This window comes from Colletotrichum orchidophilum (assembly GCF_001831195.1).
Source record: "Colletotrichum orchidophilum strain IMI 309357 chromosome Unknown Scaffold_17.1, whole genome shotgun sequence".
NCBI lineage: Eukaryota > Fungi > Ascomycota > Sordariomycetes > Glomerellales > Glomerellaceae > Colletotrichum > Colletotrichum orchidophilum.
The window spans coordinates 1-462,801 of NW_019172973.1; the positions used below are offsets into that span (position 1 = coordinate 1).

A 462,801-nucleotide genomic window follows, 5' to 3' on the forward strand; every position below is an offset into this window, starting at 1 on the left:
CCTTCCGGGGTTCCGGGGGAAGAGACTTGGACTCTTCGCAACTCGTCAGTGGCCTGGTGAGGAAAGCCAAGAAAAGTCTCAAGGAGACAGCTCCTATCAAAATGCTAATACAGGGGACGCGGGGCAACCGCTCATTTGTTTGTGACATCACTGCCCTCTTCAGCCCTATGTTAAGGCACCAGGTGGCAGTTACTGGTCACCCACTCGCCCGCCCCCCCCCGGGCGGGGGGGGGGGGGGGGGGGGGGCGGGGAGTGTGCGAGTTTTTCTGTGCGTCCGACACCGCTCTCTGGGTGGGGGGGAGGGGAGGCGGGGCAGGGTGGAGGGTGAGCAGGGAGGGGGGGGGGGGGGGGGGGGGGGGGGGGGGGGGGGGGGGGGGGGGCGGCGGCTTTGTGTTTGAGTTTGTGCGATTCAGCATGACCAGCCACCCTCAGCCCTTCTCTCAGTCACCTTTACGGGTCTCTCCGAGTAGATGTGTAGAGACCGAGGTCGACCACAGTTTCGGGGCTAGCCAATCGGTTGCGCGGGCAGCGCAGACGGCAACGCTAGGAGGCGGGATACCACATCGCAAAGTCTCTCTCTCAGAGGTGCCATGCCAAACTCTCGAGTGCCTCGCATTCTTCGCCTCCCCTTGTGAGGCGGCTTTTCTCGTATTTGCCCATGACTCCACACATACTACTAGAGGCAGGGACCATGATGTCGATCCGGCTCCGCACTATCTCTGGCCGCCATTACGAGAAGTCTGGAGATGTTCGCTGGCAGTCCACGCACACATTTTAGGCACTAAGTGGATTTGATGACCGATATGCGTGAACCAACGCAAATCGCTGTCTTCACCTCGTGATTACGAGGTGATCATCAAACGGGGCCCCTGGAGCCGTCTGGTGGCACCGCAGCAACCGGCAATGTGATTGTCAACTCGATCTATAACATGGCCGACAGATCCCGTCCTCGAACAACTTTCAGGAAACCTCACTCTATTACAGTCGACAAACAACAACTTTTAATCTAAAATTAATCATCCGACTACATCAGTCGCTACACATACAAGTCACTTCAAACAACCAACAAAATGCAGTTCACAAACACCCTCGCCGTCGCCGCCTCCCTCGTCGCCGCCGTCTCCGGCGCCGCACTCCCCCAACCCGTCACCTCCTGCCCGGGCGGCGGCACCACCCCCGGCCTCCCCGCCGACGCCAAGTTCCAGCTCTTGGCCCTCGGCCTCCCCGGCGATGTCTTCCCCATCTTCCAGGCCGCCCTGGGCAGCATCTTCCTCGAGCTGCCCAACCAGAACGCCACCTGCGACAACACCGACGACGACAACTTCGCCACCTTTTACCTGAACCAGACCGACGGCGGCCTCTACCTCTACGGCCCCGCCGCCGCCCCGCAGCAGATGTTCACCGACCGCTCCGGCATGGGCCAGGGCAAGTTAGGCTACATCAGCGGCGACGTGCACGCGCCTCGCAACGCCGAGGTCACCGGCTGGCAGGTGGACCAGTACGGCGTGCTCACCCTCAAGGGCGCGTCTTTCCTGGCCTGCCCCCACAGCATCGAGGACAGCTGGTCCGTCTCGGTCGCGACCGGTGTTGACCCTGTTGGTAAATCTGGCTGCGTCGGCATTGTTGTCGGCACCTTGCAGATCGACGAGCTCGACAGCTGCAGCTACACCCCTTCACCTTAAATGATGACTTCCTCTCCATGACATTATCGACGTGCGCAGCGACTCTTTCATTTTTTTTGTATGCATCATTTCATCGAATTGGCATCGGTTTCAAAGACATTGGGACGACCCGAGAGTATATATACCCATAAAATGGCGAATACTAGCAGTTGTAGCATATCATGGCCATTACGGTTTACACCGCTGATGGCATCTGTACGTTGTAGCGTAGAAGAGCATTGCTGTTTTTGAACATGAATTAATATTTCGTTTTTCGACATGATTGCTCCACATCGTTTGTGACCTGTTCTGATTAAGAAGCACAATCCCAAGACGATGATGTTTCTCAGCGCTATATATACTGTAAGGCCATCATCCATGTGGTAGTTTATGAGGTTCGGTGATTTGTTTCAGGGGCATGTAAAGCAACTTGTATCCGCCAGTTGATTCAAATATCAATGCTAACCAAGCTTATCAACATGGGCAGTCCGCCCAGCCTACTTTGTGAGGATTCTCTCAAGTTGGCCGATAGCCAACTCCTAATCCCATCATAGTCGTCATGCGTTCATCCTCTCTCTCTTCTCCTCTCGCGTTCGAACCAGGTTGGAAATGTCATCCATGGCACAGAATAACAGTCAGTAGAATTATCGTATGTTTCTACACTGGGCCACGCCCGCTGCTAACCCTCCACAGCAGCGATACCCTCCTTGTCACCTTCCAACTTGGCCTTGTTGAAGTCGGCATCGTTCGTCGGCAGCTCAACGTGCCATTTTGAAATTTGTGCAGCACCAATCTCGACCTCGCCGTCGGTACCAAACGACAGAATATGCCCACCCTGGGTCCGGTCCTCGGTGATGAAGTGGAGGTGATCGCCGGCTACGCTGATGCCCATGGTATACTCGGGCGACCGGAAGCCGACGACGGTGCCGCGCACGGGCTCTTCAAAGGTGTGCGACGCCTGGTGCTTGCCCACCTCGACCAGGCTCTCGCCCGGTTTACTCTGGCCGCCGGCCGTCCGCACGGTGATGCCCTTGAAGACGCCCTCGATCCTGATGGCCAAGAAGAAGTTTTTTGCGTCGGGGAAGTGTTGGGAGAGGTGCTCAAAGAGCTCCTTCTTGTTGTTGAAGGCGGCCTTGATTGTTGCCGTGGGCTGGAAGCGGGTGACCATGGCGAAGGGGGCGACGGCGTCGGAGGCCGGGCTTGTGTCGATTGGGGTCACGGTGTTGTCCGATTTCATTTGGTAGAGCTTCCCGTCGAGGATGATCATCTCGCCAACCATGTAGCGGAAGGTTCCCAGGCCTTGGGTGCCGTGGGAGATGAGATCTGACACGGGCAGGCCTTTGGAGGCGACGCCGTCCATGAGGGCCGAGATGATGGAGTACTGGAATATTTCATTGACCGCCATTTTGTGTGATGGTGCTGACAATGACGTCCTTTCTATTGTCAGAGTGAGATTGGAGATATGTAGTGAGTTGAGGTGAGATGAGATAGTCGCGGAGGGTTTGTTCGAGATGGCGGAGGGTGGATGTGGTGACTAAGGGTTTGGGATTGCGTCTGGCCACGCCGGGAAAGTGGCGTGCATTTGCTGACTGCAGGTGCAGTACGGATAGGTACCTAAGGTAAGGTAAGCACACCTGCCCCTCCGTCGTCCGGATCGGAGACGTCGGAAGGCCACGGAAGGCGGCTCCGGGAATGCGACCTTTTCAGCGACGGAAGCTGCCATCGTGTGGCTCTTGCCTAGCGCTCTGGTGGTTGAGTCATCAAGTGACGAGGCGCCGCTTTGGGTCCACTGCCCCGGGGGGGCGCTGACGTCAGTCGCACGGCATCACCGGCCACATCGCCGACTCGCTGCTTCGGTCTTTGGCTTTAGGCTTTTGTTCCTCACCTCACCGACTTGACGACCAAGCGCGAGGGACCTTGCGGCATTTCCGTCTCCATCTCCACTCTCTGCCTCCGACTCTCGCCGGCATCGTGGACGTGAATCTGAAGGTCTTGCTCTGCGCTTACGACCTCTTGACAATTTTCCCTTCTTATTGAGCCTTTTGAAATTGACGCAGTCAATTTATCTTATACTTCTCCTCATCCAAACCAACTAATCAGAATCCGCTTCTCTCCATCGACTCTGAGCCACGCACATATCAACCAATGTCTTCAGAAACGGTAGATGTCGTGATCGACTCACTCGTCGCCGCCGGCGTTAAGCACATATTCGGTGTCCCGGGCGCCAAGATCGATAGCGTCTTCAACGCTCTGATCGACCGTCCTGAGATCCAGCTTGTCGTCTGTCGCCATGAGCAGAATGCCGCCTTCATTGCCGGAGCGATCGGCAGGATCACAGGCCGACCCGGCGTGTGCATAGCCACTTCCGGCCCGGGAACCAGCAACCTCGTCACCGGCCTTGTGACCGCCAACGATGAGGGTGCACCAGTCGTCGCCATCGTCGGCGACGTCAAGCGGGTGCAGGCCGCCAAGAAGACCCATCAGAGCCTGAGGGGCGTCCAGCTCCTCGAGCCCGTCACCAAAAAGACGACGGGCGCCGTGCACCCCGACCAAATTTCAGAGATCATGCTCGACGCCTTCAGAACCGCCACGGCGTACCCTCAGGGCGCAACAGCCGTGAGTCTACCAATCGACATCATGACTGTCGGGACCAAGACGTCCATCCCGGCGCTGCCCCCGAGCGCATTCACCCCGCCCCAGTACGGCACGTCTCCGTCCGCATCGCTGAGTAGGGCGGCGGCCATGATCCAAAACGCAAAATTCCCAGTCCTGTTCCTCGGATCGCGGGCGGCTACGCCAGACGCCGTCGAAGCAGTACACGGTTTCCTCCGCAAGCACCCCATCCCCGTCGTCGAAACCTTCCAGGCGGCCGGATCCATCAGCCAGGAGCTTGCCCATCTCTTCTACGGCCGCATCGGCCTCTTTCGCAACCAACCCGGCGACAAGCTTCTCTCGCAGGCCGACCTCGTCATCGTCGCGGGCTACGACCAGTCCGAGTACGACGCCGATGCCTGGCACAAGAGCCAGAGCCTCGAGATCTTGCACCTGGACTGGATCCCCGCCGACTACGGCGCCTTCTACAACCCGAAACTCGAACTCGTTGGCGCCATCGCCGCCAACATCAAGGCGCTAGGCGATATCCTGGCAAACGTCTCCCGTCCGCAGGAGTCTGAGGTGGCAAAGGCCATCTTCACAGAGTTTCACGCCTGGGAGCAGAGCCCTCAGGCTCTCGGCCAGACCGGCGACGGTCCTGTGCACCCTCTCTACTTCATCAAGCTCATGCAGGGCCTGCTACCCCCGTCGCCGACCTTGGCATCAGACGTTGGCAGCATGTACATCTGGCTCTCGCGCTTCTACTTTGCATACAGCCCCAAGTCTTTCCTCGTCTCTAACGTCCAGCAAACTCTCGGGGTGGCTCTCCCCTGGGCCATCGGGGCTTCGCTGGCCCAGGAACCGCCATGCTCCCGGAAGGTTGTCAGCATCAGCGGCGACGGCGGGTTCCTCTACAGCGGACAGGAGCTCGTGACGGCCGTCAAGCAAGGGTGCAACATTACGCATTTTATCTGGAACGATGGAAAGTATAACATGGTGGAGTTTCAAGAGGTTGACAAGTACGGCCGCAGTTCGGGTGTCGACCTAGGAGGTGTCGACTTTGTCAAGTACGCCGAGGCGTTTGGCGCCAAGGGATTACGCGTCAGCCGTTCGTCGGAACTAGAAGCCGTCATGAAGGAGGCATTGAACTATCAAGGAGTGTGCATCGTCGACGTCGAGATTGACTACTCCCACAACCACGAGCTTATGAAGAATGTCATCCACGACAATATTAGTTAGAGTGTTTTTTAATCGGTTAATGGCTATAGAAAATGGTCAAACGACCGTCGTTACCAAGTCTGCGGGTTATTGTCTCGCAGAAGAAACTAACAAAAGCTTACTTATCAACGGGTAAGTCAATTGGAGGGCTAGTGATTCATCTTACGAACTCGGGTTGGCCACACGAAATGCAAAGATAGCTCTTGGCGACAAGTGATTGTTACCAAGACGCATCATTGACGAAAGGTTAAAGGTAGTGCCGTCTTTTCCCGGATGCTCCGGAACACATTCCCGGAACCACGATCCACGTTCACCGGACCATCAAAAAGGACCAAGTAGCTTAGACGAGCCGGCATAAAGTCTTTGAATAGATTGCCGAGCTCTCGCTAGATCGCATCTAGAGCGATGAGTATCCTACCTACCACTGGCGCCCATACAGATTGCGGACTTGTGCCCCTGCTCGCCAAGGTAACTCCATGCTCTCGGTCTTTGAAATGTCGTGCTGAACTGGTCACATCACCAGGGAGCTCCCCACCTCTGCTTCTCTCAGCCCTACGATTCCTCACGGTCCTCACGTTGTTACGCACGGACAAATAAAACAGCAAGGACAGAGCTTCGCGTGCGTCGCATCAGTACGTGTGTTGTTTCAATGCCTCTCGCCCGGCAGATGATATCATGATGCAGACCCAGTATATTATCTGTACACACACCACAAGTATCTTCCAATAGCAAGTGTAGAAAGGTCTCTAGCGGGGAAGCGGGGGAGAGAAAACGCACTCACTATTGGGCATCGCTTGGCTGGGGAGAAACCGCGCCGAGCACCGACCCTTGATTTCTAAGCCAGGTGAACATTGGTGGTTTTCCCCCGTAAACTCCGCCGGGATGGTCTGTTTGGGGGACAAGAGGAGGGGATGGAGGAGAGCGGGGGGGTGTTTCCCCTCAGCACCGATGAGGTGGACAATGCATCACGACATCGGTCTTTCAATGGTGCAACTCTCCGACTTCACTGCGCAGGATTCGGAATTGGTAATCAACTATCAACCTTTAATTCCTTCAAATACGCAACAACCTCACCATTGCCAGCCAACTTGCTCCATCATTCTCAACTTAGACCTCTTAAGCCAAGTCGCGGTATACCTCACAGCAATTTAACAAACCCTCAACCATCTCCTGAAAATGTCTACCGCCACCGCTCCCAAGATCAAGCTGTACACCAACCACGGCTGCCCATGTACGTGACAGACATTTCCGCGCCACCAACCCATTCCTAGCCTCATCCTCGCATCCTCGCTCAATATCATATAATCCACTCCCTCCGCGTAATCCGCCCACATGCCACGTGCAGAATTAAGCTTGAAGCCAAGCCTCATTTATCAAGCCCCCCCTCCCACCACCGTCTCAACGTGCGCAGCAGATGAGGGATTCACATAAGAAGGGGGAAAAAAAGTAAACGGGGAAATATAAACTAACGCCGTAAAACCTCAAGGGGCCCACCGTGCACACATCGCCCTCGCTGAGCTTGGCCTCCCCTTTGAGGAAGAAATCATCGACCTCTCGGTGCCCCGCACAAAGGAGTACCTCGCCATCAACCCGCGGGGCTTGGTCCCGTCGCTCTCCTACGACGGCGAGATCATCACCGAGTCGGCCATCGTCAGCCAGTTCCTCGCCGACGCGCACCCGTCCCACCTCCTCCCCGCCGCCGGGTCCGGCAAGGACGCCGCGCTGCGCCGCGCGCGCATCAACTTTTTCGTCGACACGTACTTTAGCAAGGCCAACTCTTCGCTGTTCAAGCTGCAGCTGGCCAAGTCGGAGGCCGAGGTCGGAGAGATTGCCACTGGCTTCATTGATGTTATTGCAAAGGAGATTGAGCCGCTGTTGAAGGATGCTGCGCCGTATTTCGGGGGTAGCGATAAGGTTACCTTGGCCGAGGTGAGTTTGTTGAGAAACGCACTGAGCAAAAAATCTTTTTTTTTTCCCCCTCCGCCGGCTGACATGCAATTTTGTCTAGGTTCTTACCGGCTCATTCACCCTGCGACTCTTCTCTTTTGCAAACTACGAGCTTATCCCAAAGAGCATCCTGACCTCCTTGGAAGAAAAGGCCCCGAGCTTCTACAAGTGGGCGCAGGTCGTCAACGATACCCCTAGCGTCAACGGTATCTACGATGAGAAGACCGTGGTGGAGCGGACGAAGCAGCGCATCGGTGCTTTGAAGGCTGCTCAGGCTTGAGCAACAGCAGCCTACTGTCTGTGTTTTGGTTGTATGAAGACTCGGAAATGATCGTGCAGGCTCCGGGAAGCTTAAACAATCCCATGTTAATAGCGTTAGGAATTTTCCTATGAAATATCGCCTGACTTTGAGTTGTCAGCGCATCGACCCATCCCCGTGGGAGACTTTAAGCAAACGTTAAACTTTGTGAGTCGTGGTTGTCTGGACTTTGGGAGTCTCCTCCTACCTTAGTACGGCTGTACGACATGCAGCACCTTGATGGAAATGGTGATTACTGGTTGGTTGATGAGGAATAATTCCCCCTCCTGGCTTTTATGAATTCAAGGTATAAAGAAGAAGTATGACTAGTTTATAAACCCAAACGTACAGATCCTCATTATCGAAATGATGATTCGCCATCGAGGGAATAACCTGGGCGGGAAGAATCCCGCTCTTTGGGAAGCCCTGGCCATCCGCTGATTTCTGCCTCTGCCTGGCAGCTTCCTCCCCCTGCTTCGATGGGAATGAGTAGAGCGCATTGACTAACGTTCCGGCAGGCAAGCAAGCAGCTTTGCTTGTTGAAGCAGCAATTTCAAGGGCCGAAGAACAGAGGAGGGCAGAAATTCACACAGTCTGAGAGCTTGCATCCAATGTTGAAGCAAAAGATCGGACCTCATCATCTCACGTCACTCAAACTGTCAATGCTACTACCATCGAATAAGCTTCGACACAAGTAAACCGTCACAGAATCGCAGCGGGAATGTTCTCGCCCGAACGGAGATACATACTCATTAGTAGCTCTCCTCCGAAGGTCAGAACATCAGATCAGTGTGAAAGCGGAAGTTCGCTTAGAAGGTTGTGTCGGGTTCGATTTCCTACCGGCGTCAACTGGTGTCTCGGCCGAACGGCTTACTTTTCTCAGAGTCACCCACAACGGTTTGTGCTTGGATGCAGACTGCCTTCCACTGACCGGTGAGAGAGCGCGGATGTTTCCGTTGAAGGAATCAGGCCAGACCACATCAACAGAGCCTATGGATGTGGGCAGTGATTCCAGAAGAAAGCAGAGTGTACGCGACGATGGGGCCGAATACGCGGAGAAGCTTTTTCTGCCCTTTCCTGGTAGTGTTGACGCGATTGCCACGACCGTGCCCTCAACTCCCACATGGGAATCGATGAGGAGACTTCCTACAAGAAGAGAACAATCAAAGGAATGTCAAAAATTCAGAATGTTTCTGGCGTTCGATCAGTATCTGGCGTGACGGACCGGGGGATGGTGGGGAGGTTGCGGCCTGATTGCGCGACCGCTGTCAAGCTGGTTTCGAGCCAGGGAAGCAGGGAAGCTGCACGCCAGTCGTAAATTACAAGTACCGTTGGGTTGCGCCACTGCCAGGTCTAACACCGGCTCGTCAGAAACGTAATCTGAGAGGGTGGGGAGGAGCCGTAAAGTTCGAGAACACCTACGAGAGATGATGGATGACGGAGTCTAAATAGAGTTTGCTGCTCAGACTCACTCCGTACCACCCCCACCCCCCCGTGCCAGCCTACCCCGCCCGCCCTCCCCCTCCCTCACGACCGCCCCAGCCGCGCCCACCGCGCCCACCCCCCCCCCGCCCCCCCCCCCCCCCCCCCGCCCGACTTCTCACGTAACAGCTAAGCTATCCTGCACACTATGACTGAACAGGCCAATGACACGACACGCTATTTGATGCCTCCTTCTCGAAGGTGGCTTCGAAACACTAGAGTGTGAAACATCACAGCGTACATCCCGGAGGAGCAGCCGGTTAGGGACAAGGGTCGCGAGGGGGCGGGGAACCATGGGCCTAGCCCAACGGAGAGCTTCGCACTAGTACGGCTGCATGGACTAAGAACCTGACGGCTAGATACTCAGATACCTAACGGTTCTTTGGCTTTTCCCCTCTCCTTCTCCCTCCATCACGGACTCTAAGGCCCTGTGTCTTGCAGCTTGTCATGGTTGTGTGGATGACGGAGCGACAGCAAGGAGAAGGGGAGAGAGAGAGACAGAGAGAGACCAGGGCGCACGGCTCGCTTTGATAGCCTTCTGATCGACTCAATGCTTGGGAAATAGTGAGATGGCCCTAGTTTCGTGAAACATGACAACTGACACCATGGTGGCTGGAATCTCCCGCCAGAAACTCAAAGATCTTCTACTGGTGATACGACGGCGTTGGTTCAAAGGCCGAGAGATGTTGAAGTGGAGGGGGGGCTTGTCAAGTCCATCTTGTTATGCCGGAAAGTAAGAGACCGGACAGAGCTTCCGTGACGTGCTACTGTATGGTGCCTTCTTTCCCCCCCTTCCCCCTCCCCCATCATGAGGCTTGGAATTCAGGCTAAGGGGAGGAGGGGAGGGTACGGCATTGATACACACACATACAACACACGGCCAATCAGCTCGCAAGCGCACAGAACCTGGCACATACACTGACGCACCACCTTCTCGACTTTCCATCCCATCCACAAAACCTCGCAACACTTGGACGGGAGATGTGCTCTTGCAGACATGCAGCACCAAGTGGAGGGAGGAGGGAGCTTTGTCCGCCCCGGAGCCCCCTTTGACGTGTTTTCCAGCAGGGTGGCGGTGGTGGTGGTGGTCAGTATTTCTGCAACTGAGGCAAAGTCCAGTTATCCTTGATGTGTCAAGATCCATGGGGAAAACAAACGAACGGGTCCCCTTGGATGGAGTAGGCAAGGGGGGTTAAGGTTGATAACGTTGTTTCCTCCCACCTCTTTACTACAGGCTTGTGATGCATGCATCTCGTCGCTCTGCTGACAACGTCCCTCGACCCACATCATCGAAAAGAAACAGGTGTGACTTTCAACCGCTCATTCTGCGGGAGATTTCGAGTTACGTGCGCCCCAGTGCGGCGACTTGGCGACGACCTTGGTTTCCTTTGCCAATATCGAGCACGACGTCGAACCGGACATTGACACCCTGCACTAGGAGCTATATGGAGCTGCAAGAGACCAGAAGCGACTAATAGCTGACATTTGTCTCCAACTTTCGACATGTGGCTCTCAACATCGTCGGCGGCCTCGTTTAGCCTGCTATGGATCACCTTTGCTCTCTCGATTGTTGGCGTCGTGGGAACAGCCGGGGAGGAATTCTTTGCGGGCGACGAACACGTTCATTTGATGGCGAGGCAGCAGCTACCTGACCTGAGTAAAATCTCGCCATGCGGTGTACGTTGACTAGCTTTGGGCATCTTTTTGCGCTTTGCATCTGCGAATCCACTTTGGCTAATACTCTACACAGTTGAACTGCCTTATCCAGGGCATCACAGGGGTCGGATGCGACCTCACGAACACAACATGCTCTTGCGCGAGCACTGGCCTGGGTCAAATAGTTGGCCCATGCTTGGTTGCAAATTGTACCATGCAAGACTCTCTCGGTCAGTGACTCACTACCCTGATGACATCCTGAATCCGGACCTGGGGAGAAGAAGAAGAATGCTGACCAGTGACGGGATATCCAGACATTGCGAAACTTCAACAGGGCCAGTGCAATCTCCCACACGAATCTGATACCGGAAAGATCCTCGCTATTCTCATCACGGTCTATGTTACCGCCGTTACCGCGATTGTCTTGCGACTCATTGCGAAGAATCTGGCAAAGACATGGAGTCTGGACGACGCGTTGATCATTGCCGCCATAGTCATTGCGATTGCCCCGGTATCTGCAATTCTTTTGAGTGAGTTCGACGACAATTCTGCATGGGAACGAACATTGCTAACTGTCGGCAGTGTCAACAAAGGGATTCGGAAAACACCTCTACGATCTCAAGCCCGGCGGATTGCTTGAAATTCTGCGACTCTGTGCGTATCCCTGTTCTATTGATGTTAGAAGCAACTCCAGCTAACACGCTATAGTATATGTTGCCGAAATTGTATACGTCTTCGTGCTCCTATTTGCGAAGCTGTCCCTCGTAGTCTTCTATCTACGAATCTTTACGGTGCCGAAATTTCGCATTGCCGCATATACCCTGATTGGATTCCTCGTCATTGGCCAGGTCATCATCGGGTTCCTCACCATCTTTTCATGTCACCCAATCGAGTTGTTTTGGAATAGGGACATCCATACCGGTACCTGCCTCGACGTAAACCAACTCGCGTACGCCAACTCTGCCCTGGCCATCATCCAGGACCTTCTCATCCTCGCCCTCCCGATAGCGATGCTGCCAGGGTTGCAGATGAACCGAAATAAAAAGATTTCGGTAGCTATGATATTCCTACTCGGATCGGTCGGCTTCGTCTCCACCATCATCCGTCTTCAAGTCCTGGCCGTGTTCGGTAACTCCATCGACCCGACATGGGACTACGCCCCCGTTGTTTGGTGGACGACAATCGAATTAGGTGTTGTCATTGTGTGCGCCTGCGCACCAATGATTCGCAATCTGGTCGAGAAGAAATTTCCCCGCTTTGCCCTCTTCGCCAGGTGGACGACACCAAAGCCGTCCAAAGACAGCAGTCCCTCCTCCAACGGCAGTGTGGACAAGCCATCCAAGCCGGGACGATATCAGAACATTGGACGGAGCAATAGCCCACCTCAATTTAGCGACAATTACGTTCGTGATTACATTACGAGTCCTAAGGGACCTCCAGTACCTCCAAAGGACGGCCAGATGCCGTCGACTAGCTACCGAGACATGTACGCATATGGTGGATCGAAGCCCAAGGTGCTTGAGCCCTCGTCGCCGCTACCTCAGCCGTATGATCTCTCATGGAGGTCCACGAACCCTTATGGAATTCCAAAAAATGATCTGGAACAAGGCATTGGCAAGACGAATTATAATCTTGATATTGAGATGCTGGAAAGGAAAGGGAAAGACGTGGTAGTGGCACAGAAAGAGCTCTGTTCTCTCTGCGGGAGGGAAAGCTGTAGTCACAGGTAACCAAGACATTTCTGCTAGTTCCTACCTTATAGATATCCATTTGTTTAGACACGAAGCCTGGTGCTTTCTCGTTTCAAGAATTCTTCTGCGTTGACTCATGTCGTGTTACATGGAGATGGCTCCGGGTGGACCCATTTTTTCATCCGGACGTGTTTCCGGAGCGGCCCGGAACGGACCGGTCATTGACAGGGACATTTTCAGCAGGCCAGCCACAAACGTCTGCGTGCAGCACAAGCGATCCAAAAGACCGAAAACCGAAGGGTACGAGTTGCATTCATCGTCATCTTCTTGTCACAGACAAGCTGACGAGTGCAATCCACAAATTCTATCACTTCGCTAAAGACCTCCGTTTCCCCGATGCCATCCATTTAAAGTCCAACCCATGCCGCAGCAAAAGCACGACCCCACGTAGTCCATACACTTGCTACACATCATTCGAGGTTAGATCGATAACGTCCCTCTGCTTTGACGTCAACGTACAAACAATGCACAAGCATTGACCGAGTTTCGCCACTTCCCAACTAGTGCTCACTAACCCCAATTAGGAGCCCTCCGCAGCTTCATCTGGCCAAATCCGGAGAGAAGCCCGTGTCGCAGCTTCGCCTCACAGCCTCTCGCGCGAAACATGCGCGCGTTCTCACTCTCCTCCTCGAGCCTGCTGCTCAAGGCACCGTTCGGTCTCGTGGCCCTGCTACTGGTCGCTTCGGTGGTCGGCCATGGCAATGGTGATCACCAACGGTCCATGACCTTGGAAACATGCGCGCCGCTCAAGATTGTCAACGGCATCAACTTCACCACGCGGGCATATTGGATGCGCCAGGCCAACCTGGCTCTGCCCAGTCCGTGTCCGTTCGCGGCTTTTGGTTCAGTCATTGTGAACCACACTGCCGGCGGCTTGGGGGCGCTGGTCTGCACCGGCGCGAACAACAATGCTGGCACAGGCAACCCGACTCTTCATGGTACGAAGTCTACCCTCCAAACCCCCCCCTATCCCCTCTTCCCCGCCTGCTTTGGAAAAATGAACAAGCTTTCCAGGGTGCTGATCATGAAGCAGGGGAAATCGCGGCGATCGACAACTGCTCGGCAATCTTTGTAGATCCCCAGGGTCCATACCGGATGACGCCGGCCCAGGCCCTGGCTGCCTTTGCCAACCTCACAATCTACACCAACGCCGAGAGCTGCCCCATGTGCGCGTCGGCGGTGCGCTGGGCGGGCTTCAGGGAATACGTCTTTGGCACGAGCATCGAGACCCTCACGGAGGAGGGATGGGGTCAGATCCAGATTACCTCCAGGGACGTCTTCCGACAATCCTCGGGCTTGCCCCGCCCGACAAGGTTGCTTGGTCCGTTGTTGACGAACGAGACGGACCCCTTCTTCAGCTGGCAGTTTAATGTAGATGCGGCCTGTCCCCAGGGATGCTCTCGGGGTGGCGGGGATGGAGGCGGTTGCCGTCCTGCATGATGGCCGACGTGGGCGCGCCGCGCGCTTGCGGCTCGCCCAGATTTGGGTTGCGTTGTGAAGATCCCCTCCAACTGATACAACAATGACAGTATACTGCTAGAGGAAATTTAATATTATTTATTTATTGCTAGTGAACCTTTCATGGAAGAACTGGGGATCTAGTAAGTTTAGTAGACCGAGATGCAAAACACCATTGATTAGAATACGTTTTGATACTACATTTTCATGTAGCAGCTTTATTATTAGAATGATTAGACTCGGCTTAGAATCAACCAACAAACGCACGACCGCTTCAATACTTAGTAGCTGGTCTGCAAATTAGTGTGCGCCCACAGTACCTGATCGACTTTGGCCAGGATTGTATTTCCGCCCGTGGCATTGGCGAGTCGTATGGTCGTTATGAAGGCAATACCAAGAAGTCAAAAGAAAAGAAGAACCAGGGTTTTTCTTCTATTTTTTAGGGGTTAAATGATGAGTGATGGATTAATTGTAATATTGGTGAAGAAGCCTGCAGCAACCGTCGCCCCGAGGAGCGGGATAGTTTTGACATGAAGATGGCCTCCTTCCTCATCTCATGACACAGAGTCTCATCCTCTCGACACCTCCGCCGCCATGGATAGTTGCCTTCTTCATTTTACAATTCACACATAAACCACTTACATGCCTGTCAACCCTTCATTCATCCATAAGCCGCGGCTAAGTAGATCACCACTGCAAGCATCCCGCTGAGTTACTAGGGACGAAAAGAGGCAACACTGACTTGCTGATTCAACACTCTATCCAAGTAAGATTACATCAGTTAGATTGACAAAATGATTTTGCCTCTTGCACTGCCAGTTCGAAGTTTCCCGGAGCCGTCGATGGCTTGCCCAAAGTTCAGCTTCTCATCAACAAAGACCTTAACCTTCATCTCGGCGATCATATTCCCCAATTTGGTAGGTATTCATTCCACATGCATGCGTTTCAGCAGCCACCTGTTGAAGTTTGCCCTTGTCTCCGCTCAAGAAGCCAAGAAGAAGCATTCTCCGTGCAACTTTGAGAAGGGTCGAGGCACTGAGATCGCCTCCAATCTGGATGTACTTAGCCTCTGTTGCAGAATACGGAGGGGGCAGATTCGTACAAAGGTTGGTAGCTTTGAACATTTTCGACGAGGAGATCGCACATCAGATTACTTTGTTGAACAATTTCGATCAAGACGACATGCGCACCGAGCTCCTCGCATAATGCCCTTTTCCGAGTCGACCAGGTGGCTGTCACATCAACACCAAATGCTCGCGCGATTTGGGTTCCAAACAGTCCGACACCTTCCCTCCGCCGATTACGAAGATTTTTGCCTACTCTGGATGAAAGGAGCAGTTTAGGCAATGAGACCGGCCGCACCAATGCAGGAGCCTAATTTAGGAGGAATGCCATCCGGGACGCGAATACAAACTTTTGTCGAGACAACAAGCTACTAGCAGAGTGTTCCATCTTTCATGGGATGTCCAAAGCACCCGGACACGAGATCACCGCATTTGGATTTGGTATTGGAAGGGTGCATGGCCCGGACGCGGCCACAAAAGTCATGCCCGGGGAATGCGGGGAAGCCCGTCCTCAATATGGTTCTCAGAACAAGTTCGGCAGAATTCAAGCTGGCCTAGAGGCCTTGCACAATGAATTGACCTGGCTGGAGATTCTCCGGTGCGGGTTATTTGTTCCGAGCCGGAGATTCCCCTGCATCGGTCCGCCTTGGCTGTACTGCCATGCCAGGCTCTCATTACCTCAATACTGAAGTTAATGTACCGATGATCAATACTGCCTGGTATTTGCGTTGGCCTGCTCTTTCAATATCAAGAGATTACAGTCTTTCCCGAAATCCCAATGAGATCAAATGGTAAACTTGGTGGTTTTGTTAATCCCCAAGGTTCGTAAGTCCGCGAGTCCGCAGTCCAAAAGTTTGGCAAGCCAGCTAAGTACCTAGGAACTCAAAGGACTGAACATTGATGCATACAAATTAGCCCATTCATATATTGGATCGATTTGCCCACGAATAGGGGCAGAAAACGCTCTCTAAGCCCTCAGAAGTGACCCTGAACGGCGATTTAGCATTTGTTCTCAGGACTACCAAGTAGTAATGCATTCTTCTTTGCCTCAAAAAGCTATCTCAGACTACCTAATCATGAAATCTACTCATCCTTTTACCCACTGCCACACTGCCCGGATCCACGAGCTTGGGACAGTCAATTACGCTAAACCAGCGTTGACGGCTGACCATAAGAGGGTTTTGTAATAGGCAGGTTCCATGCCGTTCATGATATCAAGTTTTTGCTTGACCTTTGATAGGCTGTCTACTTTGTTAATACGGGGTGTCTCTGTGGAGCCTATCAGACCGAGAAGCAGTTGAGACTACCGTAGCAGGCTTCGAGACCACAAGTTCCATGACAGCACTATTATGAGAAACTTGGGCTCAGGATGGAATCGATTCGCAACAAGACACCAGAACGAACGTTTCGGAACGTCACCCCATTAGAAGGACAGCGAGTGACTAGGAACAAAAGGGCCAAAAATAAACATGTCACGTTTAAGTGCCTCCGGAGGTGAACACTTGCGCCGTGAGCTTTACAACTTGACCCCCACCTGATTTGAACAGATAACCTTTCGATGGAATCCTAAGGACTGGAGTCGAACGCGCTACCGTTGCGCCAGAGGGCCGATGAAAATATTAGGATGCGTCGAAGGTTTAAGTGGGCAGTCATCGTGGGCCTCGTTTATTCTCGTGATCCAGGGCTAGACCCGCTTCGTTCCGCCTTGATGGGGCAGGGTCTCCCGCCGCTGTAGGGTGTCCGAGGCCCTCGTCTTGAGGTTTCCTTGCCAAATGAACAAAGTAACGTCATTGCGATGGACTGCTCAGTGGTTTGTAGTACTGTGCTTACATGCAAATGACTGTGGGTTAGCTAAACGCACTTCTCCTGCTCAGCCTGCGACAACACAACGGTATGGCGGGGTGCCCAGGCTTGGGAAACCCGCATGATCAGAACGACTTGGCTCGAACAGGAATTGAACACTTGAGTCAGGCGACATTCTAAATGGATTGGACAGAAAGTCAAGTACGAGAAAAAGATTTCAAGCAACTACTTAGGTAGAAGCAACTTGAACTATTCCTTGCAACTGCATCCCGCTCGTGTCTGGTACCACAAGGAATCGACGATATCAAATAAGTATGGTGTGTTTATCTATGGCCAGTAACGCCGTCCTAGTTTATTGCTTCTGATCTGGATGTACGTTTTTGCCTCACATTACTATGCACAAATCGCCCCAATCAGTCCTTTGATTCACAAAAATAGAGAAAACGGGTTGCCCCTCCAGCATCTTCGTCTCCATTCCAAGGCTCAGCACAACCGGCCTGTCCTCAACACGCCTACTCAAACCGAACGCGATTCTGGTCTTCATCACACCGCGCTCACTGCCGAGCTGGCGCATCCTCACAAAGTCACCGCTCATGGCGGTTCTGAAAATATGACCCGTCTCGCCATTGTCAGCCGCAAGACACACCCACGGATGGGCACCGCTCCCGGTAAAGCCGCACGCGACAATAAAGTTCTGGTCGGCTGCACCCGACGTCCGGTACTGCACGTACCCGTCAAAGGCATCCAGCCCTTGCGTGATGAACATGCGCCGGGATGAGCTCCACATGCCGTCGGGCCGGGCCTTGACGAACTCCACCTTTGGCGGCGTGGGGGGGAAGCAGAAGGCGTTGCGGTAGATGGAGTCCATGTCCTCGACGAGCGTCTCGGACGCGTCCGGCTCGAGGAATTTGCTAATAAACATCATGTGCTCGATCCCCGGCGCGCTGTGCTCGAGACTCCAGAGACGACCGGTTTTCCAGCGGAGGAAGACGTTACCGCCTTGGTCCTTGAGGAGGATCCCGAGGCTCCGACGGTCTGGGTCGTTGCATCTGTGGCATCGAAGACTTAGGAAGTGCGCGCCGTCGGGCATCAGGCTGGTCTCGGCTGTGATTTTCAAGCCTTTGTTTGTGATTGAGTACTTAATGTTGGTGTTAGTTCCATTAACGACACACAGCAGACCGTGTCCACATGAGAAGCGGAAGCATGCGATTCCAAAACATACCTCGGGGTTGTACTTAATCTCGCTGCTCAGTACAATGTCGCTCGCTGTTTCAAAGGCCACTGGCGACATGGCCAAAATACCGAAATAGCCTAATGGAGATTCTGTCGGAGCAGACCACGCAAAGAGGGACAAGTCGTTGGTTTCCTTGATAATCTCTTCCTGGAGTCGTATGAAGGCTCTCTTACCCTCTCCGTAGAGAAGCGGCATCTTGACTCCGAAAACTCCCAAGAGACAATAGGCCAAGTCTTCTTCTCTCTTGGTTGTGCGCCCAGATGCCCAAGACATTCTTCTCGCAACAGGTATTCTCGCGAGAAGCCCTTCGACTCTCCCGCTTCCGGCTGCCAGAATGCTTTGGTCAATACTGGTCTGCTGTTGAATAATGTCGCAGAGATCTGCTCGACTACCAATGTAGTTCCAGTCTTTATCAAAGAATTCTACTCGTGAGGGGGCAATGAGCTCCTGCAAAGTCCATCCACGAGTGAACCACTGAGAGTGTTGAAGGGGAACCCCGTCGACGCCCACGTCCGATAGGTACGCGTAGCAAACTTGAGATCGCGCGTACCATTTAAACATGGAATTAATAGCTTCAGTCAACTCGGTGAAATCCTGTTTATTGATGCAACAGGTATCAACCCAGGCATATTTGTATCCCTGCTGTAGTGCAAGGCGACAAAACTGCTGAATCTTTTTCCATCCTGTCTTTCGCGCTATCACATCAGGTTTTCCAAAGTCTTGGTATGTGGCCTCGGCATGGTCGGCCTCCCAACGGTGTGAGAGAATGGCATAAGACTCGGGAATGGCCAGTCCGGAAAACTCCTCGATCTGTAGACTGGAGCAGTTGAGGAGCTTCATGGCGATGGTGGACAATGGAGGGCGATGTGAGAATTCGGAGAGTCCATGAATCGGGAAGGGTGACGAACTCTCAACCCCTACTTCTTACCAAAGAACTAGTTTTTCCTCGGAAGATCATTCTTAGATCTCATCACATCGCCAAGAGAACTGGTATTACACTTCTAGGCAGCCACCCAATGGTAAAATGCCTCGTAATCCATTGATGACTGCAGGTGGGGTCGAAGGCTGACCAGGTTGCTGGCGCGACTCGCCTTTTCATGTGTCTAGCGTGAGCTTCTTGGTCGAAGAAAAAAGAAACGAGACCCATGTATATGCAGCTTGCTTGGTGATGTCCCCGTATGAAATTGACCACTAAGGCGTGCCAAGACGCTAGGATCCTTTTCTCTTGCTTCTGCGGTTCTGCCTCGATCGAGTCATACATCAAGGCTCTCTTCTAGACTTGAGTGATACCGTCATAGCACGCAAATTGCAGATGCCTCCTAGACTGCCTTACTTGGATGAGGCTTTGACTGGCTTGCTGCGCGAAATATATATCTTGCGCTGGGACCGTGCACCACTCCTGTAGACTATAGTCGACAGGCTTCTGCGGCTTCAACAACCTTGAGTTGTCTGTCAGGCACGTTTAGTCAGAGATCAATTGGAAACTTGGGCCTGAAGTTCTCGATACCAGAGGAAGCAGAACCCTTTCAAAAGACTGCTGTATCAAAAATTAAATCTTGTAGTGTAGGTAATTCAACAAACTTTTCAAAATAGCATCTCTTCATCCATAAAGCTCCTTCTTTCAATCATCGTATGGATCGCCCTTCCCGTGCTTATGACTCTCTTTCGTCTCATCGTAAGGGTCGTTGGAATTACTGGAGCTCGTGCTTTTGATGTTCGCACTCTTATTTTTGTCCTCCGAATCAGGATCATGGTGTTTGTGAGGCTTTGCGATATGAAGCTCATCCGAGTGAAGAGCGACCCCGGCCTCAGCGGCGATGTGATTCAGAGGATCCCTCATCAAGAACATGGTCAAGCAATGATTGATATGCATGAGCGTGTCGTAGCGTTTCTCAATAACCAGCACGCCGTCTTTGCCGCAAAATGCACCCACATCTCCTCGCGCGCACCGCGCAGCCTCCCACATCTTGCGCCAGTAGAACACGCAATGCACGAGGTGCCATTCGTGTGTGGCGAAGAAGCGAGCATATTGGCCGTGTCGAGCAGCCTCTGGCAATTGGCTTACTTCTTCCAGGGTCATAGGGTTCGTCTTATTCTTGTCATGCCAGTAGCCCCAGGTGTTCCCTATCGCGTCGGGCTCGTTTGGGCCCAAGGACTCGAACTCTGCCGTCAACTCAGGAGATCGACAATGAGGCGGAAGCCAAGCGGCGGCAAGGGAATCGTACACGCAATCGTTTGCGCGAGCTTCTTCAATCGTTTCGCCACAGTTGCAAGACATGCCACGAGGTTGCAAGGTGGAGGGGGATGGCGATGTAAGAAGAGAATAGAGACCGTAGGCCGCAAACGACACAATTAAGAGGCGACCCGCGAACGATACGACTTGGCCAAAGACAAGAGTCTTGTTGCGTGGTGAATCCTGGCTTTCATCTTCAAGACTAGACTTGCCATTTACGTCTCTCGGGAGCCGTAAGTAATCTCCCTTGTCTCTGTTTGCCCGAGGCACGGCGAACAGCTGAAAACTTCAGATTGTTAGCGCAGTAACTTCAACTCTCATTAAACACTCACATTTTAGACATGTTGAAATTTGCAGGGTAAACCATTCTGATTCCTTGACATCCCCCAATCTAGACCGAGTCTTGTAGAAAGATGCGTTGCTCGTAAGCAAAGAAAACGAAAAGAAACGACAGTAAGCCAGCTCGTATGGGTATAGGCAGCACCTGCAGTTCTCCTCACTGCCAGCAAGAACTGAAGAGCTGAGCCTTGCTCTGCCATGTACACGTTATGGGCACATCTAGAAACTGCTGCAAGTCTCGCGCGATATCATATTGGCGCCAAGGAATGAAGTTGAGCGGGAGTCCGAAGGATTCGAAGGAAGAGAGGAGAACAGCTTATCGACCCCACGAAATTGCCGTCAATGTGCCTGGCTTGCCTTGAACCCCGCCTGCACCATTAGCCAAAGAAAGAAGCTGCAAAATTCTGATCTACAATGTCGCGGCCCGGTGGCGGGCCGTTTGTGAGCGAGATGCGGGCTGACGCTGCCATTATGCGGCACCTTTGTCGCTCACGCACGTTCCGCAGGAATGAGCGCGGCTCGGATGTAACATAGCTGTCACCACACCTGCAATTGGAGATTTCGCCAAGCTTCCTACAGGATGTGTTTGTTCGAAAGATGGTACCGGAATAGAAGTGTCGTATTCTTAAGGTAGATTGTGCTCAATGATGGAATATGGGCCAAGAATGAGAGGCGTTCTTATCCGAGAGGTACTACGGTAAAGCTTTGCTTGGCCTCGGAAGACCGGTTGACGCAGAGAAAGCGGTATTGTCCAGCATGAAAAGGTAAGAGTAGAATCGGCAAGACTGTTGCGTTGCCACACGGCTTTGGGTATCCCCGATTAAGCGAACGTGGCGAGAAGCAAAGACACAGGATTTTTTCACTTTGGGGGACGATTTCACTAATGACTCTGAGTATTCCAATTGCGGTAGTAATGAACGCATCCTAGACTAATCCTCCTAGCTCGAGGTTCTTACTCCGCAGGTCTACTGAGCTCCCTATGATTTCGCGAAGTCCTGACAATTGAAAATCCTTGCACCAAGATCTCCAGCAGATACTTCGCGTCTCAGTTCGGCACTTGGAGCATGGCCTTGGGAGGAGGCCATACCTAACTCCTACTTAAGGGTAGAAGGGGATAGCCTCAGCCTCAGCATCGGCACCCCTCTTAGGATAGAAGGGGATCGCTTCGGCTTCCGCATCAGCGCCTCTCTTTGGATAGAATGGAATAGCCTCCGCCTCAGCATCAGCGCCACGTTTGGGGTAGAAGGGAATTGCTTCAGCTTCAGCATCGATGCCTCTCTTGGGATAGAAAGGGATGGCTTCGGCCTCCGCGTCGACTCCTCGCTTGGGGTAGAAGGGGATGGCCTCAGGTTCGGCGTCGGCCCCGCGCTTAGGATAGAAAGGAATCGCCTCCGCCTCTGCATCAGCGCCCCTTTTCGGGTAGAACGGGATAGCTTCAGCTTCGGCATCAGCTCCTCTGATATCTTGAGAGGGTGTTTGAGTCAGTCATTTTCCGATTCTGAAGCACTTGACATTTTCCAAGGCAACATACCGAGGGGGGCAGCAGCCACGAGGCCAATGGCGACAAGGACGAGATACTGAGCACGCATTGTAGATGACTTTAAGCTGAATGTGATCTATGGGGGAGAACGTGATAAGACTGGTAGGTGGGTGCTTGAGGAAAAGTCCAAAGGGATATCACTGTGTATGATATTTGAAGAGATTCCTCTGTTGGTTTTATCTAAAAGATGCCCAGAACCAGCGAATCGTCAGCAATAAGCTGGCACAACGCCTTGTTTGCAAATATTTTACCACCAGTGACGAATGCTTGCCTTGAATCGCGAAGGAAGCGGGCGGGATTGCGTCAGTCTGGAGGTTCGCGGTTCGATCATGACTTACACACGCGGAACAAAGGTCTCTTGCATCTGCAGCCAAAAGGTCACACACATACATGTCGGAAGCCGAGTAGAGACTGTTACAAACATGGAAGGTTGCATCGGCCGCTTCAAGATAGGCAGTAGATTTTACAATATTCGGACCACTCAATGGTTTCACCGGCGCGCCAAGCCTGACGACGGATTCGAAGGAATCCTGCTGCGTCATGCAGTGGAGTTAAAAGAGTCGAATGTCGCAATGCCCAACGCCTCTTCGTATCATTCGGGCAGGTAGATATTCAGCCATTCAAGTCCAACAGTCGGGGTGTCTGCTTTGTATGGAATGATTAGGCAAGTTGCATTCGCTCAGTCGTTTGCGCTGACAACGAGGCCCGGCCATTGCCAGGAAGTTGTATGTCCGCTCCATTACAAATCTCTCATTTCCGTGGTCTCCACGCACAACTTACAGTTTCGTTTCGCTTGATCTACGCCATTGGAGAAACAAGATGAATGAAACACAACGGCCTTCGACGGACTCATCGGTAGTCTCACATGAACAAGATGCTTTCTCAGGCAGTGTCCAAAAGAATGAAGACATTGAAAAGGCTCTTTTGCCTCACAGGGAGCAAAGGATGGTACCTCGCGCTGTTCTGAGAGAATCTTCATGGTCGAAGCTGTGCAGCAGAAAGACCTCTCTCATAACCTTTCTCAATATTGGGCTTTTCATTGCCTCATCCGCCATGTGGCTATGGCCTGCGCCCGCGAGACATGGGTTGAATATTCAAGACTATTGGAAAGAAACGTCGTTCTACTGTAAGTGATCCAAGGGCTCAAGCTCTGTCTCGGGTGTGCTAAATAGATCTACAAGCGCCGATTCTAGAGCGCTTTGATATCCCAAGAATCAACAGAGTAACAAATGGCACTCTATACGATACGAATCCGCCATCAATTCTTCGCCAACGAGTTGGCGAGGAGGCCGACAAGGAGTGGCATCGCATCGGCGACCATGTCTGGCCTTTGGTCATTGGGGAAGTAGATGTGAGGCAACTGGGGAAAGACCCGCACATGGCTGTCAAGATTCCAGAAGACCTTGGCTATGGTTCAGATGCATACATTGCCCAGACAGAGGTTTTCCACCTCCTCCACTGCTTAGACATGCTGCGCAGGGAAGTTTCGTATGAGCATTGTAAGCTTCCGAGCATGCACCGGAGAACAGTACGCATTTCTGACTTGTGGTCCCAGACTATGAGCCAAAAGAGGGACCTAGGCCAGGAGGTGCGCAGCATCAAGCTCACATTGGCCACTGCTTCGATATTCTGGCTCAGACAATCAAGTGCACTGGGTCAGTGGACATGATCACCTTTAATTGGGTCGAGAACTGGGAGCAGCCATTCCCAGACTTCATGAATCACAAGGTGTGCCGCGACTTTGACGCGTTATTGGGTTGGGTGAATGAGAATTCCATGGACCCCAAAGTCTTCCAGAAGATGAAGGTGCCTCCGCCTGGATGGCCCGTCATGCCGGAGCCAGGACCGGCCCCGTGATGCCTCAAAGGCAAAGAAAACATGAACCAGAATTGTGGCACAAGTTCGTGGACTATGGGCCCAGGCGGGAAAACACCAAGAGACATTTTGATGATCTGGCTGGAGAGGGGTTTGCTGCGGTCTGTTCGGGCTTTGTTTAAAACCGATTCTAGCCGCTTTCTCTCATTGTGCCTGCGCACGTGAGACTCAAGTTTATTGCGTGATTAAGCGGTTGTTGCTCCGCACTTTGACATCAAGCCACCCCGTCGGCTACGTGTGCTTGAATCATGAACTTGACAAACTTCTGAAAGGACAGCACCGGCCATTAGCAAGATATCCCGCAGCATCCTCACCATGACCATGGTCACTCATTCCACGCCCTCGGCCCCGCAGACAGACCTGAAGACGGTTGTCGAAGCTCGGACTCGGGAATGGCACTTCCACATATATTTCTTGCTACAGTCTCCGACTGAAACTGCCGCCGCCCTTGCTATCCGTGATGCTGTTTTGAGGCTCCGACGCGATGGTACGTGGAGAACCCATGTCTCTGATAGCCATCACTTGGTTGAGAGTCCACAATGCTGATTCCTATATGAAGGCGCGTTCGTAGCTGTGCCTTTATTCAGGGTGAATGAGTTTCCCATCGGGCCACACCCGGCAGGGTCATACGAGAGTGAGTAATGCCAGAGTAACATCCTTCAAATCATCGCCGCGCTCCAACGTGGAGAGTCCCTATCCAAGGAATATCCGAATAACCAATGGCTTGGGCGCAGTTTGGGTTCCTGACTCCTCATTTTCTGATGTCTTCTTCTACTTGGCATCAAATCGAGGCAACTTGAGGTAAGTCATCTCGTCTCGACTGCACGGGATGCAGGGTCGAGGATCCCATTGTCATGTCAATACGTGCTCCCACGCTGACTTAATACTTAGCGTTCTTGTCCACCCTTTGACCTCGCTTCAACGTCGAGACCATGAAACAAGGAACGCCTGGATGGGTACCCCATGGCCAATCTACCTTGATAGCTTGCCGTACGATGGCGATATTCCTCTCCAATATCCTGAACTGGGTCTTGGTTGGTCCACGTCCCCAGAGCAGGAGGTCTCTCTAGAGGAGCGATTGAGACAGGGTGCAAAGGTTGAGGCTCTATTGGTTGACGATCCTGAGGCTGCACCCGCGCCGAAGGATTGAGAGAGAGTCAGATTATTGAATGCGCTAGCTGAAAGACTAAAATGAGTCGGTGTCGTTGGGGGCCTCGCTCTTGTTGGATAATGAGGAGCTCATGAGTAGTGCGGCTTCATGATTTGCATCTAGAGAACCTTGGAACACAGCACTTCGAGCCTTTCCTCTGCGCACTCCATCCTAATTCCTTGCACATTCATGTATTCTAAATATCCCGATTCTCCACAGGATCTCTCCGTTTCATAACGTCTACAGTCATGTAATGAAAATTTCTGAGGTTTGCCATATCAGACCCAGTGCCGACACCTATCTTGCTTGGAAGTGCGGACGTCCAGCAGCAATAAACGGGAAGATTGTTTGTGCAAAAGGCCCGTAATAGATGCGAAAGGCCAATGATGTGCGTTTGCACAACACAAGGAGTGTACAAGTCTGCCGTAGTTCCAGTCCGTCATACGTCTCAGCCGAGCACGCAGTTGGGATCGCTGTTGAGCGTGTGACGACAATGTTGGCTCGTCCGTTTCCGTTGGATGGATATGTGGGTTTGATTTTGTTGCTCAAATTGTGCGACTATCAACATCTGTCTTTGGATATCATCTCGACATTCAAAAGCACATACGCGAGTCGCAGATTCTGCACGAGGGCCACTCGTTTCGGGCCAAACTTCCCTTCCTTGTGCGCACATTGTGTGGGACAGTATGACATTCGCTGCACAATAAAAATGATGCCATTCCATTCCCACAATCTTCAAAGTGTCTGACCTCCAACGAGCCGACCTTGAACGAGACCCCCTGAAGTCCAGCAATGTTTACCAGAAATTCACACGTGAGAAGCTGAGTAAGTCTCAGCCCCAAAGACCAAAAGGAAAGCACAAGTATTTGACTTGTGTAGTTGACATGTAGCCTCACCAGATAGACGTTTGACCTCAAGATCGAGCTGAACATGAAGAGCGCCGGCATCATTGTTGCTGTGGTATTCACGCAAGTTTCCTTGGCGGCCTTCTGCGCCGTATCCGCATATCTGGGAGCAGGACGACCTGGGAGCTGCACCGGGCAGAATCTGGGTTATGGGAATTCATCTCGACCAGGGGCCAGTGAGTGTTTCGCCGCAGTAAATGGTGCATGTGGGCTAGTTATAGATCGAACCGTCGGAGGAGGATGCAATTGCACCATACACTTCTTTGCCGGAGGAGATTGCAATCGCACTTCCGTAGGGTCTTTACGATGCAATAGGGTCGGTGCATCACTGCAGGTCGACTTTGACCACTTTGATATTCGCTGTCCTCAAGATTGAGAAGAGGAGTTTTACCTGGTGCTAATCTCATGTGAGAAATCGATTGGGTCCTCCCATTAGGCACTGAGTCCAATCTCAAAATAAATAAGCTGGGTAAACACAGTGGCCGTTGTTGACGCCCTCACTCTTCTGCTCTGAAAGAAGCCCAACTCCTCAATTGAAAGTAAAGCATGGTCAATTCATTCAGTGTGAGAAGCTAAGACAGGACGTATTGTATGTTTATGCACGCCTTATACACGCACTATCTATGCCAAAACATGAGGTAAGGTATTGAAGGAAAAGAACGAAAAACGATGCAGGCGCAGCCCGTCTCGAAGAACCGGCACGACATATTTACTGTGACGAGCCCAAGCCCACAGTAGATGATGGGCAGAGCATTCGCTTGGTCACCAAGGATATTTCCGGGTTTCATCCTCTTTGCTCAAGTCCAGGCCTCGATCCAGTTGCTTCTGGTGCTCATTATCGAGATACTCTAGCAAGACCTTCTCGTACATCTCGCGTCCCTTGTAGTTTGCGACTATCTCATCCCAGCTCCGAATGGCACTCGCAAGCCTCCCAGGCACGTAGTCCTCCGCAGCCAAGTCAGTGATGGGATGGAAGTATGTCCTAATCGTGAAAACAATGGCCTTGGTCTTGGGGAGACGGCGCAGCGATTGCCTTTCGGAACGGAAATAGTGATGTTCTACTGCCCTGTCCTTCTCAGCCGTGCTCCAGCTGACAACGGGGCTGTCTTCTTCGCCGATAGTCCAGCTCCAGGGCAAGGAATCGTCAACCTGGATGAAGTAGTTGTTGCGGGAGTAGATCTGGTCGCAGCGCAGGCGCTTGAAGAAGCTAGCCATGCCATTATGTAGCTTCTCCTTGTAGTGGGGGACATCGCCGGACGTGTGAATCTCCTCGAGGGACATGCCGAACTTGTCGCTCAGCCTCCAGAAGCCCGCCAGCAGGATGGACCCGCCGAGCAAGTAGTATTTGCCGTCGGGCCGTTCTATCATGATGGCGAGGTCGTCTTGCACGAGCTTGGCGGCAATGGCCGACGGGTCCTCCTTCAAAGGTGTTTCGACAATGTTGAAAGATTCCCCTGACCAGAGGTTGTCGATTCCAACGGCGGTCCGCTTGAAGAGTGTAGGGTATCGAGCGGGAAGGTACTGACATAGTTCTTCCAGGAGTTCTATGGCGGCAGGGTAGGCTGCTGGGTCTGTTCCGAAGCATTTCTCACCCCTTTCAGCGATTCGAGCAGTCTTGTCGGCATGATACCTGGGGTAGTGGTTATCGAGCTCAATCCAGTCCTCTGGCTGAATTGAACGAAGCCCCATGGTGACGTTGTACTTCGGACCATAGCGAAATGCGCGGTAGGGCAGCGGCCTTGTCGTTTCTATTGACCAGTCCGAATAAGGGCTGGGGACAGGCATCTGCCATGTCTCGGTGGCTTGGTTGGACTTCTCTGGTTGAGTTATGGATGATGGATTGACGAAGAGGGCCCCTTTTCGCGGTCGCAATGCGCCAAGCGATCGTGAGATTAGCGCTGCGAAGAGAAGGGCGAAGAGTCCGATAATGATCTTCCAACCATCAGAGGTCAGTGCTGATAACGCCAATAGTGCCATATCGGGTCGAGGGGGTGACTTTGACTTTGGCAATATAGATGGGTGGGGGAAACGGAAGGCAATGAAGTTGAAAGTTTGGGGGAGCCCTATCTATTCTGCGCGAGGACAGTTACTCCGAGAGTAAGGAGGTCCGTATGTGCGCACATGTGAAGGATTGCAGAGACTACTAAGTAAGTTGTGCACCAACACTTTCAATGGAGCCGGAGGAGACTATCACTTGAGTCGACTTCTTGACTCGGCTACGCATTGGGAAATCCCTTCCAGTAGAGAGTTGGGTTCCGCCATCCCCGTCGGCCCCCCGTCCCACACCCGTATCTCTTCTCCAGACTCGTACCCGCGAGACCGGCTGCGTCTGCGAACCGATTCTCCACTCGACCGTTCCGAGCTGGAGGGGGGGCGCTTGACCGGAACGGGAAATTTTACCCTATCGTCCTATCTTTCATCATTACACTGGGACTCTTCATGAGCAAACTCGCGGGAGTGAAACCAAACCTTGTGCCCAGAATTCAGAGGCTCTCTTGGATTATTGCCTAATGAAGAATTCTTACACTGACGGATCGAGCTCTATATATACCAGGTGGTTTGACTAATATGTGAAGAGGGGTAGTAGTTTCACACTCACAATAAAGACACAACCTCATCAAACCTCATTAAGCCCACCAAAAGACATCAAATCTTGATTATCACAATGGCCGCCTTCCAGCACTACGCCAAGGCCCAATCGACCTTTCAGATCCCCCTCCTCGCGGGGGACAACGCCTATCTCGGAGATGTATTCTCCAGCGATGAGTCGAACCCCGAAAAGCCCATCTCATCTGGCCTCTTCCGTCTGAAGAAGGGCGAGCCCCTCACATACACCTACAAGTATGACGAGATGAAGATCATACTTGAGGGCGACTACACGATCTCCGATGAGACGGGCCAGAAGGTCGAGGCAAAGCCCGGCGATGTTTTCCATTTCCCCAAGGGCTCAACAATCACCTTTACTACCAGCGACTACGGCCTGGCGTTTTATGTTGGGCAGCGCAAGAAGAGCGACTTCTGAGAGGATCTGGCATGTATCAATGGTGTTGGTGAGGAAGGATAACGACAGCAATGCAGCTGAAATGGGGCAAAATGAGATGGGTGGTGACAAGGTCAAATGAATAAACAATTTCATTCAAAGCCTATACGATTTCAAAAACGGGCGCTCATCCAAGAGCCTGTGCTATGTTCATGGTGTCACTTTCCCAACGCCAAAAAGATGAGACCCATGTCCTACACCCATTTGTCGTTCCTAGTATTATGAAACACATGAACGATCTCTTGATGCCAATCCCCCATACGATGACTTTCATAATCACCCAAACATTGAACGTAAGTCGTTGTCTTCCATCACATCAATCCAGTGAGCTGTGGGCGAGCCGATGTCGTTATCGTACGCTCTCCAAATAGTCTGCACGAGATTCTTTGCTACCACGACTGGGGTCGGTGGCAAGCTGCTCTCCAGGATACTCAGACGTCTCATGACGAAGTGGCGAGCACTACCTACGTCAAGCGTCATGGTAGACATTGAACCCTCCCGCGTCGGAGCCTCGGCCATCTGACTGATGTACTGAGACAAGTTGTGCGAATCGAACAGCGGCGGGGGGCTAAACATGTTCGACCCCGTTCCTCCCATCAGGTCTTGCTGCAGGGATCCAAAGGCCCCCAGCATGTCAGACGTAGCTGGTGCGTCGTGGCGAAGTCCTGTACTCGCCGATATGTATAGTAGCGGTTGGATGACGCGGGTACCCGACGTTGCCGGGATGTGTTCAAGGACCTTGACCAGTCTCAGGGCCAAGGGGATGATCCACTCGTCCCATGGCACGGAGCCGCTCTCCGTCATTGGCGATTCGGCCGGTAGTCGCAGGGAGACAAGATCAGGGAAAGTCTGGTACAAGTGAAGCAGTGAAGAGAGTCTGTAGGCTTCGGCGACCCTGGCAAGATGAGAAACCGGCGTTGAGCTGTCGCCGGTGTCGACGTCGGGGGTTTCCGAGGGAAACTCGAGTTCTAGAAGCTGCTCCTCGAGACGCTGCGCTCCTATCAAGTCTTGAAGCGCGTTTGAAAAGTACTTCTGTGGATCCATGGCTTGCCTCAGACGGTGTCGAGCGCTGCGACACAGCCGGATCGACTCGGAGAAAAGGCGTGTCGTGAGAGTCGACACGCCAGTCCAGGGATGGGGTGCACGCTCCTCGAGTATCTGGAGCGCCAAGCCTGCGTCGCCTTGATCGAGCGGCTCGTCCTCGCGAACCACGGAGAGAAGCATCTCACAGTACGCCAAGCTTTTGTTGAAGAAGGAGAGCATATCCTGGTTCGCGCTGGAGAAGGAGGCCGACTGCGCATTCAGCCGGCGAATGAGAGATCTCACTTCTCTCAAAAAGGGCAGCCCGTACAAGCGGGAGTCAACCCAGCAGACCGTTGTTCCGAGGCAGAACAGGGAAAAGATGAGACCCGTCGGTACGGTGCGGAATTCGCCCTGCGCTTTCACGACCTGGAGCTCAGCTTGGATGAAGTCTGTCGCTCGTTGCATGAGACGGAGGGCGGATTGCCTCATGCTCGGAAGCCGGGATGCCAGAAACGCGGCCGACATGCTCTCGAGAGAGCTGCACACCGTGGCGGACGTTCGCCAGAGGTCGATTGCAATCTTTCGATTGAGATTCGCGTTCGAGTCGAAGCCGGACCAGGCTGGGCACACCTGCTCGAACCAGTTGATGATGAACGCTGATGAAGTGTCGGCAAGACTGGGCGTCAATGAGTACGGCGACAGCTGCTTCTGGTCTGCGTCCTTGGAGGAGCTTGATTGTTGAATAATCACACCCAGCAGTGGTTGGCAAGGTGACACGGGTTCCTCTGCAAACAGTTGAGAAATTTCATCTACTCCTCCGTCGCTCATTTGATATGCCCTAGTGGCATCTTCATCTCCCTCTGCATCTCCATCTCGTTGGGCGGAGCTCTTGGAAGAAGAGGATGAGACTGAGTATCGACTTCTCGGGGAACTGCTGCTGCTGCTGGCTGAAATGGAATTTGCTTTTTTGGAGCGATGCTGGCCCTCGGGTGCGTCGGCGGCTGGTCGCTTCGGTGATGTTTGCGTGGTATTGAAATCGTCGAGTGTCAAGACCTGAAGGGCAGGTTGGTGTTTGAACGACCATCTCAAGCCCTGCGCGAAGCCTCCACACTTGATCCCCTTTCTTGTGCACTGTTGGCAAGCCGGTCGCGTCTCGTCACATTTCAGCTATCGCGCACATCAGCGTTTTGCTAGTGGCTGGATGTTGGTCATGCCCGTGAGATCCTTGATCAACCCGACGGGCCGAGGATACATCATACATGAGAGCACAAGACGGGTTGACGGCGACGTACATGCTTGGCTTTACAAGTGACACAACCCGATCTCGACCGTGGGTTGAGACCAGTTCTAGTTTTGGATACCGACTTTGAACTCTTGGGGGCTATCATTGAACTTTATTCGAACGAGAAGCCTGGGTTTATCAGTCCGGGTGAATAGTAGTGGATGCGGCAGGGATGGTAGAAATATCAGATCAAAGTCGGCTGGGGCGAATTCGAGTTCGATTTCGATTTCGATGAGCAAGGAAGTTGGGAGCAGGCCACAGGGCTTTTTTTGGTTCCGAAAGTCACCGGTCGTCGGTCCTCATCGTGATCGGATGAGTGTTCATGCTGCTAGCACAGGCCCATTCGCGGCATTGCCAGAAACGCGGGGGATGGCATCTTATGACGCTATTGTAGTTTGAGGTATCTTGGCTGGCGCACGATAAGCCAGCGGCGTCCATGATTGGTGGTAAGGGCATGTTTGATGGATGAGTCTGGCTGGAGCAACCCGCTGGCCACATGCATCCTTGCAGCGGGAGAGCGGCACAGATGGCAGACCGATGCCGCTTGAGGTTGGTTTCGCGGCCAACACCGTGTTTGCTTGTCACTGGCCAGCAAGCTTTGCCGTATTTCGATGCAACTGGTCGTGCCGCTAGTAGGTATTTTGCCTTGGAAGTACCTGAGGGAGTGTAGTACGTATGAAGAGTCCCGACTGAGATACGGGCTCTCTGTGAATGCCTCAAGGGTGGCGATGATATGGAGTCTCTGGCATACAAACTCTGCGACGAAAGCACTGCTACGTGTTCACTAGGGTTCTGAGCTTGGCAAGATGCGAACACGATTCAGACTCTGCGTGAGGCTGGATATATGGTGACGACGGGCCCTCCAACCTGAAGATCAACAGTGCCGCACAAAGAATAATGGACAGGGAGACCTTGGGAATCCCGAATTCCCGCAGACTCCCTAGTTTTCGGCGTTGCGGCGATAAGGAGGCCAAGGGTACCAGAAGAAATCCAGGGATTCAAGAGGCTCCAGACCAAGATACGCGGCGATCGCCTCCGGTATACCCCGCATTATGCAAGTTTCGGGCCCAATCATGGACACTCTATTGTCCTTTATCTATCCCGGTACCGGGATGGATGCCGCGGGAGGACCACCTGGCACAAGATAAGCCAACCAGCACCCCTTTATGTTTCCCATGCTGACTTCGGAGACTCCTGCCGTCGTCCGCTTCAAAGTTCGTCAAAGGTTCGATCAAAGTGGCTTGGAGTCATAGGGTGGTTGCATAAGCGGCTTTTCGCGTCCTCCGACCTCGGCCGGCGCACTCCCCTCTGACCGAACCTCACGATACTAGTGAGACCAGTCAGCTCGTCAACGATGGGAGCAACACGAACACACTCGTCCTCTATGTGCATTTATTTGCAGCGGAATGCATATGGGACTCCGGACTCCGATGCTCATGTACCCCGCATTCTACTATTCCTAATCCGTCGAGTGAGCTTCGCTCTAGTTGATCTGCTGTTATTTTCATTAGTAACGATTTCCACTCACTTCGATGTACCCCCACGTCACCTCGCGCTCCTACGTGAGAGGACAATTATTCAACTTCCCGATGTCTGAGGACACCAGTGTCCTTGAAAGCTTGCAGTCAGGAAGGTAATCGCGAATTCGGCTCGAACGTAATATTCAACACCCAGCTAAGCAAGAATGCTCCTCGAGTCCTGCCGTGATCGGAAAGATGAGGATAAAAGTGAAGACAATTTTAATTTGTCATTAAGGCCCCATGAAATCACATAAAGGCGTCTATACGGCTTTGTTGTCAACACGATACACGCGGCTCTCATTCAGTGGACCACTTCTTCTCCCATCCCTTGAAGAATGGGGCCTCGGCCAGAGTATGCGGCTCCCAATCCTCCTCAATCAGACCATTCTCAACCTGATACTTCTCATATTCCTTTAGTGTTGGCTTTACCACATGCTCTACGTGCCATGTCCCCTTGTATTTCAAGAGGCTCTCCTTGCCCTCGTTCAGAACCTTGAGAACTAGAGAAGGGATGTACGGTTCGTCCTTGAATTCGGTCAAGGGCGTGAAAAGTGCTTTGAAATTGAAGACCACGCCGCCTGATAGTGGTAGGCGGCGCATTGTCTGCCAATCGACGCGCAAGTAGACATCTTCGGGTTGCAGGCTGGGGTTTTGACGCTCGCGGTGAGAAAAGTCGGGGTGCTCTGAGGGAAGATAGAGCGGCTGACCCATCTCTAGACCCCACGAACCGCGTTGAATGGGCTTATTGGTGGGTATTTTGGTGAAGAATCTAGGGTCGCGTCAGCAGGAGAGGTCATCTCCCGGAAATGGAGAGTATTCAAGTCTCACCGATCCATGCTGAACTCCATCTTCTCCTTGTAATCCGGAACCACTTTGTGAATTCCTGGCAGTCCCAAGCCGGCCTTCTCACTGAGCTTCCAGCCAACAGAGGAGCACACCATGCCGGCTCGCAGAACATACTTTCCGGTCTCATGATCCCGAAGCATAATGCCAAAGTCTTCAGGGACGTTATCCAAAAGCACAATGAGTGGTTCGGTGACGGAGAGGTCTGTTGTCGTCCCTAGAATGTTGTTTTGCAAGATATTGCCATCGCGCTTGAATTGGTTAGGGTATCTTGCGCAGATGAACTCTATGACCATCTCCATGAGTTCCTTACAGGCAAGCTCGGAGCCCGGCATGCTGGCAAGAACATCGCCCCCATTCTTTGCATACAGATCTTTGCGCTCGGCGATACGGTGCCTGTACGTGTTTTCGAGCTCGATCCAGAAATCCGTGTCCATCTTGGTTAAAGCTGAAAATTTTGAGATGAGTTCGTGCGCTTTTGGTTTGGGGCGGTGGCAGCACCTACACATGGTCTGGTGGTATGCCCATCTAAACGGCCGGTAGGGCCGCGGGACGGCCTTGTCAATATCAAAGTTCTCCAGCGGCGACGGCAATGGAACATCTGAAATAGTTGCATAGTCGGGAAAGTCACCCAATCTCCGAATATCGTCAATGCTGAAGCCGCTGAAGTTGAACAAGGAGGGGCTGGCGGAGCGATAGTCGGCATCCACCCTCAACAGGGGCTTCGGCGTCACGGCGAGGTCGACCTCCTTGACGTCCGCGAATTGTGGTCCGAGCTCCGCAATTGTGGCTCTCTGGGACGGCGGGAACGCGTTCACGTAGCTATGCTTCTCGGCCGTGGTCACGGAGGGCTTTTCGGCCGGTTGGCTGAACGACGGAGCGCGGCTGAACCTCGAGAAAACCTTGCGGTTGTTGACGAGCATGCCTGTGAGATAGACCAGAACACCAGCGAATGCGGCGACGCCAAGCACTGTGGTGACGGCATGATGGCCACCGAGGTCAAAACCGAAGGACATGGCAAAAAGGTCTTCTTCTCTGTCATACGAAACGACTCGGCACCGATACGTTCATTCTCGTCGCTGGAAGTTGGGAGATAAGTATTAGCGACTCGTGAGGACAGCCACAGTCTATCAAGATGTTCAGAAACACAAGTCACAGGGTGGGATAGATGCATCTGGTAGATTTAGCCAGCAGCCGCTGTGTCCCCAAGCTCGACGGTCCGCATGATGCAGCGCGTTACAGTCTGAAGGGGACGACGTCGGCGTTCACACCCTCACTGGAACCGGAAAGATTATACGGACGAGAGCTTGATTCATCTCGCGTCACAGAGTCTAGCCTAATTTGTTAAATCTACCCGGCACTCCCCCCCTGTCCACTGAGCATGCAGCGATAAGGTCAGGAACATTGGATGCGGGATGACCCCGCTGGATGACGACCCTGCCTCCCACTCCCCGGCTGTGCCCGTTCTTCAGACTTCTCGTGGCCGAAGCTGTGGAGGCTGTAGCGCCCGTGCATCTCTGATGCCGTCAGGGTTTCCTTGCATGTAGCTCCTATCAAATAACTCTCAGCTTTTTCAGGGGAGGCTTAGTATACAAAGCTTATGACGGTGTGCGCCCTCCCCCTTTTCACATGTTGAACCTGAACCGCTGCCCTTCAAACCGCCTCCCTCCCGCTCTACCCTTACTCTAATTGGATAGGCTCCTGCATCCATTTCCAGCAGTTTAGACCGGTCGTGATTCACAGGCAAGACAGTAGAATCCACTGATCCCCATCCCTTCCCATTCCCCCCTAGCAATGCCCAGACTTTTGGTGCACAGAGACCAGCTCCAGCGCTTCCTATATTGAGTAGGAAGATAGGTCTTTTCGTGTCCCCGTTGAAGCTCGTCTATCAGGGATAAGCCAATCAGAGAGGTTGGTGTTATCTGGCATCGAGTGTCCAAGACAATTGTGAACATGCTTAATTTTGTTGCAGACCGAACCTTATCTGGGGGTTGGGACTGGTGCCAAGTGATAGCAATACCGACAGCATGGCAGCTTGGCCAACATCTGAACATTGACGAAAGCTTTAAGTTGCTCCCAGGCTTCCCTTCAGACCAACGGAAAGGCGTTCCGCGGATTTGGCTCTTTAGCAAGAATAAGGAAACAACGCGTTCTCGTGTCCGCCGTCCCAGTCACCTCGCCATAAAATTTCCCTTCGTCCAGGAAATAATATCGTGATACATCATGGCGGAGGTCATCCCTGTGACCGAGTTCCCCGACTACGCTACCGACCCAACGGGCGGCAACCCAATCACTCATGACCTCAACGCACCTTACGACAAGGTACGAAGACCGATTCAATACAGGATATCCTGCAGCACTTGGACGGCCATTAGTTGGAGTTCAGCGCCCGCTAACATTTGTCAACAATCCGTAGGGTGATCTCTGCTGGATGCTGATATGCACGATCCTATGCTGGCAGATCACGCCGGCCATTGGCTTCCTCTACGCCGGAATGCACCGCAGGAAATCAGCCATGACGATGGTTCTGCAGTCGCTCTTTTGTGCATGCGCCTGCGGTCTACAATACTGGATATACGGTGCATCGCTCTACCAGGCACGCACGACGAACCCCATCCTCGGAGACCTTTCCCACGCGGCATTCCACAACCTCTTGGCTTCTCCGTCCTTTGCGAACAAGGACATCCCGGACATATTGTGTAAGGAAATCTCCTCCGAATGAAGCAAGTTGACGTCGGAGTGAGATGTCTAATATTCAGCGGGACAGATGCTGCCTTTGGCTTCACTTTTGTCACGGCCACGGCAATGATTCTAGCCGGCGCTATGCTCGAGCGCGGTCGTCTCTGGCCTAGCATGCTTTTTCTTCTGTGCTGGAACACCTTTGTCTACTACATGTAAGTCAAATCCTGCCTTTTTCAAGCCGCCATCTTTGCGGCCAATACTTACTTGTCCTCTTAGCCTGGCATATTGGGAGTGGAATCCTAGCGGCTGGCTCTACAACCTGGGCCTTTACGATTTCGCAGGGTCCGGTCCAGTTCACATCGCCAGTGGCTTCGGGGCCCTCGCTTGGTCAATAATGCTGGGTCCCCGTATCGACGACAGCACTTCCACAAGAAAGAGACATGTCCCCCACTTCAGGGGCCATAACCCCTTATTGATGACTCTGGGCACTGTCCTCATCTGGTTCGGATGGTTCGCTTTCAACGGAGGCAGCACGGCCAACCTCAGCTTGCGTTCCATCTACGTCGTCGTGAACACCAACTTTGCTGCCTGCGGCGGTGGCGTTACGTGGGCCCTGTTGGACTACGTGTACACGAAGAAATTCAGCTTGGTTGGCTTCTGCTCCGGCATCATCTCTGGTCTCGTCGGTATCACTCCGGCAGCTGGATTCGGTAAGGAATATTTGGTCTCATCGAGTTTGCTCACTTGCGCTAACAACAGGATCCTATAGTCCTTGTATACGTCTCACCTCTTGTCGGAATTATTACCGCTGTCGCCTGCTTCTACTCAGTCCGATACAAACACCTTCTCCGCGTCGACGACGGCCTCGATATCTTTGCCATCCACGGTATCGGTGGGTATGTCGGCGATATCCTGACCGGCCTATTTGCTCACAAAATGGTGCCGGCTCTCGACGGGGTAAGCGGGGATACATACAAGGGTGGCTGGTGGAATGGGCACTTTAGGCAACTCGGTTTGCAGTTGGCAGGCGCGACGACTTGCGCTGCTTGGTCATTCTTCGTTTCTTGCATCCTGTTGTTCCTCATCAACAAAATTCCAGGCATGCACCTGCGTGCTACTGAGGAAGACGAGTTGCGGGGCCTTGATTTTGCGTACATTGAAGACGTCGTCTCGGATTACGACGATGGTAACATGCTCATCCATAACGGCCAGGTGGTGGAGACGCCTACTCCGGCCAGCTTTTCTAAAAGTTCCTAGACAAGACGTACGTTCCTAGAACCCGGAGGGATTAGAGACTGAAAGTTGAATAGATCTAAATCATTCAAACAATGCGAACTTGTTTCACATAAGCGAGCCTTTCTCAGAGTCGAACGACTAATAGTTTACCCGCAAGGGCATTCAGACTGCCATCCGCGGATCTGTGACCCAGAGACAATTCGCCTTGTCTTGAATATAGTATTTGCCAATGAAAAGTGGGATGAGAATTGAGCTGCAAAAATCAAGGTTGACATACCCTAGAGCATCATATAGTGGCTTTCGTTGCTGCCCAAGTTCATTCGGACCATTGGTCGTATCAACGCGACGCCATGACAGCATTAATACACACATCGTGTTCCTTAGTAGGAATTGCCTTACTTCCAGTGGGCTCAAGATCAGTAGACGTCACTGGCGCTCACATCGTACCACTGTGGACTGGACCTTCCGGGATGATAACGTGTAAAATGCCGGGCCCAAATCCCGTCACAAATTCAGCAGAGCCCGAGAAATAGTGGCGCCCCGGGACCGAGTGTCCAGCTGATCACGGGACAAGAATTTGAAAAATTTCTTAATTCTTCACTTGGTCAACCAAAGACATAGGCATTTCGTTTTCTTTTTGCACAAGCCGTGACTTGTATCGTACTCGGTCGCAACTGGAACATTTTTGTCTTCCATGCCGGGTCACTTGAATGTCTGGAGGCCTCACCGACGTGGAGGTAGCAGACGGCATTTGATCCACTCGACTATGACTTACCGCCTACCTGTATCTTTCATGGGCTCACAGTGGCATACTTACTTCGGAAGCCGGCGTTTGCGGCTGATAGGACATGATGATCATGTTGTTCCAATCGATGACAGGGCTAGGACGCGCTTGAATCTCTCCGCACACTCAAAGCTGAAAAAAGGTCAATGGGGCCTTAGCTACTGAGTGACGGCGCCTTCTTGGCAAACATTCAAAATTATCTCCGATACTAAACTTTTTTCCTATTCGGAAAGAATCCATGTCGTGACAAGTCGCCCAACGGTAGAGGAAACGGCAACACTTCACCACAAGACTCGCTAGCCATGACATAGAAACCCGAAAAAGCAGCAACAAGGCCGAAGCCACCGGCGATCTTAGTCAACGTCTCAGCGACCGATACATGTCCATCTGCAAAGGCAAAGTTTGCTGAGCAGTTGAAAATGTAGGAAAACTCGAGCGCACCGTAGATTATGACGTTGGCGACGTTACTTGTGTTCCAGTTACACGTTGTCAGCCAGGGTTCTGGGCGCAAATGAAATGATGGTTTTCAAAACTTACGTAGCAAAAGCAGCTATAAAGAAGAAGAAATTGAAAAGAGACCAGGCTAGAGATTCAAATTCATTTGTACTCATTTCTTCTCAAATGCCAGAAGAAACCAACTCACCGGCGAGATAGAATCCGAATGCATTAAAATATTCCTCCGTCTTCCCGCCATAGCTATTGACAATCCCGGCTGACGGTATTAGCAGGAAGCCATAACCGCCGTAGTAGAATGCTGCAAGGATCAACATTCCGTCGCGTGAAATCAGAGCAAAGAGGTGCCGAACCCACCGAAAGCAATGAGTGTCGTGTAGGCAAACGTGTTACCTCTGACCATCTCCCACTGAGCTGAGATGAGCAGGCCCAGACCGGCGAGGAAACAAAGATTGGCGATGAATAACGCTTGGTTCTCGACGTTGCGTATGCCCAGCATAGAAAGTGATACAGTCATCAAAGTTGTCGCAAATGCGCCGTAGCCGAAAGGGCTCTGCGCGATGATATTGTCAGTCTCCGAATTCGGAAATTTTGGGGGGCTTGGCTCGAAGTAAACGAAAAGGAAATATCATGCGCCCCGTACAGAGTTTGCGAGACGCCCCTTGGAGCTCGCTAGTGGTCTGATTGATCCGCTGTCGACATTTGCTTCGGCCGACATATTGATTCTTGACAAAACCGTATGCGAATTCGGAATCTCGGACTTACGTAGCCAATAATGAAGATTGATAAATCAGGAACTTGGGGCTTTTATCAAGTTGAAAATATGGCAACGCATTTGTAATATTCTATAGACAACGGCGAGTGAACAAATTTTCGATTCCGAAATAGGAGGGTAAAATGTTTCTTTCGGTCATGAGGCATGCTGATCGGGCTTTGAAATGTTGGTGAATTCCCACATCGGCGACAACGTGTAACACTGCTCGGGAACTTTCGGCCAGCTTCATTCTTAGTACTTTTGAATTCGGGTCACGTCGAAAGAATAGCAAGCCTAATTCCATATACTCTTCACACAAAAGCCTTTCATGCACGTCAGTAGCTCCCATGTCGGTTGTGCACCCTCAGTCCGACCATGGGCCCAGCTGCAACTGTCAAGTATTGGTCGCGAGCATCTCACTGTCACGTGAACCTGGGCCAAAGTCTTCATAGAGAGCATCTTCTCGTCGAACTTACTACAGACTGAGTGACCACTGGCTAAAGAGTATGAGAGCATCTTAACTATGTTGAGAATTTGACCTTCGCATGGGGAGTGTCATATACTTATGATCAAGATTAAAGTTTGATTTCAGAGATATTTACCATGAAACCTTTCAATCATTATCCCGCGGAATGGATTTTACACAACTATGTTTCCGATATTCCGATGACTACCTTACCTACTTGGTGCGGGGTCACTCGGCACTTGCAAACTTGTGATACACCAAGACTGAAGTGCCGTTTCGTGTAGTGGAGCGAATTTCGGAACCGTAAGTGTTGGTTTCGGTGAAATTGGCCCTGGATAATGCGGAAAGCCTCGATGAACACCATATACTTCAAAGAGTGGACAGCGTCGGCATAACGCCTTCATTCTCGTTTAACCATTAGGCGCTACACACTGCTAGAACAACCTACACTTTCACGTACCCTCGTATCAGTTATCTTACAAGGGGAACCATCTAGGCTGTACGGCGACTCTTACTTCTATTCAAAGCGATTTTGGCCATCATCGCCGAAGCTTTAGCACTCGTTGTAGCTAATCTTCCTTTTCTTCTGATGGCAATGTAAGCAATCCACCTGGTCCGAAACGTCACAAGTCAGGGTGTCTCTAAAATTCCGGGTCTATTCCTAGCTAAGATAACCAACATATGGAGGTTTGTCGATGTGGCCCACGGAAGGGCTCATGAGACACACGTTAAGTCACATTCCCGGTACGGGAAGTACATTCGACTTGGGCCGAGAGTAGTCAGCATTCAAAACCATGAAGCCTTGAGAACAATTTATGGCGTCAATAAGGAATATCGCAAGGTAATTCCAATTTTATTTGTCAAACAGGTCGCGTGTACTCGAAGACTTCTTCTAGACCGAGTTCTACGCGGTACAGCAGCAGCTTGCCAATGGCAACCCAACACAGACCCTGTTCACCACCCTCAATGAGAATTTTTATGCCAGGATCAAGAGATCTATCTCAATTCTGTACTCCATGAGCACCCTGACTGAATTCGAATCCTTCGTCGATAGCACAATCCAAAAGTTGCTTGAGAAGTTGGACGAGTTTGCCGAGGCTAGACGAGAATGCGATCTCGCAACTTGGCTCCAATATTGTAAAGTAACATCAGCTGGGAAGTCTGGCCGATATAGCTGACCTGTCAGATGCTTTTGATGTAATCGGAGAATTGACCTTTGGCAAGCGCCTCGGATTTCTCGACCAGGGCAAAAGCGTTGGTGGTGTGATGCTGTCACTGGAAAGAATGGTTGACTATGCAGGAATGGTGAGCTTTAACCGAAGCTAAAGTGACCAGATAACTGACAATTTGAATTCAAAGATTGGTCAAATACCGTGGTTGGATAATCTGTTGATCAAAAATCCAATCAAGCGCAAGTTTGGCGGTGGTTCGACGGGAGCTGTCGCTCAATTTGCGCGCCAATGTCTCAAAGAGCGTCTTCAACGTCCAAAAGAGAAGGAAGGAATCTCATCACACCGTGACTTCCTCAATCGCTTCCTGGAAATCAAGAAGACGCACCCTCACGTTGTTGATGATCGTCAGGTCTTCTCATGGACACTCAGCAACGTCAACGCTGGGTCAGATACGACAGCAATCTCACTTCGTGCAGTTGTCTACTACCTTCTTAAGAATCCCTCGACTTTGGAAAACGTCATGAAAGAAATTGTGACTGCACGAGAAAGCGGAAAGATGTCACTACCGGTGACTTGGAATGAGAGCCAAGAGCTGCCGTACCTAGATGCGGCTATAAAAGAGGCGCTCAGGCTCCATCCTGCAGTTGGGCTACTCCTAGAAAGAGTTGTTCCAAAGGAAGGCATCCATCTCCCTGATGGCCCCTTCCTACCGGAAGGCACCATAGTCGGAATCAACCCCTGGGTTATGCATCGTCATCCAGCCTTCGGCGACAACCTCGACTCCTACGTCCCTGAGCGTTGGCTTCAAGGCGAACATGAGCCTCAAGAAAATTACGACATCCGAAAGGCGGAGATGCAGGGGGCAACTTTTACGTTTGGCGCCGGTCCACGCACCTGTATCGGCAAGAACATCAGCCTGATGGAGATTTACAAGGCGATTCCAACCATTTTTTATACTTACGATGTAAGAAACACACGTGACGGTAGAAGATACCAAACTAATCATCCCGCGTCTTTAGATCAGATTGAGCCATCCAGTTAAAGAGTGGGACATTGTTAATGCGTTGTATGTAAGGCAGAAGAACATCTGTGTAGAGTTAATCAAAGGGGGGAGGCGTTGAAAATCGTATGTGCTAAATCTAGCTGTCAACAACCCGAAGTTACCTTCATTTGTAAAGATTTGTTCTGAGTCGAATTACTTCTAGGGACCTTTCTCCTCAAATGTTCTTTCAAAACGTAGATATACCTCGGCTGGGGATTGGAACCTCCTATTTCATTGTTCTCAACCTGATACAAATTTCATCACGCGCTTGCTGCAACTGCGCAGCAATTCTATGGAGGCGTTCCCAGTACGGCTCGCTTTACCAAACGCACCCGTACAGCAGCAAACTGCTATTATGAAAGACAGCGGTGACTAGGTACAGGGAAAAACAAAACAATCGGCCAAGTCTCTTCAGCGTTGTTATGCAGATCAATTGCTTGTCTTCGCTTCGAGGCTCCACAACAATTACCATATGCACCAAGGGGCGGAAGATCTACCGATGGACCAAGTGGGCCACCACCGGTGCGACTATAGTCAGGTTTGAAACTGAGCTTGAGTCTTTCCTGCATGTCAACAAAGGTTGCAAGAAAACCTAGAAGATTTCATTCAAATGACTTTTGAAAACTGCGTCCTCAATGACCTTCGGTGATGGTTACCTGCTGTCCCCACGCATGATCAACTCCCATCTCTTCCTCACTTTTGAATCTTGCCAACAGATTTTCCTTTTGATTCTCGCTCAATCCAGAGACTCCGCTGAAGTCCTTGGCAAGAAAAGGCCAGTACCCTCGCCCTCCAGCCAGCCAAATATATGACCTCTGCTTCTCCGAGCGAATTACGTCGTCGACTGCATATGATTCATGGGCTCTGTGGAAGGAAGGCTTCATATACAGCACATTGTCGGATTTGTCTTCCAACGTGTGCCTATCTTCTTCTTCCACGTCCCACATGAGATATATGCAGTCCCAGTGGTTCCTCAGAGATTGTGCGTCTATTGATATGTTGCACACTGACTGGTGGCCGTGTGCAGCAGCCCATAACTTATGGGGGGTCGAGAATCCACTTTCATGCGTGCCATCCGAAGGTCGTGATAGTGCACGGATGTTTGCGAATGAACAAGACCGTAATGTGTCCCCGGGGCTCTCAGGGCTGAGAATATCAGACATGCCATCCCTCGGTAGCATGAGCATCAAGTTGTAGAACGGCTCAGTGTCTTCTCGCCGTAACTTTCCAAGATGAAAAGGAAGTAGTTCGCGTCTCTTGTGAAACAATTTGGCTCGGAGAAGGCTCAGCATAAATGGGAGGCCGCGCGACAGCTAAAAGGAAATTCGGTAAGAAGACAGCCAATCTTGTTTGAATGATGATTTCTCACATGCCACTGAATCCGAGAAGATTCACTTCCATCTTCGCTCCAGTCAACAGAGGAACTACCCCATTCTACGTCGTTCATGGCGACGTCGTCGAGCGCTATTGCATGATCAGCCAGCTTCATAGTAGTGAACTGATCATCATACGGAGTCACATACCGTCAGTAATTTTGCGTTCGAGGTAGACGTATACGCACATGAGCTGCTCATTGACCCAGGGTGAGAAGGTTGCAAAGAACCGTTGGGAATTTTCTTGACCCTCACGTGGGCCTCCAGCTTTACTTGCAACACAGAAAAGATTGCACATAAGCTGATACCTGAGGAAGGCTCGATTCAGTCGATAGTGCTCCTGTTCTGAGATGTTTGCCTGATGTTCTATCTGAAACATGCTTGTGAATGCAGCAAGTGACTCCCAGATGCAGTCGTCCTTGAGAATCACGGTAGCTGAGAGGTCACGACTTAAGGAAGCGCACTCAAGTAGTGTCAAGCGGCCGAAAAACGCTCCATCATTGGCTGCATCGTCATGAATGCGAGCTTCGAGACGCAAGAGAACGTTCTTCACAGTTGCTTGACTCCCTATGTAGATCTGTTTCGATTCAATCAAGGCAGCCGCGAAAGGGAGCATATTGGGTGGGATTTGTCTTGCAACGATGTTCCGGGCGATGGCATGGGTGCCGATTCTGAAAGCTTCCCAAAAGATGCGGTGGCTCTGAATGACAGGACAGATGTCGGCGAGCGTGTCTAACCAGCTGAGAATCTCGGCAAGAATGTGTAGAGGTATACCTTTGATAAAGCATGATGTCCCCATTGTGTCTGTAGCATATTGTGCGTGCGAAGGCGAATTTTGAAAACCAAATATTTTAGCTGGGATGGATAAAGTAGCTACCTACTTTAAGGCAAGGGGAAAAAGATGGCGAAGCGGAATCTTATTTACACGACCGCCTGGAAATGCGTTCAAACTCTTCCCGCGGTCGACACTCGGACTCTGATCATAAAGATTTGACCTGGCCCAACATGAACACGCAGATTCGGAGCAGACAAGACCGTACGACTTATTGTTCAATTCTATTGCGACATGATAGTCATACCATTCGTCTTGGACATAGAAAACCCCTAAGTCTAGACCTTCTATATTTAATCTTCACTGAGAAGTGAGCCATGGACATATTTCAGAGTCACCTCAGTGGCACACCCCTCGTCGAGTGGTGCAGGCTGTTCTGGGGTGCGATCGCGATGGTCTGGAATCTACCGATCGGAGGCGCAGGGCTCGCTCCAGGGTGATGATAAGAAGACCATTGGACGAGAAGACAGAACAATCCCACATAGCGGAGGCTTACCGGTACTTGCTATTGGTTTCAGTTCCTTCCTGGTGTCGTCACCGTGAAAGACGAGTGAAGAGGTTTTGTACCTGTCATGACGCCAGCCATTTGTGTCTGTGCTCCGTGGATCCCATACACACTGCTCAGCCAGGCTTGTGGAAGCTGACCATGCAACAAAGCTGGGCAAGTATCTCTGGATGCCTTGTTTATTTGCCTCCCGCCTCGGAGACGCAAGTACACAAGTAGTCACCAAGTATAGACTACATTTCACCCTCGTCAGTGATCTGCCTTGCTCAAGCTAGTTACAAAATATTTGTGCGTTATGTACCGATTGAGGAATTTTATATATGGTCGCGAAAACCATAGGCCTATGTAGAATTCGGGTAGCTAGGACCGTGTCAGCTGCGTAGCGTAGAAGAAGTTGAGATCATCGCAAAGCATAAGTACCATACTGCTCTCCTATCAAGCCAGCTTAGGATGAGCGACCTGGGCATGATATCGATGATGATTTATTGTCAGCAATGTTCAGGCGTCTTACCTACAGGCTATCAAGAAAGATACCTACTGCTTTGCATCCCTTGACTTAATCGATTGATGGATTTGCGTGGAAGATGTCCAGTAGCCTTATCAGCACCGTTTGACACTCTCGCTATTTCAATAAACACCTTTCTCCCGGGAAGTCTTGTTATCCTCCATTGAGTGCGCCTCGGGCTTGTGCCGGCGGGGGGATCAGCCGCAGCACATCGCATCGTGTCGTGTTACCCGAAGCACGGAATCGCTAATTTGCTATTGGGTCATGAATTCCATATAGCTGAGGGGTCGCTGATCCTTGCTATGTTAATGGTATACGGGGCAGGAAATCCAAGAGGCACGCCGCGAGGCCTGTGACTTGGTCACACATACAAAGCACAGTCCTTTGTCGTTCGACATGGCACTCTCCATCAACGCTCTTCCTCCATCACATATGTTCGAGTAATATTTCTCTGCCCGAGGTTCTGGCACCAACCTCTGAATATCTAGTGCACAATATCCCTGGTGAGAACCTGATCCGATCCTCGCGGCACAACATGGGGCGATCAGTCTGTCTCCCGGAGGCGGATTACAAGTGTTTCTGCTCTCGAGGGACGACACATCATTCGATCAGGTTGGATAGATTAAGTAGAGGCAACCCTGGCTTGCGTGAGCAGTTGGTTCTATGGTTTCAGCACATGTTGTCCGCGTAGTCCGCATAGAACTGGCGAATCAATATCGGTCATCGAATGCACCGTGACTACATGTAGCTATACATGCCACCTCCGGACCATGAGCGTGTTTTGACCCAAGAGCACCCAAGAGCAGGAGTCATTCGAGGGATACGTCTACCGTCTCCCAATTTCCGCCCAACTAGCTTGACATGGTCTTGGCCTAGAAAACTGCACAGATGCCTGAAGGCGGTACGATGTACAAGTCCCGTCGCCCCTGAAGCTTTACTAGCGCCAAGTCCCTCGTCGTTGCCACGCATCCGCCGTCACGAGCCAGTGATCATTGCCATTGGCACGCCAGCAAATGAAACAGTGCCTTATCAGTCAACCCGATCAAGAGGGGTTTGGGGCCCTCAACAAATATTATGGTGTAGTTGCCTTGCAGTTGCATTGGCCGAGTTGTGTGAGACGGCCGACCAAAAGTCGTCCCGTACCCGAAGATGATTGATTTCCAATCCAGCGTCGATTTCTCCCCTGTTCAACAGGCTTTCTGTCATTAAGAAGTGTGCTATGTACAAAAATTGCCTACCGGCAGGATTTGGTCCAACAACTACCGCACCCCAAAGTCACATGCCGCAGCTTCAAATTCCCCTCATAAATTTCTCTACGTTTCCGAGGGCCCTCTAGTCACCCTATTGGGTGCCCAACGGAAGTCGGGTGCATGTCAATAAGCCACCGACAGTGAAGTGGCCATTCGCCCTAAAATTACTTCGTCTTGCTCTTCTAAACGGCTTCATTATGCGCCAGAAAAGGCCCCAACCCCACCTCCATCCACCCTTGTTAGTAGGCGAAGGATAATGCGAACTTCTCAAGTACGTTGTGACAACAGCTTGAGTGTTGGACGCTTGACTGAAAACGTGTAGGCGTGAGACAGCTGTAGACAGCTCGAGTCGAACTGCGACAATTGAGCAGTACAAGTTACTATCACCGGCGACGAGAAACATGACTTCTTTCGAGCATACTCAGGAGCCAGTCCCGGAATCCTGAGCGCATCTCACACGGACAAATTCCCCTGAGCCTTCGAGGGAAGACCAAGCTACAGTTACAACGGAGAAACATGCCGAGGACGCCGCCCGAAGCCCCAGAGAGCAGCAAAGACGTCTATCGCTGCCAAACTCATGCTAAGGCATGACGATGGTGAAAGGGGGTCAGTCATTAAGCTCGTTGCAAAACTTTGAAGATAACATACTCACGATCTACCTCAGACTAAATCTGCAAGACTTGCAACAGATGCGCCGCCTTGTTCTGTCCAATACTGACTCGTCAGAAACGGGGGAAGCTCGGCCCACTGGGGCTGTCAAGTTCACCAACATATGCTCCATAGTGCGGACGAAGCGCAAGCGCCCGTCTGCGTGTGGCGGAGAGCAAAGAGCCACGTGCTCAGCTCCCTCGGAAAGCGATGTGAAATGAATCGGCGCTCGACTTTTACGCTTCTATCAACAGTGTTGGCCCTGGACAAGATCTACCAACACCGACAGGTGTTTGTAATTCACTATTTTAGACACGCAGAAGTGTTCTCACGATCACGATGCCTACTAATCCTAGGTCGCCTGGGCTCGAGTACATGTCTCAAACATCTCATCTCAAAACCCATATCATGTTGGAGGAACTCTGAAACATATGCAAGCATATATCTCCACTGCCCTGTACCATAGCCAACTTGGTAATCTGACTGAGAGCTAATACTATTTCTCCCTCGATGTCGATCGATCTTTGCGTAGCGGGTCGGAGTACGGCCATGTTCCATCTTAAATCACGTATCGTTCCTGGTTTGGGTTTCGTGATCCAAATCAAGAGTAGTCCAACCTATCTAGTGTTGTAGCCTTACCATTGGCCTACTGGCCATGGTAACCATTTGTCATAGACGTTGCGTCAATGAAGAGAGGCTCTTGTTACTAGGACCGGCTATGGGGCGGGTCGGTCCTTAAAACGACTTTGATTAATAAGTGGGGAGATTCGTATACTAACTTTCAAGGTGCCCTCGCACGTTCGTTGCATAGACTGCGTTTCTTCCTGTAAGGACGACTTTATTAACTATATACAAATGAGGTAACGTTTCTTATCTCCTAACCCTTCAATCTTCCTCAGTATACACATATAACTCCGTGCCTATTAGACCCAGCGTGATGGTTACATGTACTTTTGATCACGCTGCACGAATGACTTACCGTTTCGCAAGTTGCTGCACAGCTTTCTCGAAAGTTCCAACAACGCCGGAGCCAACTATTTGCCAAACTTTCTAATATCTTGCGCCCTACATGCTAATTGACATGAAAGATTCTAGAGGTTGGCTGCAAATTCCGCGGCCTAGGTTCCCTCCTATGGGTACAGTCTCCGAGTAATATCCATTGTGGCGGATAGAGAGCTGAACAAGATCGCCCGCAATTAGATTACGGGGAATACACGTTGAGTCTCCATCTTAGATCTCTAGGACGCTGTTAACCTATTTGGTGAGCTGACCATGCATAGCCAAGTCTTTTTCAATCGCAATATCTTACTCCAAGGTGGTGATCCCACACTAAACATCACGTCATAAAAAAAACGCTGTTGATTACAGAGAGCAAAAAACGCCACATATACTACGACACATCACCATAAGTACATGTACTGTTGAAGCAGTAGAGTCAACAGAAAGCTCTCATTATGTTGCTAGCTATATGGAGGAATTGACGCTGCGACTGCTCTTTCTAGGTAGTGAATTCCGCCATCGTCAGAAGGTAAAATCATATCATCCAAATCCCCAGCACTGATGATAGTGGCAGTCCTTGCGATGTACCGTCGTATTTCTTCACAAGAGCACTCGCCGTGATCCAAAATCTGGCTTCTCAGTGACAGCACTTCGTTCTTGAGCGCTCTTATGCAAGCAACAAGATACACCCGTTGTTGCATTACCTGCGTCTCCTTAGCGACGAGATCAATCTCGTATTGCTTCGTCTTTTCTCGGCATCGCTTTGCAGCGGCCCGGTTCTTGACGCGATACGGGCTCCTTTTCTGTGGCTCGATGTGCTCGGTGTCTTCATTCCCTATCATGCCGACATCGTGAGGGGTTGTGCTTGCTGTGGGCACATGGTCACGTGCGATCTCGGCTTTTGGGTTCCTAACGGGCGCCTCTTGAGGAGTCGTTGGCTTTTCCTGAACCATCGTGTCCGCTGTATTGCGTGTTACATTTTCCAACAGTCCGCCGCTTTCTATTGAAGTAGGCTCGATTCGGTTGTCTGGTGGGTGCTGCCGGGGTGCGTTCAGAGTAGGAAGAACTTCAACAGCAATTGGCCATTGAACCGGCTGGCTTGGATCTACCTGATCGACTTGGGCTCCCAGCCAAGGATAAGTAGACCCAACATTGCAGGGTGGTGCCCAACCGGCCATCATATAGTCTGAGGCGATTGAAGTTCCCAAGCTGAACGGATAATGGCTCTGGGTTTCTGCCTCCCAGTACGTAGAGCTCGTTGGGCCAATCGAGCCATCTGGGGGAAGCAAGTTCTCGACCGCAGGCTCGTAAGAGTATGGTTGCAAAAACTGTTGATATTGTTCATTGTCGTCGCCGCGCGGTTGAAAGGAATCCGGCGGCAAGAGCTCAATATACTGATCCATCTGTTGCGGTTCAGCCATTGTTGGTAGGTCTTGATGAATCGAATGAATGGCCAAGGTAAGTGATAACTATCCATCAGTCGGCTGTTTGCGTTGACGTTGATTGGGACTATGAGTTGCCTTATCTACCGAATGATTCGTGATAGACCACTGGCGTTGTCAACGCAGGGCCGCCCTGTCAATAGCGGTGACAGGACTTGGAGGAGAGGGAAAAGTTTATCCGGTGGAAGCCGAATTATCACGGATAGGCAAGCACATTAGCCGTGACCAGATCAAGGGAAAGCTGTTGAGGCCAAGGCTGATTCCTAGTAACAGTAAACAGAGGGTGAAAAGGGTCGCGTTTCCAACACTGTGCAGCTGCGCAGTAATAAACGGTCAGCCGAGGCATCAAAGTCCACTTTCAACAGTGAATGCCCGACTTCCAGAAACATGATACTATAGTGGGATTCCCGTCAGCTTGCCAAAAAAGATTTGGGGGAGAAGAATGGCTTTGCAGCATGGTGTACTCGCAAATGAGGCGAGTTGATATCGATACTGTACCTAGACAGACCTGGACGCCCGCGGAATCTGGCTAGTGTGTCGTTGGACAAAAGGGTGGGGGAGGGAGGGGAGGGCGTCCTGCAGTGCACTGTTGTCATGGTTGGAGTGCGGAAGCCATGGCCGCTTCTACAGACGGCGGTCACCAAAGAAAAGAAAAATCGACAGCCAATCTTTCCTAGCTCTTGGATATCGCTGTACTATGTACTCAGACGCCTGCCCGTCTCATGATTTCTCATCGGAGAGATGCCGTGGCGCAACTTACGGTATATCTCTGCGCCTACCAATTGCCGTTTGCCAGCGTGCCACTAGACATCCCGAAATCGCCTAGTTCGTCAGAGAATGGCGGTATATCCCTTACCTCGCTGCCGGTTGAAAAGCTCCGACTGTCCTTCTCCTAAGTAACGTCTTCTACGAGTGAATGAAGTCCTCGACACGGTTCCAGATCCAGCCGCATAATCAAAAGAGGAGCACCAGCAACAGTATCGCTACAGGTCTTCCGAGAGACCTAACAGTGTGCACACATGGTCGGCGGCTTAGAAACGCATTCTGTTTGACCTCCTTGCCTTGTGAATGTCTCCTGTCGTAGCTCGCATCGACCTTCCGATGACCCCTCTTTTGCATATCCATATGTGTGGAACTGCAAGTTGCAGCCTCGGGTACGAAATGGACTACAAGCAGCGTCCCAACCAAAGGATACTCAAGCCGATTCTACATACATCCCCGGGCTGATCCCCGAGGGCATGTTGACCAATGACTGAGGGATTCCTCGAGCCCCGAAGATCACTGGCCAGAAGACGAAAATTCAAGTCACAAATCATCAACGTACGTCAACAGAGTAGCTGCAGATTAGGAGAGGAAGTGGAAAATGCGAAACAAGGTAGCTAGACTTCGGGATGGTCAGTACCATCACCCCCATAGTGTAATTATACTTTCCAAATCGTTGTAGGGCCCTGGGTTATAATGCAAGCGTTATACTTTGAGCGGGATGGATTTGAAGGGAACTTGGGGGGTGTCATGCCTGAAGCACACCCCTAAATTGATCAGCATCGAGCGGCGCTAAATTGGTTCGTGTCAAATTCAGTAGTCAGGTGGGGACGGATGAACATTTTCCCACGTAAATCAGATGCCAGAGTGAGTACGGATGACACCAGGCGAGAGGATATACAGCTAACCAGACGTTTCTGATGCGGCTTGGCTGTCGATCCCGTCCGGACTCTGTACCTGTGCCAAGAGCGGTTAATGGTAGTTGGAACAAGGGCGACGGTATCAAACACAGGCTTCGTAGGATGACTCTTGCGGTTGCATTGGCCCCTCTGGACGGACGAATAGTAGTCTGGATGCCCGGGTGAGGACTTCGTTTGGACGTATCTGACTACATTCATGTCATACTCTGCAGAGCCCTTCTGCGATCTGATGCTACTTTGAACTTGGAGGGTTGACCATAACCCCCAAACCTAGGGCTGGCGTTCGCCACCTGGCTCAGACGTGTACTGCAGCCATTTTCGGGTAGACGTAAGATCAATGGCCTCAACCCTCCACTACAACAGATCATCGCTTGTCCAACCATCCGGTTGATGGCACGGGATCTTGTCACAGCTTGCGCGCTCAGAAATGCGTAGGCCATATGCTAAGTTTGGATGAATGTACTCCTTGTCTTCCTCGCCGCGATTCTATCTCTCGATGTCCCACGTTATGACCGCTTCCCTCTCGCATAATTTTCTTCGTATCTGCCGTTAGTGAATCAGGTGATCTCGCACCCAAATTCTCAACCGCTGCTTTGACTAGCTGGTGGGTGCTTAAGAAATGGAACGACCAGATCATTGAGGCTTTCAAGACTGTTGCCAGTTCTCGGGAAGACTCGGTCGGGTTCATTATAGGACATCTGCAAGTAACCTGGCCATTTCTGTTTACAAAGCACCTGAACAATTAGCTCGGTTCTGAGCTCAAGCAAGTCGGACGCCGGTCACGGATGGCCGGCAACAAACAGTGCGACGCACCCAGCCTTTAGAAACGCAACTGACTTCATCATCAGCGTCATGCCGGTGTCCTACGGCGCCAGCTTGGAATAAAAGGCGGACCTGTCGTACTGGGCCTTGAGGGAGGGTGGTCCTGATGGCACCTACGTCAACGAGTTACGCCCTCCTAAACACGCCATAATCTCAGCGAGATATCTCTTAAGTAACGACATGACTGGGCTGACCCTTTTCAAACCAATTGGGAAGATACTTCCTGGGGCCCGGTCTACCCTACACTTCTTGACTTGCATAAGAAATGGGATCCCAAGGGCATTTTCCCTGTTCGGAAGAACGATAGAAGAATGGATATGGGACGTGACTTTGCAAAAAGAAGTCTAGATCAAAGCTTGTCTCTATTCAATCCCAGCTCCTAGTCTCATAAAGCTTGATGATAAACTGGAAGAATGGGAGTCTAGCATCCAGGCGAACCAGCAGATTCTCTAAGCTTGACGTACGAGCAATTCCTCAGAAGCGTAATCCTCCTGCCTCATCCTCGGCTCGTAGGTACCGGGAGATGGCGCCGCATCCTGGTGACAATCTCCAAATACTCATCATTGTTCTCCGAAGTGATTATGTTGTGTCGAATGAAAAAGTCGAGCATCACCAATACACAGTTGGGCTTGAACTGCTCCCCCAGCATGGCATCCTTGACCTGAGAAATCGTCATCAGCTCAAACCCAGAAACCTCGTCATCGCCCGGCCGAGGCTCTATCGACTCTGGTAGCTCAAGATCGTAAACGTAGAGAACAGTCGGGAAGAAGGTTCCCCTTTGTCGATTCAAGCTGCAGTACGTCACCGCCCCGACCGCCCGAGCGTTCTCCTTGACAAAGTCCGCGGGTAGCGACGCCTCCTCCGTCGCCTCGGCGATAATGCAGTCAAAGGGCGAATCCTCGGCCTTGACTCCGCCTGCGACGGTAGTATCAAGCAGGTTCGGGAAAGTGAATAAGTGTGCGCTCCGCCGTGGCACCCATATCTTCATCCCGTCGCTCGTTCTGATGTACGCCGTCATGTGTGCCCCGCGCGACGAGATGCCGAACAGGGGTGCTGGAAACCGCTCAATTGAGACGAAGTGGTTGGCGCCGATGATTCTGAAATGCTCGCTATGAAGTTTGTTAAGGGAGGGGAACGAGTCAGACGCGATGGCGGCGTCGACGACACGCTGAAAGGCGGCTGTGCATGCTTTGCCGGGGTCCTCGTCATCTTTAATCGTGGAGTTCAGAAGCTGCACTGTGCGCTTGCCGTGGTCGACGTGGAAGTCCGCAGTCCATGGGAGACGCTCCACCGTGCTGGGGACCATGAAACCTTGCGGTCTCGCATCGTTGGGCAGAAATAGCTCGTAGAGGATGTTGAAATCAAAGTCTAGAGGGACGCTGGTTGGTGGTCGTCAGCTTTTGAAACCGATGAGGAGGCGAAAGTTGAATGATTGAGTGACTCAACTTGTCGACCTTGTTGATCAAAGGCAAATAGCTCTCTTGCCTATCTGAATCTTTGATTTGCGCATCCATCGTTTGTGAGATTAACTTGCTGCAGCCGAGACTTCAACGGTATGGTGATGAGTTCTACTTTCTAGATGAGGCGATGTGTTTGGTGTAGCGTCTATGAGAGTATGAACACGATTTCAAGGATGAGGTGACAAGTGCACTAGGAGAAGTTCGTCGGTTTATCCTCGGATAGTCAACCCAATCAACTTTGGTTGTCGTGCCCATTCTTCTGGGGCCCTGTTTGGAAATGAACGTCAGACTTTACCCGTATCGACATCGCATGAGCAGCCAATTCACGCAAACTTTCGAGAAATCATCCTCTCTAAGTCGAGCTTGGCCACAGAAGGGTAGTTAAATTGGGTTTATAAAACCACTGAGTGACCAAGTTATCCTTACGAGAGCGGGGGTGTGAGTCATTGTCACTCAAATTTAATAAGAAATGAATCTATATGTAATTTCTTGCCATTGTATTTCGATTTTTTTTTTCTTTTCGATTTTTCGTTGCATCATTCGTTGAATATCAGTTGTATATTGCGGACCTTTTGACTCGCCAGGATTTGGAATTTGGTAGAGGCTCTTGGTTCTACTTCCACGGGTTAGCCTATAGATATGCAAATAATCAGACGGCCTTAGACCATAGCCATCCTGTTCCGAAACAACCTGCTAACATTATATATACTGGCACGGTTCCAGCATCATCGAAGGGAGGCCATGTGGAAGTTGATCCCAAGCAAGTTGTCCCAACATGGCCAATATACACTTAACAAAGAGGTGGTATCGGAATTGAATAATGGGAAGTGCGAAGAAAGCTATCTTCACCCGCCCAGCCCATAGCGGATAGGGAGCGGTTCCCGAGGGCGGCGTCGAGCTGTCCTGCACCTCAGAGGTTCAAAGTTGGGAAGAGGTCTGCCATTGAAGAATGAGACAGGGATCTTAGCACTGACTTGCACGCCTGCAAAACAGGGCAGGGGGTTTGCCGGCAGATGAAACCGAGTGGGATCCCCAAAATGGCATGGAGCTATTGCTGGAGGGAGTTCAGGTCTGATATAGTAGCTAAACCTAGAAGGCTGGGGTCGGGTGTGGTCATGGGTGAGCTTCTTCGCGGAAATGCTAATCAAAGCGAGAATGCAAGCGGAGCTGGCTGTGGCTGATAATGTGCCTATTTCTCAGACTTGTTATGTGGGCTACAGTCATATCCTAGCTGAGAAAGAGTCCTGTCAGCCATGTCTTGTCTGCAGACTTAGTTAGATATGGGACTTTCGCAGATGAATACGCTGGGTTTGCATTGCACCGTTCTGGCCTAAAAAGGCCAAGACGTTGAGACCAGGGCCACACAGCCGACCATGATATTTTACAGAGAGAGCACTCCTCAAAGGAGTCTAATGACCCACGTAGAGCTGTGATGTGAACTGGCACTGTGCCTCCTTGGTTAAATGATACTCGTTTTTGACCTAGGCTATGTCTTATGGAAGTGAAAAATTTCGCCGGCTTTAAACTACATAAGAGGCCCACATCCTGGAAGAAGAAGCATCCTCTCTTGTCCTCCATCACTTCCATGGTTGTCCCGAACTATTCTTGCGTTGGAAACTGTTCCGTACATGAGAAAAGAGACCAGTGTTTCCAACTTGTCCATCGGGTTCACCTTGACTCGTGCCCGGCACAAAATGGTGAACGCCATAAGCGATGTGTGTTCAGTCCATTTCTTATGCTCCTAAAAGTTGGACACCGATGAAGCTACGTTTGAATTCGCTGAAGATCAAAAGCTGGTCGATATTCCGCCCAGACAGCTCTGCTATCTCGAAAGAAATCATCGCCGAACGTTAGTGCGAACGATCACTCTTCCTGAAATGGCAATATGCAGAGAACGTTTCTGCCACCGAAGCTTAACCTCACGTACTTGGTTGACGTGTTCATAGAAACGAGCTTTGATTCCTCGACCCTAACATGATCATCATCAACAGCAGCTTCTTCTCCGCACACTCATTCGGGACTTCATAGCAATTCCCCGATCCCCTTACTCGCCGATTTCAAAGAGAAAGAAGTACATTTCATCTTCTGATGATCTTAGCTGGCATCCCCTCTTTGGGGTGCGCAGTGATCTGTGTTCCCGTCATCCACTGGTACCCTTTCTCCCCGAACACCTCGGGTGCGTCCTCGGCAAATTGTGGCACAACTTCGAGCTCTCTCACTGTCAAAGCCAAGATGAGTCGCATTTCAATCATGGCCAGCTCCTGACCGATGCAGTTCCTCGGTCCAAGTTCAAAGGGACGGAATGCGCTTTTCACTGGGTGCAGAGGGTCGCCCTCTTTGACGAGCCATCTCTCGGGGATGACTTTATCTGGTTGGGGCCACAGAGATTCCCATCGGTGCATCGCCTGCGATGGGACAAACAGCATGAACCCATCAGTGGGAAACCGCTCGCCTTTTTCAGGTTCGGTAAGAAACAGGTCATGAGCGCCCTGTCGAACGGTCCCGACTGGTGGATAAAGGCGGAGCGTCTCTTTCAGCACGGCGGTGGTGTAGGGGAGTCTGTTCAGCAGAGCTGGATTCTCGACGATGCGGGATGCTGCAGCACTTGCATCGGTTCCAAAGACCTCATCATGCTCAGACCGCACTTTTTCAAGAATGGCCGGATACTTTCTCATGAGATACCATGCAAAACACAAAGCGCTGGCTGTGGTATCATGGCCCGCAAGCAGGAACATCTTGAGCTGAGAGACGGCAATTTCGACAAATTGTGAGTCGAGCTTCCATTGGCTTTTAGAGCCAGCTGCGGAGACTTCTTTGACATACGAGCTCATCGCCAGACTGTTGACCGTCTGGGGACCGTTGTTGCCATGTTGTTCGGAAATGTTCTCTTGTAGCTGTCGCTCGATGTGAGGCACAATCTCGCGCTTCATGATGTAGTTGTAGTAAAGTATTCGAAACGGCCTGAAGGGATGAATAGACTTGAGCAGGTTCGGTGGCCCATGGTCCGGGATCAGCAGGCCAATTTGCTTCTGCAGAGCCGTAAAGACGGGGGAGTCTGTTGTTTGCGCATTGAGGCGTGTACCCCTAAGTTGCACGCGGTTAGTCAAAGCTCATACGACTTGCTACACATTCCCAATCCCGTTGCCGTTGCCGAATCGAAATGCTGGCGAAATGGGCGGAGTAACTTACAAAACCGCCCTACCAATGACGTCTACTGTAGCCTTCATGACGCCGTCTTCTAGGGCAACAGTTGCCCCAGAATCAGCTAGGTTCTCAAAGGACTTCTTGAGAACCAACGCTTCTTCAACCATGGCAGGTACCAGCGAGAGAATATTACGAGCCGAGAACCCCGGGTTAAATACAGCCCGCCACGTCTTCCATGTCTGGCCTTCCATGTTGACGAGATCATCGCATCCCGTCAGAGGATGGAATTCCTCTCTCATCATCGAGTGCTTGGGCAGCGAACGGTCCTGTGTGAACTGATCTGCTATTTTTGGATGAAAGACGGCGATCATGGGTGGGCTGACGGGCCAGGTGTCTATGTAGACAAGCCCCTTATTGCAGAGGTCCGGGTATTTCCTCAATAAGAGCAGAGGCAGCACTTGGCCATTTAGTCCTGGAGCCTGCTTTTCCATCAGGGAGCCCACTAGCAAAAGGTGGCCAAAGATAAAAGAGTGTGGAAGAATCTCCTACGGCACGTCAACCAGTTGCTCTGAAAATAGACCTGCTCGAAATGCGGGTAACAGTGTCTTAATCCGGGCTTCCCGGGTCAGGTACTTACTATTCCATGTTCTTTTGAGACGGCTCGAACTCTTGACCTGACTTGGAATAGCCGTATGACGAATTTGGCGATGTAGAAAGCTGCAAGAGCAGCGAGTGCTTGGAAGAGCAATAACACGTTCACCCCCATGATGAATGCTCTACGATAACGATGCTAACCACAGCTGAGGCTGAGTTGGATTGAGCACGGTCAACGCAAGAGCCAAGAACTTGGTTGCTAATGGAGAGGTTTCTAGTCGCTGACGCGGGGTTGGTTGTTGGATGCATGACATAATAAAGAGGTCACAAGGGATGAGTTGGAATGCCGTTCAGCCCATTGTGAGTTTAAACCAAATTCGCGGAGATTAGTTGCTACGGCGCCGGCGGGAGGGAGCCCCAGTTGGAGTCAAGCATCAAGCAAACTTTATTCTACTGGGCAACGGCAAGTCGGGTATTACCATACACAATGGGTTATGCCCTTGTCCAGTCTTGGGGACTTCGTCAGAGCCGGATACAAATACTTCAAACCAAGTTGAGCACACATTCAATAATGAGGTACAATGCCGAAACAACAATCAAAACAAAAAGGAGAGCATTTACCGGTAAATATGATGAACGTGTATTCACTTGGTGACGAAGCATCGACATGAAATCTGAAAGGCGCCCCCGGCCTGCTCCAAACCAGAGGACAGTTGTTATCCAGCTCATTCAGGGGTCGCAGACTACAAATACGAGATCGACAATAATGCGCACCGGCGAGTGCCCTGGAGTTTATCCTAAACAACGAAAGGCAATACGCAGTATTCATCTTCTTATACCAATCGTTCGGTGTAACTCTCAATCTCAATGTCGAGAGATGGGCTGACCTCCAGGCAGATTGTAATTGTCATGGCACTGCTGAAGGCTATCGTGCTGCTGGTGCCATGAACAGCTGCAGCATGCCACGGGCCGCAGTACTCTGTCGTGTTATCGCCGATCGTTGCTCTCGCAAGCGGATCAACGATGACATGACTGTATCCCGGCGCATCTGTTGGTATGGTTGTATCCCCGTCGAAGGTGTCGTTGCCAGCTTACGCTCCGTCCGGCAGGTACATGCAGAGGACACTGACGAAGGTGGCGGGGCTGGCGATGTGGAGGTTCTCGCAGTTCTTGTCCACCCATGGATTATACTTTTGGGTTTTACCCAGTACCGCAGTGGCGGTGGTGAAGGTGAGGTTATATTCGATTGAGACACAGGCGGCGTTGGGCTGGACGGTCCCTGACATAGTGCAAGGCTGCGGGAAGTAGTGCTTAGAGCCGGCTTGGTTGGAGAAGGAGTCGAAGATCGCATTCGGGTTCTTCAAGTAGAGAGATGATTAGGAGACACCGTTGGCTTTTGCGATTGCGTCGCATGTGTCCCCGTCGACGGTGGTGCACCATGTGTCCCTCTGACAGTACGTAATTGGGTCTTTGATGATGATTGTATCGGGTATGGTCGTGTTGACGCCAGTTTTACCGCACTCGGAGACCATGTCCTCATACTGAGATTGAACAAGGAGTCGTACTTTGAACATCGGGATCGTTGGGTAATGGCGTGGTGATCCACCCAGCCGAATGAGCAATGCTCGTTTTTGGGCATTTTGTCGATGGTAGAGGCCTCGGTGAAACCAACGATAATCTCATCACTATAATTGCCAAACTCGGTGTCCTTCAAGCAAGGCTGATTCCAACCATCCCAAGTGCGGCCTCTGAGGAGGATAGTCAGTGCGTTAGAAACGCTGTCAAACCGACTAGAAATCTGCGAGCATGAAGATGGACGAGGAGTTGATGATGCTGGCGTCCCAAGAGACGAAACAAGTCGCGGATGAGATACCCATACAGCCAGTGAAGGTCGGGTCGTTGAGGAGTAGGCTGGTCGTGGACGGAGTCGGTGCCTTGGGGCCGAGCTGGAAGTACAGAGACTCGGTCTGGATCATTCTCATGACCACGTCTTTTGCGTTGGAGAACTGGTATTAGTACGAGACGTTGTGCTTTACCGATATACCCAGCGCCAGGCCTTTTAACTTTCGACGGGAAGGTTGCGGCCGGTATAGATGTCGACTTGGTCCAGTGTGATCTTGTCAAGGTCGTGATCTGCAGTCCAGAGTCAGAAGTTCTTGGGATAGGCTGTTGATTTGGGCTTCAACTGCATCAACAGAGAGGCAGCCCTGCATCTGGTGATGCCTGACCGTTCACACCTGCATATTGATATGGGCGGCTCCTCGACTCTGCCCATGGCTTGGGTGTCCTTGTCGCGACTCCATGCCACCGAAAAATACATGTAAAATTTCGGGTCCGAGATGGGTAAAGTACGAAGACTTCAGCGCTGATGAATGTATCCCTTTATTCACATTGTCAGATAACCATTAAAAACAAGGTCTCTCATACACCTCAGTAAGCGCTGGCAGTGAATACCTCTTCAAGATAAAGTCCATGCAGTCACACCCCCAGCAACAGCCAAGAGACACGGAACTATCCCGGGACGTAACCGCGCGCCCAGCGACTCTTGACCTTGCACCTCCTGAACAAAGTGGCCCACGACGTTGCCCCTGGGCCAGTACTCGCACACGAGATACCATTGCCTGTCGCCGCACAACTTGCGCCCGCACCCGACGTCCGTCGTGTCCTTCCACACCAGCTGCGTAAAGTGTCCGGTACCCTCGTCGAACTGGCCCTTTTTGAAATCGTAGTCGTCGCGTTCCTCGCCCCACGCCTCGACGCTCGCCGTCGCGTTGGGGTACCCCTTGGCTAGGTTCTCGCCGTATGGCCCGCCCGAGTGCTCAAAGTCGCAGCTGTCGCCCGACATGTCGTCGAGGTAGTCTGTCGCAAAGTCGGCGAGGGTGGCGTTCCAGATCACGGAGGAGGCGTTGTGCTCGCCGCGGTAGAAGTTTGTGCTGTTGAGGACGGCCGATGTGAAGGTGTTGTCTGGGGTCCACTGGGGCTCTGCGGTTGGACTCGGGGGGGCTTCGGTGATTGTGCTTACTACAGTTTGGGCAGAGACCAGAGTATGGAGGAGGACGAAAGGGAGGGCTTGTGTGAGATGCATCGCTTCGAGCGAGTGAGACCAGAGGTGATGTTTAGTGATGATTTCCACTTTGGCGTGCACAGTGAGGTTAAGCAACATGTAATCAAGCTTAAACTAAAGTCAATACTACTTTCTTCATCTCAAGACGGCTATCTGCTAATCATTATAAGTATTCATCATGATGTCTACTCTGGCAAAGAGCACATCACAAATCATGCCATGGTTGGCTGATTGGCCGCAGAAGCTCCAAAACCAAGTTTACGCCCATAGCCCTGTTCCCAACCGGTCATTATTAGGGGCCAATGGCGCGCGTGAGATGACGCAGTCTGGTCAATTTCGGGGGCACTCCAAGACCACTTCGGGGCATTCCAACGCCACCCCAGGCTGCAGGGTGCTGGCAGACACCTCTGGGCAAGCCAAGCCAATGATGGATGGCCATTGGGCCTGAGAGCCCTTGGCAGCTTTTTGAGCGTTCGAGCGCATGTTCATCCATGCTTTGGCGACGCCTGTAGCAGCGGCACTGCCGCACTGCCCTGCGCTGATCAACGAGACCGAACCAGCCAATGCTCAACCCCGGATTCTCATCCGTTCTGTCTACGGTTTTTTTCCGACGAGTGATTATGAGGGGAACGCATCAGATACCGATAATCATTTCAATTCTGGATTTCGTAGCGTGAACCCAGGGATTTGATGGCTCCATGGCGTGGAAAGAATATCGGTTGAATCTGATGGCCAGCCAATATTACAGGCAACCTCGGACAGATCTGTTGGGGAGTTGGCAACTCCTGAGCCGAGCCCATCTCCAAGCCCCTTGTATTCCAATCCAAGATTTCGGTCAAACCGAGTGAGGTTTAGACATCTAAATGGAAGCAGTTTCCGAATCGATGGTGGCTAAACTCAAAGTTAGGAAAACCTCAGAGGTCATATTCACCTACCTGTCGATTTCAGAGTCGCTTGCCCGCAAGATACACACACATGAAGGCTCGGGACAAACGCGAAATAGCCCAGCCTAGCTTTCTTCAATAATTACTCACTTGGTCCAGGTTGGTGAGCTGTAGAAAAGAACCTCGCCTATGTTTTGATGCTTTCTATCACGCATTGACCAACGCGCTATGGTAAACAGAATGATCATAATGTTCCTTTTTACTATATTACTATACGGACGGGCTATTCTTCAAGCTGGCCATCGGGTGCAGCCATTTGTAGGTGCCCTCAAACGGCTCCGACGCCGAGATAAAGTCCAATACTCTCGCCTTTTGCGCATTCGGCGACACAACGTAGGTGATGAAGATCTTCTGGACAAAAGTCCACGACAAGACGTACCTCGCCATGATCCAGTCCCACGTTGAGGCCCACGCGTGCATCCTCGTCAAGCGCGCAGACTGCTCCCAGTCCATCTCCAACTGTTCCCGCCTCTCCAGTCTAAAGGCCTCAAACTGGGCCTCGAGCGCCGCAAAGTCGGGCGTTGTCGTCGTCTTCGCGGACCCGGACTCGGACTCGGACTCGGAGACAACGAATTTTTGCAGCCTGTTGCAGAGCGCCACGACGTCCTGCACGCCGTTGTTGAAGCCCAGGCCGGCATTGGGCGTAAACTTGTGCGCCGCGTCGCCGACGAGCACGACCCTCCCGTTCCAGCTCCAGTTCTCGCAGAGGCCCTCCTCCAGACCCGCGCCGCCGGCGTTGAAGCGCTCCTGGAAGACGTCCTTGACCTTGAGCGTGTCCGTCACGGGCCAGTCGGCGAATCGGCCGGCAAACTCTTCCAATTCTGCATCGGTGAAGGAGATGCGCTCCGTCGTTGGTTCGGGGAGCTTCTCGTACAAGAAGATCCAGCCCCGGTCCTTGCCGGTGATGTACATGGCGGAGCTATCGGTCCCATGCGTCTCGTAGCTCTGGCCGCACTCGGTCGGCCGGGGGAACGAGGCCCACATGCACCGGTAGAGCGTCTTGAAGGGCTTCACGGCGTCCCACGTCGCTTCGCGCGCGGGGTCTTCGGCGACGGCGAGCTTGCGCATCTGGCGGCGGGTGGCCGAGTGCACGCCGTCGGCGCCGATGACGATGGAGCCGTGGTAGGATGAACCATCTTCGCAGGAGACGGTCACGCCCGTCTCGGTGGAAACAATGCCGGCGAGCTTCTTGCCGGTCAAGTAGCGAGCTTTGGCGGACTCTGGGAGGCCGTTGTAGAGAGCCTCGATGAGGTGTGCCCTGTGGAATGCGACGGGTTCTGCGCCGTGGCTGGAGGAGGAGGGAATGCCGTGTTAGCCGAAGCACGCGATTTGCCTTTGCAGGAAGATGAGATGAGCGAGGCGAAGGGGGGGGGGGGGGGGGGGGGGGGGGGGGGGGGGGGGGGGGGCGGGGGGAGGGGGGGGGGGGGGGGGGGGGGGGGGGCGGGGGGGGGGGGTGGGGGGGGGGAGGGGGGGGGGGGGAGGGGGGGGGGGGGGGGGGGGGGGGGGGGGGGGGGGAGGAGGGGCTTGGCAGGTCCCCAACGACACATGAAGACTGTGCAGAGAAAGAAACTTACTTCTTCTTCAACACGGCCATTGTCTTTGCATCTTTGAATTTGTATCCGTCGACAGTGAAGCCCTTGTTCTGGTGCAGCTTGCCGCCAATGTCCATGAGTCTGTCGAGGATGCCAAACTGGTGGAAAACGCGCAGACTCTGCGCGCCCAGGACAATACTTGCCCCGAGATCCTCGACGATGTTGGTCCTGCGTTCGAGCACAATGAAGTCGATCCCGGCATGGTGTAGTGCGTGGGCGGCGGTGATACCGCTGGGTCCACCGCCGATGATGATGACTCTGAAAGGTTCGCTTGACATTGCGACTGAAGTGTGTGAATGACAATGGAGTTTTTTTCTCTGCTCGCCAGACCAACTCAGTAGACAGATATGGGACCGTGGCCCGTGATATATACCGCAAAAGACCATCTCCACCGAAACGATGCCGGGTCCCCGCTGTCTACGACTGTCTGCTTTAGTCCCCGGGCGTTGGGGTGTATATCAGGGGCCTGCTAATCATAACGCGCAGCCCGTACGGAGTACACCGCATAAGAGGTTACGCGATCTCAATGTCAGACCAAGTGACAGGGCTCTTGGGGCCAAAGTTGAACGCCGTTCCCGTCCTGCATCAATCAGGACTGAACCGGGTCGCAAGACGGACCCAGTGGAGGATCTTGTCCCTGTCTGTGGATCTGATTCTATCTGCCAGACTGCTCCGTCACAACTCGTACTATACTCTTGTGGTTGAATCAAGTCCGCTGATGTGTCAGAGAAATTCACGGAATCGGCGTAATATCCATTCCAGTGGTGTTCAATGCAGTTTTTCCTCGCAGAAAGATGTCTGCAGAAACAAACCTACGTACCGTGGTATGCTGGTTCGGTGGTCATCAAAGCCAGTGACACGCGATGGGCCGGGGAAAACCCATTTGGGGCCTCCGGAAATCCCACCTGAAGATCCCACCTGGAGGCCCGTCCAAGTTCCGAAATATTGCGTCACGAAATAAGGTTATCAAAGGCGGTGCTCAAGTCGATTTGCAATTTCTCACCTCGGATAAGTCGTAGATCCTAGTCTCGCAACGTTGAAGGTGGTGGGGTTGACAGCAACACGCAATTTTTTTTTTTGCAAAGGCTTCATGTTTGCAGGGGGCGCATGCGAAGACCAGGTCTTTGCAATCCCTGACGGCCCAATTCTTAGCGTGTTGTCCGAAGGAAGACAAGCATCGTGCCGCCGTCCCATCCTGCTCCTGTCGGGATCATTGCCGCCAACCCGATCGGGTCCGATCATGCTGTCTCCTGTCTGATGGTCTAAACCTTCATGGCAGAAAACCGCCTTTGGCATCACGGTGCGTGAACTACACTCCCATGCACGTGTAACACGCGAATTACGGCTCGAGACCAGACCTAATTGATGTGTAAAAAATGAAGATTGTTTGAGTCGGCGGCATTGCAATAACGTCTTTCTTGTCATTAGGCGAATACACCTTGGGCGAACTTGCGCTATTCAACCGAATTACTGTATTCAACGTCCCTTGAGCTTATGCCAAAAAGAAACTCAGATTGAGTCCCAGCAATAATGAGAATCGAATAGCGAATCTCTTTTGCGCCCCGGAACCTGCGGGAAGCAAAGGGGCGTGGCCACTTTTCGGGATCAAAGTAGGAATCCATGTCCCCGACCCAGAAACACACTTGTAAGTGATTACTTGACTTCAGGTCAATCTAACAACCCATCGCCGGACCTCTTCGTCGATGACCGCTATTTCATTTCATCGTTGAAATTGATGTGATGCCCGTTATTCCTCATCTTTCGAGTGCATGCCGACTATGTTGAAATGGGCCAAGTATTAGGATGGCCTCCGCTCATGATGAGGTCTCGGAGTCAGTGACGATGTATAGTCTACGCGTTTCAGATCTGATCATTAGTTGTTTTTGGAGATCTCGTCATCAAGTTTCTTTTCCCAAGAGTTCATTATCGATCGCCCTTTTCCTTGTCCGTGTCTAGGCGCTCTTGCTCGTGGTGATTTACTCTTTACTCGCGCGGCTCTTGAAGCACGATCAAGATGTTGTTGTATCTCTACGTCGTACAGCCATTCATCCGTTCACAAAGGAAAGATTTTGAATTCTTTTAAGCGACAGAGCCTGCTCGGGAGGGAGATGTGGAACTGATGACTACGGAATGAGGTCTAAGAAATATGAGATGGCATGAATTAGGCATTTACAGTCAGCTGACATTGAAGGACTGTGCGACATACCTAGACTACCTACATGTACTTAGCGCTGAAAAAGTTGATCCTAAGCTGGTGGGACCTTCCAAATGTGGGTGAGCAGCCTGTTCCATCGAACCATATTCTTTAAACACTTTTTGTCAGGCTGCTGCCTGGTCGCTTAACTGGGATCTTTCGTATTTGAGCCATCATCATCTCAAGGTCCTACTCGTTCTTTACATACTGGAGTCGTACAATGACAATGAAATATTGACAACAGAGACAATTGGCACTCTTCGGTGCCCTCAGACCGGTCTGTTGTCCTTGTAAGTGGTTCAATGTGATGTGTGCCCAGTCAAAAGTCTTAGACATCTACGCGAGGGATCGAGGGCCTGGGGAGGCCATAAATGCACGACTTCGGCTCGCCTATTTCCCTGCCGACTTGGCAAGAACCATATAAGAAGAGTTGGCCTGCATTCTAGAGTAACGCCAATTGACTTTGAGATACACCTCCAGTCCCGCTGCATCCTAAACACCAGCAACTCCGAATAGCCATGAAGCTTCTCTTACCAATTACCAGCCTCCTAGGTTCAACAGCCGCCGTGGTGAACATACTGCTGCCCCTCTATGTGTACCCAATCAATAATCTAGAGAAGCCTTACGATGGCACCGTGGACTGGCAAGCAGCTATTGCCGCCATTGACGCCCATCCGGACCTGACTTTCAACGTCATCATCAACCCCAACAGCGGTCCGCCATTCGCTTCCGAAGACGGTATCAAGATCGACTGGGCCCAGTGGATCGGTCAAATCAACAACCGTCCCAACGCCGTGACCCTGGGTTACGTCTCGACTCTCGGCACGGTGCAAGCCCAGCCACGCGACATCGCCGTCGTGAAGCAGGGGATCGAAACCTACGCCGCCTGGGATACGACCCTCGGTTGGGACGGCAACTCCTGGGACATACACGTGGACGGCATCTTCTTTGACGAAGTCAACACCGCACCGGCGCAGCTCCAGTACTACACCGACGTCACAAACTACGCCAAGTCCACGACGGGCGTGGTGGTCCTCAATCCGGGCGTCGCCGTTAACCCCGCCAGCGCCTCGCTCTACAACGTGGCTGATGCGATACTGTCCCTGGAGACGTGTTACACGGCCGATCCCGATGCACCGCAGGATCGGTGCCCGAGGAACACGTACACGCCGTTCACGCCCGCCTCGCTGAGCGCGCTGCCGACGGACGCGGCGCAGAGGGCCAAGTCTGCTGTCCTGGTGCACGACTTTTACGACGACTGGGAGCCGTATCAGCCTGCTCCTGTGGCAACTCTCCAGAGTGACATCAACGCCATTGTTGCGCGGGGTGTGCATAGCTTGTATATTACGCAATGGGGTTATAACGAGAGCTTCACGCGGGAACCGGCCAGTGTTGGGACTGTCTCGAATCTGCTGGCGCTAGCTCAAGGTCTTGCATCTGGTGTGCCTCTTTAAATTTGGTCTATCGTGATGCCAAGGACCGCGGTACTTATTTGCGCCAGTTGAGAGAAATGAACGGTTGGTTGGCATCAGACTTGAATCAAATGGGGCATGTCTCACCAGTCAACTCACTTTTGAAGCCATTGTAACTCATCCACTTGAGGTATTTGAAGAGACCCATGGATGCATGCCTGTTTCGTGGATTTTTAAGCATCGCTGTTTGGGCCTCACCAATGTCGACATCGTCGGCCGTTCATAATGTTTGACTGTTGAGAAAGAAAAGTCCTCTATTCTTTTGATTTGATTGCGCTATGATTCCTCTGCTTTCAATCTCTTCAGCACCAACTCATAGTCTTCGGCAGCCTTGCCTTTTCTGAGCATAAATGCCTGTGTTACAACAGTCGAGCTAGGTGCCATAAAATCCAGGTGGCATAATGACTGAAATCCGTACTTTTCATAGATCCCCTTGGCCAACGGCATAGACTCCAAGAACGCCAGTTTCCCTTCTTCGTCTGCTCTCTCAACGCCCCATCTCAGCAGGGGACTCGCTGCACCTTTCCCCTGATGCTCTGTCCTACAGATGAGGAGCTCAAGGTACCAGTGCCTGACCTCGCCCATGATCTCGGCGTGTTTCCGGCCAATGGAGCCGAAGAAGAGATCTGCAAACTCCGGGTTGCCCTCTTTTGGCCAGACATCCATGGGAGGTGGCGCCTCCACGTTTTCCTCGTTGGATCTTGCCGGGCGGACCCATTTTGCGCAGGCGACGGGCAAGTCCGGGTCCTCCTTATGGTCTGGGTCGGTGATGACGAGCCACTGGAATCGGGGGTCGCTCATCTCTTCCGCGAATGACTTGGCGAGAAACTCGCGGCACACTTGGGAACTTGCGGGGAAGCAAGTTGTGGCTACGGGATTGTCGTGGAAGGCGGAGAGGTAGACGGAGGTTAGGGCCGGGCCGTCTGCGGGCGTGGCGGCGCGTAGTTTGAGGGGCATTTTGAGGCAAGGGACGAGTAGTACTAGCTGCTCATATACTGTTTTATAGCCGAAAAGGCTTGCCAATGGGTGGGTTGGTATGCTCCTTTACTACCCTCGATGGCTTGCGTGTAAAGACGAAAGCATAAACTCTATGTCGTCTCCTCTTGGGCTCTACCCACACTTGATTTGTCTGAAGGGTGCGGCGCATTCAACTGCCTTTTTGGGTATCGCGTCGGTGGTTTGGATAGCCGTTTCGGTGGTCCACATTTTGGCTTTGACTAGATCAAAAGCGTGCGTCCTGATAGAGTTGTGCATAAACATAACAAATGTCATTCACATTGGCTATCCATTTTCCATAATGAACTGCTTGCTGAAAGAACTAGCGATCATGTGTGCGGGGTCCCAGCCCGAGTCTCAACTACCAGCCACACAACAAAAGTAAAAAGAATATTCGCACGACAGAGATGAGATTTGAACTCATGCGGCCGAAGCCATATGATTGCGAGTTTAATTCGAGTCATACCCATTAACCACTCTGGCACTCTGCCCTTGTTGGATGGATGGGGCGAGTAAGATGCTTGCTATGTCATATCCCTGTTGACGAGGGAAGCAGGCTCCGCTGACTCTTCTAAGCTCTCTAGTACTCAGGGACCCACTTTCCATGGGCGCCGGACACATTTGCCCGCCAAAGAATTTTTTATTTTTTAAAAAAGAAGCTAATTAGACTTGTATAATACAACTTATGTAAAAATTTTAATATAAAAAGCGTTTTCGTATATACGTATAAAAGGTTGACTATAGAGTTCAAGTGTTATCTAGGTACGTACTTGTTAAAGTACTTTAATTACGTAAACTCTAGGGCACGACAACCTGCGTCAGGTGTTGGTGCAGGTCGGCGAGTTCTAATTGCTTCATTTGTCAATCATGTCAGAGCTGCTGTGGCATAGAACTCTTTTACCTGTTGAGGTTGTACTATGAGCGGAATACACAGGGTTTCAAAGGGTACAAAAAGTACATGGGCGGGGCGGCGCAGCGACATCAACCCCTCTAAGACGGGTCCTGAGGGAGATAACGTCGCATTCGCATCGCTTAATCACTTCGCCTGGCCAGCAGTAAAGACTGGTCAAATACTCAAGGTATGTGAGTATGAAGATCAATGTCTATTATGTTTCTCTGAATATCCTGTATTTCATCGTTTGAAATGCAGCGCGAGAGGTCCTTCTTGTTAACGGACGGGCCCGTATCACCTCGACTGCTTTTCCCGTTCACTGTACAAACCTGGAATCCTTCGCGTAATTCGAACCGCCAATTATTATACTAGAATAATACTACCAGTCAACGCCTGGAATACCCCAAAAATTCAGAGCCCCGTCAGTCTCGGACCACGGATCTTCAGCCCATCCGTTTTCCTCGTAGATAAAATCCGGATCCTCTATGTCGAACCATATTCCCCAGAATTCATACATTCCCGCACGACCCCATAGTCTACCGCGCTTCGGCCATCCACGGTCAGCCCACTGCTCTCCAGTGACGAGTTTGATCCAACGCTGGTTCCTGGGCGGATCCATGTTATCAGTAACAGTTTCCCGGTCCTCGGGCATGGCCAGAATCGCATCGATACTCTGCTGGTCAAGCATCAAACAGAATCTAAAACGGGCATTAGGAACATCGCGTTTGTCGTTAGAGTTGACATGTTCCTTGACCCAGGCATCGAATCGTCTTCCAACCTCCTCCACATCTGCGCCAGCGAGTACCGAGTCCTCTATGATCTCGCTGTAATACCGATTCGAAAGATCCTGGTTAGGCAAAGGGTCTTTGGGCTCTCGTCCTCGGCTACGAGCGAGGTCATGGTAGGCCCAGTGTTTGGCGTAGTTGTTGAGCCGCTCAACGGCCTTCGTGAATGCCTCATCAGATTCGTAAGCGGTGCGAAAGATGGTGAATCCCCAGCAATAGGGTTAATTATGGCTTCCATCGTAGTGGGCCATTTGAAGTAAATATCGCCTTGAGCTCCGATTCGTTTCCGGATCGTTAACGAAACGAGGCTTTGGGTTGGCTATTGCCATGTCGATGGGCTGGAAGTTCGCCATCGCTCGCTTCCGGTTTGCGGGAATTACTGTATGAGGCGCCAAGACGGCGAGAGGGGAAAGTCTTTTGAAGCAAGAGAAACCAATGTTTTTTATTCTTTTCAGGTACCTGCATCCTTGCTGACCAAAACGCCCGGGTCGGGATTTAGAGTGGGGCCGGAGCCATGGTCTCCGTGTCGGCTCTCATGACCGGGGGTCGTGGAGGCATCCGAAGACAGGGCAACAGTATGAGTGCCTATCTGACAACAGGCTAAGCAATAGTGAGCTTAGGGTACCTAAATTTTATCCTCCTCAAAAAAATAATAATTAATCAAATCCAAAAAATTTCATCGTACCATCGACACAAGTTGAGTCGAAAGGCTTGCTCACACAATCTTTGCCTCCTGGCCGTCTTTCTAGCACCAACAAGCACACAAAGCCTTCAAAGAAAATTGCTTACTAACAGCAGAGTGCGTATCCAAAAGTTAGGCGCGTCCATGAGTTGAGGAACACCGCCAACCGCTGGAACTGCTGAGAAGGAGGACCTTGCCACTCGCTGCAAGAGGTATCCGAGTGTCCGCCAGTCTCTACCAGATGGCAGATCCTTAACAAACCAAGTTTCTCTACCTTCCTGCTGAGGTTAAGGTGGCTACAAATCGCGCATTTCAGCGAGAGACGTGACATGGCCGCGTTGGTGCGCACCAACCGTCGACTGCACAGCCTCATTAACCGGGAGCCCTAGCTCATCGCCAATGGAGGAGCATCTGTACCCTTTCACCATTGGCGCTGTCCCAAGCTGGGAATCTGGATACTTTAAAGGTCGCAGCGGCGTACGGTGCGGACCTTCACATGCGCTTTCCTTATCACTTATGCGACCAGGCGTTGGGCATTTGGGGATAAAGTCCACGATATCGACCGCGGGCCGGAGATGGCTGAAGACGATGAAAAGCACGACTAGGCTTGGGCTGCTCCGTTACATGTTGCATCCATGCAGGGCCGATACGAAATCGTCGAATGGCTCATCGAGTAGGGCGTTAACCTGGAGAATCCTGGGCGATATCTCTGCGGATGCGTCCCTATTATTCGTCGCCCAGTCCCCCCACTTGAGGAAGACGACTACCGGCCAGCTTTGAGTCGATTCCTGCGTGGACGCTGCTGCACTACGCGATATGTCATAAGCAGACGTCAGTCGCACGCCTTCTGCTTGCCGCCGGTGCTTGTTCCAGGGTTAGGGTTATCAACTCCGATCTCTGGGCCAAAAATTTGCATGATGGTCGCGGCGATGCTCATTGTGATGGCGGTATCTATGCGTGTTACTTGGCTATTCGGGCAAAAAGGAAAGTTTTATGTTTCAAACCTGTTTCTTCGTGGTCCTGGTCGATATAACACGTAGGCCAGGGTGAGGAGTTGACTTCCGTTTTCTAAACTTCGGATGACGTTGTAGCAGAAAGCAGACGTGATGATGTAGAAGAGTCAAGAAGCTTTCTCATTACGTACACCGTCAGCAAAGACGCAAGTAGGACGCTGGAGTTCAAATCTTGTGATATTATTGGTAGGAAAGGTGGAGTTGTAATTGTTGCCAAAGGAGTTCTCTAGGGGAAACTAGTTCTAGAATCACGGCAAGGAGTAGGTCGCTGTTCTTAACAATTTGCGGGTTCATAAACGGCAGACAGCCTACATGCACAATTACTGACCTTAGGGTTGAGGCATATCCATACCTCTCTTCAAGTCTAAAAGATGTTGTGCTCGATTGCAGGGAGCTTGGCGTGCGAAGGATGCTATCCGTGCCTCTGTCGAAACGGTTTGACGAGGACAATTTGGAGTTGAGATGGTTCTTCGTCTAGTCTTTGCCGTCGCATTCTTGGTCAATACTCTGCAACAGAATTACCTGAAATAAAGAAAGCAGACGACTGATAATACAGAAATCTTTCTGAAACTGCTTCAGTTCAGCATCGACCTCCCCATTTTGCCCTAAGACGAGGGTTGAGGTATATTCTTGAGATTAGACTCTGATCACCTCGACGTGCCATAAATACTTAGAAACGGTCTAAAGTTTCGCGTATGTGTATGGAGTATTTGCCTTTGTGCAAAAATCAAAGTAAATCATTTCAAACGGTTTTCTCTTCTCTCAAACTAACTTCTTCATGTACTTGTAGGTGCCGATTTGAGCTTCTGCTTCTCCCAAAACTTCCTATACCCCTCCACAGCACCCCGCCCATCTTCCTTCTCGACCCATTTCAACCACTCCTCATCGTGTTCTGGTAGGTCACGGCAGCCTGGCTTCGCACCAGCCTTGAGCAGGGTCTCGACAAGATCCCAGTTTCCTTTGACCACCGCTGTGTTGAGTGCGGTACCGTATTTCCCGCCGCGAGCGTCTGCTTCAGCGCCGTAATTAAGAAGTGATTCCGCCACAAATGTCTCGCTTACATGCGCCGCTGCGACAAGTGCGCTGCCGTACTCGCCGCCATGGGCGTTGATATTGGCCACACGACGCGGGGCACGAGGGGCGTCATCATGAGCGCCAGACACAGAGTCATCATGAACGTCAGACACAGAGTCATCATAACCGTCAGAGTCAGAATCGTCATGGCCGCCAGAGCCCGAGCCACCAGCAAAAAATTGATACTCAGCGTCAGCATTCTCGACATCACCAACCAGTAGGTATACGGCATACATGTTGCCTGTGTACGCTGCTGCCTGCAGGGCCGTGCCAAATTTACCTCCTGTCATGTTGACGTCGATATCGGGGCAGTTTTCAAAGAGGTAAGACAGAACCTTCCAGTTTGCGGACCTCCCATCACTGTATGACGCCACGCACGCCGATTGCAAGGGGAATCCATACAAACCGGCTCCTGCGTTGATGTCAGCGCCACGTTCAAGCAAGAAACGAACTCTGGCAATGGCCTTTTCTGGATTTCGACAGAGCTCAATGGCGGCTTGCAAAGCAGTTCCGTGTAGCCGACCCCTGCTGTCGTTCACATCAACACCGTGATTGAGCAGCATCTTCAGCGTGCCATTGACCTTGGTGGATTTCCCACTGATTTGTGCAGCCGCAGCGTGCCATGCGCTCCCGAATTTCCCGCCTTGAACGTGAACGTCGGCGCCACGTTGAATCAATAGGCGCACGAGTTTATAGTAGAAAACCCTCGCGTAAAAGGCTTTCGGTGCGCAGGCCGCTTGCAGTGCAGTTCCGTACTTGCCGCCCTCGATGTTCAGATCGCAGCCGTGGCCGAGAAGTAAGAAGACTACGTCTGTGTTACCTCTTGCGCAGGCGCCTTGAATTGCTGTGCCGTATTTCCCTCCCTGCGCATTGATCTTGGCGCCCTTGCTGAGTAGCAACCTTGCTATCGCTTCACCAGAATTATTTTTTGATGCGCATGCGGCTTGCAGCGCGCTTGCAAATTTTCCACCGCCAGCATTCACATCGGCACCCCTTTCCAGCAGATGCTGTACAATCTCCATCCTAGAATACTCCTCGTGCACCTCATTGGAATAACATGCCGCCTGCAAAGCATTGCCATACACACCTCCTTGGACATTAACTTCTGCACCTCCATCCAGCAACTCTTCCGCGGTGAACCAATGCTTGTTTGCACATGCTGCTTGCAATGCGGTTCCGTAGTGGCCGCCTGGCATGTTTATGACGGCGCCTCTACGAAGCAAATGATAAACTGTCCTAATATTGCTGGCACAGCTCGCAGCCTGCAACGCATTGCCGTACCTGCCCCCTTGAGCATTTACTTCAGCACCCATCTCGAGCAAAGCCATGACCACTTCACTTTGGAACTCGTAGTCGTTATCTTCGCAGACGCCGATCAAAGATGAGCATGCTGCCTGAAGCGGGTAGCCAAAATAGCCTCCCAACAGATTGACGTCAGCACCGCGTTGGAGTAAGAAGTCCACAAAGTATCGCGTTCGGTGATCCCACAATTTACTTGCTGCCATGCTTAAGGCGGTCCCATGAACAGCACACTGCTTGTTGATATCTGCGCCATGATCGATAAGAAGCTGCAGACTATTATTGCAGTCCGCCGATGTCGTCCAATTCGAACTTTGCTCTGATATCGTCTTCCAGTACATGCTGTCAAGCGACGACAAAGTTGACGTCAAAGCACATACCGACTTACACGTGTCAGCACCACGACTCAGGAGTAAATTCACGGTTTCTGAGTGATTTCGTGACGCAGCGAGCTGCAGAGCTGACTCCCCTTTGTCGTTCTGCGCATTGACATGAGCACCCTTGTCGAGGAGAAGTCGAACGATCCCTGAGCTCCCCGCCGACGCAGCTTTTAGCAGCGTCAGGTCCAGGTCTTCCTGTGTCAAATAGTCGTAGGTATCGGAGGCTGGAGAGAGCAGCAAATCGGTGAGATGCAGAAAGCCACGTGAGGCAGTATAGCAATACGGCCGCCGGAGAGATTGTTCTAGGCCGGGTTTGCCAGCGTCGAAATCATCACGGTTGATTGTGATGCACAAAATCTCTATGAGACTGGAACTGTGCACAGCGAGAGCGCGTGCAGCGAGGCGGACGATTTCAGAGGTCCATTTGTGCCGCGGCGTCATCTCAAGATGCCATCCGATGTTGCCAGTTGCGTAATCCCCAACAGGGAAGCTATCGTCTGTATAAGTCTCGTCGACCTTATAGAGATGATAAGCGAGGCAACAATGCGAAATATGCAAGTGAGCGTCGTTCTCGGTGAATGAGTAGCGAGCGGCTGGCCCTTTGCCAATACGACTGGAGATCATATACTCCTTGACGGTAAAATGAGCCAGTCGTACGTATGTTGTGAATCTCCTCGATTTGTCATCGACTGCGTCACTCGTGTCCTTGTCATGCACTTTCTGGACTGTGACAAGACTTGGTATATATCGCAGAACTTCTTCTGGCTCAAAAAGCCGCTCTTCTTTGTCGAACAGGACAGCGCGCTCAGGATGAAAGATGAATATCTCAGCCAGTTCTTCCAGTCGCAGGGTTCTATTCGCAAACGCGAGCCATTTGAGTGTGTTCAAGATCTGAGCTTCGAACTCGGGCTCCAGACTGAGAAGCAGCCTATCATAAGTTGCGTCGAGTCCTTTGGGAAGATTCTTCAGCGCTGAGCTGATAAGACTTTTGGAGCGAAGGTTCCGCAATCCTTCGAATTGGCACACGATGTATTGAAACCTGACACGATGATTAGTCTCGCTCGAGCGTCGTCTCTGAACCCCCCTTTTTTTGACCTACATTCCATCTGCCTTTTCAATCAGTAGCCTTTTCGCATCATCTTTGAGCTCGGCGGGCCACGAACGGTAATCATCTGACTCCAGTACTGAGTCGATGTACGTACTCATGTCGCCGTCTAACCCCGTGGTATCTTCCATGAGGTTGATCTCGTTTCCCGAAGTTGAAGACAGTAGCCTAGTGATCGCCGTGCTGATGTCTGGCTCCGGCCTACTCGTACAGAACAGGTGCAGACTATCGGGCATTGCAGCTACTATGCGAGTTAGGGAAGCCAACAATTTCCCTCGCTCTCCGTTCTGGATAGAACATTCATCGAGAGCGTCTATGACGATGAAAACGCCCGAAAATCCACGGGAAGACGCTATCAAAGCGTCCTCAAGTGTTTTTGTGTCTGGGCGCTCGCCTTTCGTCTTGTAGCCCTCGAAGTTTTTGATGGCCTGTGGCGTATCGGGTCGACTGGCACACAGCTGCTTGACAAAGGAAGAGAGCATGATGGCCACACTCTGCTGCTCCTGGCTTCCAAAGTTGAAGTAGAAGTATGCGAGTGCTGTTCCAGGGTCGGACTTGCAATTATCTTGCACGTGCTTAATGACAGACGAGCTCAGGATCGACTTTCCAGAACCAGCTGTTTAAAATTAGCAACAGATTTATTGGGTAACATTAAAGAGACAGAGCCCTTACGCTTTCCATTGAGCCATAACAAAGATTTCGGGGACTCCATCCACGTTTTAAAGTCCTTGCTGTCCTCGACCAACCACCTGCATGTGCCGATTTGGTGTTTATCGCGCGCTGCGTTGTATAACGCAGAAGTGTCAACTGCGCACAGCCACTGAAGCAGCTCTTTGCGCTTGTCCTCCCTCTGAGCCTCTCTGACTGCTGACAGGAGTCCGGAGACATCAGTCCCGATACTTTCCCAGCAAGACATGACCTGTCTGTGTCTCTGCTCGGCAGCGAAGCATTCCTCGTCGTATCTCACATCCCGGCAAATAGTGAGAACAGCAGAAAGCACTCTCTCTTGATCTTTGATCTTCTCCAGAAGCTCTTCCCACTCATTCCACTTCACAGAGTCCAGACCCAGGCGGTAGGCGGTGCTGTGGGCATAGTAGCAATAGCTGGTAATCTGGAACTTTAAGACATGACGATATAGCGTTTTCAGAGCGCTTCGGTACGTATGATTCGAAGTCTGAGACGAGCCGCCAGGCTCAGACTTGAAGCGCCGCTCATAAAGGTCCTCCCACAGGTAACTCTGAACAATCAGGGACGAGATGTATTCTATTCCCTGGGCCAAAGAGGCGGCCTGCTTAGAAGGATTCAAGAGCAGCTATATGAAATATTTAGCCTCTGAAACTCAGCAAAGGTGATGGCGAAATCAAAACTTACCGGCAGCAGCAGACTGACGCCGCCCCAAGCGAGTGATGCGGACGGATTTGAGCTCACGGCCTTTGTGATAAATTCGTTGGCCCAGCTTACAACTCCCAAGACAGGTTTCACCACGTCCTTTACGAGCACCTCGGAGCTTCGAAACTTTAGCTTCCACGAGTCTTGGTTGACCTGCTCCATCTTGCGTGCGAGGACCGCATCCATCCACTCTCTCTTGGCGACTCGAGAGCCCACAGCCTTACTCAGGCCAGCGCTAAGGTCGCCCTCGATTTTCTCTTCAAAATCCTGGATGAGCCGTTCATCTTCTTCTCTCAGCGCCTCATACGCCAGGTCCCAGAGCGCCCGTATATCATGTTCGTCGTTGTCTTTGCGGGTAAGCGCTGCCTCTTGAATTGCGCCTTCATTCACGTGGCCTTGCGGAGGTTGATCGGAAAGACACTGTGTCAGGGGAGTCGATGGACTAGGCGAGTCGGTCAGAGTATTGGTGCTATTTCTTTCGCTCGACGATCCAGCGGCTCGAAGATGGGGCTGCTGTATGTCTTGCTGGACATAGTCCTGACTTTGACATGAATCATGGTCCTTGGAGCTGCGCAATCCAAGTTTGCGTTTGAATCTCTCCCGAAAAGACATCTTGCCGGGTATAGCTCAGGGACAGGTTGGAAATGAGAAGCACCCGAAATCAGGCTGGACATCGGGAGATAGAGGAAGAAAAGCGCGCGTCGCCTGGTGTGGGGTTCCATCCATGGCCAAGCCCCGCGCTCACCCAATTACGCCGTACACCCAAAAGAACCAACACGAGCAGGCTGCGGCAGCTTTTATGGCCCATATTCGATTGCTGACATTACTTGTAGAGACCAATGGAAGATTTGGATGGCATAGCACTGTAGTTGTCTCTGCTGTTGTACCTTGAGAGGTCTGCAAGCCCCCTTCAGGCTGGCCATCACTTGCAATGATCGCAGCCATACTTCGTTCAACTTCCGAATTCAACGTCAAAGAAGAGTGTGGTGATGCAAGACGGAAGTCGGCAGGGCCCGGGCTCGAGGCCCGAATACCCGCTGCCTCCCTTTGATTCATGTCTTCTCACAACTCTCGTCTGTTGAAGCTCAATTGCACGATCGACTGGCGCCGTATAATACGTGTATGGGAACAACAGAACTGCATTTTCGTCGAGCCGACTAAGGAATCCCCCCTGCCCCTAGCTGCCTTGCTAGCACACCTGCAAAGAGGCAATCTTCCTCTTCTCTAATGAAGGGCTTTTTCTTCCTGCGTAACATCCATTAATGTCATGTCCGCCGTAACTGCGGTTAAAGTAACTGCGTCTCTAAGCGCGGCCTCGCAGCCGCAGAAGCTGGAGAGAAAGCCCATCAAGTTCTCCAACCTGCTCCTGGGCGCCGGCCTCACCTTGTTTGAGGTCACCACCCTCAGCCAGCCCTCAGACATCATCGAGACCACCATGGCCGCCAACTGAGGCGATGGGTTCGCGACTGCCCTGGGCCGCATTTGGAACCGCGGTGGCGTCCTGGGCTGTGCGTGCTATTCCCCACAACATCAACCCCCGCCCTGCTTTCCCAGCCTCACTAATCTAAAGCGAAATGTCTAGTCTACCAAGGCTTGATCCCGTGGGCCTGGATCGAGGCTTCGACCAAGGGCGCAGTGCTGCTCTTCGTCGCCTCCGAGGCCGAGTACTACGCGCGGAGTGCGGTGCTAGTGAGCTCGGTAGAAGCATTATCGGCGGCGCGATGGGCGGTGTCGCACAGGCGTACACGACCATGGGTATCTGCACATGTATGAAGACGGTCAAGATTACCTAGCACAAGATGGCCGCGTCAGGGCAGTCGGTCTCCATCTAGGTGACGTTTGTGGATATCTACGGACGTGAGGGCCTGCGCGAGATCAACAAGGGCGTTCATGCCGTTGCCATCCGCCAAATGACGAACTGGGGCACGCGCTTCGGCCTGAGCCGCCTTGCAGAGCAGGGCATCCGCAAAGTCACGCACGAGGAAGACGGCGACGGCGACAAGTTGAGCGCGGTAGAGAAAACCACAGCGTCGGCTTTGGGTGGTGCTCTCTCAGGCTGGAATCTGCCAATCGAGGTCATCCACGTCGAGATGCAGAGCAAAAAGGAATACCCTGACCGTCCTAGGAAGATGACGGTGGGCAATGCGTTTAGGTATATCTACCAGACGAACGGCCTCAGGGGCCTTTACCGCGGGGTTACGCCCCGCATCGGCCTCAGTATGTGGCAGACAGTGTGTATGGTGGCTATGGGCGACATGTAAGCATTGCTTCTGGGTGAGCACAGTCTAGAGGAGACTGACTTACTGACATGATGCATGTTGAAAAATTAACCGGCGAGACAGTCACATCAAAACATTGGCTAAGTAATCGGGCCAGGTTGGGTGGACAAGGGAAAGATTGGTTTTACTGCGTTGTTTCCGGTCCAACTTGCGTCCTCTTTGTCTTTTGTTTTCAGTTATGGTCGCCTGACGAGTCACTCTGGCTTTCCTTTTCTGAGTAGACCAGAATGGTTAATAACGACCAACTTCCTCTCTGGTGTTTATAAGTATTTTAAGAAGGGCTGATATGAGTACATAGAGCGTCGTCCCTCGCGCTTTATCTTCGTGCTGGATGATCACCTGCTGGGTATCAGGTCCACCTCTTGTTGGGTTCTGCTAGTCATGAGTATCTGTTTCTTCCTCTTTGCAACACACTTCGACTCCTTGAATGTGACCCACACAATTTTCACACAAATCCCACATTACTATGTACAACTCACCGTGCTCAACAGGGGAAGAAAAACTACTCTTTAAAGCCGAAAATGAATCCTTTTAAGTTGCTTTCTAGAACGTGCCGCTATATGCACTATCGTACGTCATCCCGACCTTACATCTTATCTTTAAACAGTACAGGCCGCCAGAGCCATTACCAGATGCTTGAAAGAGGCCTATGAGAGCAGTTTTTGACTTCTCAAACATTGAGAACGTGAGCAGAAGAGGAGGCAACATATGCTAGCTTTTCTGGTAGTTGCCCTTTCCACGTACAAAAATAGCTATGGATTAAAGCAAGCTGAGCTAACGCCCCCTAAAGCTCATCGGCCAGATCAGTCAACTGCGAGTAAGCTAGCTGTGTTTGGTAGGCGACGCATAATGACAGAATGTAAGCGAAGCGAATATATACTGCTTGAGAAGTGTCCCCAATGGTCACTCCACTCGATCAGTGCCCGCATGCCATCTCCAGTCAACAATTAAGACAAGGTTGGTATTCACAGTATACATAAAAAATACAGAGAGATAGTTTTGTTGATCAGTCTGCCTTTTGTGCTGTTACTGCACTGTAGCAGCTCGTCTCAAAATGTTTCCTCAGGTCAGCCATCAGATGGGATGGGATGCTGCTGTCATAGTCAAGTCCTGGCAGCTAGGCAGCAGGGCATCATTCAACTGTCCGTAGCACCTGCAGCAGAAGATGGAGGCAGTATCGCAGTGCTGGATCCTATAATTCGCTGAGAAGAGCCTCCACTAGGAACTAGGATTAGCTTCTGCATCATGCGCCATTTACAGCCAGCTTTGCCGATCAAGTCTTCTGACTATTTCAATTAGTGACAGGAAATAGCTGTCATCGGATTTTCTGTAGATACTTTCTTTCAGGCACCCAAACCGGCTGTCGGTGTGAACCCCACGGATAGGGGACGTGCTATTTACTGTAACGCCCGCAAGTCTCTTGTTCCTAGGAATGCCCGCATAACAGCATCAAACCAATCGAAGGACGCTCGCTCGCACCTGTCAAAACAGTTCTAGGCGCAACATCATCCTCAGTATTGACCCTATTCAAAGTTCCGGTGCCTGGTCGAAAGCGAGAGGGCTCTGACCACGAAATGTCTGAGAGCACCTTACAAGACCTGTCAACGGACAACACCAGCCCCCTAGAGCCGCATAGCTGGGCGCCGGGTGGGAATTAAAGGTACGCAGAACCGTACTTGATGGAAGTCACCAACAGAGCCGAAGCAGGGGATTTCTGCGCCTGCCTCAAGAGGTTCGGGATCGTGGATCACTAGCTGCGGAAAGTTTCCAACACTCTATGTAAATCCAAGCTTGGAGTTGATGGACAAATCGGCTCCAACATCGGCACGTATAACCATGATCAAAGGTCTTCTCCATGTCAGCAGTACATCTACATGAGGGTACAATGACCCGTGATCCAAAGCCCAAATCTGACGCTAGCTTATAATGCTTGTAACCCGCTTGAGGCGGTTACTTCCAAGGATCATAGGTTCATAGTAGGATACTTGTTTGCCTCAATTGCATCAAAGTGTACATCTTACAAACAGCATCAGTCTTGGCCGCGCCCGGTAGCTACCTGGTAATCGCATACCTACGCGATATACTGCGTTCTTCGAATGACTGGCCAGAATTGAATATGAGATGCGAATCGCAGAGTATCCCCGCACATCTGATGGTCGGTTACAGGGCTCTGAAAATGGTGCCATTGCCACCTGCAGCATCTGCTCTTGGCGACTCTACCCAACGTATCGGCTATCGAGCATTGCTAACTTGCCTGAGAGTAGAGGCATAGGCCACACCGATTCAGAATGAAAAAAGTTTAGTAATGGTTACACGTGGGCAAGTGCAGCGACAGGCTAGTTTGGTGACGTTGACCAATAGTGCCAAGAACTTGCGACATCTTTACGACCTGCCTATTCCATCCTATCTCATATTGGCAGTTGGAAAAACTAGTTTCGTCAACTGTCCGTCTGACAAGATCCATCGACGGGGAAGGGCTCAAGTCTGGTACCTGCGGGCCAAACTGCTAAGCGATGGCCTTATTGAGACAACATATTCGCCATGGCTTGGCCTCTGCAGATCGTGCATGCCAACAATGGCCGAAGAGGCAAATGTAAGTGGTATTGCAACCACACAGCGGTGAGAATGCATCTGCTGGGACTTTTGCGCGCAGAGGTATTATCGCGTTGCTTGGCTTGCAGGGTAGTCGGAAATCGTGGTCGGTATAAAATGCAAAAGATGCGGCGCCTGGTGATTTTCCAAAGGATTTCTCTCGCATCAGATCAGATCTGACATTCTTGTCTTTTTGGCGTTTTCTTTCTCTCTAGTCGTATTGGCAGTAAAGAAGCCGCCAAGATGAAGACTTACACCTTCATTGCCGCCATTGGTGCTCTCTCTAGAGTATCCGTCGCCAGAGAGCTGGAGCCTAGTGCCGAGTTATCGGCATGGTATGACACTGGTGCGGCGCATCAAGAGAGCATGGGGCACAAGATCGTAGGTGAGACCCTCACAACTCAGCCGTGGGCCACGAAGCTGACAGAGACAGGCTCAATGGGAACAATCCGAGGCCGAAGGAAAGTTCGACTCGACTCAGTGGACGGGCCGTGTCAAGGACTATCTCGCGTGCAAGAATGGCAAGGTAGAGCTCGTCAAGGGCGACCCTCTTCAGACGTTTAGATGCAAAGATGTGAGTTGATGCCTGGGATGTACATCGGGTGAACGTTGTAGACGGCATTAACTGAGAACTCATTTGCTTACTTGCAACAGCTCGACCTTTATGACTTCCAACCTCACGCAGCCTTTGGCAACTCCACTGGTAGAGGTTCCGGATCGTGGGGATGGACGTCACCCAACGGCCGAGAGTTTTTCGCGATTGGACAGCTCGACGGTACCGCCTTTGCGGAGATCTCCAAGAAGGGTAAGCTGGTCTACCTCGGAACGCTGCCGTACTTCTCGGAGCCAAGCAGATGGCGCGAGATCAAGACGTACAAGAACTATCTTGTCGTTGGTAGTGAGGCCCCTGGTCATGGGATCCAGTTTTTTGACTTGCGCAAGGTATAACACTACCCATGATATCTTGTTGACTCAAAGAAATTGGACGAGTTCAAGACTAACGCCACCAAAGCTCCTCGACATTGACCCCAAGAACCCTGTTGTCTTCTCCAACGAGAAAGACTTGACGGCTCACTGGATTGAAGCTCTGCCTCTCGGTCGCAGCCATAATGTGGTTGTCAATGAGGAAAAGGGGTACGCTGTTGCCGTCGGTGCTCAGCCCCGTCGCAATCTGCCGTGTGACTCGGGGCTGCAGTTCCTCGATCTTGCCGACATCAACAACCCGCTGTACCTGGGATGCGCTGCTGGCGACGGCTATGTTCACGACGCGCAGTGCATCGTGTACCGCGGACCTGACGTCAAGTACTGGGGTCGCGACATCTGCTACGGCTACAACGAGGATACCTTGACTATGTGAGTCTTTGGATGCCATCTTCGGTAGATTTGCTTCTCTGACTGGTCTTACAGCTACGATGTGACCCACAAGAACAGCACCAGCATCATTTCTCGTACTACCTACGAGGGAGCCACCTATACGCATCAAGGCTGGGTCATTGATCCCAACTGGCAGGACTTTTTGGTGCTGGACGATGAGATTGACGAGCGCAATAAGACAGGCCCGGCCGCTGACGGCTTTCCCGTGACCTACTTCTGGGATATCAGATCCCTCGAGAAGCCCAAAAACTCTGGCATCTTCAAGGGCACCGTCCGCAGTGTCGACCATAACCAATTCATCCACCGCGGTCTATCGTACCAGAGCAATTACGGTGCGGGACTACGCATCTTGGACATCTCGTCCATTCGGTGGGATCCCACAGCCAAGAACGTCAAGGAGATTGCCTACTTTGACATCTTCCCGGAAGACGACAATGAGCCTGGCGGTGGAGCAAACAACTACACTGGTACCTGGAGCCACTACCCTTACTTCAAGAGCGGTTACATTGTTATCAACACCATTGAGCGCGGCGTTTGGGTTGTGAAACGATCCAACCCGTGGTGGTGGCCTTGGTAAGAGGTTGGATGTTCATCCAAACACACCTTAATCCCTAAAACTTGAGGATATCGCTGAAGCAGCATACTTTAATCTTCTTGTACATATTGTAAAACACTGCCTGATTGATAACAAAGCAGGGACGACGGTCCCACGTACCAAGGCTTTCTTGGAATTTACATATTCAATATCTTTAGTTAAGGCAGGGAGACGAAGGTCTTCACCTCCGAGAGTTTTCCGTGTGTAAATGTCTGCAATGAAGTAGTTTAGATGAGGCAGTATGTGAGCGACTTGATGCTCTCCCTGCCTTCTTCGTTGTACACATGAAGGAGCTGATCTCTGTGAAGCAGTGCTCATATGTCAACGTGAACCTGCGTGCTAAAGATAGCACACACAACTCTCCAGTTTTGGCTTTAAGGTTTCTTAAATACGATGCACTGAAAACTCTGTCTTGTTGATGGGGCGAGGAGATCCGGAGGTTATCCGTTCAGTGATTGAATGGCTGGCGCTCAATCGGGTCAGGAACTCCACCGAGCATTACGTCGCCTCACGGGCTCACACAGACCACGCATGCGGGCCAAGACTGCCATGGCGGAATATCCGGGAATGATGTGCCGTTTGTTCACTTGGCGCGACACGGCGCTGCCCAGAGTTGCGACATCATCGCTCGCCCAAGCTTTTTGAGGGGCCTACCTAAATTGAACGGCCTGAAAGTATACACGAAGGACGCGTGGACACAGGATTGAAATGAATAACCTGCATTACCGAGTCCCGGGTTATGCTTCTTTCATCTCACATCCATCCACATTGCCTTTTTCGCCTGTCTATCACTACCTAGCTCCAAGAACTGCTCCCAGTGTTCAAACGTTGGGCACGAATGTCTCATTCTCAGGCTCGAAGAGACTATGGCGCCCAGCGAACCCAGGACCTTGACGATCTAAACCGGCATGAAAACAGCCAAAGTACCCAAAGCAATGGCTGGCATCATGGGCTATGTGGTTGCTGCGCTTCGTGCGAGCTTTGCCTGTTGAGCACCTTTGTGCCATGTATTGGTATGCAGTCCTCAGATAGTAGAGCCTGGTAAGTCTTTTGCTGACGTGTCTCTGTAGTGCTCGGCCAAACGTCGCATCGGTTAAAAGAACCTTCCATGGAAAGCTATAGGCATATCAACCGCGACTGTATATTCATGATGGGAGTCACCTACTTGACCGGCTTTGGTTGGATGTACGTCGCCCCAGTCACGATTTGCTAGCCGAGTGCTTTACTCAAGTCGATTGACAATGCCTCGTAGGTATGTCATGCGGAAGCGGTTTGAGATCCGCAAGCGCTATGGTATCAAGGGCACCGACGCGAGAGACTGCTGCGCATCCTACTGGTGTCTGTCGTCTGCTTTGGTTCAGCATGAGAGAGAGGTGCTTGCTCGGCAGGCTGCGAGCAACACTCCCATCACTGAAGGTTATCAGACCCAACCTGGAATGACATTACCTTCTAGACAGAGCCAACCCACTACATAAGGTTTGTAGGGAATTGCGTTTCTCCGAGGCCAAATGTCAAGTCGTGATTCCGAGGCACTCGGACGGGCATCGTGACGCGGCGAACATGAACAACAGGAAGTAATCCCGTCGGGAACGTCGGGAACGGCTAACAAGTCGGCCGAGGTAGGTTTCTGCCATAATTCAACCGGTAACTATATTGTCTTGTATTTTGTCTCGTGAATCCTCCTCGAGTCTGCATCATGATAATGGCGCGTCCCATGGGCCGGCCCTGTGAATCATCCAGGCCCCATACGTTCTCCGGATCAAGTACTTGATCAGCATGGAGGTGATGAGAGTGACGCACGGTTGGGTTGAATGGCAATAGGGCTGGCCACTATAAAATGAGGTTAAGCCAATTCTTCTATCTCGTCAGTCAGAAATTCGTGTAAGACGAGGGTGTTGAATAATATCACAGGACTTACGTTACCCTATCAGGCTCGACTAACAGCAGCCGATCGGTTGTTTTTCCAACACATAAATTAGTTGACGTCGTTCTCGGTAGTGCCGGAATGATGTCGGTGAGACCTTGAGTCAATGACCTTGTACAGCCCCATAACGGTATCAAGGTGTGGGTGGTCAAGGCACTCTAAATAAAGTTTATTCTGCCCCTTCATATGAAAACCACGCTGAAAGTGCCGATCACTGTTCAACTACACGCTGAATAAGGGAATGGAACGCATTTTTCATGATGGCCTCGAGTCAATCTCCTCAAAGTCCAATTTTAAGGTAGATACTATAAGACACTCCAATAATGCGATTCATCTTCTCGATTGCACAATGCGACTGAGTACATAGGTCAGAGAGTGCCCGGCTGTAAATGCCTACAGTGGTTCAAGACACCAAGCTCGACCTGAAGCTACACACTCTTTTGTCCTTCTTTTAAAACTTCGAGTCGCTGTCGTTTACCATGGCGACACGGCTGCTTCTCCTCGTCGGGCTCCTACGCACTGCAGTGCTTGCCTCCTCGCCAGATGTCGCCCTCGCCGCCCGCGCATTTGACTGCTCTCCAGGATCGGCAACAGGACTTAAGCCGGAATGCTGGGCCCAGCTGAACGTGTCAGACTACATCACGAAATGGCTGGCCGAGAACGGCACAAAGGCTGATTGCGCTTCGTTGGGATTCGCCCAGTGTTACCTCGCGTTCAACGGCTACGGCGGCCGAACTTGCGACACCCTCACTCGGGATACGTGCGCCGCTTTCGAAACTGCTGGCGTCGATGGCGCTTACTCTTCGCCGCAACAATTCTACACTCTTTGGAACATTTACGCCATCTCTCAGTTTTTCAACCAATTCTCCGAGGCTCTTTGGAACGGTCACTCCCTCGCTGCAGACACAATCGGGGACATCGTTGCCACCGTCTCCCCCTCTACCGATCCTCAAGTTCCGAGCAGCTTGTTGTGGACTGCGATTTCAGGCGGATTTTGGATGGCCGCAGTTGGCGCATTTGCCAACCCCCTCCTGGCCGGAATTGCCACGGGGATGGCTGTCGTAACAGGAATGAGCTCCTCTTTCATGACTTCTGTAGCAGGCTCTTCCAACTCGCGCTTTATCACGCTGGGCCAAATCGGCAGCAGTCTCGCTCAGCTCATCATTGACTACCAAGGTAGTCTTGAGAACGCCTTGAAGGAACTCCAAGGCAACAGCACCCTATTCCTGGCTGCAACCGAGCCTGGTGCCTTCAGTCAGCGTGCCGTCACCAGCTTGAACCTACAGTCTACCGAGCTGTACCACGATCTGCAACTCTACATCCTCTCACTCTCCCTCAAGGCAAATGGCATCGTGTCCACCCGCTCGACTGGCGTCAACGCGCTCGACTACGCACCCGACACTAACGGCGCGGTCTCGTGCCCCGGTCTCGGTCCTGCGGGTAATTGCTACCAGTTCTGGATCGACCCGGACACGGGCGACTCGTACGCGCTTCACAACCCGAATGACTGGAAGAATGACTATGTCGATGCGTTGAACAAAATCCATGACAAGGGCTGGGCGAACCTGAGCGAGATCTTCAAGGTGGAGGATTGTCAGGGCAAAGACCCGAGCTTCGATGGAAAGACCAAGGTGACTTGTCTGGCTTCGCACGGCTTCTGCGAGTGGGACTACGTCAACCAAGACACCGTCACCAAGTCCAGAACGGCTGACAAGCAATTCACCAACTGCGACAATGATCATACGTGGGGTTACACTTGTGACTGGATGAATGGTGGTCTCGTGCTGCCCGAGGCCTATCTCGGACCTATCTTTAAGTTCCAGGAGCCTGCGTGGTGTAGAGAGCACTAGATGGAACATGGGCTTCATGATTTGGCACCATTCATGGAATATCCGCGTCGCTCGATTCATTGTTGGCTGGTACACAATCGCAGCGACTGCAACTCATAGAGTCAATTCTCAATCTATCCTTAACTATTAGTATCATTCGCAGTTAATTCCAAATTGCAAAAGAGCCCAATTGTCTGCACCTTATTTGCCCATGGGTGAAGAACTACATTGGAATAAACTCCAAACTTCATTGCCCGCTGTACTAAAGTTCGTAGGTGATTTCCGAATCCGGTGCAGCACCGAAGGGATGGGACGATCACCAACAGTTGGTGGAGAATCGTGGGGAACTGTGCATGGACAGGGTCAGCGGAATTGCCGACATCCAGGTTAAAGAATTCGCTTTCGGTTCAGGGTTCCTCGCAGTTTGACATAAGCCTGTGTCAGTATCGCGCAGATACAAAAGCAAGCACCATCTCTGTTACGTGAAACTACATTAAGCTACAAACTCTGGAACGTCCCGCAACCTTGCTAGAGGCAGTGCATGCTGTCGTAGCAACTAGATATGGTACAGGAATGAAGTTCAGCCTGAAGGGCATTGCTTGATTTCCCTCGAGTAAACTCGAAGTTATTTACTCATCAGAAAGAAAATTTCACTCATACCCCATTATGTTATCAATTACACAGAGGCTTTTGGAAACACTGCCTGAGAATCCTGATAGGTTGCTCACTGACCGATCGAGCTGTTTTGTCATGCTGCGACGTAACTCACAGAGTTGAAACTGTCTATAGTCTCGGAGCCCAGCTTGATCACGAAGTTCTGTGTCAGAATTTGGTCATGCAAGTAGTTGACTAGGGGTTCGAGATTATTTGATATTGGCTGGATAAGTAGCGACTATTGGTTGGGAATGGCTGGGCCAACCTTTGAAGATTCATTATACAGAATCAACAAACAGTTCAAAAAGTTTTCCATCACGGTTGTGCTGGAAATCCTGCAAATTGATTGTACATATCTGAACATCTGAGGGGGCCCGAATTGAGATCACCTCGATGAGGTCGAGTAGTTAGGTAATACATGATACCAAATGCCAGGCAATACCACCAAAGACCTATTCATTGAACACCCAATTACGCTGCTTTTATATTGATTTCTACTTAAATTTCAGCGCTTAGTACTTTCCAAAAAATTCAAATATCTACCTCCAGCTCTGTATCGTAGCTTGAGAATGACTAATAGAAACTTGTATCCTGTCAAATCGTTGTTTATAGGCTATAGCTACGCGTATCGAAAGCTACCACCTTTCCAGCCTCTGTGATCGTCCCATTAACAGGGTTGGCAAGAGCTCCACCAGTAACAGCATATAAGATCTCCCTGTCCTTGACGTTTCGACCGAAAGCAGCGGCGGTTCCCCCAGCGATAGTCAGCTCGGTCTCCGAGCCAGCGACGATTGTGCTGTTGCCTTCGGGGTTTATGTAGACGAGCTTGTCGTCTATGTTGGTCACGGCCCAGATATCGCCATTTTTGTCAAAGGTGAAGTCGTCGAGGAACGCCACGTCGATGCTGGCAATCTGCTCTATGGTTGCTCCTGACGAGACACGCCCCGAGCGATCGAGTTTGACTCGGAATACCTTTCTAAGGGAGCTGTTGGTCCAGTATAAGAAATCTCCGCGAATATGAACACCGTTGATTCCGATTGGTGGAACCGTAGCGGATGTAGGTTCAAGATTCTGACCCCCTAGAATAACATCGTGCTTCTTGGCTCTGATATTGACTCTGTAAACCTTTCCATGCGCAGACTCGGCAATGAGGACAATATTGCGATCCCAGGGCAGAGCGACGGCGCCATTCAAGAACGACGCTTCTGGAACGTCGACAATCTTGGTCGCAGTGGTCTTCTTGTGAATTAAGCTGACCTCCCACGTCGAGAAGGTACCGGGAACGCTGACACCGATCCCAGAGAAGTTGCCGCCCACAACCAGGAACGTATCAGGGGAGGTCTCGGTGATGCCGAGAAGCCCGTCAAACGATGAGAACCGGTGCACGAGCTCTGCTGACGGAGACTTTTCCCACGGCTTGGCGACTTGGTAGATTTCGGGGGAGGTGAGGAGAGTCAGGAGAAGGTTGCCATTCTTGCGGACGGCGATGTTTTCGATCCAGTTGGGCTTTTCTGGGAACTGGTAGACGACGCGAGAGGGTAGACTCTGGCCTACAGCGAGAGCGATGTAGAGAAGGGATGATACAATGAAAGCCCGCATCTTTGCTATAGTTCTGGCAGTTTGTTTATTGAGGCGAACTACTATGAAGTCTGTGGAGTGAACGATATTTGAGTACGATATTTATACCAGTTGAAGATGGCTGTTCAAACGGGCAGCTCTTGATCTTTCTCATGCTCCTTCTCCTTCATGCAATTGCTTACGAATTTTCCGCATGCTATGCAGTATTCACACGAGCTGCAGAGTCGTCTTACTGAGACCCTGCAGGAAAACCTGCGGAACACCGCTTAGTGTGGCGTTCAGGTCCGCCAAGGCTTATTGAAAGAGCGTTCCAGTAGAGGAACCAAACGTGCAGTAGAGCGGACGAGTGATGAGTGATAACTTTTGTTCAGCACGCCAATTCCATGACGAGAAGCCTGGCACAGATGTTGAGGAAGCTGACGTAGGAATGGGAATTCAGCTAGGTTAGAACCAGCACCAATCCCTTCGCACGACAATAGGGCCAATGTTACCAGTCGGCTGCACTTTAGGTCAAATTTGATATGTAATTGAGAGATTGAAAGTTATATTACAAGTTCTTTGTTTCTATAACAAGCTTGACGAGTCCCTGGGGTTCGTTACAGCACGCGCGGTTCTCCTCAAAGGTCACTTACCTCATTGGCTCTCCCAGTGAGCGAGAATACCTTTCCAGGCATTGGTTCCCCGCTAGATCTAGTGTGCAATGAGATTTAGCTCTGCTAATTACAGGTGGCCAACTGTGCTCTTTTAATACGCGCGTACATAGAGCCAAGGGAGATTATCCGGCGTCGATCGGCATTGTCTTGAACAATCTTATTCTCGGAGCAAGAACTTGGTCGACATTCGAGCCGGTGACCCGAACGGGCACCACGCGGTTGCTGACCAGCGCACGAAACATGGCTGAAGTCTCGTCATTCTGCATGTAAGTTAGGGCTGTGCCGGTCTTGAAAACGAAAGTTTCGTTAAAACACTAGGAGACAAATTATGGCCCAAGAAATATATGGAAGCAGCCGCAATAAACATATAATTACAGGTCTGTGTAATACCTCACACAAGAATTGGTGCGACATCGGATCCAGACGCGGCTTGCATCGGGAAAGGGTTAGTAGTATTAGTTGGGACGACGCCCTTCGTTTGTCACTAGCGCGATGGGGCCATTTGGTGATGGAAGCCTTGGACCGCTCGAAGAGTCATCCTCAAGTCGAAGTTGAACATCTCCGTCCCATAGGGTCTCTACATTTACTATCCGGAACGACCATCCGTCATCCTGAAACCAGGATTACCGCCCAAGACTTAAGACCGCCCAACATGAGTAACGAACTCGCCCGGGAACTGAAGCAGCTGCACGTCCCCGCGTCGCCCATCATCTTCACCAACGTCTGGGACCTGGCTTCCCTCAACGCAATCCTGTCCCTAAACACCACCGACGCGAAGCCCGTAAAAGCCATCGCAACCGCATCGTGGGCAATCGCCGCAACCTTGGGCGTGAAAGATGAGGACCTCACGCTAGAGCAAAACATGGCCGCAATAGGTCAACTCGCGCCCGCCGCCAAAGCCGCAGGCTTACCGCTCTCCGTCGATCTCCAAGACGGCTATGGAGACCAAATCGACGAGATTGTGGCGGCGGCCGTCACGCTCGGTGCAAGCGGCGCCAACATCGAAGATAGCATCCCGTCGGCCGGGTTCGAGAAGGGCATCGACGGGTCCCTCTACGGCGTAGAAACGCAAGTCGCTCGTCTGAAGAGAGCGTTGGCGGCGGCCCGGGACGCGGGGTGTGCCGACTTTGTCCTCAATGCCCGGTGCGATGTATTCCGCCTCGAGCCGTACTGCGCGAGCGACGATGAGGGCGCGCTGGCGGAGGCCGTGAAGCGGGGCCGGGCGTATTTGGAGGCCGGGGCCACGACTGTGTTTTTCTGGGGCGGTTCGGGACGGGGGCTAAGGGCTTCGGAGGTCCAGGTGCTTGTAGATAAGCTCGGTGGGCGGATTGCTGTTAAGCTCGGGGATCGGCCAGATTCGTTATCGACCGGGGAGCTGGGCGAGATCGGGGTGGCCAGGATCAGTGTTGGGCCGAGCTTGTACCTGGTGGCGATGAACGCAATAAAGGATTCAGCGAGGAGGATTCTGGATGGGGGTAAACTGGCGGCTTGAAGGGTGTGGAAGAGAACAATCAGAGTATCACCGGATGTAAGCAGTGCAGAGAATACCCGACGGCTTGAAACTGGATGCTTCATTACTACCCAAGCCTGCCGCGTAGCGCACCATTTGTTACAATCAAAAGTTTTGAAACCCGCTCAAGTCTTTGTGTGTCTTTATATGATCAAATCCCATCTAGCTGATGGCGGCAGGGGCCTGCTGGCCAGGCAGAGGAACATCTTGCGGGTGAGGAGTGAACATGTTCTCGGGGTCGTACACGGCCTTGATCTCCTGCAGCTTGGCGTAATTCTCATCGCATTTGGTCTCCTGGAAATGGGTCATGTTGATGATGAGACCGGCTGACTCGAGGCAGGATTCCAGGCCCTGGGCCTATGTAGCACGGAGCGAGGGATGCCGTCGCAAAAGCGACTAGACCGAAAAGATGGACTACGGTCAATGGATGTGGGAGAAAGGGAGAGACTGAAGCTGGACGTGCAGAGCTTGAAGGCTTCACGAGAGCATCAGGCACTAAAGGCAAAGCACTCGGGGCTTTGCTTCATATCCCATCTTTGCTAAGGCTCCCCCTAATTTCCAGCGTTTTAATCTGGCTGGTCTGATGGCGGAGCATGGCTTAGAAATTTGCTCCTGCCATGAAGGGGAGTACCAAGGCAACTTAATGAGATGATCTTGGCCTCCTCGAAGCACAATCAACACGAATGTAGCCGAACTTCGAGTAATGGACTTTCCAAGAAGACTGGGAAGCATGCAGGAAATTCGGAAACGTTTTCGAGGGCGTCATCGATTCGCTCTCACGAGGTGCGTGCGAATGAGGGACTCCACTCCCCTTAGCCTAGGCAATATATACTTTTGATTGCCTTGACCAATCATACAACATGGTTGTATAGTGTAGCGGTTATCACTCCAGATTTTGATTGCTTCAATATTTCTGGTAACCCCGGTTCGAACCCGGGTACGACCTAAATTTTTGCCTATTTTGCCTCATCTATCCTTGTTTTCAAGCTGTAAGACTTTGTTTCTTTCCTTGGTGCGCATCAAATGTCTGAAATGGAGCGCATTGGGTTGTTTGTGTGCCTTTTAATTAATAAACAGTTTGTCTGATTGATCAACCATCTCAGCAATGGAGCTACCCGAGACGAACCTACTTTCCATCGATTTGTACCTCTATTTTATAGTCGCACGTATAGCTTGACGATAACCTTTCGTACAGAAGTACTTCACAAGGTCAATTTCTCCTGTCCGCCCATTCCCTTGACAATTTGAGACAGCCGCACATATATTAGGTTGCACCTACACTGCCCATCTTGCTACTGTCTAGCGTCGATTGTCACCTTATCGTGCGCAAGACAACTCAAGACTGAGCGTGTGCGATCGGAGCAGGCATGTCGAGATTCTTTCGGTCTCTGCGACACGACTTGCCGGAGCATCCCTGTATCCACCCCTCGCGCACAAGCCGTCCATGGTCCAACAACAACTCCTCTCCACGGGATGGCACATCGTTCCCGGCTGGCATTCATGCATCACACTCCTTGCCTCGATAAGCTCGTCTGTAGTGGGCGGCCGTCCACCCCAAATGCACTGACGTCGTTACCGACGGCTCGGAGCCGAGTGTGACAGCTTGTTGAGCCCGGCAAGGCAGATTTGTCAAAGGTCCGTATAGTTGCAGCCATTGAATGCAGAGACTGCGTTTGGAAATATGCATGTTTTTCAACACCCCTGGAGCTCATCGAGCGGAATGACCAAGTGTTCTGGAGATGAAGCTAGTCCTGAGGATAGTTCAGCTTAAAAGACAAGTTTTTGCGCAATGCCGTTTTGCGTTTGAGCATCTATAATATGTTTTTGTACTGGCAGGCTTTCCACTCAATATCTCCCATGAGAGACATATACTGCCACGCTTTAAAGAAGCAAGGCTCTACATTTGCTTTCTCATTCAGCATGACGCGATTCAAGTCTTCCCGAACCAAGTTCAAACCCGAACATGACAAACCAAAAAGTGACCGCTCACCGAGCTACTCCCAACGCCTCCAACAAGGCCTCGGCCCTCTAGGTCTCGCAACGGTAGGAGGTGGAACGGCACTCGTCCTCGCAATACTGGGCTTCCTTCTCTTCCTATGGACCGACGAGGGCTCGCACGACGGCAAGACCGCCTCGGCGCTGTGGCGATGGATCATGCTCAGCCAGCACATCACCCAGGCTATCACCCTCTCCACGGTCCTCCTACGCATCGCGGTCACGGCACAGGCGTCCATCTGTACGAGCCTCATCGCGGGTGTGATACTGGAGAAGCACGGTGTCCCACTGTTTCGGGTGGCCGAGATGTCCGTCATCCGGTGTGCAAACGACGGACCGTTCCGGTTGGCGTGGTTGCTCGTCACGTCAGCGCGGAGGTCGTATGTGCAGGCCGGGCTCTGCGTCTTGCTATTGCTCACGACGTTTGTAGTTCAGTTCTCGTCGACTCTTTTGGTATCGGATTTGGCTCCCAATGATCTCGTCGGCGATGCAAAGGCCAGAGCCCTCGAGGTCCACATGAGCGGCGATGTTATCTCGTTGAATCGGCAGATGAATAATTGGATTAGTCGCCCAACGGCATATGTGCCATTTGGCGAGTTGCCTTCTGCAGCAGACACGATGGACAGTCAGTTCAATTTCAGCGACACGGGAATCGTAAGAAGAACATTTCTTCCCCTCCCTACGTCGCAAACGTCCACGTTACGCGAGTACACTGGCGGTGCCTACGGCTTCGAGTCACGTTTTGTATGCCTTCGTCCATCGGTGTCCGCTTTCCTCTCGGTGACGATTCCACCGCCGGGCTCGTCTACTATCCCTTTCTACTTGCAAGTAGCGGGAAATATGTCTTACGAGACCATGTTCCGTGAAGCAGGCTTACTACTACCAGCAAACTGCGAACAGGGGGACTGTTTCCCGTCCAGCTTCAACTGCTCAGTTCCTCAATTTCAATACACCGAGACACAAGTACGGCAGGGCTTTACGAATAGCCTGTGCATCCCCAATGGCACAGCCGCGCGCCCGAGTGCTCAGAACCACACCATCTCAGAGGAACCCATCACGGCATACTCCCAGGTCTTTCTGTTCTTCAGGAATAACGGCACCCATGATCTGTGGAGAGGACCAGGCAGTCGTTTTCTCATGGGTACTTTTGGTCTAAATAATGTCGCTTCTACTGATGGCGAGTGGCTCACGTATATTCGTTCCATTGGAGGAAGAGCCCCCAATGGCGAGAGGGTCGAGACGGGAGTCCTGAGGCTAGACATGTCGGTTTGCTTCCAGCAGCTGGCTTTCAACTTTGCCGAAGTCAAACTATCTAGCGAGAAGGATCTGAAAGAGGCGCAGGTAACTTGGACTTCGGAGGCCAAGGTCTGGAACACGAAGAAGATTCAAAAGCTCATGGGCATCGGAGCCCACAGAGCAAACACTACAAGCCGCGGCATCTTCTCGGTGGACTCGATACAGAACCCGCGACACCTTAATGCAACGCAGTTCTTGACGAACAAGCTCATCAACGACCTATACAACTCGCCTCGGACCTTCAACTTTTCTCTCTTTATGGATCCGCAAGGCAGCGGAAATTCTCCCATCAAGCCGCACGTCGAATACCAAGCCATCTTTTCGGACATCCTCAACATCACCAACCGTCCCGGCGTGGCCATGCAGTCCACCCTCACAGCCCTTTCGGGGTCGATTATCAATGAGGCGCTGCCGCAATTTGACATCCAGGCGAACGCCATCTTGACTTCTTCGGTGCACGTGATGAGTCCAAAAAGCCTTCGCGGCCTGCTCATCGTTTTTAGCGTTCTGGCTGTGAATATGGCTTGTGGTCTCACCGTGGTGCTTGTCTTTATGGTGCAGAGCCGGTATTCGAGCCAGGGGAATTACTGGCAGGGAGTGGCGCAGATTGTGTCTGATGAGACGGCGTGGATTTTGGAAGAGGCTACGGACGCGAGTGATGGGCATGTTGAGGATGAGGTGCGAGGTTTAAACCGTTTTGTTTGCGTTAATCGTTCAGATAGGAGTGGACGAGTCCGTGTGGCTCCCGTTGAGTCTGTTTAAGGTTTCGATCAACGTCAACTCACTTCGTTGAACCTGCTAGCGATCAATCACGTAAAACGATGTATAGCTGATGGTGCGATCGCAACGAAAGGGTCGAACGATATCGTCATGTTTGCAACATGGGAGTACAGGTTTCGGAAGAGTTGCTTCTCAGCATGGGATACTTGGATGATTGGTATATATGTATCTCTTATAGGCCGAATCAAGCACTTTGCGAGCATGTACTACGTGGCTTCGCCTGCCATTAAGGCAGCTGGATGGAGTCGGCTAGCAAATTCGAGAAGAATGTGACTAATCATGTGCCGAAATATTACCTGTTGTCTGATGTTATCTGCAACCTCATGCACTGCAAGACTGGTCATTTGTCTTAACACCGATCAGATATAGACAGTGCCACTGTGGGTAGCAGGGCGACGTTTTGCGAGGTGGAAGACAGAAGCGTGTGGTCACTCAGAATATCAGACAAACACAGTTGGCTACGGGGCCACGTTGCTGACATTACTCAGATATCTATCTGCCCGTATGCTGGCATGATCTTCAAATAATTTCCCTGTCCCCTCTTCCCCTTTGTACCCTCCTCGCCGTAGTACTGCCTTATTAGAACCACCCCGCATTGACTACTTCTCAATAAGCGGAAGTACTTTAGGCCTATAACCTAATCCAACTAGTAGCAAAGCTGCAATGTCCATCTACTCGTCATCGTTGATGTCGACAACAGTCTTCTTCCACTTCCGAGCAGGGACCTTGCGCTTGAACATGATGTCGATCTCGCGGAAGGAACGGCCCTTCATCTCCGGCAAGAAGAAGAACGAGACGACGAAGCAGAAGAAACCTGTGGCACCCCAAACGTAACCGCACTTGCCGCCCAAGTTGACACCCTATCGCGTGTGTTAGTCCATGTGAATCTTATCTTTGTGGATAGAGTGAGAGGGAGCAAACATACCGTGGGGTTGAGCATGTAAGTGGCGAGGAAAATGCAGGGAATGTTGACAACGTAGTAGGCGGCACGTCCGATACCAGTGGTCAAGGGACGGAGGCGAATGGACGATGTCTCGGCGATGATGACCCACGAGGCGGGCGCGGGTCCGAGAGTGAATCCGACCGAGACAATGAGACCCAAAGAGGCCATCGCCAAGGAGGCGGCGGTGGACTTGCCGACGGAACCTGCGATACCGAGGGCGAAGAGGAAGGCGACGTTGATGAGGGAACCCCAGACGTAGATGGTGCGGCGGCCGAGGTAGGTCGTGAGAACCCACGAAAGCATGACGAAGACGGTTTGGAGGGCTGAGGTGATGAGACCCAGGGCGAAAGCAAGGTTGGAGTCAATGCCGGCCTCTACTTATGTGTTAGCCACCAAATGATTTCATCAAAGAAGAATACAAGATGAAAAACTCACGTCTGAAGAAGTAAACAGCCTGATTGGCGATAAGGTTACCAGTAAGGTTCTGGGCAGCGTAGACACCACAGACGATAAGGGTGCGGTATCTGTCGGTGCCCTTGAAAAGCTCAAAGTAGCTGGGCTCCTTGACGGACTTCTCAAGCTCAATGGTACGACGCATCATGGCGATGGACTCCTCAGTGTTGGTAACGGCCGAGGCACGTCCAAGGCGGCGAACCGAAACGGCGGCTTCCTCGAGACGTCCCTTGCGAACCAGCCACCAAGGTGACTCGGGGGCGAGGAAGAGCAGGATGGCGAGGGGAGTGGGGAACATCCATTGGAGGGCAATGGGGACTCTGTACGCGCTGGGGTCGAGCTTGCTCTCGTAGACGTAGCAGACACCGCCGACGATGATGGCGCCAATGGCCCAGAACATCTGAAGCATCTGGGTGGCCGGGGCTCTCAGGCGCATGGGGACGATCTCGGAGCAGTAGGCGGGCGCGTTGGCGATGAAGATGCCCCAAGGGATACCCTCGAGGAGCTGGCTGACGAACATGACGGCGAGCGAGTTGGCAAAGTAAAAGACAAAGATGAACCCGTTGAGAAACATGAGGCCGGAAATGGTAGCCCAGCGGTATCCGATGCGACTGGTGATGGGACCGGCGATACAGACACCGATGATGGCGCCCAGGGGGCCACCCATCTGGAGCGCGGACTGCCACGATGCCTCAATCTGCTTGCCGTCGCTGGTGTTGACGCCGAATGTGTTCTTGAACTCGTCCATGGCGACGAAAGCGCCCATGAGGAAGACGCAGTAGGATTCCATGATCTGGATGACCGGGCTTGTTAGCTACTAGATAGAGTGCGGTAAAGTAGCTAGAATCACTCACAATCGTGGTGGACATGATGAAAGCCCAGAGGGAGGCCATGGGGTAGAGCCTGACGGCTTCCACGACTCCCATGTTGTGCTCGGCCTGCTCTGCCTCGATAGCATCGGCCTTGTAGGAGGCGGGGGACGCCTTCTCGTCGAGGTCGGCGACATGGTCGACACCTGCGGCATAGGCCTCGACCTTTGCGGGATCGCTGCCGTACGACTTGGAGTCGATGGTGGTGGTCATGTTTGTTGATGCTTCGGGACCGCGCCGAGAATTTGGAGTTGGTGGAAGCTGCTTGGCCGGGTTTGTTGGTGAGGAGGAGCAGGGAGGGTAAGGGACACGAGCAAACAAGAACAGAAGAGAGACGAGAGCCAAGAGGAAGAGGGTGGTACTGGGCAGGCTGTTTTAATAAAGGTCTTTGTGTCTTAGTTGCTGTCCCCAATTCCAGACTGCCAACCCGTCCATTGATGTGTCCAATGGACATGTTTTTAATCCCAGTCGGGTCTCATTACGCTAGTGCAGCCAACGCGGACGTACGACAGGCGACCGGGAGGAGAATCCCACCACGAATCCAACAAGCGCAATCTGGGCAACTTTGGGTTCCCCAAACGTCCTTAACCCCGCCCCCCGCATTGGTCCAGAGACGTTCCCACATAACCCTGGGGAAGAGGGCGGGTGACACTCTGGGGTCGAATATCGGGTCTTGATGGGCCGAGGCCGGTCAGATATTCTCCTATGCGCCGACGCGCTCCAATGGGCGCGGGACTTTGCTCAAGGTTTAGGGATTGGGGGACGGCGCGGTTGGACACTAGTCAGGGTCCGGCAAACTTATCCCATCGGGCCCTTTGACCAACGGGCCTTGTCACAACTTGGGGTTAGTTGCCTACTTCCCCAGTCGCCTCGTTGCTTGACTTTGCTTGGCTTCATGGATGGGACGCGGCTCCTTAGCTCCTCATGTGACCGTGGCGGCCACTTACTGAAACGGCGAGCTGCCAAACTACGGTTGTCTACCTCTGTCTCCCCGCGACTCGAGTTCTCTCCCCCTTTCACCGGCTCTCATTAGGGCGCGTGGCAGCACACCTGTCCAGTGGGAAAGGCGTAGGCACGCTGCGGCACCGCGTCGCGAAATACGGGTTTAGCCGCCCCCTCCTCCTCGGTGCCTCGCTGAACACTAGACCGCGCCCACCGACGTGCTTGTGTCTAGCCGCTGCAGTCACGTTGAAAGGACGACAAGATCGTCATTGCCAGCCGGATGCCCTCCCTCTCTTCAAACGTTCCCAGTAATCTCCCTTGGTCTCCCACGCCGAAGAGTCAAGAGTGGTCTTGGAACATGGTTGCATGTCAGCGACCACGCGCTAGTCTCCACGAAACTTTGCGCCCAATGCAGTCGAAATGCACTCCCGTTCCACCCAGCTGCGAGATCCGTCTCCGCGGGTCCGGGGCGAAGAAAGTAAAGACCCAATAGCTTAATCAGGTCGCCTCCAGAGACACGAGGCGAACGAACCAGTTCAAAGTCTGGAAGCCGCCTTGGAGTGGAGGCGCCCTACGCGCTCGAGGGTGCCGGGAAACCGGCAAGGAATTCTTTGATACTGATACCAACCGAGCCAATGATGAAGAAGAAGTCGACCACCCTGGCGACATTATCAATGACACTTGATTATGGGAGACTGGAGCGCGTTTGCGGTCCTGGTCTCGTGGGCGCTCGTGCCCTTTCAGGCGATACCGGCAACGTGGCACCGGGGGAGATCACCATGTCGACGGAAGTGATAGCCACGCTAAATCATAGCGCTTTCAGCTTCATGATGATGAGATTCGTGTCTGGGCCTCCATTTAGATCGAGAATTGGCTCGGTTGTAGGGTGCGAAACCTCACAGACAGCCACACTGGTTGAGTCGAACTGCTCTAAGAATCATTGAAGATACGCCGAGCGAGACCCCAACCAATAACCTGCTTCGCCCTGGTGATCGAATTTGATGGAGACTCATTCACTTTTATCAGCCGCTTCTAGTGGATTCGTTGTTCGATACGGAGACATGTACTATGTGTAAGGGAGGTTCGAGCAAGAGCAACTACATGTGTCAAACCTTCGATCCCGATGAAAGTAGCGAACCTATGAGAAAGCTCATCATGATTTGAGGAGCTGTTAGGGAAAGAAAATCCCTTTTTCGAAGCGCAATGTCGTCCATTCCTAGTACCATTTTTGGGCATGGCTACATGAAGTATCCGTGCCGTGATTGCGAGAAATGTTCGATGCTGCTTATGACCGAAACGTACAGCTAGCTTGTCTCGTGATACAGCTCGCGGTAGAATCTGGGTGTCTGTACTTGATTCCTAGACACATGTAAAGAGCAACGCTTGAGGGCAAGACAATGCTTCTTTGTCTCCACGAGGTGTCATGTGTGATGCCCGCATCCGCATTGTTGGTCACGATGTACGGACTACTGATTGTCCTGCAAAGAAAGTCACATCGGCGCAGAGACCACGTTGTCAGTATCCCACCCGCACGGAGCCCAACGTCGCGACCTCAACTTTAGGTTTTACAGTCGTGTAAAGTAACCGATGCTGTGACTGGTGGGGTTGGATCGTGGGGATAAACGCTAGGCTAGACACGTTCCAGATATGGGGTTCGGTCGGATGAAATAGATTTGTTGCCATCTCGGTTGCCCTCCACGATGCCGAAAAGACATCAGTGCTCCGGGGTCTGGCCCCAGGCGGCCCAGGCCAACTGGATCCTCCACACAAAGTTGTATCCATAATACGGATACCCTTGAGTTCTTGGACCCGCAAGAAAATTCTCTGCCAGGGTTCTTAGCGTTCACAACTCCCACATCATGAACTTATGAAGCCAACTTGGCTCGTGACCATGTCCCCTCACCTACCACATGCAATCTAAGGATAGCCGCGCAGGAAACCAGGCATCCACTTCCAGGTCCTCGGGTTTCCGAAGATCTACATCACGGAAGGGTGGCCGAGTTGGTTATGGCGCCAGGTTAAGGTCAGCTTAACATCTGTTTCCTGGTGGGGCAACCCGCGCGAGTTCGAGTCTCGTCCCTTTCATTTTGCTGCCCTGCGTATATGTATACCGCATGTGTGCAATGGTCTTTTTATTTGGGCGATAGATACTCTCTGTTGGTAACACCACCCAGGTTTCCAAGGTCCATGATCGGTCTAGACTCTTTCCCGCTCTCTGGTACGTGGCAAAGTAGAGGCGATCATTACTCTGGCCCTACGCGTATTTGTCACATCCTACATGTAGTTGCTCAAAATTCATCAGGCTAGTGAACTAGTTTCATTCCATTTCTTTCACATGGCTGGGCTCGGGGTGGGCTTACAGTGAACGTTGCGGGTCGGCGTGTCATGTGCCCATGCCGCAGGCGCAGTTCTCATCAGACATCCTCATTACATGCCCTCAGATTGTACTGGCTTTTGTCCTACCCAGGAGTAGTACGTGCCATAGGCATGCACATTCGGATCCTTAATCGCGTTCCGAACCGACGCGAGAAAGACCTCAATCTCCGTACGCTCCATACCCAGGGCCGCCAGCGGCTTGCTCGCCGCGGCGCCCAAAAAGTCCTCCGTCACGGAGCGCATGTAATGCCCCACCAGACGCAGCCTCTTGTCGAGCGGCCATCTTCCGACCGGCACCTTGTAGGACTTCACTTGGACGTTGACGAAGCCGGCATCTCTCATGAGCTCACCGATTCGCGAGGCCACTTGGATCTCAATTTTCATCCGCAGCATGGCGTCGCGCATTTTTGACCAAAACTCTAGCAGAGGCCAGTCGTCGGGCATGGTGCCGTCGTCGCACTTGACGTTGGCGCTAAAGTCTTGTGTCTCGATGTAGGCTCCGGGCTTGAGGTTGCTACATTGGGGGGGTACGGGGTTTGTGAGCGCGAGGTTGCACATGATGAGGAGTAGTAAAGAGGGAAATAGCTGGGTGAGCATGGCGGGGATCAACTTACTCGAAAACTCGCTCCAAAAGCTTTGGGAGGTCGTGCACAAGGGAAGCCAAGTTTCGCATGTGTATGAGATCGAAGTTGTCCCCGGACTACAACGGTTCAGCAAAGGACCAAGAGTCGGTTGAAATTCGAATCTCGAGAGCGCTTACCAGCCATTCATCCTCAACATCGTCGACGAAGAAATGGACATTGGAAGGCACCCTAGATCTCTAGTCAGGACACCAGGGCGATGGGAAGAGACAGGCATGATGATGTGGTCATACCAGCATGGCTGGATTGGAGATAAATCCACGCCAGTCACCTCTGCAGTAGGATATTGGTCTCCGACTTTGCACTGTCAGTCTCCATGGCTCACCCTCGCTTTTAATCCCGCGGACGAAGAATCAAATACCTTCCATTGCCCATATGCCTGTATGTATGCTTAGTTTGTGAGGACAATGTTGAACAACGCCAGCTGAATGCAGGCTCTGAGAGCCAACTCACCAGTACCCGTCCCGAGGTCAATAATCTTGTTGGGCGCGTCCCCAATAGGGGCGTGGAATAGCTTGCCGTCGGTGAGCTCCATGACCATGGCGTGCTTCATGTCTTCGCGGTTCTGTTCAATATCATCGTTGGGGATGGGATATTTCCCATCTCGGAATGAGTGATAACTTTGATTGGTAATTTCGTGAGCCTCCGATCATGCGGATGGGATGCATTGCCAACGGTCCCTGCATGCGTAACTCACCGTCTGCCGTTTTCAAAGGAATGCTTCAACACCGACGACGTGACGGAAGCTGAGGCTGATGAGGAAGCATCCCACTCCCTGGGCTGATACGCGTCATCATTTCCGTCGTCACTGCCAGCTTCGATGATATCTGGCGCTTGCGCTGAAGACTGCGCCTCTTCCAGCTGCACTGGATGTGCGTCGTGGGGCACTTGTTCGGGACTGGCGCTCATTGGGTACGAAGGTATTTGATTCAGTTGGTCTTGATATGTTTCCCTTGTAACTGCATGTAAGGTAAGGTAGTAGTAGTGAGATGGATCTTAACTCTGCCGCGCAGTTGCTGACAGAGGAGCGGGGAAACTGCGAGAATTCGACCTTGCGGCCAGCTTCTTTGCTAGTGCTTCATGATTGGTGCACTGGTCTTCACCAGAGGGGCCTAGTTCTTATCATTAGGTTGGTTCTTATTGGCTCGTCATCTTCTACGTTAGATGAATCCTCGAGACTGGACGTTTGCGTATCTAGAAGTTTTTTGGGAAAGCTGTGATAGAGATCAAGGATACAGAAGCCTTCAGTGAGTCACATTGTTTCAACGAGGGGGAGAATCGTCAGGTTGAAGCCGTGGGTGCACGCTCGTTTTGCCATCTGGTAATTTCTGGAGATGAAGCGCCACCAAATAGAAACATTTTGCATGTTCGCGAAACAAATCTCAGTTCACCAGCATGGCATAACGTTTCCGGTCTCGCTTTAATTCCCTTCTCGCCATGGCAAAAGGCCCTCATCGGCCACGGCCCCGCCCCGTGTCTGTTGCAGCCCATCGAGACAAGATATTGTGGTGTGCGTGTCCATCGTCACAGTCGCACCTCATTGTTTCAATATAAATGCGCTATAGAGGGTGGCAATGTGCATAGCCTGCTAGTATTATGAATTCATTGTCGTCGAAATTTCCCGTCCATGTGTGGCCTGTCCCATGGCCAACAGAAGAGTTCGTCACGTCTCTTGAGACGTCCGTCTAATGTTTATTTTGCTTCCAATACCTGTTCGGCTCATGTCTTTCAACCACCAAGGCAGGGTGATATTGACATGGTTGACTCGGAATCGAATACGGCGTGCAGACATCCTCCCTATGCTTACCGCAACGTCCAGACGTGCCCAGAAATTCTCAAGATTCAAACCATCATGAGACACATATATGTCAATCTGCAAAACAAATCCCAGAATACGTCTGTCGCCCGTCCCCGCAGCGCTTAAATTTGAGTGGGTGATGTGACATTTGAGACTGGGGGCGGTGGAGCGGTTTCAGGCCCCGGGAACCCAGGAGCGCTGAACGGAGGGTCAGTTTCTAGTGTCTTTACTTTGTTTTTCTTAGCGTGCTGTCTCGCTGGGGAATCTGTTGTTAAGGTTGGCTGCGGCGACCCTTACAATGAGATGGGTGCAATAATTCATCCGCCTGTTCAGAGCCGAAGACTGTTGCTATGAATAAGGCAGGCCACGTATTCATCTCCTCCAAGTTTCCTTCAGAATCTTCGGCAGAGGTTATTTCTGTCCAAAGAACCAATGTAATGAAAGCTCATGCTATGGCCACATGCCGCTTAACTACCTTATAGAGCGAAAAGTCATGTCAGTGACACTTGTCATATCCGACGTCAAAAGAAGTTTTACCACACGGGCGAAAAGATGAGATGAGTATAATGGGAAGAACCTCGGAAGATGACGAGTCAAACAAAGGTCCTGATCGAACTCCAGTCTCCGAGGCCTCTTTTTTTTGGCTGCGGTGTTTGGGATCACCAGGGGATCCAGCAGAATCCCTGCCTGGGTGACGAGCATCATGGCAAATCCGAAGAGGTCCTTCATCAACTTTGTGCTCAAAGCCACAAACCGATGAATTGCCCCAGCCCTCCAACGATTCCACAATCTTCAGCATGGTCTTGAATAGATAGGGCACGGCCAAAGCTGTAGCCGTTCGAGAGTTGGCCTCCCACGTCTGAAAAATAAGCTTGGCAGTAAGACACAGGGGGTCGTGAAACCCCCTTGGGATGGTGGTGGGGTCTATATGCTCGGAGCTTTGCCGCTGAAATGACCATAATCTTTATTGATTACTACAGAGTCTAAGAGACGACCGTGGAGAAACATGGGACCGCAGCTCATACGAAGATACCTGCCGTATCCTCTCGAGCTTCGGTAGATATCTCTGGCTTGAGTGAGCCAACCACCAGCTGGTTGCCCCAGTCCCATCCCCGCCCATATGCACCCTTGGGTCGTTGATACTTCTCTTCGCCTCCTTCACCAGCCCCAACCCGCCCCCCTTTCTCAGCGTCCAGTCTTCACGGAGCCTCACGAGGCTCAAAGTTGTAACGACAGGCGTTCAGTCAGGGGCTTCCCTGTCACTTCTCGCCGGATCCGGTCGTAAGGTGGCTTCCCGATCAGGTCTAGGAGATGCAGCCGCAACATCTTGGCAGCTTCATCGCACCCATGCGTCACGAACTTCAGACCTCCTTTGACGGAGTCACCATCGCCTCCAAAGCCATTGTACAAACTCCATTGCCAACAGTCGCCAAAGATTTCCGCGACGTGGACGTCTCAACCCGCCCGCCTCGAACGCCCCATGCCATCCCATGTTGGCCGCCGCATGCTACATGCAACCTAATTTGGTCCTGGCCTGAAGTTCTTTTGATCGCCCTGCAACTATCTGGTGCCTTGCGGCAGCTGGGCACTCGGGCCCGGGGGCGATGTTGAGGACATCCCACCACGAGAACGATTACAGGGTCGAAAGGGGATGGCGTAACGTGGAGACGCAAACATCCAATACATCGATGCAATAGCATTCATCGCCTAATGTGAACGGACTGGCAGATCGTCTGAAATAATCTATAAAGATCAGCTCGATCTTCCTCAAAGTGACGCGTCTTCTTTCCTCTCCTCATCAAGCTCACAATCATTACAACTTTGCTTGTTCTTTCTTCTCTTCTACAACAGCTGTGCTGTCTTCTATCTCTTCCAACGCATCTTGATCAACTCCTTCAATTCGTCCGGGTCCGTGTCCCTCTTTTCGTTCCTCATCATATTGACTGCTCTCAACTTTCTTGAAGCAACAATCTTTCAACCTTTCAATATGAAGTTCTCTTCCGTCATCACTCTTGGCTTCGCCGCCCTCACCACCGCCGCTCCTCTCAGCGGTCGCCAGGCCACCGTTTTCTCTACTCAGACCTTCAACGACCTCTCCATCAGCGGCGGCACCGCGGGTACTGCCAAGCAAGAAGCTCTCGACAAGCTCTCCGGTCTCCCCTCCGACCTCAGCACCGTCGCCAAGGCCGACCTGGACTTCCTCAACAGCGTCAACCAGATCGCCAACGACGCCGAGAAGGAGGCTTTCAACCCCGCCATTGAGAGTGCCACCGGTGAGGAGGCCGACGCCCTTCAGGTTCGTACCCATCTCTCTGCAGAATCTCACATTTGTACGCCATTAACCGTTTCATCTACAAACAGCGCGGCAAGATCAAGAACAAGGTCCTCAAGCTCACCGCCACCATGCTGAAGCTGCAAGCTCAGCAGGCACAGGGCAAGGACGTCGCCGACAAGATGGCTACGGAGCAGAAGAAGCTCAACAACAACATTGCCCTGGACGAGAAGGAGGCTGGCAACGCCTCTACCGCCCTCGACTTTGACGCCTCCACCGCATAATCGCCCATAGTCAGCGACAGAGGCTGCGGACATGACACATCTTCAGACTTTGGTAGAATAGAGGAAGAGGGAGTGGATGATCATGAAAGATTCACGAGACGAAAAGGCGCTGTGTGCCGGCTCGGATGATCCGATCAAGTGCTGGCCATTTTAATAATGTGGGTGTATCGGTACATTGTAGTACACTCTAAATACTATAAGAGATTAAGAAACACTTAAAACAACACTTTCCACTCGTCGTGATTTCAATGTCAAGCTTAGATGGAGACAATTGCTTTGCTACAGACTGTAGCCACATGTTGCAGAAGGGCTGACTTCTAAAGATATGCCAAACTGCCAAGCCTTGATCAGCATTCTGTGACGGATCTTGGACAGATGCATGCCCTGCCGCAGGACGGTCCCCGCAGCATCGAACCACCATAACGGCCAAGGGGGATTCTCGGAGATGTCCCTTAGAGTTTCGACGGCTTGGCGAAGGGCTCCAATTCGACATCCAAGACAGTCGTCAGGCGTGAAAAGGTGTAGTAGAATCCCTGACTAGATTAGCATCCGGATCGAGAAATATTTACCGGAGAAACCAACCTGAAGGGTGATCATTTCCACCACCTCTCGATCAGAAAACTCTGTCTTGACCTTTGCCCACAAATCATCCGCAACGTCTGGCCCGTCGATGACGGCCTCAATAAACAGCAAGACAAGTTTCTCCCGCGGCGTAAAGACTTCTGCGAGCGACTCCAGTTTTCCTTGGCCGGAGAAGTAACCCTTTTGTTTCCCGGCCTGCGCAATCACCTCGCGCTGCGCATCAGTGACGCCCTCTTTGGCGGAGGCTGTGCTGTGGTGCGTCCACTCGTAGGTAGACCGAAACTTGGCCGTGCTGAGGAGAATCACTAGTTCTCGGTTCTTGGAAGATAGCTCAAGATCTTTAAAGTGAGCACCTGCGATTTTCGCCCAGTGGTTGACTGTCGCCGGGCTATGGGCGAGGATCTTTGAAATATTGAGTGGAGTCCCCTTGACGTCGGGGTACGGAAGGCGTGCCATCGCTAATATTCAGCTGCGCGGATGTGGTACGCCAAAAACAACGTTTCAACTACAGGAAACCTATTCTTCTTGTATGAACTACAAGCCAACACTTTTTGTAATCTTCGGGCCTTGAGTGAGCTGCGGGGTGCCTCGGCAACCCATTAAGGGTTAGTCACCCCGGCCGCGAGTTAATACCTCGGCTCCGAGTGGGGCCGGCGAGCCCAGAAGGGGAGCGCACCTGGGATGGTGTCAATGAGATGGATCAGGGCGATGAGTTCCTCTCACACTCTTCAAGTAGTCATTAGTATTTTTGAATAGTTTCCAAGTGCTCGTGTACTTCCAAAGATTGATTAATACATCTTTGCTCTGTATAAGGTAGCCGTCCGTCTCGCTTTCAACACTTTACCGAGCCCTTTGGCTTTCGGTCCCGCGCAAAGACGCCCTTCTTCTTCCCATCCACTTGGGGGATGCTCGAAGTCGTCTGGAAACCAGCAAAGCTCCAGGCTTTCTCTCTTACCGCACTGCTTACGTAATCAGGGACGCGGTGGTACATTTCCAGGACCTTCCCTTGGTATTCCTCACTCCTGGGAACGTCGCATAGGGTGTGCAGCCCAGCAATAGCGTCCACACCATACTTGGCCTGCCACCCTAGCAAGTCCTTCGCCACAACCCGCTCCACCTCTTCCAGATTGCCCGTCTGAGAATACCACCGTACCTAGTAACGATTCAAGCAGATCACTTCAAACAAGTCCGTCGCGAGGTCCAACTCGATTGTGGCGATTCCCATGTTTGCAAAGCAGACCGGCCTCTTCAGGTCCAGGTCGCGGGTCAGTGAGACCAGCGGTTCCAGGTACTCCCTCGTGCCGGTCTCTGCCGACGCGGACTCGTCGGTGACCGTCCACATCACCACCGACGGGTGACTTTTGTCTCCGCACCACGAGCTCTCAGATGGCCTGCTCGTGCGCCGCCTGCGTCTTCTCATTGCATAACTCTGGGGCAAAGGTCGGAGGCTCTCCGAGTCCCAACACGCCGGCGATGAGGCCGAGGTGGAGACCTTCCGCGGGAGTCTCGTGGATGACGAAGATACCGTGCCGGTCGGCGTAGGGGTAGTGGGACGCTCGGAAGGAGTTGGCGACCAGCCGGTTCATGAGATGGAAATCGTGAATCATGCAAGCCGGGTCGAAGCCCCTGCCCCAGATCAGCGTGTCTTCATGTTTGCCGAAGCCGGTGAAGCAGAAACGTTTGCCGTTGATGAGAAGTCGATTGTCTCTCACCAAGGTCGTGCGAGTGTCCAAGGAGAGTTCATAAGTATCGAGGATATCCTCTTTGTTAAAGTCAGAGAGGACCTGCACGCAAATTTTGTACAGGTGAGCTTCGCCTGGCTGTTGATTATTAACCCCGTTCGTGTGAGCAACAGTTGAACCGGCTCTATTCCCATTACCTATTGCCACCTTCAGGTTGGTCGGCGTGCGACCACTTCAGCGTCCGATCATTGGCTCGTTGATACTTGTACCGGTTGGCAAATCGGTTTCAAAGGCTTATATACAGAAGTATCTACAAGTTGCTACCAAGGAAGATTTCTAAGCAATGGTGAAAGGTTTGGTTGAAATGTCATCTTCTCGACTTGCGGGTGAGGGTACGGAGCGAATTTTGGCAGTTGAACGCGGGGGGGTCATCTGTGAAACCTAACCGCGATCTGAGACTTCATATTCACTAGTTTGACACTGATTGCAACTGGTAGCGAAAGACTTGCTTGAAGACTAGATTTGTATACGAGACAGCGTTTCACAATCCTATGTGAAAGTTTTAGGCGCCTAAATTTGTTCGACCGGGAACTGATTTGACCCAACCTGATTATGCCCCAGCAATGTAAGCAAGCCCATCGAGTTATCAATCAGCCTGCCATGTCTCAAGTTGTTAACGTAGGCTCTACTAGACACTTGAAACGTCGACTAATGCTCATCGCCATCAAGTCAATCCAACAATCGAAATCAGAAAATACTAGTTGAGGCATCGGACAGTCACGCCCTTAGCAGGCTCCTCGATCTTTTCCAGGGACGATTCTGTACGCTATCATGTGTCCGACCCCTCCCAAGGGCTGATGGGACCAGTTTCACGTCACTTATCCTTGGTTTGTCAAGTACTGCAGCTCCCGTTCCTTCACCCTGGATATACACGGGACAGATGAGGCAGCGAAATTGAGTTTTTATAGGTTGGATTGAGTGTGCTAGTCTGTTTTGTTAGAAAGCTTGAGGTTCTTGGGACAAGGGAAAGAGTCAACGACGACCCTGGCTTCCTGTTCGAATCAAGGGTTGAATTTCCGGCTTTCGCCAAAGCCCCCAGTCCGGATATCCACGTGCAGTTTGAGGGTTAGGGAGGATGTCACGGGTCTATCTAAGCGGTGAAAACTCCCGAACCGATCAACAATGCTCGGATCGTGTTACTCCAAGTTCGGATCCCAGTACAGTTTGCTGTCTGGTTTTCTCAGCCATTGGACCATTGTTGCCTAACAACTTCTTGGATAGTCACTTCCACGTTATGGCATGGTGACCTTGGAGTGTATATGTGTGCAACTTCTCGCGCTTCGTTTGCTGTTGGCTGAAGTCAGATGAGTATCAGAGTTGATTGCAAAATTCACCGCCGAGAACAGGCACATAATTCCCCCTCCACGAAAAGCAAACGTGATAACTGATACTGCATCTAATATGATACAAGATACAAATCAATGCTGCAAACCAACTCTACGTACGAAGAACTTACCCTTTCCGGCCCATCTCAACCGTTGTACATCTAAATGGATTATGTCCTGGCTTTGCAACCCTCAGATTGTTTACTTGGCCCCAAAAGGCCCAAACTAAGAAACCGTTCTCCACTTCTGCGGTCTTGAGACGCCAGTGCTCGCGGCCCTTGTCGCCAGATGCCGAAATTTGTCGCACTTAGTCGGTAGAAACCCACCAAAACCCACCAAATACAACTTAGCATTGATATTCCCGTCAGCTGCCTGCTGACGTCAACAACGTCCTTACAGCTCATTACGAGCTTATCCCCGATGGCACAATTGGCTAGCGCGTCAGACTGTTAATCTGGAGGTTGGTGGTTCGAGCCCACCTCGGGGAGATGCAGTGGTTAAATCCCACAAGGGATCGTTTCTCTTTTGAATTTTATCATGTGTACCTTTTATTCCTCTTCGATGCTGATGAATGGTAAGGTAGTTAGCAAGGTTTTGTTTGGTCTCTCTGTGGCATGGCCGTGCCGCATCTCGAATGAGATATGTGAGCGGATTAAGTCTAGGCGGCTTCCGGTCATATCCATCACCTATCACCTCATTCCTCGCTGACCGCCACTTTGCTTTTCTGGTTCGTCAACCCATCGATACAAAGGCGACCTAAGACATCTATCTAGTGGGGCATCTAGCATCGCTAGAGGTCTCGACGTGGGCCACAAGAGTCTCTCGCTTCAAACCCCCACCGCAAATTCCATTGTGAATCCCTTGGGGTTACTTACATCATCATCCGAATTCATCCACTTTGGTTCAACCAAGCAATGCCAAGGGAGCACCAAGCCGCCTTTTCTCCCAGTTCTCAGCCTCATATCAGTCAGGGCAGCCATTGGCACTACGCCACTCGGACGACCTCTACTCACACAAAGACCTGTCACTTGCAGCCAGTTCCGAAAAAAATCCAATTGTTAAAGGAACGCGGCACGCCACACTGCGCTAAAGGACCGCCCCAAAGTTCCCGAGGCTCGCGTCCCTCAGCATGATTTCTCGCTCCGACAACTGGGCGAGAGACCCTGTGCCCATGTGAACCCTGCGGGGGGCAGCAATGATTCCTACGGGGATCATCCTTACCTCAGGGCCGGCATCGAATCTCACACTCAACCCGCCCGCGAGTCGGTTGCCGCGTCGGGAAAGACGTTCGCCAGGGGCCCCATCAGACGAGACCCTGACTATCTTGCATGTCTCCCTGCGTAGTACGAAGACTGCCGCAATTGGTGATGGGCGGGTTCGTTGCCATGGTCCAGGCACCTGGTTCATCGCGGGGGCCTTCAGTGCGTGCTTTGGGGAAATATTGCCCCAGAAGATAACGGGCGAGTGTCCATCCCGAACCCGCTATCGCTATCTACCCTGCACAGGGACTTGATTCTATAAAAGCAGTGCTGCCAGTGTATCAGCAATTCTTGTTGGCCTGTCGGACGTGTAAAAAGAGGTCGCACGTCACTGCAACTGTGTCACAGAACCACCACGACGATGCTAGGCACTGCGCTACCTGGGCGAACGCTCGGTGACGAGAAACTTGTTCCCACAGGACTCCCCCTTTTTACCGCATCCTATGTGCCCATCTTCGCTGTGGTAGGCCTTCTCCTGTACTTGTTCTACAAATGGGCTCTACCTAAGCCGATTCCCGGAATCCCATACAATGTGGAAGCGACGAAGCATATACTGGGAGACATCCCCTCCGTGCAAGAAGCGATGAAACGCACCGGCGAGTTCAACGCATGGATCAACGAGCAGACGGACAAATTCGCAGATACACCAATCTTCCAGGTCTTCATTCGTCCCCTCGGCAAGCCGCTGTTGATCCTCTCCGACTTTAGGGAAGCTCAAGACATTCTCTTGCGACGAAAGGAATTTGACCGGTCGTCGCTCGACGCCGACCTCCTCGAGGGCGCCGGACGCAACCACCACATCCATTTAAAGACTGGCGACAAGTGGAAGAGGCACCGCAGGCTTCTGCAGGACCTCATGTCGCCTCAATTCCTCAACGAGGTGGCGGCCCCGACCGTCTACGCGGGGGCCTCGCGGCTCATCCAGCTCTGGAACAACAAGGCGCGGATCGCAGAGGGGCGGCCGTTCTCTGCGGAGTCGGATATCTACTATGGTTCTCTGGACGCCGTCTTGACGTTTACGTTTGGCAGCAGCTTTGCCAGCAGCGCGCTGCGCCCGACGTCGGATCTTATACAGGGGCTGGGTGCGGAGGATATCAGGCGTTTGCGAGGGTCGACTCTCAGTAGCGACGCGCCCTTGGAATTTCCAACGGGCGATTGCGACGAAAAGATACACGCGACGCTTGGTGTGGCAGACTCTATCGAGTACCTGCAAGGCTCGCCGATTCCGAGAATAAAGTGGTGGTTTGTCGAGAAACTCCCCTCGCTACGTCGCGTCTTCAACGTCAAGAGGAAATACACGCGGGAGGAGATCGACAAGGCGCTAAAGAGGTTAAAAGAGGTCGGGGACGAGCAGTCCAAACTTTTGTCCGCTGTAGAGTTGATCGTCCTCCGGGAAAAAAAGCTAGCGGAGAGCGAAGGGCGGGCGCCAGACTTTTTCTCCGAAATCATAGTCGACGAGGTAGGCACCAGACTTTGCGCTAGAGAAAATGCAGCATGAAAGCTAACCATCCTGGGGCAGATCTTTGGCGTAGTTGTCGCGGGACACGACACAACCAGCACGACCATGTGCTGGGGTCTCAAACTCTTCGCAGATAACCCCCAACGGCAGACCAACCTGCGCGAGGCACTCCGAGCCGCTTTCCCCGACGCCGCCGCCGAGAAACGCAGTCCGACCGTCAAGGAGATTACAGGGAACACCATAAAGGTTCCGTACCTTGACGCTGCTGTAGAAGAAATTCTCCGCTGCGGCGGCGCTACGCCGCTCGTCGACCGCGAGGCGACCTGCGATACCGAGCTGTTGGGACACCATATCCCCAAGGGGACTGTCGTGATGTGCCTCAACAAGAGCCACAGCATGATGAAGCCCGCGTGCAACGTTGATGAATCGCTTCGCAGCCAGAGCAGCCAGAGCGCAAAAGCCCGGGCCTGGGATGACGCGGATATCGGGCACTTCAAGCCGGAACGGTGGCTCGTCGAGTCATTCAGCACGCCGGGCGGGGTCGAGTTTGATCAGCAGGCGGGTCCTCAGCTCGCTTTTGGGCTGGGAACTCGCGGTTGCTTCGGGAGGAGGTTGGGGTACTTGGAGTTGCGGATTATTCTGGCGCTGATTGTGTGGAACTTTCAGCTTCTTCCGTGCCCGAGGGAGTTGTCTGGCTATGGTGCAAAGGAAGGTTTGACGTACAAGCCGAAGGACTGCTACGTACGCCTACTGGCTCTTGGGGATAGATGAGGAATCTCATAGTCACATCCCCCCGATTATTGGGTTCTTGTCAGTCGCGCTCATCGTACTCCTCTATGTCACAACAGCCACTCGCTGAGCCCGTGTCTGATCTTGACTGCCTCCTTTGGCAATCATTTCATGTTTGTATAAAATAAGCGAACAGATTGCAGTTCAGCATAAACTTGCGTCATGTCGTGTCCATGGACGTGGTGATGTATCACCTAGTTTTTGTCCAACCAATCCAGGTAGTCAATACCCCAGCCAATGCCACAAAAAAGGCACCTGCCGTATAGGCTACTCCCCAGTCTCGATATATGGCTTGGGCAGCTATGACAAACAGAATGAAAACCACTGTACTCCCGACCAAAATTGTACCGAATGGGGTGCTGAAGCTGATGTACGGCCAATCTAAGATGCGGAAGCCGATGAACTCAATGTCTGCCACGCCACGAATCACAGCCGAGTGACGAGGGGGTACAATATCTCTGGGCTAATGGTTAGCAAGTGTCGCCTAATATGGCACAAGATTAAAGGCACCGGGGATCTGCTCACTTTGAAGAATATATCCATTTATCGTGAAGCATGTCGTTTCCCACAGCCAGCTCTGGATTCGCCAGGACCATGGCCCATGTCGATGCCATCGTGAGCTTTGACACTTCTCTTAACCTGTCCACTTGTCTTTGAAGATCGCAACAACGGTGGTCCCTCGAATCGCAGTCGGCCCAATAGCACACGTCCAAGCCGTGCTGGACCTTGTCCGACTCTAGATCATGGTAGCACACGGATTCCTCGCCATCATCGTACTCAGGGTCGAATGGCCTGGTCCTATAAAACTGGTGCTTTTCGATCTGTTTTTGGAGCTCCTCAATTCTTTTGTCAATGTTGACGCGGTGAAATTGCCCTCGAAAAGATTCCGATTGATGAGCATGCTCGCCAACGATTCGTATCTTTCGATTTTCCAGAAAATCAGCGTTGTCTCAGACCACGAGTTGGGCGGGTGAGTATTGGGAATTTTCCTCACATTGACAAGCTCAAGTCTCTCAGGGCCAAACAATCGTTTCCATCGCGCAGGACGCTGCCGCGCAACTCCGGATAACGTAGCCCACAGACTCTTTGAATCCACTGTATCCGGCAATTTCATCGGCGAGATGACGGCATCCTGTTTCCCTCCCTCACATAATAATAAAAACGGGGCATTGGAGGAGAGTGGTTCGAGGATATCGCTTATTTTCGCTCTGCGATCATGAGATGGATGTGGTGGGCGAGTAGGCAAATCCAGAAATGTTTTCAGAGGTCTCGTTGTAGTGTTGGCAGTATTTTCGCTAGCCGTAGAGGTGGCTGTGTCCAAAGGTTCAAACTTTCCTGATTCTCCAATCTTGAAGCGACGAGGCCTAGCTGACGTTGATGCTGCCGGCGTCAATGGCGCCCTTTCTTCGCGACTCTTAGGTTGGCTGGGCGAGTTCTTGAGGGCAGAATGCTGTTGCTCAGTAACGTCGGCATGTTGAGAACTCTCAACTAGAGGAAGGCCATTTGACTGGCTTTCTAGTTTTAGAGAGATCCCAGGCCATGCAGATCGATTGAGATTTACCGCGATATTATGTGTAGCAAAAGAAATCAATATCCGGGGCCATGAGCGCTGGAAGGAGTTCTCGAAAGACTCCAATTGGTTGGGCGTCGTCGAGGTTCGGTTGTGATCTTGATAGTGTACAACGTCATACCCAGCCTCCTGGTCATGGGCTCTACGGGCATGGTTACTCGGTATGTAAGCAGCTCGTGGAGGTGGAATTGGCAAACTTGGTGAACTCATTCTGTACGTCGAAGCACGCTGTCTGGCATGCCTTACGGTTGAGTGATTCATAACACACAATATGAAGGACAGATGAGGACTTTAAACTTTCGCAAATGTACCTCTGTGTAGGTTAGTTAACTACCAGTCAGCCCGACGAGAAGCCTGGGAGTTGTTGGGTCGCATATCAAAGGTCATTGGAGCTTGGAGTGAGGCTATGCGCCGCAGATCCGTTCAGCCTGCCGCAGTGCGGGGCAAATACATGTGAGAGCACAATTAGGAGCTTTTTGAATTCCAAGCAAGCTGTCATCGAAGATTGGAAGATCGAGCTTCGGTGTCGACACTTCGGCACTCCGAACGGATTACGGGAATAACTGGAGCCTGCTATATTGAGCACGCGTATCTTTTAAAAAGCTTAGTAGTACAAGCGTTCCGTCTCAAACACGAGTTCAAGTAGATACCTCGCACAAAATGCGGCACTGTAGGTACTTAAAAGTGTCTGGTAAGTAAACCGCGACTGCAATATCGTGTACAGCGTTTTCGATTCGCCATGACTACTTGGTTAACCGATCGCCTAATCGAGTTGCGAAACGTCTTATACTATTCAGTGCCATACTCAACTAGAACAGCAGACTTTTACATTAATCAAAAGTTCATCGGCTGAGGCGCGCATATACGAGCTGACATGCAGCGTACCCGAACTGCATGTACTCGTAGGGATGGGGCGAGAATGCAATGCAGCCACGCTGGGAAGGAAACGGGAACGAGGAAGACAAGTCAGCGTATTCGCCCAGTCAATGCAGCTACCGAATGGCGATCTCGAATTGAGGCAATTCTGCCAGCTACGGGAATGACATCCCAGCCCTAGAGGAAGACTCGGCGCAGATTGTGTGGGAAAGCTGAGAACATGATCAGACTTTTGATCAGACTTGCTAAGACTCTGGCGTGATGAAGAACGCTTCACAAGAGTTCTATAACTGAACTTGCTGCCCCGTCTAGCTCAAAACATCGCAGTATAGCAGGTAGTTGCAAAGACTCGAGTAACCGCCCAAAATGAATCTCGCCATCGCCCTCCTAGCCTTGGCAACATTCGCCCTCAGCACCCCCCTCGAGGACCTCACAGCCTGCCTCCGCACCGCCTCCGTGCCCATCGCCTCCTCGCCTCCCACGCCCTACAACCTGCGCCTCCCCGTCAAGCCCCTCCTCCTCGTCGTCCCGACCACAACCCCCCAGATCGCCTCCGCGGTGGCATGCGGCGCCAGGAACGGCGTCGGCGTCAGCGCCAAGAGTGGTGGGCACAGTTACACCTCGGCCGGGTTCGGCGGCGAAGACGGCCATCTGGTGATCAACCTGGACCGCATGTACGGAGTGACGGTCGCGAGCGACGGCACGACGGCCAGAGTGCAGGCCGGTGCGCGGCTGGGGCACGTAGCTACGGAGCTGTACAGGCAGGGAAAGAGGGCGATATCTCATGGTACTTGTCCAGCGTGAGTTGCCAATCTGAAATGATGAATGAGTCTTGGACTTGTCCACGGACAACAAGGAGGAAGAAGGAAAACCTGGGGCTCGCTCACTCGTATCCCCCCACCAGTGTCGGCGTCGGCGGCCACGCCCTCCACGGCGGCCACGGCATGGTCTCGCGAACCTACGGCCTCGCCACAGACTGGATCCAAGCCGCCACCGTCGTCCTCGCCAACGGGACCATCACGCGCTGCTCGGCGACCGAGCGGCCCAACCTCTTTTGGTCGATCCGCGGCGCGGGCTCGTCCATGGCCATCGTGGCGGAACTCGAGTTCAACACGTTTGCGGCGCCCGACAAGGTGACGTACTTTGACATTGACTTGGTCTGGGACGTGGCGAAGTTGCCGCAGGTTCTTGTCGATACGCAGGAGTTTGCGAGGACGATGCCGGCGGAGCTAACCATGTCCACGACGTTTAACAATGACGGGGTTTACCTCAATGGCGCGTATGTGGGTGATGATAAGGCGTTCCGGACCGCTGTGCAGCCTTTGCTTGCAAAGATTGGGGTCCAGGTGTCCAGTTCCAAGACGGTTGGGTGGATTGACTTTATCAAGCACTATGCGGGTGTGACGGATATCGATATAACGACGGCAACGTATAACGAAGTAATGAGAGACGACAGCGTCCCAAAAGTTTGAAAAGAAACTTTGTGTGTACTGACATGGCCAACAGCACGACAACTCGTACGCATCAAGCCTCACAACGCCCGCCCTAGCCAAGACAACCTTTCAATTCCTCGTCGACACCATCGCCAAGCACGGCCTCACCGCGACCCGGTCCTGGTACATGCACATGAACTTCCACGGGGGCCCGACCTCGGCCGTGGCGCGCCCTAAGACGGACGACACGGCCTACGTCCACCGCGACAAGATGCTTCTCTTCCAGCTCAAGGACGGCGTCTCGACGAGCCAGACGTACCCGGCCGACGGGTTCGCGCTGCTCCAGGGGTTGCGGCAGAGCATCACGCGGGCGCTGGGCAGCGACCAGTGGGGCATGTATGCCAACTATCCCGACTCCCAGGTGAGCGGGAGCGAGGCGCCGAGGATATACTGGGGGAGCAATTTGCAGAGGCTGGAGTGGATCAAGGCCGACTATGATCCCACAAATGTGTTTCGCGATGCGCAGTCTATTCAACCTGCAAAGTAGTGACGGAGAGCTTTTGTGTAGGCAAGCGGGTAGTCTGGGGAGATTAACTGTCTTGATGCAGTTTTCTGGGAATTGCCGTGAAAGTTGAATCCAGAGAGACATTTAAGAACCACAACCTTGTCAATACAACGTTCCCCGAGCCGTTGAAGATCTCTGCGGGGAAATGAACCTAACTCGGAACCTCGTCAATTCGTCCGAGAAAGTGTGCCGATAACAAGGCTGATCAGGCAGGCATGTATATCTGACCCCAAGGCCATGGGTGAAGATTTGGCCAGCACAAGCCGAGGAGTGTGACAAACAAGAAGTGCTAGCTAGAAAGCAAAGAATGTATGCAAGCACATGCGGAACAACGACCCATGAGTGCAGAGCACAGGGGTGGACGGGGGAATATGGCTTCGTGGCCTTTTAACATTAGAACATTACATGTACAGCTAGGTGACAATTACTCGAATGGCGTCGCACTGGGATGAGACCAGCCACTCTTGACATGCTTCAAGATGGTGTGTCCTCGCCCATGCTAAACCAGGCATGTTCGCTCAGTAGCCCAGGATCAGCGATGAGTCCGTAGGCTCCTTCGATAAGATGTCTTTGGAGACATAAAGCAGCCGTACCATCCAAACGCAACAGGTTGAAATCGTCGGCCGCCTCCTGAATGCTTCCGCAGCGATGGCAGATTGACGCACGGCGCTGGCATCCTCAAATCCGACCACTGTCCACTGCAACCGATTTGGCCGTCCGACATGGGGTTCGAATACGGGCTAAGTCGCTTGTGCCCGCGCACTGAGAGATACCAACATGCGTGCGCCTGGACATATCTCCCTCCCTAGTAGTCGCATGGCAGGTCGGCCGAAAGTGTGATCAAGCGGTCTGTGGCGAGACCGGAGAGACTGCCTTTCAGCTTGTATGAGTCCTTCTCGATCTCAGTGGTCGACCGTGTCTTTGGGCCAAGTAGAAGCAAGCAAACGCGAGCGCGGGCGTCAGATCTATCTGACAAGCCCATCGATGGTATAAGCTATTGAGGAACAAGTTTTCGCGAGTCGCACTCAGCCGTTGCCATTGGCTGTCGCGTCGACGGAATTGCGGCAATAGGGTGCAACTGTACCCCGTAGAACTGCGCATTCAAACGACTACTCGTTTGGGTGCTGGGCGGGACATCCATACCGACGACGGACGAAAATAGCTGAGTAGAGTTACACGGATAGCACCCAGGTGGTAGGGGGTCCTCGACACAGGAACCGTAGCCTGTCGCGAACGGGAGGATCGTTTGGGTCAGTCTCGTCATCAATGATCGAGCATTCGAAATATAGACGTGTTTCTAACAAAACATTCTTCCTCCTGGGCGCCGCAGCCCAGAGCCAACCGGGTCGTTCGATCGTCGCCGTGTCCTTGCATATCGGCAATGATGCGCGCGGCAGCATTGCAAGACATTTCGAGCGGCGAGGCAGCCGGTGGGAGCTGATGGGATTCCAAGGGACGGGGAGGTGTCTCACTCCGACGATGATAGGGATGAGGGCTCCTAGACGGTTCCGAGACCGAGTTGGTGGTAGGGCCAGCCTGGGAGGAGGAGCGGTTGAGACTAGCGTCGGCGAGCACGGCGAGCCTATCTAGCGGGGAGCTCTGTTGTACATCGGACGTTGGGGTAAGGGTGAGCACCGGCGGCAGCAGCGAGTCTCCGAATTTCCTTTGGGACGCCAGGTTCTCGTTCTCCGTCTCGGACGAGAAGCCCGCCTTGCCAAAGTGCTCCTGCAGCGGGGGCAATTGGGTCGGTAATGGTTCGAGGAGGATGGGGGTGTTGAGAATGGGCGCGAGTGTCGTGGTGTTTGACGCACTGGGCGAGCCCTTGCTGCCCTCGTCGTCGAACGATTGCAAGTGTGCGTCCACCTCGCTGTTGGATACGCCCCGGCTGGCGAGAAGGGCGCGCAATCGAGTGTTTTCGGTCGCGAGTCGAGAGTTCTCAAAGGCGACGTCTCGAGCCGCCTTTTGCATCTGCAACGAAGCCTGGGTGCCCCGCTTCTCGTAGTCCTGGACTTTGCGCTGCAGTTCGTCGACAAACTCTTTGTGGCGGGCGCGTGATCGTCGTTGGTTATCGCGTATCCGAATCGCATTCGCCGACTTGTCGGTTTGGAGCTGTTGCTCGAGTAAGAAGTCAGTTTTTGTCGAGAGAGAGACACAAAATTTTAGCTGAAGTCCAAAGAAGTTTTTTTTTTGGTTTTTTGGTTTTTTGGTTTTTTTTTTTCTGGCATGTCACCCGGACCCTGGTAGGGGAACGGGAAGCAAGCGCAGGGGAAAAAAAAAAAAGAAAAAGGGGAGGGCGCACCCCCCGGCCGTCCGGGAGCGGGCGGGGGGGGAGGGAAAAAAAACCAGGGAAAAAAAAAAAAAAAAAAAAAGAGGTTCGACCCCATCGACTTACTCGACCACGTTTGGCCCTCTTGGCTTGAGGACCGAATAGATCTTGATAATCTTGCTCCGACGACATGATGTTGACTGTAGGCCTGTTCCATCCGAAGATCCCGGGAGGGTATGGACGCGGAGACGAACATTCGGTGGGCGGTGAGGCAGGTTTGGAAAAACCACCTGCTGTGATTTTTTTTTTCGTCCCCGTCGTAGTGGTAGTGGTTGGACGGTCGGGGGGTGGTGGGTGGTGGTGACAAACAGAGATAAAAAAAGAAAAGACAAAGGCAAAAGCGCTGATTCTGGACCGCCGATGACTAATCTCGCCAGTCGACCAATCCTCGTCGACCAGTCTGAGTTTTCCATGACGCTAAAGTTGATTGGCGAGTAAAATCACGTGTAGACGTACCCGTAGCGGGTCTGGCTGGTGGGGGCCCAAGCTCCACGGGCCCAAACATGGCATTTCTCTCTTTTTCAACTTGCTTCATTCTCGAATCTCGTCTTGTCCCTCCCCTCCCTCCCCTCCCCTTCCCCCCCGGCCAGTTTCTCTCACTGCTCTTGTGCTCTTCCCCTTTGGTGGTTGGCGGCGACAGGGCTTGTCTCTCGGTGCTACGTCCGTCCACTCACAGTCAACGGAAACAGCCACAGCATGGTCTCATTGGAATAGTCCCTGACGGGTGTGGTGAACAGAACATCTCCCGAGTCTTCTGCGATGCAAGACCTGTACAGGGACTTTTGTGCCACATCGTTGGCTGAGGCTTGGTTTTATTCGTACCGCGTCTGTCCACTTCTCAGAAGCTTGGCCTGGGCCATGCTAGATCCTCCCGTCACGTATCCGTACTGCAGCAAAACATCTCGCTGTTTACCCTTCTGCCCCAGCAGTTCTTGAATGTCACTGGGATGGAGGCTAGTCAGGCTCCTCTTGCGACATCCTACTGGCCCACCGAGCACGTATCCATGACGGCCAGTTAGGTACTGTGTACGGGAGCCATCTCCACGCGGCATGCACGCGGCACGCAAGTTGCAAGGGTTCATTCAGTGGAGTTCAGGGTCTCGCTCTGGAGATGGCTCCCTTAGGCCTTGGGCCATGGGCCTTTGGTGGGACCATTGCCTATAGGTACACCACATCCTTTATCAATGATGGGCATTGTCAACTCACCTTGCTCGACTAATGACTTACCAAAGATGCCATGCAATGATCCAAGTTTGCCGTCTGTCCCTGTATGAAACCGTCTGCACATCAATGAATGGACCCGAATAAATGAGTGAGCCTGAGTTAATGCGTAAGTCAGGTACATTTCTAAGCCACCTCTCCGGATCGCAAGCTTAGCACGTATAGATTCTCAACCTTCCTACTTACTGAAGTACGGATAGACACACTTGCTCCCTGGACCTGAAAAGCCTGGGGTACAAGCTGCCAAGCCTGGTAGCCCCGTCGGCTCAGACAGCTCTTCTGCACGCGGGCATGTCTGCATTTACCGACAGGCTGGGAAGGGAGTAACTGGAACGCGGAAAATGTCACCAAATTTCGTATCACCACAATCGCTTCACCTCCAAATTGCGACAACCGGGAGATCATGTTTTCATTCCTGTCCACTGCTGTCCTACAATTGCCTGTGGCGTCAGAGAGAAGGAGGATCTACTACTCCTAGCTAGCCAGATTTGTTGTACAAAACCCCTGGGCTGGAAGATCCTTATCGTTTTGTTATATTTGAGGAATTCTGAAGAGTTATTGTTTCTAAAACACGGAAGCTACCTTGATGGGTTCTGAGCAACCTGCGATGAATCAAGTCTTGCCAAAGTGCATGTAATCTTGGCAACATATCTCTCAGGCCCTCCGCGTCTAGAAGCTCAGAATCATTGGCTCTCGTGGAAAGCGTGGGGTTGCTGGTATTATGAGCTGCCGTCGCCGATTAGGATGGAAATTTCTCAAGGAGAACCGGGCAACTGAAGCCGTAAATTCCTTCAAAGAAAATCAAGTAGCACACCGTTGATACCAGCTTTCTCTAATATTAACTGACCAAGATGCACGAGTCTTGAGGTTCACTTTGGAAATTGGGCTCGTCACTCTGAAGTACCCATCTCTACCATTCACCCACCTCTATTAGAATGGCGAGCCCTTCATCGGTTTGCTTGTGTTTAGTCATTGCCTGAGGAGAAAAAGTCCCATACTGTGTAATTTCTGCATCAGAAGGGGACTCGTAGGTTGTGAATTTACCTAGCTTTTCGGGCCTTTGACGAGGCACTCCAATGGGGTCAATAGTTGTGCCGTCTCCGGGCAAAATGTAAATGTTACTACTGCTACAGGCTACTCAGACGTTATGGAGGTTATCTACGCAAATGAACAGTCATTCCGGAGCGCAAGCCTGATGAGCAAGTTTGAATTCACTGTCAATGATGCTCTCAATCCCCTGGCACATCTTGCATGGGCTACTGACGGGCGCTGACAAGAATTGTGTATCGTCATCTCACCGCGGCATATGAGTGCATTAGACGCTATTCACTGGCCGGGGAGCAAAGTATTCATTTTGACCATATTCTGAACAGATGGAAAATGCGGACGTAGATCTTGCCTGGGTGTCATTTGGAATTTCAATCTGATATGACTTACAATATGGGTTGAGGGTCCTCATCGAGCACCTCAAAATCTGTTCGTTTCCGAACTGTATTATCGAGGACCAAGACCTCTTCATTCTTTCCCCTGATACTGACAGATTATCTTGCATTTGGACGAGCCTGATGAAGAAAAGGACACATATCGAAAGTCTACTGGAGTTCATTTGGTACTTCGACATGGTGCTTGGCACTGATTTCATAAAGACGTCCTGAACAATCTGTCTTGGGCCGTTGGCTAAAATTCCCCTCAAAAAAGCTGGCGAGATTATTTTGAACGGCACAGCTTCCAGAATCCGGCGAGCCAATGAAATTTTCGACTTGCCCGCTCTCAAGAAAACCTTTTCCTCACCCCAATACCACTCTTGAGAATCTCAAAGAGGTTTTTCATTGGTGGTCTAATTGGCCGCATACGGCGGTAGCGGTTAAATTTCCTTCGATTCTTCTTGAAGCTGTGAGCCAAAGGCATTACGGTCTTTTTCGGATCGGTCCCGGTACGAAAGCCAATTTTGTGGTACATCAAAGATGAGGAAAGAATATAGGTGGCATTTGCGCGGATAGTTTCGGAGAATCGTCTCCGATCTAATGCAGCTTCGTGAAACACCTTCTCACACAATCCGCGAGATCAGATTGCTATCTGCATACCAATTCCTGTAACTAATATGACATCGGGGCTTTTGGCTGCGGTGGGACAGAAAAGCCATAATGGAAATCGATCTCATGGTTGAATGCAGGCTTGTAAGCCAACAGATAATCCAAGGATTCCTCCTGCAAACGCGTCGTGTGCAGCTTTGCAAAAGCTAGTTGATGGATCTCGTCTGTAGCTCAGCCGCAGAGCGAGACTGCTGGTAGATCGCAATCTGACCTGTTGTATAAGGACCTATGACTAGATCCCAAGAACATGAGCGTAGCTGGGAATGACCCAAATTTACGGGAGCTCCGAGCCTCTAAAGAAGCCATGATATAGCAAATTGCATGGAAGTTGAGTTCATGACCGGCTTTCTTAAACTTTCAGAGCCATCGGGTTCTCAGTGAAGATTTCGAACAAGCCTTGACTATTCACGACAAGATACAACTTCCATTTGCAAGTTCTTTGTGTAGCTACTCTCGTGCTCCAGGAGGTTCAGGAAAGACCGCAAGAGTGCCAGGTAAACTGAACACGAAGGGAAATGCTGGACTGAAGGAAATTCTCAGACCTGATCAAACAAGCATACGAGCCTAATAGAATGGTAAGTAAGTTCAAACACTTTGACTACACGTGACGAGCTTGATCTCTTGGGGCTTCTAGTGAATAGAGGTTGTCATGTGGTCAAAAAGTTGATCTAAGGAAGATTTGACATTCGATTCGGGCCATAATGGTAAACCTTCCAAACCCAGACTATGTCGCTTCTGCTCCGTCTTGGGAACTCCATCATGAGTATCAGCATCGCAAGTGATCACCTGACCATCAATCATATTTTAGCATGAAAAGATGGTGCAAACTTTGTTCTGTATCTTGTCCGGGATGCCGGGTACGAAAAAAAAAAAAAGAAAAAAACTTCGCACCGAGACTACGGTTCTAGGTGCTGCTTGACTTATAATATCCTTCAACCACGGAGTCTGCCGGAGAACAACATCGGCCGTAAAGCTAAGCGCATCGATCGGAGATCTGGAGCCTTAGAGCCGAAGAAGTCTTTACGGGCGGGGTAGGATTGGCGCACGTGGGCTGCCAAAGAGTAGTGTCACGCTATTTTCCGGATTGAGCCTTTCCTGGGTCACGGATTAATGGTCGGGATCATGTTGGTTGAGACCCTGAACGCGTTGCGGTGCCATTCAGATCTGGCCAATGGCGATTATGACTTGGTTCGTGGTCTAGACCGCGGTGAATACGATGAGTCCGGGCAGACATTTTGCCCACCAAGTTCCGGTAGTCTGAAGAAAGCATTTCCGGTCAGGTGATATTTGGCAGCTCCATCTGTACAGCAATGGTCTCTCGTGGAACACCAAGTTCGAACCCAGGATGGGGAATAGAGCTAGGTGATAAGTGATAAATGTCAAGACGGTGGCCAGGTAGGCCGTCCACAATCTTGGGCCCAGAAATTGCAAAATGTAAGTCGAAGTCAAGATCTTGACACATGCCAAATCCGTAGTTTATGAATCATCATACAGGACTGTGACCACTTAGAGTCCCCAGATTCAACATGCTACGAAGCTATGGCTCACCGCAGGTTCAACGGATCCGTAAGGTGGGACGGTTGATCCTCCATTGCCCAGCTCCAGATTCCAAACTCACCAGGAAATAGCCAAGGTCCAGACTTCCAGATGCCAGTGGATGAGTACCGAAAGCGAAGGAAACCGTTATGACTGCAGGTGTGAAGGCTGATGAGCTATACTCCTCGGTGTATCATCTCGGCGCGTTCAATGTTGCATAAGCTCTGTTACACAAAACCGGTGTCCTTATTGTCCCCCTCAAACCCTCCCTGGAATGCTGCATTGTCATTGCCGAGTCAATTGCGCACCTCGGAATCTGCCAAGCTCGTCTACACGTTTTCGGTCAATAGTGAGGGAGGGGGGTAAAACAGCTGATAAGAGGCCGGGTGCGTCGGGGTGTGTTCGGCAGCTGAAGAGACAACACGCTTGGGAGTGTTTTGTTGAAGATTGTCGTGCCTCTGATGAGATGCCATCCATATCCGGTCGCATGGCATCATCTGGAGAGCCGGAAACACTTGGCGGAGTCGGAAATCCGACCCAGAAAGGCCGTCTAGGTCGGGAACGTAGCCTCTAGATTGTCCGGGGTCACGATTCCACCCATAACCATGGTATCGATTGACCCTTTTGCTGCTGTCTTTGCTAGCCTGGCAATCCAAACTGATCACTAAACATTATTCAATTTCTCAGTCAACGTGGTGGGCGCGATCAGGAAGCCAGCGAAGCCTATTGAGCCATGGCACGAGGTGATTGGCCATTCATCGGAGTAATTACGAATCTAAGGGAAGCTCAGGTTCCCAAAACTCTGGTTCAACGGCAATTCTTCTCGCTTCTTGACGCCGGCCTTTTTCTTCTTCTTCATTTTGCTAAGAGGCTTCACTGCCATCATCGGCAAGAAAAGCGGGAGAGTGTAGTACCTAGCACGACGGAAGAATTGACTCCATAAAAGGCTTGTGTTGCTAGTGTTAGGCGAGGAGCCATGTCTCGAAACGTGATAATGCCCGACCCCAACACATTCTTGTGAGTGATGCTCGAGGTTTAGTGGCCAATTGTGCATGCAGTCGGCAAAGCCGCCACAGACCAAATCAGAGCTAGTTCCTGTCTCTGAGCCTTGGTCAAGCTCGACTTGGTCTTCGGCATCTAGTGAGGCGCAGAAATGGGGCGAAGTCAGAAGAGAGAGAAAAAAAGAGAAAAAGAGGCTTAGAAGCATCTTCGTGACGCATTCGGTTTAGACACTTTTCTCATTCCGCCAGCGACAGAGATGAACGGGGAGCCCTCTCGGCGGTTCTGCTGTGTCGGCTTGGCCTGTCACTCCTCAGGACGCCTCCACGTCCACCTCGCGAGGCTTGCAAAACTTTAACTAACCAACTAACCGAACGACGGACCGACTGCCCCACGGACATCAGATTCCCTTCCCGGCTCCGATCATCCAGATTCTGGGGTGTCGAGCACGCACTCGGCGAGAAAAACCAATCCTCCGCCGATGGCTGTCCGCGGGCATCTGAGACTTGTCTTCCCCGGTTCAGGGTCTACTCCCAAAGTCACCATAGGAGACCATATACCACAGCAAGTCAGAAGCCTAGAGGAAAACGTGGGATCCGTAGAAGAGTGTCAGTAATGAGTGATGATAATAACGTCCACCCCCCCCCCCCCCCCCCCCCCCCCCCCCCACAGCCGCGCTCACCCCCCCTTCCAGGACCGCGCCCCCCGTGCGCGGCCGACCCCCCCCCCCCCCCGCCCACCCCTTCCCCCCCCCCCCGCGGCCTCCCCCCCCCCCCCCCCCCCCCCCCCCCCCCCCCCCCCCCCCCCCCTTCTCCAAGCGTCAGTCAAGCACTCTTTCAGATAACCGGCCCCAGTGGTCTGGGCCGACTCGTCCGCACCCGGACAGCAACTTTGCCATCTCCGCCGTGGCTTGCACGACGACACCCCGTCCTTCCGGCGGCTGATCCGAGCCGGCCCTCGCCCATATTTGTTACCTTCCCAGACAGTTTCTCCCCCATGGTTGCATTGTCTCCTCTTCTTTTCTTCTTTTACTACCCTCGCGCTGCGGTCTTCTGACTTTTGGTGTTCATCAGAACCCCCTTCGAGTCCCGAATCCCTTCACTACCGTCATGATTTGATCACCGCACAATTTGATACCCCAGCGAAGCCCAACTAGCGATGAAGGCCTACCTTCTTTACCTATCCTTCTTGTCGTGCCTACCGTTGGTGTATGGCCTATACGACGACGTTCCCGATTGCGCAGTAAGTTGGTTGAGATAGCTCATCAGTTTTCCGGTCAGGACCATGCTGAGATGTGATCTTAGTTACCGTGCCTATTCGAACCGCTCGATTACACAACATGTCAGTTCACGAACTCGACATGTCTCTGCGAGGACATGAATTACAACATGGCCGTGATCCATTGTGTTCGGCTTCAGTGCAGTGTGCAGCAAGCTCTCTGTAAGTGTCTGGTCGCATTTGTGGGAATAAACGAACGCTAACATGAGCCTGTCAGACACGAAGAATCAGACATGGCATGAATGCGGTTTCGAATATCATGACGAAGGTGTCTCAATCGCATGGGTTCCGTCATTTCTATTCGGACTCGTGACCCTCTTCTTTGCCATGCGGCTGGCAACGAAATGGATGGGTCTGTCGACATGGGGATTGGACGATTCGACAATTACCTTTGCCTATGTAGGCTTATCATGGCGGCATCTGGATGACAGCCTGGCTGACTGATAAATTAACAGGTAATGATGATTGCTTTCTTGGTCGCCACGCATCTTGGTATGTCATTTACTGTCCTACCTTACCCAGAGACAATGGAAACTAACATCTTCGCAGGAAGACAAGAAGGGTTCGGAAAGGATATTTGGACCCTGACGGTGGATCAAATCACGTCATTCATAAGGGTAAGATTGAATTCCACGGGATGAGATTCTCGGGATGCCATTGCTGACACTTATCGCAGGGCTTTTTCGCCTTTGAGATGGTATACTACGTGACCCTCGCCACCATCAAAGCCTCGATCCTCTTTCTTTATCTACGCATCTTCGGCGCTCTTACCGAAACTTTCCGCCAAATCCTCTGGGGGACGCACATATTCAACGTCATCGTATGCGTCACCTTCGTCGTCGTCAATTTCAACCAGTGCAAGCCCCTCAGCTATTTCTGGTATGGGTGGGATGGCAAACATTCTGGGCATTGCATCGATCTATCAGCCATGGCTCTTTCCCATGCGGCAATCAACATAGCTCTCGATCTCTGGATGCTGGTTTTACCATTGACCCAAATCTACAGGCTCAACCTACAGAAGAGACAGAAAGCTGGCATCATGTCCATGTTTGGTATGGGGATCTTGTGAGTTCAGCGTACTACCTATTCCACTGACGATTGTTTTGACTGACCTGTCTGTCCTAGTATCACCATCGTCAGCGCTGTTCGCTTGCGCAGCGTAGCGCAATTTAACAAATCATGGAACCCAACCTGTGAGCTCTCAGAATAATCAAATTCCATTAACATGCCTCTCTGACCAACGTATTTCTAGACGACTTCTTTGGCCTAGCGCTCTGGTCCCACATTGAGCTTTGCGTAGGAACGATTGTGGCATGCATGCCGGCAGCCCGAGCCCTCGTCCGACGACTCTTCCCTGAGCTGCTCTATGTCGCCAACATATCTACAAACAGGACTTCCACTAGGGCCTCCGGCAACGTCAAGATTGTGTCCCAGGATATTGCAACCATTGCCACAGATGACTTGGCCGAGAGTTCGACCGCCAATTCCACAAAGAAGGACTCGCTCGCCACCCTTACACCCGATCGCGTGCCGCTGAGGCGACTTACGACCAGCGACAGCTTGCTACAAATCTTACCCAGTGAGGCGGATCAATCGTTGTATGGAGGGTCACTGAAAGGAAGCAAGCTCAGTGATTGGTAAAAGTCAATTCTTTTTGACGGCGTGTATTCGTAAACGACAATGCTGGTGGAAATGAGACTGGCGAAGAAGTGTGAAAAAGCATCGACAATACCCTTACTGTACTGCGAAGCAGATTGATATTTAGAATTGTTTGGAGCGAAGTATTAGGTCCATCCCCTGTAACAGATATAAGAATACAAAAGAAGACAGATCTACACATTTTAGGTGCTCAATACTTCCGCGGTGCGAGAGATTTTGCAGACGCGCTCCTCTCCACCCATTCTTCCGCCTGCTACTCATCGCTCGAGCTTAAGCTGTGTTGAACGGCGGGGCTGATTCTTCTTCTACCATACACTCAATCAAACTGACGTTGGAGATGTTTCCATCTGGCCTGTTCAAAATCAAGGTAGTTTCAAGGGGAGCCATGTAACAGATCAACCAATTTTCAATGGAAGTACTCCAGCCGGTTTCAATCCAGTTTTGTTGCGTCCACTCGGCCTGAGTTCGATTGCGTCCGCCGAGGTGGTCTTCGGATGTATAATGAGAGCATTCGTCCAGTGATTTGGTATCAAAGGAGCTCACCAGAATCTACACATACTCAGTAAGTGAAGGAGGTTGTTCTACAGACATATCTCACTTCTTGTGGCCATGATAGTGATGACTGTGGCACTCGATACGACGGTCCAGGGTGGCCCAGTCGCGTCGGCAGGCGTGGATATCGGTAGCCGCTAAGGCAACTGACGAAAAAGTTTGTCTCATGATGAATTTGTTACTTGGTCTTTGCCACTTACTTGATAACCACTGGACGTGGTGCGATTTGAAGAGTGGTTACCCTCAACATGAGTTTTTTATACCTACACGCAGGCTTTGCAATCGTGCCCCCGCACGCTTTTATCACTCAGTGAACTCACCCCTCTTGTAAAAGCATAATCAAGGCAGTACCGATCAAAGACATGACAGCGTTGAATATTGAATGCTGCGACCGATACTCCGAGTCAAGGCATTTTCAGATCCTGCATTGCCCGCATTCTACAATGCCTACGTGACGTCCCTCGAACTTCTTATCTGGCACAGCGTTCATATAATGCGACGTGAGCCAGAGGTGAATCAGCCGAGTTCCAGCAATCGAACTGCAACTTATATTACCGGAGTATTGGCTACCAGTGAGGTGTAGTTCGAACTTGGTGATATCGAGCGTAGGGTAGATCTTGGCCTACGTGGTCAAGCAAATGATGCGTCAATCAACAGCTTTTCTCCGAATATGCTCACTGCTATGTATGCTCACGAAGCCGAAGGAAGATTCAAGGTAGTCGGATTGCTTCGGGCCGTCATCGGAGTTCAGAATTCGTTCGACTCGGCGGCTATTTTAGCTCATATTGGTCGATGAAGGAGACTTGGACCACTTGGTCCGAGATTTCCGAAGTATGCCACAATAGAGTCCGTTGCGATGTCGAAATTTCACCAAGTCTGACTTCATAATGCCGCATTGAGGGCTAGTCTTGGAAGATGATTTTCCTCAGTCACAAGTCAGTCTTCCTTAGTCAGGGCTGGGGCTAGAGGTTGCTACTCCAAGCCACGGACGGTGCCACATTAGGTTGGTCGAAAGGTCAGTCCGGGACCACAGAGCTTAGTTTACGCAGTCTTTCCCATGAGTTCTATGAACCATCAATCATGAGCGACGATCAGATGTCCGTCAAACACAGCGACCAGAGCTACTGCAGGAACAGACATGCCCTGAGCGGATGAGACATGAGACGCTAGATGCTAGATCGGGGTGCGAGGGATGAGATCAGAGCCGGGTACATGAAGATTTGAGCCCGAACCATGGATGATATGCCGAAGAGAGCTTCCATCATGATTCGTTTATTTCTCAAAGTGAAAGGTCAAGTGAGAGGCTCAAAATCAGCCAACATGAGATTTAAGAGTGCAAGACCTCAGGAACAGGGGTCGAGGCCGGCAGACTTGCAGCACAGGCTTGCAGCTGCGGCGGTGTTTCCCCGGCGCACGTCCCATTCCAGGCATTCTAGCTCCATCGCGAGGCACACCGTCCTGCGGCCAAGTTTGCAGGGACGGGAGGTACCCCCGGCTAGGGTCGCCCCGCCAGCTGCACTCCAGCTACTTCTCCGCATCAAAGCGTCATCGCCCCAAGAGCTCCAGCTCCGAGCTCCCCAAAATCAAAGCTCCGAGAGCTCCATCAGGTCATCCCCCCCGATCCACTTCCCATCTGCAACCACGGTCTACCCAGTCATTGGATCTCTCCTTATCACCACATCTCGATTCTCAGCTGGCTGGTTTCGTCAACTATCTTATCGCCATAGCCCTATCAAGCAGGCCCTTCATCGCGCAATCGCCTGTCATGTCGGAGAAAGCGCCACTTATCCCGGAGCCGGAGCAGCGCGTCTTCTACGGCCGGCCGACGCGGTGCCCATACGCCCAACGGTGCTCCGCCGGGAAAGCCGTCGTCAAGGTCTTCGTCCTGGCTACCGCTGCCGGCTTGCTGTACTACAATATTCCGCAAGGTTTGTGGACATCTGTGAAAATTTGCAGGCAGCTACTAAGTTCTATTTGTGCAGCCCAGAAACCCATCCACGAAGAGAAGACGCCCGTTTGTTTGACCCCGGCTTGTGTCCATGCCGCCTCCGAGATCCTGTACAACTTGTCGCCGAATTACAAGGAGCTCGACCCATGCAACGACTTTGAGGAGCTCGTCTGCGGTGGATGGAGAGACCGACATGACCTTCGTGCCGACCAAGGCGATGCCTTCACCGGCACCATCATGTCTGAGAACTCGGAGCTGTTGCTTCGCCACATTCTTGAGGCGCCCTACCCCAAAGACTCCCAGGTTAGCACAATCAAGTCATGATCCACAGCAGTGGCTAATACGTTTCCAGCACTCGTACTTCTCCCCCCTCCGTCTCGAATCCACCGACAAGTCCGCCGATGAGCAAAACTTTGACAAGATGAAGGCTGCGTATGATGCTTGTGTCGACGAGGACAAAATCAAAGACATTGGGGTCGAACCCCTCATCAAGATTCTGGACGAGATCAAGAACACTTATCCTCTCGAGGAGGCCGCCTCTGTAGACCCGAGCCCTACCAAAGATGCCATTCTTCTTCTATCCAGGTATGGAATAGACGCTCTGGTTGCCTCGGGCACCGGCGCGGATGACAGAGACCCCGAAACCGTCGTTGTTTCTGTTGCGCCCCCCTACAGCCTGGGTCTGCCCTCGAAGGAGCGATACGAAGACGAGAAGCTCGTCGAGAAGTATCGGGGTGTTGCTGTTGAGGTTCTCGGCAACCTCTACCCCGATGGAAACAAGGACAACTTTGCCAAGGTTGTTGACCTTGAGAAGCTTCTGGCAGCTGCGTCTCCTAGTACCGAGGAGCGCGAGGATGTCACAGTGAGTAATGGGAATGGCGCCACTGACAAGGTCTGAAGAAACTGACACACGACCAGAAATACTATAACCCAATGCTTATCGACGAGGCATCTGCTCTTGCCCCTGAGATTGAGCTGACGGCCCTGATCCACGATCTCGCCCCTGATGGTTTCGTCGTTGAGCGTGTCATTGTTATGGCACCAAAGTACATGACGGAGCTGTCTACCATTCTGTCTGGAACTGACAAGCAGGTCATTCAGAACTACTTCATTTGGAAGGCGGTTCAGTCCTTCTCATCCTACGTTGACGCCGACGCTGTCAAGCCGTACAAGCGCTTCAAGAATGAGCTCGCTGGAAAGGTGAGTTGACAGTGCTGCATCTAATCGCCGTCGTACTAATTAATCAAGGACCCCGAATCTGCCCCTGAGAGATGGCGTACCTGTGTTGGCCACGTTGATGATGGCCTGGGTTGGATTCTCAGCCGCTTCTTCGTCGAAAAGGCATTTTCGGCCGAGGCAAAGAAGTTCGGCGACACCATTATCACCGACATCAAAACCGAATTCACCAAGAAGCTCAAGGCCGCCAAGTGGATGGACAAGCAGACTACCACCAAGGCCATGGAGAAGGTTCAGAATATCATTCAAAAGATTGGTTATCCGACCAAGAGCCCCGACATCATGGACCCTCCCAGTCTCAATGACTTTTACAACTCAGTCAACGTCAGCCCGGAGACTTTCTTTGAGAACGCTCTGACTGTTCGCAAGTTCGCCGTCGGCTACGAGTGGTCAGCCCTCGGTAAGCCCGTCGACCGGGAGCAGTGGGGTATGACAGTCCCTACCGTCAATGCCTACTACAACCCTCCCGGCAACGAAATAGTCTTCCCGGCCGGCATCATGCAGTTCCCCGTCTTCGACGTCGAGGTCCCTGCCTACATGTCCTACGGTGCCTTTGGCTCCGTCGCTGGACATGAGCTCAGCCACGCCTTTGACTCCACTGGCCGCCACTACGATCAGAACGGCAACTACACTGACTGGTGGTCCGACGCTACTGTCCAGGCATTCAAGGACAAGGCCGAGTGTTTTGTCGAGCAGTACTCCGACTTCTCAGTCCCAGGACCGGACGACAAGCCTCTCCACGTCAACGGGCGCCTCACCCTCGGCGAGAATCTTGCCGACGCTGGCGGGCTTTCGGCCTCGTACCAGGCCTGGAAGCGCCGTGCTCACAAGCACCCCAACAAGGATCTGCCGGGCCTCGAGCACTTCACGCAAGATCAGCTCTTCTTCGTCACATACTCCAACTGGTGGTGTGGCAAGTCTCGGAAGGATACGGCCATCAACCGGATCTATACTGATCCCCATGCGCCCAAGTGGGCCCGTATTCTTGGCACCATGTCCAACAGTAGGGAGTTCAAGGAGAGCTTCCAGTGCAAGGACAAGAAGCCCACCTGCGAGCTGTGGTAAAATGCTTTAGCGGGGAGTTTGGAAATTAGTCAATGAACAAAGAATGGTTGCGTAGCGCTTGCGTGTATAGTATGTACGGTATATCACAATGGCAATCATTGCTTGACATGGACATGTCAATGGCCATTCCCTGCATGAAGTGCGAGTGGGACTAAGAAATTGACTCATGCCTTGCTACCTTAGGTACGTTGGCGTTTATCCTCCCTAGAAAGGCCAAGTTTCTCCCGTGACGCAAGGCGAGTGATCAAAAAAGTAGACCTATACCCCTAGATGGATAACATCTCAATGCTCAGTCGCAAGTCGCCATGTTCATCTTCGTGGGTACGCATGTGTGGTCTGTCAGTGGCTAGTGATAACGGAGCCAAGGTTCACGGATATTTGGTCATCCATCCCCTGATCTGCCAGGGTGAGTCTACGGAACCTGTGTCTTCCACCGCTGTCTTGCTGTCAAACTATGGTTCCATCTCCCAATATAGTGACCCCCTGAGTTGGGTTCCTACACACCCGTGAACCGGTCAGAAGGTCAAAGGACAGTCTAGTGATGGGGGTCGAGATTCTGCAAAAGATACACGCATCGTCATCTATTGTATGCCGCCAGAGACGGTAGATCGGAAGCAACGAGATTCAAGGGGCAGAACAGTACACTTCAATTTCAAATATCAGGCGGCTGATACTCTCGATACTATAGGGTCCCCATTTCTAGAGCACATCTTATCGGTTACTCCGGAGCCCTCAGCAGTCACTGCTTTGCCCTGCCATTGCAATTTAACTGATGCAAGATCGCACGAGCTTAATGTGAAGAGAGTTATTACTTGAAAGATTGAACGAACCAATATTAATAATCATGGAACATAGGCCAAGACTACAAGAAGGACCAGGCAGCCCCGTGAAATTTTCGTGAGTTCCTCGATCCCCTCAATGAGCCCTGCTATCAGTGATGTGTCTTTAAACAAAAATTATTCGGTAGTCTCGAAATAGCTGCGACTGTTGAGGTCCCAAAAACTAAGACAAATAAGAAGCCGATCGATGTCGTTGGAGTATCGGTGCTCGTGATAGGCTGCACAGAGCGGCTGCTGGGTGTGCAGCTTACATGAGCTTATCTAGCTGGCAGGCAACTGGAGAGCCAATAATAAACCAGAAGTGAAACTCTTGCCGTTCAGAGGCTTGCAGAAACATCAAATCAAATGGTGGAACCGTCTTGTGCTTGGGTACTATCCGTGGACGCGTTGGACTTGTGGTAAACAGGGGAGGGGATCGGTGGTAGGTGTATGCGTTGTTCAACTCCTTGAGACAGGCCGGCTCCCCAGGGGTCCCCGTTTCGTAATTGTCGAGGGGCGCGGTATTACGGGGTGCTGCTAGCCCCGGCGTATGAACCTTTTTCTGATGTTTTCTACTCTTATTCAATGGGGGGAGAGAGGGAGAGGTAGAGAAAGAGCTTTTCATAGGGCGGCGGATGGATTACGCAGTGCTGGTGTTTCTCTAGCAGTTTTTGCTTTTTGCTACGTAGTAGTGCCCATTCAGATTCAGGCACAACCTGTCCGACGCTGAAACATTCGGCCGACTAGTTTCGGCTTTTTCACTCTGCCAATGAAATCGGCTGTGGTGGTGATTGCGGTGTGTGAATCTGAGGCTTTCATGATGAATGTGATGGATGGACTAATTCGTCGGGCTAAATTTGATCTACAACCGCACATAGTCTCAGGTCTTGGCACCTGCTGGTTCGCACAACAACTGGGTCGCCGTGTTATCGTTGCGTATGTCTCCGGTCACGAAGAGCACCAATCTCAACTCATTCCGCTGACGATAGGAATGCCGCATCGAGAAGTCCGCTATCTTGATGCACCTTCCGAGTATTGTTGGGATCACCGGGACCTGCTCTAACAATGCCGGTGGGCAGACGATTGCCATCTGTCAGATGCCGTATTAGGAAGGCTTCATATCGGGCCAAGACTTTGTACGGACTCGCCATATTCGCCCCGGGAGGTGCGGGAGACGCCCAGCTTCCACATGCGGGCCTGCCGATGGTGTTCACACTGCAGAATTCTTTTATACTTCCATAACGTAACCGGACGTTCTTCGGTGGTCGAATGTAGCATCGCGATAGTTTGCCTTGACGTCCGGCGGCGAGTAAAAAAAACTGTGAGACCGAGAATGAAGCTTATGCTATATGGCTTTTGAAATTCAGGGCGAAGGCGTAGTGAGACCCAAGACTGTGATCCTTGCCTCGCTGACTCGCCGACGGTGGTCCGGCCGTCTCATTCGGGCGCCGCCGGAGGTAGCCCGCCGAAGGTAGCCCGCCGGAATATACGCCGGGCCAGATCCGTCCAGTTGGGTTCTGTGCACGGAGCTAAATGGGGACAATGGAAAGAAAATAATGTTTGTTTGAGTCAGGGGAGATTGGGGATAGTCGGCCATCGACGTTGACATGGAACCTCTAAACCGGCCACCATGACATGGTTGCAACTTGCGAGCTCTCTGCGGCCGGACGTCAACAACCTGGTACCAGCAGCCAGCAACACACCACGGTGAGCCGGACATGTGAGACTTGGTTGCTCCGGGGCTTTTCGGAGGAGCCACGCATTCGGTCTATAATTCGGCGGCTCATCACCTCACCCAGCAATGGATGCTTTACAAACTTTGAAGAGAATATGGGTAGGCTTGTTTTCAATCCCGCCAAGGGATTTGCTTGGACGTTGTGGTGTGATCCCTGATTGCTTTGATCTCTCGAGAACCCACGAGTACGTTGAGAAATGATAGGAAGAAGAAACAGAAAAGAAGAGGAAAAACAAAAACGCCACCCCTTTTACCCCCCAAGTCTAGCGCGCGCACAGAGCGGGAGCCGGTATCCCGCGGTGACAGGTTCGGTTTCCGTGGGCTAGGTAGTGAACGGATTGACAAGCACGACAAGATGGTGAAATTTTGGGCAATTTCAATTGCTACATGTACCCATGGGCGCCGGATGATCTGCAACTTTGCATGTCTTGGATCTTGGTCTTCCTTGGACAACCGAACAAGTCCAATACTGCCAAGAAGACTCCATCAATAGAACGCTCCACAGTGAATACCACGGTGTAGACACAGCAAATGTCCCAGATTGCCAGAACGGAGAGGAAAGGCAATGGATGGTAGATGAGTCAAGAGAGACATCGTTGACGGTGCAGGTTGTTTTTGATGACCGGACTGGGCGGACAAACTTCGTTGGCAAAGGAAAAGTGGTGCGGATGGAAGGCCCCGACGCGTCAACATTCACTTGGCGGTGATTCTCATCACCAAACTCAACCGTGATGTGGAGATGTGGGAAGGGCGGTGCATTGTCAGGGAGGCCGTGCAATGGGATAGGCGCCGCCTTGGTGTTTCTCATTGTTTCTCTCTCTCCTCTCTAGAGTCCATGGAAAAGACACCACTCAAGTCTCACTGAGTGGAAAGTGAAGCTCTCGCCAAGAGGTAAGTGTCCACTGCCACGGCGGGAAGGGTAACAGTTGTTGAGGCATTCTTTCCTGTCATCATCGACGTGGACCCTCTCTGTGATGCGGCGGTGCATTTGCCAATGCTGCTAACGCACACGGCAGCGGATGCAGCCGGCTGCGGCAATGTTCATCGTCGCACCGCCGACGTTGAACCAGACGTTTCGAAGTGTGCGTCTTGGCGGTGCGGCGGCGCTGTCGCAGCCGCAAAGTAGATGTGATCGGCCTGGCTGCATTAGATACCGAGAAGGCCGTCCCGTACGTAGCCCGTGGACTGGTTGGGGGGCGCTGCGCTGGGAGTGCAAAGTGGGCAAGGGGAGCAGCAGATGGGAATTTTCCTACTTGGCGCTGGGCGGGTGGTAGATCGTGTCACCCAATCTGGCCAAGAGATTGAGCAAGAATGTATGACGAGGAAGGCTGCTAGGTAGTAACGGCTTTGATGCAGATGTGCAAGCTCACCGGTGCCCTAGTGGAAGCCAAGTCAGCAAGCGAGGAACGTCGAAATTGTATCCGTACACTGGATGCTTGGGGGGGGGGGCCTTGGTCACATGGACAGGGGCGTATTTGGTTGCTTCACTTTTGCTTGTGAAAAATGTGCTCTTGACTTGCCTCTATTGGCGGTATCCCGTCCGCGATGCACCATCTTGGCGGGAGCTTCATTGGGTTGCGGTGCACAATCAACTGCTCCAAGAGGAAACACCGCCACTGTTTCTCTGTTGTTGGTGTGGAGCGGGTGGCATCTGGTCCATGATGTCAGAACGCCAAGTTGCTCGGGGAGATGAGTAGCATCAGCGTGGCTTCGTTCGTGAACGAACATGTAAACAAGACGCGACGTGCAGTTACAATCGGATAGTGGGCACAAGAGAAGAATCAAAAACTATGGGATCTCCAAGACAGAATTTGACGGCTCTAGGTAAGGGTTTTGTATCGACGTTTGGCATCTTTCATAGTGTACAGCTTTCTACCGCTTTAATCTGCAGGCCGCTAGCCTTCGTCCGAATTGCTATAGCATAGTAATAGTGAGCTGCTGCTATCCGGCATCGTGTGGTGACGGTATTCTGTTTAAGCCTCTCACACAGGGTGAGAAGGGAAACTCACAGAGCCCTTCGAGAGACTCTGTGTTCTAGAAATAAGCCAACTATGATTCGCGGTTGCACATGCGCACACCCTCCGAGTTTAGCGGATGGACAGCCGAGGGGCCAAGTCATCCAGGGCCACGTTGTGTGGCGCCTGTCTGTGGGTGACTGTGTGTGTGTCTGGTCGCCCACCAGTGCTCGCTGTCACTGATCGTGGCGGCATTGAACAATGAATTGTCACATACCGTCACTTTAGGCTCGAACGGCACGGCTCTTTGGGCACCCAAGACGTCGATCAAGAGGTGGAGGATTATCAGCAGAAATCTTCCGTGACAGGCAATCTGTCTTTGTCCATCTCCGTCATCGTCCGAGCTGTCAGATTCCACCTGCGCATCGGCGAGGGCCAGCCACCCATGAAGCCTCTTCAAGGGTATGAGACCTCTGGCCAGGGAGAGGTAATCTGGGAGTGGGAGGGCAACGGGACGGGCGCGGCCCTCTTTTTTGACTTCCATCTCAATTTGGACGGGTGGGACAACCGCAGTATGATACCTTGAGTCTTGATTCCCAAGTCTGAGTTTGAGTCTGATAATCGAGGTGACGAAGAGAAGGCAGTGGTGACCGGTCCCCGTCGAATGTCACATCTCCCTTGGCTGCTCGACGCTTATCTCTGGGGGAGCCCCCCGGAACCAGATCCCTGGTCGCCTTCTTCGAGCAGTGTGGTGTTTCGCCCTGGTGGGTTCTGTCTCCTGAATCCCGTCAAACATGCGCTGCTGCCGAAAATACGCTAGACACTGGGGGAGAGTGACCTGGGCTACAGCAAAAGGATCCCCGGCGGCCGTTCTACAGTATCCGTAGTTGACGTCCTGTTTCGAGGTCTTGCTTCGGTCCCGACCCGTTTTCGTATCCATTGCAGGTGGAGAATCTCTAGTGTTTGGTTAAGGTTGAAGCGTTTTTCGATGGGCCATCTGTAATCTGGGGAGCCCGTCATCTGAGTGAGGCGTGGGCCACTAACGTCTCGACAGTACCGTATACGCAGCACGGCTTGAGAACACATATTGTGGCAGGGCAAAGTTTGCAGATGAACCATGTGGATCAACTCTCAGTCCCATCACGACCTACGAGATCAGAATTCGAAGTGATGAGCTAGAGTCGGCCTTGGCAAAGATGCGCAGCCTTTCATTACGAATGCTTCATTTATCCGGTGCGCGACCTGCGGCCAAGACTGTAGACACGAGCTGGCAGGAGTCCAATATCGTTGAGGCCGGCTTGGCCTTTTCGACTTCTCTCTGGCACAGAGTCCATGCGGCGGCAGAAGAAGCAGCAGCAACAGTCAGCGAGTAAGGTAGAGCACGGCAAGCACGGGAATTTGAAAAAAGAGTTCTTCAACCGAATCCCGCCATTGCCGTCCTCTTTCTCACTCTCTCTCTCAACTACGGAGTACTATTAACGTGTTTCGAGGTCCAAGAGGCGGGCCCTTTCATCTCTTGGCGGCCAGAGCTAGTGAAACGAATGCCCCGACTCGGACTGCCGGGGGTCCCCCGTGAGACTTACACATCCGCCCTTCCCAGCTCGAGCTGCTTCTGCAGCGGCTTCAAGCGTTGCTCTGCAGGTGCTAGCATCATCCCCCCCAATGGCGGCGACAACAACGGCGGCGGCGCGGGAGGGAGGGAAAGGGAAGAGCGGACCGCTGCGTAAGAAGCGCGCCCGCGCGTGCGCAGACGCCCCTTGGACTCTGGCATGCGCCACTGTGCGTATCCATGTCTCTGATGGAACCCCCCGAAATCATGGGATCGGATACCTTTTCTTGTTGTTGCTACCCTTCACCGCACTCGACGATGTACACTGCTTCCAACCTAGTGTAGACCGTCTAATACCTGCGGAAGAGCGATGTTCCAGCTCATGCTGAAGCGAGCTCTGAACAGGCATATGCGTGGTCTATTAATATTGCCCGATTCGTAACCTAGCAGCCACCCCTGCAACCCTAGACTCTCTCTGCGTCTGCGAGCCTGTACGGATAGGTACAGCAGACACTGAGAGAGAGAGCCACAGCGATGGGGGTCCCCTCCATTTCCCGTGCTGTGCGTTGGTGATCGACGTCGAGATGGGCCCCCATCCAGTATTGTTCAGATAAGGAAGCCTTGGAGAATGAATCAAAGAAGCAAGCCAGCCGCGGGTTTGTGTGACACACGGCCCCTAGATACCTACGTGCGAGGATTCGCGGCCTTGGTGTCCTGGCGGCCCTCCGATTGGCCACAACACCGTGCTTCTCAGTCTCTCTCTCATACTCTCTCATACTTTCTCACACGTACCCGTACTACTAGTCCATGTCCTGTCCTGGCACGTCTGGCTCTGCTACTCTTTGATTGCCAAGATTGCCTCCTTGGCACGGCTACGACCGAACTACTGTCTTTGCCCAAGCCGTGACGATCCAGGAGTAACCCCCCTCGAGCCCCAAAATACTTCGAGGCTTGTATCACTTCACATCGATGGGCCAAGGCCCCTTGACCCTGGCCGCAGGTTCTTCTCTCCTATCAATGAATGTACATCAGCTACCGCATTTGTGACCCCGGTCTGAGACAGGCGACGGTAGGCGCCCTTCACCAAAAGTCTCCTTCAACCACCGCTCCGACTTGCAGCCTGGACATCCTCTCGCTCGCCGTCTTGCCGGACCCATGACAGCCTACCCCTGGTCTTGAGATCCTTCCTCTTCTGGCGAACTCTCGTCGCTCATCTGGGTCACCCTGTGCATGGATATGGTCGGTCGTGGGGGTACGCCTTGGAAACCCGTGACCAGGCCGGCCGCTACCACGGCACACCCAAACGCTAGCCCACGTTTACGGTTTCTCTCAAAGAGCCTCACATCACGTCTTCTTACAACACACTGCACATATACACACATACAGCATAGCAGCAAGCAGCAAGCAGGCCTTGGTATGCACATTGTGATGACCCTACAGCCACCAAAGCCAACGGAACCCTATGGTACCGCGGTGCGGTTATTGCTGCCCGCTTTGGATCTTCATATCTGTGGATCTTGCCTCCGTCGCTCGTCCATGCCCCTCCACCTCATAGCCCAATATTGCATTTCTTGGCGTAAGTAGAAACGTACACTACACGCCCTCTTGTGGGTCTTTCCGTCTTAACTTCGAGCCAAATTTGGTGTTGAGACGTGCCCTTCCTCGTACCGCACAGTCGTTCCAAGGTCAGTGAGCCTCACAAACACCTGGAGGAGGAGAGAGACAGCAGACACATCCATTCCCCTTCTGCCATACAACCTCCACTTCTCAAACAAGGGTGGCAGAAACCAAAATCGTCCAGTCTCCAGTTACCGGATTGTCTCATCTCATACGCACACACTTTGGTGTATTTTTGTTTCCTCTGCCACTCATTCCCCCTTGCTGGCACTGCTACTGCTGCTGTTTCTCACCTTCACTTGACTGCACGTACCCGTCCCCACCGGACTGATACCGTGTTTTGTCAGTCGGTCAGTATCTATTCTGAGAAACCAAGGCTTGGTCTGAAGAGCCGGACTCATTACGCACACCTCTCAAATTCTCCAGTCTCCCAAGATATATCATCCGGTCCAAGACCTCCAATCTTACCATCAACCCACCGGAGCTGGAATCCCCTTGTTCAGCGACAGCAAGTGCCCATTTTTTTAAGTTCTGTTTGGTTTTTTGTCATAAACTCCCACCCCACCTATCGTCGCCTTCATATATCTACAACCTTATTTTCCATCTTTCTCCGGTACCCTCTTGTTTGGTCGTTACCCATCACCGACACTCACTCAATAATCCTTTACGCGAGCGAACGACTTATTCTCTGCGAGATTCGACGTGCGTTGCCTGTTTCCTGCTTCGAGCGGTTCACTACTAGCGAGCATATACACCGCAATAAAACAACAAAAAATAAGAAAAAAGAAATCCAAAATGGATCGGAGAGATCCCATGAACTCGGCCTGGACCGAATCCGAGGTGTCGACACGCAAGAACTCGAGAGAGTGGCAGACTTCCAGACCAAACTCACCCAAGCTGGCACCACTAGACCTCGGATTCGTCAACGAGAGGAAGGGCAAGGAGAACGAGAAGGACGGCTACAACACAACCATCACGCCCATCGTGGAAAAGGGAACCGTACCACACCACGGTGCCGCCCACGGCCACCTGCGCGATGTCCCTGGCCTCGGAATGATTGACATCAACGACCCCAACCGCCCGAGGTTGGGCTGGAAGGCGCGCATTCACCACTTCACCTGGGCATGGTACACCCTCACCATGAGCACGGGAGGTCTCGCGCTCCTCATCTTTGCACAACCGCACCAGTTTCCCGGGCTGAGGCAGATCGGTACCGTCGTCTATGTCATCAACATCATCCTCTTCGTCCTTGTCTGCTCCGCCATGTTGACGAGGTTCTTCCTCTACCCCGGAGACATGAAGAAGTCCCTCACGCACGAACGCGAGGGCTTCTTCTTCCCAACCTTCTTCCTGTCCATCGCGACGCTCATCACCAGCACGAACCGATACGCCATCCCCGAGAACGATGAGACCCTCGTCTGGGCCATCCAGATCGCCTTCTGGGGCTACCTCATCGTCACGCTCATGTTGGCCATCGGCCAGTACAGCTTCGTCTTTGCCAGGCACAACTTTGGCCTCCAGACCATGATGCCGACATGGATTCTGCCCATCTTCCCCATTATGCTTACCGGCACCATCGCCTCCGTCATCGCCGACACCCAACCCGAGATCGCGGCGGTGCCCATCGTCGTTGCCGGTCTCACCTGCCAGGGTCTCGGTCTGTCCGTTGCCGTACTTATGTACGCACACATGGTCGGTCGCCTCATGTCCGCAGGGCTCCCCCATCGTGAGCACCGCCCCGGTCTCTTCATGAATGTCGGACCCCCGGCCTTCACTGCTCTCGCCCTCATCGGCATGGCCAACGGGCTTCCTAACAACTTCGACCCCGACCGCGATGGTATCCTGATCGACGCTGGTATCATCAGGACTATTGCTCTTATGAGCGCCATCTTCCTGTGGGCCTTGGCTGCCTGGTGGTTCGGCATCGCGACCATTGCAGTCATCTCATCGCCGCCCGTCTACTTCCACTTGGGTTGGTGGGCTATGGTCTTCCCCAATACAGGATTCACTCTTGCAACTATCACAATCGCCAACCAGTTGGGCAACGAGGCGGTGAAATGGTTCGCCACAGGAATGAGTTTCTGTCTTCTCGGAGCCTATTGCTTCGTTCTGTACCACCACATCAGGGCGGTCGTCATCCAGGACATCATGTATACCATGAGAGACGAGGACTACAACGACCACTGATTCAACACAAGGATTGCGAAGGAGAAGGAGAGAAACTATTGGGGGATCGGGTTGTCTGCGGCTTCATCGCAGGGTTCATCGCAGTACGCGCACCTGCTCACGGATACGTACTTGCGCAGTCTTAGGGCCAGGGTTGGCTCACTGTTCATGCTTGAATGTTCATAGCGCCAGACTCGGATCTGGGAGGTTTTTGGCGATGTTTCCGCTCTAGCCGAGCGAGGGAGTTTAATCATCTTTGGGGCTGCATATCTCTCATCAGCGTGCAAGAAAAGTAGCGCGCAAAACTTTCAAATTGGATTATTCTTTTTTCACACTTCTTTTTTGAAATTTTCCTTCAGTCTCTACCAGCTTTCATTTCTTATGTAACTCATGGGAATCTGCAGTCATACCAACACGACAGGCATTAGGAGGAACTGGCTTTTCTTTCCATAGACCTTTTTCCACGTAGAGATCAGACGGTCGAACGGAACACCTAAAGAGGAAACACTCGACAAGTTCTACAGATAAAACAAAACGTTGCTGCTCGAGCGCCTCCTTGCCTCCCACCCAACTCCCAGACGTGTCCTCCCCCTCTTTCTCTCGTAAACGGCGGGCTAACCGACTCAAGCAATCAGGAACGCCGTTTTCGCCCGCTTAGTCAACAACTCGCCGTCCATGACTCCATCGCAGTACGCCTCCCCTACGAAACAATACATGGTCCCGTCTCCGGACGGTCTCAGAACGTACGGGATCCGAGAGCCGAATAGGATCACCACCACGTCACCCGGGCACGCCTCGCCCGGACACATGCCCAAGTAGCCCTGCCGCGTCATATATGGGCGCTTGCCAGTCATCATGTCCATGTTCTCGCTGTAGTTACATTGCCCCGGAATCTGTTTGTAGAGGTCGTCCAAAAGCTGATGGCGTTCCTCTGGGGGAAAGGCCTCCAACGTCAGGGAGATTATCCTGAGGACGTTCATGCAGTCCTCGTAGTCGCTCTTGATGGCTGCACCGGGTCGATGATAGTTGGACCCCTTGGTCCAGTACAGATCTGCCACGGGCACCCGCCACATGGCCTCCGCCTGCCTGTCGCTATTTTCGTAGATTTCGTGGCCCGCCCCCTTTGCCGCGGCCTCCTCGCACAAGGTTTTGATCGTCTGGAGAAGTTTGTAGCGGCTTTCGTGGCCGGTTTCCCACTCCCACACGTCGCCTGTTGTTTCGATGGTGTCAACAGTCACACCGCATATGCCGAGCACGCCACGGTCGTCCGTGGGTGCCAGCTCCATCGCGCTCTCGCCTGCAGCCTGCACGATGAGATCGTCTGCGTCCTCAAAGCCGTTCAAGTACGAGTGAGACAGCGTCGGTCTCCAGTCTGGCACCCAGGATGGCAAGCCTTCGATATCCTTGGGGAATTGCGAGAACGAGAGCATCTCTACGCAACCGACACGAACGAGAGCGTGAGCTGCGTCGATGAAGGTGGGATGGCTCTCCTCGGTGACATAATCTGGGGTAATCCCCAGGTTTTCCGCATCGGTAGCGAGACTGAGCAATCCGTAGATTCTGTCTCGACTTCGTGTCGCTTGGGCGTCCCCATCGACGTATGCTCTCTTCAAGACGTGATAGAAGTCGTCTCCCGGACCCACGCCCTTGACGAGGTTGCGGCGCCTACGTCTGACAGCCATCAAAGGACTGAAGCGACGGTCTTGGGCCTTAAGCAGAAGGCGCCTAAATTCGCTGGCTTCAGTAGGCACTTTAAATGTCTCCTCCGAGATGCACAAGTCCCATATCAGCGTGGCCAAGGGAATTAAATCTATGTTTACCGTCTTGTAACCGCAAAGAAAGACCGGGTCGGTACCGAGAGCTTGCTCTTGAATGACCCAAACCCGAGTGAACCACTCTCTCTCGTTCCAAGCAATCATCTCATGTAAGAGCTGTTTGAATTTGGCCTCGGCTTTGATTATCAGTGGCCGGTACTGGATAGTCACTGGGTCTTCTGGGTCCTCGTTCCTCATAATCCGGTGCAACAGCGGCAGACGCTCCTTGGTGAGATAGCTCTGGACGTCCAGGTCACGAGCCTCTTGCCCGATCTCTTGAAAGCACTCCATGAGGGCATCGGAGTTGTTCTCTGCCGGGCCCAGCCAGATAATGACCTGGTCCGCCTTGCTATAAATCTGGGTCATGAGAACCACCTGCTTGCTCTTTTCGGCACCATCCTCTTGGTTGATGCAGATCTGGTCGACCCAGAGCGTGACGGACTCATCTTTACGACGAATGTGTCGCAGCGCCGTGTCGAGAGAGGCCGTGATGCGAAAGTGCGCGCCCTCGACGTCAATGCTGTGAGTTGCGCCTGACGTACCCCAGGTGTATGACAGCGCTTTGAATAGCCGCGGGGCGGCGATCGGAGTCGTCGATATGGCGCATTTGAGGGGGCTCGAGTAGTGAGACGACGCGTTGTCAGAATCACTTTCGTCTGTACTGCTGCGTGCTCCGGATGTGGATGCGGATGCGGCGTCAAATCCGTGTGTCGACGGATAGAGTTCGAGAAGTCTGATGTGAGTTGATGCCGAAGGCAGGCTTACCTTGTCACCTGTGTAGCTTATTTCAGCAATGTCTTGCTGGTCCGGCAAAGGCGGCACGGAAGGCATGGCTGCCGTGAATGTTGGGACGAGGAGCGCGGCTATCGAGGCGGGACACAAGGGAAGCCCATGCATGGTGGGAGAACAATAGCGTGTGGCGGCAGGGTCTTGCCTTTATGTCCCTCGGGTGCTCCAATTCCATAAGGCTGCTAGCTTGTTGACCAGGGTTGGTCTCTCAATATTTCCTCATTTGGTTTTCAGCTGGCGACTATCGATCACGCTACTGCAGGGCATGAGATCTTCAATCCGACTGGCTGTCAACGTTGACATGACCAGCTTGCCCGGTTCACCAACTTGAGGTCTTCAATTGGCCAGAAAACTGCTGGTTCTTGTCATGTGAGCCTCGGGTGCATATGTTGATAATTACAACGATTCCACAGACTGAAGGAGATGGCGACCGACAAAGGGACCTTTCGGATGACTGATGACACCCCAGTCGTCAACACCTCAGGCACATATGGGAAGGTTTCTATTGATGATGCTGTACTGCTAGTTCTGAATTGTGTCTGGTACCTGTGCGAGCTTTGTTCGAGGCAAGAACTTGGAAACCTAGTCTCATAATCTCTCCTTTGATGACTTGTGAATTACCCAAGGCTGCCAGAGTCTACACGTCCACATAGGGTATCTGCGGGAGTATGTTTGTATCCATCGTCATGAGTCGTTGACTCCGCTTGATGTTCAAGACTCGCTTAGACTGTTAGGATAGAATAATGAAGTTGAAGGGTGGGACGGTTCTTGAAAGAAGACAACATGTCGTTGCTCCTTAGACTTTTCGATGAAGTTGCCTTTTCCTACTTCATACATAATAGTTTGGATTTGAGTTGAGGAGCAGACTTCAGCCTCAAGTCCAACATTATAAACTTATTCGCGTTAGTCTTGCGGCCAGACTATAGCAGCAATTCTACTGAATAGAGACGGAAGTGCCTTGAGACATGTATTCCTTGACTGAAATGCTCATATTGAGCTGGTGGCATGATTTGCGGACTCTTTCTGAGGGCGACCAAGGGTTATATAGTTGAATTACAGTGGTAGGCTCGATTCAATAGTGTGACGATGCTCGGCATTAGTTTCTTCCCTTCGAGAGGGTGAGATTAGAAGCGTACGATTGATGCTTTGCCGCAGGAAATTTCCCAAGAACCAAAGTCCCTACCATTCTAGTCTAAACCTACAACGCTGCTGCTTTTTCTCCTCCATTCTTTGTTTCTAGCGACTGTACTCAAGCATCATCTTTTCGAGCAGCTCTGGATGCAAGACTGTCTCTCTGAGTTCGTCAAGAGTCTTGATAGACGAGTCTTCCTCCAGGAATTTCCTTATCCGCGTCGAACTGATTTCCAAGGGCGCGGCATCCGCCGGAACAAAGCGTATCCAATCTTCTTGGCCCCCCCCCCTGGGCCGACAGACTTTGATTCTTTCTCTCTCGGCAACATAGTCGCTATCGTTTTTTTCTGTTCTGTCTCCGGTGTGACCAACCCCTGGAAAAAGTGTTGATTAGCATTTGATGTTTCTTCATATTCCGTCAAGCCGCCTCGCCCACCTCTGTGACTCTCTTTGACTGCCTTGACAGTTGACAGAGTTATACGAGACATGGTGTCAGTCCTGCGGTCAATGGCTCTCTGTACCGCCACCTTGGTGTAGTCGATTGCATCCTCCCAAGGCCCGAAACCTTTCATCCTGTAGAGTTGCCCTCCAGGCCGGGCGATGTGAGATGCTCTCCTAGTGTTGCTGCAAATGGTTCTCAGACAATCTGGTACCAGCCGATGAGGGGAATAGTAACCGTAGATGGGCTTTCAATGGTCCAGTCCCGTTGCCCGAATCAAACTGAGATCGAATCCGTCTCTCTTTACCGTTTCTAAGAGGCGTTGCCGCATTTTGTGCCACTTTTCCGCGTCACCATTGTAAGCCCAGTACTACCGAGGCTCAGTCGAGTCGCCGTGCCAAAGCTGCACGCGGTCACGCGTCTTGAAGACAAGGTCTTGTTATTTTCTTTTTGCACTTAGATTCCAGGGCCTCCATACTACCTAGGTAGATGAAGGCGGCAACGACGTTGAGGTCCTGACTGCCTTTGAATGCTCGCAGAAGGAGGTTATAGTGTCCCAGTTGCGGAGGGTGGAAGCAGCCTGAGTAGAACAACACACAATTCTCCTGGCATTTATTCAATTGGGGCCGTTCGGTGCTGTATTGTTGGCCAAAGATGTTCTTGTGGTGGCAGTACGTCGTGGATTGAATCAGCGCACACCTGCATGGTCCATAGGCATCTGTAAGATATCGTCCTAGGTTGGCAGTCTCATCTTGTTTCTCGTGGGATTCATCAACTGAAGGCGTCATTCAAGCGTCTGGGGTCTTGGCAGTCAGATAAATTTGCAATTGTCGTATTCGTGCGACATGGGGAGAAGTTCTGCTATAAACGGGTTGAACTGTTCACCCTCGCCTTTAGTCCTAGCATTCCAAAAGAATCATGTGCCCAGTCGGCTGTGTATTAGGATTCTACCGTAGATTTCAGTCATTTGGTAGCACACTCAGTGAAGCCAGCTTATTGTCGACGGGTAGGAGTGATTATGCACATTGTAGTCAGGGAAGGCGACGCAATAAGTTTAGAAGTCATCCAGCACACAGTCAGTCAGTGGTGACAGAATCCAGAATATTCTCTCGGACCATGAAACCTTCATTTTATAGTCTGTATCATGAGAATGAGTTTGAAGTAGTGGGCCACATTTGCGATCTCCCCTAAATGTGATACGAGAGAATGGCCAAACCATGTATAACTTTTATGTTCTTTGCTCTTCAACATCGACTGGTTCCGGCATGGTTTCACCTTTGTGCAGGTGAGGTAGAAAAAATTGGCCCCTCAAAAAGCATTGTTATATGCACTTGCAATGAGGCTGGTGTATGAAATTCAAAATGATGAAGCATTGGATTTTCCATGAACGGTAAACCTTTCCCAGAAAATATTTCATTTGTTGAATTTTATTTCCCACTTCATGCTATGGCTTCCTCCTTCCTAGTCTGTCCCAAGTTGAAACCCCATTCTCTCAAAATTTCCTCGAATATCTCAGGGTGAAATACCAGCGGCCTCAAGGCGTCGAGAAGCATCAGTGGATGACTACTGTCGATTATCCTTCCAATGACGGTGGAGCTGATCTGTGAATGGCAACGATGGTCAAACCTACCCGGAACAAAGCGAATCCAGTCCCCTGGCACGCCTTCTCGGTGACAGACCCAAACGACCATATCCCTCTTGGTAGGACCACAAGCTACTTTCCGGTAGAGAATTGGTTCTGGGAGTTTTTGAGCTTACGTCAACTAATCGTGAATTTTTCTTACCATCATCAACCGCCTCTTGTGACGAACCCAAGCGCAGGGACCCCTTTGCCGGGGTCATAGCATCCCTAGCACAACCGGGCTGTTCATGTCCTTCCAGTCTTACTGGCTCCCATTTCGAATAGCCTAGAAGAGGGCTCGGGATTCTTCTCTGAACGAAAAGGCGGGATGGCCTGCCAACGTCGCTGACAATTATCTCGTGGCTTCCGGAAATTGCCCAGGGATTTTGATTGAATTTCATGAGGTCGGGTCCGCAAACTCCCACAAATCTCAAATTGAATCCATCTTTGGCTGTTTGCCGTTCCAAATTTTTTGAAAAGTGATGCCAGTCGGATCCCCTGTCGAGATCGAAAACCCAATACCAGTCGGAAGGTCCCAGATCCCCTCGCCAGAGCCGCACTCGCTCGTTGAGAGTCAGCGCCATGTCATATTGGAAACTACTGTCGCACTTTCTCTGCAATTTGTAGTCGCTGAGAGGCAGAACTATGGCGGCAATGATATTAATATCATTGCTTGATTCAAAGACATGGCGAAGAAGGTTAAGGTGCCCGTTGTGAGGGGGGTTGAAGCTTCCCGGAAAGAGCAAGATTCGATTGATACGATTGCTTGACAATTGTGGCTTGAGGATTGGGTTGCCCAAGCTGCTGAATACTTCTTGCTGGGCACCAAAAGGACAGGGACGACCGAACTCGCCGTAGCATTTTCTGATGTACCCCCCCAAGTCGGCATGACGCGGAGACTCTGGCTCCGGCGAGCCTGCCATACTCTTTGCATGCTCCATCAGTGAAAGTGCGATTCAGAGATAAATTCCCAGCTGAGAACTGGATGGTTCAGTGAAAGACTCCCCCTTAGAATCGATGCAGGAGACTACGGAGAGATTCACATGAGAGTGGATTGAGAGGTAGAAAATGTGATATTTATATGTGGCATTTAATTGCGCCTGCAACATCCACATGTTTGCGTTATTTGTTCCTGAAAAAATCATCATATCATTGGAGAAGCCTCCATGTTTGCCTCCCGCATTCAAGACATTTCAAAGTTCATCGTCACAACCTCTAGGTACATGTAGTCTTTCACTGAAAACCTTCACATCCTAGCTCAGTTAAACAGAAAAGTCAAGCGCTAGAACTTACTGCTGCATTTTTGTCTTATTGCCTCTTAACTATGAAAATTCGTAGACTTCCATCGCTTAAGGGATATCCTTTTCTCATTAAAGTGTGACGTGATTTGTCAGTATTGACGTATTTGATAATGAGACTGTGCCGGCGGGAACGGGGACCGGGTGTCCCACAGCGGCCCCGCTGAGCGCTGCACCGGTGGACTGGAAAGCAGTGGAAGGGACCCCGCACTCACTCAATGTCTGTACAGTCATCGGCCGCCTCACCCACCCCGGCCCGAGATTCGCAGCTTTCGCAAGTTCCGCTTCCCTCTTACTCCTCCAGTTCTGCAGCTCATTTCAGACTCAACCTGCGAACTCATTCTTCATTTTCTACTCACAACGTTTTCCAAAAATGGCTCCACCTCTCAGAATCGGTTACGTGCCGGAGCACTTCTCTACGCCCCTCTATTTTGCCAAGGAGCACTTTGGCCTCGATGCCACCTTGGTTCCCTTCCCCTCTGGAACAGGACACATGATCACAGCCATTCGTGGCGGAGAGATTGATATCGGCATCGGTCTCACAGAGGGCTGGATCGCCGGCCTCGGCAAGGAAGACGCCCCCGGAGATGGTGGCTATCGTCTCGTCGGCACCTACGTCGACACACCCCTCTGTAGGTTCACCATCAAGACATGCACACGTAAAGCCAACTACTCGGGGGAAACCCTACTAACATGGAAACCAAGGCTGGGCCATTTCGACCGGCGCTCAACGCCCAGAGATCGCCTCAGTAGACTCCCTCAAGGACGGCAAGATCGGTGTCTCACGCATCGGCTCCGGCAGCCAGATCATGGGCTTCGTCCTCGCCGACCAGCAAGGCTGGCTCACCCCGGCTGCACCAGCGCCCTTCTCGGACACAGTGATCCTCAACAACTTTGAGAACCTCCGCAACGCCGTCAACTCGGGCGCCGCCGACTTCTTCATGTGGGAGCACTTCACCTCCAAGCGCTACTACGACTCGGGTGAGATCCGCCGCGTCGGCGAGATCTACACGCCCTGGAGCAGCTGGAAGATTGTCGCGTCGACGGCGCTAGCCAAGGAAGGACAGAAGCTCGACCCGCGGATCAAGGATCTGTTTGCAAAGCTTGATAAGGGCGTGAAGCACTTTAACGAGAACAAGGACGAGGCTGTCAAGTACATCAGCACGCACCTCGACTACTCTGAGGCGGATGCCAGGGAGTGGCTGAAGACGGTCAAGTTTACTGATGGCGTGGAGGGTGTAAAGCCCGAGGTTGTGAACAACACGGTCGATATTCTAAGGAAGGCTGGGGTTTTGATTGAAGGCAAGGGAAGACAGCCTGAAGCCATGGTAGCCAAGGATTAGACAGCCACAGATCAAATGAGACTGAAATTCCACAATGACTTGAACATCACGATCTGCTTTTGATTTAATGCCGGTGAACGAGGTTGGGTTCTATGTGATTTCAGATGATGCCCTATCGATTTTTGATTCTGTTACAGCCGTTTTTCAATCAACTTTGCTTTTGAAATGCCGCCGTACTCCTGAAATGTAGTCCTGACAATGTTGCTAGGGTATCTACCATTCCCGTTACTACTCATCATGATCGTCAACATCCGATCCAACTCCGCCTATGCAGCCTGGGCCTTTCCAGACTTGCCCTTCTTTCTCTTTCCATTCCCCTGAAGTAGCTCGCGCTTCTCCTGCTTGCGCGTCGCCTTGTCCTTGGCCCCAATCACTCCAGTCTCTGAGCCACACGGCCACTTCGCCAGCACAGCGGCCTCGTCCTCCTCGCTCCACTCGCGCGGCAGCACGGCGAACACGAGGTAGGACGTATGTGTCTTCAGTTCTGGCTCTGCGCGGTGGATGATGCGACCTTGCAACCACGGCTTGCCTGCAAAGGGCCCTTCGTCCTGATCGCCGTTTGTCGCTTCTCCTCCCGCCTGGTCCACGTCCATGGCGTTACCCGCAGCCGGCGAGTCGTCTGCCGAGTTGGGGTCTGCTGGGTTGTGGTACTCTCTTGTTCTTCTCTCGATCTCGCGGAGCTTACCGACTGCCTCGGTCACGTCGCGTGCGCTCGCCGCGATGCCACGCTCAGGCTGGCTGTAACCAGCGCGATCCCGGATGACGTTGAACTTCTTGTGGGAAATCTCAATCATGTCAATGTCCACCCATCCCAGTTGTCTCATTGTATTGATCGTCCTTTGGACCTGCTCAATGCAGGGAGAGAAAGTGCAGATGTAGACCGACTTTTTGGGATTTAACGGAGAGACCCATTCCTGTGTATCGCCTTCGGTGTCCTTTGTCGCCGGCTTTCGTCGTGAGAGGTGTGGGAGGGCCTCCCAGGGTGCGGGCAAATCGAGGAACACCGACTCCGCCTCGGGGCTTTTGCCGTCAACCAGAAATCCACCATTGTAGACGTCTCGATGCGAGAGTTTGACGATTCCCTCCAATCCATGCGCTGTGATCTCTTCCTGCATCTTAACATATCGATCCTCATTGAACTCGAAGCTAAAGACCTTGCCTTTTCGCTGGGCGTCATCCTCGGGGTATCCGTTGTAAACCGCACGCGCTGACGCGTGAGTGAAACTACCACTGCCGGCGCCGGCCTCGATCAGTCGGGTCCCGGGTCGCGCTCGTATGCGCTGAAGGACGTAGCTGTAGTCGGGAGTGTAAACAACCTGGGTCCGGTGCGGCAGGCCCGCAGTCCAGAGCTCGGCGGTAGGCTGTAGGATGTGCACGAAGCCGCTCGCGGCGGTGGCCGCTTTCTTAGCGGGCGCGCTGGACTCCGTCTCGGCCTCATCTCCAGCTGCCGGTGTCGATGCGTCCGTTTCCTCTTCTTTCCTCTTGCGCTTGCGGCCTCTAGAGCCAGTGTCGACAATTGAGGCGCGAATTTGCGATCCCCATGGTACGTTGATTAGGGTAGAGTGGGGGAACGATCCGAATCGTGTGTTGAGCACAGCTCCTTCGGCATAACCGTCGACGGCGCCGGTCGAGTCCTGGAGGATGAGAGGAACGAGGTTGTCGCGAGAGAGCTGGACAATGGCGATGGAATTGGCTGAAGTCCTGGGACCAGGCTGGAGAAAGGGTGATGGTTTCGTCATTTTCGTGATGTTGGTTGTCGTACTGGCTCGAGAGCTGCCAGCGTTTACCGACCCCGGATGCTTTGGTGGTAAGTATGCAGAAAAACCGGCCGGGAATGCGAATTAGAGACAGTGGAGGAAAAACTTCGCGAGGCTGAGAAGAGAGAAAAAGTCAGTTGTGGCTCAACGCGGGGCATATGTGGCTGGTGCGAGAGCTGACCACTCAGATGTTGACACACCGCCTCGATTGGCTACGAGGCTGAAGATGGTGTCACACCCGTCTTTTTTGATAGGCGGGCGGCTAAATACTCCCTCCAACAAAGTCGCCGTCCCCTCTCTTCCCAATTGAGTGACTCAATCCTCCAAACTCGACCCTCCGACCCTCTCGACGTCCCTCCCTCCTCCCATGCACCCTGCCCTCTGTGTGCCCCTCTCCTTTTGTTCTGGATGAATCGCCTCTTTAGACTCACCAGAATTTCCGTTTCTCTCTCCACTCAGATACCCAACTTTCGATTCTCCAGGGCTTGTTCCTCCATCGCGACCATGGAGTCTTTGAAGGTGCACAACTCCTTGAAGCCCGGTCAGCCGGTGCCCTTTACACCAATCAACCCGGGAAAAGTGTCTTGGTACGCTTGCGGCCCTACTGTTTATGACAAAAGTCACTTGGGCCACGCCCGCAATTATGTGTCGACCGATATCATCCGGCGCATCATGATGCACTACTTCGGCGCCGATGTGAAGTTTGTCATGAACATCACCGATGTTGACGACAAGGTCTGTTGTCACTAATTTCACTTATACTCAAGGCTTTGTTGACCATTTCCAATGTTGCAGATTATCATCAAGGCCCGGAGACAGCGTCTCCTCGAACTCGAGAAGCAGAAGAAGTACTCGGGCGAAGAGCTGGCAAAGCTGACCCTAACAGCTTTCCGCGCCTACGCCGAAAAGAGTTTGACTCTGATCCAATCCTCCGATCTCGACGAGAACAACTACCTCGAGCGAAGGGACAGCGCATATGGAAAGATTCTCGCCGGTGGCACACTAACTGGGGAAGGCAAGCCGGGTGACGACGAAGCCAAGACGAAGATGCACATTGCAAACATGGATGCCGCTGCGTTTGCGATCAAGGACAAAAAGTTCTTTCCTGGGACCGATGAGATCCTCCTGCCATACCTCGACTCACTCTACAAAGAGACTATCGACACGAGCGATCAGACCATATTCACCGACCTGACTCAGAGTATGGAGAAAGAATTCTTCGACGACATGGACGCTCTGAATTGCTTGCGACCTGATGTCATCACGCGCGTTACTGAATACGTGCCCCAGATTGCGACATTTGTAGAGCGCATTGTGGACAAGGGGTTCGCTTACGAGTCCGACGGATCCGTGTACTTCGATATTACGGCTTTCGAGAAGGCTGGCAACACATACGCCCGTCTGCGACCCGGCAACCGTAATGATAAGTCACTGCAGGAGGATGGGGAGGGTGCTCTATCGAAAAACTTGGGCGAGAAGCGCAATGAGGGAGATTTTGCGTTGTGGAAGAAGTCCAAGAAGGGAGAGCCATACTGGGAGAGCAGATGGGGCCAGGGTCGCCCGGGATGGCACATCGAGTGCTCCGTCATGGCTTCTGACATTCTTGGAGCACAGATGGATATCCATTCCGGCGGTATCGACTTGGCATTCCCTCACCACGATAACGAGCTGGCTCAGAGCGAGGCCTTTTACGTTGACAACACAAAGGGCGAGCACACGTGGGTCAACAACTTCATGCACATGGGCCACCTGTCCATCTCCGGTTCAAAGATGTCCAAGTCCTTGAAGAACTTCCAGACTATCCAAGACGCCCTTGCTACTACTTACACATCTAGAGGAATGCGCATCGTGTTTCTGATGGGCAAGTGGAATGACGGTGTGGAGATTTCTCCCGATATGCGAGCCCAGGCATCCAGCTGGGAGGCAACAGTCAACGTAAGTTTCCGAGCCGCATCGCAGTAGTCGTTGCCGAACTAACGTTTCGGTAGAACTACTTCATCAACGTCAAGGCATACGTTGCGGATGCCAGCGCTTCGACCGACGGTGTGGAATCTCTTTCCCTAGCAGAGAAGCCCACCGGAGGACTTGTTAGCAGTCTGGAGAAGGCCAAGGCTGATCTGCAAAACGCCCTCACCAACTCCTTTGATACCCCTCAAGCGATGCGTGTGATTCAGGAACTTGTCAGCGAAGCCAACAAGGTTGTAGTTTCCCAAGACGCAGAAGCTAACTTGCCCGCGCTCGTCGCTGTCGCGCGTTGGATCACAAAGATCCTTGGGACATTCGGCCTCGATGAGAATGCGACGGCGCCCTACGATGGCCTTGGCTGGGCGGTACCTGCGTCAAACGCGAATCTGGACACCAAGACCGTTGTGCAGCCGTACGCAACGGTGTTCCAGACAGCAAAGTCGGATGTTGAGGCATTGAAAATCTCGGCGGATTCGATTTCAACCCTTTTGTCGCAACAAGACCCCGAAGCAGAGTTCTCTTCTCTCGCCGCGAAGGGCGTGCGCGATCCTGAACAGTTGGCGCTGCCGTACCTTCGAGGCACTTCGAGATTGCGCGACGAGCTTCGCCGCATTGTGACATCAGTTCCTCCCGAGACCAAGAAGGCCATCCTTTCTCTCACGGATCGGATTCGTGACGAAGATCTGACAAATCTGGGAGTTTACTTGGATGATAGGCCGGATGGCAAGTCGTCATTGATCAAATTCGTGCCAGCCAGCGAGTTGATTGCGGCCAAGAACGAGAAGTTGGCCAGGGAAGCGGACAAGGCCCGGGCCAAGGAAGAGGCGAAACGGGCGCGTGAGCAAGCTGAGAAGGAGAAGTGGGAAAAGGCCAAGCTTCCCCACACGGAGCTGTTTAAGGGAGATGATAAGTACTCGCAGTGGGACGCGGAGGGACTGCCGACTAAGCTTAAGGATGGAAGTGACGTGCCCAAGAGCCAGCTCAAGAAGCTGCAGAAACAATGGCAGAGCCAGAAGAAGGCGCACGAAGAGTACCTGGTCAAGTTTGGTGGGAAGTCATAGACAGGCCAGATTTGATGGCATCGATTAGCATCTCAAAGCGAGCAATTCATGACATTGCCATTGGCATAGGTACTTTGTGGCGGCGTCAAGAATGAAGATCACCCCGCAGGACGAAGGATCTCATTGACGTTGCCCATGAGGCAGCGGAATCGCACAGGAAGAGGCCTCACTTAGTATGGGCGACAAGTTCAAGGTGGTGGGAGAGCCGGCATGAAGCTATCTGCACTAGCTGTGGGAAGGGTGGACACCAGGACCCCTGGCGTCTGGACCCTTGCCAAGCCGGGGGCCTCCGACGATGCATGATCCCGCTGTTGCCAAGCAATGTGATCGTCTTGTGCCGGGCCATCTGTAATCTGGGAGCTACCTCACCACACGGGCCTTGGTGATTGGAACCAAGCTATCTATCATCAGTCTTCAACGAAGCCTCTAGTATAAACCGCGAAGCTCTTTGGAGGGGAAAAAGCAATGTCACGAAACCGCAGTCTCACGTTTATCCACAATGCGTAAGCTTCTCCTGGGGCAGCATTCGTAGGATCAGCAGGCTTGTAAAAGGCCGCGAAGCAGCGGTCTACGAATACCTTATGCATGGCTGAGCTTGCTGCCCTGCTGGGTGAATGCAAGTTTCCAAGGCACAAGTCGAAACCTTGGAAATGCAACGCCAGCACCAGCCAACCAGTTAGCGCAGCGGCAGCTTGTCCAAGCTATCTCGATGGACCCGGATGGCACCCGTCAAGGTTCCGTTGGCTCTTTGTTGTGAGCTATCCGAGGGAGGGCCTGGAATGGTCGTTTCAAGCGGTGAGGGGTTGGAACTCGGAACATGGATGAAGGGGAGGGGATAAACAACTCTCGCCCACTTTACGAAAGCTACCCCTCACGTCGAAGGCTCTCCCCCTTCCCATTTTCTCTGAACATCGGATCGAAGAGTCCCTGAGACACCCGCTGCACGGAGCTTCCTGACACGTCATTGAAGAGGGACCCGGGCCTCCATTCCAAGTCATGCAGGGTCGAACCTGTCTTCTCATCAGGACCAAACGATATGTGGGCAGTATATGCCGAGCTGTATAGGAACTGGAGCCTGGGAGGCTTGTGCCCGTTGCTTCGATCCTGACGATGAACTGGCTGACGGGGGCATCATCGTGTAACAAGATTGACAGTGTTCGTGGGTAGCTATAGAGGGGCACAGAGGGGCACTGCATGGAGACCTTTGCCGATTAGCCGTGCGAGGGTCAATACTCAAGCTTTCTTGGCCGCTTGGCCGCAGCGTCACCAGTTGGGTTTTTCTGGTTCAGCCCAGCAGGGGTGGCTAAGATAGTGACGCAGCTCACAGTGCCGAAGTCCCCGGGCCGGCGGGGCTTGACCCAATTGGCTACAAGCGTGGAATTCTCGACATCTCAAATCTTGTCCATCCCAATGGCTTGTGGCTGGAACCTTTGTTCAGCTGGGTTCATCCAGTGTTGGTTGCTCAGTCATGGACTGTCGACGAGAAGGCAGAGTTTCTTCTTAACCAGATGGAGAAAAACGTAGAGAGAGGGAGAGAAAGGGTTCTGGAGTCTACCACCTCGGACTAACCCTCGAATCATAACCCGCAAAAAAAAGGGCCATGGTCGTGGGAACGCGGACAAAGCCGTCGATTGTCCAGGTCCCACGAGAACGAAAGCGCTGCCGATATGCCGAGCAACCCCGCCAAAACACATCCACGGCTTTACGTCAGGCCCATATCGGGCAAGGCTCAGTCGGCCAGAGAGCAAGGAGACGACGGTGGCCTCCCACAGCTTCCCCTCTGAAGACGTGCCTTTCCTGGGTCAGAACTGGTTTCGACGAAATCGAACTAGGCCCAATCCCCCCTCCTTCTCCTCCCCGCGCCGTGCAAGGGTTTGTTTGATGCTTCAGCTAAGGCCTCCCGTCGGTTTCCCCTTCTCCAATGGATTCGCAGAGCTAGAGCATGAGCCGGTGGAACACGGCCTCCGTGAAAATGCAGCCAGGCAAAGCAGGACCATGACGGGCTGGGGCGAGGGGTCGGATCGACCCCTCCATCATGTCATCGGGCAGTGATCCAGGGGCAAGAAGGTTAAGGGGTTTTCTCGAAATAGAGCAAGCTTAGCTGGGTCCCTTGGCGATCACATGAGAGCTTGACCTGGCTGCCGGAGGGGCATAAGAACCCCTCGAGCTGCTCCTCCATTTCATGTTGGTAAATCTTTTTCGTATTCCTATTAAATTCAACATCATTACTACAAACCAATTGACTTTATACACCACCCCCAAATCTACATCATCACTTCAAAATGTTCGGATTCGGAGAAGCCAAGGAGCACCGTGACGCCGTCTACGATGGCCAGCACGAGGGCAAGCTCAGCCACGAGATCGTTGCCGGCGGCGCTGCCTTTGAGGCCATGAAGCTGTTTGAGGACCGCCAGCGCAAGAACGGTACGTCATTCCTGTTGCTCCTCCCTTCCTGGTCTAATCCAAGATCGTGCTAACAATGTGTCTTCACACAGGCGAGCCCGTCAAGCACCAGTTCGCCAAGGAGATGATTGCTGGCATTGCCGGTGCCGAGGTCGACAAGCTCTTCGAGACCAAGGGCCTGGACTACATCGACCGCGAGAAGGCCAAGAGACACGCCGAGAAGCAGGCCGAGCACCTGTACCAGGAGCAATACGGCGACCTGGACGAGTACAACCCGTGAGTGAAACATACCCACCGCACGCTTGTTTGGTAAATACATGGACTGACGATGGGATACAGTGAGCAGCGTGGCCGCCACCAGGAGATGGACTACTAGGCAATGTGTATTATCAACGGCCGAACAGATATACTATGACGAAATGAAATCAATTCAAAGTATTGACAATGTTTTTCAAATTCCTGGAATGTGATGTGTAGATTGGTATCAAAAGCTGCTAGAATCACAAAGCACAATACGACTCCTTGTACAAGTAACCTTACACGTGTAGGCACGCTTGACACCTCCAATCCCAGCGAATTTCATCTCAGCATAGTTCATTATCTCAACCCAACCGGCACAACATTCGAGGACGACGACGCATACCCCATTTCGACAGCTCCACCAGCAATCTGCTCAAACAACCTCTCCCGCTCCTTCTGCAACGCCGTCCGCGTACTCTCCAATCTCTCCCCTCGAACCTTTTGCTCCCGTGAGAGATACATGCGTCGATCCCTCGTCTCGTGCAGGTACCGACTCAACACATGCGCACACTTCTCAATCGACATCCTCGACTTATTAATCTCGTCGTGGAACGCCATGTCGGAATAGATGTTGTCAAACAGTACGTCGCCCATCAGGTTCCCGTGGTTGATGTTGATCGGCGGCAAATCGCCAATATACGGCGTCATCCGCTGCGCCTGCATCACCAACATCCTCGCCTCCTGTGTCGCGCTCTCAGCGCGCTGCAGCGCGCTCCGCTCCATCATGTCCGACATGGTCCCGCCGCCAAACATGTCCATGCGCGAGTGGCTCAGCGCGTCGTCCATGTGCCTCAACGAGTCGCCCATCCGCTTCATCGCGTCCGTCAAGAGACGTATTGCGTGTGCCTCCGCCTCGACTTTGGACCGGGTGTCGTGGTACTCGCGCAGCGCCTGTTCCGCCGACTGCTCGAGGGCGTCCTCCTCGGGGTAACTCGGCGTCGGGCCGGCAAAAATCGAATCGTAGAGGCTGTCGAGCTCGCACTGCGCCTCGTCGTGCCGTCTGGCCTCGGCCTCGAGCGACGTGCTGGCCTCGCGCGCGTCACGCAGCTGCTCCCGCACGTTCTTGTTGAGCTCCTTTTCGCGGTGCTCCTCCTGGAGGACGTCAAAGTACTCGCGCTCCTCGCGGGCGGCGCGCTCGTTGAATTTGTCGCGCTTCCCGACGGCCTTGTGCACGAAGCGGCGCATGACGCTGTCGCGGTACTTTTCGTGGTCTTTGAGTTCCTTTTTCCGGCGGCCCTCGAGAGCGTGGATGTTCCTGTCTGACTCTTTGAGCTGGTGGTCTAGGTCGGTGATGAGGCGGCGTTGTTGGCGGAGGTCGGGGATGGCATTGTCCGTGTCTGCGAGGATGGCGAGGAGTTTGCGGTTTATGACGGCCGCTTGGCGGATTTTGGATTCTAGGGCGGCGGTGGCCATGTTTTGGTTGTTCAGGTTGATACAGCGATGCAGTGGTTGGTGTACTCGATGGAAGGAGAGGTATCAGGTGTATTAGTATTTGTGAATGGGCAATAAGCTTTAAGACGCGGGAAGTTAAGACGCTTTTAGGGTATCGTGAGGGTATCGTGAGGTTGAATTACGCTGGTAAAGCCTCGAGTAACAAGAGGCCGGGGGGGGTTCGAATTTTACTTCAGTTCTCGCTCTCGAAGATGGAGTCAAAACACAATGATATTTGTTACTTCAGCTGCCCACGACGGGGGGGACAGTTTCTGAGGCCTGGGCATTATATGCTCGCCCAGCAATCCTTGGCAGACGTAGTGAATGCCCAACCATAGTCCGTCTCGGTGCTGGTTGGGTCTGGCAGAAAGGATGGACGAAACTATTCCTTCCAAGGCCCCAGCAAAAGAGTCATAGCATAACGATGGCAAGCTTGGCACCCCATGACATCAGGCCCTCGTCCTTGAGCATCGCCCGGCCGGGTTGCCTCTGCGGCGCGGCGCCCTTGAATTGCGGGGTGGGGATGGGTGGGCAGCCCGTATATAGCGGTGGACGGATCGAAAAGACAAGCGTTTCTTTTGTCTTACCACCAACCACATTAGCAGGGCGACCGGTTCTGAGAAAGCGGCGGCGAAATGGGGCAATACCGGGGAATGGGTGTGGCCAACAGGCGAAGGGGAAATCAGTCAACACTCTTCCGGTTTGAACTATCGGGCCATGAGCCGGGATCATCGGTGCTGCGTAGGCTTGCGCCACGGACCGAGAAGACGGGAGAGGGAGCTCCTTCGATACTGGTCGAGCTGAGCCACAGCAGATCAAGGCCGTCTTTTTCTACTGCCACCGAATTCTCTCCTTCATTGATGATGGCTTTTTCCCCATTTTCTATAGAACTTCCATAGAGACATCCGTTCCAGGCAGATGCAGACAGGATAATCTGAAAGACTGCAGAATGATGAGGGGAACAGCCACACGCTAGAAACCTGCCAAGAATCGAAGGATTCGGCGGTGCTGTGAAACTTGAGTGACCTGGATGAGACCGAACACGATCTAATCGCTTGGAATGATGCTGATGTTTGTGGCCAGTAGTTACCAATAGAGCAAGGATCCTCGCTCATGGATCGTGGCACTTTGGAACTGGGGGGAACCTGGAGACTTTCACAGAGAAGAGAGAGGGGGTTTCGGCGTGTGGCTGGTGCTTCCAGTCCTGGTCTGTTTTTTTTGTTTTTTTCGCAAATGTAGAGGCCATGAGTTCGTGTTTTGAACCGACTCACAGGCCACACAAAGCGATGACGCCAGCGAGTCTGTTGTTAATGTCGTCGGGATCATAACGATCTTATCAAGACTCCTCATCGGCGGTTTTGGGAGATCAAGGCATGACGGTGCCCACCGCACAGCAAGAACAAACTATCATGAGACGGATTGAGCCTAGGACATTGCACCATGGTTGGACCTGAAAATGCCCAATTTCATGCGCATTGACCCCGGTGGTCCAGCGTGAGAGAATTGTAGAACAGGAAATAAAATACCCTCATTAATGATGTAGATGACCCAGATTAGGAGTCTCGCGCGCTTCATGTCAGCCTTGCTGTATTGTTTACAATAAATCTTCAATTAAATGGTCTCTCCATTGCTCGATAGCAAGACAAGCGACAGCCACGTGGGCGAATGGCATGTGTTGTTGTCGATGCCAACGAGGCGGCGGGAATCCACAATCGTCTTGCTCCGTCGGGGATGATCCCCGTTGACAACTTCAATAACTGGCGGCATGGCGCCCCCATTCATGAAAATGGACGGCCCTGCCCGTTAGTTGGCAGTCATTTGTTCGCCCGGCAACCGGAAGTCATCCGCGGTATATTGATCTGCTTTGATCAAATTGATTAGGAACGCCTGCCTACATGTACCTTTTCATCTTTAACCACGGTAACCTGCGAGCTTGTGGTAATGTTACATGAAATATCTTGTCTATGCCTGTCAGTCCGTCTAACCCAGTTCTTGTCCCGCCTTGTCTATGCCGCAAAGATGAGAAAGGTCCATTGATGCCAGCAATAGATAAATGATAGAAGAGCCTCATCCGGGGCTAATCCTCGGCCCCTGACTCATAATCCAATCCTTCCATAGAGCTCTCACTCTCCAAGTGGATGGGCCCCTTCTTCCTCGGCTCTTCCACGAGCATCAGCGCCGCCCACGTCAGGGACGCCAGGACCGCAACGTAGAACCACGGCAGCCCCTTCCACAGCCCCTTCTTTTCGAGCCCGAGCGAGAACGCCCACGCGAGCACCGGTCCGCCGAGCGGCGAGCCGAGGGTGTCGACCATGCTGGTGAGCGCGTACAGCCGGGAGGTGTGCTCCGGATCGACAAATTCGGTGATCATGGCGCGCACCAGCGGGTGGTGGGCCGATCCAAAGGTCTGGAAAACGAGACCCAGGAGGAAGACGACAATCTCCCGGCTGAAGGCCTCGAGGAGGGCGCCGGCGGCGATCATGATGTACGACGCCTTGGCGAGGAGGGCGTCCTTGCCGAAGCCGGTGCGGCGGAAGCGGCCTCTGGGGTCGACGACGATTTTTGAGACCCAGGGGAGGAGGACGAGGGTGCCGATGTGTAAGAAGCCCAGGGGCGAGAGGAGGAAGCTGGTCTGGGCGAGGGTCCAGCCAAAGTTCTTGCTCACGTACTGCGGTAGCGTGGAGGAGTGGGCCGTCATGAGGTGGTTGCCGACGAGGGAGGGCACGAGGCAGAGGAGGATGTTGCGGCTGTTGAGCATCGCGAGGGAGTCCTTGAGCTGGACCAGACCGCTGAGGAAGCCTTCTCTAATGGCGTCGCCGAGTGGTAGCTGCGGTTTCGGCGTCTCTTCGGGATTGAGCTTGACACGGAGAGTCTCTGGCAGGAGCGCGATGATGAGGAAGATGAACGGGGCGAGCACGAAGACCAGGCGGATCGGCAGCCAGGGGCCAAACTTTTCCATGAGGAAACCGGCGCACACATGGCCGCTGAGGCCGCCGACGACGGCGCCGACGGAGAGGAGAACAAAGTTCGAGGCGCGGTCCTTTTCGGTGCTAATGTCGGCAGCCATGGCGTAGACGTTGTTGAAGACAACGACGATGCCGCCGCCAAAGAGGAAGAAGCAGGAGCCGAAGAAGAGATAGTAGATGCTGATATCGGGGAAGTGAGCGAGGAGGAAGGGGGCCCAGCTGAAAGCGGTGACGGTGCCGATGTAGGCGAAGACAAGGCCTGCCTTGCGGCCGATTCTTTACGGTTTCATGTCAGTTCTTTGGGAAAATCAAGCATAGTAGATACGTGAGATGTAATTACCCATCTGACAAGACTCCGTAAGGAAAGGCAACGAGGAAGTTGACGACGGCGCCGATGAGGGACTGCCACCCACCGAGCCACGCGAGCCGCTTCTGCACCTCGTCGACCTTGCACTTCATCTCGGGGATCGTCTCCGCGGGTCCGAGCTTAAAGTGCTTGTGACAGATGCCGTCCTCGACGAGCCTCATCATGGGGAGCATGAGCAGCATGGCCTGTATGGTGATGGCGAACTTGAGGAGGGCCAGCAGGATGATAATAGTCCGCGGCGATCGGGCCCGGAATGGAGCTAGAGCGGCATCGAGACGCGAGCCGGCTTGCCAGATCACCCCGCCGAGGCCGCCGAGGCCGCTGCCACCGCCGGGAGAGGGTCGCCTCCATTTCGACGGCGGAGGTCTCTGGAAGGCTTGGAAGCCGGCACGGGGGCCCGGTTCAGACGGATCCATTGGGAGCACCCCTTCGTGGTGCGCATACTCTGCGCCCAAGAGGTGCTCCTCGTCCACTTCGTCTGATAGACGTGGCATCATTTCTAGGTTTCTCTCCTTATTGCCGAATCTGGGGTTTGTATAGAATGAGAGTCATTGAACGATAGTGACAGATGAGAATGTAAAATAAGGACTACACAATGAAAAGTGAAGGGAACAGAATGAACGATCGGACGATAGAGGGGAGAGAAAGGACAAGATTCGCTTGACAGGGCGTGCTGTGGAAGATAATTCTGGTACGGATACGAAGCGCCTGAAATCCGGTCGCCAAGTCCGCCAGTTTCAGCTGGAGCCGGCGGCTTACTGTAACTCCCCGTATACGACCCCCGAAGCGTACCTCGCACAGTGCCCTGTGGCCCCTGTCGTGTGCCAGGATACCATATTGCGACGCTTGGTGAGAGTTATATGAGTACTCTTAGCGCTGGCATAAAATGGTCTAAAGTCACATATGTCAGAGTACCTCCTTAACAACGCAATCTCCTTCAACTGCCGCTGCCCGAAAGCTACTCTGTCATCACACACTGACTGCTAGCAGAGCTCACCAGCACATTGCCTGTATTAACTCAGCCTAGATGAGTACTCCTATGAGTACTCTTCGGTCGATTAGCGACCAGACAGACAAGCGTGAGGATTCAGAACGCAGAATAGATTGACACTCGCGCATTTGTGTGGGCAGCTATGAGTGTTATCAATTATAAAACCATACAACTTGGTGCTCTTTCAATTTCAACATCCTCTACCCTAGAGCGAGGGTCGCGGCCTCCACGAGGAAGAACTAAGAAGATGAGAGACACAGAGATACGGCCATGCCTGAGTTTCTTGCGCAACATCAGCACCACACACTGCGCCGATCTTAAGTGCTTTGCGTTCGCCCATCCCAAACCCTCTGCTCATCCTCGTTTTCCTGGTAGTGGAGCCTCGAGAGACTGAACACTTTGTTGGAGGCCAAGCTGTAAAGCAGCATGAGAGCCGCAAACGTTGGCCAGACGACGAGGATCACATCGGCGACGGAGACTCCGACGAATGAAGATTCATAATCCCAAAAATGACCTGTCAACTCCTTGATGATGTTTATAAAGCTCCATATCCTGGTTATGAGCCATAGAGAGACTGCAGTGAGAAAGAGAGTAGCTGCCTAATAGAAATGGATAGGTTAGCAAATGATCCGTTTGGAACTGATTTTTGTCCCCAGGGCCAACAAGAGACCGCTTACCTTTTGGACAGGACTGCCCCTGGTCTTCCCGTGGGACAAAAAGGCATAAACAGCCATGCCAAGGGCTGCAATGAGAAGAAAGCCGATGTTGATGGCACTCATGTATTCGGCGGCAAATGACAACCTAATCGCATTGTCCCAATCGCCAGACACATAGCGGTCCCTGCCCGGGAGAATTTCGTACAAGACCGTCGAGGCGATTTGGCATGCAAAGGTTGCTACAGCTACGAGAGCAATTAGGGCTGACATGCCCAAAATGACCTTTTTGCCGACGTGATAGGTTCTGGAATCATCAGTCTCGGCGCCTTGGCGAAGTTGAGTCAAGGCGTGAGCCAGAAAGAAAAAGGCGCGAAGAAGGGCGACATGGCCCAGGTAGCTGAGAAGCGAGCTAACGTAAACGATGTATTCAATACCATGCGGTATCAAGCCAAAACCGTCTCGCCGCCGAGCATAAGTAACTGCAAGAATGATCCAATAAATGAGCCTAAGAAGTTCGGACCTGAAAAAACAATCGGCAGAGTCAGTTTCTCATTTCCCGGACAGTGCTTATCTAGGTGCCCAGGAAGGCTGGTTGGAAGCTCCCGTGACCAAAGACTAAACAGTGACAGCAGATATGACAGAATCATCTTACACGCTCCAAAGCCCCAGGGCAATCTTGGTGAAGTCGACCCAAAGGCGCGTGTGGTCATGCTTGGCGCCGGGCTTACGGAGGACAAGTACGGAGAATCCCAAGGCGGGAATGATTACTAGTCCGGATAGGACAGTTCGCGCTATAGTTCCCGTCACGTAGGGCTCCCAGTCCATTTTGAATATGACGGCTCGGTTCGAAGTTACTGTCTTTAGTGGATTGCAAAATATCAAGTGAATAAGAGACTGCTTTGAAGAGGAGGTCGAGTTTTGTCGTTTTCAAATGGACAAGTGTGATGCAGGAATAACGCCAAAGAGAGTGGGGCTGATGAGCAGCTTAAATATTTACCGCATATCCGATCAAAACATGTGAGTCCACGATCTTGACACGATTCACTGTCCAGCTGCTCGGGCGAATGTGCTCTCGGTTCGAGCCGGTCTCTCACCCTGGCCGGGCGACAGCTGTGCCGCACTAGCCCCTACCAGCATACACCTGCGCGTACACGCCTGCAGGACAATCAGCCGAGATGACTGGATGTTATTGGTTCAAAGCCTGTAAACGCAGACGAGAGTGTGCAGAAGAGATATCATCGCCCTATTCGGTCGGTCCCCCTTACGCGGCCTGCTTCAGTCGTGGGGCGGGCGCAACGCTGTGCCTCTTGAAGGGCCAGCCAAATTGGCAGTGCAGGTTGTCTCGTTTGATCAAATCCATCGGAGAAAGAGAGTAGTCTGTCTGACAGGGTCTCATGATGTTGAAATAACACTGTGAAATCGAGGAGTCAGTTCTTGGGCCATGTGGACGTGACTCGCTAATTCCTGAGTTACACAGGCTGCTGTAGACTGAGAGTAAACAGCTCGAGGTCGCTGTCATTCGATGGCCAGCAGGTCCCATACTTCCAGCTCTTCATCTATTGCCTTTGCGACTGGATGAATCAGGGTCATTTCCTATCGAGCATTTTTGCTCCCTTCTCCCGAAGCTTTTTCGCGGGGCGACTCACACTGGCTGGGCTGTCATGGGGATTTAAAAGCCCCTAGGACTATTTGATCACATTCCTTTGAAGCCTTGGATACATGTATCAAAGCCACATACTACATGACCCTGGTGTTGAATTTCCAGATGTAACAGTAAAGTGAAGATTTGCCCGTTCATTCTCGGTATGAAATGTCTTCGTCTCACAACAGATGGTCGCCACGAGTGCAGCTCTGGTCGCATACGTCACTTACGCCTAGTCAAAAATTTAAACTCATATAATCTGGCCGAAAGTTTTAGTGAGTAACGTTGGCTTTCAATGCCTGGTACTCACAGGGAGTTTCAGTCCATGAAAACTCCAGCGCACTCTTCCAGCTCCGTAAGCACGATGGTGGGAGTCAACATGGGGAAGATTCAGGCAAATGGTCTAGTTTAGGGACAGTTAAATGATTTAGTTTAGTGCTATGGAGTCATGATCAAAGTTTGTAGTGTGCCGTAAAGTCGAGCATTGTCTAAACCAACGTGCTACGTGACGGATTGAGAAGTGGAAAATATGAAAACCCAGAGGGACACATCAATGGGCCCGCCCGTGCTTGATCTAAGCAACAGAAGACAAAAATTGCCAGAATTATCAAAGCAAGTAATCAATTAAATCATATCGAGGGTTTCAAATTGTTGGCGTTTAGGTCTCAGAACATGATACGCGAAAGCGAAAGCTGTGGCGTTGAGGAATAGCATCTGCCCTTGGCATTATCAAATCTTCGGACATGCTACTTTATAAGATCTTTCGCCCTCACAATCAAATACAGAAGCCTGTGAATTAGTTGGCTACGTTTGTAACTCCGTATTTACATGCAGTGTCGCTTGAGTGCTGCAATACTTCCGAGTCTGGGTTGAATCAGCAAGGCATGGAAAGGGAACACACAGTCTATTGATCCAATATGAATGAACCTGCATAATGAGAGCCTACTAGACTTGGTTTTTCCTAACATGCAAACTTGAAGCCATCGCGTCTCTCTCACACATACTCTTATAAATATCCAGTCTCCAGATCCTCTTGCTCCAAACCAAATTTGGACGAATGGTGCCATTTACCCAAGGATAGAGACACAACGCGTTTTCAAATTTACCAACAACACGGGGTCTAACCTTACTTCTTGCCTGCAGCTGCATTTCGCGCTGCTCTTCTGGCTCCGGAAAATCCTGGCGTCGTCTATTTCTACTCGAGAAGAGGTTTGGTCAGTCTTGAGCCTTTGGAAAGGTCATGTGTCCACTGACTTTTTCTCTGGAACTGGATATCACTCCCGGTCTTCTTCGCCGAAGTAAGCATTTGCTCAGCCTGTTCTATATTCCCTCTCGTCACTTCGGAGTCAAAAGCCAGTGGATACTTGGTCTTGAAGCCAAGTCACTCTTGCCGGGCACTGTTCGCGCGCCATCCTTAACAAATATTCAGGCAGAACCACTTGTCTGGATGAGAATTCCGTCAGGACTCACTCGATGGCAGCGTCTAGCCACTTTTACTGGTCCGTAATAGCCTGAAGGCGAATCTTCTCTTGTTCCACTAAACTGATTGAAGTGTTTAAACGCATACAAAATTGAAAAGAGGCATCAGCCACTTTCTTGACGTCAGAAAACCTGTTTCCCGCGTCCTTGTAGGAACGGTAGTCCCTCTCCATCTGATCGATCCATACCGGATCAGGCCGCCGCCTGCTATGTCGTCTTGCGTCAAATTCCACCAAACAGCACTTGGGGATAGAGAACATTGAACGCTGTTGGTTATAGCCGCCGACATTCTGGCCCAAAGTCGAATTTCCGCGCGCAGAAGCACTGCCTCAAATGCTCGCCCTGTTGATTGAACCCATGACAGCTACCGAGTCATTTCATTTCAGCCGATGTTGATTTGCCGAACTTTGGTAATATCTGTGTGAATATACGGCGTCTCGTTCCGAATCAGGCAAGAATAAGGAACACAGGGCCCCGGGATCATGGCTTGTGACGCTACAGAAGTGATGGGCACAGTCAAGGCAGCTATGCGAAATCCGCAAGCAAATCTCAGTGGGTCAAACTTGGATCACAACCAACACGAATACCTAGACGTTGGTCGTAGTCAGGGAAGATGCACATGCAGCGGCTGTCGGCGCTTAGAACATGAAGACATGAACATTCAATGAACAGTTCATAATTGCCGTTGATTGGCCGACCCGTACCCCGACCCACTCGGGGCTGTGGAGGCTGGCAGCCATCCTTCCCCGGAGCTCTTCCACGGTGGTCTCTATTTCGCATCGTTTGTCTTCACCAACATCTCATTTTCCCCACGATGATCCACGCCGTTATGTAAAAAAGAAAAGAAAAAAATCAAACCGCGAGGAAGTCTTCTTACGATGGCTGAAATGGACAGGGACGGCAGTCCGCATCAGGGTGAAGATGAAGCTTCTGCAGACATGAATCATGGAGAACTGTTGAAAGTGAAGCCAAGAAATGACCCGATCAGCAGCGCGAGACATGCGGACGACTCCGATGCCGCAAGCGAAGACGAGACAGAAATTGAGCGTTCGGAGAGGAAGAAGCGTTTGATCGACGGTCACAAATCGACCTCATATATCGAGAGTCTACCCGCCGAGCTGAGATTCGAGATTCTTTCGTGGATGCCGGACCTGCCAAGCTTGCAGTCTGCTGTTCACGCCTCACCGGTACTCCACGCTCAATATAGGGAGCATCGGAACACCATTCTTCGACTTTGTCTAGGTCGTGAGCTGGACGGATTTTATGTCGACGCTCATGTTCACTTGATGTCTCGTGTGAGTATACTTGGAAGTCCTCGAGGGGACGGAACGATTGCCGAGTTCCTCCATCAGTACGGGCTCTGCCTGTCAGGCTCACCAGGAGCTCCAGATATGAACTCTCCGAGAGCGGGTGACATGCGGTGGATGGCAGGATTCCACAATTCTATTGCCCGACCTTTTGCTCGCCTATACAGCAACTGGGCACTCGCGAACCTCGAAAGTGCTGCCACATCAGGGTCAACCATGACAGGGATGATGAGGTCGCCAGACACGCGGGCTCAGTATGGCACTGCTCTGAGTAGAAGTGAAGAGATTCGCCTCTTCCGAGCCATTTACCGATACGAAAGTTTCCATCACCTCTTTGGTCGGAATCAAGGCAGACGCCGCGGCGGCTTTCGCTTTTACACTATTAATGAGCTTTTCTGCTGCCTATTCAACCCTTGGGAAGTTGAGGCTATCGGTTGTGTCGATGAGTTTGTCAGAAACAAGTACACCGACATTTTCAAACAGGTCAAAGATGATCTTGATCCAAAAAACCCCAAATTCAGGCAATCCAATGGGGTCCTCAATCCCAACGGATCGTTCTGCCTCGAAACGGAGTGGGATGGTATGAGCCTTACCCGGGGAGGAACCAGAGAACACATTTGCTAATGATGAAATACAGACTGGATGGAGGGAACTGTGTCGCGAGGTCTGCAGACGGCCGTTCGAATGTTTACAATCAGCAATCATGAGTTGCTGCTAGTCAAGATGGAGCGCGCCCTCACCACCCAGCAACAAGATGACGATTCTTTGAAGAAGACTCTGAGCGCAATTGCCCAAGTAGGCAGACGCGATGTCTCAGACACCTTTCCAGATCCGAGAGACCGAGCGGAGCAGAGGAGAGATGAAATGGCGTTTGAAGGCGACGCCGCACCGCCTGATGCACCACCATTCGCCTGGGTTCTGCTGTGGAACGGGATATACTCGAATGCCTATGGGGAGTATGTTCCAGAGTCGTTGATTCGAACTGGCTACGTATTCTGGGATGAGCGGCGATGGATTGACGAGGGGGCAAAGAATTTTGTCCTCAAGCAGTGGGAAGGCAACCCGTCGTATGTGGAGGCGATTCTGGCCGATCGCGATTGGAGTCCCCTTGAAGGCGAGACAACAACCGTCGAAGAATTCCCAAATGAAGACGCGGAGGTCTCAGAAGGTGGAGAGGGCCAGCCAGGTCAAGCCGAGGACGTGACTGAGCCTGCAGGTGAATGGCAAGATGCAGGCTTAGCAGCCTCACAGGTTGACAACCTCTATTTGTTACATCGATAGTATTCCAATAGCGCTTCTTCATCAAAATCAGAACCAGACGTAATAGCCGGTAGGAGAAAATAGTTGGTTTTGATGGTAGAAGATGTTCCCTAATTCGTGAAGTTCTATAAAGATCAAACGTTATCCAGTTCTATGTTTTGTCTGCCTAGGATTGACGGCTTGTATTGTCACGGGCTACGCCAGTACCGCGTGACGTGTAGGCCACCGCAATTTGCTGTTATCTCTACTTTCAACGCTATGTTCCCTTTGTTGAGCGACATTATGTGTACTGACATCCTTGCTTCCGAGGCCGAGCTGACGACTTGCCCTGAAATAATCTCAATTTCGTTAAATTGGTGCGGACATAAAGGTGTGGATAACGGTCGCCTACTGGAAATCAAAATATGATCTCTATGTGAAGCCGGCCGATTCTGACTTTGTTATAATGAAATACGAGCGTAAACTAACAACGTTAGTTTCTACCCTGGCATGTTTCATAGTCAACCCCGTGTTAAAGACGACGTGACTATTAATAGACATGGCGACTCTTTCGCCGGCACAAGCCGGGCACGGCGGCCCCCGCAAGGGACGGGGCCGAAGCCGAGGGGGAGTCCGCCACGGCAGGAAGAAGGCGCAAGCTCGGAAACGTGATGCCACGCAGGTGAAACTGAGTTTGAGATGTGCAAAGATTATAATGCCTTGTGCGTTTAACAGCCAGATAGGATCGACACCACTCCCCTAGTGGGATTTCCCCATCACGCGGGGGTCAAAAGTACAGGCCGCTTCTCTTAGGCTCTCTCATCTATCATCAGTCACTAGGTAACCAAAAAAGCTTCAAAATTGATTGAAATACCTCAAGTATAGAGAAATATCTTATATACCCTCTTTGTGTTTTGAAATTTAATATTTCATAACTACTCGACGTTGAAGGGTTAGTTTTGTTGACGGTGCTCAGAAGACCGGCCTGTATTTTTGACCCCCGCGTGCCCATCAATTCATGGCAGAAAGGAAGAGGCGGCAGGAATTTGCGTTGATTCACATTCTCGGTGTCTTGGAACCTCAATGTCTTGGGTCTAGCGTTACGCGGCGTGTCTGCCAGCATTCCAATAACCTCCCTAGATAACCACCAAGCAAAACGTCGCGACCGACTCTTCACTCCTTTTCGATTTTCGTCTCAAAAGTATATTTTCAACAGTCACGGATCTTGTCTTATTCCATTCCATAGTGGCCCTCTCTCCACCCTCCTTCCTGCAAATTCCGGACTTTGGTTCTGCCTCCAGAGGGTATTCCTCTCCCTGCACCGGGTAGAGGAGCGGCGTCTGTACTTTTCTTTCACTCGTTCTCTTTCAGTTTGAATTTCAAAATTTTCTTATTCAACAGTAAACACACCGTTTTGTTCCATCGGGATGATCATTTGGGACTGCATCGTGGTGGGAGCTGGCATTGCGGGCTCCGTTGTCTCGAATCGGCTGCTCGAACAAGACCCGAGCCTCAAAATCCTCCTCATAGAGGCCGGGCCCAACACTCACGAGCTTGGAGACCTGACGGTCATCGACACAGACCCCGATGTCAACCGCAATCACACATGGTCGTTTAATTCTGTGCCGCAAGTCAACGCCGATAATCGAACAATGTCATCCCTCGCCGGCAAGGGGCTGGGCGGGGGCACCGCCATCAACGGAGGTAAGTGGCCACCTGGCGGATATTTCACCAACGTCTTTCATTCTCTTCCTCTTCCTCTTTTGGGCCATGACTCATGAATGAGAAAAGGAGCTTGGGTCCGTGGCCACAAGGCCGACTATGACCTCTGGGGCGAAAAGGTAGCCGACAAGAGATGGACGTACGAGGGCCAACTGCCGTACATGAGGAAGACGGAGACACTTTGGGACCAGGCCACGAACCCGTCGTCTCACGGCCATCGAGGACCAGTCAAGATTCAAAATCCAGTAGACATGGGCCGCATCTTCCCCCTGCGTGAGCCGCTGATAGACTCATGGAGGGAACTTGGCGTCAACCCACTCCCTTCATTCGATGCCAACGCCGGCAACAGCCTCGGCATAGGCAACATGCAAGAGAATAAAAACCATGGCAAGCGCCAGTTGGCGTCCCAGATTTATCCTCTCGACGGCATCGCAATTCTGACCGACAGCCTTGTCGCCCGGGTTCTGGTGGAGAGGAACCCAAAGGGCCCCCTTGTCTGCCGCGGCATCCAGCTCGAAAATGGCACAAAGATCTTTGCGCGTGAGACTATCCTTTCGGCGGGAGCCTACCGTACGCCTCAGATCCTCATGCTCTCCGGCATTGGCCCGGCCGACACGCTCCGGAAGCACGGCATCAACGTCGTCTTGGAACAGCCGGCCGTCGGCCAGAACCTACACGACCATGTCCTTCTCCCCACCATCTGGCACCTCGCCAATGCCTCCGAGGGCTGGGCCAAGGGCTCGGGCAACCCCATCTTCGAACAGCCACAGTACGATCTCGGCGGCTTCGTCGACCTCATCACCGCCACCAACCTCCCCAGGGAGGGCCTCGCCGACTCCATCGCGCAGGATGAAGGCGGGCTCTCTCCTGACCCGAAGCTGCACCCGCTCCTCAACCGAGACCGCGCCGCCTCCTCTCACCAGCTGATGCATGGCGGTATCTCGGCTGACGGCTCTGCCGTCATGCTCGTCTCCATAGTCCTTATTAACACTAGCCGCGGGTCCGTCTCGATCCAGTCCGCCGATATCAAGGATGACCCCATCATCGACCCGAATTTCCTAGGCACTAATTTTGACCGCTTCGCCGCGCGGGAGACGATGAGGGAGGCTGTCAGGCTCATGTCATCCAACCAGACTATTATGGGCCGGCTGATTGTCGACGGCGACGGGACGGACCACCCGCTGACGGTCGATTCCCCCGACGAGGAGGTCGACGCCAGGGTACGCGAGTCCACTGGGTATGTCAATTTCTCACACATCCTTTTTTCTTCTTTTTCCTTGCTTTTCCCCCCTTCATTTTCTCTGCATCCCTTTTTCTAACGTGGAATATTCTGTAGTGGGTGTTATCATCCTGCCGGCACGGCCGCCATGGGTACCGTGGTCGACGGCGACCTTCGGGTGATGGGCGTCTCGGGCCTCCGAGTCGTCGACACGTCCGTGTTCCCAGTTTCCATCTCGGCGAACCTGCAAGTTGCTGCGTATGCGCTGGGGGAACAAGCGGCAGACGTCATTATGTCGACTCTATGGCGAAACGTGTGGTATTGGTGATTGTTTAGCATCAATAAACGAGTGCTGCTGTTTTAGTTCGGGGCCTATTCAAGAGGCCGCCGCCGCTATAGACGATGGATATCCTGAATGAACAAAGATTTTTAATTACATTTGCCGAAACGAGAAAACGTAAGAATGAAGTGTGGGCAATGAGGCCTGAATTATTAAGCTCAAAAGAAAGAAACAGCAAAGTTTTGGAATTCTTTTCTACAAAGCTCGCAAATAGCACATAATCTACGCAGACATAGTAGACAGCTAATAGTAACAGCATGATAATGTCTAATTGCCTCGAGAAAGAAAAAGGGAGGAATTGCTTAGACAGACTGATTCAGAAGTCGCATCAGCTGCTGCCTGCAGCAGCTCTTGCACGCCTCTCATCAAGCTCTACAGCAGCCCGAAGCTCTGTGTAATTTGGAAATAATGTCTTGTCAGCCCTTCCTTCTCCTTGCGTAAAGAGCGGATGTGCAAAATAGCCAAAGGAAAGTCTTACTTTGTCTCTTAGTCTGAATAGCGCTGTGCGCGTTCTTCGCCGAGGTAAGGTTGTCCGCGGCCTGTGCGATGTGGTTGACGGTGGACTTGGTAGGGAGGGCGTCGGGGTATTTCGTGACGAACCCCAGACGCGCTTTTGCAGCTCTATTCGCTCCATGAGATCATTAGATTTTATATCAGAACAGCGTGATGTTCTCAGAGAAAGGGGATGTTGTCGTGCAAAGCTTTGTTGGAAGGGGGCGGAGCCAAATTGAATCGTAGTGCAAAGAAGTAAGACTCACTCCAAGGCTGCGTTGACCCAAAGCTCGTCATCGTTCAAAGCTTTCAGATAGACAGGCTCCTGTATTTCGAAGCTTTTGCCAAGTACCGACTTGATTGCCTGGCCTGATGCTACTGCTGTCTTGCGGGTCTTGCCCAGGACACTGACTTTGGCCTTGTACGAGGCGTAATCTCGCACCATCTGGGGGGTCCAGTCAGCAGAACGCAACGCCGTGTCGTTGATGTCGCGCTTCTTGACATTGTGTGACTGGATCTTGCGTTCGTGCAGGAAATCTCGGCCACTCTCAATTATCGTAACGTGTTCCATCATCTCCATAAACGAATCATCATTGCCAGACTTTATGAAACTCTTCTTGTAAGAGTCATCAGATAAGGCGGATGCATATGATACTGTGGTATTGCTTGAGCAATCCGTGGCGGTTGACTGGTTGGACTTGGTAGAATGCCACGACGTTTGGCTGACAAGTTGACTGACAACTTGTTCGGCGACCGGGCCGTTGTCATCTCGGGACTTGAACCACCAAGACATTGTGTAATTCAAAAACGGGAGCTGATGTATGCCTCAAAGTAGAGGCAATGACCAAGGAAGTCGCAAACTTTCGAACTGAGACCGGGACGTTTTTTGAAACTGTTGACGGAGAACAAAAGGCGAAATGAACAATTAACTGGCAAATTTGCATAGATCTCTGGTAGAGAGTCGAATAACGAAAGAAAGAAGAATAAAAAAAGCTTGTATGTTCAATGTTTTAACCAGATTCGAGTGACGGACTCTGTCTGTCTTTAACCAATGCCTTTATCTTCACAGTGCTGTTCTCAAGTGACCAAGATATCGGCATCATCGGCACTTCGACCATCTTGACGGCCATATCTGCTACCAACAAGTGGATCGAGGAACCTGACTGACATCAAGTTGGAAGCCGGTGGAGAGCTGCTATTCTCAGATGGATTGACGCGGCTACGCTAGAGCGTTACATTTTTGAAAGGCAAAATAGTTGGTTGTAGCCGCCGAGTGAGTAGTCGTAAGTTATTTCATGCCTGCCATTCTCCAACAGCGAAGTTCTCTTCAACTAGGGGTGTAAGAGTAGCTGACTGCAGCTCTGAACACAGGTTGATTGGGATCTTTTCCATCCTGAGGGGTGCTATGTACCTTAGACGCTATCATAAGCGCCCGATGCCGCTTGACATTGGCCTGGACCAGATGCTGTAGCCGTGGCTGAGCAATGCAGCCAAAAGATCTCTGAGACCTGATGGGATGGTGAGCCTAAATCTTGGTAGAAGCTACTCTCTTAATGGCTAGAGGTGTACATTGTAGAAATGTGATGTGTACCAAGCTTGTCCCCTAAAGTCGGCCATCCTTGAACCAACACTCGGTTCAGGTGAGCGGCGGTAAGGATGATAGACGAATCACATCGGGGACGAAAACAGGGGTTCTGCAAGTAAATCAGCGCGTGGGCGCCTAGTCTTTGTTGCATCTCTTTTTCTTAATCTTCTTCGCCAGGCCAGCGATGACCCACTTTGGGTCCAAGTTGGTTGTTCGTTCTTCTCCGCAGCAACCTTCACTTTACATTCACAACTTCATCGTTCCCCAAGAGTCAACCTCGCCCACATTTGCTCTGCCAATTCGTTCCATAATCTTGCTCGTTCTTCCCATATACAGCAAATCATGGCGGAATCAAGCCATCCCCAAGACGGTAAACTTTGCGACTTTCTCAGCGGCCACGACAAAGAAGAGACGAGGCCAATCATCGAGAGTATGGAGAAACAGATTGACCTCAGACACGAGACTACTTCCAATTTTCCAGAGTCCTCGTCTCCCCTCGAAAATCAGACTGGTTTCGATCTTTCAAAGGCCTCTCCTCATCTCCAAGATGAGACCGCTCCCGATTCTCTGGAGTCCCCGTCTTACCTCAAAGATGAGAGTGTGTCTGATCCTCCAATGGCTTTCTCCAATCTGGAAGATGAGATCGATTCTGATCCTCTGAAATCCTCTTCGCACTTGGAAAACGAGGCGGCTCCCGATATTCCCAAGTCCCCTTCTCACCTCGAAAACCTGCCCGCTGAGCTCCGATTTCTTGTCCTTTCATGGATGCCCGACCTGCCAACACTTCACAGTCTCGTACACGCATCTCCCGTGCTGCATGCGCAATATCGAGAGCACCGCGACACCCTTCTTCTCACCTGCTTGAGTAGGGAGCTTGACGGATATTATGTTGATGCCTACGCCACTCTGATGTCTCGGGTAGCAGTACTCGGACGTCGGCGAACAGACGAACTATGCGAAGAATTCCTCCTTAAGAATTACGACGTCTACTTATCGGGGTCAAAGCACACCAAGGACCTCACTAGACCCAGTGGTGGGCAGATTCGCTGGATGGCGGCCTTCCACGACTCTGTAGCTCGACCCATTGCTCGTCTTTATGCGAAGTGGGCGCTGGAGAATCTCTGCAAGGCGGCTGCGTCAGAAACGTCTTCTATTTCATCAAGTGTCAGTATGGAGGACGCGATGAGTCTGACCCGAAGCGAAGAGATACGCGTGTATAGGGCCATCTACCGCTTCGAGACGTATTGTCACCTATTTGGCCATAACAAGGGCACGCGGGTCTATGGCTTCCGTGGTGATAAGATTTGTGACATTTTTTTCGGCATGTTTGACCCCTGGGATGTAGAGGCTCTGGCTTCCATCTACTCATTCGTCAAACACAAGTACGATGAGATTTTCGATGAGGTGAAGGAAGACGTTTCGGATACCAACCCAAGATTTCGGAATCCAAGTTCAGGGTTGACACTATTCGATTCCTGGGATCTTGTCACGCTACACGATGGTAAGTTCTGATATAACTCTCTTTATCGTGTGTCATTTTACCAGAAACCGCAACTTGCTTTCAATGTAGTTCTTGCGGCCACCAGTGGCTAACATGGAGTCCCCCAGAGATCATGAGCGGCACAGCTGCGCGAGGCCTCAGGCCTTTGATGCGTCTGCTACTAATCAAAGACCATGAGGCACTGGTTGAAAAGACCATCTCTACATTTGCTACTGATCGGGACATTGACGAGTGTCTTGACGAAGTACTAGGGTGGGCATCGCAACATGAGAGACGGCTTACATCGCCGCGATTCCCAACAGCCAGGGACAAGCTCGAACGGAAGAAGGCTTCGATGGAGTTTACAGGCGATGGCGTGCCGCCCATCTCACCGCCGCTGGCGTGGGTACTTTTATGGAATGGCAAATACTCCAATGTCTTTGGAGGTTTTGTGCCGGGTATATTGAGGGAATGGGGTTATGTCATGTGGGATGAGCAGCGGTGGAACAATATGGGAGCGAAGAACCTCGTAAATGAACAGTGGAAATTGCATCCGGAAAGTCTGGTTGAGACCATGGAGACCATTGTTCACTGGGATCCAATTGGTGGCGCCGAGGGCGAAGAATCATCTCAACCACCCCACTAGACTACAGGTACTTCTCAGTTCCAAACGCAACGATCAGTAGAGCAACCTTGCATCAGACGAAGTTATCAAGGTTGATTAGAGAGGCAACAAAAAAGCCGTCTTACCCTTAAGTGTGTTCAGGGCAAGGCCCAAGTTGGTAATTAGGTCAGTCCTACAAGATCAGACTACAATTTTCTCACATCTCCACCAAATCTTCACAACAAGATCTTTGATTGTGACCTGCTCAATGCTGTAGTGGAGATTGTTCGGCTCAACGCCGATTGCGTGCCGACATGATCACATGACGTCAGAAGATAAGACGGGGACAAAGTGCGGGCAGTGTCCGACAACGGGGACGAAGATATGCCCAGCTTCAAGTAACTCCTAGTCTTCAACCTAGTGATTCGTTGTCTCAGAATCATCCCAAAACGAAATCCTCATAAAGCAGAAATGACCGCCTCGGCAGATTCCTACCTCATCCTGGGCGCCGGCGTCTTCGGCGCCTCCACGGCCCTGCACCTGATCCGGGCCTATCCCGACGCCAATATCACCCTCGTCGACCGCAACGCCTACGACGCCCCTATACGCGTCGCCGCCTCGTGGGACTGGAACAAGGTCGTGCGTGCCGACTATGTCGATATCGAGTATATGCGCCTCTGCCTCGAAGCCAAAAAGTATTGGTCAGAGGACCCAATCTGGAAGCCATTCTACCATGAAAGCGGCGTTTACTGGGTCTCGCCAAATAACTTTGCAGAACAGATGCAAGAGAACTATAGGAAGCTCGGGGTAGACTCTGGGTTGTTCTCTTTCTCTGTCGAAGAAGCCAAGAAGCAGTATGGCGGCATCTTTGAGGACGCCGATTTTACAGATGTCAAGGAGGTTTTTGTGAACAAGAATAGTGGATGGGGTGAGGCGAAGGAGGCATTGCAGAGGACGATTGAGGAGGCTGTAAAGCTCGGGGTGAAATATGTCGAAGCTGAAGTTGAAAAGATTGAATTCGACGAACAGGGTGGTGCGACGGGTGTCAAAACGGCCGAGGGCGAGAGCATTATTGCTTCGCGGGTTATCTTATCCACCGGCGCTTACACAGCCAAGTTGCTTGCCGATAGCGCGCCCGAGAGGAAGGACCTTCATGCTGGTGACAGATTCGTGGCGGCGGCTGTGACTGAAGGCTTTGCGCCTGTTTCGGGAGAGAATGCAAAGAACCTTTACGACGGACCAGTTGGAATTTCAGTGGTGCCCCCATCAAGAGGTATTGACTCACGTGCTGATAAATTCATCTCGATACCTCGGTGACTGATATAATCACAGGTGCAAGCAACGGGAGTGTCCCCCATTCAAAAGACAAGACCCTGAAATTCTGGGGTCAGATCATTTTCAGAAATACCCAGATCCACGCAAACGGAAGCCTCATATCTGCGCCCCCTCCGGCTGTAGACTATGCGCAGCTCGAGGTCCCAGATGCTTTGAAAGAAGATGTCGACTATGCTGGGAAGAGTCTCTTTGGGAAAGCAAGCGCCACTTTCAAAAATGAAAATTATCGCATCTGCTGGTATGTGGTCAAAATTTTCCCGAAAGACTGGAGCTCACATAAGTCGGGGTGTCTTGCTAACGCGTAAAATAGGGAGGCTGTCACGCCTGATGAAGACTTTATCATCTCTCCACACTCTGCAAGCAAGAACCTCTACGTTGCCACTTGCGGATCATTTCACGGCTGGAAATTCTTGCCCATCTTGGGTAAGTATGTTGTGCAGATGCTCGACGGATCTCTTGAGGAGACCTTGGCAAAGAAGTGGTCTTGGGACCGATCCTTCCCGTTGCCCACTCACAGAGCTTGGCCTAGAAGAGAACTAAGCGACCTGAAGTGAAAACTTTGCGTGGAAAGAAACTTGCGAATCGACAAGAATTTTAAGAGGAGTCGAACTCATGGACTCTTACTTTATCGCCTGCTTCGGAGGCAAACACAATGTGTAACGTGGGTCAGCGCGCCAGCCCATTCAATGATTCAAATCCATTAAACGCGATCATCAAACAAACAATCAAATAGAGGCTATCCAGCGCATTAAACAGTCAAATCCCCGAGGCCGTTTGTTAAATATGTTTCATTAAATAAGATGGATCCGTAAAATATGAAAAATGTTTAGATTAAAAGATTAACTATCCTAAACTAGGATTAAATACAATTTAGGATTAAATACTGGACTTCTAGGATAAAAAAGGGGGCCATTGGGAAAAGTTCAGCGCCTAGAAGGCTTTAACCATTATACCATATCTGTAGTTATATAGACTGCAATAATTATTAATGTCTTAGATTAACTTTGCATTAAATCCGTCAATTTTTTTATTGAACAATCAAATATACCTCTAAAAAGAGTCAAATAGTCGTGTGCAACTCCTATATTTGATTTGCTTGTTTGGGCCGGCGTGCTGGCCAGAGCGGGGGACAATCCCGCCGGTGAAGCATTGTTCTCCTGGTTATAAATTATATGGCCATCAAAGAGGGAGGAACAGCTCCGAGAGCCCGGATTTTCTCATGGCCCGTCTTCTTGTTTCTATAGGTCAAGATTGAACAGCAAGGCTGCATATGAGCACTAAACCTGCGCGAATGACCCAGACATTTATAAGTGTGGCGTCTCGTATCTGTTGCTATGCGCGCTGCTCCGAGACATAACGAATTTAGCCTGATAAATGTGACGCAACTTGATTAGAAAACGTTTGGGTAGGATTCGGTACGCCTTGGCGTCGTGGCGTCGCTTACATGTATTTAATAATCAGCATGCCTAGCTAGGCCGAAGAAAATGTGGTCATTGGGGGCTCTAGTTCAAGCTGGCACTAACCTCGTTCAACCCGACGTCCAACCTCGCCATCAGTATGCTATTTGTCTTCTTCCTCATCATCAGTTTTTGGTTGTATCTTGCAGTTGCAGAGGAGCAGATGGAATCATCAAAGACCAAAATAGATGTGCACGCACACTACGTCCCAGACTTTTATGCGCAAGCGCTCAGAGATGCTGGGCACTTACCCGGCCCGGATGGCATGCCCAGGATTCCTGTCAGCACTCTCTATAAGCACCCGAACCAGTTGTCCTTTATTACTTCATGTTTATACTGACTTGGACGAATAGGAGTGGACGCCCGAGGCGCACCTCAAGTTCATGGAGGCGCAAAATATTGAAAAGTCCTACTTATCAATCTCCAGCCCAGGGGTCTACCTTTCCGTGCCCTCCAAGTCCGCGACAGAGAAGGCGGTTAAACTGGCTCGTCAAGTCAACGAGTATGCATCAGAAGTCAAGGCCAGATATCCCACCAAATTCGGCTTCTTTGCATCACTTCCCCTACCAGACGTGAGCGCATCCGTGGATGAGATTATATACTGCTTCACGCAGCTCAACCCGAAACCCGACGGCATCGTGGTCATGTCAAACGCCTACGGGATGTACCTCGGCGACCCGGACCTCGATCCGGTCTACAAGGCCCTGAACGAGGTCAACGCCATAATCTTTGAGCATCCCACCGCGCCCTGCACGGAGCATAACCATTTGCGATTCTCAATTGACGGAGAGGACCCCGGCATCACGCCGCCTGAATGGCTTTCCCTCAACAGGCCGGTGTCAGACCGGCAGGGTCGGGTGCCCACCCTAGACTTTCCCTTTGACACGGCTCGCACGTTTGCCGATTTGTTCTACTCAAAGGTGCCAACGCGGTTCCCTCGCATCAAATGGATCATGCCTCACGCGAGCGGCGGCCTTGTGCCCACCTTGGATCGAATCATCAGCTACAGCACTCCGGATGTCAATCTGACAGAGTCTTTTGTTAAATCCACCCTCGCGAAAAGCTTTTACTTCGACCTTGCTGGGCCCTGGCCGGTCACTTGGGCGATTCCTCCTTTGCTTCGGTGGGTGAGCTATGAGAAGCTATTATGGGGCACTGATACACCTTTCACGCCGTGGGCCATGGCGGAAGCTGGGAGGATCAAATTCGATCAAGATGTCGAGGAGGTTTTCAATGATGGAACCAAGGCTGAATTTGTAAGAAGAGGAAACGCTGTCAAATTATTTGGATAACGTAACCGTCGCCCAGTGGTTATAATTACACCGACCTGAAGTCTGAATACATGTCGTAAGAACCTGCCGCGAAAGACAAAGCTGGTCATGATATTAACTTGTCAAGCTCGCTGGCTACCCCCAATAGGCTCGAAACGTGATCATCTGAATTAAACAACGCAACAAGACTACAGAGTCTTTTTCATATGATTATGAGCTGTCCGCGTGCATTATAGGTACTAATAGTGTTGTATATGGTGCAAGCTGTGGGTCGAAACTGGAGAAACTCACATGAAGATAGTACCCGAAGAATGCATCATGGGAGACCATCCTCCATGCTACTTCGTATCATATAAAAACAGATTGACAGAAGTTCTCAAATGCCGCGGTAAGATAGACGAGTCGGTGCTGTGGACGCAGCTGTTTACAGATATCTTATCCGGGGCGAGAGCTGAGATACCGAGGCTCGATATGCCAAAGAAGGTATTTCTTGCCGGACTGGTGGTGTGGGTCTGCTAAGCGCCGACCAATATAGTACGAACAACGGAGATCATCCTCACGGGGAAAATTCGAGAAGACGGCGTCTTAGTCCACCATAGTTTGGAGCAGGAGGGGTAGATGACGAATATAAACCCCACATGAAGTGATGGTTTTCGTCGTCATGCAAATGAAGGAAAATTGCGCCCTCTGGCCAACGACTTCGCTTCACGGCTAGAAAAGACGCAAAAGAAAAATGGCACTCAAGACTCTGGAGAAGCCCCTCATCGTAGACATCAAGTCGGAGGCGACAAAGATACCAGAGTTCTTCTCCGAACACTCCCGCGGGAACGCGACGTGGCACACGCTCGTGTCCGCGCCGGGTACCCTCACCGACTCCCTTAGCTCCGGCGTAGCCACCTGCCCGCCCAACGGCAGCCTGGCGCTGCACCGACACAAGCAGGCCGAGATTTACTACGTGCTCTCTGGCAGCGGCAAAGTCGAAATCAACGGCGTCCGGCACAACGTGTCCAAGGACCAGCTTGTGTGGATTCCCGGGGACGCCGAGCACGGCGTCTTCTGCGACGGCGATGAGACCATGACGTGGCTCTACGTGTTTCCAGAGGGCCGGTTTAGCGATATTGTCTATCGGTTCAAGCATGAGATTATGGGGGAGCCCGAGATACGGGCAAAGCTTTGATGGATGTATTCGCGTGAGGAATACGGCTGTTTGTTAGGAGACACGACGGGAAAAGCTTTTAGAGAGGACATTTGAGAAGCCTTTAGTGCGATGTAGATGGGCAAGCAAGTACTGATGAAGGATGATGGGAAACTACTATCTTCCGCCTTGCACTTTTGTTATCAACCACACAACCACATCTGTTTACTGAGGAATAGGAGCGAGAGCCTCAAACTCTCTGGCACCCACGCCTCCATGATGGCCATTCCCCCCAGAAGCCAACAGAACAGCACAACTGCCCAAAGTCGAGACCTAGTTGAAGTTGACGATAGCAGGATTCTCCATGGCAGCAGAAGATTATGGCCGTGACATCTCTCAGTAACGGACCTAAATCGAGCGCAGCATACCAGTCCCATCATGGCAACCAATGTACTCAAAAACCTGCTGCTCCGGCTCGAGCACCAAAACCTCGTGAAACAGCCTCAAGCTCATCTGATCCCCCAGCCTCTTGGCATACTTTGCAAACTCGCCAAAAATGGCCAGGTGCGTCCGGTGCTCTTTGCTCCAGCGCTCCAGCGAGGCGAGGGTGTCAAAGTACGCCAGCCCAAACGTCCGGTCGAGCCCGCCGGCCTCGGCCGTGACGGGGTCGACGATCTCCATGAAGCGGCAGCTGAAGCAGCCGGCCTCGTCTCCGTGGTCTCGGAGGTACTCCATGCCCCTCACCAGCGGCGGCTGCATCGAGTCGAGATAGATTTGGCGCTCTTCGGGGAGCGCTGCGGACCAGTCTTGCCCTGAGCGGATCACGGTGAGGTTCTTTTTGCCGGGTATGCGGACCCGTTCCGGGAGCCGCTCTGTGCCGTTGTGTTGTTGCGTTGAACCCTTGACCCCTTGTTTGCTTTCTGCGTCTGCGTCTGCGTCTGCGTCTGCGTCTGCATCTCCCAGAAGCTCGTCAGTCTGGGATATGGGCAGGCGATCGCGCATGCTGCCCCAGTACACGTGCTCCTTAATCGGACCGCTGATGCTTTCCCTCATGTGTGCCGCACCCTCAGGCATCGCCGTAGAGAAGACAGTCTCGAACCGATCGGCCGTCGGGAGAAGGACCTCCAAGAACCATCCGTGCCGCGGCCCTTTTCCCGGTTTTGCCTCGCTCCAACACATCCGGAAGCCGCTCTCGGTCGACCAGTCCTCGTAAGCAGGTCTGCTCGGCCAGTACGCGAACACCGCGACGTTGTAGAACCCGCGGTTATCCACGACGGCAGCGGCTTCGCAAAAGGCCGGGCGCGAGACCGAGGCGACTCGGTCGGACGTGGTGAAGGAGTTGATCGTCTTCAGGGCCGCGCCGTCGTGTTGGTTCGCCGATGCGTATTGTGCGCCGATGACGGCCATGACTATGTCCTTGATGGTCTTTGGGAAGCGGGAGGTGTATAGCTCAAAGGGGGGCGTGAAGCCCGGTGGTGTCTTGGCGGGGACGGTCCGGTCTCTTCTGAGCCATTCTGGGATCGCGGATTCGAGTTCCATGGTTGCGACTGTGTGTTTAGGCCAAGGATCGAGATGTAGGACGCTAACGATCAATGGCACGGCGAGTCTCCTTTTCAGGGCTCTTGATTTCCCTCGAGAATATACGCACCGTTCATCTTATCATCATTTCGGACTTCAAACGTCCGCAGTCATATCTGTCTGGTCGTCAAACACTGGTAAAATCTGTGTGTGAAGACTGTCAGGGGCCACAGCAGCAAACATGCACGGATCGAGACAGAACAGACGGCGTGAGGTCACACGGTCCAGGATCCGGCAACGAGCGTGAAACCTTCATGTTTAGTTCGTGCTATTCTGGCGCATCTTTTCAACCAACGGCATGGTCGATAATAAGAAGCTAATCATGGATGACGAGATAGGGTAGTGCTCAGCCGGTGAAGCTAACCCCACCGACTACGCGGATTGCCTGCATTATTTTTTTCCCCCTCCCTCACCGAATTACCCCGGATTCTTGATAATGCACTAGTGATCCAGCCCAGGAGTAACGCGGCATCAGACAGAGGTACCAACGATACGGATAGGGTAGTGCTTAACCGTTGGGAGAATCTGGGGAATAGGTAAGAGAAAGAGTGCCGGTTGGTTTTGTGAAGTTTTTGCAGAAAGAGACAATCTCCAAATGTCTTGAAAAAGGGTAATGCACTACCGCTGGTGGTTGCCGCGCCAAAATGGCCCCTCAAGAAGATAGATGTCGTTGGAGAAGGCGGAAAAGCATAGCCTCGTAGTCGTACAAAAGAGGGAGAATCTGCCCGTGAATGAAGTCGAATTCAGATGAATACACCTCAGCATATTCCAACAGTCTCCTTCTGACTTCCACATCACGTCATAAATGGCATAGTCTCCAACCACTCCTGTCTGTAATCTACCCAGAAGAACCTCATACTCGCAATGGCCTCCAAGCTCAAGATTGCAGCCATCCAGGCCGAGCCCGTCTGGCAAGACCTCGAGGGCGGCGTCAACAAGTCCATCACCCTCATCGAGGAGGCTGCTAGCAACGGCGCCAACGTCGTTGGCTTCCCCGAGGTCTTTATCCCCGGATACCCATGGTGAGTTGTAACTGTTATCCTAGCAAAACTCTCCTGTCCCCGATGAGAAAAGCCTTGATCTGTTTTGCTCTCCGCGTCAAATGGGTAGACTAACTTCTGACCGTCGAAAGGAGCATCTGGGCCCAGTCTCCCACTGACAATGCCGGTTTCATGGACGAGTACTTCCGCAACTCCCTCGTCAAGGACTCTGACGAGATGAAGCGCATCTGCGCCGCCGTCAAGGAGGCCGCCGTGTTTGTCGTCCTGGGCTACAGCGAGCGGTACAAGAACACATTGTACATTGCCCAGGTAAGGCGGCACTTGCCTCCCCTTCCCCCCCTTCCTCATCCATTCGTCTTCTCACACAGCCACCTGCCCCCTATAGTCCTTCATCGACGAGAACGGCGTCATCGTGCACCACCGCCGCAAGATCAAGCCGACGCACGTGGAGCGCGCCTACTGGGGCGACGGACAAGGCGAGTCCCTCCAGACGGTAGCGCCCAGCACGCTGTTCCCGTCCGTCAAAATTGGCGGTCTCAACTGCTGGGAGCACACGCAGACGCTGCTGCGGTACTACGAGTACGAGCAGGACGTGGACCTGCACGTCGCGAGCTGGCCGGTCCTCTGGCCGCACCCGACGGACAAGGACGGGGTGAAGCAGGCGGACTGGCCGGGCCACATCACGGACGAGATGAGCATGCGCTTCTCGCAGGTGGTGGCGCTCGAGGGTGCGTGCTTCGTCATGGTCTGCACGCAGGTCGTCAGCGAGGCGTCCAAGAAGCGGTGCCGGATCGACGAGTTCGGGTACGCGACCAACGCCGTCGGCGCGGGCGGCGGGTTCAGCATGATTTACTCCCCCTGGGGCGAGGAGCTCGTCAAGAGGCCGCCGCCTGGTGAGGAGTGCATCTTGTACGCTGATGTCGACCTCGCGGACAAGGCCAAGGCGAAGCAGAACCTCGATATCGTTGGGCACTACTGCCGTCCTGACCAACTGAGCCTGCGCGTCAACAAGTACCCGGCGCGTCCGGTCTTCTATGCGGCCGATCCTTGAGAAAGAGATGCTGAAGGATGGGTGGGAAGAGATTTGCTGATGGGCTGTTGAGGAATTTACGGACGTGAAATATCAGCTTGCAAGTTTGCGGGATGAGTGCGTCTTTCCAAGAAGAAAAGGGAGTTGAGCTACATGTAGGTGTGTTTACGCGTAGTAGTAATGATGATCTTCATCTCTCTATCCGTACCTTACTTTCTTTACCTCGTGAATATCTGGCCCTCCCTCCTTAGTGTTTTAGAGTTTAATTTAGTCTGGTAGAAGCAGACGGGTGGATTGGGCGGAGCTTTCGATAACTGAGCGTACGTTAATTGGGGAAGTGCGGGGTTTTTCCTCTCCTCTTTTTCCCATCTTTTCACAACTGCGATGTTGTTTACCGGCCCTCCCATCGGTAATAGTTGTTAATATTGAATCTCCGGCTTTCCGACATCATCGGGATCTGTCAGATACACACATACTGCCTTATGGGATGACGCTGCCTCTGCCACTCACGATAACCCGCCCATAATATTGACATGAACTAAACGATTGGGCCATATCCATACTTGCGGTTGCTTGCTTGTTTTCTTCGGCAAAACATGCCCGCGTGTACCGGCCTCTGATAGCGATGTCGACGTCCTTCTCTCTTCCTCAACGGCAACCCGAGGGCAAAAAGAGACAGCGGGTCTCCATCGCCTGCCTCGCGTGCCGGCAGAGACGTATGCGAGTAAGTCATTCCCCGTTTGTAATTCACATCTATTTCCTTCCCCGTCCATTGCCGTAGTGACACGGAAAACCCTCTCCCCTAGTGCGACGGACAGCAGCCCATCTGCGGTTCTTGTACGAGGAGGGGCACAGAGTGTGAGTTCCAGCATGCGGAAAATAAACGCCGGTATGTCGTGAACCAGACCTTTCCCTTCCCCTTCCTGTCCTCTCCCCTTCAACCCTTTCCAACCCACCTCTCCACTCCCCACGAGGTTCAGAAAATTGTGAATCTCATCGCAAGCCGGTTCGTGCTGCGCTGATAGCCACGGACGTGTGTTGTCATCCCCAGACCGCCCAGTAAGAAATATGTAGAATCCCTGCAGGCCCGGATCAAACACCTAGAAGCCCAAGTCGTCGCCCTAGGCTCCCAGCCGGCATCCGGCTCCGGCTCCCTCGCCGCCGAAATCACCGAGAACAATGACCAACAGCCCGGCAGCACCGGCGAGGACGATGATGACGACGACGACGACGACGGCGACGGCCAAGGCGGTCCCCTTTCGGACCTCACCGGCCTCGTTGGCCGCCTCAACGTCACCGACGACGGCCAGCTGCACTACTTTGGATCCCAGTCGTCCTACAACCTCGTCCGCGAACCCGCGCGGGACTCAACGTGCGACCCTCGCGAGCCCTCGCTCAAGATGCAAAGACAAGGCCTCCTCGCCGCCGCCCAGCTCGGCAAGATGGTCACAGTCCCCGACGAGCTCCAGGCCCACCTGCTCGAGCTCTACTGGCGCTGGCAGAACCCCTGGAACTACGTCATCCACAAGAGCGCTTTCTTGCGGAGCTACCGTGGCGAGGATGACGGCAAGTACTGCTCGCCGCTGCTGCTTTGCTCCATCTTTGCCATTGCGGCGCGCTACTCTGATCGTCCCGAGCTGCGGACCGTGCCGGATGATCCTAGCACTGCTGGAGATGCGTTTGGCGAGCACGCCAAGATTTTGCTGTTGTATGAGAGCGAGGCGCCGACGATTACGACGGTGCAGGCTGCGTGTCTTCTTGCCCTGAGGATCATGTCGGATGGGAAGGAGGCTTTGGGCTGGCTTTACTCTGGTATGTGTTATGTTGTACGAGCCAGGGGTGTTTACGTGAATATTCGTCTGCTGATCAGCGCCAGGAAACGCAACAAGGATGGCGCATAACCTTGGGCTTCACCTCGATTGTTCTAAATGGGGCACTGCCGGTCTGCTCTCGGAAGAGGATGCCGAAGCACGGAAAGTGACGTGGTGGGGGTGCTATGTGGTCGATAAGTGAGCAGTCTCCTTTTTTCCCACCTACCTACTGTCTTTCCACATCGGAGGTGAGAATATCTAAAATCCTTGGCTGACGCCTTTCCAGGCTATTTTCTACCGGGCTGGGGCGGCCAAGCAGCACACCAAAGTCCACCATCTCTTGCCCCAAACCCAGCATAGACAGCAACGAAGAGTATACCCCATGGCTGCCGACGTCAGACGCGCTGGGGTCCGACAAATCTCTTGGAGTTCATTCACACATCTCCTCGACGGCGTGCCATGTTTCTGAGACGTTTACCATTGCATGTGAATCAATGGACATAATGTACGGTTACTTCCGGTCTCAGCTGACCCGTGCTTGGCTACATGGAAGCTTCTCTTACTTACAAAAGCTCTCTCAGTTACGCCGCCAATAGCAAACTGTCGACACGAGAGATCGAGGACGTCGTCAGCAAAACAGACGTGGAATTGCGGACGCACTATAGGCAGCTTCCGAGCTACCTCCGGCTACCAGCCTCACCCAAAACGCCGATGCTCCCTCACGTCTGTCTGTTTCAGTACGTTTTCTCCAAGGATGGGGACATTTTCTTCTTTCTCCCGGAGCATGCAAGAAAGCAAGGGAATGGAACAGAACTGACCACTATTTGCTCAACAGCATCCAATTTCACGCACACCTGATTCTTTTACATCGGCCGCTCGTCCACAAGCGAAAAAGGCGGCCCGTCAGCGTCAACACGCCGACGGATGACAGCAGTATCGAGGGGGTCGGGTATGAAAATCAGCACATGGTAACGTGCCGCCACTCGGCGGCCGAGATTGCAAGGTTGCTGCGCATCTATAAGCAGCAATACACTCTCGTAAGTGCCACTTTTTCCTTTTCTCTTTGCTTTGAATCTTTTACCAAAAAATGGCGCCATCTCACTACTGGTGAACAGCGCCGCATACCCATAGCGGCAGTCCACCTCTGCTTCGCGGCCGTGGTGATTCACCTCATCGACGCCCAACCATCGAGCCCCAACCGGCAGCAGGCGATCCGGCACCTGCAGACGTGCGTCGAGGCGCTGCGGGATTTGCGAACGGCGTGGTGCGCATGGAGCGACAGGGCCCTGCGAGCGGCGCGGCTCTTGGCGAGGGAGTGGTACCAGTGTGAAGATGTCTCACTGCTGCAGCACTGGGGTGGAATCGGCGGGGTCGAGGGCAATAGGTCTGGACCAGCGGCAGCAGCAAAAACAGCAGCAACACTAGCAACACCAGCAGCAGCGGGAGTTGCCGTCGGGATCTCAACCAACCAACAACAACAAAATCAACACCAACAACAGCAACACGGTGGTGGCACGACGGTTGCCGACAGAGTGATGTGCCAAAGGCAGACGGTGGACGGTGATGCGAAGGTAGACCCGCTGGCGTTTCTTTTTGACGTGGCCACGCCCGATCAGTACACGGATAGTCTGGTCAAGGAATGGCTGGCGGAGAGCGGGTATGATGTGTTGAACACAGTCGTCGAGTGAAGTTGATGAGTAATCTTGACTGGCGTTTCTGGTGTGTCTGAATGTCTCGGTCTACTCATCACATGATGTGGAGAGGAGAGGTCCGAATGGGGTCCCTTTTCTAGCATGCCTAGGTACTCGGCAGAGACGAGAGTTGTGTCGAAGGGTCAAATCGGGTTGCAACAAGGCCGGCTCGCACTAAATGACTCGTGTCAGATCCAACACAAGCTGTGGCAGACTAAAAGCCCTTGTACGCAAGAGAGGGGGGCCGGTGTGTAGAAGACAGACTTGCCTTAATTACGGAGTACGGATAGACAAGGCGTATAACGCAAAACGGCTCTGGAATTGTGCAACGTTATGTTCCAGATGGCTGACCGGTGATTCCCCTTTGAGTCTAGTGACGCAGCTTAGCTCGGGGGCACCTTTGGTACGGAGCCACGGAGCGTCGTCCGCAGTTTTGGGTCTTGGGGGTGGCACGGTTGGCGGTGGTCATGGGCCATGGGCAATGGGCAATCGCATGGTTCGACATGCACGGGACAGCCGCTGACGGGTTTGATGCCCCGATTTGACGCAGAGTGACGGTGAATTCTGTCGAGTTGCGTTGGCCCTTTTTTGCTGGTCTGATTGCTCCGTCTCATTTCTTCCCCTCCTCGTGTGGGCTTTTTTTGTCTGTGGTATCCGTAGAATGAGTGTCCTGTTGGTGGTGTCTTTTTCTCCTTCTTTTTCTTGGTGTTGGTGTTTATGGCACTTTGCACTCCGCACGACGCCTCATCCCAACCGGAGGTTCCTCTCCAGCTGGCAGGTCCTGATCGGTTTCGCTTTCCCTCCCCCATTTCAGATCGCCCTTTCCCTCTCCCCTCTCCCCTTTTCACTTTCCCATGCTGCCATCAGTGGAGGGGTGCACCCAGAACCCACTCAAGAACAGGAGCGTGCTCCGAACGCCTCCCATTGGCTGGGAACACCCGCCGAACCAATAGGAGCACCTCTTTACACGGACCCACGTGATGGGTATCTGACGGGGGCCCACCGATCGAGATCGAAGCCTTTCCTTCATCCGTGTTCCTTCCCCTTCCCGAATCCCAACTGAACAGCAGCCGGCCAGGTGGGACAATTGAGAGAAAGGGCGGAAGGCGCACAGCACAGCACACGGGCAGCTTGCGCTTTGCTCTCGGCTGTTCCTGCTTACGTTTTTTATATTTTTCTTCTTGGTATCCCACCACGTGCTTTTTTTTTATTCCACTCTGTTCACCTGAGAGGCGGAATCTGCGTCAATCAGAAGCCAAGCCCACGGCCTGGCTGTCCCCTCTGCTGTTCTTTCCCCCCCCCAGATTAAAAAGGAGACCGAAAGAAGGAAAGAGCAGGAAGGGACAGAGCTGGTCCATGCGTTTTGAGGGCTGATGTGAAATTCCTCAGCCATTTGCCGTGGGAAGACACACACAGGGCCACCGTCTCATCCGGAACAGACCAGCATATCAGCCAGGAAAGGAACGAAGAAGAAAAAAAAACGGGAAGGAGGACACTGCAAAGCGGGAAAAGCTCCAATCTCATGTCGCTCCCCGCAAAGCGTCGTCGCGTCATTCTTCCCGCACCGGGCGCCAAACCTTCTGGATCTCTCCCGCCCGCCTCTTCGTCCCTGGCAGCAGCAGCAGCATCTCAGCAGCCCTCGGCCTCAGGGCGCGGATCGACCGGTGGAAGCGGGAGCAGCGAGGAGTCCTTATTGGGGAATGATCCGGGTCGCGACCTTCAGTCTAGGAGCCAGAGCATCGACTCTTTCTCGGCCGATGCCAAGAAGCCGAGCGCCGCTTCCAAACGACAGGTCATTGCAGTTGCTTGCGACAATTGCCGCCGGAGAAAGGCAAAGGTGAGTGGACGAATCGTCGCGACTTGAATGCTCTGCACGAGAGTGAGGGCGATGACACGATCCAAGACTAAGAAATTCCATAGTGCGACGGCCATCGCCCCAAATGCCAGCATTGCTCTAAAAGGGGCGTCGAGTGCCATTATGAGGCCAACCAGGGCGAGACTGTAAGTCTCGCGCTCAAACGCAAGGCCAACGACCTGGAAACCGAAAATGTCCAGTACAGAGACCTTTTCCGCATGGTCTGCACCAAATCAGAGGATGAGGCAAAGGAGATTTTCCGCCGCATACGCCAGTCCGGCGACCCCCTCAGAGTACTCGAATCCATTCGCCAGGCAGAGATTCTGCTCCCCTCGCTCCCCGTAAATGACCGCATCAGCGATTCGCGATTAGTGAAACTCAACGAAAAGGCCATGGAAAACAGTGTCCTCCGCGTGCCGGCAAAACCCTGGACAACTGTTGCCGATGACGGTATTGTTTCCGAGTTAATCACCGACTTTTTCAGCTGGGACAATGCTGGTTGCTTTCCGGCCGTTGAACAGAACTTGTTTCTCGAGGACATGAGGTCTGGCGATATCAAGCGCGCCAAGTGGTGCTCCCCTATCTTGGTCAACGCAATGTGTGCAGTCCGAGCTGTAAGTCCCTCTGCGTCTCGGCAACATCGCAATAGGGCGTCCCACGACTAACAATCTTCTGTAAGCCCTTCGTTGCAACCGTCAAACAATTCCACTCCATTACTGGCCAAGACCTGGCCAGGCAGTTTCGGGAAGAAGTCATGCAGCTGGTGGAAAAGAGCCACGGCCGAGCGTCCATCCCGACCATCCTCGCCCTCGTCCTCGTGGATTGGTCGGCGAGTATTGCAGGCGACGAGGCCAGTGCGAAAATGTACCGCTTCATGGCATGGGAACGCTATAAGCGCTTCAAACCGGAGCGACGGTTCGCTATGCTGAACAAGGATGACCCTAACGATGCCATTGAAATGCTCTGCATTTCCAAAGCGGTGTGGGCATTATTCCTAATGGACAGGTGCGTGCTACCTGATTAATTCAACTGCCAGAAGCCCTTGCAACAAGCTGACCCTAGACTTGGTAGCCGCGTGTCATATTTTTACCACTCAGCAGCAGATATGCCGCCCCCCTCAATACCCAGATTATTCGACAACTGCGGGCGAGATGCAGTCGAGCCTCTGGGCAACGTCGACATTCTCGGTCGACCCTATTTAGAATCTACAAACCAAATACCACTCGTCCCTGGAATGGCAACAGTTGTGTCCAACCTCGCCTGCTTACAGTACGACATCATGTCGTACCTCACGTCCGGTAGCACCATCAAGGGCAGCATCGAAGACGTGAGGCGGAAAAAGCACTGGTACTGCAGATTGCAGGAGTTCAGACTGGCTTTGCCCAAACGTTTTCAGATCGAATACAACTTGACCCCAGCAACCTGCTTCCTGAGGTGAGTCGAGGCTTACCAACTGTCATGTGTAGAGTGAGAAACCATGCTGACACCGTCAAGGATGCATGAGAACGAGATAGCCTATGCCGTCCTCCAGTCTCTCAGCCCATCGACCATTTTTGACACTCCCTACACCACACCCTCAACCACTGTGAAATCCCTTTGCCTCCAGCACTGCATATCCGACACGACCCTCGCTGAGGCGTACCTACAACGCTACTGCACCCACTCGTACATCACCCGCCTCGTATTCGTGGCGATGCAGAACCTCATGCCCTATCTCAATGACACTCACGCTGCCACCAACGACCTCTTCACCCGTCTCTGCATGATGGGCGGTCTCTCAGCACGCGTCGTCCGCATGTCAATGTACCTCCTGCAAGCGGTGCAGGCCATGGCCTGGGCGATGAAGCAGGACATCCCGGCTGCCGCGCGGCCGTACCTCGATCCCTGGGTAAAGCTGGCGATTGAGGACAGTGAGACAAAGGCACCGAGCTACGCGGTCCCGGATCGCGAGGAGATCAAGGCACTCTTGGCAGACGAGGACCAGAGTGACGGAGGTTCCGGCGAGAGCGGTGCCGAGCTGTGGGCTTTGGTGGAGAGGTGGGCTCTTAGCACTGGCAAAGGTCTCTAATCATTTACCATGTAGTCAATGGAGAGCCAGGCGTTTGGTTCGGTTTGCATGACATGTGTTGTAACTTGGAAACGTGTTTGATCATGAGGACAGTGATTGTTTCTATGTATTTGCAGCGGGTGGGGTGGCCGTTGGCAGAACAGAGATCATTGACAGCGGGGGCTGTCTTGTGTTGCTGCGAAGTTATGACCCAAAACTGATACAACACCGTGAGCTGGCTGTCAAGATTTCTCTCGCCAGGCTATTCATGTCAGAAAAGTCTATCCCTGCATCTTGAGATGGCGCTCTTGACTCTGATATGATCCCTGTGGCCTACGCGAGGTACAAGAGGCCGAGTTCACGTATGTTGTGTACCTAGGTACCTTGGTCAAAGATACCCTTCGCACCTCCAGCCTCCAAGGGGAGAAAGAAAGGCCATATAATTGTCTGGGTAAATGAGCATTGCCCAAACAGTCCTTCACGCCAACCTTGATACCTCCCAAACCCATAATCTTCGCAACCCAAGAATGAGTCCAACCAACCGTTGCATTTTCACAGATGCGTGACATCACCACCAACCCACGCTATTCCATCGTCGCCATAGAGGGTCTCCATAGTATCTGCCCCCAAAAGAAGACGAGCTGCGGCACGCCCTTGATCAGAGGTGGCAAGATACCCATTCTGACAATCACAGGCTATTACCGGGAGACGATGTGGTAGCCGATGCAGCATTTGCCGACCTTGTTGTCGAGGGAGTATTTTTGCGGCTGATCCGTCGTTCACTGCGCCGTGAGCGTCGGCAGCCACGTAAGCAGGAGGGTCCAGCAAGCCTCGGCCGGCGCGAGAGGCCCGTTGTGAGGCACATGTGCGGCTTTTTTGAGGTCTTGCAACAGCTTTTCTTCGGGCGATACATCCGGCTCGGGTGTCTGGTGGCAGCTGATCTTGGGGATGTCGGTGCCTTTACCCGTATGAGGCCGTTATGGGTGTGATGTAGAATGTTGGTGTTTTGGGGTCTGATGCTGGGTCCCGTCGGGTGAAGTTGCCGTGTTCGTCGTACCATTCCCCGTGAAGACCCAACTCGTACCCATTGTCTCGTCGAAATCGGCGCGACTGTTGATTCTGAACTCGGTTTATTTAGTATACTTGCCCTGAACTACCTCTTCATATTCATTACAAAGGAACGTTTCAAGGACAGTAAGGATAGACGCTGGAAGAATCACACTTGAAGCCACGTTGTGTGGAAACCTGCTGGCAAAGGGAGAGGGATATTAGCAAATCTTGGCGATTCATGGATTTGAGGAGAACAAGTTTACGGGGATCCAATAGTGTGATTGACCTCTTACCGTCTGCAGTTGTGGCCATGTTGTTTGTCTTTACTGCTTACTCGTACTGCCGATCTTCAAGGATGCGGTCGAAGACGCCACAGACGACTCCAGCTGCCGTATCGCTAAGAGAACCTACTTACTTATTGAGCCATTCCACAGAATTACCAATCTGACCGTAGACTTTGACTCGGAGCTTCATTCTCTGCAATAAGCTTAAAGAAAGACCTGCAGAAAGTCTTGCTCACGAACCTACTCTATGAGACGCTCTGCCCCTGGGCCGACGGCCCCTGAATCGTCAACTTATCAGCCGTTATATGCCAATGGTTCAGTATACTTTCCAAAGCCGGTATATAAACGGCTCAAATTAATATGGTCTGTGCACAAGATCCGCGGAATTGGATTTCGTGTTCTTGACGTGGTCTGTGACCAGTCGTTTTGCTGAAGGCCTTCTATCAACGGGCATTTCAAAGTGAAAAGAGTCTTTGCATTGTCGTCCGGTTTTCAAGATTGTGGATATTGCTATTGACTTGGGCTGAGTCAATGTAGTGCCGTATCGAATCGGCAGGTCCATCATTGTACGTGCTTTATACATCAAGGTTTGATCACTCGAGTTGAAAGTAATACCTCAATAACCCGGCGTTTTCCCCATGCTCTCACTATAACGGAATGAGTGCTAATGCCAATCGACGCATCGTACACTCGGATGAATACCTGTTTAATGTAGTATACCGTGTTCTCATCAATCCTGATCCCGGCAGGCTTTGCTCATCGGCGCAGTCGTAGACTCTAGCCTTTACTCGGTTAGGGTGTCAAGATGTCCAGTCCATGAAAAGTGTCTGACGGAGGTACATTACGCAATAAACGCGGGCCACAATTCATTTGCTTCAAGCACACCGATCTGGCAACCAAAAATCCTTGCTAAAGCATTTACGACGTGATGGCGATATCTCACGTTCTTAGAATGCTATTCTTCCCCGTCAACATCGTATCCCTATAGGAAGTCGACTTATGCAGAGCTCATGGCTAGAACGAACATGACCACTGGTGACCAAAACCATTGTGACCCGCAATCCATGGACGAATTGCAACAACCTGGCGTATCGACGGCATAGCTTTCAAACTCGTTCCTCGGTATTCGGGTGGCAGGAAGACGAAATTTTCTCGAGGTTGAGCCTCCCTCTGGCCGCTTCCGCGAGACTAGCGCCAGTCTCAGATTGCTCATGTCTCGCATGCTCGCCCACCTTGTGGCAGTAGTCCTTGGCATTCGAGATTTCCACGAATCGATTCACGATCAGATGTTCAACCAGCTAATATTCACGTCCATACCGAACCCAGATGCTTGTTCCTGTTGACCGGTGCTGCCTCTGCCCGCGGCCAAGATGGTTGAGAGGGAAAAACATGCCGTAGAAACGGGCCAATGCTGGACCAAGCCCCCCCCTTATTTACCATTAACCTGGGCTGGACCAAGCAAGTGAGGGAAATTGGGCGAGCTTCCCCGCCTTGGAGTCTTGCTAGAAAGACAAACACGTTCGATGAGGCGTCAGCCAAGCCACACGAAGGTACACAACGGCCACCGTGCCAGGATGGGAGGACTTAGCCACCGGCAGGGCGCATCTCGCCCCGTCGTGCCCAGGCTCTCCCACCCGTCGAAAGCTAATGTATCCTGTAATTTCACGCCACCGTCAGTCTCTGCCCCCAAGCTTGCGGCTCACGATCGAATACAGACGGGCTATTAATACGGGGCAATCAGCGATACTACCGGTACTTTCAGAGGGGCTTCAAACACAGCAAAGCAGTAAACCGAGCAAAGTTTATTCTGTAGCCGGTTGATGCGTTGATTCTGCCCAACATCTCCGGTGTGGGACCGTCCTCTCTAATACGGCCTCGCGTAGAGAGTCTCCTGCGCGCCAAGCATCATGGAAAACGCGGCATCAAGGGTTCAGAATCTGACGATAAAGCAGTGCTCCATTGCTTTTAATTTTTGCTTCGCAGGGCTTGGCTCTGGCTACTACAACATTCTACCAGCCCACGTGCATGCATCTCGAACTTTTCAACCCCCCCGAGCGTTTTCGAGGCAGGCTACACTACATACGGAAGCAGAAATGAACCCCCTTCCAAAAGGTTATTCAGGCCATCCGGGCGGATTCCTGTGGTTCACCCCCACAATTGGTCGCCGTCAAGAGTATAAATCTCGACGAGGGCCCTCAAAGCATGTTACGATCGAAAGTTGTATCGCCAATCGCAGCTTGTTCCTCTAGATACCGCCATCATGATGATCACGACAGCTTTCCTTGGCGCACTGCTCATGACGTCCGGTGTCCTCGCCTGTGCGGGACATCAGAACCACTACGCAATGGCCGACAGGAAGCGTGCAGAAATTGCTCCCTTGCCTTCTGCAGACTGGGCCTATGAGGCTTCGTTCAACTGGGGTCGCCTCAATCCGAGTATGTGAAAGTCGCATGTGTGCCAAATGGCCGTTGTGCTTTTGTACTCGACGTATATGAACAAATACTATACTAACCGAAGCCTCAGACTACACCTTGTGCCAGACCGGCACGCAACAGTCGCCCATCGCGCTCAGCCTCAACAACGGACTGGCACTGGACCACATTCTCCGGTTCAACTACCCCAACAGGACGGTCGGCAACTTTTACAACTGGGGCTACGGCCCGGCCTTCACCGTCACGCACCCGGAGGGCGTCTACACGGGCTCCCCATCCTTCACATACGACGACATGAAGCTCTACCTCAAGGGCTGGCACATCCACTCGCCCGCCGACCACTCCGTCAACGGCGACCGGTCCAAGGCGGAGCTGCACCTCGTCCACGTCGACGAGCAAGGGCACGAAAAGGCCGTGCTGGCGATCCGGCTGGACCCGGGCAACACCAACAACACCTTCTTCGACCAGCTGCCGCCCATGATTGGCTTCAACAACGTTGGCGTCCAGCAGGAGATTGAGGTTGACCACATGCCGGCCCTGGACAGCGTGCTGCAGTTCAACGAATTCTGGACCTACCGTGGCAGCTTGACGAGTCCGCCCTGCCATGAGGGTATCCGCTGGTTCGTGGCGCGCCAGGTCATGTTTACGGGCGTCGACCAGATGAGGGCCATTCTGGGCGCGAGTACCTACAGCGCGAGGGCCGAGCAGGAGGTTTGGCAGCATCGTATCAACGAATGAGGAGACTGGGAATGTCGCGATGGGGTAGAGCTTGAAGAGCTAGACGTGGAAGTTGCGTGTGGCTGAGGCCCTCGCCGGCGGTCAAGCCGGGGGGGTACGCGAGGCGGCGGATGCGCCGGCCATTTGTTTTGACGGCTTTGGTGAGTCGGCCGATCTGTGGTTTTTTTTTTTTTTTTTGCCAATTTTTTCTTGGAGCAGCATTTGATACCATTTAGATCTCTCATCTCGCAGTCACTAGGCACACGGCTCTTGATCGTTTTCGTCCCACGGATACGCCGTACACGAGGTTAAATTGAGCTTAGATATGTCCCCCCCTGTGCGCGGCCTGATCCACCACTTCAGCGGACATGGGCGGACAGCTCTGCCCCTTGACGGCCCACCTGCGTCCCCTTTCATTTGTCAATCTTCTCTTTAGGGACTTGGGGTTGGGGCTGGGCACCAAAAGGGCTCCTCATAAGGTTCCTGATCTGCTGGTCATGAGTCGGGGGACTTATTCTAGTGCGCTGCGAGCAGGTCGACTCCCTGCCAGGCGGGCGACAGACTGAATCAAATGTACTGAATACAGTTGGGAATGGTTTGCCAACCTGTCGGTGCTCCACGGTAATGGTATTGTATAAAGTCTGGGAAAGATATTGAACCTTGCTCCTCACTAGGACATTCCACAACACATCGATCTCGGACATACGGGGATGAATATGTATCAAACAGAACGGAAGAAGAAGAAGAGGAGAGCGTAGTTTAATCTCTTAAAAAAATAGTCTTAATTCTACCGACCAGATCCACATACTCTCGTAGTCCCCTCTCTTCCCTGTTTGAATCATGACCCGCCCTTCATTAAGATAGTCCCACGATTTCAACGCAACGCCAAGAATTGTTCTGGATGCTTTTTTTTTTGAAGCCCAACCTCAGTCATACCACTTCCCATAGCCCCGTAAAAGAAAAAAAAAAAAAAAAGGAACCTTAGGAGCAGGCCACAGTCAGAATACAACCCAATCTATCCACATCAAAATTTGCCCGGAGAATTTCTACCCTACAGGACGTGACATCAGACACAATCCCGCAAACCCCAAAACCATCCCGCTCTCTACCAGCGGCAGGGCGAATGCGGATTAACCCATCATGTTTCATCTAAAAGATATCCATCATCCAATTCGATGACTGCCGAAAGACACAATGTCTCCTCCACACGTTGGACTTTTGCTGATCTTCTCACAACACAGCCCTGTTCAGCGCAATCACCGTGGCTGAGATCCCAACCCCCAGCCCTTACCAGCCTTGGCTCAGTGGGCCGAATCGTTGCTGTTGGTCCGCCCATTCTTGGCAGATGCACCTCTATATAATTAGCAATGGCCGAGCAATGATGGTCCCTTTCGGGCGGTAGGTTACAAGGCAGTAGTGAGCTGTGGAGTCGCGATAGTGCAGACTTTTGCAGGAGGGAGAAGCGAAAATCACGGAATGTGACGGGTTTTGTTGACGTAGGGTATTTGTTGGATAGATTACCGGGGCCCCAATGGGCCGCGTGGTCTCGCTCCTCGATCACGCCGGCTCCAGATCAACACGTAGACCGTAGAATATCTCTTGACTCATTCTTAGCACAAATGCCCGCCGTTCCGCACCTCCCAAGCCTGCGTGGACACATGGGTTCGACGTTGGAGCTATCGATCTTGCAAAGACCAATCTGACAACCCAAAATACATCCCCCCGCCCCGATGCATTCTGAACTCGTTCCCGCCCTCGGATTCCTGGCCGGCCTGCTAGCCACTGCCAGACCGGTATCGGCTCGGCCGGACATCTACGCCCGCTCACAGCAAATCCGACAAGAACATGCCCAAGAATGCGCCGAAGACCTAGCAGACGTCTTAGATAACGCGCCGACAATGTCAATGTCTTGGGGGGCGACGGCGTGCGATTACGTGTCTACCCTCTCAGGCTTGGAATTATCCGTTACGTACGCGTCTTTCAGGAGTCGGATGTCTTCTTGGTACCTCGACGACCTCGACGACATCACCAAGGTAGAAGCCAGCTGCACGCAGTATGCCTCGATATTTAGCCAGATTCGGAATTGTTACGTAACCGGAGCCGTCCCAACCGCCGCTATATCTACAACACCAACATTATCTTCAACTGCAGTTACTACTACTAGCACAGGGGCTGGAGGCATTACTACGGCTACAGTCACGACTACATCTACCCCTGACAGCGGACGCGGTATGGATGATGGCGCGAAAGCTGGACTTGCCATTGGTATCATTCTCGCTATTCTTCTTCTGATGTTCATCGGGTACAAGTTCTCTATGAAATATCGTCAAAAGAAGTTAGCCGACGCCGCAGCTATGGCAGCAAATGGCAACACTGGACCAAGGATGGGAGCCGCCGCCGCCACCGCTGGTGGAGCAATGGGCGCCGCTGCTATGGAAATCACCAAGTCTCGAGCACAGCAAAGCGAGGTGTTTGCCTTCAAGCCAGAACTCAGCGGGGAATCGAGACCAACGTTCGAACTCGACCCACGATCTATATCAGAGCTGGACCCGGCAGCCGCCGTTGCGGCCCGCGGCGGGGCCACCGGCGTGCACCGATATGTCGCAGAGCTGGACCCGGACCCTCCGACCGAGCTGAGCGAGCTGCCAGCTGATAATTACGATCCAACGGCGGCGAAGAACTCGCCTCCGCCGGCGTACGTTTCTCCGGTGGCTGATACCGGGACTTGGAATGCGCTCCCCTCGGCTGTGTCGCCGGTATCTCCAGACTCAAGTACAATGCAATCGCAAGGGCCGGGGGTACCGACAATTCCCGAAGCCGACGTCTCGCATGGCGCTGATGGTGGTAGTACGGGGGTAGCGGACGGTGTTCCAACAAAGCCAAACGAAACAGTACAACATGGATGGGGCCGAGGGTGGATGCGGAGGGCGTAGAGCAACTGAGGGACGAATGCCAGGTTCCAGAGACTGGAGTTTGCATGGGCAACAACCGAGTCGAGGAGACACATAAGAAATCCCTTAATGTTTCGCTTTCAAGTCATGAGTGGCAGAGGGCTTTACGTGCTTTGAAGGCCCATTGAAGTTCATCGACCAGAGCGCCAAGAGTCAATGATGTTTGACATTATATTTTCTAAGATAGCCGACCAGTTGCTAGATACCCTTATACAACGGAATACACAGGTCTCTTTTGTTGTAGTACTTGTTCTAGTAATAATTTAGTCTGTAAGAAAGCTTTCTTGGGTGTCTGAGAGCCACTGTCATCCAGCAAAGGCAAAATATCTAGATTGGGTACCCCAGTGCTGACAAACAAGGATTGGGTATCAGGGGCAAACGGTTTATATAGGCGTTATTGGCCCTGGTGTGTTCATTGCGTTGCATGTCTCTTTCTGTTGGTATCTTGACTCGTTTCTGTGCGTTTTCAAAGCTGACATCCATAGCCATCTCATTGGCCTATTCATCAGGTAAAGTGGACCGAGTCTCAACTGGGCTCCTATCCAGAGCGGCAAGCTCTCATATTGACCTACGATTCATATTGCTGTCGGGATGGCCGAGGTATGGATTGCGTTTTTTAGAATTCACCAAAAGCATGACATAATGTTATTTAGTCCATATCTCTATTTCGTCACATCCTCCAGCACTTATATACGCACGGTTTATCACGCCTAGCGGCGAAGCCGAAAGGGCAACTACTTGGTAGGCCAATAGATCATCAAGGCTTAAGTGCACTGACAGGCTATTAAGCTTTAGGCCAACTGGCGTAGGATATTTATAGCGTTAATTGCGGGCATGGCGATAATTGCTGTCCGCAATTTACGGCATCGTTTTAGCGATGCCAACATATTATTCAAGTTTGCTCCTGAGAATCTTGCCGGTATCATGGTTGTTAATAATGAGGGATATTGAAGATGCTTCCAGACTTTTTTCAGATGTCAAATACAACACTTATCACCGTTCCCCGACCCATATTTGTTGCCTTCAACTTTTTCTACATGCACTGTCGATACGCATCCTTGCCGACTATATTCGTCTCAATATGCGTCTTCACACAACTTTCTGTGCTGTTCCCTTTGTGTGGGTTCAAAGTCATAAACAGCAGGTCTGGCTTGTAGACTGACTTTTTGTACAGCATCTATTCTTGGCATATTGGCAGAGGAAAAGAAATGTCAGAAAAAAGGCTTTACTGCCGGCTGGTGCAACGATGAAAGGGCAAACCTATTCGACACGTCCCGCTTTAAGATAAACTCAACGAGATCATGTTGCAGCAACGGACACGGTACAATGTATGAAGATGGCTATTGGGCGGGTGGCCATTTTGCATGTCTACGAGGATATTTCCCCTTTGGGTCTTCCGGTTTTGGCCGATACTGACTACTGTGTGAAGTGCTGTACAAATGAACCGGATTACATGGAGGACTGCTGAAAAAAATCAGACCCAAAAGCGGATATATCCTTTGGGGAACTCGACCTGCAAGACTGTATTTTTTTTGATGGTACAGGCTGTCCTCACCAAACGTAATAATGCCAGATTGTATTACGTAGCCCTATAACAGTGAACACGACGAACTGTAGTAGAGTCCATTGACAACTACATACAACAGGTAACCAAGGTGAATATGTGGGGTAGAATCCATTATGCAGCTGGAGGATAGAGTCCGTTAAGGTTTTCTATAGTAGCCCCCGCCGGCCACCCCAGCGGCATCGGTTCAGATCCATTTTGCACTCTTGTACTCGTCTTCGTTTCACTATTTCGCTGCGGAGTGTACCGAGGCCGACTAAGTAAGTGTACTACAATTGAGTAGGCCTATATGAAACTCTTAAGGTGTGTAACTTCCAATAGAGATGCTATGTACCGAGAGGCCGAGCCTTTCTACATGCTCAGAATGCAGGATGTGCATAAGAAGAGTTTTCTTGTCTCTGACAGCGGATATCACGACTTAGCACTGGAAGTATGAAAGAAGGCCACCCGTGCTGCCTCATATTTCAGACAAGGTCGGCATCTATTTCACGAAGAATGAATCGGGCTGGGCACCGTAAGCTCGCGGGGTCAGTACTGATTCTCGGCAGAACGCTGGACCACAACCGATACCCAGAAGTACTCGTAATGAAGGATATTAAGGATAATTGGACAGAATGGAGACTAAAAGAAGGAATCGTATCATCGTGCTAAAAGTCTTGGTGAATAGCAACTAAATGGTCAGATATTTCGAACTTTGGAAGGAACTTGAATATTATTGTCATTAAGCATTATGTTGCCAAAATTGAAAATTGCCAGCCCCTATGGAGGAATCCCTCGCTTGCTGAAAAGCTGAAGAATGCTGATCAACAGGCATACCCTGGGTCTATTCTACTTGAACTGATTTGAGAACTATACCCCTCTGCCGTTTCCGTACTCAAGAGCGGGCACGGTAAATATTGAGACCCTAGCACGGTTCATTTGCATGTACATGGCGAGAATGACGCTCCCCTTCGGAATAACTCTGATCTAGCTGCAAGCTTGGGCGCTTGGAAAACTTCACGTTAGAAAGATGTCATAGAGTCATCCATCAGAAGGAAAGGTGCATCGAGCGTCTCTGCATCCTGGACCGGAGATTTGCCAGTGAAGATCGGCTGTCTGATCGTGTTGGTTCTGTTGATTGAAGCTTGAAATAATCGCTACTAGGGATTCTTCATAGATGCTGCTGTGCTGAAAAGATTGAGCGTTTCCGGGTCACAGTGAAATCAATCATTTGCTCAGCAATACTCGAGTTGAGACGAGGTTACAAAGCGTTGGCTGAGAGTCACTGGGTTAGAGAAGCTCACGAAGTTGACCACCGAAGAGCCATGAGAATTCGACCTTACGTTTTCCTCTGTACCTTCGTTTTTTTTTAAACAGGGGTGCAGTATTTAAGCTGAGTCCAAAACCTGAAAGTGCATTTTATATTCAATAAGACTCTATCCGACGTGCGAATCGCTCGCTGATGCCATGCGTCTATGTACTAGTCACACCGTTATGTTGGACAAGCAGCAAACCAGCATTGTGGCACAATACAACCAATAGCTTCTCATCCTCCCACTGACGAGACCAACCCTAATCTCAATTATCTAACCGTTGTCCTCTTTCTACTCCTGCTTTGTATGTACTTGAGTCACGGCCTCCCAAACTATGGAGTAACCGTCGGCGTTGTCGTCGGCGTTGTCGTTGGGGTCGGGGTCGCTGTCGCTGTCGGTGTCGCTGTCGATGTCGCACAAATAGGAGAAGTGACTGTAGTGGGTGTTGTCGCGTAGACGTAGACGACATACGGGATCTCCGGGCCGATGCCGCCCCAAAACGGTGACTGTTCCACGGTAGTCGTGACGTAACTGCAGCCGTGACAGTCTACTGGCGATACAGTGGTGACTGTCTGATTGTAGATTGTAATGGTAGTACTTGGATTGAAGTCGCCAGTGAATCCGCGATCGAATTCCGTGATTGTGGTTGTGCATCCGGCCGTTTGACTTGTAATAGTTTCAACCGGGCTGGCGACGGCGACGCCCACGAAGGCCAGAAGCATAGTCTGCAAGGGGAGCATCATTTTGGATAACTTTGAAAGTAACGTAAATGGAGATGAACGTTAATTACAGACGACCTATGAAAACCAAGCGGCTTGACAAACGGTATTTATATTTCGGCGCTGGGTCCAGAGCCTTCGGAACCCGTGGAGATGAGCTTCCTTGTGACTCGCTTGAACATCGGATGAACGGCACGCTAGATGAAAGCTACGAATTCATCGTGAGTTGTTCGTGGTTTCTTGCCCTCTGAGATGACTTGCAATGTAGTAAAGTTTATTGATGTGGCCCGTGCCTTGCATTCCGCGGAGCTTTACTGGGCATCTTACGCATGGTGTTAATGAAAACGAATCATGATTGACCCATATAACCGGCGACTTCGAGAGTTTATTCCGTCGCCAAGCCCCGTAGTGTGGAGGTTGAAACTTGGCTATTATCAAGCCTCAGCAACTCATTTTGGGGTCTTGGATATTCCCTGTACCTCAGTTCGTGATCAGCCCCTTTCTCAAAAGCTTGTTTATCGTCGGACATCAGGATCACAGACTTCCGCTGATGTCCCGCTGGCAACTGTTGGTCCGACCGAAGAGCTGAAAGCCAGGAAAGGGGTAGATGAACCTTCTTTGGCACGGTTGTCATGCGCAATAGCGCAGCGCCGTGACTGTGCACGCTATGAATGATTGCAGAACTCGACGGGGCATTACCACCTAATCACGGGGAGCCCTGAGCAAGCATCTCTCCTGGGGGCTTATATGAGCTCCAAAGGGAGGTCAAGCAGACCTCGTAATCATGCCAAGAATGTACGTCATGTGTATAGACGTAGAGGTGCCCAGATGTGATGAACACGACGTGAGGAATAAACCTGATGATAGCGGTTGAACCATGAGAATAAGGGCAAACGCATGCTTCTGAAGAGTCTACAGGAGGGGTGCCACAGGAAAAGGTCTTGGTTTGCTAATCTACAGGACATTAGGAGTATGCAAGTTTTGTGACTTAGTTGACTGAATAAACAACGGAATATTCTTTTTCAAAGCCATCCGGCAAAGCAAATACTATTAAAATTCAGAGCGTGCAGCAGGGCATCATTAAGATTCAGGAAAATAAAGACTAATCACTGGAGTTTGTGGGACAGATCAGAACTCTCAAATAACCTCGACTGCTCAGCGAGCTGAAAAAAAGCTTTTTCGTGCGGGACAAGGCTGATCGAGGAAGTTACCTCTCCAATTTCAGCTACCTTGAGGAGAGTATACGAGATTAAATTAACTTCTCGGGAAAGGAACAAGATTTGGAAGGCCGGTTGAAGCTCATCGGATCCATGGTGAGGTCCTCAACCTGGCATTTCCAAGCCGGTGCTCCTTCTGGCACGATGTTTTGCTTTAACTAGGCAACAGCTTTGCAGTGAAAGCCTGTTGGTGAATCTTACCGCGTATGGGTCTCGTTGACAGCCTTATGCTATCGGTCGTCGGCACCCCATCACGAAACTTTCAATAATAGAGGCCGAATCAGAATGAACTCGCCCCTCCACATCACACGACTTCATGATCATAGCTGTGGGTATATGTTATATCAGACTTTGAGCTGTCGTGTATGTTTGAGATGAAATTCGTGGCAAGGCATGCAATATTGAACACTATATCGTTGTTGAAAGGTTGAAGTTCTTCCAACATGGCAATTCTGACGTCCGCTTTTCCGTGTTTTAATCTTGGTTGATCGATTACGACGAAATCGATCTTGCCAATGGCCGAAGTGGAGGATTAATATCTGGGCCGTTGTCCGTTATCATAAGGGAGGGAATTCTCGACTTATATAGTTCATCAATACCTCACATGCATCAAATCAACATTCCTGACCCGCCTATAGTCAACCCTTATCTTTTTAGCCCCGGCATTATTGAATACTCGAGTCCCAACGCTGGTCTAGCCAGGCGCAAAATTTTCTAGAATGTCAGCGGCATTTCAAAAGGTAGAAATCCTGATAGACTGGCTGATTCTGCTCCGGGCTGCCGTTTCTGATGTCGCAAGTTCCACAAACGCTAAGGACCTCATCATGATTTAACAGTCTCGGTTGGGCTTTCTCATCCTTTGGCAACCTCTGGCTCGGTTTTACCTTCCTCTAATCATTCATCTATATTACTCGGACGAATTGGCCTGCCCTCTATTCGTCGTCGCTTTCCTCAACCAAAAACGACACATGCAACCAAACAAAGCTTACTCCATCAGTATAGTAACTGGCTCCCAAACCACCTGCGCGCTATAATCTGTTTGCGACGTAATGTTGACTATTGTTGTAGAATAGAGATGGGCTGCAAGTTGACTTGTTTATGGCGATTCATTTTCAAAACTTAAGTCAGGAGACACTAGACAGTGAACGGAAGATACACGAGTGCGCGGGATCCGCGGGCCCTTCACGCTCTTCATCACCACTCACCCTTACACTCTAATCAACCAATCAACCTTTTCATCCATATTTGAGCCTCTGAGCGTATGATTAAGGTCAAAATTCTCTTTTCTCTCATCGGGTTGAGTCACGGTATCTCGACTCCCAACACCAAGTGTGACATCGAATGGGCCCTTCGAAACCGGGCTACCGGGTGGGGCTTCCCCGGAGGCGAGACGACCAGCTGGAATCATATTAAGTGCACCGATACTGAGTATAGCGAGGAAGACACTGCCCTTGTCACTGGCTCACGCGGTAAGTTGGACCGTTCCGTCTTGACTCTGGCCTGAAGTCTTAAACCACATATGCAATAGTTGTCCATGTGAAGAGCTCGAAAGAGCGCGCCAATGGTCTGCTCGTCTGTAATCGGACCCTTTGTTCATCACGTGTTGTCCTCATACAGGGCCAAAATATGGAAAGGCCATCATGGAAGTGATGCCGCTTCTTTCTTAAATCTGTTTGTCGATGTTATGCGCTTGAAATTTCATTTCCAAAATACCTAGTTTCATCTAGCAAGCTGTCAACTATCTTTTCGATTAATTCTGATCAGAGCTTCTCTTATTGGGTTGTTCGAGTACAATCTAGGTCGATAGACTTAGATGTATATGCGAGCCTGCACCTGGCCGAGGCCAGGAGATTGGAATCTCTTTGTCCTAGTCTTCCCGCGCGATGAAATTTCTTATTGTCAGTAATGTTGCCGATCTTTGTCAAAGTTTGCTTACAGGTATGATGAAGGCTGAGAGTCCCTTCTGGTAACTGTAATTGCGCAGCTTACAGTTTTGGTTGTTTGTTAACTTATAAGATAAGCTGTTCTTGACTGCTAGTCCCTTGTCAATTTGTGGATGTTGCCATGCGAGATGGATGTAGTCAAATGGCGAAGTCACTACAAACTTGGTCTCCCGAATATCAAGAAACCGGTCTCCAAAAAAGGGTTGCATTGAGATATCAGCTGCCTACGAGTTTGATCGAGGTGCAAGAAATATGCGATTTCATTCCTCAGCAATAACGTGCTCCAAGCGATGTCAGACAAGTCTCACTGTATTGGCTCATCGCCAAGATAGCTGCTGTTCCAACAAGGGCGCCGGTGTCATTCCTACGAATGCCGAGCGACACAGTGTCTGATTTGAACTTGGTAGGGAGAAAGGGAAAAAGAAATGCACAAAAAGCTTCCTTCTCAGCTCTGGACGGTAGTCCGTCGGATGAGAGGCTTTCCGGGAGATGCCCAGCAACGATAAACTGATTCCTGATCGGGCGCCCAAACCGGGCTATGTTCTGGCGCTGGTGAGAGGGAAAGATCGTCGACTTTGCCAGCGGAGTTTTTGGATTTGAAATGTCCGTGGTAGCAAGCCAAGCTTTCCCGCGTCAGTTCTTCTGTTGGACTGCATTGGCAAACGATCCGGCGCGTCGCGGTGAGCATATTTGGGGGAAAGGGCCAAGCAACCGCCAAGGAGCTTGCCTCCAAACATTGACGCTACCGGACAAAACTAAACAAGACATCAACTCTCCCACTTTTACTTGTTCACGGCAAGTTGCGCTTCCGCTGCCGAGTTCCAAGTGATCGGCGGCGTCATAACCGTGCTTCCGGTATTCTAATTCCCCCGGATTAGGAAAATGTGCCAAGGAGCCCCGAACCTCCACGATTTGCTGCGCCGCGTCGGCTTTGGGAGGCAAACACCGCAATCTCAATTCCCTTGGCCCATTCATCAGGACAGCCCAGGCCGCGGTAATGGCGCCGGCGTACAGCGCTTGATCGTTCCTCGGGTTCTTGGCTGAGTGAACACATCACCAGGCCATGTGTAGTGATGCAGATGAGTTCAGAGGCGCGGTGGAATTGAGGGGAAATGAATGTACTTGTGGCAACTACACCTTAGCAGGATAGCCCAAAGCTGGGCATCAGAAGAGACTACATATACAGAGATGAAGCTCCCCCAGTGACACCAAGTATCAGGCCTTGTTCCATCATCTCATCTTACCTTAATCCGACGCTCTCAGTATCTATCAACCCCAACTGTATATTCATCCTCAGTCACTCACTATCCTTCCAACTACCATAATGAAGTTCGCCATCGTCCCCCTCGTTTTGGCAACCGCTGCTTCTGCCACTCCGATCAAGGTTGTCGAGGACATCAAGCACGCTATTGGCTGGCACAAGAAGGGAGGGAAGGGCAGCTGGGGCCCTTCCGGCCCCTTTGATTTCACCTCGACTTACGACGTGATCGCTACACCTGACCAAGTTGTCGACAACAACAACACCTTCACCGGTGGATTGGCTGGAGCCATTGGATACTTCAACTTCGGCATCAACTCCAAGGAGAATGTCATTTGCTACAACATCACCCTGGTGAACTTCCAGGGTGATTATCAGTCACCAGCCCGTACGGCCACTCACATCCATCAGGCAGAGAAGGGCAAGGCTGGATCTCCTCGGTAAGCTCACATCCCGTGGTTTTTCAAGAAGAAAAGTACTGAACTGATTTTCTTTCTCATAGCATTGCCTTCCCCAACCCCGTCGCCGTCGATGGGTACCAGAACGTCCGCCGCAGCGTTGGCTGCTTGACCGGTCCTTTCGTGACCGGCGTCAATGCTACTGGTGTTGACACTGGCTCAGGCTTCACCGTCAGCCAGATCGAGGAGAAGCCTGAGGGCTTCTTCGCCGACGTCCACTCTAGCCTTGCCGTCCCCGGTGCTGTTCGTGGTCAGCTCAGCGGTGATGACAAGAAGGACTGCCCGGAAGATAAGAACTAGGACCTTTCTCTAGAAAGCAGGGGAGTTTCAATGCCAGGTCGACTATACTAAATATAACGTCAGAGATTTTGGCGTGTTGCAACTGGATTTAGAGGATATTAATCTCGCACCGCCATCTATTCCGTAATATTAATTCCACATCATTTATGCCCCAACTTTCGGTGTGAGATCAGCCTGATAACTTTGTTTTCAATTCATACTATATCGCTGAGCCCAGCATCATCATCTCGAATTCTTATAGGTTTCGTTGCCGAATATACATTGCTTTATTGTCACCGTTTTAGGTTCACTGGTCAATTGTCTCAGGTGGTGTAAATATTTCTTCGTGTGGAGAATGAGGCATCAGCTAGGCCCGAGAGAATAGGCATCGCACTGATCTTTTCATTGCTTCAGACCTAGACGTTTGTAGTGTCATGACCCGAGACAGGCATTACCAATGGCTAGAATATATCTCGAGGTGTGTGTAGACCTCTGTGGGCCTCTCACTTCTTCTCTGAGTTCGACCTCAGAGATTGTTTCTCTCACACCCTACAACCTGAGGCATGTCTCATTCTCTATTCCTTCGCTATTTAAATCTTGTACAAAATAGCCGACGAAGAACTAAGTCTTCAAGCAGATATTACCACGAGATTCATGGAATTGACCAATCAGGAGTATCTAATTCCCGGTGGAGGAGCATCTCTTTACCTCGGTCGTGAGGTTGTTCTGAATCTCAGGTAGACAGTTGGAACTGGCTGAAGGGGGTACTGCGTGCAATGAAAAGGTGAGAAAAGACCACGAATGCTGTCGTTGACACCACATTGTTGGCAAAGATGGCTAGATTCTTCACATTATCTACGAGGCTCACTTCCCGTGGATTACATTTGCGTGCAATATCTCATCGTCTACATTCTAAGTTGTTCGTCAAGAGTTCTGCTTCAAAGTAGGCCACTGAAGAAGTCGCAGTGCTATCGTTTGTCTCGCACTTGAGTATCTTACCTTCACGTGGAGGCTTCCGTGACGTAGAGGGCAGTGATGACCTGAATCATATGTCATAAAGTTGTAGTTGTTAATCAATAAAACTTCAACATGGCTATAGGAATCCAAATTTTCAAACTCATATTTCGCACAGGTTTGTACCAGTTGTTGCCTATCATACATTTGCTTGAGGAATTTTACCCAATCTCTCAGCTTCGCCACCTCGCCAGATTTCCAAATGATGTTACAAACTTCATACTTAATACGTGTCGATGGTAACTCACAGTCCCAACAGACCTCCTCCACCCTTGCCGCCGCCACCCCCGAGCAAACCACCACCGCCGCCATCCTTACCATCACCGCCTCCGCCAAGTACACCTCCAAGAAGGCCACCACTGTTCTCCTGGCCACCACCTCCAAGACCTCCGAGGACACCACCGAGAAGGCCGCCGACGCTGTGTACGCAGTTAGCTATGTGTAAAAGACTACCGCGGGTTACGGCGGGATCAGTATGGAAAGAGTGACTTACCCATCTCCCACCCCACCAACAACTTCGCCAACACCGCCGAGGACGTCACCCTTGCCAAGTCTGCCAACACCCTTGCCCAAGCCCCCGGTGATACCAGTCACCGCATCACCGGCACCCTTGCCAACTCCGCCGACGATGCCGCCAACCGGTCCGCCAACCGTGGCTCCGACACCTCCGAGGGTACCGCCGACAGTGTCGCCCTGAAAACATGTTAATCTCAAGATATCCCACGAAGCCATTCGAAAACTGGGTGATGACGCACCAATCCCTTGCCGACGCCTCCGACAGTATCTCCAACTCCACCGGTAACACCGCCGACGGTGCCCATCAAATCTCCTCGGCCGAGAGCACCAGTGGTGTCACCCAGCGTCTTGTTCAAGCCACCCGTCGCGGCTCCAAGAGTGTTACCCACACCGCTGGTAGCACCGCCAACAGTCTTCCCAAGGCCGTCAGTCGCGCCCTGAACGCCTCTACCAAGTGGGCCCCCGACAGTACCACCGACTTGCTTGCCGAGGCCGCTGGTGACGCCTCCGACAGTCCTGCCGAGGCCATCAACGGTGCCGCCCGCTGACCTGCCGACGCCATCGACGACACCTCCGGCGGTCTTTCCAACACCGCCAACGGTCCGACCGGCAGTTCCGACAACTCCGCCGGCGGTCTTGCCGACGCCTCCAACGGTTCTGCCGACGGTATCGGTAACCTGCCCCACAGGTCCGCCGGCCTGGGCCTTCTTGGCGGCGCGCCTAGCCTCAATCTCGTTTGTAGGGGTGAGAGCACTGGGATGGTACTGCTTCTCCTTCTTGGGCGTAGCAGCCTTCGCCTTCCTAGCCTCGAGCTCGGCGGTTGGTACAAGGGCACCCGGGGCGTAGACCTTTTCCTTCTTCGCGACCTTGGCTGGGCTGGTAGTGGGTGCGGGAACATTCCTGATAGCCGGGGCCGGGATGGGGTTGGCTTGCTTCTTGACAGGGGCGGGAGCAGCTTTGGGTACTGTGACGGGAGCTCTGGGCACAGCCTTTGGTGCCTCGGCAACGGCTGGCTTCTTCTTGGGCAGGTTGTCTTCGTGGGTCCTGGCTGCTGCTGCCTCTTTCCTGGCAGCTTCCTTTGCGGCGGCAGCCTTCCGGGCCTGGATTCTCTTTACAATGTCTGAACCAGTCGTTTCTGTGTATTGAGCGCTCTTCTTCTCCTGCATCTTCTTTACAATATCTGCGCCGCTGCCGCCACTAGCGGCCTTGCTGGCAGTCTGTGATGCCGACTTGGCCGTCTTCGAGGCATGGTCGGCAGTTCTGTGTGCGGATGAGGAAGCCGTCTTGGATGCATGGTCCGCGCTCTTGTGTGCAGACGATGTGGCTGGTTTCGAAGCAGATGATGCAGTCTTTGAGGCCGATGATGTGGGCTTGTGCGTGGAGGAGGAGACCTTCTTTGTTACCGGTGTAATGGTAGCGTGGTCTTTGGTCGAGACGTTGTCCTTAGCGGCGGCTGTGGCTGATGAGACCTTCTTTGGCGTCGCGTGCGATTTCCGGTCTTCGACCTTAGCGGCCGTTGCCTTTTTGGCGGAGGAGACCTTGTGGGGAGTTGATGCTGGTGGGACGAACCGTGTTAGTGACGGATGCAACCTCATGGCAACTTGAGTTGACACTTTGAGTGGGTACAGCGATTTTCAGAGACAACTTACCTTCCACAGTGGCACTGTGGTTCTTTACTGATGATGGCATGATGAATGGATAGGTTTGAGTGGAAACTCTTGGTCTCGGGTTCACGATAATCTGGATTGTGTTGTTTTCAAAGAGTAGAGTAGCCCCGAGTTGAGTTTGCCAGAGAGGTGACTCTGGTGTGGCTGATGCTCTATATACGTTGCTAAGCTCTGTGGCAGCTGCTGTGGATGACGTAGATGGGAAAGGATGAGGAGGGTGTGGTGTGAGCTGACGTGCGTCCGCCGTCTGTGACGTCGAGTCTGGGGTTGTCCCGGGGGTTTGATAGGCCCAGACTGACCATCCATTATGCGAGACACCAATCGACCCCAGAAACACCCGCCACACTTCTGAGCGCCGCATGCACCGCCGACGCACGATGAGGGAGAAGCAGAGAGCCGAACTTGCAGCTTTTCTTTCTCGGCATTCTCCTCCTGCCCCCTGCCCACCCACCCCAGACACTGCTCACAGTAGACAGCTGAGATGATGGTCGGTATGACATACCCTGGCTGGATTCCCTGCTTTTTGAACACGGTTGATCGCATCGATACGAGCTAGAAGACGCATGAACTCGGCGAATCAGGGCTCTGAAGCAGACAAACTTACCCTCCCTTAGCCTGGACCGCGAAACACCACTTTGTGAGGAGATTGGGGAGCACGGTTCTGCTGTCCTGTCTCGAAGTGACGCCAACGGGCAGCGACGATGTGCTTTGTTCTTCGTCCGATTGATCATACGCCCCTCCTACTGGTTATGGCCTAGCTTACAGCAACTCTCGCTGGGATGTCATCGCGGCTCGATATCCACAAGCGAGGCCTCGAGCGTTATTGTGTCGATTTTGTGGATCGAAATCTGTCGTTGGGAGCTTGAGACTCTCCAGTCGCGGGGCCAGAAATGATCGATATCAGCGGACAGAATTTCTGCTTCGGCTCGGTGTGGTCGGGAAATGTTTGAGTTTTTCTTATGAAGCTGCGTTTGCCTCCTTGGATCCATTGTTCTTCTGGTGGCGGGTTCGGCTGTTGGAGCTAGTGGCCTTAGTCTAAGGTATCCCACACGATCGCGATTCTGGCTGTCCGGTGGCGACCGTTGGCAATGAGGGGTTTGGATGAGATGCGCCATTTCCTTTGGTGAGTTGACAAGACGAACTAGTATGTGAGACGGTGAGCTACATCGATCATCCCAATCTCAATTTGCTGCTTCTGATTCCTGGTCTGATATTCAATTATGATTTGATATCGACCTGTTGAAATCAATAAGCAAAGAGTGTGGTACACGTGAATCGACTTTTCGTGCAGTTTTGCCTATTTTCTACATCTTCTATCCGGATTTCTTAGTAAGCAAAGGATGGGCGTTCGATACGAATGCAGCATAAATCAGAACTTTCTGCAAAGGCTTCATTCGGGGAATCCCTCCATATCCTTGGTGTTCGTTAGCGGCTACTGGTACCTCAGGTCCCTGACTCTCTCATGCCAGGCAGCTAGCAATGAGAAACACCGCCTGCCAGGTCTCGTTATTTCATAGCCTTTACCTAAAGAGATTCTATTTGTAGACATGCTCTGAGCCCCATATTCATCGTCTTCTTTGGAGGCATCCGTGCTTGTATCTGAAAGCTAGCAAATCGTCCACGGCTTCAGCAGTCCCTTGATATTCTTTCCAAGACTTCGCATACAAGGCATTGTTCATACAACAAACCATGAACATGACAAAATTCCCTTTGAAGGGCACGATCAAAGACACAATGCACTTCATTTGTTCTTCGTTATCGCCTTTTGCCTAATAGTTCGGAGCACAAACTTTTGCCATGATGAGTTCTGGATAGAAAAGGAAGATGCCAGTAGCTCGTGAACTGATCAAAACCGACCATGTCAAGCACTTTAACTATACACAACGCACCCAACCATCTCCCAGACACAAAACCACAGTCCTACAAAGACCATCTACCTACGATCAAACCTTGTCAGAAAAAACATCATGACGAACCCTCACACAATGCTGCCCGACACAGAAAAGATTACGGCCGCCATGTCCACTCTGACCCTCAAGATTCGCTCTGATCCGGGGACGTATGTTCGACCTCGAAAGGGACTGCTTGACTTTATGCAGTTCCCGCCCGAAATCCGCAGCCTCATATATGAGTTTGCCCTGGTTGAACCAAAGAGACACGATATTGACCACAAACCCAGTTGTATGATCCGCAGATATGCAACACGGCACAACCTCTTCCATCCTCCCCCTTTCCTCTTGCAAAATGTCTCCATCTCTTCGGACCCTCCCCGACTCGTCACAGAACGCTTGGCAAATGATTTGTGCAACTGCAATAAGCGGGCCGGCATGGCACTGCTCCAAACCGGCCGCCAGGTCCACGCCGAAGCCGCACCCATTTTCTGGTCCCAGAACAGCTTCTGTTTCTTGAGCGGCTACGAGGCCATCACCGCCTTGAACCATCTTCTCCGGCCCCAATATCGAGACCTGGTCACCTCCGTCAGCGTCATGGGCCCCAACTTCCAGGGCAGACCTCAACACGTCCAGTTTGCCGACGGAACGGAACACGGTCCCGTGCCTTGGTCTGAGTTCTGGGAGGCCGTGTCCAAGTGCCGGAACCTGAACGCGGTCAATGTCCCAACCGTGGCTTTGCAATTTCCCACTAGATTTCATCAGCTCGCGATGCAGCGTTCCACGCTAAGAGTGAAGCTTATTGACCTCATTCCGTTCGCCAAAGGACCTGGCTTCGGAGCAAGTTATTCCTACGACCTCGAAAACTTATACACGCACTTTTTTTCCATCTACGCCCAAGCCACGTACAGAGTGCCCAGTGTTGGTGAGCTGAGGAATGCTGGCACGGAAATCGATTCTGACTTTTGGTGGGCACGCGGAAACGAAAGCTGCCACCTCATTTCTACGATTCGCGAGACCATTGAGGACACCTGCTTGGACTTAAGCACCTACACTGTTGAATATTCTGACTCGGACACGGATGCGTCGGATGAACCGTACTTTTACGACGCATACGCCTTTCGTATTCTTCCCATCATCGAAGACGAGAAAAAGAGATTCCTCCGCCTCGAAACGGGGAAAGACACATTCTCTTCCGTCAAGTTCTACGGCCTACCCACATCCCGAAAGGAACGCGTGCGATTTGCGCGGGAAAGGCGTGCTGAGAATGAGGAGTACAAAAGATTGAATGGTATGTACCGTCAGCACAGCTTTGACAAGGAAGGATGCCGCCGAGCAAGGAAGCTGAGAGAGGAACAGTTGGACGAGGAGACGGCGGCCGCCTTGAAGGCGTACAACAAGGCTTCCTCCGCTTTGACCCCTGCTACCTTGCAAAAACAGGAGAAGAAGAAGGCTCTCAAGGAGAAGAAGAAATCCATGAAAGACAATGCTGAGAATAGACGCAGGGAGAGGAAAAGGGTCCAGAATTGACGCTGAGATGGAGTGTGAAAAGGGCTTAGCATTGTTAGCTTTGTGAAGAATTTCTGCGGAACAGCGATTTGAGTGAAAATTGCAGTCTCTTTCACGTATTTCTTAGGTACAGCCACCGTGCAGGAAGGCAAGTGATTCAACCGATAGGCAGCAGAACCTATTCATACATGAAGATTTGCAGCAAGTTTCATTGGGTTAATCCTTGGGATACCATCCTCGGTTTGATAGGCGATATAACGGTGGAGTAAACATTTGCTTTCTTTTCTCGTCAGATCAGGTATGATCTCCACCAAGCCTCTTCTTCTTCCAGCCAAAGCCGACGGCTTCCAGGCTTACCAAACATGTGGCCCTCGCCCTCGACCTCCCTGATCCTCACATCCCCTCCCTTGTCCTTGACAGCTCGGTAAATGAGTCGGGCTTGCTCGATCGGTACCACGGTATCCGCCACACCGTGAAGGAGGAATAGCGGTGCCCCAATCTTGTCGGCATGGTAGAGAGGGCTTCGCTCTCGGTATCTTTCTTCCTTTTGCTCGTCCGTCATGCCCGGATCAAGAACAAGCGCTCCCATGTACTCAGACTCGAGCTTGTGCGTGGAATCGTTTAGCTTCTTCACATCGCTCACACCGCACACGCAGAATCCGGCGTCAAAGATTGTGGGGTGGCGGACCAGGGCCTGGAGGACATTGTACCCTCCGGCGCTTGCACCGACAATGCCCACCTTGCCGACTCTGCCTGCTTCGACCAGGTGCTTCGCGACTTCGGCGGCATCGTCAGCGTCGACGATGCCCCAGTTACCAAAGAGTGCTTCGCGGTACTCTCGGCCGTGTCCCGTCGAGCCCGTGTAGTTTAACGCTAGATGGGCGTAGCCACGTGCAGTGAAATATTGAGTCCGTAACTGGAGACCAGAGCCGGTGTAGCCCGTTGGTCCACCGTGCGAGGAGATGACCAGAGGAGGTCGCGTACCATCCGGACCGAGGAATTTTGGGTTCGTTGGCATCCACAGGGTGCTGTATATCGTGCGAGATGGCGTCCCCTTTGACTGAAACTTTACGAGTTCCGGCTTCGAAAAGAGTAATGTGTCCAGGGTCTCGTTTGTAGTTCCTCGGAGAATCGTCGTGTTCCCACTGGCAAAATCGATTTTGTACAAGGCAGACGGAGAGCTGGATTCGTCCGCAACAAGAAGCAACGATTTCTCGTCCAAGCGAGCCATCGCGTCATTAACAATGCCGCAAATGTTGGATGGTCCGATGGGTTTCCAATCGTTCTTCTCAAGATCGATAAGAATCAGCTTTGCCTCGCCAAAAACCACGGCAGCCGCAGCTACGTAGCGGTTTGACAGTGGTGCATATGTTTGACTAAGGTCGAGCATCGTCAGTATTACCCCTCACGCAACTCGCAAGTTTCCAGGTCAACCAACCTTCCCTGAAACCATCGAATCTCCCCAATCTCAGCAGTCTCCAGTCCTGCCAATTTTATTTGTGTGGGCTTTTCCGCACCTGGAGCGAGACGAAACAGTCGCCGGAAACCGTCAACCTCAATGCCGAGGAACAAACTCCCATCGGGGCCCCATCGAGGTTCGGCAGCTCCCTCTCTGTCGTTGCCCGCAACTAACGTCGCATTCTCGACAGTCGCTGCCGACGTCCATTCGGCAATGAATACTTTGGCCGATGCGAATGGCAGATCAGGCTGATCCCACTCCATCCAAGTCAGCCTCTTGCCGTCGGCACTGAATTGCGGGGTGTAATAAAAGTCAGCACCCTCAACGACACGCTTGACATCGCCAGTATCCGCATTGATAGCGACGACGTAGTTCCGGATCCCATGGGGAGTGTTGATTGTGTGATCCTCTTGGTTGGCCAGAACCCAGGGGTTTGTGGGGTTGGCGCTGAAGTTTGAGTATCGCAGCTTCGAGTCGCCGGTCAGATCCGACACCTTGCCAGTGTCCGGGTCGAGTATCTTGACGGTATCGTCCCGGTTGGAAAAGATGATGGATCCATCGGCGGTCACGTCGTAGGGGGAGCCACCATACTCATAGACTGTGTTGCCGGCGCTGTAAGGCGCTGGCAGCAGGTCCTTCAGGCCACCGCCCTCAATGACCTCGACGAAAACTTTGCGCCCGTCATCCTTGGACTCGATGAAGAACGACCGCCCCGATTGACGCTTTGCGTCAGTCAGCAAAGGGTACCCAATTAGCCGCCAGCTCGCCGAGGTCACTTACATGGACTCGAGGTGACGACACAGACCAGCTCTTAGAGGTTACGGTTTCGAGCGTGATTGGGCTCTCCCAATCGCCATATCGGACTATTTGTTTGGTCACCATGGTGTCGTCGACCCGCAAGGAGGCGGTTGGTCAAGCTTGGATGTTGGAAGGGATACTGATACGTCGTCGTCGTTGCTTATTGCGTCCGTATGTGAGTCAGCAGTGGTTTGAGGGGTTGACAAACGGATGCTAACGTGAAGTGAGTCGCACATCCGAGAAAGGCAGGAGCCACGTGCCGGGTTTACCGGTAGCGAGCGACGGTGAAGCCCCGCTTTTCGGCCGATGTAGTCTCCGCATCCATCTGAAAGTGGGGGAACTCGCCCTGAATCGTCGGCGTTGCTGTCCGTTTGGCTTGTGTGTAACTACCTTAGGATAGTTCTTGTAGATGATTTGCAAAACTGGGGCCGTTTTTAGATGACTGATTTTGAAAAATTGTAAAAGGACAGGAAAACATAAAGCCAGGAAAATAACCAGATCAGAAATCGCATTGATGACGACCGCTAGCGTAGGGTAAGGTAGTTAAGCTCAGAAAAGTTCGAACCTTGCCTTATGCAGCGCATGTTCTCTTTGTATATCAGTCTCTCGGTACTATCCTTTTTATAAAAAAAAATACCCTTAAGGATAAAAATCCATTTACCAAATTCACCTTTCCCAGCAATACCATCCGCCCAACATCATGGTATACTTTGCAAGTATACACTGGCCCTTTGCCCCATTTTCAATAGTGGCTGTCTATGTACGCAACATCTGGTCCATATCTCCTGGGTAGGGGTTGAGATGCTAAAGTTCAGCCATCAACTCCTGAATTCTGAGGGCTGAAGTAAGACTCTGGAGCCCAAAAGGCAATCGATTACTGGGTCTAGCAGAGAGTTAATGGCTCTTCCATAACCAACGCTACTGAACAGTGGTGTTCGCAACTTACGTCTTTTGCAAGATCTGTTGCGTATGAGGCGGTCGACTCACACTTTGAGGTAATTAGAGACCTGTGGGCCCCGCGGGGGAGTCTCGTTCCCATGTCAGGCGAGTCCACCTCACACAGCCCTTGTCCTATGTCTTGCGCATCAAAGATGATTTCTTGCTGACCGTCATGTCTACTGCGGTTCTGAGTCAGTGGTCTGAGACCGCAATCATCTTAGCATCTCGCGGCAAAGTTTGAGCCTTTCACTAGCTTCCCTCAGGAGCTCTGAGTGAGACTGCTCAAGGCTCATCTTCATCAAGTCAAGCAGTTCCGGTAACCTCTCATTAAGGTTCCGCATAGATTCCTCGTCCAGTTCCTCTAGACTCGCAAAATGTGCCAAGTAGCGAGCAATGTCGCTATTTCTTCCCGATGGCGCGTTCTTGTTGGGTAGACCCATGGCTTGTACAAAGGACCAAATCGTCAAGGTCGCATAGTACACGATCCACGGCCGATGGGGATCCGACTCGCTGCGGCAGGAGTAAAAGGCAGAGACCGATTCAGGCAGGGGTCCGAAGTTGCTCGTCCGCCGTTTCGGATTTTTTTGGTCTACGAGAACCCGATAAAGCAGTTTGAAGGCGTGTAAAACGCCGTGTGGGGTAGATGGAGCATTCGACCAGGTCCTCATTCTCGCTACAGCGTTGGCATGATCGCGCGTGGAGACTTTGCGACCGACTAAACGCTTTACGCCGGCGTACACCTGGCAATCGACGATATCTACGTGAAGGCTGATATGGGCCAGGTGGTAGAGAACAGCGGCGGAGTGGATAGGTCCGTTGGAGCTCGATGGCTGTCCGGGCCCTTCGGATGTGTCGTTTGCACCAACAGCGTTATCAAAGGACTCCTTCCACTCGTCGAAAGCGCTGAAAAGGATCTTTTTCCAGCTGTCGTGCGTTTCTGTGCTGGGTGGGCGCAGGTCGAGCCACTTGAGGTGAGACTCCCGACGAGACAGGTGCCATCCGACGCTCAGTAGTCCCGACATTATAATCATGCGTCCAAACGTATGGGTCTTGACTTCTTGTCCATGCAAAGCACTTTTGAGGCCATCAAGGAATGACACCTGCTTGATGCCGTACATTCTGTAGTTTCCGTCCAGTTGTCGGAAGGCGTTTGGGGTCGCGGCGGTCCACAGACCATCGTCGCAGGGCAAGGGAAGCCGGATCTCGTGGGGAGCCATGTCTGCGTTGTGGCCAAACAAAGCTGCGTGGATGGTGTCCATCATAAAGGCCGCAAAAACTACACGATGCATCGATTCGCTATCGGCCCATCGGATCCACCACGTTCTCGAGTCTGACGAGGGCCCGTCGTTCGATAATGGGGCCGCTTCTTCTGGAGGCGATTCACTTCCTCCTCTTCCGATAAGAGGGCTTCCTCTCCGTAGGAGAGTCAAAGTCGCCGAGTGGTATATGTGCGCTCTCTCGTGCATACGTCTAGAGGAGAACATCTTCTCGTAGAATTCGAGCAGCAGAAGAGCCTGGGATATAGATAGGCCCACCGGCGGCGATGCTTCCTCGTGAGTCAAGATTTCCCATCGGCTGCTGGAAATGATCACATCTGCGAGGCCGCCATACTGTTCCAAGTTCCCGGTCGCATCTCTGCTGCTCAAGGATGCAGCTCCCAAAGCAATCATAACCATCAAAAGGAAGATGGAGCAGCGATTCGACGAAAATGTTGGCTGATGAACGATCGGCAAGCGTGGAGATATTCTCTTCCAGTATTCCTGCAAGCAATCTCTCATCATTTCAAGATTCAGAGCAGGTAAGTCTCCACCGCTCTCCTGTACAAGGCTTACTATACGCGGCTCGTATTTGGGCTGCTTATGTCGGAAAATCTTTAACCATCTGAGGACCTCCTGCCGCCGATGCTCGCTGATGAGTTCGTCGCTGACCTCAACTTGCCGAGGTGGGGTAGGGTCTAGTTGTGAGCGGCTCGTCAGTGACTCGTAGTCGTAGTGAATGTTATTGTTGAAGGTCGACTCAAGGCCACCTTCGAGAAAGGGTAGGTTAGTGATGCCGTTGAAATCACCAAAGCCTGCTTGTGCATCGAATAGCCAACCGGCAAAGTTTTCCCTTGAAAGTGTCTCGTCAGGCTGAAATCCTCTCGGGTCAAAAGATGACATGAGTGGCGGGGCTTCAGGCAAGGAAACCTGATCACGTCCGTAGTAGGTGGATTTCGAGCGCCCCATGTCCACAGCCATGTCATCAATGGACGGCCAGGTCGCAGTTTGACTGATCCTTGGAACATGCTGAACCAAGGACGGATTCGATGCACCAGTTGTCGGCGTGGGCGTAGCAGAGTCCGGAGTCAGCAAGATGGCGGCATCGTGGGGGCCGCTCGTTGAAGGTTGAGGAAACGCCAGCCGGGTTAGTGGGCCCGAAGTCGGCGATGACACGGTCGGAACAGACTGCGTGCCAGATGCCGCAGAGGCGAAACTGGGCGCGCGATTGCGAGGGATGTACGATGACGAGTGGCGCTTCTTGTGACGCGACAGCAGGTCAGCGCGAACGAACTTTTGATCGCAGCCTGATATATCGCAGATGAAGATCTCTTTGGGGTTATCTGTGGAGACGCGTCAGTTCTGGCTCTGACATTCCAGGGACCGCGGATAGACAAGGTAGTCAACTAACGGTTCAGCTGGTGTCTTTGAAGATGCTCGGCTCTTGAGTACAACTTCTCGCACCCTGGATGCTCGCAGACGAAGCGTCGGGGCGCACCTCTGCGGCTCGCGCGTTTGTAATTGACTCCAGCATTGCCAGGTGGACTAGGGGAAGGATGGCTCGCCATCGCCGGCAGTCATGAGAGCATCGTTGGAGAAGTAGTACGCTTGGCAACTTGGTGCAACTCGGATTTATCGTGGGCTAAGCCCGTGGCCGTTCAGGGGGTGGAGGAGCTCTCATGCGCAAGGCGCAAATATGGCACGCCAAGAGAGATGCGTAGGACGGCCTGAAGAGATTCGGGACAGCCGACGAGATGGAGACGGATGTGAGGATGAGATGCGATGGAATTGGGGATTGGCAGATTTGCGCCTCAGGTGTTCGGCCCAACGCGGGGAATGAGAGTGCTCCTCCGAGTCCTCCCCCAAAAATTGCCCCCCTTCCCCACACGCTCCAAGCGGGAATGGGGAAGGCGCGAGAGGATTGGGAGTAGTAGACCCCCACGCCGACACAGTGCCGCACTGTTTTCAACGACTGTGGACTGTGTGGGTCTTTGCCTCGTCAGAATCCCCAGATAGGCGCAATTACCTAATCAGATCTTACACTATCCGTACTTCATCTTCATCCAATCCATGTTGAGACAAGTCACTGCCTACATTGTACAATGATGTTGATACTTACAGGCAGACTTGAATTGATCCTTTGGTTTCTTTTGTGAAAAGAGCTGTCTGCGCTGAGCTTCTTCAAGAGGTATACACCCCAGGCAATCACTACGTAGTACAGAGAGAGTTGCGGAGCGCCCCAACAGAACATCATTACATAAGTTATAACGAGGTTTCGCAACAACTACTAGGTAAGTTGCCACGGCTTGAGAAGTTTGCAAGATCATGAAATGATGCCGTTATCAACCACTAGGCAAACAAGACCGTCAATGCGATCTTGGTCGGATCCGCGCATCCAAACCAGACAAATACGAGGAGGGAGTGGGGGTGATGCGCCGGCAGAGCCCAACCGTTCCGGCCATAATCTCAAACGGGAAGATAGTGCTGGAGGCATTGGGGATGATCCACGTGATGATCGACGCCACCGAGGGCGCGGTCATCCCCGGCCTGGTCAACACCCACCGCCTCGTCTCCATGAGCCTCATGTGCGGCATTGGCGTGGACCAGCGCCTCTGGCACAGTCGCACTTCTTATCAAGCACCTATACCAGGTGGCTTCCTGCGATAACCGTCGAGTAAATGCGCACCTCTGCCCTCGTCGGCGCCCTCGAGGCCATTGACTCCCACCTCACGAGCGACTTGAACGCCCGCGGGGACATGAGATACATGCTCACCAGGCACGAGTACATCCACTGCACCAACTTGACGAACCACGAGATGAGCCTCATCATTGAGACAGGGGACAAGATGGTGCTGACGCCCGACACAGATACAGAGATGAGCATGGGTTTCCTCCCGTGACCATGGCTCTTGCGTATGGCCTGAAAAACTGTAGTTGAGCATCGAGACGTCGACCTGCGTGTCGCCGGTTCTGCTGTCCCAGATACGCCTCCAGCTGCAGGTGCAGCGCGGGATGGACCATTGCGCGTAACACATTGACCAGAGAGTCTCTTTCAAATCGGACTTTGGCGTGCGCGATGCCCTGATATGGGGCACGCAGAAGGGCGCCGAGGCCGTCGGTCTCGCTGACAAGATCGGCACGCTGACCCCTGGCAAGCGGACTGACTTTTTCGTCTTCGCGGGCAAGCGCACGCTCAGCGGTTACGTGAGTCCCTTGGGTCCTGCTATTTTGCATTCTACTCCGCTGGTGTTGATTTGATCCTGGTGAATGGGAAGATCCTGAAGCGTGAGGGTCAGTTGGTAGGCATGGACGCTGATGCCAGCCGCGACAAGGCGAGAGAAGGGCTGCGGCAGAGAATCAAATGTAACAAACGCCTACGCCAAGAGGACCGAATATGCAGGTTAACTAAGGCCGTTGTAAATCTTAATCTTGTAGCGTTCGAGCTCGATTAGGTGGGATTCAGTCGAGGGGAAAATTGGTTGGAGACGCAAAGAAAGAAAGAAGACGGCCATTACATCACGAGTCTCCAAAGAAGGATAGTCGACATTCTTGCTATGAATAAGTGGAGGTCTTGACCTCGGAAAGTAAATATCTCCATGGACCGGCCTTATATAATTAACGTCAAGATTTTGCCATCTTTACCCGTTTCGAATCCTACTGGCAATCCTCTTCAACGCCATATCCTCCTTTTCAAGCCTCTTGAAATCCTCCCGATGGCTCTCAGCAGCAGGGCCGACCACCTCCACAAGCTTCAAACTCGGCATCCCGAGATTCCCCGTCGGCGGCCCTGGTCGCCTATCAAGCCTCCCGTTCCTCATCACAATGTTGGCATCCGTATACTTCCTCAGCGGCTCCGGAATACTTCCCTCTTCCCTCATCTGATGCTCCAACACCTTGACCAGGTCCACAAAGACCAGCTTGCAAGAGGGCAGCTTGACGCCGAACAACGCCAGCGCGGCCATGGTCTCGCGCAAATCGTAGCTCACGACGCAAATCGTCGCGTACGCTCCGCCGCCCAGGGCGTCCAACGTCTCCTGCGCCTTGGCCTGCGCCTCTTCGTCATACAGCTGAATCGTCTCGTGTGCAGTAGTGGCACTATACCACGTCCACGGCCGCGGCTGGCAGTCGATGTGCACCTTTGACTTCTCGAGCATACAGATCGTCCTGATTTTGTAGCAACTCTTGGACGGGTCCTGCCGTTGGTCATCCAGGCGGCGCGATCGCCGCAAGAGCTTGTCCGCGGGCGACATGACGTGCAATTCCATCGGTCTGGAGCTCCATTCGCCTAGGTATCGGTAACTGTCCGACCTTTCGCAGGCCACGATGACGATCTGGTCGCTCGCCCAGCAGTCCGCGAGGGTCTCGTTCTCGTTGGCGCAGTCCTCGAAGCGCCGGAGCTCGCTTTCGCTGAGGAGTCGCGGCTTCTGCCGCGCCTTCTGGGATGCTGTTGTGGGCGTCATGAGAGAGGTAGGTTGACAAATAGAAGCAAGATTCGAAAAAGAAAGAGTTATATCACCCTGTGCCTTGGCAAGTTACTTGTGTGAGTGAAGCGCAAAGTTTCTTTCGTACATGAGAAAGTTCGTGCCATTTACATATACAGACCACAGTCCAGAATTGAAGTGTCCTGTTGACTCACTAATTGGTGGTATCCGGCCGAAGTAGTCGAGCGTCATTGCCACCCTTAGTCCTTGCTCAGCCTCAACACCTCAGCGTGACTCTTACGCCGATCGGGTTAGTGATGTCCGACTTCATATATAGGGCTTGCGCACAGACTCATTTCAAATAGAGCACATGAACATATGGTTTGAATCTCTTGTGAAGCGGCCTATGCGGTTGATGACTTTATTCGAATACAGTGTTGAATCTCTTGGACTAGGTAAAAAGAGCAGCCAACCGACTTACCCATGGTGATGCTGGTAAGCCGTAGCATTGAAGAAGAGACAGGATCCATGGACTTTTTTATCTTCTCAAGTTCTCTCACTTCTCCCAGATCATCGTCTTAGACCTCTGAGATGTCGGGAGAACGACGGTGTTAGTCGATGTGCGATATCCGACCGTCAATGTGCGAAGTTCGACCGTACTGATGCTGACATTCCTCCGACGCCCATTCAAGCTCTTGGGTTCATTTAGGTTGCATCTTACTCACTGCGATGGTGATTTGGTGACCCGATTCGGCGATCTTAGTACATACATCTACGAGACTACGTCAGCACGTCAGACTCAGCCACAACCCGTCTGGGGTTCGTCAAATGGACCAAACTGCGCGCTACTATGGAAATGATGCGGAAATGAACCAATCCCGTGGAACTTCATCGTAGGACATTATTTGTCACGCAGTAGTCTTCGGGCAATCGTCAAGGCAGTGAGCGCGGCGGTGTTCAGCTGGAGAAGGCAATTGAAGCTTTGGAGAAAGTCTACATGCTCTTGTCAAGATGGAACCGGGCAGAGTTGGACCAGTCTCAGATAGCAACATGAATCAAGATTCAAGAGAATTTGGAATGAATGTTGTAGATGCTTTGAGAGGCTTCATCGAGGCAGTTTCTTCTCTTCACATATAAACCCTCTCGTTGCCCAGGAAATTAACTCGAATCAACAAACTCATCACCAGAAAAGCTTACAGTAACAAGAACAGCAACAATCTTCCAACTTACATCTTGGCATTATTGACACTTCCAGCCATCAAGATGCTCAGCAACGCAATCCCCATTGCCATCGTGGCCCTATCCTCTCTCGTCATGGCTGTTCCCCATCGCAGAGACAACGAGTCGGCCACGGGTCTGAGTTTGACTGCTCAGCTTCAACTTGCGGACACGTAAGACGTCACAAGCCAATAGCAATGTTCAACTCAGCAACTAACACGGGTCACCAGCGGCGCTGCTCGATATCGTCTCCTTCCAAAGGACGAGGACTTTGTCTACGACTTCAACAAAAGCCCAGTCGCCCTCGCCAATCGCCAAACCTTCCCTGCCGTGGCGGGCTTAGGCGGTAGCATGGCAGTAGCATCATTGCCCGGTAAGTCACAGAATCCAGATCATGAATTCTGGTACAAAATTTATCAACATTCTAAACCAAAAAAAAAAAAAAAAGCCTGCGCCATGAGCTTCCTCCACCTCCACCCCCGCGCCTCGGAGCTCCTCGTCGTCACCTCTGGCCACCTCATGATCGAAATGGTCCCCGAAGCCGGCGTCCTCGGCCCCGACGGCAAGCAGCGCGTGATCCGCGCCGACCTGGGCCCCAACCAGATGACTGTCTTCCCCATGGGCTCGTTCCACACCCAGGTCAACCCCGAGTGCACCCCAGCATCGGCCGTCGTGTCCTTCACCTCGGATGAGGGAGGCACCAGCATGGTCGCGTCACAACTCTTTGCCCTGAGCGATGAGGTCATTGAGACGTCCTTTGGCTCGAGCATTGCTGGTGAGGATATTGATAAGGTGCGGCAGGCTATTCCCAAGAACCTCGTTCTCAAGGTGGAGGAGTGCCTGAAGAAGTGCGGCTTAGAGAAGCGGGGTCTCTGAATTCGGAGGCTCAAGACTACATGTAGTCTTGACTGCTCGAGAGTCACTCAACAGTGAAGTGACAGGTTTTAGGACCGTACAATCGAGATTCTCTCAAGATCTCTCGACTTTTCTCTTTATCTCTTCTTCGTTTCTGAACTTAGAACACTCGTTGGCAGCTCTTCCCGTTTCCTTGTCTGTCTCATCTTGAATTGGATTTCAGAACAGTGTCAGCAACTCTTCTTCTTACGCTCGTTTAACTTATACCTATGGTTAGATAGCTATCATATAACCCTTATGCTACCAAACATTGACGCGGTGGCGTCCTGTGATTACTTACCCCCAGACTACATAAGCTTACCTCTGGGTCTTTCCAACTAAACCGCTCCACGTTCCATTATTACTGACCTATTCCTACAATGGTGAGCGGGAAACCAGAACATACAGAAGTTGGGATTATTGATCCGTTGCTTATGTATTTTGAAGCTGAACGATATTCAGGTCAATGCACACCTTCCCTTTAAACCCTTGTATCCTGCCATTAATTCGATTTGCCTGTTTCGGTGGACGAGCTCGGAGAGATTCACAAGTGTGACGACTGACCCTTACAACTTGACGAAAACAAATCCTTGCAACCTCGACTTGCTTGCCGTTTGCGAATGATAGGTAGTCTCTCAGTAAAATCCCATAGAGCTGGCAACGACACCGCAGCAGAACCCCCCGAGAAAACTCATCAACAGTCGTTCACTCATTTGATTGTTTCCTTTAACTCATAAGCCAGATCCCATTTATGAACTCTTGCTGCCCTCCCCAGCAGCCTTCTCCTTGCCTCTGTCCTCCTCCGCGTTGGCACCGTCGTCCTCAATCTCAACCCCCGCCGCAGCACCGCTCAACCCTTCCTCCTGGTTTCCGCCCTCCATCTTCTCCGACTGCGCCAGGAACCAGTCTGCAACCTCCCGCTTGTCGTTGAAGAGCGCCGAGTCGAGCGGAATCTGATCCTTGTCGTTGGCCACCGCGGGGGAAGCGCCGTGGCTGACAAGGTACTTCACGGCCTCGAGGTGGCCGCCCAGGCATGCCCAGTGCAGGCCCGTGTTGCCGAACTCGTTGGCCGCATCGACGTAGGCCTTCTTCTCGTCCGCGGGGCGGCTGTCAAAGGCTGTGACGAGGGCCTTGACGATGTCTGCGCAACAGGTTAGTAAAAATATACTTGAGATTTTGAGGGGGAGCGGGCGATAAGAACTTACCAAGATGGCCATTGCCGGCAGCCATGTGCAGGCAGGTCGACTTGCCCTCATCCTTGGCAGCGGTGATGACTTCGCCTACAGAGGCGCTTTCGCGCTCCGATAGGGACTTGAGCGTTTTTTCGAGATCAGCGAGCTCGCCGGCCCTTGAAAAATAAATGAGATCATCAATCTCCTCTTCTGAGAGTTTGGGTGCCATTTTCGGTGAGATTTTGTGAATGCTGTCTGAGGACCTGAAATGAGTCTTGAAAGTGAGGTAGAAATTTTCGGGTGAAGTGTGTGGAGGTACAGTGTTAAAACTCGAGATACGCACCCCGCACCGTTTTCCTTCCGTTGCCTCCAGCCATTAGTTGTCTTGCGCCGGCCCAAAACCTTACAACAACTCAGCTCGAAAAACGACGAAAAGGCATGAAAGAAAACCACGAAAAATGCGGAACCACCAATCCGACCAATCATGAGCTTCCCATATGCTCATCGAGCCACCTCGACATGTCTCCTGTGTTGTCCACAGCTTGGATTTCCGCCTTGATGCCGAGGAATAACATTACCTGCAGCTCACGTCGGCAATCCATGTCGTTTTCATTGCCATCCTCGTTTGTTTCCTTGATCATATTGATCGCCCGTGTTCTATCTCGCAGAGCAAGAGGACTAGAAGACTCGAATGTGCTGTCGCCAGACCGCCTTCGGGTGACACTGGCGTCAGGTCCACGGCTAGAAATCGTATCCTGCTGGAAGGCGAGGTGGCCGCTTTTGATGCCGAGCCACTGCATGCTGGGGACGGTCGTTGCCTTTTCGTGTGCATGTCCCCGGGTACCGTTGCTATAGCAGCGCATGATGGCAATACCATAGTAGTCGAAGTCTACCAGAGCGAAGACTGGAAGCTCAGGCCTGGCCGCGTGAAGAAGGTGCACAAACTGTTTGGTGGTCAGGTCGGGGTAGCCTTTACCCTATGGAAGTGTCAGAAAGTTGAAGTACAAAAATGCTCCTAGGCAGGGTCGCTGACCGTGACGAGAATGCCCATCCCGAAGGCAGAGGTCTCCTAGTACCTCGCAGACGCCAGAGTCCGATAGGTTGCCTGTACCAGTCAGCGAGGGTCCGTAGCCGACAGAGAGACTAAGCCTAACCTCTTTCTCGATGACCAAGATCCACTGCGCAGGTCCAAAGTCAATCTCGGATACGTTTCTGGCAGAGGGTATGAGAATCCCCTATGGAGTATTTAGCAAGTGCTGTGGCCGGATCTCGTGGTGCTTCATACGTCCTCGCCAGATGACACGTCGACTTCCACCTGAGTCCTGGTACGTAGGAGAATAGGCCCTGACACGAGGCCTTTACTCGCAGCGACCTGGAAGCTGATTAGGAGATTGCATCTGCAAGGCCAGGAGCTACCTACTATACCGAGATCTTCTCTTCCGATGCCGAGGGTGTAGGCAAGGTCATCAACGAGGTTGTCAACGATGGATTGCTTCTTGAATAGATTGAGGTCCTGATAGTAGATATTCCTATATTCTCGAGTCCTCAGCACTAAAAATCACTAAAGGGGCAGAGTAAGAGCCCCATACCTCTTGGTGATCAGCTGGCCCCCCGTCAGGGCGCTTAGCGATAATTGCATGATGCGCATGAGTCGGGCTGTATGGGCGATGCGTTAGGAGATGTTAATTGCGAACCAAGTGTAATAACGAACTGAATTTGGTGGCTTCATCAAGTGTCCGGCCCGGGAAGCAGACGGCTGACTGGGACTTCCGAGTTGGGGCAGATTTGTTGGCGGATCGGCTTGCCGAAGTCCGAGTCCTGAAGGGGATGGATATCTCCCGATTCTGCAGCAGTGACTCTCTGGCAGAGATTAGTATGTCTTCCAACTTCACAATGGCTAGTCCGGTAGTGTTCTGATGAGGATCCGGATCGGGGATGATCACGACGTTGCTTGGACTCGGATTAGACAGCTGTGTCGTTAGTTGGGCCTGATGGCGGCGGTTGAGCAATGGGGATGTAGCATGGTCCATTGATAGTCAAGAGAAGGGTGCAGCGAACGGGTGAATGGTCTTGCAGAACTCGTCGACTGCCGACGTGCCCGCGACCTTTGACCAGCCTTCAGGACTTCCGAGAGAGTGCAATGGGTTTCATTGGCAGCGGACGACGAGCGAGAGGGTGTGCAAGAGAAGCTGGAGGTGGAGGGTGCGCCCCCACATGGAACCGCCATTGGCCAATGAGACATGACGATGGTGGGGGGGACCACCGTGCGGAAGAAATCAAGTGAGACACTGTGTCCGTGGGAGGCTCATGCCACAACGTCTTTGTGCAGTGCAGACATTATGTAACCAACGGCGAAGGTGCCAAGGTGCCTTCAGGCTCAGACGACTCGGTGCCGCTGAAGCTTATCTCGCGCCGCTCCAGGACTACCTAGGTATGTATCAACCTGGCACCTGTCAATTCGGCCCAAGCCTGGCAATTCATGTTTCGGAACTCAATACTTGGGGCTCAAAGAGCAAACTGGCTCGAAGAATCTTGAGCCAATGTCAGGTCATCACGGACGGCTTGAGGTCAAGCTGGCCGATCAAAGACGGACTAACACCTCTGATGATCCTGTCTCCATCTCCACTGAATCCTGGTTTTAGCAGGGGTCTCGCACGGGGATGCGGTGGGTTTCTCCCGAGTACATGCATCTTCCCGTCATTATAGGGACACCGCTTCACAGACGCGCAGGGGGCGCTGCCTTCTGAGGGCTGACTGGGCCAACCATTTAACAAGTGCATGAGTCCATCCCACCACCCATCTCTGTGGGCCACGACAACGTCGAAGACTCCCACCGACCGTCACGCAGAGGACAATTGCCGCAAGCCATGGTCGACAAGAAATCCCCATCCATTGCCTCGAGCAATAGCACGCTCGGAGCCAAATCCGCTCAATCTCGCAAGCGCGTCGCAGAAGCCATCGCCGAGCAGGAATGGCCCAAGAAGCCCCGCATCGACGCCAAAACCGATCGCACAAGATGGAGGATGAAGGACGAGGACGGCCGACACACCTGGAAGTACTTGGACGGTGAAGAGGCCGCAAGGGACTGGCCCCAAACCTACGCAGACAAGTACTATTTAGGTCTTCCTCTTGTCAGTCCACCTTTTGCTGCAGTACGTTCGGAAATGTCACTGTTCGTCGCTAACACTCCTCCCGCATACACAGGACCTCCCAATCCTCCCCGAACCCCAAAACCCCCTCGATGCGACACTCAATGGCCTCGACTTTATCGAGAAGCTCCAACTCCCCTACGGCGACTGGGGATGCGAATACGGCGGTCCCATGTTCCTCCTCCCGAGTGCCGTTATCGCCTGGTATGTCACCAAGACGCCCATCTCGTCGGCCTTCGCAACCGAGATCAAGAACTACCTCTTTGCCCGCGCGCACCCTGAGCTGGGAGGCTGGGGTCTCCATACCGAGGGTACCAGTACCGTCTTTGGCACCTCCATGAATTACACAACTTTGCGCCTCATCGGCGTCGACGCGGAGGAGCCCATCATGGTCAAGGCCAGAGCGAGACTCCATGAGCTCGGCGGCGCAACGCAAGGGCCGCACTGGGCCAAGTGGTGGCTTGCTGTTCTGGGAGTCGTGGACTGGGAAATCGTCAACCCTGTTCCTCCCGAGATCTGGCTGCTGCCAGATTGGGTGCCTATTGCCCCTTGGCGGTGGTGGGTTCATATTCGTCAAGTCTTCCTGCCCATGTCCTACGTCTACTCGAAGCGTTGGACTTGTCAAGAGACCGAAGTTATTAGAGACCTCAAGAAGGAGCTCTTCCCGGAGAATTGGGCATCCATCAACTGGAAGGCGCACCGCAACAGTATTGCAACAGTCGATAACTACAATCCCAAGTCCTGGCTGCTCAACACGGCGAACTGGTGCCTGGTGAACATCTGGAACCCCTACCTGCGAACGAACTGGATCAAAGAAAGAGCCGAAGCTTGGACCAGCGAGTTGGTTGACATGGAGGATGCCAACACAGATTACCTAGGCCTGGCACCCGTCAATGGCCCCATGAACCACATCGTCTGTTACATTCGGGACGGACCAGGGGCCTACACCATCCGTAGACACGCCGACAGGATCATGGACTCATTGTGGGTCAACGCGGAGGGCATGCTCGGCAACGGCACGAACGGCGTCCAATGCTGGGACACCGCCTTCATGATCCAGTCGGTCATCGCCGCCGGTCTCGAGACTGATGACCGGTGGCGCCCCATGCTCGAGAAGGCCCTTGGCTTCCTGGACAGGCAGCAGATTCGCGAAAACTGCAAGGACTCGGACAAGTGCTACCGCCAGCAGCGCAAGGGCGGCTGGCCCTTCAGCAACCGAGAACAGGGCTATGCTGTCAGTGACTGCATTTCCGAGGCACTCAAGGCCGTCATCTTGCTGCAAAAGACCGAGGGCTACCCTCAGCTTCTCGAAGATCAGCGCATCTTTGATTCCGTTGACTCCATTCTGTTGTACCAGAACGAGACTGGAGGCGTGGGCTCATATGAGCAGCGTCGCGGTGGCGAGTACTTGGAATTGCTCAACGCCGCCGAGGTCTTTGGACGCATCATGATTGAGTACGACTACCCCGAATGTACCACCGCCTGCGTTACGGTCTTGTCGCTTTTCCAGAAGCATTGGCCCGACTACCGAAAGGACGACATCCGCATTTTTATCAAGCGTGCTGTTAACTGGATCCGCTCTCACCAGAACATTGACGGTTCGTGGTATGGAAGCTGGGGCATCTGCTTCACGTATGCGGCTATGTTCGCCCTGGAGAGTCTGGCCAGTGCAGGAGACAACCACAGGACCAGCAAGGTTTCCAGGAGGGGCTGCGAATTCCTCATCTCCAAGCAGAGAGAGGACGGCGGATGGTCCGAGAGCTACAAGGTGAGCGGGTCCTGACACTATTGTACGAACCAAGAACATGACTGACCATGGCAGGCCTGCGAGACGATGGAATACCACGAACACCCCAGAGGATCCCTGGTAGTGCAGACTGCCTGGGCACTGATCGGCCTCATGGAGGCAGAGTACCCTCATATGGAGCCTCTCCGGAAAGGCATCCAGTTCCTCATGGACCGACAGCAGGCCAATGGTGAATGGCTCCAGGAGACGATGGAGGGTGTCTTCAACAAGAGTTGCACGATTGCGTACCCCAACTACAAGTTCACGTTCCCCATCAAGGCGCTCGGCATGTTTGCCCGCAGGTTTCCAGATGAGAAGATCACCCCTGGCATCAGCGATAAGGGGGATGCGTAGAGATCTAGACCGTTGCCTTCACATCTAGACCGTGGTCAATAATCAAAAGTATAACATACTAATCTTAATGAGACACGATTTTTGCCTTGGAGCACTGATGATTGCTTTTGCTACGGGCAGAGTGCGAGAAATTCAACGATGACAAAGGCTCAGGCCAGGTCAGTTAGTGGGTATGACATACATGTAGCTTGATGCCAGAATGAGAAGGGGCAAAGTGCCTCCTCAGCAGGAGGAAGGAGATATAGGGGCTAGAGGCGCCTCACCTGCCACCGACCACGAGTTGAGATGCCTGATCGGGTGACTTCCTCGGTGATGCTCCCGAGGTATTTCATGCGGCCCCATTTCGATTCACCATGTGGTCGACTTTTTTTGTGTTTTTGCTAATTTATTTATGAATGAGATTGATTGTAAACGTTAGATATACCTTCCCAGAAAAAGCACCTTCTGCCTATGGCGCCTATTCCGAAAAACAAGTGGTTTGCGCATGTGCTACATGTGTTTTTCAGCAGCGATGTTACGTGACGGATATTCGGTGAGGCATTGTTTCGGTGAGCTGGGGGGTGAGCTGGGCGGTGAGGTAAACATCTTTCTGAGCCTGGCCACCTTACTTTCTGCCGCCAAGCTTGGACTGCCCATCCTGCCCCACCACAGCTTCCAGAACAGTCTGACCCCTCTACATAGTATGCTTGAGGAAGCACCTACCGAACCTTGTTGGACCTGCAGCTACTGCATCACCGTTTGTTCATTCTCCGAATGCTTTCTCCAATCTATTTCAATTAGGTGCCATCCCACTTCCTTTCTACAATCCATTCCTTCACCTTTTCGGAACCTTTTCACAGTCGTATTCAACACACCACATCAACCCGACTGTTGCATGCGAACTTCTGCCCACATCACGCATACTCCATCTCCCAAATACTCATAGAAGCAAACGATCGACAATGTCTGAATACACAGCTGGCGCAGCCGGCATGACCGCCATCGATAAGAAAGACTGGGACACGGCTATCATCCAGCTCTCCAAGGCTCTCAAGGTCACAAAGTCCCCCAAGTGGCTCATTGGCCGCTCCAAGGCTTACATCGGCACCAAGGATTTCCGCCGCGCCCTGCGCGATGCCGAGCTCGCCTACGTCGCCGCCGCCGCCCGCAACAACCGCGCCTTCATGGCCGACTCGCAGTATCGCCGTGCCGTGGCTCACCTTCGGCTCGGCGAGCTAGCCAACGCCGACATCTGCGCCATCTGGGCCCAGCGCATGGCCGAGGGGAAGAACATGGCCAACCTCAGGGCGCCGGAGGTCGACGACAAGGGCTACGCGCGGGGCACTAGAACGGCTCTGCAGAACGAGATAACGGCTGTCCGGCAAACGGAGGATCCGGCGCAGAGTAAGTTTGGCGCTATCTGGAACACCATTTGTGCTCTGCGATTGCAAATCCTTGGCGGCTTGGAGAAGCTTGCCGAGGACGACGAGAAGCGAAAGGTGACTGTCAAGTTTGCGCCGGATGTCTCGCTCGATGCCCCCGACCAGGACGAGGTAGAAGAGTTCACCAAGGAGGAGATTGAGGCGGCCAAGGCGGAAGCGGTCGCGAAGCCGCAGCCAAAGAAGGAGGTGCGCGTGGACTTTTTCCAAAGCAGCGCCACTTTGACGGTGTCTGTGTTTGCGAAGAACATCCCTAAGGATGCTTTTAAGGTCGATTACGGCGAGTCTGAGGTATGTTTCCCCTCAACGCTACATAACAGCTCCAAGGACGAGCCAGATACTAATAGAGCTTCCCAACAGATCAGCATGTCGCACATTCCCGGCCATGAGCCCAGTTACACGATCCATCTCTACAGCCGCATCGACCCGGCTAGCTCCAAGCACACCGTCACCGCGAATAAGGTTGAGTTTCAACTCAAGAAATTAGAGGCCAGCAAATGGCCCACTCTGCAACGCCCCGCCGACAGCGCCGCTGCTCACGTTGCCGAGGCTTCGATACCCAAGAAATCCAGCTCCCCGCCGCCGCCGGCCGCCGCCGGACAAACTACCGCAGCCGTGGCCTCCGCCCCGGCGTACCCGACGTCTTCCAAGTCTGGCCCCAAGAATTGGGACAAGCTTGAAGGCATCGACGACGAGGACGGAACAGACGGGGGAGATATCAACGCATTCTTCAAGACGCTGTACAAGGGCGCTTCGCCCGAGGCGCGACGTGCCATGATGAAATCCTTCACCGAGAGCAACGGTACCTCGCTCAGCACCGACTGGGATGACGTTAAGAACCGCAAGGTCGAGACCGTTCCTCCCGAGGGCGTCGAGGCTAAGGAGTGGGAGTCTTGAGGAGGTCGAGGAAAGGGCGTTGACGGTGTGAATGGAGACGAACACGGGAGCAGGCGCCGTGCCTATGAGCAGTGTAACGTGGAACAGTATTGCTATGGCTTGGAAGACGTTCATATCGCTTGGGAGGAACGGGTCGAGAGACATCATATTACGACATTGACGACGGGGCGTTTTGGTAGTGGTTTATGGGCATTTGCCCACCGAGATACAGAAATTGTGCATCACGATAGAGAGAAGGCATGTGCTTCTGTTCTCTTGAGCTCGGCGTTAGGTTTATCAGTCGGAAAGTAAGCTGCTGGACGATACCTAAGTACCTAGCTGAAGACCAGCAACCACAGTTTACTTTGATGGCTTGTCACCATTTCCAACATTAGGCCTGTAACTCCATCGGGTACCTGCTGTGTGACATATTCCAACACCGCAATGCCAATTTTTCAAAGTGACATCTGACAATATGTACACGTCTCAATTCACTGAGCGTATCAACTTCATGTTGGCTTCCGCATTTTTGATCCGCTGTATTACGCGTCTGCAGAGCACCATATATTTCATTGGAACGGCCGCAGAGCGCTTTTGAAATCCTCGTCGGCGACATATGTACCCTTGAGCCAGCGGCGCCCGCTGGCTGTGTCGAAAGCACGACGGCCGTGGAGGACGCGCCGATTGTCAAACAACACGCACTCGCCCGGCTGGAGCTTGTGCTGGTACACGTTATTCTCGTGTTCCAGGGTTTCTTGGAACAGCCGCGCCGCTTGGATCCACACCTGCCAACTCTTCAGCCTTGATTTCGTGGACGGGACCGGGAACGGGGCCTGGAAGGGCGGAGACCACCAGACCTCGCGGTTAACCACGAGATCTGAGTGCACGATGACGGGTCGCGCTTGACGGTAGAAGAACCCGTTCTTATTGTAGTGGTACGGGACCAGGGTTTTGGTCAGCGCTCTGTAGGCCTGGGGTGTGAACTTTTCGAGCCAAGTAGTGGCCCTGAGGGCGTCACTGAAGATGGACTCGCCCCCGGAACACGAGTTCTCTAGGCAATGGAGGAGCTGGATCCGAGGCGGCGACTCTAAATAAAGCATGTCCGAGTGTAAGCCCAGGTAAGAGGAGGTGTAGGCGACGTTTTCTGCGTCGGGTTTGGAGATGACGTCCCACGTGCGGCCATAAAACGTTTCCTTGATGGAGCCGAACTTGAGAGCAATATCAGCCACGGCAGTTTCGGTTTGCGGCACGTTTGTGAGGAAGACAAGCCCAATTTTGGCGAGCGACAGGGCGGCTGATCCGAAGGCCGGCCCTCCCTCCATGTAGTCTTTGTAGTCGATTTTCTGCAGGCGCTTAGCGAGGTTTGTCTTGCTCCACCAGAATTTTGTAAGCTTCTTGGGGGGGCCGTGCTGGTAGAATAGATTGGTCTTTTCTGCCAACATTCCCTTCAGGCTCTGGGGACCGGAGGCGGGAAAGACGGAGACGTGGCCGACGTCGGCAGCTCGAGGGATGTCGTGTGTCCAGCGAATCTCAAAAGAGCCGTCTGGCAGTCCCTTTACACTCTCAAAGGCAATGTTCTTGGGGATTTCGGCGGTTGAGAAGGACTTGTTGCCCGAGGAAGGGCTGACGCAGTGCGTGCAAGAGCAGCGGTCCCGGATCCAAGCAGCGTCAACGATGTTCTCTTTGTGTTGGCCGGCAACCTGGTCGCTGACATGAAGAGCCCGGCGGCTTGGCGTGATGATATGAACATTGAAATCCTCTGGTTGTGTATCTGGCTTTAAGTCTGTCTTTGGCGCGGCGCTAGGTAACGTCGTAGCCAGGTCGGTCTCTGGTTCCTGTTGAAGGGCCGCAGCTTCTTGGGTCTTGGGAGAGGTGGTATGAACACCGGCCAAGGTCGAGGGGAGGATGCGTCCGCGCAGGAGAGGGGAGGGTAGGGTCGGTCTTCTCGTCGCATGGTCGAGGAAGCGTGCCGCGCGCGCCGCGGGGCGAAGCGCTCGTGCCAGGACCATGATCGAAGCCTAGCGCAGAATGCAGGGCTCTCTGAGCGAGGGCGCGTTGTCTACCGAGAAGCAACGGACAAGGAGGCCGTTGGCAGCTGCTGGGAAGCTGCGCGGCGATGGGGAAAGTAGGATAGGCGTAGCCAGGGCTGGCGATGTAAGGAGGTAGGTAACGAAGGAGAACGCAACTGGCATTTCAATGGGACGACGCGGCCTTCGCCGTGTCGCCAGAGCCGAGGGAGGAGCTCTTTGAGGTAAGTGCCTTACCTAAGGTTAAGACAGGATGAGCGGACAATGATCCGATTAAAGAGGACATGTGCAGGGGTGGGGAGGTTGGTTGGTCGTTCCAATCCCATTCGTCACTGCTCTAAGCTCTGGTCTCCGTTGACGGCGGGACGGAAGCTCAGAGTTCAGGGGAGCAGCAGGCAGGAAGGGCCCGAGACGAGGGGATGAACCTCGGTCAGACGGCATACCTGATTGTTCTCTGGGGAAGGCGGGGAGCTTGAACACTGTGCGCCATACGGTACCAAAAGTGCTCCGTCTTCACGTGCATTTTGTGCATGCTGCAAGTCTTCCAGCCGTCTTCCATCTTATCTAATCTTTTCCATCTCAACTCCTGTCGCCTTCTCCAAGTAAGGTACCTTACCTTAGGTTCCTATTCATTATACGATGTCCTGGTAAACATCACCTCGCACCTCACATAGCCTAGACTCATTGCTGTCTCTGTCAAATCATAGCTGAAGTATTTCAGCGTTCTTCTGTCTCGAAGCCCTATATCCGTACAGTCTTTTGCCTGCAAACACACCCCTGATATCACATGCTTTGAAAGTTGGCTTGATCCACGCGAAACCACCCCTCGTGACCACAACGTGCGCCAACCGGACGATGAGATCTCAGGCGGCGTAGCTTAGCCCCATTCACATGTATTTTGAGGAGCGTATATCCTAGCCTTGTCTGTACCTTAAGCGCTTCTTCTTCTTCTTCCTTCTTCCTGAAGCTGCAGACAAATGCCGAAAATATTGCTGGGAGGACGCCCTGGGGATTCATAACGATATGCGTGATAGCGATGGAGATAACTGAAAGTCCCGGTTTTCCCGTAAAAGTAAAAGTAAAAGTGTTATATTTGACCCCTGCACTGGATCCATATGACTGAAAATATTGAATAGAAAATATTGACGACTAAGCGAGAGCTCGTAATGGCCGGTAAAGAGGTATAATATTCTGCCTTGGAAAGAGTTTGAAATTCGACAATTTCAGGAGAGTTCGCTTCACAACAGTTTTGGCAAATAGAAGAAGATTTTGGAGCAAATTTGGGAAGATATGATAAACACCCAGCGGAACAAGATACGTAAAGCAGGCAATTTAAAGGATTCTTAAGCAGTGGAGCTGTTAATAGCTTTCCAAATCTCATCGCTCAACGTCTTGTTGGGCGTAAACCACTGCTCCAGCGCCGGCTCCTTCCGCAACAACAGGTCCGCCACCAGCTCACCAAAGACGGTGCTGCCGTAGCCGTTGAGGTGCGTGGTGTCGTCCGGGTGGAGGTTGTACGAGTGGGCCTTTTCCGGCCCAATGGCCTGCACGTACTTGCGGCTGTAGAGGTTGAGGTCGAGGTAGGTCGTACCGGTCTCCATTGCCGCGGCAATGGTGCGCAAGCGCTGGTCGGCGAGGCTGTCGCCCAAGATGCCCGCCGCGTTGAAGGTGCGGCGGGTGAGCGGGGTGATGAGGAGAAGGCTCCCGCCGATGGCCTTGATATCCCTGGCGAAGTTGGCCAGGTTTTCCTGGTACTGATCGAGGGAGATGTTCTTCTCGACTTTTTGGTCGTTGTGGCCGAACTAGGTGTGAGAAGAAGGCATGTCAGCTTATGCTAGTCACGGGCCGAGGAACGGTGAGGATAAGGGATAAGAGACTTACCTGGGCCGTGACGTAGACGTCGTATTTAGCCGTGTTGGCCTTGACTGCCTCCTTGACGGTTTCCCAGTATCCCAAGCTCACATAGTCGGCCGTAGTCCGTCCGTTGACGCCATAGTTTGTGCCGAACGCTGGCTTCTTTATGAGGTTGATGAAGCCGGTGCCCCAGCCGCCACCGCCGGCTGACTGCACCGCGGTAGTCGAGTCGCCGGCGAGCAAGAACGCGACCGGCTTCCCGTCTCTCTTCTCCGCTGACGGGGCAGCCGCGGCAAAGGCCGGGAGGAAGGCCGCGGCGGAGAGCAGGGCTTGAGGCTTCATCGTGGAATCTGCGGTAGTGGTCCTCTGGTTCGACTCTTCAGGTGTTGCTGCTTGCTGGGCTTTGCGTGGTAACGACTGTGAAGCTAAACATGAAGCTGAAGAGGCAGAAGCAGAAACAGATATGTAAACAGGACCAATGCCACCCAGTCGCACAGGACGCCCATCCTCTTCATATACGAGAACCATCGTGGGCTCCCCTGTTCACGATACGGACACTTTGAATTTACCACCTCAACCTTGCCTCGCCGTCCCTGGTCGGTGCCTATGCAGCCAAGCAAAGCTCTCAATGTAACCCAAGCTTTCCAGTCAAATCCCCTCCCTAGGCCACAAACTAGCTTCTTTTCTCGTTCGTGATCAGACGGAGACTAAGTCCTGCAGGGAAAATTAGATAGAGCATCAAAAGCTTAGGGTATTGCACCGTATGATCTGGCCAAACAAGGAAAAAGCCTACGCCCCTGGCAGATCTGGGATGATGCTGGGGTACTCACGATGGTGTAGCTTTGGAATTTCTTCCGTCAATGGGATGAGGACAAGGTATAATAAATTACCCCTCCCTCCCTTGCCCCAAAAGCTTAACCATATTCGGAACCGGGAGAGGAATGCAACGATTCTCCGAGACAATTTGGCTTTGACCATTCTTAGCTTTCCCATCTCTTCTTCTTTTTTGCCGTGGTTGGATTGGTAGCAAATGCATTGCATAGAGATACTACTCACGTTATGTGTTGCAGCTACACACACCACCTTTTCCGCCGCCGGCATTAATCCACCAACCTGCTGCATGTCGGGCGAACGGACCGCATCTAGTCCAGTTAGATCTCTGGAAGGATTGGCGTAGATCGCGGGGGTTTCGGGGTTCGGGGACACACCACCATGCCTATTTCATATCCATGTGTGGGGTTAGCTCACTCCCTGAAATAAAATTGACCGAGGCAGTTCGTCTGAATAGGACGCGAGGGCCAGGTCTTGGCCGCTTGCTGCCGTGTTGCAAGCTTCGGTAATGTGAAAAGAGTTCCGTGAGGAAAGGATCGCGTTGGGGAGGAGTTGGGAGAATTGGCTTGGGTATGCTTGGTAAAGTCTTCGGAGGCCGAGATGAGACGTCCACTCCGGGGCCGGAGGTCGAAGACGTGACTCGGGGGAAAGGAGGAAAATTCAAAAGAACCTGCGCACCTGAGACTATGTGAACTGACAAAATAGATTGCCTCATTAGCATCATACATCTTGGTGGGGTATCCTAGTGAAGCAAGAAGGCAATGACATGCCATCGCCGAAGATACCGTAATCCAATCCTAGTCTTACGTTTTATTCATACAACGTGTCAAATGCTCATGCAAGCATAGACGCTCCCAGTATCCGCTTATACCAATGATCCATGCAAAGTCAACACCAGAAACCGTGACCAAGACCCGGCTTGTATGTTTCGCCTTCGAACTTTTCATGCCCTTTTTCAACGCCCCTTCACATAGTGAAAGTGAAAATATGGAAATCATCTGTTCCGGTTGCTTGACCACCGTTTAACCATAACTTCACGAATCTTGTACAACTTGAAGACCTCGGCCGGCCCCTTCTTCATCGCCTGCTCGAATTGGGGAGGCGGTGGCACGTCGACGTAAACCAAGACCAAGCTCTTCTGGACGTGGGATAGGACACGGACGACTCCGTGAAGCCAGTGCCAGGTCTTGCGCGGCAGCTGGCGGTCGCTGTCCTTCCACCATTGGTGGGAATAGGATGGCAGGAGAATGGCGCCAAATTCTGCGTGATCGAACACGGGTCCTTTGGCGTACAGCATCCAGTCGACGCCAAATTTGATACCCGCTCTGGGAACCCATCCCAAGGAGCGGAAGTGGTGGTACACGACGTAATTGACCAGGAAACCATCATCGGGTTGGAGCTCTTCTGTAGCTCGACGGGGGAAGTAAGAGTATTGTCTGAATAGATCGAAGAGCTCAGCAGTAGGGATCGAGGCCCTTGTGGCAGGATCAATAACTCGAAGAGCGCCCATGCCGAAAGCCAGGAAGAAAGCTTCCTCAGATGTGAGTTGAAGATGTTCCTTGTTGATGACCTCGACCGGCTCCGCGGGGACTTCGGGCAGCTTCTCAAGCATGTGGACATCGTTAGATGCAGTTGCATCCTCGGCATCTGCCTCTAAGACGCCGGGGCCCAATGACGTGCCATTCACAGGCGGTATCGCCTTTCCGTTGGTTCCATTGAAGAGAGCGAGGCTGGGACTAGGAGGGTCGGACAACTGATAAGTGGCCGACTCTACCTTGGGTGAGAAGCGAACGCTCTTGCGACGTTTGGCCGACTTTGGCGTTGATGGGATCTCTCCAGAGGCAACGACGGATTTCACTACCCCGTTCAAGCCGTTTTGAAGGGGCGTTTTGTCGCCGTTGACATTTGTTATCAAGTCGTTGATCAGGTGACCGTTCGAGCCCCTGTCTTCGTGGATTGTAGAGAGTTTCTGTGCCGCGGTAGAGAAGTTATCGGCGACTGGACTCTCAATCGTGCCAGTGGCTGCGGTGTGTGTTCCATTCGACGTTCCGTTAGTGACATGCAGCTCGGCGTTAGGCAGGGCTAGAAGCTCGAGAGGCCCGACCGGCGAGGCAGTCCCTGACGTGGTTGAGATGCCGCTGACGAATAGCTCACCAGGTTGAAGCTTGAAAGAACCCCAATCAACATCTTTTGATCCTACAGGCTCGCAGTGGCCATTGACTCGTTGGGCACCACCGCTGAAGCCCCCAGCCCGAACCTGGTTTTCTGTCGCGGGGAGTCGGATATGCGAGTTGGGAAGGCATAGCAATTCCAGAGGACCAACAGGAGCACTCCATACGAGAGGAACGGATGCGGGAGGCAACTCATCCGACGGCAGAGTATTATCGGTTTGGATGAAAGCCTCAGGTTCCTGGGCCGATTGAAGGAAGTCACGGGGCTTGACAATTTTGGCCGGCTCGACATCTGGGGTAGATGTCCCTTGGAACGTCGAGGGTTCGCCAGTCATCTGGTCCACAACCTCAGTTTCAGCGACAGGCGCGACTGCTATCGTATCGACACCATTTGTTTGGACGTGGTTGGACTCGGCGGCGAGCGCTGATTTAATGGAAATAAGTGGCTCAGGCAGGATGTCCGCGTCTGTCGAGGCTTCTCGCTCAGGAACGTGATTGTTTGTTGCATCAACGATGGCGTCAGCCTCGGCGGCCAAAGCAGGAGGCCTGACTGCGCCATCCGCTGCTGACACCTGAGTCGCCAATTGGGCTTCCTGGATTCGCAATTGTCTGATGGCTTCTTGCTCTGTCTTGGCTCTCTCCCACTTCATCTGCCTTCGCTCTTCACGTCTGCTGGCTGTTACCAGCTCGCTGACCTGGCCTGGCACCAGTCCTCGCCTGACATGCTCGCGCTTAAACCAGTTGGGCTCACTTCGACTCAAGTTGCCCTTGCCGTAGAACCCTTGTTCCCACAGCGCGCGCATGGACTTCTCGTCGATAATGTTGACAGATTTGGATTCTGGGGACCAGATACCCTCGTGCACAATGGACGGTTCAGCAGGCGGTGGGAACAAGGCTTGTTTCGTCCATGCGAAGAGGACATGGAACAGGGAAATTGGATTATTCGGATAGAAGCTAGGAAGCGGAAATGTCCGTATGGGAGCAGGCAACTCGTAAATCTTGTGCAACGGGGGGCCTCTCGGCCGCGACGTTGTCGTAGAGTTCGAGGAGTTCTGAGCAGGCATCGGAGCCTGCGCCGGCTGCGAGGCCGTAGTCTTAGTCTGCGACATTGGACTAACAAGTCATGTCTGTCCTTTGGGCAATGGTTAGCTTATAGTCCCTTTGTTGGTAGTTCGAGAATAAAAAAAAAAGAATGTCCAAAATTTGCATCAGATACCGTTGTAGTCTATATTGTTTCGCGGCACAGAGGTTCAATGAAGACGCACTCTTCGCACAATGGGTAATAGGTGTCATCATAGCAAACGGAGAGGTGGGAGAGCAGCCGAGCAGACCTTTTCAAGACCGCGATCGAGGACCGCGACGACCGAGGAAGGCTTGGCCAACTGCAGCAACCACCTCGTGGACGGAGGGAAGAGATTGGGAGAATGCTGCAGCAACTTACTTGTTTGAGGATTTTTCCACCCGTCTAGCCGACAGATCACCCGTCAATTGGGCCATGTAAGCCGAAAATCACCTCACTTTTTCGAGGCAGCTCGATCCTGTTCGGCAGACGTGTGTGGATGGTGAAGGAAAGAATCGGTGATGCGCGCAGAAAAATTCAGCGTAGAAAAAGGTCTCCGCCGTATCCATCGCTCGCTTCCGTCAAGTCCCCGCCGTCTGACTCTTTCAGGTTCGCTTCCCGTCCGTCCACATCCGGCCGGAATAACTCGGGTGGGTACAAACGGATGCGGGTTTGCTGGGTCCACCCATTTCATCCTGGAAGCTTTGTCTGTTCTGGCCTCAGGCTTTGTCAGAGCTCCCGCCTCATTTGCACTTCTCCAGGTGCCGCCACATGTGGCTGGTGTATGTAATTTCAACTTTCAAGCTTCGACCTCTGTTAGCCAACGGTGGTGGGGCGCGTGGAATTTCCATGCCACGCGACTCTCCGCTCAGTCTTACGGCCAAGTCTCGCTTCTCAAAGGATTCGACAATCTGACATTTGCCATGTTGTCGACAGCTCCGTGACGATTCTTCTCCTTATGCTATTTCCCGCGGTATTCTGCTCCCATGGCATTTTGGCGCATCATTCGCTCTTGTTTCTCAGCCTAGAAGCCCCCCTTTCGCGCGTCGCAGTACGGCTTCGACGCCGGTCTCGGCATTATGGCAGATTGGTCGTCCGTAGCGCAAGCCATTGCAATCGTTTGCGCTGGTTGGAGCACCTTCGTCTATGCCGTTCAATCAATCGGTATCGTGAGAATGTGAGGCTCTGTATTCTCATTGTTGGTGACCGCCCACTGATTTTCTAAAGCTTCCTCTCGTACTCTTCTCGTCTGCGACCTGCTATCTCCCCTTCTCTTAAGACGGAAGATGTACCGCACATCACCATTATCCGCCCTGTCAAAGGCCTCGAGCATGGCCTCTACGAATGCATAGCTTCCTCGTTTCGCCAAGACTATCCGCGCGATAAACTGACGATCCACCTCTGCGTGGCCGAGAAGAGCGATCCGGCATACCCTGTTTTAGTCAAGCTGGTGCAGGATTTCCCTGGTTTCGATGCTCGAGTGCTGGTCGAGGAGGAAGATCCGCTGCTACACGGTACTGCTGGCCACATCGACAACCTGGGACCCAATCCAAAAATCAGAAACATCAGCCGCGCATATCGAGAGGCCAAAGGCGATATCATCTGGATTATGGATTGCAATATCTGGGTTGCCAAGGGCGTTGCTGGCCGGATGGTTGACAAGCTCTTGGGATACGGACCGGGTGGGAAACAAGTCAAACCATACAAATTTGTCCATCTTTTGCCAACTGTCGTCGATACTGTGTCTCGAGGAGACATTTCAGCAGAGACGCAAACGCTGCTATCTTCAACTTCTGAGCCCGGCTCCTCGCACAACGTCACAGGCAAAGGCCAGAGAATCTCATTTCTCGATTATGCGAAGAGCCAAGGCGGTGGCCGACTCGATGAGATGTTCATGGCCACAAGTCACGCCAAATTTTATAGCGCAATCAATACTGTTGGTGTCGCCCCTTGCGCCGTCGGCAAGAGCAACATGTTTCGCAAATCCCACCTGGACACCGTGACGGATCCGTCGCAAAACCCGATACTACCCGCCAACAAGAACCTGCCCAAGGGAATCAACTACTTCTCCGAGTACATCTGCGAGGATCACCTGGTTGGCGATCTATTGTGGAAGTCGAATCTACCGGGTATGAAGAACCATGGCCTCGTCATGGGTGACCTTGCCATTCAACCAATGGCCGGCATGTCGGTCAACGCATATTTTGCCCGTCGCGCCCGATGGCTTCGTGCGCGGAAATGGACAGTCCTCGCCGCCACGCTAGTCGAGCCCGGCGTCGAAAGTCTGCCGTGCTGCGGCTACTTTGCTTTTGCCGTCACCACCCTTCCCTGGTTCCACAACACCTTTGGCACCGCACAAACCTGGGGAGCTTTCGGCATTTACTGGATGGCCTTTGTGACCATCTGGATGGCATTTGATTGGTTCACATACAACCGTCTTCATGCTGGCTACACTGTTGAGGTGGACGAGAATACGCCCAAGTTTGCCCGGGGCACTGCGACACCCGGCGGAGCACCTCCAAGAACCTTTTTGGAGTGGCTTCCCGCTTGGCTTGGTAGAGAGCTTCTTGCTCTTCCAATTTGGACCTGGGCTGTTTTCTGCGGCTCTACGGTCGATTGGAGGGGTCGGACCTTCAACGTTCGGTCGGATATGAGCGTTGTGGAGATTGGTGAGCAAGCTTCCACTGGATCGCAGGGTTTATTGAATAGTTTGACTGGCATAGAGGGTGGCCAACGGTCGAGAAGCAAGGACCGTTTGGATTGAGGTTCGATATGATTCATCAAGTAGTATTAATGTTTATGACTGTACATGACGTCTCTTCTGTCACCTTTCCCAGTAACCTGGGTGTGCATTGTAGCTATTGAATAACACATCCTCAACCCCTTGTCTCGGCTAATACCTTTACGATTTCACCATCATGTATGAGGGCTGAAGTCGCTGCATGTTGATGCATACTTACCATACACCACTGGTCCCCGGCTCCATGGTCTCGCTCCTGGCCGTCCATGTCACAGCCCGTGTTATGTTGCTCATTCTTGGTTGCTTTAGAGGTTGCTCTAAATGTGGCCAGGACTTGTTCGTTGAATACTGATGCATCGTTGCAGACCAAGTAGGAAACAATCCGAATGTCTCAAGATTTCCGCGGAATCGCAAGGGCCTTATATTGAGGCCTCCCAGACATGTCGCGCTGCGTTGGTTGGCCTACCACTCATGACGAATAGTGCATCTTATCTAGTTTGAAACACACCTCCAGTTGGTCTCATCTATTCAGTCTCCGATTCCATTGAAGACATTGCGTGTCGGGCAGCGGCAATGACGATGCTTGTACTCGAAGCCAGCCCTCACCGTGTTGTTTACAAAAGCTCTCAGGGGCGATCCCCTCCTCGACCCGGCAGACCATAGCCATAAGAACTTGCTCCTCGGAGTTCTTACTCGCCATGTTCTTGGCCTGCTTGCCGATGACCACGGCGCCCGTGTCGCCGCTGCATGCGCGGGTAGACCAGGTCGCTAGGGGCGTCGATCAGGGGCGATGCCGCAGAGGGCTTCGACCTGCTTCTCGGTGAGGCAGCCGTCCTTTTGGTTGCTGTCGACGCCGCTGAAGATGCTTTCGGGCTTGTAGTCATAGAGATCGGGGGATTTGAGGAAGCCGTCGTTGACACCGTCCAGCTCGCCACACTGGTCTAGGATATCGTCGTGGATGGTCGGCCACATGGTCATGGGAATAAAGGTAACGGTGCCCTGCTGGCAGGTCAAAGGGAGGAAGTGGCAACTCCAAGAGGCTATGATGTTGAAGGAGAACGCAGGATCTCAGGCGACAATGCCGTCAAATTTGCCAGGACAAGCCTGCGCTCTCTTGAGGCCCTGACGTCCGCCGGCAGAACAGCCGAGATAGTAGCTCTTGGTATGAGGTCTGTTGCAGAGGAACTTCGTAAAGTCCTTGCCGACGACAGCACCGGTCGTTAAGGCGCGGTTCGTGAAGTCCCCTATAACATCCGGGTTGCTCAGGAATGAGAGTCCGCTCTGACCTTCATGACTGTTGTCGGTGGCCACAGCAGCAAAACCAAGGGAGGATGCGTAGCCGAGATCCTCATACTGTACGCAGCTACCGAGGGCGCCGTTTCCAGTGCTCAGAGAGCGACCTGTCCGGTTCTTGGGCAGCCAAGCTTCGAATTTGATAAGTAAGTACCAGAGCGGCACGAGGTCGCCATGGGCGCGGTGCCACGGCAGAGGTTGGCACTCACTTTCTGAGAGCCGTCAGCCTAAGTGCTTTGGAGGCCATACATCAGTAGTTTAATGGTCGTAATCTAGTATACAGAGATATCACTGGCAGAGATGGCCATGCCCTTGTGATTGCAACCTGCTGTAATGTTAGTCGTGGCTCAGAGCTCAAATCCTTGGTTTCCATACAATCACAACACGTTGTCCTATTGCACGCAGTCGTTAAATCGCAAGACTCATCAGGGCTACGGTAACATTCTGGACATTTGGCAGATTCCACTCTGTGGAAGCGGGCGATACCGGTGCAGCCATTACGACGCGGCACGGTGTCACGTTTGCGTAGTATGCCACCTGCAACAACGATGATGGCTCTGGTTGCGGTAGCCTTAGGATGAACGTCTGGTCTGGGCACGCTTCTGTCGTTGCTTTCGACCATCCAGAGATCTTTCGTGGTGATCACACAAATATTTACAGATCGTTTCAAAATTTATGCATTCAAGGTGAAAGCTGTATATTTTGATTCCCGGAAATTGATCATGCCAAATAAATTAAGCAATAGCCTGTCATTATACAAGCTTGGTATAGACTCCCTCAACTGAGAGTCCGGAGATGCCATCTAGATTTCCTGTCGGTAATATCGGACACAGCATAATTTATGAGCAAAATACAAGGGTTCAAATATGTTTATATTGATCATCAAGATCCTCCAAAAGTAGGCTTGGAAACAACTTTCTATCTGTGTAGTGAATGCATGATCTCCTGGTGCAAGTATCACCTTTGCAAACTTCACCATGATCGCACACGATGATAAAGTGTATGATGTAAAGTTCCACTGATGAGGCTTTTGACGTAATGAATGTTCCGAGTCACTTCTAACATCAAGCAAGATAGGGTTCCAGATTGGCATCTGAAATTCAAAGATTTCCATTTGTCACCAACATCATGGCAAACAGTCCCATGGCTTGACTCTGGAAGGGTGGGCGAGATATGATGAAGATGTGAGAAGGAGTCGTAGGTCATGAGAAGCTAGCCGGGTATTGATACTCCTATAAGATACTGGAAGCTGGCGAGTCTCACTATCTATTGATGTGACTTTAAGGACGAATTGATTGATCCTGGCCCTGTGACAATGGTGGTTGGCATTGATGATGGGCAAATTACCCTTGAAATCAACAAACTGTTATCTGATGTAAAATAAGTGATACTTACACCCAGCTCAGCCGTTACGTCTTGTCAACTTGTATCACATCTGTTCGGTGGCTGGTAATCCGAAACTATTTGGCTGTGCCCGTACAAGGACAAAAGTCGATGTGGAGATGGAAGACATAGGGCTATGTCATAAATCGATCAAGATACCATTTCACAACTGGCTCAAAGAATTTCAGCTTACTTTGGCTAAATAACAACGCATGGTCTACAGCCATTCTTTCATTGAGTTTCAGCGAGGCCTCCCGCTGCCTTGGGGTCGCGCGAGTGGGGTGAGGATGATATGTGAGTAAAGTGAGTCAGGAACTTTGGTTGAACATTATGAAACCTTCACAGGCGTGACTGACGTCGAAATTTGTGAAATCTAGTGATACAGTGAATAGTAGAGAAATCATTTCCTTGCGTCATCCACCTAGTAACCAAGTCTGTAACCGTCATCTGGGCCTAGCTAGTAAGATTTTGTGCGGAACTGCGAGAGTAGTTAATGTAAGAACGTCGACCCAGTCGTCGACAAGCCTCAAACAAGGTATTAAAGTTTTATCTCCAGCAGCCGCTCAGTAAATTCGGGTAATTCCGTGCAAGGAATCATAAACAGCTTATTCCGAGCTTCTGGGATGCAAGACATGGCCATTCTCAGGAGATTGAGACTAGCTGATATCACGGACTATGATTCGAAAACCATGATATGCTGCCAACTATTTCAAACATCAAGTTGTAATATTTGACGAGTTAGCCGCTTCAGCAAAATTCTTGCGTCATATCGTTACATGATCGATGCTGCAGGCTGACTTGGCAAAGAGACTTGAAAAAGAAAGCGACGCGCGATTCCTCTTCCATCTTCTTTAGGAGCACTTCGAGGCAAAAAACCCCTTGAGATTATACAAGTAAACCAAGAGTCTTGAAGTCACTATATCATGATATTGTCGGGCTTATCTGCTCGCGGCCACCGTTCTTTGATGCGCCGTTTCTTGTGAAACCGAATTTCTCAACTCTGCCACCGCTGGTTGCAAGCCAAGCGCCAGGATTCAACTCGCTGCGACAAGAACACGGCCAAGAGATGCAAGTCTCCACTGAATATCTCGCATCGCCAGTCAAATGCGTTCGCAAATCTTTCCCCTCTTCTAGCTCCCGCTGTACAAGTGCCACAACATGACCCCGAGCCGCCAATATATACGGGCGACTCCTATCAATACCTCCAATATCCCAAAACGTACAAGTCTTCCCCTCACAATCCTACTTTCCAGTCAGATCGATGGTGCCATCACCTGAGCCGCGTCCCTCCACTTGTGCATCACAGGCCGCCGACAACAATGGCGTCAGAAGCGGCAGCGCCAGACGATCCTGCTGGGAATGCCAACGCCGGCGCTTGGTCTGCGACTCTAACCGGCCGATCTGCTCTAAATGCAAGCTTAGCGGCATAGTGTGCCCCGGATACGAGAATGTGAAGCCTTTGACCTGGGTGGCCCCAAATCAGATCACGACACGGACGTGGAGGGGTGGACGAAAACCCAAAACAAACAAAATCGACATCACCAAGGCGATTTCAAAGGGTGACGGCAAGAAGGATACGGCTCCAGAGACTTCTGAGGAAAGCCAGGTTGTACGGCTCATCCATGTCTTTCCTGGACAAGAGCTTCGGACGGACACCTGCGATATCGCTGAGGCATCGGTCTACTGTTAGTCAGAGTCTACTTTCGTGTTGCGATACCATACAATGCCTTTGTAGCTGGGCAGGTCGAGATATCAATACTAATCACCACCTCTTGCACCACAGGGAACGAGCAGGTCTACCCGTTTTTCTACGAAAACCAGCTGACCAATAGCCCATGGGTTGTACCAATATCTCACCTTCACTCCATGAAACCATACAGGCGGCACGGCCTAGTCACCATGGCGATCGAGCACCACATGTCGCGCCTATCGCCGACCAGAAATGACCCCTACGCAATCGAGGTCAGAGCTAGGGCCTATCAACATCGTTTAACCGCAATCAAAGCCCTAAACAATGAGATTGAGAACGAGAACACAAGGTGCTCTGATGGAACTCTAGCTGGCGTATTAGTCTTCCTCTTCGGTGATGTACGAATGAACATTGGTTACACCGATGACGAACTTGAGACTAACGCTCTGGCTTGTAGCTTATGGGGAGTGCAACGGTGGCCAATTGGAGAGTCCACCTTAATGGGTTTGCGGCGTTGATTGCTTTACGTGGTGGTTGGGATGCGTTCTGTCAAAAGTCGCCGCATCTTAAGTCTCTGGTGTTATTCTGCAAAGTGTAAGTGCCTCAGTCCGCCAAACATCCAGTCTTGTTTGAGCCACAATGCGGCCTGTTCCCTACAGTAACCTCTTGGCCGTACTTTGGCGTTGTACTCCGTCACCTTTTTGTTAACTATTCCCCTTAGTGTCGAAAATCTCGCCAACACGACCAGCCCAGCCCACGATCAAGTGTCTCCAGTCGCCAACTTCAAGATGCGGAATGTGATAAGGGACGTGTTCTCGATTGGATACTACCCTCAACTGCCATGCCCTGTTGACTTACTCATCGACATAATCCATATCAATCGCCTTCGCTTCCAGGCAACATGCAATCAGCCTGGAAAATCTCTCACCTCCATCAGGATTGAAGCGGAGCGCCTTCTGGATAAAATCCTAGACTTTTCACCTGAAGTCTGGTCTAGTAGAGTGGAACCTCTCGCAGATGGACATCTCTTGATGGCGAAGACCTATCAGTCTGCTGTAGTACTGTTTGGTATATCGTCGTTACAAAGTACGGGCGTCATTCCCTTATCAAAAGATTGGATGACTGCCAAGGATACCCACCGTGACAGACTGTTCTCTTTTCTCAAGGCTTCCGTCGCCTCTCCGGCACTGAAGATCTGCACAACGTGGCCCATGATTGTGGCCGGGTTCGAAGCGAAGAGCGGTAGTAAGTCAATGCGAGGCTTTATCTTGGAGCGCATGAAAGAAGACAGCCAGCAGATGGGCACATATCTTCCAGTCGCAGCTAAGGAGGTACTGGAGAGATTCTACATCTCGTCTGGAAACAGCTGGGACAATTGTTTCGATAGTCCTCATGCGCTGGTCACGTAGAATACTTGGCCGACTTCAAAGCGAATACGGACGTATTGAGCCAGAATTGTTGACTCAAGGCGAGACGATGGTGCTGAGCTGAAGGGGCAGTTGAGAGCATTTTCAAGACAAGGGGCACGGCCTCACCGAGCATACCTGATTCACCTACTCTCGGCATATCGGAAACTGGACAAACTCTATTTTGGCCTTCAGTGATTAAGGGTAAGAGAGAGGGAAGAGCGCACCGTTAGAGTAAAGGTTCGGCGGCTCTTTGTCAGCCGGGGGAGCCGCATCAAGAGTGGGGTGTAGTAGAATTAATCGCTGAAAACTATAATGGCGGCTATATCCGAACCGAGAAGAGTCTAATGCACTAATACTATTAAAAGCGCGAATCCACTGCCAGCGAGGAGCACGAACGGCGGCCGTGGCAGGGGGAAACAAAGTGTGGCGACCAAAGAACTACGCGTGTAAAACATACATGCTACCTTTGTTTTGGAGCCCCATCGGCAATTTCAATTGAATCCCCCGCCTGGGATTTTGATTGACTGCGAGAACTCATGTGTGTTTGCGGAAGTAATGTGTTTATAGATAGCCTAAGGGAGAAGGCTGAGTTGTATTCCCCTGCAAAGCTAGATATAGTGACGTAAAACGAATCAAGTGTCCGTACAGACACTCAAAGAAAGTTATGTCGAAGTGGCCCCATGCTCATTCTCTCTCTGATCATCAGCTACTGAGGGCCAAGGCTGTCTGAAAGGATGCACGAATCTGATTCGAGAAATTTATATAAGTACGAATGGTCTCGAATCCCCGAATCATCATGGCCTACGTCCAGAGAGTAAGACTCACATCAACTGCTCTCAAGTCTCAGCCTAAGTCAACATGCGGTTCTCCATGCTCAACATCCAAAGGCTCGTCCTTTTGAGCGCTTTTGGCCTAAGTGCCGTAAAGGCCCAAACCGGTGACCTTGGCGCAGAAGATGGCCTTGGGCCAGTAAATGACTCTGGCCCAGAAGTTGACACTGGCCCAGAAGTTGACCCTGGCCCAGAAGTTGACCCTCACCCAGATGATGACCTTCGCGACGGAGATGAAGAGGATGATGTTTGGAAGAATTTCGGAACGGTCGATCCTTGGCGACTACCCGCTAATTATAAAGAAGGAGATGGCGACAAAGCCGGCTCTGGTTAGTTCCCAGCTTCCTGCGAGATTAAGACCGGACATCAAAACTAACACTTCCTTCAGTGTTCCTAGTGCCCTCGGGTTACCGTATCCGATGCGGCGTCGTCCCTTATGACAACAACGGCGAAATTTGGATGATTCCAGTCTCCAAATCCTTCAAAGAGATCGGCTACATTCTCCCTCGCGGCGGGTACGATTCGGACAAGGATCATTCTCTCGCAGACTGTGTGCTGCGAGAGTCGGAAGAAGAAGCCGGCCTCATAATCGACAGAAACTCCTTGATTCCTCTGGGACTCGGCAACCACAGTGCGGTATACTGGTACAGGGGCAAAATAACCGAGACCGGCACACCTACCGAGGGTCGAAGTCTGCCGCCAAAGAACTTTACCATCGATGGTACGCGCGAGCAGCTGCGCAAGCCTCTTAAGAAGCCGTCAAAGAAGGCAGACATGCGCCAAGCGTTCCACAATGCTGCGACTGCGGATGAGTCTAAGAGCTATGCGTTGACATTCGCGGCGAATGGGGGCGCCACAACTGGCGGCTCGGCTTCATCGGGTAATTCAGGCTACTCAACGGAGGATGAAGATAAGTGGAAGGTGATCTACAATGATGGATATACCAACGGCGAACAACCTATTGTCAAGATTTGGTGCGATCCTCTAGATTTCAAAATCGTCGCCAAAGGGGCACGGCCAAACCAAGCGCCAACCGGCTCGAGTCTCAGCTCAATCATGCTGGAGCTGTGGAAGGCGACAGGTGTGAGCATCACGGAGATCAAGTCCATCGAGTTCTGGGAGGTCGTCGACCTAGACACGGAAACCGCGATCAGCGACGCACGCACCGAGCTCAACGGAGATGGCGGAGGTTTCACCACGACTAACGAAGTGGGTGAGGAAAAGGCTTGGAGCAAGCTGAAGGATAGCTCTTATGGAAAAGTGGCTGCACAATTATCTAAGGATCTTAGTAATAATTTCGCTGCGATCACTGTAACCGGCGGCGATGATCCAAGCATCCTTTTCCTGTTCAAGTCATAGGAGAGAAGTTTAGATATATTGGGCCTTGGAAGTAATGTGCGCCACGATATTGATCCGGATGGTACATAGAAATGATGAGCGCATTCTGTAATCAGCAGAAACCAATTGAGGAAAAACGGCCACGTCAATATGAGCAATAAATGCCACTATTTTCGGATAACAGATTGCCCAACTTTTGGTAACCAAGTTTCCAATCACGATGCAGACTTGGCATCATTGAAATAGCACATTTTAAGTTGGAACCTGAAGCCTCCGCACAAAGTACCTGTGATGAGGTGGCGATGAAACAAGGGCCTCTCTAGGGATGATCAAACCAGGAAGCCGAAACGGCCTAGACTTTTCATTCTCGAACGAGGTGTATTTAGGAATCTGCGTTTACCAACACTGATTGATTGGGCGATTGCGAGTTACTGATCTTGTCACCCTGCTCAGAAAATTTGGTTGAGCTCGGAGAAAGCGTACTTGGAGTCGACCGGAGCTTTGAGTCTGTCTGTGACTAGACAGTCTGTTGAGCGTCTGCGCGTCCTAATGGGTTTCTAGATCTTATTTTAAACTTATCTATGGTTTTTTTTTTTTACTTTTTTTTTTTTTAAGAGTTGAGAAGCTGCTCGGTGTCCATCAGAATTTCTACGCGTAAGAATGATGATGTCAAGACTCTCGAATTCATCCCAACTTGACCCCTGTGATGAGCCTGTGTGGCTGGAAATAAGGTGTGGCGTCAGCAGTATCGGATTTCAAAGCACGCGATAAACCCCCGCATACACGCGATAGCGAAACCGCTGGTCAATTAGTAAGAGCCCGAGAGCCGCGACTTGACTTGATCAATGTTGACGGTACAGTCACAGAGACAACCAACCCACCCGGGAGTGTCACCACCTTTGCATTGAAACCATGGCAGCACAGAAAGACTTGGAAAGCCAGCCGCAGCTGTCGGACGAGCGGACCCCGCTCCTGGGGACATCCGCCGTGGCCGAATCGAGCCAGCAGCCGGCGCAGCATCGGGGCGACGATAACGAAGTCAACGAGGGGAACCAGGACCCCGAGCAGGTCCCTCTTATCACGTCTCACGATGGAGAGGAGAAGAAAAGGCGGACGACCAGCTGGTGGTTATGGAGATCGTTCTGGGCTGCTCTCGCTATCTTCGTCCTTGTTGTCTTTATCAAAGGCTGGATTGATGCCAAGGACACCAACGTGAGTCGCGCGGATGGTGCGCTGAGCAACTCATTGACTGATTGCCCGTGACCTGTTAGTTCGATCTCAAAGCAGCTCTCATGAGAGCCCTCGGCGGTGGCTTGAGTGGCGCTGCGGCGATGGTCTTGCAAGTTTTGACACTCATGGTACGTATGCGAGGACGTTTGCTCCCTCTTCAAGTCAAGCTTTTACCGCCATAGTGCTATGAACGATACTAATTATCGAAACCGATAAGCCCATCAGAACCATCATGAACTACCAGTATCGCTTCGGTTCTGGCTTTAGGGAGGCAACACGCACTCTTTACGAAGACGGAGGGTTGCGAAGATACTACCAGGGCATCGGAGCCGCACTTATTCAGGGTATGTGGCGCATGCAGCTCCCCTCATGAGAAGTGCGAATTGTGCTCACACACCGATCAATAGGGCCGGTCTCCCGCTTCGGTGACACTGCCGCTAACGCAGGTATCCTTGCCCTCCTTGAGTCGAACTCATTCTTGAACCAGCTACCTACCCTAATCAAGACCGTATTCGCATCTCTTTGGTGAGTATTGTTCTCCCCCAACCTCCTCTGACAAAGTAAGGAGCCATCGTACTCATCTAACACGACTCTGAAGCGCTGCTGCCTTCCGCATGATCTTGACGCCCATCGACACTCTCAAGACCACCCTGCAGGCCCAAGGTGCCAAAGGTACCGCCATACTGAGGCAGCGCGTCAAGACAAACGGAATCGGAAGCTTGTGGTGGGGAGCCTTTGCGACTGCCGCCGCCACATTCGTCGGCCATTACCCTTGGTTTGGAACCGTAAGTTCAAGAACTCCTCATGTGACAGATGGAAGTTGTTAAGGCTGACGATTATCGACAGTACAACTATCTTTCCGCCAATATCCCCGAACCCGATAAGAGCGACATCTTTGTGTGGCTTCTGCGTCTTGCCTTCATCGGCTTTAGCGCTTCCGTTATTTCTGACTCTGTGTCCAACTCGTTGAGAGTGGTGAAAACCTACAGACAAGTCAACGAGACGCAGATTTCGTATTGTCAGTCAACCCTTCCCTCGATGAACTACCTTAACCCGTCTCCAAATCCCTGTGTTGCTGACCAACTCTTTTCAAAATATGCAGCCCAGGCGGCTAAAATTGTTATACGGAGAGAGGGCGTCCTCGGCTTCCTCGGTCGTGGCCTCAAGACTCGCATCTTGGCCAACGGCCTTCAGGGCGTATTGTTCTCTATCCTCTGGAAGTTGTTCCTCGACCTGTAAGTTTCATGTAAAGTGCTTGGTAACACACTGTTTCTGACTATGAGTAGCTGGGAGAAGAAGACACATTCTTAGTACCGGTCAAATCGAGCCTTTCTTGACTACCGTCAAGTAACGGGGCGGGGGTTTGGGAGTAGCCTAGCTCCCTGTAAGTTCGAGTACTATAGAGCAGCAACTATGCATGCCCTGCCGAGGAAATAGAGACGGGCATGGTAAGTATGGCAAGTGTTTACATATGGAATTATACGGAATGTGGTCTTTGTTTCAGGTTGCTTCGAGCTCTACTCCAAATTGTCGAGTTCCTAGTTCCGTCAAGGGTTTGCACCCACATGTAGAGCCTTGGGGGAGTAGACTCGAAAGGTTTATGTGCATGCCGCTCAAAGTCAAGCATTTTATCCATAATTTATTGGAGATTGAGTCTCCTTTCGTAAGGTACTCGCTGAAGTCTCTCAGTCTGACTGGATGCATATTGGAGGTATCAACCCCTCTCGTTCTCTGTACTACCTAAGGTATGACGTGGAAATTTGCTGTCAAATGGACCGGCCACTTCACATCGCAGAGATAATTAGGCGAGAGACAAGGCACATGTGTGGCTGGCTGTTTCTGGCCCGACGGTTCCGAGAGAGCTGGAATCATAGCCGAAAAATACCGGTGGAATCAGACTGCAAAGGCTGGTGGCGAATGGCCGGCTCTTGGATCCTCAAGATTTCTTCCACTTCTGAACGCCTTCGGAAGCATGTTTCGGCAAACACACTCGCCCGTTTAGTTGGAGAAAATTCAATCCATGTGTGTCTTGTGTCACAGCGAGGAAAGAGTCGAAAGGGATTTCGCCCACTGCCGACGCAAGACTACATGAGTCCATTGCATGGCTTGCTTCCTTGACAAAGATACCCCTGGTACATGGTCCCTGCTTGTCATCTTGAGATACTCAAGAGGGATATGATTCGTAGACTTTGTGAGTCGCCATATCCTTGCTAGGCATTCTATCTGCATGTCATGAAGCGCCATGAGGCTGACCTCTGTGTGACCCAGGCCGGCTTCGATGTGCAGGTAAGGTCCGTGGAGGGAGACATCAGGCAGTGAATTTGGACTTGGAGGGTTAAACCTAAGCCGACCGACTAGAGACTGTGACCGTTCTCTTTGTAGCGCAGTGGTGGTTCCTACATGCAAGCCTCCTGTCACAGACGGTGGACAGATTGAACACGAGTCGAATGCGGTTCAGGTTCTCACGTGGCTAAGCCCTGTTTGATATCAAGACATACATGGCATCTCAGGAATGACCCAAATCACGTCTAACAGACATAGTGCTACTCCACAGAACTAGTACCGAAAAGCCCAGCCTCGTGCTGTAATTATTTCAATTCATTCCAGAAAAGTACTTACGAGCCTAGGCAACACCGACAAGACATGATGGCGGAGATCAACTCCAGTGGCTAGCCGTCTCGGGGAATGCCCAATGCAAAAGCAAGGATCGCGAGAATTGAGACTTCTCGTACGAAGTTGAGAGTGGCTTTGAGACATCGTCTATAATCGAGGATAGAGACAGGCCCATGAACCAACCAATGGTGCAATCCCGCTGTCAAAGTCTCGCCCACGAACGTTGAGGTTCCACTTCTCCGGACTTCCCCAGTTTCCAGTCCGGGCCCGGCCATTCCAATGACCTCGACCCAACCAACCTAGGCTGGCTGATGGGGGTGTATGGCCCCCTTGCAGCCGCCTCCTTCTGCCTCGTCTTGGTAAAGTACCTAACCAACTATGAGCCGCTGCCTGATGCGCGCCCACGCGGGTAGGCTTCCGAAGCTAGTCTGTTCGTCCCATCTCGCGATCTCGTAGGATTCGATGTCATCCGATATGCTTAACGACTGGCACGCGAGCTGGCATCTGACGTATTCGGACTATTTTCCGCACTGCCCAATGGGCAATATGGAAAAAGTGACCCCCACCTGTTCAGACGTAGCTTACGGTAATCGTTGCCCCGCGGGCAAAGGGACGCTATGGCTGCATGTCAGCAGGGCTTTGAGAGTGCCCGTCTGTTTAAGAACACCAATGGCCAATCTCGCATCTCACTGCGTCAACGGTGCAGGTTCGTCTTAAATTCCTCACTGGAATGAGACAATAGGCACATCACATCGGAATGTGGTGCACATAATAAGCCCTTATGATGCATACCCGCGCTCCAGATGGCTCGTTCCCCCCCGCGCGCGGACTAATCTGGTACAAGTTGATTCGATGGAATCAATATCATGCTCTAATCAAGTGGTTCTAGTTATCAAAATATAGATACCGAAATTGATCACAGAGAAACAATGTGGTGATGGAATAGTTGGCCAGACCTTTGACGCACCTCTGCATGGTGTCAAGGAGGCTAGGTGAGAACGGCTGTGGCAAGGCAGGCAGTGCAGGCATCTACTTTATCCCTGCTTGGAAATCCTGCAGGTCTCTCATCGGAATCCGCCTGTCAACGGGGTCTTGAGACATATTCACACCCAACGATTCACCTTAGGGATGACCATGTGCACGTTAATAGGCTGCCATTTTCGCTCACACAGGAATGTCCGATGTGCCTTTCACGGCGTCTATTTGCCAGATCGGACAAGCCAGTGACGAACTTGGCGAAGTTCTCAAGCGAAGACAGCATTTGGCAGTATCCTCGATGGGCGGGAGGAAGCACACCGGCGAGGGATCTTCATCCTATGGGCCCGTGGCTCATTCTGCTTCGGACTTCACGCGTCCAGCTTTGTGTCATGATGGGCCAAAAGCAGACAACCAGCAGATTTCGCTGTCCGTCCAAGGTGTTCCGAGTAGACCTAATGTACACATTGTGTCGTGTAACAATCGCGAAGATGCGGTCTCCGGCTTGATGAACAGCAGAAACACTCCCATTTATTGTCTGCCCGCACTTCAGCTGGGGATCCCGAAAACAACCTGTCCCCTTCTTCGTTCACGAGAAGAGACTTTGGACGGTCTCGAACCGCCTTAAAGCTCTCGGGAGTATGCCAGCCCTACCTGCAGTCGCGGTGATCAACTGGTTCTCGGATAGTATATCTATCTGCAATACCACCCTTTCGCTGTCCACACTTTCTTTCCCTGGCTCTCTAGAACACCCATTGCCACCTTCCTATCCCTTGGCTAGCACATAGAGCCTCATTATGGAGAGCTTTGCCCTGATCCTACTTTACCTTGGCATCCTGGTGGTGCCTGGCTTTCTCTTCTCTTCATTCCGGCGTTTTACAGGATGGTCCACAAAAGCCTTCACGGGTGGCAAGACATCCAAAACTCTTGCAAAGTTCCTTGGTCCCAAGCAATATCCCATCATTGGCCGTGTCCATGATTTGCCCAGGTTTGCCATGTGGCTCAAGCTCAAAGAATGGGCGGACGAGTTTGGGCCAATATACCAAACCAGCATGCTTGGTCAGAAGTTTGTGATTATTTCTGACGAGGGCATGGCTCAAGATCTTCTCATCAAAGATGGCAACAAGTTTGCTGGAAGACCCCAGATCAGGGCGCTTATTGACCACAAATTGGGCCCGGCATACTCTGCATTGATGGACCGCCACGGTGAGTGAAGAATCAAGCCTGATGGATGATAAACGCTGAAGCTCATTTGGTTTCACAGACACTTGGAAGTACCAAAGAAAATGGGTTCATGCGGCTATGGCGGCTGCTCATCAACACCACTTCTATGGACACATCGAGAACGAGGTTAAGCGCTGGCTGGTGACCCTCATTCTTGACCCAGAGAAGTTCCACGGAAACACCCGCGAGCTGACAGGCCGCATCATCAGCCGCCTAGCTTGGGATGATTCAACACAAGGCCGAGCATACGGCGACAGTGCTATTGAAACACTGACAAGGATGTCCATCTCTGGTCCCATCGTCAACACCGTGACACCATTGTGGCACATTGCAGATCTCGTCCGTTACAATCCTTGGCGCAAATATGAAGTCAATCGAGAGAAGAATCAGCGCGCTTGGTGGTTGAAGACGTTCCGGCTGGCCAAGGCAAGATACCTCAGAGGTGACTTGCCGTCGGACACGTGGACCTACCGGTACTTTGACCAGCTGCAGAAGAGTGGAAACGAGACCCTCAAGCAGGACGAAAAGGACGAAGACTTTGCGGCCTGCATGCTTGGCTTCCAGTGCCTTGTTGGTGTGGTCACCATCTCTGGGCCCATGCAGTTCTTCTTGATGTGCATGGCGCTTCATCCCGTGTGGTTGAAGAAGTGCCAAGAGGAGATTGACCGGGTCTGTGGTGACAGAATGCCGAACCGTGATGACTTTGCCGAACTCCCAACCGTCAGAGCTTGCTTGAAAGAAACCCTTCGGTGGAGATCCGGCGTACCTCTCGGTAGGTACTCCTGTGCAGGGGCGACAAATTGGATTTCGGATCTGAATACTGACAACGAATGATTAGGGGTTCCCCATCAATGCGAGCAGGATTCCGAGTTCCAGGGGGTGAAGATTGAAAAAGGCACCATCATCCTTGCCTGCGAATGGTACAGTCCCCCACGCCGATCTTTTACCAAGCTTTCGCTGACGACTTCAGGAATATCAACCGTGTCCCAGAAAAGTACCCTGACCCAGAACACTACCGCCCGGATCGCTACTTGGATCCCAGCTTCCCCACGTATCAGGAGCCGCTCAGCCGGTACCCGAACTTCCGCGAGGGAATGGGCATGCATACGTTTGGCTGGGGTCGACGGACTTGTATGGGTCAGAACCTGGTAGACGACGAGATGTTTGTCGCCGGAGCAAGCGTATGCTGGGCTTTCGACATGAGCCTCAAGAAATGCCCCGCCACCGGCGAGGATGTGACATTTGACACGCAGGCCACGAATTCCAACGTGATTCTAGAGCCTTTGCCATTCCCCATGCAGTTCAAGGTCAGAAGTCCTGAAAGAGCTAAGGATGTCTTCGAGGGGTACAATGCCGTCAGAGATACCTTGAAAGTCTGATGTGGTCTTAGTGTATGAATGCAGTCTGGAAGATTTCATTTCGTCAACCTTTTGTAGCTAGGCAATGGGACGAATCCTCGATCAACATGTTTCCCTACCAAGATTGCATTATACAGGTGGAATTTGAGGCCACATCATTTGTTTGTCACGAATGCAACGCATCCATTTCATGTTGGTATATTGGCGCTACTTCTTACGGTACACGTCTCCAGTCCTCACAATCTCAAAGTCTGCATTCTTGCCACGGCCCTCTTTCTCATACTGCCTGACCAGAGGAAGCACCTCCCGTCCAAACTGCTCAATCTCCTCATCATAGTGCAAAAAGGCCGTTAGCACCAGGTTCACGCCCAAACTCTTCAACAAGACAAGCCGCTCAGCGACCTGCTCCTTGGTCCCGATCAGCTTGGTCTTGAAGCCGTCGTTGTACTGCACCAAGTCATCAAACTTGCTGTCGGCCCACATGCCCGTCTTGTTGGATGTGCTGGCGCCGGCCTGTTGCACCGAGGCCCGGAACGCTTCGACGGCCTCCTTGTCCGCCTTGCCCTGGATCTCCTGCAACACGCGAACGGCCTCCTCCTCCGTCTCGCGGACAATGACGAAGCCGTTGACTGCGAAGCGCACTTGGTCTTCGCGGCCGACCTTTGCCGCGCGGGCCTTGACGTCTGCAATCTGGTTGCGGAAACCGTCGAGGTCATTGCCGTTCATGAAGTACCAGTCGCTGACCTCGGCGCCGTTGTTCCTGGCATCGTCGCTGTTGCCGCCCTGGAAAATCTCGGGATGGGGCTTCTGGAGCGGCTTGGGGTTGAGCACGTAGTTTCTGTAGCGGTAAAAGTCGCCGCCAAAGGTGAAGCCCGTATCTTCGGGCGCGGTCCAGATGCCCTTGAGACAGCGGATGAACTCGTTGCTACGGCGGTATCGCTCGGCGTGCTCCAGCCACCACTCGCCGATGGCCGTGAACTCGCCCTTGAACCAGCCGCTTACGATGTTCACGGCGATGCGACCATTGCTGTAGTGGTCGATGCTGGCGATCTGCTTCGCCACCGTCGTGGGGTTCCAGGGTCCAGGAAGGATGGCAGCAATGATCTTGACTGTATCTGTTGCTTGGAGAATTGCTTGCGAGAAGGAAACCGACTCATGTTGATTTGCGGCACCGTATCCGGATGTGAAGCGGATTTGTGTCAGGCCGTATTCGATACCAGCTTGCTCCGCCGCCTTGGCATACTTGACGTTGCTAGCCAAATCCCAGTTTGTCCTCTGGGGGATCTTGCTGATGATTAGGCCGCCTGACACGTTTGGTACCCAGTAACTATGAAATCAGTCATTTCTCCGAACGATTTGAGAAAGGGATACGTACGCGAAAAGCAACCTCTCCGGGTCGGTGTTAAGGGGGTGTGGTTGCGCAGTCATTATCACTGAGGCTGAATGTGAATCGCAGGATGGTTAGTTGGTCTGAATAGTCTGTCTCAATTTCGAAAAGAGATGTGTGAAGGCATGCGTTTCAGACCTATAATGGCGCAGTTGGAGCCCAGCGTTAATAATGATCAAGGAGGCGACAAAGATGGATGAGAGGAAAAGGAGAGCTTCTTGATGGCTGCTATCAAGGGTGGTAACATGACATCATTGGCAGGAGAGCAAATGAAATAGGTTGTATATTAAACCATGAACTTGCATCATCTAGGATATAGCTCCTTGCTTGCTGTCGCGTCCTGCGCGATATTTCGCGATCGGCGCCGCGGAGAAGGTTCTGTTGATTTGACAACATCAAAGAAGCTATGCCTAGCTCTGACATGATTTCAAAATACCACATCACGACGCATACCGAAATTCAGATTGATGCAGTCGGGGCCAATCACGGCACTTGATGAACCAAGCGGTGCTGAGGGGAAGGGTTGTGTGCTAAGTCGCTCAACCGAACTTTCCATGTGAGGCAATTGCACCATTATTAACCCAATGACGAGATCATCAGATGCCAGTTGACCGGGGGTTTCCCCACGTTCTCATAACTCCATCCACCCCAATATGGCGCGATGTGGGATTGCACCCAGATCTGCGAACTTTAATCTGGATCTATTGATTGAGACGACTCTGAGCTCCGAGTTCTCGTTGAGATGGACAAGGATGGAGCAAATATCGGAAAGCTAGTCGAGACTCCGGGGCCGTGTCATCGGGTTGGCGGCCAAGTTCTCTTTTGTTTATCTGCTGAAGGATCCGAGAGAAAGATATACTGTTGCAGTTTTGCGTTGTAGCCCTGTATTCCAGCTCTTGCGCTGTCATTAGTCTCTCTTATCCAGATTTTCATTTTCCCATCGAATCGTATATTTGAATCACAATGTCAATCTCCTCTTCCGCCCCAAACGGGGTCAGCGAGAATGGGATAGAGTCTATGAAGCCGGGGCCGACGTTTGAGAGGTTTGAGACGGTTCAGACTCGTGGTCCTCGATTTACTGCACCAAGACCCCTTCCTACAGCGGCAGTGAGTATCATGATTCTCTAATCATCCGCGACGAAACTGTCTTAATTCGTATACGATTACTGATCAAAATGTCTGTAGACCTCGCTCCCTATCGGAGCCTTCGCGACAACATTGACAACGCTTTCCCTCAGCTTGATGGAGTGGCGGGGAGTGACCACAACCAACGTCTATATCGCAAACTTCTTCTTCCTGGCTGCCTTCGGCCTAGTGATCTCTGCGCAGTGGGAGCTTACTGGCGGAAATGGCTTTGGATACAGCGTCTTCAGTGCTTTTGGTAAGCGTGCTGCCATGGAATGGCTGAAGCCATCTGCCATGACTAACATCAAATGCATAGGCCTCTTCTACGCAGGTTACGGTGCCATCTTGACTCCGTCCTTTGGGGTTGCGGCAGCGTACGGTAATGATACTCGGCAGTTGAACAATGCTCTGGGATTCTTCATGATCAGTAAGTTATATCGTTGGTTGTTGTGTAAGCTGATGAAGACTAATGCGATGGGTTTCAATCAGTTTGGAGCGTTTTCGTCTTAGCCTACCTAGTCGCCACCATCCCGACAAACGTTGTTTATATCCTCATCTTTATCTTCGTCGAGCTGTGCTTTGTACTGGTTGCTGCTAGCTACTTTGCCGCTGCGGATGGTCATCACACTGCCTCGATTGGGTTGAAGAAGAGTGGCGGCGTTTTCGCCTTTCTTGCTGGACTGGTTGGATGGCGAGTATTTCAAAGGCCTCAACAATGGCTGAACTTGGCTAACATAGCTCAGGTACTTGACTTTCCATCTCTTGCTGAAGGATTCTCTGATAGAGTTGCCGTTGGGAGATACATCCCAGTATTTCCCCAAGACCCGCAAGAAGACCGAGTAGCATTATTGTAGAGAAATTATGCGTTTTATATACATCGGAATATGGAATTGTCAGGTGTATTCAGCATGACTACATTGAAGGCAGGGTCAGAAGGGGAGTCGTTGCGACTGGACTGTGGAAGATCGCAAAATATGTATAATTAGTAGCAAGATAACATGCGAACTTGCTGATAATCGTAAAATTCCTGAATCTCCATGAAGTAGGTACTTTCCGTCTTATTCCCAAATGTCAAAGTATCAGACTTCGTTCGGAGCCAACGACTTGAAAGGGCGAAAAGAGTAGGCAGAGTGGGAATACACCAGACTTTTTGCCCCCCCGTGTTCTACGGCCATTTGGATTCGTGTCACTAGCGATTCCCATAGGTGGGCGGAGTTCATAGTTTCCGAAACTCAATTGAATGAAGCACTTATAAAATGAACCTTGAATGGTGGGGTGTGAAGGTATGCCTCGATTGCTGAAGAATAGCGTGTATGGTGCCATCCTCGTGTTACCCCTCCAGGCCTCCTCATAGGCTCATATAACTCATCCAGAGGTGCTGCCGTCATGCTGATACTTTCAACATCAAACAGAATATCTGCACAATCACGAAAAGTATCTATGGAGAAGAGTGCACATGGATATCTTCAGTCGAGCTTGTAATGTGACTCTGTCCGTGCATGCCGCGTTATCTATCGGCATGGGGTTGGGGGCCAGATTCGGAGGGGTAAAGTTACCTGCATCCGCGTATTCCCAGTGGTTGCGATTGCGACATATCGCAACATAGCTGTGGACCGTCGCGTCACTGCTGAAGGTGGTCCGACATGCGCGTATTGGCGAGCCGTTCGATTACTGAGGCGGTACGGCAGGGTGATGTTGGGCGTATTTAGCCATTAGTTTGCGCATTCTGGCACCGCGGAGCAACTGGAAAAGAGTTCCAATTTGGGGTCTTCATTACGTTGTGGTGATCGCAGCTTTGTCCTTCAAACAACCTGATTTTGGAACCTTTTCCATTTGAGATCTTTTAGTAATTTTCATCACAGAGGAAGCAAGTTCTCGAGGAGTACTCACTGTATAGCCTTGATTCAAAACTCGTACAAAATGAGCAGCAACGCCCATACGGTTCCCGCAACGGACCCCAAAGTCTACGACGAGTACCAGCAGAAGTGGTCAGCACTTCCAACAGACGAAGCCGCATGGCTTCAGAGAGCTCGAGACGTTGCAAGTGTGCTAGCCGTGGACGCTGCGCAACGTGAGAGGGAGAACAAGTCACCTCGAGCTGAAATTGCGCTGCTGAAGCATTCGGGCCTCCTCAAGGTCCTGGGATGGAAGAAATATGGCGGCGGTGAACAGCCGTGGAGCGTCGGCTACAAGGTGATTCGCGAGGTTGCCAAGGGAGATGGGTGAGTTCGACCCAAGTGACAAAATGAGAATTGTTATAATTGACTGGCTCAGATCAATTGGTATGCTTCTCGGGTATCACTTGCTCTGGTCAACGACAGCCAATGTCATCGGCAGCTCCGAGCAAGCAGACCGGACTCAGGATCTCATCATCTCCAACAACTACTTCGTCGGTGGTGCGGTGAATCCCCGCGACAGCGATCACAAGATCACGTCAGACGGTGATAATGTTGTATTCAACGGCTTCAAGAACTTCAACACCGGCGGAGTCATCTCCGACTTGACTGTCCTCGAGGGTGTTCTTGAAGGCACCGAAGACCACTTGTATGCCTTGGTGAAGACTAATCAACCGGGCATCATCTTTTCTCACAACTGGGATAACGTTGGCCTGCGTTTGAGCGAGTCGGGAAGCGTCAAGATTGAGAACGTTACTGCGCCCTGGTCCGATGCACTAGGATGGAATGTGACGGAGAAGAAGCCGGACCCCTCCATCCTCAAGATTCCTTTTGCCAGTCTGCTTCTCCCTACGTAGGATAACCATACACATTGTAAAAACTACAGGCTTCAAGCTTACATTGTAAAACAGGATTCAACTTGTTTTCAGCAACTTCTACATCGGCATTGCCTGGGGTGCACTGGACTTTGCGTCGGCCTACACAAGGAAGAACACCCGCGCTTGGCCCTTCGGTGGCGATGTAAGTGCTGCAACAAGACTACTTGTTCTGTTTGACTAGACTGCTAATACTGGGTTGTAGGACAAGGAAAAAGCCGAGGATGAGTTTTACATCTTGTCCACGTACGGCAACTTCCTAGCTCATCTTCGTGCAGCCGACGCACTCGCCGACAAGGCAGGTCTCGAGATTGACGCATTGTACAAGTACTCGGGAGATCCAGCCACCAGGGCAAAGGTCACTGCAAAGGCTCGAGGAGAGGCAGCGGAGTGGGTTGCCAGCGTCAAGATTACGGCGACTGATACGGGACTGCGGGTAACCTCTGGTATCTTTGAGGTGACTGGCGCCAAGGCTACCGGAACCAAGGTCGGCCTCGACAGGTTTTGGAGGGATATCAGAACACACAGCCTGCATGATCCAGTGGCTTACAAGAACCGTGAGCTTGGGAGGTATCAACTGCTGGGCGAGATTCCCGAACCCACGTGGTACACGTAGAATCGCACGAAAGCAGAAGAACTTGAATGAAGAGATTAGTGTCCAAGGTTCTATTCAAAGTAGTGTTTTCTCGTTTATTAGTACGCTTGCTATAACATGTCTCAAATTTGACGGCTAATTCTCGAGCCACGAGACGAGCTTGGGATGGGCCAACGACGAACCCCTTCTCAATCCCTACAGACAACTCAGTAGACGTATCTGCATCCCATTCTCACATAGGATGTCAGGTTTCCGGGCTGGTCTTCTGCAGAAACACGCACATGCGTGACCACCTTTGCGTCTCGATTTTTGTTCGCCATCACGCAGCCGACCACATAGACAGCCATGCAGGCAATCGCTACAACTTCAAAGTCCATTATTGCGCTGTAGCCTCTACCACGAAGTTAGCCGAGCATTAGGCAAAGAAGACTGTGCCATTAATAGTCAATTTTTTCGCTTGGCCTGACAAACTCGTTATTGAGAGGGACAGAGCTGCAAGATTTCTCACCAGCCTTGGTACCATTCATCAGACTGGAAGGTTTGGAAGGGTTCAACGGACCAGTTGCTCATGGTACCCAGAAGAAATGGTGCCGGAAGAAGACCGACATCAACCTCGACTGCCGAATGCCAAGTTGCCAACATGTCATTTCTTGGTGGGCCAAGGCCATTAGATCCCGAGTCTAGGATGAATCGGTGGTCCTGTCATCAGGCAAGCTAGCGGGATATCCCACTTTGACGGTTTGTTTCAACGGGACGGTAGGATGGCATCGACGAATAGACGCCTATGTCACCCTTGATATACTCTGTGGCTCTAGGACTCTTGAACGGTCCACCATCACCTCGTCACACTGGTTCTGGTCAAAGGCGTCGGCTAGAGTTATAATGTCTCTAGAAGCAGCGATCGGAGGGACTGTTGCGCACTCACCCGAGTATTGTGGTCAACCCCTTGCTGACACATATTGGCACCTACTATAATGCAGGGAAAGTTCAAGAGAAGAGCATCAAATCGTAGCAAACGGAATTTTCATTAATCTTTTGATCACGCGAGAGAAGATTAAACTTCTGGTTAAAAAAAAAATGCTCGCAAAACTTTCTGGATATACCAACTATTCGAATACCTTTGACCCAACATTGACTCACAGAGGACATGGACTTAAGAGAACCAGCCTTTTTCCTAACCTCAAATAATGACATGAGAGATCCGGGATTTGAACGCCAAAGTCAGAAAACGCCTAGACAAACCCTTGTGGGCTCTTACCGGCAAAGCCACTAACAAACCTCTCCTACCCAGAACGAAACCCCACCAGCTAATTTCTTTATTTCAGACCGGGAGGATAAAGGGATTGGCCGGGAGGCAGCCCCATGTCCCTCCATCCGACATGCTCGTCTCTGTAATGCTATAAACGCGGTTAGCTACCGTTCCTTCAAAATGACTGGACATCCAGGAGCTACGGAAAACCACTTACCGTGGTAAGGCGACCCTTTGTCGTATATCCCTTGTTGCATCCTAATGCGCATCGCCACACACGACGTTCCTCGAGGCTCAGGACACGGCCATTCAGCACCTTTCCGCCGGCAGGGGGTCTGGCCTTCTTACCTCCTTGACCGTTGCGAGGCCTGTAACTGGGCTCGGAACCCGAGCTTGTTTTAGACTCTCGTGAGGAGGTGGAGCCAGAGGTAGTAGACGAGCCGCCCTCGGGGTTATGATCGTTCTCGGGTCGGCTAGAGTCATCCGAATCCGAATCCTCTTCCAACTCTGAATTCTGGGCGCCTTCTGGTTGGTCAATTTGCATGCGTTCATCTTCCAACTCTCTCTCCGCCTGCTGCTGACAGAGGTCGGCGGTGATATCCCCGAGAGCACTCAACGTGGCTATTTGAACGTCATTCCAATCATACACTTCGGGGCGGTGGTAGACCTGGATCAGCAGTTCGCGAATGTGTCTTTCGAGCTGGAAAGGCTCGGAGGACATCGTTGCGGTTGCTACTGCCTAGATTTCGAGTTTGTGACTATTGTGTGTCAGCGGTAATAGGGGCTGTGGCCTGTACGGAACCTTGAAAGTTGTGTTGTTGTTGACGAGATGCTGCGTCACGTTGATGATGATGGTTGTTTGTGGCCATGAAAAGTGAGAATCACCGCCTGGCAGATCGTTTTATGTATTCTCTCGATCTTGATCACAGTGAGTTTAAAGTCATTTGGCAAAGTTGAAGTCAAAGCTGACACTCCAAAGAACAATGGCAACGAACTTACATGGGCTCGTCACTGATTATGACCAAAGACAAGAGGCGAGTCCTCTAGTCAACAAACAAGGGCGAGTCTTCTATGAAAGAAAACAGTTCAGACACCTGAGCAATGGCCTTGAGGACTCTTTGAAACTGATCAGCGTACATGACTAACAAAAGCCAGCGCAGCATCAGCCAGAATTTCCCGTCTGTGACAGAGCATCTCCTCGATTCTTAACAACCTGCCATCCTTTTCATCTGCTACACTTTCTTGGTCAGATTCCTACCAAACATACCCGAAATGAATATTATTTCGGCTTATCAAGTCCCCCTTAGTCCGTATCCGAATGCACCCGCTCATCGCTGCTCCCCGCCACATCCAAATGGCCAAGCCTGTTTGAGTTGGGCTGTGCTTACATCACTTTCTCTTCGCCATGCCTCTTGGCTTCGGAGATTTCAGTGGTCGGTCTGATTGGTTGAATCAACAAAAGTTCAGATTGGTGTTGGTACCTGTGGGTTGCATGCGACTAGAGTCCCTCACTCAAGCGAAAAAATTGCAGTGTAGAATAGTGTAGTTCAGCATGAATAGCTAGAGTTCGTCTTCGTATTTACTGTTGTTCCCATGGGTCATCGCCCCAATCATCCCCGGAATAGTCTACGGCGGATTTCTTCGCCCACTTATTCTGAACAACAGGGCCTTCATTTACAGATAATGCGCTGACAGTCGTCTTGGTCTGAGACTTCGAAAACAAGGGTGGGACAACCAGCTCGCTGTCCCGAAACGCATCCTTGCCATCGAGAGGGCGCCCTTCGGAGGGCGGCTGGGGCAGATGTGCGATATGACCAGCACTTTGAGGCACGCGTTGTTCCCTGATTGACTGAACAGCAGCATGCCTCTCGACTGTCACCAGCTGCGGTCTCATGACCGGTTGTGCTTGAGCTTCAGATACATCCATGGTTGAAACGGAAGCAGCGTCTGATAAATTATCTCCCGCCTGGTCCATTGGTGACCCTGTATGCGAGACCAAGCAACCAGGCGGCACACTGGCTGAATGTTGTTGGGCCAGTTCTCCGGTACCATATTGCTGCTGGGCTGTGAAAGCAGGGCGAGGCAGTGGTCCAGTAGGTATGGACGTATTGCCCTGAGCCAAGGGATTCTGGCTGATTGATGCTTGCTGGACACCACCAGTGTTTGTAGCAATGGCCTGATTATCCAAAGGTATTGGCTTGCTTGACGGGACAAGTGGCCTGTATTGGATCTCGGGGGCTGCATTCGCTGCCCCAGATGTAACTGTCATCGCTTGCCAGTCTGATCTTTGATCTGCTGATACGCCAGGAGTCATTCGATCTCCTGACACTCCTGGCATGAAACCTTGTGGTGGAGGTGCGGCTTGCAACGACTGTTGAACTCTTTGAATAATCTGTTGTGGCGGCGGCGCTTTCTGAAGAACCGAGGGCTTGTTGGAGGCTCCTTTCTTGAACTTGGAAAGCCAGCCCCCCTTGTCCCTTTCTTTTATTGGATGTTGCATGATCGGCGGAGTTGATTCAGGGCGTATTGCATTTGACTGAGGTAGACCTGTAGTATTGACAGACTGGTGTGAAAGAGGATTTGCCAACACTGGGGAGTATGCTGGATGAGGGGCGCAGGATAATTGTGAGCTCGATTCTGAAGGATACTCTCGGACATCTGGGTGATTTTGGCCTCTGCAAGTAGTAGAAGCCGCGGCCATCACATTTTCGATCTCATTGTGCTCGTGAATAGGGTGAAGTAGATGACCGGGAGATCTTATAGGCGTGGAAGGGCTCATTGGACCAAGAGCTTGTTGCGAAGGAAGAGTCACTGTAGGACGTGACGGGAGATTTGCCAACTTCACGGTCTGACGATTTTCCTCAGTTGGGTACGGTAGATTTGATACAGATGAGGGATTGGATCGTGAAGGCAAGCCCTGTCCTGATTGTATGCCCATAGGATGTACCGAATGTGGCCTCGAAATGCCATGGGCAGCCTCAGCAGCACTAGTCCCGCTCGTCTCCCAATGAACCGAGTCGAAGGGAGGCCGCACTTGGCCTTCATTATGGTCGGACAACTCGTACCTTTCCGGCTGTGGTTGAGACTCTTGCATCGTCACTTGGCCCGCCATTTTACTAGGTGGTAGAGAATGGCGGCGATTCGACGATGGAGGATGAACTCCGCCAGAGGTCTGCGACTCCACGACGAGATCTGAATGGAATTTGGCCACCGATGACGACACTGGGAGTTTTCCTGGTCGAGCTGGAGGTACCTGGCTCTCTGTGACTCTATAAGCTTGCCGGGCACTGTCCTGTGGCATCACTGCATGAGAGGAACCGGAAGTTGATGCTGGCCTTGAGCCTACAGCACCGAATCCAGCACCTGACTGTGATGTGTATGAATTTGAGTTCGTCCCACGGAAGAAGCCGGAAGAGGGGCGTCTTCCGTCGCTCTCCAGTGGTGACGGGGTTTGGAGGGGTACGGATGACTGGCTGCCTGTTGGAGGCCCAAGGGACGAGACTTCACTTGAAGCGTACGACGTTTGCCTAGGTCGTTCCCCATCCGGTATTGACCTTTGCGTGGAGTGCGGAGGGAGTTCTACCGACGTCCGTTGTTGAACGCTAGAAACTTGTTGGTGAAAATCACTCTGAGCTCGCGGACGCTGCAAAAAGACGGGTGCAGGTGGGGTGGTTGTTATAGGCAGTCGGTCACCTTCCCTTGCCATTTGATATTGGTCTTGCGATGACTGAAAAGGTGTCGTTGCGGATCGTTGGACGTCAGGGCCATAGCGATCCAAAGACGACTGTGGAACCGTGGTGGGTTTTTGAGATGTTGGGGACTGGACAGGATACGAAGATTGGGGTTTCTGTTGACTGGCGGGTTCTGGTTGAAAAGCGGCGTAATGTATGTCCTTCCCTCTCCCTTTGTCGGAAGAAGACTGAGTCGCACGTTGTGCTGAGGGATGAGGGGCCCAGGAAGATTGCCCAGTAAAGCTCGAACTCTCTTCAGATGCTGAGTGCGGAGGTGAGTGCTCCTGAGCTCGGTTTTGAGGCTGCCCTCTTGCCGGCTTTAGCACCGACGGAAAATGTTGCAGAGGTCCCGGCGAGCTGGAGCCCGAAGTTTTGCTAACTGCGTTAGGAGCCCATCCGCCACTGGCAAGAGGACTTGGACTCTCAGGCGACTCTACAGGAACTTTGGGCGGTAGCTGAGGAGGCTTGAGAATAGACGGCATACTTGTTTGATCAAATTTGGATCGTGGTCCCATCATCAACGACCCATCCCTTGCCAGCGAGTTTCGATGCTCTCGGCGCTTGTAGTCAGTCGTGCTTGACTGCTCCGAAGATATGTTACTGGCTGCCCCAGGCACATAGGGTTGGTACTGAGTCTGCTTGCCAGCCGACTTCGAAGGTTTTCTTTTGATGTTGAAGAGACCACTTCCGCTAGTGTTTGACGAGGGGCTTTGCGTTGGCTGCGGCGCCGGCTGAGACACCACCTCTGGCAGAGAGTGGTCAGGGGTCGAGATCCCAGCAGCCGTTTCGGGTCGAGGTCGAGGTCCCTGGGATAGCTGAGATTTTCGAGAAGGTGACGAATTCTGAGGCCTAGATCCAGTCCCAAAGGTAGCGCCATAAAGCGCTTCGTCGCTCATATCCGTCCGGTGCAGCAGGTCGTGAGCAGACAGGGCTGGCGGCGGCCTTGCTTCCGCCGGACTTGTCCGCTCTGGTAATTCGGCAATGCCCAGGTCGGCAAAGTTCGTTTCGATAGGCGCCAATACGGCGGTGTCGGCCATCTCTACCGGATCTGGATGGGTCTCGATGTGAGCCGGCGCTGTGTGCTCCGTTGCCATCTCGGCCATGATTCCCACCGGGTCCCACGGCGGTCGCTGGAAGTTCGCTGAGGATCCTTGCCGGGGCTTTTCAACTGAGTCGAGGAGAGGAACACCAGGAGAAGTCGGTACGTCCTGATTGGGGTCGGGACCGCCAATTGGGTTGATACTGAAAGGCTGTTCCGCGGGGACCATCTCTGCCGGTACCTCTGATCCACCTTCAGCACCTCGCACAGGAACACTGTTGACGATGGAGGGAGTATTGTTCTCGCTTTGTAAAGGTGATACCCCCGACTTCACACTGGCAACATCGAGCATTGTGTGCCCCTTTTTATTGCTGCCTCCGCCGCCTTCACCAATGTCCGCCTTGCCCAATACCTCCTCTCGCTCGTCCTCGCCGGCTTCCGGACTGATATCGTCATAGGCACCCGGACCGAGATACATGAAGTTCTCGGGCTGGAAGAAGAAGCCGTCGCTGTCGTCATCGTCATTGACCATAGGCCCTCCGAAACCACTTCGACTCATACCAAACTCGGTCATGGGTCCGCCGGTAGCGCGCATCTTGAATGCAGGATCAGCATCGGCCGTGGTTCGTCTTTTGAGCTGTTGCTGGCTCTCAAGTTTCTCTTCGGGGGCAAGCTCGGGCGCTGGTGAAAAGCAGTCGACGAAATCTGGGAACTCGTCGCCCTCTTTCGGGAAGTGGAATTGGACGTGGCCGTTGGGCTTGTAGCGGTAGAACCAACGGGAGCCATCATAGTCCCATTCCCAGCCAGGGGGAAGGCCCGCCATGATGTCGAGGCGATAAACGTTCTCGGATCGGGGAGAGGTGAAGTCGTAAAGCCTTGATTTTTTGGGTCGAATCCCCGGCAAAGGATTCCAGGCAGGGTCGCAGGCTGTTTGCCAGAGCTAGCCAGCAAACCCGTTGGGAGATGTCCGATGGGAGAAGTCCGATGTTCGGAGTCTTTGACACTGGCCCTACCGCGCGAATATCGTTGTCGTCCGAATATCAGAATGACGATTCGACGATCGGGTTGTCAGATAGATTGACGAAGGGTCATCGCCGCGTCAAGGTTGCTCCCCATGGCAACACGGCATCGTCGCGCAGAGAGAGAAAGGGTGGGAGGGGAGCGAACGTGGCGCAAGGCGTAGTTTTCCTGCGACATGGCTTTGATAATAGCATTGCACCTGAGCAAGGTAAACGGAGGTAATGTACGAATAGGCGGTCCAGTCCAACAGCCGGCTAGACTGGATTGAGCTGCAGTGCGGCTGAGCTGCATGGGCGTGGGCGTTGTCTCTGTCTCTGATCGAGGTGAGCGCGATGAAAGAGGAATGGAGCGGAATGGAGCGGGGGAGCCACAACTCCATGCAACGAACTATTTGCTCCCTGGTGGGCAGAGGACCAGAGGTGCAGGTCGGTCCACGCTCGATGCGGCTTGGCTTTATTTTTAGGGGTCTTTGGGGGTCCCTGGGGGTCTTGGGTAGCACCCCCGGACCGCTTCAGTGGAGTCTGTGCGGTGCTGATGGGTGATCCCCGGCAACCCGATGCGTTTATTGGTCGTAAGCGTTTGCAGACTGGGCATCTTGCTTGACCTCTGCGCCTTGGGTTATAAATTTCCATACTTACACTTCTGCTTCATGAGACGAACTTTGTTTGATATTGTTAATGTGTTGGCAGGACTACAGTTCAGATGTCTTCTTTTCCCATCCTTCCAGTACTATCCTCTGCCCAGGTCCCCTGAACAGACGGCCACCTCCCTCGATGGGTTAACGACAGCATCAAAGGAGGATCTTCTAGTCGCCAAGGTTCATCCCTGTTGAGACTCCAACCGTAAATGCCATCAACTGGTCCGCCCATCATGAGTAGAGGGAAGTCCCGGCATCCCATGTGTCACGGAAGCTTTGAGGAACTTTCTGGTAGTGCAGGGATGTGCCGTTTCCAGTTTCAATACCAAGGGTTCATCCTGAGTGTCATCTCGTGCATGGCCGGAATAGGAAACCGAATCACTCGAAGAAAGTGCTCAGACGATGAAGCGTGATGACCAATATCCATGCTTCCGAGTAGCCACGGATGGAAGGGACAGTGCTCGGCAAGCTGCTCGTCGTCACGATCACGCACCCATGGCCTGCCCTTTCTGGTAGCACGTCTGGCAACGTCACCGTGGCTGCCCGGGCCCCATGTGAAGCATTACTATAGCGGCCCTTCATCTGTTGCGGCAGGAGGAAATCGAGGACAATGGTAGCATTTCTCCCTGAAGGAAGGATAGCCTCCATCTTCCCCTCTGCCCCCCTTCCTGCTCTTATGCATCATAACGTAAAGGAACTTGCCACTCCATCACAACTTGTTGACTTACACATCCCGTTTCTACCTCCCCGTCATCCTCAATTGTGGCAGGAACCAATAAAGCTCAAACATCGACATGTGGCAAGAAATGGTTTCACACCATCGTGTCTTCTTTCCGTCTTCAGAGAGAGCTGCTCACTTCGCCTGCTTCTGCCACTCTTACCATACCCTCCCATCGGCGGCGTCCATCTCCGTCGGATCTCTTCAGACTCTTCTTCAAGACCTCAAAAACACCACAAATCTTGGACCGCCACCTCATCACCTTGAAATTTCAACCCTCGTTTTTTTTGGTTCTGTCCTTTGGCCCGTTTTTACCTTGGCTCTACCCTTTCAGCAGAATGACCTTCTCTCGCGCGCTCAAGGCCCTTACGGCCATGTCTTCCCTGAATTCTCTCAAGCTGCACCATCTCGCCCACACCAACGTTGACCAGAACCTGGTTCTGGCTGACTGCGGTATCGGTGCCAACCCCGAGAACCTAACCTGGTCCACCTCTCGCCAAATGAATTGGTACAAAGGCACCATCTGGTCGACCCCGGCCGAGACTGACCCCGCCCCTCCTGATATGGTTATCGAGATGCCCTACAATGACGGCAAATACCCCTGGAACTATGAGGGTGCCTCTGCCACCTTTCCCAACGGTGATACCTGGTCTGCGTGGATCGAAGACGGCACCCCAGAACTGTTGCGTGCCGGCAAGGCCATGAGTACCAAGGACGGCGGTACCACTCTCTGGTGCTACACCTACCGCGGACGACCTATCAGTATGAGTGCTTCCGGCAACTCTACCTGCGTTTCAGCTTTCGTCTGCAACCACCTCGAGAATGGTCCGACTCCTTGGGCCAGGATTCCCGGCGTCTTTGTACCCACAGACAACGGTACCGCCTCCACAAATGGTCCCAACAACTCTTCTGCGGACGGCAGAACTCTCAGTGTCAAAGTCGAGGTCAGCCCCCGCCCTGCCATCTGGTACGGCACCATTGGTCATTTCCTGAGCAGTATCCTATTCACAACGGACGGCTTTTGTAATCCTTACCCCTTTTCGAATCTTCTCAACTCGACCGTCACGGCACACTGTCAAGGCACCAACGCTACTCCCCTCAACTTCCTGCCTGTCTTCTTCAATGTCCTCAAGAATCTTGGCACCCTCCCTGGCTCTGATGGCTACTTCGTCTACAACCACGGGCCAGCCCCCTTTGCCAATGATACCTCTGACGACACCCTCACCCTACCTACAACCTTCAACCTCACTGCGCACGATATGGCCACTGGAGAACTCAAGGGCTTCATTGGTTACGAGATGAAGTGGTCGGCACCTGGCATGGGTATCCACTGCAGTGAGTGTAACACCACCAAGTTTGACGACAATTACAACACGGCCATAGCCTCGGCATTTGATGTTCTGTACCCCACATACAACCAAATCGTCATTGAGAGTAATTGTACCTTTGCCACCCTCTGTTGGTAAACGTACATGATCACCATGTGTTGCTTGGAACTCGTGTGTATGACGGTATGTTTTGCTGGTGTATCGATATGGATGGTCTTAACTGTATGGCGTGGAGGGCTGCGGCCTGTACGAGGAATCTTTTTGTCAAAGCCGGAGGTTAATGGAAACCATAATTGATATTGGGAGAAGCAGGTTGTCGGATGAACTCCAGATAACCGACCATCATATCTCTTTCGGCGGCAACTTTCTGATCGGGCTTCAAAGGCCTTATGTATTTGTTACTCCTCAAAAAAAACATCATACCAAATGTTTCATATTCAACAACACTCTTTGTAGGCTCTTTCCAGGTGGTTTCCCGGTCGTCTTCTTCAGGGCCTCCCGAGTAGCAGGGCGGCATATCTCACTCGAAAGTAATTTGGCCCTGCTTTAATATCGTTACCCCATCATTCCCAACGCGTTCGCCCTGTTAATTTAACCCACATTAAACATACTCTGACCAAATATTTTCCTCGTATATGTCCGTGCTCCGCCGACCCGGGCATCCACAAGACGTGCTCCAGGGTCGTGACGGTGCCGCCACGGTCGCCAAAGTAGGGAACGAACGTATCCTAGGACAAAGTCTGGTGCTGCGCGCGTTGGGCAAAATTTGGGCGGACGAGACTTTGGTTCCACCCATTGCGTAGAGCCTGCCGGGGGGGGGGGGGCCTGCCACTCCCTCCAGAGGCGGTCAAAGATTGTGTGGTGGAGGTGGAAGATGGGGTCGAGGGGGAAGCGGGCATGGTCGCACCATCGAAGGGTTTGGAGGGCTCGTCGTGTTTTGGTTCACTTGTTCTAGGTTACTGTGGGCTTTGACAGGGGGAAGAGGAGGAAGTGTTGTCCCAAACTAAGGGCGGTTTTGGATAGGGTGGAGGGATTGGTCTGCTTGCTCGTCCCAGTTGCTGTTTTGAGTGTGAGCTTGTGTTTGATTCAACAGTATGCAGGCTCTTGGGGCGAGTTGACCGGAGGTGATGTGAAGTGCCATTGTAGCCGCATTCGTTGCGGAGGAGGTCCTCGTGAATCTTGGTGTACCACCGATGCTTGGGAGACAAGACGCCATATGCTGATTCGGCCATGTTATTAGCTTTCCGGTTGCCGATGTGGCTATCAATGCCGCTAGGAGTGGCAGCGGCGATGGGAGAAGAATCCTTTCGCCGTGGTTTCGCTTCGCCAGGCACGGTTTCTTTTGCGATTCGTGGCGAGGGTGAGGGGAGTTGGTTTAAAGTTGACTTTCTTCTTGGTAATGTGAGTTGGGTCAGGTGATCTGTTGACCGGTAACGAAAGGAATGCTTTGAACTGGCTACACTGCACCAAAAAGAACGACCCGATTCAAGTCCGTCAGATGAGGAGCCGTGAGCAATCTCGCAAATAACTGTTGACCGCCATCGTCAACTTATCTCGGAGGCTACCTTTCAGTAAGAGAGCCACGACCATGACGATCCATTTCGAGGAAGACTCCCCTACTTCATTATCCAAGCATTCAAGCATCCAAATTCGTACCAAACTCCGTGTCTTGGCCAGTATACGTTGGACGAACCGAGTATGGCCCATGATTAAACTGATGTGGTATTTCTTATTCATATCCATGGATATTGCTAGGAACTCCAAGGAAATCAAGTACAAAAAAGCTTGGCTAACACGCTTCAAACCAATCCATTACCTGGACTGAATGTCTTCTTGAAGTTGCCCTTGTTTACTCGTCCGGGCGTTTGCATCCCCCGAGATTGGGCCACCTCGGCCCCCGCCCCGGATGGACGTCTTGGGAAGAATTGAGTTATTTGGCGAGGGCTCAGGGGTATTCATGAAAATGAAAAAAAAAACTTGCGAAACGGTTTAAGACCAGCAGACCAAGTCTTGTATACTACCCTGCTGTCAACTCCCAACGGCATACCTGATGATATTAATCGCCATCAACTGGATGGAGAATGCAATAGAAACTGGCAGGCTAGTGATCAGGTGATGTTATCAAGCCTGTCGACGATCGCGCTTAATCGAAAAAGAAGATTGGGAAAAAAAAAAAAAAAGGAACGGCACCAAAAACCTTATCCGCAACCTTGGGATTGTTCATTCAAAACAGGGTAAGTCAAGCCGAAGCCCCTGAAATAAAGGTAGGTACCAAGATCCTTGGCACGACCGATCGTGAACGTGGTGCATCTTTTGCCGGGAATGCCGTTGAGCCTGTTGCGGATAACACGGCATCGTAGGCCGGGGGAAGGAGGACCGGGGCCCGGAGGTGTGAACAATATGGTGGGGGAGGGTGGGGCGTTTGGAACGATGTATGAACGTATTCTGCGGGCATGAACGGGGTCATTGAGACGTTGGTTCAAAGTAAATATGACCTGCTCTCTTTTATTTTCCATTCTGGTTTCCTTACCTGCCATCGATTTGGGGTGAAGTCCCAAGTCCCCTCCCCACCTCTACTTGCCGGTCCTCATCGGGACGGACTGCCGCGGCACAAAGTACGCGGAATATCGTTGACGAGGAATAAATTCCAAAAGAGCGAGCATCGGGTGTTCAGAAAAGTTCCTGTACAGTCGAAAAGTAAACATGCAGACTGAGTAACACAGAATGAACAGGACGATGCTACGAATTACGAATCGAGATTTCTATTTGGGTATTGTACCCCGATTTCTATATAAGAAAGCGTTGTTTCGCTTCTGATGCCAATTTCTGAATCAAAAACTCCTTCGACACCTTACGACGGGACGGACACCTGGGCATTCTACCCAGGTCCCTGCGCAAAGGTGATTATGCACACCACTTCCATCTTGTTCGACTCCGAGTTTGTTTCTCTCGCTTCGCTGACTACAAATATTGCATTATGAAAAGACCGCAAGTTGTCCCAAGCCTGGTTGGAATGGGCAACGAAATTTTTGTATGCGAATAGGGGCTTTCTCATCACTTTCGCTTGTTTTCTATCTTAAACAATGTCGCCAGTCTTGGTTCTGCTGGAACTCCGCGGCCGGCCAAAAAAGCGACGACGCTGAGACCCAGACTCGTGGCTCGCTCTCGACGCCGCGGCGCCTGATGTTGCACTGTCCGGCCGTTCGAGATCGGTTCGCTCGCGGATACTATGGAGACGAGCGACGTGCGGTTGGTGGACCTCCCTGCGAGCCTCAAACACGTCCTGGAAGTCGCTCCAGTTGTCGTCAATGAAAGGCGTCATACCAGTGCGTGAATCAGCGCGGGCCCGAGTGGCTACGGCAGTGCTCGCCGCAGTAGGCTGGGTGGTAGAGTGAATGGAGTGAGCGTCGCCGCCAGGCGTCGCAGGCTCGATGCCACTGGGGCCACCATTCTTTGAAGAATCGTATGAAGGAGGAGCGCCGCCTGCCCAGTAGAAGGGAGTATTGCGGGAACCACCAGGTTGCACCTGCCACGGGCCTTGGAGTCCGACAGCGCGAACCTCGGCCATGAGCTGGGCGGCAAATTTGTTGTGTCTTTGCAAACGGAGAAGCTCGTTCTGGAAGTTGGACTTGTGGAAAAAGATCAAGTTCATGGTGAATGATTGAACCTCGTTCAGGGTGCGGACTTCGGTGATGATACGAGGTTGGTAGTCGCGCTTGTGTTCGAGGCAAAAGTTGAGCATGCGAGACTTGAGTTCCTCAATGAGCTCGGGATCGGTGCCGAAACCAAGCTTAAGCTCGATGGGGTCGGCGAGGCCAGCGGAACGACGCTGGTTGAGGATGAACAGGGTGTTGAGGACGCTGTTGGGTGCCTGCACGATGTGTCCCTCCATTTTCTTGAATTCTGTATAAAGCAGAGAAATTTCCGTCACATAGTAGTCGTCGCCAGTTCCCGTGGTACCGGTGTTGCCGTAGACAGTGACACGGTCACCAACATCGAACGGATGTTTAACGAAAACGAAGATGATGGACTGAAGGAACTCCTGAGCACTGGCCTGAAGCAGCCACGCGAGACCGAGGAAGCTAGATCCGGCAGATGCGAGACCGGCGGCGGCAGAGCTCGAGAAAATCGCGATGAAGACGATGACGGCGATGATGACAATGATGACCAGGAAGACCTTGTCGAGCTTCTTGATGACGGAATCGAGATCCTTCAACGAGGCAGCGATAGCCTTGCGCTCGAGGTGAATTTCATTGCAAGTAAGTTCCATCTCTTCCATGGAGATGTCGCCGTTAAGATCCTTATCGAAAATGCTAAAAGCGTGCTCGGCCTCTTCCAAGGTCTTGAAGGCGGCCTGCATGTCTTCGAGGTAGATGGTCTCCTGGCCGTCCTTTGCAAGACTGCGGAAGATGAGGCGAGCGAGAGAGTGGGCGGAACCCGTGTTGCGCAACATCTCGTAGGTAATCTTGCGCGCATGATTGAAAGCGACCTTTCGTCCTACGAAGTCGTTTCCAACGCGAGCCGCAACGCCACCGGCCTTGTTGAAGGCAGTGCGAACATTCTTCCCAACGACACCCATTGGGGTGCGGGCGCCTGATCTGTTGCCGTTCTGAGTCGTGAGCCAAATGGAGTCCTCGCGGTTGATGCGCATCTTGGAGTGCTCGTACAGGTGCACTAGATGGTCGATGTCGCTCTTGTTCGTCTCGATCCGCTGGACATAGGTGCGCTGGTGGAAAGACGTGGCAATCCATTGGATGCAAATCTTCTCAACCCAATTGAGGGCGGCCAGGACCAAGAAAGCAATGATGACTTTCTGGACGATATCGACCCATTTGAGATCAGGCTTCGTGTCTTTATCCGGGTTGAAACCGTCTGGCAGAACGCGGTGGTCGTCGAGGATGGGCGAGTAGGAGCACATAATGGCAAGCATCCACATGAAAAGGGCAGTATGCAGCTCGAGCCCCTGGCCGATATCCTTCCACTTCTTGTGATTCGAAGAGCCCATGACGATAGCAATACCGCCAAAGATGAGAGGCATGAAGCTCGTAATCATGCGCGTAGCCCATAATGAGCACCAGACAACCTCGAGCCAGATTCCGAACCAGGTGAGATAAACGCCGTAGGCACCGCCGACGGTGGCGCTCTTGGCATCAACGGCAAAGTGGCCGATGAGCACGGGGATGAGAAGGAGCGCGGCGCCGGGAATCATGTAGACAGAGTATCGGATGACACGAGGGAACTTTCTCAGCCACTTCCACATTGCAAAAGCAAAGGCACCGGCCTTCTTCTCGGGTGGCGGCTTGGCGGCATCGGCAGGGTTGGGCCCGTTGGTAGCAAAGACGTCCTCGGGCTCCATCTCGCGGGTCCTACCCTGGCGAGAACGCTGCTGAGATATCTCATGCTCTTGATTGGAAACCAGGCGCTCGGCGCGCAACAGCTCTAGGTCGTCGTTCAGGCGCGATGCTTGTTCCCGCGAGTCTTGCGGTGACATTGGTCCGCCGTGCGTTTCTTGGGGGATATGAAGATGGTTGTCGGTATTTAACCTTGTCAGCTTTTCTGGGTGAGTTGGTTGAGAGCTGGGATCGGTTGCTGTCTGCAGACTGTCGTCTGTGTGCTGCGAGTGTTTCTCATTTTCGTCCGAGTTGGCGCGGTCGCGGTTATTCGTCGGCGTCGTCATGGTGAGCGCGAAGAAAGGGCCACAAGGGGCCGTCGGTCGAGATGTGCGAGAATACGGGATGTAAGTGGACGAGTGAGATGCAATGTGCCCGCGGAATATATTGTGGTCGCTTCAATTCCAGAGGGAAAGAAATATTCTCCCCTTTACATTGGTAGGATGGCGAATAGGGCCGATATATGCCGTCAGAGGCAAAAGAATGCCAGCAAGGTGATGAAAAAGCGCGCTTGGCCTTCGCGGTCGGGCGTTTTCGCTGTATTTCTCGGTGAGGGAGGATTGCCGCCGATCGGTGATAAAGAGCGCGAGTAATCGGCGGTGTACACAGAATGTCCCAGAGGAATTGTCTACCTTGGGACCACCGGCGAGGACTGCGAAGGGGATGGGAATGAGGGAGGACGACGGTAGACTCTCCAGCCAAGAAGAATCAAGTCGATATTCGGTTCTTTCCTATTTCCCCGTGGGTGAAATCTACCTTTGGGGCAGGCAAAGCTGGGGAAGGAGAGGGATAGAGCTGGGGTGGGAGATTTCTTGAAAAGTTGAGGGGGAGGTGGGCTAGATGAAGTATTTCTTGGGAGGTGTGCACCTTCCCGTCTTTTGTCGATGGGAAAGCTTCAAAGTCACAAGTATCCCCGTACCCTTCCAGATGGGAACCTTGGGAATAAGTGAACAGGGAAAGAGCAATAGGCCGAGACCGAACAGGCAATCAGCAGAAATGGCAGGCACAGGCACTTGTATTTGCCATTGGTACGTCAATCAGCAGGCAAACGAAGCAGTCGCGCCGTCTGGACTCTATCTCTCAAGCTCAGGCAAGTCGCAATTGCAGGAAAAGCATGGGCCACGAATGATACACTCCCCAGTCTCTCGGTCATTTTAAAGGAACAGGGACTCGTGCAGGTAGGTAGTAAAACCGGACCACTCCTTTCCTGTCCCTCTGGCATTGGAGGGCGCGCGAGGGGCCCCCAGCCGATGTGTTTGAGCTCAATGAAGCATAGAGGGACGGGTGGAAACCAAGAATTTGACGACGGGGACAAGGCGCCGTTGCCCCAAGACATGGTGTCTCCAGAATTCTATCTGCACGTCCGAGTCTTGTTGACCAGTGCTGGCGCTTGTAAATCGCTGCTTCGACCCACGGCGCCACGTCGGTGCCCAGAGAAAAGAATGGGGGCGACGCGCGATGATCTCGCCTGGGGGGCATGTTCGTCATTAACATTTAAAAATTGGGTCTCCATTTTTTAGCTTGGCGTGGGCCGTGGAGTTGGATGTTGGGGCCATCAACTTGGTCTACCTTATCTGGCATTCACAGTGGCATTGCTCTTAGCTGTCTCTCACGTCTTTTCCTCTTCTTCTTGGGATTTTTTTTTGTTTGTAATACTTTGAAACAATCGTCTTGCATATTGAGCGAGGAAGAAGATGGGCGTCCGGGTAGTGTAGAGAGCGGGAGAGAGACACACAAGACGATATCAAAGGTCAACACGCCGTCCACCTCGTGTTTTTTCGAGTGACATTTTCTGGGAGCTTGGACAAATTGTAAATATGGGGGGCGGCAGTGGCGACGAATGCGACAGCGATACTGCCGGCTGGCACCACGTTCAAAACCGGGTCCGTGCTATCTGACAGGAGAGCCGCCTCAAGAAACCTGGGAACCTTCAAAACCTTGGAACCTGGGATTCCTTTGTCGAGCCAGGTTGGATGATACGGATACTTCCATTGGGATCACGTCCCACTGGGATGCTGCTGCTGCTTTCCGAAGACCAGGACCCTTCCCATCCCATCTCCAGTGAACACGTATGTCGGTGATTCCCAAGGGCTGAGGAACGGGCCTTCTGGAGCTCTCCCAAGCTTTGTGCTGTAGACTTGGTGCTAGCAGTCGCAGACGGAAGGTACCTTAACAAAGGGGGAAGGGGGACCCTGAACATCTCCTCCGTCAACTTGATTACCCGGAAGCAACGCAGTGGGCGATAACACCGTGGCTGGGTTTTTCGCTGCAACATTGCAATTACTTCAGAATTTCAGAGCCCTGTTGGCATTCCATTTCCCTCTTGACCGAAAGTTTTTGTTCTGCAGGGTGGCGCCCACTGCATACCATAAGGTACTAAGGTAGGCACAGAAGGCACCTTAAGCTTGCAGCTGGACGGGAGCAAGTGTGCGGATATCATCGAGTTGTGCGTAGCAAACCATCGATCGATTTGCCGCACCACCATGGCCTTGACTTTCCTCCGTTCACATCACGGCTCTTCCCTTGAATCCTCGTCAGTCTGCAGCAGCTCTAGACTCAATGGCGGCTAGCGCCTGGGTTGTTGTTGTTGTCCACAAACTCATCTCTTCGTCATGTTCCCCATCGAAAATCATCACCGCACATGCGCATAGGGAAAGACGATGCGAATCGGATTCCCTCTTTGGACGCGAACCACATGCCACCGAAACCCCATACCAATGGGTCTTGGTCAAGCTTCTCAGAGTCACAGAGCATCCATAGGCTGTACGGATGGCTGGTGAGAGGTCTGAAGGCTGCGCATCCCGGAGCGCAACCCGCTGGAAGGACCCCCACTGCCTGCATCAAACCCACGATCGCCCGTCATCGGGATCCTTTTCACGGTTCACCACAGTCTTGGCTGCCCATCATCCCTGGTCCGGGTGGAAGACAGAGTGAGGCTCTCCCCTGCGTCGCCATGAACCAACGCCACCGACCGACTGAACCGTGTCTCCCGATCTTGCGAACAGACGGTCGCAGATCATACACGCTGCCGCCCGAATCGCCATGTACATGCCTGCACGCCTACACGCCAGGGGAGGAGCATGAAGACGGGCGGGCGAGCTAAAACACCACCAGACACGCACATGGCCGCCACCTCCCGCGCACGGCGTCCCTTGCTGCACCCGAGTGCCGTACGGTACCCTAACCTTCAACTGCTATAGCAGCATCCAGTCTGCAAGCCACCCTCAACAGAAGTAGTGTCCGATGGGTGTGATGCGTGCCTGTCGCCAATCTAAGGTGGAAAGGACCGAAGAGACGAGACACCAGTGTGTCACCAGCACCAGCCAATGACGACAAGTGCTCTCACTTCCTTTGCCTTCTTAGCACACGTCTCCCCTCGTGGTGTGCGAAAATACTTGGCAGCCACTAGGACGACGGTGAACAACAGAAGCCCGAAGCGGGAGAACAACTGCCAACGGTAGCAAAGAGACTAACGCCGGAGGGCCAAATTGTTCTCGATACGAGGGACCGCCGCCAATCCATTCCACGAGCGGAAACCATGGCAGAACCGGTGTGTCTTGGCAGCAGCACGAAACCCAGCAGTCTCTGGTGAGTGGTCCACTGGTGACTGATCTGATCCCGTTTGACTGCGTGGCTCTGTAGCGGCTGGCGGATGGCTCACTGGACTTCATGATGCAGAAAGTGGCCATCACCCGCCGTGTCGCATCGACGCGCATACAATGAATGGAACCAACCAATCCACCTCGGAGTCCGGGCTGCATAACTCGCCTGCCAATGAAAGGTATCTCTCTGCCTCAGATCATTCAGCTGGGTGGACCGTGGACACCTTCTCCTCTCAGTCTGGAGCTTTCACCGTCGGTTCCTTCCTCGGGTGCGGTCGTCTCCAACAAAACAAGCTCCATGTTCCCGTTCAATTTACTTCTCGAATGGACCAACGGTCGGGTGCAGGTACGACGTGCGCGGGTGGCCTTGCCTTGCTGCGTCTAATGTGGTGGACCCCCACTCTCGACATGACCCCACCCGCCACGGCTGACGTCACACTGCGTCTTCTTGGTCCTCCCATGTTCCGCATTCGACGACGGCAAAACGGGGTCCCCTCGCCCGGTTTTTTTTCCCCCTGCCAAGACTCCAGGACCCGGCCGCTGAGCCCCTAATCCTCAGCTCGGCCCACCGTCCCCCGAACCTTTGATGTGCACTGTTTTCACCGCCCGGTGCCGTCACTGTCCGACGTCGTTGGTTTTGGCCCATGACCGACAGTTTGCCGAATCTTCAGACACGGAGCCCAACCTTGTCACCTCCATGTCGTCTCCCCCCGTCCGCAATGTCCACGACTCCAGAACATCCAGAAGAGTTTCCAGAATTTCTGCTCTCCCTGGATGGTCGAGTCGGTCTGGACTTGGGACCTTTGAAGTCTAAACTCCGGAGGGTCAAGCTTTGTTCAGTCAGTCAGTCAGTCAATCTGGCAGGTCCTCTGGCAGATCCATTGGTGGTACCACGGAGTCATGGATCACTCGCAGATGGATGGACCATATCACAGAGGACTGCAGCCAAACCAGAACACCATGCACAAATGCACAAATGCAGGGCGCACACAGGGAATCTCACCATCCACTCATGCTTCAAGACACCATTGCTGCTGCCCGCCGCAATCGCCCTCGTCGTACGTACACTTGGCCGTTTCAGCAATTTCATCTACCTCACGGTCTCACCACCCTATTTGACGCTGCGAGACACGCCTTATCGCACCTCACCACCCTCACGACGATAAGGCTTCTAGCGCCCATAGATTTTCGACCCTCCTGAAAATCTCTCTTTTCCCATGTCTCTAGCTGCCTTAGTGCCAAAAGGGTTCCGACGCACACCAGCAGTGATCAGCACGTCAACCTTCGGCTTGCCCTCTTGAGACTCCCGCCGTCCGTTTTCCCAAGCGCACTGAAGACGTTCGCCACTGCTACTACCGCCGCCGCCGCCGCCGCCGCCGCCGCCGCCATCGCCCATTCCATTGGTGGCGGGCGGTACATCGCTCGCCGGCGAAAGAATACCGAATGCAGGTACCACACGCGGTTTCGCCCATAATGGTTGCAGCCACCGAAAAGTTTTTCTCCAAATTTGTTGGTGTGTTGGGCTCCTAAAATAGCTACGGATATACGACTCTTCGTCGTCAATTGGCACTTGGCAGTCACGAAGAAGAGCAGGTTCATCCGTTGGCGAGCTGCAGTTCATCGCAACTCAATGGTGGCTGTGCGAACAGCAACGGAAATCAACGCGACTTGGAGACCATTTCAGGAGTTCTAGACTAGCCGGAAAACTCGATCGGCATCAAACGATTAAAGGTGCATAGCTACTGTACACGTGTAGTACACTTGCCAGCATGTCGTCATGCTCTCCTGCATACCAGCAAAGCAGAGTCAACGATACAGACGTTGTGTTGCTCACAGGCACATTCTACATTCAAGCTTTCGCTCCCCGAGCTCGTCTGCGCTCATCTCCCGAACAGCAGCCGTACGCCCGCAAGCTGACTTCCCAATCAAAGTGGTGATCGGCATCAGCCCGGGAGGACAGCTCAGAGCAAGCAGATCCCTTGACACACGATGCGCCAATTGGGAAACACACACATACGCATCGCCAGCCGCCACAACTCCTACCTGCCTTGTTCCATAGCGATCTCTGTGACTACGAGCCCTTGGCCTGATACCCTTGAATGCGAAGCCGCTTCAGACAGGCACAAAATTGACGACGACTAGATCGCTCCTTGGCCCTGCCAATTGCTTAATGTTCTAGACGAATCAACACCCCATCCGCAGCCCACGTTATCGCACGCGCGGCCGCCAATATCTACCTCCGTACCCCATAATCCATAATCCATACGAATACGCCCTTGACGGGCGCGTGCCCTGACCTTGCTTCGCTCCAAGGCTCCCTTCCGGGGACCAGCAGCCGCCTACCTAGCGCGAATAGGAGAAGTCGCCCAACCCAACCGTCTGCCGCAGCGGAGGACAGCCGCCGCGACGCGACGTTTCTTCACATGCAAGGCTCCTGGCGCGAAACTGCCCTGAGCCCGCCCACCCGTAATCTTTGACGACGTGCGGCCACCATGCCTGTGCCCTGTGCGGCGATTACGGGAATGAAAGGGGGAAGGCCCAATGAAGAGAGTTTGCTTTATCTATCGACAGACGGCTAATGCGAATCATATTGGCATTGTCTCGGGCCTCCTGCAATGCAATCTAGTCGAGAGAGAGAAAAACACTTTGCCATACTTTTCGTACATCAAACTCACCCCTGAGTTGCTGCATGATTGCTGTCGCAAGAACTGCAGCGCGACCACCACAGTTGCAAGCTTAAACTATATTACGACTCGCACTGGTGGGTTACAAGAGATGTCAGCAACCCAAGAAAGTTGGTAGGCCTCATGGTTTGAGATTTAGGCGATTATAGGTACCTACCAATTTCTCCAAGCTGTAATGTCATTTTCAAAGGAAATCCATCACACAAGAAGATGAAGCAGAAGGTTAAGCTTTTCGGCCCTTGGAAATGCCACTGAGCAATGAATTTAGTTGGAAAACGTAAACCTGCACTCCGCTCCGTGCGGTCCAGACGTTAAACGGAGCTCGTTCAAAGAACGTTGACAATCTCGAACCACTGAATCTACACAGGACCTTTCAATCCGTATTCCTTCGCTGTGTTGGCCGTAAAGCAGCTTCCCCCCGCAACAGTAGCAGACACCCCAAATGTCATGATGCTGAGTATGCAAGGTCGAAGCAACTTCTACCTTTGGCACGTGGTCGGCGTCTGCGGGCTTCAGATAGTTTGTAATATCCACAACGTCGGGTGATTCATTGATGTCGATGATTACCTCCTCGACATTCACCAACAGTGCCGTAGCGTTGGTGATGGCGCCTAGGTGAAAAAGAGATCCCGAGCGACGCTGCCTCAAGTGCTCCGCGGCGGATGATGATGATGCTGCTGAAGGGTTCCGCAACGTGGTCCCGTAGTCCGCCGTGCCGCTTGTGTTGACCCAGATTCACGGCATCCAGGTCCTTCCACGGCGCGAGCCGGCTGTTGCGGAACCGGTGCGGTGTGATGACGGCCTCCATGGCGGAGGAGTCGTTTCCGCTGCACCAGTTGTTGACTGTGATATTCCACGCGTCGGGGGACCGTTGCTTCTGGGAGCTGGGAGGCGATGAAGGTAAGGGGTTTGCAGGTAGCGAGGGTTTATTGTTGAGGTGCTGGGGGGAGAGGTACGCTGTCACGGTGGTGAAGTGGACACTGTTCGTTGTACAGGAGGACCATTCCTGCGTCCTCTGTGCTTCACGAGAAGGAGTACCACTTCTCGGCGACGCCATCTCGGGGATACCAGACCCGGAACTGAATGCTTCATGCCGCGAGGGCGGGGTTGTATATTGACTGGAGAGTTGAGGACCGCGACGTTTTGTATCTCGAGAACGTGGGTCATGATCTCTGAGATGGCGGCGGCCTAATCGGCATCGGGGCCCAACATATCGGTAACAGTGTAGAAGAAGAGGTTTCACCCCGACCTCGTGGTGTCGGCGTTGACGCCAGAGTAAGCGTACCCGTGGAATGCGTTCGTGGAGATGCCCCTGACGAGGTCGCGGCGGATGGTGGGGAGGAGGTCCGGAATGGTTTCGGTGTACGCTGCGCCGTTGACGGCATCGCATTCGGAAGAGGCGACGGTATGAGAGGCCATGTGGGCGAGCACGGCGAGGTGATTGCAGAGGTCATGGGTGTCATTCAAGCCCAAGGATTTGCTCTCTGCGGCGTCGAGGAGGGTTATGGAGTCGAACTGTGGTCTGTCAGAGGTCTATCCATTTACTTGACGAGAGCATTTTGGCGTTTACCAAGGGAAGGTTTTAAACAGTTTGATTGGGATACTCTAGCCCTCGTTCGTGGGCCCATTCAAACGTCGTGCGGACGTGTTCCTCATAGCTGTTTTGGAGTGTGAGGCGATATTCATCTTTGTAGTGCGTCGCCGTCAGAGTGGTATCTTTTTGCAAGTAGAACGCTACTCTATAAGGGACATACTGTACTGCCTGAAAATTGTCGAACTAGATGAAGAAGGAGAGACCGTACTGAATTTCGAAACCCCTTTCTGTACAAGCGTATCGGTGAAGCTGTACGTCCATTACAATATCGAATTCATCTATACGCTGTCCTCATTGGCTAGTCGTAGCCATGTCAGCAAAACGCCCTTATCCTCTCCTCCTCCTTGAAAGTCTTAGACAGGATGAGCATTCATATGAATACGCTTTGCCTTCTATTCACCGTAGTTCCCCACGCGAGCGATGGATCGTCTGTCCTGGTTTTTGGGCATGGTGTCCTCGTCAAAGAACCTCGTCAGCTTCCGCGCGCCCGCATCGCTGAGGGCTGACGATAGTGCGGCCGATTGTGTAAGGGGAAGATGAATTGCTGGTTGATGCTACTATTTCTTCCACGGCTAGGACAAAAGATAGATTCTACTGGCCGAATTCTTCTGGGGGGTTCATGAAGAGGCATAGAGAGGAGCTGGCTGGTTACGTAGCGGAGGGGGAGGATCCTAATGAAGGAGCTTTTTTGGTTGACTGTGATATTTACACCAGCTTGACAGACTATTGTAGGTATTGATTATCCTGTTTGATGGAAACTTTCACCAAAGTCCAAGGGCCAAGGCCAAAGGTCGGAAATGGGGGACAACGAAGACAGTAAAGGAAACTGAGAAATTTGAGGTTTGGCGAATGCCCAGTCATCTTGAGGGCCTGGGAGATAGATTCATTGATTATGCAAACAATGTGCTGTAAACAGACGGAGAGTCAGAGATCTAAATTGGTTGCAGTTGAACAGGTATATCTCACTTTGTTCAATATGCTTAGGACGACCACCTGTGCTACTTGACTAAGGAAGCCAACGCACGAGGTAATAGTCCGAGATAATCCCTTCAAAAACTGGCAATTGACAATTGTATGACGATGGTGGGTAATAAGAAAGCGGGAACGCGGGTTCACGGACCGGGGAATCCGAACCCGCATCTTTCTGAATCCTTCCAGTCTTTAGATTCTCACCACCCGTAGCTTTGAAGTGACTATGATTCAAGTCTGGCTTTACGCTTCCTTCTCCCCTCTGACGTATTACGGTTTCCTTCCTCTTTCATCTCGGTCCTTGGGTTTCTTGCGCAGTCGATATACACGTCTTGAACACGCCCTACTAAAATGACAGGGTGGTCGAGTCTTGAAAAACGGTCTTGCCAGCCATGTCGTGTCTCAACCACGCCGCACAATATTCTGAGGGACTGAAAATTTGTCGTGAGTTAGACGGCAGGTTGAGGCTCTCCAGGTCAGCTGCAGCGCCTCGAGGTTAGATTCGAGTCTCCAGCGTGTAGCATCGGTGAATATCGCCATGTCTTGGAGCTGATCAAATGCCGTTAGTTCAAATGTCATTATCCGATGGCTCTCACATAGGTTCAAACACCGCTTACCTGGCGCTTCTTTCCAAAGATTCTCTTGACTTATCGCAGGATACATCTAACCCCAAGCCTCCGGTGCTCATCTGGGACGGCAGCTGTAAGATGACCAGGTTCCCATCATTTCACTCGAAGATATGAGATTACTAACGACACCTCAACCATAGCCGTTGTCGGAAACTTTGCCATACAACTAGCCAAGCTCCATGGATACCCCGTAGCCACGACCTGCAGCCCTCGCAATTTTGACTACGTCAAGAATGCCGGGGATACCTATGCCTTTGACTATAACGACGTCAATGTCGTGGCAAAAATCCAAAAAGCAGTACCGACGCTGTCACACGTATTTGAAACCATCGTTAACACGAGCTCCTCGGCGACCGCAGCTGCTGCTCTGGGCGGTCGCCCTGAAGTCCTCTGCACAGTCCGCCCGGGCAAAGCGAACACCGAGGGGGTTCCTAGCAACGTCAGAGTAAACGACGTCCTCGTCTTCAGGGCCTTTCCGACAGCTCACACGTACCGCAGAATCTCCTCCATGTGTGTCATAATATCCTGGTAGCCTGTTTTGATGTGTTGACTTGTTCATTATATAGGTCTCAATGCCAAATCATTTTCTCAGCGCTGAGCTCTATGAACAGCTCTCAAATTTGCTCCAGAGCAACTCCATCGTGCCGCCTCCCGTCAATGTTCTGGGAGGACCAAGCCCGCAGTCCGTCATGAACGCAATGATGCTGAACCGTGACGGAAAGATATCGGCGGAGAAGCTATGCTTTGAGGTGTTTTCAGCATTCGAGAAGCAGCATGCGTAAGGTAGCTAGTGTTTATACGGAGATATTCCTCAGACAATGAGCCAATACTCAGAGATCGATGGAGTGAAAGTAGTAAAACTAGTTACGCACACTTTCTGCCACCATCTACGAAGCTACCTGGCTTCCGTTCTGGAACATTTTCCCGAGGACACTCTTGCGCAGCTCAGCCTCAATCTCAAAGACCTCCGCGTCCGTCTGGGGCGAGCCCAAATCCTCCGGCGTGACGAGCGGCGCACATTCCTTCCACCACTTCTCCACCCTCTGAACCTGCGGGAGACTCCTGACTTGGCCAACGCTAGGCACGGCGACCACATCATGAATGGGCACGGTCTCGCGGCCGTCCGCCAAAGGTTCGATAGACTGCCAGTTCCGGAAGAAGTTTTCCGGATCCCACCGCGTCTTGATCCTCTGCAGCCGCGGGTAGTTGTGCCCGTAGTACGCCTCCTGCCAGTTGGGAACGGTACCGTCAATGTAATTCACGTACGCCGCCTTCTGGTCGATCGCGTAGGGCAAAAGCTCGGCCTTGCACTTGCAAACGAACCTCATAATCTCGTCGGCCTTGCTCTCGTCCGTCCACTGCACCTTGATCGTGGTCACGTAGTGGCCCCTGCGCCAGGGGAAGGGCGTCGCGTCCGGCGCGACGGCCTCGGTCTCGGCGCCGATGTGGTCCCACAAGATGTGGCATTTTGGGTCGTTGACCGCGTTGTCGTCCGTGATGCCCACCACGCGGGTCGCCTGCTCGACGAGACTCGAGATCTTGGCGGCGAGCTGCGGCGTGACGGCGCCCTCGGCGAAGATGAAGGACGCGTGGTGGTGGTAGACTTGGCTCTTGGGGTCCCAGCCCTCGGACTGGTGCACCCAGTCCGTCCAGGCCATCTCCTTGAGGGTGTTGACGGCGGGCTGAAAGTCAAGCAACGGCGTCAGCGCCGCTTGCGCGTTCTTCATGCCGCCATTGTAAATGACCGTCATGCCGCCCGTCAGTTGTTTCTTCTTGGTATGGGACCACAGCGCGTCGATGGTCAGTTCGGACGGGCACTCGTTGCTGTTAAAGACGTCCATCATCTTCTCAAAGTCGTCCTTCTGCTGCGGGAGATTCCACTGGAGCTGCCCGCAGACCACCTTGCCCCCGTCGTCCCTGAGCTTGTGCATCCTGCTCGTCAGGCTGACCGTCACCCCAAAGTTGCCGCCGCCGCCACCGGCCAGCGCCCAAAACAGCTCCCGCTTCCCCTCGTCCCTGTCCTCCCTCGAGACCGTGACGACCTCGCCCTTCCATGTGACGATGGTCATCTCGAGCAGGTTATCGCAGCCGAGGCCGTAGCTCCGCGAAAAGGGGCTGAGGCCCGCGCCGAGAGTGAAGCCGCTGACGCCGACAGTCGGGCACTGGCCGCCGATGACGATGTTGCGCTTGTCCTTGAGGTACTTGTAGTAAACATCCTTCCAGACGAGACCGCCGTCCATGCGGATGATCATCTTGTCGTAGTTGACGTGGCAGGTGTTCATGAGGCTGAGGTCGAGGACGATGCCGCCCTGGTTCAGGCAGTAACCCATGTATGAGTGGCCGCCGTTCTTGACGGTCAGACGCAGGGCGTTCTCGCGGGCAAAGTCGATGGTGGAGACGACATCATTTGTGGACTTGGCTTGGACTACCACGGCTGGGGTCGTGAACCGATAGTTGAGATTGCCGATGAACACTTGAGGTTTCATGGTGTCAGTTTGCTTGACTGAATCGCCGGAAATGGGTTGCAAGAGTGGACATGCGGGACACAGGCTTGGTTGAGTAGGTAAAACTTACCGGCTTTTTCATATTGCACTGTCCCCGGTTCGAGGACTTGCTCGGTGGTGAGTGTTTGCTTGAGGATCCCGATGTCGATCATGATGAAGGTCGGCAGCTTGCCTGCTGCTAAAACTGGTGGGTTGCGAATGGTTTGAGAAATTCCTCTAGTTTCTCTGATCACAGGTTACATAGGACCATTCGGAGACAAAGTTGTAGTACTATGAGCCCATACTTATAACAGTATCTGGGCGTGGACTACGACAGCCGACCCTCGCTCCTTGAAAGTCCAGAAAGCCACCTTTTGCACTCTACTAGTGAGACATTTCGGCTGCTTCACACACACATCCGTGGTCTAGAATGGGCTCAACACGGCTGACCTGCTTCTTCAGCCAGCCGCGTTGAGGTACTAGTGAAGCCGGTTGCGTGTATGTCCGTGATCGCCCAGCGGGACGGCCCTCACCGGCAGCTCAGCTCCCCCACAATGTCTCATACAGAAGTGTGGAGATACTTCTCGACTGGACTGCGCATTGGGCCGGGCGTAGTTCAGCTCCCACGCCACAACGTCCCGTTCACATCAGTCGCATCTAGCTACCGTGAACGGCGTCTTCCCTACACGGATGCAGGGGCAGGGGATTAGGACCAGGGCAAGCCTAGGTGGCTAAAAGAGAAGTTGTCAATTGGCTGTCAAATGGATTGGCTCTGCGCGCCGAATTCTGAGTATTGCCTTTGAGCGTTTCTTTACTTCTTTCCGTGTGTCGCTGCAACCCTCGCGCTTGGTCGAATAATGGCCGCTGTCAGATATCCGGTATATCAAGGTGGACGGCGAGTAGACAATTTGTGGTTCCCCGTGATAATGCGGATATGGATAGCTCCTGGTGCCGTAAATGAGAGCACTCCTCCATCGAATGGTACTCCACAAAATAAGCAGGTATTCTCAAACTTTTAGATTTAGAGATGCCATGATTTTATCGAATGTGGCTTGGGAACTAGAAGCGCTCAGCACACTGTAAGGGTGTATCACCAGTCACTCCCTTTGCGGGCATCTAGGGTCGGAATCAACATCTTCTCTGCCGGGACCCATACGTACAGGGGTAAGATAGTCGTAGCCGCCGTCCCCCGGATACCAAGTAATCGAGAAATCCACAAGGAAAACCAAGTACGTCGCAAGCGAGCGAGGCTGTGTCTCGGTTGAATCTTAAACCCCCGCCGCGGGATGTGGAGTCCCGGAACTGGAGGTTGTAACTCACGTCATCGCGGACGCTTTCGAGATGGAAATTCGGCGTGGTAGGAGTGGAAGAGTTGAGCGGAAAATCATGGGAATGGGGCTCCACGCAGTCTATCCATCCACTCTGGCCGCTGAGGGCCCCCCAGTCCCGACGAGTCTTGGATCATTCAACCCCTGAGCCAACAATCCGATTCTATTCATAGACCAGTTAACCGGAATCACATGGAGTCACAGCAGTGAAGTTGAGCAACTGATATGAAGGTGTCTTTCAATTCTCTCTAATGGAGCGCTCTAATGGCTTGCTTAGCCTCTCGATCATCAATCCTGGCGGCGATCTGAGGAGCGCACTGTCTCTATTCATAGCATGCTCCTTCACCGCTTGGACGTCTCCGTCGTTGTCATATCTCCTGGCCACTGTGTTCTGATGTGCCAGACGTCTCGGGCAAAGAATTCAACGATCGAGTACGTGAAAGCATTTGTACCACTCAAGGATGTTTTCTCATCCTCGGACGGCGAATTCGCATTCTCGGACGGTTCTAGGCCAACTCGATGCTGAAGTCCTCTCCAATACGGGCAGCAACTCTGCCCACAACCGCGTAGGCGGCGCGGCCCTTGTCGGCAGCGTGGTACTGGACAGGGACAGTCCAGGTTTTGCCTTCTGACTTCACAGTGAGGTCCTTCTTGCTGAACTGGTCGGTAGCGCCGACAATGATGATCTTGTCGACATAGACCTCCTTCATGGCCTTGAGCCAAGAGCCTGCCTTGACGGACTTGGAGTCCCGGCCCTCGGCATCGGAGGAGGTAATGGTCTTACCGCCAAGCTTGAACTTACGGTAGATGTACTGGCCCTTCTCGAAGTCAAACGAGTCCCCATCATCGACGTACAGCTCGCCCTCGGCCTCGCCATTCTTGCCAACGCTGATGACCAATGTGTAGTCGTCGAATCGCATGAGCTTGGCCGAACGGCGGGGACGGTCACGGCGCGGGAAAATGTGACCACCACGCATCAGAAGCGCGACCTGGTCAAGAGCAACAGCCTTGGTCAGGTACTGGCCCTTCTTGGTTGTGTGCTTCTCGTAGGTGAAGTAGTCGTAGTATACTTCGTCATCGGGGATAAAGATGTCGACAGACTCCTTGTCCTTCTCGACGACGGGTTTGTGGAGAAGACCAGTCGAGCCGACGAACAGCTGATCATCAACAGCGAAACCAGACTCTTCAGTAGGGTTGGTCCAGAACATGGGGCGAACAATCGGGCTGCCGTCGCGGTGGGCGTGGAAGAATGCAGTGTACCACGAAGGCATCAAGCTGTAGCGGAGGCGGATGGCGGCGGTAAGAATACCTCTAAACGGCTCCGCAAGCATGTAGGGCTCGCGGCGACGGGCGTCAATGTGGGCGTGGCCACGGAAGAAGGGGTAGAAGGCCCCGCCCTGGTACCAGCGTGCCATCAGCTCAGGTTCGGGGTTACCAAAGAAGCCTCCAACGTCGGCGCCAGCAAAGGGGAACCCGGAAATGCCCTGGTTCAAAATCATGGGAACGGCAGCACCCAAGTGCTCCCACGATGCCTGGTTGTCTCCGGTCCACATGGCACCGAGACGCTGAGAGCCAGCGTAGAAGGAACGGGTGAGGACGAAAGGCCTGCGGAGCTCGCCCTTCTTACGGGTGAGAAGGGCCTCAAAGGTGGCGTTGTGGAAAGTCATGCCGTTGATGTTGTGGACGTCACGGTGCTCCCAGTTTCCGTGGTGAATATTGTCCTTGGGCATGGTGACCTCTGGTCCATTAAACACGGAAGGCTCGTTCATGTCGTTCCAGATGAAAGTGTTCTCCATCGTGCCCTTGAACGCTTCGTAGTTGAAGAGACCAGTCCACCACTCGACGGCCTTGGGGTTGAAGCAGTCGACCCAGTGAGAGGAGCCAGGCCAGCACCAACCCTCAAAAGTCTTGCCCTCCTTATTCAATACTGCTAGGCCCTTGGAGTTCATTTGCTCAGTGATATCGTAGTTTCCCTCGTTCTTAATATGGGGATCGATGATGACCACGAGGTTTCTGCCGTGCTCATCGAGAGCCTTGCCCATGCCGATGGGGTCCTTGAACATGTCGGAGTCCCAGGTGAAGTACTTCTTGCCATCGGTGTACTCGATATCGAGCCAAATGACGTCGTACGGAATCTTGAACTTGTCAAATTTGCGGTCAACGTCCTTGACATCATCATCGGAGATGTAGTTCCAGCGGCACTGGTGGTAGCCGAGAGAAAACTCTTGGGGCATGGCGGTGGTGCCGGTGAGGTCGCCAAAGTTCTTAGAAATGTCCTTGGGGCTCGGGCCCAGGAAGATAAAGACGTCGAGAATGCCGGCCTCCGAGATCCAGTGGGTGTGCGTGTTGGTCTTGGAGCCTGCGCCAAGAGCCAAGGGGTTGGGTGAGCTTTTCTCCTTGGTGATATCGATCCAGGTCTCGGCGCCATTGAGCCAGAAAACACCGACTGTGGAGTCCTTGCGGTGCGCCTGCATGAGGGGGATGGCTCCGTAGAGAGTCATGGGGCTGTCAAGAACGTATTCGAAGACGTCGGAGTTGTACAGTCTGTAGGGCTCAGAATACTTTCCGTCACCGCCACGGGTCTCCTTCAGAGACAGAGGGCCAGCGTGCTCAGGAATACCAAAGACGTGGTCGTATCCAACGAAGGAGATGTCGAGGGCGACGCTCTCGGGTCCGCGGGGTTTAGAGTCGGTGTTGCCGCCAAAGGTCTCGTCCCACCAGGTGCTCTCATCCTCCTTCTTGACATCAGTAGACTCGGCGCCTTCGGCCTTCTCAGCGTTCTCAGCGTTCTCATCGCCTTCCTTCTTTTCCTCGGCAGGCTTGTCAACCTTGGGGCGCCAGTGCTCCATGTTGAGCAGACCGCGGTCATTGAGCTTGATATGGGAAGAACCATCACGCTTGAAGTCGATGCTGAAGGGAGAGAACTTGATGACAGCCTCGAATTTGGAGGAGGGGCCGTACTGGATGGTGATCTGGTCCTTGTCCTGGTAGGCGACCTTGGCCTCCTTGTCGAGATTGAGACCACCGACGATGACGTGCTTCTCAGCCTCGTTGTAGCGTTCCTTGCGGGCAGGGCTGTTGTTTCGCAGCTCGATTTCTCCCTTTTGGCGCTTTTCTTCGTCGACGCTTACGCGAGCGGTGCCGGATTCGAGGAAGGAGACAGTAATGGGAAGACGGACAGTCTCCTGGGCATCGTTGATGGTCTTGAGGATGACAGCCTGAAGCTGGCCGTCCTTGAGGGATGCAGAGTCGGTGAGGATGTTGTAGGGGGCGGCCCAGGTGGAGGCCGAGGAGACAGCGTTATCGGCGTACTCGCGATTGCGCTTGCAGAAGCCGGACTGGTGGCACTTCTTGAAGTCGTGTTCCTTGACCATGACTGCGATTGACTTGTCAGTATCGATAGGGCAATGAATGAGAGAGCAAAAGTGATGCGAATCAAGAGAAATTAAAGCAAAAAGAAGGTCATGGCGTCACTGAATTCCTTACCGGCGGGCTGGATCATGCAGCTAAGTGCCGCCAGTAGACCAAAGAAGGTCGTCCATTTGGAGGACGACTTGCCGATGGTCCCCATGGCGGAGGGGTGTGGCGATTGTGTGTTCGTCCGAAAGAATTGAAGGGAATATCAGAAAGAACGTTGGTATCAAGAAGCAAACATGGGAATGTGAGCCAAAAAGAAGGTGATTCTTCTTCGTTGGTGCTCTCGCGTCGTCGCGTGTTTGTGGTGACTGTGGCACTCTTCGGGCCAGAATAGGTGGGAGGAATTGGTGACGTTTTGGTAGAAAGGTACCTGCGCAGGTGATACGGCCAACTTCAACAGCTGTCCCCTTGGTTAGCTCCGACTTAGGCTTAGCGTCGGTCACTTGAGTTGTGGAGCTACAGGAGACAGGGGTCAGTCGGAGAGTCCACGCTTAATCGAATATGAGCTTTGCGGGTTAGTGCATAGATCCTGCGGGTGACATCTACCCCGCCATGGGAGCAGACGGACCACCAAGGGGGGTGCTGCAGGCCATCAGGGTCCACCTCGCTGACACGTGTAATAACAATGGAGCAAGAGTGGTAATTGATGCATCAAAATCGGTTTGAATATGTATGCGTTGTTTGGCAAGAGCATCACTCATGCGAGATTGTAGACAGACACACGGCCGGCCTCTACAATCCTTCTTGGGGAATAATTTCTTCCGAGGAAGGTGCTTAAGATGATGTCTGCGTACGAAATTTGAAGTTGAATTTATAGATTTGTCCCCATTCTCGAGAGTGAGTAGATTGTCAGATGTAAGATATTGTGGAGAGTTGTCTTGGGTAATTGTATGCATACGTTATTTACGGGGTTGACTCTGATGCATTTAAGCGGTCTTGTTCACTGTGTGTGCCTGAGTCGGTTCCCATGAACACACTGTGTCTTTATCTGCCAGGCCCCCAATCCGTACGGCACCTCACTCAGTTCGTTTTCAATCCGGTTGACCGACTGTTTTGAATGTAAACAACACAGCATAGCATTTGAGCTTCCCTTGGGCGATTTCTATGGTCAATCGTATGTGACGTTTCAAAAAAGAGACGCTTGACCTTGGCCTTTCGTATCTGGAGTGTTATAGGTAAGGAGCTATCCCGTTGGTTCACTTCTGTCCACACCCTCCCGATCCTCCACCTCCCGCCGCCATCAATGCTGAGCTGTCAAAATAAAAAACTAGGCGGTCTGGCTACAGTTCCAAAAACTCCCGTACCTTAGCTCACTAATCACAAGCTTGGTGCACTGTACAGAATCTCCACATCTCCCCGTCCACTTCCATCCAATGGCTGGTCCGGAACCCCACCACCATGCTGGTGCCGCGCAGGACAATGACCCCGCCTCGAAGCACAAGAAGCCGCAGCAGAATAATGCAAATGCACCACCGCCTGACAGCTTCCCCGAGTACGCCCGCAGAACAGCAGACAAGCTGCCCCCACCAACTTTCATAATTCTCGCCCTCCTCTTCGGTTTGTACATAATTTTTTCCTCGAGCCAACAAAACCAGCGGTCAGCAGCAGACCTTTCTTCTCCCGCCGCCCCCTCTGTTATTACCACCACAATCTACCAAGAACAACAACCATCTTCAACTCCAACAGACGTCGTCGTTGATACCTCTCCCAAAATGTCTACCGAGCAGACGTAAGTTCTTCATTCCTCCCTTTCCATCCAGCGACCCTGTGCCACAATGCCGCATCGTGCTGTTTGCTTTTCTTTGAGCTCCCTCTCCTGTCCAGAAATTACCCCGCCATCGTGGGAAGGTTTCGGGCAGGGAGGGGCACACTTCACACCTCGAAACTGAACAAAAAAGGCTGACCTCGAAATAGCTTCATTGCTATCAAGCCTGATGGCGTTCAAGTATGCACCATACCACCTGTTGCTTGCCAATTGCCAGGTGCAGCAAACTAACCGTACTGTAGCGCGGCCTGATCGGCCCCATCGTCTCTCGCTTCGAGACCCGTGGGTAAGAATTCACCCAGACGATGCCCTACTCTGAACAAGCTCGTAGTCTCTAACACGTCTCTTACAGCTTCAAGCTTGTCGCCATCAAGCTCCTGACCCCCGGCAAGGAGCACCTCCAGGCTCACTGTTCGTCTCCTCCCTTACCACACCATCGCAAAGCAAAGCTAACCTTCCTGCTAGACGCTGACCTCAAGGACAAGCCCTTCTTCAACGGCCTCATTGAGTGTATGTTCCATCTCCAATGCCTCGTCCGTCGGCAGTCCAAGCTAACCTCCTCACAGACATGAACTCTGGCCCCATCTGCGCCATGGTCTGGGAGGGCCGTGACGCCGTCAAGACCGGCCGTGGTAAGTCCTCGATGCAGCCTCCCCAATTCCCCATGCCGAGAACGTAGATCTAATAGTACCTTACAGTCCTCCTCGGTGCCACCAACCCCCTTGCCTCCGCCCCCGGCACCATCCGTGGCGACTACGCCATCGACGTCGGCCGCAACGTCTGCCACGGCTCCGACTCCGTCGAGAACGCCAAGAAGGAGATTGCCCTCTGGTTCAAGGATGGCGACGTTGTCTCCTACAAGTCTTCCCAGTTCGACTGGATCTACGAGAAGCCTTAAATTTTTCTCAATCCGCCGTTGCACGAGTCGTAGACGTCCACCGTCCGCTTGCCGGACGGGTGGGATGCATGTCTTCATGTCGATAGGTTGATACAGAAAAGTTCCCAGGTCAATCAAAAAAGTACAAACAAAAGCCAAAATCCAGCCAAAATCTGGTAGAATCTTGATCTCAACCGTGATTACCGACTTGATCTAAACATTCCGCGCGCCCTGCCCATCATGCCTGCAAACCATGGCGTCCCCCACACGCTGACGAGTATCCTCGCCGGCAGCAGCGCCTTCGTAATCGCCCAAGCCATAGCCACCTCCACCACAACCTTGTACTTGCCATCCCTCTGCCATCTCTCCAAAACGTCCCGTGTGCTCTCCACCTCCTCCGTCCTCGTCTCGAGCTCCCCATCCCCGCTCTTCTCCAATTGCCCCGTCATCGTCCCGCGGTCCTGAGCCTCGAACCCGAACCACCCCTTGCGGCTGAAATACCTCTCCGCCATGCCCACGCCATCCCTGACGTAGCCCGCCCAGTGGCCCGTCACGTACTCGAGCGGGAGAAAGTTTGTGTAGTGGAATAGACCAAAGAGGCCGAGGAGTGGCACGACGGCGGTGATTTCGTGCAGTATGAGGAAAGCGACTACATGGGAGAGGGGCGCTTTGCGGAGGCCGGTAGTGTATTCTTGGAAGCGGAGGGGCACGCGGTCGAGGATGCGACCTGCGGCGCGGGAAGACGAGGGCGAGGAATCTGTAGAGGATTGGCTCAGAACCGTTTTCGTCGTGGGTATTCGTGAGCGGGTTGTGCGGATGGCCAGCCGCGACCTCGCGAAGGCGCGGCTTGCGAACATTTCTGGTCTTTTCGCGGCGGCGGTTGTCTTAACAGGTTCAGGTTCTGCAATCCGGAGGACTGTGAGGGAACACTTGGAGGCGATTGACCCTTTCGCCGTAAGTCAACGATGTGGTGTGTGCTGACGCGTTGAGCTTTGGCTTGGTTGATCGGCATGGGCGGACGCTCAAAAAGAGCTCTCGGTGGGGTGGAGGGGGGAAACGCCGCTGCTCCTTCGGTGAGGCCTTTACCGAGTTCGGTGAGGTCGAGCGACCGGAAATTGGCAGAGCGGGCCGCCGCGGGCCGAGAGTTGGATTCCTTCCCCCCCAACGACGACGTCCTATTACTCTGCGCTACCTACTTTAGCCACGCGCGCTGCGATCCGAAGTCTCGTTCATTGTTAATCTCTCCTTTCCCCCCACCTTGTACCTCTCAATGTGACATTGGTGGTGGCATGAGGATCGACTCGGAGTACATTTGGGGAGGACGGGCGGACTATTGCAAGGTTCGGCGAGCACTGAAGAAATCACCGTCCGAGCGGCTTAGATGACGGCTGCAGCGGGACTCCCGCCTAACCTGGGGGTATGTGGCAGCTATTCTCGCAGCAGCGCTGTTGTGAAATATTAGTCTGGGAGAGCAACGAAGCTGGCTATGGCCCGTTGCCCAAAATCCAGGACTATACCGAAGCTGTTCAAAAGCTTCAAGTGTCTGTATCAAATTCAGAAGTTGCCAGCGGCCTCGGGCAGATGGGCAGTCATCATGCAAGTTCATGTTACATTGAATCTGAGAAACAACCCCAAGAGGGGAAAACTCGCGAAGTTTTCAACTCCAAGGCGTAATTGATTTGCGTGCGAAAAATGAGATGTGACCAACTGCCTTACTTATCACACTGCAAGGACCGTAGCCCATTTTACTAGGCGAAACGCACGAACCAAATACGGTAAAGCCTTGATGCTTGAGTGTTGCCAAATTGCTGCACGGCTCGCACCTTTGCTGACTTTGCTTGCTCCTCATCATTTGGTCTCCGTCTATTTCTCACCCCTTGTCGGGGACCGAGTAGCCTTCGTGGGATACTTTCCGCAATTCTCCATGTAAATGTGAAGTTATGACTCCATCTTATGGAGAAAAAGAAACAGAGAGAGGTAGAGAAATAGAGAGGGTAGAATGTTGATTACTGACCAGGGCGTCGCCAAGGTAATGTTGCCGAGCCGACTTCATTCAAGACCGAACACAAGCTGCGAATCACCCAGCCTGAAGGCAAAAGACGAAGTTTACTTGCTAAAATTAAGAACAATCTGTGAAGCAATTTTCATCGAGTCACTGAACATTGTTGGTCCGTTAGTGAGTAAACGAATGTTTGGAACTCTGGGTACTACTTGCGAACATATGTCTCAACTTGGTAACTAGCATCAGGTACCTACCACACCACACACACACAAAGCAGTTCGAGGATGATCTCTTTCAAAAATACCTACTACGCTTGGGCGGTACTTCTAGATGTCACTACGATGGGTAATTGAGGAGAAGAACCTTCGAAGGGCCGCGAAAGAGGTAGAACTAGAAGCGATCAACACGCACTGCCTAGCTTTCTGTGGTTACTCCTTCGCTTCTTGCTCCCCATCACCTTAATTGTATACTTTTGTAAGCGAACTTTGATTCTTCATCTCCCCCTGATCCTCTTTCGAATGAAGATACTTGCCCGAGACTTCTCGTGTTCCTCAAGTGTGCTAGTACAACAGTCTCGTCCTCTGTGGTGACGAGGTCTAATTCATTCCTGCGTGTTGGTTTCAGCTTTAATAAATTCGCCAAGGAGACTTTGATGAGGCATATGGGTTTGCTTCATCATATGGCTTGTCTTCGTCTTCAAGAAAAGCCGGCATTCATCACAACTCTCAAACTTTGCCGGGCGAAGCCGCGTCAACCTTTCCTTCTTGGGGCAATAACCTCCGGGCGCCTCCCATAGTCATACAGCTTTCGTTTCTTAGCCTAACTCAATGTTGCCTGATGTTGAGCGGCAGACTGCCTTAGCGGCGGCCTTCGGGCTCGGGATCGAGGATAGAGAATCAGAGCGACGGCCCGCCGCCCGCGGTAAGCTAAGTCTTGGTCGATGGTCTCTGAGTCTGACCTTCTTCAGGGCTTCTTCCAGTCGGCATAGAACAAGGGCCCTAATTCACCACTTGGAGACAGCTTTGGAGAACCTTCAGCACTATCTTTGTTCCTCCATCTTGCCAAGCCTAGAGAAAACTCAACATTGTGAGAAATCGCACCCGGTAAGTCTTTCAAATCATCATCAACCTTTTCTAGACAGCTGCCGTCTGAACTTACTGCCGATTGTTACTCTCCAGACCATCCTTCGGGCCTGCCTATCCTGTTTCCTCCATGGGTCAAGCACCTCGATGTTGCCTTGCCGGCCCCTTCCATTCAGTCCTTTCACCCACAGGCCGAAGACTGATGAAATTTGCTGCCGAACAGTCCTACAAGACGGGCTGAACTCTTCTAGTTCCTTCTTTGTGAATAAATAAGTCCCAGAACATTCTTGAAGGAAGCCTTCCTTCCGTCCCACCTCAGTATTCAACCTCCGAAGACTGTCGAGTCAAACAATCAAAACAAACTCGATCTCGATTCTTTTCGATTCTTCATCCGTCATTCAACGAATTTGGTATCATTGCAAAAGTCATCGACAACATGTCGCCCGATAAGATGGACATCGATGCCGTCGAGACCGCCAGCGCGGCTGTCCCGGCTGATTCGTCTCTTGGGCGCCAGCTCATCCTGTACCATCGTCCCCAGAACCGTCGCCAGCCTCAACAGCGACGTGCCATAGCGTCAGATGACCGTCGACGCAAGAAACAGAGTTCCAGAATGCGCCGTCGTAACGCGAGTAAGTAGCCCCCTCCTCATTCGTCGCCAGAAAAATGAAAGGCATCCAACTGACGGCCTTGGGCAACCCCCCTAGTCTCCGGCCCAAGCACCGGCACCGAGGATTGGTTCGACATCCCGAAATCCATGCTCACACCCGAGGACAAACTCCTTATCGCAATCAACCGAATCCCGACCATCATCCAGTTGACCTTCAAGACCGGCTTCTCCTTCCCTGACCTCAGTTTCATCGACAAGGAGGCCACCATGAACATCTGTCGCGTCCTCGCGCTCAAGGGCCAGCTAGCGCATTTCGAGGGCGACGCCAACCGCATCATCGACTTCATGCGCCTCCTCCTCGACGAGTGCGAGCGATTCAAGCACAAGTACGAAGCCCACACCCTCACCAGCGAGACCGCGAAGCAGAAGCGCGCTGTGCCGGCCTTCTTTAACAAAGTGGCCGAGCTGGTTTCGAAGAGGCAGAACATGGTCAAGGGTAAGGGCGTCGCTTCGTGGATGGACGAAGGTGTCAAGGGTGCTACCTGCGAGGTGATGCTCAACGCCTTTATTGGCGCCCGCAAGGCTTACCTGAAGGATATGGCCAAGGACGGCGAGGGTGACAACGATGATGGTGATGGCGGTGGTGGGGGTGGTGCTCAGGAGGCTACGTACACGAGAAAGACGCTTGGCCTGATTATGGCTCTCGACCATTGGATCGCTTTCACGGAGGAAAAGGAGCCCAAGTCTGAGGCTAAGAGACTTGCTTGGGCCATTGATCGCTTCGAGATGTGAGGCATGAGCTAGCTGGAGCGGGAATGATTACTTTGAGCGAGGAGGTATATGGGGGAAATGGCAGAAGGAACAGAACAGCAATGATGTAACGAGTCTACGACGGTACCCAGAGGTTAGCATCCTTCAGGTTTATTGCTTAGCGTTTTGATGGAATCAAGCTGCCAGAATTGGAACTTTGAGATCAACTACTTGAATCCAGGGAGTTCCTCTGCAGGTGTCATCGCGTGATCTACACGTACATGTTCTGTCCCCTAGATTTCAGTGTGATCGGAGAATTGTACTTGAATCCTTGTCTGGGACGTTGCGTTTGTAAATAACGCACAATCCATCCAACAAAAATACCTGGAAGCCTCCTCGAAATATTCTCAACTTTTGTATAGTGGACAGGTAACTTTACTCTCAAAGTCGATGGTATGTTCCAAATAGCGAGGTAGCCTAAATCCATCTTCCTCCTGGCAGTTGGTGGTACTGTAGATAAAGCAACGAGGTCACTGACCTTCGGCGGATTAGTCGCAAACATCAACGCAAAACTCGGGAGTATTTATCCCCACACGGGATTCCATCCATTTTGAACTCATAGCTAACTGACAGGCCACTTCCATCCGTTATATAGATGCATCGGAGCTGTATTGCCACAAAGATGATTGTCATGATACATGCCATGGCCCATGGACAAAGGTACTGTGTCTGAGCAGTGAGCAAACTCCAGGCAGCCAGCCCTAATACGGTGGCTATATCGGCGCCGCAAAGTTAACTGATGAAAAACGGAGTCTAGGTAATATACTGCTGTACGATCAGCTCTCAAAGCCCTTTAATTAAGGTTGCAGGGGTTGCTGGCGCAGTGCTTCCCGCTGCTGGGCACCAAGACAGCGGCAAGTCTCGTCTACTCCATGGTAGAAGTGACGGATGACTTTGCAGTTGGTGTATTCTGGTCACTTTCTTCAGATAACCGTCGGGTGTGACATCTTTGCTGGAAGTCTTTCTGCCGTTCACACCACACTTTGCTATCTTCGGCCGGCACAGTCTCTCAGACGAGCCATGCCGCCTCGGCATTCAAACACTTCATTTTCATCAATTTTAAATCATGCTTATACTGTTTATCATGACTGTGTCTAGTCTGTGTCGCGTGACTGCAGAGCGGCTGCGGCCAGACTGATTAGATCGCTGAAGGAATGAGGCGACCCCCCTGCCCCCGCTGAGTCTAGCCGTCAAGACTGTATTAATACTCATGGCCAAGGGCCATAGCTAATTCCCCTCACCTTCTCCGTGATAGTTAAGGGTGCGTTTCAGAGAGCAAAAAGGCTTCCGCGCGTCAACTATTTTCGTACCGGGCCGTATTCTGTGGTGGCCGCGAGCAACTCGGCAACCATTTAGTGCTCGTGGAGACTTCGCTCAGATATTCCATCCCCTCATTTTTTGGTCGCTCAACTTTTCCAAATTATGAAGGTCTCACCTGCCTGATCACCTGGTTATCTGAACATAATGTCTTTGAGACAAGAAACACAACATTCATTTCCAAGGGCCAAGGCTTCCGGCCGGCGACAAAGAACAACTTCACATCAATTCAGGCCTTCGGATCAAACGACATCAAGATATAAGTGCAACGCAAGTATCATCGGCCGTGTAGAGGACGATATTGAAGCTGCTTTCTACGGCTGGTGATACCTCAGCTTCGAGAACGAGGGCCTGGAATGCGCGAATCTGGCCTGGCGTTGGATTGGTCTTGGGCTCATGCTGTCCACTTTCATCTGTTTACCGCGAACAGTGCACCATAGCCCGGAGGGTTCAACTTAGAATGTACTCATCAGACGTGACGGTGTGATCAAAGCGTGTTCGGTAGCCGGAGGAGCCGATATTGTGAGCGGAACACCGCCAAGTAAGCTCGATTAGCGGACGGGCTGATACGGCCGACGATGCGTGGACCCCTGAGCAGCTCAGGTTCCTAGCTATGCTGGTTCCATCCGATGGAAAACTGTAAGAGTGATGGCAAAGAAGGTATTCTCGGCTACGAAAGACTTGGATTCCGCGAAAAAGCAACGCAATCCGCTGGGCGTCAAGCAAAGAGGACTGTTCGGCTCAACTGCATTTCTATTCAACAAAGAAAATCATGATGGTCACTGTATTTAAATACTTGCCCGCGTTTCACTTGCTTACGATACCTTACGAGATAGGTTCAAGTTCTCCCACCTCTCAAACTATTTCTCAGTCACTCTGATCTTAACTAATCGATGATCATGCTTATCAAAAGCGCAGTCGCTGCCTGTTTAGCCACCACTGCCCTGGCCGAAACCCAGTTGGGATTTTGCTATGGCTCCCAGAACGAAGATTGGTCATGCAGGGGCTACGAAGACTTCAAGCGGTACTTCGAGAATGCGAAGACTCTAGCTTCCGCTGAAGGGAAGCAATTCACATCAGCTCGCCTCTACACCTCCATCCAGTGCGGCACCACGAACGACCCGATCTCGGCGTACAAGGCCGCTATCGATACCGATACCAAGATTCTCGTCGGCCGGTGGGCCAGCGCCTGTGATGAATCCTACAGCCATGAGCTGGAATCTCTTCTGAGCGCTTCTTTTCAGTACGGCAAGGCTTTCACCGATCTGGTTGTCGGCATCTCCGTCGGTTCAGAAGATTTATACCGAAAGACCTCAGCCGGTAACGAACAGGGCGCCACCGCTGGGGATATTGTTAAATATATCGGAGAGCTCCGGTACGTGATCCATAATGAAATCAATGCATTGGAGAACATACCCGTTGGCCACGTCGACACCTACACTGCTTGGATCCGTCCCGAAAATGCTCTTGTTGTCGATGCCGTCGACTGGCTTGGGCATAAATCCTTCCCCTACTGGGAGTCCAACGAGTCCAACGCTATTGAAAACGCCCCCAACCTGTTCTGGTCTGCCCTTGAAAAGACAAGGAGCTCTGCACGTGGCAAGGACGTCTGGGTCACTGAAACTGGATGGCCGCATGGTAAGCCTCGCCATCACATCTTCATGTCTTTCGATATCTCGGATGCTGATTTCTTCTCCAAGCTGGCCCCCTTTCAGGCGCTGCCGTTGCTTCTGTCGAAAACGCCCATTTGTATTGGAGCAATGTTGGTTGCGCCCTCTTTGAACAGGAAGTCAATGTCTGGTGGTACATTCTGGTCGATTCCAATGCCAACCAGCGCGAGGTCGAGTTTGGTCTTACAAAGACTGGTGATGTCTCGAAGCCTGTCTTTGACCTGAAATGTAACGAAACTCGTCGGGTTTAACATGAGCATATTGCGGAAGTTCAGCGAACAGGTTTCAGTAGATATGTATAAGGGAGCAAACTTTAATACTACTTCTCATACACCTAGAGCCCTTCTGATTTTCCTTTTTGATCGTTGGCATTTTCGTGTTCTCTTCGGCGGTGTTTGGCGTTCCGCGTCGAGTTGTAGTTTGGTTGGGGATGCTAGCCTAGGTCTGATAGATTTGATGGCTAGCTGTAATAATCGCATCAGGAGAGATCTCCTTTAGTGTTCTAAAACTTTTTCTTACTGTCCGGTATCCTCTAATTTGCCATGACAATACTGAGCTTGCAGCATAATTTAACCTTTTGTAGGCTCATCGCGGAAGTCAAGCTCTAGCTGATCGAAATAAGCGGGGAGAGAACGACAAATAATAGATGAGGTAGTTCATCGAGTGGTCCATTAGTAAAGCAGCTCAGATGAGGTTTAACAGTTCCCTAGTAACCGTTATGTGGCGAAGCATAGCGCGGTGGCTGCTTAATATAAGAGGTTGGATCGTGGGCTAAACTAAAGACTATATAGCTGCTTTGACGTTATCATGGCATTTGCGACATGGAGACACGCCCGAGTGTTGGCTCTACCAGCCCAAAAGAAAAAAAGAAAGAAAGAAAAAAACCCCCATTCATCTTTCGCGTGAAGCCCGAAGATTTAGGGTTGAGGATCTATCAGGCAGTACAGGTCTCAGTCTTGTAACTCGAAAAAGGATTTGGGTTGCAACTGCTGAGGGGACAAAGCATCCGCTGTATGACGCGGAAAGAAAGGGATGTTGTATCCGTACCTAAGAGCGATTAGGCTTTTCTCATCAAGTGTTCATTAGTACCGGGGGTGACTGAGGGCAAGATTAGGCGAGTTTCCATAGAAGATTCCTTGAATTGAAAAGTCCAAGTCGCCAAATTAAGCATATGGGATTTTTCATTAGCGATGACCAAAATCCCCGTTTCCGCTGTCGTAACAATGATTGTGTTTCCACGTGGGTAGCATTTTCCGCGTCATTGGCCTGTCTCATGAACCCTGTATCCTTGGCTCTCACAGAGCATCCCCGCACCAACGCACCAACTCATCATCAGTGGCACCACAGATCCTTGGATGGCAGAGCACGATCTTTTCCCATCCAATGTTTGTGTCAGAGCTCCTCACGCCCGTCCCCATGCCAAGCCTTCCTCCTTGCTGGCAGCCTCCGCCACAGCAAACATGGGCGTTTTTCTCAAGCCCCTTTCCCTGTAGGAAATGATCGACCTTGATAGACTGAGGCGTTGTGGATTTGCCACACTTGGAGTACAAAAATACGCCGGTTACGTGGCGCGATTTTGGCGCTGCATTGTTCCAACAGCTGACGATTGATAATTTGACTTCACGACCCATAGCCCTAATTGGCATACCCATAGTATCAATGTTGAACAGATGTGTTCTCGCCGTTGTGGCGCTGTCGACCTTGAGCGATGCTGCTTCGACAAGCCCTCGCATTTTCAACTACAGCGCTCTGAGTTTGAGGGAAGTCGGTGCTCGTAACACAGATGTAATCAACCCCTGGAACAATATGGATTATATTCATGCTGAGCAATGCGATTTCAGGACTGGAGGATATGGCTTGAAAAGGACGGAGATCCCATTTCCTTTTGGCATGACGTGCCAGTTTGGCCGGATGAGAGCAACAAACAAGTGGTGAATCTCGTCGTCGAAGTACCTAGGTGGCAGGACGGCAAAATTGAACTCAAGAGGAACGAACCCCTAAGTGAGTAGCCTCCGATTCTAGGTCGCCTTCTCAAGTTGACACCCTTATCCGTTTGAGATCCTATCGTTCACGACTCTTTGAACGGCGCTCCTCGGTATGTGGAGAACGTGTGGCCACATAAGTCATACCCTTTCATCTACGGCTCTATCCCGCAAACATGGGAGAGTCCAAACTACAACCATTCCTTCACTCGCCTCCTGGGAGACAACGACCCTGTAGACCTCTTCGATATCGGTCAAGAGTAAGTCACAGAGTGACTCTAGGGGTAGGCCTTGTGTTCGATACTGAGACTAATATCACATTCAGCCGCGGTTACGTCGGTCAGGTGAAACAAGTCAAGATTCTCGGTGGTCTTGCCTTGGCTGACGTAGGTCTATAATGTTGTCGGCTAATTGTGTGAGGTGTGCTGATACTATTCTTTATAGGACAACGAAACGGACTGGAAAATTCTCGGCATCGATGTCAAGGATCCCATGGCATCGATCATCAACTGTGAGAATATTGGCAAATTTGAGAGATAATAGTCCATGAACTGACTTGTCCTAAGCGTTCGAAGATGTTGAAAAGTATCGCCCTGGAACCATCAAGACATTCCGAGACTGGTGGGCAGTGAGTGTTCCAGTCATAACCCTTGAATGACCCGACTAACGAGTGTGCAGCATTACAAGGTGGCCCGTGGTGACCCAGTCATAAATATTATCGGGGACTGGTACCAGAATGTCACCTATATGCAGAGCGTCATCGAGGAAAGCCACACGACCTGGGCAGAGTTGATCAGAGGGGAGGTCGACTCTAACGAAATCAACTACAACCAGACCTCTCGACCGGACGTTGAAAACAGCTTTTTAAATAAGAGCTCAACTACAGCGAGATTTAACATTCCAGCAGAGAGCAGGGTTGATCCTGCTGCTCCGAGGCCGGAGAAAGCTGAACGTTGGTATTACCTGGACAGCGACTCCAATTTGATTGTTGTTCCCGAGACACAACGTACATTTCTCAACCGACAACAAGCCTAGCTTTTTTTTTTTGTGTTGAAAAGAGCTTCGTGTTCTTTCAAACTCACGGAGTGTCATCAGCAGTCTGTATTGATTTCGGGGTCACTGATATTGACGAATTGAGGGTGTTGATGGAAGTGGGATCTCTCTGTGGCTCAGCAGGCTTTGCGGGTAGAAGTAACGAGTAATGGACGACACAAGAAAGTACCAAATTTGATCTAGACGCCTGGTATTATTAACGAATGATTTCCCTCGTTCCTATGCTTCCTTCTTCTCTTTCCACCACTTCGTGAAATCCGATTCTCTGACTCGCCCCCCTTCCTCTGTGCCTTCGTGGATTCTTCAGGTCAGAAGACCCACAAAATCCCGCAGCCCTACCCGCGAGCTTAATTCTGACTTTTCCCGATGTGACACCTTTCCCGCCCATCTTCAACGTCGTTCCTTTTTCCTGGCACTAGCTGTACATCAACTCAAGCACTCGGGTAAGCCGTCACGTTTCCCGGTCCACATATTGAGCTCAATTCATCATCGTAACGAAGTCGTTGTATGGTTGCCTTTAAACACAACGACTGAAGAAAATTTGCATGCAACAAACGAAGTCTCTTTCATGAGTCAGGCGCCCTATCGACCCCCGCCAACATTAGTTTTCGCTCGTCGATACACTATCATATCAGCGTCCAAATCAGGAAATCGTCAACAATGGATGTCTCGGTCGATCACCCAGAGGAGTTTGACAGGGATATGTTTGATGACCGAAATCCAGTCCAAGCCAGTATACCATCTGTTGCCACATACCTTGGAGCCGATGCATCACAAACGGAATACATCAACCCAGTCAAAACCATAGGGGATTTATCGACTCTCATGGCCAATGAGGGTGGCAAGTCTAGCCAAAACAGCGCAAGCCAGCAAAGAGATAGGGGACGAGACGTCAAACGGAGTGCCCGCGAACTACCCAGCCGGAAGAAAAGCCCAGAGCAACCGTACAGACACGTCAGGCAATCGGCGAAAGTAGAGAAGAAGAAGTCCAAAAAGTGGAAAAGCAAGACCGCGGATTCTTCAAAGCTTTCCTCCGAGTTGAATCGCCTCCTCGTCGGCGACGACACCACCGCCGGCACCTCGCTCGGAGAATCGCCTACAGCGTATAAAGTTCAACACCCTTTACGAGCTGCCCTACACAATCTTCCAGGCTTTGCATTCGACGATGAGCTCGACAGCATCATATTTGGGAAGCATCGACGCGTCTCGTTCGGCCTTGCAGAACTCATGGAAGAAGGTGGGCGTGACGCAATCAAAGTCTGGCTCGAAGAGTTCCTCTTGCTCGCTTTTCAGACGATGGAAACCATAGTCGCACGCTATCCTCGGTACAATGATTTGGATGAGGTTCCGATGGGATTCGTCTTCCTGGTCAGAGAGATGGAGTCGGCCACCGAGAAGTCGCCAGCGTATCCGACTTTTTCACGGGCCCGGAGAGTCATGGAGAGACGGATTCGTCAAAGCTACGACTTGCGAAGGCTAATTGATTGGGTCCTTGATGCTCGTCGACGATTTCTTGAATCCAAACCAAAGCCTATGCCTGGCTTTGGGGTCTTTGGACAGATGGTATTGGAGGAGGGAACGGAGCTCGAGAAGCAGTTATGGGCAGTCGTCGATGCGAAGACAAGCGGTACAGCAAGATATACATTATTTTGAGATGTCAAAGACAGTTTAGTTTCAGGCTTTGAAGCATGTTCATCATCAACCATGTGAGGGAGGGAAAGTGGAACTCCGCCTCCTCTATAACGACCTTGCTCCTATTTTTGAATAGACTCGTGACTGCGGACTCTTGCCTTTTCAGCGTCGTTTACGTCCCCTGAGACCTTCTTTGCCACATATCTGCCCGGGTGCCAGATAGAGAGCAGAATCACCGCCAAGACCACGGGTGCAAACTCGAGCACGCCAAAGAAGACCTCGTTCGAGTAGAGATATCCCCCAAGACCCTCCGCAGTCTCGGCAAGACGGAAGCAGGTCCGTAGGTAAATGAGCAACGTCGCCGCCGAAAACACAGCCACAAATGTTGTATGCCTGTGCTCCCTGATTGAGGCTTTAGCGCGGAAGAGGAAAATCGACGTGGTGATGACGAAGCATCCGATGGAAAAGACCTGGTACGCGAGGCCTCCGAGCAAAATGTTGTTGGCAGTGGTCGGGTCCTCGCGGCGTGATTGCTTGACTCCGATCAACGCGGCACCCGAGATTTGCGTAATGGTCGCGATGGCGTCCGACGTGATGAAGAACCACAAGACCACCTTGGGCGGCAACGGCGAGAACTGTCTCCCGAGACGGTGGATGAGCGCGGAGAGAATCGTGTAGATACCGGCGGAGAGGAAGACTGGTGCCGTGACAATGAAGAAGTAGTTGAGGATAAAGTAGATGAGGTTATACGGGTTGGCTTTGGCGGAGAGGGAGCGGGCGACGTAGCCGACGATTTCGAATAGGAGGCCAATGGGGAAGGTGACGAAGTACCAGCTGCGGTAGCGGATGACCTGCCACGTGTGGACGAGGAGGAGGAGGAGGAAGAGAGCGTCGGCGAGGACAGTGAGGACAAAGGATGGGGTGTAGCCGTAGATTATTACTGGCGTGTCCCATCTTCCTCCGGGGTTGACGAAGTTTGGGTCGACATAGCCGTATGTGCCTTTGTCGGTAATGTTAGAGACGAGCCATGAACGTTTCACCGCCTAGGAAAACTTTCTCACCTCTTTTCTCACTCATCGTTTCGTTTTTGAGAGGCTTCGCCTAAAAGCGATTTTGGGATGGAGACTTGGCGGTCTGGTTTGGGAGAGAATGTGAACTGCTAGGCCTCATGTCAACGGAGGGATCCTTCAGATGGAACGGTAGCCTTTTAGTAGCGGCGATACGGGCAGATAATAGGGGGTTCCTTCACAAGAGACGTGTCGGTGACTGAACGATCTGTTCAGGGATGGTATCATACCGCAGATCGAAAACTACGGTTCGGAACGGCCTGCCAAGCTGAGACCTCGTGGCTGTTCACCCTTGTCGATGCTAGTCGGTGGGGCTTGGGGTCTGTAAGGCATGCCCTGCGAGCCTTGACATATCTACCTGAGCTGCATCTGTACTTACTTTCCAATATCTGCCCCCGTTGCCTCATGAGACTGCTTGCTCAGCATACCGTCAGACTTTTTGTACATCAGCTGGAAGAGTCACGGCTGGCTGGTATCAAGTTACCCCCGCACACATCAGAGACCACTTGGCCAGGAAGAGATGAACTAGAATTATGATCTTCGTCAAAGGTCATTATTCCAGGGTCGAGGTCTATGAATCATCATTCCGTATACCCTTGTCTGGTCTTTAAGCCACATTCTTATTTAGACAAGCCTGCATGACATGCACGTGGGCGTGCTCGTTTTGGATATCCAGCCGACTCGGAGCCCACCGTAGGGCCCTTCTCGGCCGATACAAGATGTAAGTGCTTAATACATATCACTATTGCCCACGGGTTGTTCACAATACTGTCTTGAATTGCTCATCAGATTCACTCCTGCCTTCATGGCCAAAAGGTCATATAATTTCTCGTAAGGTAAGCCGAAAAGAGGATCCTCACGTAAGGGTCTTCAGTTCCAGATATCGGGTTTTCAGGCAGGCTCTACCAGTCAGTAGCAATGGAGACATTCGGTTTTTCTATTTCCTCGATCCAAGTGGTCTATCCTGCGAATTGATTGCCATTTCTGTAATGTCCTCCGAGCAGGAGCTCGCACTTCGGCAATGCCAAGAAGCCCGAGGTCCGGGGTTTAGTGGGGCTCCAAGCCGTTGCGGCACATGATTTCAATGTGGCGCAGAGTATAGAAGATTCAATTCTCTTATTTATCTTGCACTTTCCTGGGATTAAGCGTCAAGTTGCTGATGGTGGCGATTTATCACAAATTCTTTCGGTTACAACTGATATTTTGAAGAACAATACTGCTGATTCGAGAGTCGGCTTTCCGGCAGCAAGATGAAGCAGGCTTGAAATGGCTATTGCCATGTTCTGAAATTCTACAAAGATTATGTATCCAAAGTTGACCTGAATGGACATTCTCTCTGGAAGAAACGGTGGTGATTTGCTGTGCCTCAAACAAGTGACTAAATAATAATTACCCCACGGAGTTGAGAAGTGTCCTTGTCCACGCGACTAAAGTCAAGAAGTTGATAAAGATCAAAGTCCCGATATTCCAGGGTATTTTTTCCTCAATCAAGTGCTTGGAGGAACAGCTGGTTGGTTTGCTGTGACTGCTGCAGGTGGATCGCTGTGTCGTGCTGTGGGATGAAGACCACTCCGTTAGTGGAATCGCAGGACTGGATCTTCACTCCTGTGTAAGTCAGTTTCAGAGAAAGAACATGAGGTCTCCGAGACATAATCTCATCCATCGAGTCGCTTATGGGAGCACTTGCCAAAGATGCCAAGTAACTTAAGGTAGTCTCGTCGTACTGGAGAGCAGACAGGCAAGGCCGGTGATGGGTATCACGTCTATTGTCTATACATTACTATTCTATTTTCATATACTCGTCATGCGTCTGCCTCATTTCTGAATGGCAAACGCCTCTCGTGCTGTCCTACTACTCCTCGCAAGACTGTCGCCGAACCTGATGAAGATGAAAGGGATCACTCCCATTGCCAACGCAATGAACCCCAAAACCGACGGAGCCCAGTGGACGCCAAGGTTACCGTACATCTTGCCTGCCGCCAGAGGCAGCGTGATGGCTCCGATTGAGCGCGTCATGCTGGCTGCTGCATGTGCCGAGGCAGAGTATTGCCGAAAAACGTCGGTCAGGTAGTTGATCATGCCCATGAAAAGCAGGTTGAATCCGCAGCCGAAAAGGACTCCACTAAACATGGGCAGAATGGGGGATGTGGAGGGCCATACGGTCCAGCCAAGCCAAAATAGAGCGATGACCATCCTGGTGAAATGAGCGTTAACCATGACGCCCAGTTTGTTTGCATATAATTTGACATGGATGAATCAACATACTGGGGAGCAGCTATGCATGCCAGAGGCAGTCTGCGATTGATCGGCTTCTGAGCCCATTCTGCTCCGGCTTTGACTTGTTTGCCATGATACCATGTCCAAGACGAGAAGATGACAAGCGCAAAGAAGACTCCAAGGACCACTGGCCAGACACGTTAGCTTATTCGGCTTCAAAGTTCGGCAAAGGGGTCATCTCACCTGGCAGAAACGCAAGTCCAGCCATTCCTGGCGACATGCCATAGAAATCTCGGAAGACGAATGGATATGCCTGGAATAAGAGATAAAACACAGAGTACGCCATTGTGAGATACGCAGACGTGGCCATGAGGATCGGTTCGGTGAACAGGAGCTTCATGGGTCGAAGGAAGATCTTCCGCACGTTGAATGGCTGCAACTCCAGTTGTTGTTGCTCTTTCCCATCGACTACGCCCTTGTTCCGCTTTAGCTGCCTCTCAGCTGCCTGATTATGAAGAACAGGTGCATATGTCTCGGGCAAAGTGAGAACCAGGGGCAGTCCACAAATCGCGAGGATGCCAGCGATCCAAAATGGCCATCGCCAGGACACCGGGGACGAGAAACCTGAGACTATCGGTCCAATCAGTGGGCCGACAGTCGTGACCGACATGTAGAGTGCCATGGCGTTTCCTCGAACCGCGGGGTTATCGAGTATATCGGCATAGAGCCCGCCGATAACAGTTGTTGGCGCTGCCGCGTTGATGCCGCAAAGAAGACGGAAGATGAGCAGAACCGGATAAGTCGGGGCTCCGGAGCAGGCCAACATGAAGACAATGTATCCGCAATATGTGCCGATGAGTACCGGACGTCTTCCAATATACTCGCTTAATGGTCCAAAGAGCAAGGGCCCAAGCACGTATCCGCACATGAAAAGCGAGTTGAGAAGGATAAGGTGGACGCGATCAGAGACTCCGAACTGCTCGCTAATTGCATCCATTGCCCCTGAAGGCATCGATGATCCGAGATTGCCATTGAAGGTGCATGTAAAGCCGGCCACCACAATGTGCAGCTTGCGCATCTGAGATAAATTGTTAGACTACTCACATGCAGTCTTTCTTGAAGCATAACTTGATTTCGGATGATAGATTTGACTCATCGTTCAGTCGAAACCTTGTTTTACGCAAAAGCCAGTGCACTTACAGGTGACAACGTCGTAGCGTCAAGCAGATCCTCCCTCAATTCCTTCAAAGATGAACCGTCAGACGTGTCGCCGCTCGTCTCCACATCGGTCATGGGCTCTCGTTTGGTGTCCCCATTCTCTTCGTCGGTATATTCGAATGGGCGCGCGTCCATCGTAGGCATTGATCACTCAAGTGGTTGTGGTCCTGACTGTGCATTTTGGTATGACCAGACTGAACCAGCCGGTTCCTCTTATATGTCCCGGAAACTTCATCTTAGTCTATTGCTGCCCCAATATCAAGAAACTTTTTCAAGACCCTGCTAAAAATTTTTACGTATTTGGTTCCATTTTCCTCCTGCCTTCGAGATTTCGCAACTCTTCCGGGAGTACTGCAAATCATTTTCCATGGCTATCATCGGCTAAAGTGAATGATTCACAGCTGCCCGAGTTCCCGCAACTAACAGAGATTGAAGGCCAGTGAAGAATGGAAAGGTTTTTAATTGGCTCGCAGGGCCGAAACTGTAAATTTCTGCTGACATAACTTCCGAACCCGCGCCTCTCGGCAATTGAGTAATCCGCAACAACTTCCGACTTATATCCAGTCTGTCCACACCACCTCCACATCCGTCAGGGTTTGCGGCAAACAGGGCGCCTGTGATGCTACGATCGAACTCAGATTCCGCTCGGAAAATACAGGTCTAGACTGCGGCTTACTGCTAGAAGCGAGTCATGTCAGGCGTAGGGCGCAGAAGGGCGTCTTCCTCGACAGGTTCGGCATCTAACCAGGCTTCGAAAAAGCCGAGAACTAGTACGGCGCCCCCCGATGCTCCTCATTCCTGTGTCACTGGGCTCCTCCCACCTCAAGAAGCATTCTGACCGACACTTTTTGTCTCTGATTACCAGACGGAAGGGCTTGTGTGACATGCCACCAGCGGAAAGTGCGTTGCGACGTTCTCGAGAAGGGCGCGCCATGTTCCAAATGCCAGGTAAACAACATTGCCGACTGTCGGATCTTCGAGAAGAAGAAAACGAGGTCGTCTTCAGCAAGGGTGCCGCGGAGCCCCAATATCTCTATCCAACCAAGGCCAAATGCGACAGCACACGGCTCTAGACCAACAACCACACCGACAGCATCGAACGCAGCAAGTCCATGGGCGCCGGTCAACGTAGCCGGAGACTCGGGTCCGGACTCAACCCCAGGAAATGACTTCACTGCTCAGACTCACTATGCCACCGAGCTCGCAACGCGAAATCTGGCCGACTTCCTTGACCGGGAAGAAACGGGATATCAGGAATTCCTGCCAAGCGGCCGGCTATACTTTATCGGTACCGAGTTCTCAAACCTGAACTATCTCGTTCGGCAGCGATCTCAACGGCCCGATCAGCATGTTCTACATTTCGGGAGTCATCCCCTCGCCCCAAAGATGTCTTCAGTGCCACCCGAGGCATTAGAGCTTCCCATCAAGGCCTTGGCTGATGAACTCGTCCAAGCGTACTTTCTGCACATCAATCGTGGTATTCCCATTGTCGACGAAGAATTCTTCATGAAGAAGTATAACAACACCGAGACCAATGAAGACTTTGCCAGGACACGGCCATTGTCTTTGCTTTTGCTGAACGCCATCCTACTCGTCGGAGCCCATGTCTTGTCCAATCAGCGCGATGAGCTGAAGGCTATGAAAGCAGTCTTCTTCAAGCGAGCAAAAGCTTTGTTCGACTGTCGTTTTGAGCAACATCGTGAAATCTATTTACAGGCCGCTATCCTTCTGACCTGGCAATGCGACGACCTTGAAGATGTCATTTCGAACTCGTGGCACTGGATCGGGATCGCTGCTCGAACGGCGTATGGAATGGGTATGCATCGAGACGCTACACCATCGAGTTTGAACGTTATGGACAAACGTCTATGGCTGAGGTTATGGTGGACTTTGTATCAATATGATGTCTTGGTGTCCATGGCGCATGGTCGACCTCAAGCCATGTAAGTATATTGCCAAGCCAGGCCCCCACACTAATCTGTAATTTCTCCATCATACTCCATGCTGACTCCTGATCCTTGACGTAGCAGCCTGGAGGATTCCGACGTACCACTCATCGAAGAACGTCATCTCGAAGACACACCGGAAGCCGAGGCGTCCTTCATAGTTCAGCATACCCAACTGTGCATTATTTTCGCAAAGGTCATGAAGAAACGAGTAGCTCTCCGCTGTAAAGAAGAGGACAAGGTCACGGCCACAAAAGATGCCGACGCCGCCCTTGCTGAGCTGGTCACCAACCTACCTGAACGACTGCAGTTGTCCTCAAGGGATCCAGACATATGGCAGTCAATGTTCCACATCACCTACAACAGCTTTCTCATTCTTCTTCATCGGCCACCCCCTCGCGCACTACCGGGTCCCTCTTCAGTAGAGGCAGGCAACGACTTGAGCATATGTTCCGATGCAGCGGCTACAATCGCGTCCATCTTTGAGTCGTTGCGGAAGCGGGACATGTTGGCCGGCTTATGGCTTCCAAGCCTTCACATGCTCTTCACAGCTCTAGTGCATACATCAAGCCAGATGCACTCCAGCAACCCGATCGTCGCAGCCAAGTCGAAGCGTCATTCAGAGTCCATGATACAGACACTGCACGCAATGAAATCTCAGTGGTTATACGCACAGAGTCTGTTGAACCTATTCGAACCCAAACAATTTAGAGGCCGCGGCGGTATCCAGCAGTCCACCCAGCTGGGCCCTACGAGCATCCGGGTAGGCGGTGATGGAGAACAGGACCATCACCAAATCAGCAGCTCAAGGATCTCGCTGCCTTCCGACATTCTCAGATTTGACGATAGGAATTTTGCTGGACCGTCAGCATCTGTAGGGGAGGCTCATCCAGGGCGCCCTTTCATTTCTAGTTCGACTTATGCTTCGCAAAACACGAATACAACGCACGAGCATGGCCTCGCTAGAAATCCGGTGGAGCAGTATGCGGCGGCTGTAGTCGGGAACATGTCTCAAGACGGCCAGCATTACGGAACCGGCTTTGTGGGGGACGACATGGGCCTTACTGATGCTGATACCATGGATATGTTGCAGTTGCCATCGGCCCTGGAGTTTCTGCTGGCCGGTGCTGGCAACAACTTTGACTTCTAATACTTATAGAGCAGAACTCAGAGGGTCTCGGAAGAATCACGAGCACCGCGGCCAAGTCTGTCAGAATCTTGAAGCGCTGGTAGGATATTTGCCAAAGAATAGGCATTGGTATATTGTTACAAAGCCGAGGGACAGCAGTTACCAGTCAAAACATTGAATATCATATTTCAACGAATAATCAGGTGAAGTGTGATTCTCCATTTTGTGAAACTGCGCTATACAACTTGGCTAATAAAACATTTCATACCAACGTTGTCCTACATATCACTGAATTATCTGCCAAACCACATTAGTTGCCAAATGTATCATAAACGCTCTTACGCCAGTAGAAGAATCCCGCAAGCGGCGCTCCAGGACTAACAACAAGCCTACTGGCGATGGACCCCCAAAGAGCTCTTGAAGATGTATATTGTGGCCACGGGCACCCTAACCCAATAGGTCAGACTGGGTGAAAATACGATTACACCCGCACGACCCGTCAGTTTCTCCAAACTTTGTGAAAGGTTCTGTTGGCAGCTAATTCGCCGATCCGTCTAAGGGGGGCAGGGATTCACCAGAGTGTTCTTCGGTGGGGAAGTAGCCGGGGCTCTGTTCATGGCCGATGCGCGACATCTCTTCCTGAACGGTGCTGTGGATGCCTTCTGCTCCAACCACGAAATCGCCCTTGTATGCCTAGCCATCCTTTACGTGTATCTTTACGTGTACAAGCACGCCTTCCCTGAGCAACTCAATCTTATTCACCCGTTTTTCTGGAACAATTCTGTTCTTGATCTTCAGGTTATCTTAGAGAACCTGAAGAAGCATCTGTCTGTCAATAAAAACGGTAGGGTACCCGATGCTATTCGGAACTATGAAAAGTAGCGACGCAGCCGGGCTGTAGTGCCAGCCTCTTCTACGCCAACGTACCGAGATTCTAAATTATGGACAACTTCAGCGCTGGGCGGTTCCAAGGCTTTGCCATCCGAGCTGCGAAGACTGGGTCCCTGAACTTTGAAGAGTACGCCCGGTGACAGGCTGCTCTGCGAATCGTTGAAGAGCTTGAGTTAAGTTCATATGGTTTTTCAAGGCTTCCTTTCTCCGCCGGTAGTACTGTCAGACTGATATAAGTGACGTAACAAACGCGGCATGGGAAACTGGTCCGACATCTCCGTTTCGAACATTTTCTTGGTTTATACGACTTCGCAAAGAGCTATGCTTGGTTACTCTGGATGTTTAGCGCAACTACCCCTTCTTTCCAAGTCTCCCCTGTTGCGGAGGGGTTTGGCAAAGACCACGCCAAAAACTAATTCGAGCCTGAGTTGTGAGTGAAGCTCATATCACAATCAAGCATAGCCCGATGTAGTTATGAGGGACGCAGTGACAGACTCGCCTTACTATTTCGAGGTCGGCAAGGAACTCCGAGGCCATGTCCACGCACCAGTATCTAATTCATTGACTTCTGACCAGTTAACATCACGAGTGTTATCCTGGGCACGCGAAGACATGCTACTTGTAAATTCTTTTCCTCCGCCTCGAGACAGCTTGACATTATCTGGTACACAACAGCGTTTGCACAATTCTCAGTGCCATTCTAGTACTAGATTATCCAGCCTGTACAAGGATCGAGGCAAATCTCTTCGGCTCAACCTCGACGGCTTGCCCTGGCCTTTCGCTGGGCTTACAAAAGCAACTTGTTGTTGTAGGTTTGGCGCAGAACCAGTGCCTTGTCAAATTCCCACCATTTGACTTATTTGTCTCTCTGGGTAGCCCCAGTCATCGCTTTCTTAAGATTTGTAGTGTTGAAAAAGAATAAAAGATGAGGCCGCCCCAGCCTTGATGCGCAACGCCGGCGAATAAAACAAGAGATCTTAACCAGTCGGTAGGGTTCACTTCATGCTCAAACCACCAAACACCCGGTCCAGCTCCGCGCCTTGGTCGTTCAGCGGCATCTCGCTGGTCCCCGCTATCGCCGACGTCTGCTGCGCCGCCTCCTCCCCCTCGGCTGACCCGCCCACCTTTTCCGGCTCGAGTATCCGGGCTTCGCTGTCGAGCCAGCCGGGTGCGACCCTCCTCTTCTCAGCCAGCTCTCGCTCCTTTATCCTGAATTCGAGGTCCCGCAGATCACGCTCAGCGTCCTCCTGCATCTTCGTGATGTGTGCTTGTAGCGCACGACACGAGGCGATGATATCATCCGGGTGGGCAGCGTGTCCCGACTGCGAGATAACATACTTGGGTTTGTTTGCGGAGGTATCGCCACTCCCTGTCGCGGCTGCTGCGTCGTCGATGACGGCGGCGGGTACGCCTGTTGCTGAGGGAGGGAGGGCTGAGGGCATCGCCTTGTAGTTGTAGGAGAGGGTTGTTGCGGCGGGGAGGGAGATGAATGGGGAGACGGTCAGGGGCACCTGCTCGAGGAGCGGATGGGAGCCTATGGGAATGATTAGTGTCTCTAGATCGATACAGAAACAAATAAAGGGGGAATGCGTACGGTTGCTATACATGATGGATGGCAACTCTTGCCTTTGGTAGGTAGGTGTTAGTGTGCAAATGAGGGTGGGACCGGACTATATGAACCGTTTCGAGGGTCATACAAGCTCGTTCAGGGTAGCAAAATTCCTCGTTGGAGTTTCCTGATACTTGAAAGGCCCGTAGACGAGAGAGTGCGCAGATTGTCCTGTTTGCGCCAGTTGAGGGGAACTCGTCAACTACGCGCAACGCAAGGAAAGAGATGCATTGCGAATGCGTCTCAGTCCGAGGCCAGCGATCGGACACTGGGAGAATGTCGGTGGATAGAGCTCAGACCCCTCTGAGCGTTTAAGCGGGGCTCGAGGACAACCCTGCTGACCAATGACTAGTTGCCTGCTTCACCGCCTACTTCTTCTGATTACCTAGCAAATCTCCCACTTCCACCACTTTTCTCAAATTCATCACGTGGTGATAGCGATAAGAGCTTCACTTTCCCCTGCTCTGAGCCAAGCACCCCACCATGAAGGGTCTCACAGCTCAGCCAAAGCAGAGTCCTTTCAAGGATCTCTTTCACATCATCAGCATGTTGCCCACAACTATCCGCGCGCCTCCTTCGCTTGGAGACTTCACTCCAATTGAAGAGCACCAGGCGCAAACCCCCGAGACCTTTTTTGGGGGGAAGCCCGTCTTGTATTTCCATCACGAGGGTGCCAAAGCATGGATCCCGGCGTCGCAAAAGGGAAGCTTGGCCGTCTTCCCAGCTGACGCCTCGACTACGGCCTCGGCCCCCGATGGCACGACCTTAAGAGAGATTACCGAGGAGCTGGTGGAGCAGCAGGTTTCCGTCTTCGTCACTTCGGAGTATGATTCCCATCCAGCTACGTCCTTACTGCCTCCTACTAATACGCTGCCCAGGAACTTCACTATCTTCTCCCCAGCCCAAGGCGCTGGCGTGCAGATCCCCTACCCCTCCATCTCCATCCACGCCGTGAAGCAGGTCGGAACCATCTCCGAAGGCATCCCTCTTCAGGCCATCTGGATGCAACTGCAGCTTGCCGATGGCGGTGACGGTGACGACGACTTCGATACGATCGACTTGACTCTCATTCCCGCAGTCACCGCTGGCGCCCAGGCCGACATCCAAAAGTTCTACGACGCTATTTCAGCATGCTCGGATCTTCACCCTGACCCTGTCGATGAGGAGGATGAAGAAGAGGACGGCCGCATTATTTTCGAGGGCGAGCATGAGCCGGTCGAGGGTTATGAGGGAGTCCTGTATGGTGCCCCCGATGGAGGCTTGCCTCCTGCCTTCCCTGGAAGCGGAGGCTGGATTACGGCAGAGAACGTCCACGAGCACTTTGACGCCGACGGCAACTGGATCGGTCAAAATGGTCATCAGGACGAGGTGGATGAGGGAGGCCAACTGGGAGAGGGAGCCGGTCGGGTTCGCGATCACGACGAAGCCAACAACGGCGTCAACGGCCATGACGACCCGGATAACAAGCGTCCACGCGTTGACGAGTCATGAGCCGGTACGGCAATCGGTGCGTGGGAAGTGACGAGGAACGACTCAATTGATATCATGGATAGGAATCGGGCTCATGAAACCGACGTAAGAATATCATTCTTTTTCGCGTTGAACCGCAAGCACTGTCCTAAGTTTGGACATGGTAGACACTGGCTTTTTTGTATATTTAATTCGTTGATTGAGTGATTCTTGTATCTGTATCATGCTAATTGCTACTAGGTATTACAACATAAGACGCCGTGCTCAGCTTAGGAATATTCAACCCAGAAAAAAGTACTCGCTTTCCGTCGCTGGACGCAACACCCTAATCAATATGGTTCACTATGGGACAAAGGAAAATGTGTCGAGACCTAAACCCTCATATTTGGGCTGTGTCTCTCAGCTCCCGCAGTAAGGCTGTCTGGGGAGCTTAGCAGATAGTCCTCTTTGCTGTAAGCTCCCAAGCTGGTACCGCTGTCTTGGTGCTTGATGGGCCTTTCCAGATGCTTCTGGTCTCCAGCATTGGCGTTGGCGCTTCTTGTTCGCGTGGGACTTTCCACCGTCACCACTTTATCTCTAGACCCTCCTCTTCCGGCACTCCTGGGCGTCGGGTTGAGTGGTCGTGGTCCTCGGATCAAAGAACCGCTTCTCATCTCGTTTTCCTTCTCTTCAACTGCGGCATATAGCGTATCGAGGTGCTTGTTCCCCCCCGGTCGACTTTTGAGCACAGCAATGGAGTTCCTGGCCGATTTGATGGACTTGGTCCGCTTCGCAGTTGGACTCGTGCCAAGGGACAAGTAGTTTTGCCGGCCCATTTTGCTTACGCGGCTGTTGCTCCTGTCGGGACTGAATCCACCTCCCCTCAAATTTGGCAGCGTCGGACTGTCAGGATCCGAGATGGACGAACCAGCGCTGAATGTGCTCATCTGGCTGTTCATACGGCGAAGCTGGGCCACGGTAGACTGAAGTCCCATTACCGCGAAGTCTCGATGGTATGAGTCCCGCTTAGGTGAACTGGATGGCTTGAGCACGATCGCGGGGCACCCGGAACTAGAGAAGACACCCTCGACTCGGGACTCTCTAGGTGTCGGCTGTCTCGACAACGCGCGGTCACGAATAGGACTGGCCATGCCGCGCTTGTATCGCCTCGGTGTGGGAGATCCTCCACCTGAAAGGTTAGGACTTGGCAGGGGCCTTCGAGTTGGCGAACCAGGAACCGGAGACCCAGAGGCGCCGATCGATTGCCGCCCGGCGCGACCTGGGGAAGAAGGGCTATCGCGCGATCCCAACATATGTCCGTCTGGGCTACCCGTGATCAGGGCCTCTCGGTTTGGTGATCCCGGGCCAGCTTTCAAGTTCAAAGGCGGTGGAATGATGCTCCCCCTGGAACCGAAAGTCAACCTGTTGTTCGGCATTGGAGGCCGGCTACTGTTGTCCTCGGGAGACGTGCCCGGACTGGCTCTCATGCTAACAACACTGTTACTTGAGACGAGGAAAACGGGCTTCATCGACATGACGCTCTTCGGGCGTATGGTCTCGGGCGATGGTGCCAGGTCGGACGGGTGCATCATGATGGAGTATCGTGTCTGGAGCTGGTCGGCCGTGCTGCTACGCTTGACGACGTCCAGCGGTCTCGGCATAGGGGAATTGGCGACGGACTTCGAGTTCGTAGGAGTGCGCATCACGATTTCCTCTTCAGGTGGCGTAAGGCGTCGAAGGGGCGGCAAGCTGGAAGACTGGCGTTTGGGACTTCTTGGAGGCACTTCTGGCGGGCTTGGTGTGATGAACGGGTCGCATATTTGAGTATCGATGACGAGACTCCTCGGTTTCCTACCGCGGATGGTGCTGTCAGAGTGCCCAGTACCACCGGTTTTGCTGTCATCTTCGGGTTCATTGACACTATACAGAGTCGACAGAGATGACGAGGCATCGCTCCCGGGAGACTCTATCGACGCGCCGTTGTCGACAGACTTGCTCGGGGACTCGTGTTCGGATCGTCTGCTGGGACTCGATAGCCCAGTTGGCAAGATGTGTTCAACTTCCGGAGTTGTTTCACCAAATAAGCTGTCAGCATCCGAAACAGCCGACGACTGTGAAGTATTCCTCTTGTGGTGGTTCGGAGTCTGAACGAGCACCGGGACTACCATTCGCTTCGACGGACTAGGCGTGCGAGCCCGCTGGGCGTTCAGGTCCAATGCCTGGCCGACGTGTGTCAACACCTGAGTCTTTGTCGGGGATCGAGATCGAACGGGAGAATGGCTCTTGACTGGTGACGGGAGCTTCATCGGCGACTGAGCCTTGATCGGGGAATACGACTTTGTTGGCGACCCGCGCGGGGTCTTGACGCTGGACCCAGCGGATGCAGAAGCGGCCCTCTGCCGTGTGGCCGGCCGGCTGTTGGATGGCGTCCCACTCTGCAGCCTCTGCTCCGTTGAACGCAAAATATCGGCCAGGTCCGACTCCGTCGTCTTGTGCCGCAGTCGCTGTAACGGCACTGGCCGAGGTCCTGGTCCTTGTGGGCTCGGGGCCGCAGGCACTCCGCCCCTTGCCGCGGCGGCCAATTTCTCAGCCAGCTCGTACGATGCCGTCCTTGGCAACGGCATCCGCAAAGGCTGCCCACGCTGTGCCGGCATGCTGACCGGCCGAGGCTGCTCGAAGGAGTAATTTGCAAAGTCGTCCTGGAAATGTCCATCCGACTCACCCTTGTGTCCAAACAGATCCGGCAAAGTCGGCGTGCGGAGGATGAAGCTGTCGCGGATACTCAGCCGCCGGCCGTCACTCTGCACCCTAGGTCCGTGGATTGCATCCTCGTCGATCCAGCTGTTATTCCTCCTCAAGTGGCCCCCACGCTGCTGCCCCCCAGCAGCCTCCGCCGGCGCGCTGAACACGCTCCAAGTCTTACCCCTGGGCACGCTGATGATGGAAGAGAGCGAGCGGTGGGGGCGCTTTCCCTGGACCTCCACCATGCCAGCGTACGGCTCGCCCGGCTTCGGCTTCGTGAGGCGTCGCGGACGCGGGCTGGGCGTGTGGATTGAGCCGCCGTCCGAGTCGAGATCGAGTCTTGCTCTGGGTGTTGTCAAACCGGCTCTTGCGCGGGCTCGGTGGCGGCGGCCTGCTAGGGCAATGAGGACGAAGGCGAGGCAGATGAAGAGGAGGACGCCGCCTCCTATGGCGATGGCGAGTACGAGAGGTAGGGTCATCCCACCGCCGCCGCCGTCTCCCCCGCCTCCCTCTGCCTCCTGGCGAACGCGGAGTAGCAGGCTCGACATCACACTGGGGTGTGACTGAGGTGTCATGAGATGGTTGAGTCGGTAGTGCCTTCACCACACTAGAGACGAGATCCAATAGTTGACTGAGGGATTGAGGGCGATGAGACCATGAGTAGGATCTCTCATGGCGTAAGGGCGTTACCGATATTCACTGTCAAATTTTGCCCTTCCTTCGTCTGCTGTGTAACTCCCAAAGTGTTGGTATTAGGTATTAGATTAGGAGAGATTAGAGGACGGAAAGGAAACGGTTCTGGGATAGCACCTCAGGCAAGTGATAGCGTGTAAACAAGTGTCGAAAGAATGAATCCAAATACAGAATAGTAGAAGAAGTATGGCATAGAGCAAAGGAGGAAAAGGGTAGCGTTGGTAGGAGTGAATCACGAGGATGGGAGAAGAGGGCGATTCCGCCTCACGAAATAGAAATGGCGGGTGCATGCCCATGCCCGAAAAGGGTCCTCGCTGCCCAGAACTACCAACCGCCATCCGTGATGATGATTAAGTGGTTTTGTTTGGAAAGGGTCCAGTGGTGTTGGTCTCAGTCTAATCTAGCCACCGGGAATGCGTTGTCATCCCGTCGTCCTGGGGAATGCATTCCAATGGAAGGGAGAACAAAATCCCCTTTCGGCTCTCTCTCTCTCTTTTCTTTGGCCCAGTCGCCCACCGGATCCTTGGGCTCACCCCATTTCACGCAAAAAATGACCCTTCAAGTGCAGACACGGGCTAGAACGAGGATCGGCAGAGGGTGGGTGCTGCGGGAACGTGAGGTAATATGAATTTGCTGGCTCGGCGGAGGTGGCGACCGCGTAAGTTTTGGGAATAGCTTCGTGGGTTGCTGGTATGCGCGGGGCGGGTAGCTGGGCGGCGGGTTCATTAAATGCGAAATGAGATTGCGTGCTATCGGCGGAGTAAACAAGGCCACAGTCAACAACACTGTTGCATTTTTTTTGTGTTTGTGGAAAGTTATTTCATGTCGAATGTTTTCCTATTTCTTTTCCTCTGACAATTAAGCCAACCACTCAGCCTTTCCATCAGCGGAGATTTCATGTGGTGTATATGTGTCTGTTTGTTTGCAGAACTGTTGCCATCTAATCGACCCCCTTGCGTCCATGGCCGAATCGACTCTTTTGAGGCGCTTCAAATCCATACCGACCAACCCTGCCCTCCTCCATCGGGCCGGTTCTCGTCCCTTGTCCCATCACTCCCGCCCCGTCCTCTTGACGCACTTCACCACATTGATCCTCAACGCCGCCATATCGTGACGCTCCAGCTCGCGACCATGTACTCGTCCTCAAACACACAGAGATCCTTGCCAGTCCAATTGTGTTGCACGAAATACTTCTCCCCCGCCTACAACCCAGGAATGGAACGTTCTTGAAAGCCCTATTCTTCTCCACGGCACCGCTGAGCGTGTTGAGCACTAACACATACGCCCCCTCCACCGACACCCCCGGACCAAAACTCGGCCAGGTAAGGAATATTCCACGCCCCGTCCGGATTAACGCCCCGCTTAACGGCTGCGCCGCCGTCCCGAACTTCGGATCTTGGTCAAGTGTGACAAGCTCCTCGATTGACAGAATCGACCGAATCGACATGATCTCTGGCTGAATCCCCTCCACCTGCGTCCCAATGATCAGTGGGCTCTTGAGCACGGCCCAGAACACGAAATGGGTCCTGCTCTCCTGCAGCGTGAGATTCCCGTTGCCGCCTTCGAGCATGTTCCCAGTCCCCATGGCCCCAGAACCCGTTGAACGTCCGGCCCGCTCCAAAAGGTGGCGTGGTTGAGGATCGGCATCAGACTGATGCAGTTGTCGCACGTCAAGTCTGTGGAGGAGTGAGCGTGCGTCGGAAAACGCAATCCAATAACGTGTTCCACTATGAGTCTAGGGAACGGTGGGGAAGGGCGGAGGGGTTTAAGTGAGGGATGAGATGCCGCAGGGAGGGCGGGACGGCGAAGAACTCACCATCAATACTCCATTTCGCAAACGTCGCGGCGTCTATTTCCTCGGAACCCCAACGATCCCTCAAAACTGCCGCAAGTAGACGTCCCTGTGATAATTGCGTCAGAAACGCATCGCAAGACCAAACACTAGAGCATCCAGCATTTCTCGACAGGCACCACAACCAACGTCCCTGTCGCGCAATCCGTCGTCCGTCACATCATCAAAAATACGAATTCAACTCCCCCGCGTCACTGTAGATTCTAACCTCGAGTTCCAACTCATGGACCTGGTCCACCGTGTGCTTGATCTCCTGGAGGAACTTGATCGTGTCCACAATGATCTCCTTGGTGACTTTATCCCTGCCCACCTTCTCGTGACTCAAGCAGGCGTCAATGTTGACGTACTCGTGCCCCGATCATTTGAGCCCGAGGTCCTCAATATGCTGCGCGACGGTGAGGAACACAAGTGTCATTGATGTCGCACCCATACTCCCTCCACGAGGTCCACCCAGCGCCGGGAGACGACCGGTCTTGCCGTCACCACTAACAAGGGCCGCGGCCGTGGAGGACAGGCCCACAGCGGCGAGGATGGCCGAGTGCATTGTGAATATTCAGGTACTGTCACGAAGCCTGCTCTGAAGCTTTATTTCTCCCCGGAATATAGATTGGCAGACGGCCGGGAAACGCCTGAGCCGGTGGGTTGAGAAGAGAGAAGCCAGGCACGTGGTTCGGATAGTTCATCTAGACAAAGAAACATCATTGACGCATACAAGATGATCCGCCAACTCCAATCCACCTTCATCCCATCCAACCCCTCACGGGCATCGAATGCAAGTGTGAGATGCGACCTACCCCAAGTTCATCCCAGTCTCACTGCTGAGCATGGGCGACCGGCCACGCGGTAAACGAGAATAATGTGACAGCGCTCATCGCCGTTCCTCTCTTGCAACGCATCTTGAACCGGCTGTTCCAGGATCCTGGGTCTAGGATCCTACGTCAGTTGGATGTAATTACCAAGGAAGTGGGTCATCCAAGCGACCTGAGGACGGGCATGCTGGCCGAGCCGTGGTCTGTAGTGGGAAAAGGTTGAACGAAACGGGAATGGTCAGTCACCAGTTCATGAAGAGAATTCCAAAAAGAAACAAAATTCTCTTCCATTGTCAGTGAGCTGCCGCCGTCGCATCCAGGAGAAATACAACACCATCAACGGTGAGGCCCCGATGCGCGGTGGAACAGCAAAATGACTTCATCGCGCACAGCAACAGGACGCCTTTTCGCTTCCGCCGACAATGGCCAAGTAATTGTGAGTCACCAGGAGCTTTTGTATGTACAGGTAGTTTATAGTTGAGAGTGCTTGTCTTCTCCTTTCCACCCTGTTCCCTCTTGTACAAGTTCGGGTTGAAGATTTACTGGTGACCTGAATGAATACCACAGCTACCTTAAGGTCAGATAGCTGAGTACGTAGCTATAAATACACTATTCACGATGGCTTAGACTACGATCACCAGCAAAGAGCATTTTCCAACGATCTGGTCTGCTCAGGTCAGCATACATTCTCGTTGATGGCAAGAGCTTCTCAACGTCGTGGATAGGTGTCAGGTTGATCTGCGATGGACATTCTATGCCTCGGCTTCCAGAGTTCAGACCATCATTCCGGAAGGTCATGATTACAGGTAATGATATTATTTGAATATGTAAAACATCAGCTCTGACCAGTTACACCAAAGCTTTTGCCCTTGAAACTATGAGCATGAACACGGCTTCGAGTTGACGTGTTCTCACGCGCGACTCGATCGATCCAATTTTCAATCTCTACTCAAGGTTAAGAAGGCTGTATGATTATACAAGGGCACATATGGGGTACTGAAATGACGAATGGGAAATCGGAACGACCGCTAAGGCGACTAAGTTACTTTGCTGCCTGGCAGTCTTGAACCAACTACCAAACTCTCCCTTACCCAAGCCAGAAAGAGTTCAACCTGGGATGCCTGCGCCGCGAACTTATGTTGTTAAGCAGGAGAAAACCCGCTGGCGATGGCTTCTTCCGCTTTTCATCGATCGACACATAGCAAGTGACTTTATAGATTGAATTCCATCTGCCATATTCAAGGTTTTTTTTCTTTTTTTTCCCCTCTTTTTTGGCTTTGCTTTTTCTCCTATATAGCCAGGCGTACCGACACTTTCCACCTTTGCTTCCCTAGGGTCTTGTCAGCAAGAGACATAATCTCCCTACCGCCGGGAACTACCAAGGCTTCAGTCTGTCATGGCATATGAAGCTCTTATGTTGTAAAGGTCTTGATAATGCGATACCTTGACTCCAAAGCAACGGCAACTATGTTCTAGAAGTACAAGACGGAAGGCCGCCCATTACCATGTAGCATTCTCTATTCGCAAGTTATTCAAGCCAAGATAAAATTTTCTACCTCGCTTCTCACCTGTTGTCTCATCACCGGGACCGCCGCCGCCGCCGCCGTTGTGCCAGGTACAGCAGCAATGATCCGGTTACACTGTTGTCTAAGACGCAGCCAGCTTGCTGAACCAGTCTCATTTCTCCTTTCTTTTTTTTTTATTTAAAAGACGACGACAAATTGCTGACCATCGACACGCTCACCACCAGCCATCTCTTCGCCACAAAAACCACCCTCCTTCTCACCCGAGCCCTCGCAATCTTCAGAGAAGAAATATCAGCAATCCCCGACGTCAAAGGCCTCGTTCCCAAACGCCCCATGTTCATACACATGACCTGAATTTCTTCAAATCTCAAGCCAAGTGCTCGTAAGGCGGTCAGCCTAGTCGAGTCCCATCTTTTATTCCAATGACTGACTGCTAGCTTTCGACGAGTAATCGAACATGATCTCTGCGTGGGAAATGCCACCCATGGGCCCAAACTTTACGGATAGAACGGCCAGCAAAGCCCAACCGCAACCTTGCATCCCGAAAAGGGCCCCGCTTCCATGGCGTCGGGACTGCCGCCGTTATATACAAAAAAAAAGGCATATTTATGCACGTCAAACCGTCGTAGTCACTGCAACTATCTGCATGTGTCCGGACGTGTTCTGGTGTCCAGTTCCCATAAATACATGCAGTGCAGAGCACACAGTAACGGCGGAGAAGTGGCGGGGAACACGTCTTGATGCTTGTTCCGACGACAGTCGAGAGCAGAGTTATCTGGGTGCGGGAAGCCCTGTGCATACTGTCGAAATCGAGCATGGCAGTAAAAAATCCTACATGGCCAATTAAGGCCAAGACATTAGGTGTCGTAGGCTTTCGTCACGGATGGTATGGTGGAGTGACCTGGCTGTGGATTATGCACGCAATCACTTTTGGAGCGGTAAATGGAAGCATGGAATCGATGGGCATAACCTCAATGCGAATAGGTATCTCTCAAACCTCAACCTAAACGCCTACAATATGGACGCACTCAATGCGATGCAAATGCAAAACCCCTTGCGACGCCCACCTCACTCGAACCACCAGGAAAAACACAGAAAAGAGCCAACTCAACTTGATGATTTGCCACCTAATGATTGCCGTAAACTCATGACGCAGGCCATATCGTGCCCGTACCTTGCTTGCTAGCTACCTCCAAGAAAAAAGTGTCCGTCTGCTCAAAATGTCCAGACAACAACAATAATGTTCTTGAGCAAGATGCGAGAGAACCAATGAGAAGCCAAATCATCTCAATGGGTTAGGTTTTCCATTGGATAGAGAAAAAGGACGCCACATCCCGATGTGTGTCCAGTACAAACGACGTCCCCAACCCTGATTTTTTCGCACCCAGGTACAAGATGGAGTATCAACTCCAGAAATTGAGAAAACACATTCCATCACCTAGACGTGGTGGTGAAGGTGCTGATGGAGGTGACGCTTGGCGCGCATGGCGGGCGTCGAGGCGGAGGGGGTAGGAGTCACAGTCAGGGTCGCGGTGATGTCCTCGTATTCGGTGACGTACACAATGTCCTCCTCCCAGCAGATGATGGAGACGGTGTTAGCGGCGGTGATCGTTTGAGTAGACACGCAAACCTGACCCGGCGTAGAAGAGCTGGCTGGAGTAGATGTGGTGACGGGCTCAAAGACCGGGGTGGGAGTAGGCTGAGGAGTGGGCGTCGGGTTGGCAATGGCCTCAGCAACGAAGCTCTTGGAAACCGAGCTGGACGAGCCATAGGGAATCTTGCCCGTCTCCTGGAAGACTTCGCCGGGGAGAGGGTTGGCGGAAGCAGTCTTGCCGGGCTTGTAGGTGAGGACGGGACCGGAAGGAGCCGGAATGCTTGGGGTGGAGCTGGCAGGCGCAGCATTGCCGCCCTCGGACGATCCATCAGCATAGGTGATGGGGCAGTTTCCAGGCAGCTGAGCGTCAGGGCCGGTGACGTTATCCTTGGCGACGATGTCAGGAACCTTCATCTCACACTGCACGGAATCGGCCTCATCCTGGAGACTGAAGAGGGGACAGTCCTCGATGCGACCGGACAGATTGGTGCAGGTATTGACAGCAGATTGGAGGAAGTCCTCCTCCCAACCGGAAATGAAATCGGCGTGGTATCCGTATCCCTGGGTGTCGCCGTTGGAAATGACGAATCGGCCAGAGCGGCCCTTGAAGGCATATGTGTTCCAGATAACCTCGTACAGCAGGTTGGGGGTCGATGTCTCGAATCCATCGGGGCAGGTACCATCAATGACGAGGTCGGGGTATGCCATGTGAGACTTGTGGTCGGTTGAGTCGAGGTCCTTTCCGTTCCAGCACGAAGGGAACATCATCTCAAAACGAACGCCATTAGCGCAGTTGGCATCGAGATAAGCCTTGTCGGGAAGGAAGTGACGGTACAGAGTGCCCTCGGGGGCACGGCCGTAGTTGAGGCAGTTGAAGCCAATGGCACGCTGACGAAGGACAGACTGGGAGGTCTGGCCCAGAATAGCCCAATCGGACTTCTGGGGGTCGGGCTTGGAAGGGTCTCCAGCGGTGTAATTGCGGCGATGAGTGTCGCCAGCAATCATGCGGAAGCCGGGCGGGAATGCCTTGATATTCTTTCCATTAAGAAGGTAGTACCTGGGACAGTCAGTATCGAGTGTTTCATGGGCTCCTTTGAGAGAGAGCAATGAGACTTACGCAAGCATTCCGCCAACTTGATCAACAAGCTCGAACTCTCCAGTGGTAGAGTCCTGGAAGTACAACGCCGGGTGCCAGTAGGCTGACTTGTCCTGCTTGACACGGCAGGAGGTACAGTCGCCAGCAACGAGGTCACCAAAGTCGGAGGTAGCAGAGAAGCCTGATTTTGAAATTAGCAAACTGTTCAAAAAATGGTGATCCTATAGTGTTGATTCGACAAGCGTGTGCTGCCAAGAAGTTGAGGGAAGACAGGGCCAGTCTCAAGAGGGTTCATCCAACATACATACCATTGGATCCAGAAATAGCGTGAACATGGGTAGAGGCCTTGCCAAAGTCCATGAGAGGATCGATACGGGCAAGGCCGACGCGACCAGGGCACTCCATGCGCCAGAAGGCATTAGCGCTGGCGATGAGGGTGCCGACCGCAGCCAAAACCTTGGTGTTGGAGAGCTTCATGGTGGCGTTTGATGAAAAATGCTATTCTGGGAGGGAAATGGCTGTGATGAGTAGTGATGAGTAGTGATGGGTGGGAGGTGAGAGAAAGTGATACAAAGGTTGGGTATCAAAGTATGGAGATTCAACTGAAAGACAAGTCCGTGTGGTGTCTTGAGAAAGAATCTGAAGGAAGTCCAAAGTCCAGTTGGATTCCTGAATGAAGGCTGGAGAAAGAAAGATCTTGGAGAAGCTGAGTGCTGCGCAAACGATATTCTTGAGAGTTTTCCGTCGAGGTGTGGTGTGTTGGTTGAGGAAGTTTCTCAGGCACAGCAAGAAATGCGACGCGTGATATAGAGGCGGCCCTGGTTGCTATTCACCGAGGAAGGTGCAAGGCAGGAAGTAATAATTTCAAGTGAAGAGCAGGAGCGATGGGTTAAGCGAGGCGCTAATGGGCCGGTCCACTATGTCGACGGTGAAGCTGGTGATGGAAGGAAGGAGTAGGTGCAAACCGGCTCACTTGACTTCTTCTTTTGGAATCTCCAACAATGGGACCGCAGTGAGATTGCAAAGACAAAAGGAGGTCTGCAAATCTGCTTGGAATGTCGAAAAAGAGGTTTGACCCTTCCAGATGATCTTCTTCCTTTGGTCTTGTGCTTTCCAGTGGCTGGGGAGCTCCTAGGCACGTGACGATTTTCAACGGTGGATGTCTCGGTGGTGGCTCGGTGATTGAGTTGGCGATGGTTTTCGACCGGGCTCGGCGATGTCTAACAAGAGAATTCGGGCTCGGTCCTTGGCAGTGGTGATTTGAGGTTGCAACAACACAGAAATCCTACGAGGTTCCGTCGTCGATATCCAGCACCACCGTCAAAGTCCTAACACGGGTGGTGTTGAGAATGTGTCTTTACCGCCGAGACAGTCGATAAGAGAGCGGGACGTGTAGTCGATGACTGTTGCGTCTCTGAAAGTCAGGTTTGGCGATTTAGGCGACGAAACTGCTGATTCCTTCTCTTATATGGTCATAGAATAAACCTGAACTACAGCAAAGTTGCACGATTTCTTCGTGTTGGCGTCGGAAGATTGACAGGCGACGGGTTGCGAGGCGATGCGTGTTGTAAGACGATGTTGGAAGAAGACACTAGCCGGATGGCCTTGATTCCGGGTACAACGAACGAGGAAACGGGAGGCTGGAAAACCGTTATGATGTTACCGGAAGATGGCGAATTCGGCTCTTCGTCGTCGATCCTCCTACGGGTTTGAACGGCTTGGCCAAAAAGGTTCGAGTCGAGAAAAGAATGCGATCAACACACACACACAAACGGGGTCCAAGAGAAATGAATGTGTTGGTGGTCCTGACTACGAGTAGCAGGAAAAGCCAAGAAAAGGAGCGGGATCCGCAGCTCGGGATTTTTGGTCAAGGTTAAGAAACAGAAAAAGGAATGGCTGAGTGCGACGACCCGACAAGAAGGGCGAGGTCACAAGTGCGAGCGAGCGAGCGAGCGTGAGAGAGAGTGACAGTCGATAGACCCCGTGTAGGTGACGAAAGGAGGGGGAGAGAAACGAGGGGACAAGAGGGCGGCTGGAATGAAGGTGATGCAGGAAAAGGGCATCTAAAGAGAAGGAAACGGGCGGGCAGGTGGAGAAAGAGAGAGAGAGAGAGACATTGCTAGAGGATATGGCATTTCTGGTGGTGGGATGCAAGGCGGGAACTCAAGGGGGGGTGAACGGGGGCGCATGACAGGGGTCGAGGGATGGGATGCCGAAGCTGGTTGCTGGACCCCGTTTTGCTGTGCAGCTTACGGCAACGTCTTCCACTCCCCTTCCACTTGCACTCTGGCTTGCGCTTTCACTTGGACGCTAAAAGTCACTCGTTTCCTTTTCCGAAGCAGGCACCACCATGCTCTGTGGTTCGTCTCCATCGATCCCCAGTCTTGGCCACCGGGGGGAACGAGCGAACGAACGGGGAGGCGGGCGGCCGGGCAGTGACTGGTGAGACGGGATGAGATGAAGTTATTGCTCAACCCAAGTTGCTCCCGGCTGCGTTTGATAACCTTGGCTTGGTTCTACAACGAGGATGACCAAGGAGGGCCAAATGAAATGGGATACCATGGGGCCATGAGAAGAAATGGCGCATTTTCTGTCCGCTCTCTACCAGAACCGACTTCCTCCTCTATCGCCCTCAGGGTTCTGGGGTTCAAGTTTCCAGCTTTAGCAACGCTGCAAATGCGAGTGATTAGTGTTCGTCTGGTGTTCCCTGGCATTCATCTGTTCATTGCTTAAATGCTCGGACCAGCCGAGGGCACTGACTGTGCGTTGTGGTCGTGGGAACTTGTCTGGCCTGACTTGCGTCCTTGCCTCTGCCATCTGACGGGCTGCGTCGTTGCTTCTCTGGCCTCTGATTGAGGGGTCTCTTGAAACTCTCCTTCTTGGCTCTGATTGTGTTAGTGACAGCGGACGACTAGCCGCCTCCTGTCTCCGAGGTGCAGCCACTGCAACGCTACGACTCTGCGAGTCTGCGACGCAACCACTGAACCAGGGCTGCGTTTCCTCCCTTCAGCATGGAACGGCGATATGCCCCAGGGCAGTGGTCGGGCGAGCAGTGTGGGAGAGATCGCTCTGGACAAGGGTTGGAATAGATTAAGGCACTGCTTCAAGGGGCCGGCCAGCGCGACGCGACCAGGATCCTGCTGGCTGTGTGACCGGGGGAGGCTGGGTACATTTGCCATGTACCTAAGATGGAAGGTGGCTTGTACTTTGTACCCTTGACGTCTTGCTGCTCGAAGACTTGCCGCTTGCCGCTTGGCCCCTGGCCCCCTTTGCGTACCGGTATACTGTGTATCCGTATGATATCCCCCAACGCTTCGTTCTTGACCAGCGGAGCCAAAAGTCACGCCTGCGGTCTGCAAACGAGACCTGCAACTCATGCTGGAAATGCCGCGAGTGGCTCCAGATTGACAAACGCGACATGCAGGTACCGGCTGTTGCATCCACAACCGCAGCCACCGTGCGGGGCATGATCAAATTGGGGGCCACTTGAGCAATCAGCAAACCAGCAACCAAATATCCGCAACGCAGATGATAGCACTAGGCAGATGGATCCGAAGCCGAGAAGTTGCAAAAAATGGGATGGTGATAGACAAGAAGAAAATGGTAAGCCAACAGAAGAGACACTGTGACTGGCGACTGGAAGACGGGACCCTCAAATCCCACAAGGTCCCAGAAATGCTCCAGAAGGCCCCTTCTTTCTTTTGTCCGAGGAGCTGCAACCAATGACACGGTGTGATGGTACTGAGTGTGGGGGGGAGGGGAGGGGGGAGAAAAGGAGGAAGAAAACGAAACCTGCCTTATCCATACTTGAGAAGGAGGGATGAACACGCCAACTCTGACTGGCCACTCCGTTCCTCCCCCCTTGTCTTACCAGTGCACAATGGAAGTCCCGCGGTACTTGGGTACTTCCAGCCGTTGGTTGTGCGTGTGCGTCTCTCTTGCCCCTTTCGAGAGAAAGGCAGGAACGGGGTCGACCGAGGGGCAGGGCGGCACTGGCAGGAGGAGATCTCACTCTGGGTACATGCTCCACCCCGGGACAATCCAGTTACATGGAACAATGCGAGAGCCAATGACGCCCCCTTTTCCCCTGGCAGCTCTGGCATTCTCGACCAATGGGACTGACGCCAGCCGTCAGACCAGCTAGTGGGGCTGGATGGGCGGCTGGGATCTGCGCTAACGTCAGGCATCTGCTCTGCACTGCTGCAGCCCAGGTACAGACCGCCCGCTGTAGGACGCAAGGTCCTTTGGAAGCGAAAATTCCCAGCAGGCGCCGGCTCCGAGGAACAAGCCAGGAAGACGTCGACGTGACTTCTTCACCTCTAGGGTGCGAGGCTTTGCCTTTGCCTTTGCCTCTTTCGACATGTCATTCATCCACCGCCCACCCGACCCCCGGAGCATCGGCGCCCTACAATCTGCTGGCCCTCTTTTAATATGGATTTCCGAATTAATCCACGGCAGTCACGGCAGAACATTGTTGCAACGAGGTGCGCGGACCAAAGAAGCAATTACGAAGCAATCACGAAGCAATCATGCCGACTTTTGCGCCAAATTTGGGCCAAATTTGGGCCAGGTACATACTCGCAACGATCAAACAACGAGCGACGAGATTGCCATTCTTGTCGTTGTCATTCGACAGTGGTACCAAACAAACCCTCGCTACCGGCCTGGAAGTTGGCTGTCGTCTCCATGGCCGGCATCCATGCGCTGTGCCAGGCGCTATGTGCCAGGAACAAGAGAACAAAACCCCGCGAACATTCTGGCGATCCAAGGAAATTATCCGCAGGGCGACACATGCATCCTGGGACAAGCAACGCCCCGATACTGCCCACGCCCCGAGTTGCGGCTGAGCCTCGACATGTTATCTCGTGAGGGGTGCTAATGCACGAGGCGTGATATGCAGGCACAGCAGCCAAAACAAGCCCTCGCACGACAGTGCGCCTAGCTAAACGTTTACCATCCTCCTTGGCGGCGGGCATCGAGAAGGAAACAATCCCATCACTAGAGTAAAAGTCCCTCCTTCGCACGACAGCGTTTGGCCGGGCCATTATCCACGCACACACAACCGTCCGTGTCATTTTACTCGAGGCAACGGCTGCCACTTGGCACCTTCGTGCGACGATGCTTCGTGCCCCCGTGGTGTCTGTTCAAGCCCTTAGCCCAGTGTGCATCGCACGACAAGAAGCAAACATTCCAGCCATGTCACGATGACACTGGCGTCTTTTTCTTCCTTCTTCCGCTTCAACGGCCGGCAGTTTTCGGGTGATCGTCAGAACGCCGCCTTCCCAACCCCCAAAGGTTGCGCAAACCTGGCCTGTTCCCCATCCACACGCCATCGTTGGATGCGCCTGCTTATACGAACAGCATGTCTTGCCATGTACGACAGCCGATGCGGTTCTCGGCGCTCTATCCATCGTAAATTATACGCTATTCCTGCTGATCAAATACGAGTCAAGTTTGAGATTATCGTCATAACCTGAAGCAAGGATCCGTATGCCAGATCTTCAGATTAGCTTGGACACGGCCCGCTCGGCAACCCGACCAGCACCCCGCGACTCAGCTTCGAATCAAAATATAGTCGCCAGAAATCAGCGCTCGTACGCATCTACAGCTCTTGGTCCTCGTATTCTGAGTGACCACGTATTGAAATAGTCACCTAGGACGAAGTGCTTTACTATGATGTTGGAAGAAGTTCTTCTCGTCCACGCAGTTCGCTACCGCTGTACGCTACCGGCTCTCAGCTTAGTCATCTTGAGATCTTCTTCCCCTGATCACCATTTGCAGGGATATACCAGGCCGCGACACACGCAGCGAGTTTCAGCGCCTTGTAGATTGAGGCGGTGCGCCAATCATCCGAACTTCTTCTAAAGAAAAGACACCATCTGCCAAGGCTTCTCGTCCCGATGATTTGCGGTGCGTCGTACCACACTACACCACACTACCAGAAACTTCCGACGTTTGCGCCGCACTTCACACGCACGAGATTTGTCTGTCTCCAAGGGTCAGCTGTTAAGCTTACTGTCATTGTTTCTTTAGCGAGGAAACCACTGGTTGCATTCACCAGTCGGCCAGAGAGAAGGCAAGCAGCCTATGAATACTTACAGTCACAAAAGCATAATTATTTGGACCGATGAATCAAGGTTTGCTTCTGGTCCGGACCTCGCTCCGTATGCGACACTATTCTGGTTTCTGTAGTTTGTCTCCACGAAATCTAGCTTTTCGGACAGGCTATTGGATCGCCCAGCAAGTCACATCCGCCTTTGTGAACCTGGAAGAATACATACCCCACGAAGCTCTAAATCATATGTCCCAGGAAAGGTAGGAATGCTACATAGTGCGCAGTTGGCAGTGTGTCCTCAGCCTCCAAAGATACAATAAGACGGAGCCGCAAGCAAATCAATGACACGTAAGACAATCATTCCCATCCGAACAACCAGGGGCACGCATCAGGGACCTGAATCCCACACTACCAGAGACCCAAATTGGAGCGGGACTCATTCGGCCGAATACACCGCGGTAGCAGATCCGTCAGCCGGGGCTTTCGAAGTGATTGAGATGCGCTTTCATCCCTTGGCCCTCTCTCCCAATCCTAGGGGCCATGACGTACTTGATGGGGTTATTCCAACCCAGTGACCCAGCTCAGCGAATATCGCGGCAGCCGACGAAGCACTTTCGCTCTCCATAGACTTCCTATACTTCTAGACTGGCGTTGAGAGATGATCCCCAAAAGACAGCGTAGGATAGATAGAGAGTACCACATAATTGGCCACCGTCACTCGTCTGCCAAAGGGTTCCTGCGCATGATGCCCGTTCCACCGACGGCTCTGTGGGCTTCACAATGTGCTTCGCAGGAATGTGCAAACAATGCATCGGTGGAATTCGCCAACAGCTGGAATTCGGCGCACTGTTCGATGTGGCTTGAGTTCCGAAGCTGTGGAGAACCCAATTTATGCGGCCGAGGCTTCTGACTTTGTTGCTAGCAAAGGCATCCCCGCGATGACCAAAGCCTGGGACCACATCGTAGGAACGGATAATGGGCGTAGCAATTGGGTTCATGCCACAATGTCAGACTGACAGCATCAATCTTTCCAAATGCAGCGCAATTATTTACCCCTTTTTCGCTTTCGGCGCCACCGATGAAATGTACTGGGTCGTGCACCCTGTCTTACACCGTAGTCACTCTTAACACCGATGAAGCATATCGCCGAAGCATATCACTTGCCTTGTGTGGCGTAATCTTTGGTGCCAGGCGATAGCAAGCCACACCTACCTCAGCTTCAGCCACACCTGTCCCACATGCCACCTTACATGCACACGACACCGCACGCAATCAGCGAAGCCCGGCCAGGAAACAAGAGACAACCGGAAGTCAACAAGCCACCGAAAGCGATGCATTGAGCCACCTTTGATGCTCTCACGATCTCACGAAGCTCATGAAATGAAGATTACACCTTGACCACCATTAGTTCTCAAAAATGGATGATCTCTCGGGATTGAACTGGTCGTCGTCGACCAACACGACGAATAACAAGCCGCCACCGATGAACCCCTCGGGTGCCAATTACTTCGGCTCCATGCGACCGGCCAACTCGACGCCATCCCCGTTTCCCTCTGGCCGCAACACGCCTCTGTCTGCACAAGCATCTGGGGCCGTTTCTGCGAAACCTCCACCTGCGAAGCCACCCGCCGATAGTTTCAGCAACCTGATGAACTTTGGTGGTGTCGGGGCTGCCAAACCGACATCGAAACTTACCTTGCTGGAACAACAGCAGCGGCTCGAGGCAGAGAAGAGAAAGAAGGAAGAGGAGAGAAGAAAACAAGCGCAGGCGCAATTTGGTGGTGGGTTCTTGGATACCCTCGGATCGGGTTCCGTGTCGAGGACGACATCTCCGGGCATCCTGTCCCCTGGCTCTTCCACGGGCAAGAAGGCCAGTGACGATGACGACCTTTTTGCTGCGTTTAGCGCTGAGACCAAGGTTGACAACGCCAGTCACTACCCTCCACCTCCTCAAAAGAGCCCCTCACCTGCAATTGCGCCGGGCTTGGACCTCAGCAACCCAAGCGCTTGGAGCCAGGCCCCTCCCCCTGCCAGTGGCGGCTTTGGGGACGATGACGATCCGTTTGGTCTTAACCAGCTGAAGGCCAAGGCCGCATCTCCCGCTCCACTGCCGACGAACGACGACGATGATGACTTCCTCGGCGACCTGGCCCGCCCGGTTGAAGAGGTTCGGCGCAAGCAACCCACCCCGCAGCCCAAGGGGTCTGAGCCTGGAAAGCCGATCGAGGCATCCGACTCCAGCTCAGATGAAGAGCAGCAGTCAGCTCCTCGGGGCGAAATGGCCGAATTTGACAGGGCCGTCGCCCAGCTCGTGGACTATGGCTTCACCCCTGAAAATGCTCGGAGGGGTTTGACAGAGAGCGGCGCGGGGTTGAATGTGCAAGCAGCGGCCAACTGGCTTTTGGACGATGCGCACCGACAATCCAAGGCAAAGGCGCAAGGAAAGGATCGGGCTGCTGCTCCAAGAAGGGGGCGGGATGAGGGCGGCAGACACGACAGTCAAAGTAGATCCGATATCAGGTCTCCGGCTGGTGAGGCCGACTTCTCAAAGACTGCGGCGGCTATGGGAAACAGTCTTTTCAAAACAGCCAACTCGTTGTGGAAGAATGGCAAAAAGCAGGTCGCGGCCGCAGTGGCAGACTTCAATCAGCCGGAGGGTGACCCAAATCAGCCGAAATGGATGCGTTCAGCGCAAGTCGATCGTGCCCAGCCCGATAAGCGCGTGCCCGAGGCAACAGATGAGGCTATGATGCTGGAGTCTGGCAGTCGACCGCATAGAAAAGCCGGGCAATCGTCGCAGTCGCCGAGACCAGAGGCGCCTCGCCGGACAGCATCCCCAAGAGACCACTCTCCTGTGGTATCGGCCCCCTCGAGCGGCAGAGGCACCCCGGTCCCGAGATGGCAGCAGCAGGGCGGCCCAGCACTGCCGGATTCAAGAACCCGCGCGAGCAAGCTGACAATGGCAGACGACAGCGCGGCTTCGTACGTCAGCCCTGCCAGGAGGAAGAAGGCTACACCCCAGCCAGAAGCGCCTCCACTGCAGCAAGAGGAACCGGATCTGCTTTTTGGTTCTCAAGCTGCCAAGCCGTCGCAATCACTTCCTCAACGCCCGGCCCAACCTTCGCAGCCATCACGGTCCGCCCAGCCCGCCCAAGCTGCGCGGCCCGCCAGACCTCCTTCCCCCAAGCCTCCCCCCCGCCTTGTTCGTCAAATCCCGCCGATTACGCCTGCGGCGGTACAACAGTCTACGAAACACCGTCTCGACGGAACTGCTCACTTCAAGCGAGGAGACTATGGCGCAGCCCACTCATCCTACTCGTCATCCCTGGCTGCTGTGCCGTCGTCGCACCCTCTCGCCATTGTCATTCTCACCAATCGCGCCTTAACATCCTTGAAGAATGGTGAGCCCAAACGAGCGGTTGAGGATGCTGATGCCGCACTCAAGATCATTGGCCCCGCTGGTGGTCTAGGCGAGCAGGTGTCTGTTGTAGGCGACACCGGCGGTCAGGAAACACGCGACATGCGGGACTTGTACGGCAAAGCCCTGAGCCGCAAGGCCGAAGCCCTCGAGCAGATGGAGCGATGGGGCGACGCTCATATTGTCTGGTCAACCTGCGTGAAGAACGGCGTTGGCGGTGCCACCGCCATCTCCGGCCGCCAGCGATGTCAGTCGGCCCTGGCTCCCAAGCCCAAACCTAAGCCTAGACCCGCCGCGGCCGCCGCCGCGGCTCGGCCTCGCCCCGTCGCGGCTTCTGCGAAGAACATGGAGGCCGTGGAGCGCTTGCGGAAGCAGAACCAGGCAGCGGCGCAAGAAGACGACGAGAAGTTTGCGCTATCGGAGAAGGTCGATGCCAAGATTGCGGCGTGGAGGGACGGCAAGCGGGACAACCTGCGCGCTCTCATCGGCAGCCTGGACGCAGTCCTCTGGGAGGGCAGCGGGTGGAAGAAGGTTGGGTTGCACGAGCTCGTCATGGCCAATAAGGTGAAGATTCACTACATGAAGGCTATTGCCAAGTGTCATCCCGACAAGGTACGTTTACTGATTCATGGGAATTGTCTCTGTGATGATGGTCTTGTGCTGATGATGTGTAGCTTCCCCAAGACGCCAGTACCGAAGTGAGGCTTATTGCTGCTACCGTCTTTGCGACGTTGAATGAGAGTTGGGACAAGTTCAAGTCCGAGAATGGATTGTAAGGAGAGGGTTTGGTGACAGAGAGAAGGACATGTGAGCTAGCGAGCGGCTGCAGCATTGCGCGCGAGGATGAATAATAAACTCGAGGGCATTTATCCCGAATGCAAGGGTTGATGAAAGAAGCGAATGAGTGAAGCCACATTTGATTGATTCCCCAAACGCCGTGCTATGCTAGTAGTGTTGACCGCACCTCCTCATCTCTGCATATGTTGATCCTTGAGAACGTAGCTGCTGGTCTTGCTGCGTGATGTCTCTAAATCTAAGGGAGTGGCCCGAAACTGGAATCCGTTCCAATTCCACGCCGACCGTCTCTGCTCTCGTCGATACATGGCCCCCCCGCGGAAGCCGAACACCGGCAACTCACAGACCCAGCGACCGCCGGACGCCGTCGCTGACCTTTTGCTCGTATTCCGTCCTTCGCTCGCGCCACATCTTTGCGGCCTCGACGTTGGCGGGGCTCTCGTCGTTGGGTTCGGCGAGCATGCTCATGACGGAGATGAGGATCTTTTCGACGGACTGGATCGGGGACCAGCGCTCCGAGGCGTGTTCGTAGTGGTTTGGGTCGTCGCCGGGGGGGTGGAGGATGGAGATGCAGACGAGGCCGCTTGGGTAGACTGTGTGTGTTCCAAATTTTTGGTTAGCCAAATGATTGCCTGGTTATGTTCAGGTTCAGAAGAGGGCGAGGGGGAGGGGAAGGTAGTACTATTCGGATGCCACATGTCGACGAGGAACTTCATCGTCGGTGGGGCGAGGGGGTAGTCCTTGGGAAACTTGAGCTCGGCGGGGAAGACGCCGCCCTCGAAGGGAGTCCCCTCGGGACCCTGGATCAAGGCCTCCCAGTGTAGGAGGTCCTCTTCGGAAACGGGGCCGGCGGTGATGCCTTCCGGGGGGTTGTTCGTCAGGGCGCGGTACTCTTGGAGGAGGCGGCGGTGGGCGGTGGATTGGGCCATGGCGGCGCGGATGGGGGTGGAAGCTTGGAGTCGCGGGTGACCGAGGGAATAGATGCGAGGTTTGTAGGAGAAGACGGAGGGGTTTGGTCTTGAGGTCTATTGGTCTGGCGGATTGTTATCTCCAGTGACTTATACAGGAGGGAACGTTGGGGATGGGCGTGGATCGTCGACCGCGGAGTCGGTAGTGGTGGTCGGGTCATAGTGGTGGCAGATCGGCGGGGGTGGGGGATGTCCCCCCTACCTTGCTCCAACGGAACTGCTTCTCCGAAGTTTACCCCGACCGGTGCCAATGGATCGGAGCTTGGGTCGGGTTCACTGAGCATTTTTTGGGAGCTCTGTCCACCCGCCTGTCACGCTCGAACCTCATTCACCATCACCATTCGACGGACGGTTTTCTTCCCATAGCAAGAGGCGGGACGTGAATCCCCCCTTCCTTTTGCCCATCCCCACACAATGCCTCCACGACTCCCATTGAGGCCGATCGCAGGCCGCGCCGCCTCTTCTGTCGCTGCGGCAAAGCAGAATGTGGCGTCCCCTTCGCGCGCCGTATGCCTGTTCTGCTCGCTTTCCGCAGCTTCGCCCACTCCCTCGCGACCGACGACGACGACGACGACAATGACGAAGAATACCGCCACCGACAGCCGCGCCCAGGCGAGACGGGCATTGAGGCAACGCCGCTTCCAATCCACCGAATCGACAGCAGCAGCACCACCACCACCAGAGACTGCCGCACCCGAGAATCCCAGGGCGGAACTCATCGACACCCTGCTAGAGCTCCAAAAGCACGCCGTAAACCACGTCAACCTCTCCCGTCTACAGCTCGCGCTGCAGGGTCTGCGGCAGGACCCCGGCCAGGAGTCGATCCGCGTGGCCATCCTCTCCCTCGCCAACAGCGGCGGCGCGGAACCGGGCAAGGCGGCAAAAGACCTGCTGCGACTGCTCCTCGCGGACCCCCTGGGCGACGAGGCGGAATGGGAAAGGGAGCTGGCGCAGCACGACCCGTCGCACCCGCTCGTCGTGCGGATCGGGCAGGAGCACAATGCCGTCGAAGCCGGGCCGCGGGTGACGATATCCAAGACGAACCTGCTGCACGAGCTCGACGTTTCGTCGCCCGCGCTGAATGGGCACGGCATCGAGCTTTTGCTGATGGAGGTGAACCCGTTTGCGCCCGTGCCGGGCCGGGCGGGCGAGACGGTGTTGCAGGATGTCGAGGAGTCTGTGCTCGTGCCGACGGTGGATATCCCGTCCAACACGGGTCGGTATACGCCAATTACGACGCCGGTGCACAAGGCTTTGGTTGTTTCTGAGGGGGTTATGGGGGCTGCTTCCGTTGCGTCTCTGCCGCTGGCGGAGTACCGCGATACCGTCTTTGGTGCCGTCAACCTGCCGGATTATCCTGTTGAAAAGGATGCGAGAGTTACATTTCAGCCGATCAATGTGTCAGTGGGCAGCAAGGGGCTTGATCTCATTCGCCAGAACATTGGCAACGCCATGGAGTACGAGAGGTCGTGGTACAAGAGCAACGTGCCAGTCCTCATTCAGTGGCTCAAGGCGGGCGTGCAGACGGACGAGGGTCAGGTCACCAAGCCAGCAGTCCGTCTCCTCGTCGCATCACTGCTGCGCAACGCCCTAGCAGAGATTGAGGCCGAGGAGTCGCGCTTGCTTTCAGGACGGCTATCTACGGAGGCCGCGTCCTCCGGGCTGGCCGTCATGAACGAGAGGCTGGCCCAGTGGTCCCAGTTCGCGCACGAGGAGCTCCAGCAGCAGCTCGACTTGGCGTTTGCGGGCACGCGGTGGCGCAAGTTGGGTTGGTGGAAGCTGTTCTGGAGAGTAGATGACGTGGGCGTCCTCACGACCGACATGCTCAGCCAGCGGTTCCTCCCCGGTGCCGAGAGGGAGCTCGTCTATCTGGCCGGCCGCATCGCGGAATCCGGCGTCGCCTCCACCGTCGAACCGCCCGTCTACGCCCAGCCGACGTCGGAATTACAGAAATCGCTGCCCGAGAGCAGCACGGTCGCCAAGGCCGTGACGCAGAAGCCCAAATGGCCCACGCACATCGCCTTTACGCGCCGCTACCTCCACGAGGAGACCGTCCCCGCCCTACAGGCCCTCGCGCAGAAGCTGGTCCTCCAGGCGTCGAGCACCTCGGCCCTGACGACGGCGCTGGCGGGTCTGCTGTACGTCTCGCATTACGCGTCTTCCGTCTACGAGGCCGGCGCCGTCGCGGCTCTGGGCGTGATGTGGAGCCTGCGCAGGCTGCAGACCAAGTGGGAGACGGCGCGGACGTATTGGGAGGGCGAGGTCCGCGAAGAAGGCCGCAAGGCTGTTAGGGGTGTGGAGCAGAGCGTCGCGGATACGCTTGATGGATCTCGCGAGAGCACTGCCGTCGAAGGCGCAGAGGAGCTTCGCAAGGCCAAGGAGCTCGTGGAGAAGGCTGAGGACGCGCTCAGGCGTTTGAAGTAGAAGAACAGGGGGATTCATCTCACGGCTGTATCATCATCTGTATAATGTATAAAATGGCATCATAGACACACGCACGCACGCACGCACGAATTCCGATACCAAAGAGAGAAAGAGAGAAAAGAAAGACGCAGATTTGGGCGCCGAGAGGGCGTTTGCATTCTATTGCATTATCTTGGCTTTGGCGCCTACTTTGTGTATATGTCAGCTGAGGGCAGTTGACGGCTGGCTCATTTGGAAAAAGTGAGGCCTACCCTAGCGACCGCCATTCCCCAAACGCTGGTGACATTTTCAGATCGCCAGACTTTTCCCTAAGATACGACAGGGCATTGGTCATATCGTGCCTCGCCCTGTTTCTTTCGTTTCCCTGACCTCTTGGACTGTACTTCGCCGCAAGGCTTTCCCTGTGAAACTTGCAAAAATTCCGTAAAACGCCAGGAAACTCTTTCTCTTTTCCCCCCCCGGGAGCCAATGCTTGGAAGCTCCGGGTCCCCCCATCAAAAGTAGAAGAACCAAAGTCCCTTCGCCTCCCCTCTCCTCTATACCTTTGAACGGGTGCGAATGGGTGGGTTGTTGTCCGTTAAAACGAGAAAATGCGCGCTGTCTCGTGTCGAAGCAAGTTGCCTTCACTTCCGATCCCTACCCCCTCCCCCTTTTTTTTCCCTCCTTCTCTCTGTCAGTCGTACGAGATGCAATGGTTCTTCTTTTTTGTCCCCCTTTTATTGCCGATTCGAAGATAAGGCAGTCGGATGACGATCCTAGCGTCCTCCGCGCCCGCTGGCCCTCGCCCTGCTAACGGTCGCGCGACCGCGCGCCATACCGACACCGCGGCCGCGGACGTTGCGGGAGCGGAACATGGGAGCGTTGCGCAGCATGTCCGGGACGATGAAGAAGCGGACGTGGGAGCCGCGGATGTAGACCTGGTCGAGGTGGGAGACGCGGCCGTCGCGGGCGGTGACGGTGATGTCCTTGAGCTGGACGTTCATGTTGTCTTCGGCTGTTGGGCGCAGATGCTGCGTTAGCGAGTGATACAGTTAGATGGGAGGAGTGTGTATGTGAAAGAGAGGGGAGGGGGGTTTACCTTCGAGGAGCTTCCCGCGGTAGGTTTGGCCGGATGTGATTTCGAGAGTGACGATGTGGCCCTGCGCGCGCGCATGGTTGTTAGCTTTCCCGACTTGCTTGCTTTTGGGGAAAGGAAAGGGAAGTAAGTACCTGTGCCTCATTGAGGAGCTTGATGGGGATACCAATTGTGGACGTCATGATTGCGGCTGGCTGGAGGAATCGAGGTTGAGCTGTCGGTCGGAATGTAGTAGAGGAGGGGGCAGCTTGTCGCGATCGCGGGTCGGGGGTCTGGTGGTGGATGATGAAAAGTGAAGGCGGGCTTTGGGGGAGAGGTAGCTGGAGGTTGGTGTTTTTCCGAGCCGGAGACGTGCTGTGGAATTTGGCCTCGCCGAGTTGTGGCAGGCAAAGTACTGGAAATGGTGGGGCCGTAGAATGGGCCTGTCAACTGGGATGCGCTCACTCACCTTGCGGAGCTAAGGGATTGTGAGCAGATACCTTGAAGACTGCCTTTCGGGAACTCACCCTAGTTCAAATTTAAGCTCATGAAAATCTGTACTATGCTTCATTTACGGTTAATCATATCTGCCGTCACGGGCGGGGGGGACTCGTCGGGTGAGAAGAGATTTGGGTTATAAGGAGGATACTTGAAAACTGCACGCGAGATTCAAGCGGTTCTCGTTGCCGCAATCTTTCATGGATGAGGAGACCGATTGCATAGGATCGATGCCTAAATGAAAAACAAACTTTGATTTTGTGCTACATTGGCAAACGAAGATAACCGACACACGAACAAGCTCCTGGAGAGTTCTAGACTAGGAATTATGAAACTTCGCTGCCCTCGAAAATTCAGAAATGCTAGCTCAATGGGAAAATCAATACGACCGATCACGCCGATAGCCTGCCATACGCTGTATTTTATTTTAGAATGAGAAGAATACCATCTTACCCTGAATTCCAGTGAATTCAACCGGCGATACCGTGCCCTGTCCGACGCCAACAACTATGCCTGCATTACTCATCGTTGGCTGGATCTAAGCAGACAACCAGGAGGAGGTATGTGAGAGTGGGATTTGAGGCTGACAGTCTCACGTAAAAGACTCATTCATGGGAGATACCTACTAGGGGTTGGAGATCTGCATGAGCCTTGGCCAGCGTTACTACCTGACCAAGTTGCTCAGAGACCGCATATCCCACCTGCATGAGTAGATGACACAGGCTGACTTGGACAGGTAATATTACTCATTAATTCGTGTCGATACTGATACTAAAATATCTACAACGAAGACCACACCGTACCCTAAGACCTCCCAAAGTTAAACGTCTCGGGCACGCTCTTCTTACTCCACTGGTGAACCAGCGGATCCCCAGACCGCCGCTTCTCCCTGAACAGCGCCTCCGTCAAATACTTGTACAGCCAAATGTTGGCACCGTTATATGCAATGCTGTGATCGCTGTCCGTGAAACTAAGCCACTTCATCTTGGACACGGGGACGCCGGCGCCAACGAGGAGGTCAATGAGCGCCGCCGCGTTCTGGTAGTGCACATTATCGTCGCCCGTGCCGTGGAGAATGGTAAACTCGCCCGCCAGGTTCTTGAACCCGTCGGCGTTGCGGACGGCCGTCTCGTTGTAGCCCGCCTCGTTGGCGGCGAGCGTCTTCATGTAGCGCTCCGTGTACAGCGAGTCGTAGAAGCGCCAGTCGCTGACGGGGGCGACGATGAGGCCCGAGGAGAAGACGCCCGAGTCGGCCTCGAGAACCTTGGCCGCGAGGAAGCCACCGTAGGACCAGCCAAAGATGCCAATCTTGGCGGCGTCGACAAAGGCGTTTTGCGAAGAGAGCTGCTCGGCGGCCCAGATCTGGTCGAGGGGCTCCAGGCGGCCGAGGTGACCAGTGACGGTGGCGCGGAAGGCGCGGCCTTTGTAGCCTGTGCCGCGGTTGTCTACGGTGTAGGTGATGTACTCGAGTTCCGGGTCGGAGGCGATGAAGGCGCGCCAGTTGATGGACTGGTAGCGTTTGGTGACCTCTTGTGCGCCGGGGCCGCCGTAGGGGGTGAAGAGGGCGGGGTACTTCTTGGCCGGGTCAAAGTTGGCGGGGAGACGCTGCATGACGTTGAGGGAGTAGCCGTCTGGGTGCTCGAGCTCAAAGTAGGTGATGTTGGGGAGCTTGTAGTCCTGGAGACGGGCGACGAGGGCCTCGTTGGTGGTGATGGTGCGGACTGGCGTTGTGGAGTTGATGGCGTAGAGCTCCTGGTAGGGGACGTTGGGGCCTTGGTAGGTCAGGATGTAGTAGCCGGCCGATGATGAGAAGGAGGCGCTCCAGTAGCCCGCGACGGTGTCGTCGACAAGAGCCTTCTTGCGCCCGGAAGGGTACGAAACGGAGTAGAGATGTCGCTCGGTGCTGTGGTGTTCGGTGGACAGGTAGTAGATGAGGTGGCGCGCGGTGTCGATCTTGAGCACCGAGGTTACCTCCCATTCGCCGCTGGTCAGAGGAATAGGGTTGCCGCCGTTGACGGGGTAGAGGGACAGGTGGTTCCACCCGGACTCGTCGGAAAGGTCCAAGAAGTAGGCGTCCGTCGAGTTTTGCAGGGGACCAATGTACTCGATACCTAGGTTGTTGTCCAGCCATCCGTCGGAGCCATCGCGGTCTCGAATGACCTCGGACGCGTAGCCCTCGACATCGACGCGGACGAGCTTCTCCTGGTCCTGGACGCGGTTGAAGGCGCGGTAGGCGAAGCTGGCATGGTTGGTAGTCAACCATTTGACCTCACCGACGACCAGGTCATCAGCGGGGAATGCGTCAATGTCCACGGGAGTGGCCTCCTCGGTCTCGACATCCAGAAGCGTCAGCGCCACTGTCGGGTTCTTGCTGCCGACCTTGGGATAGCGCAGGTCCAACTCGACGGGATACGGGGGCGCGATGTCTTGGCCACCCAAGTAGTAGGGGATAGTGAAGGTCTCGACGCCCGTCTCGTTGAAGCTGAGATAGGCAATGTACTCGCCATCGGGGGAGAACCAGAAGGTGCTTCTGCTGCCAAAGATTTCCTCCTCGTATACCCAGTCGGGAACACCGTGGAAGAGATCCGGACCTCCATCACTAGTGATCTGGGAAACTGTGCCGTTCTTGCTGAGGAACATGTTGTTGTTGCGTACAAAAGCCTGATTGATGACGTTAGCGGGATTCCAGGGCAGTTTGACTGCATGAATTATGGTTTAAGAGGAACATGGCTGTGCAGATGACGGCTAAGAAATCAGATGTCAGGTCAGGGAGAACGTACAATTGCATCTCCTACGGGCGCAAACTCGGCATATTGAATGTCTCCGACTTGATCCTCGACGAGTGGCTCGATGAGGCCAGACTCAACGTCGAGAATGGAGTAGTCGGCAAAGTATGAATAGCGGTACTGCTTGGTGTAATTGGTGGCGAAGAGAACCTTTTTCAAATCCGGGCGGATCCAGTACTCGGTGAAACCGGCGGGGATCTTGTCGGCGGGAACGAAGGTCTCGTTTACGCCAGAGACAATGTCCTCGATGACGAGGTTGTTGTTGGAGAGGTAGATGAAGCGGCCGTCTTCCACACCCGAGAGCCAGCTGACGGATCGCGAGCTGGCACCGAACCGCGGGGAGATGACTGTCTCGTTCCAGGTCACTAGGCGATCACCGCCTCCGTTGGGCTGGTGCGGTTCCCGTTCAATGGCCGATACGCCGAGGATAAGGGCCGCAGCGGCAACGGCCTTGAGCAGTTGGCGGGCCATGGCTGGGTGTCTGGTGTCCCTCAGTTCCTCTGGTATCAGAGAGGTATTCTGCTATGGGTGTGCAAGAAACCGGCGAGCAACAGAGGCGAAGCTAAGGATAAAACAGGCCCGAGGCACCTGGAGAGGCGACCGCCATTTTATACCAGTGTGTCATTAAACTATGTGTCGATGGCCATGCAGGTGCGCGTTGCAGTGGACCGTGTTCCACTGCAGTGCAGATATGAGAGAGAGAGAGAGAGATCAACGAGCAGCGGTGCAACGGTCCATCGTTGGTGACATTGATGTCGATGGTTGCGTTCGCATTGGATCTTGTGCTCGGATGCCAAGAAGCAACATGGAGCGTCAAGCAATTAATGAGTCGAGCCCGATACCCTCTTGCCTATTGTTGGTCTCGGCGCCCATCATAACTGGCGGCTGCGGCCTACGGAACGGAGTCGTTGGACGGAGGGAACCGGGGGGTTCATTAAGAACCTGCCAAAGTCGGGTTGACGGCGTGACCAATGCTGGACAGTGATGACATTGAGAGGGTCGGTCATTGGCGTTGGTAATGACGTGTGAGCAGGGGACTTGGAGTATCAGGAGTTGGTTTTCCACAAGGCAATGCGATAAAACAGAGAGGCACAGTCAGAGAGAGGGGGAGAGAGAGAGTGAGGAAGAGAGCGAGTGTGTGTGAGCACTCTGTATTGTGTGCGTGGGAAAAAGGGAAATTGACGCGACAAAGGCCCAGAGCACGCGAATGAAGCCAAGACAAGCTTGCACAGGTGCATTCCTCTTCGGGAAGGTTGCACTTGGACCAGAGAAGAGGCGGTGGAGCAATTGGCGCCGCCGGGGCTCAACGCGGGTGGGGGTGGGGCCACGGCACGCCGCCCGGCCTCTCACGGCTTTTCCCCAACTCGCCAGTCTCCTTTCCCCCGTCCGACAAGTGCCGGCAATTGGCCACGAAGGATCGGATAAGATCAAGGGGCAATGCAAGGCACATCTCAAGCCGTGAGCTGGGTGTAACAGTCCTATAGGTATGCACCCGGGAAGCCGTGCACCTACGTCGTGGACCCCTCAAACACAGAAAGAAAATCTCTCTCCTCTCGGTGGTTCCTATTCCCGGAAAGAGTAAAAGTGATAAAAAGCTACATTCTTACCTGAGGTGAAGGGTTTGGAATGGTCCAGTCCATCTGAAACCTACTTTTCGGAGGTGCCGTTCAAAAGTTTTAGTGTACTGATATCCGTACTGTTGACCAGGTGATATTCCCTGTATTTTCTTGGCACGCTGCATGGCCCAAACTTTTGAACGGCACATCCGTAATCAGATACAGATTATCAGCTCGGGTTCGGCGCCGAACTCCACAGTCCCGTCGGCAGCAGTGGAATCTTCGGGCTCGGGTGCGAATCAGGTCTCGGTGACTTCGCGCGCCATGGACTCTCCAGGACTGATTTCTGACTCAGTGGCATCTGCAGATATGATTGACGAGATTCGCACGAAGTTACTTATTCGGCTACTCACTTTGCCCATTTCGGGAATGGCGCGGGTAGTTGTCTACGCGCAACTTCACCGAGCTTGCTTTTCTACCATCTTTACAACAACCGGGATGGCACCCACTTCCCGATCTTTCAGCTAAACATTTTCTCTCTGGTGTAATTGAACATGAAACCAAGGCATTTGACATGGGTTTCCACTGTGAAAATACCTAGTATTCACGCGGTCTTGGCCTTCTACGGACCAATCTCCTCGATTGATTCCTCAACGTGTACCCGCTGACTAAAGATCTTCAAGTTTGTTTGTTTATTTGTTCACTTGATTGTTTGACGCCGGTTCCACCTGTAAGGGTAAAGGGCGCCTGCGTCGGCTGCCGGATAATACTATCTACCTCTACATACGGTAGTGATACAAGAGAAAAACAATGTAAATCCCGCTTAAACCCGGTAACGGGGAATCGATCTTGGTGAAGGTACAGAGGTGCAGATGGATCCGACGGAGTAGGGGGCGATTCCTATGCTCCAAGAGACAAGTCACCCGCCAGAGAAGGGAAAAGTTGAGCTACCGCGGTGCGATGGGCGAATGCGGCACCAGATGGGCAGAAGAGTACGACACTCACTGTGAGCTCGATTTTCTTTGTTGTCACTGGGTCCTCCCTGGAAATTCCAAGTCACATGCTCGACTCTGACTACTTTCGGCGGGAAACCTTTCCTCGCCCTGGTGCGTGCTAGCAATACATGTAGCAGCCAAGCGTTTTCAACTCCCGGTGCTGCCTCGCTGAGCGGCAGACTCCATGCAGTCCATCGTCGATCACCACGCCAATGAGAATGAGGAGCTCCACTGATCCTTTGGGGTGAATGCATCTTTGAAAAGGCTTGCCCATTTCCCGTTAGAATTGCGTGTATTTTAACCAGCTATGAGGATTTTGCGAGTTCACCGAAGTGAAGTGGTAACGGCCCAGCCAAAGACGAATCAGATGAAATATACGTAACTATCCGTACAAGTCCTTGGCTGGTAGCTTAATTGCACCACGTAGTACCGGCACAGCCCGTAACAGATGGGAAAGATTCCTTCCCGATCCATACTTCTTTTGGAACACCACACGGAGTGAAATCGCTGAGTGCGTCTCCAGTGTTGGAGCACCGAGCAGTAGGGAGAGATAGCCATTTGCTTTGATGATTGAATACTAGGTGACAGTCGATCTCTTGGGATGTGAAAGTGTAGCTGGTAAGCCCTCGGGGTATGCCTGTTGGAGCTTTTCAGGGGTTCCCAACAGAGTAGCGCGTACCCAGCCGAATCAGGTAATTGATTTATGATGATCTTCAATCGAGTTCTCAGGCCTTTGCCAGGTCAGCAAGACCTCACAATACCCCTCCAATCACAAAGCCTCCGGTGCGACGGGTTTCAAACATTTCAGTCAGATTTTCTAATTTGGGGCCTTGGGACTCATCTGACGAATAGGCAGAAACAGAAAGGTTGAGGCGACATGATTGCCCCTTTGCGCGTAGTTCAACCGCCATACTATTCCACATAGATCCAGTCCCTTTGACTTAAAGTGATGTAAAGGCGCTCTGTGATAGTACCGAGAAGACTGGTGTCTTGCCAAGGAGTATTGCACCATTGAAGCCCCAAGGATTCCATCCTTCCTGATGAGGGCGGGAAAGTAGCGGTATGGGTAGACACACGGAGCTTTTAGGGGGATTTGTAGATGATTTCAAGTTCTTAGAATACATGTACAAGATGTAAATATAGAAAATTCGAGTGTTTAAGAAAGCCGGAAGAAAGCTCCGATGGTAGTCGAAGTAGTGCGCAGATCTGACTTGGCGCCCGTCTGACCCAGTGACTCTGGAGTGATGTTCGAACATTGCGCTACTGCGTTCTCCGGGCTGTGTTGTCTCTAACGATTTCTTTTGTGCGACTCGGAACGGAATTCAGACAGAATTCCCGGGACGACCGGGACGGAATAGAGTGAAAAGAGAAGAGGAAAAGAAGAAATTCTTTGCTTAAAGTCTTGGTTTAGGATGACTTTGAACCGGGGCGGCGGGGGGGGTCAGAGTGGGAAGCTGCCTACTCGACAACTCTTAATAGAGCAGTACCAACTAGCCCAACCGTCTTCACTTTAATCGCGACCTCCCGAGAAAGACAAACGGCCCGATCTCGGCAGTCACTTTACCAGTGGGAGGGCGCAGTGTAACCCATGTGGGTTGGCTGGCAGCTGGCCGGGCCTCTGTGAGACATCACCAACTGCCAACCCGAGCCCAAGCGCCTCCTCCACTTCACGGAAGGCAAGGGGTGTCCTCCCCGGCCGACTATGGCAGCTGGAGGGAGGGTGCTCCCGCTAGACTGTCACCTCATAACCATTAGATGGGACGATCGGCGAGGGTTGCTCCGGGGTTCATCTATGCTTGCTGGCGGGACACACCACGGCGATTGGACATCGGCGATCGCCCCGATAACCTCCTTTTTTTTCTGGGGGACCATTGACTGCACCGACCTTTCCCATCTCACATTTTCTCTACATCATATCATGTCACATCCCCCATCTCATCTCACCTTTGACTGTCTCAACGACATGCTCGAAAATACGCCTCATCATACCACCGCCAGCAGGCCAAGACAGGCATTGGGGGGCGCCTCCCCCAACGTTGTGTGTTCAGCTAGCCCGGAGACACCGTCCGAGCAAACACGCATACATACCCGGTACACACATACAAACTGGCAGTGGCTCTGACCTCGGTCGGAGTGCTCCCGCGGCACTTATCAATAAATCCGAACCCATGTCGACTCCCAATCCCCCAATGACATTCAGCTCTCGGCCTCCATCCGGCAAGATCGCCAGCCGACTCACCTTGCTCACCTGAATTCCTCATTGCAAGACCTACAGGCTCCAGCGCGCCCCCTACCTGTAGCGTCCCTGTTGTCTCACGCCCGTGTCTTACGTCATGCATCGATGAATGTGACTTAAACAGCATGGCACGCATGGCTAAGCCCCTCCGGGCTCATCCGGGAACCATCAACAGCACTTCTGATCTGCCTGTCTGCATGGCCGCCTTGCCCATTTTCGGCAGCGGGATTGCCTGGGACTCTGGCGTGCCGGGGGATCCTGGAGGGGAGGACACACACTTTTTTTTCCCTCTCTGTCCTTTGCCAACAGGCACACGACGCACTTTGTTATATCTGATTCCCGCCAGCCCGTTAGGGCCGTACCCTTTACGGCAGAGGATCTTACCTGTCAGATATCGAATATGAGGGATGAAGAAGCACGCACCCTGCCACTTTGCGTGATGCCACCAATCACCACCCGCCTAGTGGCATGCATCCTGCCCGCGCATGAATTCGGTCGACCTTTTCGCGGATGATGGCGTTCGTGATATCATCTCACGCCCGCCTCACTTCTTGCTCGGTCAGATAACCGGGGATGGGGAGCGAGGTGAGACATCGTTGACGAAGCATCAGAGATAGTCTCAACTAGACCCTAGGGCTTAGGTAGCCGGGGTGGGAGGGAAAAAAAAAGGTAGCGGCAGTGATATCGCTTTTCTGGGAGGATCTGAAATTCCATTTCTCTCAAGTCTCACACAACCCGGAAAGGGAAAAGGGTCTGGAATGGTACCGGAGTAGATTCACTGTGCTACTGCGTAGCGGCTTTCAAATGCACGCGATACCCCCAATCGCATCTGCCGGGAACCCTTTCCCTTATTCACCGAAGTTGCCTCGCTCCCTTGGCCATTCTCGACAGGGACTTTGTCAATCAGCGGAATAAGAAAAGAAAGCCTGGCAATGCTACCATCAGTTGAGATGGGACTCACAACCGTGGCAGGCTCGAGTTGACACCCAATCAGAGTTGATGATGGGTTAAAGGTATTAACTCAAAGGTTTCCAGCCTACTTGCTGTCTTTCGTCCCAACTCGACTATCTATCAGTTTCGTTCTTTGTGAACTTGCAAACTCATTCACTGTTCTTATTAGAGAACCTATTTGGAAATATTAAAAAAAAAAGACGACCTATCTTCGCCTTGCCGAGCCGAACTCTTCTAGCAGTAGAACTGCAGCCTTTACGATAGACTTACTTTAATAACAGGTACAATGGCTGTCGCAAGCGAGACATCTCCCATCAGGGAACAGTACATTCACCAACTCACCCCTCTAGACAAGTTCATTGCCAGCATTAGCAAGAGCGGACGCGCGGCAGACTTTCAGCTTGTGGATATTGCCGACCTCGAGATTCTCGGCTCCCTCCCCGGGAAGACGGGAGCAAGGATCGTCACCAAGAAAGCCTCTGGCCTAACCCCCCAAGCCAACTTCGTCTTCAAGGGCATGGACTTTGAACGGTACAAGCGAGACAGCAAAGACTTTAGAGAACACCAAGAAAAGACCCTCCTCCACGAGATCCGCACATTGTACACCCTGCCGCCCCATCCGAACATCATGCCCTGCCCCAAGATCCTCGTCGTCGTACAAGACGGAGACAACAAGGACCGCATCTGCGGCTTCCTGCAACCCGTCCTGACCAAGGACTCGATCGACGAGCAGGTCATGCGCGCCAACAGGGCCGGCCGACGCCTCCCGCTGGCCCTCAAGGCCAAGTGGTGCTACCAGATGGCCCTCGCGATCCAGCACACCCACCAGGTCGCCGAGAGCTTCCACATGGACCTGAAGCCCGGCAACATCCTCGTCGACGACCAGGACAACCTGCGGCTCATCGACTGGGAGCAGAGCGGCTTCTCCATGTTTACGCACCCGCCAGAGGTGACCATTGACCAGGAGGCCGAGGAATCGTCGTCGGTCTCCTCCGCCGCGAACGGCAAGCCCGTGGTCATCTATACCCCGCACACCGGCGCGCCGCGGAGGAACCAGAAGTGGGGGTTTCCGGACTGGAACGTCCTGCCCGAGTGGAAGACGACGTGTCCCCGGGCTGCGGAGCTGGCCGAGGTGTTCAGTCTGGGCAGGACAATGTGGATGCTGCTCGAGCAGGTCGAGCAGTCCCCCGACCCCACGGTATGGTCGGCCCTGGCCAAGGACGTCCCCAAGGCGTGGCAAGACATGGTCATGCGGTGTGTGGAGAGGGACCCGAACAACCGGCCCGAGTTGAACGAGGTGGTTGCCTTTTGGCGGAAGCAGTTGTGCTAGAGCTGCGAGACTTGCGATTTCTGCGTTTTGAGCATTACATGTATTAGTAGTTACACAAAGCGGTATAACATCAGCGAGGAGCTTTCTGGGACATTGTGCAGGGGAATTTGGAATAGGCGAATGAGGCAAACAACCACTCTACTTAGTATTCATGAATTGATCTTGACGAAACACTAGTTACCCACGTCTTCAAACTTTGACAATCATTTTGGCCCAAGAAGTCCAACATAACCTTAGCTCCACCACCGCCAGAAAGTTTCCCAGACCAGGGGAAAGGCTCCGGCATAAGGGTTGGCCCTGGGCCGTCAACCAGGCCGCATAGGACTGGAGACACTAAGGCAGACAGCCCCTGTTTGGTGCAGAATGTCGCAAGCAAGTCTGCTCTTGTGAAAGGCGATTCCTTCAGGTGGAGCAACTCCATTTCCCTCGCCCTAGCCAGCCGTGCCAGTCTCCCATTCAGGAACAAACAAGGGACTCACTCCTTTCCTCTAGACAGGATGTATAGCCTCTATGCAGACCTCAAGTAGACTCTGAAGAGTTTGCAATCTCATGGTTTGGCTAGGGGCCGCCGTCTCGAAGTCTTCATTAGTCCCAACAGACTATCGCACTGTGATCCAAAGCCAGTTGACTTGCCCCCATCATCCCCCCCCCCATCATGCAAAGGCGGTGATCTTGTCCAAAACGAAACTTCGCCATCCGCCCTGTGGATCAACACCCTGCGTTCTAAATATGTCTCAAGCGCCGGTGGGAGGTGGGAGGCCCACATTCTTGTAACCCACATTACCTATCGGCCGAGAGATTTTCAAAGTCACCACGACAGGTCGACCATGCTCCCGGTCTTGAGTTGTTCATGCCAGGCAAGCTAGGCATGCCAGGCTGTCAAACAGAGGTAACCTTGTCTGCATTTCGATCCATTACCACGCGTTCAAACCCCTCAACAAACTTTTGCTGGAATGGCAAGCGTGGCCGCCCCAAAGCCCACTGCGCGCCACAAGTGTTGAAGAACTCCATTCAAGTGCGACTTTTTGATTCCTCTGTGAGCTAAACACACTCTTGCTCATCCAAAAAATAGTAGGAGACGTTCTGGTCCATCGAATCCCTCTCAGTTGTGCCGTGAGAACTGCTCGGAACGAATAATGCCCCTTGTCGCCGGCCGGCCAGCGGTCGAAACCTGCCACCCATTCATAGGTGGCTATCTGTTTTGATTTTGAACTGGTTCGCACTTCGATGAAATTCAAAAAGGATATGGCTGGCTGCCATCCAAAACCGTAAAAGCCACAAGTGTGGCGAGAGACTTGGGAGGTTTCCCTTCTGGGACAGTGGTTTTGTCGAGCGGACACGAGAATGCGTGTGGACGTTGCTAGCGTCAAGCCACAGTAGAGACAGGTGGACATGGAGATCTCAAGACCGGTGCCTGAGTCCCGTTATCGATTGAGTTCCCGCCCACAGTTGTAGGGATCGAGGCCACGCGATTCAACTAGAGCTATTTCTTCGTCAGCAGGTTGGCGTTCAACATCATGGCTTCCGCACCCCCGATGCCACAGAGCTACCAATTGCCACAATTTGAATGCTTTACAGTCGCCTAGGTTCAAGATTCTGACTTTTGAGGTGTTTTAGTCACGGAGAAAACCACGCATTTCCTTCCCAATCCCAGACTCTCTACTGGTCCAGTCCATGACAGCTTAATTTTACCAATAGAAGTTGACCGACTATATCTCTCTGAAACTCAAGGGTTTTTCTCATGCTCGCTACGACGCTGTGAAGGCAGTGCGGACAGGCAGCCCAATCTGCCGCTCCCTACTTCAATAAGACAGCGTGGCAGCGTTGTTGGCGCGTTGAGACGCCAGGCGACTGAGACATCGATGCCGGGATTAGAGGCAGCGTAACACATTTTTTGAGGATACGAAATGCGGCTAACCTATTCTTTGACCAATTATCGCCGTTTCGAACAGTCTTGGGAATGGAATGTGACACAAGCTAAACCACGCGGAGACGGATCATCTATGCCATTCGCGGCTTGATGAGATGTGGGCGGGTGGCGGACATTGTGAGAAATGAGTTGAAGGTTTCACGATCTGCTGGTACTTTTGGATTGGTGTTAGGAAGACACGCTGCTTAGCTGCATTTCCGCCATCTCGAGAGTTCGAATGAGACGTGTTCATGGGGTTCAGATGGGCTTTAGGTGTCAGCATCTCTCTATCAAAGGATGAGAGAATTTCTCCCAAGCCATCATCCTTGTGAGTGTAGGTGAGGGTATTTCGAGGGCCGAAAGACGTAATAATTGTCCTGAATGGCTAAACATACATATGCAAGCACCCGATATTATAGAGCATGTCTAGTTTGATGGTGCAGCGATAACCCCCGGAATGATTGCTAGGAGTCTCGGCGAGGGCGTGAAGGATGAGGCTGGCGTCGTTTTCCGCCTTATCGTCGAGGGGAGTGAAAAGAAAGAGAAGGGTCAAGTAAATAGATACTGCAGTGATGCATTGATAGAGCCATGCCATTATTTGGTTGCAACACCAGATTTTGGGGCTGCATTTCGAGCGAGCTGTGTTCGTCATCTTTTCGTCCATTCATGTAACTACCGGACCCGGCCCTCCCATTTTGATATCTATAGCCATGCCTGGCGTGATTTTGGTTACCTTTCATACTGATGCCTCAAATGCCCTCGATAACTTTGGACCCTCATTGAACCAAGCGCCCCTACTGGTTGCCCAAAGTCTTTCCAAGCTCCTCGCCGCGATCCGCCGCAGCTTTGACAGCCTTGTCGACGATGTCCTGGAAGCCAGAGGCCTCGAAGCTCTGCAGGGCAGCGTGCGTGGTGCCGTTGGGGCTGGTGACGTTCTTGCGGAGCTGGCTGGGCTCCTCGGTGGATTCTACGAGCATTTTGCCGGCGCCCAGGCAAGTCTGGGTGGCCAAGCGCTTCGCCTGCTCCGGGGAGAGGCCGAGGCCGACGGCACTGGAAATGAGGTGCTCGACCATGGCGAAGAAGTATGCAGGGCCGGATCCTACAAGAGGTCGGCGTAAGTTTTGGGCCCCCTTTTCTTTTTTGCTGCTGCTGCTGCGACTCATGTAATGTGTCGTGAAATGACTCACCTGACAAGCCTGTGACGACGTCAATCAGCTCCTCCTTGTCAACCCACTCCGTCGCCTTGCTGACGCTCGCCATGAGCGACTCGGTCAACTTCTTCTCGTCGTCAGTCACGTCGCTGCCCGCAAACAGACCGGACGCGCCCTCGCCGACCAGGGCCGGGGTGTTGGGCATGACGCGCACGACGTGGGGCGTCCGGCCGTCGTCGAGCGCCAGCCACTTCTGCAGGGCCTCGAGGGTGATGCCGGCGGCGATGGAGACGACGACGGGCACCTTTTGCTGGCTCGAGACGGCCTTGCCGAGCTCGTTGCAGACGCCCTTTGCGACCTGGGGCTTGACGGCCAGGATGGCAATGTCGGCGCCGACAAAGGCCTCGGCGTTGGAGGTGGTGGTCTTGACGCCGAGCGCGGCCATCTTCTCGCGGTTCACGTCCCACGGCTCCGAGACGGTGACGTTTTGCTTATCGATGCCCTTGGCGACCAGGCCTCCGATGATCGCTGCGGCCATGTTGCCGCCGCCTACCCCGCGTTAATTAGCCCCGCCATTTCGGAAGAAGAGTTGGGTTCTTCTTTGGGTGTTGCGTGTGTAACTTACCGATGAAGGCGATCTTGCTGGATTGCAACGCAGGTGCCATTTTATGTTTTGTCTAGGTTCAATTGAGCTGATTTGCGTTGCTGAGACTCTCTGCAAGACGATGAGATGAGCGGTTGATTTGTGAATTCGATTAAGTCCCGTTGATGAGTTTGACTCGGCCCGGAAACTGTGGCGCCGTAACCAGACCCACATTTTGCCTGAAGCGTGGAGTCTAAAAGCCGAAGCACTGGACAATTCCCGAGCACCGGAATATCCTCGTCCGGCAATGAAACCAACAAATTCTTAGCTTTATCCTATCGTAATTCATAATTGCTTGAAATAAGTATGCGAGTAGTTCCAAAAGCTCGCCTGAGAGAGAAACCGCCTCTGTGATGAATTTGTAGGCTGACGTCTAAGCCAAGTCTACAATGTACAATCAGGATCTTTTGACCGAGGCTACGTTAACAAGATAGGAAAGTAGCGTGAGCTGCATGACGAGCCAATTGTTCCGTAATTCTCACATAATAACCACGTTCTACAGATAATCTGTTTAAGTATGAAAGAGACAGGAACTTCCAGAACTAGCAATAATATTGCGCGATTCTATACCTATCTCCAGTAACCCTCTGCGTATTCGTGGTACCTTTTGCTCTCATCAATATCTACAATTCGGTCAAAACCTTCTATTCACTATGGACATCAAGGTACTTGCACACTGGCTGAACTAATTCTTAGCAAAACCAACACAATCAAGTCGGCGCCGTCCTCAGCTTAACAGAGAACGACAACGAAGCCACTCAGTCGTTGAAGGAAAACTCAATACGCAAATGTGATGAATATTGAAATATCAAAGTGAGCTTTCTGAAGTCACAAAACAGGTCTTATGATTATCGACACAAGTTACGTTCAGTACTGTGGGTTACGACACTTGTAAGTTCAATGTCCTCGTGATTCATGTTTCTGCATCCCAAGAAAGAAATTTCAACAACTAAATTGAGCCTCGAAACCGCGTTGAGTCTTCTTCGTGACAATAAATCTTGGCTATTAGTGTTGAAAAAGTTTGCACTGGGTGACCTTGATTGCCATCGAAAAAAAGCTTGACCCCACTCCGGCAACAGAGGGTCTCAACATACATGCAGCTCCCATCAAGACCCTCGTTCTTTTACGTGCAACTTTCGGCACCATGGTAGTACAACATGGTTTCCCGCACTTTCGAATTCCATAAAGTCTCTCGCCTGTGACCCGTAATAGTCGTTGCAGCTTTGAAACGGTTCCCTTAGTCCTTGCCCAGATTCTTGTCGTTGGCGCCACCAGGAATAACCCACTCCCACTCTGGAGGCTGTCCGCATTGACTGCAGTCCGCAGCCAAGTCTTTGCATCCCCACTTGGGCAATTCCGGGTGAAGGGGCTTAGGATATCCGGCCGGGGGCTTGGACTCCTCGGGATCAGTGCAGCACGGGTGGCATTGCCGCTTCTCCATATTCTTTGGCCGTTCCGGTTCAAACTTTGGTATGGGTTTTAATGTGACGTTGAACTTTTCGATCTCGTGACGGCTTATCGGCGCCTTCTTACTGCGGCAGGCATCGACCTCGCTGCAGTTATCCTCAGAGTCGCTGCGGTGGACATGAGTGGATGTGATGTTACATGACGGAGAATTATCTCGAATGCTTTGCAGAGTCTGTGTAGAGTTCTGCCAGGGATAGATTCTGGGTGGCGCTTTGGCTATCTGATGTTCCGCAGCTGTTGGGGCGGCAGCTATGCCGCCAAGAAGAGCGGCGGAGAAGAATAAGACGACTTTCATGGTGGAAACGTGAGAAAAGATGAGATTCTTGATGTCAGTGTAAATTGGGCCTTGGTAAGAAAGAAGAAAAGGGTTGAACCCTCCGAGGGCGTCTGCCGCCTTAAATACCACTTGATGGGGCCTACCCTTTGTAGTCGTGAATGGAACTGCCCTTCAAGGTGGCTTATATGATACGTCTTATTTGCTGTAAAAATAAACCCTGATCGTCTTCTCGACAATTATACAATTGTTTCTGCATGTTTGCCGTACGAGTTGGACCCTTGCGCCTGCGATTACCTAGGCGTTTTGGCGATGAAAAAGAGGATAGAGTTCCTTGGGATAGAATCTGCTATCGGGCAGCAAAAGTCAAAAAAAGAACAGAGCCGTAGAGGTAGTAGGCCAGGAGTATCCGCGGCTTCGATTATGACACAGTCCTAGCGCTGGCAGACGTCTATTGACTACGAGTTTGTGTAAATTTACATGATATATGTCGGCCAATCGACTTGGAGGCCATAGCAGTATCAGATTGCAGGAAGAGGATATGATACAGAGAACTCTAATAAGAGTGCGGCCTATTTAGCCCTGTTATGATAGGAACTGAACATCTTATTAATAGGTCAGACTCAAGCGCAGTCTTGCGAATACCATAACCAAAAGCTAGAATTAGTCGGCGAAACTGGAACCAAGCCTCGTTGCAACTTTGTCGAGGCCAGTTCGGCGATTTTCCGATCATAGACTACAGTCAGTGCGCAGAGTCAACCAGTCAATATGGACAGCCAAACTACTGCTCAGATTTGCCACAAGGGCCTCATAACACCAATCTTTTTGACTGTTATAACCTCAATCCAGGAGGTATTCTGGAGACTTTAGATCCACCCATCCCAGATTGGGCTCAGATTGCTTCCAGCCAAGACGATCCCGCACGAGCTGAGAATATGTCTTGACATCCTCGATCGAGTAGCTGAGATATGGAATTTCCTGAGATACTGTGAGCAATCTTCTTCCGCTGCCAAGTCTGGGACTACAGTTTTTACCTCCTGACGGTGAACACCGCTACACATGAACATAATGTGCACCGTCCGACAACCCGTCTCTAGCGAGTACTGCCCGGCGCCGTGATACAAACTACCCAACATCACGAACGCCTCGCCTCTCTCTAATTCCGCATTTTCAACACCCTTTTGGCCATCTAGTCCGAAATCGGGCTGTTCGTCGCCCCAGAGATGAGACCCGGGGACGATTCGGGTGGCACCGTTGGCTTCGAAAGTATCGCACTCTGGAACGAACAGACCGAGCAGCATGTCACGGCCCTTAGTGTAATGAGTGGCCCTGGTGTGCTTTGCGTGATGATTTTTGTCGTCGCGATGCAGTTTCTGCGCTTTCGCACCAGGCTGCGAGGACATTGTGATGGAAATTGAGAGAAGGGGGTCAGACTTGTGAATGGTGGGTTCATCTCCATACCATATCCTCGTTTCAAGCCCGATGAAGTAGTCGGCAATAGCCTGTGCATAAATCTTTATTAGAAACGGGAAAGATAAGTCATTGAAAGCGATATATTCTGAGCGCACCTGGTATAATGGATCTGAGAAGAACTTCTCCCGGACCGTTTTGCTTCGACCGACGAGCCTTGTACATGTTGCAGTACCGCCGTTCAAGGCACCGACTGTGCTTCCAGACTGCGCAAGCGACGCATCCAGAAATGGCTGGACCTCTGCATGTGCGGCGTCGAGAGACGCGAGATCGGTGAAGTCTTTGATGACAACGCATCCATCCTCTTCGATCGCGCCAACAAAAGCCTGCAGCCCGGCGTTTCGAGAAAGGCGTTGGACCATATTAGGGACCGTTCTGGATGTAATTATACCAGAATCTAAGTACTTAGTCTTCTCGAAGGCGTTCCAGACCGGACCACAGCTCAGAAGGTAACATGAAATGCCAAAGTCTATACTTTTCGATGATTGAGTACCGTCTTAGATGAGAAAATAATTGGGGGAAGTTGTCTGAGTCTAGAGCTTCCCCTTCGACTTGGCTGGCAGATAGGATGATCCCGGAAAAGATAACGCGAAAGGTAGCGGGCGGAAATGGGGAGATCTGAGTGGAGACTGACTACTAGTATGCATCTCCATACAAACCATCCGTTCTTTCGCCGGCGCTGTGTCAGCTAGGAATCAGGAAATCGACTACTTCAAATCCTCAGAAATGAAACAGATGGCTTGGTCGATTAACCCTGGACTGGAGTTGCCCTCAGACTCCCCGGTGTAACATCCCCTCTTGGATGGCTACTTACGTGTAATCAGACCATAAGCTGTAAGTTGGAGAGGCAATCCTGGCGAATATACAAGTCATCCATTATATGCTAGGTAACAGGTGCGCTTAAGCTTCAATAAATACTCATTTGTGCCTTGGAAAAATGCTACATTAATATTACTTTTTTTACTCAACCTTGAAATTATTTGGGAGGGAGGCTTGGCTCATGTGCTATTAGCCTGTTACTACCACGCCGGTGGTCAAACATACGTTGTACCGTATCCACTCTCGCCTCCAGACTGCACATCGACGGAAATGGGCGCTTCATAGAGGGCCTCAGAACTACTGAACTCCCCCTCAAGAGCCAAGAAAGGGATATCCCGCCAAGTCTGCTGAATCTTCCGCGCGCTCTCCAAGAACCGCGTCTTGACGTCCGCGTAGTCAGGTACCACGAGCTTGTGATCTCTCTTGACAAACTTGCCGTCCACCACGACGTGCTCGACGTCGCCAACGCTAGCATGCAATATCACAGCAGCGACGGGATCAACCCAGCCGAGAAGGGCAGGACTCTCACCATCCCAGACAATGACATCGGCTTTGGCGCCCTCGGTTATGACGCCCAGGTCCGGGCGGCGAAGGGCGAGTCCGCCGTTCCGCGTCGCGAGGAGGAAGGCTTGGTTCACGGTCATGGGCGTGCTGGTGGGCACGCGCCAGTGCGCGAGGACCTGTTGGTAGAGCAGGCGGCGGGTACTCTGCAGCCAGAGGCGGGCTTGGGTCAGGATGTCGGTCGAGAAGGTGAAGTGAGTGTCGACGCCTAGGGAACCTTGATCCTGGATGAGATGGCTGTGGGGATGCACGTGTCCATAGTGCATCTCCGACTCTGGAGTGATGGATAAGTACTGATTGGTGGATCGAAGAAGCGACGCGCCCTTGTAGGTCAGGAATGACGCATGTGAAAAGACGACTGGAATGCTGGTATTCAGTGCTCCGAGAGCGTGAAGGTCCTCGGGGCTGTTGGTGTCTGGGAAGATGGTCAGTATGTGAGCGGCACAGATGGATGATTGAGGAAGAAGACTTACCACCCCATGGACCCTGTAGACTATGAGTTGTGATCACAGAAACGTTGAACTCCCTACCATAACTTATGTTAGAGACATTCCTATCATCATCTCATACAGTAGAACTCACTTGGCAAGATCAAGCACCGCATTGATATCCGCGATGACACCGTCGGTCCCGAAAAAGTCGCAAGCAACGCCCAGAGTTGTCGGTGTACCGTCGAATTCAGCCTTGGTCGCAATATCCCTAAAGTTCTGAAGCTGCTCCGAGACGGTGTAGTTGGTGACGTTGTGAAAGGCGTACGACCAGAAGACTCTCGCGCCACTATCGATGCTGGCTTTCAGACCTGCTTCCGAAGTCTCGTCAGACCAAGTATGGTGGGCATGATCCAACATCGTCGTGACACCCGCATTCAGGGCCTCATAGAGTCCTGCGAGCTGGCCAATGTAGACATCATCGGCGCTGAATAGACCTGCGGCGGCAAACTCGCCGTAGCGCGTAAAGTACTCTGCCAGTGAGGTGTTTGAACCAATAGTCCTGAAAGCAGTCTGCCAGCCGTGACGGTGGGTGTCGATGAAGCCCGGGGTGATGATCTTGTTCGTCACGTCTACGACTTCCGTAGCGTTGGAGATCTGCGGCAGGGACTGATCTGCGGTGTAAATGGACGTGATGCGGTCGTTGGTGATGAGAAGGGAGCCGTTACGGATGACGTTCAGCGAGTTGCTGGACTCGTCAAAGCCAACGATTGTACCACCGCGAAGTAGCAGTGAAGACGCATTTGCTAGGGTGGTGATCCCGGCGATGGCCGCTACCAGGCTGAAGGAAGGCATTTCTTGAGATGTAAGTCCCGCAGAACGAAATGCTTTGAATCTGTAGAAGTGTTTCTTCCAAAATGACTCCCAAACACATTCTGAAGACCGCGAACACACGGCTTTTATGCTCTCTTGGAGTCAAATCGCGATTATCTCGCTCTTTCGCGCTTGACACCATCGCATCTGCTGATGTGAGCAACAAGAGCCTGAGCCTGGAAAACGCCGACTTGGCATTCTGCGAGGTGGAATCTCTTGTGGGCTTCTGGTGCCGAAGAATGGGAAAACCGCGAGACTGTGAAACTTCTAGATTAGTCCTCTCGTTAGCCGACCTTTGTCTATGGACTTCTGTACTCCCGTACAAGCCTCCGCTTGGCCCAATTATAACTGAGTTTAGCTCGCGTGACATGCAGGAAATAGGCTGACGATGCCGTCATGGAGTCCGGAGACTCAAGAGGAACCACTTTCACGTGGAGTGATAAGGGGCCCACGCTCTCCCAGCGGACGCTATCTCGACTAAAAAAGGTGGAAATGTCTCAGTTTTTCCACGTCATGGTTCGGAGAGGTGGGAAGTTGTCATCGTGATGGGCTGTCATTTGGCAGCTTCTTAGCTCAATCTAGATAGAAAATATCTTAGATGATGCTCACCGCTGTCAGGTTTGTAATGATCTTTGACCTTTGGGTTCCTCGTTTTCTTTCGGATAAGTAAGCCCGAACCGGCGGGATAAAGACAGGATTTAGCTGGAAATTTGTGGTACCGGACCCGCTTCGGCAGTTCGCGAGACCCACTCCGGGCCCCGGGTCGGGGCCCTAGCAGGCGGGTGACTCCAGATCTCACCTTGACAGTGCCGAGACAGGGGCCACATGATCAGACCATCACTGCCTGGTAAGTTCGTGGCCAGATGAGTTTTCTGTTATACAAGCATTTTTTTCTCGCGCCTTGTTACGACCGGACCTGAACCGCACCCCGGAGCCCTTAGGAAACGGCAGGCAAGGTCCGGCAGGCAATGTCCAGCAGCGCGTAAATAGCGTAGACGATATTCATCTTCTCCTATGCAGATCAAGTCCTGAAGGTGTTTTCGGACTTCCCTAACCATAAAAAGCAAAGCGACCTTACCGTCAAGAAGGTGGGCGCTACGCTCATATGGGCTTTACGCTAGGGTTCGGGGCAGTGGAGGTACGGATTTTCGGATTTATGCGGACATGCCGCTTCCTGGACGTCCAGATCTCGCCGAATATTGGTAATAAGACTGAAAAGAGTGGTCTCTCGTATGTTTCAGTACGCTCTATTAGTATTACTGCAGCTCTTATTAATCCTCGAGAGCATCGACGCAAGGCCGATCACACTGGGGCACTAAGTCACTGGCCCCTCTAGGCAACCTAATGAGGTATTGCTTGACGGTAATTTCGGACAGGAATTCGATCCTCAATTCATTCTGTACATTTGAAAAGCTAATGGAGATTTCAAAATGTTTTTGGTTTCACTGCGAAATCATCAATTCACAGAATCCGAACAGTCGTATCAGCACAGTGATACCCGCATCCATTGAGAGTCGGGTTAAAGAATATTACAAAGGCCTAAACCGACTTGTACGTACACGATGTAGTATAGCTCCAACCATAATGACAGTACAGCCTCTCACGTCCAGGACTACCAACGTCGCCTTGACGCTACAAATCCTTCCCAATTTGTCATTAGTCTCCATCAACACGGAAGAGTGCCAGTGACATCGCATGAGCCAAGACAGTGCGGCCCGGACGCTGGCTCGCGCCAAGTAATCTTCCCAGCGGAACCCCGCCGCTCATAGACGGTGAGTGTGGGCGCGAAATACCCTCCAAATCATTAGCATAAGCGATAGTTCGCTCCGAAGAACCAGGCGGAATGCCTCGATCGGCATTGCTTCTCCGCAATTGACTCGGAGCGACTTGGAGTAGCACCGATGATTGTTGGCGATAGGAATTGCGGCGACGGCAAGGCTGCTCTACGTGGGGCCTTAAGTCGTGATGTAGATAGTGGTCGTCCTCGATATCCTCGACAGGGAGGACGCTTTTGCGAGTCTCGGCTGATCTCGTCCAGTGACGGCCCCCATATGCCCGACAGCCATCGTTGCTCCTATTCCGGCTCTATGGAACGAAGAGGGAGTAATCAACTTGGCTCCACCAATATCTCGTGTTGGCCACGGGCAGCTGACTGCCATCTCTCAAAACGTCGCAGGGTCCATCTGTCGCAGGACGGTGCGCAATTGGGGTTCGACATTCGATACGGGTCCAAACACCCCATTGCCGCTCTGTTCCAGCTGCTCTTCAATCTGGGCCAAGGCCACCACTGGCCATTCAGTCGCAGTTTTATCAGGCACGTCATCAGTCACGGTGTTCGCTTTGCTTAGGAGCCAGCTCAAGACTTTTGGGGTACCGGACTGGTTCAAGAGTGGAATGATGCGATTGTCATACTCGCTGTCCTGAAGTTTCATGGTGAAGTCATTGTACTGGTCCATGGCAGTAAGATGGAATTCGACGAACCTGCTCCCATTGAGCGCGTGGACGATTTCGTCCCCCCGTGCGATAGCTGACTTGACACCACTACTCAGACCACGACCGGGCCAGGAGTGTACCTTCATAGCAGTATCACCTGCCACCACGACAAGAGCATGTGGTGGGTTGGTTGATCGCCAGCCACAGGGCGGTAGATACTGTATGCCTGCTCGTACGGCTTGAACGACAATCGGGATTCTTATAACGTTGATGACCCCGCTTCCTCTGAAGCCAAAGAGGTTGATACCGTGGGAAAACCTCCAAAATGAGCCCGGCCTGTCTCCTGAAGTTGCAAAGACTTGGTTTTCGGTGAAGCCTTGCGGCACAGCGTATGTAGTCTTGAGTGCGGACTTCTGCCACACTAGTCTCACGTGAACATAAGAAAGTGAAAGGCTGATTTGGAATTGCTGGGGCATTATGCAAGTGCTTGCACATGTTGCCGAGAATTTGGGCCCTGGGAGGCAGCAGGCTGTGATGTCTGATGGCTTGAGCCACGCAGGATAATCTAATGAATCTTGCACGGTTGATTATACTCTACCCAGCTCAAGATTCGCTGAAGGTTCACATTTTGATGACAGGGCGAGAGCGATGATTCATACAATTTTCTATCTCATCCATATTTACAACATCTAGTATCTTATTAATGCCTGTCAAGTTCAATTTTCCATCCGTTGTAACTTGCATCAAATGACAATCTACCCCCTGTTCAGCCAGTCCCGAACCTTGAATTCTGGAGTCATCTTCTTCTTGTTGGAATGCTTATGCCTGTTGTCATAGATTGTAGTCGCTTCTCCCGTTTTCGGATCCGGAACCATAACCTTGATGTTATTCTTCGTGTCCACGTCAATGATGGCGGGTATCAGAACACTGGAGCTTGCGGTCGGAAATGTCTCCTCATCGCTTGCATCATGGGAATAATCAGACCCTGAATTAGGCTGATCTTCTCGTGGTACTGGATTGGACGTGTGGCGAAACGTATACGTGAATGCCGGTGCTGGATTCGGGGTTGACTTGATGGGTTGTTGATAGTAAGACATCTTTGGCAATGGGTGCATGTAATTGTAAGTCTGGTTCGCTGGCGACCGCCAAAAGTCCCACTCAATCTCCCCTACCATGCTGTCAGTCAAAATGTAAGAAAAATTGATAGAAAAAGCTAAGAACAGACCTGTCGCGCTCAGTCGGCTTCTGTAATAAAATCCCCTTCCTTCACAATCGCGGGCCCACGACGACCAGGGACCGGCGGTCGGAGCCAAATAATGTTGATCAAATGCGGCACCTGTGTTTGGGGTATCTTCTGGCGACTCCCGACTCGGGCTACTCTTCCGAGAGCCTTTGCTGGCATGCTTTCGATGATGGGTGTGTCGCTGCGTCATGGCGGCGAGCAATTTTCGGCTGACTTCAGACTTTAGTAATGCCGAAGACTGCTGATTCTTCACACCTGATGATTATTCGAATATCTTGAAATCAATTCTTCATCGGTCCCTGTAAGGAAACTATGGTTTCGTGATGGGAATGGTGGCTTTTTGTAATCAAATATCAAACACCGCCCGAATTCACCCGGTTCCAATAACTCAAAAGCCCAACAGCGCCCCTTTCGTAAGACTCACAATGCGAAATGGAACAACGAGCCGCCTGGACCGTCATGGAGGGTCGGATCAGGCAAGGCATCCTTGGGCTGGAACCGGGCAGCGAAACCACGCGTCTGGCTCGATCTGGGTTCATCCATTGGCGAATCATCGGGCCAGCCAACTAGATCTCAACAGTTCAAGCATCTTAGCATGACTGTTGAGCCACACCTGCCGTCAAATCAAACGCGCTCCTGGGTCCAAGCAATGGCGCTACACTGCCTGCTCACCACACATGGTAACCTCTACCGGCAACCTGTTGCTCGACTCAGCGGTGGCTCACGCGACTACGCTGGAGCCTGATTCAGGCTATCTTACATTGTCATATGACAGGTCACCGCAAAATTCTCGTCAGGCGTGCCACTTGTGTTGCTTACATATGAGAGAACCAGGCACCGCAGCGAATCACGCTTGGCTTGAGGCATTGCACGCTGGCGAACCACCCAACCTGGCAGCCCAATTTGAATTCCATTCTGCCTGACGCCACAAAGTGCGTTTCTTTTTAACCGGTGCTCATGAGTAGATGCAAGAGGCAATCTTTTGTTGGAAACTTCTCAGTTATGGAATTCCATTACCGGTCAGGTACTTTCAGGCTGCACCGCCCGCATATTGCATTACGCACGTGTTTGCAAATCGAAGGAGTGTAGACGGAGAGCTGATTTACTGACCTGCTCATCAATACAAACGCTTGCTTCTCTTTCCTTCAGTGCACATAATACAAGAGCCATATGTATGTGTTTCCTGGCGCAAACGTTGGATTTTGTAGGAGCCGGGGGCTCTTAGGTCTTATAACACTCATCTCGTTCTCCTCCAAACGAATGTTCTTTCTGGAAACTAGCGCTAGAACTTAACAAGATACTCGATTGTGTCAAAGATGCCCGGAAATGGTTAATGTGGAGGCGTACAGTTACCTTAATGCGGCTCCTGCCTTCAAATACATCAATCAGCAATTTATACTCCTATTTCCTTTAGAAGACGAAATAGCGAAGCCCGTCTTGAGGGGCCCAGAGGCTGCACGTATGCGTGGTCCTTATATGTAGGTACTTGTAGTCGCTGTAGTAAGCAGAAAATTCTAGGAATACACAGTTATTAGTCAACCCCGCTTGCCTGATGTTTCCGTGGTCAGGTGTAACTAAGGCCAAGCTTGATCTTAGTAATAATGTAGCATTGTATTCTCTCAGGATGATGAGGAAACTCTTATCCGGTCACGATCGAGGTTAGCCTTCTTGCTCATTTCGGATCACCACCTGCGCTTAGACACGGCTTCTCCTCCTCCTAAGCTCGCGTGAACAACCAATATGATGCCTCCGTTATTTATCATTTATATAACTCCGCCATTTTCAACTCGAATAGGTAAAAAGACTCTATCTATCATATCAATCATACCCCGCCTTCAGTTGGCCTTCGCAAGTGTCTTCCGGTATCCGACATGCTCCGACTTGCCTTTATCGGATCCTTAGGCCTCTTATCAACCCCCAGCCCGAATGCTCGTGCCCGGCCCCCTCAGCCTAGTGACCCCCCACCCCCATTCTCAACAGCATTATCAAGCATTTCACGAAAGCATCTTCCCCACCTCTGATAAATCCGAGTTAGACTAGTTCTTGGCTTAGAGTCATCCTCCAAAATTACGGTCTTAAAGTAGCAACGGCCATGAGACAGAAAGGCGCGAGGGTAAACAGGATGAGAGACGCAGTACCCGTAGTTTTTAGACTGCAATCCCAATCAAAGACTTCACTGCAACAGCTCTTTAATCTTTCTATACTCGGTACCCACATTTCATTGCATCTGTGACCCAACGACATGTTGCGCTTCCTTGGATTCTCTTCACCAACTATCGACGCCAAGCCAGAGCCTTCACGAAGTCTTCCAGCTTCGTGGTACAGGTCTCCAGAATTACACCAGCTCGAGAGAAGGGCAATTATCTCGAGAAAGTGGATCTTGGTGACGCATTCGCTGAGATTCAAGCAAGCGGGCGAGTTTGTCTCCTTCGTCTATGCCGATTTCCCATTCTTCCTCGTCCAAGATCGCGACGGCAACATCAACGGCTTTCACAATGTTTGCCGACACCGCGCATACCCTGTCGTCGAAAAGCGCTCCGGTAAAGCGAGTATTCTGAGCTGCAAGTATCACGGTTGGTCGTACGGTTTCAAAGGCGATCTCGCCAAAGCGCCGAGGTTCGATACGGTAAACGGTTTCGATAAGAGCCAAAATGGCCTCCTTCCGATCCATGTTCGCGTGGATCCCGCCGGCTTCATCTGGGTTAACCTCCAAGCAGGTGAACCAGACGTCAAGTGGGAAGACGAGTTTGGCGGTGTCTACCAGAAGCCGAGGATGCAAAACTTTGACTTTGCCGGAGGCTACAAGTACGACCATGTCTGGGACATGGAATTGGAGGCCAACTGGAAGGCGGTCATTGAGAACTACAACGAGTGCTACCATTGCCCAACGTCGCATCCCTTGATTGCGGGAGTGTCGGACTTGACGAAGTATCAAGTTCAACCAAGTGGAGGATGCCTGGAGCATGAGATCATCAACAAGAAAGCCCAAGATGAGGATGATGAGTTTCGGCGCTCGATCACATTCTTCTACCCATCCACATCAGTCACAATCACGTAAGTCACTCTATCCGGGAAATCCAGTCTTAGAAGCGTAAAAATTGACAAAAAGTGTAGCCAGAACTTCTTTTACATCCAACGAATGATTCCAATCAGTGCAACCAAGACTCGTATTGAGAATGAAGTGTACCGATCTCACACTGCCACCGATGCCGAGTTCACCGCCATCAACGCATTCTACAGACAGGTTCTGGAGGAAGATCGAGAATTGTGCATCGGAGCGCAGGAGAACCTCAGCGCCGGCGTGTTCATCAGCGGTGAGCTGCATCCAGAAAAGGAGAGAGTATGCCATCACGGCCACCTGATATCACGTCATGGTACTAACTCATCTGCGTAGGGCCCTATCCACTTCCAAAACACTGTTCGAGAAGAAGTCATGAAACACAGGCAAAGGGAACTAGAACAAGGGGGCAAAGAAATCTGGCCAGCCACTCCGGACTTACTCGGAGACTTGGGCACGGGGAAGTTGAGCGAGGACGAAGCTTTCTGCTCGGAGCTTGAGAAAGCAAACTGCGGCGGACGTCAGGAGTTGGCTTGGTGAGCTACCAGTTCTACGTGTCGGAATTTTTGAGTACAGATTGTAGGGAATATGGTGTTTGACGACGTATGGAACTCTTAGCGTTTTTTCAGCCTCACGAATCTCCTAGCATTTGGTTTCTATCGTGCACTCTACACAAAATTGCAATCCGATTCCCCACGATTTTGCTGTTCTTACATGATCACTTCACCTGGCTTAGTTGATATCTTGATGACAGAAGCATGGCAATGAGAGCCACCGCTGTTTGCATACACTGAGCCGTGCCGCGTCCTCGTGCGAAAGCATCGTATTCCAAATCAATGAGAGTTTGGAAAGCTGCATGTGGGTTTCGACCTTGGCTTCAGGCCTGTGTTGGATGCCGTTGTGATATGCATTGGCCAATACACTGGACTTTGGTTCTCAACCACTTACACCAAGGGTGGGGTTCGCAGACAAATGGAGCTTGGGATATTATATGATGATTATGACTCCCTAGATTTTCCCTGCTCGTTCAGCCCCTACCGAACCAACCGAATCACGAATTCTTACAATTCACGACCAATCTTTGGGGCGATCAACATGCCACTACTCTTACCTCCGATCCTGCGAAGAAACTCTTCGCATATGCAGGAGGATTTGTTGGGATTCTCAGAGGGGTTATCTTGGAGCTGATCTTATCTATCTTTAGCATGAGGGGAAAGTGGGTTTTCCGGCCGGGGAGGGCTCGAGGCCGGGAACGGAACACCATCCGCGACAAGTAGGGTGGCCAATGTAGCTTATCAGGGAGGGAGTCTTATCAATGGTTCCCTGGGTTGTCAAACTTACTCTCGGACGATGCCGTCCGAACACACCGGATGCTACACCCCACTCTTCAGGAATCCAATCTAGCCGAGGGCGAGAACCCGAGACGCGGAGAGAGAATGTTGACTGGCCTTGGAGAATTCATCTACTCAGTAGGGTTTCAAAGGCATCGTGAACCGGTCTCGACTATATCAGGAAAGATCTGTTGCGATCAAATTAGATTGTGGTCGAAATATATCCAAACTAACATTCACAAGCTCGGGCTTTGCCATCATTAGAGCATCGAATTAAACATTTATCTCGCCAAAGAGTTCTGCACCAAAACTTAACATCCTCACTCTCTTCAAAGGACCATGGCCGCTCTCGAGATCCCAACCATTGACTTCTCTGGTGAGTCTGCGAAGAAATCTGTCGTAGCTCAAAAAGGATAGCCAAATCCTAACAGCGTCATCTGACCACAGGATTCTACTCCGAGGACCCTCTGCAGAAGCAAAGGGTCGTGGACCAAGTACGCGACAGCTGCCTGTATAATGGATTCTTCCAAATCATCGGCCACTCGGTGCCCCTGGCGCAACAGAAGGCTGCCATGGGCGGCGCGAAGAAGTTCTTTGCCTTGCCACTCGAAGAAAAGCAAAAGGTCGCCAAGGAGAATACTACTTGGAACCGCGGCTACGAGATGCTGAGATCACAGATTCTCGAAGAAGGAACTCTACCAGAACTCAAGGAAGGCTTCTACATTGGAGCTGAGATTCCCGAGAACCACCCTTACTTCATCAACAAGAAGCTCAACAGTGGCCCGAACCAGTGGCCCGAAAGCCTGGGCAGTGATTTGCCGAGCTTCAGGGAATCCTCGATGGAGTACTACTCTTCAGCACTCAAGCTCGCCTCAGATTTGATGCAGGTCATCGCGCTTTCATTGGGCCTGGACGAGGACTACTTTTGCAAGTTCATGGATGGAGCTGTGGCGACTATGAGACTTCTCCACTACCCGTCGCAACCCAAGGATGCGGACGAGAAGTTGACTCGTGGAATCGGCGCCCACACTGACTTCGGCGCCATTACCATGCTTCTTCAGGATGAGGTCGATGGCCTGCAGGTATGGGACAAGAAGAACGAGACGTGGATCGACGTAAGTGGAAATTTTCCCCCCACTGTAGAGCACCACCCTTGGTGAACCGATTCCCAATACTGATCTGCCACTCTCAGGTCCCGCCGACGGAGGGCGCTTTTGTTGTGAACCTGGGCAATCTCATGGCAAGATGGACCAATGAGCTTTACAAGAGCAACATTCACAGGGTCATCAATAAGTCTGGCAAGGAGCGGTATTCCATTCCTGTCTTTGTCTCTGGCAACCCAGACTATCTGGTCGAGTGTATCCCCACTTGCAAGTCGGCTACGCAACCAGCCAAGTTTGGACCGGTCACAGTTGAGCAGGCCGTTTCTGCATCATATGCAGAGTCTTATGGAAGGGCGCAATTGTACAAGCAAGGCTTGGAGCAAGCTACCGCAAACAAGGTGAAACCTCAGGAGGCTCAGCCAGCACAGATTGCTGTCGCTTAAGGTAGCAGGGATGAACAGAGCATGTACATAAGTATTCTTAAAGGTCGTGTTAGCGCAATATTCTTTGATCTTTGGATGTAAAACCACTGATGGTTATGCTAAGAATGACCAATAATGGGGGCTAGCAGCCTCATATCTGACCCCCTTTAGTGCGTAGAGGGATCCCCCACTCTTGATCCTTCTCACTGGTTTGCTCTCATATCTACGCCTCCGCACAAGTTCACTAGCCTGTTGCAGTCTATCCATTGATAGGGAATTCATCCGGTATCAGAGTCGTACCACTTTATCAATTGCCAGACATCGAATCCCAACATTCAAGCCATTATTTGGTGGCGCATTGATTATTGTGGTTTGTGTCTGTAGTTCTGCAGCAAGTATGTCTACCTATTTTGCCTTGGATATAAGCCTCTGGCAAGCATGCCTGAGCTCCACGAGTAACAGGATCTTCTCAAACTCTAAGTCTAGCCAACCATATTCTGTGCAACTCAAAAGTTGACACTACTATTCATGATGGAGAAATCAACCATGGCGGAGACTAAACCTTCGGACGGCTCCCAGCTTGGAGACCACGAATCTGGAACCCAAGTGATGATAAGTATCACCACCGAAAGATCATATGGTGAGCTTCTCTACAGTTGAGGACCAAACCAATAAGTAGTCATTGCATCCTAACTCTGGTAGTTCGCAAGATGGATATCTGGCTCCTTCCATTTCTCTCAATCAGTGAGTGGTTCCTTCTCGAGTAATTTCATCTCCATTTCCGTCCTCTACTAACACATCCAGTGTATTTCTTCAATTCAGTTGACAGAGTAAGTCATCTAACCGTAGTTGCTCCTCAAACGATGAGACTGACCCGAGTCTAAGAGCAACCTTGGAAATGCGGAGACAGATGGAATGAGCAAAGATCTTGGTTTCAAGGGAGAACAGTACTCGTTACTCATTCTTCTTTTCTACGTTCCCAATGGTCTATGCGATCTGCCTCTCAACCTCCTGACCAAGAGATTTTCGGGTCGCAAGGTTTTGCCCGCGTTGATGGTAGGATGGGGAGCGATGGCACTCATACAAGCTGCTTGTAAGAACTTCGGTGGCATGCTAGCCATACGTCTCATTCTAGGGTGAGAACATAAGCAAGGCAGCTTTCAGGCGAATAAGTTCAGCTCACATCTCTCACCAACAGGGCGTTCGAAGCCGGCTTCTTTGCAGGGGCAGTATTCTACCTCACTCTATTCTACACCCGAGGAGAACTTGGGTTTCGCATTGCACTATTCTTTGGAAGTGCTCTGTTAGCGAGCGCTTTCTCGGGGCTGATCTCCTTTGGAGTCTTTCGGATCCAAGACCCTCATGTTCATGGGTGGATGTGGCTTTTCATCATAGAAGGTACGGCCTGGATCCTCACTTGCAGCTTTTGAGGCAATGCGTGTTGACCTGTCTTAGGTGCTCTAACTGTCATATTTGGCATCGTGGCATTTTGGTGGTTGCCGGCAAGTCCACAGACCGCCTGGTTCCTGGGTGAAGCGGAGCGCGAGGTAGCAACCCTCCGATCTCTCCGAGACGGCACACGCAACGTCGAGGAAGAGTTCAGCTTCAAGCAGTGTTTCCGCACGTGGTACGACTGGAAGTTCCCGATCTGGTGCATAATCAGTCTCACGTACCCAGTTGCCTTTTCCACGACGGCGAACTTCCTCCCGCTTGTCATTGGGCGACTGGGTTACAACAAAGTCACGACAAATTTGCTCACGGTTCCTCCCAACGTGGCAGGCTTTTTGGTGCTGTTGGCAGTCACGTACAGTTCGGATCGAAACAGAGAGCGGACTTTCCACATTATCGCCAGTCTAACCACAAGTCTGATAGGGCTCGTTGTGCTGGCTGCCATTGATGCGAAAGCACACGTCGCAGTGGCGTACTTTGCTTGTTTTCTGCTGACGGCTGGGGCTTATATCCCTTCCTGCTTGGTCCACAGTTGGCACAACAACAACAACCTTAGTGAAAACTCTCGAGCGGCGACTACTGGTCTTCTTGTCGGACTCGGCAACTTGGGTGGCATCCTGTCGGCGGGAACGTTTCGCACGACATACGCTCCGCGATATGCACCAACCCTTTTGGCAACGGCTGGGTGCAACGTCACTTGCATCATTTTTACACTTTGGCTTGGGCTTTGGATGAGGAAGGAGAACCACAGGAAGAACAAAGAACAAGGTGTTGATTTGAGGGCTGAAGACGTTGAAACGCGAGACTTGGCTGATGGAGAAAAGGATCCAAGATGGCGGTTCTTCGTTTAGAAGGCACCCACCAGCATCGCAAATACAATTAAATGGCATGATGGAACTAGAGACAAGTGTGAGACATGAAGCAATTGGCAGCATAAGAAAATTCATAATTCTCTATTCCTAAGGTATAGAAATCTGAAGAAGAGGTTGTTCGTGCTTGCGCCCATTTACCCAAGATCTGAAAGCAGCCTAACATGTCTTAATGATGAATCTTGATTACAACCTTTTGAGAAATGCTTCTTCTCCTATAATGGCGCGTTAGCATCTTTTATCTCCGCCAGCTCAAAGACCTTGTCGTCAACAACGGGTCTGATATTGTTCTCTCCGATGAAACTTATCACATGGCGGAATTAGCCCCGGCTACCCAATAACACACCTCCGACAATACGGGGTCGCATGAGAGCAGCCAGCATAGTTACAGGCTTGGCCGTGCATCCGGCTACACCTGCGGAGACGGCCACTCCTTTCGTATTCACCGCGGCGAGTGATTGGACGAGGGAGCTGTTGCCGGCAACATCGACAACAATGTCGAAGCCGGCTTGATTAGGGGTGTAGCTCCTCGTCTTCGCAACCCAGTCGTCGGGGTTCTCGGTAGCTCATCTTATCAAGTGGCTCACGCCAAGAATTCTTAGCCTTTTCGACTTTGGCCGACCCATCCATGACGGAGATAACAGGCCTTTTCTTGGGTTGGTTGGCTTGTCCAAGCAGCTTTGGCCATGCAAGGCAAGACAACTCACGCGCAAGACTCCAAGGTTTCAAAGGTTTCATGCCGTGGATGATCGCTTCTCCCCCGCTCTACATGGAGTCGCCGGTTGACATATGGTGTTGCAAAGGGAAGAGCATAATTCGATAGACCCGGGGCAATTGGCTTAAGCCTAGCGGCATCAGCAGGAGAACGCATAGGCGGAGAAATATTGTCTTATCGTTTCAAAGAACATAATGCCGCTTCGAGCAGCTTTGCTCTCTATCGAATATTGTCTCTGCCGAATCGATTTACTGATTCGGTTGCATTGATAACATTGCTGTTTCCCCGCTACAGCGACTCCCAGACCAGCTCGATAGCGTGACCGGGAACTTTGGAGTTGAACCACTCGTCAACAATGATCCCATCCTTCATCAGCCCCGTTGGTCGAGCCCCGTCCAGCACCCCAGATATACCCAGAGCCCTGACCGCCCAGAACAACTCACTCGAAGCGAGGTTACGAGCGATACACTGTCGTGGCCCAAGTCCAAAGGGAATGGCGTCCCGCAGCATTCCCTCGCTAGGCTCAACCCATCGCTCCGGCCGGAATGCTCTCGGATGGGGAAAGACGGCATCACTGAAATGCAAACTGAACGGTGCACATCCAATCCAAGTACCGCCTGGAAATTCAAAAGTCTTACTTTTCCCCGATGGCATCTTGGTCGTGAATGAAAATCCACCAGGTGGTACGATGCGTGGGAGGCGAGTTGGGTTTGCCATGGACATTCGAAGTCCCTCACGCACCACACCCCGTAGGTAAGGAAGAGTCTGCGGATCAGCTTGCGCAGCCCCTGGTGATGCGAGCTCGTCTTTGAGCTTCTGATACATCGAGGGCGACTGTGCTAAGTGCCAGCAGATGGCGCCAAAGTTCATACCAGTGCTGTCTGTGCCGGCAAACATCAGGTCCATACACTGAACAGCGGCTTCTTCTTTGCCGATGCCAGCACGCAGTAAGCGAGCCTGGTATGTCTGGTCCTTCTCAATGTCCGCCTCAGCCACCACCTGGTTACAGAAACTTGTGACGAGGTTCATTGACTCGTCGACTTTTTCATCCGGGAACAGCTTCGGTATAGCCCATTCAAGGGTGTGGAAGATCCAGTTAGGTAACAGGAAGAACCGCCCGACAGCCACAAAGGTGTCCACGAACTCGCTGGCCGAGAGCTTACTAGAATTTTCAACGTTCCTGCTCGCTTCGAGCTCGGCAATACCTCCGTACGTCTTGCCAAGTAGATATTCCGTAACGGCATCAAGAGCTAAGCATCTGCCCATGTTGAGCATGTTGACCGGCTTTCCTGACGCTGCTTCGTGTCCGATATGCGTCACCAGTCTGTCAACACACGACTTGAGTATCTGATCGCCTTCCTTTCGGATGGAAGCCGGGCTGAACATGCTTGCAACCGCCTTTGACCTGATGGCCCTGTGCGCAGGATCAAGGGCCGAAAAGATGGTGGGATGGCCGTCAAAGTCGAAATTGCTGTAGCATGGTGTTTTCAGGAAACCTCCCTTCTCAGAGTAGATGGGTCCCAGAGCCGCGCCGTCGCTAATGTCGACGTCATTAGGGCCAATTCGGACGACTGGGCCGTAGATCTTGTGCAGGGCTTCAACCGAGGTCGTCTCGTCCCCTGCGTATGAGTGGTACCACAGCCATAAAGGAGAGCTTGTTGCTTTCCAAGATCCCGGGACATTGCGGAGGGGATGGAGGAAGATATTGAAGCAAATGTAGAGGCAAAGCGCGGCCAATGGTACGACAAAAGCCAGTTTGAGCGATTCTTTGGCGAGAATTGCCAGCAGGTCAGCGAAAACAGCCATGGACTTTTGGGTTGGGACCAAGCCTGGGAACATCAAGTAGGAATGGTGGCTTCAAGTGGTTTGAGGAATCAAATGTTACTAGTAGATTACAATAAACCAGTGCATTGATGAGTCAGATGCCGACGTCAGACACTTACAGAGATAGAATGCATGCGAACCGGCACGTGACGCTATTGGAGATAAGCATGCAGTTGCAGCAATGGAACTGCACTAAAACCCCTTGGAAAGGTAATTGTTAGTCAAACACAGCATATGACGTTAAATAGACTGACTGCCTTCAATTAGGCCATTTGAAATGCTTCACAGACTTGTCTGGGTTTCGCATCGTCGTGAAAAGTTTGAAAGCATAGAGAAAACAAAAAGTCCGGAATCGACTTCATGTCACCTTCGGCCCAATGTCAATTCGCGAAAGACCTCCTTCACAGAACCAATAAGGGATATTCCTAATCTTTAATTATGATATGGACAATTAATCTACCATTTGGTCACGCCACCATCAACCAAGATGTCGCTTCCTTGACAATATCTGTTTTTTAATGTTAGCCACTTCAGGTGTATCTTCAATGCCTTTGATGGTCTCATCAGAGAATCAACTCACTTGCTGGCATCGCTCGCCAAGAAAACGCACGCTCCCTTGATGTCGTCAGGCTCTGCTACTCTGCCGTTCATGATTTCATCCTTCCACCCTTCAAGAAGATCGGGGAACGGAGCCGTCATTTCCGTCCGCACATAACCAGGAGAGATGGAGTTGACCCGGATCCCGTACTTGTTGAGCTCGGCAGCTATCGGGGCAACCATTGCGCGAACAGCGCCCTTGGTGCCGCAATAAGCAGTAGATCGCTGAGAGCGAATAGCAATGTATGATGCGATGCTTGCAACGAAGATGATGCTTCCGCATTTAGTGCCATTGGCGATCATGGCTTTGGCAGCCATCTTTGCGGAAAAGTAGAGCCCCTTGCAGTTGACACCGTAGAGCCTGTCAAAGTCTGCCTCCTCGGTGTCGAGGAACTCCACGTTCTTGTTCACACCCGCACAAGCGACAAAGATGTCGAGTTTGCCGTCAAAGTCGGCCGCCACGGAGGCAAAGGCTTTCTCCAAGCTGGAGAGAGATGTTACGTCAACGACGTATGCCCTTGCCTTTACCCCGTTTGCAGAAGAAAGTTGCTCAAATGCAGTTGGCTCCGGATCTATCAGATCAAAAATGGCAACGTCGGCCCCGGCCTCTGCGAGACCTTGAGCGAATGCCAGACCACAACCTCGGCCACCACCGGTGACAACGGCAACGCGACCTTTGAGAGAGAACTTTACTCATTAATCATGACCAACTCAAGATGGTATAGGTCTTCCGACATACCTTGGACATTTTGCTAACGCTGTTCAGATTCACGCCTCAAATCAACTCTGACAGGGGCGGAAGACTTGTATGTTGTACAAGCTGTTTGGGCACGCGCTGGCGGTGAAATTCCAAGGATGTGTTCAACGTCAAGCTAGGGTCGAGGCTTGAGACAAGATTACACCTCTCGACTGCTAAACATGCAAATAATTGGGAGTGATCACAATTGATGTCTTGTTTAGGTGATACTATTAGCGGAATTACTTAAGATGGCTGCTAGTCAAGTTCCACAACTGTCGCTGCCAGCATGCCGAGTGCTCAACCCGATCGCAACTTCAACCCCCATTCTAGCGCATATTATCGGCGCAGGCATGTCGACACATGCCATGGGTTGTAACACACCACCGAAAACCCCAATCTATGTTACAAAGCTCTGCTGGGTTATGGCGATGCAATCAGGTCGACTTCGCATTTTCAGGAGTGGGATCATATCCGCACTCTCTAAACCAGATCCTTGGACTTCTTGGCTTAAGACACGGCAATTGGCTCCTTTGGGCATGCAAAGATAGCTGCAACTTGGAAGCGGGGGCTGTCCAAAGCAGATAGCCATTGTTCCCCTACCTTCGCTGCGAGATACGGATGCTTGCTAGGGTCCAAGAACTTTAAGGATGCCTTCGGAAGATGGGGGAGTCTGAGGTGGGGGCGGGGTGCCATGCACTAGTAAGACAAAGATGCAAGAAGTGGGATGGCCAACAATAATCGAACGAGAAGCAATGGAACCCGGAAAGCAGACAAATCGGAGGAGCAGCCGAACGAGTCCTGTCGTATGTCCGGATGCTCCAGGCCGAAGATTGGAAAGCAAGAGTGGGGAGATTTTCGTCGAGGCCTGCAGATAAGCGTATGTATATGCAATTGAATTTAGTGGTGAAGTCATAAGTCATTGCGGGGATGCCTTTTGCCTGCGGAGAAGCCTCCAAGAGCTTGAGCTTTGGAGCCATGAAGTTGGTAGGGCTATCAAGTTGATGCCATGCGGTGCTTCATGAGATAGTTGCGGTGATCCTGACTGAAGAAGCTCCCAGCATAAAGCAAACCTCGAAGCACAGAGGGCATTGGCTATTTGTATACAGGCAGTCAACCTCACCACTTCTACCTATCTCATACGGCAAAACAGCATTCCAATCAATTACGATGGGAAAGAAAAAGGTCCTTGTATGGTAGGTGGCTTCCTCACATGACATGGTAGTGCCGTCACTCATGCTTGTTTACTAACCTGGCTTTCGCCGCAGCTACGGTGTGGATATCGACGCCGTCGCCGGCTGGCTCGGGTCATATGGTGGCGAGGACAGTACCAGTGATATCAGTCGAGGTTAGTTGCGCCAGGGGATTCTCTTTACAGTCCATTCATGTCTTCGAATTTGCGCTCCTGACCTCGCGGCTTTGTGAATAGGTCTATGGGCTGGAACTATTGGCACGCGTCGGCTCCTGAAGCTTTTTGAAAAGTACAATATCAAAGCGTCTTGGTTCATTCCGGGCCATTCCCTGGAAACCTTTCCGGAAGAATGTGCCATGGTTCGGGATGCGGGCCACGAGATCGGCCTGCACGGCTACAGCCATGAGAACCCTGTCGACATGACGCTAGAGCAGCAGCGCGACGTCCTAGACAAGACGTGGAAAATGTTGACGGACTTCTGCGGTAAACCGCCCAAGGGCAGCGTCGCCCCGTGGTGGGAGACCAGCGAAGAAGGGACTGAGTTGATGCTCAGCTATGGCATCGAGTATGATCACTCCATGTCGCACCATGACTGCCAAGCCTACTGGTTGAGGACCGGGGACAGCTGGACCAAGATTGACTATACCAAAAAGGCAGAGGAATGGATGAAGCCACTGGTCAAGGGTAAGGAGACTGGTTTGGTTGAGATCCCCGGATCGTGGTATATTGATGACCTCCCACCAATGATGTTTATGAAGAACTCAGCAAACTCACACGGATGGGTGAATCCAAGGTAAGTCAAGAGCTGAGGCCCACTGAGGACATGAGGGGGCCGCCGGCTGATGATGTCCTGTGTCTACAGGGATGTGGAAGATATCTGGCGAGACCACTTTGACTACTTTTACCGAGAATACGGTGAGTAGTGCCCATATTGGACAAGCAAGGCCTCTTGACTGACCCTTGTTGACAGATGAGTTCATTTTCCCCATGACGATCCATCCCGACGTCTCGGGACGGCCTCACGTGCTACTCATGCACGAGCGGATCATTGAACACATCAACAAACATGAAGGTGTTGAGTGGGTGACCATGGGAGAGGTAGGTCCCACCCCCACTCCTTGTTCCTTTTGATCGTATTCTAGCACTGACATCCTCGTAGATGAGCGACTACTTCAAGTCGAAAAATCCTGCACCCGAGGGAGGTCTGATGCCTGCTAGTCAGGAGGAGGTCATGAAAATGTACGAGGAATGGAAGAAGACGCAATCAAAAGTATTGGTAGCCTAAGAAAGCGACAGTTGCTAATGATCAGGTGATTTTCAAACAATTTGGTCAGAGATCGGAACGATCGTGAAAGAGATCGCATTTGTTTATGCTTCGAAGCATTGAACTTGATTTTCAATGTAACAATCTTGACTTGATCATCAGCTGAACACTTGATTTGTTTGATGAGATAGCTGCTTTACAGCTTTGGCAGACATGATCAAGGCTACATGATAGGCTAATTATACCTACTTGGAAAATGAATTTCAACTATGTTGAGTGTGATTGTCAACAGTAAAACCTTTGATACAATCTGCAAGGATTTGAAGTGCGTGCGCGTCCAGCTTTCCACTTCTCATCGCAAACCCAACATGGAGCAAATCTTATGCACTCTTCAAGCTGTTGTTTCTCACTACTTCAATGGAAACTTCAGCTCTTACCCCCGAGGATGTCATCAATGATCTTGCCAGCAGCAAGCACCGTCTCCTCCTCCAGTTTACGACCAACAATCTGAAGCCCCACCGGCAGCGCAAGAGATGCCATTGTCTCCTTGTTATCCTCCCACAACTTCTTGTTCCACTCGTCTTCGACTCCCCTCACTTCCGCCGCCCAAGGCTGTTCAACGTCTTCCCGGCTCACACGGCCTCCCGGAATGACCAGGGCTGGGTAATCGAGAAAGTTCCACACCTTGGTGTATCCCACCCATCGACAACCTCCATGCGGCACAGCGGTATGCGGCATAGGTGGCAGCAGGATAATGTCAACCATGCGACCGGTTTTGGGTGACCGGATGGATTGCCACTTTTCCAGGTAGGCCTGCTGCAGCTCCCATTTGCGCCTGTTGAGCTGCCAGTACTCGTATACGGAGATTGGTGTGCCTCGGTTGAGAAGCTTCTCGACGTGAGGAATAAAGGGTTCTCCGCCAGCCAAGACGTCTTTGCGTATGTCTTCGCCGCCGTCTACCGTGTAATAGAGATCCTTTAATGATGGTCAGAAGGACTAATTTCCAGAGAGATGATTAAGTAACATCGTAGCTCACCATTGTTCTGATACAGTCTTCATGCAAGTCGGCATTCCATTCCAGGACCTCATGGCCCGCTGCTTGAAGACGCTCTACTGCGGAGCGGAGAACGCGTGTGATTGGCGGGTGGGGCCGAACAACATTGTCATCGTAGAGTACTCCGATGGTCAAAGGCCTAGAAAATGTCTCCTTGTACAAGTCTTCTCGCCACGGAACTGGCGCACAACGTGCGTCCAATTCCCAGGGCTTGGCGTGGATCAGTTGCTCTATGGCGAGGCGAATTGTGGACAGGCTGCGAGCCATGGGACCAATCGACGAGGGTACATGTTCTTGGCCTTCAGTCGATACCGGGACCCCTCGGTAGGGCAAGCGCGCGCTCTGGAGCGGAGGTCAGTTCCTTTCAATTTTCATTTGGTTCCTACGTAGAGCCAAGACGTTTGTGGTGTTTGCCGTTGACCAAACTTACGCTGGGCTTGAAGCCGTATGTTCCCATCATGTGAGACGGAATCCGAATGCTTCCTCCAATATCTGTGCCCCAACCGAGCATGGTAGCATCGGAAGCAAGTAAGGCTGCCTCGCCGCCAGTTGAGCCGCCGGGGGTAAAATCCTTGCTCATAGGATTGGTCGTGAGGCCCCAAAGAGGGTTGTCTGTCTCGCACCACTATTCCGTTGTGAGCATCGTGCCAAAGCAAGGTGGAAAACAACCCGCGGATGCAGAGCTCTGAGGAGTAGGAGTGTTCGACTCACCATGATACTCTGTGGCAAGTTCGTTTTGGCAACAATGACGGCGCCCAATGAGCGAAGCATTCTTACGACAACGGCATCATCTGAAGCGGGCTTGAAGGATCTACCCACGTAGCCGAGAGTCGTGTCATATCCTTTGACGTTGAACTGGTCTTTCAAGGTTACGGGAACACCATGCAAGGGTCCAATTGTCTTTCCGTTCTTAGCAAGATAGTCATCTAACTCTGCGGCCCGCTTGAGTGCGTCGTCGAAGAAGATTTCTGTTAGACTACAGGCACGTGGACCATATGTTAGCAAATCCAAAAAAAACTGTGTGCATGTGTTTTTTATTTGTTAAAGCAAAATGATGAGCTTATTTTGGTCTCATTTCAACATGAACGCACCAATTCGTCTAGTGAAGCAAAAGTCAAATCAGTAAAAGTTCAAGAGCGCCATAGAAGATCCTCACCTCTTCGTGCACCTTGGATGCCCTGCACTTGTTTGGGACTATATCAGCATCGTCCTTCACAAAATAGGTACCAAGCCCGAGATGAATTCTCCACCGCCAGCGGGTATGTGAATTTCAGGTCAACGCACCTCCGAACGTATGCCCTGATTACTTCCTCACTTGTCACGTCACCACGTGAGACCTTTGAAACAAGTTCTGAGGCATCAGCGATACTTGTGATTTCAGTATCCTTCGAGGTGCCTGCCAAGTGGTCTGCGGATGCCGAGATGGCCTCTGCGCGGAGTCGTCGTTTCTTGGCTACCACGTCTTGCCAGACGTGTGCCGGCTTTGGAAGAGTGATTTGTGTCATTGATCCTGCTGCTTTCAAAGAGATCCCGAATGCCGTGATCCCCAAAAGCGCGAAACGTTTTTGAATGTCTTCACTCGTTGGCCAAATCACAGAATCACACCAAAGTCGCCGTCATGATGGTGTCAAATGCTAGGCCGAAGCGGGCCCGGCGTGCCGAAGATACTCGGGATGCCCGATCTTCGGAGTCCAAGCGACTTGATTGGCGGAATTGCAGGCCGGACATCTCTATCGGGTACCGGAGACATTGGCTTATCAGTGGAGCTTCGATTGCTGGATTGCCTACTGTGGTAACTGATTGCTTTGGGCATGTTTCCCCGCGGATTCCTCCACCGACCCCGCGACACGGCTTGTGCGGCGAACGGATACAAGCTCCCTGCGCTCGTAAGTGGGGGATCGAGAGGGGTCCGATAGGGACACCATGCCGCGGAGAGTGGGCGAAAGTGGTTAATGGCGCGAGAGTTGTTCGTCTGTCAGCAGTTGGGAAAGGACTGGATTCACCTGTGGTGAATAACGGGGTATGTTAATTTGCATCGCCATCAGCTGGACATCGAACCATTCTGCGGAATGAGACGATGCGTATCTCGAATCGAAACTTAGGCAGAGCTGATTACTCTTATACGATCTATTTCGGGCGGAGTGTCTAGAAGTTGGGGCGAAGATCCAACAAATCCCTTTTGCATCAACTCGAAACAATATTCACAACCTCTGAAGCTTCAAGTTCGCATTAGAAAATTCAACTTGCATGGTCCAGTCACAACTCCCTCACCACGACAATCTTCTACACTCTTTGATCACAGCAAACATGACGACAAGCTCAGCAACTCCTCCGAGTTCGCAAGCAAATGGCCACACAAACGGCTCGCATCAAAATGGATCCCCGTCCAAATCCGATGTCTGCGTTGTCGGAGCCGGGCCAGCCGGCTTGATGCTCGGGTTTGTGCCCCACCTCCCTCCGATGCTTGCGCCCCCACACCCGGCAGCTCCTCCGTGCTAACATCCCCGACACAGGTCTCTACTGGCAAGATTCGGTCAAAAAGTTGAAGTCATTGACGAAAGGCCTGATCAAACCACAGTGGGCCGGGCCGATGGAATCCAGCCAAAGTCGATTGAGACACTGCAGATGCTACGCCTCGGCGACGAGCTTCTCCGCACCGGCGTCAAGGTCCACGACATTTGCATGTGGCAGAGCTCGAGCGAGACCGACCTACACCGGCTGAGCCGGTCGGTTCACTACCCGGCGTCCGTCGTGGATCTCTTGCAGCCGTACATTTTGCTCTGTCACCAGGGCATGATCGAGGGCGTCTTTATTGATGACCTTCGCAAGAGCGGCGTCGAAGTGAAGCGTAGCCACAGCTTCCAGACCTACCGTACCGTGGACGATGGCTCTTTGCAGATCGAATGCGACCACCAAGGACAAGGAAAGACATTGATTAACTCCGAGTACCTAGTAGGCTGCGACGGCGCGCGGTCTCTCGTTCGAAAGAGCATCCCCGACACTTTTGCACAAGGTTCACCACACACTTCGGTATGGGGCGTCCTAGATGGCGAACTAGAGACAGACTTCCCCGACATCTGGAGCAAAACAGTAGTCTTCTCAGAGAAGTACGGGTCCATCCTCATCATCCCCCGCGAACGCAACATGACACGCTTCTACATTGAAATGAAGTCCTCAACGTCGTCCAAAGACCTGGGAGAAGAGTACGTAATGGAGCAAGCCCGCCTCATCCTCGCGCCATACAGCGTCCGATGGCGCTCCGTCGAATGGTTCGGCAACTACCAGGTCGCCCAGCGCGTCGCCGCCCGCTTCGCGGACCCGGGCCAGCGCGCCTTCATCGCCGGCGACGCCAGCCACACGCACAGTCCCAAGGCGGCGCAGGGCATGAACACGAGCATCCACGACACCTGGAACCTGGGATGGAAGCTCAACCTCGCGCTGCGCGGGCTCGCCAAGGGCAACAACGTGCTGCTGGCAACGTACGAGCAGGAACGCAAAAAGATTGCGCACGACCTCATCAATTTTGACTTTGAGCACGCCAACGAGATTGCGCGCGGCGACGCGAAGCGGCTGGCGGAGAACTTTGAGACGAATACGCGCTTCATCTCGGGCGTCGGGGTCGAGTATGGCGCCAACGAGCTCAACCGTGGCCGAGCGGACGGCGCCGGGGGCGCTGCGAAGCCGGGATGCAATCTCCCGCCTGCCAAGGCTACCCGTTATATTGATGCTTGCCCCATCGATGTGCAGCTCGATATTCCGGTCTTGGGGCAGTTTCGCATCTATGCCATTCTGAACGACGTCTCTAGTCCTGCGGGTGCCTCTTTCTTGCGTGATTTCAGCACCGGCGTAGCATCTGCGTCTTCATTGGTGTCGAGGCTTTCGGCGGCGGCGGCGCAGTCGTACATGCTGAAGCCACGCGCCAGCCGAGCTGATGATATCCACGTGCGTCCAGAGAGGTATACATCCGTAAGTCAGTTGTGCACATTCGCGCTCATCAGTAAGTCGTCCTTCTCCTTCATCTCGTACTTTTATGTCTCTAGTTTCTACACGTCGGGTGAGGGTCCGCGCCGTCCCCCTAGTCAATGAAAGTACTGCACCACCTCATGTGTACTTCTGCTGACCAGCTTTGTCCCCAGCATCTACCGATAAGAACGACTTTGAAATCTCTTCTCTGCCTCCCGTCTTTTCACAGAGTGCCTGGACCGTCTATCTCGACAACGTAGCACCACTGGATACGCAAGGACGATCATGTACAGACAAGTGGCTTGGAGGTCTCGGGACGGACGAAGCTTCCGTCATCGTTGTCCGACCGGACGGCTACGTGGGAACCATCAGCCGCTGGCTCACATCTGAAAGCGGCGCCGGTGGGATGTCGGCGCAGTGGCTAGATGACTACTTTGGCGGTTTCTTGCAAGCGCCGGATACGTATTGAATGGCGCTTCATGCAGTGCGACTTTGGTATATGGCGGTGTGGGTGATGAGAAGCAACATGTACATGTAGGTAGCACCGACAGCCGGAGACTGGCCAATTTGAGTTACTCCGCCAATAGGGCTGGGCGTACCGGTGTGACGTATAAACCGTAATTTACAATATCAGAACGATAGCAAGTGACATGCTTCCTCTGCGAGACAAGGTGTCAAACCTATGTAGTCCGATATGGTAGCTTGGCAAACAGGAAACATCTTGTGCGGTTATCACATCGCTTAATCGGGCCTCTCAAAGACATAAGAAAAGAAAAGTAATAGACGCAAATGAATTGAGTCCCATGTTGATTTCTGTTATGTCATTAGTCCTTCGAAGATGCAGAGATTTTTTTTTAACGGACATTTTAATATGGGTTTCTCTAGAATTGCGTGCGCTCGCCGGAACGTAGCCAACCCGCATCTATGAAATCATCACTCGTCCAGCTATGCGGTACGGATGGTTTTTGAACCGCTCTTCCTTGTTTTCTGAACTTTAAACGCGGGCTGGACGCGGCGCGTGGTAGTCTTGATTGGCAGAGCGCCATGTCAGACATCCTAGCCGGAATGGGGTCAATGTCAGGTTTGGCCACTTTGGAACAGGCCGTGCATGCCAAAGTGGGGGTGGGGACCCGTAATCTCTGGGATGAATCCTAGTTCCCGTTACTCTTCCTCTACGGATACATATGAGAAGAGCTCTTCGGATTGGGGCGATACACGCACCGTCGGTGACGGGTGAGAGGACAAAGATAGAGCACGCTCCCTTTAGATACTCTAGATACCCCATACTCCCGCTGGCGAGCGAGTGATAGGGCGGTATCTATCTCCATATCTCCATTTTGAGGCTGAGGTGAGAGTTCCTCCCCAGCGGAATCAGGACCCTTGATCTGTCCTTCAACCCAGAGGAACACCCCTGGCACTACGGCAACCTCGTTATGCCACTTGTGGAGTGAGTACTCAAACGTGTTGGCAGATTCTCCTCGACCTTGGCTCCTGTACCTTGATCCCCTTATGTCAGAGAAACAGCTCGTCCCTTGGTGTTCCTGGATCCAATAAAGCTAGAGGGATCAGCGCCCTACAGGGCTCGAAGGTCTGAAGGAAATCAGGTCCCAGGTCTTCCCGTCTTTGCTTTCTCGTGAGATCAAAGGGACCGACCATTCACAATTTGTCGGTTTTCCTCCTGTCTACTCTTGCGAATCGATCGGGGGTTCCAATCATGTCCGCTCCGAGTGAGAAGAGCGTCACAAAGGATGCGACAGAGTCGGGCTTGAGGCAGACGGCCTCCGGCTCCGTCATCCAGGGAGACGCAAGTTCCGTCGGCGACTCGGTCCTCCGCGATTTCTACACGGGCGCCGTGAACGAGAACTACCGCCTCAAGTCGGAGCTTATCGCGAAGCACTTGGGCGAGATTGGCATGGGAAAGTATGTCTGACATTCCACCTTTGTTTCCAACAAGCTCATACTACCGGCGGCAATGGAAGAAGCTAACCAGTACCCCCCCCTTTTCCCCCTTCGTAGGTTCCAATGGATCCTCTTCGTGGTCAACGGCTTCGGCTGGATCGTCGACAACTTCTGGTCCCAGGGCATCACGGCCGTCCGGCCCCCGATCGCCAACGAGTTCACTGACATTGTGAAACTGAGCTTCAGCTCCGTGGCGTACTACGTCGGCCTGATCGTCGGCGCCTCCTTCTGGGGCACCACCGCCGATCTCATCGGTCGGAAGCCCGCCTTCAACGCCACGATCCTCTACGGCGGCGTCTTTGCGTGCGCCGTGGCCGGCGTCCAAAACTTTACGGGCTTCTGCATCATCTGGGCCATTATCGGCACGGCGGCGGGAGGCAACGTGCCCGTTGACAGCGTCGTCTTTTTGGAGTTTGTCCCCCAGACGCACCAGTGGCTGCTCGTCAGCTTATCTGGGTGGTGGAATTTGGGACAGGTCATTGTGTCGCTTCTGGCGTGGGTTTTCTTGGCCAACTTTGCCTGCGACTCGACACAGGCCCCTTGTCGTATGCAAGATAACATGGGCTGGTACGTTTTTTTTTTTATCATAGCAGCAGCTCCTCCGTCATCAGATTCCCCGGGGCATGGTCTAACGTGTATGATTGTAGGCGCTACCTCATGATCACTCTCGGTGGCATCGCCATCGCATTCGGTTTGATTCGCATCGTGGCCTTTAAGATCCCCGAATCACCAAAGTTCCTCATCTCCAAGGGCCGCGATGCCGAGGCCGTCGAAGCCGTAAACTACATTGCGCGCTACAATAACCGCCCAGAGACCCTGACCCTCGAAATGCTGCAGGCCATCGACAGGCAATGTGCCGGCAGCCCAGACTCAGACGCAGGCAGCATCGCCGCCGCCGCAGCCCCGGTGGATGCCGACCTGGCGGCTCGGGGTTCCAAGCTCTCGCACATGGAGATCTTGAGAGAGAGCTTCAGAGACTACAACGCCGACAACTACAAGAAATTGTTCGCCGGACGCAAGATGGCGCAGCACACGTCCGTCACGTTTCTCATTTGGCTGACGGTCGGCGTGGCGTACCCGCTCTACTTTGCCTTTATCCCGTCCTACCTGGCGACCAAGTCGACATACTCGGCCAACAACTCGTTGAACCACACCTACATGATTTACTGCATCGTCTCGGCGGCTGGCGTCCTGGGACCCGTCGCGGCCGGCTTTTGCGTAGAGACACGCTTCGGCCGCCGCTGGATGATGGCCGCGTCGGCGGTGCTGACCGGAGTCTTCTTGTTCGCCTACACCGCTGTCGGCACCGAAGCCGCGGATATCGGGTTCCAATGCGCGACTGGAATCCTTGGAAACTTTGGTGCGTCCCCCCCCTTCCTCCTCCACCTTCGTCGTACCTCTTTTTGAACCGAACGGTTGCTAACAAGTTGTGCTGCAGAATACGCCGTCATGTACGCGTTCACGCCCGAGTCCTTCCCCGGTCCCGTCCGCGGAACGGGCACGGGGATTGCGGCGACCCTCCTCCGCGTCGGTGGTCTCGCAGCCTCTTTTGTGTCAACCTACGCGGGATACACTGTTGTGCCCATATACGCCAGTGCTGCTTTATGGGTCGTGGTGGGCTTGTTTTGTGTTGGATTGCCTTATGAGACGCATGGGCACGCTTCTCTCTAGATGCAACATTGCAATCCGGAGACATTGAATCTTGCTACTAGCTAGTCGCCCTTCGATGAAAGGTTCCAAATGAGAAATGATCTTTCGTCGCCAAAATCAAATTTGAAAATAGAATAAAATAGTGCAACCAGTGAGTTGAGGCGTCAAGATGTACCGAGGTACGCAGAAGAGTAGACATGCTCCAGAGTTGCTCGAGGTCCAAACAATAGGTTTTCTCACAATTTTACCACGAGCAATGTCAGAGTATCCAGCAATATTATCATTTGATGTACTTTAATTCATCTCGTCTTTACTCATGCATGCAAAAATTCCAACACTGTCATAGTGGCTAGCAGGTTATGTCTATAAACAATGTGAAAGAAGGGAACGTCTACAGACAAAGAAGACTGGTCCTTGGAAGTAAATGTCATCCTCAAACCACTAGACACGTGCCGCATACTAACCTCAGCCTAATAGCTGGCGTTAAACCCTCAACGTCGCTCCTCTTATCCGGCATACGTGTTTTCGGCCTACTCGAACTTAATTCAACGGGGGAAGTGCAATCTTTCACCAAAGCGATGGGGTGAGGAATGTTGCTATCGTTTCCCCTGTCCCAATGAGATGAGGGCCCCACGAAAGCTTTCTCCATGTCTATCTGCGAACATGTGGGGGTGAAGCCGCAGTCTTCCGCCCTCCCGAGCTCCCCTTCCCTGGACTACACTACCTAGCTCACGGACTGCCGAGTTTAATTCGCAGGGGGGAGGACGACATCGCCGTCGATTAGAAGTGGACTGATGGCTATATCTTGTTGAACAACCGTAGATAAGGTAAGCCATCCTATCCGGCGTTCGATCAGACGTGTGTGTAAGTGCAACCCCCACTTCCGAGATAGATCGTGCTCCCACTTCCCCCAACCCAAAAAGCCTCTCCACACCCCACCCCTGAGAATGGGGGGGCGTGCTTGATGCGCTCGCAACGACGCATCAACATGACGATCTCGACGAACATGCGAAAGTGTACTGACAAGTGCATAGAATTGTAGCTTTAGAGTTTGTGGTTACGAGCCTCAGACGATGTGTTCAAAACCTGCCATATTCAACGATGTTGAATACAACACACTTCACCATACCACCTACCCAAGGCCCAATCCGATACTAGTTCTTGATCATCGTCTCCGAATAGCTTCACACCATGCCTAAAGCAAATACTCCTCCCCCGGCCTTTGCCGCCCTCAAGGACACGGTGCTGTTCACTCCCTTGAAACTGGGGGGCATCAGCCTCAAGCACCGCATCGTCCAAGTAAGCTCATCAGGCTTATCGAGACACATCACGAATTGGTATGCTGATTATGGATGACAGGCACCAACAACTCGCATGAGAAGCGAGTTCGAGTCTCGCGGCGTCTATGTCCCGGGTGCCCGTGTAGCAAAGTACTATGGCGACCGAGCCAGCGCCGGCGGTCTCCAAATCACTGAGGCCACCGACATCTGTCTCAATGCCAGCGCCTACCCCGGCGTTGCGGGCGTCTTCACCGACTCCCAGCTGCAAGGCTGGCGCAAGGTGACCGATGCCGTCCATGCCAAGGGTGGCTACCTCTTTGTCCAGCTCTGGCACACCGGCAGAGCCTCTTCCGCTGGGATGCGCGGAGGCGAGACCCCCATCTCTTCCGGGACCCAGCCGATGGACGGAAACTACTTTGATGGAACTGCGTGCAAGGACGGTCCTCCGAGGCCCATGACAGTGGAGGAGATTCACAGCCTGACCGCGGAGTGGGCTGCGGCTTCAAAGCGCGCGGTTGAGGTTGCTGGCTTTGATGGCGTTGAGATTCATGGTAGGGAGATCTGGTGCCGTCTGATAACTCAAGCTAACAGACAAAAAGGCGCTAATGGGTATCTCTTGGAGCAATTTCTCCATGACAACATCAATACTCGCACAGATGAGTACGGTGGATCGATAGAGAAGCGCTCAAAGTTTCTTCTTGACGTTTTAGCAGCCGTCAGTGCAGCCATTGGACCCGAGAAAGTCGGCGTCCGTCTCTCGCCGTACAACTACTTTCAAGGGACAAAAGACAGCGACCCCAACAAGCACTGGTCGTTCATCAGCCAGAAGATTGCAGAGTTGCCAGAGACAGAGCGGCCTGCTTATGTGCACATGTAGGACTCAGTGTCTGCTTACTGTTGGAAACAAGAAATCATTACTAAAAGTGTAATCTAGGATCGAGCCTCGCTTTGACGAAGTCTTGGACGAGGAACAAAAGCTCGCGTCGCTGGCCGGAACAAAGTCCGAGGCGACACAGACCAACAATTTGACCCAGTTCAGGGACATTCTCAAGCCGGCGGGTGTCTACTTCTTTGCCGCGGGCAACTTCAACCGCGACAATGCCGTTACGAAGTTGAAGAGCGGCGAGTCGGACGCGGTGGTGTTTGGGAGGCACTTTATCGCCAATCCCGATTTGGTGGAGCGGTTGAGGAACGGGTGGGAGTTGACCCCGTATGACCGGACGACGTTCTACGGGGCGGAGCCTCCGGAAAAGGGATACAATGATTATGAGTTTTACAAGGTTGCCAATGCGGAGGTTACGGCGAGTGCTGAGAAGTAGGAGAGTCAGAGGAGCATTACTGGAGACTGGCGTCTCAACTCTTGCATTATGAATATAAATGCTTCGATTATTGAACCAGGAACACCTAAATCTGATCTCTCAATGCAAGATACGTAGCTGATTAACCTTCTATTGACTTTCTGGTCCCTGCATCATCCTTTAAAAGTCGTGCAAGAGGAGGGGAATACCTTGTGCAAATCATAAATCGCAAACCTGAGCGGGCCATTGAAAAAAATAGGGTTTGTAGACACGGGAATCATATGCAACCAGAGACTCATTATTGTTTTTGCAAACAAAGTTTGCAAGTATTATCAAGATTTACCATCAATATTAATTATAGACCAACCAGTTATGGTCTGTAAAGCACTCTTCATTCCGCCTCATTACTCTTGAAAACGTTTCAGGCCCATGCCCATTTCCTTATGCAACCGCACAAGGCCTATCTAACTTTTCAATAATCTCATAAGCACTGAAAACCTGGATAACACTAGGGCCTTGGGTCGTAACCCTCGATAAGCGTAGCACTTTTGTAGAAAGTGCTCAGCCTTTAGATGTGGCCAGGATCCTGGACAGTGAGGGTGTAGCCGTAGCTGGAAGAGACGGAGTAGTAGTCGCTTCCTCTCCACTGTCCGACGTTGGTGCTGTAAGACTTGTCCCAGGAGGTGGTGTACAGGGAGCAGTAGGTTCCCTGCGGGACGTTGTTCTTGCTCAGGACGTACGAGTTGAAGAAGTTGCAGGCGTCGTAGGTGCCGTCGGCCCTGGGGTGGTCGTGGTCGTACTTGGTGTTGGCCTTGCAGGCGGCGGCGCACTGGATGGGGTCGTAGGGGCCGGGGTAGTACTTGGATCCCATGTACGAGTTCGGGGCCTGGGTGGCGCCGCCGAAGGCGACGGGGCCGGTGAAGCCGTCGTAGGACGGCGGGGGCGCGAGCTTGGAGTATCCTTTAGGGGGCCCAGTTAGTCATTCCATGGTTCCTTGCCTGATCTTTGGTTATGGAGGGAGTGAGGGCACATACCGTTTGATCCGCTGATACCAACGTGGAACTGGTTTCTCCACTGTCCAACGTTGGTAGCGCCCTCCGGGGTGACGGCGAGACCCCAAAGAGTGCACTTGTAGTTGGTAATGCTCGACGGGTTGGGGCAAGCATCAGTAGGGTCATACGCGGGATCCCTCTCCAGGTAGACGTTGATGCCGTAGCAGGAAGGGGCGGCATCGCAGTACTAGTCAGTCAGGGTCAGATCTCGCTTCCGTCAAGTTTGTCCGAGTGAAGATTGTGCCTACCTGCTGGCACTTGATGGTGTCAAAGCTCTTCAGGGTGTAGAGACCCAGGTATCCGTTTCCTTCCTGGGAGCCCTGCAAGGCGGAGTACGACAGAGAGTAACCTTGGGGTACCGGCGCGGCATTGGCAATGCTGGGGTACTGGGGATCAGCGATGAAGTTGTCGTACGTGTCCGGGCTGGACACGGGCCCGTAGCCATCGGGCTGCTGAGCTCCACAACCGGATGGAACCGCACGAGCAGCCAGGGTCGTGTTCGAGGCCGCGATGGGATTCGCTGCGGCGTCCTTTGAGGCTTCAGCCTTGGCGACAGCCGGGTTGTACGTGGGAGTCTCGACGGATGCACCGACGGCGGGGCCAACCTTGGTCGGGATGGGCTCCGACTGTACGGCGGGTCAGCTAGAGGTAAAGAAGGTTTCCCAGCAGCGTGGACTCACATCGAAGACACTCAGATCAATACCGTTCTGGGCCGTAGTGTCCCTGGGGGCTACGGGGTTGGCGGCAGCCAGGCCAGAGATGGCGGCGAAGAGGACGGCGGAACGCATCTTGAAGTTTGGCAGTTTGTCTTGAGCACGTGGCAAGCCTGAGAAGGATTGATGACCCGGTTGAAGCTGAGGATATTCGAGAGCTTCTGAGATGGTGAGGATGGATAACAAAAATCTGGGGCAGAGAAGAGGCGGAAGATGGCAGACTTATGTATCCAGGGTCTATACCCTACATCCAGCAAATATCAACAAGTGGGCGCTGTGAATTGCCTCGTGGAGTGCCTCCACGTGGGCGAAGTCATCGTTCTGGTTCTCCTCAACCGCTTCCCGCTTCATGCCAAAAACATTGACCAAGCGCTGCTTAAGCGACCTGTCGTTCAGCTTTCTCGTACCATCGTGAGTGCCACGCGCGTGTTGGTTCCTCTGGACAGGACCGCTGGGCTCCGTGCGCCAACCTATGTTAGTTGGTTTCAGGCCGCCGCTCACTAGGCGGAGGCCGTCGCTTACCAGCCTTCCGGATTTCTACCCCTTTTCTCATTAGCTTCATCCTTAGCTGACCTTATTTTCGAAGGCGGCTCTTCCAATTTGGTGGTGTTGAAGTGTCCAAGGGCTCCGAGGGCGGGATGTTATTACCACTTCAGACATGGACATGGGATGGAAACGTGGCCTGGGACGGTAAGACGGGGTCGGTGTTGCCCAATCTCTCAATCCAAGACAACAAAACTCATTATTGGACGAGATACGGCTCCCTCTCCACTAAACTAGAGTCAATATAACGCCCAGCTGCCTCAGCTGGACCAGCTGGTCGGGTCAGCTTCCCGTATCCGTGTTCACGTCCCATATCCCCGGGACTGCCAGGACTGCCGCCTCTACGCAGGGCAACACCGTTTTGATGTCTTGCAAGTTGCTGGCGATCAAAGTGGTTAATAACATTGCCCAAAACTGTCTAGCTTACATGGTACCCCCAACCACAGCGGCGGAGGTTTTCCATATTAGTAAAAGCTTAGCCGCCAAGCTATCGATCCAAAAACAAAGGAGCAGGGGAACGGTAAGGCAGGCTTTGGAACTATTGTTTACTATTCCTCGTTTTGCCTAATGAGAATCGCCGCTAACCTCCCCAAGGTCCGATTCAGCCTGTAATTTCATGCCACAACGGCTCAAGACTCGCGAAGTCAGAGTTTTGTACTTTCTTTTACAGTAATAATAAGCTTATGCCCTACAAACTACAAACTTGCGCGAGGGGCTGGTTCGCTGCCTGTCAAACCGGCCGAGTCGGAAGGCCATTTCGATTCAATGTCTTTCCACATGTCGTACGTTAACAACCACCGCCCTACCCCATGATACCTCCACGGAAAGGGGTCATTTCCCGTCTCCTGAGAAGCGGGCAACACAGCCGACTCCTCGCTCAGCCACTTCGCGTCCATTTCTTCAAACTTCTTGAACTTTGCATCCCGCTCGACCTGCTCCTGGCCGTCGTGTAGGTGATACATCCACTGGTTGTATGTCCCGCGGCGAACGACCCTTTCCGTCCGCTCCCGCCGGCAGTCCTCGTAGACCCTTAGGGCCTGTCGCTTTGATGCGGCTGAAGTGTCGGTCAGTCGAGCGAGGCAGAGACCCAGGACCCCTCCGTCCTCGAGCGCCATGCCCGCCCCGCTGGCGAGGTACGGGAGCGTCGCGTGCACGGCGTCGCCGAGCATCGTGAAGGCGCCCGACGGATGGGACCACGTTGGTTCCAGGCCTGGCCGGATGCACAGGCGCCACTTGAGGACCTCGTCGCACATCTGGAGCATCTTGCCTATGCGGGGATCCCAGCCTGCAAAGTGGCCCCGCATCTCGTCAATATTTCCCTGCAGGGTGTTGCCGCCGTTGACGGGCATGTCGTCCGGCACCAGCAACACCATGTTGAAGAGCTGACCGCCCTTGAGGACGTAGTTCACCGCGTGCTTGTCCGGCCCAACCCAGTAGTTGACCTGGGGGTTCTCCACAAAGTGCCTCAATTCGGGATCCTTGAGCATGTCGGCGGTGTTCAGCAGCAGTCGGTAGGCCAGGTCCCCTGTCAGCTGGGGTGGATCCGGCTTGCATAGGAACTCCTCCCTCAGCTTGGAGTTGATGCCGTCCGCGCCGACGAGGAGATCACATGTCAGGCTCCGGCCACCGACGAGGTATACCGTGGCAGTCGTGTTGTCCGGCGAGATTGTAAATGTGTCGACCTTTGCCTTCGTCTCGAGCTTCACGCCCAGCTCTACCGCGCGTTCGAGGAGGCAACGGTGGAGGTCGGAGCGATGAAAGTCCCAAAAGGGAAAATCTCCCGCCGCCGCAGCGTACTTGTGATAATCCATTTCGGACAAAAAGTTGCCTTTCCAGCCGATAAAGTTGCACTTCTGAGGCTTTGTGGCGTACTTCTCCAGCTTCTCCTCCAAGCCCCATGAGAAGAGGATGCGAGCGGCGTTGGGCAGAACTTGGATGCCCGCACCGACCTCGCCGATATTTGAGGCGGCTTCTAGAACTGTAACATCATGTCCAGCCAGCAGCGTCGAGATGGCGGCGCCTAGACCGCCTAGGCCAGCTCCTACGATGATCACCTTGAAAGCATCAGCGCATTAGTTTGGTTGCTTTGATTGATGTTGGAAAGCATGGGAGAGAAGGAGACTCACGTGAAGCTTACTTGTAGCATCTCGCTGTTGCTTTTCTTGAATCACATAACTTCTAGACGATGGCGTCGACATGATGCCAGCAGCGCGCGACCAGATAAAGGGAACAGTTTGACGTTTCGATTATGAACACTTAGAGTCCGGTACTGTCAGACGTCCTTCAACTATTGCCGCCTGTCTTCAATGCAAGTGTGGGTGGTGCTGGTGCGCCGGCAGATTTGTATACAATGATCGTGCTAACTTTGCAGCCGCGATATACTAGCTACATTGTAAGCTCTTAGAAATGCGTATTCGCTCACATCAATAAGAGTGGAATGAATGCATCATCTATTTCTCCTTGTCGGAACGAAGTCGACGGCTTTAGCCGGCTCTGCTCATACAACGTGATCGTCAGAGTTGCTGCATCCCCTTTCAAGGTGTGCTACTCCGCGAACATCAATTGTCCTACGTAACCCCGAGCCATATCTGCATGTATCACATATCTAACCTTGCTAGATAAGACACGCCCGTAGTTGGAGGCGACCAGCTGTACCCCACTCTTATCTGTTGGGGACTTGTGTTGGTCTTCTTGGAGATCAGCTGCGTACTGCGTAAGGAGGATGCTTATCGGAAGTGGCGGGAGTCGAGAGTGGGGGAGGGGCATCACCAAGACGTAGTAGCGCTGGGGTATTGGTCGACTAACAAATCGGAGATTTATCTTCTTTCCCAGTATGGAGATTGTACTCGGCCTAGGAAGCCGGGTATCGTTACTCTTCAGAGCCCGAGGAAATGCGGAGAAGTGGGACGCTTGGATGCTATGTCCATCCCCATTCCCCCATCTATGGCTCCTGTCGAGGTAGCAAGACGATGGACTGCGGTTTCACTCTGCCAACTTTGAAGCCTTTCAAGTCGGTACTCAGGCTCAATTATCGAAAATTCTCTCCCTCTCTTTCAGGGGTGACTGGCATAGACCTTTTTCGGAAGTGGATTGGGTAATTGGACTCGGCGGTGAACCATGAGCGACTCCTATACCATGGCGGGTGCTAGTGACAATCACCGTCGCTCAGAGAGCTCGGACGGGCTGATGGGCGAGGATAAGACTTTTTCTTGCACGCATCCGGGTTGCAACAGACGCTTCACTCGCGCTGAGCATATGCAACGCCATGCTCTCAATCATATGCCTGGCGGATTGAGCTGCGATCTATGCAATGCTCACTTCAAAAGGCCCGATCTGTTGAGTAAGTAGAATCAAGACGAAAAAGAAAAAGACGAGAGAGAAAATGTCGACAACTACTACCGTTTGTAATTCATCTCAAAAACGTCTCTGCCGAATGAACTGCTTAACTGACATATATACATGAACAATCAGAGCGGCATATGGACCGTCATCGACAGAAAGATCTCGAAGCAGGCGGACCGGGCTGCGGCGTTCTAGATACACGCAAAAGATCTTGGAAGGCCCCGGACGGGTCTGTTGTAGAGAAACGGCCCTGCCCGAATCCTTCTGGACGGGGCCGGGCCTCGGCGGCGAAAGAGCGCCCTCAAGCTCAACAAGTGCCTTCGCCTGATCCGGAACCACACGAAGGGGATCACAGTCTGTCCGGCTTAGATATTGGGGCGGATCAGGCTTACTCCACTGGCAGCATATCGCCAGAATTTCACAGACGTTCTACCTTGGATCTACGCCCAGGGAACCAAAACAACCCTCAGCAATACTCTTTTGGACGTGGAGATATATTCAACCCAACTGAGACCGTTAGCAATTTTCCTGGATTCCCTCCCTCTTTACAGTTGTCCGATTTGATAACAACGGAGAACCATTTCGACATCAATACGACCCAGCCCAGTAGCTGGGGCGAGGCGTCTTTCATCGGCGAACAACTGGACTACGACCAGATCTTCCAGCCAGACACTGCCAGCTCGTTTAACATGCCATATACGACTGCGTTGGACTACAACTGGTTATTCAACATGCAAGACACCTCAGCCCCCACTGCATCGTCGAGACCGTCAAATATAGGTCAAGACTTTGAAACTCACATGACAAACAACCAATCTCAAACTAAACCGCAAAGCAACATTGCAATCACACCAGAGTCGATGAAGAGCGCTCAACTATGGACGGAACCCATGGACATGCCTCCGAAAGAACAGGAGCGACAAAGGTCATCCGGTCTACCCAACAACCCTCACACAGGTGCCAGTGAAGCCGCTAGACGCCAAGCTGTCCGGAACTCGAGAGAGAGGAGCGCAGACGTTGCAGCATCTCGGAGACCTGCCGATGTACCTCCGGCAGCTCGACAGCGATACACTGCGGTCAGCCGGCCAGCTCCGACTGAACCAGAGAGACCACTTTCTTCACTGAGAAAGCCGCTCACGATCCCTCAGATCAGCGAGGATGTGAGAGAACGGTTGCTAAACGTCATCGATAGTGCCAAACCAAGTCTCCCTGATCAACGTGTCACGATATGGGAGCACCCGCTGTTATCAGCAGACTCACTCAAGTTGTACTTGGAGCTTTTCTTCACCCGCTTCAACACCGCATACCCTCTAATTCACGTGGAAACCTTTGATTGCAGAAAGACCGAGCCTCTGCTTCTACTTTCCATCCTCCTTTTGGGCGCAACGTACTCGAGCAAAGACTGTCATCAACTCGCCGTTTGCATACACGATGTCATCCGGCCGAGTATCTTTGCTCATGCGGGGTTCTCACCTAGACCAGAGCTTTGGACGTTACAGACAATCCTGCTGGTCGAGTGCTTTGGCAAGTCCCGCGCCGGTCAGAAGCAGCACGACATGAGCCATCTGTTCCACGGACTGTTGATCAATCTCATTCGCCGTTCCGACTGCCAGACGGTGCGACCTCCAGGCCCACCGCCGGTGTCGGGCGAAGACAACGTCGGCGTCTTGGATCAAGCATGGAGGAGGTGGGCTGACGCGGAGCAGAAGAAAAGGTATGTCTCGACTATACCTCTGCGTTGCTGTGAAAACGAAGGACTAACGGACACTCAGATTAGCTCTGCTTTGCTTCATGTGGGATACCCAGCACGCAGTCCTCTTTTGCCAAAGCCTATGCATGTCGGCCTTTGAGCTCCGGCTTGAACTCCCATGCAGCCAGAGCATCTGGGAAGCACGGGATCCCGCGTCTTGGGCGTCGGCCTGGCGCTCGAGTCTCAGCGATCAGAGACTGTTCTACTTACCCACCCTCAAGTCTTACTTGACGCCATCCGCCCCACGACCAGCTGGGCTCACTGGCTTTTCCAGGATTCTGGTTCTCCATGGCTTGATGTCCATCTCTTGGGACATGGGACGTCGTGACCAAACGGCTCTCGGAGTCGTCTCTGGAGACAGCTTTGGCACGGGTTGGCGCGAATTGTTGAGCACCGCCTACGACGCTTGGAAAAGCGACTTTGATGCCTACTGCGTCAGCTTTTCAGCCCAGTTGCCACGAGGTCCCAATTCCACATCGCAAGGGAATCTGCGGCAACAAGACGACGAAGAAATGACTCGGCGTGTCGAATTTGAGTCATTTGCGTCCGCGTATAAAGCTCTGTACCATTCGGCACAGGCCTTGCTCAACATGGACTTCTTGGACGTTCAGATATACGCCGGAGCCCGTCATATTCTCGGCAGGCCAGTCCAGCAACGAGACTACCATAGATCCGCGCAAGTGGTGAAGAAGTGGGCTGCATCAGGCTGCGAGACACAGCAGCAGCAGCAGCAGCAGCAGCAGAACCAACCGACCGTCGCGAGACAAGATCGACGCGCTGCCGATACCATTGCCGATCAATCCAAGCAGTCTGCGTCCGAGGCGGCCTGGCACGCGGCGAGGATGCTCCTCGAGACCAAGAAGACGCTGAACAGCACGGAGGCAATGAACCTCTTCCACGTGCCGTGGTGTCTGTACCTGGCGACGCTCACCTGCTGGGCCTACCACCACGCGCGACCCAGCCGCTCGTACGGGGCTCCCTCGCGGAGGGCGTTTGATGCGTTTGACGACGAGGACGACTTTGAGGACGACGAGATGATTTGGGACCCGCAGGGCGAGATGGAGGCTCTCGTTGCCAGCATGTCGGAGCGCGTGGTCCGGGGCGAGGTTGCATTGCGGAGGGAGCGGAAGAGGACGAATGGTTTGGTGTGGATCATGGCGGACGTCTTGACGACTGTGCGATGGGGGATTGTGCATGCCGGCGTTGTGGTTTTGCGGGGGCTGGTGCCTCAGCGGTTGATTAACCAGTATGAAGAGGTCATCTGAGTCTTCGTTGGGCAATGAATCAGGTTTAGGGGGATTTCATTTTTGCTGCCGGCTCCAAGACAAGACATGCCTAGCTCGAGCGGCGATGTCTTTGGTGGGAGAGGGGATGGCCAGGATGAGATGCCAACCAGAGAGTTCACGCGGTATGCATTCGACCTCGATGCAAGCGGAGAAAACAACGGTTAACCCGCTTGCATTACTGGTGTTCCTAAGACCAGGGACTTGCGTGCCAAGAACCTGGTAGCTGGTATTCCTGAGAGAAGGCTAGAGCGTTGGCGTTGGCGTTGGACTGTCTTTGCTGGGAATCTCGGCGCCGAGTTCTTCAAATCTCTGAGTTTGATCGTGGCACAGGAATCTGGGCACTGGACTCCCCTGATCGATAACTTCAAACACTAATACGAAGACTATTTAGAATGCTGCTCATCATAACTCTTTCTTACTGGGTCGATGCTAGAATGCATGTACTTCGCGGCGTCATAATATCAAACTCGCTTTTGTGTTCCCGAGAGAGATGTAAAGGTTTTACATCTAATGATAAGGTGACGAGCATCAAGTAGTATGAACGCATAACGGAGGTCTAACGTCTAGACAACACACTAATCCTAATCGCCGCTGCCGTCAGCTTCATCGTCGGCTTCCTCCGGTACACCTATGTCATCTGCCTCACCTTGCGTGAAGGAAAGGGTCCGATGCCCTTCTGGATGCACTCGTTCTGCCTAGCTCACGACTTGAATTTTACCTACATCATCGGGAAAGCCGCTACCCAGTGCGGTGAGCATCAGTATCTGAGGGGCACGTCGACGGCCCTCCTCACCTGAACGACGCTTGAGATATGGACTATTGCCATTGCCAAAGAGCGGGACACCAGCTTTGGGGCCATCTCTCGGCTTCTGTGTCGCCAACATCATTGGCACCATCTGGACGTTCGCTCCTTTGGGTTTCTGGGAGCTCACCATTCCGGAAATCTTAGATCAACGAGTGTACTATGCCATTGGTGGAAAACTCACTCTGTGTTACTTGGGATGTTTTTTTTTTTTCTGATTCCCAATATCCGAGCAAGAACTCAGGTTATGGATAAGGGCGGTGAGAAAACGATTTGGTAGGCATGACCACTGGCCGTTTTTTTCATCATGGAGTTCGTCACGTCTTCGGATTTCGACATAGCAGCAGTTGTTGAAGAAGGAATTTGGTCGATCCTGTAGTGTGTCACTCCTCAAGAACGATGGGATGAATCGGTTTTATGCAATAGATATGGAATTTTAGTGTCCAACACCTTCAAGGCTGCTGTAATGTGGTGTTGGAAAGGTCGGAATGAGTGAGTGTGAGAGTGAGAGTGAATGAGTGAACGAGACCCTGCGTGATGTGCAGACTGAGAAACCCGCTTATGTCAGCCTCGAGGACCCTGATGACGCAGCTCCAGCCAGCCGGGCGTCGTGGAGAGGCTGTCAATCCGGACACCTCCCTCCCAATTACCACCCCGCACTGTTAGCTCTCCCAAAGCGCAGGCGCATGCAACCACCCGATCTTCCACCACCCCACGCGTCGCGTCTGCCGTTCCAATACTCTACGGACGTCCTCGATCTTTGCGGAATCGAGGCAGCCGGCCCCTCTAGCTCCGATGCCGCCCGTACCGCCGCAGCCTCTCCCGCGCGTCATCACCTACTACCAGACACACCACACTCCCGACGGCAAGCCCATCTCGGTCCTTCCACTTCTTACCCAACAAGGGATCAGCGTCACCCATGTGATTCTCGCGGCGATACACATTAACGATGATCCCCACGGCCTCACCCTGAACGACCATACCCCCGACAACCCGCGATTCCTTACACTATGGGCCGAACTACGGGTGTTGCAGGCCAGCGGCGTCAAGGTCCTTGGCATGCTCGGCGGCGCTGCCAAAGGCTCATACGAGAGGCTGGACGGAGACGAGGAGAAGTTTGAAAGATACTATATTCCCTTGCGCGACATGCTTCGGACGCGAGGCCTCGACGGCATCGATTTGGACGTCGAAGAAGAGATGAGTCTGGGCGGCATCATACGGCTCATTGACCGCGTGCGACAGGACTTTGGCAAAGATTTTGTCATTTCCATGGCTCCCGTGGCTGCGGCGCTGCTCAGCTCCGAGAACAACCTGAGCGGCTTTGACTACGAGGCCCTGGAAGTGATGCGAGGGAAGGAGATTGCCTGGTACAACGCTCAGTTTTACTGTGGATGGGGCGACGTCAGTAATCCAGTCATGTACGAGATGATACTGGCGAGGGGCTGGCCGCCAGAGAAGGTCGTCATGGGCCTGGTCACGAATCCTGAAAACGGCAGCGGATGGGTCTCGTGGGAGATGCTCGGTGCTGTGCTTCTTACGCTCCGAAATCGTTATGCGCGGTTCGGGGGAGTCATGGGATGGGAATATTTCAACAGCTTGCCATCAGGCCGGGAGAAGCCCTGGGAATGGGCAAAGTGGATGACGACGATGTTGCGTGCAGACCATACACATCACTCGCCGGGTCCAGTACAAGGCACAGCCCCTGTGGATTCCACGCAGCCAGTCGCCCAGGGAGTCAAGAAGCACCTCGTGGACGAAGCTGATCCGGACGGCCCTAACAGCAAAGACGCGCCGCTACCTACGGCCTTCGATTACTACTCGGATGGCAACGTCGAGGACGATTGAAACGCTTGGAATACCACGCGAAGCAAACCAAATTCTTCTAGCCACAGCCAGCGTTGTCTCTCAAAGAGCGGGCAGATGATGCAAAAAGTGGGTTTTAGGGTTAGCAATGCGCAGCTACAACGGTGAAGACCGAACCTAGACTAGAGTTATGGATGATAAAGCGGGATAGAGGAGGCATTGCAGGAGCCTCAGCACTCTTGTTCTTCACCACATCCAAGTCGTTCAATAACGACAGCCTTGACTAAGAATATCCTCGGATTTCGCGCCAATCCTATCAGGGTACGTGACAACCATTCAAGTCCTCTTCTAGGTGAATAAGCTGTGATCTGGCTTGGCTATACACAGCTCTTGAAGCTAAGAAGACGATGATTCGTCTGCTTAGGCAGCTGCACAGGAGGAGCTCAAGAACACGCGATACCCTTCTGCTCGGTTTCCAGCCCCGCAACCCCGCGCCAAGAATTGTGAGCTACAAATGTTGACCATCTTAACAAATGGAGTTGTCTTGCCTCAATCGGAATGCTTGCCCTTCCTACTTCTCCTCATGAGGTGGGACACCGACATCACCAGAATTCCCATGCTACCTTCGTTGTCAAGTACAGAATAAGATCCTAGACGTTATGGCAATGACATCAAATGTCATTTGCCAAGTGAAGCATTCCAGTCTCGCCATTTTCTGTGTAACGCAGTCCATTTCCATATAAATGACCTGCGCCGCGGAAACACCACATCCAGTTCTAACGGAATTACTTCTGTCTTCTCTATGTGCGCCCTGTGGCTTACTTTGACAGAATTTCAGTAGCTTTATCATCATGTTACTCAATACTATCCTGTGAATACACTTGGCAGCATGCGCTCGTCTCATTTCAGCTCTACTAGAAGAGCCTTTCATCGCATTCAAAACCTTGGGGTAAACTATCGAGCTCTAAGGCGCAACTTTGATCCGCGATCTGAACGACCCCATTGCAGTCAACATTGCGGCCAATAGCGGCGCCACCGGCAGTGACTTTGAGCAGGTCACAAGAACGAAGCCACCCGTGTACTCGTGGTCAGTGGGAAGGTCGAGGTGGAGGATATTCGTGGGAAGTGGGAAACGTTTTGATCTTGAGTGGTGAGAAATCCCTTACTGGGGCTCTCGTGCGTTCTGACCATCGCTGGCAGCGATAACCGTGATGCAATGTTCGGAGTTTATGCATTTGCAAAGCGGGCAGTCGCTGTGGCTTTGGCTTTTCACTACCTCTATGCTACGCCTGGAATCTTGAACATAAATGTACTTACTCCTTGCCCTGCTACAAGATTGATAATTGGGCTCAGTCGGTTGGTCGAGCTGATATAATCGCAGTCTCCATTGGTATGTGGGTAGACTTGCCTGCGACGATCCGATTGCTGTCCTCGAGGACGACTTTGCCACGGACCGAGAGAGATTTGCAAAGGATTATGGAAATGACACACCAGCGAATCGTGAGTTAAAAGCCGCCCCCTAAAGACCCAGTCGCCGATATTAACTGGGGAAGAGAGTCAAAGAGCTGGAGGTACTGGCGTAAGTCATCATCAAACCCTCACCAGGGAAGCGGCCGTCTTGCAAAGTCCTCTTCCAGCCCTGCCTTCCACTTCTAGTATATTGGCAAACCGAAGAGCTGGAAGTCTCAAAAAAGCAAAAACCTTGAATGGGATCCAGCTCATCATTCGACCTGATCCACATTCAATCGCCTTGCTCCCGGGGGTTTTTTAGGCTTTCCCGACACGACTGGCCTTATCTCCATCAAAGGCCACCGCTACCAACGCAACCACCGAGTCTGAAAGTGGTACAACGGTGGCATTCCCACATATCAAGTATCTTGGCTCCCGTGCCGAATCAAGATCGACCGCTTTGAGACCTTTTACTGCCGTTCGAAGATCCAGCGAAGCAGCCCGTGCCGCCTGGGTAGGGTACCACATTTGCATCTTCACCAATATCTCGAGAGGGATTAAGGCCACGATCTACATCAACGGTTATATACGAACCCATTCATCCCAATGAAGGTTTCTCTCGCTCTGGGGACCTATGACTGTAGTGAAAGTTGCAGTGCGAACTTTACCCGCGTCCTAAGCGATCTGACTACGCCGGGCGATATACCTCCAGAGCGAACCGAGAGTGTGGCAGACCACTTGTACGAAGGCGGTTCAGCTGCCGTGAATGAGCCTGTACACGTATACTCTTCGTTTGTAGGTGGATTCACCGGAGGTCTATCTTGAGAAGTTTGCGTCGGCGGTGAATGGCTCCGTCGCAGAGAGGTGTCTTCCCCCCCCCCCGGAGGTGGGATTGGGATTCTGAAGTGTTGTGGTTTGCTCCACTGTGAACTCAGCCAGAAGCCAATACGGATCCTGGGTACAGATCCAGGAATGCTGAGTGCGTGCTCGGTTCAAGCTAAGGTGAGATAACAGAGTGCTGAATGCGGGACGTGATAAGACAGGTCCAATTTCGGCCGGCCACTTGGTCTTTTCGGTTACAAAGCATTTTGCTGTGGAAATTAGCAACAGCCGTGGAGGATCTAGAATGTGTTCACTCATCCGAAGGTGCATGTGTCCATTATATACACTCGCAAATACATCTCGATGTTTTTACTACTTCCTACCTACATGGCGCTGAACAGAAGCGTCTGCTCCAGCCAATTTCTCTTTGCTTCGGCATATGTATTGAATTGAGAAAATCAGTCAAAGAGAACGAGTTCAAATGAGCCGCTAGTCATAAGCCTCACCGAATGTGAAAATTCCTGAACACCGTTTTCAATCGGCATTGCTGTCTCAGATCAGTTCAGCCCCGAGGTAGGTCTTTCTTTTCTTCGCATGTGGCATTTTCCAGGCTTGCCAGGCTATGAAAACAGCAGCTGAAAAAGAGTTGTGTATTTTTCACAAAGCCCACATGGGATTTTGTGCAACCTCGACGGGCGATGTTCTCGTTGATGATTCTGCGCCGCGTGAGGTTTATTTGGAAACGGAATCGCCATGGGCGTTGGATCAGCACTTCAGCCTCAGCTGAATCCCTCCTCACCATGAACGATAGATGGAGGATCAGGCAGTTGCTCGAAAGGTTCTTGCTTTTCTTATATAAATAGTCACCCGATAACTTGGCTAGAGGGTCATATTCGTGCATCGCCATTCGCCCACCTTTTCCGACTCCGACATGTCATCCAACTCGCCGTATAGTACAAACTCGTCGAATCTTTGGCGATCTTTCGTCCAAGGAACGACAGACGTCAAGACTCAGGTGGTAGCTACAAAGAAAGACGGGGACGTTTTCCTCTCTGCCAATGTTATCGAAGAAGTAGACCATTTGCAAGTCGCACGCAAGACACTCGTAACCGACAAAGACCAAAAGTCCCCTCCCAAGCGGATCATCATCTGTTGCGACGGTACGTGGCAGTCTTCCGTCAGCGGCCAACAGAATATCCCATCCAATGTAACCCGCCTGGCACGTTCCATTGCCCTCACGGGGTCCGTCGAAAAGCCTGGGGAGGCGCAGAGCGTCTGCCAGCAAGTCGTCTTCTACAGCGCCGGCGTCGGCACGGGCGGCGGCTCAAATATCCTTGATAGACTCCGTCAAGCTACCTTTGGCGATGGGCTTGTCGCGGATATCATCGAGGCGTACAACTTCATCGTCATGAACTATGCGCCGCACGACCAAATCTTTTGCTTTGGATTCTCTCGAGGGGCGTACACGGCCCGCTCCGTTGCCGGTCTCATTACAGATATTGGCATTATCCAGCCTCAGGAGATGGACGACTTCCCGGCTCTTTACGACCTCTATCGAAGACATGGCCATAACGACAGCTTCAACTTTCGTCAATCGAGGGAATATCGACAGTGGATCACCGGTATCCGCGCAAACGGGGTCGAAGGCTGGAACACTGAGGAGGAAGCAAATAAACACTGGATCCAAAAGCCGCATAATCTTCCCCCAGAGTTCACCAGAGTCATTGAGGTCGTCGGGGTGTTTGATACTGTCGGTAGTTTGGGGATTCCCGGCGTGACTCGGGGTCCTCGGACACGGGCTTTAATCAGCAAAGTTGCTAGACTTGCCCCCTGGCTTGGCGTCGATGACCTTGGATTCCATAATCCTTCATTGAGTAGATGTGAGTCTGACGAAGAACTGTTGTATCTTGCCTTTCGAGGTGGTGCCCTCTAACGTTTTTTCAGACATCCAGCATGCTTACCATGCGCTCGCCCTCGACGAGCATCGAAAGCCATTTACGCCAACGCTTTGGCGTCTTCCACTGAGTGGAGAACAGTGCCCTGGATACCACAAACCGCCAAAAGATGAGCTTGCGCGAAATTTCAGGTCACTTTTGGGAGTCCAATCGAGGGCTACAGAAGATGAGCTCTCTCGTGCATGGGTAGCCTTGATCGATCGTGAAATGGCGGACCAGTTGGAGGGCGATCAACCCGAGCTGCGGCAGGTCTGGTTCCCGGGCGGTCACGTCAACATTGGAGGCGGCAATCCAGGCATTCTATACGGCTTCCCGTTTGATTATGAACGTGAGTCGTCATGTTCCCACCCGTATAGACGAGTCAGCTGATCACACCACAGAAATCGCTCTCATTTCCTTCACCTGGATGTGTGACCAGATCAAGACCTTCATCCAGCTCGACGACAAGAAGGGATTCAAGGACGGTAAAGAAACAATTTCAACGCTCGCCGACCGCGTGATCGAAGCCCGCATGGGACTGATTCACCGCTCACGACACGACCAAGGGCCAAGCATCAACTGGGTAGTACAGCGTGTCCGGCAAGGACTGGGCCACAGCAGGATTTACAAAATGTTTTTCAATGTCTCTTCATACCAACCGGAAGACGCCTGGGCCACAGGGCCAATCATTGACATTCTTGCACCCGTCATGAAAGTCCTGCCGTTCTTGTCAAAATATAGGACACCGGGAGAGTACAAGAAGGACTCCCACGGCAACGATCTCGGCCAGACGAACGAGGAAATCCACCCCTCTGTCAATTATCGCGTCGTGAATCATCCTACATATACTCCAAGGTCCCTTGAGAGGTTCACGAGATCGAAAAAGATGGCCAGCGAGGACGGGAAACTTGAGTTTTTATATGAGTGGAAGAAAGGGGATGTTGTTGTGCCGGAATATTTGATTAAACCAGGCAATTCGATCAAAGGCGACTTGATTGCCCGCCGCCTGGCTGAGTTTTCGACTGGTGGCAACAAGTTCGTTGATGCGCTTGTCAAAAGCGCTGCTCAAAAGCGCTGAGGTTATGGTGCAGCGTATTTGAGCTATATCTTTTCTTTCGCTATATCGCGGATCGCAAATTCTGTCTCAGAACCAATTAGAACTTCAATTAATGCTGTTCAGATTTCTTTGAGCTCAGTTATTGTTCCAATCCATCTGATTTCCTGATCATGGGCCGTTTTCCGCAATAATGTTTGGGCCGCTGGGAAGCGGACATCAACAAAATGTCAGTCAGTGCATGCCCAGGGGAGGAGACTCAGCAAATGCAAGAAGACAGATTCCCACCATAGTGCAGAAAATCTGACCACTCGGTTTCCTTCATAGATGTTGCCGCTGAAGCTGTGAAATTCAGTCCAGGCCCCGGCGCCGTCCCAGTTGGTGCCGAAGAGTGGGACCGGGATTGACCGAGGTCGTTAACGGTGACGGCCGCGATGTGGGGCCGTCTGTTGCTTTTGATCTCTATTGCCCAGACGACGAGGACTGCATGCACACAGTTCAGTTGAAAGGAGGGCCATCGCATCCCAGATGTTACTTCCGCCATTCAATCTGGACTATCTCTCCGACATCTCTTTTGGATCAGTATCTGAGATATACCTCTCAAGTATTGTTGGCGACTAAGTACCAGCACTTGTGCCTGCACCGGCTTCCAATTCGTGAGATAATATCGAGCCTCACTATAATTACTGCGGAGAAAAATGCTAAAGAAAAAAAAAAACGATCTATCTGTAATTTCATGTATGGTCACTAATTTCTTTCGCCGAAACAGGCTTCCACTTCCATCATTAGACCGTATGTACTTCAGATGCTGCTTGTTGAAGACGTTGCCTACTCTTGCTGCTATAGATCCTCCACCTCTTCTCTTGAACAACCGCTCGCAGTAGTCCGTCCGCACTTGTCCAGGCCGACCCACCCTGGCTCCTTCCTCCCCCCCCCGGGAACGCTGAGCCTTTCTTCTTCTTCTTCTTCTTCTCCCATGCTCACATATTGAAATTCAGCGGGTCACGAGTTTTCTAATACTTTCAGCCAGCAGGTATATTTTATCCGATTCCTTTCTTATATCACTTCCTCGATCGTCAATATTCTAATTATCCGTTCCTTTCAGAAACTCTCGATACCCCTTTCGTCTTGCTCTCTCCATGTCAACGTTTTGAAATCACGATACTATAACTCCTATGAATATGGATGAACCCTCCATCCTGACATACGCTCTGTCTCGACCCGGAAGAGATGAGAATTCCATCGGGAATAGACCTACGAAACGCAGGAAACACCATTGCCGAGCGAAGAACTCCGTCAGATTTCTCTCTACTTGGTTCATGATAAAGCCTTTCCTGAAGCCCACCACTTGTCCCGGAAATATTCGCGTCAAGCGGATTTACGTTAGATTGGCAAAGCCGTCATACCAGCTCCAGCTGGTTAGTCATTTCATACAGATCGAAGGCCACCAGTAAATGGGGCAACCAGGCAATGAATTGAGACCAAGAGGGCAAGTGGAACAGGCAGAAAAAGTTCTGACTGTAGTTGCATCAGCTCTGGGCCGCGCTCTGTCAATGACACCATCAGGGTACTGCGGTTCATACACAATGTCATACACAATCGCCAGCTCCTCGAGGAAGTTAATGGCTGCTAGCTGCGCCTTGAATTCAGAGATTTAATTTCGAGGGTAACACTTTCAAGACTTGTAGACGGACTAACGCCTTCGAGCGCATGTCATCAAAGGATCTCTGTCGTGACTTACATTTCGGTCACTGGTACTGCGAGTAGGCCGTCAAATTCTGAATCCATGTACCATGAATTATTTTTGCTCTATTGAGCTCTCCGTTCCTATATTTTCATCTCTTCCTTGGCCATGGCATTCTCTTCTATCTCAAAATGGGGTTGCTGCGGGCGGCGTATAATCGCCGCGTATTCATCCTACCACCGTCCTATCACAAAATTCTCTTATTCCGTTCCTTCTCTTTTCGATAGGTTCCTCGAGAGTTGGGCCATTATAGAATTCCAAAGAAGAAGCGAGGGAAAACTCTTTTTGCCTTGAGCGAGGGAACAACTTCACCTTTACCAAGGTTCCCGGGATCGAAATTACAGCGCCTAACCGTCCATTCCCCAGCCCAGTCCCCTAAAGATTCTTCTTCTCTTACTTTTCTTCATCTTCTCCTTCTTCATCATCATCACCATCAACATCACGATTTATTCTTTTTCATCTCCCCGATTCTTGTTTTTCCACACCAACCTAACGGCCCACGTACCCCTGAGCAGGATCCTCAGCAGTCCGCAACTTTATTCTTGTTCGCCAAAGCCATTGACTGGTTTTTTCCTACCATACTTCATACTAGGTCTGGTACCTACAGTCCGCAACTGTCCTCAATCACGAGATTCTCACCGCTCTACGCACCCGGTAAGGCACCCCAGATCAGCCACCAGGAACACACAAATCTGACAAGGTCGCTCAGCGTCTTCACCCAAGCCATTGACTGGTTCTTTTCTTCACGATACTTTACGAGAGGTCTGGTACCTAGTGTCCCTCACTGTCCTCAACGGCACAATCCACGAGCTTCTCGTCCTTCTACGCACCCGGTAAGGCCCTCCACATCAGCTACCAAGAAGCCTCAAACCTAATATTGTGTCACTCAGCCTGAACAATTTGCTCATATCCAAATAAGCTCTCCCAAAATTTTGGTAACCTTGTGACTCAACGGCCGGACCGTTAGTCTCGCAAACCTACCCAACGCCTCCCTAGTCCCTACCGGAGAAAGCTTTACGGTAGCCCATCGAGGTTACGTCTCTTAATCTCAACAGTCTATATCAACAATCATCTTTCCGCCTGCAGGTTCGTTTTCCCCTGCTCAGACAACCATACACTCTTCCCAGGACGTCAGCTGTTCTTACACTGAATATCACCACTCCACAGGAGCCTTCAGAAAAAGCATTGAACAACCACAACTCACCTCACCTCTCTCACATATCCTCTCTACCTCTCTCTTCTTCGACCTCAATCTACCTCCTCCTCCAACTCCTTCACAATGCCTTTTCTCAAGCCCACCTCCCGCTCCGCCAACATCCGCATCGAGCGAGTGGCGGTGGCCAAAGTCCTGAAGCCAGCCCCGGCTGGAGTCAAGAAAACAACACACGTCTCTGAGCGATCCAGCTCCACCAAGCAGGCAAAGTCTCCTCAGACCGCCAAGCCAAAGGCCAAGCTCACCAAAAAGGCCTCGACCGCAACCAAGACGCCAAAGCCTACAAGCGGCAGCGGCGGCATCCACGGCTCGTGTTCCGCCTCGGCGCCTACTACTACTACTACTACTACTACTACTACTACTCCTCCTCCTCCTCGCAGTAGCAACGCCAACAAGACGCCAAAGGTCACCACCACCACCACCAGAAAGACCCGCACCAAACAGCCTCAAATCCCACAGGGTCTGGTGGCCATCAACAGCTTCGGTTCGGCGGCGGCGACTCACCGATCCCAGGTCGGTCACTCGCACGAACACTACCGTCTCCTCCCGACAACAACCACCACTCTCACAAAGGGAGGAGATTCAAACAACAGCGGGGCGCAACGCAAGCCAGTCACCAGTCTCGCAACGCCCTCGCCCACGCCTAGCGTGGTCTGAGCTCGAAACAGCAGGAATCAATATTCATGGAAGAACCCCGACTGGGCATAAAATGCCAACAGGTCGAGATTGGTCAATCATTAGTTACGTTACTATGAATAGGAGTTTGTGGCGTTTTGTTTCAATGACATAGCTCGACTCTCAATTGATTACTGTTTTCGGGCTCATTCAAAAACTCGTCTCACTTTGTGACTCTTGTGATCCATTGTTCATATCACTCCTCATCTCGTAGTGAAAATCATGGCTTCAATCATGTCGATTCATCTCGAATGATAGTAGCGGCATTGGTCATTGACCAAATAATCATCAAGGCTTCGCTCTCCCGCTTAAAATGTATCATCGCCATGACATGTCCGTCCCATGCTCAAACGCAGTTGAGGTGCCCTTTGCCAACTCCCCTCATCCTTTTTCCTGTCCCCCAAATCTCATATAGTAATACAATTCAGGTCATTCCAATGTGGCTTAGGCCTCTAACTCACCCTCTTCAATCATCCGCCCCAGAATCAGGCTTTGAATTACCAATTCATTGCTCAAAGTTCTGATCTTTTTCGGCGGCCGAGGAGCATCTTCAGTCGCTGGCACAGCACTCTTCCGCTTCCTTGACGCCTTTGAAGGCTTCGACGCAGGAGGATTAGTGCCGAACAGTTCCTCCTCCGATCCGGTATGTTCGTCAACATAGACCCAGTCGTAGGGCTCTCCGAGTGCCTCTCGCTGCCTAAGAGTCTCTTTTGCTTCGTCGACACTGTACGCCCGTGAAAGTGTGGCGCCGAGAACGTGTGCTAGGAACACGTAGGGCATTTTCTTTTCTTCAGCCCTAGACTTCTTCATCACAAGAAGGATCTGACTTCCTTCCAACATCTTAGGTCTACGCTCAACAACGTCAACAAGCCGGGCCTCGGTGGCCGAGTAGGGCGCAAGGTATCGTGATCGAAGAGCATCGCGGAGGAAGGTGGATTGACCAGCGCAAAGCAAATATGGAAGCCAATCAACCACAGCTCCTTTCGATATGCAAGTCATAATCCAACGGTCTGATATGCACGGCAGCCCAAGTGCGAGCGCTTGCATGTACTTGACTTTGCGAGAATGCCCGTCAGCGATCAAGGCAGTAAACCCAATGGTCTGCGCGAATGGGGTCAGCATCAGCGGGTTATCGTCCCTCGTTTCTGAGGCTGGGCTGGTTGCCGTGCTTCCGAGAGCATTGGGCTCGAAGAGCTCGTCAAATCCGTTACTCAGCAGCAAGCCACCACACTGTGAAATCATCTTCTCGATTTCGCGGCTTTGGCTAAGTCGTTGTTCGTAGTGGTCCGCTTTTTCGCCGTCCCTTTTTGATTGGAAAGATATCGCAAAGGCCATGCCAGCAAAGATGGTAGGCCTGCTGATGTTGTCCTTCGAAGTGTGAGAGAGCATGGATAGGCGGCTGCCGCGGGCTGTGGTCTTTGGGGGTTGAATAATGCTGTTCTCGAATCCATTGATGGAAGGTGATCGATGTAGCTCATCTGTCGATGCAGAGTCAAGGCGGGCTGCCCTCCGAACCTGTTTCCGTGTACCTTGCTTGGTGACCCTCGATCCGGTAGCAAGTTTCGACAAGGCCTTGGGTGGCTGGCGTCCACATTTGGACTTGTCTGGCGAGAGAGGTGGAAGTTCCACGGATTCTTGTGAGGCCGGTGGAGTCTTGGAAGACGGAACCGGCGTGTTTGTAAGAACGCTGAGCGTCGACGTTGTTGAGCCAGGAGCATTTGGGGCGGCGGGATGGGCACGAATGCCGGGTGTCGACGGGCCTTGCTCGGCAACACTCTCCACGAGGACCGCGTCTACAGATCCGGCGCTCTTAGCACAACCCTTTGGCAGTGGCGGTGAAGATGGCATAGGCGGTTCTTCGTCCATAGCCGAATTTGCCACCTCAATGGCCGCATAGATCGGTGCAGCTGTTGCCTTATCGACCGCAGTAGTGACCTGTACTTGTGGGGATTGACCTGCATCTGGCTCATCTTTGGAAGTCAGTAGCGCCTCGTCAGTTCCAGCGGCATCCGAGGACACGCCGGCAAGACTAGCACCCTTGAGGATTTGTGCCTTGAGGGTCGGCTTGGATTTGCGACTCGATCGGCGAGAGGGTTGAGGGAGGGGAGGTTCAGGAGTCTCGGGTAGAAGTTCGACTTCGGGATTGACGTCCATGGGATGTGTCGCCGGCGCGTCTGGTTCTTCAGTCTGTTGGGACTTCTTGATTTCCACTGGTTCGTCTTGCGACATTTCATTTCTTCCATCGGGTCGAGATTGGGTGTTGTTGGGGCTTGTTTCCGGAATGAGGTCCTTAGGCCGAGATCCATTGCCTGAACTTTCCGTGCCGGGTACGATACCATTCGAGGCAGACTTCTGGGTGGCTCCGGCACTGTCGGGCACTGCATCATTGCTCGAAACAAGTACATGTTTAATATTATTGACTGCATCTGCAACATCGGGTGATGTTCTGTCGCGGGTCTGTTGATTGGCTGCGTGGCCTTGGGAATCGGCTACTGTAAACCCGTCTGCATCATCCTCTGATGCAGTCGAGTCATCATCTATGCGTCGGGCACGGTATCGAGACCTCCTTGACGGGGGTTTCCTGGGTTTCTTGGTTGTTGATGGCACCTCGATAGATCCACGGGAGATTGCACGTTGTACCGGTATGGTCGTAAGATCTTTTGCAGCTGCTGCCTTCTTGAGTGCAGCCCGTTTCCTCCGCTCGAGTTTTGCTGTTATGTTGTCGGATTCTTCTCCAGACATTTCGTCTTCGACCTCGATACTCTTCAATTTTCTCTTTTGTGAATCCACCATGTTCTCATAAGTCTCGATCGGTTCTGGCAGGCCCCGAATGTTGGCCGTGGGCATTTGCGGGGATTCTGGCACAGTGCCATTTTCTGGAGGCCCGGAGTTGCTTGGGCTACGTTCGCGGTCTTGAGGCGCTGGGCCATCTAGTCGAAGGGCTTGGGGGCTCGAAGAAAGCAAATCAGGAGGTGATGTGATGTTGTACCGGTTTTTTAGAGGTGACGTCTCGGCTATGTTGGGTGAGATGGAGTTATGGGCGTACACGTGCGGCGATGGTCTCGAAGAGGTAGGGCTAAAATGCTTGACAGCGGAGGAGAACTGGGTCTGACCGAAAAGTTGAGATCCAGCCAAAGCAGGATCGCCAAGCTTCTTCCCGGCAAAGGGGTTGTGACGTTGCGCTGGAGTATGTGGCGGAGGAGCTGTCGGCAGCAAAGGGGACTGACCGTCGGGGCGCTGGACGGAGGACTGTTGCTGAGAACTGGAGGTGCGGTTCCGCCAAGCTCCACGGGTGTGTATAGGGGCGGCATCGTCGGGAAAGGACGAAGGCTCTTCGTCGCCTTGGGTGTCACCCTGGATCAGGCGATCGAGGTTGCCGAAGTCAACGACGGCCGAATCCTCCTCGTGGAGCGTTTGGTGGTCGGCGGTAAGGTCTTGCGAAATTGGACTCGTCTCGACGAAAGAAGGGCCTTCATAGTAGTTCTCGTAGTCCCGACCGTCGTTATCTTGAGTGGGAGATTGCTGCGAGACGTCCATCCTGACTTTTGTGGAGAGCGCGCGGCCCGATGATCGAAGGAGGGCATTGACTTTCTTCGCGGTTTTGTCGGCAGTGCATGGTGCGGGGGCCTTGCCAGGCGTTGAGTTTACCGAGTCTTGGTCGCCATGAGACACTATTGGCGGTGCGAGAAAGTCGGAATTCTTCGCCTTGGTGAGCTCAGTCGAGGGCTGACAGGCAGGAGTTGTATTGGGATCTGGGTCGCAATCTGGATCTGCGGCTGCGGCAGCGGCAACGGCAACAGGCAACGCGGGTAACGGAGTTTCGTGATCGAGGTCGTGCTGGGGTAGCTACTCTGGTCAGTGCCATCCCAGTTCCATGTGAGACACCCTAGTCAGATTGGTGGGGGCGTGACAAACCGCGTTTTCGGTACTCGTTGCCGGCGGAGCAGTGCTGGGGATCGAAAGAGCAATGGGCGGAGTTTCGGTATGGCTTAGAGGGTCAGAATGACGCGAAAGGGAGGTATCTCGACGCCTTTTGCTGCCTTTTGAAATATGTCGCGACGCGGTCGACGATGCTCTTGGGGGTGAGCTGCTTGTCTGTGACGGGCGCCCGAGATAGTTAGCGCAAGGTCGCAGCAAGGCCTGTGTCGTCGCAGTGCTAAATTGTCGCAATCCAATCCAATCCAATCCAATGCCAGCAGCAGGCACGCAGGCAAAAGTACACCTCCACTTGGGGGGAAACGCCACCAGGAAAAAGCAAAAATGCCCCTACCACGCCGATCCCATATTCTGCCACATAGCGGTCGAAAATGGCTTGGCTGTCTTGCGATTCGTTACTGCCCTCAATGGACTTCTTGTCTGCTGCTTGAAGGATTTGGGACCGCGGCATCGTGACATATCATTGTCGGACCGGCTTCGACTTGGTGAACAGCAATGTGAGTGATGCTACAAACAACCAGGGAATCAAAGAAGGTGGGGGAGAGAGAAGGCAGGGGTCGAGGATACGCGAGCGAAGCAGACACGAGACCAACACGGTCCCACGTGACATTTGTGTCAGCATAATGCCTTATGTAAGCTGGAATTATCTGTCATGTATGCTGGCCACTCGTGCCCCTCTTTTCCCTCATGACAGCCAATAGTAGAGAGAGTGCGTATGTCACTGTAGTCTGTGATGCCTTCTTCAACAGAGAAAACAATTTTAAGGCATCTTTGTTGGTACGGCCAACTTAAAGAGGTAATTCAGCTATTGATTTCTGCGTAAGTACCTTATTTAGGAAAACTCATGTTCCTTTCGGTTCCCTCTCACTCGTTCAAGACGGTGCCATCATCTACTCCAAGAAGCAGTGGATGAGGATAGAAATGAAACTCAACTAATGCTTTGTTCCCTTCAAAATTCAATAGCCTTGCAAGATTTAACAGTGAACAGATCGACGACTACACAATGAAAGGTAGAATAACGATAGTTTTGCTTGCATTTGCTTGCACTCTTTGATTACTTTCTCGAAAGTTTGCAGGGCCCTCGTCGATAGAGCAGGGGAGGAAAAGACTTTGTCTCGACTTTATCACAAAGTTCTTTCCTTAGGTACGCCGTAAATCCATTCAACATCAAATTGACACTACGACCTCGTAGGTTGTTCAGTAACGGATTTTGAAAGGTTCTTTCTGAACCCGCAGCTAAAGGCATGGGCTATGGAAATGTGCATATGAGTAGACCGACGCCCGCTTTAGCCTAAACCGATTTTCCATCATTCTATCCAAAGTTCAGGCATTTTTTAGGTAAGTTCTTCCGCGACATCAAGAAGCTAAGCGTACATAAGTAGAACTTTTCAGAGAAAAAGTGCATCCACGATGGGCAAATCTCTACCCCAAGCAACATGGACACTTGCGTATTCCCAGAAAGGCACGACTGAAACAGCAGACTACAAACAAAAGTCGCGGGATCTCTTCAACGAAGTAAGCTCGGAAATCGTCGACCAGAGCCTAACTATCAGATGGGTAAGTTATTCCGTATTGGAGATTGTCTCCCTCCTCCTTTGGTCAATAAACTAATGCGTCGTCCACAGGATAAATTCCATCAGCAATTCATCTTCTTGACCCCGGTAGAACGACCTCTCACTGATGTTAGTCAAAACGACCCTGCGTCGGATGGTACATGTTAACGTAATTCGCAGGACCAAAAAGCGAGACTATTATCTATCCGTGATCGATGGAACCGATTATTGATTGCCGCAGGGAAGCCTGGGAAGGATCATGAATGGGCACGACAGATCTTCTCTCGCGATTTTAGTGCACGGGGCGCGACAGCAATAGATGTCATCATGAATCATGTGTTGTCACAGGGTCGCAGCTGACTCCAATAGCTAGCTGCCTCTGACAGCGCTGTCTATGAATCCATGATATTTCCTATGGCAAGGGTATGTACGAGGAGCGCGGTCCGAGGTATGGAGTAGGTACAGGGAAATTAAAGACAGAACGTGGTCAATACATGCGTCGCTAAGTGCTTGAATCATGCGTCTCCGTCACAAAGGATTGTAGCTCAGCACCTCGAAGTTTCGGACTTGGTAAATCGTGTCTGAGTGGGGCTGTTAGCGATTTGAGTTTGATAATAAATTGATGGGGAAAACTTACCGTTCGCTGGGCCGGGCGAACCCGATGAACCCTCCATTTGCAAGTTGATGATGCTATTCCCCTCCTCGCGTTAGCAATCTGGTAAACTCCGCGCTGAGATTCCAAACTATTACTCACAGGTACATCGCCTGCCCCACATACCCGGCGCCGACCTGCGTCGTAATGAGGTTGCCATCCAAATAGAACTTGGACTGCACATCCTTGCCGTTCAGGTCCCTCATCTCGCACTTGATTGCGTGGAAGTTCCACGGGCTCGGGTACGGCACATCCTTTGAGGCAACGATGGAACTCGTGTTGAACGTGTTGAAGCTGATCTTGCCAGTGCCCTTCCACTCAGCCATGTCGACTTCCGGCGGCCACCCATGGACGGCGGTCGTCCACAAGGCGGGCCACGTACCCTTCCTTGTCGGCGCCCTAACCTCGCCTCTGAAGTCGTACCCGCCTCCGGGCGCTACGGTGAAATACTCTTTAGCGTGGATCGCGCCGCTGAGATAGTCTATATTGATTTTTTTCCCGCCATGGGTCGCCGGCGGCTGCCCGGTGACCCTTTTTGCCGTGAGGGTCAGCGTGCCGTCGCTGATGTTTACGTTGTCCTTGCTCATGCGCGCCGCGCCGTTGTGGTCGGTGCCCCAGGGGTAGAGATATTCCCAGTCCTCTGCAAAGTCGGCCAGGGAGTTGAAGCTCGTCGTGGGGATCATAGTGTGGACGGCCCCGACGGAAAGCACGTCTGCCACCAGCAGCGCGCTGCTGAGGAGAAGGGCTGCTTGGCTAAACCAGACCATGTTTGGCGAAAGTGACTGGGATTGTTCGCGCTGGAGATGGGCGATAGAGTTCCTTCGAAAGTAAAACCAGACGAACGGCGGGAGACGGGATGGCTCATATACCTTTTCAGCCAAGCTTCATTTTAATGGCAGTCGGCCGATACCTGTAGCCAGCTCGGCTTCACGACCCCTGTCAAAGCGCCGCAAACCTCTCGCGATAGATGAAATGACCTCAAACATGGCTTTTGAAAAGAGGCGAAGCGCCTTGGCGCAGGGACCCCTCCATAACACGACGATCCGAGTAGCGCTATACTTAGACGGCTGACACGGCGAACGACATAGGGAGTATGCGATAGCAGTTTCGTCTAGAAAGGGGCTGCTATACCAAAAGTACTAGGGTTACCTGCAACACAAACTATAAAGCGCCAACTCAGGCCGGGATGGGAAGAAGTGTCGTCCGGACTTGATGGCATCTCAGGCCGAAGGTTGCAAAAACCCCACCCCAACCATGCTTTGCTACGTCATATCATGGGCGGGTCATCGTGGTCGAGTTGTCGGCACTTGCCTGGCTGGCTGTAAAGTTAAACTGATTTTGCCCCAGTCAGTGTTGACAAGAATAGGAGCACACCGATTAAGCTTCATGAGGTTCCCGCTGGAAGCGTCGGCTGGATATACGATCGACATGTCAGCTCGGGCTCGCCGGTCGACTAGCGGCCGAACCATCCTGCGCCCGTCCGGCACGGAAACCCCGACAAGTCCCCCAAGATGTGCATGATTACATATGATTGAAGCGCTTTGAGAGTACTATAAGCCTTCGAATATGACTTTGGATAGTGTTGTCTGATATTGGTGTTAGACGAGCCTCCGGGAGACGGTTGTTTCAAGCAAATTGAATGGGGTTTGAGTTGAGACGACCCCACTCCTCTAAGCGCGCTCGGATTTCCGGCAAAGGCTGCCATTGAATGGTGTAAACAGTCTGTCAAACTCAGGGGACGTCGGTAATTTGGCATCACTCTTTTCCCCCTTGGCAGCTGTCAATTTAACTTGAGACTGATTCATCCATTTAAAAAAAACTTAAGATGAGTTACTAGTCAAATCTGAGTTAAGACGCCAAGCGACCAGAAGCAAAGTTCAAGAGATCGTACGAGACTTCCGTAACAGAGGAACAACACCGCATCCGATTTTTCCGCGATTAAGACTTGGATTCTCATAAACACACAAGGTAGCTAAACTTGCCAAGTCCGCAGTGTGACCTTGAACTTGCCACAACTAGTTTCCAAATATTCTGGAATCCCCGACAGATTTCAATCTACATGTATTCACATTGAGGTTTCCGTTTCCTCATTGAATAGTGACGTCTCCTTCCCCTGCATGACTGATGGCATCGTCCTCGCTACCAAGCTGTACTCGTTGTTACGCCAGGCCCAGCCTCTCATACTTGTTTGTTTCTGCTGGGCCTTCGCAGAACAAGGTATATTATGTCCAGAGACTTCTCCTTGGCGATATATCAGTCTCCAAGATGGAGTAACATGAATGGCGCTTCCGAACCAGCCGATTCAACCTCGGGACGAGCTGATGAATGACGAACAGATACATCTTCGCCAACCTTGGCATCGCCTGTGCCAATTTGGAACTCCTCTCGACGTGCATCGGCGTGGAAATCTGCCCATTGTCCGTTTGTTTTTGTGGCATATGACCTGAACCTGCCGCGGCGTGTGACGACCACTTCGAGGGTCGCTTGACCGAGGCGACCACGCCGAGTGACATGACCGGCCGTCACGTTCCCCAGAGGGTTTTTTTCGCTAATACTTGTGCTGCCGTCAATAACAATAGCCCTGGGAGCCCATTGTTTTGGCTGTATCGCGCCTGGATCCAATTCAAAGAGAAACGACCCTTGGAAAAAGTCTATTATACCACCAGCTGACACCCGTGAGAACATTGGTACCTTATGTAACAGTCAACGTCGTCTTGAGCATTCGCGTCATTCAACTCCTCCATCTTTCTCCTCGGTGTGTACCATAAAAGGTCGTTGATGAGATTTTCCTTCCGTAAGAGGATCCTGTCTTCTCCTGAAAGACAGTTGCCAACCCCGACAGCGCTGGAAATATGTCATTACCGACTGATAGTTGCCGTTGACCGAATTCGCTGACAATATTGTGCCACTGTTGAAACCTGATCTGTGGGCTGGCCATTGTGCTTGTGGAAAAGATGGATATCTGGGTATTCGCAGCAATGTCCCTGTAGGTATCGCACTCGCAGTCCCTCTGGGGTTATCAATTCCACAACAACTCGTGTTGTGTGTAGGTCACGGTCCTTCTTGACGGGTACAACCTCTCGTCTTGAGCGGCAGGTTCGGCTTGCGATCTCCCGTAATCGTTAATATATGAGCCTCGGGTCCAGGTCTACTTTGAGCTGCGAGTACTGATAGTCTTCCTCGATCAGTGCGCCAACTTTGCGGCCTCCTTCTCCCAGTCCTCGGCGGAGTCCTGGATGATGCAAACATCATCTACCCAAAGGTACTCAAGGCCAAGTCCTTTAGTGATTTCCACTGCGGCTCGAACCGTCTTTGGGAAGTCTTCCACGTCAATGGCTTCCTTTTGGTTGTCTATAGTTCCTTTCGTGGTGACGAAATTCCTAGTTTTGCCCCAACAGTAACTCAGTGCAACGTAGGGGCTAGTATCAATCTAAGTAGTCCCAACCGGCCGTGCCTGACTGTCTACGGCGTTGCCGACATGAATGACTCTCCTTGGAATAATCGGGGATTGCTGTTTGCAGAAAGTGTGATGATCATCACAGTTCTGAATGCATGAACGAATGAAACCAGTTGTTTGGTGAATATCCACACAGCTGCTCGTCTCGTTGCCCTGAGCGATACCGTCTCAAACAGGCGGATGTTGTGAAATTTATCGTCAGAAAGGGCACAGATAGCTTCGGAAATTATTTGTAGTCTCAGGCTCACCAATTGGAGTGTAGAACTGTACAGTAACACGTGCGGCTGGCAAGCTCAGCTGGCAAACCCCTCTCTTGATTATGAACAGGACGACTCGCTGATACTGTTGAGGGATGACATCGAGATTTTGAAGTGTCTGAACTACAGCAGTACACCAGCGACACCCCTCTGCAGAACCGGTTTCAAAGTCTCGCTTTGAGCGTATGGATGTACGGACGTCGTCTCGTCGGCCTACGGCTTTGGCAGATAATTGTTTGACGCGAAAACTGTGACACCATTTGCATGTTTTGGGAACAGAAACTGGACCGAATCTGATTTTTTGAATGCCGACGACTGAAGTCCAGAACTCTGGCGCTGGGAGCGAACTAGGAATGGGTCATACTATAGTTGTGAAGTGCGATACGCACCGGAAAGCTTCAGTCCTGGTAGCCATCTTCAGAGCCCAAGTAGCTGAATTGAAGGTGAGAAGAAGAAATAAAGCAACGGCTTGAACAATATCATTGTTGGCAAGAAAATCTTTAAGATCATGGGAACAGCTCAAGAGTTTGGTGTTTTGCACGAACGGTTTCGATAAAATAAATCAAATTGGATGCATATCATTAGTGGTGGGCGCCACTTAGACTAGAGTCAATGCAAGTACCTCATATGTACCAGCCTGGCTTTTAATAAATCAGGGTGAAGAAAGCTAACCCCATGACATGGAAATCTGACAACGACGATAAAAGCTGGCCTGCAAGCTATTTAGCCGCCAGACACAAGATGTCTCATGTGGTTAATGGTTCCAAGTTGTCAAATGCATCTCTGTGGAGCAAATCTGCCCCTTGCCCCCAATCACAAACGGGCTCGATGAAGATACGCCGACCGCGTCCTGAAAAAAATCGACATGAAATCTACTGTTGATAAAAATCTCAAGCCGGAAGCCAGGGTCTGAAGTCGAAAGCGCCTAACATCCGCAGGCGCATCTGGAAATTACACAGGCTATAAAGTTCTTCTCCACCACTCATTCGAAACACTAAAGTTCGATTTATTTGTTGATTCGCACAAAATCTACTGTAAAGACCGACCAACCCAGTCTTTGGTCGACTTCTCCTCATATGACAGACTAAGGATGGCCAGGTAGAGTACGTCCTTTGGTTTGATCAGCATTCAGGCTCAAAATGTGCTCAAAAGTCCTGCTTACCTTTTGGAACAGACCCTTGAAGACACCACTAGGCTTGCTTAAAGAAGCAGCTCTCGTCTTCGCCTCCTCGGCGTGGTCCTCCTTCACGCCCCCACTTCCCAGGTCAAATTCCACCTCGATATCTTTTTTGTGACTTCTTCGACCATGGGTTTTCTTGCCTCCCTTCTGACAGTCCGTCATCCCATGCTTCTCCCCCTTGACCTTTCCCCCTCGCTCCGCTTCTAGACTACGTCTCTTCTTGTTCTTTTCTGATCCTCCTTTCTTCTTCTTCTGGTTCTCCCTCTCTTTGTTAGAACGCTCTTCACTTGTCTTCTCTGTTTGTATTTTGGATTTGGCTTTTCCATCGTTAGTAAACCTCCAGCGACCTCCCGTGATCAACGAGACAAGATCGCCACTAGATGCTGGATGATTGGGATCGGCATACCGTGACCTGAACTTTGGTTTTGGCATCAAGTTCATCGTCGGGTAACCTTTGTTCTCTTCAATCCAGCTGGCTTGGGCGCGCTTGTCTGAGTGGCCGTTGATCCAATCTTCCATTCTATCCCAAGCATTCTTCTTTTTGACTCCGACATCTGATTTCTGAGCACTGCATTCAAGGTTCGGGTAGATGAGCGGCGCCGGCTCAGGCCAATTAAAGTCGCCGCCAGTGGGCCTCATCAATTCGCCCACGTGCATCTTCATCTCTTGCCACCCCTTTGAGGACGATGTTCGTCCTGCTGCGACATCTGGTATTCCCTGAAATAAAAAAGGCTTGGTCAGAGGCACCTTCACCACCTCCACCAAGTTGGCTGTCACCTGGCTGCCATCATTGTCAGGCTGCCATGTAACAACAAGGCAGACTAACCCGCGAGGGATGAAGACCTCTGCATTGACACAGTTCAAGAATTTGTTCGAGCAGAACAGACTCTGGCCCTCCATGATAGCTTCCGTAGCATTTTCGACGGCGAATCCAAAGAGCAGCGATGCAGGGTCGGGCAGTGCTTCTCCTGCGAACCCTGCCAGATTAAAAGCGTTGATCCAGGGGTTGGGCTCCAATGACTTGTTGAAGGTGTCGATTAAGTCAAAGAACATGTCTTGATCAATACCCACGTCGGCTAGCATGGGTGCATAAGCCCGGATGAACCCTCGAGCTCGCTTCTCGGGACGTCTCTGAGGTACTAACACTGGTAGTGAGAGTCTCTGTCTGCCCCCAGGCTCCCCAGTAATCGTGCACGGATGTCGTTCGATGAATTCCGAAGCAAGTTCACGGGTGTCGTTGGCAGGGGATGAAAGTGGCATTGACATTTCGACTTCTTGGTCGTTGCCGTCCAACTTCGCCGTTCCTCCGTCAAGCAGTTTCGGTTCGGAGTCCGTTCTGCTGACAATACCTGGCAAAGGCGGAGATTCGGCTCGATCCGAAGCTTCTGTCTTCTTCTCTTTTCGGTGGTGCATGGCTTCAGAAATAATACCAATGCCCGCCGCCACCGACTGAGTCATCTCTTCCGCGAGGCCATGCTTTTTTCCCCTGTCACTGCTTCCAGTCCTTACGACGACCTTATCCCGCTCTTTTCGAACGCTCTGAACTAGGCTAGCGGCTGCTTGAGAAGCCACTCTCTTACTCTCACTGATCATGCTGGCCGGCATGTTTGTACTCGGCTGGGTGTTCTTGTAGGAAAAAAGCCTTTTATCGTAAAGTATTGTGAAGGTTCTCCAACTCAGAGAGTAAGCATCTCGGGTAGTCGGAAAGTCTAAGTAAAATTAAGAGAGGTCGAGTTTGGAACAAGCTAGCGAGATGCCGAAGGGGACATCAAATCTTTCTGTGGTTTGCAGGCTTCAGGCTCCTTAAATACAACTTCTGCTTAGAACTGGTCCCTCAGGCTGCCTGGAACCTAGCGGCATCCCGTGTGGCAGTGGAATCGCACTCGCTTGTATGACGAATCCCCACCTCCGCCAGGCTTTCAGCTCCTGCTTGGCAAGTCAGCAGCCAAGAATGATATGCAACCCGCGGGATGCGAAAACGTGGCCAACGATCTGCAGTAGGCGACGTCACGGAATCAGTATCATCCTTAATAACGCATCAATTGCGCTGTCTCTGGTGTCTGTCTGTAGCAAGTGTGTGTTGAAAGCCGAACTACAACATAAGGCGTTGGATAATTCCGGAAGACTCTCGGTAAATGATATTCGTTGATTTAATAATATTGTCCATGTATCACATTTAGGAAAGTTGGTTGAAAAAAGAAACTTTGCAAGCCTGAAATCTTACAAAAGTTCATGTTGACAAAAACAAACGCGGTGAAATGCACACCGAAGAATGGGAAAAAACTTGAATCCATCTGTGAAACTCGGCCTCAACCCCCAAGACCCCATCTCCGCCCAAATGCCCTTGGCACATATATTGGAGACCATAACCTTATAGCAGATTGCGTAGTGCTCATATCATGCGGCTGGCCCAGACCTTGGTTGTCGGAGCAATTACCACTGGCAGGAACCGCCGCAGTGCACACTGCCATCGGTAGAGGTTCCAGAGATTGCCCAGCTTCCGGTTCCAATCAGGTCGGAGCCGATCATACCGCCCCAGTCAACGCCCTTGTTGCCACGAGGGAAGTTGACAGTGACTCTGCAACCAATTCCCTGAATACCGGGAATCGCCTGGTTGTTGAAGAAGGCCTCTTCGCCTCTGCAGTTACCGTAATAGGTGGAGAAAGTGTTGTCGATGGCTGTCTTGAGATTGTCGCGGTTAACATTGTTGCAGGAACCAGGGTGATCGATGGTAACGGTCACGCGCTCGCAGTCGTCGCAAGCTTTGCGCCAGCAACGGGGTTCGAGAACTCCTGCTAGGGAGGGGAAGGCGGTGCTGAAGCCGTAGCATAGGAAGAGGGTAGTGAGGATGAAAAGAACGGGTCTGCTAAAGCGTGCCATTGTGACTTTGTTGATTGTGAAAGCTGAAAGAGATCTCGAGTGTGAGCTGGAAACTGAGAGTGCGATGGTGTTCTTTTGCTGCGATGTGTAGCTTGTTCTTGTTTCACTGGGCGTTATCTAGTCGCTATATATACATGCGTCTCAAGCTTGACTTCTCATAGCCTCCAGTCGTCGTGACTCTCCTCGATGTCATGACCACAACTATGCGAAGCGTTCACCAATCAAGATCAATTTTCACCACGTGTTGTCCCTAAATTAATCACCGTTCTATGAGATGACCTCAAGTTTCACCAATGAAGATAAATTTCCACCAAGCGTTGTCCCTAGATTAACCAGTGCCGGATGAGATGACCTCAAGTGTCACCCATCACGACGGAGTTCCACCCCGTGTTGTCCCTAGATTAATCACCGTTCTATGAGATGTTCTCAAGTGTCACCCATCACGATCAATTTCCACCTCGTGTTGGCCCTGGATTAACCGGTGTCCTATGAGATGATCTCGAGCGTCCACGTTTCGCGATTGCTTCACGATGGTTCTAAGCTCAGTCGCTGACAAGTCTACGGCTTTTTGCCGAAGTCGCATGGCAAAACTCCGACCGGCCCACAACTATAACAGACTTAGATGAAAGAAAGTCCTCGTGGAGTTGCTTCGATGTTCTGACTGGGCAGTATAAAGCTCAGATCATGGTTCATCCGTCTTCAAGCTTTTTTGAGTTCACGCATGGATCGTCGAATGATGCGTCTTGACTCGCCGGCATTTCTAAACACCAGCCAACGATGCACTAGGCAGTCCAATTCTTGAATAAGATTCAATTTCCTGAACCTTTTTTGGGGGTCCAACATTAAACTCTCCAAAATATACGCAGTATACTTCCCAACTTAGGTCAGTTCATTCGACCAATGACGGCTTAGATTAATTCCGCGTGGCATGAAAACCATCTCGCTGTATACCAAGTAATTGAAACCATGAGACTGAGATGAGTGATGAAGAGGATGGTCAGTATTCAGTCATCTTCTGCAGTAGCCATAATGACTAAGTGTAGATAGCTTGTCAGTATCACGATGTATCAAACGTTTCACATAAGTAGTAACCCAAAGCCTCTCGTCTTGGTGAATTCTTGTCTCTCCATCAACAATTCAAACATTCAAACCACCAAGGCATTTAAAGCTTCTCCAACGCAAATCCTTAAACATGCAGTTCAGCTCTCTTCTCGCCTGCCTTATTATGGCGCCCTCGGCTCTGGCCATCCCAACCGAACTCTCTTCTGGAGAGAGTGCCCTTGCCCTCAGAGCTGCTGAGAATATCGAGCTTCCGAACGATCTCCCCGAGGACGCGAAGACTGTTCTGGAGACCTATTTCAAAGGTATGGCGTTTAGTTCATGTAGATGATATTTGTGGTGGACATGGGTCCACGTAAAAGACTCAAGACTGACGACTGAAGTAGAAACCGACTTGGACCTTGAGCGCAGAGATATCGACAAGCGAAGCGATGTGCCCTTTTTGCATTGCGGATGGCGTCGTTTTTACAGTATGAAACTCAACTCTAGCATATGTTGTCTTCTTGGCTGACACTTTCCAAGGCTGCCTTGGATCTCTGGCCTCTGGTAGTGTCACCTGCATGTGGGCAATCTCTGCTCGCGGCCTCGGTAAGCGAGACCCTTTTTGTCTCCGCCTCAATCCACTCAGCTTCATGCAATGAGATACCACTCGACTGGATTCTTCAGGCGCAACACCAAAGAAATGAAGTCGCAGAATTTATTAATCAATGCATTCACTAACATGAAAGCAGATGTGAAGGAAGACTCCAAATGCACTGCTGCTGTTGTAAACAGCATTCTGGCGGCTGTGAGTTGTTCTCAATTGTACTCGGATTCTTAAAAGGCTAATCAAATTTTCAGTCACTCAACTGCAAGCTGTGTGTCACTGGTCACCCTTGATCATGTTTTCTTCCAACTTCTATGTTCGGCCTGTAGATGATGTATTTTGGCGATTTGGTTACAGAATGTGCAGGGGCCCAAATAATAAGGGATTTGTGGTTCTGGTGGCTTGGAAGTCAAGGTACATTTCTCCGCTGATTCTCTCAGCCCCTTTTTGTGAGGTATGATGTTGTTACAATTACTTTTCGATTATCATAAACAGATTTGAGCCAGCTAGGCTCTCTCTTGATTCTACATTCTAGAAGCTCTCTTAGACTGCCGCTAGAATACCTGCAACGGAAGGTTCTATGATTAGTTGCCGATGGTCAACTTGACGCATCATGCATTGATCATGTTTGCCGCCATCACCAGTAGACAATGCTCTAAAATAGGTAGTTCGAGATAATTATGAAGGGAGCGGCTGGAAATGGGCTATGAACAGTTCTGTAGGATGATTCGGTGGTGAGAATATTGGATTGTGGCCTATGCATACGACCTACGCGGGTAGAGCCCTTCAGACCATCGTCTAGTAGTGAATGCCGTTCATGACATGATCATTCCACCTAAGCAAGCGGTCATGAGAACGGCCACGCTTTTTTTTGGCAGAGTTTTTGGTGCAATCCGCGAGGGAACAAGAAGTTCACGTTTGTTTGTCCAAATTTCCCAGTGATGGCCGCGGTTCCAATAATTATGGTGAGGCATTTCGTGCTATTTGGCTAAGGATAAGGTTCATCGTCCTTAGATTGGGATCCCATTTGGCTGAATCTGCCAGCTCTAACAAATCTTCATGCATTGATTCATGTATGCAAGTATTTTCTGTGGTTCGCAGTCCGTCTGGGAGACTCTTGCCTAAAGATTGTGTCTCATTGTAGCAGAAGCTGTCCGGTGCCAAGTAACCGAGGGCTTCAAAAGTCCTCATGAACTCTAGTCGCGGTAGATGGCTGGAATAAATAGAATGTTCCGAGCTCTCAAGACTCCCAGATACTCGCGTGAGGTCCCAATGCTTTACATACTGTATTGACGAGACGATGGATTCGGCAGTTTCTTATGTTTGAAGCCTCCATTCATTTGCATTTCAGGCGGTTGGGCGGTACTTGAAAGTCAGAAGTCCATGGGAACGGACCAGGAAAGACAACATCGCAGACCACATCTCTGATTCGAAAATATCGAGACACGCGACATTGCGCGGGCGGCAGGTTGCATTTGCCAATTCGGGTATTGGCATCGGCATGACCAGTTCAGCTCCCAAGGGGGGATGATGGTTGGCGCGATTCGACGAAGAGCTTGCAGAAGCCCAGAGTTCCCTCATTGAGATGCTGTCGGTGTTTGCAATGGTCTAATTGCCACGGTGTGCAACATCGGCAGGCTCCCTACTGATCATTCTGGTCGAGATAGCTCCAATCTCCCCTCTTGTGCGCAAAGCTTCAGCACATTCGGAACACTAATCGTGAATGTTCTGAACTACTTCAAATTTACGAGAAGCATTTGCGTGCAAGGGAGAAATACAGTGAAGACTCGTGTGGTACGGCTCGGATGTAAGAGGTCATCGTCTTGCAGCCCTAGGTATTTTCGTAGCCGCTGGATTTTCGCTACATTTGGATTAAGTGGCTGTTTGACAGAGCTAAAGTGTTTTGCATTAAGCAACAAAGGATCAAATTCTCTGACGTTCTTAGGTTGAGGCTGTCTCCGCTTGATTGTTGCTAGAAACCTTGCCATGTTCCCTAGTTTGCATTTTTGTTCGTCAACCTTGCATTGGAACTGAGGATACCGCACGGAGGTTTCAATAGCTTGCGAATGCTGTGATGCTAGATATAGTGCCGCGAGACTTGACTCCAAAGGATCAGGTAAAGCTACGCCTAGGATTTCGCAAATGCTTAAGAAAAATTCGGTCGAAAAATTCTCCAAAGAGCTCTTGTGCAGTATGTTCCGCTGAGGGTTAAGTTAATACATCGAAATTTTTAGGATCTTTAGGTCCAGTTGCATTTCATCTCCAGATTTCAAATTTCTGGGAAACGCCGGGGCTCATATCATGTGCGAACGAGAAATTGAAATGAAAATGATGGTCAAATATAGATGGGAGCATTAGTCATCGGAGATACACATTTCAAGAGGCGAGAAAGTTGGCAGATCCCGAAATCAGACCTGCGTAGAATGCAAATTTCATAAGTTTTCTTATGGGGCGGTCAAAGAAATACTCGTAGCACCTGGCTGACAAAACATTGCACAATGGCACCGCTCTGTGACTGACCTCAACCAAAGAAAAAGGTCGATCGATGCATGAATTATTCGTCGATATGACGACATTGACCTCGGCTATCTAATTTCATCATACATAGCCTTACCACTATAAAACAATGAGAATAAATTTCGCATTTTGGCAAAGAGGATCTTGTCCTAGAGACAATTCTTCACTCTAGTCGTCTTGAACCCGCCTGCCTGCATCGTGAGTCCATATTTTATGAAGTCGTAGCACGACCGGAAGCTCATCCCCAAGCAAACCAAATAGGTCCAACTTTTGCAGAGTTTTGAAAAATTAAAATTGGAATAGAGTTACAAATCATGCAGTTCCGCAAGGCCAACTCGCAGTAGCCCATCGTAGCCTTTTCCCATCTTCCAGCCCCCAGGCTATACTCCTACACAGTCTCCCCATTCCAACTCAATAGCTAGAGGAGGATCTTTGATGGGGACTACGAGAACTGGATATGATCGAGCGTTACAATCAGTGGCCACCTGTTCAGGTACGTCACGGTGTTGAGTCCTTTGGCGTATGCGTCGCTCCATATCCATCCTCAAAGTCCTCATGTGCTTTCCCGGTTTCAGTCTTCGCGAATACCATGGTGTGTCATCTAAACGCCTAAGGCTTTAAAACACAACTCAGTGCTGAAAGATACCGCCCTTCCTTTCCGGCAACATTCGTGAGAGTACAATGCCGCCCAGACATTATTCAGGTGAGCATCTTTTTCGTCAGCTCTCGTACAAGACAATTTCTTTCTTGTCGATTTCATGGGATGCGATATACATGAAAAACTCTTGTATTCTTCAGTCAGTCGGTCATTGATGCTCAGAAGTCGCCGGAAGAGAGGTGATGAAACGCGGTGTCATGAGGCTCATTTTCAGTCCTCCATGGTACTTTGTCTCAGCGTACGGCCTCTAGCATGATATGCCATTCGGAAAAATCCAGTATAAGAGCTCTACCACCAAAAGCTACAGGATAAAGTCGAATCTGGCTCCCAGACTCTCGGTGAGTATTCTTGAGGTTTCGATCTCGCTCTAGATCCGTGCAGTCTCGTCCATACGTTGCACAAATGCGTCGTTTCGAGTTCTATCGCTGCAAAGCTCCCTGAGCTGGACATCGCGCAAAGGCGAAAGTGCCTCGAGGCATTCGAGTATGGCCCGGTGTCAAGTTAAGATCTCTTCTATTTTCAAAGGAATCATTGGCCGCATCGGTCGTTGAGATTAGGTTTGCGCACTTTCCCCCTAAGGAAAGTCTTTTTCCAATAGAAGGAGGGATTTTCAGGGGGAGAAAACGAAAAGTCAGTCCTGATGTGCGGTCGGGGAGAAAAATAGCCGAAACCATCCTTTCTGGCCCAAGCGGTGGAGCTGTCATTATTGCTTTTGCGAACTGAGAAGTCATCACCTAGATTTGTGCCATGAAAGGGGAAGAATATATCGCAACAGTAATCTCCGCAGGATCTGATGCCACGCGCATGCGGCATGGTGTAGCTCAACATCAACGCAAGAGGAATTGACTCCGAACTCAGATGCCGAATGTTTGAGCGATGTCTTCGTCGGCGCTTCATTGAAAGCAACATACTCAACTTTGGCCCAATAGTCGGTTGGTTGGCTGTCGATTTTCTGAAACTTGATTAGAAAGCTGATTAGGCGTTTTCTATCAAAATTGATTCGTAAATGAAACGCTTTTAAACACGTAGGGACGCGTTCAAAACGTTAAAAGCGCCGGTTTTTCTTCTTCTCCATTTCTTTTCTTTTTTTGAGTTCCCATTTTTCGACCTCTTTCTTGCTTTTAAAAAAATAATTAATCCAACTAGGGGGGAATTCTTCTAGCCAAATCAACAAACTCAACTTGAGCCTCACACTTGGTTGGTTGACTGGCGATATTTCCAAAGTAAGCTGATTGAGTAGTTGTTGGAGTTGCTTTGAGTGAAGCGCTGGTCTTCGTACCTCGCATCCGGAATCAGATCAAACTAATCCCGTCTAAGGTAAGACACATATAAGCCATAACACAACATATTGTACACGTCAGGAAACATCCCTATGTCAAGCACGATGGTTTCAGTCTAACAGACGTCTTTTCATGTGACATCCTCCACGAGCTTTGTACACTCACAACTTATGCTCCTTTATTTTGAAGCAATTCAAGCTCCTCCAAACCACTTTATATACGCCCTGCTGTGTGCTCTGACTTATGACATCATGAATTATGTACGAATTGAGCGTCGCATAAGCCGGGCCCTATTCAATGTACACGGGATAATGGAGATTCCGATATTCAGCTTACTCAATGCATCAAGTAATCGGCGCGGCCAAAAGTTGGTTTCCGCGGCCGCCTGAAAGTATGAACTGTGGAGAGCGGATGAGTAACTCGGCTTCAATACGAATAGCAAGGATGTCCACAACTTATACGAAGCCCTCGTACCATAATTCAAGGACCCACTAGTATTTCCGCGACTTATACGGAGCCTTCGTACTACATGTGATTCAGAGACGCATGCTCGCAACTTATACGAAGCCCTCGTACCATGATTCAAAGAACCACATACAGATAGGCAGAAGAAATGCATTCTTCATGTCAAATTGTGCTTCCAAGCAACGTCCAAAGAATACCTCTTTTCAATGTGGCTGACTACCTACCTGAATGCAAATGTCTGCCCCACAGCTTCCATAAGCAAGAATGATCCAGATTTCATCATCTACCTTATTCAGAAGGTCTTCAGAAGCCTCCAATTGTTCCGAGGGAATCTTCGGTCTATTGCAGGGTTTCAGCCGAGTCCAGCCGGTAGCAGACCCCTGACCTCACTCCACCCTCCGTCCCACCACATCTCAGCCGAGAAGCCGAGATATGGTGGCAGTGATGGGTAAGGTGAGGTGTAAACCGCCCGGCCGGCTCCTCTTACTAAAAGCTTGATTCACGAGGCATGACTCTGCTGTTCAATCTCTTTTGTAACAGAGTTCAACGTGATCACCATGGCAGTATTCCCTACAGCCTCTACAAATAACAAGACTGGGTCTCAGAGGCTTGACAAATCAGTTATGCAAGTTTTGCAAGACTATTACGGAAAGCTGTAGCACATCACCAAGATCTTCTAAGAGAGTATTCTACCAAGCACTGCTCGACAACAGGGGACACGCTACGCACCCAACCAGGCAGCTAGCGAGGGTCGACAGCGTTACTCACGACCTTGGCTGCATTTTGCGTTTTGCGGGAAATAATGCGCGACCCAAAGTATCTTGACATGCATAATCCTCACACGGGTATCCGGACCTATGGTAAAAGCCATTCTTCTACAGCCACCCGTCTGACTGGCAACGTCATTCTTCTGCAGCCATCCGTCTGAGTGGCGACGTCATGGGTCCGATTTTCCCATCATGCGGGTATGAAACTTTTAAGCATCGTTTTCTCGGGACCTGAGGAAGAGAGACCGAGATCTATTATCCACCAGTGAACCCCAGGGTGATCTAGCTGTATATCATGATACTTGGGGCGTAGCTGCTCCACGACGATCCACCAAATCAACAACTGAATCATGAGCATATCCACTTTGTCTGAAAGTCAAATAGAAAACCGTCGACTCAGGTCAGCAGAACATCTTGAAGGTCGGCGTAGCCTTCCACGAGCCCGCGGTGCCCGGATACTTGGATGGAGAAGCAGCCGTTGAATGCATATAACTCTCAAGGCTATAAGTAGGCTGCGTCTTCTGCCACGGTGATTCTCTCCAGGAAACAGGAAGAACCATCATTATCTGCAATCTCATTGTCTCATTCCACATTCCCCAAGCCGCCTTCCACAACACCGTCTATTTTCTTACATTTCAAGACAAAATGCAGTTCAACATCGCCTCAGTCCTCATCGTCATGAGCACATTCTCTTTGGGTGCTGTAGGTATGTTTACTCCCAATTTACTTAAAATCCTTTATTCATTCTTGCGTTTGCGAATCTTGACTAATTCGACATGTTCCCATCAGCTTGCGTCCAAGCTGGTGGTAGGTCTCCACCACGTTATCCCATCTGACTTTGAACGTCCTGCTCTAGGATGGAACGAAGAGCTCCAAAAACTTCGACTTAGCCAGCTAACTAGCTCGAAAATAGGCGCATGTCAGGTTGGAAGCAACGTCTGCTGTTTGGGGGCTGATTGCGAGGGTAAGTTTTGATCTACCCAGACAGTTGTGAGTCGCGATCCTGATTCTTGATCAGCTCATGTGCCAGGGGGATCCGCTGGTTCTTGCGGACACTAGAACCGCTCCTAGAACCATTCCAAGAGCGAGGAATCTGTTTGTATGTTGTACGGTATGGCGATAAGCCCGCGAACACTAGCCAAGCAGAGATACCCTGCACCAAGAAATGAATTACTACCCTCCGCAATGTTTCGTATAGATGCCGTCACTGTGCCGCATTTCTGTGCAGAGAGAAAAAGAAGACAGAGAAATGTATTCCACAGAACTTGCGAGTCACACGTAGAATCGTTCTTGAGATATATCATGGGTAGTCTAACCCTGTTCCTAGAGGGCTTTAAAACACCTAGCCTACTACGTACGCCTAGATACAATATCAGAGCACGACGTGGGGATGAGATGCTTTACATCCCCCGCTCGTATTATAAGCATTTGGTGGATCCCTCCGAGATGATTAGTAGCTGCGTCACTACGGATTCGGTCTTTGGCCGGGGTTTGTAAGATCTTTGTCCCTCCGATGTCTTTTATGTTGATGCCATCAAGGTGTTTATCTTGACATGAGAAAAAAAACCTGATAATCCACGGATCTTGATTGGAAAGCAACTGTGAATGTGAAAGCCAACTTGATTTTTGCTTGCAATGTTGGATATTCAATAGAGTTTTCAAGCCGGACAGGCTAATAAGGCAGCAGAACGAAAACTTCAAAGAATCAAGTCTGCCTTGCGAGATCACCGACTCATCAAGCTACGGCGACCAAAGAAACCTGCTCAACAGGTCTAAAACTACCACAGCTATTTCCAATTCAGACCACGAACACGTCACCAAGACCGTTCGGTATCATGTCGATAGTGTTGTGAAAGCGGACAGCGCCCTACTCGACCTTGTGTGTCACAAGGTAACCACGATAACAGGTTGAGAGCGCCAGCTGACGGCAGCCTCTGCCAGGCTCTTACAACAACCTCCATGCATTCTTGGGCACATGAGGTACGAGCGCTTTTTTTCAAGACCCGATACGATGTCATAGGCATCATTCCGACGGATTCTCTCGTCAAGGTCGACATGGAGAACACCCCCGACGCGCCGGCGTTTACGGACTTTCGCCCGTTGATCAAGGTTGATGGAGGTCGGAGGATTATTGCAAAGATTTTGCACGCTTATGATTGTTGGATAATTCAGACCACTCTGTGACTGGTGTAGTCCGACCAAGGGAAATTGTTGGTGTAGTTTCCCCAGTTCCGTTCCTCCCTAATCCCGGAACAAACCCACCTGCTGTAGTCGTTGCCGATGAAATCATTCTATACGTACCTTATCTTTGGCACTGCATTCTGGCTCCCGCTCACTGAACCACGAGACATTGAGTTTTCTCCCCGCAACTTACTAGTTCGTTCTCAGTCTCAACACGCCCATACTCCGTTCCATGTCTAGGCATCGGCCAGCAACTTGCAGCGGTATATTGTCGGTCTCTCCGGATCTTTCAGTCCGCAGTCCTCACAAGTGCGCCAGTAGTCCGCGTTCTTCCGCGAAATAAGCTTTTCCTAGGTTTTCCCGACACACTGGCCCAGTTGGAAGCGGTCCAAGATTCCGCAGCCATGAGTCATTTTTGCAGCAGGCCCAGAAGACTGCTTTCTTGCTCCCATCACCGCGGATCTTCGTACAATTATCTTGGAAGCCCCAGGAGGGGACTTCGGCAGGGGCCTTCATCGGTGTGTATTTTTGTTGCTCTTCATGATTGACCATCATTCGAAAAGAGCTTCACAGCAGCTTATCGAGCTGAGATGGAGCGGTTGAGGAGTCCTGGGAAGGTAACAGCCCGTCGACATCAGGAAGGGTAATGCAGACCGGTCAAGGTGGACTTGAGCAAGCCTGATGGACTACGTTCTAGATGCATCGACGCGGCCATGCGTGGTGGTAGCTACTACTGTAGGGCTGCTTCGAAACCAAGTAGGGAAACTATCTATAGACGAACGATTGATTCTCTGTTTCCTAGTCACTATTTGATGGTGAAAACACTACAGAGAAACTGTCCTGAACTTGTTGTTACGTTGTTACCCTGCTTTGGCTGTATGAATGCTGACGTCGACTTCAACTCCCAAGGAAGTACATTTCCACTTGCCCCATTTCGGACGTCCAATACCACTGTGCCAAAGTATACTTGATACTCAATCACTTCCCTTGAATCCCTTCGGATCACCTTGATCCTCCTCTCGATGCTTATCCCTCTCTGCTGCTTCGCGCTGCAAGGCCTTCTGGGTCAATCTCATTAGAGGCGTAGGGACTGGGTGGTCCTCGTGATCTCGCAGTCGATGGAAGAAATTCCGAGTTGACGATCTGGATGTGGTCGCCTGATGCTGTCGAAGAGCCCCAACGTCGTGATTGTCGTCACTCAGCTGATCGAGCAGCGACTTGTACGCATTCAAGAGACTTCCAGGGTCGACAAAGGGTCTTCCTCCGGAAGGAAATGGTCTCTCAATCGGTCCGAGCCCCTCCTGGAAGTCAGCCCATCCATCTCCATGTTTGCACATGGGAGGTTCAATGGATAACAAAGACATCTGCCAAGCGTGGTTCTTCTGAGGGAAGATGATGCGGCCGAAGCCAGTTTTGCACTCCTTGATGACGAGATTGGGGGTATGCTCCTCGTCCAAGAAAGCCTCAAAGAGCAGTCTGAAAAGTCGAATCGGAATTCGCAGGTCCGGTTCCTGGGTCAACTTGTAGAAGGGAACAGCTTGCCAATATTTCCAGTGCTTGCCATCTTGTCGGTGGGGGAGCAGCTGCCAATTGTTCAAGTAGATCGTGAGCTTGCCAATGCTCTTGAGTGACCCAATGAACTGAGCGACATCTGTAGCTTTCGCCCAGTGACAGAGAAATGGGACATCACATTGCTTCCAGAAGCCCTTGACGTCATGGATGGGCTTGTTTCCAAATCGGGCTACGGATCTACCTCGAAGCTGATAGTGATGCAGTGGCTCGTCGGCGAATACTGGACCGTTGAAGTGGATGTGGATCTCATTGATCTGTCGAGCTTCACGAAGAACGTCGAAGACTGGGTTGTCCATATTGTTGATGTCGAAGCTGTGCACTGGGTTGAATCGGTTGGCGAAGGGCCCGCCTGTCACAGGCTCGGCTGTCAAGGTCACCCAGGCATTCTTCTGGCACGTTGCCGTGATGAGGATGCTGAGGTGAGGGATGTGCCCTCTTGCACTTTTGCGGAACGCAATTGACGATGCCTCTCGTGAGATTTGTCGGGAGCAGTTGAGAATGGCCAATGGTTTGGGTTTGTCTTTCTCTTTTCGTCGCTGCTGCTTGGGAGGAGCGCAAACCAGCGCCCATATCTCATTGCGCAGTTCTCCAGGGAGCTTCTGGAGCAGCGGCGTTGGGGCCATTCCTGTGAGATGTGCTGGGCTGACTTGAATATTGCAGTGATGTTGTGTCGCAGTTGATAATGGTAAACCAAGAAAACAAGGACCGACCTGTCACATGTGAAGTTCTATCAAAATACGAATCGATTAGCTTTTAATGAGTCGAACCGGGCGTCATTCTCACCTTTGTTTGTTTTTTTCTGGTCAGAGTTCTCCTCTTTCGTACACAATCCAGTTGCTTTCTTCTCAGCGTGGAAAACAAGCTGCAAGTACAAGGTGAAATACCGGGGTAGTTCACCTCATTTATAGCTCATCAGTCATCAACGGTGGTCTGGTGGATGCCAGAAGGTAGATGTTTGTGTAGCATCGGGCTGTTGACGAAGCCCTTGAGGAAGAAAAATTACTTGAGAGAAAAAGAGAATGAAAATTCAGGTCATTTATTTGACGTACCTACCTATAGTGAAATGAGGCAAGTGCAATACCTGTGATGCTTCCTTCCCATGAGATCTTACACCAGGCATCCCAGACATCACGTGATCCGGGGAAAAAGCACCCACTTAAAATGTGTGATCCATTCCAGGCTGAACCTGAAGCTGAGTGCTTGTCGATGACTGAAACGAGGATGCCTCATTCACTCTTGTCTTCAATTTCTGATTCCAACAAATCGCCATTTCCTTGATCAAACTCGCCCAGAAATCCGATTCTGCCGTCATTTTCACATCGAAAATATCGAGAATATAGCGGCTTGACCATGGGAGGCTTCACAGCCCAGCAACCGCCCTTATTGCGGCTGCCCCCAGAGCTCCGCAACACCATCTGGGCCATGGTCGCCGAGCCTCTCCCCGTCGACTTTGATTTCAACTGCGACGAGCAGCCCGTGATGGGCCTCCTTAACACCTGCAAGCAGACAGCCAAAGAACTGGCGCCGCACTTGTTCCCCCGCAACAAGTCGGACGAGGTACCATGCCTCACGATCCGCATTACAGCAACTTGTCGAAAAGACCAGTGGATCACCATTGCATCTTCGCATAGCTCCCACAGCACAGATTTTCCGGCGCCGCGCTACCTTCACATCAACAACATGGACAACCCCGTGTTCGACGAGCTCCGGGGCGCAGCCAAGATCAACAACGTCTTTGTCGAGTTTCGAGGACCGTGGTTCCCAGTCGACGCGCCGTGGTACTCCCCACAACATGTCCCTAGGAATACGGGCGATTTCCGTTTCATGATGCTTAACAATGATGTATGCCATTTCTCTACTGTATCCAAATCCATCTCCGACTTGACTTTAAGGGTCTCCTCAATGCCCATTCCATCAGACTATGATTGAACATAGCACTGACTACCTGCCCTAGCACCAAGGTGAACCTACCTATGACAGCGAAAAGTTCTGGCGCCAGTGGCAGGTTCCATTCCTCTGTCATTGGGCAAAGGCCCACGACGTGGCACATTTCCTCGGTTCCCTCAACATAGGAAATCTCGACATCCAGTTCATCGACTGGAATAAGAAATGGGCCATGGTGAGACAGCGTATCCTGCCCTTGTACTGGGATGCCTTTCCGTTCGGAGGGAAATGGAAGCGCGTTGGCGTCCCGGAACTGCTTCTCGCACCCTTCAATCGCGCAGAGAACATTCCAAAACTGGTCGACGAGCAGAAAGTAGTCACGCGATTTGGACCATTGAATCTCAGCAGGCCGCGAAAAAATGAGCTTCTGCGCTGCTACCCTCGTCCGGAAGTTCCTCTTGTTCTTACTTGGTTACGTTCGGACCGACCTCTACCTCTGTTCTTTTACCATAGCAACCCCTGCACCCTCTCCGGAGCTGAACCTTTGGTGGTGGACTTTGAGGATTTAGGGTACCGCTTTCTGTCGCTGCTGGAAGAGCTGGGGGAGGAACACTACGATACATGGGCGTTGCAGCAACACCGAGAGGCTACGCGCAATACGTCGGCAGACAACTTCTTTCAACGGACCGTGGGCCGAGTGTATCAAGATGATTCACCTACCGGTCAATCGTAACGGGATGCAGGGAGCGTCGAGGGAGAATACGCACTGCACTCATCGCTTATGACAGATCTTGCAATGTAACACAGTACATGCCCTTTCCATCAGATCAAGGTTGTCAAAAAATATGAACACCATCAGACAGCCGGACCTCAACTCCCCATCGGCTCACTTGGTCCAGGCACTTGGCAGTGAGACGCTCTGATAAGCAGGTTCCAAGGGTCGTGCTGACCGCATGATCAGACTGTGAGGTGCCTGCAATCTCTGCAGCAGTCTGCAGCCGCGCCCTCTTACGGCAAGGTCGGCTGATTCAATCGGCACTGCCCGCATTCAGTCCACGTTCACTCGAGTACATGGCATCAGCAAAACAGGTGCGCAAGAAACTTGCAAGACAGCCACAAGCGCAGGGACCAAAAGGACGCGTATGAAGCTGTCGTCGCTGTCTCTGTCTTTTGCTGGTCTCCGTCCCAAACTGCCCAAAATGTCAGCTGTTCAGCTGTTCAGCTAGCCTACCTAGTTCTGCCGGTTCATCCGCCCCCTTGGGACGAACGCACCTAGAATAGGAAAATAAAAAGAAATTCAAAAAACGCTAGGGCAGACAAGCAATTCGGCGTCTGAGCGAAAACGCGAGCGAGTCAACTAGAAGAAAAGTTTGGGGCGTCACTTGGTCAGTGTCCTTGACGCCTCACCGTGAGGTCGCGATGAGGCGTCGACTTATGTCTGATTTACGAGGTGCGAGACAGCGCTGGCGGCTTTGGTTTGTCGCAGGCCCTTTCCCCTCCGATCTCCGTGCCGTCCGGCCCGTGATGCGGATGTGAGCCGACGTTTGTTGGTGGTTGATTTTGGGGAAAGACGGGGAGCCGGGGGGTGTTGGGGGGTTTTGGATGTAGGTAATGTAGGTAATATAGAGGAGCTGAGGTTAAAGAAAGGGAGTGCATGAGGAGATGAGGTTCGTGAGATGATGTGGCCTGATGAGAAGAAGATCATCCTCCTCTTGAGTCTTCCTTAGGCAGGTGGTAAGGCACGACGAAAGAAGTCACGGAAACGAAACGGAGAAACTTTGAACAGATTCCCTCATTCTCGCCGACCGAGGTTGCTCACTTGGTGAGGGCTTTTTGATGACGGGCCGCAGTTGTCCCCAAGGCACGGAATCAATGGTCTCCTGCAAGTCAGGCTTGTCAAGCTCTTGGCGGGGCTGGGTATTGTCCGGGCGGAAGATGGCCGGAGGAAAGTCAGAAGGGGGAAAGACAGAATGGACAAGAATAGGGGACCAATGAGACAAGAGTTGAGACAAATGTGAGTCCCGGCCGAAAACAAGAGGTGATCGCAATGGGGAAACAGGCGCAATCCAAATTGGGGTTTGCCAAGGAGTACGCAAACTGAGACCGGAAATGGGGAAAAGTGAGAGATGGACGAGAGATTATAGGAACTAATAGGAGATGGGGTGAAGAAAAGCAAAAATACAACAGCTAGGGACAATGTACAGGTAAGGAGAGACGTTGGCGGTGGGATAGGATCAATACGAGAGGCGCAAGGAGGCTCTTGGTCGAGGTATCTTTCTGTCCGTCTGTCCGTCCATCTGTCTATTTAAGGGTAAGGCTGGTAAATTCAGAGTGACAGAGCCGTTCGTTTGACAGAGTTTCGTGAGGAGTGTACCCCAGGAGGGACCCCGAAAGGGACAGGGCTTGAGTTTGCATGAGTGGCGTCTGGCTAACAGGTAGCGGCATGTTTGGGTCCGATCTGTTCCTGGATTACCTCGTTGGTGCTTTGTACATAATGTGGTGTTTCTTTGCCGGCCTGAAACGAATGGGGCGTTGGGCTCTTGAGCGCCATCTCTCGAGCTAACGGCACATCAAGTCAGTCAGTCAGTCAATGAATCAGTGAATCAGTCCACTCGAGGAGAAACTGGCACCAGAGACTGAACAGAGTAACCAGGACGAGGCAAGCCAGGAACAGGGACGTTACACGTGGAGAGTGTGTCTTTGGACCTGTCTCTGTCAGTGGAGGACACCAACGAGTCTAGCGTGTCGGCGACGCTAGGCTTGAGGGAGATTAGAGGCAGCTGCATGTCAGGTTGCTCGGAGAGTGCTATTTACAGCCTTCAGCGGCAGCCCTTGGCTTTTGGGGATTAGATGCAATGCAGTCATGCAGCAGCACCATGCCTCATGCTGTACGATCTTGGAGGTATTGATTCTTGGGATGATGTGTGTGTGCGCGCGTGTCGGATGGCCTTGGCGAACCGTTGGTGATACAGGCTGGATAGGATACTAAGGTATTGTCTGCTTGTTGTTGTTCTTTGCTTTATTTGATGCGGCGGTGTTCGCTACCAGTCTTTGGGGTCTTCTGCACGAGACCCTGCAACGAAGAGGCAGGATCGTTCGGGAGCTTGTGTGGGCAATGACGGACTTGTGTCAATGCTCGACTCTGCCCACGAGGTATTTTGAGTTGGACATGAACAAGGTGGGCAATAAGGCAAGGATAACTCGGACCATAAGGTACGAACCACTTTTGCGCGATGACAGTGGGCATTGGAGACGCGAAACTTCGGAGACTGAGATGAAAAACAGGGGAAAAGGCCAAGGGAGGAGAGCACGGAGGGAGGGCGATAGGTAAGGCAAGCACTGGTAAGGCCTTACTTGCCTAGGTACGTGGGTACCTAGGTAGCGTCGGCAAGACGGTTGACTCCAGCAAAGAAACTTGGGGTGGAGCGAGCGGGGCCCGTCGGGTCGTCGGCGATTAAACCGAGCCACTCTCGCAGCGCGCAGCTGGCGGTGTGGGTCGGTTATATGGAGACGGCCCACGGTGCCTCATTTTAACCGTATCTGATCTGGGCCCATCAGCATCCAGCAGGCACTGGCAGGCAGTCGCTCCTCTCCGCAGGCACAATCAAATGCTGCTTCTTTCTCCTTCAGGAAAGTCGTCAAAAAAGTCCCATTTCTTCGCCCACACACAACTCTGTCATCCCGGCACCAACACAAGCACACAAGCAGCACTCCCTCCATCCGCCCATCATGTCTTTCTCTCGCGGCCGCTGCCCCTTCTCACCGAGATCGCGGCGCACAACTGTCAAGTCGCAATCCGTCAATCCCTGAATCCTTGAAGCCGTGAGTCCCATCCTCGGCCATCGACTAATAATCGTATCCCTTCCATCCATCACATCAGTGACCAACCAGTCCTCGCCCTGCGTTAATTGACTTTCCACGCCATCTTTCCCGAAAGTATCGACCGGCCGTTTCCCTCCCGTCTCGCCGGCCGCCCTCCGACGCCTCCCATGATGTGTCACATGGGCCAATGCCGAGTCTTCCATGACCCGTCCGCCGTCTAAGCCGCCAGGGACAGACAGACGAAGTCACCAAAAACCATCCGAACGTTCTCGAGCTCCCAATCCTTGGCCTGAAGTACCTAGTGTGCCCCAAAACACCGGACGGCGTGGCGTTCGCAGCCCGCATACATCCGCCGATCCCCAATAAAAGATACCACCATGTCACTGCAGCATCGCACCGGTACCAGCCCAACGTTGTTGTTGCATCGCAGCAAGCATATTCTTCGTGTCGCCTTCTAGTGCCGAGGCTGGCCCCTTCTCCCTTTCGCAGGGTGGCGTCGGCCTTTCTACACTAGGTACCAAGGTCTCCCGGCTCCGTACCGCTCACTGCGATCGTCACGTTAGGGGAGGGGGGTTGCTCGCCTTCCGTTCCGTCGTCCTTTCCCGAGTGACAAGTCGGCAGCTCGGATCACAGAACAAGGCTCTCGCACTCTGTATCTGTACTCTCTATCCGTATAGCTGCAGCACGACAGCGCCATGAAGGAAACCCAATGGCGACAAAGGCGTTGGCGCAGGGGGCCAAGCCAATGATAATATTGCTCGAGGCCAGTCTCGAACTGGTCCAGGACTGGTCCATCCCCCTCCACCCCCGGCCTCGCCTGCGCATACCTTGCCGCGCACTGCATCCCAGACCTACCTAGCCTGCCCAGCTCCTACGGCCTGGTGACAAGACGCCGGCTCACTGGTCAGACCCCTGCTTCCGTCCCCATTGACCGACTGTCCGGGGTGGTTTAGGACTTGAGGCCCTGTCCGCTAGCCTTCGAGAACGGGCCGGGCTGCGATGCATCATGGGTGGGCTGCTGATGCCACGCCAATCATCCATGGGTCGGCCCTGCATGGGTCCCACACCTTGTCGTTGCCCGTGGGCGCAGCTTGGTGCCGAACGCGCTCGAGGCCAAAGATCCAGTTTAGAGATAATATCGAGAGCCGCCCTCCCATCTCTGCCCATGGCCGATGGAGATTCTGCTTTTTCCCATCCCCTCACGCCCTGTTTGTGCTTCCTTCGTTTAGAGCCAAACAACCACAACTTCACCCGGCCACCTCGCCAGTGAAGCTCACAAGCCCCTCATCATGGCTTTCAAGACGTGGGTGATGACGGCCCTCGTTGGCCTTGCCAATGGTCTGGCCTCAACCGACACCATCACCTGGGGAGGCGACAATTCAAGAGCCGGGTACCAGACGTAAGTACACGATCCATTCACTTGAACCGCATATCCCCCATCCCTCCCTCTCCAACGTCAACCGTCTTTTTATCGCACCAGGAGCGATCCGCTCGGTGGGGGAATGTCATCAATCATGAAAATCAAACAAAAGAGACCTAACGCGACATCGCATCGTGAAGAAACCACAACATGGACCCCTCCGTCGTGGGGAGCTCCCAGTTCGGCCAGCTCTTCCGTACGCTTCTTCCCGGTAGCTACGGCAACGTCCCCGAGCAGATCTTTTCTCAGCCACTCGTTTATACGCCCGACGGCGACAGCACTCAATATGTTTACGTCGCGACTACACAAAATAATGTCTACAAAATTAATGCAAAGACGGGCAGCATCGTCGCTTCCCGCAACCTCGCTATCCCCTTCCTGTCTCTCGACTTGAGTGGCTGCTATGATATCGAACCTCACGTCGGAGTCACCTCCACTGGTGTAATTGATGCCACTACCAACACTCTCTACCTCACCTCCAAGACGTACGTCGACCAGACATTGACCGGCGTTGCCCAAGGACGCCCTGCCGGACGTTACTACCTCCATGCCCTGGATGTGAATGACCTCAGCGAGAAACCCAATTTCCCCGTCAACTTGGAAGGCATCGTAGCCAAGAATAACCCGATTCGCTCTTTCAATGGCGGCATCCACCATCAACGACCTGCTCTCCTACACGTTGGCAACTACATTTACGCCGGATTCGCTTCTCACTGCGTTCAGTACAACTTCACTGGCTGGATCATGGGCTTTGACAAGACAAGCGGTGCCAACGTCGAGCGTTTCGCTACTGAAGGTGACGGTGTTCCCGTTGACGTCAAGGGTGGTGGGGTCTGGATGTCAGGCGGTGGTCTCGCTTCCGATGATGCCGGCTCCTTGTTCTACGCCACCGGCAACGGATACGCCTCCCAACTCAGCACGATTCCCGTCAACGGCCGCACGCCCCCGACGTCTTTGGAAGAGGCCGCGGTTCACATGACGATCAACGACGACGGAAGCTTGAGCCTGGTCGATTTCTTCATGCCATGGGAGAAGCAAGCTCTCGACGGTGCCGACAAGGACTTGGGAACTAGTCCCCTGCAGATTCTGCCCAGCACGTTCTCCTGTGGCGACGTCAAGCGCATTGGCGTGGTGACTGGAAAGAGCGGCAAAACTTACTGGCTCAACCTGGACGACTTGGGCGGCTATCGCAATGGCGCCAATGGCCTGGATGATGTGATCCAGGTCTACCAGAACGAGAACTCTGTGTACGCAGGTGCAGGTGTCTACCCCGGTGAAGGTGGTTACATCTACATCAATGGTAAGCGGAAACTTTCATCTACCTCCAATACACAACTTAGTAAGCAAGTCACTGACCAAGTGTAGTCATTCAATACCCTACCCACGTCTTCAAGTTCTCCTGTGAGGCCGGAGTTCCCTCTTTCACCAAGGTTGCCGATAGCCCGCAGAACAACGCCTACATTCTGGGTGTCAGTCACGGCACTGTCACAACTCTCAATGGCCAAGCTGGCACTGGTCTTCTCTGGACGCTGGATGTACAGGGTTCGCAGCTCAAAATCTTCGAAGCCGTCCCCAAGGATGGTTACTTGAACATGATCAAGTCCTTCAGCGTTCCCGGCAGCACCAAGTTCACCAGAGCCGTCTTTGGTGATGGCATAATGTACCAAGGCACCACCCAAGGCTACCTGTACGCTTTTGGCTCGCCAGTCACGACACCAATCAACTGCACGGCCACCAACGAATTTGGCGTCGTCAATGTCGGTTCTCAGAGTGACCCGCGCACCATCACTTGCACAGCCGTCATTGGCGTCACCGTTTCAGACGTCGGCCTCGATGAGGCTGAAGACTTCACCCTATCCGGAGTTCCCACGCTCCCTCTTACTCTGACTGCTGGCCAGACCTTCACTATAGGCGCCTCATTCAAGCCTACTACCGTTGGTCTGGTGTCTTCCGACATCGTCGTCAATACGACCAATACGGCCGAGGGCTACAGCCAAGGAACCCATATCAGACTCACTGGTACTGGTGAGAGCGCCGGCCCTTTGCTGTCCATCACGCCTCCGACCATCACTTTCCAAGGCGTCATCGCCGGACAAGAGGGCGGAACGGATGAGAGCGTCATCTTGTCCAACCAGGGTAACTCAGCCTTGTCCATTACCGACGTCCAATTCTCTACGACCAGCGCACAGGGACCCTTCACCAGCTGGGATAGAGCCACTGCTTCACTTACCGTCGGCAAATTCACCCTCACCAACGTTCCGGCTACGATCCCCGCCAACACTGCTGTTACCGTTCGCATCGCTTTTGACTCCTCTGTCAGTGGCACCTTTGGCGCGTATCTCCAGGTTGTCTCCGATGGCGGAACCAAGGCGTTTACCATTGCTGGTTCTGCAGGACCCGCTCCCGTAGCTCTCGTCGAGTTCCAGACGCCTGACGGCACTGGATGGGTCGAGTACGATGCGGCCAAGAACTTCACTTTTGGTAACGTCACCGAGAACACTTCTAGGGCTCTGAAGTTCCGCGTTACCAATAATGCTACTGAGGGCGGCGTCAAGCTCTCCCTCACTGTCTCCAAGCCGCCTTTTGGCATTGACGGCATCATCCAAGCTGCCAACCTCGTCGACCTTGCTGAAGGTACTATTCTTGCTCCTGGTGAGAGCGCCACTGCCACCTTGATTTGCACTGTTCCCAAGGCTCAGTGGAACACCGATTCATACAGTGGCACAGCTCCTTGGACCATGAATACCAATGACCCCAACTTTGAGAAGCACTTCTTCACTTTCGAGTGCACTGCTGTTGCCGAGCAAGCACCGCCCTTGCTAGGCGATGGCCAGGGCAAGTACCGCTACATTGGCTGCTACAAGGAGAACAACCCCGGTCGCCAACTTGCAAACCAGTTGTACGGCGACGACACGAGCACGAACGCCAAGTGCATAGCTGCTTGTGCTGAGAAGGCGTACGTCTTCTGCGGTACCCAGTACCACACTGAATGTTGGGGTGGCCCCAAGATCCCTACTGAGAAGGTCGATGAACGCAACTGCAACTTTGACTGCGGCGGCGATCTCAATCAGATCTGCGGTGGTAATGGATTTGGAGCGAATGAAGGCGGAGCTTACATTTCGGTCTTTGCTGACTCGGTTCAATGGGACGGCAACACGACAACCCCTACGCCGAATCCGGACCCCTCGGGTCCTGAGGTGAACCCTGGCGTCGGGCAGTATGTGAGCGAGGGTTGCTACACTGAGCCCGCGGACACGCGCGCCTTGCCAAACCTGGTCACTACAACAGGGAAGACTGTCGCTCTTTGTATCGAGACTTGCGCCGCTAGCAGATACACCTATATCGGCTTGGAGTACGGAGGAGAGGTGAGTCATTCTATTTCAAGTCTATGAACTGTGTCAACGTGATAGCTAACAGGAAGACAGTGTTGGTGTGGTAACACTCTTGCTACCGGCTCAGTTCCTGCCGATGCCGCCGATTGCAGCATGCCTTGCGCGGATAATAGCACCGAGTACTGTGGTGGATCTTCCAGGCTCAACCTATACAAGCTCGACGGCACCTTGCCTGAACCCACGAACGCAGTCCCAACCGGCGCTACCACAACTACATCAGCGGCTCCGACTTCGACCGCTCCTCCGGCAAACGAGAGGGTCGGCGACTGGCTCTTCCAGGGTTGCTATACCGAAGGAACTGGTGTTCGCGCTCTCTCTTCTCGCACGTACGCCAACGATTCAATGACCCTCGAATCTTGCGGCGCTTTCTGCGAGGGTCTTGCGTACTTTGGTACAGAGTACGGTCGCGAGTGTTGGTGCGGTGACGAATTTGGCACTGGCAGCGCTCTCGCGGCAAACCAGAAGGACTGTTCTTTCCCCTGCGCTGGTGACAGCACTCAGTTCTGCGGTGCTGGAGACAGACTTCAGGTTTACCTCTACTCGCCTGTGAGCGCGAATACACCGACTGAGGCTACCACTACTGCCTCCGCCTTCGCCTCCTTGGTGGTTCCGTCTAATGAAACTGCAACCTCCACCGCAACTGAGACTACTCCGGCCGACAAACAGGGCTCTCCGACTGGTAGCACCAGCAGCACAACGGCCTTCTTCACTGCGTCCAACTCTACCATCTCTAGCGCTCAAGTGACCGCCGAAACTGTTGTAGCCACTCTTTCAGCAAGTAACTCGTCCATTCCGGCGACTGCTAAGGCTTCAACTACCTCGTCCACTACGTCAACCACAAGCCTGCTCAGTACATCGGCCCTCAACTCAACCTTCTCGCCTACTCTGGAGCAGGTCACCACCTCACCGGCCACTTTGGCCACTTCATCGGCCTCAGCAACTGCGCTCTCCAACAGCACAGTCCCAGCCACTTCTTCAACCTCGACCACTTCTTCAGCCCTGGCCACCTCGTCAGCCCCGGCCACTTCTTCAGTCCCACCCACTTCTTCCGTTCTGGCCACTTCGTCAGCCCCGTCCACTTCCACATCTTCAACCACAACATCAACGTCTTCCGCCACCCCCACACCGACCGGCCCAGTAATCTCTACCGGCAACGAAAACTTCACATACTACGGCTGCTTCTCGGAGCCGCAGGTCGGGCGTCTTCTCCCCGCCCAGATCATCAACCGCGAAAACATGACCATCGGCATGTGTCTGAGCGCTTGCTACGACAAGAACTACGCCGGCGTCGAGTACGGTCGCGAGTGCTGGTGCGGCGACGCCCTCAACTTGGGCGGCTCAGATGGCTCGACGCCAGCCGCCAACGTGACGGCCAAGGACTGCTCGTTCACGTGTCCCGGTAATAGCACCGAGTACTGCGGCGCCGGTGTGAGGTTGAGTCTGTATATCCTCAAGGATGAGCTTGAGAAGCTGCAACAGTCCAACGCGACGATTTCGTTCAAGTCGTAGATGATGATTGAGGGAGGTATAATGTCTATTCTTATGTGATTAATTATAGAGGACTACGGCCACTGAGTTGCGCGGCAAACGAATGCAGCCTTTTCTTAAAATATAATATTGATACCTACTATATAACTTGCTTGGGAGCAATTCTTTTGATCTTGGCCTCGGCGGACCAATGACCAACGTGATTGACCTATGATGCTAGTTTCAATACTCTAAATGCAGTCAAGCGCAACTCGAGTTGACATCCTGTCGTTGCCTTTCTTCTTGACGCCTACGCCGGACTTATTCCTGCACGACCTTCGTATTGAGCACTACGGAACGCCAACATTGCAGAAGCCTTGCATGGCAAGGTATCCGTTGCGCTTTCTTTTTTCGTCTCTTGCGTTCCACCTCGTTCATACCCATTTCGGGGTCAAAAGTCCCTGTACAACTGCGGTATTCCGACCGGTGTAGACGGGCCAGGTTGTGGAGCACCATGCTTCGTTGAGATATTCCTTTCGGCCTCATACCCACTCGATTTTGTTCAAAAAGAACAGATCAATCTCAAACATGGTGTGATTTTATTTTCCATAAGCAAAGCAAAGGCCAAGTGAGTAAATATGCGTCGGACGTCAAAGTAACACAACTCTTGCTTGTATGCGGTGCGAAGCAGCACCATGATACTTCTTCTTGCGCGGAACATGGCAATCTCGGTATCCCAAGCGCCCTGTGATGGAATACCGTGAGAAGGATACGGTACGTGTGGGACAGGACTTGGTCTGCAGCTTTGGTCAAGGTTGTTATCCGAGAGCAGCTTGCCCATTGAAAAAGACTGCACATGGTGGCCACTGCCGAGTTTCTTAGCCGCGGGAGTCGATCTTTGTTTGATCGACACTTTGCCGAGCTGCAGATGCGCCATTGACATATTGGAAATTGACAAGAGTATGTACGTCCATGTATGCACATGTGGTCTCGTCATCGTTTTTCCAAGGTACCGGACCAATCGTAAGTAAGTATCCGTATGTAATGTACCTAGGATCAGATCATGCTCACATATGTTCCTGAGAAGGATCGACAACGTTCCCGCCCCCTTTCAGAGAAGTGAGTGCGGTGAAGAAGGGGGGAAGGGAGATGCAAGGGAGAGAAGTCTTGGTGATGTATGATCACGTAATCCTTAATGGCCTTTTCCTTAACAGAGATGTGAAGATGGGAAGAGTAAGGCATAGCGGCCGGTACGTTTGTCGTATTTGCCGTCTGTCGCGGGAGGGAAAAATCCCATGTTTACTATTGAAGAGACTTTGGGCAAAGTTGGAGCTTGAGCTCCCTGACCTCAACAAGGATGGACCATACACCAAGGGGCCACGAGGGCTCGGGGAATCAGGCCACTGCGGCAGGCTGCAGGATCAAATAGCGGGCCCCCCTCCCCCTCCCCTTCCTCCTCGGGTGATGTCGGCCCAAGGATGTTTTCCCTCAGTCTACTCGGCTGAGATGGCAAAGGCAGCGAGACGAGGCGGGAAGCGAGGCATCAAAGCAAGGCTGAGCCCTTGCTTTGTGGAGTTTATCGGGTGTGGCTGGACCTCGCTGGACCTCGCCGGGCTCCGCCGTGTACTGTTTCCGGATGGTCTGAAGCGCCGCCGAGCTCCGGGACTTTGTTTGCCCCAGGGCCCCCCGGAGGAGATGAGCGGAGACTTTGTACGAAAAGATTCCCTGACTGGGTTTTACGCGCGTTCTGAGTGGGTGTCTCTGCGCCTTAGGCACTCCTGTTCCTCATACTACGTACTATCAAGATGATTCTTCCACAATGCTAAGCTAGGTAATGAGCGCTAGAAAAGTATTAGACTCTCTGCGCAACATCCCCGAGAAGTGGATCTCGAGGCCTCTTGGCGGCCCCGGGCCTGGGAGGAGCCGGGGAGGAGCCGGCACAACGTTATTGGCAAACGGCACGGAGTTGAGGAAATCGAGAGCACCGGGTCCTTTTGGTATCTCTACAACTCTGCCTTGACATACTAGCCTGTTTTAAAGACTTGAAGATTTTTGGCAGAGGGAGTTGCTATGCCCTTTGTGGGCTTTCGAGTGGTGTTTGGTTGTTTGGTCGTAAAACAGAGTAGTACTTACATGACCCTTGGCACCGTGGCAACTCCACTCGTATGCCTGTGCAGATACACCCGGGGGAACAAGAAAGAGACGGCCGCTTTTCCTTACATCAGCCATACAAAAGCGGCCATTCATTCTGTCCTCCCCGGGTGGCAGAGACTACGGTCCGGTCTCAGTCGCACAAAATTGGACCGGCCCGGGTGAGGTCTCACCCCGCTATGTCTCTCTCGTGCTGTTCATTGACCCCACTCGGAATGCTTCACGAAGTTGCAACGCCGTAAGGACCCGGATGCGCGAGGTTGATCCCGCCAGCAGTGGGGGGATGAGGCTGGGTGTGGGGTAACAATTTGGGTGGGTATCTGCCAACGCACCAGGCTTGCATTTCGCGATGCAGGTCCGTTCAGTCTCGGTGAGTTCAGTTTGTATGTCCATGGTAAGGCAGGCAGCGGAAAACATGGGGTGTTGTATGAGGGCCTGGAATCGAGGGAAGACGAGAAAGTGGTCAACGAGTTGCCAATACCTTACTGGATGAAGGGTTTTGATTAGTAAAGCCCAAGTAGGTTGAGCATGAAACGCAAAATTTGTGAAGAAAAAGAATTTGAGAAAGAAAAATATGTCAACCATAATTGTGGCGTGACTTCTACAGCAAACTCAAATTCCGGTTAACTGGCACGATATTACAATGCGGGTCCCATTATGAGTATTTGGCGCCCGGCATTTGCTTTTCTCGAGCCTCAGCCGTCGGCCGCCTCCCAGAGTCGCAGCCAAATAGAAAAAAAAGGTGGAACAAAGTCACGCCATGCGACGGGGTTGCCGCCATAAATGTCTCAAGCAAAACTAACAATAGGTCAGGTACCTATATTTCTCTCGGCAAGATGAGGAATAGAAGGGCCGGGAGAAAAAAGATTTCACAAAAGTTGGGACTTACACTATGGGGAAGAGCCTTCATGTACGCGTCGTATAGGTAAAGAGCCGGAAAGTTGGCAATTCTGGAATCAGGATTACGCTGTGCCCCATGATCGATGCCGGGATGAGGCCTGGCCGCAGGGTCTGCTTCGTCCCGACTTCAGCTCGCGGTATGGAGTCGAGCCACCAGCGGGAGATCTGCGTGACCCCTGTCAACCGCGGACCGCGCCCAGCCAGAATTAGAGAAAAAAAGTGTCTCGACAAAGAATGCGCTGATCTGATCGTGGCAGACGGGCACTGCAAGCCTGAGTGGACGTCTATGGGGCCAAGGTATATGGAAATCCGGGGTTGGGGAGGCTGGGACCCCCCCCCCCC

General features: G+C 52.3%; 163 protein-coding genes across 163 annotated transcripts; 81 read left to right on the forward strand and 82 right to left on the reverse strand.

Annotated features, from left to right (window-relative positions):
- Nucleotides 1–1,070: 1,070 nt before the first annotated feature.
- CORC01_02864 (cell wall protein PhiA) lies at nt 1,071–1,682 on the forward strand (the record flags this gene model as incomplete). The annotated part of the gene is made up of 1 exon (XM_022614514.1): nt 1,071–1,682. One exon carries the CDS (start codon nt 1,071–1,073, stop codon nt 1,680–1,682), a length of 612 nt encoding a protein of 203 aa, XP_022478815.1.
- Nucleotides 1,683–2,340: 658 nt separating this feature from the next.
- CORC01_02865 (alpha-acetolactate decarboxylase) lies at nt 2,341–3,066 on the reverse strand (the record flags this gene model as incomplete). Its single annotated transcript, XM_022614515.1, has 1 exon — nt 2,341–3,066. The coding sequence occupies one exon, from the start codon at nt 3,064–3,066 to the stop codon at nt 2,341–2,343; it is 726 nt and encodes a 241-aa protein (XP_022478816.1).
- A 740-nt stretch (nt 3,067–3,806) lies between these two features.
- Nucleotides 3,807–5,492, forward strand: CORC01_02866 (acetolactate synthase; the record flags this gene model as incomplete). The annotated part of the gene is made up of 1 exon (XM_022614516.1): nt 3,807–5,492. The coding sequence occupies one exon, from the start codon at nt 3,807–3,809 to the stop codon at nt 5,490–5,492; it is 1,686 nt and encodes a 561-aa protein (XP_022478817.1).
- Nucleotides 5,493–6,647: 1,155 nt separating this feature from the next.
- On the forward strand, nt 6,648–7,698 carry CORC01_02867 (glutathione S-transferase domain-containing protein; the record flags this gene model as incomplete). Its single annotated transcript, XM_022614517.1, has 3 exons — nt 6,648–6,702; nt 6,958–7,400; nt 7,480–7,698. 3 exons carry the CDS (start codon nt 6,648–6,650, stop codon nt 7,696–7,698), a joined length of 717 nt encoding a protein of 238 aa, XP_022478818.1.
- Nucleotides 7,699–10,701: 3,003 nt separating this feature from the next.
- CORC01_02868 (CFEM domain-containing protein) lies at nt 10,702–12,584 on the forward strand (the record flags this gene model as incomplete). The annotated part of the gene is made up of 5 exons (XM_022614518.1): nt 10,702–10,875; nt 10,949–11,084; nt 11,169–11,384; nt 11,437–11,508; nt 11,563–12,584. The coding sequence occupies 5 exons, from the start codon at nt 10,702–10,704 to the stop codon at nt 12,582–12,584; spliced, it is 1,620 nt and encodes a 539-aa protein (XP_022478819.1).
- An 811-nt stretch (nt 12,585–13,395) lies between these two features.
- Nucleotides 13,396–14,045, forward strand: CORC01_02869 (cytidine and deoxycytidylate deaminase zinc-binding region; the record flags this gene model as incomplete). The annotated part of the gene is made up of 2 exons (XM_022614519.1): nt 13,396–13,543; nt 13,639–14,045. 2 exons carry the CDS (start codon nt 13,396–13,398, stop codon nt 14,043–14,045), a joined length of 555 nt encoding a protein of 184 aa, XP_022478820.1.
- Nucleotides 14,046–16,811: 2,766 nt separating this feature from the next.
- CORC01_02870 (HET domain-containing protein) lies at nt 16,812–19,004 on the reverse strand (the record flags this gene model as incomplete). The annotated part of the gene is made up of 3 exons (XM_022614520.1): nt 16,812–16,891; nt 17,447–18,068; nt 18,153–19,004. The coding sequence occupies 3 exons, from the start codon at nt 19,002–19,004 to the stop codon at nt 16,812–16,814; spliced, it is 1,554 nt and encodes a 517-aa protein (XP_022478821.1).
- A 781-nt stretch (nt 19,005–19,785) lies between these two features.
- On the reverse strand, nt 19,786–20,740 carry CORC01_02871 (uncharacterized protein; the record flags this gene model as incomplete). Its single annotated transcript, XM_022614521.1, has 2 exons — nt 19,786–20,683; nt 20,730–20,740. 2 exons carry the CDS (start codon nt 20,738–20,740, stop codon nt 19,786–19,788), a joined length of 909 nt encoding a protein of 302 aa, XP_022478822.1.
- Nucleotides 20,741–21,834: 1,094 nt separating this feature from the next.
- On the reverse strand, nt 21,835–22,325 carry CORC01_02872 (uncharacterized protein; the record flags this gene model as incomplete). Its single annotated transcript, XM_022614522.1, has 2 exons — nt 21,835–22,199; nt 22,268–22,325. 2 exons carry the CDS (start codon nt 22,323–22,325, stop codon nt 21,835–21,837), a joined length of 423 nt encoding a protein of 140 aa, XP_022478823.1.
- A 671-nt stretch (nt 22,326–22,996) lies between these two features.
- CORC01_02873 (uncharacterized protein) lies at nt 22,997–24,133 on the forward strand (the record flags this gene model as incomplete). Its single annotated transcript, XM_022614523.1, has 3 exons — nt 22,997–23,402; nt 23,458–23,775; nt 23,832–24,133. Coding segments are annotated over 3 exons (1,026 nt in total), but the record flags the coding sequence as incomplete, so codon positions are not given.
- A 333-nt stretch (nt 24,134–24,466) lies between these two features.
- CORC01_02874 (dopa 4,5-dioxygenase) lies at nt 24,467–25,301 on the forward strand (the record flags this gene model as incomplete). Its single annotated transcript, XM_022614524.1, has 4 exons — nt 24,467–24,638; nt 24,711–24,785; nt 24,886–24,952; nt 25,043–25,301. The coding sequence occupies 4 exons, from the start codon at nt 24,467–24,469 to the stop codon at nt 25,299–25,301; spliced, it is 573 nt and encodes a 190-aa protein (XP_022478825.1).
- A 930-nt stretch (nt 25,302–26,231) lies between these two features.
- Nucleotides 26,232–26,582, forward strand: CORC01_02875 (uncharacterized protein; the record flags this gene model as incomplete). Its single annotated transcript, XM_022614525.1, has 1 exon — nt 26,232–26,582. One exon carries the CDS (start codon nt 26,232–26,234, stop codon nt 26,580–26,582), a length of 351 nt encoding a protein of 116 aa, XP_022478826.1.
- Nucleotides 26,583–26,968: 386 nt separating this feature from the next.
- CORC01_02876 (uncharacterized protein) lies at nt 26,969–28,183 on the reverse strand (the record flags this gene model as incomplete). Its single annotated transcript, XM_022614526.1, has 1 exon — nt 26,969–28,183. One exon carries the CDS (start codon nt 28,181–28,183, stop codon nt 26,969–26,971), a length of 1,215 nt encoding a protein of 404 aa, XP_022478827.1.
- Nucleotides 28,184–28,871: 688 nt separating this feature from the next.
- Nucleotides 28,872–29,228, forward strand: CORC01_02877 (uncharacterized protein; the record flags this gene model as incomplete). Its single annotated transcript, XM_022614527.1, has 1 exon — nt 28,872–29,228. One exon carries the CDS (start codon nt 28,872–28,874, stop codon nt 29,226–29,228), a length of 357 nt encoding a protein of 118 aa, XP_022478828.1.
- A 294-nt stretch (nt 29,229–29,522) lies between these two features.
- Nucleotides 29,523–31,563, reverse strand: CORC01_02878 (uncharacterized protein; the record flags this gene model as incomplete). Its single annotated transcript, XM_022614528.1, has 2 exons — nt 29,523–31,436; nt 31,504–31,563. The coding sequence occupies 2 exons, from the start codon at nt 31,561–31,563 to the stop codon at nt 29,523–29,525; spliced, it is 1,974 nt and encodes a 657-aa protein (XP_022478829.1).
- Nucleotides 31,564–33,368: 1,805 nt separating this feature from the next.
- On the reverse strand, nt 33,369–34,930 carry CORC01_02879 (uncharacterized protein; the record flags this gene model as incomplete). The annotated part of the gene is made up of 3 exons (XM_022614529.1): nt 33,369–33,840; nt 33,900–34,362; nt 34,420–34,930. The coding sequence occupies 3 exons, from the start codon at nt 34,928–34,930 to the stop codon at nt 33,369–33,371; spliced, it is 1,446 nt and encodes a 481-aa protein (XP_022478830.1).
- Nucleotides 34,931–36,137: 1,207 nt separating this feature from the next.
- Nucleotides 36,138–37,853, forward strand: CORC01_02880 (ammonium transporter; the record flags this gene model as incomplete). Its single annotated transcript, XM_022614530.1, has 5 exons — nt 36,138–36,236; nt 36,331–36,613; nt 36,682–36,808; nt 36,873–37,306; nt 37,366–37,853. The coding sequence occupies 5 exons, from the start codon at nt 36,138–36,140 to the stop codon at nt 37,851–37,853; spliced, it is 1,431 nt and encodes a 476-aa protein (XP_022478831.1).
- A 971-nt stretch (nt 37,854–38,824) lies between these two features.
- On the reverse strand, nt 38,825–39,787 carry CORC01_02881 (uncharacterized protein; the record flags this gene model as incomplete). Its single annotated transcript, XM_022614531.1, has 5 exons — nt 38,825–39,083; nt 39,154–39,166; nt 39,260–39,370; nt 39,427–39,622; nt 39,713–39,787. The coding sequence occupies 5 exons, from the start codon at nt 39,785–39,787 to the stop codon at nt 38,825–38,827; spliced, it is 654 nt and encodes a 217-aa protein (XP_022478832.1).
- A 1,183-nt stretch (nt 39,788–40,970) lies between these two features.
- On the forward strand, nt 40,971–42,503 carry CORC01_02882 (pisatin demethylase; the record flags this gene model as incomplete). Its single annotated transcript, XM_022614532.1, has 5 exons — nt 40,971–40,976; nt 41,186–41,426; nt 41,476–41,594; nt 41,649–42,425; nt 42,486–42,503. The coding sequence occupies 5 exons, from the start codon at nt 40,971–40,973 to the stop codon at nt 42,501–42,503; spliced, it is 1,161 nt and encodes a 386-aa protein (XP_022478833.1).
- A 632-nt stretch (nt 42,504–43,135) lies between these two features.
- Nucleotides 43,136–44,675, reverse strand: CORC01_02883 (uncharacterized protein; the record flags this gene model as incomplete). Its single annotated transcript, XM_022614533.1, has 3 exons — nt 43,136–43,816; nt 43,873–43,967; nt 44,027–44,675. The coding sequence occupies 3 exons, from the start codon at nt 44,673–44,675 to the stop codon at nt 43,136–43,138; spliced, it is 1,425 nt and encodes a 474-aa protein (XP_022478834.1).
- Nucleotides 44,676–49,076: 4,401 nt separating this feature from the next.
- Nucleotides 49,077–50,036, reverse strand: CORC01_02884 (uncharacterized protein; the record flags this gene model as incomplete). Its single annotated transcript, XM_022614534.1, has 1 exon — nt 49,077–50,036. The coding sequence occupies one exon, from the start codon at nt 50,034–50,036 to the stop codon at nt 49,077–49,079; it is 960 nt and encodes a 319-aa protein (XP_022478835.1).
- Nucleotides 50,037–53,057: 3,021 nt separating this feature from the next.
- On the reverse strand, nt 53,058–54,075 carry CORC01_02885 (NUDIX domain-containing protein; the record flags this gene model as incomplete). The annotated part of the gene is made up of 2 exons (XM_022614535.1): nt 53,058–53,940; nt 54,008–54,075. 2 exons carry the CDS (start codon nt 54,073–54,075, stop codon nt 53,058–53,060), a joined length of 951 nt encoding a protein of 316 aa, XP_022478836.1.
- A 2,024-nt stretch (nt 54,076–56,099) lies between these two features.
- CORC01_02886 (uncharacterized protein) lies at nt 56,100–57,931 on the reverse strand (the record flags this gene model as incomplete). Its single annotated transcript, XM_022614536.1, has 3 exons — nt 56,100–57,105; nt 57,211–57,710; nt 57,803–57,931. The coding sequence occupies 3 exons, from the start codon at nt 57,929–57,931 to the stop codon at nt 56,100–56,102; spliced, it is 1,635 nt and encodes a 544-aa protein (XP_022478837.1).
- Nucleotides 57,932–59,135: 1,204 nt separating this feature from the next.
- CORC01_02887 (SCP-like extracellular protein) lies at nt 59,136–60,844 on the reverse strand (the record flags this gene model as incomplete). Its single annotated transcript, XM_022614537.1, has 5 exons — nt 59,136–59,300; nt 59,366–59,507; nt 59,578–59,749; nt 59,824–59,892; nt 60,310–60,844. The coding sequence occupies 5 exons, from the start codon at nt 60,842–60,844 to the stop codon at nt 59,136–59,138; spliced, it is 1,083 nt and encodes a 360-aa protein (XP_022478838.1).
- Nucleotides 60,845–61,977: 1,133 nt separating this feature from the next.
- On the reverse strand, nt 61,978–63,637 carry CORC01_02888 (FAD binding domain-containing protein; the record flags this gene model as incomplete). Its single annotated transcript, XM_022614538.1, has 2 exons — nt 61,978–63,055; nt 63,342–63,637. 2 exons carry the CDS (start codon nt 63,635–63,637, stop codon nt 61,978–61,980), a joined length of 1,374 nt encoding a protein of 457 aa, XP_022478839.1.
- Nucleotides 63,638–66,071: 2,434 nt separating this feature from the next.
- CORC01_02889 (uncharacterized protein) lies at nt 66,072–67,007 on the forward strand (the record flags this gene model as incomplete). The annotated part of the gene is made up of 1 exon (XM_022614539.1): nt 66,072–67,007. One exon carries the CDS (start codon nt 66,072–66,074, stop codon nt 67,005–67,007), a length of 936 nt encoding a protein of 311 aa, XP_022478840.1.
- Nucleotides 67,008–67,301: 294 nt separating this feature from the next.
- On the reverse strand, nt 67,302–67,982 carry CORC01_02890 (acetyltransferase; the record flags this gene model as incomplete). Its single annotated transcript, XM_022614540.1, has 1 exon — nt 67,302–67,982. The coding sequence occupies one exon, from the start codon at nt 67,980–67,982 to the stop codon at nt 67,302–67,304; it is 681 nt and encodes a 226-aa protein (XP_022478841.1).
- A 1,310-nt stretch (nt 67,983–69,292) lies between these two features.
- CORC01_02891 (uncharacterized protein) lies at nt 69,293–70,386 on the reverse strand (the record flags this gene model as incomplete). The annotated part of the gene is made up of 3 exons (XM_022614541.1): nt 69,293–69,868; nt 70,174–70,287; nt 70,384–70,386. The coding sequence occupies 3 exons, from the start codon at nt 70,384–70,386 to the stop codon at nt 69,293–69,295; spliced, it is 693 nt and encodes a 230-aa protein (XP_022478842.1).
- A 393-nt stretch (nt 70,387–70,779) lies between these two features.
- Nucleotides 70,780–71,160, forward strand: CORC01_02892 (uncharacterized protein; the record flags this gene model as incomplete). Its single annotated transcript, XM_022614542.1, has 1 exon — nt 70,780–71,160. The coding sequence occupies one exon, from the start codon at nt 70,780–70,782 to the stop codon at nt 71,158–71,160; it is 381 nt and encodes a 126-aa protein (XP_022478843.1).
- Nucleotides 71,161–72,169: 1,009 nt separating this feature from the next.
- On the reverse strand, nt 72,170–77,252 carry CORC01_02893 (uncharacterized protein; the record flags this gene model as incomplete). Its single annotated transcript, XM_022614543.1, has 4 exons — nt 72,170–75,185; nt 75,246–75,867; nt 75,924–76,563; nt 76,623–77,252. 4 exons carry the CDS (start codon nt 77,250–77,252, stop codon nt 72,170–72,172), a joined length of 4,908 nt encoding a protein of 1,635 aa, XP_022478844.1.
- A 972-nt stretch (nt 77,253–78,224) lies between these two features.
- Nucleotides 78,225–78,901, forward strand: CORC01_02894 (mitochondrial DNA replication protein YHM2; the record flags this gene model as incomplete). The annotated part of the gene is made up of 2 exons (XM_022614544.1): nt 78,225–78,329; nt 78,473–78,901. Coding segments are annotated over 2 exons (534 nt in total), but the record flags the coding sequence as incomplete, so codon positions are not given.
- A 2,853-nt stretch (nt 78,902–81,754) lies between these two features.
- CORC01_02895 (uncharacterized protein) lies at nt 81,755–83,462 on the forward strand (the record flags this gene model as incomplete). The annotated part of the gene is made up of 5 exons (XM_022614545.1): nt 81,755–81,892; nt 81,945–82,085; nt 82,166–82,453; nt 82,524–82,864; nt 82,919–83,462. The coding sequence occupies 5 exons, from the start codon at nt 81,755–81,757 to the stop codon at nt 83,460–83,462; spliced, it is 1,452 nt and encodes a 483-aa protein (XP_022478846.1).
- An 856-nt stretch (nt 83,463–84,318) lies between these two features.
- On the forward strand, nt 84,319–84,955 carry CORC01_02896 (uncharacterized protein; the record flags this gene model as incomplete). The annotated part of the gene is made up of 3 exons (XM_022614546.1): nt 84,319–84,493; nt 84,551–84,689; nt 84,733–84,955. The coding sequence occupies 3 exons, from the start codon at nt 84,319–84,321 to the stop codon at nt 84,953–84,955; spliced, it is 537 nt and encodes a 178-aa protein (XP_022478847.1).
- Nucleotides 84,956–85,883: 928 nt separating this feature from the next.
- On the forward strand, nt 85,884–87,254 carry CORC01_02897 (uncharacterized protein; the record flags this gene model as incomplete). Its single annotated transcript, XM_022614547.1, has 1 exon — nt 85,884–87,254. One exon carries the CDS (start codon nt 85,884–85,886, stop codon nt 87,252–87,254), a length of 1,371 nt encoding a protein of 456 aa, XP_022478848.1.
- Nucleotides 87,255–88,493: 1,239 nt separating this feature from the next.
- On the reverse strand, nt 88,494–89,486 carry CORC01_02898 (uncharacterized protein; the record flags this gene model as incomplete). Its single annotated transcript, XM_022614548.1, has 1 exon — nt 88,494–89,486. One exon carries the CDS (start codon nt 89,484–89,486, stop codon nt 88,494–88,496), a length of 993 nt encoding a protein of 330 aa, XP_022478849.1.
- A 1,284-nt stretch (nt 89,487–90,770) lies between these two features.
- CORC01_02899 (uncharacterized protein) lies at nt 90,771–91,610 on the forward strand (the record flags this gene model as incomplete). Its single annotated transcript, XM_022614549.1, has 1 exon — nt 90,771–91,610. The coding sequence occupies one exon, from the start codon at nt 90,771–90,773 to the stop codon at nt 91,608–91,610; it is 840 nt and encodes a 279-aa protein (XP_022478850.1).
- Nucleotides 91,611–91,790: 180 nt separating this feature from the next.
- CORC01_02900 (uncharacterized protein) lies at nt 91,791–92,394 on the reverse strand (the record flags this gene model as incomplete). Its single annotated transcript, XM_022614550.1, has 2 exons — nt 91,791–91,985; nt 92,308–92,394. The coding sequence occupies 2 exons, from the start codon at nt 92,392–92,394 to the stop codon at nt 91,791–91,793; spliced, it is 282 nt and encodes a 93-aa protein (XP_022478851.1).
- A 1,154-nt stretch (nt 92,395–93,548) lies between these two features.
- Nucleotides 93,549–95,681, forward strand: CORC01_02901 (uncharacterized protein; the record flags this gene model as incomplete). The annotated part of the gene is made up of 1 exon (XM_022614551.1): nt 93,549–95,681. One exon carries the CDS (start codon nt 93,549–93,551, stop codon nt 95,679–95,681), a length of 2,133 nt encoding a protein of 710 aa, XP_022478852.1.
- A 689-nt stretch (nt 95,682–96,370) lies between these two features.
- CORC01_02902 (sugar porter family MFS transporter) lies at nt 96,371–98,177 on the reverse strand (the record flags this gene model as incomplete). The annotated part of the gene is made up of 4 exons (XM_022614552.1): nt 96,371–96,559; nt 96,625–97,016; nt 97,078–97,888; nt 97,950–98,177. The coding sequence occupies 4 exons, from the start codon at nt 98,175–98,177 to the stop codon at nt 96,371–96,373; spliced, it is 1,620 nt and encodes a 539-aa protein (XP_022478853.1).
- Nucleotides 98,178–101,333: 3,156 nt separating this feature from the next.
- CORC01_02903 (methyltransferase) lies at nt 101,334–102,832 on the reverse strand (the record flags this gene model as incomplete). The annotated part of the gene is made up of 7 exons (XM_022614553.1): nt 101,334–101,796; nt 101,897–101,982; nt 102,043–102,094; nt 102,157–102,220; nt 102,285–102,302; nt 102,377–102,543; nt 102,621–102,832. The coding sequence occupies 7 exons, from the start codon at nt 102,830–102,832 to the stop codon at nt 101,334–101,336; spliced, it is 1,062 nt and encodes a 353-aa protein (XP_022478854.1).
- A 2,876-nt stretch (nt 102,833–105,708) lies between these two features.
- Nucleotides 105,709–106,277, forward strand: CORC01_02904 (uncharacterized protein; the record flags this gene model as incomplete). Its single annotated transcript, XM_022614554.1, has 2 exons — nt 105,709–106,017; nt 106,083–106,277. The coding sequence occupies 2 exons, from the start codon at nt 105,709–105,711 to the stop codon at nt 106,275–106,277; spliced, it is 504 nt and encodes a 167-aa protein (XP_022478855.1).
- Nucleotides 106,278–106,729: 452 nt separating this feature from the next.
- On the reverse strand, nt 106,730–108,201 carry CORC01_02905 (beta-glucuronidase; the record flags this gene model as incomplete). The annotated part of the gene is made up of 5 exons (XM_022614555.1): nt 106,730–106,810; nt 106,860–107,317; nt 107,536–107,575; nt 107,704–107,994; nt 108,100–108,201. The coding sequence occupies 5 exons, from the start codon at nt 108,199–108,201 to the stop codon at nt 106,730–106,732; spliced, it is 972 nt and encodes a 323-aa protein (XP_022478856.1).
- A 40-nt stretch (nt 108,202–108,241) lies between these two features.
- On the reverse strand, nt 108,242–109,005 carry CORC01_02906 (beta-glucuronidase; the record flags this gene model as incomplete). The annotated part of the gene is made up of 2 exons (XM_022614556.1): nt 108,242–108,679; nt 108,988–109,005. 2 exons carry the CDS (start codon nt 109,003–109,005, stop codon nt 108,242–108,244), a joined length of 456 nt encoding a protein of 151 aa, XP_022478857.1.
- Nucleotides 109,006–111,012: 2,007 nt separating this feature from the next.
- CORC01_02907 (uncharacterized protein) lies at nt 111,013–111,333 on the reverse strand (the record flags this gene model as incomplete). The annotated part of the gene is made up of 1 exon (XM_022614557.1): nt 111,013–111,333. The coding sequence occupies one exon, from the start codon at nt 111,331–111,333 to the stop codon at nt 111,013–111,015; it is 321 nt and encodes a 106-aa protein (XP_022478858.1).
- A 213-nt stretch (nt 111,334–111,546) lies between these two features.
- On the forward strand, nt 111,547–113,415 carry CORC01_02908 (cytochrome P450; the record flags this gene model as incomplete). The annotated part of the gene is made up of 2 exons (XM_022614558.1): nt 111,547–112,644; nt 112,705–113,415. 2 exons carry the CDS (start codon nt 111,547–111,549, stop codon nt 113,413–113,415), a joined length of 1,809 nt encoding a protein of 602 aa, XP_022478859.1.
- Nucleotides 113,416–113,623: 208 nt separating this feature from the next.
- Nucleotides 113,624–115,213, reverse strand: CORC01_02909 (uncharacterized protein; the record flags this gene model as incomplete). The annotated part of the gene is made up of 3 exons (XM_022614559.1): nt 113,624–113,891; nt 113,959–114,353; nt 114,428–115,213. 3 exons carry the CDS (start codon nt 115,211–115,213, stop codon nt 113,624–113,626), a joined length of 1,449 nt encoding a protein of 482 aa, XP_022478860.1.
- Nucleotides 115,214–116,245: 1,032 nt separating this feature from the next.
- Nucleotides 116,246–117,859, forward strand: CORC01_02910 (uncharacterized protein; the record flags this gene model as incomplete). The annotated part of the gene is made up of 3 exons (XM_022614560.1): nt 116,246–116,679; nt 116,784–117,318; nt 117,386–117,859. 3 exons carry the CDS (start codon nt 116,246–116,248, stop codon nt 117,857–117,859), a joined length of 1,443 nt encoding a protein of 480 aa, XP_022478861.1.
- A 1,281-nt stretch (nt 117,860–119,140) lies between these two features.
- CORC01_02911 (uncharacterized protein) lies at nt 119,141–120,335 on the reverse strand (the record flags this gene model as incomplete). Its single annotated transcript, XM_022614561.1, has 2 exons — nt 119,141–119,992; nt 120,270–120,335. 2 exons carry the CDS (start codon nt 120,333–120,335, stop codon nt 119,141–119,143), a joined length of 918 nt encoding a protein of 305 aa, XP_022478862.1.
- Nucleotides 120,336–127,210: 6,875 nt separating this feature from the next.
- On the forward strand, nt 127,211–128,971 carry CORC01_02912 (CFEM domain-containing protein; the record flags this gene model as incomplete). Its single annotated transcript, XM_022614562.1, has 8 exons — nt 127,211–127,294; nt 127,399–127,492; nt 127,548–127,729; nt 127,786–127,822; nt 127,880–127,947; nt 128,007–128,395; nt 128,456–128,523; nt 128,583–128,971. The coding sequence occupies 8 exons, from the start codon at nt 127,211–127,213 to the stop codon at nt 128,969–128,971; spliced, it is 1,311 nt and encodes a 436-aa protein (XP_022478863.1).
- A 2,335-nt stretch (nt 128,972–131,306) lies between these two features.
- CORC01_02913 (peptidase family M13) lies at nt 131,307–133,790 on the forward strand (the record flags this gene model as incomplete). Its single annotated transcript, XM_022614563.1, has 5 exons — nt 131,307–131,469; nt 131,524–131,792; nt 131,842–132,351; nt 132,408–132,689; nt 132,738–133,790. The coding sequence occupies 5 exons, from the start codon at nt 131,307–131,309 to the stop codon at nt 133,788–133,790; spliced, it is 2,277 nt and encodes a 758-aa protein (XP_022478864.1).
- A 4,647-nt stretch (nt 133,791–138,437) lies between these two features.
- On the forward strand, nt 138,438–140,025 carry CORC01_02914 (uncharacterized protein; the record flags this gene model as incomplete). Its single annotated transcript, XM_022614564.1, has 4 exons — nt 138,438–138,502; nt 138,587–138,870; nt 139,367–139,667; nt 139,899–140,025. 4 exons carry the CDS (start codon nt 138,438–138,440, stop codon nt 140,023–140,025), a joined length of 777 nt encoding a protein of 258 aa, XP_022478865.1.
- Nucleotides 140,026–142,259: 2,234 nt separating this feature from the next.
- CORC01_02915 (C4-dicarboxylate transporter/malic acid transporter) lies at nt 142,260–143,651 on the forward strand (the record flags this gene model as incomplete). The annotated part of the gene is made up of 1 exon (XM_022614565.1): nt 142,260–143,651. One exon carries the CDS (start codon nt 142,260–142,262, stop codon nt 143,649–143,651), a length of 1,392 nt encoding a protein of 463 aa, XP_022478866.1.
- A 602-nt stretch (nt 143,652–144,253) lies between these two features.
- Nucleotides 144,254–146,341, reverse strand: CORC01_02916 (heterokaryon incompatibility protein; the record flags this gene model as incomplete). The annotated part of the gene is made up of 1 exon (XM_022614566.1): nt 144,254–146,341. The coding sequence occupies one exon, from the start codon at nt 146,339–146,341 to the stop codon at nt 144,254–144,256; it is 2,088 nt and encodes a 695-aa protein (XP_022478867.1).
- Nucleotides 146,342–147,469: 1,128 nt separating this feature from the next.
- CORC01_02917 (uncharacterized protein) lies at nt 147,470–147,936 on the reverse strand (the record flags this gene model as incomplete). The annotated part of the gene is made up of 2 exons (XM_022614567.1): nt 147,470–147,738; nt 147,801–147,936. The coding sequence occupies 2 exons, from the start codon at nt 147,934–147,936 to the stop codon at nt 147,470–147,472; spliced, it is 405 nt and encodes a 134-aa protein (XP_022478868.1).
- A 1,493-nt stretch (nt 147,937–149,429) lies between these two features.
- CORC01_02918 (uncharacterized protein) lies at nt 149,430–150,347 on the reverse strand (the record flags this gene model as incomplete). Its single annotated transcript, XM_022614568.1, has 1 exon — nt 149,430–150,347. One exon carries the CDS (start codon nt 150,345–150,347, stop codon nt 149,430–149,432), a length of 918 nt encoding a protein of 305 aa, XP_022478869.1.
- A 748-nt stretch (nt 150,348–151,095) lies between these two features.
- CORC01_02919 (uncharacterized protein) lies at nt 151,096–152,065 on the forward strand (the record flags this gene model as incomplete). The annotated part of the gene is made up of 2 exons (XM_022614569.1): nt 151,096–151,354; nt 151,428–152,065. The coding sequence occupies 2 exons, from the start codon at nt 151,096–151,098 to the stop codon at nt 152,063–152,065; spliced, it is 897 nt and encodes a 298-aa protein (XP_022478870.1).
- Nucleotides 152,066–152,331: 266 nt separating this feature from the next.
- Nucleotides 152,332–153,804, reverse strand: CORC01_02920 (tRNA methyltransferase complex GCD14 subunit; the record flags this gene model as incomplete). The annotated part of the gene is made up of 1 exon (XM_022614570.1): nt 152,332–153,804. One exon carries the CDS (start codon nt 153,802–153,804, stop codon nt 152,332–152,334), a length of 1,473 nt encoding a protein of 490 aa, XP_022478871.1.
- Nucleotides 153,805–154,230: 426 nt separating this feature from the next.
- On the forward strand, nt 154,231–156,848 carry CORC01_02921 (tRNA synthetase class I catalytic domain-containing protein; the record flags this gene model as incomplete). Its single annotated transcript, XM_022614571.1, has 3 exons — nt 154,231–154,557; nt 154,618–155,757; nt 155,811–156,848. The coding sequence occupies 3 exons, from the start codon at nt 154,231–154,233 to the stop codon at nt 156,846–156,848; spliced, it is 2,505 nt and encodes an 834-aa protein (XP_022478872.1).
- Nucleotides 156,849–159,130: 2,282 nt separating this feature from the next.
- On the forward strand, nt 159,131–159,627 carry CORC01_02922 (uncharacterized protein; the record flags this gene model as incomplete). Its single annotated transcript, XM_022614572.1, has 3 exons — nt 159,131–159,272; nt 159,344–159,527; nt 159,591–159,627. The coding sequence occupies 3 exons, from the start codon at nt 159,131–159,133 to the stop codon at nt 159,625–159,627; spliced, it is 363 nt and encodes a 120-aa protein (XP_022478873.1).
- A 221-nt stretch (nt 159,628–159,848) lies between these two features.
- CORC01_02923 (uncharacterized protein) lies at nt 159,849–160,964 on the reverse strand (the record flags this gene model as incomplete). The annotated part of the gene is made up of 1 exon (XM_022614573.1): nt 159,849–160,964. One exon carries the CDS (start codon nt 160,962–160,964, stop codon nt 159,849–159,851), a length of 1,116 nt encoding a protein of 371 aa, XP_022478874.1.
- Nucleotides 160,965–163,059: 2,095 nt separating this feature from the next.
- Nucleotides 163,060–164,809, reverse strand: CORC01_02924 (major facilitator superfamily transporter; the record flags this gene model as incomplete). The annotated part of the gene is made up of 2 exons (XM_022614574.1): nt 163,060–164,224; nt 164,289–164,809. The coding sequence occupies 2 exons, from the start codon at nt 164,807–164,809 to the stop codon at nt 163,060–163,062; spliced, it is 1,686 nt and encodes a 561-aa protein (XP_022478875.1).
- An 814-nt stretch (nt 164,810–165,623) lies between these two features.
- On the reverse strand, nt 165,624–166,787 carry CORC01_02925 (uncharacterized protein; the record flags this gene model as incomplete). Its single annotated transcript, XM_022614575.1, has 3 exons — nt 165,624–165,905; nt 165,984–166,482; nt 166,615–166,787. The coding sequence occupies 3 exons, from the start codon at nt 166,785–166,787 to the stop codon at nt 165,624–165,626; spliced, it is 954 nt and encodes a 317-aa protein (XP_022478876.1).
- A 3,174-nt stretch (nt 166,788–169,961) lies between these two features.
- Nucleotides 169,962–171,671, forward strand: CORC01_02926 (uncharacterized protein; the record flags this gene model as incomplete). The annotated part of the gene is made up of 2 exons (XM_022614576.1): nt 169,962–170,970; nt 171,028–171,671. The coding sequence occupies 2 exons, from the start codon at nt 169,962–169,964 to the stop codon at nt 171,669–171,671; spliced, it is 1,653 nt and encodes a 550-aa protein (XP_022478877.1).
- Nucleotides 171,672–173,056: 1,385 nt separating this feature from the next.
- CORC01_02927 (GMC oxidoreductase) lies at nt 173,057–174,898 on the forward strand (the record flags this gene model as incomplete). The annotated part of the gene is made up of 3 exons (XM_022614577.1): nt 173,057–173,333; nt 173,421–174,588; nt 174,688–174,898. The coding sequence occupies 3 exons, from the start codon at nt 173,057–173,059 to the stop codon at nt 174,896–174,898; spliced, it is 1,656 nt and encodes a 551-aa protein (XP_022478878.1).
- A 340-nt stretch (nt 174,899–175,238) lies between these two features.
- On the reverse strand, nt 175,239–176,195 carry CORC01_02928 (uncharacterized protein; the record flags this gene model as incomplete). Its single annotated transcript, XM_022614578.1, has 3 exons — nt 175,239–175,300; nt 175,389–175,531; nt 175,669–176,195. The coding sequence occupies 3 exons, from the start codon at nt 176,193–176,195 to the stop codon at nt 175,239–175,241; spliced, it is 732 nt and encodes a 243-aa protein (XP_022478879.1).
- A 1,134-nt stretch (nt 176,196–177,329) lies between these two features.
- Nucleotides 177,330–179,113, forward strand: CORC01_02929 (uncharacterized protein; the record flags this gene model as incomplete). Its single annotated transcript, XM_022614579.1, has 2 exons — nt 177,330–178,488; nt 178,596–179,113. The coding sequence occupies 2 exons, from the start codon at nt 177,330–177,332 to the stop codon at nt 179,111–179,113; spliced, it is 1,677 nt and encodes a 558-aa protein (XP_022478880.1).
- Nucleotides 179,114–179,542: 429 nt separating this feature from the next.
- Nucleotides 179,543–180,960, forward strand: CORC01_02930 (FAD dependent oxidoreductase; the record flags this gene model as incomplete). Its single annotated transcript, XM_022614580.1, has 3 exons — nt 179,543–180,344; nt 180,404–180,644; nt 180,717–180,960. 3 exons carry the CDS (start codon nt 179,543–179,545, stop codon nt 180,958–180,960), a joined length of 1,287 nt encoding a protein of 428 aa, XP_022478881.1.
- A 1,003-nt stretch (nt 180,961–181,963) lies between these two features.
- Nucleotides 181,964–183,155, forward strand: CORC01_02931 (amidohydrolase; the record flags this gene model as incomplete). Its single annotated transcript, XM_022614581.1, has 2 exons — nt 181,964–182,143; nt 182,217–183,155. The coding sequence occupies 2 exons, from the start codon at nt 181,964–181,966 to the stop codon at nt 183,153–183,155; spliced, it is 1,119 nt and encodes a 372-aa protein (XP_022478882.1).
- Nucleotides 183,156–183,867: 712 nt separating this feature from the next.
- On the forward strand, nt 183,868–184,311 carry CORC01_02932 (uncharacterized protein; the record flags this gene model as incomplete). Its single annotated transcript, XM_022614582.1, has 1 exon — nt 183,868–184,311. One exon carries the CDS (start codon nt 183,868–183,870, stop codon nt 184,309–184,311), a length of 444 nt encoding a protein of 147 aa, XP_022478883.1.
- Nucleotides 184,312–184,677: 366 nt separating this feature from the next.
- CORC01_02933 (phenylacetaldoxime dehydratase) lies at nt 184,678–185,808 on the reverse strand (the record flags this gene model as incomplete). The annotated part of the gene is made up of 1 exon (XM_022614583.1): nt 184,678–185,808. The coding sequence occupies one exon, from the start codon at nt 185,806–185,808 to the stop codon at nt 184,678–184,680; it is 1,131 nt and encodes a 376-aa protein (XP_022478884.1).
- Nucleotides 185,809–186,711: 903 nt separating this feature from the next.
- On the forward strand, nt 186,712–187,899 carry CORC01_02934 (aliphatic nitrilase; the record flags this gene model as incomplete). Its single annotated transcript, XM_022614584.1, has 3 exons — nt 186,712–186,869; nt 186,980–187,157; nt 187,234–187,899. 3 exons carry the CDS (start codon nt 186,712–186,714, stop codon nt 187,897–187,899), a joined length of 1,002 nt encoding a protein of 333 aa, XP_022478885.1.
- A 604-nt stretch (nt 187,900–188,503) lies between these two features.
- CORC01_02935 (nitrogen assimilation transcription factor nit-4) lies at nt 188,504–191,377 on the forward strand (the record flags this gene model as incomplete). Its single annotated transcript, XM_022614585.1, has 8 exons — nt 188,504–188,602; nt 188,685–188,852; nt 188,904–189,690; nt 189,755–189,887; nt 189,976–190,194; nt 190,271–190,426; nt 190,525–190,726; nt 190,805–191,377. The coding sequence occupies 8 exons, from the start codon at nt 188,504–188,506 to the stop codon at nt 191,375–191,377; spliced, it is 2,337 nt and encodes a 778-aa protein (XP_022478886.1).
- A 1,525-nt stretch (nt 191,378–192,902) lies between these two features.
- On the forward strand, nt 192,903–195,303 carry CORC01_02936 (uncharacterized protein; the record flags this gene model as incomplete). Its single annotated transcript, XM_022614586.1, has 5 exons — nt 192,903–193,217; nt 193,301–193,849; nt 193,915–194,214; nt 194,272–194,669; nt 194,730–195,303. 5 exons carry the CDS (start codon nt 192,903–192,905, stop codon nt 195,301–195,303), a joined length of 2,136 nt encoding a protein of 711 aa, XP_022478887.1.
- A 758-nt stretch (nt 195,304–196,061) lies between these two features.
- On the reverse strand, nt 196,062–196,370 carry CORC01_02937 (uncharacterized protein; the record flags this gene model as incomplete). The annotated part of the gene is made up of 2 exons (XM_022614587.1): nt 196,062–196,240; nt 196,340–196,370. 2 exons carry the CDS (start codon nt 196,368–196,370, stop codon nt 196,062–196,064), a joined length of 210 nt encoding a protein of 69 aa, XP_022478888.1.
- A 2,506-nt stretch (nt 196,371–198,876) lies between these two features.
- On the forward strand, nt 198,877–199,786 carry CORC01_02938 (carbonic anhydrase; the record flags this gene model as incomplete). The annotated part of the gene is made up of 2 exons (XM_022614588.1): nt 198,877–199,051; nt 199,140–199,786. The coding sequence occupies 2 exons, from the start codon at nt 198,877–198,879 to the stop codon at nt 199,784–199,786; spliced, it is 822 nt and encodes a 273-aa protein (XP_022478889.1).
- Nucleotides 199,787–201,495: 1,709 nt separating this feature from the next.
- On the forward strand, nt 201,496–202,698 carry CORC01_02939 (uncharacterized protein; the record flags this gene model as incomplete). The annotated part of the gene is made up of 1 exon (XM_022614589.1): nt 201,496–202,698. One exon carries the CDS (start codon nt 201,496–201,498, stop codon nt 202,696–202,698), a length of 1,203 nt encoding a protein of 400 aa, XP_022478890.1.
- Nucleotides 202,699–205,863: 3,165 nt separating this feature from the next.
- Nucleotides 205,864–206,315, reverse strand: CORC01_02940 (uncharacterized protein; the record flags this gene model as incomplete). The annotated part of the gene is made up of 2 exons (XM_022614590.1): nt 205,864–205,975; nt 206,044–206,315. The coding sequence occupies 2 exons, from the start codon at nt 206,313–206,315 to the stop codon at nt 205,864–205,866; spliced, it is 384 nt and encodes a 127-aa protein (XP_022478891.1).
- A 4,460-nt stretch (nt 206,316–210,775) lies between these two features.
- On the forward strand, nt 210,776–211,467 carry CORC01_02941 (uncharacterized protein; the record flags this gene model as incomplete). Its single annotated transcript, XM_022614591.1, has 2 exons — nt 210,776–211,149; nt 211,212–211,467. The coding sequence occupies 2 exons, from the start codon at nt 210,776–210,778 to the stop codon at nt 211,465–211,467; spliced, it is 630 nt and encodes a 209-aa protein (XP_022478892.1).
- A 1,237-nt stretch (nt 211,468–212,704) lies between these two features.
- CORC01_02942 (uncharacterized protein) lies at nt 212,705–214,665 on the reverse strand (the record flags this gene model as incomplete). The annotated part of the gene is made up of 4 exons (XM_022614592.1): nt 212,705–212,879; nt 212,954–213,153; nt 213,216–214,531; nt 214,626–214,665. The coding sequence occupies 4 exons, from the start codon at nt 214,663–214,665 to the stop codon at nt 212,705–212,707; spliced, it is 1,731 nt and encodes a 576-aa protein (XP_022478893.1).
- Nucleotides 214,666–216,628: 1,963 nt separating this feature from the next.
- On the forward strand, nt 216,629–218,062 carry CORC01_02943 (uncharacterized protein; the record flags this gene model as incomplete). The annotated part of the gene is made up of 1 exon (XM_022614593.1): nt 216,629–218,062. One exon carries the CDS (start codon nt 216,629–216,631, stop codon nt 218,060–218,062), a length of 1,434 nt encoding a protein of 477 aa, XP_022478894.1.
- Nucleotides 218,063–218,330: 268 nt separating this feature from the next.
- On the reverse strand, nt 218,331–220,382 carry CORC01_02944 (prolyl oligopeptidase; the record flags this gene model as incomplete). Its single annotated transcript, XM_022614594.1, has 3 exons — nt 218,331–219,417; nt 219,480–220,222; nt 220,281–220,382. The coding sequence occupies 3 exons, from the start codon at nt 220,380–220,382 to the stop codon at nt 218,331–218,333; spliced, it is 1,932 nt and encodes a 643-aa protein (XP_022478895.1).
- A 1,067-nt stretch (nt 220,383–221,449) lies between these two features.
- On the reverse strand, nt 221,450–224,061 carry CORC01_02945 (uncharacterized protein; the record flags this gene model as incomplete). Its single annotated transcript, XM_022614595.1, has 2 exons — nt 221,450–223,836; nt 223,905–224,061. The coding sequence occupies 2 exons, from the start codon at nt 224,059–224,061 to the stop codon at nt 221,450–221,452; spliced, it is 2,544 nt and encodes an 847-aa protein (XP_022478896.1).
- Nucleotides 224,062–224,859: 798 nt separating this feature from the next.
- CORC01_02946 (uncharacterized protein) lies at nt 224,860–225,087 on the reverse strand (the record flags this gene model as incomplete). Its single annotated transcript, XM_022614596.1, has 1 exon — nt 224,860–225,087. The coding sequence occupies one exon, from the start codon at nt 225,085–225,087 to the stop codon at nt 224,860–224,862; it is 228 nt and encodes a 75-aa protein (XP_022478897.1).
- Nucleotides 225,088–225,171: 84 nt separating this feature from the next.
- CORC01_02947 (uncharacterized protein) lies at nt 225,172–225,751 on the forward strand (the record flags this gene model as incomplete). Its single annotated transcript, XM_022614597.1, has 2 exons — nt 225,172–225,342; nt 225,536–225,751. 2 exons carry the CDS (start codon nt 225,172–225,174, stop codon nt 225,749–225,751), a joined length of 387 nt encoding a protein of 128 aa, XP_022478898.1.
- Nucleotides 225,752–226,131: 380 nt separating this feature from the next.
- CORC01_02948 (uncharacterized protein) lies at nt 226,132–226,953 on the reverse strand (the record flags this gene model as incomplete). Its single annotated transcript, XM_022614598.1, has 1 exon — nt 226,132–226,953. The coding sequence occupies one exon, from the start codon at nt 226,951–226,953 to the stop codon at nt 226,132–226,134; it is 822 nt and encodes a 273-aa protein (XP_022478899.1).
- A 1,224-nt stretch (nt 226,954–228,177) lies between these two features.
- Nucleotides 228,178–229,008, forward strand: CORC01_02949 (uncharacterized protein; the record flags this gene model as incomplete). The annotated part of the gene is made up of 3 exons (XM_022614599.1): nt 228,178–228,305; nt 228,363–228,505; nt 228,581–229,008. 3 exons carry the CDS (start codon nt 228,178–228,180, stop codon nt 229,006–229,008), a joined length of 699 nt encoding a protein of 232 aa, XP_022478900.1.
- Nucleotides 229,009–229,775: 767 nt separating this feature from the next.
- On the reverse strand, nt 229,776–232,228 carry CORC01_02950 (type IIB DNA topoisomerase; the record flags this gene model as incomplete). Its single annotated transcript, XM_022614600.1, has 8 exons — nt 229,776–230,167; nt 230,232–230,555; nt 230,788–231,175; nt 231,275–231,433; nt 231,484–231,570; nt 231,619–231,727; nt 231,788–231,854; nt 231,910–232,228. 8 exons carry the CDS (start codon nt 232,226–232,228, stop codon nt 229,776–229,778), a joined length of 1,845 nt encoding a protein of 614 aa, XP_022478901.1.
- An 837-nt stretch (nt 232,229–233,065) lies between these two features.
- Nucleotides 233,066–235,487, forward strand: CORC01_02951 (squalene/oxidosqualene cyclase; the record flags this gene model as incomplete). Its single annotated transcript, XM_022614601.1, has 3 exons — nt 233,066–233,329; nt 233,403–235,115; nt 235,170–235,487. 3 exons carry the CDS (start codon nt 233,066–233,068, stop codon nt 235,485–235,487), a joined length of 2,295 nt encoding a protein of 764 aa, XP_022478902.1.
- A 941-nt stretch (nt 235,488–236,428) lies between these two features.
- CORC01_02952 (CS domain-containing protein) lies at nt 236,429–237,802 on the forward strand (the record flags this gene model as incomplete). The annotated part of the gene is made up of 2 exons (XM_022614602.1): nt 236,429–237,196; nt 237,266–237,802. The coding sequence occupies 2 exons, from the start codon at nt 236,429–236,431 to the stop codon at nt 237,800–237,802; spliced, it is 1,305 nt and encodes a 434-aa protein (XP_022478903.1).
- Nucleotides 237,803–238,350: 548 nt separating this feature from the next.
- Nucleotides 238,351–239,790, reverse strand: CORC01_02953 (TfdA family Taurine catabolism dioxygenase TauD; the record flags this gene model as incomplete). Its single annotated transcript, XM_022614603.1, has 1 exon — nt 238,351–239,790. One exon carries the CDS (start codon nt 239,788–239,790, stop codon nt 238,351–238,353), a length of 1,440 nt encoding a protein of 479 aa, XP_022478904.1.
- Nucleotides 239,791–241,151: 1,361 nt separating this feature from the next.
- CORC01_02954 (GDSL-like Lipase/Acylhydrolase) lies at nt 241,152–242,190 on the reverse strand (the record flags this gene model as incomplete). Its single annotated transcript, XM_022614604.1, has 2 exons — nt 241,152–241,610; nt 241,690–242,190. The coding sequence occupies 2 exons, from the start codon at nt 242,188–242,190 to the stop codon at nt 241,152–241,154; spliced, it is 960 nt and encodes a 319-aa protein (XP_022478905.1).
- A 1,297-nt stretch (nt 242,191–243,487) lies between these two features.
- CORC01_02955 (tRNA intron endonuclease) lies at nt 243,488–245,773 on the reverse strand (the record flags this gene model as incomplete). The annotated part of the gene is made up of 1 exon (XM_022614605.1): nt 243,488–245,773. One exon carries the CDS (start codon nt 245,771–245,773, stop codon nt 243,488–243,490), a length of 2,286 nt encoding a protein of 761 aa, XP_022478906.1.
- A 1,030-nt stretch (nt 245,774–246,803) lies between these two features.
- Nucleotides 246,804–248,488, forward strand: CORC01_02956 (ceramide glucosyltransferase; the record flags this gene model as incomplete). The annotated part of the gene is made up of 2 exons (XM_022614606.1): nt 246,804–246,901; nt 246,952–248,488. 2 exons carry the CDS (start codon nt 246,804–246,806, stop codon nt 248,486–248,488), a joined length of 1,635 nt encoding a protein of 544 aa, XP_022478907.1.
- Nucleotides 248,489–249,232: 744 nt separating this feature from the next.
- CORC01_02957 (tannase and feruloyl esterase) lies at nt 249,233–250,255 on the reverse strand (the record flags this gene model as incomplete). The annotated part of the gene is made up of 4 exons (XM_022614607.1): nt 249,233–249,463; nt 249,542–249,969; nt 250,050–250,082; nt 250,180–250,255. 4 exons carry the CDS (start codon nt 250,253–250,255, stop codon nt 249,233–249,235), a joined length of 768 nt encoding a protein of 255 aa, XP_022478908.1.
- A 2,146-nt stretch (nt 250,256–252,401) lies between these two features.
- CORC01_02958 (C6 zinc finger domain-containing protein) lies at nt 252,402–254,239 on the forward strand (the record flags this gene model as incomplete). The annotated part of the gene is made up of 4 exons (XM_022614608.1): nt 252,402–252,825; nt 252,924–253,228; nt 253,288–253,424; nt 253,552–254,239. The coding sequence occupies 4 exons, from the start codon at nt 252,402–252,404 to the stop codon at nt 254,237–254,239; spliced, it is 1,554 nt and encodes a 517-aa protein (XP_022478909.1).
- An 858-nt stretch (nt 254,240–255,097) lies between these two features.
- Nucleotides 255,098–256,428, forward strand: CORC01_02959 (NUDIX domain-containing protein; the record flags this gene model as incomplete). Its single annotated transcript, XM_022614609.1, has 2 exons — nt 255,098–255,398; nt 255,458–256,428. 2 exons carry the CDS (start codon nt 255,098–255,100, stop codon nt 256,426–256,428), a joined length of 1,272 nt encoding a protein of 423 aa, XP_022478910.1.
- Nucleotides 256,429–257,319: 891 nt separating this feature from the next.
- CORC01_02960 (uncharacterized protein) lies at nt 257,320–258,948 on the forward strand (the record flags this gene model as incomplete). The annotated part of the gene is made up of 8 exons (XM_022614610.1): nt 257,320–257,619; nt 257,679–257,765; nt 257,855–257,981; nt 258,045–258,162; nt 258,236–258,422; nt 258,484–258,655; nt 258,740–258,872; nt 258,924–258,948. The coding sequence occupies 8 exons, from the start codon at nt 257,320–257,322 to the stop codon at nt 258,946–258,948; spliced, it is 1,149 nt and encodes a 382-aa protein (XP_022478911.1).
- Nucleotides 258,949–262,022: 3,074 nt separating this feature from the next.
- Nucleotides 262,023–263,828, forward strand: CORC01_02961 (cytochrome P450; the record flags this gene model as incomplete). The annotated part of the gene is made up of 4 exons (XM_022614611.1): nt 262,023–262,431; nt 262,490–263,221; nt 263,288–263,369; nt 263,420–263,828. The coding sequence occupies 4 exons, from the start codon at nt 262,023–262,025 to the stop codon at nt 263,826–263,828; spliced, it is 1,632 nt and encodes a 543-aa protein (XP_022478912.1).
- A 186-nt stretch (nt 263,829–264,014) lies between these two features.
- CORC01_02962 (methanesulfonate monooxygenase) lies at nt 264,015–265,235 on the reverse strand (the record flags this gene model as incomplete). Its single annotated transcript, XM_022614612.1, has 2 exons — nt 264,015–265,134; nt 265,183–265,235. The coding sequence occupies 2 exons, from the start codon at nt 265,233–265,235 to the stop codon at nt 264,015–264,017; spliced, it is 1,173 nt and encodes a 390-aa protein (XP_022478913.1).
- Nucleotides 265,236–266,157: 922 nt separating this feature from the next.
- Nucleotides 266,158–267,162, forward strand: CORC01_02963 (uncharacterized protein; the record flags this gene model as incomplete). The annotated part of the gene is made up of 5 exons (XM_022614613.1): nt 266,158–266,301; nt 266,380–266,575; nt 266,636–266,746; nt 266,809–267,002; nt 267,058–267,162. 5 exons carry the CDS (start codon nt 266,158–266,160, stop codon nt 267,160–267,162), a joined length of 750 nt encoding a protein of 249 aa, XP_022478914.1.
- A 1,077-nt stretch (nt 267,163–268,239) lies between these two features.
- Nucleotides 268,240–269,705, forward strand: CORC01_02964 (acyl-CoA dehydrogenase domain-containing protein; the record flags this gene model as incomplete). Its single annotated transcript, XM_022614614.1, has 4 exons — nt 268,240–268,541; nt 268,594–269,067; nt 269,126–269,234; nt 269,295–269,705. The coding sequence occupies 4 exons, from the start codon at nt 268,240–268,242 to the stop codon at nt 269,703–269,705; spliced, it is 1,296 nt and encodes a 431-aa protein (XP_022478915.1).
- Nucleotides 269,706–271,000: 1,295 nt separating this feature from the next.
- Nucleotides 271,001–271,654, reverse strand: CORC01_02965 (uncharacterized protein; the record flags this gene model as incomplete). The annotated part of the gene is made up of 2 exons (XM_022614615.1): nt 271,001–271,081; nt 271,151–271,654. The coding sequence occupies 2 exons, from the start codon at nt 271,652–271,654 to the stop codon at nt 271,001–271,003; spliced, it is 585 nt and encodes a 194-aa protein (XP_022478916.1).
- Nucleotides 271,655–272,512: 858 nt separating this feature from the next.
- Nucleotides 272,513–273,433, reverse strand: CORC01_02966 (uncharacterized protein; the record flags this gene model as incomplete). The annotated part of the gene is made up of 1 exon (XM_022614616.1): nt 272,513–273,433. The coding sequence occupies one exon, from the start codon at nt 273,431–273,433 to the stop codon at nt 272,513–272,515; it is 921 nt and encodes a 306-aa protein (XP_022478917.1).
- Nucleotides 273,434–274,919: 1,486 nt separating this feature from the next.
- On the reverse strand, nt 274,920–276,526 carry CORC01_02967 (uncharacterized protein; the record flags this gene model as incomplete). The annotated part of the gene is made up of 2 exons (XM_022614617.1): nt 274,920–275,021; nt 275,102–276,526. The coding sequence occupies 2 exons, from the start codon at nt 276,524–276,526 to the stop codon at nt 274,920–274,922; spliced, it is 1,527 nt and encodes a 508-aa protein (XP_022478918.1).
- A 1,890-nt stretch (nt 276,527–278,416) lies between these two features.
- Nucleotides 278,417–279,544, forward strand: CORC01_02968 (uncharacterized protein; the record flags this gene model as incomplete). The annotated part of the gene is made up of 1 exon (XM_022614618.1): nt 278,417–279,544. The coding sequence occupies one exon, from the start codon at nt 278,417–278,419 to the stop codon at nt 279,542–279,544; it is 1,128 nt and encodes a 375-aa protein (XP_022478919.1).
- A 2,938-nt stretch (nt 279,545–282,482) lies between these two features.
- Nucleotides 282,483–285,083, reverse strand: CORC01_02969 (mechanosensitive ion channel; the record flags this gene model as incomplete). The annotated part of the gene is made up of 1 exon (XM_022614619.1): nt 282,483–285,083. One exon carries the CDS (start codon nt 285,081–285,083, stop codon nt 282,483–282,485), a length of 2,601 nt encoding a protein of 866 aa, XP_022478920.1.
- Nucleotides 285,084–289,569: 4,486 nt separating this feature from the next.
- Nucleotides 289,570–289,794, reverse strand: CORC01_02970 (uncharacterized protein; the record flags this gene model as incomplete). The annotated part of the gene is made up of 1 exon (XM_022614620.1): nt 289,570–289,794. One exon carries the CDS (start codon nt 289,792–289,794, stop codon nt 289,570–289,572), a length of 225 nt encoding a protein of 74 aa, XP_022478921.1.
- A 1,835-nt stretch (nt 289,795–291,629) lies between these two features.
- On the reverse strand, nt 291,630–292,139 carry CORC01_02971 (uncharacterized protein; the record flags this gene model as incomplete). The annotated part of the gene is made up of 1 exon (XM_022614621.1): nt 291,630–292,139. One exon carries the CDS (start codon nt 292,137–292,139, stop codon nt 291,630–291,632), a length of 510 nt encoding a protein of 169 aa, XP_022478922.1.
- A 182-nt stretch (nt 292,140–292,321) lies between these two features.
- CORC01_02972 (uncharacterized protein) lies at nt 292,322–293,125 on the reverse strand (the record flags this gene model as incomplete). Its single annotated transcript, XM_022614622.1, has 4 exons — nt 292,322–292,597; nt 292,671–292,859; nt 292,961–292,974; nt 293,077–293,125. The coding sequence occupies 4 exons, from the start codon at nt 293,123–293,125 to the stop codon at nt 292,322–292,324; spliced, it is 528 nt and encodes a 175-aa protein (XP_022478923.1).
- A 1,092-nt stretch (nt 293,126–294,217) lies between these two features.
- On the forward strand, nt 294,218–295,056 carry CORC01_02973 (uncharacterized protein; the record flags this gene model as incomplete). Its single annotated transcript, XM_022614623.1, has 3 exons — nt 294,218–294,347; nt 294,415–294,784; nt 294,867–295,056. The coding sequence occupies 3 exons, from the start codon at nt 294,218–294,220 to the stop codon at nt 295,054–295,056; spliced, it is 690 nt and encodes a 229-aa protein (XP_022478924.1).
- Nucleotides 295,057–295,161: 105 nt separating this feature from the next.
- On the reverse strand, nt 295,162–296,930 carry CORC01_02974 (uncharacterized protein; the record flags this gene model as incomplete). The annotated part of the gene is made up of 2 exons (XM_022614624.1): nt 295,162–296,747; nt 296,849–296,930. The coding sequence occupies 2 exons, from the start codon at nt 296,928–296,930 to the stop codon at nt 295,162–295,164; spliced, it is 1,668 nt and encodes a 555-aa protein (XP_022478925.1).
- Nucleotides 296,931–298,591: 1,661 nt separating this feature from the next.
- Nucleotides 298,592–301,656, reverse strand: CORC01_02975 (glycosyl hydrolase family 31; the record flags this gene model as incomplete). Its single annotated transcript, XM_022614625.1, has 2 exons — nt 298,592–301,461; nt 301,572–301,656. 2 exons carry the CDS (start codon nt 301,654–301,656, stop codon nt 298,592–298,594), a joined length of 2,955 nt encoding a protein of 984 aa, XP_022478926.1.
- Nucleotides 301,657–302,875: 1,219 nt separating this feature from the next.
- CORC01_02976 (nucleoside diphosphate kinase) lies at nt 302,876–304,165 on the forward strand (the record flags this gene model as incomplete). Its single annotated transcript, XM_022614626.1, has 7 exons — nt 302,876–303,231; nt 303,417–303,447; nt 303,510–303,553; nt 303,620–303,678; nt 303,733–303,777; nt 303,834–303,899; nt 303,966–304,165. The coding sequence occupies 7 exons, from the start codon at nt 302,876–302,878 to the stop codon at nt 304,163–304,165; spliced, it is 801 nt and encodes a 266-aa protein (XP_022478927.1).
- Nucleotides 304,166–304,344: 179 nt separating this feature from the next.
- Nucleotides 304,345–305,001, reverse strand: CORC01_02977 (uncharacterized protein; the record flags this gene model as incomplete). The annotated part of the gene is made up of 1 exon (XM_022614627.1): nt 304,345–305,001. One exon carries the CDS (start codon nt 304,999–305,001, stop codon nt 304,345–304,347), a length of 657 nt encoding a protein of 218 aa, XP_022478928.1.
- A 2,663-nt stretch (nt 305,002–307,664) lies between these two features.
- CORC01_02978 (uncharacterized protein) lies at nt 307,665–308,630 on the forward strand (the record flags this gene model as incomplete). The annotated part of the gene is made up of 2 exons (XM_022614628.1): nt 307,665–307,860; nt 307,936–308,630. The coding sequence occupies 2 exons, from the start codon at nt 307,665–307,667 to the stop codon at nt 308,628–308,630; spliced, it is 891 nt and encodes a 296-aa protein (XP_022478929.1).
- A 2,228-nt stretch (nt 308,631–310,858) lies between these two features.
- CORC01_02979 (GPI-anchored cell wall beta-1,3-endoglucanase EglC) lies at nt 310,859–311,886 on the forward strand (the record flags this gene model as incomplete). The annotated part of the gene is made up of 2 exons (XM_022614629.1): nt 310,859–311,603; nt 311,666–311,886. The coding sequence occupies 2 exons, from the start codon at nt 310,859–310,861 to the stop codon at nt 311,884–311,886; spliced, it is 966 nt and encodes a 321-aa protein (XP_022478930.1).
- Nucleotides 311,887–313,294: 1,408 nt separating this feature from the next.
- On the forward strand, nt 313,295–314,652 carry CORC01_02980 (inorganic pyrophosphatase; the record flags this gene model as incomplete). Its single annotated transcript, XM_022614630.1, has 7 exons — nt 313,295–313,399; nt 313,477–313,636; nt 313,694–313,877; nt 313,943–314,003; nt 314,062–314,128; nt 314,193–314,245; nt 314,296–314,652. 7 exons carry the CDS (start codon nt 313,295–313,297, stop codon nt 314,650–314,652), a joined length of 987 nt encoding a protein of 328 aa, XP_022478931.1.
- Nucleotides 314,653–315,330: 678 nt separating this feature from the next.
- CORC01_02981 (uncharacterized protein) lies at nt 315,331–316,323 on the forward strand (the record flags this gene model as incomplete). The annotated part of the gene is made up of 1 exon (XM_022614631.1): nt 315,331–316,323. The coding sequence occupies one exon, from the start codon at nt 315,331–315,333 to the stop codon at nt 316,321–316,323; it is 993 nt and encodes a 330-aa protein (XP_022478932.1).
- Nucleotides 316,324–316,424: 101 nt separating this feature from the next.
- CORC01_02982 (RTA1 like protein) lies at nt 316,425–317,379 on the reverse strand (the record flags this gene model as incomplete). The annotated part of the gene is made up of 2 exons (XM_022614632.1): nt 316,425–317,302; nt 317,364–317,379. The coding sequence occupies 2 exons, from the start codon at nt 317,377–317,379 to the stop codon at nt 316,425–316,427; spliced, it is 894 nt and encodes a 297-aa protein (XP_022478933.1).
- Nucleotides 317,380–319,184: 1,805 nt separating this feature from the next.
- CORC01_02983 (major facilitator superfamily transporter) lies at nt 319,185–320,939 on the reverse strand (the record flags this gene model as incomplete). Its single annotated transcript, XM_022614633.1, has 4 exons — nt 319,185–319,563; nt 319,635–319,773; nt 319,830–320,664; nt 320,787–320,939. The coding sequence occupies 4 exons, from the start codon at nt 320,937–320,939 to the stop codon at nt 319,185–319,187; spliced, it is 1,506 nt and encodes a 501-aa protein (XP_022478934.1).
- A 797-nt stretch (nt 320,940–321,736) lies between these two features.
- CORC01_02984 (fungal specific transcription factor domain-containing protein) lies at nt 321,737–323,900 on the forward strand (the record flags this gene model as incomplete). The annotated part of the gene is made up of 3 exons (XM_022614634.1): nt 321,737–321,752; nt 321,898–322,747; nt 322,835–323,900. 3 exons carry the CDS (start codon nt 321,737–321,739, stop codon nt 323,898–323,900), a joined length of 1,932 nt encoding a protein of 643 aa, XP_022478935.1.
- A 1,865-nt stretch (nt 323,901–325,765) lies between these two features.
- CORC01_02985 (uncharacterized protein) lies at nt 325,766–326,377 on the reverse strand (the record flags this gene model as incomplete). Its single annotated transcript, XM_022614635.1, has 2 exons — nt 325,766–326,304; nt 326,365–326,377. 2 exons carry the CDS (start codon nt 326,375–326,377, stop codon nt 325,766–325,768), a joined length of 552 nt encoding a protein of 183 aa, XP_022478936.1.
- A 485-nt stretch (nt 326,378–326,862) lies between these two features.
- Nucleotides 326,863–327,870, forward strand: CORC01_02986 (uncharacterized protein; the record flags this gene model as incomplete). The annotated part of the gene is made up of 2 exons (XM_022614636.1): nt 326,863–327,203; nt 327,258–327,870. 2 exons carry the CDS (start codon nt 326,863–326,865, stop codon nt 327,868–327,870), a joined length of 954 nt encoding a protein of 317 aa, XP_022478937.1.
- A 350-nt stretch (nt 327,871–328,220) lies between these two features.
- CORC01_02987 (uncharacterized protein) lies at nt 328,221–331,118 on the reverse strand (the record flags this gene model as incomplete). Its single annotated transcript, XM_022614637.1, has 1 exon — nt 328,221–331,118. One exon carries the CDS (start codon nt 331,116–331,118, stop codon nt 328,221–328,223), a length of 2,898 nt encoding a protein of 965 aa, XP_022478938.1.
- A 1,195-nt stretch (nt 331,119–332,313) lies between these two features.
- Nucleotides 332,314–333,659, reverse strand: CORC01_02988 (alpha-galactosidase; the record flags this gene model as incomplete). The annotated part of the gene is made up of 4 exons (XM_022614638.1): nt 332,314–332,399; nt 332,470–332,914; nt 333,324–333,409; nt 333,542–333,659. 4 exons carry the CDS (start codon nt 333,657–333,659, stop codon nt 332,314–332,316), a joined length of 735 nt encoding a protein of 244 aa, XP_022478939.1.
- Nucleotides 333,660–336,888: 3,229 nt separating this feature from the next.
- Nucleotides 336,889–338,617, reverse strand: CORC01_02989 (uncharacterized protein; the record flags this gene model as incomplete). The annotated part of the gene is made up of 3 exons (XM_022614639.1): nt 336,889–338,101; nt 338,162–338,321; nt 338,449–338,617. The coding sequence occupies 3 exons, from the start codon at nt 338,615–338,617 to the stop codon at nt 336,889–336,891; spliced, it is 1,542 nt and encodes a 513-aa protein (XP_022478940.1).
- A 6,995-nt stretch (nt 338,618–345,612) lies between these two features.
- CORC01_02990 (UBA/TS-N domain-containing protein) lies at nt 345,613–348,389 on the forward strand (the record flags this gene model as incomplete). The annotated part of the gene is made up of 2 exons (XM_022614640.1): nt 345,613–348,225; nt 348,288–348,389. The coding sequence occupies 2 exons, from the start codon at nt 345,613–345,615 to the stop codon at nt 348,387–348,389; spliced, it is 2,715 nt and encodes a 904-aa protein (XP_022478941.1).
- A 358-nt stretch (nt 348,390–348,747) lies between these two features.
- On the reverse strand, nt 348,748–349,337 carry CORC01_02991 (ubiquitin-conjugating enzyme E2-18 kDa; the record flags this gene model as incomplete). Its single annotated transcript, XM_022614641.1, has 2 exons — nt 348,748–349,001; nt 349,091–349,337. 2 exons carry the CDS (start codon nt 349,335–349,337, stop codon nt 348,748–348,750), a joined length of 501 nt encoding a protein of 166 aa, XP_022478942.1.
- A 453-nt stretch (nt 349,338–349,790) lies between these two features.
- On the forward strand, nt 349,791–351,800 carry CORC01_02992 (uncharacterized protein; the record flags this gene model as incomplete). The annotated part of the gene is made up of 1 exon (XM_022614642.1): nt 349,791–351,800. One exon carries the CDS (start codon nt 349,791–349,793, stop codon nt 351,798–351,800), a length of 2,010 nt encoding a protein of 669 aa, XP_022478943.1.
- A 755-nt stretch (nt 351,801–352,555) lies between these two features.
- On the reverse strand, nt 352,556–353,057 carry CORC01_02993 (LSM domain-containing protein; the record flags this gene model as incomplete). Its single annotated transcript, XM_022614643.1, has 3 exons — nt 352,556–352,794; nt 352,879–352,939; nt 353,010–353,057. The coding sequence occupies 3 exons, from the start codon at nt 353,055–353,057 to the stop codon at nt 352,556–352,558; spliced, it is 348 nt and encodes a 115-aa protein (XP_022478944.1).
- Nucleotides 353,058–354,156: 1,099 nt separating this feature from the next.
- CORC01_02994 (uncharacterized protein) lies at nt 354,157–356,609 on the reverse strand (the record flags this gene model as incomplete). The annotated part of the gene is made up of 2 exons (XM_022614644.1): nt 354,157–356,013; nt 356,133–356,609. 2 exons carry the CDS (start codon nt 356,607–356,609, stop codon nt 354,157–354,159), a joined length of 2,334 nt encoding a protein of 777 aa, XP_022478945.1.
- A 5,553-nt stretch (nt 356,610–362,162) lies between these two features.
- On the forward strand, nt 362,163–363,206 carry CORC01_02995 (phosphotransferase enzyme family protein; the record flags this gene model as incomplete). Its single annotated transcript, XM_022614645.1, has 1 exon — nt 362,163–363,206. The coding sequence occupies one exon, from the start codon at nt 362,163–362,165 to the stop codon at nt 363,204–363,206; it is 1,044 nt and encodes a 347-aa protein (XP_022478946.1).
- Nucleotides 363,207–365,909: 2,703 nt separating this feature from the next.
- On the reverse strand, nt 365,910–366,931 carry CORC01_02996 (NADP oxidoreductase coenzyme F420-dependent; the record flags this gene model as incomplete). Its single annotated transcript, XM_022614646.1, has 3 exons — nt 365,910–366,214; nt 366,303–366,815; nt 366,892–366,931. 3 exons carry the CDS (start codon nt 366,929–366,931, stop codon nt 365,910–365,912), a joined length of 858 nt encoding a protein of 285 aa, XP_022478947.1.
- Nucleotides 366,932–368,146: 1,215 nt separating this feature from the next.
- Nucleotides 368,147–368,671, reverse strand: CORC01_02997 (uncharacterized protein; the record flags this gene model as incomplete). Its single annotated transcript, XM_022614647.1, has 1 exon — nt 368,147–368,671. One exon carries the CDS (start codon nt 368,669–368,671, stop codon nt 368,147–368,149), a length of 525 nt encoding a protein of 174 aa, XP_022478948.1.
- An 819-nt stretch (nt 368,672–369,490) lies between these two features.
- On the reverse strand, nt 369,491–372,783 carry CORC01_02998 (amidohydrolase; the record flags this gene model as incomplete). Its single annotated transcript, XM_022614648.1, has 6 exons — nt 369,491–369,628; nt 369,685–370,152; nt 370,219–370,495; nt 371,165–371,915; nt 371,974–372,026; nt 372,083–372,783. 6 exons carry the CDS (start codon nt 372,781–372,783, stop codon nt 369,491–369,493), a joined length of 2,388 nt encoding a protein of 795 aa, XP_022478949.1.
- A 2,180-nt stretch (nt 372,784–374,963) lies between these two features.
- On the reverse strand, nt 374,964–375,710 carry CORC01_02999 (uncharacterized protein; the record flags this gene model as incomplete). Its single annotated transcript, XM_022614649.1, has 1 exon — nt 374,964–375,710. One exon carries the CDS (start codon nt 375,708–375,710, stop codon nt 374,964–374,966), a length of 747 nt encoding a protein of 248 aa, XP_022478950.1.
- Nucleotides 375,711–375,989: 279 nt separating this feature from the next.
- On the reverse strand, nt 375,990–376,667 carry CORC01_03000 (uncharacterized protein; the record flags this gene model as incomplete). The annotated part of the gene is made up of 2 exons (XM_022614650.1): nt 375,990–376,402; nt 376,505–376,667. 2 exons carry the CDS (start codon nt 376,665–376,667, stop codon nt 375,990–375,992), a joined length of 576 nt encoding a protein of 191 aa, XP_022478951.1.
- Nucleotides 376,668–378,719: 2,052 nt separating this feature from the next.
- Nucleotides 378,720–380,075, forward strand: CORC01_03001 (Rieske domain-containing protein; the record flags this gene model as incomplete). Its single annotated transcript, XM_022614651.1, has 3 exons — nt 378,720–379,531; nt 379,592–379,817; nt 379,872–380,075. The coding sequence occupies 3 exons, from the start codon at nt 378,720–378,722 to the stop codon at nt 380,073–380,075; spliced, it is 1,242 nt and encodes a 413-aa protein (XP_022478952.1).
- Nucleotides 380,076–381,205: 1,130 nt separating this feature from the next.
- Nucleotides 381,206–382,412, forward strand: CORC01_03002 (2OG-Fe(II)oxygenase superfamily protein; the record flags this gene model as incomplete). The annotated part of the gene is made up of 3 exons (XM_022614652.1): nt 381,206–381,242; nt 381,314–381,981; nt 382,059–382,412. 3 exons carry the CDS (start codon nt 381,206–381,208, stop codon nt 382,410–382,412), a joined length of 1,059 nt encoding a protein of 352 aa, XP_022478953.1.
- A 507-nt stretch (nt 382,413–382,919) lies between these two features.
- Nucleotides 382,920–384,691, forward strand: CORC01_03003 (major facilitator superfamily transporter; the record flags this gene model as incomplete). Its single annotated transcript, XM_022614653.1, has 6 exons — nt 382,920–383,031; nt 383,094–383,135; nt 383,196–383,221; nt 383,277–383,527; nt 383,590–383,789; nt 383,847–384,691. The coding sequence occupies 6 exons, from the start codon at nt 382,920–382,922 to the stop codon at nt 384,689–384,691; spliced, it is 1,476 nt and encodes a 491-aa protein (XP_022478954.1).
- A 1,021-nt stretch (nt 384,692–385,712) lies between these two features.
- On the reverse strand, nt 385,713–387,230 carry CORC01_03004 (cytochrome P450; the record flags this gene model as incomplete). Its single annotated transcript, XM_022614654.1, has 1 exon — nt 385,713–387,230. One exon carries the CDS (start codon nt 387,228–387,230, stop codon nt 385,713–385,715), a length of 1,518 nt encoding a protein of 505 aa, XP_022478955.1.
- Nucleotides 387,231–387,704: 474 nt separating this feature from the next.
- On the reverse strand, nt 387,705–388,593 carry CORC01_03005 (short chain dehydrogenase; the record flags this gene model as incomplete). Its single annotated transcript, XM_022614655.1, has 3 exons — nt 387,705–387,756; nt 387,829–388,532; nt 388,585–388,593. The coding sequence occupies 3 exons, from the start codon at nt 388,591–388,593 to the stop codon at nt 387,705–387,707; spliced, it is 765 nt and encodes a 254-aa protein (XP_022478956.1).
- A 1,158-nt stretch (nt 388,594–389,751) lies between these two features.
- On the forward strand, nt 389,752–391,058 carry CORC01_03006 (polysaccharide deacetylase; the record flags this gene model as incomplete). The annotated part of the gene is made up of 6 exons (XM_022614656.1): nt 389,752–389,777; nt 389,850–389,929; nt 390,011–390,566; nt 390,636–390,688; nt 390,744–390,871; nt 390,933–391,058. The coding sequence occupies 6 exons, from the start codon at nt 389,752–389,754 to the stop codon at nt 391,056–391,058; spliced, it is 969 nt and encodes a 322-aa protein (XP_022478957.1).
- Nucleotides 391,059–391,463: 405 nt separating this feature from the next.
- CORC01_03007 (amidase) lies at nt 391,464–393,596 on the reverse strand (the record flags this gene model as incomplete). Its single annotated transcript, XM_022614657.1, has 5 exons — nt 391,464–392,012; nt 392,074–392,433; nt 392,522–392,716; nt 392,803–393,067; nt 393,376–393,596. The coding sequence occupies 5 exons, from the start codon at nt 393,594–393,596 to the stop codon at nt 391,464–391,466; spliced, it is 1,590 nt and encodes a 529-aa protein (XP_022478958.1).
- Nucleotides 393,597–394,398: 802 nt separating this feature from the next.
- Nucleotides 394,399–396,523, forward strand: CORC01_03008 (FAD binding domain-containing protein; the record flags this gene model as incomplete). The annotated part of the gene is made up of 3 exons (XM_022614658.1): nt 394,399–394,529; nt 394,605–396,088; nt 396,228–396,523. The coding sequence occupies 3 exons, from the start codon at nt 394,399–394,401 to the stop codon at nt 396,521–396,523; spliced, it is 1,911 nt and encodes a 636-aa protein (XP_022478959.1).
- Nucleotides 396,524–397,768: 1,245 nt separating this feature from the next.
- On the forward strand, nt 397,769–399,684 carry CORC01_03009 (major facilitator superfamily transporter; the record flags this gene model as incomplete). The annotated part of the gene is made up of 4 exons (XM_022614659.1): nt 397,769–397,974; nt 398,071–398,580; nt 398,661–399,373; nt 399,452–399,684. The coding sequence occupies 4 exons, from the start codon at nt 397,769–397,771 to the stop codon at nt 399,682–399,684; spliced, it is 1,662 nt and encodes a 553-aa protein (XP_022478960.1).
- A 1,170-nt stretch (nt 399,685–400,854) lies between these two features.
- Nucleotides 400,855–402,262, forward strand: CORC01_03010 (NADH:flavin oxidoreductase/NADH oxidase; the record flags this gene model as incomplete). The annotated part of the gene is made up of 4 exons (XM_022614660.1): nt 400,855–400,962; nt 401,023–401,494; nt 401,543–401,816; nt 401,878–402,262. The coding sequence occupies 4 exons, from the start codon at nt 400,855–400,857 to the stop codon at nt 402,260–402,262; spliced, it is 1,239 nt and encodes a 412-aa protein (XP_022478961.1).
- Nucleotides 402,263–402,809: 547 nt separating this feature from the next.
- CORC01_03011 (FAD binding domain-containing protein) lies at nt 402,810–406,747 on the reverse strand (the record flags this gene model as incomplete). Its single annotated transcript, XM_022614661.1, has 7 exons — nt 402,810–403,201; nt 403,276–403,480; nt 403,542–403,919; nt 403,974–404,119; nt 404,255–404,462; nt 405,356–406,603; nt 406,676–406,747. 7 exons carry the CDS (start codon nt 406,745–406,747, stop codon nt 402,810–402,812), a joined length of 2,649 nt encoding a protein of 882 aa, XP_022478962.1.
- Nucleotides 406,748–407,666: 919 nt separating this feature from the next.
- CORC01_03012 (uncharacterized protein) lies at nt 407,667–410,906 on the forward strand (the record flags this gene model as incomplete). The annotated part of the gene is made up of 3 exons (XM_022614662.1): nt 407,667–407,889; nt 408,021–409,605; nt 409,664–410,906. The coding sequence occupies 3 exons, from the start codon at nt 407,667–407,669 to the stop codon at nt 410,904–410,906; spliced, it is 3,051 nt and encodes a 1,016-aa protein (XP_022478963.1).
- Nucleotides 410,907–410,972: 66 nt separating this feature from the next.
- Nucleotides 410,973–411,724, forward strand: CORC01_03013 (uncharacterized protein; the record flags this gene model as incomplete). The annotated part of the gene is made up of 2 exons (XM_022614663.1): nt 410,973–411,049; nt 411,529–411,724. The coding sequence occupies 2 exons, from the start codon at nt 410,973–410,975 to the stop codon at nt 411,722–411,724; spliced, it is 273 nt and encodes a 90-aa protein (XP_022478964.1).
- Nucleotides 411,725–412,524: 800 nt separating this feature from the next.
- Nucleotides 412,525–413,574, forward strand: CORC01_03014 (chitinase; the record flags this gene model as incomplete). The annotated part of the gene is made up of 1 exon (XM_022614664.1): nt 412,525–413,574. The coding sequence occupies one exon, from the start codon at nt 412,525–412,527 to the stop codon at nt 413,572–413,574; it is 1,050 nt and encodes a 349-aa protein (XP_022478965.1).
- Nucleotides 413,575–416,734: 3,160 nt separating this feature from the next.
- CORC01_03015 (peptidoglycan binding domain-containing protein) lies at nt 416,735–418,815 on the forward strand (the record flags this gene model as incomplete). The annotated part of the gene is made up of 3 exons (XM_022614665.1): nt 416,735–417,683; nt 417,748–418,086; nt 418,139–418,815. The coding sequence occupies 3 exons, from the start codon at nt 416,735–416,737 to the stop codon at nt 418,813–418,815; spliced, it is 1,965 nt and encodes a 654-aa protein (XP_022478966.1).
- Nucleotides 418,816–421,814: 2,999 nt separating this feature from the next.
- On the forward strand, nt 421,815–422,405 carry CORC01_03016 (uncharacterized protein; the record flags this gene model as incomplete). Its single annotated transcript, XM_022614666.1, has 1 exon — nt 421,815–422,405. The coding sequence occupies one exon, from the start codon at nt 421,815–421,817 to the stop codon at nt 422,403–422,405; it is 591 nt and encodes a 196-aa protein (XP_022478967.1).
- A 462-nt stretch (nt 422,406–422,867) lies between these two features.
- Nucleotides 422,868–426,810, reverse strand: CORC01_03017 (UbiD family decarboxylase; the record flags this gene model as incomplete). Its single annotated transcript, XM_022614667.1, has 3 exons — nt 422,868–426,269; nt 426,339–426,518; nt 426,694–426,810. The coding sequence occupies 3 exons, from the start codon at nt 426,808–426,810 to the stop codon at nt 422,868–422,870; spliced, it is 3,699 nt and encodes a 1,232-aa protein (XP_022478968.1).
- A 1,630-nt stretch (nt 426,811–428,440) lies between these two features.
- On the reverse strand, nt 428,441–429,331 carry CORC01_03018 (glycoside hydrolase family 16; the record flags this gene model as incomplete). The annotated part of the gene is made up of 3 exons (XM_022614668.1): nt 428,441–428,493; nt 428,550–428,602; nt 428,667–429,331. The coding sequence occupies 3 exons, from the start codon at nt 429,329–429,331 to the stop codon at nt 428,441–428,443; spliced, it is 771 nt and encodes a 256-aa protein (XP_022478969.1).
- Nucleotides 429,332–431,748: 2,417 nt separating this feature from the next.
- Nucleotides 431,749–431,919, reverse strand: CORC01_03019 (uncharacterized protein; the record flags this gene model as incomplete). The annotated part of the gene is made up of 1 exon (XM_022614669.1): nt 431,749–431,919. A coding segment is annotated over one exon (171 nt), but the record flags the coding sequence as incomplete, so codon positions are not given.
- Nucleotides 431,920–433,307: 1,388 nt separating this feature from the next.
- CORC01_03020 (uncharacterized protein) lies at nt 433,308–435,063 on the reverse strand (the record flags this gene model as incomplete). Its single annotated transcript, XM_022614670.1, has 2 exons — nt 433,308–433,388; nt 433,441–435,063. 2 exons carry the CDS (start codon nt 435,061–435,063, stop codon nt 433,308–433,310), a joined length of 1,704 nt encoding a protein of 567 aa, XP_022478971.1.
- An 828-nt stretch (nt 435,064–435,891) lies between these two features.
- On the reverse strand, nt 435,892–436,338 carry CORC01_03021 (uncharacterized protein; the record flags this gene model as incomplete). The annotated part of the gene is made up of 1 exon (XM_022614671.1): nt 435,892–436,338. The coding sequence occupies one exon, from the start codon at nt 436,336–436,338 to the stop codon at nt 435,892–435,894; it is 447 nt and encodes a 148-aa protein (XP_022478972.1).
- Nucleotides 436,339–437,530: 1,192 nt separating this feature from the next.
- On the forward strand, nt 437,531–438,276 carry CORC01_03022 (uncharacterized protein; the record flags this gene model as incomplete). Its single annotated transcript, XM_022614672.1, has 5 exons — nt 437,531–437,702; nt 437,784–437,867; nt 437,920–437,985; nt 438,129–438,184; nt 438,238–438,276. The coding sequence occupies 5 exons, from the start codon at nt 437,531–437,533 to the stop codon at nt 438,274–438,276; spliced, it is 417 nt and encodes a 138-aa protein (XP_022478973.1).
- Nucleotides 438,277–444,315: 6,039 nt separating this feature from the next.
- CORC01_03023 (uncharacterized protein) lies at nt 444,316–445,854 on the forward strand (the record flags this gene model as incomplete). Its single annotated transcript, XM_022614673.1, has 5 exons — nt 444,316–444,372; nt 444,584–444,634; nt 444,689–444,769; nt 445,358–445,549; nt 445,612–445,854. The coding sequence occupies 5 exons, from the start codon at nt 444,316–444,318 to the stop codon at nt 445,852–445,854; spliced, it is 624 nt and encodes a 207-aa protein (XP_022478974.1).
- A 971-nt stretch (nt 445,855–446,825) lies between these two features.
- On the reverse strand, nt 446,826–448,046 carry CORC01_03024 (uncharacterized protein; the record flags this gene model as incomplete). Its single annotated transcript, XM_022614674.1, has 1 exon — nt 446,826–448,046. One exon carries the CDS (start codon nt 448,044–448,046, stop codon nt 446,826–446,828), a length of 1,221 nt encoding a protein of 406 aa, XP_022478975.1.
- A 727-nt stretch (nt 448,047–448,773) lies between these two features.
- Nucleotides 448,774–450,040, forward strand: CORC01_03025 (uncharacterized protein; the record flags this gene model as incomplete). The annotated part of the gene is made up of 2 exons (XM_022614675.1): nt 448,774–449,265; nt 449,378–450,040. 2 exons carry the CDS (start codon nt 448,774–448,776, stop codon nt 450,038–450,040), a joined length of 1,155 nt encoding a protein of 384 aa, XP_022478976.1.
- Nucleotides 450,041–454,418: 4,378 nt separating this feature from the next.
- On the forward strand, nt 454,419–459,450 carry CORC01_03026 (WSC domain-containing protein; the record flags this gene model as incomplete). Its single annotated transcript, XM_022614676.1, has 4 exons — nt 454,419–454,528; nt 454,690–455,849; nt 455,915–457,914; nt 457,975–459,450. 4 exons carry the CDS (start codon nt 454,419–454,421, stop codon nt 459,448–459,450), a joined length of 4,746 nt encoding a protein of 1,581 aa, XP_022478977.1.
- Between the last annotated feature and the right edge of the window lie 3,351 nt (nt 459,451–462,801).